Source organism: Pinus tabuliformis, chromosome 8 (assembly GCF_031772625.1).
Source record: "Pinus tabuliformis cultivar Carrire ecotype Pingquan chromosome 8, CPIR1, whole genome shotgun sequence".
Classification (NCBI taxonomy): domain Eukaryota; kingdom Viridiplantae; phylum Streptophyta; class Pinopsida; order Pinales; family Pinaceae; genus Pinus; species Pinus tabuliformis.
In genome coordinates this window covers 760,880,573-761,457,288 of record NC_142294.1, presented here as the reverse complement: position 1 = coordinate 761,457,288, position 576,716 = coordinate 760,880,573, and the positions used below count along the sequence as shown (strand labels likewise).

General features: G+C 37.9%; 2 protein-coding genes across 8 annotated transcripts; one reads left to right on the top strand and one right to left on the bottom strand.

Moving 5' to 3' along the window:
* Positions 1 to 94,456: 94,456 nt before the first annotated feature.
* Positions 94,457 to 574,227, bottom strand: LOC149237824 (uncharacterized). 7 transcript variants are annotated; one of them, XM_089372810.1, is made up of 21 exons: positions 446,078 to 447,172; positions 401,983 to 402,093; positions 369,692 to 369,832; positions 338,414 to 338,488; positions 338,154 to 338,262; positions 337,958 to 338,028; positions 337,658 to 337,747; positions 259,282 to 259,347; positions 258,308 to 258,372; positions 258,076 to 258,163; positions 257,879 to 257,968; positions 257,677 to 257,761; positions 254,395 to 254,527; positions 254,195 to 254,267; positions 254,005 to 254,082; positions 253,638 to 253,771; positions 183,541 to 183,646; positions 173,284 to 173,342; positions 173,020 to 173,110; positions 95,232 to 95,340; positions 94,457 to 95,004 (listed from the first exon to the last, which is right to left on the bottom strand). In XM_089372810.1, the coding sequence occupies exons 1-21, from the start codon at positions 446,168 to 446,170 to the stop codon at positions 94,769 to 94,771; spliced, it is 2,103 nt and encodes a 700-aa protein (XP_089228936.1). In that variant the 5' UTR covers positions 446,171 to 447,172; the 3' UTR covers positions 94,457 to 94,768. The 7 variants fall into 7 exon arrangements, with proteins under 7 accessions (XP_089228936.1, XP_089228939.1, XP_089228938.1 ...); XM_089372813.1 differs by lacking the exons at positions 401,983 to 402,093; positions 446,078 to 447,172 and adding an exon at positions 573,260 to 574,227; XM_089372812.1 differs by lacking the exons at positions 401,983 to 402,093; positions 446,078 to 447,172 and adding an exon at positions 467,374 to 468,326.
* LOC149237825 (uncharacterized) lies at positions 248,520 to 249,091 on the top strand. The gene is made up of 2 exons (XM_089461002.1): positions 248,520 to 248,793; positions 248,901 to 249,091. The coding sequence occupies exons 1-2, from the start codon at positions 248,520 to 248,522 to the stop codon at positions 249,089 to 249,091; spliced, it is 465 nt and encodes a 154-aa protein (XP_089317128.1).
* Positions 574,228 to 576,716: the final 2,489 nt, after the last annotated feature.

Sequence of the window (576,716 nt, the reverse complement as noted above, 5' to 3'; positions counted from 1 at the left end):
TTCATTCATCACCTTTAATCTAGCCAATGCTTTGGAAAATTCCTTCTGTTTCTACACTGCACTCGAATCTATCCTCTGTTTTTCTTTGAGTAGTTGCTCATTTAATTGCTTCATTGTCTGCCGCTGTGTTGATAGTTGTTGTTCCAATTGTTCTATTTTCCGCTGTGCTTCAGACACCTGCGACTGCAATGAATCAATCATTTGATCTTTTTCCTTAAGGAGACTGCTTACTTCTGAGGCTTTATCCATGGTGGCTGTTGAATATGCTCCGGCATACTGGGAGAGTTTCATAAGGTCATCAGAAGGGTTCAATTCCTCCTTCCACACCACATTAGCCATCTCTGTTTGATCTGGCAAAAGGGAAGATTGATCAAGTCTCCTCCTTTTCCTCTGTCTTTTCACCACAGCCCTGTGTTTAGGACTGTAAAAGACATCTAATGGTGGTATGTCTTCTATCTGTAAAACAATTTAATCGGATGGATCTTTGGGAATTATTTCCGCATCTCTGCTGCTGGGTAGGCCGCTGGTCCCTTCACTTGGAACTGTAGTTGTGGTTGTTTCTTGACTGACTGTCACTTGGGGTGTGCCGAATCCTTGTGAAATCTCGGGATTGTTTATAATAGAGTCAAATTGTTGCCACTCTTGGAGGAGTTTGGGATCAATTTGAGTCTCTAAATCGATAACTTCATTGTCCTGCTTCTTTTCTTTCTCCCACTCTGTTTCCTTCTCTTTTCCTTTTTCTGACTCTTTTCCCTTTTCGGGAATTTTCTCTGTAGCAGGTGGCTCGTCAATACTCTTATGCCCAGGCTTGCTTGACTTAGTTGTTGATGTAGTAGCCAAAAAGTCCAGAGGCAGAGTTTGCAACCTCTGTTCTCTGAGCCTATAATTGAATTCTACCAGTCCTTCATCATTATATTTCATCTTGGCCAATGTTTTAACCTGAGACAATGATTCTGTTGAAGAAAATAAATCATCAAATTCATCTTTTTCATGGTCAAACTTAGTAAGTTTGGCCTGTTCAAGCACATTATAGGCAACCTTCCGAGGATCGAATTGCCTGTTAGGAATGGTCGCAAGATTGAGCATATTTATTTTTCCTATCTCCTTCTCAACATGTTTCCAACCAAGTATGGTATAAACACCGCATCTCAAAGGGAATATGGGCCATAGCTGCTTTTTAGAAGTCCTTAGAGTTTTGGATGTTCCAGCGGTTGTGATTTGGTAAGCTAATTCTCGTGCCAACAGTTTATCCGGTACATACAATGGGAGGACATGGGGTCTTGTGGCACTACCAAACACCCATATATATGTGAATTTATCTTCCCCGAACCAATTTCCCATAGCAGTCAAGTCAACTTCTGCCTCCTCGGAAATCCTTGGGGCAGGATTATCAAAAATGGCATAATAGATAGGAAACATAAAACCATTACAGATTTGATGCAAGTGGTATTTATAATGTGCCTTCCATAACATCTGATGGTAGATGTGGATTGGCTTAGGGTCCGGTGGCGTCCACCTCCACCCAAGTATCAGGTATTCGAAATTGAAGCAAAGCATATCCATAACATAAGCACTGTAATAGAAGGGGGAATAGTCCTGGTGGTTTTGCGTGAATTGAATCTAAAATCAAGAATTGCAAAGGCTAATTTATCAGACAATATATTCGCCCAATCCATGACATAACTACTAGTTGCCGCTTCCATTAAAGGAACCATTTCGATATCAAATTTTGTTGAATCATGCATTCCCCATATCCTACACATCATTGCCCCAGCGTAACAGTAAGGAGATGCTAAGGAATCCACGGAGTACTTACCCGATGATTCATGTTTGTGCTTTGCGGGATTCTATCTCCACTGTCTAATCGGGGTTGATTCCGTCTCATTCTCCTCTGCGAATTTCTTCAGAAAAGCTTTGTTGTATTTCTTTTCAGGTTCGGGCAAATGGTACATTTTCCTTAAGTCGTCAGGCTGAAATGAACCGAAAACTCTTCCATCAACTGTGCAAAAGGTCCTATTAGAAATAGGAATTTGTTTGACCACCCATCTGACCACATCAGTGTAAGGAAGAATTTTCTCCCGAGCTGCTATCCTGTGTAAAAATGAGTCAGCCAAATCTTTCAGCGAGGCTTCTGATTTGTTAGTTGAGCCTGCCGTAGCTTCTTCCAACACTTCCTCTGGTTCTTCTGCCTCAATCAAATTATAGATGCTTTTCCAGCTTGTATTTCCAAGGCCGAGACATGTAGTGTCCGAAATTAGGCCCTTTTTGCTTGGTCCTGGGTCACTGGTGGGCTGGACTGTTACTGCAGGGGCCGCTGCCACAGCGGATCTCTTAGATTTCTTTCCCATTTGCTTTAAACTTGATACTTCGATGGAATTTTGCACAAGGAAGGAAACCAGCGTGATACAGAGAAATAGATAACATGAGCCAATATGAAAGAGTTATATCTATTAGCGAGTAAACAAAGATCATGGTGAAATTTCCGCAGATAGACTCTAAGTAGAAAATCTCGGCATAACTGCTTCATTAATGGGCTGCTTCACCTGTCAATCATGATAAGGGAGCTTTTAAATATCCAGCATAATGTCTATGTGGTGAATAATTGATTCAAGCGTGGCTTAGATTTTTGGCGGCTAATCGCATGTGATGATTGGCGACGTGAAAGGGAGGGTTTTCATAATAGTCTGAAATATCATTCAATCACCAAAGGTGATATAATGTATGCCAATCTTTAATATGCTTAGAAACACGCGCCCTGATTTAATGCATTGCAATCGGGACAAGGCTCGAGTCACTTTATTTACGCTATTGCGAAATCGTCGATCGCCGATGGCGATACGCCTTATCGCATCGGGGGATTTGAAGGTGTCACAGTTAATGAATTTATTACCACAGCCGATTGCCGATAGTGATACCTTTTATCGCATCGGAGGAATGGGGGATACCTTATAAATGATGTGGTTTTCCTTCCCTCGATATCCGATAGCGATTTCCCTTTTCGGATCGGAGTAATTCAATGGGCCTTTAGTTATTTTCCTCTTATTATTGCGATATGCGATCTTGCGATCGCTTTATCGTAATAATAAAAAGCTTTATGATTTGTTTAAAAGACCTATTTTATCATTGTTTAAAAGGGATATTATATTTCAGTCGGACCTTTTGATGAGGGTTTTTCTAATAATAAGTTAATACCAATTTATTCACACATCTATGTTTAAAAGGGACTCATTTCATATTATGATTTTTAAAGAAAAATTTTATGAAATGGGGGGTTGTTGTATAGCACAACAGTACTTTATCTACTTTGTCAACCATTCAAAACATTGTGTACTTGCATATTTGAGTTTCAGCTTATTATCACATTTTTTTCTAGCCTCAGTGATACATGTTGATTTGAATTTAACATAGAAAAATAATTTTTAAGTGAATTTAAAAACATGTAGAAGCTAAAGGGGGACATTTTGTATTGTAATTGTCTACTATAAAAACTTATTTTTAAATCTATAATTTTCTTAGGAAGTGTTCCCAAAGGTATGAAATTTATCTGACATAGAAGTATACTCGATTAGTATTTATTTTCTTTGGATACCTTGAGTACTGGATTGGAGGAATTCAAGTATTTTTTGATGTAAATTAATATCTCAAATTCATCTATAATGATGAAATCACATAGGAAATAGATCTAGAAAACTTAAAAGTTAAGGTGAAAATTTTGAATTTGCAATAAAATACATTTTCTCAAATTTATACCCTTTAATGTTGTATAAGGGTCACATAAAACAAATTACATATTATCCACCCATCGCAAAATGTTGTAACTCCCACACTTGTATGATTCCAAACATTGGTAAACATAGTCTTGGTAAGGGTATAGAAATATTATTTACGTAGGATAGGATCTAGATAAGTCATTAATAAAGTGTTCACCATTAAAATTTATTTTCCCAATAACCATAGGGGTAACATCATAATGTGGAAGAGAAATATCCACTAAAACATGTTGGTTTACTAAAGGGCCAAAGATTGACATATGTTGTGCTCGAGAATGGATTTACCAAATGTAGTTCATCTTAAATGGACCAACATAACAAAGAGAAAGAACCACTAAAACTTGGTGAAAACCATCTAAAGGTGAATCATCTGTAAGTAATAGTGGAGAATATCTTAGCAAACTACAAATAGGAGTTGCATCCAAGATGACATCTTAACCATCAATCACATTGCGAGTAAGATCATTTAAACAATATGATAAAATATGGGTCCATATACTTGAGACCAAAATTCCAAAATGTGAACTTGATGGAGCCATATCTTGAATATCAAGTGGAAATAGTTTCTCTATGTGAATCTACAAACCCTTTCACTAATTAAATGGAATTATTTGAAATGATCATAATTAGATCCTTTTGATTTGGCAAACATGTGAGTCCATAAGGTCAAGAACAAAGAGAATCCTTTGTAAAGTTTCCAATATTAAGAATCCTTTGGAAAGTTTTATATATATATGCAAAAACACAGATTTGTACAAAAACATCTTGAATTTGGTAAAGCGGAATGAGGTAAGCAATATTATCACCCTAGGTTTTAAGTATTAATTTAGAATGAAAAAAGATCTCATGAAAATTATTGATTCAAGGAAATATATTTTAATTGTGGTTTGTTATTTTGAAATTTTGTACAAACAAAAAGAAATAAAAATAATAATGTTGCTTAATATAATAGAACATATAAGCAAATAAAATAATCATATTAAATTAAAGAAAATATCAATTAGAGAATAAATTAGAAACCAAATAAAATATTCAATGCATATTATTCATAACATAAAATGATTGAAATAAGAACTAAAATCAACATTAAAAATAAGACAATTTTTTTTATTGATAATAAGTTTTAAATCTTGAACCAACAACTTTTAGAAATCATTGTGAAAAATTGGATTGGGGAATTCTCAAACAACTTACATATTATAAATTCATACAAACATCATCAAATGCTATAAACAACAAATGGAAATTTCATAAGTTTACTTGTATCACTGCAAGGATAACACATTATAAAAAAGTAAGCAAATTAGTATTCAATACTTTATGAGCTTCTAATTAATGTAAGCAAAAATGAAAATAATAAACAACTTAAATAATAAACCAAAAAGCTAATCTCACTTTGTCTTTTATGTCTATTGTCCACAAAGTTATTAGTCCAAATAAATATAAAGTATGAACAAAGAAATCAATGATAACAATTTTCAAAGCTTACATACCTCTTGTGAAAAGATTTTTTTGTCTTTTCCAGAATGATTCTTCCTTCCTTTTATGTTGTTATCTTAATATTAATTATTTTTTAGTTATTAGTCTTTTCAACTGCTTAATGGGTATAGGGAATAGGTAAGTGGAAAACCATCATTACATTCTTCCTTCATTTTTTGTATTGTTCTCCTAACTTAGTTATTGTTTAGTTATCAGTTTTTTCAACCACTTAATAGGTATGCAGAATATGTAAGAGTAACAACATATTAGAGTAAAGGTTATATAAATAAAATGTAATAATATCTTTAATTAAAATAAGTAGGCGTACCATTAGTTTTAACCATAAAACTACCTATAACTCCAAGTAAGAAATGCATTTATTTTGTAACTCCCATTTTAATAATTAATTATTATAACGCAATATTATGAAACCATAAAGGTAATGTCAAAGAAACTCGTTTCCCCATATGACAAAAAAAAATCATATTTTTAGTGTTTCAAAACATGTCTAATGTTATAATAAAAATGCATCAACCCACAATAATATATATATATATATGAATGACATGTAAATATGTCCCTTCAAACATAACATATTAAAGACTAGTATTGTGATATCTTAGTTAACATGTCTAGATAAGAAACTTTTTATTTGTTTCTCCCTTCTTACCATATTATATTCACCTTCACCCTTACCTCCTTCATCTTGAGTTGAAAAAACTCATGTGTGCATGTAAACCAACTAGTCATTTCCATATCTCAACCATGAAACTTAAAAATTATCTTTACATGCAAAATAAAGAGAGGAAAAAATATTATTAAATGCACATTGTTATAATTTTCATATCTCAACAATGACGCTTAAAAATTACCTTTACATGCACAATAAAGGAATAAAAAATTATTATTAAATGCACATTGTTGTAATTTTCAGAGCTCTCAAGGAGACATCTATCTATATGAGTAACAAAACCATGTGAAGAACCATTCCATTTACAACCATAAACTCATTTTACAAATCAGGGTTATGCCATTTTTTTAGATCATTTACAACATATTTCCTTTTTATTTCTTTCACATGAAATGGTATTAATGTATGTAAAAACTTAAAAGCACCTACAACATTATATGATGATGGTTTTAATGGTTTTTTTTTAATGTTACAAGTGGGAAATTCAGAAAGGTAAAACTCAGTGCAATACAAATTACCCATTATTTTTAACCCAAGGAAATTTTGAGTTGTAATGGAACTCACATAAGTCATTTTTCAAAATTATTTTTTAATCCTTTGTGCTATGACATTGGGAATGCACCAAGGCATGGTTGCAAATAAGTTTTTATGTAGGTTAAACCCAATTCTTGAATTTGAATAATTTAGGTGCTAAACTAGATCATAATGACCTTGAAATTTATCTAGAGTAGAGATGGGAGGAATTTTTGAGTTTATAATGCACGCAAACAAAAAATGGATAGCAAGAACCCCATTTCCAGACCTGAGAAAAATAATTTCAATATTCAAACAACAACCAACAATGTTCTTCAAAATAATGTAGCAAAGAAAAATGACATACCTATTCACTACTATGACTTATCCTAAAGGATGAGCTACAACTTTTTAAGTTATTTAAAAACCACAAAAATGGTTACACCCAAGGATTTAGTGCCCACAAACCAAGTTTGGCTTTAAGAACCTCCACAATCTTGCAAAGAAATTCACCTCTGAACCCAAATTCGCCTAAGATTTTTTTCTTTTTTCTAGGAATTCTCTCTCTCAATCTTGTTATAATAAACGTTGGCTCGTGTTCCTTATTTCACCCCTTGTAGGATCCTCTTTTTCATATTTCATTTTTTTTCATTTTTATTAGTCATCTAATGTTATCCTATAAGTAATTCTTTTTACCAATGTTTATGAATTAAAATTAATCAAAGAAATAAATAAATAAGAGATGTGCCCTCAAGTTCATATTTTATTTTCACATTCATATAGTTATGCCCTCAGGTAATAATGCTTATTAAGATTTCACATATGTCATTGAAGTCAATAATATCAAAATTAATTTTCAATATCAACCAAATGATATAACTCAAAGTGCTTATAATACTCCTTAGTGGGACCCTTTATTTTTTTATTTTCATATTTACAGTATTGTAGGAAAAGGAAAGAAGATCATAGTTTATCCAAGGCATTTCAATTCTTTGTCGAATAAACAAGTCAGGCTAGATATGGGTCAAACAAGCCCAAGAGAAAGAGACTATTAGCTTCTTTTAAGAAAATATGTAGTGTTACCCTTTAAGAAGGGTTTATACCCTAGGAAAACATATAAGAAAAAGGAAGTGGATCATAAGACGCACTAACCTTGAAAGATGGGTTTAAACCCTAAAAAATTGCTAGAAAATTGATTCTAATCCCCCAGTTCCAAAGTCACACAAAAATCCCGAGTGATACACCTAGCCAAAAACCCTTCACTCAAGTATGAAATTGAGTAAAGGAAGTTCACACCCACTCTAAGACCATGTCAAGATTCAAAAGAGAAAGAGAGAGAATCAAATGTAACTAACAAAAAAAACCCTAATTGTATTATAATAAAAAAATTAACTAGTATTATAGAAAAAAAACTCTACAAAGAAAACAAACCAAAGCACCAATGTGTTAAATAGAGATAACATAAGAGATCACAACATAGATAACATAAGGTATCAAAACACTTTGATGTTTCCCTTAGGTATAATATTTTATGAAAGATGGAAAAGAATCCAATTGAATGAATATTACAAATAAGAATTGGTGTTATATGTACATAACTCAAGAAGTTAAGGTGATTTTCCCAAGAGCGGTTATTAATATTTTTCTTTTCATGTAACTAAGAACCTCACCCTCTAACTCATAGGAAAGTGTAAGATATTCTTCAGGGTTAAAGGCCATTCAAAAATAAGGCTAAAATCCAATACAACAATATGCTCAATATGGACTCAACATGTCACTTATGGGAATTGAACTTGGATGGAGAGGATAACAATCATTATTCCCAACCATTTGAGATAAACCCAATTGACGTGAGGGGTTATAAACTTATATTGGCTTGTTTGGCCTTAACCAAACCTAAATAGATATTTGTTTGAGTTGGAAGTGTAGATTACACCATTTTCAACATTGAACCTAGACTACTTTCTTGTCCTTAGTCTTGATAGCCTCCATTAAAAACCTAGTATCCTTCACCATTTTAATTGGATCTTGATATTCATATTACAAAATACAATATTCATTTTCCATCTTGGTTTCCTGTTTACAGTGTTGGAAATCTGTCAACCAATGGGGTCTCCCCATTGTGAAGTCCCAATTAGACCTCACACTATTTGGAGTAGGAGCTCCATCTAGAGTATCGGCTCGACCACCATAACTCTAAGATTTGCCTTGGTTGAAATGAATCACATAAGAGAGTATGCACATAACCTTTGAAATTGGCAAGTATGTTGACACTGTGAAACACCAATTGCAATGTGTAAATAGAGACTCTCATGAGAGGGCAATAAAAGTGAGTCTCTAGAAGGAAGTAATAGTACTATCCTAAGATAGAAACACGAGAGCAAGGAAATGTATGTTAGTTATCTAGAGAAACAATTCACACAGATACAATCAACATTAAAGAAAATACAACACACATTCAACAATATGAGCACCAATTCCACCGAAATAGTTTATTTTCATTAGTACATATGAGAAAAACATATATCACAAACATTCAAAGAATAGCCTTACAATATTTATGACATACAGATGAAAGTGTGTTGGCTCAATGACATTACGATTATTAGGTTAAATATCCAAGTACACATTTACAATGGCGAGCCACTAGCTCCAATAGTGGAACATTAAGTCACTTCTTTCTTCTCCAAAGAATGATCTTCTCTCCCATGCTAAGCTGGAGAAGCCAAGGCTAAGCCTCCAAAATCCATTTGCTTGAGTTATGAGGGTGTATTTATAACAAGAGGGATGACCTTTCATATCCCCATGATGCTTGAGCTTCCCTCATGACTCTTAGGCTTTTAATGTCACCTTTGGACTCTATATGAACTTTGGGTTTTCCTAAAGACTCTTCTATCCATATATGACTATGTGAATTTTCATATTCCACACATTACATTTTGTCATTTCCTTTTGATAATTACATATTTACATCCACAAATGATGTAGCAAAACACATGGACACACATGACATTGTGATGGATCTGGTACAAATCACAACTTGAAAATAATGGCATGGACTCCATGATGAAGTGGCAATGCTAGGATGTTCTCTTGTTGCTTTGTATTAAATCTTCATAAGAGGTATGTTCAATACTTCATCTTCATGAAAGACCTTCTTTGTTATTCATCTTCACCCTCCAAGGTGTTGAATGGTATGGATTCTTCATGTGATCTTGACCTTTGGTCTTCTGTCGTACACTGGTGTTCCTTCATCTTCTCGCTTGATGACCTCTTCATGGTTTCAAATTCATAAGTTTATTTTAGCATAGTCTTCTTTTCCTCCTCTCCGAGCATCATCTTGTCATGTCAAAGTATAGTACCTACAAGTGAAATCCATTCATGACAAGACAAAATTAGCCTAGAAATATCCTAGTCTAACTTGCTCCATGAAAAATCACTAGTTGACCTGGAATTGGGTTCTGAACCGGGAAAAAAGATCAAGGATTGCACAGTGTGTAGTTCCAAAGGGCAGGAATATGGGACTGAAGCTTAAGACAATGAAATGCATAGTTCTAGAGGCCTAGGCAAGATGACTACGCAATTGAGGATCTCAGTGAGGAAATTTTCAACCTTGAGACTGAGAAATGCACATTTCTGAATGGAGACCGGTCAGTGGGTTGCGCAGTTGCATAGTTCAAGGAATCAGGGAGGCAACTTGATGACTAAGACTATGCAATGCGCAACAAGATACTAGTAGGGAAAATTTTAGGGGCTAATATTCACAAATGTGCTAATTGTCCATGCTTTTTCCAAAAAAAAGATTCACCAATTCCCATCTTTTCGCAAAAATGATTTGCCTAAATTTTATAAGAAAAAATTATTTTACCTTAAAAATCGCTAAAATTTTATAGAGACTACATAAAATCATTAGAAGTTTGTATTATTTTAATAAAATATCACCAAACATTTTATAGTTTGCATATTATGGATTAGTAAGATTCGCCAAGGTTTATAATCTTCAACATAAATTACCGTCCTTAAAATTTTCCCTGGATACTAGTTGGGAGGTAGTATTACATAGTTTCTAAGGGAAGGGAGACAATCCTTGAGCACTGTGACTGCACAATGCACAATCCTTAGAGGAAAAAATTGTGCATTGTGCAGTTTCAGGAGGCAAGGGATCATCTTGAGGCTTGTTACTGCATAATGCGTAGTTCAAGGAGTCTAAATGAGGTCAGGTTGATCGAGTAGAGGATTCTTCCATAGTTTGACTAAGTGTGGGATCAGTGAAGTAGAAATGAAACCAAGGTAAGACTTGAACATGATGAAACACTCAAAAAAACTAACGAAACAATACAAAGCACTCAACCCTCAGAAACAACATGATCCCCTTAATGTGACGACAAAATAATACTCTCCTCCAAGTGCGACACTTAGGGTACACTTTGTGACAACAATGAAGACACTTATATGACAATGCTCAAGACTTGGGGAATAAGTCTAATGCATGTCTTTATGATGAATGAGACACATTAGTGCAAGAGAATCCATCATGACTACCCTTTAAGAATGTACAATTGACTCCCTTCGACTAGGTGCGGCACTACTTTGCGACAATAGTGACGACACTAGTACAGCAATGAATGAAACTTTGAGAATGTATCTAATACATGTCTATATGATAAATAGGACCCATTGACACCAAATTTTCCTCTTGAAATAGGCCAGAACACCGCTTTTAGAATGTGTGATACTTCCCATGCCAAAAGATGACACTTACAAAAGTAAGATAAAAGTGCAAACAACACTTGCAAAGACTCATAGAAAGTGGATGCGACACATGCTAGAGTTAAGATAACATGAAAACTAAACTTATCAAAGTGAATGCAATAAAAAATGATAGTTGCGAATGTGAAAGAAACACTTGAGAGAACAAAGGTACACCGGAGTTGAGAAAACTCACTGAAATGAAAGTGCAAATACAATCAAAGTGAGTGAAACTTTCAATGGAGAGTGCACAATAACTGTAGATATGTATTGCACATCACACTATGCTTATGTATTGTGCAGTCACTGTCACCAATGATTGCACAAGCCTTACCTTCAAGAGTTGTGCAATGCCTATCTAATCTTGGATCGAAATAAGTGTGTTTGTGAATTCATTGAAGACGGAACATGTGTGAGAAAGTGACTTTGACACTTAGAGGAAGAATCAATACTTTACAAATCATTAGATGACCACAATGTGACCATAGAATGACAGATCGTAACATCCTCAGCAAGCTCCAAAATTCAAGTGTAAGAAAAATTTTGGAGGATGTTTGTCGCAACGACAACATTTCCATCAAAAAAAAGTAACGTGGGTAAGCCATGATCTTTCAAGTAGGGAAATAAGCTTTGATGAGTATGCCTTTCTCTCAAGATGATAAATATGTTTACGATTAATGGAAAGGGAGAAGTGTACCTAAATATATTTAAAGGTAATTTTCCATCTTGAGTAAGTGGGCATTCAAGGAGTGTAAAGAATATCCCTCCTCTCTTTACATACGACATCTAGAAATACCATCAATTCCATGCTTGCGCAAAATAAGGTAAATTTTGCATCAAGATCACTTTCCTTCGATAGTACATCACAACCCCATATTTTATTCTATATTGTAGCAACTAAAGGAAATTCTATTTGAGTTAGACAGGCCTCATATCCTTTTGTAAATATGTATTCTCTTCCTTTATGTCTCCATGATTTTCCATCCCCTTGAACTTGCCTCATAGGTACCACCCCTTTGAGTAAATGCATAAGTGAGGCTTCTTCCTACAACATAAGAGAGGGATATTGCTTTCAAATTTTACTAATGTTGATATTTGTTGAAGCCCCGAAAATCAGGTCTACAACAAGGGGGATACCCACCTAGTCCAGACCTTGAAAGCAACTCCTTTTCTATTTGGGATGGCGGGTCCAACTGGGGATAATGGGACCAGTTTCCCAATTTGTGTGTGTGATGATAAGAATTGATATTTCCTTTTTCTAAAGATTTCTAAGTAAAATTCTTTTAATCTAAGTCTAATTTAAAACATGCAATTGAATCCTAATGAACAGAAATATCTAATTCTAAATCTAACCCAGGATTTAACTTTTTACTTATGTGATCTAAAATAGTTTCTAGCAGCAATTGGTAATAAAGATCATTCAATCACTGCAAGAAAAGAATTCGATAAAAATGAATTGTTTCGTATAAGAAATTAGTCGAAATAATTGTGAAAAGAATATCGCATAATAAGCCATTCATATATTGAACATAAACAGAATAGTCATCACTGTACAAAAGTGCCAAATGATAACTCAAACATTCAAGCCTTCATATATAAATAACTAAACATAAAATATTACTTCGATACATAAGAAGAAATCATTAAGAGATAAAAGTACCATTGATAACAATTTCTACTCATGAGCTTCAGTAACATAGATTTATCTCTTCTTAATTCAATATCTAATAAGAGTACAGAAATGCATTTCAGTAGCAGACATTAAACATAGATATCAATAAATCTCGTTCCATTGATTCATCAAAACCTCCTCTGAGGGTGTAGAAGTGCATGTTCTGAGGAAATGTTTTGGACAAATTTTAGGACCCCTCTCTAAATGCATGAGACGGGTTAAAATACTACTTCATAAATGCTAAAAATAGTTTATTACAAAAATATAGGAGGAGGTTTAAATGACTGTAGGCAAAAATAAATCAAAAATAAAACTAAAACTGTATCTGGAATTAACTATATATGTATTTTTTCTCTAAGATCGCAAGCATTCAAACATCGGCTTGAGGAGTGTCTGTTGGCCGACCTCCGACTTTAGTTGTCCTGTGAAAACAAAATCGGCAAGTGTTGGCGCTACTTTCTCGGCAAAGTTTGTAAGGCATTTGAGAGTCATGCATTGACTGTGTGATTTAACCAAGTACTGCCAGTAAGTGTCCTAATTCAACTTGTTTATGTTAGAAAATTATATATTACGAAGCTAAAAACAAATGTAAAATTGCCTTGTAAAAGTATAGTAATTTCTAGTCAATCTGGGCCGTTCATTAGGCAGATGATCTGACGGTAGAACTTCTGTTTAGTTTAGGGTTTTTGCCCTAGAAGGCAACCCCTCTCTTTATATGAGGGTATTGTATTTGGATGCTGAGATATAGATGTGTATTCTGTGAGCGAGAAACAGAGAGGTGAGACTGTGAGAGAAAACAGAGGATATTACAGCGGATTTGCTGTAGGTTGTGTCTCTTCATTTTGGCAGTTACGGCACTATCTTCTGCACATTCTCCTCGAGGTTCTTCTGTGTACGATTTTCCACCATTACTTTTCAGATCTGTACAAAAGGCTACATTGATCTCATCAGGCACTATAAACCCCTGGCATCAAAGAATCCCTTTGAAACCAATATCTCGCTCTGATACTAATTGTTAAGAAATTTACTCGAGAACACAAATAATTACCGAGAGGAATATATATAAGAAAATAACTAGCAACAACCATAAACACATAAACACAAATGTTTATCCGGGAAAACCCCAAATCTGGGGAAAAACCCAACCATAATGAAATTTTATTATCCTTGGCCAAAACCCTGGCCAATGTGACCAAGTGAGCCTTCACCGCTCACCTCCAGGTCTTACATTACAATGAAGTCCTTCCAGCCTTTTATAAGCTCCATTACATATAATACCACGAGCAGAATACTATGGGTGCACAATACCATGTGCCCCAAAACCATCGTTGTTTAACCTGGTCAACTTTGACTCTATCTTGAGTCAAGTTTACCTAACAGGTTAACTTCTTGATGGATTCTTCTCTCTCCTCAGTTTTCTGTCTCCAGCTTGTCTATAGTTGTTGTTACTTTGGGAAAAATCCTGGAGCAGTTTCTGATATGAGGTTTGCTCTGTGCAGGTTTTCATTAACACAGTCAATGATGTTGTTTGCCGCTGTCGCTACTTCTTCCACAACCTATTCTGCCTTTCTAATCGGTGTGTCCCACTTATGGAAAAGCATTTCTTTGTGTCCTTCATTGATTCTGAGCGCGCCTACATTCTTTCCTTCCTCTGATTCCTGCCATTTCAAATAATAAAAAATTCTTTTATCAATTAAATCATAGTCGAGTCACAAGTCCACGACTTGATTTGTAATTTTATCACTCATTTCACAATGGGAACTCCATTGCGATATTCTCTAGCATAATGCCTCTTGTTACTGCAAGAGTTGGTCATTTAAGACAAGGGCTTTTGAGACAAACTCTATGAGCTTGGGATCATCTTTATGCATTTCTATCATAACCTGTAACTGATTTTCTTTTTTGACCAAATTGTTCTGATATCCCAACTGCATCTGTTGAAATTCTTGTTGTAATTTTTCTAACTTTTCCTCTGCTTCGCGGTTGGCACTGGCCTGCTGTAGCTGTTGCTACAAAACTTGGATTCGTTCCTCTTTATCCTTAAGTAATTGTTGTACCTCAGACACTTTATCAATTGTAGCAAAAGCATAGGCTCCTACGATCTCAGATAACTTAGTTAGATTTTCAGTAGGGTTAGTGGTAGGGTCTCTCCATAGGACATCTAGCTTCTGTGCCTCAGGTGAGAGCACGCTATCCAATTTCCTTTGCTTTCTTTGCCTTCTCACCACTGCCTTATTTTGCAGACTATAAAATACATCTAGAGGAGGAATCTCCTCTATCTTGAGCATGATTTCAGATGATGGGGTAATGGGAATATGCTCCATTTCTGGAGCATTGCTGACTGTTCCAATGACCATGTCTGTCATTTTCTGTACTTTACTCTCAAGTGTCTTTCTGTTCTGCTCCTCAATATTAATCAATTCATTGAATGTCTCCCACTCTTTATCCAGCTCAGTTCTCACTGCCTTTGGTCGCTGGATGAGGGGAGGGGGAACCTTTACCTGTCGTGTAGTCAAGACCTGTTGCTCTGGGCACTCTTTTGACTGGGAAGTATCTCTAACTAACCCTTCACTTTTATTATGATCACTCTCGAACTGTTTAGAACGTTCTGGTGATTCCTTCCCAGACTTAGACCTCGACTTATCTGTACCCAAACTTCCACTTAAACTGATACTGGGAGTTGGCTCCCTTATTGGTTCCAAGCGTAACTTATCCAAGGGGATGTTTTCTAGTCTCCTTTCTTTGTACAGTTTGAATTCTTGGAATTCTTCTGGGGGAAATTGAATTTGAGCCATATAAAAAACTTCTTTCAGTGTGTTTTTTCTGTTGGAAGATATCATCAAAAAGATCATCTTCTTTAGAAAATACTTTTATCTTGACAACAGTAGTAAAATTCTTAATGACATCAAAAGGGTCAAATTGTCTTCCTGGAAACTTGAACAATCATAGACACAACATATTGTCTACTTATTTAAATGCATGACCTAAATCAAATAATGAAAAAGCCCCACAGGTCACAGGAAATTGCGACCAGATGGCTTTCTTCTTGTCTTTCAACTCTTTGCTCATTCCTCCTACCCCACAGGTCTGGTAGGAAATTTCTCGAGCCAATAACTTATTAGGAACATATAAGGGTAGGACATGAGGGGAAGCAATGCTTCTGAATACTCTGACATAGGTGAAAAATTCTTCCCCAAACCATCTTGCGACAGGGAGAATGTCAACTTCCGCTTCGGGGGAAAATCTTGGGGCGTCCTTTTCATACAACATTTTGTAAAGAGGTAACATAATCCCATGACAAATTCTGTAAAAATACATGATAAACTTGGAATCCCACAATTCCTTATGATAAATGTGAATGGGCAAGGGGTTCTGTATTGTCCACTTCCAACCCATTAAAGGAAATCTAGAAATGAAACAAATTGCATCCATAACATAAGCAGCTAGAAAGAAAGGAGGATAAATCCTCTGAGAGGGAGTTCTTTTAGACCAATAGTTCCAAATAGCCGAGGCTAAATTATCAGACAATATCTGAGCCCAATCCATAATAGTGGCATTAGTGGCTGCATCTAATAGGGGTAGCCACTTAGATGAAAACTTGTTGACATCAGGCCTTCCAAATAATCTACATTGCATAGCAGCAGCAAAGCAATATGGGGAGGAGAGGGAACCAGTACTGTACATACAGTGTTTTTCATTTTTTAATGTTTCTTCCCTTGCTGACCAGTTTTTGGTGCACTCTGCCAAATCTTCGTTTTCTTTGGTGAACTTCTCCATGAACTGCTTGTTGTAGCTTGTGTGCAGCTTTGGTAGATGATACATAAGCCTTAAATCTTGTGGAGTGAATGACCCAATGAGGTCTTTGCCTCAAGACTTGAGTTTTCTATCTGTTATATCAGCACTGTCCAATACCCACTTGACCATGTCTGTGTATGTAAGTATCTTAGGTCTTGCCACTATTCAGTGCAAGAATGAACAAGCAAGTTTAGTAATTGATGCCTCAGATGACCGGCATGAGTCTGATGTTTCTTTAACTTCCATAACTCTAGGATTTTCTTCTTTGAGTTAACTGTACATGCCTTCCCAAGTGGTTATGCCGGTGTTAGCACCTAAATCTGCCTTAGGCTGAAGGAAGGAAAAATTCAGGGTAACCACAAACCACGCTCAGTCTGGTAGCTAGCCCTACCAGAACAGGAGAGAGCTCTCTCCAAGTCACGCTCAGCGAATAAGTAAACGGAATGGTCTGAGATGACTAACAGTGGAATATTGATCTTAGGGTAGTAAGTAAATATGGATACAAGAAGCAATTTTTATGAATGACTGAGTTTATGGGATGGTATGGGACCAACGAACAACAATGAGCAAAGAATTTAATACAAAGGCACGGATTACTTCGTGAGGCAAGACAGGCAGAAAGTCTAGCAATTTAGTTTGAAAGAACGCGGAATGGAGGAATTTCTTAGGAGGGTGAAAAGGGCATAAGTACATGAATCCTTTTCAACAAAAGAAGAACACTGAACATGAAATTTTCCCACAGGCAGAGCAATAAAAATGAATTCTACCTTATCTAACTTAGAAAATTTCACTGGAAATGAATATGAAATGAACTGTGAAACATTACGAAATTCATATGAAACATAAGAGACACATTTGCTACACTCACAACCACATGAATCTCATGAAACAAAGCCGCTGCCTTTCATTAATCCTCTGTCAAAATATACAATGAAGAACTGAGTTTCTCTCCCATAGTCTCCCAGAAATTACAAGCCAACCAACCCTTTGCAAATAGTTTGCATACAATATATAGAATGTGCCATGAAGAGATAGAATTCCCAAGGGTTGGGGAGTTACTCGAATCATTACAAAATGGAGGTGGAAAGCCAGCCATTAGCTATAGGTGCAGCGTTACAAAAATGACAAATGGCTTGGGTGACTGCTCGCCTTCCTTTGCCACTTGGATAGGAGCCCACCTTTAGTGAAAATGCTTTTTAAACATTGCCTTAGTTGCCGAGAAAAATATAGTGTAAATGATCGGGCCCACTTGGAGAAAGTCGCAAATCAAATTTCGCGAAACAGGCGCGATTTTGGCCTTTTTCTCTATATGCGCCATGCCACTTCGGAGGCGATTTTGAGGTAACTACAGGAGTCCAAATTGTGCCCAAGTGTGCTTGTTGGAAATCATGGTTTGTCTACTTTCCAACCCAAGTGGAATTTCTGAATTTGGTGTGCATTTTCCCCTCCAAATCTTCATTCTCCCAAGACTTCTTCCTGTGTGTCAAAATAGGGCTAGAGAGGTCATTTTTTGAGTGTTTTTGACCTCCTGGAGACTCAAATCATGCCCAAATTTCTTGTCCAAGCACCTGTAGTCGTGATTTTGCATTCTGAATCCAAAAATGCAAACCATTTGTGATTTGGAACCCCCAATCCTAAGCGTTGCGCCACTAGAGAAAAAACCTCTATTGTGACCAAAAATTTTCCAGGTGACCAAAATTGCCCCAAATTTCTTGAAATTTGGGCTGGAGCTTCCTTATCAAGTGTTATGCTCAGCCAAAGAGGCTTCAGCTAATATCTGAAGTTTATCGAGCTCTCTTTGCCTCTTTTGATTCTTGATTGCCTTCCTCAATTTCGCCTTCAAATTCCTGATTCGGGCCTTGCATACTTTGTTTCGCACCATGTAGTGGAAAGCCATGTGTCTCAGCAGTGCATGGTCCTTGTCGGCCTTATCCAGTAGCTTATCCAAGTGCATGTTAACTCTCTCGAGGTTGGCCTCCTGATCCTCATTAATCTCTTGCTCCAATGACGTGAGCTCAACTCTTCTCCTTTGTGCAGCTTGGCGATGCTCACGAATGTTTTGTAGCTCCATGATCGCTTGCTGATCCTCAAGCTGTTTGTTCCTCTGCTCTAGATATTTCATGTTCCACTTGGCCCTCTCCAAGTCAAGGGATAAGGCTTCGATCTCTGATTGCTGCTCCTCGATGATCTCTCTAAGTTGTGCATTTGTCGGTTCTGTATCTGTCTCGTCATCATGAAGGAGAACAAATTCGGTCTCTTGTTCACCTGATGGCTCACCTGAAGGCCCCTCATCCTGCATTGGCTCCCTGCCTTTGTCCTATTCCTATGATGCAGATGGAGGAAGTGAGGCCCCTTCCACCCTGGGTGGAGATAACACTTGCTTTGCCGCTGCAAACAAACGTCTGGTGCCTTTCTGATATGTGATGAAAACCGACACACTAGCAGTCTCATGGCGCTCATACCGATGAGAAGGTTCACCCTCTTGCTTAACCTCTGATAATACCTGTGAAGTGTTGAAGAATTCACGGGAGATGAAATCATCCCAAGTAATGCCCTGCAATCCCAACTGATGATCCACCAAAATCTTAATAAGAGCAAAGTGATAAACACTGTTAAGTTGCTGCTGAGGGGTCTTGTGCTGCATGAAGGTGTTCATCCACTCTATGTTCCTGCAAATGAAAAATGGGATGTTCATCATCCGTCCCCTGGTAGAGTGCATGACCAACCTAATGTGATAAGCATATAAACGAGAGAACCTCCCCTCACAACTGAAGTACTTCATGATCAACTTCATGAGTGGAGCATATTCATCTTTAAAATATCTGAATGGTTAGATTCTTGTGAGCTGCCTCAAGAAACTGGCCTTAATGTAAGGCTCATAATGCTGCTGATCAACTTTCTGTTTCTTGTGCCATGGTTCTCCAACATTTGGTATGCCGGTTGCTAATGAGACAGTTTCAGGTGTCAGTGTGAAGGTGACGCCGACCAAGATAGAGTGATCTCCATGTAGGTGAAGCACAAAAAGACGGGCCAACTCATGATGAAGTCGAACATTAGCCACCCTTTGACAAAACTCAAAACATGATAGATGCTGGAAACATGACATAGCAAGAGGGCAGGCCTGCAATTCTGTGAGGGTGGTTGGCTCATCCCTAACATGTTTGCCACTCTTGTGATGTCTCCTAGGACCCTGTTCTTCCGAGGATGAATCACTTTGTGTCTCCATCTCATACTCTGATGAATGCGCAGATGCCATGACTGTTATGTGTATTGTACTTGGGCTGCCCTTTGATGATGGTGTGAAACTAGGTGTTGTTGTGATATTTGCCACCAAGGGGAACAATGAAAAAAAAGGGAGTATTAGGAGGGGAATAATATGATGGGAATAGGGGTTATGGGGAGAGGTTTTGTTTAGGGATATATAGGAGGGTTTGGGGGTTCGATAGGGCAGGGTTTTGGGGTTTATATTTGACCAAAGAGTGGAGGGATAAGAAATTGGGGTTTGGTAATATTTTAGGGTAGGGATAATAGGAAAAATGAGAAAGGGAGGGTATGAAAAAATGGTAGGTGAGGGAAAAATGGTGGGTGAAGATGGAACCTTGGCCTCAATACCACAATTATGCAACCCTAGCAACAATGGCCTTTGGTGTTTTCTTGTGGTTGATTTTATGAGTTTTGTTGCATTCAAAGATAGCCATAAACCACCATATCATTTATAAACTTTGATGAACAAGTCATGTCATAGAGCCTACCTGTCAATTTGAGGGGCTTCACAAGAAATTTGAGGAAATTTGGCATGGTTTTGGCCCTTTGTGGGTGTGTGCCGCGCGCAAAACCCAGTGCGCCGCGCCATGGGTGTGCGCTGCGCCCATTGAAAAAATACACTAAGGGATGGCTCTGTGTGCATCGCGCCCTCTGTGTGAGCTGCGCCCCTGTTTATATGCGCCGCACTCCTGGAAACTGCCTCCAACGCTCTCCAACATGCACTTTGCCTCTCAAACACTTTGCAAATATGTTCCTATGCACTTGATTTGCACAATGGCTTTGATTTTGGTGGAAACTTGTATATAAAGACTTGGAAGTCATGGGTTAAATTTTTGCTTCTTCAAAAACCCATTTTTCTAATGTTATGTTTTGACACTTTTTCACTGACTTAAAGCAACACTGATTTTCACTTTCCCTTTGAAATTTTAGCTCAAATGATGAAATTTTCGGCACTCTTTGCAGGGATTGCACGATAGGACATTTGGCCATGGAAACCATGCCTGCATCTGAAGAAATCAACTGACGACTTTTTTGAAAATTTTATCACCAATGACACTGTTTGACTTTTCTTCAAAACAGAGTTTTGAAGAACAGTCGAAGTTTATCAATATGACGATGAAACTCTCTGAATCATTACTTTGTAAGGGCCTCACTCTGGCCTGCATGGCTTTATTGGACATATTTAAAGACCAAATTGATTAATCCCTAGACCTAATGATCGAAAATGACTTTTGTCCATTAAAGGACCAGACCTTGATTGTCATGGACTTTGGTGATCATTGACAAAAGACCTAAGCCAGCAGGAGCTAGACATGGGGGGAAATGACTAGCAATGACCTTTTCCGCCAGATTATGGCATGCCCCTAGCGGAATGCAGCTAAGTGAATGGAGCGAGACTCCTAAAAATGAAATGCATAAAGAGTTTTGATCTCTAACAGAGGACTGACCAGACCGACTCTAACATTGGCTCCAATGGGGGATGGTAGCTCCTTGGAGGTGCCAAGAACAACAGATCTCTGGAAGAGCTAGACAATGCCTTCGTCCATTGGGCTATGGAGTCATTTTTTCGACAAACAACATAGGACTCTGACTCATTTATGAAACTAAAATGACCAAAAAATTAACTCAAACTTGACATTGAAATGACTTGAAGACTAACTTGACAAACTCAAACCAAACTGAAAAAATGCTATTTACAATGACAGTGGAAGCAACATTAATAACTCAGAAATGGTACCGCTTGAGCAGCCGACCATTGATCGGCCCTCCTGGACAATCTTCCCCATTCATTTCCTTCAGAAGAAAGGCATTCTGACCCTAATATACTGCAATATTGAAAGGACCTTTCCAAAGATTCTCGAACTTACCGTGCTTACCTTTTTCCTCATTCCTTGCATCCCACTTCAGCACCACATCACCCAACTGAAATTTATCCGCCTTTGATTTTCTGTCATAAATTTTCTTGATCTTCTCCTGCAATTTGGATGTGTTCTTGAAAACTTGCAGCAGACCATTTGACTCAACCTTCTCTGCATGGGATCTTCTTCACTGCCGGCCTCCTGAAGAAGTTTGACTACCGGGGCAGTGAGAGAGGTAGCAAATACTATATCAACTCCATAGGCAAGCTCAAATGGTGACGTACCAATGGATTTCTTCTAGCTAACCCAATCTGCCCAAAGTGCATTGACCAACCTCTTATGCCATCTCTTCTTATTTATTTCCAGCAGCTTCTTGATGATGTTGACCAATGATTTGTTCGAAGACTCCGCCAATCCATTACCTTGCGGATGATAGGCAGTTGAGTGACCCAAAATGATGTGATATTTATGACAAAACTCTACCATCCTTTTTGATTTGAAAGCTGCTGCGTTATCAGTGATTAACTTATTCGGGCAACCAAAGCGAGACAAGATGTTATTTTCAAGGAATGAAATGATTACCGCATCAGTAGCTTGTCTGGTGGGAATTTCCTTGATCCATTTCGTGAAATAATCTATCGCTGTGAGGATCCATCTATGCTGGCCGGAAGAAGCGGGATGAATTTCACCAATGAAATCCAATCCCCATTTCTGGAAAGGAGCACTCACCTCAATAGGCTTAAGTGGCAAAGGCTGTAACTTCTACTTTCCTTCGAAAATCTGACACTTATGACAGCGCTTGACCATCTTATATACATCAGCGAACAATGTCAGCCAATAGTACCCTGCTCTCAGAATTTTATTTGATGTTGACTTCCAAAAAAGGTGACCACCACAATCACCTTGGTGGCAGTCCTCCATGACCTTCTTTGCTTCCTCTTCCACCAAACAATTCAAAAGAACGCCACCGAGATCTTTCCAATAAAGTGTAGAATTTAGAATGCAAAACTTGGCAGCCTTTAATTTGAGTGTTCTCGCTTTGTTTCTAGTCATGCCGGGCAGTGGCGACAAATTTTTAAGCACATATATGATATCTGAATACCACGGAGAGAGAGCAAACATTTCAGATACCTAAATTGATGATGCTTCCTCATTCTCATCGGACATAGCAGCGATCAGATTTATGTCCAAGGCGTGCAAGTTTGATTCGGCCATTAACTTTGCCAATCCCTGTCCTTTAACCAGCTTTGTGGGCTTTATTTCCACATCATATTCCAGCAAGGCTGCAATCCATTTACCTCATCTTCGTTCCGGATTGGTCTGCACTAAAACATCTTTGACAGTAGCGTTAGGAACATAGGCCAAAATATGAGAATGTAGAATATATACCCGAAAATATTTCAATGTCTTCACAAGCGCAAGCGCTTGCTTCTCAATGATGTTGTATTTTAACGCTGCATCTCTTATGGATCTGCTGAAGAATGCAATGGGTCTTTCATGATCATCTCTTTTCTGCAATAACACAGCTGCCATAGTGTGTTCCGAAGCAAATGAAAACAATATGAAATCCTGAGTGTAGTCCAGGCTTACTAGAACGGGAGCTGAAGAAAGATCCAAATTGAATAAATTGAAAGATTTTATAGCCTCCTCCGTCCACTTCACTTGGATGTCCTTCTTAAGCATGTTTGTCATCTCTCTTAGGTGCTCAGAAAGATTAGGTACAAAGCGGCATAGAAAATTCATTTTACCATTGAAAGATTGTATCTCTTTCTTATTTCGGGGCAGATCGATTTGCTGAATTGCTTGCACACGTGCTGGGTCAATACGAATGCCATCTTTTGAGATAATGTGCCCGAGTAGTTTGCCTTCCTCCATGGCGAACAAGCTCTTTTTCAGATTCAGCGACAAGCCATATTTTCTGCACTTTTGAAAGATAGTTTTTAGATGGTACATGTGCTCTTCATCAGATTTGGAAAACACTGTCAAATCGTCCAGGTACACAACCAAAAAGACATCCTTGTCATTTGCAAAAGCCAAGTCCATTGCACACTGAAATGTGGCACCCGCATTCTTTAAACCAAAAGGCATTTTAAGGTAATAAAAGGTTCCCCATGGAGTGGTGAACGCTGTCTTGTCTCGATCATCTTCATGGATAGAAACTTGGTTATATCTGGAATAACCATCAAGTAGTGACATACGAGATGCTCCCACTACTCGCTGAAGTATATGGTCCATTTTGGGCAGTGGATAATTATCTTTCAACGAAACTTTATTGAGATTTCTAAAATCAATTCATAAGCGAATCTCACCTGTCTTTTTTCATACGGGCACCAAATTAGAGATCCAATCTGAAAATCTGATGGGAAAAATGATCCATGATTTGTACAACCTGTTTATCTCCTTTTCAATAGATGGCAACAACTTTGGATTTAGCCTTCTCAACTTCTATCTGAATGGTTTTTGATTGGGCTTGATGGGTATAGTGTGCTGAATTATATTGGTATCATATGTCTTTAAGTCAGAATAGTCCCAAGAAAACACATCTGCAAATGAAGACAACAAACTAATATATTTGTCCCTGATTTTTGGTGGCAATGCTTTAGACAGTTTTACCAATTTAGGATTAGCAGCTATTCCGACATTGACCTCTTCCACACCCTTCTCTATTGGCTGCAATGTTGGTTTGCAGGCTACATCATCTTGATCGAAGAGTTCTTCTAAAGGTATCAAGCTTTAGGAATAACGTTATTCTTTAGCTGCAACACGTCCATTTGATTGATCTGCACATCATCTGTACCATTACCTTTACCATCGTCATTTTCTACATCAATTGAGGTTTCTTTAAACTTACCTTTGTTTTGAAGAAAATTATCAATCTCCTTATCATCTTGGAACACTTGCCAATATCTCTGATTGTCTGGGACAATTAGACGATGCTTGACATGGATTTCGAATTTATTACTAGAGTTCATTGGGATCTTCAAACTACTTGCTACCTTAGCAAGAGCATCGGAAATACTATTTTGTATATGAGGCACACATGTCAAGGTGTATTCTGAAAATAATTTTAGAATGTCTAGGACTGCATTACAGTAAGCCCGCATCTGAGTATGCTTTGCTTGATACTCGCCTCTGACCTGCTTAATTACCAATTCAGAGTCGCCATATACTGAAATCCTCTTAGCATTTAGCTTTCTTAGAATCTTTAGGCCAGCAATCAGAGCTTCATACTCAGCTTCATTGTTTGAACAATCAAAAGCCAACTTGTAAGAACATACCCGCACGTTACTAGGCACTTTGTTCGGGTTGGAAAAAGGGTTGCGTACCCAAATTCCAATTCCAGCGCCATCATTTCCCACTACTCCATCGAAATCCATGGTCCACAAACCTTCTTCCTCCTCTTGCAAGTGCTGGAAATCTGTTTTTTGTGCCTTGTCTGCTTGTTGTCCATTACTTTCAGCTGATTGCCCAACAGTGTTCTGCTGTTCTTGTCCTTCTTTCTTTAAAATTTCTCTAAAATTTTCTGTTATTTCCAGAATGTCATCTGCTTCAACTAACTGACTATCTATATCATTGAAACTATCTGAATACAAAACAAAAGACTCTAAATCTATATGTACATAGTTAATTTGATGATTTATTGGTTTCTCCTTGCTTGTGATCATGTATTTCATTTTTTGTTCCCGATACAATTTCCTCATTTGTCCAAACACCGGAATCGTTGCATAGGAGAAATCTAGCTGTAGTTTCCCTTTCAATTTTGCTACCCAAGACCTGGAAAGAAGCATGCCAAACCTGGGAGGAATATCTGCTACAACAACATCCATCAAAACATTCTTCATTTGGAGATGATCCAGACTCACAACCAAGTGTTTGATGAGTCCTATACATCTTACTCTGCTGGAATCAAACAAATAGAGATCATGGTATTGTCGGGTGATGTCCAGACCAAGCTTATCCATGATAGCCTTGGGCATGAGATTGTGAGAAGCTCTAGAATCGAACATGACATTATGTAACACAAAATCATGCAACCTTAAACTGATATAAAAGGGTGGCACATCACTATCAGGAGACTCACCATTCGATGCTGGCCCAAAAATCACTTCAGGTTGATCGTCTTCGACATTCACCATGTCAGACATTGGGTCCAAATTCAACATTTTAGATACTTGCCCTCTATAACTATTGTTCCTCATTATTTCAGTCAAGGGGATGGATACCTTTAATTTAGAAATCTCATTCTCTAAATTAAAAGCGGGAATCTTTTCTACCTCTTTGACTAGGATTTCTTTCTTTTTCTTTTCTTTCGATGCAACTTGCTGATGTGATTGTTCTACTGATGGTGATTTGCTGCTCTCCGGACCAACCACCTCCTTTCCTTTCCTTTGTGTAACTGATGAATCATTCTTTGATGCCTCAACATCCTTCCTTTTTTGAATTGGTTTGACCGGCACATCTCTGTTTCTAAGTGAATATCGCTGCTGCTGGGCGGACAGAGCATTCATATAGCCTCTTTGGTACTCATATGATTCTTCCTCCAAGATGGTGTCGTTTGCTAGAATGAAATCTACATCTTTGTGTACAGCTAAACTTTCTGCATACTCCTCATCCTCAGTGAGATAAATAGGCAAATCATCAGGAGTGAAAAGGTGGTTTTCTTCACCTATTATATTCCCATCCTCATCTGACTCCAGTCCATGCACAAAATTTTGCTGCAAAGGTGTTTGTACTGGCTGTTGTGCTGTCTGCTCTTGGGCTCGCTGATCTCTCTGTCTTATTCTATATTGTGGTTGTTGCTGACCACGAAAGTTAGGATTTCTAACTTGTGGCTCCGGTTTGTCGAGTTTCACCCTTTCAAGCATCTGCTCTACCTTCTTTAGTAATTGATCCATCGAGGAAGACTCTTCCTTTACTATGACCTTCTTTTCTGCTTTTGCTCTAGCTCTTTTGGACAGCAAATTTGCTTCAATGCTGACCGCTATCTTCTACATGTCTTCCATTGTGGCCGGTTCTCTCTCTCTTAATTGATAAGCCATGTCAGCATCAAAACCATCCAGGAACTTCACGATGGCTAGTCCCACAGGTGGCCTTAGATGATTTGGAATTCTATTATAAACTGAATTGAATCTAACGCAATAGTCTTGGACCAACTCACCAGCGTTTCGTTTGATTTGCTCATATTCAGCCAGAATTTGAAGAGGATTCTTTTTCACTTCCCATCGGTTTAAAAATTGTCTTTGTAGGTTGGCCAAGGTAGCGATACGTGCCACCGGCAAACCTCTGAACCATTTCCTCACTTCACCTGCAAATGTCTGTACAAAGAGTCTCATTGCCACATTCTCCGCATTGATCTCATGAAGTTCATAGAAATCTGCCATTCTATCCACATGTTGCTAAGCAGTAATGCTGTTAGGAGTGCCATCAAAAAATGGGATTTTGCTTTGATAATCTGCGAGCATATCATCTAGAACTTGAGGCAGAACGAGGGGTGCAAAACGGGCAGCCATCACTCTTGGTGGATTTGGCCTTGGTGGTGTTGGAGGAGTGTGCACAATTTGTAAGGGGCTAGCAATTGGAGTTTGAAGCTGAGCTATAATGTGATTATCAATTGACCGGTTAGCCCTTTCCGTCTCCAAGTCTACAAGAAATTGTGGATTGGGGACAATATAGTCAACAGCCCTTTCGGATTTGGTCTTGAACAATGATATTTCAAACCGCTCATCAAACTCAAGCTCTTCAAGATACTCAAAAATGTCAGGACATGAATGGGATTTGAACACGGGAGTTATAGTGCTCTCTTGACGAAGGAGTCTTGGAATCAAGTTGGGGTTTTTGTAAATATGAGGAGGATTCGGATCTGGATTGGCTCTGGTATATCGTCTCGAAGCCAGTGTGCTATTTTCGAAAAAGTCAGAAGGACATGAACAACTTACTCAGCCTATCAAATCCTAAACTTATCATCCGGAAGCTTAGAATTATCAAGAAGTAAGGGGATTAATTTCATGTCCCCAATATGGTCGCCACTATGTTAGCACCTAAATCTACCTTAGGCTGAAGGAAGGAAAAATTCAGGGTAACCACAAACCACACTCAGTCTGGTAACTAGCCCTACCAGAACAAGAGAGGGCTCTCTCTGAGTCACACTCAGCGAATAAGTAAACGGAATGGTCTGAGATGACTAACAGTGGAATATTGATCTTAGGCTAGTAAGTAAATATGGATACAAGAAGCAATTTTTTATGAATGACTGAGTTTCTGGGATGGTATGGGACCAATGGACAACAATGAGTAGAGAATTTAATACAAAGGCACGGATTACTTTGTGAGGCAAGACAGGCGGAAAGTCTAGCAATTTAGTTTGAAAGAACACGGAATGGAGGAATTTCTTAGGAGGGTGAAAAGAGAATAAGTACATGAATCCTTTTCAACAGAAGAAGAACACTGAACATGAAATTTTCCCACAGGCAGAGCAATAAAAATGAATTCTACCTCATCTAACTTAGAAAATTTCACTGGAAATGAATATGAAATGAACTGTGAAACATTAAGAAATGCATATGAAACATAAGAGACACATTTTCTACACTCACAACCACATGAATCTCATGAAACAGAGCCGTTGCCTTTCATTAATCCTCTATCAAAATATACAATGAAGAACTGAGTTTCTCTCCCACAGTCTCCCAGAAATTACAAGCCAACCAACCCTTTGCAAATAGTTTGCATACAATATATAGAATGTGCCATGAAGAGATAGAACGCCCAAGGGTTGGGGAGTTACTCGAATCATTACAAAATGAAGGTGGAAAGCCAGCCATTAGCTACAGGTGCAGCGTTACAAAAATGACAAATGGCTTGGGTGACGGCTTGCTTCTTGATTGCCTTCCTCAATTTCGCCTTCAAATTCCTGATTCGAGCCTTGCATACTTTGTTTCGCACCATGTAGTGGAAAGCCATGTGTCTCAGTAGTGCATGGTCCTTGTCAGCCTTGTCCAGCAGCCTCTCCAAGTGCATGTTAACTCTCTCGAGGTTGGCCTCCCAATCCTCATTAATCTCTTGCTCCAATGATGTGAGCTCAACTCTTCTCCTTTGTGCAGCTTGGCGATGCTCACGAATGTTTTGTAGCTCCATGATCACTTGATCCTAAAGCTATTTGTTCCTCTGCTCCAGATATTTCATGTTCCACTTAGCCCTCTCCAAGTCAAGGGATAAGGCTTTGATCTCTGACTGCTGCTCCTGGATGATCTCTCTAAGCTGTGCATTTTTCGGTTCTGTATCTGTCTCATCATCATGAAGGAGAACAAATTTGGTCTCTCATTCACCTGATGGCTCACCTGAAGGCCCCTCATCCTACATTGGCTCCATGCCTTTGTCATGTTCCTGTGATGCGGATGGAGGAAGCGAGGCCCCTTCCACCCCGGGTGGAGATAACACTCGCTTTGCTGCTGCAAACAAACGTCTGGTGCCTTTCTGATATGTGATGAAAACTGGCACACTAGTAGTCTCATGGCGCTCATACCGATGAGAAGGTTCACCCTCTTGCTTAACCTCTGATAATACCTGTGAAGTGCTAAAGAAGTCATGGGAGATGAAATCATCCCAAGTAATGCCCTGCAATCCCAACTGATGATCCACCAAAATCTTATTAAGAGAAAAGTGATAAACACTGTTAAGTTGCTGCTGAGGGGTCTTGTGCTGCATGAAGGTGTTCATCCTCTCTATGTTCCTGCAAATGAAAAATGGGATGTTCATCATCCGTACCCTAGTAGAGTGCATGAGCAACTTGATGTGATAGGCATATAAATGAGAGAACCTCCCCTCACAGCTGAAGTACTTCATGATCAACTTCATGAGTGGAGCATATTCATCTTTCAAATATCTGAATGGAAAGACTCTTGTGAGCTGCCTCAAGCAACTAGCCTTAATGTAAGGCTCATAATGCTGCCAATCAACTTTTTGTTTCTTATGCCATGGTTCTCCAACATTTGGTATGCCGGTTGCAAATGAGACAGTTTCAGGTGTCAGTGTGAAGGTGACACCGGCCAAGATAGAGTGATCTCCATGTAGGTGAAGCACAAAAAGATGGGCCAACTCATGATGAACTCGAACATTAGCCACCCTTTGACAAAATTCAAAACATGATAGATGCTGGACACATGACATAGAAAGAGGGTAGGCCTGCAATTCTGTGAGGGTGGTTGGCTCATCCCTAACATGTTTTCCACTCTTGTGATGTCTCCTAGGAGCCTATTCCTCCGAGGATGAATCACTTTGTGTCTCCATCTCATACTCTGATGAATGCTCAGATGCCATGACTGTTGTGTGTACTGTACTTGGGCTACCCTTTGATGATGGTGTGAAACTAGGTGTTGTTGTGATATCTGCCACCAAGGGGAACAATGAAAAAAAATGGAGTATTAGGAGGGGAATAATATGATGGGAATAGGGGTTATGAGGAGAGGTTTTGTTTAGGGATATATAAGAGGGTTTGGGGGTTTGATAGGGTAGGGTTTTGGGGTTTATATTTGACCAAAGAGTGGAGGGATAAGGAATAGGGGTTTGGTAATATTTTAGGGTAGGGATAATAGGAAAAATGAGAAAGGGAGGGTATGAATAAATGGTAGGTGAGGGAAAAATGGTGGGTGAAGATGGAACCTTAGCCTCAATACCACAATTATGCAACCCTAGCAACAATGGCCTTTGGTGTTTTCTTGTGGTTGATTTTATGAGTTTTGTTGCATTCAAACATAGCCATAAACCACCATATCATTTATAAACATTGATGAACAAGTCATGTCATAGAGCCTACCTGTCAATTTGAGGGGCTTCACAAGAAATTTGAGGAAATTTGGCATGGTTTTGGCCCTTTGTGGGTGTGCGCTGCGCGCAAAACCCAGTGCGCCGCGCCATGGGTGTGCGCCACGCTCGTTGAAAAAATACACTGAGGGATGGCTCTGTGTGCATTGCACCCTCTGTGTGCGCTGCACCCCTGTGTATATGCATCACGCTCCTAGAAACTGCCTCCAATCCTCTCCAACATGCACTTTGCCTCTCAAACACTTTGCAACTATGTTCCTATGCACTTGATTTGCACAATGGCTTTGATTTTGGTGGAAACTTGTATATAAAGACTTGGAAGTCATGGGTTAAATTTTTGCTTCTTCAAAAACCCATTTTTCTAATGTTATGTTTTGACACTTTTTCACTGACTTAAAGCAACATTTATTTTCACTTTCCCTTTGAAATTTTAGCTCAAATGATGAAATTTTCAATCTGAAGAAATCAACTGATGACTTTTTTGAAAATTTTATCACCAATGACACTGTTTGACTTTTCTTCAAAACAGAGTTTTGAAGAAAAGTTGAAGTTTATCAATATGACAATGAAACTCTCTGAATCATTACTTTGTAAGGGCCTCACTCTGGCCTGCATGGCTTTACTGGACATATTTAAAGACCAAATTGATTAATCCCTAGACCTAATGATCGAAAATGACTTTTTTCCATTAAAGGACCAGACCTTGACTGTCATGGACTTTGGTGATCATTGACAAAAGACCTAAGCCAGCAGGAGCCAGACATGGGGGGAAATGACTAGCAATGACCTTTTCCATCAGATTATGGCATGCCCCTAGCGGAATGCAGCTGAGTGAATGGAGCGGGACTCCTAAAAATGAAATGCATAAAGAGTTTTGATCTCTGACGGAGGACTAACCAAACCGACTCTAACAGTCGGCATCCCTAGTACAGGTGGTGTCTGTGAATAAGGGCATCATCTCTTTGTCCTCAGCAACCAGAGCTTTTCCCTTCTTTCCCATTACGCTCTGAATACTGCTGTGTATATTATTCTGTTTGCCGCTCCTGCAAGTTTATAATTAAAGAAAGAATAATGGTAAGAGATAAGGTGATGGGAAAGCTCTTTAATTCTGAAATCATATCAAATACATCACCCTACGTGAAACAACCTTTTGATCAAATCTAAATATTATCTCATAAATGATCATCAACTAACCACTAAATTGACATTAATGCCCATAACTTGGTATCGGATTACGAGAAATACTTTATTGAACAATGAGCCCTGCAGATCTGCGATAAAGTGATTTTGCGATTTGCTTCGCAATATTGCTATTCCTTTTTATTATCGATCATTTATCACCTTATGCATCTGCGAGATGCGATTTGCAAGATGCCTTATTGCATATCGCCGGATCGAGATATTTCATCTTAGGTGATACATGCGGCATATGAAATCCGCGATGTGTGATGAGTCTTTAAGGCGCGCGATCTCGCATCGTGTTTTCACAATTTCGAAAGCTTGTTTATATGATGTCCTCCATTACCCTTTGCAATGAAATGTTTTATTGTTAAGAGAACGATTTTATTCGGAACTTATCATAAAACTTAGTTTTTTTGGGGTTTGCAGGTGTTTTCCTAAGCTTATGATAGTACGTTTTATTCAAAGGGAAATATAAGTGTTAGTTTTTATTTTATAGAAGGGTCCCCATTTATTTAGTTTTATTACTAATCTAAATAAAAAGGGGAGTTGTTGCTGGCCACAACAATTGGCGATTCACTAGGAAGAACCAGTTATCTCTGATTATCTTTTGAATTTTCTAAACTTCCAAAACAGAAAAGTTTTCTAGAAAATCAAACTTTATTATAGAAATATAAAGTGCATCATGCTTTTAGCCATTAATGGTAGTTTGTTTCTTTCGTGCTAACTCTGATTATTTACTTCCCAAATCTAGTAATTGTATTTACATCGGCCAGTACTTGGTTTATAAAGATAAAAACAAAGACTTCTCTGTAGATCAATTTTAAGTATGCTAATTTGTCGTAGGTAGAGCCTCTGTTGCCAGTAGGTGTTCATAGCCTCGACAGGGTTACCTGTTACCTAGCAATGATCCTATATCCTACTTGGAGAAATATACAATTTTCAAAGATAAATCCAGATCCACACTTTTTGCTTTTTGTTTTCTTTTAATTCTTAAAGAAGAATGCCTTGGTTTGGTAGCCAAACTATGACAATGCCATTCACTTGATTTATAAATTTGCTCAACAAGCTAACTCGTGATGAGACCCCTTGTCTTTTGAATGCAACAATCTTGAGTCATTGCCCTATTTTGGTGCAGTTTTGGCAATGTCAACAAGTTATAATATCTATTATCATGATAAGTTGGCTCGTGATGAGACCTCTTATTCTTTAAGTTTATAGTGTATCATTGGATTACTCCTTGAAACTCGTAATTCCCTAGGTGGGGAGGAAGTCATTGGTTCCTTAAGCATAGCTCTAGACGACAATTATAGAGTTTTTCGGAAACAGCTTTTCTACAGAGAACCTTTGTTTTGTTATTGATGCTTTTCATTGACTGATATAAAACAAATTCTTAATAAAGGTTGCTTTTCATCAAAATTTGTAAGGCTGAAACTAGTAACATTTTTAGCCTTATAACATTTGACTGTATCTTTCAATAATTATGATTGATTTTTCAAATCAGTTTTGTTTATACAAGTGAAAAAACAAAATCTAAAAGAAAAACTAGTCTTTTTTTGAATTCCAAACGTAACCATTTACAACCTATTTTATTATCAAAACAAAACTATAAACAATAATTTACAAAAATAGAAGAGGTCATCTTCTATGGAAAGTATTTTTTAAGGATCTACCCATTAACAGGTAAATAATCTCTTTTCCCTGCTAAATCTTGCAACATGAAAGTGGATGGACCTATAATTTCAACAATTTGGAATGGGCCAAGCCACATTAATTGGAATTTAGAATGTTTGCCTTTTTCTTCGTGAGCCTTATCCCATTTCAAAACTAAATCTACAATTTGAAAATATTTCTTAGATACCATGCTTGAATCAAAGGAAGCCTTTATCAATGCTTGATCATGAGTGTGTGTGATTTTAGCCTGTTCTCATTTCTCTTCTAGCTTAAGGATCTGCAGTTGTCTTAGTTGTAAAGATGAAGTTGGTGTTTCGTCAATGAATTGAACTAAGGCCAAAGAAGGAATTGCTAGATGAGTTGGGAGAACTACTTCTTTCCCATAAACTAAAAGGGAGAAGGGCCAATAAAAGCCTTTTGGGTTATTCGGTCTACCCATAGAACATACATCAAAGATTTGTGCTAATTTTTATGATTCTGATCAATGGTTCACTTAATGATTCTGACTAAGTTTTTATTCATTGATTTGGCCAACCCGTTCCCTTGTGGGTAATAATTGGCAGAATAGTTAAGCTTAAAACCTCTTTTAAGTGCAAATTTAGTCATAACATTGCCAGAAAAATACGATGCATTATCAAACATTAAATCAGAGGGTAAACCAAACCTTGTAATTATGAACTGATATATGAAATCAATTATGTGTTCAACATTAGCTATCTTGAGAGAAACTGCTTCTACCCATTTCGTAAAATAATATGTAGTTGTAAGGATATACCTATATTGTTTAGAAGAGTGAGGATCAATCTCACCTATTATATCCAATCCCCATTGATCAAAGGGTTGATCGATATTGACTGGTTGAAAAGGCAATGATGGTTTCTTTTGTCTCCCGATAGCAGTTTGACAAACTTGACATTTCCTTACATAGTTATGCGCATCTTTAAATAGTGTAGGCCAATAGTATCCTGCGTGCAAAATTTTATGTGCTGTAGCATCTCCCGCATAATGTCCACCTGCTGGTCCATCATGGAGTTCCTGCAACACCTTTTGAGCTTCATATTTCTCAAGACATTGAAGGAGAACATAATCATAATTCATCCTAAAAAGTACAATGTTTACGAGTTGATACTGTTTAGCCTTCAATCTTAGGGCTCTTTTATTAGTATAATTCAAATTTGAGGGAGCATATCTGTTCTTTAGATCAAATATGATATCAGCATATCTTGATTCAATATTGTTTAGGCTTACCTCATATATTTGTGCCTCTTGATTTGGAGATGGTATTTCGGAAATAAGCGATGCTCCAGCCAACATCTTGCAAAAGCCTTGACCTTTTACAATATTTGCTAGCCTGATCTTAGCGTCGTATTCTTGTAAGGCAGTGACCCGATTTTCTCTCTTTTCACCCACGTCTTTCTGTACTAAAAGATTTCTTACCGCTGGAAACGATACTATGATTTTTGTATGGGTTTTAAGAAGAAAGGGTCTAAAATATTTGATCGCTTTGAAAACAGCATAAGCTTGTTTCTCAACGTCAAAATAATTCAATTCAGCCCCTTGCAGATTTGAACTAAAGAAGGCAATTGGGACTCCCGCCTTGTCTTGATTGGGTTGAGTGAGTATTGCAGCATATGATTTATCAGAGGCAAAATTTGGAGTTGCTAGGGATGGGGCATTAAAAATCGCTTTCTTAATCAAATTAAACGCTTCATATTCTTCTTGGCCCCATTTGAAGAGTGAATTATTCTTGATCATTGCTTGTAATGGTGACACAATCCTTGATAAGTCTGGAACAAATCTTTTAACAAAATTAATCTGAACAAGGAAGGATTGCATGGCTTTCTTATTATATGGTAAGGATATTTCGAAAATTTCTTTAATTCTATTGGGATCAATATGGATTGCATATTTTGACACTATAAATCCAAGAAGTTTTCCTTCACTTAATGCAAAAAAGGACTTTTTTGGATTAAGTGAAATCCCATACCTTTGGCAACATTGGAAGATTTGCTTTAAGTCTCTGAGGTGATTACCACGTTTTTTAGAATTTACTGTTATGTCATCCAAATAAATCACCACTGATTTGTTTACTAATCCCTTAAATGCAATATCCATGGCCCTTTGAAATGTGATGCTGGCGTTGATTAGACCAAAAGGCATCTTTTGATATGCATAAGTACCCCATTTGGTTCTGAACGCGGTTTTTAGCTGATCGTCAGGATGGACCAGGACCTAGTTGTAGCCAGAGAAACCATCTAAAAAGGACATTAATTCTGACCCTGCAACCGCTTGCAATATTTGTTCCAAAGGAGGCAGGAGAAAATTATCCTTTTGGCAAGATTTGTTAAGATTTCGAAAGTCAATACAAATTCTAATATCTCTATTTTTCTTTCTGACGGGAACCAAGTTGGAAACCCATCTAGAATGTCGAACGGGAAAAATAATTTTGGCTTTCAATAATTTATTGAGCTCAGATTTAATCTGACTTTCGAGGTTAGGATGGATCTTTCTTAGCTTTTGCTGGATAGGTTTTTCATCAACTATCATTGGGATAGTATGCTGAATGATTGAAGTGTCGTAAATCTTAAGGTCATTGTAGTTACAGGCAAAAACACTTTTGTATTGTTTCAGGAGCCGAACATAGGTTAATTTTTCTTCTGGGGCTAAGCCAAGACCTAGGTTGATATTTTGTGGCTTGGTATCCGTTCCTAGATTTACTAATTCATAGTTTAGATTTGAACTCTGGAGTTTTGAATTGGTAGATCTTTTAAATCGGTCTTTCAAATCATATAGGTCTTCCAACTTGACTACAGATTTTGGTATAGCATTATTAGTGCTTTCTTGTTGTAACTGCTTGTCATGTTGGTCCTCATCAATTATCTGATTAGTGTAAGATCCTTCTGATGTCAGGAAACTTACAATATCAGGATCATCATTGAAAATTCTCCAATTTGTAACATTATCAGGGATGGAGGGCCTAAAGATCAATTCGATTGAGAATCTGTCTGGGCTATAGTCTTCTAAGGGAATGAGATTGGAAGCTACATTAGCCAGGAGGTCAACACTAGCATTTTGGAGTCTGAGAATAGGTGAAATATTAAATGCTATAAAATGTTCAGTCAAATCTTGCACTAAAGATTGATAATGCTTTAAAATACCTGATAGACAATGTATAGTATTTTGTACATGTATAATAACAATCTCAGAATCTTCGAATACTTGTAGATACTTGATATTTAATTTGATTGCCTTGTATAGTGCTTGGACTAAAGCTTCGTATTTTGCAGTGTTGTTTGTGCAATCGAACTCAAGTCTACATGTTAGCATAGTTTTGTTTCCCTCTAGACTAACTAATACACATCCTACTCCTGCTCCATCATTAGACTTAGAACCATCAAAAAATAATTCCAAAATAAAGAAGTATTTACAGGATTATCTACAAAATTAACGCATTTAGAACTATCTATTTGAGAAAAGTTTTCTACATGAGACACAACAGAATTTTCTAGGTACGCGAAGTATGAGCATTAAAATTTCCTAAGAAAGAGTCAACAGAATAGTTGCCAATTATATTGTTGTTGTATGCTACAAGTTCATTTTCTCCTTCCAATTCTGTCGCTATGTATTTTTGGTGTCTTTCTCATTCAACCTTTATCTAATTCGATTTACCATTGTAAGGGAGCCACATATGTGACTAGTCAGTCACAAAGTATCCATGAAACTTTTCGGACCAATCCCTACTAAGAATTAAGCCATAAAATTCAGGAATGTCTGCAACTAGAATATCAATGACTTGACATACCTTTGGATTAGATGACAGCCTTATGGTAACTTGATTTAGTTCACTGATTACTTCAACCTGTGATCGGTCCAACTAAACTATACATACTGTAGATTTTTGAGGTTGGACATTTAACTTTGCACATATTGTTTTAGGTAAGATGTTAGATGAAGCTCTTGAATCTACCAAACAATTATGCAAGTTTTTATTGAAAATTTCGTAAGTAAGAAGGAATGGAGGAGTATGGGATTTTGACCTACCTCCGATTAAAGCAATATCATTTGGATCAACTTTATTTGTCATATTAGTTGGAGGTCTTCCCGTCTCATGAGAAGCTTGAGAGATTACAACGATAGGAAGAGGTGCCACAGGTATTGCATGTAACTCTTTCAAAAGTAGCTTCTGTTGATGTTTCAATTTGCTCAATTCATGAAAAGTAATGTTAGCCCTAGTCTTCTTCATATCTTCAACGATATTATACTCCATCTCATCAGAAACAATCAGTGTTTTAGATGGAGTTGGTGAATCGGATTGGATTGGGCTTGTTTGAGTCACTTTTGGTGATGATTTCTTACCTACGACTTTATCTTTGGATGTCGAGCTTACACTCTTCTGTTTAGAACTAGGTTATGGAGGATCGAGTTGATTTCTACTTATGGTACTAACTGGTGATGCCTCTTGATCCTCTTCGTCTAGAAGAATGAAGTCCCACATTCCCTGTACTTCTACAATTTCATCTTCATCAGTAAGTTCTTCGTTAGAAACCTCCTCTTCTTCTCCTTCTGATTCTGCATTTGTTATAGCATTAGGAGGCTTTGAATTAGTTGAAGGATTTTTTCTATAAGGCTCGTAGGGCTTTTTAGAATAAGTCTCTGCTACTTGTCTCTTAATTTCAACCATTTCGTTAGACATGGTTTTTAAGACTTTCTGCAATCCTTCTAAATCAAATGGGTCTTTTGATTGCTTTTTCTTGGGATCATCTCTAAAAGTAACCTTCTTAGATTTTCTTTCATTGACAGCGTTTTTCTTTTCTAAAGCTAAGATACGTTTTTCTACCGCTATGGCTTCCTTCATGTTTTCAACCATTGTTGTCTTGGTAGCCCTATCAACAAAGATTGCGATGTTCGATGGTAAAGCAAATATGTACCATTCACTTTGAACTTCTTCGCTAGGCTTGGAAGCGATCAAAATTTTATTCAAAAGCTTGTTGAAACGCAAGTTAAAATCTTTGATAGGCTCTCTTGATTCAGTCTTTAGATTTGATAGATCATTGATCAGTGTTGTTGTAGATCTATCATCGCCAAACTTAGTCAAGAATTGCTCTTGGAAAATGTCCCAACTAGTGATGGATCCTGATGGTAACGAAAAATACCAGGATCCAGCTGCTCCTTGTAAAGTGTAAGGAAAGAGTCTAACAACAGCATCTTCATTAGTAACACCATTTAAATTTATTGATAACATAAAGTTGTTTATGTGTTCTTCTGCTAGCATGCCTGCTTCAGGATTAAACTTAGGCAACCATTTTTTAGGATGGGCCAGTAATTGACTCAAGGGCGCAGGCATTGAGACTGCCCCTGGATTATTCCATGGGTTTTGGGCCATCGTTGAACTACTAATAGAGGAAAGCGCAAATGAAGTTCCTTGTGGAAGGGATGAGGATGTTAAAGTTCCAATACTCTGATGGACAACAATTTGAAGTGGAGGGGTGGATGGTTGACTTTGCAATGGGGAAGTTGGAATGGATGTTGATGATGAAAGAGTCTCACTATCAGACCCTTGAGGTGACTTCCTTGCTCTTTTCCTTTTAGGTAGAGGTAATTCAGTTGGTTCAATACCAAACTTTTCACTCTGCAATATGGTAAGAGGATGAGAAGGATTGTATTGCGAAGTCACACTACCTTGAGATATTTCAGAATTTTGCGGTGATATGGAAAATCCTTGAAGTTTATGAATCAAAGACTCAACTTCAGGAGGTTCGATAGTAGATTTCTCTGAAATGTTTGGGTTGGTGGCAGTGGTTGTTGTTTTCTCAACTTCTTGCTTAGGATTTAAAGATTCAGAATGCGATGGAGAAGTCGGGGGAGATGTTGAGGGCGATTTACTCTTAGAATGGTATTTAGATTTGGATTTACTAGCCATTCACAGTTCAGGCCCTCCTTCTAGCGCCAAATATGTTGAAGCCCCGAAAATTGGGTCTACAACAAGGAGGATACCCACCTGGTCTAGACCTTGAAAGCAGCTCCTTTTCCGTTTGGGATGGTGGGTCCAACTAGGGATAATGGGACCAGTTTCCCAATTTGTGTGTGTGATGATAAGAATTGATATTTCCTTTTTCTAAAGATTTCTAAGTAAAATGATTTTAATATAAGTCTAATTTAAAACATGAAATTGTATCCTAATGAACAGAAATATCTAATTCTCAATCTAACCCAGGATTTAACTTTTTACTTATGCGATCTAAAATAGTTTCTAGCAGCAATTGGTAATAAAGATCATTCAATCGCTACAAGAAAAGAATTCAATAAAAATGAATTGTTTCGTATAAGAAATTAGCCGAAACAATTGTGAAAATCATATTGCATAATAAGCCATTCATATATTGAGCATAAACATAATATTCATCACGTACAAAAGTGCCAAATGATAACTCAAACATTCAAGCCTTCATATATAACTAACTGAACATAAAATATTACTTCGACACATAAGTAGAAAGCATTAAGAGATAAAAGAATCATTGATAACAAGTTCTACTCATGAGCTTTAGCAATATAGATTTATCTCTTCTTAATTCAATATCTACTAAGAGTACAGAAATGAATTTCAGTAGCAGACATTAAACACAGATATAAATAAATCTCATTCCATTCATTCATCAAAACCTCCTCTGAGGGTGCAGAAGTGCATGTTCTGAGGAAATGCTTTTGACAAATTTTAGGACCTCTCTCTAAATGCATGAGAGGGATTAAAATACTACTTCTTAAATGCTAAAATAGTTTATTACAAAAATATAGGAGGAGGTCTAAATGACCGTCCTCATCTAAAGCAAAAATAAATAAAAAATAAAACTAAACCTGTATCTGGAATTAACTATCTATGTATTTGTTCTCTAAGATCGCAAGCATTCAACATCGACTGGAGGAGTGTCGGTTGGCCGACCTCCGACTTTAGTTGTCTTACGAAAACAGAATCGGCAAGTGTTGGAGCTATTTTCTCGGCAGAGTTTGTAAGGCATTTGAGAGTCATGCATTGACTATGTGGTTTAACCAAGTACTACCAGTTAGTGTCACAATTCGACTTGGTTAACTTCTTGATGGATTCTGCTCTCTCCTCAGCTTTCTGTCTCCAGCTTGTCTATAGTTGTTATGCCTTTGGGAGAAATCCTGGAACGGTTTCTGATATGAGGTTTGCTCTATGCAGGTTTTCATTAACACATTCAATTGCATTGTTTGTCGTTGTCGCTGCTTCTTCCGCTGCTTGTTTTGCCTTTCTAATCTGTGCGCCCCACTTATGGAAAAGCATTTCTTTGTGGGCTTCATTGATTCTGACCATGCTTGCTTTCTTTCTTTCCTCCAATTCCTGCCATTTCAAATAATCAGAAATTATTTTATCAATTAAATCATAGTCGAGTCGTAAGTCCACGACTTGATTTGTAATTTTATCACTCATTTCGCAATGGGAACTCCATTGCGATATTCTCTGGCATAATGCCTCTTGTTGTTGCAAGAGTTGGTCATTTAAGGCAAGGGCTTCTGAGACAAACTCTGTGAGCTTGGGATCATCTTTATGTATATATATCATAACATGTAACTGATTTTCTTTTTCGGCCAAATTGTTCTGAAATCCCAACTGAATCTGTTGAAATTCTTGTTGCAATTTTTCTAACTTTTCCTCTTCTTCGTGCTTGGCACTGGCCTACTGTAGTTGTTGCTGAAAAACTTGAATTCGTTCCTCTTTATCCTTAAGTAATTTCTGTACCTCGGACACTTTATCAATTGTAGCAGAAGCATAGGCTCCTGCGATCTGGGATAACTTAGTCAGATTTTCAGTAGGGTCAGTGGTAGGGTCTCGCCATAGGACATTTAGCTGCTCTACCTCAGGTGAGAGCACGCTGTCCAAATTCCTTTTCTTTCTTTGCCTTCTCACCACTGCCTTACGCTGCGGACTATAAAATACATCTAGAGGAGGAATCTCCTCTATCTTGAGCATGATTTCAGATGATGGGGTAATGGGAATATGCTCCATTTCTGGAGCATTGCTGACTGTTCCAATGACCATGTCTGTCATTGTCTGTACTGTACTCTCAGGTGTCTTTCTGTTCTGCTCCTTAGTATTAATCAATTCATTGAATGTCTCCCACTCTTTATCCAGCTCAGTTCTCACTGCCTTTGGTGGCTGGATGAGGGGAGGGGGAACCTTTACCTGTGGTGTAGTCAAGACCTGTTGCTCTGGGCACTCTTTTGACTGGGCAGTATCTCTAACTGACCCTTCACTTTTATTATGGTCACTCTCGGACCGTTTAAAGTGTTCTAGTGATTCTTTCCTAGACTTAGACCTGGACTTATTTGTACCTGAACTTCCACTTAAACTGATACTGGGAGTTGGCTCCCTTATTAGTTCCAAGCATAACCTATCCAAGGGGATGTTTGCTAGTCTCCTTTCTCTGTAAAGTTTGAATTCTTAGAATTTTGATGGGCGAAATTGAATTTGACCCATACGAAAAACTTCTTTCAGTGTGTTTTTCTATTGGAAGATATCATCAAAAAGATCATCTTATTTAGAAAATGCCTTTAACTTGATAGCAGTAGTAAAATTCTTAATGACATCAAAAGGGTCAAATTGTCTTCCTGGAAACTTTAACAGTCATAGACACAGCATATTGTCTACTTCTTTAAATGCATGACCTAAATTAAATAATGAAAAAGCCCCACAGGTCACAGGAAATTGCGGCCAGATGGCTTTCTTCTTGTCTTTCAACTCTTTGCTCATTCCTCCTACCCCGCAGGTTTGGTAGGCAATTTCTCGAGCCAATAACTTATCAGGAACATATAAGGGTAGGACATGAGGGGAAGAAATGCTTCTGAATACTCTGACATAGGTGAAAAATTCTTCCCTAAACCATCTTGCGACAAGGAGAATGTCAACTTCCGCTTCGGGGGAAAATCTTGGGGCGTCCTTTTTATACAACATTCTGTAAAGAGGTAACATAATCCCATGACAAATTCTGTAAAAATACGGGATAAACTTGGAATCCCGCAATTCCTTATGATAAATGTGAATCGGCAAGGGGTTCTAAATTGTCCACTTCCAACCCAGAAATGAAACAGATTGCATCCATAACATAAGCAGCTAAAAAGAAAGGAGGATAAATCCTCTGAGAGGGAGTCCTTTCAGACTGGCAGTTCCAAATAGCTGAGGCTAAATTGTCAAACAATATCTGAGCCCAATCCATAATAGTGGCATTAGTGGCTGGATCTAATAGGGGTAGCCACTCAGATGAAAACTTGTTGACGTTGGGCCTTCCAAATAGTCTACATAGCATAGCAGCAGCAAAGCAATATGGGGAGGAGAGGGAACCAGTACTGTACATACTATGTTTGTCCTTTTTTAGTGGTTCTTCCCTTGTTGACCAGTTTTTGGTGCACTCTGCCAAATCTTCATTTTCTTTGGTGAACTTCTCCACGAATTGCTTGTTGTAGCTTGCCTGCGGCTCTGGTAGATGATACATAAGCCTTAAATCTTATGGAGTGAATGACCCAATGAGGTCTTGGCCTCGAGACTTGAATTGTCTGTCTGTTATATCAGCACTGTCCAGTACCCACTTGACCATGTCTGTGTATGGAAGTATCTTAGGTCTTGCCGCTATTCGATGCAAGAATGAACATGCAATTTCAGTAATTGATGCCTCAGATGACCCGCGTGAGTTTGTTGTTGCTTTAACTTCCATAACTCTAGGATTTTCTTCTTCGAGCAGACTGTACATGCCTTCCCAAGTGATTATGCCAACATCCTTGATACAGGTGGTGTCTGTGAATAAGGGCGTCATCTCTTTGTCCTCAGCAACCAGAGCTTTTCCCTTCTTTCCCATCACTCTCTGAATACTATTGCGTATATTATTCTGCTTGCCGCTCCTACAAGTTTATAATTAAGGAAATAATAACGGTAAGAGATAAGGTGACGGGAAAGCTCTTTAATTCTGAAATCATATCAAATACATCACCCTACATGAAACAACCTTTCGATCAGATCTAAATCTTATCTCATAAATGATCATCAACTAACCACTAAATTGACATTAATGCCTATAACTTGGTATTGGATTACGAGAAATACTTTATTGAACAATGAGCCCTGCAAATCTGTGATAAAGCAATTTTGCGATTTGCTTTGCAATATCGCAGATTGTAATATCGCTAGTCCTTTTTATTATCGATCATTTATCACCTTATGCATCCGCAAGATGCGATTTGCGAGATGCCTAATCGCATATCGCCGGATTGGGATATTTCATCTTAGGTGATACATGCGACATATGAAATCTGCGATCTGTGATGAGTCTTTAAGGCATGCGATCTTGCATCACGTTTTCGCAATTTTGAAAGCTTGTTTATATGATGTCCTCCATTACCCTTTGTGATGCAATGTTTTATTGTTAAGAGAACGATTTTATTCAGAACTTATCATAAAACTTAGTTTTTTTGGGGTTTGCGGGTGTTTTCCTAAGCTTATGATAGTATGTTTTATTCAAAGGGAAATATAAGTACTAGTTTTTATTTTTTAGAAGGGTCCCCATTTATTTAGTTTTATTACTAATACTAAATAAAAAGGGGGGTTGTTGCTGGCCACAACAATTGGTGATTCACTAGGAAGAACCAGTTATCTCTGATTATCTTTTGAATTTTCTAAATTTCCAAAACAGAAAAGTTTTCTGGAAAATCAAACTTTATTATAGAAATATAAAGTGCATCATGCTTTTAGCCATTAATGGTAGTTTGTTTCTTCCGTGCTAACTCTGATTATTTACTTCCCAAAGCTAGTCATTGTATTTACATCAGCCAGTACTTGGTTTATAAAGATAAAAACAAAGACTTCTCTGTAGATCAGTTTTAAGTATGTTCATTTGTCGTAGGTAGAGCCTCTGCTGCCAGCAAGTGTTCATAGCCTCGACATGGTTACCTGTTACCCAACAATGATCTTGTATCCTACTTGGAGAAATATACAATTTTCAAAGATAAATCCAGATCCACACTTTTTGCTTTTTGTTTTCTTTTAATTCTTAAAGAAGAATGTCTTGGTTTGGTAGCCAAATTATGACAGTGCCATTCACTTGATTTATAACCTTGCTCAACAAGTTGGCTCTTGATGAGACCCCTTGTCTTTTGATTGCAACAATCTTGAGTCATTGCCCTGTTTTGGTATGCAGTTTTGGCAATTTCAACAAGTTATAATATCTATGATCATGATAAGTCGGCTCGTGATGAGACCTCTTATTCTTTAAGTTTATAGTGTATCATTGGATTACTCCTTGAAACTCATAATTCCCTAGGTGGGGAGGAAGTCATTGGTTCCTTAAGAATAGCTCTAGATGACAATTATAGAGTTTTTTGGAAACAGCTTTTCTACAGAGAACCTTTGTTTTGTTATTGATGCTTTTCATTGACTAATATAAAACAAATTCTCACTAAAGGTTGCTTTTCATCAAAATTCATAAGGCTGAAACTAGTAACATTTTCAGGCTTATAACATTTGACTGTATCTTTCAATAATAATGATCGATTTTCCAAATCAGTTCTGTTTATACAAGCGAAAAAACAAAATCTAAAAGAAACACTAATATTTTTTGTGAATTCCAAACGTAACCATTTACAACCTGTTTTATTATCAAAATAAAACTATAAACAATAATTTACAAAAATAGAAGAGGTCATCTTCTATGGAAAGTATTTTTTAAGGATCTTCCCATTAACAGGTAAAGATTCTCTTTTCCCTGCTAAATATTGCAACATGAAAGTGGATGGACCTATAATTTCAACAATTTGGAATAGGCCAAGCCACATTCGTTGGAATTTTAGAATGTTTCAAAACTAAATCTCCAATTTGAAAATCTTTCTTAGATACCATGCTTGAATCAAAGGAAGCCTTTATCAATTCTTGATGATGAGCATGTGTGATTTTAGCCTGTTCTCGTTGCTCTTCTAGCTTAAGGATCTGCAGTTGTCTTAGTTGTAAAGATGAAGTTGGTGTTTCGTCAATAAATTGAACTAAGGCCAAAGAAGGAATTGCTAGATGAGTTGGGAGAACTACTTCTTTCCCATAAACTAAATTAAAGGGAGAAGTGCCAATAGAAGCCTTTTGGGTTATTCGGTCTGCCCACAGAGCATACATCAAAGATTTGTGCCAATTTTTATGATTCTGATCAATGGTTCGCTTAATGATTATGATTAAGTTTTTATTCGTTGATTCGGCCAACCCGTTCCCTTGTGGGTAATAATTGGCAGAATATTTAAGCTTAAAACCTCTTTTAAGTGAAAATTTAGTCATAACATTGCCAGAAAAATATGATGCATTATCAAACATTAAAGCAGAGGGTAAACCAAACCTAGTAATTATGAACTGATCTATGAAATCAATGATGTGTTCAGCATTAGCTGTCTTGAGAGGAACTGCTTCTACCCATTTAGTAAAATAATCTATAGCTGTAAGGATATACCTATGTTGTTTAGAAGAGTGAGGAACAATCTCACCTATTATACCCAATCTCCATTGATCAAAGGGTTGATCGATATTGACTGATTGCAAAGGCAATGATGGTTTATTTTGTCTCCCAGCAGCAGTTTGACAAACTTGACATTTCCTTACATAGTTATGCGCATCTTTAAATAGTGTAGGCCAATAGTATCCTGCGCGCAAAATTTTATGTGCTATAACATCTCCTGCATAATGTCCACCTTATGGTCCATCATGGAGTTCCTGCAACACCTTTTCAGCTTCAGATTTCTCAAGACATCGAAGGAGAACAGAATCATTATTCATCCTAAAAAGTACATTGTTTACGAGTTGATACTGCTTAGCCTTCAATCTTAGGGCTCTTTTCTTAGTATAATTCAGATTTGAAGGAGCATATCCATTCTTTAGATAAAATATGATATCAGCATATCTTGATTCAATATCGTTTAGGCTTACCTCATACATTTGCACCTCTTTTTTTGGAGATGGTATTTCGGAAATAAACGATGCTCCAGCCAACATCTTGCAAAAAGCCTTGACCTTTTACAATATTTGGTGGCTTGATCTCAGCGTCGTATTCTTGTAAGGAAGTGACCCAATTTGCTCTCTTTTCACCCACATCTTTCTGTACTAAGAGATTTCTTACCGCTGGAAACGGTACTATGATTTTTGTATGGGTTTTAAGAAGAAAGGGTCTAAAATATTTGATCGCTTTGAAAACAGCATAAGCTTGTTTCTCAACATCAAAATAATTCAATTTAGCCCCTTGGAGATTTGAACTAAAGAAGGCAATTGGGGCTTCTGCCTTGTCTTGATTGGCTTGAGTGAGTATCGCAGCATATGATTTATCAGAGGCAAATGTATACAAAATAAAAGGATCAGAAAAATTTGGAGTTGCTAGGGATGGGGCATTAACAATCACTTGCTTAATCAAATTAAATGATTCATATTCTTCTTGGCCCGATTTGAAGAGTGAATTCTTCTTGATCATTGCTTGTAATGGTGACACAATCCTTGAGAAGTCTAGAACAAATATTTTAACAAAATTAATCTGACCAAGGAAGGATTGCATGGCTTTCTTATTATGTGGTAAGGATATTTCGGAGATTTATTTAATTCTATCAGGATCAATATGGATTCCATATTTTGACACTATAAATCCAAGAAGTTTTCCTTCACTTAATGCAAAAAGGGACTTTTTTGGATTAAGTGAAATCCCATACCTTTGGCAACGTTGGAATATCTGCTTTAAGTCTCTGAGGTGATTAGAGCGTTTTTTAGAATATATTGTTATGTCATCCAAGTAAATCACGACCGATTTGTTTACTAATCCCTTAAATGCAATATCCATGGCCCTTTGAAATGTGATGTCAGCGTTGATCAAACCAAAAGGCATCTTCTGATATGCATAAGTATCCCATTTGGTTCTGAACGTCGTTTTTAGTTTATCGTCAGGATGGACCAGAACCTGGTTGTAGCCAGAGAAACCATCTAAAAAGGACATTAATTGACCCTGCAACCGCTTGCAATATTTTTTCCATAGGAAGCAGGGGAAAATTATCCTTTTGGCAGGCTTTGTTAAGATTTCGAAAGTCAATACAAATTCTAATATCTCTGTTTTTCTTTCTGATGGGAACCAAGTTGGAAACCCATCTAGAATGTCGAACGGAAAAAATAATTTTGGATTTCAATAATTTATTGAGCTCAGATTTAATCTAACTTTCTAGATTAGGATGGATATTTCTTAGCTTTTGTTGGACAGGTTTTTCATCAAGTATCATTGGGATAGTATGCTGAATGATTGAAGTGTCGTAAGCATTAAGGTCATCGTAGTTCCAGGAAAAACCACTTTTGTATTGTTTCAGGAGCCGAACATAGGTTAATTTTTCTTCTGGGGCTAGGCCAAGACCTAGGTTGATATTTTGTGGCTTGGTATCCGTTCCTAGATTTACTAATTCATAGTTTAGAGTTGAACTCTGGAGTTTTGAATTGGTAGATCTTTTAAATCGGTCTTTCAAATCATATAGGTCTTCCAACTTGACTACAGATTTTGGTATAGCATTATTAGTGCTTTCTTGTTGTAACTGCTTGTCATGTTGGTCCTCATCAATTATCTGATTAGTGTAAGATCCTTCTGATGTCAGGAAACTTACAATATCAGGATCATCATTGAAAATTCTCCAGTTTGTAACATTATCAGGGATGGAGGGCCTAAAGATAAATTCGATTGAGAATCTGTCTGGGCTATAGTCTTCTAGGGAATTAGCTTGGAAGCTACATTAGCCAGGAGGTTAGCACTAGCATTTTGGAGTCTGGGAATAGGTGAAATATTAAATGCTATAAAATGTTCAGTCAAATCTTGCATTAAAGATTGATAATGCTTTAAATGACCTGATAGACAATGTATAGTATTTCGTACCTGTTTAATAACAATCTCAGAATCTTCGAAGACTTGTAGATACTTGATATTTAATCCGATTTCCTTGTACAGTCCTTGGACTAAAGCTTCGTATTCTGTAGTGTTGTTTGTGCAATCGAACTCGAGTCTACATGTTAACATGGTTTTGTTTCCCTCTGGACTAACTAATACACACCCTGCTCCTGCTCCATCATTAGACTTAGAACCATCAAAAAATAATTTCCAAAATAAAGAAGTATTTACAGGATTATCTACAAAATTAGCGCATTTAGAACTATCTGTTTGAGAAAAGTTTTCTACTTGAGATAGAACATAATGTTCTAAGTACAACGAAGTATGAGCATTAAAATTTCCTAAGAGTCAACAGAATAGTTGCCAATTATGTTGTTGTTGTATGCTACAGGTTCATTTTCTCCTTCCAATCCCGTCACTATGTATTTTTGGTGTCTTTCTCGTTCAACCTTTATCTGATTCGGTTTACCATTGTATGGGAGCCACATATGTGACTAGTTGGTCACAAAGTATCCATGAAGCTTTTCGGACCAATCCCTACTAAGAATTAAGCCATAAAATTCGGGAATGTCTGCAACTAGAATATCAATGACTTGACATACCTTTGGATTAGATGACAGCCTTATGGTAACTTGATTTAGTTCACTGATTACTTCAACCTGCGATCGGTCCAACTGAACTATACGTACTACAGATTTTTGAGGTTGGATGTTTAACTTTTCACATATTGTTTTAGGTAAGATGTTAGATGAAGCTCCTGAATCTACCAAATAATAATGCAAGTTTTTATTGAAAATTTCGTAAGTAAGAAGGAATGGAGGAGTATGGGATTTTGACCTACCTCCAATTAAAGCAATATCATTTGAATCAACTTTATTTGCCATATTAGTTGGAGGTCTTCCCATCTCATGAGAAGCTTGCGAGATTACAGCGGCAGGAAGAGGTGCCACAGCTATTGCATGTAACTCTTTCAAAAGTAGCTTCTGTTGATGTTTCAATTTGCTCAATTCATGAAAAGTAATGTTATCCCTAGTCTTATTCATATCTTCAACGATATTATACTCCATTTAATCAAAAACAATCGGTGTTTTAGATGGAGTTGGTGAATCGGATTGGACTGGGCTTGTTTGAGTCGCTTTTGGTGATGATTTCTTACCTATGACTTTATCTGTTTAGAACTAGGTTGTGGAGGATCAAGTTGATTTCTGCTTCTAGTACTAGCTGGTGATGCCTCTTGATCCTCTTCGTCTGGAAGAATGAAGTCCCACATTCCCTGTACTTCTACAATTTCATCTTCATGAGTAAGTTCTTTGTTAGAAACCCCCTCTTCTTATCCTTCTGATTCTGCATTTGTTATAGCATTAGGAGTCTTTGAATCAGCTGAAGGATTTTTTCTATAAGGCTTGTAGGGATTTTTAGAAGAAGTCTCTACTACTTTTCTCTTAATGTCAACCATTTCGTTAGAAATGGTTTTTAGGACTTTCTGCAATCCTTCTAAATCAAATGGGTCTTTTGATTTCTTTTTCTTGGGATCATCTCTAAAAATAACCTTCTTAGATTTTCTTTTATCGACAACATTTTTCTTTTCTAAAGCTAAGATACGTTTTTCTACCGTTATGGCTTCCTTCATGTTTTCAGCCAATGTTGTCTTGGCAGCCCTATCAACAAAGATTGTGATGTTCGATGGTAAAGCATATATGTACCATTCACTTCGAACTTCAGGCTCAACCCTCAGAAACAATACAGAGAACTCAACCCTCAGAAACAACATGATCCCCTTAATGTGACAACAAAACAATACTCTCCTCCAAGTGCGACACTTAGGATACACTTTGTGACAACAATGACGACACTTATACGACAATGCTCAAGACTTGGGGAATAAGTATAATGCATGTCTTTATGATGAATAAGACACATTAGTGCATGAGAATGCTTCATGACTACCCTTTAAGAATGTACAATTGACTCCCTTCGACTAGGTGCGACACTACTTTGCGACGATAGTGACAACACTAGTACAATAATGCATGAAACTTTGAGAATGTATCTAATACATGTCTATATGATAAATATGACCCATTTACACCAAATTTTCCTCTTGAAATTGACCAGAACACCACTTTCAAAATGTGCGATACTTCCCATGCCAAAAGATGACACTTACAAAAGTAAGAGAAAAGTGCAAACAACACATGCAAAGACTCATAGAAAGTGGATGCGACACATGCTAGAGTGAAAATAACATGAAAACTACACTTATCAAAGTGAATGCAATAAAAAATGACAGTTGCGAATGTGAAAGAAACACTTGAGAGAACAAAGGTACACTGGAGTTGAGAAAACTCACCGAAATGAAAGTGCAAATATAATCAAAGTGAGGAAAACTTTCAATGGAGAGTGCGCACTAACTATAGATATGTATTGCACATCACACTATGCTTATGTATTGTACAGTCATTGTCAACAATGATTGCACAAGCCTTACCTTCAAGAGTTGTGCAATGCCTATCTAAGCTTGGATCGAAATAAGTGTGTTTGCGAATTCATCGAAGATAGAACATGTGTGAGAAAGTGACTTTGACACTTAGAGGAAGAATCAATACTTTACAAATCATTAGATGATCACAATGTGACCATAGAATGACAGATCGTAAGATCCTCAGCAGGCTCCAAAATTCAAGTGTAAGAAAAATTTTGGAGGATGTTTGTCGCAGTGACAACATTTCCATCAAAAAAAAGTAAGGGGGTAATCCATGATATTTCACGCAGGGAAATAAGCTTTGACGAGTATGCCTTTCTCTCGAGATGATAAATATGTTTATGATTATTGGAAAGGGAGAGGTGTACCTAAATATATTTAAAGGTAATTTTCCATCTTGATTAAGTGGGCATTCAAGGAGTGTAAAGAATATCCCTCCTCTCTTTACATACGACATCTAGAAATACCATCAATTCCATGCTTGCACAAAATAAGGTAAATTTTGCATCAAGATCACTTTCTTCAATAGTACATCACAACCCCATATTTTATTCTATATTGTAGCAACTAAAGTAAATTCTAGTTGAGTTAGACGGGCCTCATATCCTTTTGTAAATATGTATTCTCTTCCTTTATGTCTCCATGATTTTCCATCCCCTTGAACTTGCCTCATAAGTACCACCCCTTTGAGTAAATGCACAAGTGAGGCTTCTTCCTACAACATAAGAGAGGGATATCAACTTGCAAATTTTACTAATGTTGATATTCCCTCTATTCCCACCATGAAATCTCTACCATAGTGTTGATGGGTTGATCCTTTATATGGCCACAATTGAGAGTCTAATCAATTTTATGCAATGGGGGTCTTCTCATGATTGAATCATCCTAAATTGAGATATGTTTGATATGCTCTACATTCCTTGGTCTCTATTAGAGGGTGTGAAAATTCCTACTACTAAAGGAACCCCTACTGCAGCAAATTTGAATCTACTTCACCTACTTGATTTTTTAAATTACATTCATCATGTTATTCTTCTAAATACTAAAGCAAATTACTTCTGCAACTTACACTAATTAAATATTTTATCTCATGAAACAGAAAAATAGAAAAGAACAAGATACATAGGACACGCTTATTTTTTGACACAATAGTCCCCGGAAAAACCTAATGCTAGAAAATCGGTGCATCAATTCTAAGGGTTTATTATTATGCAGGAGAAATATCTGAATAAACATCTAGGATGCTCATCTAGAAATCCTTTATAGAGAGAAATAATGGCGGAAAATCTGAGTGAGTTTTACCTCACTTCACCCAGCAGAATTTCGGCTAATCTGGCACAAAACTGGCTAACCCCAACTATTTTTGCGATGGCCCTGCGTAGGCACTACGTTAGCCTTTCAGGCTCTGTGTCAACCCTGTATCACCTCTTCTTCCCTTTGCATCATCTCTCCCAGCTATTCCAGCACTTTTGTATGTTCCCGATAGTTCTAGATTCTACGTGACAAACAACTTTTCTACTTTGCACTGGCTCTGCACCAAGACTGTGTGGGCCCAAACTGGCCCAACGTCATCTCTCCCAGCTACTGCACTGCCTCTCTACAAGCTCTTTTCACTCTCTGCCAGTATTATTTGGGAAGTCATCCCAGATTCTCACTGCCCCTCTGCTGTTGAATGATCACTTAGTTTGAATTTCTCATCTTCCTAGCCCCAGAAATCAAACTCTGGATCATTTCTCTCTCGCTGTGTGTGCTTCCAAATGAACCCCAAGCCTCAGTTTTATAATTTTCCTGTTGAGTCTTCAACAACCGAGTTTAAGTCTCTAATCAATGACTAAGATTAAAACATGACTTTATCTGCCTTCTAGATCATTCTCACCCATATTTTGATTAATACCCATTAATATTTTAATTTCCCTAAGTTTAGACTTGGGAACACCATTAAAAATATTAATTATTTTAACAAAATACAATCCAGGTGGAATTTCACCAAATGGTTTCTGGGTTCTTTAGAACTCATGTGCCTTAGACTCTCCACCAATTTTCAAGGATAGAGCACTTCCGATGCTACCAAAAACTAACACTCCCTCTTAGTGAGGAAAGTTCTCTAGCAACAATGTCCACCTACATGTTGCTCTATTTCTGAAGCACCTCCTTTCTGCACTATTGTTGCCACCAAAACTGTGTGGTTTTTGTTACTGTATTTCTGCCCATGACACTACCACTGCCACTATTGCATCTGTACTACAACTCCCTCTCAAATACTGCATCTTCTATGTTGCTAGCAATGCCACTGTTAACATTGCATCCATACTGCAACTCAGTTGTTGAGAGAAGCAATTGAGAAACATCCAAAATTAGTTGAACTTAACCATGTTCAACATAATACAATGAATGTTGGAATCTGACTACTACTAGTTGTGACCCTCTGGATCTTCTGCACTCTTACTGACTCCTGCACTACTGCCAACTTTGGTTTGCACTAATCAGTATCTGGTCCCCAAATATTGCATCTGTACTCCAAAAACTCTACTACATCATCTAACACTAAGTCCATCTCGCTAGTGTTGAATATTGGGCTCCCGAAGAAAGGAATCGATCCAAGAGGTGGACTCCTCAAGGATCTTGCCCACATGTAGTCCTCCCGACTACAACTCAATATCGCCCCATCTCCCTCCTGGAGATGCGTGGGCACTCATGGCAAACTCATCCTCATTAATTTTTGTTGAAGCAACATTAGGATCATGTTTCTCATCCTTATCCTTTTTCTTCAAAGGACACTGGGATGCATAGTGGCCCAACTCGCCACAACTGAAATATTTCACCTTCGAAATGTCCTTCTTTCGCTTCAGCTTCTGTTGTCCCTTCGATACCAAATCTGCATTCTCCTCCTCCTGCTTCATCTTTGTGCCACTCCCACTGTTGTCACTAAGGTTGAACTTCACTAGGTCCCTCCTTAACTCCTCCTGTTGAAGAGTTGCCCACATCTCCTCCCATGAAGGTAATTTTTCTCTGCCTAATATGCTTTGGAAGAAAACTTGACATTCATCCAAGACTCCATTTAGGGTTATCCTCACCATCACGGTTGGCTGAGGAGTGGACCCCACTGCAACACACTGGTCTCTAGTGTCCTGAAGAAACTAAATATAGAGGTTCACTCCTCCTTTCTGCATCAAATTCCACTGCAACTTCTTCTCCAAATACATCTTCCAATGTTCAGAAGAGCCTTCATACAGAGAAGACAAGGCTTCCCACATCTCCCAGGTGGTATCCTTGCCCTGCAAGTGTGAGACCACATGATCTCGAACACCATCAAGAATGAGCCTCTTTTACTTCCCTTGCTCAGCTTTGTAACTATTCTTTCGATCATTGTCAGTAGGAACAACTACAACACTATCGATGTAGGTCTCGAGATCATGTTCCTCTAGAATAGCTATGATTTTGATCTTCCATATGACATAGTTGGAAGCTCCTTCCAACCTATTATGATCTATGAGCCCATGTGATTCCATCTCACCAACTGTCGAACTAAATCCTCTAGCCACTATTTGTCACTGCTCAGCTACTCAACAAGTGAGAAATTCAAACTTTCTGGCGAAAAGTTCTCTGAGGAGAAAATTCCCCTTCTACGTGTATTTGTTCTTTTCCAACGGATTTCTGCCCTGGCAGAAACTGCGCCCTTCAAGTACTACGTTGAGGCTCTGCGTCACTCCCTCTGCCTCTAAAACTCACAAACTAGATATCATACCTCTCTGTCATCTCACTTAGAGAGATATTTCCTCGTATCTGCTTCCAGAAATGACTGCGTAATCCCTTGAAGGGGATTCGAATTACTACCAAGTGCAGCTTTCAGCCTCACTACTCAACACTGGATCTGCTCTTCTTGTTTCAAAATCAATGCTCTCATACCATGTGAATCTACTTCACATACTTGATTTTTTAAATTACATTCATCAATTTATTCTTCTGAATACTGAAGAAAATTACATAAGCAACCTACACTAATTAAATATTTAATCTCACGAAACATAAAATAGAGCAAAGAACAAGATACATAGAACACCTATTTTTGGACACAATAGTCCCCGCAAAAAACCCAATGCGGGAAAACTGGTGCAACAGTTCTGAGGGTTTATTATTATGTAGGAGAAATATTTGAATACATATCTAGGATGCTCATCTAGCAATCCTTTACTGATAGAAATACTAGCGGAAAATCTAAGTGAATTTTACCTCACTTCACCCGACATAATTCTGGTTGATCTGACACATGACTGCTTAACCCCGACTATTTCTGTGTTGGCCCTGCATAGGCCCTGTGTCAGCCCTACGTCACATCTTCTTCCCTCGACATCATCTCTCCCGTCCGTTCCAGCAGTTCTCGACAGTTCTGGCTGTTTCTGGCAGTTATGTATTATGTGTGACAAGCAGCTTTTCTGCTCTGCGCTAGCCCTTCTGGTTCTAGGTCAGGACTGCGTGGGCCCATACTGGCTCAACATCAGCTCTCCTGGATATTGTGTTGCCTCTCTGCAAGCTCTTTCCACCTCTCTATCAGCATTCTCTGGGAATTCCTTCTCCCTAAATGATCTCTTAGTACAAATTTCTCAGCTTCCTAGCCCCAGAAATCGAATTCTAGATCAATTCTCTCTCACTGTGTGTGTTTCCAAATGAACCCCAAGCCTCCATTTTATATTTTTCCTGTTGAGTCTTCAACGACCAAAATTAAGTCTCTAATCAACGAATAAGATTAAAACATGACTTGATCTACCTTCTAGATCATTCTCACCCATATTTTGATTAATACCCATTAATATTTTAATTTCCCTAAGTTTAGACTTAGGAACTCCATTAAAAATATTAATTATTTTAATAAAATACAATTCGGGTGGAATTTCACCAAACGGTTTCTGGGTTCTTTAGAACCCATGTGCCTTAGCCTCTCCACCAATTTTCAAGGCTAGAGCACTTCCGATGCTACCAAAAACTAATAGAGGTAACATTGAATTAGGGAGCTTGTTGCTTTGATTAATCCTAGATTGAAGATCCTTTAGTGTTTCAAAGAATATGGTTACGACATAATTTCTTTGGAACCCTAGAAAAAAATTTTCATGGGGACCCTCCTTCCACCATTTTTCCTTACCCATTACTAATCACCAAACTCGCAAATCCCTTAAAACTAGTTTCTTTAAGGTAATATCAAAAATCACTAAACCTCGTTAATCAAAGGGAACATGGATTTTTGATCAATTCAAAAGATTGAATTTATCTTACCAGAGGATTTTGCTACTCTCCTGCCATGATAATTGAGCCATTACACTCCTCAATGTGTTATTTTATTTTAGATATTATGAATGATAAGGTTCAAATCAAAGGCCTTGTAAATGTGGAGCATTACAAGGATAAAAAGGTATTTGATCATTTTCCATTTTAGCTCCATAGTGAATTGAAGAGATTTGATCTTTTTTCTTGGCTCCGATTAGTTAAATTCCAACTATGAAGCTTACTTTTTGTGTGGTTAACCAAACCCCATGATGTGTCCAAGAAGGATTTCATTATTTCTTTGAATAACTTAGCTGATTGGGTATAACTGATTTTCTTGACCACATAGGTATGGCCACTCCATGAAGATCTTCCTTCCATGCTCTTTCACCAATGCTCTTCCAAGTGCTTCAACCATGAGAAAATAAAATCAAGGGGCGGGCGAGGGGGGCAGGGGGGAGAATCATTTTCTCAACTCTAATGTTTTTATAAAACTTCATGATACATCAATATGTAGAGGGGTAATGCATAACTTCCAACATACGACTTTATCCATTGAATAAATTCGAAGTGATTCCAAACTTGAACATTACCTCAAAAATGTATCTATGGTGGATCTAATCAATGGTGCCAATAATATCTAATTTTATGAGCATTCATCCCTCTCCCAAAGGATGATAAGAATGAATTGCTTCTTAAACCAAAAAATATTTTTGTGATCCAATTGCCTTTGACAAATCCTCTTGGTACAAATCACACAAGGGGGGAAAGGAAATGAAAACATGCCAAAAATAATCTTGGCAAGGATTTTGTAAGAGACGTTACATAATGATATGGGGTATAATCCATCAAAAGAGGTGGGGATTTTATCTTTCAAAATCAATGGGATGATGAGATCCAACATCCCAAATTCAATACTTTCCAAGGCCCTTCCAATATTATCATTATATATTCTTTAGGAATGTGCCAACATGCCCTACAAAAGTGTGATGAAAACCTATCATGGTTGGAGCTTTATCAAGATCCATCAAACACAACATAACGTACATTCCATATTCTAAAATTTCTTTTATTCAGAATTGTGTCTTCTATTGTAATGAAAGGAACGTTACTTCATGTTTTTATCCATTCTTGATGGGAGGAAGGTAAGGGATTTGTGGATTATAGGGAACCAAATGTGATCATGGTTACATCTAGTGTCCTTCAAGAGTTATAATGCACTTTCCATCTTCCACTGTGAATTCTACAATATTCTTTTGGATTCAACCAACATTGTTTTTCTTCTCAAAAACTTCACTATTATGTCCTCTGATTTATGCCAAAAAAAATGGATTTAACTATCCAAATTCCCTCTCCTTCTAGTTGGTTTTTAACTTCACAATCACTACTTCCTGCTTACCCCATACAATTTCTATTATTTAATTAGATTCCATTTCTATTTTTATCTTGATTAACTTCTCTAGGTAAAACCCCCTTTGGCCCAACATCTCAAATAGCATTGAAGTGCATTGATCTTTTTCTACCATATGAATGATGGAGATCTTATTATTGAGATATTCCATGTACCACCACTAATGTCACATACCTTAGTTTGTTGCAAACATAAAGTATTAAATACGAAATGAAAGACATTATAATCTTCTCCCTTCTTGAAAATTTTGGAGATTGACTTGTGGTCTAACTAAAAAAAATGAATAATTGTTGAGCGAATTTAATGAGCCTCCAAAAATAAGGAACTTTAAATCAAGAATAATTGATAATTGATCCTTTTCATTGTGTCCTAATTTGTTTGTTTATTTGTCCATGTGTATTTTTTTCTTTGGTGTGAGGGTCACTAAGGTCCAAATTTGTGATCAATTAACCATTGTCTCCCAAAAGAGGGTCTTTGAGATAAGAGCCTCCTCTCTTCTCATGTGGGACTAAATTGAATTCCTTTGATAAAGTTATTTTCCCAAATGGAAAAGTATATGTAAAGGTCCTTAATATGTGTTGAAAAAACATATTTTTCTAATAATGATTGTGCCAAAAGGTGCTCTACAATGTAGTATGTGAGAGATGGTGTCAAGTTAGGTCATATAATGTTACATTGAAAAATAATAAAATGAAAGTCAACTTAAATAAAATATGATAATGAATCCAATGATTGCCTTATCAAACTCAACATTTGGGAAGCATCACCCCTTCTAAAACAATCTTCATAGAATGAATTATCATCTCACTACTACTATATGAAGAAAATGAGAAATAAGATTATCAAAGAACTTATCTTTCAAGTCCCTTCTTTATGAGGATGAATATGAAAATAAGTATCCTCAGAGAAGGGAAATTTGAATTTGATTATGTGAAAGAGAATTTAGAAGACGAAGATGTTCCTTTACCACCAAGGCCCAATAAGCGAGTAATTTTAGTAACAATATTCTCTCTTGAAAGGTGAGGTGTTGTATCTTCAAGATGAGAGTGGCCTTATGAACAATGATCGCTTGCATTCCCCCATGCGCTAATAAGCACAACAAATTTGTACACATTCATTACCATAAGCGTTGAAAAATGTGCAACAAGAAATGTTAAATTTAGAATGTGCTAAAAATAGCATGTCTAAAAATAGCATTTCTGGGTCCCTTCCTATTTATAGCAGTCCCTAGTCTATCTATAGGAAGTAAAATAAATCTTGGTCTTACTAGCAGTTCGAAATATTAATTAATTAATTCAGTTGAGTTAATTAGTTAAGGAAATTCGTGTTTGAAGTCTTTGTGAGCATGCACATGAGTTGTCCCACTGATTGAGGAATTTATCCTTAATTTCCTCCACTAATTGAGGGAATAAATATGAGTTCTATAATGAGAGAATTAGTTGACTTAGTTCTAACTAGTCAAATCCAGTTAGATTATTTTAAAAAGTTGTTAAAATAATAAAATATAGTTTGTTAATGCTTGCATGCATGTGACAACTATTATTTTAGATAACTAAGGATTCACTCATGGATAACTGTTGCATGTCAGTTCTGTGAGAGACCCAGTTGAGATCAGATGTGGGACAGTGTACTATCAGATGCTTGACTATTTCTAGTAAGTAGTTTTTGCATGATTGAGGAACTAGTGTCCTCAAAGATTGCGTAGTTAGACCATAGGTTTACTTGGTATGTTTGGAATTAATTGCATATGCTTTTGCTATTATTTCCTAAGCAAAATGCACAAGGAAATAGGGATTGGACCATAGGTATATCCTTTATATACAGGGCTTGGTTGGTTCATGAGATATATCTTCATATCTTCATAGTTCATTGAGAACTGGATAGCTTGAGAGCTAATTCTTTTTGTATTGTGAAGAGGATTTCCACTTGATTGATAATACAGTGTTGGGATTTTATGCTAGTGCTTTCCCCAGTGATATGTTCTGTGTTATGTGTGATTGATTTCTCTTGATTAGTTATGCATGTTTCTACTTGATGTTGCTCATGAATTCGATTATGCTTCCGCTTAATGTTTTGTAGAAGTAGAACAAGTATTATGCTTTAGGACATTGCATATATTGGTTTGTTCTACAGGTGAAATTTCTACATGGTATCAGAGCACAGGTGATCAAGCAAGAACAATATACTAGCAGGAGAAATTCGAAGTTTATTATTCGGGATATAGATCTCAAGTTCTTATCACATCTATTTCATCGATGGCATTCTATGGTTTGAGGTTTGAGTATGCCCTTGATGGCAGCTCAAACTATATAGCTTGGAAGGATCGCATGGAGGCAGTTTTGGAAGATAATGGCCTTAAGGATTTCATTGATCAAGAAATTCCTAAGCCTACTGACAAGACTGAGCAAGTGGAATGGAGGAAGTGTGTGGCTAGAGCTAGGATAATTCTCTTGGAGGGAGTGCGAGATCACATTGTCTCAAGCCTCCATGGGAAGGAGACTCTGCATGCAATGTGGAAAACATTGAAAGATTTATATCAGAATAGCAGTGATCAGAGGAAGCTGGCACTGAAGGACAAACTTCAAAAGATCAAGTGTGAAAGGGATGAGACGATCTCTATCAAGCTCATCACATGTAGGGATGAGCTTCCAAGTGTAGGAGTTGTGACATCGGATGAGGATATGGTGAGTCTAGCACTCCTTGGCCTTCCTAAGAGCTGGCATAGCTACCAGGACTTGGTGAATGGAAGGGAGAAACTGCCAGATTGGGAACGACTATGGTCGGATTTGATGCAGGAGGAGATCAGATGGAGCACCAGAGATAGTTCTTCATCCATGCATGATGAGGAGAACTATACCTTAGCAAGTAAGGCGAAAAAGGGGAAGGAGAAGGTTTCTCTTTCCGAATCCAGCTCTTCCAATGATGGGAAGAAGGTTGAAAAATCAAAAGTGTGATGCTTTCGTTGTCATGAGGTGGGCCATTATGCTGCAAATTGTCCACGGAGGAAATCCAAGAAGGGATCCAGGGAAGGATCTGAAGGTGAGGCACTTGCTTCACAGTTTGAGTTGGATTTCACACTCTTCACATGCATGGTTTCATCCATGGTGGGAAGTGGTTGGTTTCTTAACAGTGGAGCTTCTTTCCACATGACCGGTGACAAGAGTTTGTTAAGTACTTTGGAGGAGAAAGATCTCCAGATACTCATAGCGATGGGTAATGATGAGAAGTATAGTGTCTCAGGTGTAGGCATGGTTATTTTTCAGAGGGAACATGGATCTCGCCTTACCTTGACCGATGTCAAGTATGTACCAAAACTGAAGAAAAACTTGGTGTCAATTGCGATGCTAGAAGACAGAGGCTATGATGTAGTCTTCAGTAAGGGAAAGGTTTTCCTTAGACACATCATCACTAGACAGGTGAAGCATATTGGTTCACGGGTCAAGAACCTGTATTCTCTTGAGGTTCAAGATGCATGCAAAGCCTTAAGCAACAAGGAAACTGATGGAGACTTGGTGGTTGAGAGGGAGGGTATATTACCTCTCAACATGCAAAGCCAGAAGAAGTCTCAAACGATTGTGGAGGAGCCACAATTGGTGCAGTAGCTTCAGGAGGTTGTGGAACAGCCACAACAGGGGAAGCTGAGTGGAGATTGAGTAGAGACATCTACTCATGCAGAGACCTCCAGTAGGGGGAAACTTCGAGCCAGGTGGGGTGAGGGATCACATGCATCCATACCTCCAGGTAGGAGGTCGGGCGATATAGAGTGATCGTCCCAAGGAGGAAGGGCAGGATCCTTGAGGTACCCAACCTCCTGGATGAGACCTTGATACAGGAGCCCCGATGTAGAGTAGCAGGAACTCACTGATTAGGTAGAGATAGATGCGGATGGAGCGGCAGAGAGAGCGACAGTGCAGGGAATCATAAGGCAGCACATAGCTAGCAAGCTGCAGCAATGTGAGAGGCACAAGTGTTTTACACAGTGCTAGGTGCCACAGAGAGGTGTGCAATGGTGCAAGATGCATGGAGATGTTGCAATAGCGCAGATGTCAGAGAGGGAGCACTTGTCAGCAGTAGGTAGAGCTTCAGCATCAAAGTATGTTCCTAGCCCAACAGAGTGGTCAGTTGGGAGTCGTTTTGTTCCAAGTGTTGTTGGAGCAAGTGGACCGGGTAGGTGTGTTACATGCAGAACATTCCAGAGTTATAGGATCAGGTTCAAGAGAAAGCCTTTCTTGTTGAGAGGGAGTGTTGAAAAATGTGCAACAAGAAATCTTAAATCTAGAATTTGCTAAAAATAGCATGTCTAAAAATAGCAGTTTGGCTAGTGAGGTCATTGGCCACATTGGGTGAGAGGTGAAACTACTAAAAATAGAAAGTTCTAAAAATAGAATTTCTGGGTCCCTTCCTATTTATAGCAGTCCCTAGTCTATCTATAGGAAGTAAAATTAATCTTGGTCTTTTTTCTTCTTTTTTTCTGCGTAAATACTAATTCTATTAAAAAAGAGAAAATTTATGTACAATGAGGTCGAGACCTCAGAGGGGGTAGATGCCAGCCCTCAGCCAGATATTCAGAGACATACATTTCATGCTTTCAGCTGTTTTCACATTACAGATTCCAAAAGATTTTGTGTTAGACCATGACCCCCTGAGATATTTCTATTCTGATTCTAACATGACATAGCTAACATCTTTAGAAATTTTACTAAGACGCATACTATCACACCCGCCATTAATCAAAAAGACAAAATGGTACCCATCAAACCCACAATTGTAACTGCAAACAGAGAGCAGGTTGGCTAGCGCCACGAGCTTAAACAAGAACATAAACCAGACATAGGACCAGAGACTTGGAAACGAAGACACATAGCCAAAACTACACAGAGCAAAGGCAAGAATGCCACCCGTCGGTGATGAACCGGCTTTAGTTTGCATGCTGCGGAGAATCAGGCATGTCCTTATCCACCTGGCTAGACGAAGCGACCCAGGTGACGAAGCCATTGTCGTCATTTCCTTCCATGTCGTCATCAGGAGTAGTCACCAGATTGAGAATGCAACCTGCACGTTGAGACAGCCTACAGGCCAGAATCTCGTTCTGAGTTGGGTCAACCGGATGCAGAGGCTCTTCAGAAACAGGGGTGTCATCCTGTATATTGTCCGCATTAGACACCACTCCAGCCCTTTCCCCTTGAAGAACGCTATCTTCCTGAGATTGAGAGGAAGTAGCGTGAGCCGAGCTGGTAGGATTACTCTCTTCCTCAGTGAGAATAACTGTGATGCTTGCCATCAATACAGGCTTGTTGAGCCTACTGTGGAAGGTGAACTTGGTAGTCTGAAATGAATTGTGCGGAAGAGACCCAGCTTGACCTGGGGGTGGAGAAGAAGGGGAGGCCGATGCAATGGGAATGACATTCTGCGGAGCAGGCCGAGAGGTTCTTCCTCTATTCCCAGTGTTGCTTCCTCTGCGTGGGACTCCTCGACGGCGAGGCATACTTTGGATGAAAAGCTGACTGAGAAAGGGAAGGAGGCAGAGCTGACGGGTGAGAATTTGAGCGCAGAGGAGCCCAATGACATCAATTAACCAGGCGAGCTTCCAAATAATTTGAGCCAGGCAAGGGTGCGGGAAGAACCCCGAGCGGAGGTGAAATGAACCAGTGACAATGGCATGAATTAGAAACGAAGCCATGCATAAAACCTTACACAAATGCTCTTGAACCAGGCACTCATAAATGTTGAACTGTGTGACCAACATACCGTTCTGTAGCGAATTCAATTCGCGTGCCTTTGAAGGTGTCTGCCAGCCCGAGGCACATGCGATGGGGGTCGTCCGCTAGCCAGGTGCAAGGCCAGCTGCCTGCTTTGTGCGGCCCCTCATAAATAACATTGATTGCCACCCGCATCCGGGTAAATTAATCTTAGTCTTAACAGCAGTTCGAAATATTAATTAATTAATTCACTTGAGTTAATTAGTTAAGGAAATTCGAATTTTAAGTCTTTGTGAGCATGCACATGAGTTGTCCCACTGATTGAGGAGTTTATCCTTAATTTCCTCCACTAATTGAGGGAATAAATATGAGTTCTATAATGAGAGAATTAGTTAACTTAGTTCTAACTAGTCAAGTCCAGTTAGATTATTTTAACAAGTTGTTAAAATAGTAAAATATAGTTTGTTAATGCTTGCATACATGTGACAACTATGCTTTTAGATAATTGAGGATTCATTCATGGATAACTGTTGCATGCCAGTTCTGTCAGAGACCCAGTTGAGATCAGATGTGGGACAGTGTACTATCAGATGCTTGACTATTTCTAGTAAGTAGCTTTGCATGATTGAGGAACTAGTGTCCTCAAAGATTGCGTAGTTGGACCATAGGTTGACTTGGTATGTTTGGAATTAATTGCATATGCTTTTGCTATTATTTCCTAAGCAAACTGCGCAAGGAAATATGGATTGGACCATAGGTAAAGCCTTTATATACAGGGCTTGGTTGGTTCATGAGATATATCTTCATAGTTCATTGAGAACTGGATAGCTTGAGAGCTAATTCTTTTTGTATTGTGAAGAGTATTTCCACTTGATTGATAATACAGTGTTGGGGTTTTATGCTGGTGCTTTCCCCAGTGATATATTCTGTGTTATGTGTGAATGATTTCTCTTGATCAGATATGCATGTTTCTACTTGATGTTGCTCATGAATTCAATTATGTTTCCGCTTAATGTTTTGTAGAAGTAGAACAAGTATTATGCTTTAGGACATTGCATATATCTGTTTGTTCTACAGGTGAAATTTCTACAATAAGAATACCCCTTCATCTTAGTTTTGTGAGTAAAGTTGGTTATATATTTCATGGGTAAGTGCCCAATTTGCCTCCCATCTCTGATACCCTACCATATACAAAGAAGAATACATTTATGGAATGTTTTCTCTTTTCCTTTTCTACATTCACAAGTGTTTAGTATTATGAATGGGGGAGAAGTATAAGGCTTCATTGTTAATTTTGTGGAGGGGTCTTTTACTATTATCAAAGAAGGCAAGACCCAAATTGGAGAGTTGTGCATCCAATTGATCTCTTCATATTGTCCTCATGTTTACATACTATTTATAATTGCTTCTCATTTTATTTTAAAATTAATTTTCAGAATTTAGTTAGTATCACAAGTATAATATATATTTATAATTAAAGAAATCAAATATTTTATGATTTTTATTTTTTTAAATAATACCTTTATATTTTCAAATGAATTGTATTTAATAAAAAAATATTTCATACTTTAAAATACCCAATTACAATTTAATAGAATAACATTAATAACCAACATAGATCCATCTTAACCCAAAATATATTCAGAGTCCAAAGGAATAAAATATCTCAAGGTGTAAACCTCTTATTTCAAACATTGAGAGGGATAAAATCTCTTGAGGTGCAAACCCTTCCTCAAGTTTTTCACTCTAAAATAAGTTTGCACCTCAATATACAACGCTTGATACATTCATGGTTAATGCATATCTAGGCCATTTGTGAGCATAAATGTTCATGACTTTCATAGTATGCCCCATTGTTTTTTCTTTTAGAGGCATAAACATAATGTTGAGTTTATTGCAACCAACTATACTATTAAATACCAAAGTGCATGCCCACCCGCACCCCCACCCCCCAACAAGGCTCCTCAAGCTTGGATGCAATCCTCTTGGTTTCACTTTCCATATATTATAAGAGAGTTGCTTAGATAAATTTTCTTCTAATTTGGTTTTCTACAAAAGAAACACATCTAGTTATTATATCCTAATAATATTTTTAATGTTTTTCTATTTCGTTTTCCTACCAACCCTCCTAAAATTCTAGTGGAGGAACTTCTTCTAATTCTTCATTGTCGTAGATGTGTTGGGTCTTATTCTAAATAAGGACTCCCGTTGGGAGTCACCACTTGAAGATTAAATATGTCTATTGCATGTGAAAAAAGGTTCTATTTGATTCAAATGAAATTTTATTTAGAATATAAGGGTCAAATTCAATATATGGTTAGCATATGGAACATTACCTTTTGTTTGGTTTTGCAATGGGAAGAGCTCACCTTCTTCTACTACTCTCTGATGCGGAACTAAGCTAGGTGGTTATGTTGAAGTTGTGATGGGGCTTGACATCCAAACTTGTGGTCTTTGTTGTTGATATTGTGGTGCATAATCCTCATGGCATTCTTCCTATGTTGTTATGCTTAATACCTATGAAATATTCATGGAGGATAGTGGCTAAGGACCTTTGGTTGGTTGAGCTTGCTTATTCCCAAGGTTTTCTTTTGGTTAGTGGTAGATGGTTAACCATAGGAGAATTCTCTCACTCCTTTGAATTTCAACCATTTTTTTGTAGTCCTATGCAAAGTTCCCATAATCATGATTGGTATTGCAATTGGAGGGAATTTGCTTATAATCTAGCTCCTAGGTATTAATTTGATCATCAAATGGAGCTAGATTACCTCAAGTAATCATTTACCTATGTTGACGTCCATGCATATTTTCGCACACACATAATAGCTTAAATTTGGTTCACCACTATCAACAAATCAAATCGATCAAATAAAGTTTCCAATTGAGGAAAGAGATTGGTTATCCCAAACGATCTATGTAAGATTTGACAATCAAAGTTAAACTAGGATGGCTAATCTCATAGTAAGACCTACACTAAGATGTTTTTTGAGAAATTTTCTTATAGACTCAAATATAATGACCATCTATTCACAAACATGCCTCTAGAACCCATAAAATATAATCCATTTCAAATATCAAATCTTGATCTTCCTTGAGCTTGAACAAAAAGGTGTAAAAATGTTATTTTCTTAGGGCTCTATTGTTCTTTGCTTTAGATAATTTCATTTTCAAACTTTTCAATATTTACATAATGCATCCACCCTATTATATCATAACACCGTCAACAATTATGTAGAAAGAACAATAACATTAGTAATGCAATGGAACAAAAAGGGACAACAAAAGAAAAGCATGCACAAATAGATACATCAAGATTTGGTTGGACACTAGGGCAAAAACCCACAAGGGGGAAAACCCAAAATTCAATTCTTCTTCTTCTATTAAATATTAATCAATTGTTCAGCTAAGATACAAAGTACATCCATATTCAGATATATCATCACATCAGGCCTCCTAGGGCCACGCCAAGTCAATTCACAAACTCATTTTTGAACTAACTTACGATAATCAAATGTGTCCAAGAAGACTTTTCCATATCACTATTGCATATGTTTTCATGTAACCATTGGGCCATGCGAACCAACCATCGAGCCATGCTAGCCAACCACCGGGCCATGTGAGCCAAATTAGTGAGCAGGTCTCCAAGCCACCTTGGGCCATGCTAACAGTTGTCACTGAGCCACCCTGGGCCATGCTAACGGCTACAACCGGGCCACCCTAGGTCATGCTAACCGCTGCTGCCAGGCCATATTGGTCCATGCTAACTACTATCATTGGGCCACCCTAGGCCATGCTAATTGTTGCCACCAGGCCACCCTGGACCATGCTAACTATTGTCACTGGGCCATGCTAACCGCTACAACCGGGCCACCTTAAGCCATGCTAACCGTTGCCATCGACTGGACCATGCTAACTGTTGTCACCAGGCCGCCCTAGGCCATGCTAATCGTTTCCATTGGGCCACCCTAGGCCATGCTAATTGTTGCCACTGAGCGACCCTCGACCATGCTAACCATTGTCACCAGGCCACCCTAGGCCAAGCTAACCAAGCCAAACCAAACGTAGAGAATAACATGACGACATATTGTCATATTGCAGAGGAACAATAACGATAGAATGCCATTACCGTTATACACCAATCATATGTTATTACAATCATAAGCCATGAACGAAAGTCCCATGCCATTACAGATATGCCAAGAGTGAAAGACCTGTAGCCAGAGAGCGAAAGTCCATAGTGAAATCATATCCATACAAGATCATGCCAATACCGAACCATATCCATGCAAGAGACTTGTAGCCATGGTGCGAGAGAATGGTCTTATGTATATGTGAAAGACAGTCAAGAGATAGTCCTATAGTCTCAAACCATTACCCTTTTCAAAAAATACAAAGAGGAGACCTACCTAAAAAATCTCAGAACCATACAAGTCAGACGAGGTGCTTCCTAATGTCAACTCAGTAGAGTATATATCTATATATATATATAGTTGTTTCTGTGAAGGGTCATGATCGTTGGAGGAAGTCGACATGAATCCCTTTTAAGCCGACTTTGAACTTTGGTAGGATATTTTAAATTTAAATTCAAATTTGAATATAATTGCAAGTAAAATTTGTGCCAATTAATAATAATTTCTTTATTAATTTTGAATTTCACCTTCGAGGTTTAATGCTTTCTCAAGGGAAATTATTTCTGATGCTGTCCCATATTTTAACACTCCCTCTCAGTTAGGGAGGAATTTCCATCAGCATCATTAAGCTTCATCTAGAATATATCATCATATCTATATCTCAACCATAATAAAGGCAAACAATTGTATCATTGATAAGACTCATGTCATATCATCTCATAAAAGAAGAGGAATCTATAATAAATGGTAAGGGAGATCATCCCTCCAAACCCTATATGAATTTACATCAAGTCCTGTGAAGTTTATCTCTACTATATTTTATCACATAGAAGAAGAATAATGCACAATCAAGGGTAGGGGAGATTAATCCTCAAACCCTACAATTCTCAAAGACATATGCCCCAACTATAGCAATAAGACATCCATCTCATCATATCTCGACTCAACTTGATTTCTTTGATTGTCAGCTGAACAATCTTGATCCAATAGAAGAAGAATAAGAGTCATCATAGGGGAGCTCCGACTACCACCTTGTCAACTTTATCATAGGGGAGCATCTGACTTATACCCTATATCCAATAATCAGCTTGGTCATTCGAAGAAGAATCATCATATTGATCAAGTCATATCTCGTCTTGGTATATTTCTTCCCATCTCTAGTTGTTAACCAATCTTGAATCTAAAGAGGAATAATTTGATATCATAAGGGAGCTCAAGCTACCACCCTTTACCCAATGACAATAGGCGAGATCCATCTACCAAGAAATGATTGCATCCATCCTATTGTTAGATCAACAAGCGAGACCAAGCCTGCCATAGAAGGTAATGATCACATCCATCTTATCATCCAATGAAAATGGGCAAGATCCATCTACTAACAAGGATCACATCCATCCTAACGGCCAATGAAAATGGGAAAGATCCATCTACTAACAAGGATCGCATCCATCTAGTTGTCTAGTCAACAGGCGAGACCAAACTTGCCATAGAAGGTAGTGATCACATCCATCCTAATGTCTGCCAATCTTCCCACGTTGACCCTCAAGCGTCGAGTGGTAGAACGCCTGCATCCTCTATACTTGATCGAGATGCCACTTGCTATGAAAGGAACACACTATCTCAAGTCATCTCAACCCATTGGCTGGATGGGGAGGTAATCCCAACAAGCACCACTTGTGGGTAGGATGCATATTGGGGTATACTTTGTTAATCATGATAGGGGGAGATACCCAACTTGTCATAAATAATAAGGATCACACACACCCTATGGTGACAATAGGTAAGATACTACTTATCTTAGAGGGTAAGGATCACAACCACCCTATTGTCCAGAGATACCTCAACCCCAGAAGCTCTCAGGCTCAATTCCTCTCCCCGTGAGCTAAAACAGGGGGGAAGAGCAGAGCTTTATGTTATCAATCAGTCGAGACCCTTACCCAAGAGGGTCAGATCCATCAGTCCAAAATACTCTCTGAAGATTAGAAAATATGATGTAGCATCATTGCTTCTCTTTGCAACATGTCAAAGTGTTCATATCTAGTACCGACTCAAACAACATACTGAAGAGTTCAATTACAATGCTTTATAAAGTAGTTTTGAGAAACGATCCTCTATTTTCCTATTCATACATGTTAATGTGGTAGCTCAGTGACAAATTCCAATCATGGGACTTTCTTCACAGTTTGAGTTGGATTTCACACTCTTCGCATGCATGGTTTCATCCATGGTGGGAAGTGGTTGGTTTCTTGACAGTGGAGCTTCTTTCCACATGACCGGTGACAAGAGTTTGTTAAGTACTTTGGAGGAGAAAGATCTCCATATACTCATAGCGATGGGTAACGACGAGAAGTATAGTTTCTTGGGTGTAGGCACGGTTATTTTTAAGAGGGAGCATGGATCTCGCCTTACCTTGACCGATGTCAAGTATGTACCAGGACTGAAGAGAAACTTGGTGTCGATCGCGATGCTAGAAGATAGAGGCTATGATGTAGTCTTTAGTAAGGGGAAGGTTTTCCTTAGACACATCATCACTAGACAAGTGAAACATATTGGTTCATGGGTCAAGAACCTGTATTCTCTTGAGGTTCAAGATGCATGCAAAGCCTTAGGCAACAAGGCAACTGATGGAGACTTGGTGGTTGAGAGGGAGGGTATATTACCTCTCAACATGCAGAGCCAGAAGAAATCTCAAACGATTGTGGAGAAGCCACAATTGTTGCAGCAGCTTCAGGAGGTTGTGGAGCAGCCACAACAGGGGAAGTTGAGTGGAGATCGAGTAGAGACATCTACTCATGCAGAGACCTCCAGTGGGGGCAAACTTTGAGCCAGGTGGGCTGAGGGATCACATGTAGCCATACCTCCAAGTAGGAGGTTGGGTGATATAGAGTGATCGTCCCAAGGAGGAGGGGTAGGATCCTTGAGGTACCCAACCTCTTGGATGAGACCTTGCTATAGGAGCCTTGATGTGGAGTAGCAGGAACTGATTGATTAGGTAGAGACAGATGCGGATGGAGCGGAAGAGAGAGCGATAGTGCAGGGAATCCCAGGACAGCGCATAGCTAGCAGGCTGCAGCAATGTGAGAGGCACAAGTGTTTTGCACAGCTAGGTGGAACAGAGAGGTGTGCAATGGTGCAAGATGCATGGAGATGTTGCAGTAGTGCATATGTCAGAGAGGGAGCACTTATCAGCAGCAGGTAGAGCTTCAGCATCAGAGTATGTTCCTAGCCCAATAGAGTGGTCAGTTGGGAGTCTTTTTGTTCCAAGTGTCGTTGGAGCAAGTGGACCGGGTAGATGTGTTGCATGCAGAACATTCCAGAGTTACAGGATTAGGTTCGAGAGAAAGCCTTTCTTGTTGAGAGAGAGTGTTGAAAAATGTGCAAAAAGAAATGTTAAATTTAGAATGTGCTAAAAATAGCATGGCTAAAAATAGTAGTTTGGCTAGTGAGGTCATTGGCCACATTGGGTAAGAGGTGAAAGTTCTAAAAATAGCATTTATGTGTACCTTCCTATTTATAGCAGTCCCTAGTCTATCTATAAAAAGTAAAATTAATCTTGTTCTTAACAGCAGTTCGAAATATTAATTAATTAATTCAGTTGAGTTAATTAGTTAAGGAAATTCAAATTTTAAGTCTTTGTGAGCATGCACATGAGTTGTCCCACTGATTGAGGAATTTATCCTTAATTTCCTCCACTAATTGAGGGAATAAATATGAGTTCTATAATGAGAGAATCAGATGACTTATTTCTAACTAGTCAAGTCCGGTTAGATTATTTTAACAAGTTGTTAAAGTAATAAAATATAGTTTGTTAATGCTTGCATGCATGTGACAACTATTATTTTAGATAACTGAGGATTCATTCATGGATAACTATTGCGTGTCAGTTCTGTCAGAGACCCAATTGAGATCAGATGTGGGACAATGCACTATCAGATGCTTGACTATTTCTAGTAAGTAGTGTTTGCATGATTGAGGAACTAGTGTCCTCAAAGATTGCGTAGTCGGACCATAGGTTGACTTGGTATGTTTGGAATTAATTGCATATGCTTTTGCTATTATTTCCTAAGCAAATTGTGCAAGGAAATATGGATTGGACCATAGGTAAAGCCTTTATATACAAGGCTTGGTTGGTTCATGAGATATATCTTCATATCTTCATAGTTCATTGAGAACTGGATAGCTTGAGAGCTAATTCTTTTTGTATTGTGAAGAGGATTTCCACTTGATTTATAATACAGTGTTGGGGTTTTATGCTGGTGCTTCCCCCAGTGATATATTCTGTGTCATGTGTGATTGATTTCTCTTGATCAGTTTTGCATGTTTTTACTTGATGTCACTCATGAATTTGATTATGCTTCCACTTAATGTTTTGTAGAAGTAGAACAAGTATTATGCTTTAGGACATTGCATATATCGGTTTGTTCTACAGGTGAAATTTCTACAATAAGAATACCCCTTCATCTTAGTTTTGTGAGTAAAGTTGGTTATATATTTCATGGGTAAGTGCCCAATTTGCCTCCCATCTCTGATACCCTACCATATACAAAGAAGAATACATTTATGGAATGTTTTCTCTTTTCCTTTTCTACATTCACAAGTGTTTAGTATTATGAATGGGGGAGAAGTATAAGGCTTCATTGTTAATTTTGTGGAGGGGCCTTTTACTATTATCAAAGAAGGCAAGACCCAAATTGGAGAGTTGTGCATCCAATTGATCTCTTCATATTGTCCTCGTGTTTACATACTATTTATAGTTTCTTCTCATTTTATTTTAAAATTAATTTTCAAAATTTAGTTAGTATCACAAGTATAATATATATTTATAATTAAAGAAATCAAATATTTTATGATTTTTATTTTTTAAAATTATACCTTTATATTTTCAAATGAATTGTATTTAATAAAAAATTATTTAGCACTTTAAAATACCCAATTACAATTTAATAGAATAACATTAATAACCAACATGGATCCATCTTAACCCAAAATCTATTCAGAGTCCAAAGGAATAAAATATCTCAAGGTGTAAACCTCTTATATCAAGCATTGAGAGGGATCAAATCTCTTGAGGTGCAAACCCTTCCCCAAGTTTTCCACTCTAAAATAAGTTTGCACCTCAAGATACAACGCTTGATACATTCACGGTTAATGCATATCTAGGCCATTTGGGAGCATAAATGTTGATGACTTTCATAGTATGCCCCATTGTTTTTTCTTTTAGAGGCATAAACATAATGTTGAGTTTATTGCAACCAACTCTACTATTAAATGCCAAAGTGCATGCCCATCCGCACCCCCACCCCCCCACAAGGCTCCTCAATCTTGGATGCAATCCTCTTGGTTTCAGTTTCCATATATTATAAGAGATTTGTTTAGATAAATTTTCTTCTAATTTGGTTTCCTACAAAAGAAACACATCTAGTTATTATATCCTAATAATATTTTTAATGTTGTTCTATTTCGTTTTCCTACCAACCCTCCTAAAATTCTAGTGGAGGAACTTCTTCTAATTCTTCATTGTCGTAGATGTGTTGGGTCTTATTCTAAATAAGGACTCCCGTTGGGAGTCACCACTTGAAGATTAAATATGTCTATTGCATGTGAAAAATGTTTCTATTTGATTCAAATGAAATTTTATTTAGAGTATAAGGGTCAAATTAAATAGAGGTTTAGCATATGGAACATTACCTTTTGTTTGGTTTTGCAATGGGAAGAGCTCATCTTCTTCTACTACTCTCTGATGGGGAACTAAGCTAGGTGGTTATGTTGAAGTTGTGGTGGGGCTTGACATCCAAACTTGTGGTCTTTGTTGTTGATATTGTGGTGCATAATCCTCATGGCATTCTTCGTATGTTGTTATGCTTAATACCTATGAAATATTCATGGAGGATAGTGGCTAAGGACCTTTGCTTGCTTATTCCCAAGGTTTTCTTTTGGCTAGTGGTAGATGGTTAACCATAGGATAATTCTCTCACTCCTTTGAATTTCAAACTTTTTTTGTAGTCCTATGCAAAGTTCCCATAATCATGATTGGTATTGCAATTGGAGGGAATTTGCTTATAATCTAGCTCCTAGGTATGAATTTGATCATCAAATGGAGCCAGATTACCTCAGGTAATCATTTACCTATGTCGACATCCATGCATATTTTCGCACACACATAATAGATCAAATTTGGTTCATCACTATCAACAAATCAAATCGATCAAATAAAGTTTCCAATTGAGGAAAGAGATTGGTTATCCCAAACGATCTATGTAAGATTTGACAATCAAAGTTAAACTAGGATGGCTAATCTCATAGTAAGACCTACACTAAGATGTTTGTTGAGACATTTTCTTATAGATTCAAATATAATGACCATCTATTCACAAACATGCCTCTAGAACCCATAAAATATAATCCATTTCAAATATCAAATCTTGATCTTCCTTGAGCTTGAACAAAAAGTTGTAAAAATGTTATTTTCTTAGGGCTCTATTGTTCTTTGCTTTAGATAATTTCATTTTCAAACTTTTCAATATTTACATAATGCATCTACCCTATTATATCATAACACTGTCAACAATTATGTAGAAAGAACAATAACATTAGTAATGCAATGGAACAAAAAGAGACAACAAAAGAAAAGCATGCACAAATAGATACATCAGGATTTGGTCGGAGACTAGGGCAAAAACCCACAAGGGGGAAAACCCAAAATTCAATTCATCTTCTTCTATTAAATATTAATCAATTGTTCAGCTGAGATACAAAGTACATCCATAGTAAGATATATCATCACATCAGGCCTCCTAGGCCACGCCAATTCAATTCACAAACTCATTTTTGAACTAACTTTCGATAATCAAATGTGTCCAAGAAGACTTTTCCATATCACTATTGCATATGTTTTCATGTAACCATTGGGCCATGCGAACCAACCACCAAGCCATGCTAGCCAACCACCGGGCCATGTAAGCCACATTAGTGAGCAGGTCACCCTGGTCCATGCTAATCGTTGTCACCAAGCCACCTTGGGCCATGCTAACAGTTGTCACTGAGCCACCCTAGGCCATGCTAACGGTTACAACCAGGCCACCCTGGGTCATGCTAACTGTTGCCACCAGGCCATATTGGTCCATGCTAACTACTATCATTGGGCCACCCTAGGCCATGCTAATTGTTGCCACCAGGCCACCCTGGACCATGCTAACTGTTGTCACTGGGCCACCTTGGGCCATGCAAACCGCTACGACCGGGCCACCTTAGGCCATGCTAACCGTTGCCATCGACCGGACCATGCTAACTGTTGTCACCAGGCCGCCCTTGTTAAGATTAGGTATGTTCTATGCAGAGCAATTTATTTAAATTTTCACAGTTAGCAATCACTTCAGTATTACAATAAACTGCAGATAGAACATAAATATAAAACGCAGAAGACAAGCCAAGACAAGAGGACACAAGATATGGCATGAGCCAGGGACAAACCCCACAGTGTGTGGGGAAACCCTTTGATCAAATCTTCTTTTATCTTCAAAGTTCAGCAGAGAGAGAGAGAGAGATTACATTTACAACAGAAGTCAACACTTTGACTTATCTGGATCTAGCATAGATCATTTCGTATAATGATGAGATCAGTTGAAGACATTATGCTTCAACTGATTCTCCAAGGTGACTCCTTCACCTATCATCGAGCTGCATCTCGTCCATTTGCTACACCTTACCATGTAGTTCCATCATGCGCATCATGCATCATCATGCTGCTCATGATCACTGTGCTGCCCATACATCAAGTTGTCCATGACTTCATACTCCATGCTGCTCATGCATCATCATGCTTCATGCTGCCCATGCTGCCCATGATCTCATCATGCTTCATGCTGCCCATCCTAATATGAATCATCGTCATCACGCTGCTTATGATCACTATGCTACCCATACATCATGTTGTTCTCCAAGTCACTGCTGCATGTCACAGAGATCCATATATCAGATCTCTAATCCTCTTTTCCATCACTGCTGAGATCCTCCTCATTTCAGCACCATTGAAGCCATCATTATGGAGATCTTTACTGTTGCTTCATATCAACATGATCCACTCACTATGATCTCTATACTTTCATGGATGCACTAAGACAGTCATTACATTATGTCAATGAGCTCTTCATTGAAGTCATCATTATGTGGACTGTTGCAATATACCTTGTCATCACTGTATATTTGTTGAGACAGTGATTCTCATTACTTCTTTATTATGTAACCTTTATGTTGCTGAGACTACATCATTCCTTTATCATTTGTACCAAACAATATGATAAATCTTGTAGAGCGGATCTGCTCCAATGCTGAGACTCTTCTTCGCTACGATGACGTTATTGCTTCTGGCATCAAGGTTGTGACTGCACCAAAACCCTAGGTGCAGTCAGACCCTACTGCGGCTCCTCTATATGAGACTGCGGCTAACAACATTTCATAACTACAAGTGTCGTATATGACCTACGTTCCATAAATAACAGTGTTGCAATACTGCGGGTGCGTTCCAACTGCGGGTTCCATATATGACCTGTGTTTCATAAATAACTGCGTATATATATATATATATATATATATATATATATATATATATATATATATATATATATATATTGCCGCGTTGAGTCATTGCCCTTGAATCTTGCTGCGTTGTATTGCGTATATATATCCAATGCATAGATTTGCTGCGTCCGTATTTCTGGACAACGGTGCTCCCTTGACTGCGTTCATTACTGCGAGTAAGGGTTTCTGGATAGCGGTGCTGCATTCATTAATTGACTGTGAGCTTCTGGACAGCATATGTATATAACTGCGTTCCATCCATGCTGTATTCCTTATCTTACTGCAGCTGACGGCGTATATATATATATATATATATATATATATATATATATATATCATATGAACAGCGTGTAAGGGTAACTTCATAACTGCATATTAATAACTTTATGTCCTGCGTTCAGCATAACTGTGTGTAAGGGTTTCCATGACAGCGTATTGACTGCGTCTACTTCTATCCCTGCGCCTTAAGTCGTAGATTACTCATGACTGCGTTCTCCATTAGGGCATCGTAGATATTAGGGCACTCCTTTTAGATCTCTTCTCCATCAAACCCAAAACAGGATGAAGAGAGATCATGAGAGAGTGAGTGTGTCGAATGACTTAAAGTCTTCTTCTATTTATACTAAAACAAGGATGATGAATAGACACGTCGGTTGGGCTTCTAGAGGCTACATAAGAGCTGGTCGGCTTGATAATAATTACATAAACAAAATAAATTCATATCTCCATAAATACTTATCGGAATCGGATGATCTTTGGATCAATCCTACACCTCTCGACGAGAGGGATCCAATAAAAATATCAGCTGCCATAAATAAGCCAACCCACATGGAGTTTGGCCCTAGTTGCCAATTTAATAGCCCTAGGCCATGCTAATCGTTTCCACTGGGCCACCCTAGGCCATGCTAATTTTTGCCACCGGGCGACCCTCGACCATGCTAACCGTTGTCACCAGGCCACCCTAGGCCATGCTAACCAAGCCAAAACAAACGTAGAGAATAACATGACGACATATTGTCATATTGCAGAGGAACAATAATGATAGAATGCCATTACAATTATACACCAATCATATGTTATTACAATCATAAGCCATGAACGAGAGTCCCATGCCATTACAAATATGCCAAGAGTGAAAGACCTGTAGCCAGAGAGCGAAATTCCATAGTGAAATCATAGCCATACAAGATCATGCCAATACCGAACCATATGCATGCAAGAGACTTGTAGCCATGGTGCGAGAGAATGGTCTTATGTATATGTGAAGTTAGTCGAGAGATAGTCTTGTAGTCTCAAACCATTACCCTTGTCTAAAAATACAAAGAGGAGACCTACCTGAAAAATCTCAAAACCATACAAGTCAGACGAGGAACTTCCTAATGTCAACTCAATAGAGTATATATATATATATATATATATATAGTTGTTTCTGTGAAGGGTCATGACCCTTGGAGGAAGTTGACATGAATCCCTTTTAAGCCAACCTTGAACTTTGGCAGGATACTTAAAATTTAAATTCAAATTTGAATATAATTGCAAGTAAAATTTGTGCCAATTAATAATATTTTCTTTATTAATTTTGAATTTCACCTTCAAGGTTTAATTTGTTTCGCAAGGGAAATTATTTCTGACATTGCCCCATATTTTAACACTCCCTCTCAGTTAGGGAGGAATTTCCGTCAGCATCATTAAGCCTCATCTAGAATATCTCATCATATCTATATCTCAATCATAATAAAGGCAAACAATTGTATCATTGATAAGGCTCATGTCATATCATCTCATAAAAGAAGAGGAATCTATAATAAATGGTAAGGAAGATCATCCCTCCAAACCCTATATGACTTTACATCAAGTCCCATGAATTTTATCTCAACTATATTTTATCACATAGAAGAAGAATAATGCACAATCAAGGGTAGGGGAGATTAATCCTCAAACCCTACAATTCTCAAAGACATATGCCCCAACTATATCAATAAGACATCCATCTCATCATATCTCGACTCAACTTGATTTCTTTGATTGTCAGCTGAACAATCTCGATCCAATAGAAGAAGAATAAGAATCATCATAGGGGAGCTCCGACTACCACCTTGTCAACTTTATCATAGGGGAGCATCTGACTTCTACCCTATATCCAATAATCAGTTTGGTCATTCGAAAAAGAATCATCATATTGATCAAGTCATATCTCGTCTTGGTATACTTCTTCCAATCTCCAGTTGTTAACCATTCTTGAATCTAAAGAGGTATAATTTGATATCATAGGGAAGCTCAAGCTACCACCCTTTACCCAATGACAATAGGCGAGATCCATCTACCAAGAAATGATTGCATCCATCCTGTTGTTAGATCAACAAGCGAGACCAAGCCTACCATAGAAGGTAATGATCACATCCATCCTATCATCCAATGAAAATGGGCGAGATCCATCTACTAACAAGGATCACATCCATCCTATCGTCCAATGAAAACGGGCAAGGTCCATCTACTAACAAGGATCACATCCATCTAGTTGTCTAGTCAACAGGCGAGACCAAACTTGCCATAGAAGGTAGTGATCACATCCATCCTAATGTCTGCCAATCTTCCCACGTTGACCCTCAAGCGTCAAGTGGTAGAACGCCTACATCCTCTATACTTGAGCGAGATGCCACTTGCTATGAAAGGAACACACTATCTCAAGTCATCTCAACCCATTGGCCAGATGGGGAGGTAATCCCAACAAGCCCCACTTTTGGGTAAGATGCATATTAGGGTATACTTTGTTAATCATGATAGGGGGAGATACCCAACTTGTCATAAATAATAAGGATAACACACACCCTATGGTGACAATAGGTAAGACACTACTTATCTTAGAGGGTAAGGATCACAACCATCCTATTGTCTAGAGATCCCTCAACCCCAAAAGCTCTCAGGCTCAATTCCTCTCCCTGTGAGCTCAAACAGGGGGGAAGAGCAGAGCTTTATGTTCTCAATCACTCGAGACCCTTACCCAAGAGGGTCAGATCCATCAATCCAAAATACTCTCTAAAGATCAAAAAATATGATGTAGCATCATTTCTTCTCTTTGAAACATGTTAAAGTGTTCATATCTGGTACCGACTCAAACAACTTACTGAAGAGTTCAATTACAATGCTTTATGCAATAGTTTTGAGCAACAATCCTCTGTTTTCCTATTCATACATGTTAATGTGGCAGCTCAGTGACAAATTCCAATCATGGGACTAGATTCCTCTTTTCTATAGGACTAATTTTTAATTTTGAAGCACTTGATTTGGACAAGGGAAAATGTATTTTTGAATTGAAGCCCACATGTGGAGAAAATGACAAGTCAAAGTAAAAGAGAAATTGGACACCCTTGGATCGCTATAAATACAAGTCAATTGTAAGGTCCCACCTTATCAACCATTAATAGTATAGAGAAGTAAAGGTCACATTGAATACTATTATTCAATTTTTATTTCTATTTTTGTTTTACTCATAATATGACTAACTTAGCTATCATGTAATCATGTTCCTTCAACTATTTCAATGTAAGAATATAACATAAGAAGTCGGAGAAAACTTTCTCTTAATATCACAAAATATATTGACCCGACAAAATTTCCATATTCATCAATTAAAATTCTCAATCCCAATTATTAAGCTAATGCTTCAATCGTGACAATTATATAATGAATGTTGCAGCAAGAGAAACTAATGTTACCAATTCAGAAGCAAATTATTCTTCAAAATGTGTCAGGTAAAAGAATGGACCTACATAAATTGGGTACAAGTAGTTGTTTTCTACGGTCATTGAAGCAAAAGAATGCACCCATGAATACATGGAACTCATATGGAATTTATTATGCTCATTTGCACAAATTCCTATAAAATTAGTCATTGTAAAATTGTTTCCAACAACAACCATTTTTAAAAATGAAAGCATTAGATAATAAAAGTAACAATTGTCTTATTCTATATTCACACTTCAACAACTTATTAAATTCATTTTCACATTCATACAAAAACTTGCAGAGATAGGAAGCTACATCAATTAAATAATATATTCAGAAATTTTCTAGTACATAAAAGCTACAATAAGTAGGACATTTACTCTAACAATTTGTATGCACAAAAACTACATCCATTTAAGTTTTGACAAACACTTTGCAAGCATGCAATCTACAACCATTGAAGCCTTTTAACAAACACTTTGCAAACATGCAATCTACAACCATTAAGGCATTCTGTCAAACACTTTAAAGCCACAAACTCTTAAGGAAATTTGACATGAATATAAGATTCTCCCTCAACCTATTTAGATCATAAAATTTATATATTAATTCTTCAAATGACAACATATTAAAACAGTGACTAAATCATCTTATTCTTTCACCAAAAACTTGACAACAAACACACATAGTGGGCAGCAGCAATATGCAAAATCGCCTAGATTCATGATCTGGGTTCTGAAAAGTGTTGTTTTGGAATCAAATTGGGGGTTACAGGTCCATATGGCACGAATACCCCCTGATGTTGTCCTGAATCAGTACAAAACCATACATAGATTCATTTTTAAAAACTAGCAAATATGTTGACCTCTGGAATTTCATTTACATTTTTTGTCAAACAAATGGCATGCAAGATTGAATCTACAACTATGAAAAACAAATAACAACCTATAATTAAATTATAATTACTTATGTATTTTCTAAATGCCTTTCAAAATCATTTCATCCATTGTAAGTGAATTGAAAGGCTTTGAGATTCATCAAACATTATTTTCATTCAATCATTCCTACAAACCCATGGCAAGCATCTTGAACTATTGCAATACATAATGATTGAAAATTACCTCAATGATTCTCTTTAAAACTCTTGTCTTCCATCTTGTTTTTTTTTTAACATTTTTATTTCAACGACTGATCTAGTGAATCCTCCTAGTATATTTTAGATATGCATCCATTTCCTGCTCTGGTAGGCTGCAAGTTAACACTTATTCATGCATAATGATAAAAATAACAATAACATTTCTCATTCACGGATTTTAACAAACACTATGCAAAATATCCTGAAACCCTTTCTAAAACATGTCTCTAATTATATGAAATAGAACCATAACTCATGAACTCTTACCCAAGTCCTTTGGAATTTCTTTATTTCCATTACCTTCAACGATATTTATCTTTCCTTTCTCAAATGCTACAATACCAATGTTAGTACAATAGAATACACCAATAATAATTCCATAACATTTTGAGATATAAACATCCATTCATATAGACCACTCTTAGTCTTCATTTTTAAGTATCCAATAAGATTCCAAATAACATAAGATTAAACCAAAATTAGATTCTTACAACAATTTAAATTTCTACATTTTATTTTATGCTAAAGCTATACTATAATTTTAGGACAATAAAAATTATACCTGAAGAGATATTCAACTCCAATCACTGAGAATATGATCCATCTTTGATCCCTTAACCAACTCATTTGAACCATCCGGTTTTCCACCCAACCATATCCAGGGAAAACTTCTCCCCCTGGAACCCCCGAGTTGTAAGAGCTCACAAACAACACCAAAATATAGAAGTAGAGAGATATCCAAGGCAAGTTGAGGAAGATAAGTTTCACTTCCTCCCAACACCACTCATGGTCAGTGCCAGCAGGTAGAGCTACTTAGTAATTCAGTTTAGGAATTTCAAAATTATTTCGGAAGCAATTAGCTACTCTCCAAGTCTCTCACTCACAATATTTTTCAAATCTCTCCAACTCTTGGTATCACAATGCACCTCCCTCCCCCTTAAAGTGAGAATACATGAGACACATATATATGAGGAGCAACAAATTCTTGTCAAAAAGGAGGAGTAATATGCATGCCTTATATTCCATTTAGAGAAGTGTAACTCATGCCATTAAGGAGAGGTGTGCATGCCTTAGTTAAGGAGAGTGTAACTTATGCATTAAAAAGAGCATAAGAGGAATCTTTTATGACTTGTCTTTAGTGAGGGTAAGAGGAATATGCCATTATTTGATGAGTGCATAAAACAGAGTGTAATGTATTACTAAAAGAGAGAGATTTACATAGAGCCATGAGAGTCATCAAGGAGAGAGGTGTGAGGTGATTGAGGAGATGAAGGTGACTTGTAATTCCCTTTTAATAATAATATCATAGTCTCATAAAAGATAATAATAATATTAATAATATTGAGGATTAAGTTGAGATTGAACTATTATGATTGATTAATGATAAGTTAAGTGATTTTCCTTCAACTATACTTGATTTCCAATTTATGCAAGGTGATTTACTATTTTTGGAAAGTCATGCTTGAGATGCTAGACATGACTTTCTATTTTTAGAAAGTCACTCTAGGATTGTTAGAAAAGAGGTTTTATTAAGGAAATTCATCCCTGAGCTGCCCATGAGTGGTATTTTTCTTCAGAAGAATAGGGATTCCGCACCCCTATTGCATGCATCTCCGTGCCTTAGTAGATTGAGGACTTCGCGCCCTGATCTACTCTAAAGATCCAAGATTCCACACCTTGATCTTTTTAAATATTCAAGACTCCACACCTTAAACATTTTATTATAGATACAAGACTCCATGTCTTTATCTTTCATGGATTTAGGACTCCGCGCCCTAATTTCCATGGCTTCTCATCTACTCTACTTTGAAACTCCACGCTTCACCTTAAGATACTGATTGTGAGCTCATACTCATCTGATGGTTTGTTGGTAAGGCCTTCTTCCAATAACTGCACATATCAAAATCTCATAGATCAAAGGAATCAATGAATTTCATAATTAACTTATTCACATTTTACCAAAGATTGTGCATGACTTCCACAACCATTTTGGTTCTAGAGAAATGACTTCCGCAATCATTTAAAATTTGAGCATCCTTGTTTGAAAATAACGACGTTCCATATCACATCTTTCTCAATACAAGATTAAGCATATAAAATCATAAAAATCATGTATCATGACTTCCACAGTCATTTATAATTTGAGCCTCCTTGTTTGCAAATAACGAGGTCCCCTGTCACATCCAGCTTAATACAAGATTAAGCATATATAATCATAAAAATCATGTATCATGACTTCCACAGTCATTATAATTTGAGCATCCTCGTTTGCAAATAACCAAGTCCCTTGTCACATCTTGCTTAATACAAGATTAAGCATATATAATCATAAAAATCATGTATCATCCATAAATCATAATTAACCATATGTTCCACATAACCATGATCATCCATGGATCTATGTGTCTCAATCCTGAATCACCATCAATGTCATACAACCATGCCCAAGCTGGGATATGAAAAGAGAAAACAACGATAATATATTATTAACCAAAATCAATTCTTATACACACAACCATAGATATTATCCTAAGCACACAACAACTAGGTGACCCAAACCAGGTCTATAGTATATAAGTGTGTACATAAGTCTTTCATGCATACTATTATATCATTATATCAAAATCACCCTCTTTAAGTGTCATCAAAGCTATCTCACCATGAAGGGACACTACATCAAGTGACCCTCATTTGATCATCATCATGATCATTCTTCTTTATTTGATTTGGCTCACATCGGTCTGAGGTGGTTCATGGATATTGGTTCGTACAGATATGAAATTATAGGGTCCAAAGCTCACACATGAGATCTAGGGTTTTGGTTTCCAGCCACAGGAATAACATAGGAATTTTTCAGATGCAACTGCAGGCACATAGGTTCATGAGTGAAGTTGGAGGGTTTCAACTGCACACTCTATGTGCAGTTAGAAACGATGGTTTGATTCTTTAGTTGATTGTAGTTAACCACATAATTCCGTAGTTGACTGCAGGTAGTGGAAATTGATCGCAAACTTCTAAATCAAGGTTTTTATTATTAGCATTGTTGGGTTCATCTCATGGACGTTGTTTAGTTGATTTTAGTGGATAAGTTTGTGGTTGAAGATATGCATCATTGTACTCTCTCTTTGTTGAAACATTCAATGGCAATCTAATAACAAGAATAATCTAAAAGAGCTTTCCCCCATGGTTTTGCTCTGGTCTCCGACCAATCTCGGTGTCTCTATGTGTGAATGTTTTTCTTCTATTGTTCCTTTATGTTCCGATGTATTGATTATAATATTGTTATTTCTATATAATTGCATATGTTGTTGAACAATGTTGTAAAAATGAATAATGTTATGATGTTGTGGGGTGAATTCAATGTGCAAATGATGAAATGCAATTATCTAAATCAAAGAACAATATAGCCCTAAGAAACATTAACATGGTATCATAGTTTGGATGAACAAAACCACTGAGATCACCCCCATAAAGACTCCATTGATGGAAGCAAGGGAAGATGGAGGAGACCTAAAAGAATAATAGGGTTTGAAGGAAACCCTAGGAAGTCTAGTTATTACAGTTTGATGGATATTATGAGGTTAGGGTTTGAAAGAAACCCTAGATTATGAAAAAGATTCAAGTTACGCAATCTAAAAACTGTAGCATGATCAGTGTGAACGTGTTCTAGAACTTGTGACAAGTTTGATGTAGCACTAAATGGGATAGTCTCAATTAGGCCACCGATGAAGTTAGTTAAAATATAATGAAGGCAACAATGCTATATGGACAATGGATAGTCATGGCTCTTGAAGGTTGGTTCAAGAGGGAGATGATCACCTCTCATTGAAGATGAGTACTTTTTCGATTTATGTTATTTCTTTTTGTCTTTACTTTTATTTAGATTTATGGTTTTGATTATTGCTTATACTTCCTGCATATCTGAGTATTTGAATACTTCTAACCTCTAGATGAGATGTGATAAGAAAATTCTTTCAAGGATCGTCTAAGGTGCAGGAAATGAAGCTAGTGCGGGTAGAAAAGCACTGGTGGTACCTGATTTCAAAGTAAACACCTGAAAATTACAATATGCAAGTGCTACAACGTATCTGAATACTACAAGGTATGTATGGTGTATTGTTTTAGTGTTATGATTTAGCTACAAGATTGGAAGGCAAGTTGAGCCCTTAGGTATGATGGGAATACTACCTTCATAAATGACTCATGAATATGAAAACAATTCTGATCTCTAGTACATGTTATATATTGGTACACTTGATATTTGGAAAGGATCTTACATTCTAGATATGATGAATTTCCTAGATGCATTGATTTTAATATATGATAACTTGATACTATAGTTAAATGCTTGTAATAAGCATGGTAACTTTGATGATGAAAGTGTAACAATAAGATGGATACTCAAGATCTTCTTGTTGACCTTGTTTAGTTTTCGATAAGCTTAGAAAATATGAATGGATGCCCTGACTTGAAATGATAAAGAATTGATGTAGTGATTATGATCCTTGAAGTATGATGATACACTTGTCAGTTGCCCTAATTATATGACAGTAACCCTTGATGAAATTTTGAGGTCATGTTCATATGTGATGATAAAGTAGTTGATGCTAACATATTATGACCATTATGAATATATGTTTTAGAACCTGATATAGTTTGATTTCATGATCTAACAATTTTGTTGATGCATGACAGTATTATGATACATAGGATGTTTTGAATGATGATGACTGAAGTGGCTTCCCATTCAGAGGGATAAACTCTCCATGAGATCTCAACACCTTTTATTATTTGAAAAAAAGACGCTTGACTATCAAAGGAAGAATTCTAGTCATGATAACCATTTGATGTTGTTAAAGAAGTTTTCGCAGGTTCTGATATGAGTAGAGAAGGTTTCTCCTAGTCCAAGCCCCAACCGCTGGGAGAAAGGATTAAAGGTGTGGTTATAAGCCTCCCAACTGCACAAAAGGAGGCCTATGGGTGCAATTGAGCCTGTAGGATTCACAAACTAAAACTTATGCACAAGAACAAGAGTGCACTAGGAATATGACAAACCTACAGACATGGAGCAGATGATGGAGAGTTCTATGAGCAAGGAAGATTTTAAGAGTTAGATAATGTTTGACTCATTATAAAGAATGTGAATGTATTAGGTAATATTTTGTTTGCAGGGGACTGAAATATGCATATTAGTATGTTGTTTTCCTTGACCTAGTCATTTGAGCTAGTATATGACAATATTTGATAACAGTTGCAAGGGTTTGAAAAGATTTGGCTTATTGGCTTGACTCAAAATAGATGATGAGAAATATTGGCTTAGATAATTGATGATGCCTTAGAATTTTGACATAATGCTTCATAGTTTATAAATATGTTTTGACTTATGGAATGCTTGAATCCATAGTGATAACAAATTAGGGTTTTGATTAGATTTTCTACTTGACAGTGGAGATTTTCCTTGATATGATAGTGACTCGCTTGACTTGGTGAGCATAGTGACTCTCAATGTTCAGTATTGATTCAATATTGGCATCATTGGCATTTGGCACCTTGATTGAAGAATGAATAGGTGCGATTCAAGATGCAGTGATTTTATGGATGGCAGAAACTTATATGACATATCCTTGGTGTATGCATAATTAGTGATAGAAATCATTCATATTATGATCATGTGGATGGCTTGATTAAGTTTGCCTTGATATTGTTTGGTAAATAACAATTGTTGACAATAGATAAGGTTGTAACTTGGTATTTGAGTGTGAGCTCTACCTAACACTTGATCCAAAAAGTTTAATAGTGATATTGGTAGGAACTCTCATAGCTTTGATATTTGTTCTGGTTTGAAAAGTAGACTTGGTTGATTTGATGCACAATATTGATTTGTTTGAGGTTGGGCATATTAGTTTGATCAAGTATTATGTTTCCAGAAAGAATTGTATGAAGCAAGCTCCCCGGGCTTGGTATGTCCGCATTGACAATTACCTAGTAAAGCTTGAAAGGTGTGCTGATCTAAAACTATACTTCAAAGTGGTCCAAGGTATGCCTTTGTTTTTGGTTTTATATGTTGAAAATATATTCTTGACAGGTAACAAGCCTTTGATGATCAAAGGAAGAGGGAGTTTGCCTCTGAAGTTTGATGAAGTCTGGAAAAGGGAAATATATCGTGAAGCTATTAAAGAAAGTTTGAAAAGTGGGAATACAAATCCTTGGACACCCCGATAGAATTAAGTTATGCATAGTTATTGTTGTATTTGACTTGACAACCAAAAATTGATTAGAGCATTGATGTTTTTTCTAGATATGTGTTTTGCAAAGAACAACTTAAGTCAATTCATGATTGAGCCGCTTCATGCACATTAGGTTGCTGCCAAGCACCCTTTGAGATATTTGCATGGGGCAATCAATTTTTGGTCTGAGATATTCTTCCTATGATATATGATTGCGTCGATGTACTAATGTTGTTTGGGATCATTATTAATGAGATGAACACATCTGGGTGTTGCTTTAGTATGAAATCTACCATGATATTTTGGATGAGAAGTTTGTAGCTTTATGCACGACCTAAGTTGAGTATGATATTGCTAGCATGGCTAGTTGCGAGACAGGTTGAAGAAACTCTTTGGATAGTTATTTTGAATAAGTTCTGGATGTGACTGTGATACATTGCGATAATAAAGAGTGAGATTTGATTGGAAGAGAATCTCATATATAGTTGGGACTGAGATATCTTCATATGTTGAGACAAAATTGTTGTACGAGACAAGCTTAGCCTTGTGGTCGCTGTCTCCGTGAGAGGGAGGATGAATAAGGTATCCTTTTGTGACATGTATTTTCCTCTAACATAATATTTTATTTTGATGACCCGCATGAACAGGAAAACAGACAATTGATGCTCTTGGTGATGCTTGAGGCAACTCTCCACTGAGTTGGTGTTGGGCGTGGAATCCCTCCCAAGGCCTGTTTTGGGGCTTAAAGCCCATGTTTTGACCAAGTCCATTGTAAAGACTCCGTGATTTGTGAGCATGGAGCGTGAAGTCATAATAGCGTCACAAGGTTGTCCACCCTTGTTTTTGTAATGTAATGTGGGCTTGAAAGATTTATCCATGGTCCGCGGACCATGGGATTATATAAATAGAGTGAGGCTCTAAGTGTAGAAAACATCAGTTAATAGAATGGAAGCATGATAAGTCTAAGGAAGTGATTGAGTCGAAGTGTAAAGTGTCTTTGGGTCATAGCGTAGGAGAAAGCTCTGCAGCTGAGTGCGCAGAGGCCTAGTAGTCCACAGCCGAGTGTGCGGACCCCTACAGCTAAGTGCACAGGGCAGGTCGAGTCTGTAACCATGGGAAGCATTAATAAAGAGAAGTTATATCATATTTCTGTGTATCTGTACTTGTTTTATGTATTATTGGGTATGAATTGCAAGTTCACTGTTTATTTGTTGCACGGACTCATATGAATGTGGTATATAAATAAATATAACATAAGGCATCCATTTATGCGAAGATAGTTAACCAAAATAAATAAGATCTCGGGTGTGACTTAGGGAAATAATGCAGAACACTGCTCCAGCAGTGCGGAAGCCCCACAACCCCCGGTTAGGGTTGCGCGAAGGCAAGTATATCAGGGCGCAAGGGACAGGGAAGTGCGTGAACTAATCTGCACGAAGGAAGTAATAGTTGGACCCAATCAAACCCATCAGACATCTCAAGGGTGCGAAAACCTAGTTCCAGCACCCCCCCATACTACTTCAGGTGAGACCTCAATCCGCGCTCCGCAAACTGTTGCTGAAATGGCCAATAGTATAGGGATTTGTTTGTCTAATTAACTCCGAGCCTGGGTCAGGCCTCAACAAGCCAACATTTGGTTAAGTTGGTATCGGATGTGAGCACGTTGATATGTTTCTAATCTACAAAGAACATGACTAATCAAGGACACTAAGCCAACTCTTCCCCCCTGTCTAAGCTCCCAAGGTGAGGAATTGTGATGTAGGCCTCTTGGGTTGAGGGATATCTGTACAATAGGGTATCACCCCTATTTGTTACCCATAAGGTGGGAGATGTTGCTCCCCTATCTTGGTCTATGTAGAGTATACCCCAGTTGGCATTATACCCATAAGCTAGGCTTGTTGGGATTATCACTCCTCATCTGGCCAACAGGTTGAGAGAGCTTGGAGGTGTGTGACCCAAGCTGATTATGATGTACATGTTCTACCACATGACTCTTGTCAATGGGAAATAGGATGGATGAGATATTGTTGATCAACACAGGGTGGAAGATGTTTTATCCCCTATATGATAACTCTTATTGCTTAACATAGGGTGGAAGATGTTTGCTCCCCTATGAGATGACATGAGGTGAGAGTGTCCCATAGAACCTTACTCATTGTCATTGGATTCCAGGTTGAGGTTGAGCTCCTAGATGTGGTTTCAACTTGAGATGTGCTCCTTGATGTTTCTCGGGTTGTAGCATTGCACTCCCTGCTGGAAAATGATTTTGGGTGGTAGCAGTCACTCCCTAATGAATAGAGGATGGTATATTGGACTCCCCCGTGATGTCAAATTCTTCTTCTTCTAGATTCGAGAATGTTCAACATATGAGCAGAGACAAAAAAGAGATAAGCATGGATAAGCAGAGAAGAGTTGAGATGAGTAGTGACAACATTTGATCATGAGTTACTTGACCTACGATATGACTTGATGAAAAGTTACTTGCGATGATTACATGATGCAGTTGGAATTTCTCCCTAACAAAGAGGGAGTGTTAATTTGGTAGCTCAGTGAAAAATTCCAATCATGGGGCTAGGTTTCGCTTTTCGAGAGGACCAATTTTGATTTTTGAAGCACTTGATTTGGACAAGGGAAAGTGTATTTTTGAATTGAAGCCCACATGCGCACAAAAGGACAAGTCGGACCAAAAGATAAATTTGACACCATCAGATGGTTATAAATACAAGTCAAGTGAGTCTCACTTGATCATCATCATAATCATTCTTTTGTCTTTGGTTTGGATCACACAGGTCTGAGGTGGTTCGCGAAGATTGGTTCGTACAGGTCTGAAATTGTCGGGTCTAAATCTTGCACATGAGATCTAGGGTTTTGGTTTCCAACAGTAGGGATGACACATACATTTTTCGGATGCAACCGAAGGCACACAAGCTTGTGAGTGCAGTTGGAGGGTTTCATACGCACGCATGTACACTCTCTATGTGTGGTTAGAAACTAGGGTTTGATTTTTCAGTTGACTGCAGAATTTGGCAGTTGACTACAAACAGTGACAGTTGACTGTAGACTTTCGAATCAGGGTTTTGATTATTAACATTTTTGGGTTCATCTCATGGATGTTGTTTAGTTGATTTTGCTGGATAGGTTTGTGATTGATGATATGGATCAATGTGCTCTCTCTTTGCTGAAACATTTAATGACAATCTAATAAGAAGAAGAATTTGAAAGGGTTTTCCCCCTTATGGGGTTTTTCCCTGGTTTCCGAATAATCTTGGTGTCTCTAAGTGTGAATTTTTTTTCTCTATTGTTCTTTTATGTTCCATTGCATTGATGATGATATTGTTCTTTCTATATAACTGCATATGTTGCTAAATAATGTTATGCTTTTGTCGGGTGGATTGTATGTGTAAATGATGAAATGCAATTATCTAAAGCAAAGAACAATGCATCCCTAAGAAAAATTAACGATACAAGACATCAAATTAAATATTATGTTAAACTGACATAAAGAAACGAATACCATATTCATCTTTTCTCCCTTTCACACAAGGAAGAAGCAACCACACGCCTAAGCTTGTCTTATACAACAACATTATCTTAATCCATGAAGATGTCTATGTCCCAACTATATATGTCTAGACTCTATTTAGCTTGCGTTTCATGATTGCAACACTAGGATCCATCAAATCTAGCAACAATAATCCATCAATGCAATCCAACATGCCATAATTCTGACAACACTTGTATATGAGAAGTGGATCCTGAAACTGCTTGGGGTAAACAAATCTTGTCAATAATGAACAGTTAGCTCATAAAATTAATTGATAAAGACATACCTTTAACAACATCAGATGCTCATCAATCCAAGTCCAGAAGACTTGTTTTCAATTTGCAATCATGGTTCTTCTATTCATCCATCTCAAAACTTCTAAGGTAGCCCCAAGTTTACAATCATTACACAAATAATAATAGGTGTTGGGATCTCATCAAGTGTCTCTCCCTCTAAATGGGAAGCTTCTTCAATCATCATTAATGCATCAAGATCATTGTTTCTTTAAGGCATCACCAAATTACTTCATGCAAAATTGTCATGTATCAGATCAGGTTCTCATATATATATATATATATATATATATATATATATATATATATATATATATATATATATATATATATTCGTTGTTTCTTTAAGACATCGCCAAATTACTTCATGCAAAATTGTCATGTATCATATCAGGTTCTCATATATATATATGACGAGTTTCCATTTGGCTTCACTGTCATACATGTATATGTCATCAATCATTCATCAAAGGTTAATGTCATACAATTAGGGTAGTTGAAAAATGTACCTCCATTCAATATCACATCTCTATCATGTTATACAATCACTAACATTATCAAATCAGGGCATCCATTTTTGTCACATTGTCAAATTTACCATGTTGTTAAGTCATCATAGCAGTTACAACTTATCAATGCCTTATCAAGATCAACAAGAAGATAGTTAGTAAATCCTGAGTATCAATCTTACAACCACACTATTGCCATCAGGGTTACCATACTCATTACAAGTGTCGACAACAATATTAAGTTACCATATATCAAAGTCAATGTTTCTGGCTATGCTTTATCTTTAGACAACATTAGGATATCCAAATATATATGAGATTTAAACTTATAGAGTGTATCAGTATATTACATATACTAGGAATCAAACTTAATCACATATGCATTACTCAAGAGTACTATATGAATCAAGACTTTTCTGAAGGTAATATTCTTGTCATACCTCAGGGCTTAACTTGCCATCAAAACATAACATTGTAACAATTATGTTATACTATACATACCTTGTAGTATTCAGATACCTTAGCAACTTGTAGCATATAGACTTTGTCATCTCGCATATGTCCATAATGCTTTTCACTAGGTCCCAGAATAAATTTGCATCAAGTTCCTTTTCCTATTCTAGTTTCTTGTTCCAAATCCAACTTTTCTCTTCCTGCACTAACTCTCTTTTTCTGCACTTTTCAGCATCTAGGTGATCCTCAAGGATGATCTTCTTATCATATTTTCATTAGGAAGTTAGAAGTATTCAAATATTCATGTAGAAAGGATAAGCAATAGTAATGTCATAAGGAAATAGCATAAGTTTAGAAGGTACCTATCTTTAACGACAGGCGATCAACTCATTCTTGAACTAGCTTTCAAGAGTCATTATTGTTCATCATCCATAAGTCAATGTTGCCTTAAATATCTTCAATTGTTTTCATCAGCAGTGAGTTTCAACTGAGACTAGCCCATCTAGGGTTACACTAAATCTGTCGCGGGTGCTAAAATAACTTCTTACTAATCATGCTAGGATTTCACGATATGTAGAACTCAAGCCTTTATCATATTCAGGGTCTTCTTCCAAGCACATTTCATGGGTTTCTTCCAAACCCTAACCTCATGTTATGCATCAAGGGTTTCTCCCAAACCTTAATCTCATGTTATCCACCAAACTCTAATTTCTTTTGTGGGAACAAGGTTGCCTAGGTTTTCCTTCAAACCCTAACATTCTTTTAGGCCTCCACCATCTTCACTTGCTTCCATCAACAATGTCTTCAAAGGGGTGATCTCAATGACTTTTCTTCAACCCAACTCTGATACCATGTTAACTTTATTAGGACTATATTGTTCTTTGCTTTAGATAATTGCATTTCAAACTTTTCAATATTTACATAATGCACCCACCCTATTATATCACAACATCATCAACAATTATGTAGAAAGAACAATAACATCAGTAATGCAGTGGAACAAAAAGGAACAACAAGAGAAAAACATGCACAAATAAAGACACCAGGATTTGGTCATAGACCAGGGCAAAACCCCACAAGGGAGAAAACCCAAAACTAATATCTTCTTCTTCTATTATATATTCATCAATTGTTTAGCTGAGATACAAAGTACATCCACATTAAGATATATCATCACATCAGGCTTCCTAGGGCCACCCCAAGTCAGTTCACAACTTTGATTATGAACTAACTTTTGATAATCAAATAAGTCCAAGAAAGCTTCTGCCATATTACTGTTGCATACGTTGTCATTTAACCACCGAGCCATGTAAGCCAGATAACTGAGCAAGACACAGTGGGCCATACGAACCGCTGTCACTGGGCCACCCTAGGCCATGCTAACCGCTGTCACTAGGCCACCCTGGGCCATGCTAACAGCTTCCACTAGGCCATGCTAACCACTGTCACTGGGCCACCCTAGCCCATGCTAACCACTGCCATTAGGCCACACTGGGCCATGTTAATCGTTGTCACTGGGCCACCCTAGGCCATGCTAATTGCTGTCACCAAGCCACCTTGGGCCATATTAATTGTTGTCGCTGGGCCATGCTAACCACTTTCATTGGGCCACCCTAGGCCATGCTGACCGTTGTCACTAGGCCACCCTGGGACATGCTAAAAGAGCCAAACCAAACACAGAGAATAACGTGACATGTCATATTGTAGAGGAACAATAATGAGAGAATGCCATTACAATTATATGCCAATCATATGTTGTTACAGGGATACACCATTACAGTCATACACCATGAGCGAGTCTCGTGCCATTATAGATATGCCAAGAGTGAAAGACGTGTAGCCAGAGAGCAAAAGTCCATCGTGAAATCATAGCCATACGAGGTCATGCCAATACATAACCATATCCATGCGAGAGACTTGTAGCCATGGTGCGAGAGAACTGTCGTATGTCTATGCAAAAGATAGTCGAGAGATAGTCCTGTAGTCTTAGACCATTACCCTTGCCGGAAAATACACAGAGGAGACATACCTCAAAAATCTCAGAACCATACGAGCCCGACGAGGTGCTTCCTTTTGTCAACTCAGTAGGGTATATATATATATATATATATATATATATATATATATAGTTGTTTCTATGAGGGTCACGACCCTTGGAGGAAGCCAACATGAATCCCTTTTAAGCCGATCTTGAACTTTGGCAGTAAACTTAAAATTTAAACCTTTAACTCTATTCGAAGTAGACACTACAATAACTCTCAAGGCCACTACTTATTCAATGAATGCATTGGAGGGAGAGTCAGAGCTACTCGCCCCTCCAATTTCCACCAAGGGAACATATATAGATACATATTTAGAAAACAATAGCTCACGCATGCAGTGCAAAAATGTAAATCAAAATATTGAAAGACTTACCCAACGAAGTATTTCCTAAAATTGATAACATCTCAACAATTCAATTTTTAACTTGTTTAATAATGTTTGCTTTTAAAAAGGATTCTGAATAGATTGACCCAGGAACTAGAGCTTACACACTTGATCTACTTGTAGGGTTATTTTAGTAACCTCGCATGTAGTTAACCACATGCCAATTGTACTTAGATTATTCCACAAATATATATATATAATGGAAATAGACAATTATTGTCGTCATCCTATTTAGTTTTTTGAAACAAATAACCCAAACAAGGGTTCTCGAGCTTCAAGAATCCTATATTCAAAATTTGACTGAAATTAAAAATCCTTGCACAAGCAGCATTATAAACAGTTAGCTTTAACTTGACATGAGGCGAGTATTGGCATTTAAGTCATATAAATTCGGGAGGTTCAATCCAACATACCCTAGTACACTATTAAATTGCCAAGATGAATATGGTGATTCTCACAAAGGCACTCCAATGGAGATAATAAATAAATTTTATTTTATTTGGATACAGTTCTTCTTAAGCTGTCGCGTAAGCTTAAGGTTCTAGCTATAAGTTCTCTAGCAATTCTGGATCTCCTTTTAATCACATTTCTTTCCCAGGTCAGCTTCATCCCACCCTCCAGGGTTCCTGCTGGCAAACCGTGGTGTAGTAGCTCCACTCTGAAGGTGGCAGTCTCTAGAGGGCCCTTGTTAAATGCAATGACTGCTGATGCCAAGGGAATGGCTGTGTACCCTGCAGTATGAAAAGCGTTGAATAAGATGAAAGATGAATGACTGCCCAAGATACCTGGCAGTTTGATCATGTGAAAAGAAATTGCAGTTTTTTGTTGTTACACGAGGCCCAATATATGCAAATAATTAAATGTGCTCAAGCAGCTTAAGTATGTTTTGAGTATTCCTCCTCCCATATATAATGGGGAATGGGGAGTCTAAAAGTATGGAATCTTCAACAACACATACCAAGAGTGTAATCTGCTGACCGTGAATCGTGATCACGCACTTGAACCATCAGATATTCCTTCTCCAGCCTCTTTAAAGGGAATATATTGAGTACAAGTGTTGGTAGTTCCTGGTGATGATATGCGATTTAGGACATAATGTTAATGAGCATTAACTTAGAATGCATAAAAGAACAATTGGAAGCTTCCAAATTATTTATATAGGCTGAAAAAGCAAAACCAATTGTGATATACAGAAATCCTGAAAATTAGTTTGAGCTCTCCATACAAAACTTTTCTCTTAATGCATGTAAAATAACTTTGTGCAAGACACCTACTTACCAAGCAAACAACATCTAACCTGTCAGGATAAAATACATCATATTTTGATAAGACACCTATGGAGCTTGTGATTTGTAACGAGTTTGCCAAAATTACATTTCCCATCTTTAAAAAAAGGTTTTGCAAACTATGCAGCTGTGTCAGAATCCTCTTTAAAATGATCCTCTCTGAAGCATGTGTCAGTAGTTTGGTGATATACGGGGCATGCCAACTAGTTCAAACTAAAGTTATTACAAAGGAAAAGAACTTTAAATGGAACAGGAAGTTCAAAGAAATGTTTCGACAGACACAGGCATTGTTTACTTCTAATCTCACTTTTTGCCTATCTAACTCTAATCACAACTATGTGACATGCATTAAGTCTAGTCTCGCCTTTCTCCTATCTAATTGTAATCACAACTCTGTGACATGCAATAATTCTAATCTCACATTTTTCCTATCTAACTGTAATCATAACTATGTGACATGCATTAAGTCTAGTCTCGCCTTTTTCCTATCTAACTGTAATCACAACTCTGTGACATGCAATAATTCTAATCTCACCTTTTTCCTATCTAACTGTAATCACAACTATGTGACATGCATTAATTCTAATCTCACCTTTTTCCTGTAATCACTATGTGACATGCATTACTGATTAAACATATTCATTCATTCATTCATTGAAATTGGAAATTTCGGCTAACAATTAGAAATGAATACTATCAAAGGCAACATCTCATGCACTAAATCAAGAAATACATATTTTAAACAGTGTTTCAAATACAAAGCACCAACAAAGAATGAGCTATTCCCAATATTCGACAAATAAAATAATATTATAATAGGAAAGATGAGGACCTCCACATATATAGAAGGGAAAGTTTGTCCTCATCCTTGGAGTTGAGAATATCTGTCAGTAGATCACCCATGATGTAACATATATAGGAAAGCAAGGGTACTTAAAGACAAATTTGTGCAATCATTTTTCCAATGCCAGAAAAGAGGAAGTAAAGAATCAATATCCAATTAATCTACAACTATTTGAAATGTGAGAATGGAAATGGAAGACAATTTCCTAGTGTTTATCAGTTAACAAAGATAACAAAGAAGCACGATACCATTGGCTGTTATAAATAAAATAATATAAATATAAATCATAATGACAATTATAATAATGATTAATTAATTAGTGATTAGTATAGAAGAAGCATGTCTCCAAGGACATGACCGTTCATGAAAGGGCACCTGCTTACGTATATAAGTTGGCCTTCATATGTAACAATATCATCATATTTTCTGTACATTTCTATATTAATATAATTTTCCTGTCATGGATATTTATATATTTCAGATCTTTTAAGTATTCTACTGCATTTATGAACTTTGTTCATAACATTTGGTATCAGAGTTGTTCGATCCTCTGGTCGTTCAACCGTTGAACAAAACTAGTCTAATCCAGCCTTTGGCCATCACCTATTCATCAAGTTCATTGTCGAGCGATTGAGGTTTTTAGTCAAAAGAAGCTTTTGGAATTTCTCCATTATGCCCTCAGACCTTTGGCCATTAATTAAAAAAATGATAAATATAAATAAAAAACAAAAAAATAAAAAAAGAAAGAAAAGAGAAAATCCTCTGGCCATTAATTAAAAAAGGAAGAATATATATATATAGAAAGAATTACAAAAAAATAAAAAATAAATAAATAAAAATTATATACAAAGGAAATTTAAAAAAAAAGGAGGAGAAAAGATTTTAAAAAAATAAAGAAAGGGAAAGAAAAATGTACTTAAAAGAAAGAGAGTAAAAAAAAAGAATAAAAACCAAGTTAAAAGAAATAATAACCTATTAAAAAAAAAAAAAAAAAAGTCAAAATATTAATTATATATATTTATATAAGTCACTTGACATGGGGACACGCAGGGAACAAAAATTCGAGTGTCTGATAGGGGCACGTTAACCCCCCGGAACAAGACACGTTAGGACACGTTATATATTATTTTATTATAATATATATATATATATATATATATATATATATATATTTCTTACACAAATTCTCATTCATGATACAAATTCAAACATAGATCTAGATTCTACTTTGTAAATTTAAAATTTGTAAGTTTTACAAATTAAAATTATGCATACAAATACAATTTTGACAAATTCATCAATGACCCAATAGGAGAAAGACAAGAAACTGCAGTTTTCTCATTAAGTCGTCAAAATCAAAATGCCTATATGTGCTCCAATTCCTCTCGCAATAAGAGGATGAAGTCACCTAATAAAGTAGCCTCATGGCTAACTGCTGTAGAGGAGTGCTTGTTGCCCCATGAGTTGCCCACCAAGATTAGGGCTTCTTAGCCCCCTGTCTCTAATCACATCATAGCCCAGTGCTAGTGGAAAACTCTGCAAAGCTATCCGCCACTTCATCAAGGGATTCTCTATCCTAAAAAATATGCCTCAATGGATCCTTCCTCCCCTATGAAATTTCACCATCCATGTGAGGAGGGAATCTACGGGAAGGTCCACCATTCAACCACTCATGGTTGTAGTGTTTCGCGTTCAATGAGTGAGCCAAACAATGCAAAGGTGTGCAATTCTTGTCCCATTCGCTGACAATAATATCCTTATGGTGGTGAAGAAGGCCTTTGATGATGTCTCATACACTGGGTACCCTAGATATAATCATCAAAATTCTAATATTAGATATACAACAACCAAGATAGGGTTTCAATCATAGCGAAGGCATATACACCTAGGGTTTCATTCCTAGGATCTCATATTTACTATTACAAGGGTTTTGTCATAAACCCTAAATAGCTAGGGCTTCTTCATTTGTTCTAGATATCATCAACAAATCCTAAAAGGCTATGGTTTCATCATTAACATCAACATACCCTAAGCATCAAAAGACTAGGGTTTTTATAGTGAACCCTAAAGATTAGGGTTTTATCAAAGTGAGCAAAAGATAAAGATTACGACAAGGGTTGATTTAATCTAGATCACCCTAACAAATAAGAATCTTTATGATTCAAAACCCTAGACATGAGAGAGTTAGTAATATATGTGATGTTAAACATACCCTAGGTTGCTTCTTTTACAAACCTTATAGGGTTTCCTTATTGAAGGGCTTCTTTTGAATCACAATCCTTTCCTTTTAGAATGTACCTGCAAGCTTTCCTTCAAAGGAAAATACAAGAGAAAGGATAATATTCGAGCAACAATAATAAAGCTAAAGAAATCAAATAATGAAGGATATACTTCTCATTTTGAGAGAAGGTTGAAGCTTCCTCTTGAGGGGCTTTTATAAGATCAGTATTTCTTTTATGTACCTGCAACATTTTATTGACAAATACCATCAAAAGTATACAAGTACAAGACTATGATCTAGGGTTTTTGTGTACAAAACCTAGACATTATTAAATTCCAAAGGTTTTCCATATACCTTACAAACCCTAGAGATTATGGGATAGGGTTTCTAGGAGGGAACAAGCGAATGAGGTTTTCATATGTACTATCTAGGATTTACAATCCCAATCTTCATCACAATGAAAACATGCCAACTCTAGAATCATATAAGTAACTAAACCCTAAAACATTTCATTTAAGATTCTTAACAAACGAACATTCTATACATACCTCAAGATTACATACCATTGTCTTTCATGATTGAAAGATTGGTGTTCCATTGAGCCTTTTGCTTTTTCTTGCAAACTGAATAGATATTGTTAGATGACTAAAACATAAAGAGTATTATCAATACTTACTTGAGTTAGATGAGGACTTCAAGTTGGTCCCAAAAATGCTAGATGCTTTCTCTTGACTATAGTAAAGGCTTTTAAGAATGAGTTGCTACAGGTCTTCAAACAGACTTCTCCTTACACTGATATAGACTGCTTCCTTTTGAGACAGAGATAATATGCTTGCTCAATGGTAGAATATGTACAAATGTCCTCTTTCACTTTCTTCAATAGGGATATATACCTATTCCAGAGGGAATGTAGACCTTGAATCTTGATCCTTTTCAACATTCCATAAATAGCAAGATTGATGGACTTCAAAAGACTAATATTATGTCCCACTGAATTAGACTTCTCAAAATAGGTCTTATTATGCCAAGCATTGTGATCCTTCTAGGTCAGTTTTATGTCACCATTAAGGCTCGAACCTTATATATATGCACAATTTTTCACAAATATGACGACTTCTTTAGCTAGCATACAAGGCTTGAATATAAGCTTCTGAGATTTGGTCTTGGTCCCTTCTCTATAAATGTGCATAGGTCTCTTTAGATTGTAGTGATGACTGAGGTCCTTATGTTGACTGTAACTTCTAATAAGGTCTTCTAATGAGAATAAGAATGTCTCTATGTTTCTCGGTCTTGGTTTCTCCTCCAAGTAGACTCTTCGTTGGCTACAAGGACTATCTCTAGTCCTCCTTGGCTATCTCTTTACTGGCTACAAGACTATAAACTTTGGATTTCTAAGATGACACAAATCCTTTAAAAAATTCGGAAGGTGATTTCAAACCTTTTATGTCCATAACTTTGCTTTATCTTCACAAGGAATTCGGCCTTGAAGGAGCTTATAATCTAGACCTTTGGACTCCAAAAATGTGTTTCTCGAGTGCTCTGATTGTTTCGTCTACAAGTCCAGGTTTGTGGTCTAATATGCTCTGAAATGTGTTCTTTTCTAGTTTGGTTTCTTCTCTAGGTAGCTTGGACTTTAAGATCAAACTTGAAACTCTCTTTCCATCACACAATAGTGACTTCTTGCTGCCTTATACAATTGACCATAGCTCTGAAACCATGTTGAGAAATCCTTAGGGCAACATAGATAGGCCTTTACTAAATTGATTTCTCTTTCTTTGACACTTTCTTGTGATGTTTCTTATTAATGCTTCTTTACATTTATTGTTTCTTATCATCAAGACAAATGTCAAACAATTAAGATCACAAACACAACAAAGAACACGAGGTAGGCACTTAGCTAGGGAAAAACGGTAAACCCCTCTTCTAGGGGAAATCCCAGAAATTCTTCTTCTCTTCTTTAGAATCAAATCAAATGAGACAACTTAGACCTTTTGACCAAGACATAGACTTCCTCTAATCCACCAAGTCAGCCTCCCATGTAAACAAGTCAAACTTTTAGTCAAATTCTCACATGTCAACATCATCCTTCCAAAATCCGAGTAAAACAAAATCTCGGCCTTCTCTACAACATCTGAAATTTTGTCTTGCAATAAATTGAATCTGCAGTAACCCTAGCTCACATGTGTGGCAGAAAAATAGAGAAATTTGTCTTCCATTTCCTTGACAAGTGCCTTTTATTCCTTCACTTTAGCTCTTCCTTCTTTTCAAAGATCTTCGCATACCCTTTTAGCTCTTATAACTTTAGATAGAATCTCTTGAATGAATCCTCTCCCAATAGGTCGAATGCATGATTATTTATAGTGGTTCAAAGCTCCTTTATGAGGCCAACATGAAGTGTGGGCAGGCCGACTTGGTGGAGGAGGATAGTCTTACAATTTTGACTTATTTACAAAATTATTTCTTGATATACAAATCCCAAGAAAGGTCTATTACATAAAGACAAAGACTATGACTCATGACACAAACCCTAAGAGCACTCAATGGGTGCTATGACCTAGAAACAAAATAAACAAAGCATGAAACCTATGCTTATAAATAATCTTTCTTTTATAGTAAATTTTCTTTTTCTTTCTCTTGACAAATACATTACATTATGACTCAAATACAATTATGAAGACCAATATTGGTTACATTTCTCAATAGTTCAAACGACAAATATTTCAAGTGAAAATCCAACAATTAACCATGCAACTTCCATAGCTAAAGGAAATAAGATATTTCAAGTAAATCAAGAAAACGACACAAACAAGTTAAGGGGAAATCAGATCACAAGAACTCCTTATCGACATCCCAATCACAAGAGCAGACAACTCAATCAGTCTGCATATTTGTATCACTCAAAATAGAAACAACGAACTTATGGTTTAAAGATTACTAATGTCAGTGCAATTCAGTCTTATGATAAAAATTCACACGAAGTATCTAGTAACCACAAGATTCCGTAAAATATTAATTTAGGATGGTCTGATAATCTTATTTATCACTCAGAGGATCCCATCATCGGTATCAATGAAGATGACTACTCAAAGAATTCGTAAAAAGATGCAAACAAATTATAAAGACAAGAAACAAATGTTAATCTAGGTTGTCATTGATGTCAATATGGTACTATTGGGATGGAAAATATTCTTGTGATATCATAACCTCATGCATATTATGATGATGTCCTTGCTCATGATGACAAGTCCTTGTTTGATAAGGATGCCATTAATGAAGATGTCAAGATATTAATGATGCCATTATGATGTGAAGAAGTCTTGTCCTAGATGCCTGTTGTTCATAATGTCCTAGATGTCCTTGAACTAACCATGAAGACACTATAACCTCTTGTATCCTTACTCTTGATGAAGAAGTCCTTCTTATTGATGCTCATAGTGACTCTTGATGAAGAAGCTCTCCTTGTGATGATCTAGTGCTTGCTCTAACAAATTGATGAATGCTGCATATGGTTAATGACATTAACTTATCACTGCACAAGTATATGATGACATTGCTGGATAGTTGGATACAGGATGATACACTCATGATATCACTCATAATAATATTGTTGAGCCAAACAATGATGAAGCCATGCTATCCCAAACAATAGAAAAGCCTTGCTGTCCTAATCACCTTCTGCACATAAAAAATTCAACGGAAGTGACAAAGAAAAATAATTGTTGCTACCTTAGAGGCAAAATTCCTTAATGACACCTACACCATATTGAAGAGCATAATTTTGCCTTTCCAACGAGCTATTACTCAGCCCGAAACTCCAAGCGGTTTGAAAGTTATTGATTTTACAAGTTAATGATGTAATTATGGTCAGTAAGCCGACTTGAGCTTCTCTCCCATGTTGGCCTGCCCTTAAGAGACATGTCTATTTGGTTTGTGAGCGAATTGGTGTATAAATATGACGTTAAACACTTCATTCTTATCAATTTTTTGGTGATCATTTCAGAGAAAAGATACAGAACAGCAAGGAGGCTGAGAGGACTTAGTAGTCTACTGTTTGGGCAAATTTAAGGAGGCTGAGGAGGAATATTGCTGTGATAAGCTAGCTGTGTAAAGGAACAGTGGACAGAAAATTACTTCGAACCTGTTCTCATTTACCTTACAGCTCGGATTTGTTGTTTAGGACTGTGGACAGCTTGGATCATGGTCTCCAGACTCCTGTAGAAGCTCGGAAGGCTGAACAGTGTCCTATTGCAGCTCTTACACCACAGAATTTCAGTCTTTTGGAGCTCAGATTTTTGGCACCAAGTTACAGACTTGTCATCCGTATAGCAGACTTGGAGAGGATCTTGAAGGGCCTTGAAGTAAAGTTCTGGAGCAGCATAAAAGGCATTCAGAAGCATTTTGCAACAAACTTTGGAGAGCAGTTGGTGGACAGTCACATTGCTTTGAACAGTCATCACTCACCTTGAATTTGTTGATTCAGATTTGTTGGATTGGTAAGCTTATAACACATTATTTGGACCTGGTTGGAGGATAGAGGCATAGAAGCTAATGGACATCACTTATAGACCTCTGAAGTAAAGACCTCAGTCTATAAAACACTATTGGAGTCAATCCTGGAAAACATCTTGAAGTACTATTGAAGCGTGTCTTGTGAAGACATCTTTGGAGCCTATCTCTTGGCTCCTCTTGAGCAGCATTCTTGAAGTCTCCTTGTAGCACCATTAAATACATTTTGGAGCAATATTGTAGACACCTTTGAGCAGCTTGAAGATCCTTGAAGCAGAAGTAACTTGAAGAAAGTTGTTAAAGTTATCTTGGAGCTGTTTGGAAGACCTGGTGCAGAACTTGAGCAATTTATTGAAGACACCTTTGAGGCATTATTGAAGACATCTGAAGACACTTGTAGAAGCTGATCTTGAGACACCCTTGGAGACCATGATGCATTGAATCCATCATGAGGTGACTTTGGAGATCTTTGCTTGGGTAATATGAAGAACAGTGGTGACACCTTCTGAGAAGACAAGGTTGTTATTAATGAAGTGATTTGGGGGAAGCATTGTTGAAGATAGACAGGGCTTGTTGAAGAAGACTTGGGGAGCCATGAAGTACAACCAAACATACCTTGACAAAGTGAAGCTATAGGGTTGGAGCCAGTGTTGCGGGGGAGCGCCCCCCCCCCCCCGCTCCCGCTCCCGATCCGCGCTCCGGGCGGGAGCGACTCGGGAGCGGGTCGGGAGCGCGCTCCCTAAAAAAAATTTCGCTCCCTGCCTTTTCGGGAGCGTTTTCGGGAGTGTTTTGCCTTTTTTACATTTTTTTTTTGTAGTAATGTTCGAAATGCAATTTTTTTTGAAAGAAACAAATAGTTTTTGAGTGGGGCAACTTAATGATCAAGTCTAGGCCCTAGTATTGATATGCTATTCATGGTAATGTTAAATTCTTAAAGTAAAAGTGACATTTTCTTTAATTTTCATTTTCATCCTTTTACTTAAATTTTTAACATTACCATGAAATGACTCAGGATGTTTGAGAGTGGTTTCGTCCTCATTGGATTTCATATGGAGAAAGTAGAATTTTAGATTTCATTCAAAATCCAGCAGACTTATCAGTTTTTCAGGATTTCAGGATTGGGGGATTGCAATGTTTCCATTGAATTTTGTCATGTATTAGGGTATGGAACTCATATTTAATCAAGAGTACCAATCCCTCTATGTACCTTGATGTTAGTGACATTGGTTGTCGAACTCCTCTATCATGACCCTTCTAAAAATGTACGCATCACTCAAACAAAATCTTGACTTGACATGCTATGCTTTTTCTATCTTATGTTAATGCTTAGAGGGTGATGTTAATGACAAAGATCCCTATACAGATACAAAGGTAATGACAAAGATACCTCTGGATATTAATGCTTGGAGGGTGATATTAATGACAAAGATCCTGATTTTGCAACAAGACTAAAAAATTAGACATTTCTTGTGGTGGCAAGAGGCCCAAGCATAAGAAATAGATAATAGATTTACTTCTCTTTTCTAGTTTCTAGTAGCTTTTATAACTATTGACTCTTTCATATTTATTATGATATTTTTTTAAACAATATATGACAATTTAAGTTTGAAGTTGGCAATTATAACTCATTAGTAATGAATTATGAATATGATGCTTCATGAAAGTTGAAAGTTAATTCATTTCATTTCATTTTATAACATTTCATTTCATGTTAGATATTATTTGTTGTAATGGTTACACTTAGCTTACAAGTACAACTTTGGTGATCAATGATGATAAATGTTATATATTGAATTTTGAAAGCTTGAAACTTTAAGATTGATGAATCATGAGACTCAATATGTTGTATGTTACTATGTTACTAACTTGCGGACGTGGTTGATGAAGATTATAACTTCTAGATGATTGTTGTTATATGGTTCAATCTATGCTTTTTTATGTTTTTTATATCTAATTCATCATTCTACATGTTTTTGTTGACATATATGTATCAAAAATTAAAAAATATAAAAAATATATATATTTTTAAAAAATCGCTCTGGGATTCGCTCCCAAACCGGGAGCTTCTGAAAATGGTCGCTCCCACTCCCGCTTCCGCTCCCGCTCCCCGCTTCCGCTCCCGCTCCCAAGTAACATTGGTTGAAGCCCTTGGGGTTGGTACCTCAAAATTGACAAGGTTGGTGCCTTGGAAAGTCCAAGTTGGTGCTTGGCAAATATAAGATTGGTGTCCTTGGAGTTGGTGCTCCTAAACTCAAGGTTGGTGCCTTGGAAAGTCCAAGTTGGTGCTTGGCAAATAGATAGGGTTGGAGCCCTAGAGGATCAAAGTCCTCAAGAAACCAGGTCGGAGCCTATACGCGATATAGGTTTGGAGCCCTTGAGGTTGGTGCCTCAGAATTGACAAGGTTGGAGCATTGGAAGTCCAAGTTGGTGCTTGGCAATAGGTTGGAGATTGGAAGATTGAAGATCGGTGTCTTCATCTAGGGTTGGAGCCCTATATAAATTGTACTTGATTCATTATAAAGATTATATTAATAAAAGCATTTATTCTTATTTTTCATTTTGTGTTCTAAATATAAGTGATCTAACTGGTAAAAATAACAATTGAAAAGAAATATTGATTCACCCCCCCTCTCAGTATTTCCAACAACAAATGTCACACCTTGTCAACAATAAGCTTTGAGAACAAAGCTTTTTGAAGAAGGCAATGTTATGAATAAAATATATATAAATAATAATGATAATTATAATAATGATTAATTAACTAGTGATTAGTATAAAAGAGGCATGTCTCCAAGGACATGACTATTCATGAAAAGGCACCTACCGAGGTATATAAGTTGACCCTTATTTGTAACAATTTGAAATACATAAATATCCATGATAGGACAAATATATTTATATAGAAATTCACAGAAGATGTGATGATATTGTTACAAATGAGGGCCAATTTATATACCTAGACAGGTACCCTTTCATGAATGGTCATGTCCTTGGAGATATGCCTCTTCTATACTAATCACTAATTAATTAATCATTATTATCATTATCATTATTATTTATATTTATATTATTGTATATATACTTTATTCATAACATTAGCATAGTTATCAAAACCAACGGAGTTGGACCATTTTGACTGAAAATTGGCCTTGACTGGCTCTCTGAATTAGTCACTTTGGAGTCAAACTAGTCCAACTAGCGGGATGAAACCCCTAAAAACACACACAAAAGGGAAAAAGTATCTAGACCCTTCCTAAACCCAAACTCTTTTTCAATACTGTTGAAGCAGGAAAAAGGATCTAGACCCTTCCTAAACCCAAACTCTTTTTCAATATTGTTGAAGCCATTCACAAAGAGAAAGTGAACATGGGATTCCTAGACTTGGGAAATTTATTCTAATGAACAAGATTTTAGATGGGCTATACACTCATTTGATAACAATTTTCTTTTGCAATCCCACTATGTCCAGGCACTAGTTGTACTTCTAAGTCCCGTTGATCTACTATTTGGTCATTCGTTGGACATAGAAAATTTATCTTCTCTCGTCTTCCATGTAATATAGATGAGAAAACTTTTCATATTTGGTGTCTAATGGTTTTGAAAATGTAATGAATATATAATTTGAAGATCTTATTAATTTTTTAGTCAACCAGTGTCTATGCTAGCTTTTCCATATTTTTGGGGCAAACCAAATCCATCCCACCTCTTATTTTAATAACTTTGGCCATTATAGTAGTTTTAGATAAACTAACCAAAGAATTCCATTTCATACAAAGTACCATACTTATTGGAATGTCCACAAAGAAATTATGAGATTACATGGACTCCCCAAGAGAAAGTTTAAATACAAAGGTAGAGAACAATTGTAGAGTTCAGTTTTCAATTTTGGTAAAATTTGTTCTAAGAAATGCCCATTAAGTTGAATTATAGAGCGTAAGGTAACTTCTACAATCTTACAAGAAAATTAGGAGATAAAATAGGTTACTTGAATATATGTAGAATAAAAGTTGTCAATATGGATTATTAACAAACGTTCCAAATGAGAAAGTTATCTTTGCATGTTGGAGTTTGTGTTCAATAATGGCTTCCATACATCAATGGTCATTGGTTTATATGATTTTTTGTGTGGAAAGAGATGCAACAATTCATTAATTTTGAATAACTTTGAAATATGGAATTAACTTTGGACCTCGAATATTATAAAAGATGGAAAAGTGCCCATGATAAACAAAAATTGAAAGAAGCCAAAGGCCACCAAAAAAGTATGTAGACACCAAGAGAGTAGAGAAAGCTTCTTGAGTTGAGCTTCATGTGTTCTTTGGGGTAACATCAAATAAAAGCTTACTAAATAGGGATCTCAATAAAGTTAGCGATAAAACCATTGTGGCTTGTACAACTAGCTTAGCATTATAGTATGTTGTGTTTCTCATATATCTTTGATTGATTTATAATTGTAAATAAAGTATCAAATTGATCCATTAGTATATTGGACAATGGAATTGGGTAATCATAGAATCAAAGTCTATATAAGGAGTTGGGAGGATGGTTAACAGTGTAAGATCAAATATTTAGAAAGGCCACAATTGTTTATAATCAATTCTCTATAGAACAATGCAACGACATTCCAAATTCCTATCTATCTAAGATGGATATGAATGTCCAAGGACCTATTCAGAAGGATCAAAAGTGGTCTTCAAACCAAAATATTTTGGCCTACATGAAAAATTCCATAGAAAGCTCCATGTTAACCCCTCATGTGGCCTAAGGTATTTGACCTAGTTGAAGGCCCTAACTAGGCAAATTGCGCAGTTGATTTTTCAAGCATCCTCTAAACTGATAATTACTTCATATGACTTCTCTTAGGTTAATCCTTTTCTTGCATTCATATTCATCATAAAGCAATTACACAAAGGATCTCAACAATAACACAAAATGCTAGTAGGATCATAAAGAGACAGTCAAACAAGAACACAAAACAATTCCCCTGGGAAAGCACAACAACCTATAGAGAAATTCTTCAGTCCAACAAAAGAGACCTAGATCTTCTAGTCATTCACAAGGCCAAATTGACCAGCAAAGAGACTTGGTCAAACCTAGTCCTACTCCTTCCTAGTCAAGTCAAACATCTGCCCAAGAGACTTGGTTTGGTCGCTCTGCTAGGGTCGAATTTTGGCCTTCTTCTGCATCCAAGAAACTCGGACTCGCTGCTTTGACATACCTCAGAAATTTGGTCCTGCACTTTCCTCAAAGATTTAGTCTTGTTCTTTCCTTAGAGATTTGTTCATGTGCTTTGCTCAGAGATTCAATCCTATGCTTTCCTCAGAGATTTGGTCCCACACCATGCCATAAATTCGTCCTCAAATTCATCCTTGTATAAGCCTCAGATTCCATCCTCTTCTTGTCTCAAGATTCAACCTCAGACTCGTCCTAGAGATGATCCAAACTTTGCCTCAGAAGTGATCCAAATTGTGTGTCAAAAAGATGGAGGACGAGTGTCTTTATATAGTCTTCTAGCTGGCCAAATGGGTGCCTCTTTGACTTGGTGGACTTGGCTTGCTTGGAGCCAAAAATTAATTTTTCAAAATTTAAATTTTCTCTTTTCAATGGAAATGAAGAACATGTCTTAAAGTTTCTCTTTAGACATTAGCACAAAGAACATGCTTTATATTTATTATTATAAATACATCAAGTACTAAAATAATAATTATGAAGACCGATCATAGCTACAAAAATTCAACAACACATGGAGCATTATGGATCCGATCCATATATTGTTATCATATGCATTGATATTAGTGATCATCAGTTGCCATTTTTCTTTACAAGGGGCATTTGGATGAAATATTATTGATGGGGTTTAATGAGGTATTGAGGGGTGATTTAGCGTGTGCTCACTCTTTCCTCAACACTTCCCTTGTGAATCTATCAACCACTTTCCTTGTCACGCTAGAAATAAATCATCTACATATAGCAACAAAATCAAGGGCTCACCTTCAACAACTTTGAAGTTCAAATTCGAATCAACATCGCTCTTTTTTAGACCAAGGCTCAACAAATAGCTATCAATGTGAGAGTACCATGCACAAGGAGCCAACTTAAGCTCATACAAGTCTTTATTCAATTTGCAAACATGTGTATCTCTATCATGAATCTCAAAGCCTTGAGGCCACTCAATATAAAATTCTTCTTCAATGACTCCATTAAGAAAGGCAGTCTTGACATCCATTTGATGCAATTTCCAACCTGCAATAGAAGCGAGAGAAATAATGGATCTAATAGAAGAGTACCTGGCAACCAAAGAAAAAGTGTCTTTATAATCTTCTCCCTATTTCTGGGAGAATCCACGAGCCACAAATCTTGTCGTGTACTTCGCAATGCTTCCATCAGCTGCATGCTTGATTTTGTAGATTCATTTGGCATTTTTCCCAAGAGCACATCTTTTGCAAACTCCATAATGTTCAATCTTGATTGCAGGGACACCTTTAACAAAATGCTTCATTCTATACAAAGCTTTATGATGCACATGAGCGTACCTTCAATGCCATAGTTCACAATGATCAAATGTGTTGTGTATCAAGGATTGAATTGAGTGACCAAGGAGACAATATAGGCCTCCTATTTGTACACCAATGACCTTGGAAGATTCAAAGGAGGAGTCTTTCTTCCATACTAGAACTTGTCCATCAATGAATGCAATTCTATACCCTTTGTCTTCAAGAGATGAAATAGACAACAAATTCTTCTTCAAACTAGGAACATATAAAATATTGTTAATAGAGACATTACCTCCTGATTCCAATTGGAAGGATGAAGAACCAATGCCTTTGACTTCGTACTTTCCATTGTCTCCAAGCTCAACCCTTTGAGCTATCTTCTTTTCAACCAATTCAGAGAGATTCTCACAACTTCTAGTCATGTGCCTAGAGGCACCACTGTCCACCAACCAAATTTCATCATGACCTGCAATGGAACCTATAAAAGAAAAATAAAATGAATATTCATCATCAAAATCTTTCTTCCTAGGCCTCCTCTTATGAGATGGTTCATTAAGGTCAGTTACAAAAGCATGGTGCTTCCCTTTCCTTTTTTGATCATCATTCCTTTGAGGACACCTATTTTGATAGTGACCATATGCTTGGCAACGATAGCACTGAACATTTGTCATGTCTCTTCTATCTTGAGAGGGAGGAGGAGGTATTCGTTGTTGGGCAGGTCCTCTTCTTGGAGCAGATCTTAGAGAAGATGTTGAATTAGGTCTTCTACCTGTACTTCTTTGAAATCTTCCAAAATTTCTTCTTCCCTTGCTATTCTTTGAGTGAGTTGCAAAAGCTTGAGAATCTTCATTTGGATTTGGAACCTTGCCTTTGGACATGAGCTTATATTCTTCTTGATTGCAAGCAACCCATAGCTTATCAAAGATAGGTGCATTTTCTCTGCCACTAATGCTTGGTGCAAAAGTATCCCAAGAGTCAAGCAGACCCACCCATTGCCACAAGTACCAATTCTTTGTCGAATACTTATTCATCAATAGCTTTGAGTTGATACCTTATTTGAGATATTCTTACAAAATATGATTCCATAACATCATTCCTTGTCATCTTGACTGCACGAAACCAACTCCTTAGAGTTATAGATTGATTGATGTTGTTGATGGTATATAATCCAATAAGGGCAGCATACATCTCCTTGGAAGATTTGAGATCAACAATATAAGGAATAAAGTGATCTCTAGCAAATTTCACAATGATGCTCATGGCAAAGATATCATCCTCATGAAACTTGACCTTCCCCGCTTGTTCCGTTGGTTCAATAAATTTTCCCAAAACAATACCCAAGACCTTATGCCTTACAGGCACTAGGTCAATTCTAATCTTCCATGCCTTGTAATTTGTAGCTCCTTCAAGCTTGTTTTCTATCTTCATGAAGGAATTCATGATGAAGATGACCAATCAAAAACAAAGATATAGAATCCCAATGCTGTTCAAAGTGATCTCAATGCTCTTTCCCTTCACCAAAGCTTTGATCCCAAGTTGATTTTCTAGTGCAATCAACACTAGTACAAATTTTCAAACTGATAACTACTTCCTATGATACAATTATACTTGTTTAGTGCATTCCAATCATTAAGTAGTTATACATGAAAAATTTCAACCATTAACTTTTTCAATAGAGCAATAGAGATCACAGTAAACAATCAGATAAGAGACACCAAATTCTTGGTCAACGACCAGGGAAAAACCCACAAAGGGAAAACCCAAAAATCTTTCCTTATGAGAGAGAGTTCAATTCATCAAAATGTTCATCATAATGTTCCAATCAAAATTCCAATTTTTGACCTCAATAAATGCCAAGTCAAACTAGTCAAAGGAGAGAGAAATAGTCAACGTTGGTCCAATTCAAACTTCAAAGTCTAGAACAAAGGGGCTGAATTCCATCCTGTGATCCGGATTGGATCATTATATTGTTTGTCATCCATCTCGATGCATTCGGAGTGGAAAAAGTGGAGGAATCAGCTCACGGGACCTTTTTTACTAGCAAGACCGAGTTTGGCAAAACAGGGTCTAAATGTGAAAATTTCTGAATAGAAATCGAACTACAGTGACTAATATTATTTCTTCTACTTATTAATTCAGAAATAAGTTAATCATAGTGTTTCTACAACAAATATCGAAATAAATTCTACCGCAACCTTCACAATTAAAAAATTGCACAAAGTAAATGCAAAGAAAAATACTAGCACAGTATAATCACAATGACAATTATTTTTGGACAATTATCCCCAAAAAAACCCAATGCGGGAAAATAGTTGAAGCAGATGAGGGTTTCTTTATTGATCTTCAACAAAAATCTCATGTACAAGATACAACCAGTAGAATAAAAGAGGAATTTCTATGAGAAATTTTACAGACAATATTCTCACGCTTCTTAACGAGATTCTGACTCTGGAGAGGACCTATTGCCCTCTCTGCGTCTCACTGCATCAGCTTCTGCGTAGGGACTGTGCAGTCCCACCGTCACTGCCTATGCGCTGTCCCTCCTCTGCTCTGTCTCTTCTTTCTGCTCCTACACTCCCAACTGATGTTGATGCCCTCTCTCCTTCTCACCTACAACTCTCCCTCTAATTCAATTTCCTCTTGTCGAACTTCAACCAATGAGAAAATCGATCTTACCTGGAAAATTGAGTATCTGCTTGGTGTATCTTCCAAATGCCTGCCCATTGAAGTCCTTATAATCCTCCAGTTGAGTAATCAATGACCCAGATTAGATTCTAATCAATGGCTCAGATTATATTGACTTGATCTTCGTCTTCTAGAAGTTTCACCCTCAGTTTGATTAATACCCTTTAATTATTTTAATTTCCTAAGTTTAGACTTAGGCACTCATTAAAAATAATTAATTATTTTAATAAAATTGTCTCTAGGTAGAATTTCCCAAAACTATTTATGGTATTGTGGATACATGTGTCCTAGCCTCCCTGCAAATTTTAAGGCTAAGAGCACATTCGATGCTACCAGAAATCAACACTGAAACCTTTTGGGAGCATTTTGAGGCATCAAATGACGTTTTTTGGGGGTAAAACTTTAACGCTTTAGCACGCACCATTTCATTCTATTCTACCCACAGAGATCTTTCCAATAGCACAAGAAGAGCGTCAATCAAATTCTGTATGAAAAATTTATGCCACTCAGAAGTTGACCTTCTCACACCTATAGTTCGAGAGGATGTTGCGTCAACTCCCATTATTCATGGAAAAGGGGCTAGCCACATGATTATGATGTAAAAGACTCTAGAAGAGTCTATATTATAACTCTAGTTAAGAGTTGATGTAGTCAAAATTAACCACTAGTAGGCTATCAGGCTATGTTATAACCGAGCCATTAGGAGGAAGAGACATTCCATTCTTTCGAAAGCATTTTCTCCCATAGCTGAGCAAAGATAGCCAGGAGAGATAGGAGGTAGAGAATACAGAGAGGATCTATGTACTGTAGCAGTCCACAGGCCACAGTGTTGATTTGTGGTAGCATCGGATGTGCTCTAGCCATGAAAATTGGTGGAGAGGCTAAGGCACATGAGATCTCCAAGACCCAAAAATGGTTTGGGAAAATTCCACCCGGTTAGAGAAATATTAAAAATATTAATTAATATTTTTAATGGAGTTCCTAAGTCTAAACTTAGGAAAATTAAAATATTAATGGGTATTAATATAAAACTAGGTGAGAAGGTTTTAAATGACATGGATCAAGCTAAATCTAATCTTAGTTGTTGATTAGAGACTTAATCTCGGCCATTGAAGACTCAAAAGGAAGAGTATAAGAGGGGGCTTGAGGGTCTATTGGAGATACACCAGAGTGATCAGTCATTCGATTTACTAGAGCGGGGTTTGCTAAGTAAAGTCAAACCAGTGATCAACAACGAGGGGCAGTGAGTATTGCACAGAGAGGTAGAGATAGTGCCGAGAGACTAGTGCAGAAGCAAAGAGGCAGACGCTGAAGCCAGATCAGGCCACACAAAGCCCAGCAGAGACAACACAGAGGCCAGAGAGCTTGCATCATCCACGCAAAGGGCAACAGGAGTGACGCAAAGGGTCCCAAAGGCTGCGCAGTGCCTCAGAGGGCTAACACAGGGGGTGCTGAGGCTGACGCAAAGGCCAGAAGGGCCATCACAGTGCTTCAGAGTTGCTGGAGAGGGTTTCATGGGACAGATTTTCTGAATACCTGTTTCTGAATAGAGAGGCATTACTGCCGCTTGTTTTTCTCTGTCGAGCGAGCCAGTTTGGCACCCAATTGTACTCCAGGATATACTGCATAATAATAAACCCTCAGAATTGTTGCACCTGTTTTCCCGCAATGGGTTTTCCGGGGATGAGTTGTCCAAAAATAACGGTGTCACTTGCGTGTTTGTTTTCTTTCAGTTGTTGATCTGTAGATGTTGAGACTGTGTTGTGTTTATTTCGTTATTTATATGTTTTAAATAACTTGTTCGAATTTAAACAAGTAGAAGAAATAAACCAGAAGAATACAAATTAAATTCCTAACGGATAGACTTAGAAATTTTTTGGGAGCATTTCGAGGCATCAAACGACGTTTTTTGGGGGTAAAACTTTAACACATAAGTGCACCATGTCATTCTATTCTACACACAAAGATCTTTCCAACAGCGCAAGAAGAGCGTCAATTAGAATCCGTATGCAAAAGTTATGCCACTCAGAAATTGACCTTCTCACACCTATAGTTCGAGAGGATGTCGCATCAACCCCCATTATTCATGGAAAAGGGGCTAGCCACGTGATTATGATGTAAAAGACTGTAGAAGAGTCTATATTATAACTCTAGCTAAGATTTTATATAGTCAAAAAAATTTATTTGGGGTAGCATCGAATGTGCTCTAGCCACAAAAATTGGTGGAGAGGTTGGGGCACATGAGATCTCCAATACCCAAAAAGGGTTTGGGCAAATTCTAAACAGATCAAGAGATATTAAAAATTAAAATAATCAATATTTTTAATGGAGTCCCTAAGTTTAAACTTAGGGAAAATAAAATATTAATGAGTATTAATATGAATTTGTGTTAGAGTGGTCCAAAAAGACATGAATCAAGCCAGATCTAATCTTAGCCATTGATTAGGGATTTAATCTCGGCCATTGAATCGTCAACAGGAAAAGTATAAGAGGAGGCTTGAGGGTCACTTGGAGATCACACCAGATGATCAGTCATTCTATTCTCTAGTGCGGGGTTTGCTAAGAGGGATAGAATCAGTGATCAGGAGAGCAGCTGAGGGGCATTGAGTACCGAGAAACAGAGAAGGCAGAGATTGCGCTGGGAGAGCAACGCAGCAACCAAGGAGAGTGACGCAGAGACAGCAAGGGCTCATGCAGGGCCATGCAGAGGCAGCCAAGTGCTGCACAAAGCACCAGAGAGGCCAGCGTGTCTGGCACAGAGGCCCAAAATGCTGACGCAGGGCCTCCTGGGGCTGACGTAGGGCCAGCATGAGACAGAGAGGGGCTGACGCAATCCAGATTGGGCAGACGCTGGGATTGCAGAGCAGTTTTGTGCTGAAGAGTTGCCGGAAGGATTTTCCAGGGTTTCGGCCAGGAGATTTCTCTCAAACTGTGAGGTATAGCTGCTAAGGAAATTCTTTGTTGGGTAAGCCAGTTTCGGCACCCAGATTGTACTCTGATATTGCGTAATAAGAAAACCCTCAGATAGCTACACCGGTTTTCCTGCATTAGGTTTTTCCGGGGACATTGGTCCAAAAAATATGGTGACATGTGGTTTGTTTGCTCTTGTTTCTTTTAGTTGTTGATTTGTAATATGTTGAGCATGCACTAGCATTTATTTTCAGTATTTACTTTGTAAATAACTTGTTAAAGGAAAAAATAACAAGTAGGTAGGAATAAATCAGAAAAAGTGCATGAAGGGTTTCTAACTAAGTAAACTTAGAAACTTCAACATGGTATCAGAGCGTGATTGCAGACCACAGGAGGACTAAAAGACATCAGCCGAGCAGAGCAATAGCAGTGGAAAACCACTGTCCCGAGGTGACAGAAGTTGTTTCTAGTAGCGCAGAAGCCAAGGAAGTGTGACGCAGAGCCAGCCAGAGCCACGCAGAAGAAGCCGGGAACTACGCAGAGCCTCAAAGAGGCCAGCGTTGCTGACACAAAGGGCCAGAGGGCTAACGCAGACCCATCCGAGGTGATGCAAAGCTAGCGTGAGCCAGAGAGGGGCTAACGCAGTTCACAGAGAGGCAGTGGCTGGGCTCTAGAAGGCTGTAGGAATATTGCAAAGTGGAGCTAGTGAGGTACTGTAGTCAAAACAATACCTGATAGAGCAGGGCCAGAGGAGTTGTTACCGAGGGTTTCTAGCCAAGGAACTCGGATCAACAGTGCAGTTGCACAAGACGATTAGAGTAGGGGGCATCTCGACAAGCGGCAGAAGGATTTCCAGGAGGGAAATCAGGACTCAGAGGGAGTCCAAAAGAGAACTTCCAGACGGGTAGTAGAGACTCAGAGGAGTCGAACAGAGAGCTTCCAGGAGGGAAGTAGAGGAGCATCATGGCACTACACGGGGTAAGAGACCAGGATAGACTTGATGGAGCATCAAACTTCGCAGTCTGGAAGGCCAAAATCTTATCAGTACTTTACAGGAATCATGTCAAGAACTTCGCCTTGAAGGTTATAGCTATCCCAATCAACCCCAATGATAATGACAGGTACGAAAAGGCGATTGCGAGGGCTAAGTGCATTATCCTTGACGGGGTCAAGGATCATGTAGTACCACATATAGCCGAGAAGGAAATGGAAGTTGAGATGTGGGAGGCTCTCAAGAACCTATACCAGCATACTTCTGTGCAAAGAAGAATGCTGCTCGAGAACCAGATGAGGTCGTATCAGATGAAGAAGGGTCAATCGATTGACACCTTCCTCAGAGGACTGAATGAGATCCGAGACTAGTTGACTGCTATAGAGCGACACCAGATCAGGAGCTTATGGTGAGGACAACCCTGAATGCTGCCTCAGAAGATTGGGAAGTGTTTGTCTAGAGTATCCTGGGTAGAGGGGCTCTCCCACCTTGGGACGAGATGTGGGCAGATCTTCACCAGGAAAAGATCAGACGGCAGTCGAAGACAAGTAGCAGCAGCAAGGGGATCAAACTCAAGCAGGAGGAGGAAGATGTGGCCCTAGCATCTGAGGGAAAGCAGGAGAAGTGGAAAAAGAAAGATCTCTCCAAGATCAAGTGCTTCCACTGTGGGGAGATGGGTCATTATGTGACCCAGTGCCCATGGAAGAAGAGTAAGGGAGAGTCTTCCGAGACTAAGGCAGCGCCAACAAGGGCAACGAAGGAAGTTTTGACAAATGATGACTGTTGCATGAGTGCACACACACCACTTGAGCGGAAGTGGGGAGACATCGAGCTATAGTCAGGTGGACTATAGGCGATGAGAGGCGGGATCCTTGAGGTACCTAGCCTCTTGGATTAGACTTTACTACGGGAGCACCGACGAGAAGTAGCAAGACTGGCTGGGTGGGTAGAGACGGATGCGGATGGAGCGGCAGAGAGAGCTACAGTGCAGGAGTCTCGAGACAGCGCAGAGCTAGCAGGCTGCAGTAGTGCGAGAGGCAGAGGAGTGTTGCACCAGTGCAGGAAGGCACAGAGAGGTGTGCAATGGTGCGAGATGCAGGGAGTTGTTGCAGCAACGCGGAGGTCAAAGAGAGGGAGCACTTGTCAGCGATAGAGGGAGCTTCAGCATCAGTGGGTGTTTCTAGCCTAACAGGGAGGTCAGTTGGGAGATCAATTACTTACTTCTCAATAATTGAGTTGCAGTGCAGAAGTGGGCAGCACGATGCAGCATGATGAGAGGAGGTGCAGTGTGGATGCAGTGCTGGAAGAAAGGACCAGCAGTAGCACGAATGTAGAGGGAGTTGTTGTACAGATGCAGCAGTGGCAGTGGCAGAACCATGGGCAGTAGTACAGGAGGCAGTAGTGCAGAGGATGTTGGGCAGGAAGGCCTAGCATCAGTACAGGTACTGATGCTGGATGATCAGAGTAATACTTAGTGAGGAGTATTGCTAGAGCACAGTCCTCACTAAGAGGGAGTGTTGATTTGGGGTAGCATCAGATGTGCTCTAGCCACGAAAATTGGTGGAGAGGTTGGGGTACATGAGACATCCAATACCCATAAAGGGTTTGGGCACATTCTAAACAGATAAGGAGATATTAAAATAATTAATATTTTTAATGGAGTCCCTAAGTTTAAACTTAGGGAAAATAAAATATTAATGAGTATCAATATGAATGTGTTAAAGTGGTCCAAAAAGACATGGATCAAGCCAGATCTAATCTTAGTTGTTGATTAGGGACTTAACCTCGACCGTTGAATCGTCAACAGGAAAAGTATAAGAGGAGGCTTGAGGGTCACTTGGAGATCACACCAGATGATCAGTCATTCTATTCTCTAGAGTGGGGTTTGCTAAGAGAGATAAAATCAGTGATCAGGAGAGCAGCTGAGAGGCATTGAGTACCGAGAAACAGAGAAGGCAGAGATTGTGCCAGGAGAGTAACGCAGCAGCCAAGGAGAGTGACACAGGGCCATGCAGAGGTAGCCAAGTGTTGCGCAGAGCACCAGAGAGGCCAACGTGTCTGGCACAGAGGCCCAAAAAGCTAACATAGGGCCTCCTGGGGCTTATGCAGGCCAAGAAAGGCTGACGCAGGGCTAGCGTCAGAAAGAGAGGGGCTGACGCAGTCCAGATTGTGCAAGCATTGGGGTTGCAGAGCAGTTTTGTGCTGAGAGCTGCCGGAAGGATTCTCTGGGGTTTCAGCCAAGAGATTTGTCTTAAACTATGAGGTATAGCTGCTAAGGAAATTCTCTGTTGGGTAGGCCAGTTTCGGCACCCAGATTGTACTCTGATAATGCTTAATAAGAAAACCCTCAGATAACTGCATCGGTTTTCCCGCATTGGGTTTTTCCGGGGACATTGGTCCAAAAAATATGGTGTCATGTGCTATGATTGTTCTTGTTTCCTTTAGTTGCTGATCTGTAATATGTTGAGCATGCATTGGTGTTTATTTTCAGTATTTACTTTGTAAATAACTTGTTAAAGGAAAAAATAACAAGTAGATAGGAATAAACCAGAAAAAGTGCATGAAGGGTTTGTAATTAAGTAAACTTAGAAACTTCAACAAAAATTAACCACTAGTAGGGCTATCAGGCTATGTTATAACTAGGCCATTAGGAGGAAGAGGCATTCCATTCTTTTGGGAGCATTTTCTTCCATAGCTGAACAAAGATAGCCAGGAGAGATAGGAGGTAGAGAACATAGAGAGGACCTGTGTACTATAGCAGTCCATGGGCCACAGGCATTACTTCTTTGTACCTGCAGCCATATTTCCAGACAAAGAAAGAGAGCGAAGTGGCCTCACCTTCCAACTGGGTTTTCTCCTGAAAGGGTTTCCCATAGAGCATATCTTGTGTCTTATGTGTGTGTGAGCTTATTTTGTCATTCTCTACTTTTCTGCATAATTTCCATTCGCATGCATGCACTAATTACAATTAAATCTACAGATCTTAAAGTTTAATAAAACTTTAATAGTGTAGAATCTCAAATTTTTAATATAATATTATCAGATCTGTTGTGACGAACTGTCTAGTGGAATATCCAAGACATTTTACAGATCAGTCTAAGGCAGTTGGTCAAAGGGCTGAAATTCGGCTTGCAATACCACAGTCAAAGCTCGGTCAAATCATAGAAGTTGACCTACAGTCAACTCTCGATGAATGAGCCAAAACAAGAGCCGAACTTCAGTCAAACAGATTCAACGAACCACTAAAACTTTCAGCCTCCAAAATCAATCAAAAGTTCAGACAAACATCAACATATAATCCAAGTCAAAGATGGTCAAACAAAAGTCAAATAGTTGGTCAATGCAGAACAAATCTTCTTCTTTTTCTTCTTCTCCTCGAACGTGTGAACAAAACTCCTTGTGTTTGTTGGTGATGAAGTCAATCGAATACCAATTTATATGTGTGCTAGGAGGAGGGTTTTGACCTTAGGTTCAAACCCATTCAAGGAGTGGGGCTGACTTGGTCAACAAGATAATTCATAATTTCTTCTTTACTTTTGCCAATGAAAACACTGACTGAATCTACCATGTTCAACAGTTCTATCTCTAGGTCATGTCCTTAAAGTTGGGGTTCTCTATAGTCTTTCCCAAAACTCATCACCCATAAGAGTAAAGTTGGGGTCTATAATGGGCCTTCTATGAAAAATATTAAAATAGTAAAAGCATATGCCATGTCACATTAAGTTAGAGGTGTTAATAACTGAAGTTAAATTTACATTTCTCATTAATAATAATTACTAAGTTGGGTTAGTATAGAATTACAGCTACGAGATGAGGTTTAAAAATAATAATAAAATGTTCATATCCTCATGCACATAATATATATATCACTACTACAAGTCCTAAAATAAATAAATTTCATATCAACTAAAGGCATAATAAAGTCACCTTGAATTATCACACCTTGAAGATGTCACTACTACAAGTCCTAAAGCAATTTTGATCAGATCAGACGCTCAGTAGTGAGAAGGAGAAATTGTGCAAGTTAATGGGGGGTTTTGAGTACGAATTTCTCAGATCTGCATAGGCCACCAGGAAGTGCAAATTTGCAAAGGCAAAGGGTTTGATTTCCAGATCCGAGTTGGAGGAAAATTCAATCAACCTTAGAAGCAGATTTTTGCAGGTTGTGGATTTCCTAGATAGAGGGTTTTGGTGAGCTACTTAGTGATTTTGTTGAGAAAATCTGGGTGCATTTTGTTTGCAAGAGGTTTTCAGCATCATATCAGCGCTGGGTGGAAGAGAAAAACACTCAGAAAAGGAGGAATTTCCATAATTTTTCAAAGGGTTTCCAGATCTAGTTTTCAGGAGGAGATTCGATGTGAAAAATTCTGAATCGAACAAGTCAAAAATCCTACTGCAGTAAACTGATTTGCATTACCTACTTGTGTTCTTCAATTTAACAACTTATTTTCAGAATGCTTCAGAAAATATTAATGTAAATACACTGCAGCCTACACCACTATACATATCAAGTACTGAAAAATAAATGAGACAACCTTACAAAGGACACACCTATTTTTGGACTAAACATCCCCAGAAAAACACAATGCTGGAAAACCGGTGCAACAGATATGAGGGTTTTATTATTGAGCATATTTTTAATACAACTAGAGTGCCAAATTCGGCTTACCCAATAGAGAATAAACCCGGAAAAAGTACCTCCATTTGGAGAAAGATATTTTGGCGAATCCAGCAACTGGATGAACAAACCCCATAGGTGACTGCGCTGTCCCCAGTGCTGGGCAGCGATGGCTGCTCCAAGCTCTACGCTGGAACTACGTCACTTCCTCTAGGAGCTACGTCACCCTCCCAATGAGCCTTCCCAACTCTGAAATCAATTTGCTGAACTGTTGATTTCTCTGCATCATAGAAACCCCAGCGCTACCTCTAAGTGATTGCATCAACTCCTCTAGCCTCTGCGTCACCCTTTCTGGAGCTGTGTTGTCTCTCCTGGTGCTACTCTACCTCTCTGCTATGTATTCTCGGCCTTGGACTAAAGTCCCTCTGCCAAACTGCCCCTCTGCTAGAGATCTCCTCAATTGATTTCCCTCCTGAGAACTTCTCACCTCAAAAAATCGATTTCCTCAATCTCTCTGTGTGTCTTCTCCAACTGACCCCAAGCCTCCATTTATACTTTTCCTGTTGAGAAATCAATGACCGAGATTAAATCTCTAATCAACGACTAAGATTAAATTAGACTTGATCCTTGTCTATTAAAAGCTTCTTACCCATATTTTCATTAATACCCATTAATATTTTAATTTTCCTAAGTTTAGACTTAGGAACCCCATTAAAAATAGTAATTATTTTAATAAAACACAAATCCGAGTGGAATTTCACCAAATGATTTCTAGGTCTTGGAGATCTCATATGTTCTAGCCCCTCCACAAAATTTCAGAACTAGAGCACATCCAATACTACCCAAAAATCAACATTCAAGACTTTCAAAAGTAGTAAGCCATTGCAATTTATCCATTCAGCCAAAGAGCACATCCGATGCTAACCAAAAATGAACATTCGAGACTTTCAAAAGTAGTAAGCCATAGCAGTTTATCCAGTCAGCTAATGCAATCTTCAAGAGCAATAGAACGTGTGCCAGATTGCAGAGGACTTCCGGAAGTTGAGCGAGTTGCCTAGTTGAGGTAGCAAGTAGTGCGAGTACCGGAGAAGGATTTCCGGAGGCAATAGGAGCAAATTTGCACATTCCATAAGGGAGTGCGAGTAATAGAAGCTAGGTCGAGTAGGAAGGACAAGGAGATTTCCACGTTGTTTGAGTTTCATAGGAATGACCACAACAGTTCTTAGAGATCGGGATAGACTTGACAAGCCTTCAAATTTTGGCATATGGAAGGACAAAATGCAATTTCTTTTAGATGAGCATGGTTTGAAGGAGTTCATGACGAATGTCATGGTAGAGCCAATAGATGCACAATAGTTGGCAAACTGCAAGAAAGAAATGGCTAAGACGAAGAGGATGGTCTTGGATGGAGTCTAAGATCATATTGTTCCACATATTGCAAGAGAAGTTGAGGACCACAAAGATGATGAAGGGTGAAGGCATGACTTCTTATTTCACCAGAATTTGGGACATTCATGATGAACTAGCAATAGTTGGTGAGAAACCAAAGGACAGTGAACTTGTGCGAATAACACTAAATGGATTTGTTACCGCTCAAACTAGCAGGGATCCTAGGAGGGGATCCTATGGAGAAACTACTAGGTCAAGGAGCAATAATGGAGCGATAGCCCACTGTCACCTTAGCTAAGGCTCCCTACTCTTTTCAGAATTTCACCGATGGGAGAAGACCCAGTAAAAGGGGGAATCACTAGATGAATGGATTAATAAGAGGATAAGGAGTGATTCTTAAGGCCCATTCAAAGAGAGACTCAATTATCTAGCTTTCTTGCTCGGGAAGCAAGGTGATATGCTCTCTAGAAGGGCTAAGAGAATTCTCGAGCCTAGGGTTTGGGAATAATATATCTTGTAAACATGATTCTTAGGCCAGAAAATCCTTATGGAGAATTGGTATTTATATGATCTTTGTGAAATCAGAGTTATAAAATTGCGAGACCACAAAGGACCAAGTGGACCCAGATTTAGGTCAACGATATGGTGTTGATCAACCAAGGAGGGGCTTGACCTGATTAGGGAAGAGAAGAGGATCAAAGAACAAATTTTCTTTTGAGGATTAAATGCAATGATCCAAATGAGGACACTAGCCAAGGGAAATCAAGGGCAAGAGATGGTCTTCGAGCTAGGGCTTTCTATATCTCAGGATCCCATCGTCGAAATTGCTTCAAATTAGGAAACTCTTGCGCAATTATGGACCAAAAATTGAGGTGCTTTGATGGCTATAATGAGATTTATTCGATTCCCTAGGTGACCTATGCTGGTTAGGCCTAGAAAGAGAGAGAAGAGGCAAGGAAAAATAAATGTTTAGGTGACCACTAGTGGATGGATTAGTGTATTTCCTTTGGGAGAGATGGAGTCAAGATGAACTTGAGTTGTAGAAACTATACCTAATCAAGGAAACCTCTAGACAACTTCACATGGCAATTAGGGCATGAGAGCAACTGCCAGAAGATTTTATACTTCAATATGCAATAATTGATGACTTATGAAGGTATTTTCAACAAAGATAACCTCTAGGAACATTCACCCATTCGTACATTACACATGCAGTGATGCAACGCTTCAAAAGACCAAAATTTCTACAATTTCGCATAAAATAGCAGTAAATTTCAAACATATAGCGAAAATCCCAACAACATTCATGTGACAAAGTAAATGACAAGAATAAACATCAAAAATATTACTTACATGTACAAATGAGTATATCCAATCATCAAATTATGCCAATAATGAAGCTCCAAGACTAAGAAGATAGAATTCAAACATCAAAATTCATTCCATGAAACCAAACTCATCCTCCAAAAGGGAATGCAAAATTCTCACAAGAGCTAATAATCCAATCCAACTGATGATGAGAGAAATGAATCACCTCTCATCTATTTATACCATCTCTAATGAGTTTGATTTTCCCAATTGACCTAATTAAGCCCCAAATAATAAAATAATGTGCAATAATAACATCCCTTGGTGACAATCCCACCAAGATAGCTCAATAACATAAAAATAAGCTTTTCAAGAGGGCAAAATGATTAATAAAATGAATCGTTGGGCCTTTGAGGAGGCCTAGCGAAGTTCAAAATGTGCCATGGTGAGAAAATGGGCTCCAAACATAGTGGACAATGGATTGGCCCTTGTTTTCCAAACAAGTCTCTGTGGTGTTCCCAGGTGGGTGTGGGGGCACAAGGACATCCTCATGGGTCTCCATGTGGATCGAAAATGCATGTAAACCATCTGTAAGGGATAGGATGATGAAATAAGCTCTCCCTTTGTCTCTTGCAACAAGACACATCCTCATTCGAACCCTAAAACATCTATCAAGTGTATGGTGCAAAAGTGGAGCCGACTGGGCATGGTGAACCTGGTGCATCATTCTCATCCAAAAGGTGGAACATGAGCAATCAATGAGTGGTGTTAGGGATCCATGAAATACTCTCTGCTATGGTGGAGGCCCATGGCTCTCAGCACTCACCCTACAAGTTCCAATGTGGCCCTCTGGAGGGCTAGGACCCTGTATAGGGAGACTAAGCCCCAACTGGAGGTCGTCCTACAATCCTGCATAAGATCCAATGCGTCCCCTTGCCCTCCAATAAAACAAATCATTAGAATAATCGAGTAAAAGAGCTTACAAGTCAGGGAACCAATGGGGCACTTCATAATGGCATGCCCTTCCATAGTGGGTTTTGGCATGTACAAGTGTCTCCAAGCTCAATAAGGGGGTTAATCAAGGACCCTATTAGGTGGGTGGTTTCAACCTTTAAAGGGGGTAACATGTCCATGGTACATCCATCAGGTGGTAGGTGGCCAATGACATAGTAATGGAATAGAGTGGGAATCAAGAGAATGCTCCAAGCCACATGCCATGGTACAAGGGTAGCTATAATAAGGGAATCCTACTCCTGGGTATATGACTGTAGAAGGGAGAAAATCGTGGTACATGAGTTACCCCGGCCTTTGCTTTTCCATCCTTCTTCATATGCCTTTTGCCTTTGTGTTGACTTATATGGGCCTGACCCAGGTTCAAAGGTGATTTAGCCAAGCAAATCCCGGTACTATTGGCCCTTTCGGCAACAGTCCACGGAGCGCGGACTGAGGTCTCACCCAAAGTAGTATGGGAGGGTGCTAGAACTAGGTTTCTACACCCTTGGGATGTCTGATGGGATTCTGGAGGTCTACAGTGTGACCTGTCGCTACGTGCACTTGCGATCTCCTCGCAACCTGCGGTGTGACTTCCGCGCAGCCCTACTCGGGGCGTGACCCGTATAATACCCAAGTCTCTTGCTACTTAACCAATTACTTAACTTGTGTGTGTAAGAGTTATGGTTATTACAGCATATTCAACAATCATATCAGTGCGCACGATACATAACCCAATACAAACATAAAGAAGATAATGCATAGCAAATACACAGAAATAGGAATCAACTTCTCTTTTATTAATCTTCAATCTTGCTTACAAACTCGACACTGCCCTGTGCACTCAGCTGCAGGGGTCCGCGCACTCAGCTGCGGACTCTACTAGGCCTCTGCGCACTCAACTGCAGAGCCTCTTCCTACTACTATGACCCAATACACTTAGAATCCTACTCTAAGCTTGAACCATTCCTTCGCTACTTACTCTATCATCAACTATCTTTACAACTTAGAGCCTCGCTCTATTTATACAATCCCATGGTCCGCAGACCATGGGTAGGCTGACATGACGTTACATTACATTACATTACTTTAGGGTGGACAGTCCTATGACTTAACCTCTACTGCGCGCTCCGCGCCCACAATTCGTGGAGTCTTACAAAACCTTTGACCAAAACTTGGGCTTTGAGCCCCAAAACCAGTTGTGGAGGGATTCCATGCCCAACAGGCCCCCAACATAATCATCGTGACTTGTCCCGAGTCACTCTGCTGGTGCGGCAATCTTGGTACGAAGCCCCTCCAACTGTTCCCGTACTACCCGGAGGTCCGCGGCGCACTGTTCTGCTATTTGCTGGACCTATTGCATTCTTGCTTCTAAATCATCCACGTCTGACTCGTGTCCTTTCTTTGGTACCAGCTTCTGGTGCTTGTGTTTATAGTCCCGCGCCCTTGTCCGGCTCCTTGGGCCGCGAAGACTGTGCTTCGGCCAATTAGTCAGATAGCCGGCCCACCCGTGTAGGGCTTCAGGCGACTGCCGTTTACTTTTCCTGGGAAGGATTCTCCATTAAGTTTGACTAGCTAGACCGCTCCTCCGTCTGTGACCTCCTTTACCACGTATGGTCCCAGCCAGTGCATTCTGAATTTTCCTGGAAGTTTTTCAAACTTACTGTCATACAGTAGCACTAAGTCGTTTACCTTGAAGGTGCGCAACTTGATATGGTGGTTGTGCCAGGCCTTTTCACGCTGCTTTTGTACTTTTTGATGAAATCCAGCCTGTTAGCGCTTGAATTTGCCCTCAGGCTGAAAAAGACAAAATCCAAGGCAACATCAAACCACTTAGCCTCGTAGCTAGCCCTACGGGGACAAGAGAGGGCTCTCTCCGGGTCTATCTCGGCAAAAGGTTTTCAAAGGGCTGAGATGACCAATAAAGAACACTGATTTTAGGCTAGTAAACTGATAGGGAAAATTTGATTTTAAATTTTTAGAGTTTTGTTGGAAAACTGAGCACAGCAATTTTGGGTGTGGGGATGAGACACAGTTTTTGCAGAGGTCTTTTTGGGGCAAGGTAGGAGATTGTCTTGATGCCTTTGAAATAAGTGAATGGATAGATATGACCGGTGAGGAGTTAAGGAGAGCAAGAAACCATCGAGAGTTCTCCTTAAACAGATGAAAACATAGATATTAAGCAAACTTAAAGGCAGAGCATAGAAACCATGAATTCTACCTTAACACTTCATTTACTTAATTTGCAGAAAAGAAGAGTGGGAAAATGATACACATAACAAACTTACAAGTACATGAGAGAAACACACCATCAACACAAATCACCATAGGAATCCCAAATAGTGCTGCAAAACCCTGGTCTTTCCTTTGCCAAAATTGTAGAGATACAAAGTGTAAAACAGTCTAAGCTTATCCCTCAAGAGTCCAACCATGAAAATGACTAAGAAAATACAAAATATAGGCAAGCTAACACATTCCCTTGCCTCTAGGGGTCGAGCTCATCATCCTAGGAGCTGTTTCAACCAATTCTAAACTGAGCACTACAATCTAGGCAATCAAAACAACTTGCCTCTATAAGCTATGAAACCAATTCATTCATTAATTTTTTGCCATTTTATGAATGAATCTTCTAGAATAGGTAAAAGAGTGTCATGTCAACATGAAATTACATTAATTACATCAAAGAGGATGAAAAACCCCACCAAAAAGTCAAAACTAGTCAATGTTGCGTTTTCCTGAGCTGAAAGTGCAAAACTGGCAAATTTTCCCAACGCGTAGCGCGCCTTTCAGGCCACTTTTGAGGCACTTCCCGACATCCAAATGAGGCACAAGTGGGCTTGTTGGAAAGGTCTGGATGTCTACTCTCCAGCCCAAGTGGAATTTCTCAATTTGGTGGCCATTTGCCCCTCCAAAATTGCAATCTCCCAAGACTACTTCCTGTGTGTCCAAAAAGTGGCAGAAAGTCATTTTTTGCTTGTTTTTTGACCTTTTGGGGGCTCAAATCTCCATGAAACTTCTTGGCAGTGGCTGAGCAAGTGTATTTTGTCATGACAAATCCAAAAATGCTGAGTTTTCGTGAAATGGACCTCCCCAACTTAAGGGTAGCGCGCGGCGCGCTACGCGTTGAGGGCAAAAACCTGTTTTTGGCACAAAAAATTCAAAATTGACCAAAATTGCTCCAAATTTCCTGAATTTTGAGCTGGAGGTATATCATTGAGCACCATGCTCCCTCAAGGTGGCTTCAGCCAAAATCTGAAGCGGATCGGGCCTTTTCCTCCATTTTAGTGCCTTGGCCAAGCGTGCTTTGAGTACCTTCATTTTTGCTTTGCACACATGCATGCGGGCCCAATAATGATTCTTCATGTGGCGGAGCATGTCTTTGTCCCTGTTTGCCTTGGCTATCAACCTCTCTAAATGAGTGTTCACCCGAATGAGCATAGACCCTTGCTCAATAGGTGTCAAATCACCGGGTCTCTTGCGAGCCAAGTTCCGGTCTTCTCGGATCCTCCGCAACTCATCAAGAGTGTGTTCATCCTCTAATTGCTTGTTGCGCTGCTCTAAGTATGTGATTGTTCAATTTGCCATTTCCAACTTTTGCTGCAACAAGTCATTTTCAGCCCTTAGTTGCTGAATGATCTCCTTTGGCTCTAAGCTAGGAGAACTGATATCAAGGTCAACAATATCTATGTCTGGATCACCTGATGGCCCCTCATCAATCTTGGGCTGCTTGCCTCTCTCTTGTACCTGTGCTGCTGTCGAAAGCGAGGCCCCTTCCACCTAATGTGGAGATAACACTCGCTGTGCTGATGAAGAAGGCAAGACCCCTTCCACCTGATGTGGAGATAATACTCGCCGTGCTGATGCAAATAAGGCCCTGAGGCCTCTCTGATATGTAACACATGCTGGAGGAGCGCTGACATGCTCTGGCTCAGGAATGTCAAACTGCTGTGAAGGACCTCCCTCATCATGGACAATCTCAGGAGGTGGCGGTGGCACCATGAAGAAGTCGCGAGAAATGAAATCCTCCCAAGCAATACCCTGCTGTGCCAACTGATGCATCACTACGATCTCGATCAATGCATAATGATATATACTTTTGAGTTGCTGTGCGGGGTTCTTCCTTTGTACTATGGGCACCATCTTCTCTATATTTCGGCACATGAAAAATGGAATGTTCATCATTCGTACCCGGGTGAAATGCATCAACAAACGGATATGGTACGAATATAAATGTGAAAATCTGCCCTCACAAGTGAAATAGCGCATAATGAGCCTCATCAAGGGTGCATACTCATCCCTTAGGAATCTGAAAAGAAAAACAGCAGTAAGGTGCCTCATGCATCCGGGTTTGATGTATGGTTGATAATGAAATTTGTCTAGCAGCTTGCGCTTGGTCCACTCTTCCCCAATATTTGGTATCCCGGTGGCTTGAGCAACCATTTCAGGTGATAAGGTGAAATCCACTCCTGCAAGGTTCACATGGCCATTGTGCAAATGTAGGACAAACAAGCGAACCAGCTCTCTATGGTGTTGAATTTGTGAGATCCTCTCACAATATCCAAAGCATGATTGATACTGAAAACATGACATTGCAAGTGGACAAGCTTGCAAATGAGCCAAAGAAGTGGGCTCTTCCCTGACATGCCGACCACCCTTACCACCCTTGTGATGCCTCCTTGGCACTTCTACCTCTGGTGTTGAATCACTGTCATAACTCTGCTCATAATCTGATTCAGTTTCTGACATGGTTTTGAAGGCAAGATGGCTGAAATGTATTGCTAACTTTGCACCCAATTAACTGCTGTTTGACTTTTTCAAATGCTGTCACCAAGGGGACATAAATACAAGGGAATTGTTAGGGATAGGGGAACATGAGGGAATTAGGGATAATAAACAAAAAGAAGGAATTTAGGGAAGGCAAGCATGGGAAATCACAAAATTATGGGATTTTAAAATGAAGTAGGGTTTGGGAATTTGAGAATGTTTTAGGAATTTTAGAGAGGAGAATTATGAAAATTTCATGGGGAAATCTGAGGGAGAAAGGTGATGAAAATGAGGGAAAAAAGGATTACAAATGGGCAACCTTGGACAGCAAGAGAAATTTGAAACCCTAGCACCATTGAGACTTTAAATTTTCCACAAGAATGTAGGGTTTTGATTTATCATTTTCATAGCATTTGAACATATTAAATTTCTCTTTCATCTTGCAAAACCAAATCTAGCCATGGAGGAGAGGCCTACCTGCAATTTGCCTGAGAGAAAAATCGATTTGATGGCTTGCTGGCAATTTGTTGAGCTGAAACCCCAACGCGTAGCGCGCCTTGCCCAACGCGTAGCGCCCCTCTGACGCGTAGCGCACGTGCAGAATAACACTGAGAAAGGCTCCCTGACGCGTAGCGCGCCCCTGACGCGTAGCGCGCCCTTCCTGACGCGTAGCGCGCCCTTCCTGACGCGTAGCGCGCCCCTGACGCGTAGCGCGCCCTTCCTGACGCGTAGCGCGCCTCTGAAACTGCTCAACTTGCTCAAGAACTCCTAAAATCGCCTTTGCAAGGATTCACTTAGCTTGTGAGAGGCAAATGAGTTGCTAATGAAGAGTGATGTGCTTTTATAGGCTTCCTTTTGATTTTTACTTGCCCAAAACCCACTTTGTAATGTTTTGAGTGTTGACACTTTTTTGAATTAATTGGCTCTGACTTTTGGTTTCTTTTCTTTGAAAAATTGGTTGAAATGATGATTTCTTCTGAAAATTTTTGCAAGGATAGCTTCTAGGATGCTTTGGCAAAGGAGACCAAGGCTGCACTTCGACATTTGAAGAATTTGAAATTTTGAGAATTTTTACAAAAATGAGATAATGACCTTTGTTTTCAAAAACAGAGTTTTTGAGAACAAGGTGAAAATTTAGCTGTACAATGATGAGAATTTTTGAAATAATGTTTAATGAAGGACATCCCTCTGGCTTGCTGGTCCTTTATGACCTCTCAAGATAAAAATGGACTCAACCCTAGACCTAAGACCTCAAAACTTAAAGCAAGATGAATGACCCTTTGAAGATTTTATTTACTTAAACAAATCTGAACCAGCAGTGCCAAACAAGAGGGGAATAAAAGACACAAACTCCCTCCACCAGGATTATGGCATGCCTAACGGAATGCAACATGATCACACTGATGGGACACCTAATCATGAAAAGAAAAGAGTTTTGATCTCTGGTGAAGGGCTACTAGACCGACTCTAACACAGCCAAAAACCATTCTTCCTCGAGTTCTTCTAATTGCGCGAGCCTTTCTTCCAGAGCTTTGCGGTCAGTCATGCCTGTGAGCATTGCTATTTGCAGACTAGGGATGATGTATTCCATCGGCATGACTGCTTCCGTACCATAGACCAACTGAAATGGTGTCTGTCCCGTCAATTTCTTACACGTTGTCCTGTACGCCCTTAACACAGCGGGTACACACAAGTCCCAGTTGTTCGCTGCGTGTTACATAATTTGGTTAGCGCAGTCTCCAGTATTTTATTGAATGCCTCTACTATTCCATTGGCCTGTGGGTGGTACGGTGTACTTTTCTGATGATACACCTGGAACTCTTTTGTGAGTGCATTAATGGTTTCATTCAAGAAATGTGTTCCGCAATCGCTCATTAAGATTTTCGGACAGCCAAATCGTGTCAACATGTTTTTGAACAAAAACTTTACAGCTGTAGCGGTCGTGCAGTCCTTGACCGGCTGTGCTTCCGCCCATCGTGTCAGGTATTTCGTCGCGGTGATGATGTAGCGTGCACCCGTCTTTCCCTGAGGTTTGATCGGGCCCACGAAGTCGATCGCCCATTTCTCAAACGGCTACAGTGTCATTTGGGGATTTAGTGGCATCTCGTCCCTTCGTGACGGTTTTCCCGTCCTTTGACATATATCGCAGGCCTTACAATGCGCTTTCGAATCCTGGTGCAGGGTCGGCCACCATAATCTTGCGCAAAGAATCTTTTGTGCGGTCGCGCATCCTGCATAGTGTCCTCCTGCAGCACCCCCATGTGCTTCCGCGAGGATCTGACCGCATTCAAATTCAAGTACGTATCTTCGCAATATCTCATCGTTGCCCATTTTGTAGAGGTGCCCCGCGATGACAGAAAAAGTCCGCCGCGCGCACCACCAGTTCATTCTTTTGTTGGATTGAGTACTCCTTTTGGCGCAGTTCCTGTTGTTAGAAAATGGATTATATCTTCAAAGTGTCCGTCTATGACGCGCACTACAAAGAGCTGTGCATCAGATAACCCTTCCTCCAAATTTGTTGGTTCCTCGCCCGTCTCAATTCGTGACAAGTGGTCTGGTCTGGCGTTTAAGCGTCCCGGCTTGACTATGACCTCAAAATCATATTCTTGAAATAGTAAAATCCATTTTCATATGCACCCCCCAACACAGGCTTGTTCACCAGGTATTTCAATGCGAAATGGTCGGTATACATCTTGAAATGTCCTCCCAATAAATAGTGTCGGTATTTTTGGAGTGCGTACACCATTGGCAACCCCTCCCACTCGGTGGTAGAGTAGTTCTTTTCGGCATTGGACAATCTTCGACTTGCAAATGCAATCAAGTGAACTACACCCTCTATGCCTGCCTGTGTGAGTATAGCTCTGTTGTTGCATGGATTGTCATGACAACGCTCAGACCGGGGGTTGTCACCCTGATCCCCGAACTCTCCGTTTAAGCCTGTCTCCCGCAGCTAAGGGGGGTAGACCCTATTGGATAATGGATGACCAACTGTGGACCAGTTGGGTTAGGAGACACGAGGGGAACAAGCACTTAATTGATTTTATAAATTAATAGACCAGTGCCATATGGAGTTAATGATTAAATGATTATTTGTCAAAAGCTACAGAAATATGAACTTTATAATTCCGTGATTAACAATCATTTATAAGCAAAATGCAAGATATTCGTCAAACGCACAACGCCTTAACAATAATCCAGCAATTAAATTTGTAAAGATCGAATACATTAAACCACGAAATTTAAATGCTAACCAAGCTCACGAAAAGATTCACCCCTTTTCAATAGCTAATCTTTAAATAAACATTTAAGTGCTTTTAGCTATAGAAAAATGGGACATAAATACCACAAGGGACACCAAAAAATGTATTTTCAAATTTTTCAGTTAATTTTTTTTTTTTTTTTTTTAAGAATAAAACAAAACTAAACTAAACTAAATCTTAAAAGAACCTTTTTATTTTTTTTCTAACCATTTATGAGTTTTTTATATTTTTTTAAATTTTTATGATTTTAATTTTTTTTTTAATTTAAAATGAAACTAAACTTAAAATCTTAAATAAAATCTAATCTAAACTGAAGGTTTTTTTTTTTTTTTACTAAAAACCTAAGAATTAAACATTCTATGCTTTTGTTATTTTTTTTTATTTTTTATGATTTTTTAATTTTTTAATTTTTTATGATTTTAAAACTATAGATTTAAAATAAAAAATAGAACAAAGCTAAAATCTAAAGTATATAAAATTAAAGAAATTGATCTAAACTAAAAACTTAAATTAACTTTTTTATTTTTATGAAATTTTTTATTTTTCATGAAATAAAAAATAAAACAAAACTATTCTAAGCTAAGATTCTAAAAGTAATAAAAAAAAAGGAACTTTTTTTATTTTTTTTTTTTTTTTTTTAATGATTTAATGATTTTATTTTTAAAGTCAAAAATAAAACAAAAATTTAAATCTAAGCTAAATGAAATTGAAATTTAAAAAGACAAGTGTTAAATGTATACAAATTAACTGAAATAATTATTTTTTGTTTTATATATATATTTTATATTTTTTTTTTATTAAATCAAATCGGAGTATTAACAAAAATAATTAAATTCTAAACTAAAAATGAAATCTAATTAAAATTGAAATCCAAAACTAAAAATCTAAACTAAAAGAAACCCTTTGTTGCTTTTTATGATTTTTTTTAATTTTATTTTTGATATAAAATCCTAAGTTAAATATACACATAATCTAAATTAACAAAAGGAAAATTAATATCTAAACCCTAATTATACAAAACGTAAATAAAATCTAACCTATATCTGATCTAAAATTAACCCTTTTACTGAAATGAAATTGAAAGGAGAAGAAATACGCTAACCGAAACAAAATCGAATGAAATCTAACCTTACAGCTAAACTAGATGAAATTTGACGCATATATACAAATAAATAAAGGGAGGTCGAATGTTTTGTCGCAGGTTCTGATGGCGAGAGGAGAACGATAGTGTAGGGAGATACACAGCTGTGTATCTGAAGTTCTATGGCATGGAGGGGAATCGAATACGCAGGTGGACGTTGGAAGGAAGACGCAAGTCTGGCAGATGGAAGAATAGCAACATAGATCTGGAGATGGAAGCGTGAATGGACGCAGTTGCAGCAGAAAGGAAGAACGCAAGTTTGGGCAGCGGATGCACACTCAGGGGAATAGGAAGAGCGTGGGAGGATGGCTGAGGGTTTGATTGTAGATTGAAAGATAGCTGCATGTTACGTAGAAGGAGAATGCGTGGTGGAGGAGAGGACGTTGGAAGGGATGGCTGGGTGGAAATGTTGGGCAGCAAAAGGCGTTTTCCTTTTGCAGGTTTGGAGAATGGGCAGCGTAACTAAAGTTTTTTGGAGTGGCAGCAGAAGGGAAAATCGAGCGAAGGCAGAGGGAAAAAAATGCGATGAGGGTTTAGACAGTGATTTTGCAGGTTTGCTGAAGCCGCAGAGGATATAGCTGTATAATCTTGAATTTTTCTTTTGATTTTCTAAGCCTGAGACCAGCGTATGCCCAAAAAAGATTTTAATTTTTTCCTGCGAAATGAAACCCCACGAATAGCAGACAGATAGATCAGAAAACCCTCCAAATTCTCCAGTAAATTTCAAATTGCCCTGCATTCATATTTGTGTAATGAAAACCCTGAAAAATTTTCAAGATCTGTACCTGCAACCTGCAATGTCAAAAACAGAAAACCCAGAGGTAAAATGTGCCAAAAACAAAACTGAAAACCCTAAATCAGCTAAATAATTATAGTATTTACAGATTAATGACTCTAAGCAACCAGATTTGTCAATAATTCACAGTAATATTTTCAAAATTTTAAACTTAATGTGAGATACTAAAGAAAACCCTGCATGCATTCATAAAAAATTTCAGATGATAAGCCCGGGATTAAAACTCGCTGGGCTCTTTCAGAAAACGCAATCCGGGAGTTGGCTGGTTCAGCCGAGAACTTCCCCTAACGCCCGATAAACTCAAAACTAAGATTTCCTGCACAACTTAAAATCAACCATTAACATAGAGGGAAAAAATGATAGTGAAATCCAGATCAAATGGAGATACCTGCCATTATTTTTCAGAATCTAAACTATCATTCAAACCCAAAGATCAGACAAGATACCTGTGCCTGAATCAATCTTCATCAAGCTATTATCGATGATTGAAAATAAAATTATGTAGAAAAATAAATCATCTTACAGCATTTTCAGAAGAGTAACACCAGCAAGATTTTTAACGCCAAAGTCTTTCTTTATTGCACAAAAAATGACTACAAGAGAGCTTTCTTTAGCACCAGACTCTAAGATCGAATCTGATCTCAAATGACCCCTAGCACCCTATTTAAAGGAAAAATTCCCAACGGCTAATTCGAGTGATCCATGTCAAAATGCATTTAAAAATTCGACGGATGAGATTAAAAGATATCTTGATCCTCATCGACGGTTACTCAAAAAATTTGACTTATTATTATTTTATTATTTTTTAAAAATTTTATTTTATTTTTTTTTTTTTATTTTTTAATTATTTTTATTATTTTTTAGTATTTATTTTTATTTATTTTTAATTTTATATATTTTTTAATTTTTTAATTTTATTTTTAATTATTTATATCTTTTTCTCTCTTTTTCTCCCTTTTTTTTTCCAATTTTTTTATTTTTTTTTTTAAATGGATCCTCGAACTTAGCCTTTGGGAAAATCACCTAGGACCTAGGACTTAGGACTTAGGACCTATGAGGGGAGTAAAACATTTCCTAACCCTCAAGACACTTTACATCATGACTTTTACAATTTTACATCCGAATGGGGAAAACCCATTTGACATAGACCCTCATAGACCACCCAATTCTGCGACCAAATATAATCTAGCAGATCAACGCACTAGGATTCCCCTAATATTCTAATAACAAAATTCATTCCGGCTTTGGGGTTAGGTTGAAAGAAAACTCTGTTGATCATGGATCGGTGAGACAAAAAACCTTCCAGAACGTAGATTATCACTGGAAAATTAGGTCCACTTAGGCAATTTACATACATGATTCAACTCTGCTAAGATTATTTACAATTCACACATGTAGACTGGGTTTACAACATAAATTGATCAAGTCGACGATGACTGTCGAATGGCACGGACATGTCAATCAAGCGCTATCCCTTTTGCGAAGAAAAAGGGGTGTACTGCTATGGGAAGTTGACACGTAGTGGTCAACATCTGGCTCCACTTGGGGACACGTTGCTGCACTGCAGGAATGTGAGAATCCAGAATCTGCATCCACGCAATACACAATAAAACATAAGTAGCGTCCATCCAAAAATCATCACATAACATTAAGCACATGAAAGATATAAGCTCTTCATTTATTAACTATCTGGAAAAGTAAATCTAATCCTAAAATAGAAATGAAATGCTGAAATGACAAGGAGTAGGGTTAGAAATACAATACGAAGGATGCCCCATGGCATCAAATGTGTTCAATATAGTGTATACTGAGCATTTGCCTGCTTTCAGGCAAATCTGCCGGCTGCTTGTCGGATGTGCCATGTCCAATTCTACATATGGTAGGACTTTTTCCTATCCGAAAATCAAGCTGCTCGCGGCCGTCTGATGCATCAAATCTTCTTCTCGTTCTCTTTCTTTTGCGTTTTTTCTTCTTGGCAGGCTGTATCACTGATGACGTGGAAATTTCTGCTTCAAATCTCTCAGATGAAGTATGTAAGATATGTGTGACATGTCTTTCTTCGTTCTGCATCTGATTATTAATTTCCCTCTTATCTAGGTCATCTTCAATTATCCACTTTTCAATGGAACAAAGGACCTCATAATATGATGGAGCTCGCTGTAACAGATAAGGCGGTTCCTGAACTATTGACATTCCCTGGTTTCTCTCATCCTCTGACCATTGTTGAAACTCTTGAACTTGTATTTTAATGGCATCTATCTGACTAGAGTGTTCAACCTTCATAGCATTGATTTCCCTGGCATGGTCTTCTTCCATATCTTTTATTACTTTATCGTTCTTTTCCTTTATGGTCATCAAGCAATGCTGCATAGAGTTTATCTCTTCCTTATGATTTGTTTGCATGGTAGCCAACTGATTATTATGATCGAACGTCATGATACTCATTTCTTCATCCATAGTTAATAACTTGTTTTGCATAGAATTAATTTCCCTATCATGATTAGCTTTCATGGTCGTCATATTTTCCTCTAAGCTTGACAACTTGCTTTGCATAAAACTAATTTCTGTGTCACGATTAATCTTCATGGCCTCAATTTCCTTAGTATGCTGATTTTGCATGATCTCCATCTCCCTATTACATTTTTCCAGGTGGGTGCATAAAGTTCTCACATCATTGGAATAATTAGTTTGATTGATCTCCATACTTTTTACCAGCAACATTAGTTCTTGTATAATTTTCTTTTGATCTTCCTTTTCATTGCCATTTGTCCCTGCTTTTCTACTATCATGTATTTGATCTGCAATGGTACAGGTGGATGGCACATTCTGATATGAAGAATTGTCTTGAAATCTTTCGTCGACAGCTAGACCTTTTATAAGATTACTTTCATTCTTTTGCACAATTTTAGAGGCACAAGGCGAGCTATCTAGATAACCATATCTATCTTTAAAAGCATTGACAATGTCTTGTAAAGAAGTGAAAGAATCTTCAGGACAATTATTAAAACAATTCAAAGCATCACCCTCTAAAGAAAAGACAAAAAGACGCATTTTGACATCTTTATGATTATACTGAGGGGGTCTACAATATATGATCATTATACGAGTAAACAAGCCTAGATGTCTTTTAACAGCGACTGAATCACCACTTGAGAACAAAGGTAATTTAGAAATGGCCACTTCCGGAACATCATGGAGATCATCAGTAAAATGACATGGTTTAAATGAATAATCCATGATGAATAACGAGGGACCAAATGGATGATAGAAAGAGATATTTGCTCAAGAAAATCAAGAGATGAAATAAGTGGAGTCACCACTTGAACAATGAATCTAATTCTAGGATCCAAAAAACACAAACAAGCTGATATGAGAGAGGCTTCTTGTCTGGGAAAAATAAAAGAAATGGAGTCACCACCCAAACAAGAAACAAACCAAAGAGTAGGTGCTGATATGACGAAAGATAAGGTGAAAAGATCCAAATGATGCCAAAAATGTTGAATCTACCAGCTCAAATGAGAGATGAGAAAAATGAAAGAATGATGAGAAATGAGAAGATGAATGTCGTTGAAATGCCAGGGATAGAAAAACTCTATCCCCGGCAATGGCGCCAAAAAATGTTGGCGTTGCCGGCTAAAACGAATAATAGAAAGATGAACGATGAATGATGAAAAGTCGTTGAAACACCGAAAATAAAGTATCCCCAGCAACGGCGCCAAAAAATGTTGTCGCATGGATTGTCACAACAACACTCAGACCAGGGGCTGTTACCCTGATCCCCGATCTTTCCATTTAAGCTTGTCTCCCGCGGCTAAGGGGGGTAGACCCTATGGGATAATGGATGACCAACTGTAGACCAATTGGGTTGGGAGACACGAGGGGAAACAAGCACTTAATTGATTTTATAAGTTAATAGACCAGTGCCGTATGGAGTTAATGATTAAATGATTATTTGTCAAAAGCTGCAGAAATATGAACTTTATAATTCCGTGATTAACAATCATTTATAAGCAAAATGCAAGATATTCATCAAACGCACAACGCCTTAACAATAATCCAACAATTAAATTTGTAAAGATCGAATACATTAAACCACGAAATTTAAATGCTAACCAAGCTCACGAAAAGATTCACCCCTTTTCAATAGATAATCTTTAAATAAACATTTAAGTGCTTTTAGCTATAGAAAAATGGGACATAAATACCACAAGGGACACCAAAAAATGTATTTTCAATTTTTTCAGTTAATTTTTTTTTTTTTTTTTTAAACAAAACAAAACTAAACTAAATGAAGCTTAAAACTAAATCTTAAAAGAACGTTTTTATTTTTTTCTAACCATTTATGAGTTTTTTATATTTTTTTAAATTTTATGATTTAAAAAAAAATTTAATTTAAAATGAAACTAAACTTAAAATCTTAAATAAAATCTAATCTAAACTGAAGGTTTTTTTTTTTTTAAATATAAACTAAATTCTAAAACAAGACTAACTAAAAACCTAAGAATTAAACATTCTATGCTTTTGGTATTTTTTTATTTTTTATGATTTTTATTTTTTTTTATTTTTTATGATTTTAAAACTTTAGATTTAAAATAAAAAATAGAACAAAGCTAAAATCTAAAGTATATAAAATTAAAGAAACTAATATAAACTAAGAACAAAAATTAACTTTTTTATTTTTATGAAATTTTTTATTTTTCATGAAATAAAAAATAAAACAAAACTATTCTAAGCTAAGATTCTAAAAGTAATAAAAAAAAGGAACTTTTTTATGTTTTTTTTTTTTTTTTTTATGATTTTATGATTTTATTTTTAAAGTCAAAAATACAACAAAAATTTGAATCTAAGCTAAATGAAATTGAAATTTAAAAAGACAAGTGTTAAATGTATACAAATGAACTGAAATAATTATTTTTTGTTATATATATATATATTGATTAAATGAAATCAGAGTATTAACAAAAATAATTAAATTCTAAACTAAAAATGAAATCTAATTAAAATTGAAATCCAAAACTAAAAATCTAAACTAAAAGAAACCCTTTGTTGCTTTTTATGATTTTATTTTATTTTATTTTTGATATAAAATCCTAAGTTAAATATACACATAATCTAAATGAACAAAAGGAAAATTAATCGAATTGGTCTGTAGCCGTTGGTCGAATTAGCCGTTGGAGACTCTGCTCAGACTATTTAACATGCTAAGCTGGATCTGTTTCGTCAACTTGTCCTGATGATGAACCACACTAGTTGGTTCGAAACGCGTCGACAAATGATATTCTATGTGATTTACGCTGAAGAATCTCTCATAAATTGATATGGATCACAGAAGCCTCAATTCGACAATCGAATCCCTGCACGGAAAAGCCATCGCAACCAAGGTTCATCAATTTGAACGGGCACGCTTGCAGGTTTCAAAGTTGAAGACAGATCTAGCATTTCTTAAAAGATGTAGGGACTCCTCGGTCATCCCTGTTTTCGCTCATATTAATCATCGCCTTCACACTCCTCAGAACCATCAGGTTTTCCTGAGGGCTAGTCTGTAGCCGTTGGTCGAATTAGCCGTTGGAGACTCTGCTTAGACTATTTAACATGCTAAGCTGGATCTGTTTCGTCAACTTGTCCTGACGATGAACCACACTAGTTGGTTCGAAACGCGTCGACAAATGATATTCTATGTGATTTATGCTGAAGAATCTCTCATAAATTGATATGGATCACAGAAGCCTCAATTCGACAATCGAATCCCTGCACGGAAAAGCCATCGCAACCAAGGTTCATCAATTTGAACGGGCACGCTTGCAGGTTTCAAAGTTGAAGATAGATCTAGCATTTCTTAAAAGATGTAGGGACTCCTCGGTCATCCTTGTTTTCGCTCATATTAATCATCGCCTTCACACTCCTCAAAACCATCAAGTTTTCCTGAGGGCTAGTCTGTAGCCGTGGTCGAATTAGCCTTGGAGACTCTGCTTAGACTATTTAACATGCTAAGCTGGATCTGTTTCGTCAACTTGTCCTGACGATGAACCACACTAGTTGGTTCGAAACGCGTCGACAAATGATATTCTATGTGATTTACGCTAAAGAATCTCTCATAAAAAGGAAAATTAATATCTAAACCCTAATTATACAAAACGTAAATAAAATCTAACCTATATCTGATCTAAAATTAACCTTTTTACTGAAATGAAATTGAGAGGAGAAGAAATACGCTAACCAAAACAAAATCGAATGAAATCTAACCTTACAGCTAAACTAGATGAAATTTGACGCATATATACAAATAAATAAAGGGAGGTCGAATGTTTTGTTGCAGGTTCTGACGGCGAGAGGAGAACGATAGTGTAGGGAGTTACACAGCTGCGTATCTGAAGTTCTATGGCATGGAGGGGAATCAAATACGCAGGTGGACGTTGGAAGGAAGACGCAAGTCTGGCAGATGGAAGAATAGCAGCGTAGATCTGGAGATGGCAGCGTGAATGGACGCAGTTGCAGCAGAAAGGAAGAACGCAGGTTTGGGCAGCGGACGCACACTCAGGTGAATAAGAAGAGCGTGGGAGGATGGCTGAGGGTTTAATTGCAGATTGAAAGATCGTTGCATGTTACGTAGAAAGAGAATGCGTGGTGGAGGAGAGGACGTTGGAAGGGATGGTTGGGTGGAAATGTTGGGCAAAAAAAGGCGTTTTCCTTTTGCACGTTTGGAGAATGGGCAGCGTAACTAAAGTTTTTTGGAGTGGCAGCAGAAGGGAAAATCGAGCGAAGGCAGAGGGAAAAGATACGATGAGGGTTTAGACAGTGATTTTGCAGGTTTGCTGAAGCCGCAGAGGATATAGCTGTATAATCTCGAATTTTTCTTTTGATTTTCTAAGCCTGAGACCAGCATATGCCCAAAAAAGATTTTAATTTTTTTCTGCGAAATGAAACCCCATGAATAGTAGACAGATAGATCAGAAAACCCTCCAAATTCTCCAGTAAATCTCAAATTGCCCTGTATTCAGATTTGTGTAATGAAAACCCCGAAAAATTTTCAAGATCTATACCTGCAACCTGCAATGTCAAAAATAGAAAACCCAGAGGTAAAATGTGCCAAAAACAAAACTGAAAACCCTAAATCAGCTAAATAATTACAGTATTTACAGATTAATGACTCTAAGCAGCCAAATTTGTCAATAATCCACAGTAATATTTTCAAAATTTTAAACTTAATGTGAGATACTAAAGAAAACCTTGCATGCATTCATAAAAAAATTCAGATGATAAGCCCGGGATTAAAACTAGCTGGGCTCTTTCACAAAACGCAATCCGGGAGTTGGCTGGTTCAGCCGAGAACTTCCCCTAACGCCCGATAAACTCAAAACTAAGATTCCCTGCACAACTTAAAATCAACCATTAACATAGAGGGAAAAAACTATCATTCAAAATCCAAAGACCAGACAAGATACTTGTGCCTGAATCAATCTTCATCAAGCTATTATCAATGATTGAAAATAAAATTATGCAGAAAAATAAATCATCTTACAGCATTTTCAGAAGAGTGACACCAGCAAGATTTTTAACCCCAAAGTCTTTCTTTATTGCACAAAAAATGACTACAAGAGAGCTTTCTTTAGCACCAGACTCTAAGATCCAATCTGATCTCAAATGACCCCTAGCACCCTATTTAAAGGAAAAATTCCCAACGGCTAATTCGAGTGATCCATGTCAAAATGATCTCGACCGTCGATGAGGATCAAGATATCTTTTAATCTCATCCGTCGAATTTTTAAATGCATTTTAATATATTAAAAATTGAAATTCTGCATTTATTTACTCAAAAAATTTGACTTATTATTATTTTATTATTTTTTTAAAATTTTTATTTTATTTTTTATTTTATTTTTTTATTATTTTTAAATTTTATTATTATTTTTATTTATTTATTTTTAATTTTATATATTTTTGTAATTATTTATATCTTTTTTTTTTCCAACTTTTTTATTTTTATTTTTAAATGGATCCTCGAACTTAGCCTTTGGGAAAATCACCTAGGACCTAGGACTTAGGACTTAGGACCTATGAGGGGAGTAAAACATTTCCTAACCCTCAAGACACTTCACATCATGACTTTTACAATTTTACATCCGAAGGGGGAAAACCCATTTGACATAGACCCTCATAGACCACCCAGTTCTGCGACCAAATATAATCTAGCAGATCAACGCACTAGGATTCTTCTAAGATTCTAATAACAAAATTCATTCCGGCTTTGGGGTTAGGTTGAAGGAAAACTCTGCTGATCATGGATCGGTGAGACAAAAAACCTTTCGGAACATAGATTATCACTAGAAAATTAGGTCCACCTAGGCAATTTACATACATGATTCAACTCTACTAAGATTATTTACAATTCACACATGCAGACTGGGTTTACAACATAAATTGATCAAGTCGACGATGACTGTCGAATGGCACGAACACGTCAATCAAGCGCTATCCCTTTTGCAAAGAAAAGGGGGTGTACTGCTATGGGAAGTTGACACATAGTGGTCAACAGGCTCCTAATGCAATACACGACGCATCAACATGTACATGAAATTCCACGTCCCATTTCGGGAAGACCAAGATTGGCGTGGAGGCCAGTTTCCCCTTCAGGACATCCAAACTCTTCATGCAATCATCATTCCAACAATATGTAACATCTTTTTTCAATAGCTTTTCCATCGGCGCGGTTATCTGGGCATAACTTTTGATGAACTTCCTATAGTATCCAGTGTGTCCCAAGGTAGCGCGCAGTTGTTTAACACTTCGTGGTGCTTCCAAATTGAGGATAACGACAATATTTGTAGGGTCCACCATCAATCCTTGTTTGCAGACCACATGTCCCAGCAGGTTTCCAAAGGGAACGAGGAATGTGCACTTCTTCAAGTTCAACACAATCTAGTGTCAGCGGCAAGTATCCAGCATCAAACGTAAGCTCACTACATGGTGCTTAACTAATCCAAAAATAGTCCAATCATCCAGATAGACCTCCAAAAATTTGTGGATGTATTCTTTGAACGCAGCTACCACGATGTGCAAAAATATAGTTGGCGCATTCTTCAGTCCAAACAGCATCACGGTGTATTGAAAGCATCCCCATTCTGTTGTGAAGGTTGTCTTGCTCCTATCTTCTGGCGCGATCTTGATCTGATGGTACCCTGAGAACCCATCCGTGAACGAGTATGCTTCCTAACCGCCAACACTCTCTAGTACTTCATCTGTCAATGGTGTTGGGAATGGATCATGTACATAGGCATCGTTTAGCTTCCTAAGGTCTACGCATATTCTTATTTCACCCTTCTGTTTTTTCTCCTGTACCACCATAGGACTCACCTAGTCGGATTCTTCCACTAGTTCAATAATTCTGGCTGCGAGCATTTTGTCTAATTCATCGTAGACCTTTTCTTTATACTTTGGATTCAAGCGGTAAGGCCGCTGCTTAACTAGCTTCGCGTCGGGTTTCAGGGTGATCTTCATCGTCCCTAAATCACCCACGATCCCTTTTAAGTCTATAATTTTGGTTGGGAACAAGTTTTGGTATTCGCAGAATAACTCAGTGACCTTATCGACAATGGCATCGTCCCAATAGCCCCAGTGTTGCATATTTTGGTACTACCTCCGTTCCAATGTTGACCTGCTTTGTCTTTAGCGACGCGGTGATGTCGGGGTCTTCAAGTGATGGTCCGCGAATCTCACGAGAGCCTTCTGTTTCTGAAATGTTAATGTTCCATGGGTCCTCATCATCCTCCTCAACATTCACGTTATAACACTCCAATGCGCTGCTTAACTGTATCGCCCATTCTGGCTTAAGTACTCCCATTGGCTCCTATGGTATTTTAAAGATAGCGGCTTTCACTGCTTGTAGCGCATCGTCAACAGTATCTGACCAACGATCTTCAAATGTGAATGTTAACAAGAATCCCTCGCGCAAGACATCCCATTCGCCCGTACCATGGCGTAGCTCCGTCTCCGTATACCAATTCATGGGTATGACGTCCAGGGTATGGTAGAATAAGTGCACCCATTCAGGCTGTGGCTCTTCCCCGTAGACCTTGGTCCATTTCGCGAGGTGCATGCGTGGATCATCTCGTCCGTCATATTTGTCTACTAGTCGTACTTGGGGTTTTCCAAACCGCAGGCGCATCATCCTTCTGCATCCATGCCAGTCTTCAAAAGTTCCTTGATGCATACCCCACCATCATGCGGGTGTTGCGTGCAATGCCCACTTCAGCGCATCGAACTACTGCTGTTCTGGTACTACACTTTCGAATTTTCTCAGAAATTCATCCACCGCTGACAATCCATCATATGTCAGCAACTCCCTTGCCTCTATTGTTACGCAACGCAATGACCTGATCATCATGTTGCAGTTCAATGTTGTTACTTCGTGCAGCCAATTCTGCCATCGCTCTATCTCTTCATCTGAATCTGAAGTGCAGGAGCTTTCGCGCTCCCATGAAATCCTTCCATCTGTAGTTGGATTCACCCAATCCTCTCCTTGTGCAGTTATCTTGTAGATACAGTCGAGATCGTCATCGCTATCATCGTTACGCACCGGTTCGGTGTATCACGCTCTTTCAGCTAGATCTAGCGGTACTACTACGTGTAATGACTTTCTCTCAAAGATCATTTTGCACTTCTTCAGATTTATGACCCCATTCATATCGACAGCCCAGTCTATTCCTAGTAGAGCGGGATAGGGATTGCTATCATCGACAATCTCTATCACTTCAAAATCCGCCTACGCGCTTGCACCTTCAATATCGACTGTCACCCCTTGCAATCTTCCCATGGGCAAAATCTTCTATTGGTTCGCCATTCGTAACTTAATAGGGGACCATTGTAACGCGAGCTGCCCATGCGTTCCCATGTTTGCTTTGGTAGTACATTCACATCTGAACCTAGATCAAGGATTACTTGATCCATTTCGTACTCGCTTATTTGCGCAGTCAACCTCATCTTCCTTCCTGTGCGCAATGCATGCTTTCCAAGTTTTCAGACCACACGCGGTTCTCCTAACCCCGCGCACCTAGTGATAAGTTTTTGTAGCCCTTTGACTGCCAGTTTCATGCATGTCTCTAGAAAGGTAGTGAGCATTGAAGGATCCATCCCTAGTTCTAGTTGATCCTTATTACCTGAAGTGGAGGCCTTCGTGAAGCTCTTCTTAGCTTCCATGAATGTCTCCTTCGCGCGTTCTAAGTCAAACTCAGGTTCCTTTGCAGAAGCCTTGCGAACCCACGCGTTGTCTTCTGGCTGATTCCCTTTATCATCTCCCGAGGCCATACCACTCTAGAGCATCATGTTTACATTTGGGTCTTCTTCGCGCGGTTCAGACCTCATCATTTGTAAATTCTGGGTCGAGGGGGTTGGAGTACCCCCTTTTCACGCATCTTCGCTATCAGCGAAGGGCAATCTTTTGCCTCATGATCAAACTAATTACAGTACCAACATGATATCCTAGTCGGGTTCGTACAATTGCGGGCATAATGCCTTGGCCCTTCGCAATTGTAACAAATTATCTGTCCACGACCCCTTCCTGGTCCCATTCCACCTCGACCCCGACCACGCCCCTGAAGCCCAGCGTGCGCCATCCTGCATCTGGGTCGAGGGCTCGCGTTTCGGTCTACACCCTATAGGCAGGAGTCCAATCCATAATTAGTTCATAGCTTCGGCAGGTGCATTTGTCATGGCCTACTGACCTGTAGAAATTACAAAACAATTGCCGGGAAGTCTACATATACTTCTACAACAGATGACAATTATCCGTGATATGTTTTCCTCCTATCTGATAGATCACGCACCATAATGCAGATGCCGCGCTCGGCCCCACCTGTGCCTCCGGTCTTAATGGCATTGGCCATCCCCCTGCCAAGTAGTTCACGAACACTGGACAGTGGTTCTTGTCGTGCCCTTGGCCTTTGGATTTTATGCATCATACTTCCTCGCGCACCTTCGGCCAAGTTGCCCTATCCTGTTTCAAACTTTGCATCTCCAGACACAGATTCTGCAGTTGTGCGTGGATTTGTTGGACTCCCAACCTAGGGTCTTGTATAGGGGTCTCATGCAATCTTATTGCCATCTCCAACGCTTCGGCCTGGGTGGAAAGTTTTTGCTGTGACAGCGCCGTCCTTAAGTGTGGCGTAAGTGAGGCCACAAACCATGCGCGATGCTATGCATCTGTTAACATCATATTGGCTTCATGGATCTTTTCTGCCTTTGGTCCAGATCCCAGGGGGTCTCCCCCGGGAGCATGGCGATCTCCTTAAACCCGATGATTGATTGTGTCTCTGATTTTGGCCTGCTAAATTCCCTGTTCAACGCGGTCTGGATCTCTGCAATTCCTGCGTTCGGGTGGTCATTAGAATGCTTGATATACCACGTTAATGCATGATCCTGCAGCGCGCTCACCAGCGTAGCCTTTTTAATATTATCATCCACGACGCCCTATGCTTCCCATACTGCTCTTACCACAAACCAGAATTGGTCCAGATCTTCATTCCCAACTCCTCTGAACACTGGTAGTTTGATCGCACTTGCCATACTAAGCTGCGATGGTGGCGGAGGTGAAGTGGGTGGAGATGGAGGTGAGGAGGGTGAAACGAGTGGCGGTGTGGGTGGGGGTGGTAAATGTGGAATTCGTTATCTTATCAAACTGAGCACGCTTCTCGTAGAGACTTTCGCAAGCTCCTCCTCCCTTTCCCGCGAAGGTGAAATTACAGGACTGTTTTCGAACTCCTCACTACTTCCGCTTCTGTAGATCTTTCCGCTTCGCATAGTCCCAAACATTAATTTATTCGCACAACCCGCTTTTCACACAATAGCATCTTAATCCAAGTGTTCAAAGATTTAATATATTTACCTCGCGGTCCCTTGAGAAAACGTCACTCTGCCTTACTGTAGCTGACGATCGTGTCTACCGCGAACTCAGTGATAAATCCTCCTATTATTCGGTCGAGCCAGTGGTCCACAGCTCACGCTATCTTATCTTCTGAGGCTTCTAGTCTGCGCACTAGTTCTGGAGTCCACACTATTAGTTTGTCGAGCCTACACCTTCCCTAGCTGTCTACTAACTTCGCGATCCATTCATACAGCTCAGACGAAAAAGATGCAAAGAAAATTTTGTGGATTTCAGTGTACAAGTAGCGATCCAACCACTGTTCCTTAGATACTCGCGGATTTCTATTTTCCTACGTTGCGAACTTGTGAATCTTCTTGTCCAACCACTCTTCAATTTCTTTCTTTGTAGGATTCCATTGGCACGACACCAGACATCCTTTATGCAGATCCTGGTCCCGGCAACAGAACCATTTGTTGGCTTATATGGGCCTAACCTAGGTTCAGAAGTGATTTAGCCAAGCAAATCCTGATACTTCTGGCCCTTTCGGCAACAGTCCGCAGAGCGCAAACTAAGGTCTCACTCGAAGTAGTATGGGCGGGTGCTAGAACCAAGTTTCCGCACCCTTGGGATGTCTGATGGGATTCTGGAGGTCCACGGTCTGACCTGTCGCTATGCGCACTTGCGATCCCTTCGCAACCTGCGGTGTGGCTTCCGCGCAACCCTACTCGGGGCGCGACCCGTATAATACCCAAGTCTCTTGCTACTTAACCGATTACTTAACTTGTGTGTGTAAGAGTTATGGTTATTACAGCATATTCAGCAATCATATCAGTGCGCGCGATACATAACCCAATACAAACATAAAGAAGATAATGCATAGCAAATACACAGAAATAGGAATCAACTTCTCTTTTATTAATCTTCAATCTTGCTTACAAACTTGACACCACCCTGCGCACTCAGCTGCAGAGGTCCGCACACTCAGCTGCGGACTCTACTAAGCTTCTACGCACTCAGCTGCAAGCCTCTTCTTACTACTACGACCCAATACACTTAGAATCCTACTCTAAGCTCGAACCATTCCTTTGCTACTTGCTCTATCATCAACTATCTTTACGACTTAGAGCCTCACTCTATTTATACAGTCCCATGGTCTGTGGACCATGGGTAGGCTAACATGACTTTACATTACATTACATTACTTAAGGGCGGACATCCCTATGACTTAACCTCTACTTCACGCTCCACACCCGCAATTCGTAGAGTCTTACAAAACCTTTGACCAAAACTTGGGCTTTGAGCCCCAAAACCTATTATGGGGGATTCCATGCCCAACACTTTGATTGATTTTTCTTCATAATTGCTTGGGGCTCTGGGGGATGAGAGCATGATGTGTAGTATATAGCAATGGACACCCCCTTAAGGTGGGGCAGTTCATCGCCCACAAGGGGTTGGGACAATCATGGGTTCCTTAATGATGGAGGGGGCTCATCTAGGGCCCACAGGAACTAGGGTGATGGCCATGGATAAGGGGTAGATCTCATGTTTAGCTTTTTCCCACATGCTAAATTTGTATGTCTCGGCCATCTTTTGAATTTTGTGGTACATTTTCTATTGAAAGTGGCCAAATTATGATTTTTCTTTTCTTTTCAACTGCATCAACCTCTGGGGCATCGTTCCAAGGCCGACCCAAGGTGTGGACAAGGGGAGGGGAGGTTAACCCTATGTGGACCTAGTGGACACATGTGGACCCGGACATGCAAAGAGATGAATGGGGCTAAAATGGGTGGAAGGGAGTAATGTATGTGGTGTCAGGAAGCAAGACCACACAAACAAAATCAGGATTTCCTGTGTAGTCCCAACCCTAAAGCTAATGGCCAGTAAAGAAGATCCCATGGGACTAGGGTACAAATCTAACCACGAAATCGGGCAGTGGAGACAAGAATACAGACCTAGCCCACTCTTTTCGTCGAATCTCGCCACCAATCCATGTCCAAAAGTGCCCATGACAAGTAAGGAAACTTACTCAACTATACCAATGAAAAGTCATACCTTCGGGATCAGGAGGCCCACCTTCAAACATACAATCATAACAAGTGGGTGAGGAACCACATGGCTACCTCAGGTGGTGGAGATAATGGCACATCGAGCTATCTGGTGGATGCAAGGGGTTGTTGGCTTCCGACTGAGGACCATCTAGGAGAAAAAAAATTCTCCTATATATATTACCCACAAGTGGTGGGTAACAGGGTTTACCAGAGAGTGGGCAGCATTTATTTAGGGAATCGCTAGATTGTTGAAAAATCTAGGGAAGCATGTAGATTAAGTTTCTTAACTTAATTTCTCTTATATTTGACAAGTTCTTGTGATCATTATATTATTTCTTCATTATTATTATTGTATTTTGTTCATCATAAAGACAAATGTCAAACAAGAAGATCACAGAGACACCAAAGATAGGCTCCAAGCCATGGAAAACCCCCTATGAAGGGGAAAACCCAATCAAACTCTTCCATTAGTAGAATCAAATCAAGTGAGACAAACAAGACCCTTTTACCCGACCAAGACTTTCCCCCATCCATCAAGTCAACTTCCCACATTGACCAGTTGAATACTAGTCCATTCCTTAATACATTTGCTCCTCAAAAAACAAGTCAACAAGGTCTCTATTTTGTCATTCTAAAGTTCCTTCTATACTTTCAGCCCCACAACATCAAGCCTACAACCTTTTCGTTCATACTGTTCCTTTGGCCCTGCAACAGTAAGTTTGCAATCATCTTATCCCTGTAATATATCATAATCATTCTCTTTTACATGTGTGAACTGGGATATTTCCTCCTATTTCGTTGTAGTTTTCCATTCATTTTGGGAACTTCGCACACCTTTTCTTCCATCTACAACTTTAGGTCGAAACTTCCTTTTTTTGTGTTCATACTAGGTTGAATGCTAGGGAATATATAGTGGTTTGAATTTGCTTTTTGGGGCCGACATGAACATCTATTTGAGGTTGACTTCAAGAATGTGGAAGCTGACTTGATGGAGGAGTATAAGACACATAACAAATAATTTTATTTTCCCAAGAAGGGTTTAATACACTTTGACCAAGAAGCCTACAATGGAGGCTTGACCTAGAAGCATGAAACCTATGCTAATAAAACAAATTTCATTTATAATAATTTTTCTTTTTCTTGACAAATATATTACAGCATGACTCAAATACAATTATGAAGACCGACACTAGTTACATTCTTCAACACTCCCTCTTAACTAGGGAGGATTCATAATTACATATATACATAGGTACAAGGAAGATCTCAAAATGATATGTTCTATGAAGAATCACAGCACATGCAGTGCTATAGATTAGATACTTGGCCAAGATATCTACTTGAGTGGGACTAAGGTGTTTCCCAAGCTTCTACCTCAATAGGTACCATCAGGCTTCAGAGCTAACACCAACCCAAGGATCTAGGTGTCGTATCAAGGTCGAAGCTCCACAAGACCAATGATAACCTCCCTACTTCGAGATCTAGACATCATCACAGACTGGCCATATGTCCTCCCAAACATTTTGTTGCCCCAAGATGCTTCATCTCTCCTTATCAACTAAATCAGATATATCCACTAGTCTAAGCATGCTTCAAAACATTCAACCTTTTTATGGAGAGATCATGCACAATCACAAACCCAATTAGTAATATATATATATATATATATATATATATATAGTCGTTTCAAATAAGTGGGGTTCCCATGCAAAACACTAGGCATTTGTTTTAAGGCAAGGAACAAAGCAAGGCATATATATATATATATATATATATATATATATATATAAGTTAACTCAAACTTTTGGGGTTCTCAAATATACTGATGTTGCTTAGGTCATCATCATATTATCCAAACACATCTTCGTTGAAAGCTTTCTTCTTTAACTTCTATAGCAACACCAAACTCAGCCTTAGCACTTCTTCCAAAACATCCAAGTCTTGTTTACAACTTTTCCACTCACAAATATATATTTGTAATGCTTCAGCCATGATCTTTATTCTTTCTTCAAGGTCTTAGTTGTCACATTATGTTGTCCCTCTCAACTAGATAGACATACACTTTCTTTCATCCAAGCTCCCTCTCAACTTAGGGAGATCAACATCTTCATATCATCGGAGAAACTTCAACTTTTCAAAACTCCAGGAACATCATTCTTTCTCATGGCAACAAGGTCATCTATTCATTTTTTATGTCATCATCATTCCCTTTATTCATCATGCTTATAATCAAGTCGTCTTCAATTATGAACATCTTCAACATCTTGAAGATTATGTACTTGCAAATATTCAACAAGTACAACCAAGTACAAATATACAGAAGCATTAAGTGAACTATATCAAAATCATGTCATTACAATGGAAAATAATCAAGCTTTAGACATCAAATACCTAAACCTAGTTAGGTTCATAGTCAACAAGGGTTACATTCTTTATATTTTGGATTTCAACAGCTTTCTAGGGTTTTTGTCATAAACCCTAGATTCCATCATCAAGACTTAAAGCCTTAGATATTAGCAACTAAATCAAGTTAGCAATCCAATCATAGCACTTTACATCTTCAATATTATGCCCTAGAATTTTATGTCAAATTCTACTCGGGTTTTGTCACAAACTCTAGACTAAATCATGAATATCAACAATCAAGATAACATACTAGCATTTCATATCTAGGGTTTCATTAATATTACCTTATATTAATCTCTTACTAGGGTTTTTATCATAATCCCTAGATACACACATCAAACTTCAAAATTAGGTATACAATTTTGACCAGGCTAATGCTTCAATTATGTGGAAGCTCATACACTTAGGATTTCATTCCTAGGATTGACTATCACAAGGGTTTTGTCATAAACCATAATTCACCAAACCCTGAAATCTAGATTTTTATCATATAACCAAAATATCATTAACAAACCCTAAAAGTTTAGAGTTTCATAACATCAGCAAACCATAAACATCCACAGAGTAGAATTTCATTATAGGTTCTAGACTTTATCAACAAACCCCAAGTAGACTAGGATTTCATTATTAACGTCAACATACCCCAAGCATCAAAAGGCTAGGTTTTACAGTGAACCCTAAAGATTAGGGTTTTACCAAAGTGAACAAAAGAAATGAAAAGGGTTGATTTAATCTAAAGGTTAATCATCTTAAACAAGAATCTTAATGATTTAAAACCCTAGACATGAGAGAGTTAGTAATATACAACAAATTTCAAAATAATTGTACCTTTTATGTGAAGAAGACTAGTTATGAAACATGTGATCTTTAAACATACCTAGAGTTGCTCCTTTTACAAACCTTGTGGGGTATCTTTAACAAGGCTTCTTTTATAATACATGTCTTTCCTTTGAAGTCTTTCTCTGAATCTAGCTGTAATCTTCATACCTCAAAACTTAGTCCTTCCAAGGAGAATACAAGAGCAGGGACAATAAAACTAACCATATCAACATAATACTTATCTTTTGTAAGAATGCGAAAGCTTCTTCTTGAAAAGTTCCCTCTTATGGTGAAGCATGGCATAAGATCAAAACATTTACTTGACAAGTACTACAAAAACAAAAGTAAACTAGAGTTTCCAATTTTCTCCCTAGACTACCTATAAACGCTAAAGACCAAAAACTAGGATTTTTATGGAACAAGATAGAATAGAGTTAGGGCTTCTCAACTAGGGTTTTACAAGAACTTTGGATTGCAATAATCTTTTAATGTTATAAACTCTAGACCAAAAGAGGCTTCAAAAATTCTAATGTCATAAGGATTAGATAAAACAATTATACTTACCTCAAGGATTGCTTACCTTAGTTCTTCATGATCTGCTGCCACAGGTTAGTGCAAGACAATTTGAACAAGTTATTCTTACTGCTGTAAACTGCTTCCTTCCTTGAGATGCTAAGCTTGCTTCAAGGGTTCTTCCTTTTTGATGAGAGGCTGTGTATCAAATTCTTTCTTCCCAGACTTATTCAAAGATGCTTTTTCCAAATTCCACTGCTCCTTTTAACTACTACAAAATACTATTTTCTATATCTTCAACAAAGAACTTTCTGTTCTTTAAGGATACTTAACACATGAGATAGAAAGGCTGCTACAATCCTTGTCAAAGACTGATGTATATTTCTGATTACAGCCTCTTTGATTAGGGCTTCATCAACCACTGTTGTAAACCCAAAACGTAGACTTTATAAAAGACTCTTTGTTGCAGGAATATAGTCAGCTCCTTTGCTACTGTTAGGGCTCGAATTTAGTATATATAGATACCCAGATTCACAAAAATGACGACTTCCTTTCTTGAAACAATACTTCTGGAATTCAGTTTTGGAGCCTTCTTCAATTAAATTCTTTGCTAATAAATAGGATTTCCTCTTCAAGAGACATCTTCAGAAAATGTAATTGGACTTCTGTGGAAATTTCAGATCTTAGAAACTTATAAACTCAGAATTTGGTGATGATTTCAGAACCTTCAAAGACTGTTCAGATCTTCACTCTTTATCAAAAGGAACTCAGTTTTGTTTGGGCTAGTTGCCTAGCCTCTCGGACCCTTGTGATGATGTTTTTCTGCATCTTAAAATTTTAATCCTTTAGCCACGACTGTGACTTACAAAATTATTCATTTCTAGTATGAATTTTCCTTCAGGAAACACAGCCTTCAAGGCCAGACTTGAAGCCCTTCTTTATCACATAAAATTGATCTTCTAGCTGCCTCATTTTATGAACCTATGCTCTGATTCCATGTTGAGAAATCTAGGGAAACATGTAGATTAAGTTTCTTAACTTGATTTCTCTTATCTTTGAGAAGTTCTTGTGATCATTATATTATTTCTTCATTATTATTATTGTATTCTGTTCATCATCAAGACAAATGCCAAACAAGATCACAGAGACACCAGAGCTAGGCTCCAAAGGGGAAAACCCAGTCAAATTCTTCCTTTACTAGAATCAAATAAAGTCAGACAAACAAGACCCTTTGACCAAGACCAATACTTTCCCTCATCTATCAAGTCGGCTTCCCACATTGATCAGTTGAATACTAGTCCATTCCTTAATACATCTGCTCCTCAAAAATCACGTCAATAAGGTCTCTGTTCTGTCATTCTAGAGCTCCTTCTGTACTTTCGGCCCTGCAACATCAAGCCTGCAACCTTTTCGTTCATACTGTTCCTTCGGCCCTGCAACAGTAAGTCTGCAATCATCTCGTCCCTGTAATAGATCAAAATCTTTGTCTGTTTTACACGTGTGAGCTGGGATATTGCCTCCTATTTTGTTGTAGTTTTCCATTCATTTTGGGAACTTTGCACACCTTTTCTTCCATTTTCAACTTCAGGTTGAAACTTCCTTTTTCTGTGTTCATACTAGGTCGAATGCTAGGGTATATATAGCGGTTTGAATCTGCTTTTTGGGGCTGACATGAACATCTGTTTGAGGCCGACTTGAAGAATGTGGAAGCCGACTTGATGGACGAGTATAAGACACATTAAAAATAATTTTCTTTTCCTAAGGAGGGTTTAACACACTTTGACCTAGAAGCCTACAATGGAGGCTTGACCTAGAAGCATGAAACCCATGCTCATACAACAAATTTCTTTTATAATAATTTTTCTTTTTGTTGAAATATATATTACATCATGACTCAAATACAATTATGAAGACCGAGACTAGTTACATTCTTCATCATGGATGAGACAAATTGCCTAATTGGGAATGTCTATGGAGTGATTTCACACAAGAGGAGCTAAGGCTTTGTCTTGTGTAGGGTACCACCAATAACAATAGCCAAGGGGTGAAGGTTGAGAAAGATGAGGAGAATGTAGCTCTTGCGTCTTAAAGAGAAGGCAAAGAAAGGTCCCAATCACGGACAAGGCTCAAAGGGAGGTGAGAAGAAAAAGAAGTATTTTTCGAATATCAAATGCTTCAGGTGTGGTGAATTTGGTCACTATAGTATCCAATGTCCCAAGAAGAAAAAGGACATGAAGGGGGAGGAGTAAACCATGGCTTCGACAGAGATAGATGAGTTAAGCTCCAAATTGGAGGAGTTTACATTGATAGCAGCTATACCTCTACATGGAGGAGGAGCATAATGCTTCAGAGTTGTAGGATTAGGTAGGGTCCAAGGAGGACAACATCAGAAAGGTGTTTCCTCTTGGATCATTACCTTTGCTATGAGGGGCCCACAGTTTTCAGTAGCAGGAGGATTGGTACCTGTAGGCGTAGTTAGATCTTGAAGAATAGTGGAGAGACTAGTTGCAGTCAATCGCTATAGGGGCACAAAGATAGTTGGGCACAGACAGTTATTGAATAGATAGTGCAGATACTAGTTGCAGTCAGAGACTCAAGAGACAATTGCATAGCCAATACAAGGACACAGAGGATCCATAGATCAGTTCTCAATTGCAGTAGTTGTAGCAGCAACAACAACATGAGATCATATGCAATGTAGGCAGTGTTGGTAGTTGCGCTAGGAGGCACTGTGCAGTATCAGCAACAACGCAGATGTAAGGAAGTTTAGCTACAGGGTTAGCAGATGAATGAGAGCATGCACAGTGTTGATGGACAATGAGTGTTAGTTTTTGTAGCATTGGACAGGTGTTCTGGTCTCAACTCATTTCGAAGAGGCTAAAGAACACAAGATCTCCAAAACCCAGAAAAGGCTTCAGGAACAAAACACCTAGAGATAGCTTAATTAAGTTAATTGATCAATAATTAAAAAATGCATAAGTATAACTTACGAAAATTGATTAATTAACAACAATTAATTGAGAACGATCGAGAAAGCTCTAGAGACTCACAATGATCAAGTCTAAGATGATATTAACCATTGATAACAATTTAATCATGGTCGTTGGTGATCCAACGAGAGATTATAAGAGCAGATTGATGGGATAGAGATAGACACATGATCCGGATTTAAACAGGAATGTAACGAATTATAGAGATAACCATAAACATAGAGATGCAACATAAATAATACTTCATTTCATTAATGTAAAATATTGAAATATGCTTACAAACAGGAATGGAAATAAACTAGCTAGGGCAATGGTAGCTTATCTCTAAGAAGAGATGTGGAAGCTACATGCCTCTGAACTGCCTTACAATGAGGCTCAAGGGCCTTTTTATTGTTGAACAATAAGAGAAACCCCTAACCCGAAGAGATGTAACACCAAGAGTTTATGGGCCCCTTGGGGTGAGTTGGACAGCCAACTTCCCAGGGTCGCAACTTGGTCATATTATCTCCTTTTGACACACATAATAGCCTGCTGGAAAGATCTCCCCGAGGACTACGACGAAAAAGACAATTTTAGAGATAAAATTGCTGGCGGTAGATTTCCAAAAAAACGTCATTTAGGGCCTCAAAACGGATCCGGAAGTTTAGGACCCAAAAAATTGCTAAAAATAGTAAACTGTGCTACAATTAAGGAAACTGAAAAACTGAAAGAAGCAATGGTGGGGGTCCAAGTGGAATTGGCGGGTGGCCACCAATATCCACCTAGATCAACACACCTGAGATAGATACATCGAGCAAGAGGGAGAGCAAGTTACCTTGGTAAATCGAGCTATCCAATGCACTGATTTAGCAAGGAAGTGAGCTCGAGCCAGAGCAACAGTGATTGAGGGAGCAACAAAAGAGTTTTCCAATAGAGATTCCCAATAGCAAATCAGCAGTGCAGGGAGGCCAAAATATTCTACAAAGAAGTCGTCCAGGTGGTGCAAGTTAGCCAAATTAGCAGAGCGAGTAGCCAGGAAGAGGTTGGATCAGATGTCAAAGGTCGAAAAGTCATTTTGGAAGGCAGTTTGAATTGTTCTAGTAGCAGGAGAAGGCTAGACTGCCAGTTTTGGAGACTTTCCAAGAGGTCATACGAACTACGCAGGCTAGGATTGTGAGTAGCCAAGAGGCAGTGAAAGCAAGCCAGAGGGAGGCTTGGTAATTTTGCAGAAGGGAAAAATTTTCTCCAAATTATTTTGGCGATATTTTTGTTGGAGGATTGCCAGTAAGGCATCCAAATTATTGTACTTAGATTTTACTGCTACATAATAATTAAAATCAACCCTCATCTGCAACACCAATTTTCACTTTGAGGTTATATCGGGGACTATTATCCAAAAATATTTGTGTCATTTTCATTGTATGCGCATCTATTTTCTTAGTTCCAACATTTTATTTAGCTTTTGCAGAATTTATTTGTGAAGAATTGCAGTGTGATTTATTCGATATTAATCAAAAAATTAATAAACTGCTAACCAGTTAAAAGAGTAAATTCCAGTTACTGCATATCAAGGAAACTTCACAAGTAGCCTTCATCACGCCATTCCGTTTGATAGTTGGTATACCACGTGATTCCTCACAATTGAGGAGATATCCTCTTTCAAAGTTGGAGCCCCAAAGTTGTGGTCAATAAATCAAACAAAAAGTGTATTGGAGTTTGATGGAAATATATGGGTCATGGTTGTGCAAATCATTGACCCAGTCAGCTTCAAAAAGGGATGCTTAAGTCCACTTCATAACAAATTGAATTTATTCATTTAAAATTCGAATTTATGATCAAGTCAACCCCAGGTTTAATGGGCAGGTTGACTACCATCTAGCCCTCCTCATTCAGGTATAAAAAGGGCACTTGTTAGCCTTATCAATTTCCATTCCACACATTACCATTTGAACAATTATCTTTGAGATTGTCTGGCTGGGCTTCAGCTGAGAGAGTCCAGATTCTTCTTCTCCACCGCTTCATTAGGTGCAAACTGATAGTGTCGTAGCACATCATCCTGGCAGAGTTTGGAGCTCAGCCCTTTCGGCTTGAGACAGTCTTCAAATTGGTTTCATTCTTACATCGTGTCCAAGGCTTGGCAAACTCGATAAATAGTAGGGACTGTTACCCTTACTTGGCATATTGCTCTTCTGAGACTATTGCCCATTCTACCCCCTCAAGCCAAGCCAGATGTTGGTTTATAGGAGTTTCAAACCTCTTAGAGGCAGTGGGAATTCAATTGGATCGTCTCCCTCCTTTCCGATATTCCTTAGATGCTCTCGGTCACCTTTTACCTACTAAACAGGAGCTAAACAAGATCATCAGGGAGGACATCTACAGGCAGTTCGTCCAGGTCACCTAGGTCAATCCTCCAGGAGGGTTGCGCCCAAAGATGGCCTTCTATGCTGAGCACTTCTTGGAGTTGAGAGATGAGCTCATTGTTTGACCCCAGTATACATTTCACCACTGGATGCATGCTCTTCGCATTCCTCTAGGCCAATTCAAAGTAGGTTCTCATAGACTTCGAGTAGAGACAGACCACCAGGTGGATAGATTAGACAGACTCTGCCAGGTATGTCATTTACAGGAAGTGGAGACCAAGGTGCACTTCATCCTTGGATGCCCTGTCTACTACGAGATCAGAGGAAGGTTTCATTGCTTGTTCAGAGATTCTCGGACCCTCGCCAACTTTTTCAGGTACCCCGATCAGAGATGTTTGGCCCTATATATGCAGGATGCTCTTAGGTTCTAAGCACATATTCTTCAGCCTCCCATCAGACCAGACCCCACACAAGGATCACGACACTTTTCAGGGTACTACCTTCAGACAAGGGCACCAAGAGATCGATTGATACCAGTATGTATCCAGACTCCAAATTAGTGAGGATCTGTGGGACCTCACCTTGCTACACGAGATCTCATCAGCAGTTTTGTCTCAGATCCGTTCCTGGGAGACAAACTAGGTCCTCTAGCCTTCAGCAGCGTGTGAACCTCCCCAAGACACGATTTAGTGGACAATCTACACTTGCCATCGGATCTTCATCGGGCCAACAGACATTATTGAGTTTCTTCAGCATTATTCATTCAACCTCAGATGTTAGGAGAGATGGGTCTGATCCTCAGACCTATTAGGTCCTGGATCTTCTCCGCTAGAGCCAAATGTTGATTTACTTCATGCATTGTATCTTTTATAGGAGACCATTTGGTTCTCCCGCTTTGTATATACATCAGTGTACTCAACAGCCCCTTTGACCTACTTTATGGTCATTAGTTGGACATAAATATAATTATCTTATCTTATCTGAGGCCATGGGCAACATAGATTAATTGAAGTGTTAATTTTTAGGGCTAGATTGTTTTTTTTTTTTTTTGCTTGTTAAGACTAACCTGATTTGAACCAGTGACCTATCGCAAAGTGCCTTAACAGCGATTTCAATCCAAAGCCCCGTGGGCTATTTTTAGGGCTAGATTGTTCTTTGATATAGATAATTGGATTTTCAAACTTTTTCATCATTTACATATTACATTCATCCCATAACTTCATATCATCATTGGAAATTATGTAGAGAGAACAATAAACATCAACAATGCAGCGGACCAGTAAAGAATAGTAGAAGAAAAGCATGCACAACAGAGACACCATGATTTAGATCAGAGACCAGGGAAAAATCCCAGAAGGGGGAAAACCCAACCAAAGTCTTCTTCTATTAGATACTCATCAATTGTGCAGCTGAGATACAAAGTACAATGAGAATGAGATACAACAATCACAGTAGACCTCATCACAACTTCGTTTGTGAACTAAACGAAACAAGTTCAAGAGAGCTACTATCATATCACTGTCTCAGGTAGCATCATCCATGTCACAACAATAAGTGTCATCAATTTCAGGAGTCTTCACTATCAAAGTTGTGATATAGTCAAGCCACATAACAATGTGATCCATCACAGAGTGAAGTGAATCCATTATAGTGAAATCCATCGCAAAGAATATGTGAAACTGCCACAGATGTGAGTCTTATGAGAAACCGAGCCACAAAAAGATACATTGCATGTGATCAGGTGCTCATGTCCTAAGTGTCGTAAAATGCTCAAAATTTAAAGTGCTCAGAACTGGTTCAAAGTTGAACGACTGGAAAGTGCTCGTCTTCCCGATTTCGGCGCCGCAAACGGTTCGAAAAACGGTCGCCGTATGAGGAAGTTATGGCAAAAAGAAGAATTTGCCCATAACATTAGAAATTTTAATTTTTCAAAAAAAAATTAAAAAAGGAATATTCCGCAGAATATTCCTTGGAATATTCTAGGGAATATTCCCTTTACACAGCCAATCAGAAGCTGCCACGTGGCAGGCTCGGAGGCCGCCACGTGGCCCCCAGATGACGTCAGCAAGATGGTTGGGCGGATGTATTAAAATTTTTGGTCGAATGGGGGATTGAACCCCCGACCTATGGTCTATGAGCCAAGCGCTTTACCGCTGGACCACGTGGTCACATGTTGACTAAAGTGCAGAATAAACAGAATTTGAATGTTACAGTTGCATGGGGCGGAAACCAAAGGGGGCCAGCCCCCCTCTCATATGACCATGACCAAGAACCGTGGGCCCAACCCAACCACCAGCGAATTTGGCGGAAATTTTGGCGGGCATGGCGAATTTGGCGGACCCGCCATAATTGGCAGAGTTATCTGGAGTTAACTAAAGTTAGCTGGAGTTTTTGTAGGGGCAGCTGGCAGTTGGGAGTAAATGGCCATAACTTTGGCTAGGAAAGTCCGTTTTGGACGAATTTTTTTTGATTTTGGGTATTTTCGACCTTCTGAAGCCATTGGTGCAGGTCTTACAGCCATCTGAGGTCATTTGCAGAGGTTTTGGAGCCGTGAAAGTTCTAAGAGCCACCAGGGCCCAGTTTTGTGAAGACTGTATAGGGTTGCAGGTATCCATTGGAGGTGATCCAATAGTCAATCCTGAAGGATTCAAGTGTTCTGAATCCATTTTTATCATCTATTTCTCCTGTAGATGCTTCTATTCAGCTGTATTTTTAATTTGAGCATTTAATAAAAACAAGGACAAGCCCGGTTGGGAGCTTTGGACCCAGCAGACGTAGCCCTGGAGGGGGTGAACTGCTTTATCAACTTCTTTTGCATTTGTGGTTGATTTATTTTGCAGAACAAATTCGTTTTAATGTGTTAAACAGTAAAAGGAAATAACTCTGCTATGCTTAAATGGGTCATGAACAGCTGAAAATTTCATGTGTTTTCCTTCTGCAAGACATGGGAATCTTTTAAACATGTTTAATTCTGAATTGAATACCTTGCAAACAAATTTCAAGTAGTTTCAAATTCAGATCAAGTTGGTATCAGAGCTCAGGGTTTTTGTGCAAAGATCTTCTAACTGTCTTGCAAAGTATTGATGCTTACCAGGTTGAAACTTAAAAGAGGGGAAGGACAGTTGACTAGAGAACGAGAGAATCCTCAGTTAAGGAAGGCCAGAGAGCCATCACCTCCACCTTCAATTTCACCCTCAAGAGTCTCAGCAGAAGCTTCAAGGATGTCTGAACATGAAGGAGAAATTCCTATAGAGACAGATCCAAGAGAAGAAGAAAGAGTCTTCAGAAAGGCTTTCTTGGACCTCACTGAAATGGTGAGGATATTGTACCAAGAAAGAAATGAGAAATTGGCTGGAGAAGGGTCCAAACATCCACATGAAGGAGAGGGCTCTTCAGGAGGTAAGAAGGATGATGATCATTCCAAGAAAGGACATGGAGGAAATGGTGATCCACCACCCCCATCTTCACCTTCTTCCTCTTCATCCTCGTCTTCTTCTGTTCATAAGCATAGATCATCTGGAAAAAGTCCTTTTTTGAAGCTTGATGTAAAATTCGAATTACCTATGTTTAATGGTGAAGTGAATGCAGAAAAGCTTGACAACTGGATTAGGCAGTTGGAAGTTTACTTGAGGATCCAAAATATGCATGATGATGCCACAAAGATTCAGTTGGCTTCTTTGAGAATGGATGGAGCAGCATTGGTCTGGTGGGAGGCCAAGACTAAAGAGGAGATCAAGAAATTTGGTAAGGTTACCTTAACATGGCCTGAATTTCTGTTAGCCATTAAAAAACAGTTTTATCCTCTTGCTCACATGCAGAAGGCCATTATGAATTGGCAAAATTTCCGACAACTTAAGGGTCAGTGTCCAAGACTACACCCAAGAATTCAGGAGAAGAGCTCTCTTGTTAGGGGTAGATTTACAGACCCAAGAAACCTTGCTGAAATACATCGGTGGCTTGCATAGCTACCTCAGACACACCATCTTGATGTTTAACCCTACTAGCCTGGACGAGGTTTGTGTCCAAGCTACCCATTTAGAGGCAAGGGGAAAAAACACATTTGAAGAGGGTAGAAACAAGCCCCCCAAGGGGAAAAACAAAGAGAAAACCTCCAAGGGAAAGAGCAAAAAGAATGCATCTGTCAAACAGGAGAGTGAGAAAGTGTTCTGTAAACACTGTTCTAAACCAGGCCATGAGGAGAAAAACTGTTGGAAATTATATCCTGAAAAAAGACCTCAATTTAACAAATCCAAAGGGAAACAGAAAATTGCTGCTACTACATCTACACCACAAGATTTAGGGGAAGATTCAGGTGATGAAACCAAAATTACAGCCATGGGTTTGAAAAACTTGAAGGGAAAAGAATTTGAAACTCAAGCCAGCACTAGTACCTCAAACTGCCATGTACAAGCTCCTAATGAGGAAGAAAGAATTGAACTGTTTCATGTGAGGGTGATTTCAAAACATACTAAAATTGACACACTTTTTGATAGTGGGTCACAAGCAAACCTGATATCAGAGGACTTGGTCAAGCAGCTTAAACTTGAGACCGTTCCACATCCGAAGCCATATCCACTTGGATGGATTTGCAAGGATGCAAATTTACAAGTTTCAAGAAAGTGCACATTGCGCTTTGCAATTACTGCACATTTTATAGACACAGTTGAACTTGATGTGGTACCTTTTGATATAGCAGGAATTGTTTTGGGAAGTCCTTACTTGTTTGACAGGAAAGCTATCTTTCATCGCCATGAAAACAAATATCATATGTTCAAAGATGGCAAGGAGTTCATTGGTAGAGCTCATCGCAAGAAGACAAATATAGCGATGGTGAATGCAGGACAGGTAAAAAGGCTGGTCAATTCAAGTAAGAATTTTGTTCTTCTTATGATTAAGCCCAAGGTTGATGTGAATCATGAGTCATTTGACAATTGTGATCCAAAACTTAAATCAGATCTGTATGATGTAGTTGATGCATATCATGAGATGTTTCAGGAGCCAACAGGTTTGCCTCCTAAGAGGGAGATTCAACATGAAATCCATTTGCATCCAGATTGTCCTCTTCCAAACATAGGCATGTACCGCATGTATATTATGGAGAATGCTGAAATAAAGAAGCAAATCAAGGACTTGTTGGACAAGGGTTTCATAAGGCCAAGTACTTCGCCATGTGGGTCACCGATTGTATTGATTCCAAAGAAAGATGGCACTTGGCGTATGTGTGTTGATTTCAGGGCCTTGAACAAGATAACGGTAAAGAATCGTTACCCACTCCCAAGGATAGATGATTTGCTAGACCAGCTGAAAGATGCTCGATATTTCACTAAGCTAGACTTGCGCAGTGGATATCATCAAGTAAGAATTGAAGAAAGTGACATTTGGAAGACAGCCTTTAAAACCAAACAAGGACTCTTTGAGTGGCTTGTGATGCCGTTTGGTTTGTGCAATGCACCTGCAACTTTCATGCGGGTAATGGATGATGTCTTGCGTCCTTTTCTTGATGATTTCGTTATTGTCTACTTAGATGACATCTTAATTTTCAGCAAGTCTAGAGAAGATCATGTCATGCATGTTAGAAAAGTACTTGATGTTTTGAAGAAGAATCAGTTATTTCTTAAAATGTCAAAGTGTGAATTTGGAAAGACTTCTTTGGTTTATTTGGGACACATAGTAGGAGGAGGTGCTTTGAGAATTGATCCTGCTAAGATTGAGGCTATTGTGAAGTGGCCTACTCCCAAATCCATAACAGAGGTAAGAAGTTTTTTGGGTGCAGCTCAATATTGGAGGAAGTTTATCTCTAACTTCTCTTCTATAGCAGCTCCTATGCATGCAGTGACAAGTGTGAAGCATGCTTTCCAATGGGAAGGCAAGCAGCAAAAAGCTTTCGAATCTTTGAAAGAGAAGATTAGTTCAGCTCCAGTCCTTGCATTACCGGATTTGAGACAGCCATTTGAGATACAAACTGATGCTAGTGATTATGCTATGGGTGCAGTTCTTCTACAGCATGGTAAGCCTATTGCTTTTCATTCTGAAACTTTTAATGGTGCTGTTGTAAATTATCCTACATATGATAAGGAGTTGTATGCGTTGGTACAAAGCGTCAAAAAGTGGAAACACTACTTGATGGGCAAAGAAACTGTTATACATACCGACCATCAGCCCTTACAGTACTTGCAATCACAAAGCAAGTTACAACAGTCACGACACTTCAGATGGATGGGCTTCTTGCAACAGTTCCATTTGGTAATAAGGTATAAGAAAGGTACTTTGAATAAGGTTGTTGATATGCTTTCAAGGCCTATTATTGGTGTTGTTACTTTACTTAAGAATGCTTCCATTGTACATGATAGTTACATAGAACAATATGCATCTGATGATGACTTTAAAGATGTGTATGCTAACTTGAGTAAAGGGAATCATGTAGAGGAAAATGACTATCACATGCATAACAATTTGTTGTTTCATTTGGGCAAGTTGTGTATACCACAGGGGGAGAGGATAAATGTCATAAGAGAAGCTCATTCTTCTCTTATTGCTGGCCATTTTGGTGTGAGCAAAACAGTTGCACATCTACAGAGGTATTGCTATTGGCCTCGCATGGTAGATTTTGTTTCAAGGTTCATAAGAGGTTGTTCATTATGTGCTACAAGCAAGCCTAGCAATAGGAAGCTTGGTTTGTATACTCCTTTGCCGGTACCTTCTAGACCATGGGAGAGCATCTCTATGGATTTTGTAGGAGGTTTGCCAAAATCTCGAAAGCAGCAGGATTATTTATATGTAGTAGTTGATCGTTTCAGCAAAATGTGTATACTTATGCCTTGTAAGAAAACTATAACTGCTGAACAAACTGCTGAAGTATTTTTTCATCATGTATGGATTCACTTTGGTTTGCCTACTTCCATTATTAGTGACAGGGATTCCAGATTTGTGGGGAATTTTTGGTCCAACCTATGGGAGATGATGGACACAAAGTTGAAGAAAAGTACTACTTTCCATCCACAAACAGATGGACAAACCGAAGTTGTGAACAGAACCATTGTGCACCTCTTGAGAGGTTATTGCAGCAAGCATCCCAAGCTTTGGGATGAACATTTGCACTACATACAGCATGCTTACAATCGTGCCAAGCACTCTTCCACAAACACCTCACCGTTTGAAGCTTGTTTTGGTTACTTGCCAAAATCACCTCTTGATTTCATTCTTGAGAAAGATGCTGCCATTGAGGGACATAGTGACATTGACAAAGCTCGTTCATTCATTGAAAGAATTCAGCAAATACATCAGCAAATTCAAGAACAGCTTGAGAAGAGTCAAGGCAAGTACAAGGAAAGACACGACAAGCATAGGGTCGATCACAAGTTTCAAGAAGGGGATGAGGTATGGCTGTACATTAGTAAGGAAAGGATGCAAGGAGAAGGTAAAAAGCTGAAGCCTATTCGTTATGGTCCATTCAAAATCCTCAAGAAGGTTGGAAATAATGCTTTTCAATTAGATTTGCCTTCCTACATGCAAATGTATTCTGTTGTCAATGTGGAGAACTTACGTTTGTATGAACGTCCTTTGATTGTTGATCATGAAAATGCTGTTCAGCTGCCATCTATAGAAGATTTCTCGCCAGAATTCTTAGATGAGCTGAAAGAAGATACAATCCTTGACAGAAGGACACGCACTTCAAGAAGGGGCAGTGTAGATTATGTTCGGGTTGGTTTCAAAGGCAGCAAACCGAACAAGGCAAAGTGGATGGAGGTGGACAGAGTGAGGGAGCTGTACCCTCACCTCTTTAACAGGTAGTCGAAGGCTTTTGGGGTCCAAAAGCTTCCCAATGGGGAGGCGTGATCAGGTGCTCATGTCCTAAGTGTCGTAAAATGCTCAAAATTTAAAGTGCTCAGAACTGGTTCAAAGTTGAACGACTGGAAAGTGCTTGTCTTCCCGATTCCGGCGCCACAAACGGTTTGAAAAACGGTCGCCGTATGAGGAAGTTATGGCAAAAAGAAGAATTTGCCCATAACATTAGAAATTTTAATTTTTCAAAAAAAAATTAAAAAAGGAATATTCCGCAGAATATTCCTTGGAATATTCCCTTTACACAACCAATCAGAAGCCGCCACGTGGCAGGCTCGGAGGCTGCCACGTGGCAGGCTCGGAGGCCACCACGTGGCCCCCAAATGACGTCAGCAAGATGGTTGGGCGGATGTATTAAAATTTTTGGTCGGATGGGGGATTGAACCCCCGACCTATGGTCTATGAGCCAAGCGCTTTACCGCTGGACCACATGGTCACATGTTGACTAAAGTGCGGAATAAATAGAATTTTAATGTTACAGTTGCATGGGGCGGAAACCAAAGCGGGCCAGCCCCCCTCTCATATGACCGTGACCAAGAACCGTGGGCCCAACCCAACCACCAGCGAATTTGGCAGAAATTTTGGCGGGCATGGCGAATTTGGCGGACCCGCCATAATTGGCGGAGCTATCTGGAGTTAACTAAAGTTAGCTGGAGTTTTTGTAGGGGCAACTGGCAGTTGGGAGTAAATGGCCATAACTTTGGCTAGGAAAGTCTGTTTTGGACGAATTTTTTTTTTGATGTTGGGTATTTTCGACCTTCTGAAGCCATTGGTGCAGGTCTTACAGCCATCTGAGGTCATTTGCAGAGGTTTTGGAGCCGTGAAAGTTCTAGGAGCCACCAGGGCCCAGTTTTGTGAAGACTGTATAGGGTTGCAAGTATCCATTGGAGGTGATCCAATAGTCAATCCTGAAGGATTCAAGTGTTTTGAATCCATTTTTACCATCTATTTCTCTTGTAGATGCTTCTATTCAGCTGTATTTTTAATTTGAGCATTTAATAAAAACAAGGACAAGCCCGGTTGGGAGCTTTGGACCCAGCAGACGTAGCCCTGGAGGGGGTGAACTGCTTTATCAACTTCTTTTGCATTTGTGGTTGATTTATTTTGCAGAACGAATTCGTTTTAATGTGTTAAACAGTAAAAGGAAAGAACTCTGCTATGCTTAAATGGGTCATGAACAGCTGAAAATTTCATGTGTTTTCCTTCTGCAAGACATGGGAATCTTTTAAACATGTTTAATTCTGAATTGAATACCTTGCAAACAAATTTCAAGTAGTTTCAAATTCAGATCAGCATGTGAGCCTCAGAAATTGAGTGCGAGCCATAGAGCGTAGCGAGTTACTTGCTATACAAAATGAGCCACAACACAATGAGTATTTATAGTTGATTTGGGATGTGGCCTTTCATATGGGAGCCGACATGCAATATGAGGCCGACCTTGAAATCTTGGAGGGAAACACTTAAATTTAAATTTTTCCATGTGCTTTAATGAAAGCTTACCTAAATTGATTTGTCACATTAATTTAATAATAAGCCCAATTTCGAATTTTCTCTTTCTTACAGTTAAATTCTCTTTGGGTCAGTTGGGCTTCGATTGGGGCAGTAGGGTTTCTCATGGGAAATTCATCCCATAGTTGCCCAAATTTCAACATGAAGAAGAGGCCAAGTCTGATCAAGGGTTTTGGTATTATTGTTGTCCATGTTTTGTGGTTATTCATGGGAAAATTTAGTCTTTTCTGTGGCACAATATTGGCCTAGTTTGAGGCCTATCTAAAGGATGAATTTGAATCTCTGTTAGGGCCGCAGCAGCCCTGTGGAGGCCACACCACTGAGGCAACGAGTTCGATCTGCTTGAGACAAATACTCGGTGAGATTTGAGGCAAGAGTTAGGCCTGTTCTGTGGCCTTTCCTAAGCAATATTCGGTTGAATCTGGGGCATGTATTCTCTGGTTTAAAAGGCTGATCTGTGGTCAAACTAACAGCAGGTCCAAAGCCACCTTCTGAGGCTCTCCTAAGGCAGACCTGAACCTGAGGCAATCCAAACTTGAGGTAGTCTAAGACAGATCCGAAACAGAGGTATATCTGAGGCACACATTCGTTGGACAGGCCGAGTCTTAAGGCAGAATCTAGAGGCAAACTTTGACCCCCCTTCTGAGGCACATTGTGGGCAACTTGTTCAGTTTAGTTGAGGAGCTGTGTTGAGGTATCTTTGAGGCCCAAGTTAGAGCTTTCCTAATTGGAATGAGTTAAAACCCCTTTTGTTGTTAGATTGTATATTTTTAAGAATCATTTCATATTACAAGATAGTTTCAGTGGCATACTTATTGGGCATATCAAAATTCAAGGAGCAGACCTGGAGTTGAATGTGATTAGACAGAGATAACAGTGATTGTATATGTTGTAATTGGGTCAATATCCTTGGTATGGGAGCCCAAATTTCTTGTTCTATCTTTTATTGTGAAGGGTGGTAGGGTGGTGCTAGGCAAGGAAGTTGTAGCTTCTTTCAAGAGGTTGTCACCTCCTTCCAGTGGGAGCTAGTAAACCTAGGGTTGTAGCCCTTCCAATTGTAGCTGCTAAAACCAGAAGTTGTAGCTTCCATCATGATATAATTAAATATATATATATATATATATATATATATATATAGATATAGATATAGATATATATATCAGTGAAACACGACCCTTTTGAAACCCACAGGTAAGAATGGGTCACATGCCAGGACGGGTCAACCGCATAGAACCTGTGGTCTAGACCCTTACCCTATGGGTTTTGTACAAGACCCGGCTACCTGCATCAAACCTGCAGGTAGCCCATTAAACTCTCATCGGACCCCTATAAGACCCTCCGAGCATCAAAACCCACAATCTGTCCAAAAATTCAAATTTTTTTTTATTTTTTTGATTTTTGGAAATGAGGTGGAGGAAGAGGGAAATTGGAGGGAAAAAAAAAACTTTATAAGCACCTCTCTCCCCTCCACTTCTCATTCACTTGTCATTTAAGTGTTTGGCTAATTTGTGTGAGTGTTGAAACTTGAGAGTGAAGCTAAAGGAGCATGAAGGAGTTGTTGGAGGAGGCTTAAGGAGGCTTCATCGGATCAGACTAAGCTTCAGATAGGATTCATGAACCTAGTTAGAATGTTTTCCATGTATTTATTTTTGTTTTTTTTGTTTGCATTTTTTTTTTATGTTTGCAATTTTTTTTTGTTTGGGAATGCATGTCACTGAGTTTCTCAGCCACACAGCAGCCACACACAACCAAAAAAAATTGCAAATTATAAAAAAAATTCAAAACCAAAAAAAAATTTAAATTTAATTTTTTTCTTCTAGATTTTGTCACCATGCCACCAAAGGGTTTCATGATCCGGCATGGGCACATGGTCAACGAATCATTCCCGGTAATGAGCACAATATCAAGTGCAATTATTGCAATGCCACAATGAATGCAGGCATAAACAGGCTGAAACACCACCTAGCCAAAATTCCTAGGCATAGTGTGGGATGTTGTCAAAGTTGCCCTGATGAAGTCACTACTGAAATGGTAGCTACTTTGGAATCCATTAAAGAAGCAAGTTCTAAGAGGGCAATAAGGAAGGATGGGATTGTTGGGATAGGTAGATCTTCATCTCAAAGTGAAACACAGTTTCAAAGTCCAGGTATTGGTAACTCCTCTTCAACTGCTATGGCAAACAGGAGTATAACCTCTTCTTTCTTCAGTCCTCGTACAACTCGAGGATCTCAACCAACCTTGGACAGTTTCAATGATAAGAAGAGGAAGGAGGAAAATATGGCAGTGAGGAGGTTTTGGTACCATAACAGTCTTTCATTCAACTATGCAAAGTCTTCTTTTTATCAGTCCATGGTGGATGCCATTGGATGTGCTAGCCCTGGATACAAAGCCCCATCTTATAATGCACTTAGGGGGAAAGAGCTAGATGAGGAGCTTGAGTGTCTCAAGGAACAATTGGAGAGCATTAAAAGCTCATGGAAATTTACAAGTTGTACACTTATGTCTGATGGGTGGACAGATCAGAGGGGTAGAACAATAATAAATTTTGTTGTAGCTTGCCCTAAAGGAACCATGTTCCTAAAATCCATTGATGCATCTGCAAATGTAAAAGATGCACCTTTGATTTTTTCATTTTTGGCTGATGTGGTGGAGGAAGTTGGGGTTGCAAATGTTGTCCATGTAATCACGGACAATGCAACAAATTATGTGGCAGCTGGAAGGTTGCTTTGTGCCAAATATCCCACCATTTTTTGGACTCCATGCGCTGCGCATTGCGTAGACTTGATGCTATAGGACATTGGGAAGTTGGAGTGGGTGCAAGACGTTGTGCAAGAATGCAAGCATATTACCAAGTATATTTATAATCATGCTTGGGTGTTGAACCTTATGAGGGAATTCACACAGGGTGAGCTTAGTCACCCAACTGTCACATGGTTTGCTACAAACTTTCTTTCCCTCCAAAGCCTTTTGTATGAGTACCAAGCCTTGAGAAGAATATTTTGTAGCCAGCAATGGGTATTCTAGAAAGACAACACAAAACCGAAAGCAATGTCTGTGAAAACATCTGTCATGTTGATAGTTTGCGGGACAAAGTGAATGAGATTGTTAGCTTCACTAAGCCCCTCGTGAAAGTCTTGAGATTGATGGATGGAGAGAAACCTGCAATGGGATATATTTATGAGGGCATGGATAGGGCCAAAGAGGCCATCAAGACTTTCTATAACGGAAATGAATCTAAATATCTCCCTATATGGTAAATTATTGATTCCAGGTGGGATAGGAAACTACATTCACCATTGCATGCAACAGGAGCATATCTCAATCCGAGCTTATTTATAATGAGGGATCTAGCATTCAAAGAGATCCCGAGGCGATGAAAGGTGTCATGATATGCATTGAGAAGATGTTCCTGGATCTAGATATTTAGGACAAAATCAAATTACAACAAGATATGTACAAGGAAGCATCTGGCATGTTTGGATTCAACTCAAGCCAACATCTCAAGGAAAATAAAATGCCTTGTAAGTGCAAATTGTTAGAACTTAGCTTGTAATTTTGCTAGTTCTCTTTTGTATGTTTGGCATTGCAAACTAATAATCTTTGTTGTTATTTGTTTACAGCTCATTGGTGGATAGATTGTGGCACTAAGGCACCACTATTACAAGAATTCGCCATCAGAGTTCTGAGTCAACCCTACAGTGCTTCTTCTTGTGAGCGTAATGGGTCATTGTTTGAGCACATCCACAACGAAAGGAGAAACAGGTTGAAGCATGAGAGGTTGGAGAAGTTAGTTTTCATCTACTACAACCTTCGAATACTCACAAAACAAGTGCAACCAAAGGATACAAATCCAATTTTATTGGATACTATTGATTTAGAGTCTAATTGGGTTGTGGAGGAGGAGGCCCCTAATTTGAGTTGGCTTGATGAAGAGGCTGAGGATCTCTTTAGTTTGCCATCTCAAATGGAGATTCCAAATACACCTTCCTCACAGTTGCTTCAATCTTCCGATGTTACCACTAGCTCCACAAGGGCTTATTTTAGGCGTGGCCGTCCATGAGTGATGAGACTCAAGATTGTTATGAGACAATCATTTATCATTTATGACATATGTATTTGAATTTTGAACTTGCTGACATTTTTTATTTTAATTATAGAATCATGAGTCCTTTTCTTATTTAGTATCTAAATGTTTTGCTTACAAAAATTGAATATGTTATGTTGCACTTTTATAGATATGAGATGATGTTATGAATTATTGCATATATTGTGGTTTTTATAACTTATAATGATTGGAATTGTCATTAATTTCTTTTTTGTGCTTAAAATTTACTACATTTTAAGTTTTTTTTTGTATTTTGACGAGTCTTATACGGGTCTTATAAGAGTCGTTCCCAAGTCTTATATGAATCGACAAGTCAATGCCGTGACGAGTCTTATATGAGTACGAGTCGTGTAACATTGATATATATATATATATATATATAGTGCTCCTTTGATGTGATTGGTTAAGGCTTTATGGTACTAAATTGTAAGAAAATGTGAAATACTAATTCACCCTCCCTCTCAGTATTTCCAACAGATGAGATTTATATGTACAGTTAAATATGCCAAATAAAAATATGACATGACTGCCTAAATACAACCCAATAATTATCACTGATCCAATTTCTTGAAACTCTATTATTTTTTGAATTCCAAATCATTAACATGGCTTTGACCTAATTTCTTGAAACTATTTTTTTTGAATTCCAACTCATTAACACAGATATTTCTTATGAGCCCATTTTAGAGCCCAAATTGATTTTAATGCTTCCCCAAAACTTAGAAAACATAGGATATTTAAAACTCCGCACTGGACATATGAATGTTTGTAAAAAAAAAAAAAGAATTATGGGGCCAGTAGTGGGCAAAGCTTCATTTGGTCCCTATTATGCTAAAGCCTAATGCCTGGATTTCTTTCAACTTCAACATAATCAGCAAAACATCTTGAAAAACTGAGGACATCTAGTTACAAAGTGAATCGACAATATGACAAGTTATCTTATCTGTTGAGAGTATCTTCAGGTAATGTCACAGGCAATAATCTGAAAAGGAAGATCTGCCATTTTACTCATTAAACTTTGAAACCATACAGTAGGCATAATCAAAAGAAAGACAAAACTATTATGATAATATTTGTATGGTGAAGTATATAAATTATAGAGAAGTTGATAACTACCTTAAGAGGATTCCAAACAGGATTAAGCGTTTGGTACTTTACTTTAGAATGAAAACGTTGAACTAAGTTTGGTCCAATGAAGGATAAATACCTGCATAAAACAACAGAGAATGATAAGTGTTGCTAGGTGTCCAACTAATATATTCCAGTAATATCAAAATAAAGTAGAGAAATAAGCCAACGTAATGGCCAATCCCATATCCTCGACAGTTCACAATACATATTTCACAGGATGACTGTATAAAACAGGCAACTGAATCTTACGGATCAGAAAATCCATTGATGTCAGATGCGCGTAAATTCTTTGCTCTCAATGATGTGAACTGCAAAAGGACATGGATATTAGGTGCAGAACTAGACACGTCTAGACTCCAGAGTCCATACCATACAGTTATATACATTTATTCAACCACCGTAATTCTTCACAACATGATTTTAGCAGTTTCCTATGGCTTGGCCTCTGTATCATATGTCTAAAGTCCATATCACATAGTTATGTACATTTATTCAACTACCTTTATTCTTTACACATGATTTTAACAGTTTCCTCTTTGCCTAGCCTTTGTAATATTGTCACCTTTTTGCATAAAATGGTACTTCTGGTCAGGCATAATGAATATTTTTTACTGGGAAACTCAGCAATAGCCTTATGTCTCTTCCACGTCCTTACAGGAAGAACATTATAATTGACTTTTCATAAAACACAAGCTCTATAATATTTTCTCGAAGTGGAAGAAAACTGGAGAATGCAATGTAAATGCTAATGTTTATTCAATCAAAAATATATTACACTAGTGTTACAATCAAATTTGACAATTTGATGGCCATCTTGATTCTTGGGGTTATTTTAACCTTTGCTTTTTAAATAAAATTTATACCTATGTTTCTAATTTTCTTCAAATAGATCAATTTTGCACTTGACATTTTGCAGAAAGTATATATCTATAAACACATATGAATACTCGCAGTCATTGATTAAATGAGAAACATATTGGTCAAATCTAGATCATGAGATTTGGCTGCCCAGAATAGAGCACAATTGTAATCCTGATTCTTGTTCACAGGTGTGTATATATATATATATATATATATATATATTGAAGTAGTTTCAAATCAGACCAGTAATCTTGCATTTTATTTCATCACAAGATCCATAGCTAAGGTCATCGTTGTTTTACAATGGTAATTAGACTAAGACTAAGAACTTTAATTTACAGAATCATTATAACCTAACATTTGTATTGACAATCATCTGTGAAATTTACAAGAGGTACCAGAAGCTATGGTAAATTCTACAGCCACAACCTTGAACCATCACTGCATCTTTAATCACAGTGATTTCAACAGCCTTGGCTGCAGACCTTGCAGATCTTGTTAGTAAACAAAATACAATGATGGTCAACCTTGGTGTTTACAGAAAAAATCATGGTTGCTACTTTCAATGATGATGGTGGATGGTGTAATTCTCCACTGCCCATGTGACCCGAATATTGTTTGTAGCAGGCCCAAGATGGGTCTTGTACTCGAAACCATTGCCAACTTGGACTTTTGCTAAGACATTTGACTCTGAAATTAAGTGGTTTCCTTCTGCCATGGAGATTGCCAAAAGACATTGAGAAAAGTTTGTCCTAAAACTACTGCTTTTTACACAGTTTTACTAGTTTTCGTACAAAGCAAATTTAGACTAACTCTGGAGAGAGGAGGCCCTCTGTTGACCATTGGAGGCCCATGGAGATGACATAGTGACACCCCAGCTGGATTTGGGACTCCTGAGGATGATTTGAGGGACACTCCTCAAATGATTGATGATTTGGCACACAAACACATTTTCAGCCTCCATCTCATCATGACATGACGTTCGGAGCCCAAAAATGGCATGACAACAACATTTTTTAGGCTTGTGGCTCACATGTGTGTGCATTTATGGCATGTTTTATCATTGAGCTAGTGGGTTGGCTTATAACCCAAGGTTTACTCATTTTCAAACTTGTTTTAGGGGCTTCTTAGACTAATATTAGTTGAGGTAGACCTCATATAAATAGAGGTGACCTCACATTTGATTCTCATCATCACTTGTGGAGTATTTCAACCTCCTTATAGGGTTTCGGCCTAGCTGTTGTAGTTTGTATTCTTGTGGAAATTGTTGAAATTTCTAAGTTTACTTAGTTTAGAAACCCTTCATGCACTTTTTTTGATTTATTCCTACCTACTTGTTATTTTTCTTTAACAAGTTATTTACAAAGTCTTCTCTTATACTTTTCCTGTTGATGAATCAACGGCCGAGATTAAATCCCTAATCAACGACTAAGATTAAAACAGACTTGATACTCGTCTCTTAGAAGCTTCTCATCCTTATCTTTATTGATACCAATTAATATTTTTATTTTCCTAAGTTTAGACTTAGGAACCCATTAAAAATATTAATTATTTTCATAACTCCTCATCCGAATGGAATTTCTCAAAACGATTTCTGGGTCTTGGAGATCCCATGTGCCTTAGCCTCTTCTCCAAATTTCAAAGCTAGAGCACATCCGATGCTACCACAAATCAACACTCCCTCCTAGCAAGGAATGCGCTTTAGTAATGCTCCATCACTGAAACATCACATTGATCCTCCGCACCGGTACCTGTGTTGATGCTTGGCCTGCTGCCTTCCATCATCTGCACTGCTGCTTCCTTTACTGTTGCCCATGACACTATCACTGCCACTGCTACATCTATACTGCAACTCCATCTCAATCTACTTCCCATGTTGCCCCTAGCACTGCCACTGCTCACTATTGCACTACCACTGCTACATCTATACTGCAACTCCCTCTCAATCTACTGCCCATGCTACCCCTAGCATTGCCACTGCTCACTGCTGCACTGCAACTTCTAATACTTATCCATTATTGAAATGGATTCTTTACCATCCCTATCTTCTCCTTGAAATGAACAAACTTTGTTCTTCCTAGAGCCTTGGTGAGGATGTCTGCCACCTGTTCTCCTGTAGGAGCGTACCTCAACTGCATTGCCCCTCGTTGGACACAGTCTCTGACAAAGTGACACTTGATATCAATGTGCCTCGATTGATCATGAAATACTGGATTCTCAGAGAGCTCGATGCAACTCTGATTATCACACATGATCCTAGTCGCTTCCATACTTCTCCTGAATAGATTCACAAGCAATTTCCTAAGCCATATGGCTTCACACGAAGTTGTGCTAGCTGCCATATATTCTGCTTCAGCTGAGCTCAGAGCCACGAATTTCTGCTTCCTACTGCACTAGGTCATTCCTAATCCAATGTTGAAACAATACCCAATTGTACTTTTCCGATCTACTGAACTTCCAACCCAATCTGCATAAGTGAACCCACTTAGCCTAATATCATTGCCTCTGGTGTACAATAGTCCATGCTCGACGTCTCCTTGTATATACCTAAGAACATGTTTGGCTGCTACCCAGTGCGTCCTTTTAGGTTCTACCATGAACTAGCTGAGGGTGTTGACAATGTAACAAATGTCTGGCCTAGTATTGACCAGATACATCAAGGACCCTGAGTTGCCTGTACAAGGTGGGATCAACATTTTTATCTTTTGATGCATCAATCTTCTTCCAATTGGTGATCATTGGAGTAGCCATAGGTCTACAGTCCTACATCCTGAATCTCTTCAGGATTTCTATAGCATATCTCCCTTGTCCTAGGAAGATTTCACCCTTCTGTTGCCAAATTTCCAACCCCAGAAAATAATGCATCTGCCCGAAATCCTTCATGTCGAATTCTGTGGCTAGGTTCTTCTTGCAGTCTATGATGAGCCTAGATGATCCTGTCAGGAAGAGATCATCCACATATAACACAAGGATTAGAGGCTCATTCTCTACAACTAGATGGTAGAGATTAGGGTCTGTGTCACTCTTGACGAATTCCATCTTCTGCAAGTAGCCATCAATTCGACCGTACCATGTCCTAGGTGCCTATTTCAGCCCATACAAGATTTCTTTAATCTGCATACATAATATTTCTTCTCATGTGCCTCAAAACCTTCTGGTTGTTCAATGTATACTTCCTCTTCTATTACCCCGTTCAAGAATTTCATCTTGACATTCGTTTGATGGATCCCCCACCCCATCTGCGCTGCAAGAGATATCACGGTCCTAATAGAAGTATCCCTGGCTACTGTGGTGAAGGTTTCTTCATAGTCTATCCCTTCCTTCTGAGCATACCCTTTGCCACAAACCTGGCTTTGTATTTCTCCACACTGTCATCTGCAGCATATTTGACCTTGTAGATCCATCTCGAACCTACCACTAATATGTCCTGAGGCCTAGGCACCACTTCCCAGACATCATTGACCATTATAGAGTTGTATTCTTCCACCATAGCATCTATCCATACTTGATGTTGAACGGCCTCCTAAAAACTAGAAGGTTCCCCAACCTGAGCTACTAAGGCCTGCTATCTGTTTGGCTGTCTTCACTCCCTTTTACTATTCCTGGGTGCACCAATGAAGTCTTCTGCATCCCATAGAATCTGTTGGAGTTCCTGACTCGTTCTTCCACTAGTAGTAGTTACATCTATCAACTCCTCTTCTTCCTGAGATTCCTCTTTTTCTGAAGCGTTGTCTTTAGGAAGATTTATGGTACCAGTTTCTGCTGATTTAAGTGGTCTGACCAATGGCTCGTCTTCCGAATGCTCCTTGTAAGGCATTTCTCGGGATTTTCTGATATCTCTATCCTCCTGAACTTTACATCCCACCAAACTACTACCTTCCTACTCCCTAAAAGATACACTATGTATTCCTTAGCATTCTCGCTATATCCCACAAGATATCCTTTCTCAGCAGTTTGATCTAATTTCTTTCTCTTCTTTTCAGGTATACGGCAATATGCTAAAGTCCCAAATATCCTGAAATGACTGACTTCAGGTGTCTTCCCAGTGAAGACCTTCTCCGAAGTGATTTTTCCCAATGCCCTATGAGGAGTCCTATTTTGGACATAAACTTTCGTGCTGCATGCTTCTGCCCACAGGAATTTAGGAATATCCTGATCATACAACATTGCCCTAGATGCTTCCACAATAGTCCTGTTTTTCCTGTCTGCTACTCCATTCTGCTCCGGATTGTAGCGGGTTGTCCACTCTCTTCTGATACCTTCCTTAGCGCAAAAATCGGTGAAGTCCTTGTCAACATACTCTCCACCATTGTCCAAGCGCAACAATTTTATCTTCTTTCCTGTCAGATTCTCCACTAGAGCCTTGAACTCTTTGAATCAACCGAAAACCTTATCCTTGGTTTTCAGAAAGTATATCCAAGTCTTCCTGGAATGGTCATCGATGAAGGTGACGAAGTACTCGGCACCACTAAGAGCTTTTGTGAACATCGGTCCGCAGATGTCTAAGTGTACCAGTCCTAGCACACTCTTCGCCCTATTGTTACTTCTATAAAACGCAGCTTTGGCATACTTGCCTAGAGCGCACCCTCTGCATACATCATCCCGTTCAGTACTGAGTTCTGGAACTCCTGATACTGTTTTCCTAAGAATTCTCAGAGCCCCATGGTGCAAGTGTCCCATCCTCCTATGCCATAGCTCATTCAAGTCTTTGTCTCCATTACTGCCTATTAGTGCCATTGGTGATTCTAGTTGTAGCCTGTACAACCTATTACTTCTGATTCCAATCTGAGCCTTCTTTCTCCAACTTAGGTGTTTAACATACACTTTCTCCTTAATGAAGAAAACATCATAGCCCTTGTTTTGAAGTTGAGATACGGAAAGTAAGTTCATCCCCAATCCCAGCACATGCAGCACATTGGTTGCCTGAAGTCGCTCTCCTACTTCGGTTTGAAAAACTATGGTACCTCTTCCTACTCGAGTACACTTCGCCTTATTCCCCATGGTGATCAGAAAATCCATTCTTTCTTCCTGATAATTTGAAAAACATTCTCGGACTCCTGTCATATGCAAGGAAGCTCCACTATCTATGTACCAAACCTCCGAGGAGGCAGACCTTGCAAGGCAAGCGACTTCTTCTTCCAATCTAGAAGCTAACATCGAAAATGCGTCCCTTGTACATCATTCTGAAAATCTGTGCGAGTCTCTTTGAGTGGATGCCTTTGCATCATGCTCTTGACCCATAATCGATTTTCCTTCCCTATTGTCAGATCTCTGCTCTGATACCATGTGAAAAGTTCTAAACTGAAATTCTATCACTGCAGCAACTGATTTATTTCACCTACTTATTATTCCTAATAAGTTATTTACGTAATTCCTTCAGCAAATATTAAAATAAATTCTACTGCAGTTATCACGCAATTACCTAGAGAAAAAAATATATGCATACGAATCAATCACATCAACACAATTATTTTTGGACAAAATTCCCCGAAAAAACCCAATGCGGGAAAACCAGTGCAGCAGATGAGGTCATTATTAATCTTCAGTAGTAATTGCTTTTACAAGGAATGATTTTTATAGAGAACTAAAGAAAACACCTGAGACTTTCCCTCTGAGACTATCTGACACTTTGGAGACCCTGCTCCCACTTCTACGTCATCCCTGCGTCACTCTAATTGACCTAGCGTGGTTGTGAGTGGCTTTGCATCCCTCTGCATCAGCCTGCGTAGGCCCTGTGTCTCTCTTTCTGCATTGTCTTCCACTGCCCCTGCGTCACCTCCTCCTCGATCTTTGCTTACCGCTGAAGCCCTCCTCTTCCTCCACCCTGCAACTTCCTCTGAAATCGATCTCCTCTTCCTTGAGAATTGAATTTCCTTGAGATATTGAGTATCTACATGTGTATCTCCAAATGACCCTCAAGTCTTCTCTTCTACTTTTCCTGTTGATGAATCAACGGCCAAGATTAAATCCCTAATCAACGGCTAAGATTAAAACAAACTTGATCCTCGTCTCTTAGAAGCTTCTCATCCTTATCTTTATTAATACCCATTAATATTTTTATTTTCCTAAGTTTAGACTTAGGAAGCCATTAAAAATACTAATTATTTTAATAACTCCTCATCTAGATGGAATTTCTCAAAACGATTTCTAGGTCTTGGAGATCTCATGTGCCTTAGCCTCTCCTCCAAATTTCAAGGCTAGAGCACATCCGATGCTACCATAAATCAACACTTCGGTAGACCTTGATCATGGAGCATGGCACAAGTGGCTTCCATAATTGTTCAATTTTTCCTTTCAGCAACTCCATTTTGCTCAGGAGTGTATGGAACAGTTGTCTCCCTCTTAATTCCAGCCTCTCTGCAAAAGTCATTGAATTCATTTGATTCATATTTTGTTCCATTATCAGTCATCAATATTTTGATCTTCTTCCCTGTTTGATTCTTTACCAAGGCTTTGAAAGAATGGAACCATTTGAACACTTCATCCTTCTTCTTCAAGAAATATATCCATGTTTTGCGAGAAAAGTCATCCACAAAAATTGCATAGTATAAGTATCCTCCCAATGATGTTACGAGCAACACACCAAATAGGTCATAATGGACCGATTGAAGAATATCGGTAGCTTGGCTTTTACCTGAAGGGAATGGTCCCCTTGTAAGTTTCTCAGCTACACAACCCTAGCAAACTCCTTCATGATTCATGTTGAACTCGGGCATACCTATTACCATCTTCCTTACCCCAGGTAAGACTTTGTAATGAAGGTGGGAAAATCTTTGGTGCCATAATTCAGATTGAAGAGAAGTATCGCAAGTCAAGGCTCTCAAAGGACTTCCTCCAACTTGATAGAGACCAACCACCCTAAATCCAAGTGTGAATGCATCATTAGGGTTTCTTTACTAAATAAGTATTTTTCCATCAATGAATGCTACCTTGAAGACTTTATCTTCCATCGCAAAAATAGATACTAGTTTCTTCTTCAAATCAGGCACATACAATACTTCTTGTAGATGAATGATTTGACCTTGATTTAAGTGAAGGGTGATGGTATCTATCCCTTTTACGAGGTAGGTAGCAGTATCTCCAAGTATGATCTCCAAATTAGTCTTCTTTTCAATCAAATTTGAGAGGGCCTCTTTGTACCCAGTGAAATGCCTTGAGGCTCCACTATCACAACCAATGATCCAAAGTATCCAAAGGAGAGGCAGTAGATAGAGCGGAAATAAGATAAAACTCCTTTTGTTTTTCTACAACAATACTTTCCTCATACCTAGAATTTCTCAATCTTTGGGGAGGTCGACCATTTCCATATCGACTAGTGGGAGCATTCCTCTTTCCTTTATTGTTGAACCTGTTGTTTCTTTGATTGTCATTGCCTTTGAAATTGTTGTTGTTGTCGTCATCCCTTGGAGAATTCTTCTTGTGAGGACACCCTATATATATGTAACATTTCATATAAAACATATGTATATATATAGATGTAATCTATATATATATATATACACATCTATATATTGAAATCCATTAGAGATGAATATCGAGTTTTTTTCAAAAAGCAGAAGGGAAAAAAACAGGTCAAAATCTTTGTCTTTTTCCTTGAGAAAAAGTGCAGGATTGGATGGACCAGATGAATTTGGAGATAATCAAAGGCTCGCCTATCATTCCTTTTGCGCCGCATAAAAGCTAAGCACATTTGTTCTGTCTGTTTTTGTTTTTAGTTGCAGGATAAAAAGTCCACATTCTTAACAGACAGTTCGCATGTAGTCGTTGAGTGAAAGTTGGCATCACCATCCGCTCTCCACTCTGTCGTCTATTTAAAGCACAACTTCGTTAGATTAAACCTTATGTATATATGTATAGATATGTATATGCGTATATACATATGTATACATATATACATAAATACATACCCTTTTAGTCAATATATTTACAAAATAGAACATAATTATGCTAAAGCATATTCACATTAGTAAGAACCATGTACTGAGCGAGACTCTCCTTGTTGGGTTTACCCACCCTAGAGATAGGACATGTGGGTCTTTCCTGTTAATTTTCTAGTGCAATCAAAACTAGTACAATTTTTTCAAGCTGATAACTACTTCCAATGATACAGTTAGACTTCTTATTAGTGGAGCACTTATTCCCTTCTATTAGTGGAGCGCTTAGCGGCCTTTGTGTTAGCTTCCCGCTTGCCTGAAATAACTGCCTACTTGTTTGAATGAAGTTACCTGCCCAGAATTTTCAAGTTTTTGGGGACTCTCAAATGGTTATAAAATGGATGGCAGATAAGATTAGAAAGTCAAAGTTGTTTTTAAATCCTATCTTCAAGGAAGTGAAGAATTCTCCTCGCATTTACGGTATAATCACAGCTCATTTATGCATGTTTCAGACAGCTTAATTTGGAAGTGGACAATCTCAAAGGAAGGCCTCCTACTAATTGATGGTTTATGTTCATGGAAATAGTATAAGGATGGCACTATATTGCAGGAAATATCAACTCCTATCCTTGATTCAGAGGTAATTCTCACAGTTTCTGACGATGACCTTCAGCTGTTTTCTGTTTTTCTTATTCACTCTTGAAGTCGAGAGAACTGAATTGGGCTGGGCATTAAAAGGATATTCATTTAGGATGTATAATGTGAACCAGTGGGGACAAATACCTGAAAGGGTATGCACAGTTTAGATGCTTTTCTGATCAGATAAGTACTCAGACCTTCTAGAAGATATTTTTGACAATTAGGGATATTCATTTTTGTAGCAGAATATATAGGCACGGTATGTGCTCAATGAGATACCTACAGGATCCTTTTGGATACTTTTGCAATGCTATCAGCATCTATAGAATGCAATTCCTTTTCTTAATGAATAGAATTACGATCCTTTTTCCTTGGGAGAAGAAGAGACATTCCAATTGTTACTTAACACGTAGCTAACTTCTAATACTAGAAACATACAATTTTGATTAATGGATTAGGCCCCAAGCTTATTTGCCAAGGAAAGAAACGGATAGTGCTTATAAATTTTATTGTAAGATATAACTAGATAATTCCATTATATTATATGTCAAAACCTACTTTGTTAGTACTTTCACACAATCCAATCATCAGATGCTTGATGAGCCTATTAAGAGCGAGGGAAAGAACTTCAATAACATTTGTGCATAGGATAAACCCATTAAATAATATGACAAGAAATTTTAGGTGCATAACTCTAGATGTCCTCTTGAGAAACTTTGTTTCAAGCCAATCTTACAGCTTACAAATCCTAGTGATTAGGCATTGTGACGTGGCTCTATATTTACAAAGATGTTAGGTCCATTTTTATCCAACAACGATTGTATATGTACAATATGTAAAATGATGAATCTAGTTGCCTATTGTATTTCTTAGCGGTTTCACTTCTGTTGAACTAGTTGCTTAACAAAAGAAAAAAAAGAAGTACAACATTTGTAAAGGGTTTAAAAAGAATATTTTTTTACTTGTCAAAAAACTCAATTTTTGAAAAAATCTATTGCATATCAGCTAGCACAAAAGGCCACGTACAATTGCTTAAATAATATATTAGTTTTGTAATCTAGCCCATTCTCAAACTAAAATTTTTTCTATAGAATCATCATATTAAAAAGAGGCATTAGAAGAATTGACGTACTCGAACATGCCATCTCTTGTCATCAGAATCATTCGAGACACCCGAGTTTGAAGAAGGAAGAGCATAAGCAGTCAATCCAAATGTTGCACTTACAGGTTTGTGATCACTGTACAAAATAAGATAGTCGATAGAAAGCAAAGGAATCGCTTCAATGCATTTTACATTTATGACTTTGTGTTACACACTGAATCGTCATCTACTTCTAAACGAAAGAAAATAAATACTAACTCTATATCTTCCATAGAGCATAAACAGTGTATGATCAAACTATGTTGTGATTAGACACATATTATGAGGTCGGCATTTCTCCAATAAACTAGAAACATTGCCCTATATTCAATATTGTCTAATATGTACCCAATGCAAGCTATGATTTACTTTTATATAATATTATTACACGATAAAATCAATTAAGGAAAATGACCCTTTGTTAGCAATGACATCATATTGCCTAGCACTCATCTTTGAGACAGATAGATAAGCTAAAAACAATACATGGAAATATATTATAATGGTAGAAATCTATTACCTTGAGGCTTGAACAGCACAAAGTGAATAATATGGCATTTCTAATCTAACAAGGATGGTAACATTATACAACACAATTCTACTTACTTTGTTTTACCATAAGAAAACAAGAGACAATCAACAACAATATGTCACGCCATTGCCCATTATCACATTCCCAAGATAAATAGGAAGGAGAAAGAAAAATTTATGAATACAAATCACTGTGGATCAATACTCAAAATAAGGTCTGTTGTGGCTGAAGAAGGGAGTGGGTTTATAAATACCCAACACTATAATTTCAAATGTGCCCATAAATATCCAGATCACTAGAATGTCAGTTCTGGCTGAAAATGAGAGTGGGTGTATAAATACCAAATTTAATATAAGGTGTTATTGACCAATCTAACAATCTCATCAAGGTCCTTCGAGATGCTAAAGCGGCACTAGACAAGACAATTACCCACTATCACATTTGCAAACATCCCCACTCTTTAAGCTCAACCTCTTTGAAAAGATATGGGAGACTTCTACTGTAAGCAAATGACCTTGTCCAGCAGATCAGCGGACTAGACCAATGCCTGATTTGTGCAACTAGGGTAAACAAAAAGCTAAATTATGAGTGATTGTATTGATCTATAAATCTAATATAACAAATAAATTAACACAAATCAGCAAATTAAGGTTCACTCTAGCTTGAAGAGAATTTATTTAAATAATAATAATGGAAAGTAAATATTGCCTTTACCAAATAGATATTGTAAATTGTGAAAGTACTTCAAGTAGAGGACTGAAATTTGTTTAAGTTCTTGGTACGTTCCGAAAGTCTTCTGCACGAAGTTGGTGTCTTAGCATGAAGGAGATGGTTGATTGCCTCTTTAGGTGCTCACTTGCTGGAGTAAGTGATTTATGACTTCTTTCCTAAGTCTAACTTAGGATGAGTACAATATTTAAAGTCAATTAATTATTGTGGACTATTAATCCAAAGTACTAAGGATAAGTATCAAAATTATTTAGGTGACTTAATATAATCTCAACCATTGATCTCAAGTGAAGCAAGATCTAATCTTGACCATCAATCACTCACGATATTAGGGTTAGGGATTTGGCACAATGCAGTATTAAAATAAGCCTAAGGGGGTGAAGACGCACAAGTGAAAGAAACAATTTTCTCTAGAGCAACGGGCTCAACTAGACTAAAAAGAGGGGAGGAAGAGTGCAGGGAAATTTTGGGAGTATTTCCAAGAGGCTAAGTTTAGAAAATCAAGAGGCCAAGTAGCTAAAGCATAGAGGCCAACTTGTGGAGAGGTTGATTTATCCAATGGGTCATTTTTTCCTTGAGTGTGCACAAGTCGTACAAGGAGGAAAGGAGAGGGCCAATTTGGTGGTGCAAGGGGCCCAATTTCTCCATGGCCAAATTCTTCAGAACATTCATTTTATGGTAGGTCGAATTCCTTGGGAAGAGGTTTCTAGTAGGGGCCGAGTTACAAGTCTTGTTGCTGCTCAAACTAGCAGGGGTTGTACGAGGCGTTCCTATAGATAAACTAGTAGGTCAAGAGGCAACAATGGAGCAATAGCCCACTGTCACCTCAGTTAAAGCTCCCTGCTATTTATGGACTTTCACCGATGGGAGGAGTCCTAGTACTAAGGAAATCACTAGAAGAAATGTATCAATAGGGTAAGGGTAGTGATTTCAAATCCTATTCAAAGGAGGGTCTCTAATGATAGGGATTTTTTGCTTTGGAAGCAAGATGGATGGCTCTCCAAGAAGAGCTAGAAGGAAACTTGGACCTAGCTTTGAGGAATATGTCATGATATGTAGTGCCCTAAGCCAAAGAATCCTAGAAGAATAGGGTCTTAAAGCAATCCTTGTGAAATTGCAGTGACGAGGTTGCAAGACCACAAAAAAGCCCTAGTGGACCCACACAAGGTCAAGGGTTTGGGGTAAGACTTCAAAGTTCAAATAGATAGACTTGACCAAGTGAGGGAGGAGAAAAGGATCAAAGAGGTAATATTTCACTTGAAATCTGGATGCAATGATCCTTAATGAAACCACTAATGAAAGGAAACATAGGGAAGAAATGTTCTTCGAGCTAGGGCTTGAGATAACTTGAAATTCCACTGTCGAAATAGCTTCAAAATTGGAAGACTACTCAAGGGCACATCAGCGCAATTGTTGACCAAGTTTCATGAATTTTGGATGGATTTAATTAATTTCGTGTTATGCCCTAGGAGACCTACTAAGTTAGGGTTTAGAAAAGGAGGAGATGAGGTGAAAGATATCTTCATTTTGAAGATCACCTAGGACTAGACCAGTGCCTAGCCTATTGGGAGAATGGATTCAATGCAATCCAATGTTTAGAGATGTCTTATACCCAATCAAGGAGTCTCCTAGCAACTTCACATGGCCCTAGAGGCAACAACTAGGTCACTAGGAAAGTTTATACTCCTTTGATGTTGCAATTGATGACTTATCAAGGTAACAATGAACAATCATATACCCCTAGGACATTTATTCACCATACTTTTGCATGAAACATATGTAAAACCCTCACAAAGACAAGTTCAACAAATTCACATTTCATTAAGGCAGCTACACCAACTTCATGAGTGAAAATATTCATACATTGCACAAGTGACAAGACATGAGAAATAAACCATGAAAATGACACTTACAAGTATAGCAAAAATCCTCCAATCATCAATAGACAAGAAAATCGAAGCTCTAAGATAAAAGATAAGCTCTTCCAAACATCGAAATGCATCAATAATCCAATTCGTCCATCAATATGGCTAGCAAAATTCTCAAGAAGATATAAAAGTCCAAATCCAAGTGGTGATCAAATGAAATGATCATCACATCAACCAGGTCAATTCCGAGTCAAACTAGCCTAGTTTTAAAACTATGGCTGGGAGTCATGGAAGGACCCTCCCATGAGGATCATGCTTGAGTTGGACATTGAGCTCAGGGAGCTTCCGGGGGGCTTCGGGTACTTCTTGGAGATATGAGCGACCATAGAGTGAGTGGTTCACCTTCCCCTATAGGTGCGTTATGTACAGAGTGAGTGGTTCACCTTCCCCTGTGATACCCCATGATGGTTGACATGTGTCTAGGGTGAGTGGTTCACCTTCCCCTACGATTAATGAGACATGTGAGTAGGGTGAGTGGTTCACCTTCCCCTACAATTCATGATATATGCATAGGATGAGTGGTTCACCTTCTCCTATGGCATATGAGCAGGATGAGTGGTTCACCTTCTCCTGCGGATACCCCAGTGAGAGATGCATATAGGCATCTGTTGTTTGTCACATGTGGACATGTCGGTGGGACGTGGTTCATCCTTTCCCCACATGTAGGATGCTCATTCCCTACGATCAATGGTTGACATGTCGGTGGGACGTGGTTCATCCTTTCCCCACATGTAGGATCCTTCCTACAATTGTTGGTTGGCATGCATGTAGGACGTGGTTCATCCTTTCCCTACTATCGGTGGTTTGCATGCGCGTAGGATGTGGTTTATCCTTTCCCTACGATGGTTGTGACATGTGACTGTAGGATGTGGTTTCTCCTTTCCCTACATGTGGTTGTGAGTAGGATGTGATTTATTCCTTCCCTGTTGTTGCCCCAGCATCATCCTACCCATGCAGTTTAGGACACATGGGAAGTACCTCTCATCTGGCCAATGAATTCGGAAAAGTGGTTTGGGACCATAGCACTACTGATGGATGCATCGTGTACTATCGTACTCCCTATGTATAGGATGCATGATGTTCAACAACTTGATCTGGGATCATGTCTGATTGGGGTTCTACCCCTGGAATCACTTTTCTTAGTGGAGAGTGGCAAGGTCTTGTGACTCACTCTCGATCAATTCTTCTTCATTATTACATTGGTGTTCAGCAAAGTAGAGATGAGATGCGGAGATGATATATGATGACAAGATGGAATGATGATGGATGGATTGGCAAGTGGAATTCTCCCTAGTTGAGAGGGAGTGTTAAAATTGACAACTAGGGCCAAATTCCACTTTGGGCAACTTATTAGATAAATATAATTATTTCATTAAATTCCTCTTTTCAAGAGGACCAAAATCGACCTAAACATCACTAAATTTGGAAAAGGAGAAATATGTTTTTGAAATGAAGCCCACATATGTGCAAATTATCAAGGTCGGCTTGGGGTTATTCAGACATGTGACTCCCCTCTCCATCTTATATAAATAAAGGTGTCCTCCATCCTCCAAAGACACGTTCAAGTACTCGTTGCATAGAAAGTTTTATGTCTGAGGCAGCCGACTTATTGCAGGAGGTCAAAGGGGAGTTTGTTTTGGGTTTTTCTTCTCCAACAGGGCCAAGATACTTTAGATCAACAACCGTAGGCTTTGACGAAATTTTGTGAAGTTTGTGTGGGTAATTTTGTCCTTATAGGCTCGATTTCAAGAACAAAATGTCAAGTTGGTGGACGATTTGAGGAAGATATTCTCCCCTTGGTTGACCGCACTTCAGCTCTATAGCTCCAGGAAGGGCCGCAGGTCTTCCCTATCATAGTCAAGGGAGCCGAGAGGCTTAACATGAGTTCAGTCCAGCCCTAAGGGCCAGCGGAGGCCTGCGTCTAACATGCCAGAGAAAGGCGCAACTAAAAGGAGGGTTTTTGGATCAATTGAATGCAACAACAATGGATTGTAAGCAGCCCTGACCAAACCTTAATTGACTAATGTTGACAGAATGTTGGTATTGCAGTTCTGGGTCATCCACTTGTTCAAGGGCAGTGATATGATCTCCAAATTGGCAAGCTATATTATTGTACTCCCCCTCTCTCTCTGTTCAACATTCAATATTAATAATAAGATGAATTGATGAATGGTTTTTCCATGGCTTGTGCCATATCCTTGTGTTTTCTTGTCTTTTGCATCTATCATTTATGTTCTTTCTTCAGTTACTGTCAATGTGATAATGTTTTGTGTGATTGCTAATGGAAATGGAATGAATTGAAAATCGAGATAATATGGATCTCTGAAGTAACTATCCTAAGCAAAGAACATGTTAGCCTAAAATTAGCACCATTCCACTGAATAATTGCCTTGCATGACATTGTTGAGTATGCCCCAGCACCCCACCTTAAAAATGTTGCCTGCAAACCATCAATGTCTTAAGCCTTACCACTTGCTAAATTTTTTATACCTCGCTTGACCTCCTCCACTGAGAATAACTCGGTTGTAGTGTTGATTATGGGGGGGTTACTTTTCTCCTGATCTTTCTCATAGAGAAGCTTCACATAATCTAACCACTGTGCAACTAATATATTATTATCTGTTTTCTTTGTCTTTTGATGTAGCTCCTACCAAAAACTTATGGAGTTGTACTTTCCCAAAGCAATTAATGCATTCCTTCTAGCAGCCATGTAATTTTCTTTTTCAATTTTAATCAAATTTTTATACTTCTTCAGCGTTTCACTATTTGTCTCCTTAAGTGACCTTTTGGCATCCTTGCACTCTTCATCATACCAAGGATTAGTTGGAAAAGTGTTTGAGACCTTCTTCTTAGGTCGAGATCTTTTGCACACCTCTAAGGCTTTGTGGATTAGAGGGATCAACATACTACTACAAAAGCACTCTGTTCCTGCACTATCTTCTTTGACATCTGTGTTGTTTTTTGTCACTTGAAAGTGTTGTTCCAAAGCAACAACAAAGAGCTCTTGATTTTCTTGGTTCATGAGGATTCTTCCACTTGCATGCGCTTTCTTTTGAAACTGTTGGATTTGCACTTCCTGTAGCCCACTTGTGTGCATGCCCAACTTAATAGAGAGAGGAAAATGGTTTGAATTCATCTCAATAGAACAAACCCCAATCCTAAAATCCGACAAATTACAGATAAAGCTGTGGGAGAATATCACATAGTCCACCACACTTTGACCATTGTAAGTTTTACACGTGATGCCCCCAGAACTTGGCCAAGCTTTCATTCCATTGCTATGTTGCGGGGGAGCGCCCCCCCCCCCCTCGATCCCGCTCCCAATCCGCGCTCCGCGCGGGTGCGACTCGGGAGCGGGTTAGGAGCGCGCTCCCGAAAAGGGAGCGATTTCGGGAGCGCGCTCCCTAAAAAAATTTTCGCTCCCTGCCTTTTCGGGAGCGTTTTGCCTTTTTTGCAATTTTTTTTTTGGTAGTGACATTCGAAATGCATTTTTTTTTTTAAAGAAACAAATAATTTTTGAGTGGGCATCAAGTCTAGGCCCTAGTATTGACATTTTCCTTAATCTTTATTTTCATCCTTTTACTTAAATTTTTAACATTACCATGACATGACTCAAGATGTTTGAGAGTGGTTTCGGCCTCATTGGATTTCATATGGAGAAAGTAGAATTTTAGATTTCATTCAAAATCCAGCAGACTTATTAGTTTTTCAGGATTTCAGGATTGGGGCATTACAATGTTTCCATTGAATTTTGTCATGTATTAGGGTATGGAACTCGTATTTAATCAAGAGCACCAATCCCTCTATGTACCTTGATGTTAGTGACATTGGTTGTCGAACTCCTCTATCATGACCCTCCTAAAAATGTACGCATCACTCAAACAAAATCTTGACTTGACATGCTATGCTTTTTCTATCTTATGTTAATGCTTAGAGGGTGATATTAATGGCAAAGATCCCAATACAGATACAGAGGTAATGACAAAGATACCTCTGGTTATTAATGCTTAGAGGGTGATATTAATGACAAAGATCCCGATTTTCCAACAAGACTAAAAAATTAGACATTTCTCGTGGTGGCAAGAGGCCCAAGCATAAGAAATAGATAATAGATTTACTTCTCTTTTCTAGTTTCTAGTAGATTTTATAACTATTGACTCTTTCATATTTATTATGATATTTTTTTAAACAATATATGACAATTTAAGTTTGAAGTTGGCAATTATAACTCATTAGTAATGAATTATGAATATAATGCTTCATGAAAGTTGAAAGTTGTTTCATTTCATTTCATTTTATAACATTTCATTTCATGTTACATATTATTTGTTGTAATGGTTACACTTAGCTTACAAGTACAACTTTGGTGATCAATGATGATAAATGTTATATATTGAATTTTGAAAGCTTGAAACTTTAAGATTGATGAATCATGAGACTCAATATGTTGTATGTTACTATGTTACTAACTTGTGGACGTGATTGATGAAGATTATAACTTCTAGATGATTGTTGTTATATGGTTCAATCTATGTTTTTTTTGTTTTTTATATCTAATTCATTATTCTACATGTTTTTGTTGACAAATATGTATCAAAATATAAAAAATATATATATTATATAAAAAGCGCTCGAGATTCGCTCCCAAACCGGGAGCTTCTGAAAATGTCGCTCCCGCTCCCGTTTTCGCTCCCGCTCCCTGCTTTCGCTCCCGCTCCCAAGTAACATTGTTCCATTGCAAATGACCATGTCATATAGGCTACATAAGCCTAACAACTCAATGCCAAAGTGGGACACACTCCCATTCCCATCTTGAGAGGTCCTTTTCCACGCGTGACCCTCATTCTCCTCTAACCAAAGAGAGTTGTTGTCCATATTCTCATCACTTCCCAATTGAATAGTCTAGTTGTTTGTTGTCCTAGCATTAAAGTCACCAATTAACACTATATCTCCTAACACCCTGAAGGCAACAATATCTCTTTTTAAAGCAGCAAAAGGGTCTTCGTTATCTAAATTTGTTTTCTTGTAAAACTTCAATTTTTTGGGGCAAAGTAACATGCATCCAGCTTGAATGTTACTTTGTTGTTAGTTATACTCAACCATATAAATTGCTTATTTGTATCTTATTTTTCCACTTTTACTATTTTGCTCCATGATTCTCTTATTAGAACTATGATCCCTCCATGTCCTTTACCTGTTCTTGTTTCTTCATTCCACATTGAAACTTTATTGAATCCTTCATATTGTGGAACCCTGCAGCCTTCATGCTCATGAGTTTCTAAAGGATAATGATGTATTTCCCTTCTGCTACGGTCCCGAATCTCGGTCCTCTCCTCCACGGAAAACCTCTACAATTCCAACTTACCATGCTTAGATACTCCTGGGAGGCCCCAAATCCTTACTTGTGACTTGCTAAACACTCGCTGAATTGGGCTTTCCCATTTTTCAAACACGCCCACTTTCCTGCTTCTCTTGCTAGTCTCACCTTCTCCCATTCCTTCCTTCATTCTTCCTGTTGGTCCAGTGTCAAGTCATCACCTAGATAAATGTGAGTGCCTCTAATTAGCCCCCTATTTTTTAGGATAGCTATTTTGTCTTTTGTACTTCTTAAAGTAACTCCCACATGTCTATTCCTTATGCTTTTTGATTTCTTACCTATCATATTTTCTTGCTGAATATAACCTATGCATTTCAATTCGTCCTTGAAAAAATCCCTTGTTAAAATATATTTTCTCTCTTTCTCTCCATAGTCCTTCAATCCTTTGATGATGAAATTTGTGGCCTTGTCTTGTCTATCTTTTTATTCTCTTATCTGCCTCTTGATTTGTCTCTCCATGGTTTCATTTTGCTCAACCAACAGTTCCTTTACTATTTGAGCCCAGGATTTAGCCTCTTCTATTTGTTGTCTTAGTTTTTTTTGTTGAGAAATCTAGGGGCAATTAGAGTAGATGATTTCTCTTACTTTGATAACTGCCTATGATGTATTTTTACTTTTCTTGATTTACTTCTACTTTCCTTTATTATAATTAGTGTTCTCTATCATCAAACAACTACCAAAACATAATGAACAATGAGACAATAGGAGACAACATGTAGGTGATCATCCAGGGCCAAAACCTCTCCAACTTGAGAGGAAAACCCACAAGAATTCTTCTTCTTATAGAATCTTCAATTGACGACTTCCAAGACCTAGACCCTTGACCAAAAACTCATCCAAGGCCAAGTCAATCCTTGCCTCAAGTCAAAGTCAACCTCTTCTTGATGTTGTTGGAATCTCTCGTTCGTCCTTAACCCTCAGCCCTACAACCCTAGTCTGAAATTTTCGGCCTTCCTTCCTACAATTCTTGGCCTCCTACATGTGTCAAGATTAGGGCACATTTAGCCCTTCTTTTCCTTCGCTAGACTTGAGTTAGTCTCTTTGTGATTTCGGCTTGCAAGATAGAACTTTTCTTTGCCTTAATTCAGTCTTCTTGAATTCACTGTATTTTTGATTTGTTGCAGTAGAATGTGACCTAGTTTCCTCACACGTGTGGAGAGAAACAACCCAAAAACCAATTCAGAAATTTTGTCCTTGTTCTTCTTCCTTCATCCTTCTTTTCTTCACTTTTTTCTCTTCCTTGTGATCGAACTTCAAGTGTGAGAAGTGTGTGCTTGAATGAGGCCAAGTCCTTCCTTATATAGGCTTCTTGTCCATGATTGTAGGCCGAATTGCAACTGTCTCTAGGCTGACTTGTTCATTGCAATTTGACAAGGTCTTTGAGGGTCCTTTGACTTGACTTTGACTCACATAAATTCTTTTTGCAATATGTAACATGCCCAAATGGGTCTTTGACTTCAATACATAATGACAATGACTCTAATGACTCGTTGACTCAATGACAAACCCTAAGAGCTCACAATGGGAGCTTGACCTAAGAATAAATTTCCTTGAGCATGAAACCCATGCCTCAAGATCAACAATAATAAATTTATTTTTCTCATTACATCAAATATATAAAATCATGATTACGTGTGTCATCATGAAGACCAAACCTAGTTACATATTTCAACACTCCCTCTTAACTAAGGAGGTATTCATAATCCATAAAGGTACTTGGACATTCTCAATCTGGAGAATTCTCAGAAGAAGACTCAGATTGGTAACCCATATGTTTATCATCATATCAACCTGCATTGTCACATAGCAAGGCCTTGACTAACAGATCTGTCTCTCCACAATATCAGAGCACAATGCTGGCGAGACCAATGATTTATAGACACCATCATCATTGTCTCTCAAGGCACATACCCCACCCAGGTGTTCACAAGGTATGTCCTTCTAGGACTATTCGTATCTTGGATTCCTAGTCCTTAAAGAATATCGGTCCTCTTCAACTGCTCTTGTCTTGGGCACCCTACCACATCTCAAAGAGTATTGGATGTCAGATGCTTACCCAATCCTCCATTCTTTCTTCCAAAGTGAGGATAAGAATGATGTGTCTATATCTCCCTCTTAACTAGGGAAGATATACTCATTCATATGAAGGAATGTACCCATTCCTATGAAGGAATGTATCCAAGCTCCCTCTTAACCAAGGACCTGCTTCCAACAGTTTTCTGCTCTAGGTTGACATCATGGTACTGTTTGTTGCTTGTAGATCTCCTCCATTCAATGCCATGAATTTCATCTTTAATATTATGGAGCTTTCATCTTTTGGGACTTCTTTGTAGGGCATCGACCATCCATCACTTTCATTCATGAACCATGTTAGTCATGCCATCCTTCCTTTCATCAGAAAGTGATCTACTAGTCCATATCTGGCCTTTCCTCATACAACTACCTTTTCCACATCATGCTTCTTTTGAGATCTTGCATCTGACACATGAGTACTATTTGTAGGTGACATCCACAACTCTCTTTTGATAGCCCTATATTAGCCCCCATCCAGACGTTCAAAATCCAAAAATGATCATCAAATCAAAATTACCTTTTGTGATGGTCCTTCATCATGACATCTGCTTGTTGTAGCATTAACATCCTGCATACATATTGACACATCTCCAAGATATTCAATTGTCAAGGGTCTTCTTTCTTTCCAGACTTTCCCAAGGTCTTCATATCTTTCCCATGGATATATCATAAGCTAATTCCTTGAATGTTGATTTCCTCTTCTATGTGACCATAGTTAAACCTTTCATGATCTCTTCTTCTAAACATATTGCTCCTAGGAACTTCCATCCATAGTTCCTTCATCTTTATCAACCACCTCATATTCCATATGAGGACATATTATGTTGATTTCATCTAGTGAATATGTGAATCAGCCTCCATGTATCCTTTGAAAGAGATCCCTTATCCTTTGATTATACTCATGAGGTAGAGTATCTTCCCATGGTATCTACAACTATATGATGACATGACTTAATCTATCAATCGTATGCATACATACCTCTTTTCTTCTTTTGGTCATTTAGGCTTCCTTTAGCATCTTCCTTTTCCTTGATCAAGAGTACCTCAACCATCTCGACATGCTGCATTCCTTTGTCATCATACCATCATTCTTTCAAACAGTGAATCCCATCCAAAGTGGAATTCTTAGCGAGACATTTGCTTCTTCCAAGAGATGAATCTTCTAATGAAGATTCTAGTAGAGAACCTTGATTATCCTCATCCTGCAAATGCTTCTTTCTAATGATGTATGATGAGCTCTACGCTAGATGACTCTCTTCCACCCATAAATACTACTTATGATTCAAAGGAGTTTACCAAGAGTTACTTCCTTCTAATGATGACTGCCATAAACTTCTACTTCAGCTATGATGCCATGAGCTCTTGCTTCAATTGTATGTTCTTTGATGCCATCTCCTAAAATGATGCATCCTATCATGTTCCTACCATGATAACTATACTTTACAAGGACTGAAAAGAAATCAATGGAGAATATTATCTCAATCATAGTAGAGATCTTTTACTTCCTCCTCCTTTGATTTCTTCTTTTCAGCTTCTTCCATTTCTTCAGTGATATGGGCTTCTTCCCTTCCTCTTTTGTTGTTGTCCTTCTTGAGTTTGGGACAATCTCTCTTGTAGTGCCCATATTCTTGACAGCCATAGCATTGGACCTTGGCCATATTATTCTTCTTTTTCTAAGGACCAAACTTCCCAAACTTCCCTTTTCCCTTAGCCATGGAAGCAAATGCTTGTGTTTGCTCGTTTGATCCTACATCACTTTTTGCCTTCAGCCTTGTTTCTTCTATTTTGCATGGTGACCAAAGTTCATTGAATCGGGTTGCTTTCTTTTTTCCATAGATGCTTGACGTAAAGTTGCCCCATTCCTCCAATAGTGCATTGAGCACTATGGTGGTCATTTCCTTATCAGACATTATTTCTCCCAATTCTTGTAGTTAATCTCTAATTTCTGACACCCTCATACAGTATGAGGCTTTCCTTCTTCTTTTGATATCTTCATCTTGTAGAATCTTGTCTTAATGAGATCACTTCTCATGCAATGCTTATGGAGAACAATTCTAAAAGTTTGTCATATATTTATTTTGATGTTTCCAACTTTGATACATAGGGAATGAGGGGATCTTTGATGGATTCTATGAGAATCCTTTGAGCCCTTACTTCCCCTCTCATATATTTTGCAAAAGATTGAGCTTCTTCTTTTGAAGGTTTAGTGATTGAGCCCTTAACATGTTCCACAACTTCATTTTCTATGAGGATCAAATATGTCCTCTTCTTCCATGCAAGAAAGTTTGATGCCCCAACCAACTTGTTGCTTTCCTTGCAAAAATACATTTTGATAGATTCAGATGTGGACATAAAGATACTTACTTGTGAAGATACTCCTTGATGACAATATCTTCAACCTATTGCCTTCTTGATTTTGATGATGATATTTGGTAATAGAAGAAATATATGAACATTATTCAGAAAATAAGCTTAATTTCGTTAGGAGCAACTTTATAAGCAAGGGCAGCAATGTTATCTCGGACATTGTCGATAGGAATTCCTATAGAATTAGGAACGGAGGCTCCAGCATATCATCAAACGTTAAGCCTAGAAGGAAGATAGTGAATTTGTCATCTCAAGAATTAAGTTCAGAATTTATTAATGTTCTCAATAAGGGCTTAGGGTTTTCGGTTGCACCTAAGAACATTCCAGTAGAGAGTATCATTTGTAACATTGAGGACAAGATAATGGCCTTTCTTTCAAAGACAAGGAGGCATTAAGGCGGGAATGTGCCCTCATAATGAGAAAGGCTAAACCTCCTAAGAGTAATTTAAGCGAGGAACAAATTGCTCTTAAATCCCTTCATAATAATTATAAAATTGTGGTTCTTAAGGCAGATAAGGGAGGGGCAGTGATTGTTCTGGACAAGGAGGATTATATTCGTAAAATGAATGAACATCTTAATTGTCACAGTTATAAGAAGCTTAACGCTAATCACATTCCCAAGGTCATAAAAGAGGTCAAGAAGGAAATTTTAGAGTCCAACCTTGATGAGAAATTAAAGAAAAGATTAACTCCTTGAGAAATTATCCCAAGAATTTATGGGTTGCCAAAGATCCACAAGGAAGGGTTTCCTCTTAGACCAATAGTCAATACCATTGGATCCCCAACCTATGAATTAGCAAAGAATCTTGCCAAGATCTTAAAACCTCTTGTTGGAAACACTGATTCTTTTATTAAGGACTCCAATGATTTTGTAAATCTTATCAAAAATGAAAGGGTGGATCAAGATGACATCCTAGTGAGTTTTGACGTAGTGTCCTTATTTACTAAGATTCCCTTGGATGAGGTTATTCAAGTTATTAAGAAGGTTACCGATCCAGAAACTGCAAAGCTTGCTGAGATTTGTTTGCGTTCCAATTTTTCCAGTTTTCAGGGAAGTTATTATGAGAAGATATCTGAAATGGCAATGGGATCACCTCTCTCTCCAATTGTGGCTACCTTATACATGGAGTACTTTGAGAGGAAATCTCTTGAATCATATCCTTTAAAGCCGTCTTGGTGGAAGAGATTTGTTGATAATACCAACATAAAATGGACTCATGGTAAGACAGAGCTTGATAAGTTTTTTAGACACCTTAATTCTATCTGTCTTGAAATAAAGTTTACAATGGAGCTTGAAGAGAACAAGAGCATTCCATTTTTAGACATCCTTATTATCAGAAAGGAGGATGGTTCTTTGGGTCATAAAGTATTTAGGAAGACAACTCACACAGAAATCTACCTCCACGTTGAATCTTATCATCATCCTTCTCAAAAGTTTGGTGTCCTTAACACTCTTGCTATTAGAGCCCTTAGAATATCTGACTCTAAGCATCTTGACGAAGAGAAGAAGCATTTAACCTCAATATTTAGAAGTATAGGCTATAAGGAGAATGAAATTAAAAAAGATATAAAAAGAGCTGAAAGGAGGGTTTTATCCCAAGAACCTCAAGCTCATTCTCAATGTGGTAGAGTATTCCTACCATACATTTCGGGGGTAACAGATAAGATTGCAAAGATCTTGGGGAAGAAGACATATTCACCCAAATCACAGCACCAAGAACAATAAAACAAGGTATGAGGTCTATTAAAGATAATATTGATCAACATCAACTCAAGGGAGTGTATAAAATTGATTGTTCTTGTGGAAAGAGTTATATTGAGGAGACGGGGCACTCACTACAAAGAAGACTGAAGGAACATGGAGTTGATATTAAGAATGGAAGATCGCGCACTTCGGCCCTTGCAGAACATTCCTCAAAAGCTAAGCACCATGTTTGTTTGGAGAATGCCACGATTATCGCAAGAGAAGAGCAGTATCAAAAAAGGAAAATTAGAGAGGCTCTTGAGATTATGAAGCATCCCCATAATCTCAACAGGGACAATGGGATCGAGATCAGTGGAAGTTGGCTTCCTTTAATCAAACAGATTAGGTCCTCCAGTTCTTCTTAGGTATAGCATCACAAGTATAGTTTTCTTTTCCTATCTTATTTAATAAAATAAATTAAATACTAAATATTTTTATTATAAATAAATAATTATTATTAATAATTATTATAGATAAATTGATAATTTATAATAATTATTAATTATTCATTTATTTATAATATTAATTATTTCATTTCTAATATTATTATAAATAAGCAATTATTATTAATAATTATTTATTTATTTATTTATAATAATAATTAAATTATTATAAATAAATAATTACTATTAATAATTATTATATATAAATAATGATTATTATTATTAATTATTTATTTATTAATCATTTGTTTATAAGAATAATTAATTAATTATTTAGAACCATTTCTTCATTTTTTAGGTTTTATTATTATTATTTATTTATAATAATAATTAATTAGTCAATTATTTGTTTATAATAATAATTAAATTATTGTAAATAAATAATTGTTATTATTAATTATTAAATATAATATAAAAATAATTATTATTATTATTATTAAATATTTATTTGTTTGTAATAATAATGATTAATTAATTAATTATTTAGAACTTTTTCTTCATAGTTTTTATTAATTATTTTAATATCATTAATTTAGGTTTAGTTTAGACTTTATTAAGTGTATGAATTTAGGTTTTATTGTTAGGTTTAGCCGACCTTTTAATTTGTCTATTTATTATTTAATTTGTTCATATATCTATTTATTCATCATCTGCTTTGGCTCTTCTATCATTCATTCATAGTCCTGATGATGGATCCCCTTTGGGATTCGAAATGTCGACAAATTATGATTACTGCTGTGGATATTCTGAAAATTAATTCAAAAGACCAAACCATTAACATCCATGAACAACTTTCCATCAAAGGAGAAAGCTAGGTCACATGCCATATCTTTGAGTTATTTTGGCTACTAACCTCTGTTGTTAGAAATTTGCACTGGTTTTAGCATTGTTTTATGTAGGTCAGCAAATTAAAAACACCTCCCCCCGATTGACTCCAGATAAGTTACTAGACACAAACTGAAGTTGTCAGGGGGTATTATTTTGGGACTCTTCCCTTGGTTGTTTAGGGGTTTTTGGGCCTAAATAGTGGGGGCTTAGGCAAAGGTTGTTAATTTCTCTTTAGGGCTAATTGTTCTTTGCTTTGATAATTGGATTTCAACATTTGCATATTAAATTCACCCCATAACAACTTAACATTATTCAGATTTATAACATTATTCAGTAACATATGCAATTATATAGAAAGAACAACATCATCATCTATGCAGCAGAACATAAAGGAACAATAGAAGAAAATCATTTGCACATCGAGACACCAGGATTGGTTGAAGACCAGGGCAAAACCCACTATGGGGAAAACCCTTTCAAATTCTTCTTCTTATTAGATTGTCATAGAATGATTCAACAAATGAGAGTACAATCCATACAACTATCCAACAACATCAACTAAACAATATTCATGAAATCAGCCTAGCAATGCTAATACTCAAAACCCTGATTTAGTAGCCTATAATCCACTGTCACTGTCTATGGTCAACTACTGAACCCTGCAATCAATGAGCAAAACCTACAGTCAACTAAAAAATCAAAGTTTAGGTTCCAGTCGAAGGGAATATGTGCCATGCATGTGACTAAAAGGCTTCGATCGAAATTTCTCCATGACATGTCTGTGACTATAGTCGAAATTTCTCCATGACATGCTTGCGCCTAAGACCAAAACCATAAAATAAAGATGCGAGCTTCGAACCCTGCAATTTTGGACCTGTGCCAAGTTCCAACTAATCTCCGCGAACTTGCCTCAAACCTGTTCGAGTCAAACCAAAGAAGAGAATAGAACAATGTCTCATGATCATATCCAAGTAAAGTTGAGGTCACTTGTATTTAGAGCCTTCCAAGGGTGTTCAATATGTTTTAGGGCCGACCTGATCAAATATGCACAAGTGGGCTTTTAATTCGAAAATATCCTTTCCCTTGTAAAAATTGAGTGCTTCAATAGTCAAAATTGGTCCTCTCAAAAAGAGGAATCTCGTTCCATGGTTGGAATTTGTCACTAAGTTGTCAAATTAACAAAGGTGACACTGAATCCCTGCCTTGTGTGTGCCCATATATCAAGGATGTCAAGACCTTCACAACCATGCTAAAAATACTGGTAACAGACTCCATAAGCCTAATTGTACTATACGAACTAATCTTGTTCTCAACTAACCCCACAACTCTAAAATGTTTGACTTTCCTTTTTCTCTCCACAAATCCAGATATCACATAAACAAAAAATTAGGATTCAGATTTTGTCATATCCCTGTTTTTATTTTCCTCCATAATACAACCAAGGTGGATTTCTAGGGCATGGGATGGCCAGATCATGGGAGCAGGTTTATGTCATTAGGGGTTCTGAGGGAGTTTTGAGTAGTTTTTAGTGGATCCAATGGAATTCGCTTCACATATTCCATCACCCGCAGTTTTCCTTTTGTTTTGTTGCATTCCAACAACTTTCAAAAAAATGCATTTTTATGGGGCCTAACTTAATTAATTATGCTCAAGGTAGCATTTCGGGAGGATTAATTGTTGAAACACTTTAGTGTAATAGCTCGTTGGAACTGGAACGAGAGGATCTACAAGATGGGATGCTAAGAAGTGGCTTTTAGTGGTCGGAGAGAGTATGGTGGCCAATTTATTATTTTCCCACATTAAAAAGAATATTTTAATCGAAATAAAAGAGGTAAAAGTGCTCCATGATTAAAATAATAATAAAATAGGAGACTCTAGGGAGATCTATCAGATTTATAAAAAGCAGAGGAGGAGGCCATTAGGTGTAATGTTCCAAAATAGGAAAAATAGTGATATCCAAGCAAACCATAGAAATTTCAAAACAATTAGAACACACCCAAAACAATCAGAGATATGGAAGTAGCTGAGCCATTTTATTATATATTGGTGTAAGAGTACAAAATATGGAAGGCATGCACATAGGCTTGCCTCAAAGGCAAGCGGAGCAAAGCCCAGGTGAAGCAATGACAATTCAGAGCTACAATCAACTGACCAACCGCTGCACTGCACAATCCCCAACAATTATGCACTGTCTATTGCAAAGATATGGCTAAAAACCCCACCTCCAATGGTCAGAAAATTCTGCAAAATTATTTCTAGACTCCTTGGGAAAAACCCACAAAAACCCAAAATTTGTTTGGCTTGGTTTTGACCTTCCAAAATCGACCCCCAAAAACTCGACGCCCTCTAAAACTATTGAAGCACACTGCCTCTCAATACACCACCAAAATCCTCCTCAAACACTCCATAAAGGTAGCAATCGCTTCCACTAACACTTCCCTTATTTCTCCTGGCAAGGAATAGCACCAATGGCCAAGTCTCCACTACCCACGTGTGCTCAATCTCTTCCTTTTGCGTTGGCCCCAGGAAGTGTGAAATCCACACTAGAGAAAGTTCTTAACTCCAGCCCAACAACTCACCCAAATGGTAGAAAATCACCAGGGCTTCCTTTTCGAAATTTCTCCCAACAATAGCTCCCCTGAAGAATGCACAAGATCTCAACTCGGCTTCTCCCACTACATCCTCCAAAAGTATGCACCACTTGAAAACACTGAATAAAAATGTTGGAAACCACATTGAAAATCACCTCCGGAAGATTATGGATGGACCTCTCTAGGGTGGCACTCGAAGTCCCCCAAAGAAAGGGTGATTTCTCCGCTTGGAAAACTCATGCTAAACAGCAAGTGACCTGGCTAAGCAGCTCGAGCAACTAAGAAGAAATTTGATATGCCAAAGATGATCAAATGAAGAGTGTTGCCTTCCTTTTATAGATTTTGTGGAGCCTTTTTCCTTCCTTTTTCTACACTTCGTGGGTCCCTCGCTAAGCCTTGGATTTTCCCTCTCATGCATTTTGAACTATTGGCTTAGGGAGTGTGTATTCCCTTGTGTGGGTGGCCCCACATGCTGCTAACAAAACCAAAATAACTTACTTCTAACTCCTAAGTCTTCTAATAAAAATTGAATGGGCCCCATCTCCTCCAAAATTGGCCTCAAAATGTAGAAATTAATCTTGTTCCAAATAATTTAGGAAGGAACATTATATTAGGGGACACTTTGGATTTGATATTTCTTCTAGTATGAGAGGTTGAGAATTCAGTTCTCTACTTCATTGGTAGCCCCGGGATGGAAACCCTCGTGTATGTTGTTGAGTGTCGGACGAAAACCCAACTCTCTTTGAGGAGACTTCATCCAAGAGTTTCATAGAGCTTTAGGGATATTGGAGTGAGGATCATTTAGGTCCCAATTGGTGCTTTATCGCCTTTCAGTTGATTCAGTGGCAGCCGTTGTGGAGTTTTGAGTGGAGTTTTGAGTGATGAGGATCAACATATCAACAAAATATTTGGAGGTCCACTCAACTATCATCTTCCTATTTGTCTCAAATATTTCCAGTTGTACTACGCATGCTATATTATAATAAATAAAGGTGGGTCATTTCCTATGCTGCATTTTATGATGTTATTTGAGTTTTCAGGTTTACTTCTGCAAATTGTCAATGTATTTGTCGTGCTTGTATAATTCCTAGGTTGCTATTTACTAGTGCATTTTGGTGCAATTTTGTTGGTTTTTGGTGAAAATGTCGGCATGAAATTTTATAAAGAAAATTCTCAAAAAATACCACAAAATTCCTAAAAGGGATATTAAAGTTGTATCATAGTTGTGCATCCTGCCAGCCTGAGGGTTTGTTATAGATCAACTTTGAAGGAAATTCGAGGGGTTGCTTGCCAAAATTGTTGGACCAGATTTATTTTAGCACAAATTTTGTCTCTAAATATTAAATGCTCAACAAATTTCTAATCAAATTGTCTGGCCGTCGAGTATTTAAAAGGGGTCGATTATTTTAAAAGGGAATTAATATCTCAGGCCCAAATATTTCATAAAGGCCAAAGATCAAATATGTATTAAGTGGGGCCGTAAAAAAATATATGTGGAGGGGCAATGGGGAATTTTATCGAAGTCCAATGCCAAATATTGTTGCATTGTTTTCAAGACGACGGATTATTTTAATATTGTGAAGACGTGGAACATTATTTTCTTAAGGGATCCGTATGTCTTTTTATTTTTATGGAGGAGGGACGCCAAAGGTAATTCATGGTGTCGTCGAGATAATTAAGGGACGCGTGGAGGCCGAATATCACTGATTTGAATACCAAATTTAAAATTTTGAAGTTACGGGACCGAATAACCTGTGGGAGCCGCTAAATTTGCATCGTGCATTTGAGCGGGATTACATTGCGAGGGTCACAATTTCTCAGGGGCTGTGTTAATTTCTCAGGGACTTAATTGGTGTGACTAAGCGCATGTATGGGAACTGTCAACTTGTTATTAAAAGGCCGAATATTTTTTGGAGGTTGAAGTATTATTAAAGGGTCAGTTGCCCCTTTTATTCTTTATAAAACCAAATGTTTCTTTTTTTTTTTTTTTTTTTTTTTAACCACATGGTGAATCGGTAACTATCAAGTTTAATCCACGGGAGACCCAGGATCAAACCTCATTGCTGCCACTATAACACCAAGAGCATAACCAACCACCTGCAAGTCGGGTATACTAAGATCCTATGGTTTTAGCAAGAGCACACCCACGGTAGGGGGGTCCGCCCCTCTAGCCGCCACCACAGCAGGTCACTGTACTCAATGAGATTTGAACTTCAGACCTCCCGGGCTTCGCCCATGTGTCTTACCATTAAACCACACATCACTGTACAAAACCAAATGTTTATTTTGTAAGTGGCTGAGCCCCTAGTCATAGGGACGTGAGCCCCTAGTCATAGGGACGTCGTGTAAACAAGATCGTGTAAGAGCCGCTAAGGTGAGATTGGTGTGGCCGCTGAGTACAAGGGAAGACCGACGCCGCATTCGTTGAGTTTTGTTTGTGATTCAAAGCTGTGATTGATTACAGTGATCAATTGTAGAGGTATTGGTACAGAGAATTGTAGTGTGTGACCACATTCTGCCTGGAGCGAGCAGTCAACGTGAAAGACTTTTGTTCTGCCATATTTCCGCTCAATCAGCTCGATACCGGTGTGGAGTTGTTATGATTGGCAGCTCAATCAACCCATGAATCGATAGAGCTTGTGGAAAGCTGCGGAATGGCATGTTGTGGCAGCTTTTAGTTGTAGTGTGTTCTAGCACTGAGAAGGTATTACTAGGGCATGTTCATTAATCAAGCGGGGTCGAATCTCCTTTCTTGCAGGCTATATCAACCATCTAGTCAACACTCAGTAAAGAAACTACTGCATAATGAATATATTAGTCACCAGGAATATGCATTTGGCATTTTTGAGCTATCTCTTGCTGGAAATACGTGATGAGTTCATGTATTATCTGTTTGGTGCAACCTGGGCATTTAAAGGCGAAATACCAAAAACCAAACAAACAAACACCACAGAGCCAATGCTCTGTTTCCTTCTGCCACAGGATCTTTTTGCACAGGGAAGCCTTTAAAAAAAAAATTCTCAGAACAGAGTATTACACAGCCATAAAACATTTCTATTGATTAAAATATAAAGCCTGATACAAACTTCATCCTCTTTGCTGAGAGGGATTCACCAAAAGAAATTCATTTAAAACTCTGTCTCCACCTAAGATTTTACTGTGCTGGGTTTACTGCTGTAAAACCCCTTTTTACATTACTGCTGTAAAACTATTTTACATATGCAGTAAAATTTCATTACATTCCTATTAAAAAAAACTTGTGCGCTCTCTTCTTTTTTTTTCTTTTTGCATTTCAATGCAAATCCAATACATAAAAAAAAACTGATCTATGCACTGGTGTGCAATATCTTCCCCTGCTTCACGTGCGCTCCCTTTTTCATTTAATGGTATAATAAAATTTTACACATTCTTCTGTAAAAATAATTTTACACCTCTCTGGTTTTTTTTGTTGCACTGTGCGTTATATAAAATACACTAGTCAACACACATAAAAAAAACTTACTTCAAACATATGCACTCCTCCCTGTTTTTTGTTCCTCTGGTTGTTTTTCGCTGCAGCGAACCAGATTCTTTTTTCCTCCCGCGTGCCAAATATTACCACACACCTTTTTTTTCTTGGCACGTAATGTTAAAAACTTAATACGATACATTCAACTACTGTGGGTTTTTTTTTTTTGTAATGCATATGGTCAACACTCCTTTTTTTTAAAAAAAACATATAATATATGCCCATACCTCCGTGTGGTTGAAATTCAATGTTTTACCAACCATTTACGAACCGGGTTTAAATTCCAATTAATTCCCTTTGCAGACAGGACAGCAGTCAAACTCAATTCGCTTGATTCACTCCACACAATGCATTAAATTCTGGCTCATATGCAGGTTTGAATAGATCAACGGACGAGAACGCTGGAGCAGATCGAACGGCGGAGAAAGATATCGGGAGCCAGTTTGCTGCAGAACTTTAGCGTCCGATAAATTACGTTGGCTGATGTCAGGCGAGTGACACGTGGCACCACCACATCGTATCGGAGTCGATTGCCGGATTATTCCCTCGCCGGAAGGCTGGTGCGAAATATTTCAGGCGGGTATGCTGACCGGTTTCAGGCGCTGTGGTTTGGGCGTTGCATTCCTGATGTCGTCGTTGTCCCTGCTGCGTCCACGAACTCGGCTGCAGTTGGAATTAACATTCCAACACTCCCCTTTAATTTCAACTGCTGGGCATTCAATCTTACCCAAACACTTCCTCACATCGAGGGATTCACCAACTGCTGTTACAATGACATCTTCCTCACATAGAGGGATTCACCAACTGCTTCTGATGTAGTTCCACAAACAATCAAATTTGTCTTCCTCTTAATAGAGGGATTAACCTGAAACTGTGCTTAAGAGCACCTTCCTCATGACAGAGGGATTCACCTGTGACTATGCTGAAAAGCATCATCCTCTTGATAGAGGGATTTACCATGTGTATGCTAAAAAACATCTTCCTCTTGATAGAGGGATTTACCATGTGTATGCTAAAAAGCATCTTCCTCTTGACAGAGGGATTTACCATGTGTATGCTAAAAAGCATCTTCCTCTTGACAGAGGGATTTACCATGACACTGTGCTGAAAAGCACCTTCCTCTTTAACAGAGGGATTCACTAAGAACTTCACTTCCTCTCACGGAGGGATTACTGCCAAACACTGCTTTAGATGCAGTTTCAAAACAAAACATTCATTGCACTGTTGTGCATACTCATTACATTGTTCTTTTATGCTGCTGCATATTCTCTGCTGCACTGTTGTGCCATCTTCTTTGCTGCGTCTACCCCACACTGCTGTGTCTACTCCACGCTACTGCGTCTACACCTGCACTGCTCTTACATTTCTTTACAAACTCTGCATTGCTGTGCGTTAATAAAAAAATTCTTACATGTGCGTTGCTGTGCCTTTCCTTTCTCACATTCACACTGTTGTGTGAGAATTCTTTACTTGTGCACTAATGCGTGCTTCCCTTCTTCACAATGGGAAAACTTTTCTTCATGCTGCTACGTGCTCCCCTTCATTAATTACAATCGTACTTCTGTTGTGTCTTACTTGCATTTCAGATGCAAACAACACACTCACTGCGCTTACATTTACTGCTGTAAAAAAAATTTCTTTTACATGTGCTGCTGCCCATTACATTTCGTTTTTTTTAGCAAAAAAAATTTACATGCTGCTGCATTTTCTTATGCACTGCTGTCCATACCCATAACCATAGACTGTCATCCCTGGGTTTTTATTTGCTGCTGCGTTGCCTCTGCAATTTGCACTGTGGCTGCCTTTTGTTTCATCATACTGCTGTGTGCCCATACACTAACTCTTTACTCTCCATTACTTGCACATAGCGAGAAATCTTCCTCACGCTGTTTTGCGCTGCATTCTCAACAAAAAAAATTAACACGGGCTGCTGCCTTTTCTTTTTACACCCTTGCTTCACACAATCTTAGTCTTCATTCATTTTTTTTATTTACACAATGCACTGTTGTGCAGTTCCTTTCATTTTTCTGCTGCCACACATTATCATTCACCCATGTGCATTAAAAATCTGCTGTCCCTGTTTTTCTTTATGCATTTCTTTGCATGTTGCATTGCATATGAAGAAAAACATTACATTTTTTTACTGCTGTGTATTGTACTCACTCTGCTGTGAGTATGTTCTCTCACATTACATAGAAGGAAACTACCTTCCATTGCTATGCATTTCAATGCATGTGCTCCATAACAAAAAAAATTCAAAACTGCTGTTTTATGTTCTATCTTCCCACTGCTGTGAGGGTCTCCATGCTTTGCACACTTCTTATTGCGCTGCTGCACTTTACATTTGAGCGCTGTCCCATTTTCTTCTCTGCTCTTATGGCAGATTTGATTTCATGTCTTTCCTTTATAAAAATAAGTCTTCATTAAAGAATGACTGTTAAGACAGTTCAGCAAAAAAAAATTACAAGCTCCCCTTTAATGTATGCTATATCTTCTTTCAGCAAGGTTTTCTCAAAAGAGACTTAGATCAGCGGGAGAGCTCAAGGGACTTTCAGGCTGTATTTCCTTCTTTCTCCATACTTGTGTAACTTTCTTCTTTTGCATGGGTCTAGCTTGCATAGGAGCCCATGTTAAGTTACAATCACGTGCCATATGCCCAATGTTATGACACTTGAAGCATTCAACACTATTCATGAATAACATTTCATGACTTCTTCTAAAATTGTTTCTTGGAGATTTTCGGAGACCACAACATTTATCTTTATGAAATGCTCTACAGTCTTTTGCCATATGACCAAAGTTTGAACAAGCATAACAATAACCAAAAAATTAACTTTGGTACCTGGGAGATGGAGGTTTCCTTGATGTACTTCTGAATCCTTGCTGCCTTGAGATCCTTTGTTGATGACCATTGCATCTTGCCTCTTTGCCATCAGCTACATTTCTTCTTGGAGCTGGTTTTCTTCTATTGCAGCCTTCATTTTTCTCCTTGCCTTTGCTGGAACTAGGAGCATCACCATCTCTATCTAGCTTCTTCACATCTCCTTTGCTTAGAGCATCTTCATCCTTGTTTGAGGGTTCACCTACATACCCAAGTCCTGATTTATCAGATGGAGATCTGTGATAGCTGAGCATGTCATCCAAGGCTTGAGAGCTCTTCATGATTTTGTTCATCCCTTCAACCTTCTTCCTGAGGAGGACAATCTCTTCTTCCAACTTTTCACATACATTATTTTTCTTTGCTAGTTGTCCCTCAGTTTCTTCCTTGCTACGAGTAGCTTCAGCTGCTACTATTTTGAAGGAGATAATATCTGACTTCATTTTGGAGATTTCTGCTTGACTGCTCTCCATTTTCTTTTCAGCTTCTTGTGCCTGCTTCCTAGCTTCTTGTAGTTCAGACTTAAGGGAGGAGACCTCTACCTTGTACTATCCAATCTCTTCTACAAGCTTGTTCACTCTCTTGTGCCTTTGTTCAAGTTGACTTGACAAGGCGTCTTCCTGCTTCTTTGCTTCATTCAACTGATTTGCCATGGACATGACTTCTTCATGATGTTTCCTCTTGCATTGATCAAGCTCCTTCTTGAGCTTGACGAGTTCTTCATCCCTTTCTTTTACTTGAACCTTGATGAGGTCAACCTTCTCATTTTCAGCTTCTATGATGGGTTCAGAATTTCCTTCTTCACTGATGGTCATGGTCAGTGCTCCCTTTGCATGAAGGTCATGCAGTCTGTCCCAAATATCCTTTGCTGATGAATATTTTCCTAGATTCTTTTTTATAGAATCAGGTAGTCCATCCAAGATTGTTTTTGCTGCTTGTGCATTACACTCCTTGGATTCTGTATCCTTCTTGCTATCATCAATCACTGATTCCCAGATTTCAATCCCTTGAGACTGTAAGACAGCCCTCATTTTTATTTCCCACATATCAAAATTTCCATTAAACTTTGAAGCCTCAACTAGAATTCTTTCAAATAGATTGTCTTCTATTTTAATAGAAGAGGGAGACACAACCTTAGGGGATTTGGACACTTTCTTCTTTGACCTTGCCATTCTTAACTATTTTTAAAATCCCTGACTGTGTTTTTAAAATGACTCACTGTTTCTTCAACAGCAACTCAAAAACTTGAGAAATACCTGAATCCCTTTGGCTGAAACTTCACACTGCTGGAGAAGCTTTACTGCTGCTGCAACAAGAGTCTTTCCTTCAGCTTCCTTGACACTTTTAAAGAGCCTGAACCAGCTCTATCACCATCAAAGAGCCTGGACTAGCTCTGATACCACTGTTGGGTATTTTTCATGGGAAAATACCAAAAACCAAACAAACAAACACCACAGAGGCAATGCTCTGTTTCTACCTTTCCAGGATCTTGATTCTTTTTGCACAGGGAAGCCTTTAAAAAAAAAATTCTCAGAACAGAGTATTACACAGCCATAAAACATTTCTATTGATTAAAATATAAAGCCTGATACAAACTTCATCTTCTTTGCTGAGAGGGATTCACCAAAAGAAATTCATTTAAAACTCTGTCTCCACCTGAGATTTTACTGTGTTGGGTTTACTGCTGTAAAACCCCTTTTTTACATTACTGCTGTAAAACTATTTTACATATGCAGTAAAATTTCATTACATTCCTATTAAAAAAAACTTGTGCGCTCTCTTCTTTTTTTTTCTTTTTGCATTTCAATGCAAATCCAATACATAAAAAAAAACTGATCTATGCACTGGTGTGCAATATCTTCCCCTGCTTCACGTGCGCTCCCTTTTTCATTTAATGGTGTAATAAAATTTTACACATCCTTCTGTAAAAATAATTTTACACCTCTCTGGTTTTTTTTGTTGCACTATGCGTTATATAAAATACACTAGTCAACACACATAAAAAAAACTTACTTCAAACATATGCACTCCTCCCTGTTTTTTGTTCCTCTGGTTGTTTTTCGCTGCACCGAACCAGATTCTTTTTCCTCCCGCGTGCCAAATATTACCACACACCTTTTTTTTCTTGGCACGTAATGTTAAAAACTTAATACGATACATTCAACTACCGTGGGTTTTTTTTTTTTGTAATGCATATGGTCAACACTCCTTTTTTTTTAAAAAAACATATAATATATGCCCATACCTCCGTGTGGTTGAAATTCAATGTTTTACCAACCATTTACGAACCGGGTTTAAATTCCAATTAATTCCCTTTGCAGACAGGACGGCAGTCAAACTCAATTCGCTTGATTCACTCCATGCAATGCATTAAATTCTGGCTCGTATGCAGGTTTGAATAGATCAACGGACGAGAACGCTGGAGCAGATCAGACGGCAGAGAAAGATATCGGGAGCCAGTTTGCTGCAGAACTTTAGCGTCCGATAAATTACGTTGGCTGATGTCAAGCGAGTGACACGTGGCGCCACCACATCGTATCGGAGTCGATTGCCGGATTATTCCCTCGCCGGAAGGCTGGTGCGAAATATTTCAGGCGGGTATGCTGACCGGTTTCAGGCGCTGTGGTTTGGGCGTTGTATTCCTGATGTCGTCGTTGTCCCTGCTGCGTCCACGAACTCGGCTGCAGTTGGAATTAACATTCCAACAATATATATATGACCATCTCTGCCACGAATTCCTCACTCTCATTGGACGTGTTATCTAGTGGCATTCTCTGTTTAAAACCATGTTCGGGAGTTGAATGCATATTTGGGGGCCGTTCACAGAAGCATGGGGTTTATCATTTAGGATAGATAGTTGCTTATTTCCAGGCTCATAATTATATATACATTAGACGTAAAAGTTTCCAATCTACTGGAGAAAGCATGTCCAAACTGATTAGAACTCACACCAGATTCAGCTACTGTTCTATAAGGTTCTCTAAATCTCTTGCTCACTGTGTAATATTATGCCCAGTACATTCATGCATTATTGTTTTTCTGAGTTTATAATTAGTCCTGAACATTACAGAGTACTGTGATGGTCATTGAAAATTTTATCGCGAATATGTTGGACTACATGATTGTTAGGATATTCCGACACATATGAAATAGTTAAGTATAACTTGGTCTAGTGAAGAGTTAGTAAAGTGTGTTTCTTTACTATGTACTTTTGTAGCTTACAATCTGACGGTCACAATATGTAGTGATCCGACGGTTCATTCTCTCTTTGGTATTACCAACACTTGATCCGTGGATTAACACCTGATTGGTCCATGATCTCTATTTAAAGAGCATGGAAGGTCATTTGTAGGGTAACCATTCATGAGAGAAGCTTATGTAAATTTTCATTATTTTATTAATAAATTGCCTGAAGTGGCCGCGTTGGCTCAAGCCGTGGACTGTTTCCCTCTTTGAGGGTTTTAACCACATCAAAAATACTGGTGTATTGATCTGTGATCTATTTGTGAGCGGTGTCCTTTGGTGCGCTGTCTGAGGAACTTACCTTGTAAATTCCTTGACCCCATCAAAGATGATGCACTTTGTCCCATTGCCTCCTCGTACCTATCATTAGCTACCGGGTCAACTCGGATAGCCCTTACTCTCAAAGCAAAACCCTTGATACGATATCTGTCTAGAATGAACAAGATCCTGGCCTTCCAGACCACAAAGTTGGATGCTTCGTCCAGCCTGTCCTGATCTTTCAGCCCATCCACGGGCATCTCGCTGCTCTTCAGTCGACTCCTCCAAGTTTCTCTATTTCCCGCCTAGAAGTTCTCAGTTTGACTCCTGTTGAGTCTCTCTACTTCCCACCTGGAAGTTCTCGGTTCGACTCTTGCTGAATCTCTCTACTTCCCGTCTGGAAGTTCTCTTCTGGACTCCCTCTAAGTCCCGCTTTCCCTCCTAGAAATCCTTCCGCCAACCATCAACTTACTCCTCTTCGATCGTCTGTGCAACTGCAACACTGATCCGAATTCCTTGGCTAGAAATCCACCTCGGCAACAACACTCCGCAAACTACCCACAACCTCCTATGCCCCAGCAACTAAAGTATTGAGCCTCTTGGCTCTGTGCAATCCCGACACTGGCAAAATAGCTCCCTTAGCCAACTACGTCAGCCCACCTAGCCTCAGCATGACCCTGTTTCTGCCCTCCTCAACCTCTCTCTGGCCCAGACTGATGACGCAGTCCCTCTGCGTCACTCCTTCCTCTATTGCTTTCTGCAAGGATCAGCTTTGTCACTCGGGACAGCTGAATCTGCTGCAAATGCTCTGCTAAGCTGATGCCTTCAGTTTTCCTGTGATCTGCAACCACGCTCTGATACCATGTTGAATTTTCTAAGTCTATCCGTTAGAAAATTAATCTGTATTCTGCTGGTTTATTTCTTCTACTTGTTTAAATTCGAACAAGTTATTTAATACATTTAAATACCGAAATAAACACAATACAGTCACAACATCTACAGATCATCAACTGAAAGAAAACAAGCACACAAGTGACACCGTTATTTTTGGACAAATGTCCCCGGAAAAACCCAATGAGGGAAAACATGTGCATCTATTCAAAGGGTTAATTTATTATGCAGTCTATCTGAGTACAACTGGGTGCCTAACCGGCTCACTTGATAGAGAAAAATCTATGTTGCAGGAAACGTGGCATAGAGGTCCGTTTCCATACGGAAACGGGTACGAAACGTGGAAACGTGTTTGGTATGGCCCTGAAACGCGTTTCCGGCCGTACTGGCCACGTTTCCCGAAACGGAAACGTGGCCAGTACGGCCGGAAACGCGTTTCAGGGCCATACCAAACACGTTTCCACGTTTCGTACCCGTTTCCGTACGGAAACGGAAACGTGGCCAGTACGGCCGGAAACGCGTTTCAGGGCCGTACGACCCACATTTCCTCATTAACTTGTGTTTTTTTAATTTATTTTTTTTAATTTACTTTTAGCGTATGTTAGTGATTTCTAGATGTGTGTCTAAAGTTTTAAAAGTGAATTGCAGTTCATCAGAAAGTTTGAGGCATATGCAGTTCATGGTAATGTTAAATTCTTAAAGTAAAAGTGATATTCTCTTTTATTTTCCATTTTCATCCTTTTACTTAAATTTTTAACATTACCATGAAATGACTCAGGATGTTTGAGAGTGGTTTCGCCCTCATTAGATTTCATATGGAGAAAGTAAAATTTTAGATCTCACTCAAAATCCAGCAGACTTATTTGTTTTTCAGGATTTCAGGATTGGGGGGATTGCAATGTTTCCATTGGATTTTATCATGTACTAAGGTATGGAACTTGTATTTAATCAAGAGAATCAAGCCCTCTATGCAGGGGAAACTCCCAATAATAACCATCATGTAGGGTACTAGGGTATGAAACGTGTATTTAATCAAGAACATTAAGGTCGTTCGACTATGTAGGAGGAGACTCCCAATACAACAGTGGTCCTTCTAAAGAATGGGATGTGGATGCAGAAAATCCTTATTTGGATCTCTCTCTTGCAGCCTTATAGTCTTTATTGTACTTGCAGCCTCATATATTAATATAAATAAAGGCTGATTTAAAGATTTGGATATATAATAAACGTTGCTTTTCGATATTCCGATATTTTTATTTTCATTATGTGATCATTCATGAATAAATGTGATGTAAATTAAATCTTAATGTTTAAGTGTAATAAATTATAATGTATCATTTATGCTTTATGATTGCACATATATATATATTTAAATATTTTCAATATCAATATATATATATATATATATATATATTTGCGTTTCCCCGTTTCCAAAATTTGGGGAGGTCGTGTTTCGTATTGCTTCCCGTTTCGGAAACTCGTACCCGTTTCCCCGTTTCGTGCAACTTAGAGAAAAATACACTGCAGCAATACCTCTATATTCGGAAATAGGTATTCAGAAAACCTGTCCCACAAAGCCCTCTCCGGCACAACTGAAGCTTAGCGCTGGCCCTTCTGGCCTCTACATCAGCCTCCTGCTGACCTGCATCAGCCCCAGGACCCTCTGCGCCAGCCCTCTGAGGCACTGCGCAGCCTCTGGGACCCTTTGTGTCACTCCCTCTGCCCTCTGCGTGGATGACACAGTCCCTCTGGGCCCTGCATTGCCTTTGTTGGGCTCTGCGTAGCTTGGAATGGTTGTTTCTCTCGCTCTCTTTGCTTCTACGCTGGTCTCCCAGTGTTGTCTCTGCCTCTCTGCCTTGTACTCACTGCCCCTCGCTATTGATCATTGATCCAACTTTGCTTAGCAACCCCGCTCTAGCGAAATGAATGACTAATCACTCTAGTTTGTTCTCCCACTGACCCTGCAGCCTCCTCTTATACTTTTCCTGTTGGTCCTTCAACGGCCGAGATTACATCTCTAATCAACAGCTAAGATTAGATTTGGCTTGATCCATGACTTTTGGAACCTTCTAACCCAGTTTTATATTAATACCCATTAATATTTTATTTTTCCTAAGTTTAGACTTAGGAACTCCATTAAAAAATTAATTATTTTAATATCTCCCAAACTGAGTACAATCTGTCCAAACCATTTCTGAGTCCTAAATATCTCATGTGCTTTAGCCTCTCCACCAATTTTCATGAATAGAGCACATCCAATGCTACCCCAAATCAACAATATATTGTTATTGAGTCAAGGCCTATGTTAGATTTGTTAAAGTTATGAGACTCAGGGTGTCAATGTATGCATAAGAAAATTGTCATAGTACCATGTAAACAAATCTAAGGAGTCAAGTGTGGGACAGTTTTGTATTCTTCCATGTAAAGATGAGTAGAGGTTGGTCAGTCAGAGTGTGAAAGCAGAATTGTATTGGATCGTTGCTATCTGGACTTGAGTAGCAAAGTAACATGTTGTGAGTTGGTTGTATTGTGTCAAAACTTGATATACTAAAACATGGACAAGACCTTCAAAATTGCCCTTAATAAATTTGCAGTAGGATTTAACAGATCCCTTTCCAAGGGGATACTTTACTATAACAAGGCCAGCCACAAAAGGAACATGAGTTGGGGCACAAGATCTTTAAACTTGGGACAGATTTGAAACACATGAGGATTGTGGTGGAAGCTTTTCTCAAACTAGAAGAACTTGCTTCACTCCTCTCCAAGGTGCATCGGTGAGATGGGAAGAGCTTGATTTGGGCTCCCAAACCAGCTATGCTTGCACTAATACAAAGCAAGCTCTTGGAGTAAACTTGTGAAGGGGTCACGCTTCTAGTTGCCTCCTGTCTCAGCGGTATCATAATGTTGACTGCACCCATACCTCCTTACAGTGATGACATAATGAAGAGAGTCTTCAAATTGATAGTAGAGACTTTTCAGGATTTGGATAACAGTGAGGGTCCTACTTTTGGGAAGAAGTTTCAGATTCTAGAAGCCATGGCCCTAGTTAGATCTTATGACATCATGCTTGATTTGGAGTGTGATGACTCAATCCTGCAAATGTTCCAATGCTTCTTCAGCATTAGGAAACATTATCCTTAAACAGTCATAACACACATGCAATCCATTTTGTCCTCATGTATGGGAAGCCATGAAGCCATTTGCAGCAGACTGTGGACTAGATTGTTGGCCATTTGGAGGAGAGAACAATTGGTCTCACCTACTGCTTATGAACTAGCCAAAAGGTTCACTGAGAAGAACAGTGGGTTGTTCAGAAGACAGTTGACCAAGGAGGAGTTGCTCAGGTTTGGTGGATCATGCAGCAAGAATGAGCTGAGGAGGAAGGGTCTTTGCCTCATCTGCAAGGGACCTTGGGGATCTGACCACTCATGCTTGAGAAGATGACAAATGTAGAGCAGGAGGAGATTCCTTCTGACTTTCAGGGTGAGGATTCTTCTTTAGACGAGTCCATGGGTTCATACAAGGATGCCACTAAGGAGCATGAGTCATGTGGGGTCGTTGACAGGCCCGATTTATATTCCGATGTGTATGATGAGCAGTTAGTGGACCCTCTGGGAGACATTCAGGATGATGAGTCACCAGTGATGATTCAGTATGACCAGCATATAGTGGAGCATGAGGCAGCTAAGGAGGATGATATGCCTAGTATGCATGATGAGCCTTTTGGGAGAGCTAGTTGGAGGTTCATATTGAGCCCATGATGGAGGAGGATGAGCAACCACCCTTGGGGTCATCCATTGATGAGGAGCAAACAGATGTACAGATAGCTAGCAGGGTGGAAGTATTTGCAGACATTTGTCCTCAGGAGGTGTTGGAGGTTGACAGGGTAGTTTTGCAGGAGGCTAGTAGACGGCAGGAGCATGGAGTTTCCGATCAGAGGGAGGAGTTGTTGGAGATGGTGGTGCATCCATCTTTGGGCCGACCACTGATGAGTTGCAGTACTTTCAGGGAGCAGCCCTCTCCAGGAGTACATAGATAGGGCTTGCAGCACAATTTGGCCACTTGTACCCATTACAGGGAGAGAGGCAAGGTTTTCTCGATGGATATTGTTGACTGACCAGGCAGGGTTGCATGAGTGGGGCACGGTGCAACATAGGGGACTTATCACATATACAGGTGCCTATGCATTTGATCCTTCCCACAGGATGGATTGGCGAGAGATCATGAGTTGGTATCCTTTTGATGGAGTATCAACCTTAGTCTGGGGCACAATACAACAGGAGCCCTTAAAAGAGAGGGTTACTACATGTTTTAGTGGGCAATGGGCTATGAACAGAGAATTTATCAGTATTTCAGTAGCACCAACCCATCATTAGCAGGTTGACCTCGGCCTATGCCAGAGGTTGGATTGAAGAGAGGTGATGAGTTAGTATTCGCTTGATGGAGCAATAACTATAGTCGGAGATAAAGCACAGTCTGAGCCATGGAAGTTGGGCGTGCTAAAATTTTCTTAACTCAAGATGACTGTTGTCTTATGTTTCTTTATCAAATAACCCAAATCTTGAAGTACTTCAATAACAGAATTAAAATTCTGAACTTGTAGCAATCACATATATAGTTGAAAATATAAACAACAGAAACTAACTTTTCAAGTACATATGTGATTCGTAAATTGTCATGGATATTCCATTGGACAGTTCTTCACAAAAGATCTGATAATAATATATTAAAAATATGAGATTCTACACTTATAATTGTATTTAATTTCTAGATCTGTAAAATTAACTATAATTAGTGCATGCATGTAAAAGTAAATCAAGCAGAAAAGCAGAGAACGACAAAATAAGCTCACAAACACATAATATACAAGATATATGCTCTCTGGGAAACCCTTTCGGGAGAAAAACCAGCTGGAAGGTGAGGCCGCTTCGCTCTCTTTCTCTGTCTGGAAATATGGCTGCAGATATAAAGAAGTAATGCTTGTGGCCCGTCGGCTACTACAGTGCACAGATCCTCTGTGTGTGCTCTACCTCCTATCTCTCCTGGCTATCTTTTGCTCAACTATGGAACAAAATGCTCTCGAACGAATGGAAATGCCTCTTCCTCCCAGTGGCCCGATTATAACACAACCCGCTAGCCTGCAAATGGTTAAGTTTGACTACATCAACTCTTAACTAGAGTTACAAAATAGACTATTCTAGAGTCTTTTACATCACAAACACATGGCTAGCCCCTTTTCCATGAATAATGGGGGCTGACGCGGCATCCTCCCGAACTATAGGTGTGAAAATAGGAAGGTCAACTTCTGAGTGGCATAACTTTTGCATACGGACTCTGATTGACGTGATTCTTACGCAGTTGGAAAGCTCTCTATGTGATTCTCGCATCGTTTTACCCCCAAAAAACATCATTTGATATCTTAAAACACTCCCGAAAGGTTTCGAACCTCGTTTCGCTAAACTGGGTCCCGCTAGTAAAAACGGTCCCGTGAGTTGATTCCTCCACTTTTTCCACTTCAAATGCATCGAGATGGATGAAAAACAATATAATGATCCAATTCGAATCAACATGAAATTTTGTTCTTCAAATCAGCTTATTGTAAATGATCAAAAACTTATAAGGACACCTCAAAACTCAGGTTTTCAGCCTTCTAGACACTCAGATTTGCTAGATCTGCTTGTTGTTCACTTAGATTTGCACTCAGATTTGCACTCGGATTTGCAAAATTTGCTTGTTGTTCACTTAGATCTGCACTCAGATTTCTTAGATCTGTTTGTTGTTCACTTAGATCTGCTAGATCTAACTACTGGATATGAATGTGAGTACTTTAAATTATTTAGATCTGAATATCAACATGCATAAGTAATTGAAATAAACTGTTAAAATACTCAAACACATCAATACACAAGATTTACCCCAGGGAAACCCAATAAGGGAGAAATCCCCATCAAAGACCTTCTTACTTTATTGCTCTTGAACAAATTTGTAGGTACAAAACCCTTCTTGAGGGCACTGCAATACAATTCGCTGGGGGAGAGGAAGACTGGAGACAAATGAAGCCTTAACTAGCTTGAACCTTCTTGCATGCAGGTGCAAATGACTTAGATCAACTTGCCCTGAGCCAAAGATGTCAAATCTAAAGCAACTCGGACTAGATTTGAGCTTGTATAAGTAGATTTGAAGATTACTTGGGCGCACTGCAGAAAAATAGACCAAATTTGGGCGAAATGACTGTTGAACTTTGAATGCTTATATCTAACAACTGAGAACTTGAAACCTTGGGCGCTTTAGATGGATAGGTGTGCCTTGGAGAGTAGATGAAAAACCACAAAAAAGAACTTGTGTAGTGAATTTCTTTCTCTTGGTCCTTTTATCATTTCTCTTGGCTAGAATGGAGTGCCCAGATTTACTCTTGGATTGACATGGGATAAGCTTCATGATCCTTCTAGAATACTCCATGGAAGAGGGGTTAACAACTTAAGTTATTCTCTTTGGACACAAGTGCATGCCCCCTCCCCCTCTTCTACTTTTACATTGACATATTTAATATAATAATGCCTTTATAAACTTAGGCAAACTTAGGCTTTTAGCCTTTACATCATAACATTACATTATAACATCTCAACTAGTCACTAGGACTAGGAGTTTACATGACAAACACTTTTACATGACTCAAGGCTTTTACATAGACATTTTATCACTCTCTCAACCAACATGGTCCATTCACCTGCAATTACATTTAAGTACTTATGTTCAAGATAACAATAAGAAGGTGGTCTTTTCCATGTGATCATTTAGTACAACAACTTGCACACTTGTTTGAGTAAGCCTAGAAGGGGCCAAGTTCTAGGTAGTCACATCACAACAAGCCAAGGAGTCCATCACACATGCTAGTACTAGCTCACAGGACTTCTTCATTCGTCCTGACTCTTGCTAGACTTAGTCTTGACTGTTGCTCAAAGAGCTCACAAGACATTGCCTTGGATTTTGGACATGGCTCACTAGGCATCCACTAGCAACTCCTCCATCCTGGCTCTTGTCAAAGCTCACAAGGCTTCTAGTTTCACCTTGACTTTTGCAGTGACTCACAGAATTTATTGATTCTCCAAATCTTCTTTGGCTAGCCTCAGGGTGGCCATTTAAGGCCTCTCATTGGAGAATGACTTTCGATGTTACTATTTTCAAAACTCCCTCTCAGCAAGGGAGGAATTCTCCGCAACTCCAAGCTTTCCTCTTAGGTGCGCAACCTATTTTATTGGCAAGGACTTGGTCAGGATATCTACAACCTACTCTTGTGTTGCTATGCACTGTAGCTTGACTGTTTTCCTTTGGACCATGTCTCTTACATAATGATACTTCAAGTCTATGTGCTTCGTTCTTTCATGGAACACTGGATTCTCAGCCAGTTTTATGCAGCTTTGATTGTCACAAAAGAGGATTGTAGTCTCCAGCCGAGTTTTGTACAACCCAGAAATCAACTTCTTGAGCCACATTGCTTCCCTGCATGCATCACTTGCTGCAATATATTCAGCCTCTGTTGTACTATGGGCAATGGACCCCTGTTTTCTACTGGACCAGGAAATCATGGTTGATCCAAGACTGAAACAGTAACCTGTTGTGCTCTTCCTGTCTACTGGACTTCCAACCCAGTCTGAGTCTGCATAACCATGCAAAGAAATACCACCGTTGGAAGAGTAACTTAGACCATAGGTAATGGTCCCTTTCAGATACCTCAAAATATGCTTCGCAGCAACCCAATGTCTCTATCTAGGCTCAACTATAAAATGACTTAGCACACTCACTGAATAACATATATCAAGCCGAGTATGAGCTAGATACAACAAGGAGCCGATTAGCTTCCTGTACATAGTGGGGTCCACTAAATCTAATCCTGTGTTTGAGTCATGTAGTTTCTTGAGGTTGGTGATCATCGGTGTGGCCATTGACTTACATTCAAGCATTCCAAACTTCTTTAGGATATCCACAGTATATTTTCCCTGAGCCAAAAAGATAACATTTTTGTTCTGCTAGACTTCCAACCCAAGGAAGTAATGGATAAGGCCAAGATCTTTCATTTCAAATCTTTCTGTGAGTTCCTTTTACACCACTCAATTAAGTGGTCTTCTCCTATCAGAAAGAGATCATCAACCTATAGCACTACAAATAGGGGTTGATTCTTGATCATCCTAAGATACAAGTTAGAATCAGCATCACTGCTTTGAAAGCCCAAACCTTTAAGAAAATTTCCCACGGTTTCATTCCATACCCAAGGAGACTGTTTAAGGTCGTACAAAGCCTTCCTTAGCCTATATACATGTGAGTCTTTGCTATGCAAAATAAAGCCTTCTAGTTGTTCAACATAAACTTCTTGCTCTACATTTCCATTTAGAAAATTAGTTTTGACATCCATTTGATGTAACTTCCAACCAAATATAGAGGCTAAAGAAATCACTGTATGAATAGAGGTATACCTTGCCACTGGCGCAAATGTTTCGTCATAATCAATGCCTTCCTTTTGTGTGAAACCACAAGTAACAAACCTTGCCTTAAACTTTTCAATGCTACCATCTGCAGCATGTTTAATCTTATATATCCACTTAGATGAAAGAACTGATTTATCAATAGGTATTGGAACAATATCCCATGCATTATTTTTCATTGTAGATTTATATTCTTCGAGTATTGCATCTTTCCAAACTTGTAATTTATTTGCTTCATCAAAAGTAGAAGGATCAGATTCACGTCGCTGACAAGTGCTACATAACCACCATCCCTGTGAGGTCTTGTATGTTCCCTGAATATGCCTCTGGGAGCAGCTACCTTTTCTGCTTCTTGTAGAATTTCCCTAGCCCAAGATGGTTTTCTTTTAACTGGATCTTCTTCAAGTGATTTTTCTAGGACTTCAGCAGGCTCAAGAGACAAGTCATGATCCATGGGATCATCTTGGTTTCTCTCCATCTGACTCCCTGAACCTGAACTTTCAACAGAAGGAGAGGTGGGCTCATTTTCGGTTTCAAGCTGAAGTTCTTTTGACTTTCTAAAGGTTGCTTCTTCATGGAAGGTGACATCCCGACTCACCGCAATTTTTCTTTGACCAGGTATATAAATTTTGTAGGATTTGGATGACTCACTATATCCCACAAATATGCCTTTTATCCCGAAGGGTTCTAGTTTGGACCTCTTGTCCTTGGTGTGGAAGAAAGTGTAACTAGGTTCAGTCTTCATAAATGTACTTTTGATATTTGTATTTATTCAAGAAAAGAAATATTATTTTTGTTATATTTATCAATGAGTTTCTTGCTCATTGAAATAGGTCTAACACATGTTAAAGTGCTATAGGTAAGTCAAAGATTCAAAAGAAAGTTTGAAGACCCTTAAGGGCATGTTACACCATGTACATATTTGTATAAGAGTCAAAGAATATCCCTCCAAGCAAAGACAAGTCCTCTCCATGCAACAACATCATCAAAGGAGAAAAAATGATGAAGGAAACTCAAGTCGGCCTAAAGGAGGGACAGTCCTCTATATATAGAGGTTGTCCACTCCCTCAAATGAAAAACAATCCACCTCTGAAATCAGCAAGCAAGGAAGACCGAGAAAAGGGTGAAAAAGGACGAGTATAAGGAGCCTCTAGTGCAGCGAAGAAGGAGAAGTCATCACCGAAGGTTGGAGCACTGTTTCTAGGGTAAAACACAGTCACACGTGCAGAAAAAGGAGGCATCTCTGTGGTCATAACAGCAGCAACATAACAGTGTCATACTTTTCATTGTTTGGGCTTGAAACTTAGACCTATAAGGCCTCCCACTACAGTGAAGAAGAGACTCTCAATCAAAGAAGAAAGGAACCAAATACTCAAGGAAACCTCCCACACGTGCGAGAATTTAGTGTTGCAGGACAGTGATATCAAGTCTGCAACTACACCTTGAAGAAGGAGCTCGATTCGTCAAGAGGAAGGAAGGGATCATCACAAGTAAAGGGTCTCACTAATGATCAAGGATAAGTGTCTCTTCTAGAGCAAGTGCAACAAGGACTATCAACAATTGTAAGAAGAAGGAAAAGTCGAAAGAAGGAGGACGAAATGCCGGGGAACGAAGTGCAGGAAGGAGGAAGGACTTGACTTGTGCTTGGAGGATATTCTTGTCAAGGGTCTAGGGTTTGGCATTGATCAATAAGAAGCTTCAATAAGAGAAATTTACGAAAGGCTTTTCTCTCTCACAGAGAGAGATTTTTCCCTAGCAGAGAGCCAACATCTTGTGTTCTTGTTCTTATGTTTTTGGTAGTAGTTTGATGAAGTAAACACACATGCATTAATAAGAAGAGAAGAAGATTAAGAAGATAAACTATAAAAGTGTTTCACAAATTGTTATCAAAATCTAGAAGAATCCTACTATACATAATTGCCCTTGATTCTTCAAGACTTGGGAACATGAATGAAAATTGGGAAACCAAAGACTCTAAAGTGGCTTACATCAGGCTTGATTCCAGTGAAGGCTTCTTCAGGTGTTTTATCCTTGAGAATGGAATGAGGGCTATGATTTTGAATGTAAACAACTGTCCTGGTAGCTTTAGCCCAAAGAGAGATAGGAAGGTCTTGGTCAAACATCATTGCTTTGGAGGCTTCAACAAGGGTTCTATTTTTCCTCTCAGCTACTCCATTTTGCTGAGGATTATAAGGGGCAGTCAATTGTTTTCTTATGCCATGTTCTTTACAGAAATCCACAAAAGGATGGTATTCATACTCCCCCCCATTATCAAACCTAAGAGTTTTAATCTTCTTATCAATTTGATTTTCCACTAGGGCTTTAAATTCTTTGAATTTCTCAAAGGTCTCATTCTTGTTTTCCATGAAATACACCCAACATTTTCTAGGGAAGTCATCAATGAAAGATACATAGTACAAATAGCCACTCAAAGAAGGGCAAGTCATAGGACCACATATATCTGAATGAATTAGCTCTAGGATATCTTTAGATCTACTATCACTGCTATTAAATGATTTCTTTGTATTTTTCCCAAGCAAACACCCTTTGCAAACTTCATTTTCTAAAAGTGAAATATGGGGCAAGCCTCTTACCATGTGATGCAGATCTGGAAGTGCCTTGCGAAAGAGATGGTCAAACCTCCTATGCCAAAGCTTGTTGTTTCTGACAATATTTTGAACAAGAGCTTGAATGGGATAGCCAGTGAGTTTGTAAAGTCCACCTTCGCAAATTCCAATTACTTCAGCTTCCTAGATGCCTTTTTCTTTCGGCCATAGATATGCTTGCTCATCTGTAAAGGCAATTATGAAGCCTTTCTTTTCCATGGTAGATATTGAAATAAGGTTCTTCTTCATGTCTAATACATGTAAAACATCATTAAGATGCAAGATAGATCTTGAATCTAGCTGTAAAGATGTGGTCCCAACTCCAATAATCTCATGATTAGAGTCATCTCCTAATTCCATCTGAACGCCAAATGATTTCTTCTTGTAGTTTGTAAGGATCTCTTTGTAACCTGTCGTGGATGGAAGCACCACTATCAATCAGCGATGTGTCTCACTTGGAAGACACCGAACCAAAGAGAGCTGAAATTCCCAAGTATTCCTTCATGCCTTCACTTTCTTGTTCATGGAAAGAACTCCTAGTTCTTCTTCTTGGATTTTCTTCTTCAGCAGTAGAAGCATATTGTTTGTCTTTCTTATAATTACCTCTCTTCCTGAACCTGCAGTGTTTAGCCATGTGTCCCAATTTGTCGCAATTATAACATTTACTCTTTGAAATATCAAAGTGTTTACCTTTATAGTGTGCTTTACCTTTCTCCTTTTGATAATCCTTGAGAGTGAAAGTCCTTTGGAAGGATGGACTCCTTCCTCTTTTCCTTGTTTTGGTGGTAAGTGCATGAATCTCATCCTTGGAGGTTCCTTCTCTGATCATTACTTTGCTTTCTTCTTTGACGCAATCATGCCAAAGTCTCTCAAAAGTAGGTTGTTCAACTCTTCCACTTACGCTTGAAAGGAAAGTTCCCCAAGAAGAAGGAAGGCCATCATAAATGGCCTGCACCAAATCATCATCTTCCACTTTGACTCCAGCTACTATAAGTTGATCTCGTATCTGCTTAATCTTTGAGCAAAAATCTGCAACAGTCTCTCCCTTTTCTAGCTTTAGGAACTTTAGTTTATGTTTCAAGTATCTCTTCTGACTTGTTGCAGACTTCTCATACAGACTGGAAAGTGAATCCATACATTGTTTTGGAGTCATTGCAACTGTCATTACCCCCAGGACATTATCCTTCACAGAATCAAATATAATTCTCCTTGCTTTTGCCTGGTTTCTATCAAAAGCAACACCCCCAGCAATGGAGGTAGGGCGCTCTGGTTCAAAATTGATAAAGTGGAGCAATTCTTGCTCTTGAAGGATGTTAGTGATCCTCATCTTCCAAACATGAAAGTTGGAGGACCCTTCCAATCGATCTTCCTTCTGAACAACAGTGGAGGAGGAAGCCATAACTCAGCCTGCAAATAAACCTTGTGTAGATCTAGAAAAATAAGCCTCTGATCTATGTGGAGTCTGAATGCTGCAAGTCAGAGCTCTACACACCCTGCTCTGATACCATGTTAAAATTTTCTTAACTCAAGATGACTGTTGTCCTATGTTTCTTTATCAAATAACCCAGATCTTGAATTATTTCAATAACATAATTAAAATTTTGAACTTGTAGTAGTCACATATATAGCCGAAAATCTAAATAGCAGAAACTAACTTTCCAAGTACACATGAAATTTTGATCTTCAAATCAACTTATTGTAAATGATCAAAAACTTGTAAGGACACCTTAAAACTGAGGTTTTCAGCATTCTAGACACTCATATTTGCTAGATTTTATTGTTGTTCACTTAGATCTGAACTCAAATTTGCAAGATCTTCTTGTTGTTCACTGATATTTGCACTCAAATTTGTTAGATCTACTTCTTGTTCACTTAGATCTGCTTGTTGTTCACTTAGATCTGCTAGATCTAACTGCTGGATATGAATGTGAGTACTTTAAATTCTTTAGATCTGAATATCAACATGCATAAGTAATTGAAATAAACTGTTAAAATACTCAAACACATCAATACACAAGATTTACCCTGGGGAAACCCAATAAGGGAGAAAACCCCAGCAAAGACCTTCTTACTTTATTGCTCTTGAACAAATTTGCAGGTACAAAACCCTTCTTGAGGGCGCTACAATACAGTTTGTTGGGAGAGAGGACAGCTGGAGACAAATGAAGCCTTAACTAACTTGAAACTTCTTGCATGTAGGTGCAAATGACTTAGATCAACTTGCCTTGAGCCAAAGATGTCAAATCTGAAGCAACCCGGACTAGATCTGAGCTTGTATGAAGTAGATTTGAAGATTACTTGGGCGCACTGCAAAAAAATAGACTAGCTTTGAGTGAAATGACTGTTGAACTTTGAATGCTTATATCTAATAGCTGAAAACTTGAAACCTCGAGTGCTCAAGAGGGATAGGTGCGCCTTGGAGAGTAGATGAAAAACTGCAGAAAAAGAACTTGTGTAGCGAATTGCTTTCTCTTGGTCCTTTTATCATTTCTCTTGGCTAGAATGGAGCGCCCAAATTTAATCTTGGATTGACATTGGATAAGCTTCATGATCCTTCTAGAAGACTCCATGGAAGAGGGGTTAACAACTTAAGTTGTTCTCTTTAGACACAATTGCGTCCCTGCCCCTCCGTTCCCCTGCCCTTCTAGTTTTACATTGACATCTTTAATATAATAATGCCTTTATAAACTTAGGAAAACTTAGGATTTTAGCCTTTACATCATCACATTACATTATAACATCTCAACTAGTCACTAGGACTAGGAGTTTACATGAAAAACACTTTTACATAGACATTTTATATAGACAATCTATCACTCTCTCAACTGTTGAATTTCCATGATCTTGGGTCTAGGATAGAATCGTAAAATCTCTGACGCTACCAAACCAAGAATCTCAACGATATTGCTTTGCACAACGGATTATAAACAACAGAAAATTACACATGCATAATGTTGACCACTCTGTGTCAATGACCCCATGGCAATACACCCTTCTTTTCGCAAAAGGGATCTATCATGTTCAAGTGCACATCATTCAGATTTTCATCATCAGTCGACAATTTGTTAAAGATGTAAACCCATTTCTGCATGGTTATAATGTAAATGATCTTAGTAATACCATCATGTATGTAACAACCTAGGTAAGCATAGTATTTTGGTAACGATTTCTATCTTAGGAGGTTTCTTGTCTCATTGATTCATCTGTGTCTCCAGACACAAATGATCAGCAAAGTTTTTCCCTCCAACCTCACCCCAAAGCTAGGGTGAATTTTCTCGTCAAGATATTAAGTGAGTCCTAGTGTCTTTTATCAAATCTTTATAAAAGTAATTTGGGAATAATTCTAGCTAATTGGCTAGATTATTTTATTACAAATTACTTGGTTTACTAAATCGTATTTTGAGTCACAGAATTGGGTAGATATTTGAGGGTCTAGGATGAACGGGTTTCCCCCTTCATGTATTTAAATGTAAAATCTTGATGTAAAAAATATTTAGTGCATGGTCCCTCATAATTAGACATTATTAGAGGGTTGGAAAAATAATCAATCCCCTCATCAGTCAATTAATTAATTTTTCTGGCCAAATTAAATTAAAAATCCTAAGCCAGAAATTTAATTAATTTTGTGTCCTAGTTAAAATTAAATTCTCCAAAGGTGAAATTCGTGGGTTTTAAAGAAGTTAATTTTTGGAGGTCCCCAACCAAGGGAAGGTTGAAGAAATCAAGAAATTTTGGACCCTTGAACCTTGGTGGTTGAGTCAAAGTCAAATTTTTAAAGAAATTAGCTCAAAATAATTAATTTTGAGTTAATTAAAAATCAATTAAATGAAAAAATCGATTTTCCCTCAAATTAAATAATTTCAACAGTGATGATTAAAGATTAATTAATCTTTATGAACGGTCAATATTAATTTGATAGAGATCAAGCGAACTAGCCGTTGGAAATTTTAACTATAAATTAGAGGTCGGTGTCAGTCTATCTTTTCATCCGATCTTTGAATCGTGTACTAAGCTCTCATGCTCTCTTGTATACTTTTTTGGAATTAATGCAAAAGTCTTTGGGGTTTCAAGGTGCGGTGGTGTTCCTCTTCATGAATCTATGGTAACATTGTTTTAATCCTTGCTTAATATTATGTGAAAACTATCAATCAATAGCTCTCTTAAAATAATCTAAATACAAGTATCTTATTCAGTTTGTTGGATATAGGGTAACATTTTGAATTTTGATTGAAGTAGCAAGTATCTCTATTTCTTCAAAGTTTTCTTGTTATTTTATTTCTCCACATGGTTTGATGGTTAATCTCGTGTCTGCAGTGTGAAAATTCTTACACTCAAAGGAACCCCTACTGCAACAAATCTGAATCTACTTCACCTACTTGATTTTTAAATTAATTCTTCTCAATACTAAAGCAAATTACTTCTACATCCTACATTAATTAAATATTTGATCTCATGAAATGGAAAACAGAGCAAAGAACAAGATACATAGGACACACTTATTTTTGGACACAATAGTCCCTGGAAAATCCCAATGCGGGAAAACCGGTGCAGCAGCTCTGAGGGTTTATTACTATGCAGGAGAAATATCTAAATACAAATCTAGGATGCTCATCTAGCAATCCTTTACAAAGAAAACACTGGTGGAAAATCTGAGTGAGTTTTACCTCACTTCACCCAACCGAATTTTGGCTGATCCAGCACAAGACTGGCTAACCCCGGCTATTTCTGCGTTGGCTCTGTGTCACCTTCTATGCCCTCTGCATCAGCTCACCCAGGTGTTTCGGCGGTTTTTGTTGTTTTCCGGCAGTTCTGGTTTCTGCGTTAGCTCTCCCGGCTACTGTGTTGCCTCTGTGTCAGCTCTCACGATTGTTCCGGCAGCGACAGTTACTGGCAATTTCGGTTGTTCCGGCAGTTTTGGATTCTGTGTGACAGGTAGCTTTTCTGCGTCAACTCTCCCGGCTACTGCACTGCCTCTCTACAAGCTCTCTCTGCCTCTCTGTCAGTATTCTCTAGAGAGTCCTCCCAGATTTTCACTGCCCCTCTACTACAAGATCTCCCCAATCAATTTTTCTCCTGAGAACTTCTCACCTCAGAAAATCGATTTCCTCAATCTCTCTATGTGTGTTTCCAAATAAACCCCAAGCCTCCATTTTATACTTTTCTTGTTGAGTCTTCAATGGTCGAGATTAAGTATTTAATCAACGGCTAAGATCAAAACATGACTTGATCCGCCTTCTAGATCATTCTCATCCATACTATGATTAAAATTTAATACCCATTAATATTTTAATTTCCCTAAGTTTAGACTTAGGAACTCCATTAAAAATATTAATTATTTTAATAAAATATAATCCAGGTGGAATTTCACCAAACGGTTTCTAGGTTCTTAGGAACTCATTTGCCTTAGCCTCTCCGTCAATTTTCAAGGCTAGAGCAATGCTACCAAAAACTAACACTCCCTCATAGCGAGGAAAGCGCTCTAGCAACAATGTCCACCTGCATGCTGCTATATTTTTGAAGCACCTCCTTTCTGCACTGTTGTTGCCACCAACACTGTGTTATTGCTGCTACTGTACTGCTACCCATGACACTACCACTGCAACTGCTACATCTGTACTACAGATCCCTCTCAAATGTTGCATCTGTTATGCTGCTAAAACTGCTACTGCTAACACTTCATCCGTACTGTAACTCAAGTGTTGAGAGAAGCAACTGAAAAACATCCAAAATTAACTAAACTTAACTATGTTCAGCATAATACAATGAATGTTGGAATCTGACTACTACTAGTCTCTGACCCTCTAAATCTTCTGCACTGCCACTGACTCATGCACTGTGCCAACTGCACTCCTGCCAACCTTGCTCTGCGCTGATCAGTCTCTGGTCCCCAACTACTGTATTTGTCCTCCAAACACTCCACTGCATCATCTGACATTAAGTCAATCTCACTACTGCTGAATCTTAGGCTCCCATAGCAAGGAATTGATCCAAGAGGTGGAATCCTCAAGGATCATGCCCACATGACTACAGCTCAATATCGCCCCATCTCCCTCCTGGAGATGTGTGGGCACTCATCGCAAACTCATCCTCGACAATCTTTGTTGAAGCAACCTTAGGATCATGTTTCTCATATCCTTTTTCTTCAAAGGACACTGGGATGTGTAGTAGCCCATCTCACCACAACTGAAACATTTCACTTTCGAAATGTCCTTTTTTCGCTTCGGCTTTTGTTGTGCCTTCGATGCTAGAGTTGCATTCTCCTCCTCCTCCTTCGTCTTTGTGCCACTCCCACAACTGCCACTGAGGTTGACCTTCACTAGGTCCCTCCTTAATTCCTCCTGTTGAAGAGTCGCCCACATCTCCTCCCATGAAGGTAGTTTTCCTCTGCCCAATATGCTTTGGACGAAAACTTGCCATTCATCCGAGACTCCATTCAGGGCTATCCTCACCATCGCGGTTGGCTGAAGAGTGGACCCCACTCCACCAAGTTGGTCTCTATTGTCCTAAATATGTTGAAGATAAAGGTTCACCCCTTCAACTTTCTGCATCAAAGTCCGCTGCAACTTCTGCTCTAAATACATCTTCCATCATTCAAAAGAGCCTTCATACAGAGAAGACAAGGCTTTCCACATCTCTTAGGTTGTATCCTTGCCCTACAAGTGTGAGACCACATGATCTCGAACACCATCAAGAATGAGCCTCTTTGCCTTCCCCTGCTCGGATTTGTACTTCTTCTTTTGATCGTTGTCAGCAAGAACAACTACAACACTATTGATGTAGGTCTCGAGATCATGTTCCTCGAGAATAGCTAAGATTCTGGTCATCCATATGACATAGTTGGAAGCTCCTTCCAACCTGTCCTGATCTCTGAGCCCATGCGATGCCATCTCATCCAACTGTCCAACTGACTCCTCTAGTCACTGCTTAGCACTACTCAGCTGCTCAGCGAGTGAGAAATTCGAACTTTCTGGTGGAAAGTTCTCTGAGGAGGAAGTTCCCCTTCTACGTGTCTTCCTTCTTCTCCAGCAGATTTCTGCCCCGGTAGAAACTGTGCCCTTCAAGCACTGCGCTGAGACTTTGCGTCACTCCCTCTGCCTCTGCGAACTCATGAACTGGAAATCGTACCTCTCTGTCATCTCACTCAGATAGAGATTTCCTCAAATCTGCTTCCTGGCAAGGACTGCGCAATCCCTTCAAGGGGATTTGAATTGTTGCCAAGTGCAGCGTTCGCCCTTACTGCTCAGCACTGGACTTTCTCTTCCTGTTTCAAAATCAATCCTTTGATACCATGTGAAAATTCCTACACTCGAAGGAACCCCTACTGTAGCAAATCTAAATCTACTTCACCTACTTGATTTTTAAATTACATTCATCAAGTTATTCTTCTCAATACTGAAGCAAATTACTTCTGCAGCCTACATTAGTTAAATATTTGATCTCATGAAACAGAAAACAGAACAAAGAACAAGATACATAGGACACACTTATTTTTGGACAAAATAGTCCCCGGAAAAACCCAATGCTGGAAAACCGGTGCAGCAACTCTGAGGGTTTATTATTATGCAGGAGAAATATCTGAATATAAATCTAGGATGCTCATCTAGAAATCCTTTACAGAGAAAACACTGGCAGAAAATTTGAGTGAGTTTTGCCTCGCTTCATCCGACAGAATTCTGGCTAATCTGGCACAAGACTGGCTAACCCTGGCTATTTTTGCGTTGGCTCTGCGTCACCTTCTCTGCCCTCTGCATCAGCTCTCCCGGCTGTTTCGGCAGTTCCCGACAGTTCTGGCAGTTTTGGTTGTTCCAATAGTTCTGGTTTCTGTGTTAGCTCTCCCTGCTACTGCGTTGCCTCTATGTCAGCTTTCTCGCTGTTCCAGCAGTCCCCAACAGTTCTGCCAGTTCCCAGCAATTTCAGTTGTTTCGACAGTTTTGGATTTTGCGTGACAGGCAACCTTTCTGCATCAACTCTCCTGGCTACTGCATTGCCTCTCTACAAGCTCTCTCCGCCTCTCTGTTAGTAGTCTCCGGAAAGTCCTCCCGGATTCTCACTGCCCCTCTGCTGCAAGATCTCCCCAATCGATTTTCCTCCTGAGAACTTCTCACCTCAAAAAATTGATTTCCTTAATCTCTCTGTGTGTGTTTTCAAATGAACCCCAAGCCTCTATTTTATACTTTTTCTATTAAGTCTTCAACGGCCGAGATTAAGTCTCTAATCAATGACTAAGATTAAAACATGACTTGATCCGCCTTCTAGATCATTCTCACCATATTTTGATTAATACCCATTAATATTTCAATTTCCCTAAGTTTAGACTTAGGAACCATTAAAAATATTAATTATTTGAATAAAATACAATCCAGGTGGAATTTCACCAAATGGTTTCTGGGTTCTTTAGAACTCATGTGCCTTAGCCTCTCCACCAATTTGTAAGGCTAGAGCACTTCCTATGCTACCAAAAACTAACAAGCAAAAGATCTCTCAGGTTTTCATTGAGCATTTGGGGATAGTCCTTGGTTGGACCAGCCAACTCTCAACGCATATTTTTTGAAGAGCCTATCTCATATAAGCTTCAGGATTTATCTAACGATAATTTTTTCTTTTTTCTTTTTTTTGCAGGGTGTTTTTGGGCTAGTACCTCTTTAAAAAAAAAATTAATCTTTTAAATATTTTGTGGAAAAAATGATAGGTTTGGCTAGTAAGAGCCTTAGATTATCAGATCTGGGAGCGGAGTTGGACTCATACTCCTCAGATCTAATAGATCTGCAACTCTTGTGCATAGATTTGTAATTTTTTTGTATAGATCTGAAAATTTTCTAACTTCGGTTTTGGGGTTTTTATTCATTTTTATATATCTGAGATCTGGGTATTTTTTGTTTCAATTTTGTAGGTGCGGATCTGAACGAAAAATTTAATTTGGAGCCAGATCTAGAACCAAAGGGCAAGATCTGGCCTCAATCCCAGTTTGCAGGGACAATTTTTTCAAAATTATTTTCAGGCGGAGGCTTTCAAATTTAGATATGAGGATTTCATGAGTTTTCTGAGAGGAAATTTGAAGCAAGAATATATCATTTTAAAATATAAATTTCTGGGAATTTTTTTAAGGTTCTTGGGCTATCGTTTGCTGGCCTGAAGCCCTTTAAATTTTTTCTACTTTCTCTGTCTGCGTTTTCCTTTCTTTTCTTCTCGAAATTGCTCCTCTTTTTCTGCTGCCAAATAGCAACCCACTCCAACTGCATTTTTCTTCTTCCTCCTCTACTTTTTCTTCTGCTGTGTTTTTCCTATATCCTTCCTTGCTTCCTCTCCTCTATGTTTCTTCTCCTTCACTCCTCGTTTTGTTGCGTTCTCTCTCTTTCCCACTACATCTTCCTTTCGTGTTCCTTGCTTCTCCCTCCTCGCAGCTCTACCCATCTCCTCGTCCCTCTGCGCCGTCATAATTTTGCCTCCCTTCCTCGCATTCTTTCAATTCCCTGCTAACCAAACTTTCGAGTGGCTCTTTTCCTTATGATTTTCCTTCTTCCTCTACGTCCCATCTCTTCCCTCATTCGCTTCCCTCCATTCCTTTGCTCCCTGCATTCCCATTCCTCCCTGCCAGCTTCCTGAGCTCCTTCGCTCCCTCCTCCTTGGCTTCTCTCTTCCACTTTTCCTTTCTTGACCTGCACCAAAAAACCTTCACAATTTTTGTTCATTTACGCTTTACCTTAACCTAATTCCCAGAGCAAAAAAAAAAAAAAAATCGATTTTTTTTAATGTACTTGTTTTTCATTTTTTATTTTATTTTTGTTTTTTTTTTAACAAAGAAAAATCTTAAAAATTTCGATTTTAAATTTTTAGGCGTGGCTTTATTTTTTGAAATTTGACTTTTTATTTTTTATTTTTTTATTTTTGACCTTTGATTTTTTAGGTATGGCTTTGATTTAGTGTGGCTTTAATTTTTATTTAAATTTCGAATTAAAATTTTTATGTGGCCTTTGGCCCATTAAAAATTAAATTAAACCTTTTGCCACATTAAAATTTTTATTCATAAAACTTAGCACATTAAATTTGCCGAAGGAACCAAATTTTTAATCTAAAGTTCCTTTTTGGGGTTTTGTGTTAAGGGTTTAGGATTTTTTAAATCTTAAAAGCGAAATCTTTTGGGGGGTAAAATTTTTTAAATTTCTCTATAGTCAAAACACATTTAAATATTTTTTAAACCATCTCTAAAGTTTGACTATAAGAAAACAAGAAATCTTTTTTGGATTGGGGTCATTTAATAAAATTACTTTAAATTTGGAATTTCTTAATGGTAATTAATTTTCAAAATTTAATTGCTCAAGTCTTTTGCATGCTAAGAGTTTTGAACATTTCTATGCTTGACATCTATTTGAGATTGCTCGTCATCTAGTTAATGACTTGAATTATTGGATATTGCATATTAAATTTTTGCAAATTACTCAAGTGATTATTAAGTACTCTTTCATGGAATTGCGGTAAATTGCGTATCTTCCTTTTCCTAAATTGAACATTTTGAGCATTTATATAATTGGCATTGATATTAAAGAATTGTGAAGAGGTTTTTGTTCTCTTTGAGCTATAATTGCATTTAAAAGATTGGAAGTGATAAGCTTGTGGTTTAATTGGACATTAATTTGTCATATTTTAAGCATATTGTTGAGAAGTTCATCTTTCAGTCTAGTAAAGTGAACATTCATTTTGGCAATTACGGGCTTTGATACATAACTTAGAGATAAATCATGACATAAGCGCTTTCAATCCTTGATCTAGCTTCATCTCGCTCCATCTTCTATTCGTCTCGTGCATTTTCATATTAGGTTAGCCTTGCATAATTAAAATTACTTTGAAGCATATGCTTGGTCGATAGAAAGATAGGTACCCATCCATCTTTGGTTGAGAAGTTTGCTTTTAATAGTACTTAAAACGGTGACCTTGCAGTCATCAGAGCCACAACTCTCTGCAGCGCCAGAGGTACCAGGTATGTTAAATATTCAAGAGAGGTATCGTTAATCACACCTTAGTGTGCTTCACCTTATCTTCTCTTTTCCATTTACTACGAAATCAGACTTGATATAGAAAGGATCGAAGGGTTAAAACTTAAATAGGCATTTTAACTAAAATTAACCAAGATTTATGCATCCCACATTAGCTTTAGGATCTGCATTTTGTATGATATAGTTATTCATCCAAGCAACGTTCATCAATTACTTTGTCCTAAATTTCCTAGCAAGATTGTTGACTCCATAAGGCATTGGTATCAATCATTTAAATCTAATCGAATCCTATAAGTCTTGCTAAATCTAAAACAAGTACTTGGTTGGTTGATTGTGTCTCCCGAACTGGTTAGCTCCCAACTAGTTCTCCTCCATTCCATTTTCGTAGGGTCTACCCCCCTTAGCATGTTGTTGGTAGACAACTTAAACGCAGAGATTGGGGATCAAGGTGACAACCCCCGATCTGAGTCGTTGTTGCGGTGCCTAGACATTCTGTGCGACAACATTTTTTGGCATTGTTGTCAGGGACCAACTTATTGGACCATGGCTTTACGACATTCATCTCATTCATTTTTCAGTGTTTTATCATTTCTTATCCCATCAACGCCACATTTTCTAGTGCCATTATATTTCTTCATCTTTTCATCACCTTATCTTTTGTCATCTCACTAATCCTTTCATCTTATGCACCTTTAGCACCTAGACATTTCGGTTGGTTCCCGTTTAGATGGAGACTTCGCTTATTCATCCATTTACTCCTAGACAAGAAACCCTTCGTGATAGCCATCTGCTTCTCTCGACTGACTTTTCGGTTTTTTCTTTTTGGATCTTGGAGATATATTCATGTTCAAGTGGCGACTCCACCTCTTTCATTTCTTACAAGAATTTCTGCTAAAAGTTTGCTTCTGGTGGATCTCTTGTTATTCTTGAACAAGGATCTCTATCTCTAGCATCCATTTGTCCCCTCCATTTCCCTTTGAGCAACTCATCATGGTCGTGTTCGCCCCTTGGAACTTTGCTAATATTCAAGGTTATCCTAATGATTTTCCAGAGAATGGGATTGATAAATTGCTTTCTTTTCAGGGCAATAAGGCAATTAGTGTTGTTGCTCATCTGAAAGCTTTTGGTTCTTGGGTAGGAAAGTATGCAAGGGTTGCTGATTATAGTCATGAAGATGTAAAAATAAGTCTCTTTGTTCTTACCTTGGAGAAAGATGCTTTGGATTGGTTTAGGGAAAAGCTTGGTAATTCATTTGATTCTTTGCAATCAATTATTAATTCCTTGAAGGAAAAGTAAGGAGATAAGAGAGAAGAGATACATCTCGTAAAAGCTATCAATGTCATAAAAAAGAGAGAAAACGAGACGGTTGAAGAGTTCAACAAGAGATTTAATGGTATTATTAAAGAAATATCTACAGATTATAAGCCTCTTGATAAATCTCTTCTAGATTTTTATATCGATGCTTTTAATCCTGATACATCTTATGAATTGAGACAAACTAAGAATCGTGATTTTAAAGTTGCTCATACTTTAGCTATAGAGCTTGAAAAGATAAGAAGCCATCTAGGAAATCTGAAATCCCAGGTTTTGATAGGGCTTCGGCCAAATTGAAAGAACCTAAAGAAAAAGAGGTTAAAGAATCTAATGACGACCCTATGTAAAAATTACTGCAAAAACTTGAAAGCATGGAGCTTAACCAAGAGAAATTAATCTCTAACCATGCTAAGGAAATAAGTACTTTGCAGTCTAGGTTGATCCAAATGGAAAGAGCTCAAGCACAAAATTTTCAACCTAGGATTAACAATAATAATCAAAGCAATAATACTTGGCAGAGAAAAGGCCAATCTAGTGAGAAGAGACCTCCCAATCCACTTGAATCTGCAAATCAAGTGAATGAGGCTCCGCCTTATTGCAGGGCATGTGATGCTTTTCATGAAGAGGCTACTTGCCATGTTGTCAAAAGAATCATAGATAGTAGAATGGCAGGGACAAGTAATCAAGTCAATGTTGTTGGTAAAGAATATCATTTGTCTCAAGAAAATTGGGCAGAAATTAAAGAGCATAGTCAAGAAGTTAGACCTTTTACATCTTCCTATAGTATCAATAACTTTGGCCATGAGAAGGATATGCAACTAAATCAAGCACAGGTAATCAAGAATATGGAAGACAACCAGGCTCAACTCATTAAGAACATGGAACTTAACCAAGCTAGATTAACAGAAGATCACGCTAGGGAAATGAGTTCTATGCAAAATAAGTTGTTGGCTATAGAAGAAAAACACATTAAGGAAATGAAGATCATGGAAATTAATCAGTCCAATCACATAGCCACTGTAGTATAAAAGTGTGTTTAGATTCTAGAAGATGAAGGCTATGAGGACCGACATGCAAAATCATCATGAGAAAGAGATAAGCTATATGCAAAATTGCTTCATGGGCATGAAAGCGAAGAATGATAAAATTATAAAGGGCATGGAAATTGGTCAAATATCTCTTCATAATAGATTATTGACCATAGAGAAAAAACAAACACCATGTGTTCTAAATATGAAAGAAGTGGACACAATTGAAAAGAGATTAAAGATAATGGAAGTTAATCATTCTAATCAGATGCCCATGATTCAAAATCATATGATTGCAATGGAAGCAAAGGGAAATGAAAACTATGAAGGCCAATTATATCACTCTGCAAGACAAATTCGTGAAAACTGAGCTCAATCAAGCGAAAGTAATAGTAAGGCAGGCCAGAGAAATGACTTCCATACATAAGAGGTTGGAAGAAAGGAAATCACAGGTACAAAAGTTTCAATCTAATCCAGATGATATATGGTAGAAAATCAACGAGCTTTCAACAGAGCATGACTCTCCCAATCCATTAAAGAAAGTCCCGCCTTGTTGTGAATATCCTGAGAAAGTGGTTCGCCCCATTAACAAAGATTTAGCTAAGGATGACATGATCAGAGAAGAAATTGAAAAGGGTTAAGTTATAACTCATAACACTTGTGAAACTGATCTATCATTTATCACAGAACAGATGCAGAATGAAGAGAGGTATGTCACAAATATCTTCAATACTTCGTCCGAAAATTCTAAAGTAGAATGTTCCACATCATCAGTGATACAGCCTGCCATGAAGAAAAGCCTGAAGTGAAAAAGAAAAAGAATAAGGACGCAATTTGATGCATCAGATGGACGCAAGAAGCTCACTTTTTCGATAAGTGAAAGTCCCACCGTACGCAGGATTGGACATGGCGCATCTGAAAAACAGCCCACAGATTTTCCTGAAAGTAGGCAAATGCTCAGTATGCACTATATTGAACACATATGATGCCACAAGGCATCCTTTGTATTGTATCTCTAACCTTACACCCTGTTATTTCAGCATTTTCACTTTGTAGTTTGATGAAATTTATGTTTTCATGTTAGTAGTATAGTTAATAAATGAAGAGCTTCTATTTTCATGTGCTTAATGTTATATGATGAATTTTGGATGGACACTACTTATATAATCTTGTGTGTTGCTTGGATGCAAATTTTGGATTCTCACATTCCTCTGATGAAGAAACATGTCCCCAAGTAGAGCTAGATGTTAACCACTCTGTGTCAACAACCCCATAAGTAGTACGCCCCTTTTTTCGCAAAAGGGATCTATCATGTTCAAGTGTTCGCATCATTCATATTTTCATCATCAATCGACAGTTTGTTAAAGATGTAAACACATTTCTGCATGGTTACTATGTAAATGATCTTAGTAAGACCATCATGTATGTATTAACCTAGGTAAACATAGTATTTTGATGATGATTTTTATCCTAGGAGGTTTTTTGTCTCATTGATTCATCTGTGTCTCTAGACACAAATGATCGGTAGAGTTTTTCCCCCCAACCTCACCTCAAAGCTAGGGTGGATTTTGTCATCAAGATATTAAGTGAGTCCTAGTGTTTTTTTCGAGTCTTTGTAAAAATAATTTGGGAATAATCCTAACTAATTGGCTAGATTATTTTATTACAAATTACTTGGTCTACTAAATCATTTTTTGAGTCGCAGAATTGGGTAGATATTTGAGGGTCTATGATGTACGGGTTTTCCCCTTCATGTATTTAAATGTAAAATCTTGATGTAAAAAATATTTAGTGCATGGTCCCTCATAATTAGACACCATGGTTATGAATTAAGGGGTTGGAAAAATAATTATCCCTCATCAGTCAATTAATTAAATTTTTTGGCCAAATTAAATTAAAAATCCTAAGCCAGAAATTTAATTAATTTTGTGTCCTAGGTAAAATTAAATTCTCCAAAGGTGAAATTCGTAGGTTTTAAAGAAGCTAATTTTTGGAGGTCCCCGACCAAGGAAATATTGAAGAAATAAAAAAAAATTGGACCCTCGGGCCTTGATGGTTAAGTCAAAGTAAATTTTTTTAGAAAATTAACTCGAAATAATTAATTTTGGGTTAATTAAAAATAAATTAAATGAAAAATTCGATTCTTCCTCAAATTAAATAATTTCGACGGTGATGACTAAAGATTAATTAAATATTTATGAATGGTCGAGATTAATTTGACAGGGATCAAGCCAACTAACCATTGGAGATTTCACCTATAAATTAGAGGTCGGTGTCAGTCTCTCTTTTCATACGATCTTTGAATCATGTACTAAGCTCTCAAGCTCTCTTGTGTACTTTTTTGGAATTAATGCCAAAGTCTTTGGGGATTCAATGTGCAGTGGTGTTCCTCTTCATGAATTTATGGTAACATCGTTTTAATTTCTGCTTAATATTATGTGAAAACTATCATTCAATAGCTCTCTTAGAATAATCTAAATACAGGTATCTTATTGAGTTTGTTGGATCCAGGGTAACATTTTTAATTTTGATTGAAGTAGCAGGTATCTCTATTTCTTCAGAGTCTTGTTGTTATTCTATTTCTCTACTTGGTTTGATGGTTGATCTAGTGTTTGCAAAATATCTCTCAGGTTTTCATTAAGCGTTTGGGGATAGTCCTCGGTTGGACCAATCAACTCTCAACACATATTCTTTGAAGACCCTATCTCATATAAGCTCCATGATTTATCTAACAATAAAAAAAAAATTATGCACAATGTTTTTTGGGCTAGTACCTCTCCAAAAAACCAAAATTAATCTTTTAAATATTTAGTGGAAAAATTGATAGATCTGGCTAGTAAGAGCCTTAGATTATCAAATCTGGGAGCGGAGTTGGACTCATACTCCTCAGATCTGATAGATCTACAATTCTTGTGCATAGATCTATAAATTTTTTGTATAGATCTGAAAATTTTCTAACTTGGGTTTTGGGATTTTTATTCATTTTTGTATATCTGGGATCTGGGTATTTTTTGTTTACAATTTTGCAGGTGCAGATCTAGAGGAAAAAAATTAATTTGGAGCCAAATCTAGACCCTAGAGGGCAAGATTTGGCCTCAATACCGGTTTGCAGGGACAAATTTTTCAAAATTATTTTCAGGCGGAGGGTTTCAAATTTAAATCTAATGATTTCATGAGTTTTTCTAAGAGGAAATTTGAAACAGGAATATATCATTTTAAAATATAAATTTCTGGGAAATTTTTTACGGTTCTTGGTCTACCGTTTGCTTCCCTGAAGCCCTTTAAAATTTCGCTGCCCCCTCTGTGTGCATTTTCCTTTCTTTGCTTCTCGAAATTGCTCCTCTTTTTTTGCTGCCAAATAGCAACCCACTCCAGCTGCATTTTTCTTCTTCCTCCTCTGCTTTTTCTTTTGTTGTATTTTTCCTATATTCTTCATCGCTCCCTCTCCTTTGTGTTTCTTCTCCTTCGCTCCTCGTTTTGCTGCGTTCCCTCTCTTTCCTGCTGCATCTTCCCTCCGCACCCCTTGCTTCTCCCTCTTCGCAGCTCTGCCCATCTCCTTGTCCCTTTGCGTTGTCATAATCCTGCTTCCCTTCCTTGCATTCTTTCATTTCCCTGCTAACCAAACTTCCGGGTGGCTCTTTTCCTCGTGATTTTCTTTCTTCCTCCGCATCCTACCTCTTCCCTCATAGGTTGCCCTCCATTCCTTCGCTATCTGCATTCCCATTCCTCCCTGTCGGCTGCCCGAGCTCCTTCGCTCCCTCGTCCTCGCCTTCTCTCTTCCGCTTTTCCTTTCTCGACCTGCACCAAAAAAACTTCACTCCTTTTGTTCATTTACGCTTTACCTTAACCTAATTCCCAAAGCAAAAATAAAAATAAAAATCGATTTTTTTTTAATGTGCTTGCTTTTCATTTTTTATTTTCTTTTTGTTTGGTTTTTTTTAACAAAGCAAAATCTTAAAAAATTCGATTTTAAATTTTTAGGTGTGACTTTATTTTTTGAAAGTCTGATTTTTTTAATTTTTTTTAGGTATGGCTTTGATTTAGTGTGGCCTTAATTTTTATTTAAATTTCGAATTAAAATTTTTATGTGGCCCATTAAAACTTAAATTAGACCTTTTGCCACATTAAAAATTTTATTCATAAAACTTAGCACATTAAATTTGCCAAAGGAATAATCAATTTTTTAATCTAAAGTTCCTTTTTGAGGTTTTGTGTTAAGGGTTTTGGGATTTTTTAAATCTTAAAAGCGAAACCTTTTGAGGGGTAAAAAATTTTAAATTTCTCTATAGTCAAAACATATTTAAATATGTTTTAAATCATCTCTAAAGTTTCACTATAGGAAAACAAGAAATCTTTCTGGATTGGGGTCACTTAAGAAAATTATTTTAAATCCGGAATTGTTTAAAGTATTTAGCATTTGAATTTCATGGTTCTTCATGGTAATTAATTTTCAAAATTTAATTGCTTAAGTCTTTTGCATGCTAAGGGTTTTGAACATTTGTATGCTTGACATCTATTTGAGATTGCTGACGATTTAATTAACTCTAAGTGTGGTGTTAATTACTTGAATTATTGGATATTGCATATTAAATTTTTGCGAATTTTTCAAGTAATTATTAAGTACTCTTTCATGGAATTGTGGTAAATTGCGTATCTTTCGTTTCCCAAATTGAGCATTTTGAGCATCTATATAATTGGCATTGATATTAAAGAATTGTGAAGAGGTTTTTGTTCTCTTTGATATTAGGTTATCCATGCATAATTAAAATTTACTTCCAAGCATAAGCTTGGTCGATAGAAAGATAGGTACCCATCCATCGTTGCTTGAGAAGCTTCTTTTTAATAGTACTTAAAACGGTGACCTTGCAGTCGTTAGAGCCACAGCTCTCTGTAGCGTCGGAGGCACCGGGTATGTTAGATTTTCAGGAGAGGTATCATTAATTGCACCTTAGTGTGCTTCACCTTATCTTCTCTCTGCCACTTACTACGAAATCAGGCTCGATATAGAAAGGATCAAAGGGTTAAAACTTAAATAGGCATTTTAACTAAAATTAACCAAGATTTTTGCATCCCACATTAGCTTTAGGATCTACATTTCATATAAGATGGTTATTCATCCAAGCAACATTCATCAATTACTTGGTCCTAAATTTCCTAGAAAGATTGTTGACTCCATAAGGCACTGGTATCAATCATCTAAATCTAATTGAATCCTATAAGTCTTGCTAAATCTAAAACAAGTACTTGGTCGCTTGACTATGTCTTCCGAACTGGTTGGTTCCCAACTAGTTCTCCTCCACTCCCTTTTTGTATGGTCTATCCCCCTTAGCCTATTGTAGGGAGACAATGTAAACGAAGAGATTGGGGATCAGGGTGACAGCCCCCGATCTGAGCCGTTCTCACGGTGCCTAAACATTCTATGTGACAACACACAGAATATAGACAACTTTTTACAATTTTCAACCCAACTTCGTTATATTAAACAACATATAATACAACAGTTTAGGGCTCCCGTACCAAGGATAATGGCCCTCATACATCCACTAGTTCAAGATACAAACTGGGACTTGGTGTCATTCCATCGACAACCAATTTGTCCTCAACAAGATACTCTAATCGTCTAGCTGATGTAGAGCTCCTCACAACATCCTTGGTCATACACTGTACCTGGCCGGTCCTTCGACTCCCGATATGCAGCTCCTGCCTCTATCAATGCTCCAACTCCATCTGGCCACTGAATCTCAGCTATCCAATCTACTCTCTAGTTGATCATTTGTCCATCAACGCAACAACACATCGAGACTCTTGTCGAGTTGTTCATAGCTCCACTTGTGAACAACTCTCAACTGTCCACTGCTGCTCCTCAGCTACTCACGGACTTCATCCCACTATGGTCTTCCTGAATTGCATCGATAAAGACCAACATAGTGCATGGAGCGCTACCACCTATCGCTGCAAGATGTCCATCTCCCACAATGAACACAAGCTAGGAGGACTGCCCATCTTATGTTGTAGAAGTCCTTCTCTACACACAAGTCTCGAGCTCCACAAACTGCTCCTAGTTGATTAGACCCTTGAGCTCAACAACTGCCTCTCTCGCAACTACCTTTGTCCATCAAGGTGTTGGACACTATCACGTTGTCCTCTAGCAGGCCATAAGTGCCCAATCACTTCCGCACTTGATCCACTCTCACACTGCCCTCCAACAATCCACGAGTGACCAAGTCCACGCCATGACATCTACAACTAGTTAGGGCATCCTCATGCCTAGGAGACCCTTACACACGGTTGTCAGCAGACTTCTCCACATCTGCCCTTTGTTCTGCAATAGAGGAGCTATTACACAAATCTAGGCTCCAAACTTCACTTGTGAAACTGCCCATTGGTTAGGGCTTCTAACATGTCGTGCCAACACTACCTCCTTGGCTTCCACAGGCTGCAATAACCCTGTCCACACTAGGACACCTACATCACTCCATATCGGGATCTGCTCCTAGTTGTAGTTCCTTCATGCCCAAGGAAACTCCGACAAATGGCTCCCAACAATCTGCAATGTAGACTGATCTAAACACTGGTCAAACCTTTGACCCAACGTACCTTAAAACGATGTTGTTCTGACTTGTTGCAATGTTGCAACTCTGGGACTGGTTAAGGCACTAACAACCAGTGTTGATAATATCGCCGATATCTCGGCGATATTCGTAAATATCGCGCTATTTTCTGCGAAACGAGATATCGGCACCCAAATATCGCGATATTTTCCCACTTTTAAAATCTCGCGAGAAATCCGATATTTCGGCGATATATTCCAAAATATCGCGCGACGACTATAAATATCGCGGCTGACTGTTAAAACAATACGCGCGGGCTGTATAAAGCGATTTTTGGTCTTTGTGTTAAGTCATTTTGGTTTTTTCTGAGCGCTGGAAGGTTGCTGCGAAGGAGGCCCGAGGGTTTGAGGGGTGCCTTCCATTCGTTCAAACTGTCGTTTTCCATTCGTTCAAACTGTTGTCGTTTTCCATTCGTTTTCCAAGTGGAAGAAGAAGACCGAAACTCTGCCTTCATTACAGACCTTGACCGAGCTGCTCAAAGAGGATTTTGTGGACAAGTGAAGGAGGGTGGACTTGTCATACAGGTACCTTAAACGTAACAGAGTTTTCAGGGCTTTACTTTAAGTTTATAGTTTATACACGTTACGTTTATTATCAACACTGCTGAAACGACATGTCTTAAGAATCAAGATATTGACCCCATTCAGGGCTTTACTATATCCGTCAAGTGACATTTCCCAAGAAATCCCACTGAATAGATACAGGTATCGGGAGCAGTGTTGATAATATGAAATATCGGTATCGGCCCTCGGGTAACAGTGGGACACCTTAAAAGTTAAATTAATGCTGCTCTAATGATGGTTCCAAACCGCATATAAAATTAAATATCAGTCCATATAAAATTAACAACACAGGGAAGCATATAAAATTAAATATCAGTCCATATATTTGAGTTTGTAAGGTTTAGTTCACTGAGGAGTTTTCATAAACAGTTTGCAGGCAATGTACTGTAGGTGTCTCTTTCACAACTTAGAATAAGAATGACATGAACAGTAATAAACATACAAGAGAGGAATGTTTGAGAAAGACTGATAACCACTTGATGTTAAGTTTAAATGCACACCCATCTCTGGTGCATACACTTTGACTTCAGCCATAAAAACAAGTACTGAGATTTGAAATACAAGTGAATAGTAAAAGATGTGACAGCTGTAGAATCTAGATCAATGTACATGGCTAGAAGCCTAGAACACCACCAACAAGACAATATAAGCTTCAGCAGGGGTTATAATATGTATTTTTCCCTCAAAGTACCAAATTACCAGCAATGGAAGTCCGATACAATAATCATTTGTAAATTGTGATGACAGTGAGACGTGACCTGGTTGGAAATGTTCTTGTCATACTAGTAACTACAGTGATCAACAAGAATGTTCTTGTCATACTACAGTCACTGTTTGACACTGTTAAATTCAAAATTCTGTATACATGTAGTACAGTGATCAACAAGAAAGCAAGAAAGCAATCTATGTCACTGTCATCATGAGTCATAACAGTTATATATTTTTAATTTTTTACACTACACTTCAACAGTCAACTTGTATTACACTTCTATTCAACAGTCAAGTTAAAACTGTTTTGTAATGATGTGGTTATTTGAATTTTGTAATTTGAAAAATTTCGTATTACTTATTAAGTTACTAATTCCAATTTTTTTTTGGTGCTGTAGGTTTCCTTTTGAGTTAGCCCACTACAAAATACAAATATGCCAAAAGCCTTGGACCCATTTTGGGAGTATGGGACCCCTGATGGTGGGACAAATCGTGCATATCTTTCATGCAAATTGTGTGGGACCCAGATGACAGGTGGGGTTACACGACTGAAATACCATCTTGCTAGACTCACTGGACATGATGTTGGCATTTGTACAGTTTCTAGTCCGGAGCTTATACAAAAAGCTCTTGAGGCAATTGAAGAAAAGGACAGAAAGAAGGAAGAGGCGGAAAGAAACAAAGCTGAACGTGCAGGTAGATCTTTCGGGATATCTTCTCCTGATTTTGGTGTTGAGGGTAGTGGCCCTACTGGCCCTAGTGGGAGGGGCTCCACAACTGGCACACCATCACATGCTAGTGCTACTGCTAGTGTGAATGCGAGGTCATCATTTTTTGTTCCACGAACAGGAGCTGGAGCACAACCTGGCATAAAATCGCTTGTTAAAAAAAAGGAGAAGCAAGAAGCAGATAGAGTCATGGGGAGGTGTATTTTTTGGAGCGACTTACCTCTCAGCATCACAAAAACCAATCCATTTTGGCGGCCAATGTGTGATGCTATTGCTGTTGTGGCCCCAGGGTACAAAAGTGCCACATATGAGGAGTTGCGGGGGCCAATTCTTCAAGCAGAAAAACAGGACATCAACTCTATATTGGCGGAGTTGAAAAAGACATGGGAAGTCACTGGATGCACAGTGATGTCTGATGGTTGGACAGATAGGAAGGGTAGGACCATTCTAAATTTTTTGGTACATTGTCCTAAAGGTACCATGTTTATTAAATCGTTGGATGCATCAGAACATATCAAAGATGCAGCAACGATATGTGAGTTGTTAGATGGGTTCATTCGGGAGATTGGTGTGCAGAATGTGGTGCAAGTCATAACAGACAATGCAGCTAATTATGTGTCTGCCGGCAGAATGCTTATGGAGAGGCATCCCACATTGTTCTGGACTCCATGTGCAGCGCATTGTCTTGATTTGTTGCTTGAGGATATGGGGAAACTCTCCTTCATCAAGGAGGCAGTTGATATGGCTAGGAGCATCCCCAAGTTTATTTATAACCATGCTTTTGTTCTTAGCGTTATGAGGAGGTTCACTAGAAACAAGGAGTTGCGGCGTCCTGCCATCACACGTTTTGCCACAACCTTTATTACTCTTCAGTCTTTGCTTCGATGTCAGTTCGAGTTGAAGCAAATGTTTGTGTCTGATGATTGGCGTAATTGTAGATACAGCAGGCTATGTCACACTGTTCGAGTTCGAATTCGAGTTCGACAACGATTAGGTTCGATTCAGGTTCGAATTTTCCGATCAGGTTCGAATGAGGTTCGGCATTAGGTTCGACTATACATATTTTTCAATATATATATGACAAAATAATAGAAAATTCAAAATCGATCCATAAACAATATTTGTCAGGATTTTGGGAAGTTATTCTTGAGTATCTGCCAACAATCTATTCTGTTTGCAATAACTTAATGGAGCTGAACTTCAACGATGCTGTTATAACTTATGGTCGGAAGGTGAAACTGAAATTGAAATTGAAATTGAAATTACATTAAATAACAGCAGTAACGTCATCCAAGTACACCACCGCCATCTTATATTATTCATGCCTTCCATCTATCTTCCCAATAAATATCTCTAGTGAGTAGCAGAGATTAGAGACAGCGGCACTAAATGGTATATAACCAGAGAAGACGGAATGAAACATTATCTCATATATAATTATTTTATATATATATATATATATATATATATATATATAATTATTTACTTATATTTTTATGGCAATATTTTCTCAACACTATATATATATATATATATATATATATATTTATTTATAACAATATTTTTTCAACACTAAACTCTAAAGCTGTAAACCATTCTTTCATCTTGTCATCGTCATCGTATAATAAAATTAGCAATATTTTGTATTTGAAAATTTAAATCAAAATTTAAGATATATATGTATAAATTATTTTTTATATAATAATTAACGTTATTTTCTAACATCACCGAGGCTCTAAAACACAACACGCTTAATTAAACTATAAAACTTTAACCAGAGTAAAGTCAGCATAGTAGATTCAGTGGGTCATAGCTTCACCATTACAAACAGTAGCATGACGTACGTAATTCCATTGCTCGCTTCCCACGGAACATAGTTTATTGAATCTTTCGTCTCCCATGGAATCCCTTCGGGTTCGAGTTGGTTGTGCATCGAAAACTTAATTATAGGATCCAAAATAGTTACACCAGCACAGTTAAACAGCTAGGCAGCCGCAGCAATGAAATTATTAACACATAATTGGAAACGGAATGAGAAACAGGCTGGGAAGCGATGAAGAAAACCGGTGTGCGACCCAAAACTGCCAAAAGAAAACCATCGAACCTCAAAAAAACAGCTGAAATTCGCCTTAAAGTACGTTCAGGTTCGATCTTCAAATTCGATTTTTCAGGTTCGATTTTCAGGTTCGATCAGGTTCGATTAGGTTCGAATTCGTTCAGGTTCGCTGATTAGGTTCGGCGAACCTGAACGAATTTCAAAATTTTTTTCAGGTTCGGCGAATTTCGAACCTGAACCTTCAGGTTCGCTGAACCCTGTGACATAGACAGCAGGAGACCTGATGGGAGAGCCATTGCAAAAATGGTGTACTCTGAGACATTTTGGCGTGGAGTACAAGAAGCATGTGCAGTTAGCGAACCTATAGTAAAGGTTCTTAGATTGGTGGATGGAGAGAAGCCTGCAATGCCTTATTTGTATGAGGGCATGGATAGGGCCAAGGAGGCCATTCGTTCCTATTATGCAGACAAGGGTTCTGCTGGCCTTGATAGGCAGATGATGTTATGTGATGTGATCAATAGTCGGTGGACAGGGATGCTTCATCGACCCATTCATGCAGCAGCACTCTTCCTCAACCCTGCATTTTCATACAAATGCAACTTTGATTTTGATGGCGAGGTGATGGAAGGGCTCCATTCCTGTATTCAGAGGATGGTACCTGATTCTGAGCTTCGTAGCAAAATCAAGCGCGAGGTACAGTGTTATCAGGATTGTGTTGGCCTATTTGGCTTTGATGATGCCATTAGGGAAAGGGCCCTCTTCATGCCACGTAAGTGACAAGTCATCACTCATTAGAAATTAGAAATTTGAATTTAATTATGTTTTAACTTTTAACTTTTAAGTTTTTGAATTTTTTATTTCATTACTTTGTTGTAGATATTTGGTGGCGAAGCTATGGTGCAAGGGCACCAAATTTGCAAAAATTGGCTATACGAATCTTGAGTCAAACATGTAGCTCTTCAGGGTGTGAGCGCAATTGGAGTGTATTTGAGAAAATACACGCCAAAAAGCACAACAGGTATAACTTTGAACTCAAGCCTTCAGTTGAGCAATTACACTTATTGTAATTTTTAATTTTTAATTTATGACCTTCAAGTGTCAAGAGTCAAGAGTCAAGACTCATTACTTTGTTTGACACTCTTACAGGTTGGAGTTCGCACGCCTCAACGATTTGGTGTATGTGCATTACAACATCCGACTTCGAGTGAGGCAAATAGAATCACCAGTGGATCCAGATGCCATTTCCTTAGACAATATTGATGTATTGTCTCCGTGGAGGGTGGAGTCTCAGGAGCCCATATTGGAGGAGTCACCTTCATGGTTAGAGCCAGTGGCAGATGATCCATTAGAGCAGGGGCAGCAAGAGGAGGACTCGGAGTCAGAGGAGCAGCAGCACTTAGAGGAGGAGCAGGAGGAGCAGGAGGAGGACACTGCGGGAGCATCAGCATCAACACCATCTGCTATATATATAGGAGAGCATAGCTCCATGCCTAGCACTCATTATTTGACATTAGGTGCAGAGGCAGTGTCAGGGCCTTCTACTACTAGGGGCAGGCCTGGCAAACAGCCCATCATGTTTTCCCGTAAAAGGGGGAGAGGGCAGTAGATAGATAGCTGCTAGTTTTATTTGTTATGCTACATGTAACTCATGATGATGAGATACTTTTATTATTATATGTGATGTTATTTTGTATTGGTTCTCCACATTTGAGTCCTTGAATGGACAATTATCAGGGATTAGCACGATTTGGTATCGCCTTTGATATATCATTTCTATTTGACATCATATATATCAGTGTTTTCTTCATATTTATGTGCCAATGTGTTTATTTCATGTTGTTATTGCTTTATATGTTTAAAAATCTGAAAAAAATGAATATATTATGCATTTTTTATGCTTGCTGATATTTGCCGATATTGCCGATAAGATATTTTCTGGACCCTCGCCGATATTTTCCCGATACCGATATTATCAACACTGCTAACAACAGTCCCCAACCACCCTTCAAACTGCGCCAGAATTACTCCTTATTGTTGTGGTTGTCCTCCAAGTATTTGCTGCCCTTTATGCTGCTCTCCTAGGGTAGTTTTCAGCCCAAAACACAGGATTGTCTCCCTAAGAGTACTGCAGCACCCTTCAGCACCCAAACTAGGGTTGCGGAAGTCTCTTGGGAGGACTATCCACCCTTCAAATCAACCCACAACCTCCTCGCTGCTCCTTATAGAACTACGACCTTCAAGAACAGGGATGCGGCCCACTCAACAACAGCTCAGATGCCCTAAATACTCCTTATTGTTGTGGTTGTCCTCCAAGTATTCACTGCCCTTTATGCTGCTCTCCTAGGGTACTTTTCAGCCCAAAACACGGGACTATCCCTAATTACTCCTTATTGTTGTGGTTGTCCTCCAAGTATTTGCTGCCCTTTATGCTGCTCTCCTAGGGTAGTTTTCAACCCAAAACACAGGACTATCTCCCTAAGAGTACTGCGGCCCTTCAGCACCCAAACTAGGGTTGTGGAAGTCTCTTGGGAGGACTATCCACCCTTCAAATAAACCCATAACCTCCTCGCTACTCCTTCTAGGGCTACAACCTTCAAGAACAAGGATGCGACCCACTCAACAACAGCTTGGATGCCCTAACCTGCCAACGTTCAACCCTTTCAAGTCTCGGCCTAGTACAGCAAGGGTCACGACCTTCAAACAACAAACTCGGACCCTAAAAGAGACCTCCTTGCTCGTTGTTCTACCCTCTCCAACTGCTGCCTTCTCCTCCTTAATTGAGTTGCTCTTTATAGAATGTGTTGCACTTCTTGGATGATCAAATGCCTCAACAACACCTTGTATTTATACACATACAAGGGCTCCTCCAAAACGTCACAATGGGGCTTGAACAATTGTCGCTTGGCTTATTAACACCAAGCCAACCTAGACACGCATGTGCAAAACCCAATCATAACTTAAAAAATTCATAACCTCATTTCTAGAGCTCCGATTTGAGTGATCTTCGAAGCATTGGAATCAACATGCCAAGCTCTATCACCTCAAATTTTCTCATGCTCAAATTCTTCATGGTTATGGCCCAAATCCCGATGGGTGCAAAACCCCATGCTTGGGTTTCAAGCCCACAAGCCTACTTGTGGCGCTTTGTCCTCCAATCCCTAAACCCTAGGGCTTGGAGTACCTCCCAAGCTACAAATATCAACATCAACCAGCATGGTCCATTCACCTGCAATTACATTTAAGTACTTATGTTCAAGATAACAATAAGAAGAAGGTCTTTTCCATGTGATCATTTAGTACTACAACTTGGACACTTGTTGGAGTTTTAAGCCTAGTAGGGGCCAAGTTCTAGGTGGTCACATCACAACAAGCCAAGGAGTCCATCACATATGCCAGTCCTAGATCACAAAACTTCTTAATTCATCCCTACTCTTGCTAGACTTAGTCTTGACTATTGCTCAAAGAGCTCACAAGACATTGCCTTGGATTTTGCACATGGATCACTAGGCATCCACTAGTAGCTCCTTCATCCTGGCTCTTATCAGAGCTCACAAGGCTTCTACTTTCGCCTTGACAAAACAGTGACTCACAGGATTTATTGATTCTCCAAATCTTCCTTGGCTAGCCTCAAGGTGGCCATTTAAGGCCTCTCATTGGAGAATGACTTTCGATGTTGCTATTTTCAATAGGGCGATGATTGGCCATGGTGGCATTGGGATCCAAGTGGGTCTAATAGTAGTAGGTTAAGGCAGAGATGGGCATGGGATCCAGGTATTGAGGAATCTAGTCATGTTTGGATTGCTTGGAGGCATGACGTGGACCAGTGGTTCATATGGAATCCTGGTATCAGTTTGCAAATGCCTTTATAATGGACAAGTGTGATTGCTTGAAGGCAAGAAATCTTGGGGTGGGAGGATTTTTCATATCCCCGCTTTTATTTTCCTCCATAGTACAGCTAGGGTGGACTTCTAGGGCACAGGATGGCCAGATCATGGGAGTAGGTTTATGTCATCAGGGATTCCGAGGGAGTTTTGAGGAGTTTTTATGGGATCCGATGGCATTCGCTTGGCATATTCCATCGCCCACACAGTTTGCCTTTCATTCAGTTGCATTCCGACAACTTTCAAAAAATTGCATTATTATGGGTTCTAACTTAATTAATTATGCTCGAAGTGGCATTCTGGGGGGATTAATTGATGGAACAAATCAGTGTAATAGCTCATTGGAACTAGAACGAGAAGATCTACAAGATGGGATGCTGAGAAGTGGCTCTCAATGGTCGAAGAGAATATGGTGGCCAATTTGCTATTTTCCCACATTAAAAAGAATATTTTAATTGAAATAAAAGAGGGAAAAGTGCTCCATTATTAAAATAATAATAAAATAGGAGGTTCTAGAGGGGTCTATCAGATTTATAAAAAGAGGAGGAGGTCATTAAGGAACATCTTGGATTTGATATTTCTTCCAGTATAAGAGGTTGAGAACCCGGTTCTCTACTTCATTGGTAGCCCCAGGACGGAAACCCTCAGGTATGTTGATGAGTGTTGGACGAAAACCCAACTCTCTTTGAGGAGACTTCATCCAGGAGTTTCGTAGAGCTTATGGAATATTGGAGTGAGGATCATTCAGGTCCTCAATTCGTGATTCATCGTCTTTTAGTTGATTCAGTGGCAGCCGTTTTGGAGTTTGAGAGATCAGGATCAGCATATCAGCAGAATATTTGGAGGTTCACTCAGCTATCATCTTTCTCTTTTGTCTCAAATATTTCCAGTTGTACTCTGCATGCTATAATATAATAAATAAAGTTGGGTCATTTCTTGTGCTGCATTTTCTGATGTTATTTGAGTTTTTGGGTTTACTTCTGCAAATTGTCAATGTATTTGCCATGCTTTTATAATTTCTGGGTTGCTATTTACTAGTGCATTTTGGTGCAATTTTGTGGGTTTTTGGTGAAAATGCTGGCATAAAATTTTATAAAGAAAATTCTCAGAAAAATACCACAAAATTCCCAAAAGGGATATTACAGATTTGTCTTACTAAGCCCTCTCTTTACTCCCTGTGTTTATCATATAGTTGCCTTAGTGTTTTCTTCACAATTACCCCTTTGTATGAAAGAAGAGCTAGCCTAAAGACTGGGAAGGTATTGTTGTTGTGACATTGGATATACATCTCCAAGTTCCCCCAGTGTTTTACTTGCACTATATGACTTTCATCTCAAGATGTAAGGGTTTGGGTGTTGACACCAAAGAATAAGCAGAAATCATATATCATTGAGAATTTTGTTCCATTTACTCATGAATATTTGTTTATCACAAGGAATGTGATTCGGATATATATCACAGCACATCAATTAGAAATAATGGGGAATAGGGAGAATTTCAGCTGGGGGCCTACATATTGATAGAATCATTGTCTACGAGTTACATTTCTGAAATACAATCATATATTACAATTCCGACTTCAATAGTCATTGATTCTTAACTCATAATCTTTCATAACAAACCATTAACATCCATGAACAGCTTTGCATCAAAGGAGAAAACCAGGTTATCTCTGTCACAAATCATAGGCCAGAAGTTATATGCACATACTAAGGAACAGCATCCAGTGTACCTTGTTAAAATTTGTTTACAATATGTGTAAGATAGAAGCTTCACATGGCATCCTTGAAGTGTCCGCCAAAGTACACGATCACACCATGCTGGCATTCGCTTTTGGTCATACATGTTTGTAGACTCTCTTTGCATCTTTCACCAATGAAGGAATAAAAATTAAGGCAGCAGATATTCCATTAATATATTTAATCCATAGTTAGATAGCATATGTGAAAACTTATATATATAACAAGCAATTGTGTTTAGCATATCAAAGCATCGTTTTCCATTTCTTCAGCCAACTTATTGGAATATATAAATCACATAGCAATAGGAAAAACATAATATGGAGAGTAGCAGACACAGAAATGATGCACCATACATACCTTAAAAGTTGGGGGGAACTGGATCTCCCCCTCCTTGAACCCATGGAGCACTCGTGATGCTGCTTTCTCCTTCCGCAGCTTATGATATGCCAACATTTGTAATATATCAATACTGCATTCTCTCTCTCTCTCTAAATCTGTGTGTGTGTGTGTGTGCCAAATGCCTCCAGATATGATGCATTTATACTACCTCATCATACTGAAGCAATTCTTTATATTCTCCATCCAAAATCTGTTTCACCATTTTGTCCCAAATACTTCTCCTGTAAAGAGACACATCAGGTTATATGTATTCCAATCATTTGCATAAAAAAAACATCAATCTGTACAAATTATAATAACTAAATTTTGTTAAACCAAAACTCACAACACTAGTTATCTGTAACATACTGTGGTGTCAGTGGTCTTTCATCTTCACTCCCAAAGTCAAGTCTATAGTTCAAATCTCCAATCCAGAACACATGATGAAACTGATTCAAAATATCCATGCTGTGAGGTCCTACTCGTAGTTGCCCTGCTATCTCTGTCAACCAGAATATACAAATTTCCATTCAGGTTAGGTGGTCGTGAAGAGAAAGGAACTAAAAGAACAACGCACTTAATTTATATGGTAGACAAGTTTGCAGGAATTACCCACTCACAACAGTATTGGCAGAAGATCATGAAACTGAAATAAAGGAGAAGATAGTTTAAAAAAGGGACTGAAAAGCATGTCTAATTATCATAGAATCATTTTCATATTTAAAACCACCTGAGAAGAAATGTTGTCCATTGCTTACTTCCATTTGAACCAGTCAAAGAAGGATCATATAGGTTCAATCTCCCTATTTGGCATTTTTCTGTCCAAACCTGATTCTAACACCTCTTATTAACTTCCATTTCCTGCAAAAAGGCTCAATCTCTTGCACTTCCTCTTGTAGAATGACATTACGGCTAAGATGCAGGAAACATTGCCCAGGGGCCCGTTTCTGGCCAGAAACGAGGAAACTCGTACCATACAGCCTGGAAACTCGTTTCTGGCCATACTGGCCCATTTCACGCTGAGGAAACGTGGCCAGTATGGCCTGAAACGAGTTTCCAGGCTGTACGACAGAGTTTCCAGTTAACACTTGAAATTTTCTTTTTTATTGGGCGACTAAAATATCTTCTAGATGCTTCTAAATGCCTCTCTCAAGTTATAGAAAATATTATTTTTTTAAGTGGGGCAGCCTAATGTTCAAGCCTATGGCCCTAGTGTTGATATGCAATTCATGGTAATGTTAAATTCTTAAAGTAAAGGAGAATGTCACGTTTACCTAAATTTTTAACATTACCATGAAATGACTCAAGATGTTTGAAAGTGGTTTCGCCCTCATTGGATTTCATATGGAGAAAGTAGAATTTTAGATCTCACTCAAAATCCAGCAGACTTGTCTGTTTTTCAGGATTTCAAGATTGGGAGGATTGCAATGTTTCCATTGGAGTTTGTCATGTACTAGGGTATGGAACTTATATTTAATCAAAAGAACCAAGCCCTCTATGCAGGGGAGACTCCCAATAATCGGTATGGAACTTGTATTTAATCAAGAGCACTAAGGTCATTTGACTATGTTGGAGGAGACTCTCAATCAAGCACAAGACAAGAAATTAAAAATTTCTCATGGCTGATTTTGGATATTGCTATTTTCATTATGTGATCATTCATGTGTAAATGTGATGTAAATTTAGAGACTTATGGTTTATGCATTGACAATTGACAATTTAATCATAACGTAATAAATTAGAATGTATCATGTATGCTTTATGATTGCACATATTTCTTAAATGCCCTAATATATATATATATATATATATATATATATATATATATATTGCATTTCCCCGTTTCCAAAATTTGGGGGGGCCATGTTTCGTACCCGTTCCCGTTTCGGAAACTCGTACTCATTTCCCCGTATCGTGCAAGTTAGCCTTACGGGCTTGGCATATAGAAGTTTTCTTTTGATACATAATTTTAGTCTACAGCCCTGCTCCTTTGCCCTCTGTCTGACTATCAAATTTATCCCAACCTCTCAAAAAGTAATTTGTCCTTCAAATGTAAAACTAGATGCTGATCAGTAAGAATAAGGATGAGAAAAGCCTTGGCTTTGTTGCTGAAACATATTGGAAAAAGGAACTGCCTTTTTGGCAAGATAACAGCACCGAAAGCCCTATTCTTCTCTTTAACGCTGGAATGTCTCTTCATGCTGAAAATGAAAATGTGACAAAGCATTGCTTTAGGCTTTCTGAGTTCACAAGAAAGCATAGCGTTTAACGGTCTAGTGTTTTTCTCCTTTTGGGTCCCAGCATTTCAGTTTCTGTAGCTTTATTCATATTCAATATATTTTCCTTGTTTGACTGATTGATTCCTAAGTCTCCTATGTTGACAGACTTGCATAAGCCTGGTGGCCCTCATCCTCTTCACACTCTGCATATTGTTGGCTTCCGTTCTCTTTGTTGTTCCTAACCGTTTGAAGGGTTTCCATTTGGTTGGAAATTGGATACCTTTGGTTGTTCCTGGGCTCCTGGTTTTACAGTTTTCTTGGTGATTATTCCATTCCCTTGGACTTGAGTAAAACCATCTTTGTCCTTCCTTGCCTGTTATGAACTCTTAGTCAGCTGTTTATTCAGGGGCAGTCTCTATAGATGTCCATGCTAATGACACTTCCAACGCTGAAAGATAAATATTCCTAATCTGGGGTTTGTTCCCATATTTCATCCCTATGTGCTATCATAGTGGATTTTGGAAGGGCTTTAAATACATTTATGCAAACCCACACAAAAGAATAAGCAATATATTTATCATTCGTCGTAACTTCTGAGATTTTGACGTAACTCCGAAAGGCATTACCAACTCCAGATAGAGTTTCCACTTTCCAAAATTGCTGCAGTAGAGGATACATTTGAATCCAGACTAGGACATGGGGAAAATCTTCTTGTTCTGATGAAAATCGCTCCATCCAATATCACATATGAAGACCTGGTGAGCTGAAGTATGGCCCATTTTCAAAAATTGTCTGTCTTTTGTGTTTGTAAAGATCCTTGTTTAGAAACCCTTCAGTCTGAGCTTCAGGTCGATGGCCCCCTTAACCTTAGAGCATGATAAGATAAACTATTTGAGTGTTTCCTCAGATTCCCAAAGTCCAACAAAGTTGTAGATGATGGCATTGTCTTAGATACATGGGATATAGGTCCCTATTTTTTGAGAGGTTACCTCGTAAATGGGATTCTCTGTACAATTCGCTATAGATTAGATAATTCTTGGTTACTGGTGTTTCCAGAGCTCTCTCTTGCGTCCACCAGGTTTAGGTTGGGTGAATGTTGGAAGGCTGGTAATTCTTCCGTTCTTGGGCAACTATGGCTACATGGGCAGCCCAAACTTCAGAAACCTAACACAGAACACTAAAACCTCAACCAGACTTCCATGATTGCTGGAGCAAGCATTTGTGATATAGATGGACAAAATCCAACCATATCATCTTGATAGATGGACATAAAAGAAAACCTTGAAAGGGTAACAGATATTTAATAAAGAAAATTCTGAAGCAATATTAAACATGGAAAGCATCAACTTTGTAATTGAGCAAACTGCAAGAAGCTCTACAAATTTCATAGTTATTCATATTGTGGATGCTGAGTCTTCATGATCACCCATACCTCTATAGTTACTATTTCGAGTTTCACAATGCCCCACATGAGCAGCAAAATGGCAGTTCACAAAGCACAGCCCTGTGTCCCAGAACTGTCGATTTTGAAAACAACTTGCATTAACTATTTATCCACATATAATTCATTCTTCAAGATATGCTGAGCTATTTCAACTTTCACTGAATAAAATGACATGTTGATTTGTGCATACCTTGAAAGCAATGCAAACACCTCCCTTATTAGCCATCACATGCCCAACACCAGTGGCTTGACTTCCACTATCTACGTCAGATATTGCTTTCTGTCAACCGACTAAATTAATTAGATTAGATTATTCAGTCATGCGATATAGATATATATATATATATAACAGGAAGCATGTTTGTTTCATAAATGATCCAACTGTACCTCTGCATCATCTCGCACAAAAACAACCAGCCGCATCTGACCCCTTGAAGTATAATGAATTACCCTATAGCGCCTGCCAACATGTTGTCTGCAGGGAATGAAATTTTATATTTTAACACAGTTTACAACATACATATTTCCATCTGAAACAAAACTTCATTCATACTAGTACAATGAAAGAGCTGCTTAAACACAAAGAAACTGTCTTTCTTGCGGCTAGTAGGCTACATACCTAAGAGTCTCCAGCCAATCCTTTCCGCATTCTGTAAATGGCAACCTTGGTGCATAATCACACTCCTATTGTTTCTAGCAACACAGATAAAGTTACAAAGCTGCCCCCACTAAGAATTACAAGAATTGTCAAAAGTCCATGTTAATTCACAAATAATTATTACAGATATTCATCTTCCACCTGCATAGCATAACTCAAAAGAAAGTATTTTCTATAACAGATTTGGCATCGTATACAAATGTGAACGAAACACCAATTCAGTCAATTGGTAGCAGGAGATTCCCATTACCCATGAGTTGCACAATCAATTAGACCATTAAGACTATTATTTAGAATAATATAATAAGACAGATCCTTTGATTATAGAACAAACAATACTAAGACAGATCCTTCACATAAGAAAGTAATTTTTATAGCAGATTTGACATTGTAGACAAATGCGAACGAAACGCCCATTAAGTCAATTCGTAGTAGGATATTCTCATTACCCATGAGTTGCACAATCAACTAGACCATTAAGATTATTATCTTGGAATAATATACTAAGATGGATCCTTCATATATAGAACAAAGTTACAAACTATACCACGGTTGTTGAACTGGTGCAAAGCATTGACAATTGTAGTGAATCTTTTAACCATTTTACAATAACCATGGTTTAGTAAGCCATGTTGTCTGAGTCATAGCAACTTGTACGATGTAAAGGCATATAACTCCTTACAGCATCAACCAAAGGTACTATACTTTGAAGTTGAATTGATCCCATCTTTTTAATATCAACCTATCAGATATCTTGGGGAGAATGACAATCTGTGACATAATTCTAAAAATAAACCTCTAAGGATAAATACTTCAGATACATTCCATTGTAGCCCATATAATCCCAAGTAGTAAGCCTATAAGAAAAAGTAAGTCATCATGAATCCCAAGTCTATAGAAAATGGCTGATTCATTCTAGAGGTTTGAAAACTTGCCTGGGTGCCAACAGCTACTATTTCATAAGCAGTAGTCATCGGGATCCATGCAGATAGGTCCAGTGGCTGCAAAGAAGTAAGTCGAGACATTTCATACAATTAGCTATGTCTGTTTCAAATTTCATTAAGAGTTCAGATGTGACATACTTCATAATAAAAGCTTCTAGGTGAAATTTATTATAGGCTATAAAAATTGGAATATTTTTCAAGAAATTTAAACTCTTTAAAGTTTATCATCCAAAAAACAAGTATCTTATTTCCCATTCATTTACTCAACTTATATATGTTTAGAATTAATAGGCAAGCATGGTTTGAAAATGATAATAAACATACTTTTCAAACAATCTAAGACACTATGATAGTACTTGTCTGTTTCTATTGTACAATAGGTCCCTTCCTGTAGCTTTAGATAACAATAACAAATATGTCATTATAAGATATTCAGTTCAACTGTCTCCATAACTATCTCCAATAATCTCTCCCTAAATTGCTCAAACGATTCACTGATATCCTCATTCCAAACTTCTCTCTTTTGTACTCATCATTGATTCATAGCTGGACTTTTACGCATAGTCTACCTCATTAACATATTACAGTGTATTCATTAAATATCACAAGTAGGAGTTAATCCTTAATGGATACTTGCGATTTCAATATATTCTCTCTTTACCAGTCCTTTTGACTGGTCCAAACTTCATCTTCTTCTTCTATGCTCTTCATCTTCAATGTCCAAGCTTCATCTTCTGTCATTTGCAACCTTCATCTTTGGTCTTCTCCATTCTACACCTTCTTTTAACTAGATCTTGTACCTACAAAATATAAAGATTATGTTTGTTGAAGTCCATATGAAAAGGTTTCTGTCCACTAGGATACAGGGGTCACCAATCATTGTATCCACCGTTCATTAGGAAACTGTACATGGCTCTTCAAAAGTTCTCAGATCACAAACCTTTTCCTATCCCCCTTCATCATCATCAATCACCATCCTAGGTTGTCTTTAGTTTATCCATAACCACATCTTAGATATTTGTGGGTTACCCTAACCATTACTCTCAAGATGTTTTACCCTACAATAATCCATTCATTACACCAAGTGCTCTGGTTGACAACAAACCTTTATTTACCATAATAGGTAGTTTTTGGTTTACAACGAACCATCAAGATTCAACAATCTGATATGGGGGTATGCTTCCCATAGCATCACTTATGACCATTACATCATCATTTCAACCAGGTACATACAATTTCAAATACATTTTCATTTGAGGGTAATATAACCCTCTTAAACATAAGACCATGACCATCTTCTTTTCCATCATCAAAACCAACATTATCAAGGAGGATAATCAAATTTCTTTATGATTTCATTTTCTATGGATTCCCTTCAATTGATTTTGCATCTCAAATTTTTTGGGACACATGGTATTATTTTCACCACTTATTCTTGCCTTACCTACAGTTGAAATGTGTAACTAGGTTTGGTCTTCATAATGTCTAATGTAATCATGATTTTATGTATTTGATGAAAAGAGAAAAGAAAATTATTGTTGTTATTTTGAAGCATGGGTTTCATGCTCAAGGTCATTTTATTTGTAGGTCAAGCACCCATTGAGTGATTCTAGGTTTTGTCATTGAGTCAAAGAAGTCTATTGAGTCATTGTTATATATGTAAGACCCCATTGGGCATCTTGTATTATGTCAAGAGAAATTATTTGAGTCATAAATTGTGTCAAAGTCACCCTCCAAGACAAGTCGGCCTGCATAAGAGAAGTCAGCCTACAAGCAGTGATAAGTCGGCCACATGAACAGCTATTTGACCACTATGAAGAAGCCTTTTTTAAAGAGCTCGACCTCATTTGTAGAGATCGTCCATTCAAGTTCATTGAAGCAGAAAACAAGTTTGATCAAGGGAAAAGGAAGCTTTCTAGCCAAAGAAAAGGAAGATAACATAAAAGAAGAAAAATCGAAATTTTTGGGACTGTTTTTAGGGCTACATCCTCCACATGTGTGAAAAGTTAGGGCATCATTGCAGTCATCTTTGGAAGACGAAATCTGGTATCAACATAATCAAGTTTGCGGGCCTAAACCTTAAGGAAGAGAAAGTACATCAAGAGGAGAGAGAAGGTCTTCTAAACCATCAATCTACCCACACATACAAAATTGCAGAAGGTTCAGGCAGGCCGAGAATTGCAGTCCTGTAGCAGCAAGATGAAATTCTGAGGAAGATGCCGAAATCTGAAGTTTGGAGCAGGTTGACTTGGGTTGACTTTGTGAGAAGCAAGTTCATCAAAGAAGAGGTTTGACTTGGTCTTGGAGGGGTCTTTGTCAAAAGTCATAGGTTTTGGAATTCGTCATTTGAGAAGAATTTTTGTGGGTTTTTCTCTCAAGGGGAGAGGTTTTGGCCCTGGCTAGCAGCCTACATTTTGTGTTCTCTTGTCTCATTGATCTTCATAGTTTGGTAGTTGTTTGATGATAAGAACACAATAATAATCAAGTCAAGGAAGAAGCTAATAACAAAAATATCAAGATAAGTAAAAGAACATCACAAGCAATTACCAAAAAAAGAAAAATTCACCTAATCTAGCTGCCCCTAGATTTCTCAACATGGTATCAGAGCTAACATGACTACAACAAGGAAAGGCAGCTTGAAGAAGATCATCCAATTGAAGAAGGATACACAAGGGTCAAGCACAAGGAGATCATAAAGGAGAACTAAGAAGCATCATGGACATCAAATCATCGAGAGTATCAAGGAGGAGTACTCATCACATCACAAGGACACATCATCACAACTTGTGGTAGAAGAAGAAGACCTCAAAGACCCTACCTCCATTCAAAGAAGGACTTAACATCTTGAAGTCTCCATATTCTACATTTCCACATCCAAAGGAAGCAAGAAGAAGCATTGCCATCATCATCAAAGAAATCAAGGTAATCCCCCTCCCATTGAAGAAAGGATCTCATCTCAAGCATACTTGAAGAAAGACATCTCTTATCATCTAGAAAAAGAAGTATTGTCATCTTTGAAGAAGGAAGACATCATCAAGGAAGCAATCATCTTCAAGAAGACATCTTCAATTGTCAACATCATCAAGAAGGCATCAAGTTGAAGGCATCCTCAAAGGAACATCTTCACTTGACAAGTAATCTACATATTTTTATGTCTCAATCTACAAACCAAATGACTTCATTTTGCAAGGAGAACAATAAATTGGTTGGGACCTCGAACTACCTTGCATGGAAGAAGAGAATTGATTTAATTCTCATGGAGAATGAAGTTATTGAATATGTAAAGGGCTCCATCACCAAACCATCTCAAGAGCAATCTCAAGCACTATCAAAGTACATGAAAGGAGAAATAAGGGCACAAAGGATCCTCATAGAGTCAATCAAGGATTCTCTCATCCCTTATGTTGCAAAGTTGAAGACAGCAAAAGAGATCTATGACAAATTGGTGGAGTTGTTTTCTGTAAGCACTGCAGGTGAAATCATATCTTTAAGAACCGAACTATACAAAATGAAAATCTCAAGGGAAGAAGGGATAGCTTTGTATTTCATGAAGGTATCTGAAATTAGAGACCAACTACAAGAACTTGGAGAAGTAATGTTTGATCAAGAGATGACCACCATTGTGTTCAAAACTTCAATGCACTACCTTATGAATCGGGAATTTTGTATCTAGCATCTATGGGAAGATGGAAACCACTCCATTCAGCAATCTGTGGTCATTATGCAAAATTGAAGAATCTAGATTAAAAGCGAAGACAATGTTGGGTCAAATGAACAAAATCAAGCATATGCAACATCAACAAGGAAGAAAGGGAAATTTGGGAAGTTTCAGCCTTGAAAGAAGTTCAAAGAAAATTGATATGTCCAAGATCCAATGCTATGAGTGTAATGAACATGGGCATTTCAAAAAGAACTGTCTTAAACTTGAGAAGGACAACAAGAAGAGAAAGGAGAGAAATGAAGCTCATATCACCGAAGAAGAAGAGAACCCAAAAATAAGAAGTCAAAGAAGGAAGAAGTGATAGACCTTCACTACTAGAAGGTCTCTCACACATTTTCATGTACATAGAAATTAGCAAGTAAAAAGGGAAAGCCTCTCAAGTATGATAGGATGCATTGTAAGCATAAATGGAAATGACATCATCATAGAATCATAGAATAATAGCTGAAGTAGAGGTCTACATGGTCGAAGCAGTCATCATGAGAGAAAGGAAGTATCTCATGGCATCTTCAATTAAAGCATATTAGGGTAACCAAAGTAACAGTCTATATGATTGGAGAAAGTCATCTAGCAAGATAAAAGATAAATAGACCATCATACATCATCATCATTACGAAGAAGCATTTGTAGAATGAGGATCATCAAGATCCTCCATTGGAATCTTCATTGGAAAGTTCATCTCTACTTAGAATAAGCAAGTGTCTCGCAAAAAGTCTACTAAATTCCACCATGTGTGGGATCCACTGGTTAGAAGGATGAAGGTATGGTGACAAAGAAGTGCAACATGGAAAGTTGAAGTACTTTCATCTTCAAGCAAGGAAAGGAAGTTGCTAGAATGAAGCCTAGATGACCACATGAAGGAAGGGTATGTTTGTATTTATTAAATAAATTCATGTCATCATATGGTGATACATAGTATGGGTTAAAATGCTCATCTCATGAGCATGATTGAAGAAGAAGAAACTTGTCCATTAGAATAATGCATGAAGGTATGTAGTCAATGTGCCTAGAATGCTTCTACATATTGACAAGATGAAATCAACATAATATGACGAATATGAGGTGGTTGGCAACTATGGTTCCCATAATGAAGGAACTGTGTATAAACGTCCTGAGGAAGCAATATGCGAAGAAAGAAGAGTTCGTGCGAGGTCCATCTACTGTCAAGAAAGATAAGATAAGTGATCAACATCTGATAACTAGAAAGGATTAGCTATGACATCTCCATGGAGAAAGATATGAAGACCCTGATATGTTGGAAAAAGAAAAACCTTGGTAACATATGCCTTGGAGATGGATTCATACCATATGCAAAAGGATGTTGATGCAAGAATCGGATGTCATGATGAAAGTGTTAGTTTTTGTAGCATCGGATGTGTTATAGCCACAAAATTTGGTGAAGAGGCTAGAATGCATGAGATCTCCAAAACCCATAAATTGTTTCTAGAAATTCCACCTATAGATGACTTAATTAGATTATTAACCTATTTTTTAATGTTAGGAAAGTCTAAACTTAGGAAAACTGGTTAATTAATCAGAATTAATTAAGTCAAGGTGAGAATAGTCTAGAAACTCACACGAATCAACTTCAAGCTGATCCTAGCCCTTGATTAAGTTTTAATATTGGTCGCTGGTGCTCCAATAGAGGATTATACGAAGAAGTCGATGGGCACTTGGAGAAAACACTTCAACAGTTTGATTTCCTTGGCAGATTGATTTCCAGAGAGCAGCAGCAATTGTCGAAGAGCTAGAGATCGAAGCAGAGACAATGAGGGGCAGAGACAGTGAGGCTAGAGGAATTTTTTTAGATCCAGCGAGTGCATTTGCATAGAGGCCGAGATTTCTCCAGGAGGTAGCACAAAGCCTCAAGAAAGCAGTTATGTTTGCTAGGAAGGAAGACGTTTTCAGTTCTAGAGGTCAGGGCGAGGTTCCAGAGTGTCAGAGAGATGTTTTGCCAGCTAGCAGCAGGCATGATGGCTTGATTAGCAATGATTTCGATCAGCATGCAAAGTAGGAAGCTCCAACTTGACGTAAAGCCTGCGCAGGCCCAGTTGGACGGCTTTCTTTTTGGTAGCAATCAAGAGACGGAATTGCCGAGAGTGAGGGTAATTTCCCTCTGGATATTTTTGCCAATATTTTCTCTGCAAGATAGCCAAATTTCGACATCCACACTATTGTAGTCAGAATTTCTCACTGTTGCATAGTAATAAAACCCTCAGTTGCTGCACCAGTTTTCCCAAGTTGGGTTTTTCTAGGGACATTTGTCCAAAAATAATTGTGTACATTTTATGTGTGTGTGCTATATTTTCTCAGATTTCGACACTATTTTTCTTCCGCAGTATTTGTTTGTGAAAATCAGAGTGAATTATTTGGTATTTGCCTTAGCAAACAACGAATGAATTGTTAAATAAATTAACAACTAGGAAAATAATTTCCAATTGTTGTGATAGATGAAATTTTCACATGGTATCAAAGCGGAGTGATCAGTCGGGAAGCTCAGAAGAGAAGAAGGGAATTTCACTGTTCAGTGGGAACAGCAGGCTAAAATTCCTAGAGGCTGCGCAATTCATTGACAGGCAAACCGAATTGTTGGGGTAGAAATTTGATTTTCAGTTGCACATTGGAAGAAAAGTCGAGTTGTTGAGGATAGTGATTTCAGCAGTCAAAGGGAGCAGCAGCAGCTCATTTTTTCACTGAGCAGATTCCTGGTTGGACGCAGAGGGTTTTGCAGCAGCAAAATCAACGTCGGGTGGACTCATATTCTTTTCCCACGACATCTCTCCAAACCTATTTCTTTATTATTTTTTCAAAGCAGCAAGGTTCAAATTGTATGATGTTGCTCATCAATGCAACATATCCCTGATACTTCCTCTCTCTAAACGGGCCTCTCGAGCCAGAATGTATCTCTGCATCCTGTAATGTATCACGAAGCCAAAAGGGTCTCTTCCTCATGGGAGGATCACAAGGAGGAGGATCCAAAGGATCCATAGGTTCCATAGGCTCATCTGCAAGGTCAGGCTCTAGCATGGATGGCTCTGCATCTACATCCATATAATCATCTCTTCTCTTAGTGTTGGAAGGGACAAGAGAGTCCCTTGCTTTTCCAAGGGCAACATCTTCATCAAAAGTCACATCCCGACTGAACTTAATGTTCCTCTGACCTAGCACATATATCCTATAAGCTTTAGAATTTTCACAATAGCCAAGCGTACCTTTCTTTCCTGAAGCCTCTAGCTTGGATCTCTTCTCCTTTGGTACATGAAAGTAGACAGGGTAGCCAAATATTCTCAAGTGTCCAACTTTCGGTTTCACACTTGTAAAGACTTCTTCAGGAGTCTTGTCTCCCAAGGCTTGATGAGGACTCCTATTTTGGACATACATTGTAGTATTTGTAGCTTCTCCCCACAAAAACATAGGAACATGGCTTTGGCTACTTCCAATATGGACTTGCTATTTCACTCAGTGACTCCATTTTGTTGAGGGTTGTATGGAACAATCACCTCCCTCTTAATCTCGACATCTCTGCAAAAATACTTGAAGTCAATTGAAGTGTATTCACCTCCATTATCAGTCCTCAAGATCTTGATCTTCTTTCCTGTTTGATTTTCCACAAGAGCCTTGAAGTCCCTGAACATGTTGAAAGCTTGATCCTTGGTCTTCAAGTAGAAGATCCAAGTCTTACGGGAGAAGTCATCAACAAAGATAATATAATATAAATATCCCAGAAGAGATGTCATCAGCATGGGCCCACAAAGATCAAAATGAATAAGTTGAAGGATCTCCTTAGATCCGTTGCTGCTAGAAGGGAATGGTCCCTTGATATTCTTTCCACTAGCACATCCTTGACATACACCTTCATGATCAACCTGAATCCTAGGAATCCCTGTAACCATCCTGCTCAAGTCAAGAAAAGCCTTGTAATGAAGGTGTGCAAATCTCTGGTGCCAAAGCTCACACTGATTAGTGGTGTCATGGACCAATGCTTGAATTGGTCATCCACAAACTCTATATAAGCCTTCATTTCGGACAACAAGTGTGAAGGATACTCTCAAGTTAGATCTCCTTGGCCAAGCAAGGACCTTTCCATTAATCAATGAAACTCTAAACCCCTTATCTTCAGAAGCAAAGATGGAGACAAGATTCTTCTTCAAGCTTGGCCCATACAACACATCTTGTAGATGAATGGTTTGACCAGTCTCCAAATTTAAGGAAACAAAACTAGACCCTTTGACAGGATGAGAAGAATTATCCCCAAGTAGAATTTTCAAATTAGTCTCCCTCTCAACCAAATTTGAGAGGACTTCACGATACCCAATAAAGTGTCTAGATGCCCCACTATCCACCAACCAGTTATCAGTGCTATTGGAAGACGAGCTAGAAAGAGCAGCAACAAGATAATATTCAAATTGAGTAATAGCAACATTATCAGCATACCTTGTGTTCTTGGACCTCTTTTGAGGGCGTTAATTATCTTCAACACTTGCATGGGTAGTAAGACCTCTTCCTCTCCTTCTATTGTTGAAGTTGTTGTTGTTGCCATTGTTGTTGTAGTTGCTATGCCTTTGAGCATTTCTTCTATCAGGCAATCTTGGGCAATGTGGCCAAATTTTTCACAGTTGTAGCATTGGACTTTGGAAAAGTCGCTTTTGTTATTGTTGAATGCTGGAGTTGGATTCTTTAACTTCCATTTGGAAGGTCTTTCTTTCCCTTTTCCTTTCTTGATATTGGCTACAAAAGTTGTACGTTCTCCCTCTTCTTGTCTCTGGATTCTTCCTCTAGAAATGAGCTTGGATTCCTCTTGAGTACAATTCCCCAAAAGTTCATCAAATGTAGGGAGCTCTTTTCTGCAAGTAATGTTGGTAACGAATGTCTCCAAAGACATGGGGAGTCCTCTAATAGTCATTTGCACAAGCACTCTATCAGATATGACTTCTCCAATAGAAAGAAGCTAATCTCTTATTTGAGATGTCTTCATGAAGTAGGTTGTTATAGATTCAGTTTATGTCACAAAGTTGACTCTTCAAAGAACTGACTTGGCTGAGAGTGTTGACTTCATACATCCCAATAAATTTGTCATACATCTCCTTCGACTTCTTCATCTTGGATGCATAGGTGATGAGATGATCTTGTAGAGAATCAATGATGATCTTCTTGGCCTTGATTTCACCCTTCTTATGCTAGAAAATCAGAAAGGCGGAAAGATTTTCTTATATAGATAATTACTTGTGATTCTTTTATCTTTATGTTCTTCTTTATCTCTTAGTTCATCAAGCAATTACCAAAACAATAACACAAGGACAACAAATGTAGGCGGACAGCCAAGGTAAAAGCCCTATCTAGGGGAAAACCCAGTCAACAATTCTTACTTTAATAATTTCTCGAGATAATCCAAGACTCTAGACCCAGACAGAGATTCCCTCCACACCAAGTCAGCCCTCAATCTTCTTGCAGATGAACCCTTCACAAGCAAATTCAACCTGGCAGCATCAACAGCGGCGTCGACCTAGTAGCAGCTTCGACTTAGCAGTAGTAGCTGTTGATTTGGGGTAGCATCGGATGTGCTCTAGCCACGAAATTTGGTGGAGAGGCTAAGGCACATGAGATATCCAATACTCATAAAGGGTTTGGGCAGATTTTAAACAGTTTGGGAGATATTAAAATAATTAATATTTTTAATGGAGTCCCTAAGTCTAAACTTAGGGAAAATAAAATATTAATGTGAATTAATATAAAATTGTGTTAGAATGGTCCAAAAGTCATCAATCAAGCCAGATCTAATCTTAGCCATTGATTAGGGACTTAATCTCAGTCGTTGATTTGTCAACGAGAAAAGTATAAGAGGAGGCTTGAGGGTCACTTGGAGAACACACTGAGTTGATCAAGATTTCGACTTTCTGGGGCAGGGTTTGCTAAGGAAGTCGAGAGAGTGATCAGAGTTGCAGCTACGGGACAGTGAATACAGAAGCAGAGAGGCAGAGATAATGCCAGGAGGATCAGCGCAATAGCCAAGAAAGATGACGCAAAGGGCAGAAGCCAGAACTGCCGAGAACAGCCGGAACTGTCGGGAACTGTCGGAACTGCCAAGAAAGCTGACGCAATCCCTAGAGGCTGGCGTTGGGGTTTTTCGTGGGGCAGATTGGAGTTGAGGAGCTGCCAGAGTGTTTATCCGGGGTTTCAGTGGGAGCATTTGTCTCCGAAGGAAAGGTACTACTGCCGAGATTATTCTCTGTTGGGTGAGCTGGTTTTGACACCCAGATTGTATTCAGAAACTGCATAATAATAAAACCCTCAGATAGTTGCACCGGTTTTCCCATATTGGGATTTTCCGGGGACATTGGTCCAAAAATAACAGTGTCACTTGTGTGCTTGTTTTGTTTCCTTCAATTGATGATCTGTAATGTGTTGAGCATGTACTTGTATTTATTTCCAGTGTTTACATGGTAAATAACTTGTTAATTAACAAAACAAGTAGGTAGGAATAAATCAAAAAGTACATGAAGGGTTTCTAACGGGTTAGACTTAGAAATTCCAACATGGTATTAGAGCGTGGTTGCAGATCACAGGAGAACTGAGGACATCAGCCGAGCAGAGCAGCAGCAACAAAAATCAGTTGTCCCGAGTGACAGAGTTGATCCTTGCAGAAGGTGACAGAGGAAGGAGTGACGCAGAGGGACTGTGTCATCATTCTGGGCCAGAGAAACACAGCGCAGAGGCTAAGGGAGGCAGAATCATGCTCACGTAGAGGCCAGAAGGGTTGACGCAGTTGGTTGGGGGAGCTGATTTGCCGGTTCTGGGATTGCCCAAAGCCAAGGGTTCAATCCTTCAGTTGCTGGGGTATGGGAAGTTGTGAGTAAGTTGCAGAGTGAAGTTGGTGGGGTATTGTAGTCAGAACAGTACTTAACAGGGCAAGACCAAGGGGAGGGAGTTGTTGTCAAGGCGGATTTCTAGCCAAGGAATCCATATCAATGGTGCAATTGCACAGACGATTGGAGAGAGGCAACTTGACGGTTGGCAGAAGGATTTCCAGGAGGGAAATCAGGACTCAGAGGGAGTCCAGAAGAGAACTTCCAAACGGGAAGTAGAGAGACTCGAAGGAGTCGAACAGAGAACTTCCAGATGGGAAGTAGAGAGACTCAGCAGGAGTCGAACCAAGAACTTCCAGGCGGGAAGTAGAGAAACTCAGAGGAGTCGACAGAGAAGAGTAGAGAGATGGCCATGAATGGGATGAGGGATCAGGATAGGCTATACAGAGCGTCCAACTTTGTGGTCTGGAAGGCTAGGATCCTGTCCATTCTAGATAAACATCGTATCAAGGCCTTTGCCTTGAGGGATGACGATTGTGCCATGAGTACTCATGTGCCACTTGAGAAGAAGTGGGGAGACATCGAGCTATAGTCAGACAAACTACAGGCGATGAGGGGCAGGATCCTCGAGGTACCCAACCTCTTGGATTATACCTTGCTATGGGAGCCCCGATGAGGAGTAGCAGTATTAGCAGATGTCTGTAGAGACAAATGAGGATGGAGCAGCAGAGGGAGCGACAGTGCAGGATTCCCAAGACAACGCAAGGCTAGCAAGCTGCAACAATGCGAGAGGAACGGAAGTGTTGCACCAGTGCAGGATGGCACAAAGAGGTGTGCAACAGTGCGAGATGCAAGGAGTTGTTGTAGCAACACAGAGGTCAGAGAGGGAGGACTTGTCAGTAACAGAGGGAGCTTCAGCATCGAGAGTGTCTCTAGCCTGACAGAGATGTCAGAATTCAGAGATCAGTTACTTACTTCTCAGTAACTGAGTTGCAGTGCAGCAGTTAGCAGTGGCGGTGCTATGGGCAGCACGATGTAGCATGATGAGAGGGAAGGCAGTGCAGACGCAGCAGTGGCAGTGGTAGGGCCATGGGCAGCAGCACGGATGCAGAGGGAGTTGTCGTACAGATGTAGCAGTGGCGGTGGCAGAGCCATGGGCGGCAGTACGAGATATAGCAGTGCAGATGATGGGCAGCAGGCCGAGCATCAGGGACTGATGCCAGATGATCAAAGTAATACTCAGTGAGGAGTATTGCTAGAGCACAGTCCTTGCTAAGAGGGAGTGTTGATTTGGGGTAGCACCGGATGTGCTCTAGCCACGAAATTTGGTTGAGAGGCTAAGGCACATGAGATCTCCAATACCTAGAAAGGGTTTGGGTAGATTCTAAACATTTGGGAGATAGTAAAATAATTAATATTTTTAATGGAGTCCCTAAGTCTAAACTTAGGGAAAATAAAATATTAATGTGAATTAATATAAAATTGTGTTAGAATGGTCCAAAAGTCATGGATCAAGCCAGATCTAATCTTAGCTATTTATTAGGGACTTAATCTAGGTTGTTGATTTTTGAACGAGAAAAGTATAAGAGGAGGCTTAAGGGTCACTTGGAGAACACACCGAGTTGATCATGATTTCAACTTTCTGCAGCAGGGTTTGCTAAGGAAGTCGAGAGAGTGATCAGAGTTGCAGCTGAGGGGCAGTGAATACAGAAGCAGAGAGGCAGAGATAGTGTTGGGAGGATCAGCGCAACAACCGAGAAAGTTAACGCAGAGGGAAGATGCCAGAACTGCCGGGAACAACCGAAACTGTCGGAACAGCTGGGAAAGTTGACACAAAGGGCAGAAGCTGGAACTACCGGGAACAGCCAGAACTGTCGGGAACTGCCGGAACAGCCGAAACAGCCGGGAAAGCTGACGCAGAGGATAGAAGCCGGAACTACCAGGAACAGCGGAACTGCCAGAACAGCCGGGAAAGCTGACACAAAGGGCAAAAGCTGGAATTGTCGAGAACAACCAGAACTGCCTGTAAAGCTGATGCAGAGGGCATAAGAGGATGACACGGTCCCTAAAGGTTGACGCTAGGGTTTTTCGTGGGGCAGAATGGAGCTGAGGAGTGTTTATCTGAGATTTCAACCGGAGCATCTGTCTCTGAAGGAGAGGTACTACTGCCGAGATTATTCTCTGTTGGGTGAGCCGGTTTTGGCACCCAGATTGTATTCAGAAACTGCATAATAATAAAACCCTCAGATAGTTGCACCGGTTTTGTCGCATTCGGTTTTTCCGGGGACATTGGTCCAAAAACAACAGTGTCACTTGTGTGCCTGTTTTGTTTCCTTCAGTTGATGATCTGTAATGTGTTGAGCATGTCTTTGTATTTATTTCCAGTATTTACATGGTAAATAACTTGTTAATTAACAGATTAAGTAGGTAGGAATAAATCAGAAAGTACATGAAGGGTTTCTAATGGGTTAGACTTAGAAATTCCAACAGTAGCAGCAGCAGCAGCTTCAACCAAACTTGGAGAACTTCAATCTCCCTTGATACACCTCGGAATGGAGTGAGATTTGTCCCAATATTTTGATTTTGAGACCTTCTATCTTCCTCTAGAAACTCGCACTTCTTTCCAACTTCTTTTCCAACCCTTAAACAATTTCGCACTTCTCCAGCTTCCAGCTTCAAAGATCGAACTATGTGTGAGAGAATGAGATACTCCAAATGAAATCGAACTCCTTGTATTTATATCCCTTATGTGAGGTAAAATTACTTGTCTTGAGGCCGACTTGGTGTGGAGGAGACTAAATCCATTTTTTACTCAAAGATAATTCCTTTTACATGATCCAAAAGCCCAAGAAGGGTCTCTTTAAATGTACAATGACTCTAATGACTTAGAATAAATCCTAGACATCCTCAATGGGGACTTTGACCTAAAACATGATGACCCAAGCATGAAACCAGTGCTTTAATAAGTCATAATAATAATAATAATAATAATTTCTTCATTCTTTTGATAAGTACATCTCAAATACATTAATGAAGACCGAACCTAGTTACAAATTTCAACAATCCCTCTTAACTAGGGAGGTATTCATCAGTACAAGTACAAGGAAGATCTCAGAACACATGAACCATGAAGAATTTTTAGGCACCGGAATGCCATGGACTAGATTCCTGACCAGGGCAATCTATCCAATGTCTCTCAATAGTTTAGGCACCCCAATGCCATGGACTAGATTTATAACTAGGGCAATCTATCCCAGTGGGACTACGATGGACTAAAGCTTTTAGCCTCTCTAGGTACCATCAGGCTTACTTACTAACCATCAACCTAGGGGTCTAGGTGCGTATCCGAGGTCAGAGCTCCATGACCAACACCACCCTCCCTACTTCGAGAACTAGACATCAACACAAAGTGTTGGCCAGATGTCTTCCCAGGAAATATCTTACTCACAAAGCCTCAACTTCCTGGTTATTTCAATTGGTAACAAATCCTAGGCAACAAATCTCTCCAATCAAATTGATCAATAACACTTAAGCATGTGAAAACATGCTATCAAACTTCCGAGAGATTTACCTGTACAAACACAAACCCCAATCAGTAACAAACTTTCAAATGTACATAAATAGATACAAACCTCCGGTGTCTTCCAAACAACTTGATGTTGCTTCTCAATTTTTCATAGTCAGACTTAAAACTTTTCCAATGAATCTTGACAAAAGATTCGTAACCAGGCAACTTCCTTTCCTACTTCTCATGCAACTGTGAAAATTCCTAGTCCAAGGAACCCCTACTACAGCAAATCTGAATCTACTTCACCTACTTAATTTCTTTTAAATTACATTCATCAAGTTGTTCTTCTGCATATTGAAGCAAATTACTTCTGCAGCCTACACTAATTAAATATTTGATCTCATGAAACGGAAAACAGAGCAAAGAACAAGATACATAGGACACACTTATTTTTAGACACAATAGTCCCCAGAAAAACCCAATGCAGGAAAACTGGTGCAACAGCTCTGAGGGTTTTATTATTATGCAGGAGAAATATCTGAATACAAATCTAGGATGCTCATCTAGCAATCCTTTACAAAAAAAATACTAGCAGAAAATCTGAGTGAGTTTTACCTCACTTCACCCGGCAGAATTCTGGTTGATCCGACACAAGACTGGCTAACCCCGTCTATTTCTACGTCACCTCTTCTGCCCTCTGCGTTAACTTTCCCGGCTGTTCTGGCAATTCTGGTTGTTCCGATAGTTCCAGCCTCTGCCCTTTGCGTCAGCTTTCCTGACTATTCTGACAGTTCCGGCGTCTGCCCTCTGTGTCAGTTTTCCCAGCTGTTCTGGCAGTTCCAGCATAACCGACAGTTTCAACTTCTGCTCTCTGCGTCAACTTTCCCAGTTGTTCCGGTTGTTCCCGGCAATTCCAGCTTCTGCCCTCTGAGTCAGCGTTCCAACTGTTTTGGCAGTTCCGACTATTCCTAGCAGTGCCAGCTTCTGCCCTCTACGTCAACTTTCTCGGCTATTCTGGAAGTTCCAGTTGTTCCCAACAGTGCCGGCTTCTCCCCTCTACGTCAACTTTCCTGGTTGTTCCTGCAGTTCTATCTGTTCTTGGCAGTTTCAGCTTCTACGAGACAGGCAACTTTTTTGCTCTGCTAGCTCTCTCCGCCTCGCTGTTTGTATTCTCTGAAAAGTCCTTCTCCTGAATTCTCACTGCCCCTCTACTACAAAATGATCACTTAATTCGAAATCCTTAGCAAAACCTGCCCTAGGTATCAAATTCTTGATCAATTCGTTCGCTCCTTGTGTCTTTCCAAATGAACCCCAAGCCTCCATTTTATCATTTTCCTATTGAGTATTCAACGACCGAGATTAAGTCTCTAATCAACGCCGAACGGCTAAGATTAAAACACGACTTGATCCGCCTTCTAGAACATTCTCCCCCATATTTTGATTAATACCCATTAATATTTTAATTTTCCTAAGTTTAGACTTAGGAACCCCATTAAAAATATTAATTATTTGAATAATTTACAATTCGGGTGGAATTTCGCCAAACGGTTTGTGGGTTCTTTAGAACACATGTGCCTTAACCCCTCCACCAATTTTCAAGGCTAGATCACTTACGATGCTACCAAAAAATAACAGCAGCAACATATTCCATAAATCGATCCGGCTTTTCTTATCCCAGCAACCCTTCAAAATACACTCTCCAATTTCTTCTATCAAGGTGTCCATTATGACTATGATATGACCTCCCTCTCAACTAGGGAGATTTCTTTCATTCAAACTCCCTCTTAACCTAGGGAGATCTCATCCAGACTCCCTCTTAATTTAGGGAGTTCTATTTCTTTTCTACGACATAAGAGAATCTTTCATGGCTTCCATCCTTCTCATTAGAGTTATCATGATCATCACCATTCACATAATGCTTATCACATCAACTTGTTTTACGAACATCTTCACCATCTTTGAAGATTATGTACCTACACAACTTAGATAGCAAGTACAACCAAATCTATAGAAGCATAAAGTTAACCATATCAAAATCACATAATGGAAGCATTCATCTTTATACATTAGATACCCAAACTTAATTACAAACAAGAGACATATACTCTTCAACTTCTTGCTAGGATTTTTGTCATAAACCCTAGACTATATCATCAAGACTTTGAGCATTTCAAAACAACCTTCATTACATCTAGGGTTTCAATGATTCTTTCAGAGGTATGACATACCTTACTCCAACATATAGAAATCCCTAGAAAAAAATCAAACAAATATAGATCTACAAAGTATCTAACTTCATAATTCACATGTTAGACTTCTCACTAGGGTTTAATACAAACCCTAGATTTCATACATGAGATTTAACAATCAAAACTAATCACAACTCAATCAATAACATGACTAGCTTCCACTAGAGTTTGTTGCAAACCCTAGATTTTATCAATCAATTGGACATCAATCATAACTAAGAATCAAATTTCAACTATACACAAATTTAAAATTATCACACATGTTGATTTGTGGTAGCATCGGATGTGCTCTAGCCATGAAAATTGGTGGAGAGGCTAAGACACATAACATCTCCAAGACCCAGAAATGGTTTGGGGAAATTCCACCCAGTTGGAGAGATATTAAAATAATTAATATTTTTAATGGGGTTCTTAAGTCTAAACTTAGGAAAATTAGAATATTAATGGGTATTAATATAAAATTAGGTGAGAATGTTCTAAATGACATGGATTGAGCCAAATCTAATCTTAGACATTTATTAGAGGCTTAATCTCAACCATTGAAAAACTCAACAGGAAAAGTATAAGAAGAGGCTTAAGGGTCAGTTGGAGATACACCAAATTGATCAGTTAGTTCGATTTTCTGGAGCGGGGTTTTGCTGAGAAAATCGAGCCAGTGATATGTTGCAGCGAGGGGCAGTTCGGCACGAGGCCGAGAATACATAGCAAAGAGGCAAAGATAGTGCCAGAGAGACAGCGCAGAGCCTGGAGAGGCTGACACAGAGGCAGTTGGGAGCTACATATGTTGATTGGGGGTAGCATCGGATGTGCTCTAGCCACAAAAATTGGTGGAGAAGCTAAAGCACATGAGATCAATGTGGAAAAATTCGAAGTCGGGATTACATCGACAAGGATCCAAAAGTTGAAAAAATCGTTAAAGTTGGGAGTTTTTTGAAAAAGTCGGCAAAAAGTCCACAAAATTAAAAAAACACAAAAATATTCATTTACTTTTATTTTTTTTAACATCTAGAGTATCCACAGTCCATTAGGGCTTGTATTCTGCAACATCGGATTTGCAATCTAACCAATGAGAAATAGACAAGAACAAACATATAGCTTACTTTTTGAAGTAGCCCATCTAGATCAACCCTTTCTGCATTTTTTGTCCTTGACACCTAGCAGGTCCTTTGCCTCATTTGCCATCAACTGCTCACTAAGTATTCACTGCTCCAAAATACACAATATACTCAGCCCTAACCAGATCTACTTCTCAAGTGGATTTGACCACCAAATCATTGTACAATCAGCATCAAAGTATATCATCAACTCACAATGGTTTGGCCCTTCCAAGACACTGAATACTAGTTGTCCAAAACCCTTATTGTTCAGCCTCCTCATAGCAAATTTGCCTCGTCAAATTCATTGTATAACAACTCTAACAGTAGTGGCAACTCATAGTAATTTTGCTTATCAAATCACTATATGATAGCCCTTAAACACCACTGTCATATCCCACATTCAGCAGAGATGGCCGACTTTTTTGGTCGACTCCCGATAAAATTGGGCATATACAAATAATCGTGATTTTTTCGTTTCTGAAAAATTCTGCAAAAAATCAGAGGATTAAATCGTTTTGTTGAAAATATCACAATTTTAGGATTTAATCTTGATTTTTTGCAAACTTTTTCCACACTAGTGAGATCTCCAACACCCAGAAATGGTTTGGGCAAATTCTAAACAATTTGGGAGATATTAAAATAATTAATATTTTTAAAGGAGTCCCTAAGTCTAAACTTAGGAAAAATAAAATATTAACGTGAATTAATATAAAACTGTGTTAGAATGGTCCAAAAGTCATGGATCAAGCCAGAGTTAATCTTAGTCGTTGATTAGGAATTTAATCTCGGTCGTTGATTTGTCAACGAGAAAAGTATAAGAGGAGGCTTGAGGGTCACTTGGAGAAAACACTGAGGGAGACTAGTCAGTTCAATTTCTGGAGCAGGGTTAGCTGAGAAATTTGAACTAGTGGTCTGGTGAGCATTCAGGAGGCAGCAAGTACAAAACAGAGAGAAGGCATCAGCCACTAGAGACTAGCATTGAGGCAGGAGAGGCAGACAAAGGGCATTTCAGGCAAACGCAGAGGAAGTAGGAGACTACACAGTCACTAGAGGGCCTGCGTGGGTGACGCAGACAGACCTAGGGCTGACGCAAAGTGTCTAGGAGCCACCCAGAGGTCAACCAAGCTGACGCTGGGACTAGGAGAAGTGCTGGAGAATTTTTCTCTCTGTGGGTAAGCCAGTTTGGCACCCTATTGTACTGAAGAATTGCTGCATAATAAAATCCTCCCTTGTTGCACCAGTTTTCCCACATTGGGTTTTTCTTGGGACTATTGTCTAAAACATCTGTGTGAATGTGTTGATTCTCGTACATGTATTTGTTTCTGTATTACGGTGTGATATCTGCAGCAGAATTTATTTTAATGTTTATTGAAGGAATTTCATAAATAACTTATTGAAGAATACATAGGAAAAGTAAATCAGATGCTACAGTGATAGAATTTTCCCATGGTATCAGAGGGAGTAATCAGAGATAGAAAGGGAAAAACAGTTTTGGGTCGAAACCACGATGCAAAGGCATCCAAGTCAAGGGACTCGCACAGATTTTCGGAAGATTACACGAGAAAGAGACTTCGATTTCTCTATGTTGGCTTCCAAGCTAGAAGAAGAAGTGGCTTGTATGACTAGTTCTACATCATTAGAAGTGTGGTATATAGACAGTGTAGCCTCGTGGCATATGACGGGAATTAGGAAATGTTTCTCAGAATATCGAGAAGAGAAGATGAACTTTCAAATCACTATGGGGAACAAGGCAAAGTGTACTCCAGTAGGGAAGGGAACCATAGTTTTTCAAACAGAATCAGGAGAACGGTTCTGTGCTACAAATGTGTTACATGTACCAGGATTGGGGATGAACTTACTTTCCGTGTCGCAACTTCAAGGCAAGGGCCATGACATCTACTTCATCAAGGAGAAGGTATACGTCAAACACCTGAGCTGGAAAAAAAAGTGCAGATTGGGATCAAAAGTAACAAGTTATATAGATTACAACTAAAATCACCAATGGCACTAATAGGCAGTCATGGAGACAAGGACTTGAATGAACTATAGCACAGAAGAATAGGTCATTTTCACCATGGAGCTCTGAGAATTCTCAGGAACACTATAACAGGAGTATCGTATTTGAGTACAGAATGAGATGATGTATGCAGAGGATGCACTCTAGGAAAGTATGCCAAGGCAGCATTTCCTAGGAGCAAACACAGGGCCAAGAGTGTACTAAGATTGATACACTCGAATATCTGCGGACCTATGTCCGTCAAAGCTCTCAATGGTGCCGAGTATTTCCTTACCTTCATTGATGACCACTCAAGGAAAACTTGGATTTATTTTCTGAAAATCAAGGACGAGGGTTTCTATCGATTCAAAGAGTTCAAGGCTATGGTGGAGAATCTGACTAGGAAGAAAATAAAAGTTTTGCACTCAAATAATGGTGGAGAGTATGTCAATAAGGACTTCACTGATTTTTGTGTGAAGGAGGGCATCAGAAGAGAGTGGACAGCTCCCTACAATTCGGAGCAGACCAGAGTAGCAGAAAGAAAGAATAGGACTATTATAGAAGCAGCTAGGGCCATGATGTATGATCAGGATATGCTGAAAATCCTGTGGACGGAAGCATGCAACACAGCAGTCTATGTTTAGAACAGGACTCCTCATCGGGCGTTGGGCAAGATTACTCCAGAGAAAGTTTTCACAGGGAAGACACCTAAAGTCAATCATTTCAGGATATTTGGAAGTTTAACATATTGCCGCATACCAAAGGAAAAGAGGAAGAAGCTGGATCAAACTGCAGAAAAGGGATATCTGGTGGGATATAGCGAGAACGCTAAGGCATATAGAATCTGCCTTCCAGGGAGCAGGAAGGTAGTAGTTCGACAAGATTTAAAGTTCATGGAGGACAAGGCTTTCAGAAAATCTCGTGAGATGCCTTCCGAGGAGCAGTCAAAAGATGAGCCGCTGGTTAAGTCTCTTCAACCAACGGAAGTAAAAAATTCTTCCTCGGGTCAGGAAGATTCTCAGGACGAGGAAGAGGAGCTAACAGAAGCACCTGCTAGTAGAGGAAGAACTAGCAGGGAACTTTGTCAGATTCTGCAAGATGTGGAGGACTTCATCAGTGCATCAAGAAACAATAAGAGGGAGCGAAAATAGCCAGATAGATATCAGGCATTAGTAGCTCAAGATGGGGAGCCTGCCAGTTTCAAGGAGGCAGCTCAACATCAGGGTTGGCTAGACGCGATGGTAGAGGAGTACAACTCCATAATGGTGAACGATGTCTAGGAGGTAGTGCCAAGACAGATCAGTGGTAGGTTCGAGATGGATCTACAAAATCAAATACGCTATAGACGGTAGTGTTGAGAAATAGAAGGCCAAGTTTGTGGCTAAGGGGTATGCTCAAAAGGAAGGAATTGACTACGAGGAGACCTTCGCCCCGGTACCCAGGTATATGTCTATTAGGACCATGATATCTCTTGTAGCTCAGATGGGATGAGAGATTCATCAGATGGATGTCAAAACGGCTTTTCTGAACGGGGTAATAGAAGAAGAGGTATACATTGAACAACCAGAGGGCTTTGAGACACATGAGAAAAAGTCTCATGTATGCAGGTTGAAGAATGTTGAAGTTTCTAAGTCTAACAGTCAGAAACCCTCCATGTACTTACTAGTTTATTTCTTCCTACTTGTTTTGATTAATTAACAAGTTATTTACCATGTATATACTGAAAATAAACACAAGTACATGCTCAACATATTATAGACCATCAACTGAAGGAAACAAAAAAAAGCACACAAGTGACACTGTTGTTTTTGGACTAATGTCTCCAGAAAAACCCAATGCGGGAAAACCAGTGCAGCTATCTGAGAGTTTGATTTATTAAGTAGTTTCAGAATACAATCTGGGTGCCAAATCCGACTCACCCAACAGAGTAAAATCTCGGCAATAATACCTCTCTACTCGGAAGCAGATATTCCAGCTGAAACCCGGGATAAACACTCTGGCAGCTCCACAGCTCCAATCTGCCCCACGAAACCCCAACGTCAGCCTCTTCTACCCTTTGCATCAACTTTCCCGTCAGTTCCAGCAATTCCGGCTTCTGCCCTCTACGTCAGCTTTCCCGTCAATTCCGGCAGTTCCAGCTATTCCCGACAGTTCCAGCTTTTGCCCTCTACGTCATCTTTCCTGACTATTCCGACAGTTCCGACTTCTGCCCTCTGCGCCAGCTTTCCCGGTTGTTCCGCATTTCCGGCTTCTGCCCTCTGCGTCAACGTTCTCGGCTATTCTGGTTGTTCCCGACAGTTCCGGCTTCTGCTCTCTGCATCAACTTTCCCGACTATTCCAGCAGTTCCGGCTGCTGCGCTAATCCCCCGGTGCTATCTTTGCCTCTCTGCTTCTATATTCACTGCCCCTCAGTTGCAACTCTGATCACTCTCTCAACTTTCTCACCAAACCCAGTCCCAGAAAGTTGAAATTTTGATCTCTTGGTGTGTTCTCCAAGTGACCCTCAAGCCTCCTCTTATACTTTTCTCGTTGACAGATCAACGACCGAGATTAAGTCCCTAATCAAAGGCTAAAATTAGATCTAGCTTGATCCATGACTTTTGGACCATTCTAACACAGTTTTATATTAATTCACATTAATATTTTAATTTCCCTAAGTTTAGACTTAGAGACTCCATTAAAAATATTAATTATTTTAATATCTCTCAAATTGTTTAGAATCTGCCTAAATCCTTTCGGGGTATTGGATATCTCATGTGCCTTAGCCTCTCCACCAAATTTCGTGGCTATAGCACATCCGATGCTATCCCAAATCAACAAAGAAATCTTTGTATGGGTTGAAACAGGCACCTAGAGCATGGTATGGTCGAATCGACAACTACTTGCAGAAGATGGGATTTGTCAAGAGTGACGCAGATCCAAATCTCTACTATCTAGTTGTAGAGAATAAGCCGCTAATCTTAGTATTGTATGTGGATGATCTCTTTTTGATAGGATCATCCAAGCTCATTGGCGACTGCAAGAAGAATCTAGCCACAAAATTCGATATGAAGGATTTGGGACGAATGCATTATTTCCTAGGGTTGGAAGTTTGGCAACAAAAGGGAGAGATCTTCCTTGGGCAAGGGAGATATGCAACAGAAATCCTAAAGAGATTCAGGATGGAGGACCATAAACCCATGGCTACTCCAATGATCACCAACTGGAAAAAGATTGATGCATCAGAAGACAAGGATGTTGATCCCACCTTATACAGGCAACTCATAGGGTCCCTAATGTATCTGGTCAATACCAGGCCAGACATTTGCTACACTGTCAACGCCCTCAGTCAATTCATGGCGGAACTGAAAAGGGTGCACTGGGCAGCAGCCAAACATGTTCTCGGGTATTTACAAGGAACAGTCGATTATGGACTCTTGTACACCAAGAGTAAGGATATCAAATTGAGTAGATTTACTGAGGTAGATTGGGCAAGAAGTTCAGTGGATCGGAAAAGTTCCTCTGGATACTGTTTCAACATTGGATCAGGAATGACCTCCTGGTGCAGTAGGAGACAGAAGTCCGTGGCTCTAAGCTCATCTGAGGCAGAATATATGGTGGCAAGCACAGCTTACAGTGAGGCCATATGACTTAGAAAACTGCTTGTGAACCTATTCAGAAGGAATATGGAGGCGACCAGGATCATGTGCGATAATCAGAGTTGCATCAAGCTCTCTGAGAATCCAGTGTTTCATGATAGGTCGAAGCATATTGATATCCAGTGTCACTTTGTCAGGGGTTGTGTCCAACGAGGAGCTGTACAGTTGAGCTACACTCCTACAAGAGAACAGGTGGCAGAAATCCTCACCGAGGCCCTTCGAAAGACAAAGTTTGACTACTTCAGGGAAAACATGGGGATGGGAAAGAACCCGTTTCAGTAGCAGAAATGGGAGTGATGACAACATGGATGCAGAGGGAGTTGCAGTGCGGATGCAATGTTGGGAGAAAGGACCAGCAACAACACAAATGCAGAGGAAGTTGTCGTACAGATGCAGCAGTGGCAGTAGCAGAGCAATGGGCAGCAGTGTAGAGAATGTTGGCCAGGGAGGCTTAGCATTAGCACAGGGACCGATACCGGATGATCGGGGTGATACTCAGTGACGAGTATTACTAGAGCACAATCCTTGCTAAGAGGGAGTGTTGATTTGGGGTAACATCGGATGTGCTCTAGCCACGAAAATTGGTAGAGAAGCTAAATCACATGAGATCTCCAATACCCAGAAATGGTTTGGGCAGATTCTAAACAGTTTGGGAGATATTAAATAAATTAATATTTTTAAAGGAGTCCCTAAGTCTAAACTTAAGGAAAATAAAACATTAATGTGAATTAATATAAAACTGTGTTAGAAGGGTCCAAAAGTCATGGATCCAGCCAGAGTTAATCTTAGCCGTTGATTAGGGACTTAATCTTGGCCATTGATTTGTAAACGAGAAAAGTATAAGAGGAGGCTTGAGGGTCACTTGGAGAAAACACTGAGGAAGACCAGTGAGTTCAATTTCTGGAGCGGGGTTAGCTAAGAAATTCGAACTAGTGGTCTGGTGAGTAGTTAAGAGGCAGCAAGTACGGAACAGAGAGAAGGGATCAGCCACTGGAGACTAGCGCTGAGGCAGGAGAGGCAGATGCAGGGCATTTTAGGTAGACGCAGAGGCAGCAAGAGACTGCACAGTCACTAGAGGGCCTGCGTGGGTGACGCAGAGAGGCCCAGGGCTGATGCAATCAAGCAGGGGCTAAGAGAGTCTCTGGGAGCCACACAGAGGTCAGCCAAGCTGACGCTGGGACTAGGAGAAGTGCTGGAGAATTTTTCTCTCTATGGGTAAGCCAGTTTGGCACCCTGTTGTACTAAAGAATTGCTGAATAATAAAATCCTCCCTTGCTGCACCGGTTTTCCCACATTGGTTTTTTCCGAGGACTATTGTCCAAAACATCGGGGTCAATGTGTTGATTCTTGTACATGTGTTTGTTTCTGTATTATGGTGTGATATCTACAGCAAAATTTATTTTAATGTTTATTGAAGGAATTTCATAAATAATTTATTGAAGAATAAGTAGGAAAAGTAAATCAGATGTTGCAGTGATAGAATTTTCACAACGCAGAGGCCAGCGTGGGTGACGCAGAGGGTCTAAGAGCTGACGCAAAGGCTTCAGTAGCTGCGCAAAGGCTAGCAGAGCTGACGCGAAGCCAAGAGGCAGTGCCAGAAGAATTTTCGCGAGGCAGACTAAGTGTTGGTGAGCCGGGAAGGGTGACGCAGTCCCTGCAGAGTGACACAGAACAGCAGAGAAGCTTGGAGTAGCTTTCATTGTCTAGCTAAGGAGCTGCCATTGTTGTTGTGGGATCGTTCATCTGGTGTTTGATAAGCCGGAATATCTCCCTCCGAGGAGAGGTACTACTACCGAGGACATTTTCTGTTGGGTGAGCCATTTCTGGCACCCTAGATGTATTCAGAAACTGCATAATAATAAAACCCTCATATTTGTTGCACCAGTTTTCCCACATTGGGTTTTTCCGAGGACGAATGTCCAAAAATAACGATGTCGCTTGTGTGGTTGTCTCACTTATTTCAGTTGCTGAGCTGTATATGAGTTAAGGATGCATTTGTGTTTATTTAAGTATTTATATTTATAAATAACTTGTTAATGGAATAAACAAGTAGGAGAAACTAAACCAGACAACGCAGTAGGGATTTCTAACGTGTCAAACTTAGAAATTTCAACAACACTGTCATCATACACCAAAGATTTGAACTTCTACTAAGGTTTAGCTCCAAAACCCTAGAATTCACAAATACTATCATCCTAGAGAAACAAACTTCGACTAGGGCTTAGTTCCAAACCCCAGGACTCTAGACCATCAACAATTAGGTCAACTCATACACCTAGGATTCCATCATCATGCACAAGCATATCACAACATGTGTTACTCAAACCCGAGCTACACAAATATCAATAAAAGCTAGACATATGACAGACTAATCAAACTAGAGTTTGATCAAACAAACACACTCATCCCAAGGAAATCATTTTAAGACATTATAAGGGTCTTGCTCATACATTCTACCAACCCCTAATGTTCTAGGGTTTCAACACAAAATATAGCAAACCCTAAACTATCAATACTTTGAAGGTTCAACATTTCAGACATTACCATTCAACCCTAACAAGTTAAGGTTTCCATAACCATACCAAAACCCCAAACAAGACATCATCAAAGCATCAGTTGATTACTTTAGACTTCATCAAATCATCAAACATTTTCTTTCAACAATAACCCTAAGCAGATTAGGGTTTCACACATAATCATCAACATACCCTTAAGTTAGGGTTTTTCACAATGAACCTTTCTAGGATTCCACAAGAATAATTAGAGATATAAAGAGGGTAGATTTATCTAATGATGAATCACCCAATCAAGAATCTTTGAGATTAAGGAAAGCTAGACATACAGATGTTAGTAATAGCTTATCAAGAATGGATATGGAAAGAGCGAAACTTGTAATTCAAAACATACCTCTTGTTTCTTAACAAGCCTTGTAATTCCAATGCTTAGTTTTTGTGAGGCCTTCTTCCTTGAGTCTTCAACAAGTTTTCCTAAACAAGGAAAATAAGAGGAGAATGGTAAGGAAAACTCAAAATGATAATGGTAATAGGATACTTATCTTTGGAGATTGATGATGTTAGCTTTTGGTAGCATCGGAAGTGCTCAAGGCTTGAAAATTTGTGGAAAGGCTAAGGCACATGAGTTCTAAAGAACCCAAAAACCATTGGGTGAAATTCCATCCGGATTGTATTTTATTAAAATAATTAATATTTTTAATTGGGTTCCTAAGTCTAAACTTAGGAAAATTAAAATATTAATGGGTATTAATGAAATATGGGTGAGAAGCTTCTAAGAGACGAGAATCAAATCTAATTTAACATTAGCAGTTGATTAGAGACATAATCTCGTTCATTGATTTATCAACAGGAAAAGTATAAATGGAAGCTTGGGGTCAGTTGGAGAAGACACACAGAGAGATTGAGGAAATCAATTTTCTAAGGTGAGAATTTCTCAGGAGCGTAAGATCTGAAGAGCTCGCTTGATTAGAACCCCGGGATTTATCTAACGAAGCTTCTCTTGCAGGGTTTCCTAGGCTAGTACCTCTTTTAAAATTATTTATCTCTTAACAAACTGTGTTAAATAGCTAGATCTAGCTAGAAAGAGCCTTAGATCTACAGATTTTGGAGCGGAGTTAGACTCATACTCCTCAGATCTGATAGATCTGTAAAATTATTTGTATAGATTTGTAAATTATTTGTATAAATCTGCTATTTACTTGTGTGGATCTGAAATTTTGTAACATAATTTTGAATTTTAACCCTTGGGTTTTTGGAATTTTCTCTATTTTTGTACATACTAGGTATTAGGTTTTTCTCTTTTCACTTGTACAGGAATAGATCTGAGAAATCAGCCAAGGATATCTTCAGATCTGAGCTAGATATAAACCATGGAGGGCAAGATCTAGCCTTAAAATTTTGTTTGCAGGGAAGAAATGATAAGATCTTTCATTAAAGGCTTCAAATCTGAGATTATTTGAGGAAAGTTTTGGCTTTTAAGATAAATCTAGGCCTTGGAGGGAAAGATCTAGTCTCATTTTTGTTTGCAGGGCCAAATAATTCAAGGATCATTCAGTGAAATTTCAGATCTGGGTTTCATGAATTTCTAAGATACAAAATTGCAAAATTTCAAAATATTTTCTGAGTTTGGATAAGGCTTTTTGCCATTCAAATCTGAACTGAAGGGAGAAGTTAAAATTTTGAATTGACACTGTTGTCGCACAGATTGTCACGACAACGCTCAGACCTGGGGCTGTCACTCTGATCCCCGATCCCTCCGTTTAAGCCTGTCTCCCGTGGCTAAGGGGGGTAGTCCCTGTGAGATGATGAGACCAACTGTCGATTAGTTGGTTGGGAGACACGAGACCCGATCAAGATAAGCACTAAAATGATTTGATCAATTGAGCAGACCAGTGCCTTAAAAGATTGTTATTAAAATGATTACTTGTTAAATGATATAAAAACATAAACCGTGAACAGCAATCATTTGTCATCAGCTAAATCACATGACCAAAACGATATCCGGCAACTGAAAGCTTGAAGAGATAAATGCCTTAAGCCACCACGAGAATAATGAATTATTAACCAGATATCATATTTCGTATCTCGACTTGAAAATTTTAGATCTCAGCATGAAAGATATAACATGAAAACCACTGAATCTGGCAAAAATAATTTTCCACAAAAAATTTTATTTTTCAAATTTTTTTATTTTTTTTTTAAAAAGAAAATCTAAAAATGAAAATTAGAAATTAGTCTAAAAACTAAACTATATTAAAAATAAAACTAAACGTAAATAAATCCTTTTTTTTTTTTTTTTAATAAAAATCTAAAAAAAAAATAAAAATCTAAAACTAAAATCTAACATAACCTAAATCTAAACTCTAGATATTAAAATTAAAAAAAAATAAAATTTAACTAATATCTAAATGTAACTTAACAAAAATTCATTCCTAAATTAAACTATGCAAAAAGTTATAAATGGAATTATTTTTAAACAAAGATTCAAAATAACAAAAACGTGACTACCCTAGCCTAAATCGTAACTGCAAACGATTATCGGAACATAAAAAGAATGAGCCGACAGCAATACGCTTTACCCTACGCCATACACATTTCCATCGAAGTTGAATGCAGAACCTAAGCCTGGAAAAAACGACTAGCTAAAAAAAATCTTCACGAAAATGGCAGGGTGACAAGAGCGTAATGAAAATCGAATTACCTGCTGCCGATATATGTCGATAACGCTGCGTGAATGAAGATTTTGATACAATGCATGAATCAATAGCTTACCCAAGGAAACTGATATGCAGGTGATGATGCGCTGAACTGAGCGTGATTGTGGTTTCCAGCTCTCGACGGCAGACAGAATGACAGTCATCCACAGGCGTTTGAACGTTTCACGCAGCAAACATTACCAGATATGCAGTGATCGATGGCGGCCTTGAATCGATAACCTGGAGCAAATCGATGTTTGAAACGCACAGTTTTTAAATGCTTTGCAGGTCAATGTGAATATACACAATATGATGGAGTCAACTGAAACCAGATCGCAGGCTTTGCAAGACTCCACGTGAAAATTGCTTGGCGGCTGCGTTATGACACTGAATCGTTTGACCCGTCCTCATATTTTCTTTACCCACGCTGTCAGCAACCCTACTCTCTACCAACATCCTGAAAACTTCTAAGGATTTCACCGCAAGGAAGTGTGAGTTATGAACTGTTACTCCCACGTGAACTGAGTAACTGGAACGGTGTTAATTGAAATCGAATCTAAGCCAGTTCTGGGCACGGCAGCATCGATAGAGTGGTAGCTACTGACAGGGCATGGGAGCCACGGGTGAAATCTGATTTACCTGCCAAAAATGATTTCGAAATTTTTCATGTGATAAAATGAAACCTAAAAACCCTAAACCCTAATAAAAACTGCATAAAGCAAAAATCGAAACCCTAGAACAGCTAATTGATTAATGTACAGATTTGGCCCCTTAACAGCCAGATTCAGCAATGAGCACAGGAATATTTTAAAGAAATAAAGATTTAAGGTCTTCACTGTGAAGAACTTCAGAAAATCTCTCATGTAAATTAGAAAAATAAACCGAATGATAGACCCAGGATCAAATCCGACTGGGCTCAGCAAAAAATGCTTGCGGGAGTTGGCTGGTTCAGCCGAGAACTTCCCCGAATGCCCACAAATTTCCTTCAGAAAATGTTTTCTGCACAGCTCAAAACAACCATCAGTAAAGAGGGCAAAAATGCTGCTAGATCTCAGGAAGTAATGGAGATACCTGCCATTACTTCAGAAACCCTAACAGCACCCAAACCCTAGCAAGTGAACAAGATACATGTGCTCACAATACTCTACAAAAAGCTATTATCAACGGCTGAAAATAACATATGCAGAAAATTAAACAATCTCACAACATTTCAAGAGAGTAACACCAGCAAGATATGGACCCCAAAGTCTTCTTTTATTAACCAGAAACAGATTTACAAGAGAGCTTCTTCAGTCTTAGACTCACAGATCCCATTATCTGAAAATGACCCCTAGCACCCTACTTAAAGGAAATGCCTCCAACGGCTAGTTCGAGTGATCCATGCTGAAATGATCTCGACCGTTGATGAGGATCAAGACATCTCTTGATCTCATCCGTCGATTTATTAAAAAATAATATTTTGCATGCATTCACTTAAAATATTATTATTTTATTAGTTAGGGTTTTTGCTTTATTTTTTTAATTTTATTTTATTATTATTTGTTTTATTTATTATATTTTTTTATTTTTTTAATTTTTTAATTATTTTATTAATTTTTATTGATTTTATTATTTTATTATTTTTATTTATTTTTTAATTTCTTAATTCATTTTAAAATGGATCCTCGAACTAAGCCTTTGGAAAAATCTCCTAGGACCTAGGACTTAGGACTCATGAGGGGATTTAAAACATTTTTCAACCCTCAAGACACATTTCATGATGACTTTTACAATTTACATCTTAAGGGGGAAAAACCCCTTTAACATAGACCCTCACAAATCACCCAGTTTCTGCGACACAACTATAATCTAGCAGATTAACACACTAGGATTCTCCTAAAGTTCTAATGACAAAATCCATCCCGGCTTTGGGGTCAGGTTTGAAGGAAAACTCTGCCGATCCATGGATCGGTGAGACGAAAAACCTTCCGTGACGTAGATTACCACTAGAAAGTTAGGTCCACCTAGGCAATTTTACATACATGACTCATATCTGCTAAGATTATTTACAATTCATACATGCAGACTGGGTTTACAATCAAAATGATTAAGCTGCTGATGACTGCAGGATGGCACGGACACGCTGATCAGGTGCTGCCCCTTTTTGCAAAGAAAAGGGGAGGGTACTGCATGGGTAGTTGACCAATAGAGGTCAACAGACACATTTTTAAAGAGAAGATTGGTTGAAGATTTGTGTTTTTCAGATTTGCTCATCATTGAAGATTTTGACAAGTAACTTCAAGGCCTAGGGCTTAGGTTTCATTCTAAACCCTTTTTCTTTCACTGTCTAAATAATTAAAACATTAATTCCTAAACAGTGACATTAACTGAACACATTGGCATAGATCTAAAATTCATTGGTAGCTTACTGCTGTCCTGAATGCATTTCTGAAGTTTAAAGCGCTGAAAATAAATTTGATCTAATGCTGTTCCATTCATTTTAATCATTTTTTCGTCACTAGTAAGGCTGAAGCAAATTCTAGGGACTGATATTTTAATGTTTTCTGTTCTATAATTTTCATAACAGAAATTTGCATCTTTCTAAGAGATAGTTAACTGGGAATTGTTTGACATATTTGTTCTTTGGTTTGGCATTAAATTGGCATCTTAATTTCACTGTTGTTATAAAACAATTTACTGTTGTCCTGAAATTGTCTTTGAAATTCAAAAGAAGGTGACTGTTTACTTCAGCAATTTTGGTGCTTACAATTTTCTGAATTCATAATTCAAATCACACACAAGCTTTTTGCCTAAAGAACACAAAATAATCATAAAAAATCAGTAAGTATCTCTCTCTGTTGCATAACTTTGAGTTCCTTTGATTGTGATTGATATTTCTTAATAATAGACTGATATATAGTGACTGTAAGGTCTGATATTTTTATTTCTGAAGTTCAAATTAGATTTCAGATCTTGGTCTCATTACATTTCTTCTCAAATCACTCAGTCAATGTGCTTACAATAGTTGAAGGTTTCACTTTCTCTCATCTGTTATATATAGGCACTCATAAATCCAAGAGAAAAATGGTAATTGGTTGATAACTCCTACAATTATTATGCTTATCCTGGTCATTTGGCTTTATCTTTATCATCACTGTAATCTTTTAAGTGGCAATACTTTTCCATTATCCCTGTTGCAGATCATCATCTTTACTGCTCATACTAACATCTCTTTGTAGCACTGTTATTTTGTAGCCTGATATCATTTCTTAGCAAGTACTTTGATTTACCATTGAGCATTATTGTATAAAGGCACTGGTCTATGTTGTGGTTTGCCTAATCAAGCTTAACTGAATCAATCTTAATATTTGCTCATATCATTAACACTTGCCTTAATTAATAACAAAGTTACATTAATAACAAGTTGCCTTGCTCTAGATCTCCTAGACCCTATTATTCCAACAGGTCTCCCATTGTCCATCCACCTGCAAGGACTACCCTCCTTGACTTAGCTAGGAGAGAATCTAAACGAAGTGAGTAGGGATCAGAGTGACAGCCTGTACTCTAAGCGTTGCGCCTTAGGTGTACACTTTGGGCGACAACAGGTAGCATTCTATCTTGGACATATCAACCTTCTTCCTTGGCCCTCTTGACTTCTTGGATTGTCCTTTCTTGTGAGAGGCAGAGTAAGCATCATTTGATACCTTTTCTTTTTCATTGTTGGACACTAAAGAAATCATCATTTCTTCTTGGGTGCAGGCATTCCACAGTTGTGCAAAGGTGGGAGCTTCTTTCCAACTATTGAGACCTGAAGGCAAAAAGCTCCAAATAGGTGGTAATCCCAACAGTGTGTGATTACTAGCTCCTTCTCAGGCACTATTTCATTTATGGCTTGAAGTTCATCTTTGATCCTTGATATCCTTACAAAGAAGGAAGCCACAATGCGACACAACTATAATCTAGCAGATTAACACACTAGGATTCTCCTAAAGTTCTAATGACAAAATCCATACCGGCTTTGGGGTCAGGTTTGAAGGAAAACTCTGCCGATCCATGGATCGGTGAGATGAAAAACCTTCCGTGACGTAGATTACCACTAGAAAGTTAGGTCCACCTAGGCAATTTTACATACATGACTCATATCTGCTAAGATTATTTACAATTCATACATGCAGACTGGGTTTACAATCAAAATGATTAAGCTGCTGATCACTGCAGGATGGCACGGACACGCTGATCAGGTGCTGCCCCTTTTTGCAAAGAAAAGGGGAGGGTACTGCATGGGTAGTTGACCAATAGAGGTCAACAGACACATTTTTAAAGAGAAGATTGGTTGAAGATTTGTGTTTTTCAGATTTGCTCATCATTGAAGATTTTGACAAGTAACTTCAAGGCCTAGGGCTTAGGTTTCATTCTAAACCCTTTTTCTTTCACTGTCTAAATAATTAAAACATTAATTCCTAAACAGTGACATTAACTGAACACATTGGCATAGATCTAAAATTCATTGCTAGCTTACTGCTGTCCTGAATGCATTTCTGAAGTTTAAAGCACTGAAAATAAATTTGATCTAATGTCGTTCCAGTGATTTTAATCATTTTTTCATCACTAGTAAGGCTGAAGCATATTCTAGGGACTCATATTTTAATATTTGTTGTCCTATAATTTTCATAACAGAAATTTGCATATTTCTAAGAAATAGTTAACTGGGAATTGTTTGACATATTTGTTCGTTGGTTTGGCATTAAATTGGCATCTTAATTTCACTGTTGTTATAAAACAATTTACTGTTGTCCTGAAATTGTCTTTGAAATTCAAAAGAAGGTGATTGTTTACTTCAGCAATTTTGCTGCTTACAATTTTCTGAATTCATAATTCAAATCACACACAAGATTTTTGCCTAAAGAACACAAAATAATCATAAAATATCAATAAGTATCTCTCTTTGTTGCATAACTTTGAGTTCCTTTTATTGTGAATGATATTTCTTAATAATAGACTGATATATAAGGTTTGATAATTTCATTTCTGAAGTTCAAATTAGATTTCAGATCTTGGTCTTATTACATTTCTTCTCAAATCACTCAGTTAATGTGCTTACAATAGTTGAAGGTTTCTTTTTCTCTAATCTGTTATATATAGACACCCATAAAACCAAGAGAAAAATGGTAATTGGTTGATAAGTCCTACAATTATTATGCTTATCCTGGTCATTTGGCTTTATCTTTATCATCACTGTAATCTTTTAAGTGGCAGTACTTTTCCATTATCCATGTTACAGATCATCATCTTTACTGCTCATACTAACATCTCTTTGTAGCCCTGCTATTTTGTAGCCTGATATCATTTCTTAGCATGTACTTTCATTTACCATTGAGCATCATTGTATAAAGGCACTGGTCTATGTTGTGGTTTGCCTAATCAAGCTTAACTGAATCACTCATATCATTAACACTTGCCTTAATTAATAACAAAGTTACATTAATAACAAGTTGCCTTGCTCTAGATCTCCTAGACCCTATTATTCCAACAGGTCTCCCATTGTCCATCCACCTGCAAGGACTACCCTCCTTGACTTAGCTAGGAGAGAATCTAAACGAAGTGAGTAGGGATCAGAGTGACAGCCTGTACTCTAAGCGTTGCGCCTTAGGTGTACACTTTGGGCGACAACAGGTAGCATTCTATCTTGGACATATCAACCTTCTTCCTTGGCCCTCTTGACTTCTTGGATTGTCCTTTCTTGTGAGAGGCAGAGTAAGCATCATTTGATACCTTTTCTTTTTCATTGTTGGACACTAAAGAAATCATCATTTCTTCTTGGGTGCAGGCATTCCACAGTTGTGCAAAGGTGGGAGCTTCTTTCCAACTATTGAGACCTGAAGGCAAAAAGCTCCAAATAGGTGGTAATCCCAACAGTGTGTGATTACTAGCTCCTTCTCAGGCACTATTTCATTTATGGCTTGAAGTTCATCTTTGATCCTTGATATCCTTACAAAGAAGGAAGCCACAATATCATCCTTAGTCATCTTTGCAGTCCTCAACCCATTCTGCAAGCTTGCTACTTGACCTACGTTATTGATAGTGAATAATTTTGTCAATGCTTCATACATTTCTTGAGCATGGCCTATATTGAAAATGTACGGGACAAGATTGTCCTTAATGCTTTCTACCATCAGAGTCATAGCCAGTATTTCCAATTCCCTATACTTCACCTTGTCTGCATCACTGGATTCTACGGTAGGTTTCTTTACCTTCCCTCTAACCACATCCAAGATCTTGTTCTTTTTAAGAATGAGATCAATCCTCTTCTTCCAAAATCTGTAGTTTGATGCTCCTTCCAACTTGTTCTCACTCTTTAATGTGTTAGACATTGTCCTTGAAGATAGTAAGCTTCTTCTTTTATAAGAGCTCCTTATATGATCCCGAGATAAATCCTTTAGATTCCTTCTAGTAGATACTCAAGACTTCCTTTTTACTCCACCTTAGCTCTGATCCCACGTTAGAAAATCAGAAAGGCAGAAAGATTTTCTTATATAGATAATTACTTGTGATTCTTTTATCTTTATGTTCTTCATCTTTTAGTTCACCAAGCAATTACCAAAACAATAACACAAGGACAACAAATGTAGGCAGACAACCAGGGAAAAACCCCTATAGGGGAAAACCCAGTCAACAACTCTTCCTTCAATACTTTCTCGAGATAATCCAAGACTCTAGACCCAGACAGAGATTCCCTCCACACCAAGTCAGCGCTCAATCGTTCTTGCAAATGACAACCCTTCATAAGCAACTTCGACCTGGCAGCATCAACAGAAGCTTCGACCCAGCAGTAGTAGCAGTAGCAACTTCAACCAAACTTGGAGAACTTTGATCTCCCTTGATACACCTCAGAATGGAGTGAGATTTGTCCCGAAATTTCGATTTTGAGCCCTTTTATCTTCCTCCAAAAACTCGCACTTCTTTTCCAGCCCTTAAACAATTTTGCACTTCTCCAGCTTCCAGCTTCAAAGATCGAACTATGTGAGAGAGAATGAGATACTCCAAATGAATTCGAACTCCTTGTATTTATAGCGCTTCTATGAGGTCAAATTACTTGTCTTGAGGCCGACTTGGTGTGGAGCAGACTAAATCCATTTCTGACTCAAAGATAATTCTTTTTACATGATCTGAAAGCCCAAGAAGGGTCTCTTTAAATGTATAATGACTCTAATGACTCAGAATAAATCCTAGAAATCCTCAATGGGGACTTTGACCTAAAACATGATGACACAAGCATGAAACCCATGCTTTAATAAGTCATAATAATAATAATAATAATATTTTCTTCATTCTTTTGATAAGTGCATCTCAAATACATTAATGAAGACTGAACCTAGCTACAAATTTCAACATCTTGTACTTGGACTTGACACTAGCATTGGCATTCTCAGAAGGTTCAACTACTTGGCCTTGCACATATTCCATCACGTCATTCTCTTCAAGAGTAAGATCCAATCTAGCCATCCACGCTAAAAAGTTGGAGGCACCATTCAACTTCTCTTCAATCTTTAAGTAGAAGTTAGTCATCTTGTCCAAGAGAGAGTTGATCACCAATTAGCAAAAAAAGTGTCTCAAAGGGGTGCTTTTTAGTCTCCTTAGGCTAACCTTCACCTCAACTGTAATACCATGTTAATTTTCATAGAGTTCTATGATGTTATAATCACTTAACAATTTCTTCCAATTTCAATCACCCCAATAACAGTTAAGCAATTATAGATAGAAAAGTAAACAATGAATGCATAATAGAAGACAACCAAGCACAATGAGATACAGAGATTTTGCTCAAAGACCAAGGAAAAACCCCACAAGGGAGAAAACCTAGAATCAATTCTTCTTCTTCTATTAGTCAATCAATGTTCAGCATGAGATACACCAGTCCAATAGTACATCCATAAACCAGTCAAAGTCAATACTTTGACTCTCCAAGTCGACCAATCCAAAATCAGTCAATAATGAGAGAAAGTCAAATCTGGTCGAATATATCAGTCTGCAACAAAGGGCCAAAATTCAGTCTATGGAGGTTTGGCCAAATGCCTCAATCAACCTACAGTTGAAGCCCAATCAACCCTACGGTCAACTCCTAGAAGAATAGCCCATAAATTTGGTCAACGCAGTCAATGATTCAGCCTCCAAGTATAGTCAAAGATTCAGTGAAAATAGAGTCAAAATCTCTTGCAATTTTCGGTCAAATTCCACAATCAAACCTGCACTCAAACCCTAGTCCAGTCTATGGTCAACCTCAAACAAAGTTCCCATAAAAGCTTGGCCAAAGTCTCCTACAATTCAACCTTCCAAGATAGTCAAGAAATTTAGTCAAAGTAGCAGAGAATAGCCTCAGTCAACAAAAGTCAATGCTGGTCAAAATAGACCAAAAACATAAAGTCAACGCAAAATAGAAAAATGTCTTCTAGCTCCTTCGCACGTGTGAACTTGCCTCTGCCATTTCAGATCAGATCGAACTTGTTTGGTGAAGATGTGATGTGTCAAATGAGCTCCAATAATAGGTCTATTTATATGTGGACTTGGAGGGTCAATTTCCTCTTGTGGGGCCAACTTGTCTTTCTCTAGGCCGACTTGGTCAAAGTGAAAATATGAATTGCCCGCAACATTTTGATAATGAAATTTCCGACCATAGCTACCAATTTCCAACACCCATTTGACCAAATGTAGGAGTATGGTGAACCATGTGAAGGTGATAATAGAACAAAGTTGAGTTGCAAGCTATGTGGAATGGAAATGTTTGGCGGAATCCACCACTTGAAATACCACCTTGCCAAAATCCTAGGGCATGAAGTTAATATTTTCCCTATATCTAACCTAGACATTGTCCTTATTGTAAAAAATTAAATTCTTAATACTGCTAAAAAGAGAGAGTAGAGGGAGGAACTAAGGAATTGCATGGGAACCACAAGCTTCTCAAGGGTGAGGGAATCCTAATTCCTGGCCACACCACCTTAGTACATTATGATTATTGGATTATCGTTATAGCATCTAGATGCTTCATGACAACCATGTGATTGTGTCTGCATTCGCTTTGGGATTTCCTACATAAGTAATCATATAGACAGGCATATTTATGTTGATATGCTAATATGTTGGCTACCCTAGCTCTATGATTACACTTAGTATTAACTTTATATCATATTCATGTTAGGGTAGGATGCATTACGTATTGACTTCTTCATTAGAACTAACATCATATGATACTTTCATGGTAGACTCATTGCATTTAGAGTAAATTTTACTTTCTTGTTGATTTTATGGCCTAATCAATGTTGCACGAAGCGCCCCCCCCCCCCCCACCCCAGGTTCCAAGCCCCGAAGTGCGTCCCATAAGGAAGCACCTAGGAAGCTTGGCCGGAAGCGCGCTTCCAAATTTTTCCAAATTTTTTGCCGCTTCCTGGAAATTCGGAAGCGTGGTACGAAAGCGCCGAAGCGCGCTTCGTATGGCGCTTCGGGCGTCGGAAGCGTAGCGCTTCAAAGGAGGAAGTGTACGCTTCCGAAAAAGCTTCCGGAAAAGCGTTTAGAAAATCGTTTTTTTTTTCAATTTTTTTTTTTTTTTAATTTTAGGTGAGTTTGCTTGTTGGGGGTGGGTCCACCTTGGGTTAGGGTGACGAATGAAGCCAAAAAAAATATAAATATAGCAGATGCTCCCTCATGGTAATGTTAAATTCTTAAAGTAAAAGTGACATTCTCCTTTATTTTTCATTTTCATCCTTTTACTTAAATTTTTAACATTACCATGAAATGACTCAGGATGTTTGAGAGTGGTTCCAGCCTCATTGGACTTCATATGGAGAAAATAGAATTTCATATCCTATTCAAAATTCAGCAGACTTAACAGTTTTCAGGAATTCAGGATCAATGGGATTGTGGCATTTCATTAGATTATATCAAGTATGAAGGTATGCGATTAGCATTTAATCAAGAGCACCAAGCCCTATATGTACCCTAGTGTTGGTCGTGTTAATTGTTGAACTCCTTTGTCACGCGGCACACCCTTAGCAAAAAATTACCTTTCAATCAAGTCAAAATCATCGATCAAGCATGTCAAGCTTTTTCTACCATATTTTAAGTCTTGAATTAGGTAGTTTGCTCAAAATTGGGCAATGTTCACTGATATCCCTAGACAATCGAGGTAGAGGCAAAGGCTAGACAAGAGGAGAAGAATCTAGATTCTAGATGGTTGATGCTCGAATAATTAATCATTAATGTACAATGGATGTTATATCTATCTTGATTCCAAAAATATGCATGTTTTCATGTCTTCTACAATTAATTTGGTATTTGGGATGTTTGTTTTGAGTATAAATGCAAAAAAATATAAAAATATATATATATATATAGCAGACGCTTCCGTGGACGCTTCGCTTCCTAGATTTTTGGAAAATGACGCTTCCGCATCCCTGCTTCCAAAAACGCTTCCACTTCGCCCCCGCTTCATGCAACATTGGGCCTAATACTAAGCATGGGTGATCATAAGACACCACAAAAGCATGATGCCCCGTGTGCTTGGTCTTTGATATGTGCAGGTAGCAGGTTTGTGGTACCAAGAGATTGTTAGCATTCTCATGACCTCACGTTCGAGTAACTTTGCGCACCTTCCTGAGAGCTCATGTCCCAGTTCAAGCCAGATGTTACCCACTGTTTGTGGCTAGTATACATAGGAGAAAAAATTTATCCTAGATGGTCCTTGGCCGACAGCCAGCAACCCCTTGCAGCGACCATTTAGCTCGATGTGTCGTTTTCTCCATCACTTGAGTCAGCCATGTGGTCCCTCGCCCATCTGTTATGAATGTATGTTTGAGGGTGGGCCTCCTGACCCCAAAGGTATGACTTCTCATTGGTTTAGTTGAGTAATTTTGTTTACTTTTCATTGACGCTTTTGGGCTTGGATTGGTGGGGGGATTTGGCGGAAAGAGTGGGCTAGGTCTGTGCTCTTGCCTCCTCTACCCGATTTCGTGTTTAGCCTTGTATCCTAGTCCCATGGGATCTCCTTTATTGGCCACTAGCTTTAGGGTTGGCACTACATGAGAAATCCCAATGTTGGTTGCATGGTCCCGCTTCCCGACACCATATACATCGCTCTTTTCTGCTCATTTTGACCCCATTCATCATTTTTCCCGTCTGGGTCCACATAGGGTTAGCCTCCCCCTCCCCTTGCCCACACCTTGGGTCAGGCCTGGAACGAGGCCCCGGAGGTTGATGCAGCTCAAAAGAAAAGAAAAAAGCATAATTTGGCCACTCTCAATAGGAAATGTACCACCAAATGCAAAAGATGGTTGGGACATACAAATTTAGCACATAGGCAAAAGCCAACCATAAGCTCTACCCCTTATATATGACTATCACCCTGGTTCCTATGGGCACTAGATGAGCCCCCTCCACATTAAGAAACCCTGATTGTCCCAAACCCTGGTAGGCAATGAAATGTCCCACCTTAAAAGGGGGTACCTACTGCTATATACCACACATCATGCTCTCACCCCTTGGAGCCTCGAACAGTTATGAAGAAAATCAATAAAAGGCAAAAGGAATATGAAGAAGGGTGGAAAAACAAAGGTCGGGGTAACTTATGTACCATGATTTCTCCCTCCTACAATCATATACCCAAGTGTGGGCTCCCCTCATTATAGTTACTCTTTTGTCCCATGACATGTGGCCCAGATCCTTCCCTTGCCTCCCACACCGTTCCATTATTATATCACTTTCCACCTTCCACTTGATGGATGTACCATGGACATGTCACCCCTTTTAAAGGCTGAAACCACCTAATAGGGTCCTTGGATAACCCCCTTATTGAGCTTGGAGACACTTGTACATGCCAAAGCCCACCATGGAAGGGCATGCCACCATCAAGTTCCTCATTGATTCCATGATTTGTAAGCTCTTTTACTTGATTATTCTAATGATTTGTTGTACTGGAGGGAAAGGGGGCGCATTGGATCTTATGCAGGATTGCAGGTGGGTTTCCATTCGGAGATTGGTCTCCCTATACGGGGTCCTAACCATCCAAAGGGCCACATGAGCACTTGTAGGGTGAGCATTGAGAGCCATGGGCCTCCACCACAGTAGAGATACTTCATGGATCCCCAATATTGATCATTTATTGCTTGAGTTCCACCTTTTGGATGAGGATGATGCACTTAGTTCACTATGCTCGACCGGCTCCACACTTGCACCATACACTTGGCAGATGTTCCAGGGTCTAGAGGATGTCTCCCGCTGTAGAGGGAGGGCTTATGTCATTTTCAATCCACTTGGATACCCATGGGGATGTCCTTTTTCCCTCACACCCACTTGGGAGCATCACAGGTTCTTACTTGGAAAACAAAGGGCCAACCCCTTGTCCACTGTGTTTGGAGTCCATTTTCACATCATGGCACCCCTTGGACCTCATTAGGCCTCCTCAAAGCCCCAAAAACTCACTATATTGATCATTTTGCCCTCTTGAGAGGCTTATTCGTATGTTATTGAGCTATCTTGGTGGGCTTGTCACCGAGGAATGTTATTGTAGCACATTATTTTATTATTTGGGGCTTAATTAAGCCAAATTAGATAAATTGAACTCATTAGAAATTGTTTAAATAAATGAGAGTTGATTCATCCTCTCATCATCACTTGGATTGGGTTATGAGCTCTTGTGTGAATTTCGCATTCCCTTTTGGAGTACGAGTTTGGATTGCATGGATGAATTTTGATGTTTGGATCTATTTCTCTTGTTTTGGAGCTTCATTATTGGCATAATTTGATAATTGGATATACTCATTTGTACATGTAAGTAATATTTTTCATGCTTCTTCTTGTTATTTACTTTGTCACATGAATGTTGCTGGGATTTTACTATATAAGTCTGAAATTTACTGCTTTTCTATGCGAAATTGTGGAAAGTTTCATCTTTTGTAGCATAATTGCATGGGCCATGTATGAATGGGTGAATGTTCCTAGAGATTATTTTTGCTAAATATATCTTGATAAGTCATCGATTATTGCATATCGAAGTATAAAGACCTTAAGTAGTTGCTCTCATGCCCTAATGCCATGTGAAGTTGCTTGAAGGCCTCCTTGATTGGGTAAATCCTTTCCAAACAATAAATTCTCCTTGACACCATCTCTTCCAAAGGCAAGGCACTAATCCATCCACTGGTGGTCACCTAAACGCTTATCTTTCTTGCCTCCTATCTCTCTTTCTAGGCCTAGCCACCATAGGGCATCACATTTCCCCCATTGTAGCCATCAAAAAAACTTCAATCTCTTGTCCATAACCACACTAGGGTTTTCTTTATAGGTCCTCCAAATTTCAAGAAATTTTGTCGATGGGATCTTGAGATATAGCAAGCCCTAGCTCGAGGACCATTTCTTTCCTTAGGTTTTTCTTGGCTAGTGTCCTCATTAGGATCATTGCATTCAATCCTAAAAAGAAAATTTGTCCCTTCATCCTCTTCTCTTCCATAATTAGGTCAAGCCCCTCCTTGGTTGATCAACTTCATATCCTTGACCTAATTCTAGGTCCACTTGGTCTTTTGTGGTCTCGCAACCTTACAACTCTAATTGCACAAAGATAACATAAAGACCAATTCTCCATAAGGATTTCTAGGCCTAGAAATCACCTTTACAAGATATACTCCCAAACCCTAGCCTTGAGAATCCTCCTAGCCCTTTCTAGAGAGAATATCACCTTGCTTCCGGGCAAGAGATCCATGTAATTGAGTCTCTCTTGTGAATAGGCCTTAGGAATCACTCTTCATCCTCTTATTGATCTATTCATCCAGTGATTTCCCTTATACCGGGTCTCCTTCCATCGGTGAAAGTCTATAAAGAGCGGGGAGCCTTAGCTAAGGTGACAGTAGGCTATCGCTCCATTGTTTCCCTTGACCTAGTAGTTGCTCTATAGCACCCCCTCCTAGGACCCCTGCTAGTTTGAGCGATAACAAGGATCATTACAATATAGACACGCATTTGTCTATGGCTCGTTTGGCTATATTCTGAGGTTCACATTCGTTGAGTGTGGTTCGTCTATGGCAGCCACAAGATCACTGTGGCTTGCATTTCCTGTATATGGCATGCACAGGTTCACTGAGGCTCGCATTGTCCTCCCTATGGCATCACTACATTTTGTGGCTCGTATTTAGTATAAGTATGGTTCAGTGATTCATTCTATGTTTCGCAAATCTTCCCTACAGATCACACAATGAAAATTCACTCATGATTTGTGTCTTGTTGATTTGGGGTAGCATCGGATGTGCTCTAGCCACGAAATTTGGAGATATTGGGGCACATGGGATCTCCAATACCCAGAAAGGGTTTGGGCAGATTCAAAACAGATCAGGTGATATTAAAATAATTAATATTTTTAATGGAGTAATAAAATATTAATGTGTATTAATATGAATTTGTGTTAGAGTGGTCCAAAAGACATGGATCAAGCCAGATCTAATCTTAGCCGTTTATTAGGGACTTCATCTTGGCCGTTGATATGTCAACAGGAAAAGTCTAAGAGGAGACTTGAGCGTCACTTGGAGAATACACCAAAGTGATTAGTGATTATGTTCTCTAGAGCGGGGTTTGCTAAGAGAGATAGAATTAGTGATTGGGAAAGCAGCTGAGGGGCACTGAGTACAGAAAAACAGAGAAGGCAGAGATTGTGCCGGGAGAGCAGCGCAGCAGCCAAGGAGAGTGACGCAGAGCCAGCAAGGGCTCACGCAGGGCCACACTTAGGTAGCCAAGTGCTGCGCAGAGCACCAAAGAGGCCAGCGCAAACCAAGAAAGGCTGACACAGGGCCAACGTGAGACAGAGAGGGCCTGACGCAGTCCAGATTGGGCGGACGCTAGGGTTGCAGAGCAATTTTGTGCTGAGGAGCTACTGGAAGGATTTTCAGGGTTTCAGCCAGGAGATTTCTCTCAAACTGTGAGGTATAGTTGCTAAGGAAATTCTCTGTTGGGTAGGCCAGTTTCGACATCCAGATTGTACTCTGATATTTCTTAATAAGAAAACCCTCAGATAGTTGCACTGGTTTTCCCACATTGGGTTTTTCCGGGGACATTGGTCCAAAAATAATGGTTTCATGTGGTGTGTTTGTTCTTGTTTCTTTTAGTTGCTGATCTGTAATATGTTGAGCATGCACTGGTGTTTATTCTCAATATTTACTTTGTAAATAACTTGTTAAAGAAAAAATAACAAGTAGGTAGGAATAAATCAGAAAAAGTGCATGAAGGGTTTCTAAACTAAGTAAACTTAGAAACTTCAACATGGTATCAAAGCGTGATTGCAGATCACAGGAGGACTAAAGGACATCAGCTGAGCGGAGCAATAGCAGCAGAAAACAGCTATCCCGAGGTGACAGAAGTTGTTTCTAGCAGCAAAGAAGCCAAGAAGTGTGACGCAGAGCCAGCCAGAGCCACGCAAAAGAAGGTGGGAGCTGTGCAGAGCCTCAGAGAGGCTAGCGTTGGTGACGCAGAGAGCCAGAGGGCTGAGGCAGAGAGGGGCTGACACAGTTCACAACGAGGCAGTTGCTGGAGTCTAGAAGGCTGCAGAAATATTGCAGAGTGGAGCTGGTGAGGTACTGTAGTCAAAACAATACCTGACAGAGCAGGGCCAAAGGAGTTGTTACCGAGGGTTTCTAGCCGAGGAACCTTGATCAGCAGTGCAGTTGCACAAGACGATCAGAGTAGGGGGCATCTCGACAAGCAACAGAAGAATTTCCAGGAGGGAAATCAAGACTCAGAGGAAGTCCAGAAGAGAACTTCCAGACGAGAAGTAGAGACTCAGAGGAGTCGAACAGAGAACTTCCAGGAGGGAAGTAGAGGAGCGTCATGGCACTACACAGGGTAAGAGACCAAGATAGACTAGACAAAGCATCGAACTTCGTAGTCTGGAAGACCAGAATCTTATCAGTGCTTGACAGGAATCGTGTCAAGAACTTTGCCTTGAAGGTTATAGCTATCCCAGTCGACCCCAATGATAACGAAAAGTATGAAGAGACGATGGCGAGGGCCAAGTGCATTATCCTTGACGGGGTCAAGGATCATGTGGTATCACATATAGCCGAGAAGGAAATGGCAGTTGAGATGTGAGAGGCTCTCAAGAACTTGTACCAGCATACTTTTGTGCAAAGAAGAATGTTGCTCGAGAACCAGATGAGGTTGTATCAGATGAAGAAGGCTCAATTGATTGACACCTTCCTGAGATCTGAGACCAGTTGACTGCTATAGGAGCGACACCGGATCAGGAGCTTATGGTGAGGACAACCCTGAATGTTGTCTTAGAAGATTGGAAGTGTTTGTCCAGAGTATCATGGGCAGAGGGACTCTCCCACCTTGGGACGAGATGTGGGCAGCTCTTTGCCAAGAAGAGATCAGACGGCAGGCGAAGACAGGTAGCAGCATCAAAGGGATCAAGGTCAAGCAGGAGGAGGAGGATGTGGCTCTAGCATCTAAGGGAAAGCAGGAGAAGCGAAAGAAGAAAGATCTCTCCAAGATCAAGTGCTTCCATTGTGGGGAGATGGGTCATTATGCGACCCAGTGCCCAAGGAAGAAGAGTAAGGGGAGTCTTCCAAGACTAAGGCAGCGCCAGCACGGGCAGAGAAGGAAGTTTTGACAGACGATGCCTGTGCCATGAGTGCACACGTGCCACTTGAGCGGAAGTGGGGAGACATCGAGCTGTACTCGGGCGGACTACAGACGATGAGGGGCAAGATCCTTAAGGTACCTGGCCTCTTGGAGTTGGATTAGACCTTGCTACGGGAGCCCCGACGAGGAGTAGCAGGACTAGCTGAGTGCGTAGAGACGGATGCGAATGGAGCGACAGAGAGAACTACAGTGCAGGAGTCCCGAGACAACGCAGAGCTAGCAGGTTACAGTATTGCGAGAGGCACAGGAGTGTTGCACCAGTGCAGGACGACACAGAGAGGTGTGCAACAGTGCGAGATGCAGGGAGTTGTTGCAACAGTGTAGAGGTCAGAGAGGGAGCACTAGTCAGCAGCAGAGGGAGCTTCAGCATCAGTGGATGTCTCTAGCCCAACAGGGAGGTCAGTTGGGAGATCAGTTACTTACTTCTCAGTAACTGAGTTGTAGTGCAGCAGTCGGCAGCACGATGCAGCATGATGAGAAGAGGTGCAGTGCGGATGCAGTACTGGGAGAAAGGACTAGCAACAACACGGATACAGAGGGAGTTGTCGTACAGATGCAATAGTGGTAGTGGTAGAACCATGGGCAGCAGTATAGGAGGCAGCAGTGCAGAGGATGTTGGGCAGGAAGGCTTAGCATCAGCACAAGTACCGATGCCGGATGATCAGAGTAATACTCAGTGAGGAGTATTGCTAGAGCACAGTCCTCGCTAAGAGGGAGTGTTGATTTGGGGTAGCATCAGATGTGCTCTATCCACGAAATTTGGTGGAGAGGTTGGGTCGCATGAGATCTCCAATACCTAGAAAGGGTTTGCGCAGATTCTAAACAGATCAGGAGATGTTAAAATAATTAATATTTTTAATGGAGTCCCTAAGTCTAAACTTAGGGAAAATAAAATATTAATGTGTATTAATATGAATCTGTGTTAGAGTGGTCCAAAAGACATGGATCAAGCCAGATCTAATCTTAGCCATTGATTAGGGACTTAATCTAGGCCGTTCATATGTCAACAGAAAAAGTATAAGAGGAGGCTTGAGGGTCACTTGGAGAATACACCAGAGTGATCAATCATTCTATTCTTTAGAGCGGAGTTTGCTAAGAGAGATAGAATCAATGATCGAGAGAGCAGCTGAGGGGCATTGAGTACAGAAAAACAGAGAAAGCAGAGATTGTGCCAGGAGAGTAGCGCAGCAGCCAAAAAGAGTGATGCAGAGCCAACAACGGCTCACGCAGGGCCGCGCTGAGGCAGCCAAGTGCTACGCAGAGCACCAAAGAGGCTAGTGTGTCTGACGCAGAGGCAAAGCTGACGCTGGGCCTCCTGGGGCTAACGCAGGCCAAGAAAGGCTGATGCAAGGCCAGCGTGAGACAGAGAGGGGCTGACGCAGTCCAGATTGGGCAAACGCTGGGGTTGCAGAGCTGTTTTGTGCTGAGGAGCTGTCGGAAGGATTTTTCGGAGTTTCAACCAAGATATTTCTCTCAAACTGTGAGGTATAGCTGCTAAGGAAATTCTCTGTTGGGCAGGCCAGTGTCGACACCCAGCTTGTACTCTGATATTGCTTAATAAGAAAACCCTCAGATAGCTGCACCGGTTTTCCCACATTGGGTTTTTTCGGGGACATTGGTCCAAAAAGAATGGTGTCATGTGGTGTGTTTATTCTTTTTCTTTTAGTTGCTACTCTGTAATATGTTGAACATGCATTGGTGTTTATTTTCAGTATTTACTTTGTAAATAACTTGTTAAAGAAAAAATAACAAAGTAGGAATAAATCAAAAAAAGTACATAAAGGGTTTCTAAACTAAGTAAACTTAGAAACTTCAACATGTTTATTGTAATGACTTTGTCTCACATATTAGTGACTCTGTCTCATATATTAATGACTCTATCTCATATATTAATGACTATGCCTCGCTTTATAGTGGTGTCACTACATACAATGGCTCGCATGACAAAGTGTGATAATATCACCGAAATATCGGCGATATTTGGAAATATCGCGATATTTTTGGCAAGCCGAAATATTGCTGAGAAAAAATCACGATATTTCCTTGCCTGAAAATATCGCGATATTTCGGCAAATTATCGCGCGAAGACCCAAAAAATCACCGAGCAAGCTAGGCCACAGCTAGAAAAAGCAATTTTGGTCATTTCATTTGCTCATTTTGGTTTTTGAGACTTAGAGAAGGAACGGGAAGAGCTTTGTGGTGGTTGTCAAGGAGGGATTGAGGATCAATCAGCCATTATTACCACCAAATAAGAATTTTTTGGTGGATCAAAGATTGAATAACAGTGAGTCAAACTTCATTTCTTCCATTAACAAGTATGTTCTTAAAAACCCCTATGTTAATGCAAGGGTTTTCTCCATATTTGGACAGCAAGTTTCATTTTTTTAACTTTCTTATCCACCCTCTTATTGCCATTTTTAATTCACATTGCAAATAATGTAGTAAAATATATATTTTTTTAAATGAGGTGGTTATTACTTGTTATTTTTTGTGTATGGGTGTTTAATGCCAATTTTTTGTTTTTTTGGTGCCCTTGGTTTCAATTAGTTCACTACAAATATGCCAAAAAACTTGGACCCATTTTGGGAGTATGGGGAGCTTGATGGTGGGACAAATCTGACATATCTATCATGCAAATTGTGTGGGACCAAGATGACAGGAGGGGTTACGCGATTGAAATACCATCTGGCTAGACTCTCTGGACATGATGTTGGGCTTTGTATGGTTTCTAATGCGGATCTTATACAAAAATCTCTTGAAGTAATTGATGAAAAAGACAGAAAGAAGGAAGAGGCAAAAAGAAACAAGGTTGAAAGTGCAGGTAGATCTTTTGAGATATCTTCCTCTGATTTTGAGGCTGAGGGTAGTGGGAAGGGCTCCATAGCGTCACCTGCTAGTGCTAATGTTACTAGGAGTGGGGGGTCATCATTTTTTGTTCCACGAACAGGACATGGAGCACAACCTTCCACAAAATCAATTGTTAAAATAGGGGGAAGCAAAAAGCAGATAAAGTTATGGGGAGGTGTCTTTTCTGGAGCAACTTACCTCTCAGCATCACCAAAACCAGTCCATTTTGGCAGCCAATGTATGATGTTATTGTTGTTGTGGGCCCAAGGTACTAAAGTGCTACATATGAGGAGTCACAGAGGCCAATCCTTCAAGCAGAAAAGCAAGACATCAACTCTAGATTGGCGGAATTGAATCAGACATGGGAAGTGTCTGAATGCATAGTGATCTCTGATGGTTGGACAGATAGGAAGGGTAGGACCCATCTAAATTTCTTGGTACATTGTCCTAAAGGTACGATGTTTATTAAATTAGTGGATGCATTGGCACATATAAAAGATGCAGCAATGATATGTGAGTTGTTAGATGGGTTGATCCGAGAGATTGGTGTGTGGAATGTGGTGCAAGTCATAACAAATAATGCAACTAATTATGTGTCTGCAGGCAGGATGCTTATGGAGAGGCACCACACATTGTTCTGGACTCCATGTGCAGCACATTGTATCGATTTGCCGCTTGAGGATATGGGGAAACTCTCCTTCATTAAGGAAGTGATTGATATGGCTAGGAGCGCCCCCAAGTTTATATATAACCATGCTTTTGTTCTTAGCCTCATGAGGAGATACACTAGAAACAAGGAGTTGCAGCGTCCTGCAATCATGCATTTTGCCACCAACCTTATTACTCTTCAATCTTTGCTTCGATACCAGTTTGAGTTGAAGCAAATGTTTGTTTCTGATGAGTGGCATGATTGTAGATACAGTGGGAGACAGGGCAAGAGATCCATTGCAAAAATGGTGTACACTGACACAGTTTGGCAGGGAGTAGAAGAAGTGTGCTCAGTTAGTGAACCTATAGTAAAGGTTTTAACTTTTGAGATTGGTAGATGGGGACAAGCCTACAATGGCTCATTTGTATGAGGCCATGGATAGGGCCAAGGAGGCCATTCGTTCTTATTATGCAAACAAGGGTTTTGTTGAGCTTGATAGACATATGATGTTATGGGATGTGATTGATAGTCCATGGACAAGGATGCTTCATCGACCCATTCATGCATTGGCACTCTTCCTCAACCCTACATTTTCATACAAATGCGCCTTTGATTTTGATGGTGAAGTGATTGAAGGGTTCCATTCCTATATTCAGAGGATGGTACCTGATCCTGAGCTTCGTAGCAAAATTAATCACGAGATACAGTTTTATCGGGATTGTGTTGGCCTATTTGGCTTTGATGATGGTATTAAGGAAAGGACCTCTTCATGCCACATAAGTGACAAGTCATCACTCATTAGAATTTTCAATTTAGAATTTCAATTTACTTATTTATAATTCTAGATTTTAAAATTCAATTATGTAACTTTTATTTGAAAGTTTAATTATGTTTTAAGTTTTTGACTTTTTTATTCTTTATTTTGTTGTAGATATTTGGTGGCGAAACTATGGTGCAAGGGCACCAAATTTGCAGAAATTAGCCATAAGAATCTTGAGTCAAACATGTAGCTTTTCAAGGTGTGAGTGCAATTGGAGTGTATTTGAGAAAATACACTCAAAAAAGTGCAACAAGTATAAGTTTGAGTTTCAACCTTCAATTGAGCAATTACGTTTATTGTAATTTTAATTTATGACCCTCAAGTGTCAAGACTCAAGACTCGTTACTTTTTTTGACACTCTTACAGGTTGGAGTTCTCACGCCTCAATGATTTAGTGTATGTGCATTATAATATCTGACTTCGAGTGAAGCAAATAGAAACACCAATGGATCCAGATGCCATTTCCTTAGAAAATATTGATGTATTGTCTCATTGGAGGGTGGAGTCTGAGGTGCCCATCTTGGAGGAGTCACCTGCATGGTTAGAGCCAAGGGAACCATTAAAACAGGGGCAGCAAGAGGAGAACTCGGGGGAGGAGCAACACGAGGAGGAGGAGCAAGAGGAAGAGGAGAAAGAGGAGGAGGAGACTGTGGGAGCATCAGCGTCAGCACCATCTTCTATAGATATAGGAGAGCACAACTCCATACCCAGCAGTCATTATTTGACATTAGGTGTAGGGGCAAGGCCTTCTACTGCTAGGGGCAAGCCTGGCAAACAACCCATCATGTTTTCCCATAAAAGGGAGAGAGGGCATTGATTTCAGATAGATAGATGCTAGTTTTATTTGTTTTGCTACATATAACTCATGATGATGAGATACTTTTACATATGTGATGTTAATTTGTATCGGTTTTCCACATTTGAGTTCTTGATTGGACAATTATCAGAGATCAACGAGATTTGGTATTGCCTTTGATATATCATTTTTATTTGACATCCACTATATCATATATATCAGTGCTTTCTTCATATTTATGTGCCAATGTGTTTATTTCATGTTGTTATTGCTTTATATGTTTAAAAATATGAAAAAAATGACTATATTTTGCATTTTTTATGTTTGCCAATATTTTCGTCGATATTGCCGATAAGATGTTTTCCGGACCTTCGCAAATATTTTTCCGATACCGATATTTTCAACACTGTCAGACAAACATATAATGGCTTGCATAGCAAGCTTACAATGGCTCATCATAATATGTTGAATTAATTACAATGGCACGTTATATTACTCTGAGGCATGTAATTGATATTTGAGGCTTGCATTTAAATTTTAAAGTACAGTAGCACTTTATCGATACTTGAGGCACGTTATCGATCTCTGAGGCACAAGGCACGCATTTGAATCACAGTGGCATTGCATTGCTCGTATTCTCAATGGCATCACATCACTACACAGTGTCTCTTATGTTGAAGAATGTAACTAGTGTCAGTCTCCATAATTGAATTCGAGTCATATATTTATCAAAAGAAAGAAAAGAAAAAATATTTATAAAAGGAAAATTGTATTGACTTATTAAAGTATGGGTTTCATGCTTGGGTCAATGGTCAATAGGTCAAAGCACCCATTGAGTGCTCTAGGATTCTTTTATTGAGTCAAAGTCAAAGTTTTATGTAAGAGACCCTTTTTAGGCCTCATTATGTCAAAGAAAGAAATTTATTTTATCATGTCAAACCCTCCATCCATCAAGTCAGCCTCAAATTGGTTCCAACATAAGTCGACCTCTACTATTATTCATGTCAGCTCAATATACAGGAAGAAACAACTATAAATACCGTGTGAACTCGACCCAATTGCAAAGCCGTCAAGGAAGTTCAGATGGATTACAGGACAACAAAGTTAAGGATTACAAGACAACGAAATATTACAAGACAACAAAGTATTGGGTGTCATATAATTGCAGGACAGCGAAGTATTGGGTGCCATGTTATTGCAGGACAACGAAGTATTAGGTGTCATGTTATTACAGGACAGCGAAGTATTGGATGTCTATAGGCATCATGTCATTGCAGGATCAATGTATTGGGTGACTTCAGGACTGAGGCAATATGTTATTGCAGAACCAAAGTATTAGGAAACTACAGGACCAAAGCTCTCAATAATCACAGGACCGAAATTCTATATGAATGCAAGAAGCCAAGGTTACATGAAGAAGGACAAGCATCTTGATGAACTACTTGTTGTTGACTTATGAAGAAATGGACTAGCAGATGTGTTGTCTCTGCACAAGGCTAACTTGATGGATGGAAGGTGTTCTTGGTAAATTAGGGTCTTGGTCATCTCAACTTGATTTGAATCTATTGGAAGATTTTGACTGGGTTTTCCCCTTCCTAGGGGTTTTTCCCTGGCTAAGTGCCTACATCTGGTGTTCCTCTTTTTGTGTTCGTGATCTTCATTTGTTTTTGGCATTTGTCTTGATGATGGAAAGAACACTAATAAAATAATATCACAAGAATTTGTCAATCTAAGAGAAACCATTTAATAAACCCTAACCTAATCTCTGCCCTAGATTTCTCAACATGGTATCAGAGCTTGGTTCGTGTAAGGGCAGGAAGAAGATCACCAAAAATCTTCTAGGTGTCAAAAGGAACCTAATTACCTAGGACCGGGCTCCTAGAGGCAACAAATCAAAATTTTGGGCACATCTAGAACCCCTTGTCACTAGGTTTAAGTTGCAGGACTGAGGAGAAAATAGCAAAATTTTAAAGAGGCTCCAAATCCATGTCCTGAAACTTCGAAAGGCTAATCTAATAGCCTATAGAAGCCTAAGCACCTTGAAGAAGAGAACGCAGTTCTGGACACAATATAAAAGGCCTGAGATCATCATTTTCTAAAATCTAAACTTCAGTAACACTATGTGGTTGATCAAATTGTTTGAAGTTTCTCTTGAAAGGTTAGGAGCAGTCTTTATCATAAGCAAATAAAACAAGCAATCCGCCTTATTAAAGACCCTATGAACCTAGTTAAAGGACTTGAAGAGAAGCTACAGTTGTCCTAAAGAGGAGTCGAGTCTCCTATACTGAAGTTTTGTGCATAATATATTTTGAAAGACTGCAATCCATGGAAAAAGGGAGCCAAGAATTCCTCTAGTTCTGAATCTAAGTATACTCAGAAGCAACCATCACATCAAAGAACCTGTGCATGTAAATTTACTCTAAGCCAAATTTTTCACCTTGTAGACAATTGTTCTACCTGTAGTATAAAAGATGAACTTGAAAGATCTATAGTCCAAGCCTAGATGACAGAAAAATGAGCCGACCTGTGGAACCTCTTCATCTGACATAAAAAGCATTCAGCATGTCTTCGATCTGCAAGAAAAAAGGTAACAATCTCTATGGTATGTAAGTGTTGAGGTACATATAACTTGCTTCTTTTCAAAAAATTGGTTTCTAGAGCCTAGCGTGACAAATCCTGATAATTTCTAGGAATAATACATATGACAGTCCCCTCACATATACTTGTTCCCTCTTTAAAGAAATCCTATCTCACAATTGTCTAGGGTTTACAATCAGTCTATGAGATATGACGATTCTTGGTTAGAAACTCTCTCTAGATTCTAGATAACCGTCACAATATTGTACTTGCATATTTTTGGTGTACTTGTCAAGAAATGTTGCAGGGACATATTAAGATTGGTGACTTGGTAAAATCCTTAAAAGCACAAATTGACAATTAAGGATATGATCTATGAAAATGTTATCACATTTAAGGAGGAGCCCTTTCATTAAGGAAAAACTACCGAGTTTGTAAAAGGAGTAACTCAAGGGATATAATTTATAATAATTCTTATTCATATTACAACGTACGGTCAATTTAAAAGTTTATTCTACAGTACTAACTCTTTCTGTAATATCCCTAACCAGGAATATCCCTCAAACCCCAGCGAAACTCCGACCAAATACGTGCAAATAAAATAATAACCCAAAGATGACAAAATAACAGTGGTACAGCATATAATAATGTAGACAAGAAATATAACCAGATACTCAAAAATACAGCGCGAAATGCTAAGCCATTTTATTATACTGAGCAATAAAATGAGTACAGGAGGTGATCAGAAAGATGGCACCTCGACTTGCACAAGGCAAGTGAAGAAATACTCTTAGAATAACAAAGAATGGCCTCTCTGCGTGGATGCTGCTGGAAACTACCATGTTGCTGCTGCTGCTAGGAAACAAATGATGATTTGGGGCTGCTCCCCTCCTTGTAAAATGATAAAACTCTGGAATCAGGCTCTACTCAAGAAACCCAGAAAAACCCAGAAAGCTTTCCTGGAATAGCCGACCCCCGAAAATCACCCCCTTGGGGATCTGCACAATTCCTCAATGCTCTGCGCTGCCACTGAAGAAACCCCTCCAGAACTCTGCTTGAAACTCTACCAAAAATCCTCCAATAGGCAAGGGCGGGTCCCCTACTCAATCACCCAGCATCAATCCTCCTGCAAAAACCCCAATCCAACACTACTACCAGAAAGAACTGCGTCCCTCTCTCAGTGCTGCGCAGTCCTCCAGGAAATTGATGAAACTGCTACTGAAATGCTGATAAACTACTGCTGAAATCCCAATGGAAATACCTTGCCCGAGTAAGCACTCGAAGTCCCCCGGGGCTAAGGGTGAGATCTCCGAACAGAAACACTCAATGCACTAAACAGTGCTGCAAACCAGCTAAACAGCCAGCGTGCTTAGAAATCGAAACGACTAGTTCAAAATGCACATAACTGAATGATCCAAATGAGGGGGCTCCTCTCTCTTTTATAGCCTTCGCCTCTCTCAATCCCAAGGCTCACCTCTTCCTGCGTGGTTCTCCTCTTGCCACGTGTTCCTTCCCTCCTGCGCAGTCTCTCCATGTGTTTGCGTGGGCTCCATTTCTGTGTCCCCCCTTGGCCCCCTTGGCTCCCCTCTAAGTCACAACGTTGTGGTACTAGGAAGTGACTTTTTATTCTAAAAGTGAGTTATGTCCCCCGTCCTCACTTTTTTTATTTACAACTATCTATAAAAGGCAAAAATTGAACAAAATTGAATATTCCAATCAGCCATGGCTAATTAGGAATATTACAGTCTCCCCTGGCAAAATTTTGCTTGTCCTCAAGCAACTGAAGTGATGGATGCTACAAGATCTTCTAATTCTCCCAAGTGGCATCCTCATCCGGCAAATTCTTCCACCTCACCAAGAATTCCCGGACCATCCTGCTCCGCAGCTGCCTCTCCCTGGTATCAATGATAGCCTTCGATTGCAATACCAAATGCCCCTCGTCATCCATGGGTGGTAGCTCATCTATCACTGTCACCTGCTGCCCCAATGCCTTTTTCAGACATGATACATAAAAAACGTTATGAATCTTGCTGCCTTGGGGCAGCTCCAACTCATATGCAACATGTCCAACCCTATGTATCACCCTGCACAGCCCATAAAAGCAAGGCTTGAGCTTCTCAGCCCCCTTCTGCTTTAGCGACGACTGTTGGTATGGCTGTAATCGTAGGTAAACCATGTCCCCCACCTCGAACTATCTCTCCACCCGACCCCTGTCGGCATACAGCTTCTGCTGGTTCTATGTTGTAGCCATGTTATCCTTGAGAGCTCGGAGAATATCCTGACTCTTTTGGATCCAAATCTTGGCTCTAGGAGCCTTGCTATCACCAAACATCACGTCAGCAAAAGATAAGGGATGATACCCATATAAGGCATAGAATGGTGACATACCGATGGACATGTGATGTGAAGTATTGTAGCAGTACTCCCCTAGGTGCAGCCACCTCAACCATGCTCGCTGCTGCCCACTGACATAGTTACACATGTAGCCCTCTAGCCACTTGTTAACTATCTTTGTCTGTCCATCCGTCTGTGGGTGATAACTGGTACTCGGTGTCAACTCTATCCCCACCAGCCGGAAAAGCTCCTGCCAAAACCCGCCCATGAAACGGTTGTCCCTATCACTGACGATGGTCTTAGGAAGACCATGTAGCCTGAAGATCTCTCTTAAGAACAGCTCGGCCACCTGTGCTGCTGTATAGTGTGCGGATATGGAAAAAAAGTGTGTGTACTTCGTCAGTCGATCAACGACGACAAAGATACAATCCTTGCCCTGTACCATGGGCAACCCTGTGATGAATTCCATCGAAATACTCTCCCATTTCCCCTCCGGAATGGGAAGAGGCTGCAATAATCCCGCGGGATGGCTCATCTCTCCCTTGTTCCTCTGGCAAATATCGCACTCTTGGATGTGCTGGAGTACGTCCTCCTTGAGGCCCTTCCATGAGAACCTCTCCCTAATGGCCCTGTAGGTTTTGGTAAATCCCTGATGTCTTGCCAATGGTGAATCATGTGATGCCTGGAGTATCTTCTTCTTGAGCTGAGACCCCTCAGTCAAGAGGATCCAGTCCTTGTAATAGATGATCTCATCGACCACCCTGTACCTGTCATCTGCCACCTGCCCATCCAGAACCTCACATGCAAACCTGTCCTTGGAGTACTCTACTAAGAGTCGAGCCCTCCAGTCTATATCCAAGCTCACAAGAAACAACGTGGCTGGTCTACGTGAAAGGGCATCTGCTACCATGTTGTTCTTACCCTTGACATACTCAATGTCAAAGTCATATGCTTGGATCTTGCTGATCCACTTCTGCTACCTCTCCTGTAGCTACTTCTGCTCCAAAAAGAACTTGAGGCTGTTGTGATCAGTCCTCACCCTGAACCTGTTACCCACCAGATACTGCCGATACTTAGCCAATGCATGCATGATGGCCAGCATCTCCTTGTCATATATAGAATACAACCTCTCGTACGGAAGGAGCTTCCGGCTCTCAAAGGCTATAAGGTGACCTCTCTACATCAATATTGCGTCGATCCCCTCTCCCAACACATCACACTCCAAAACAAAAGGCTGCGTAAAATCTGGCAACGCAAGCACTGGGCAGCTGCTCATAACCTCCTTAAGCCTGTCAAAGGCTCACTGTGCTGTATCTGACTAACTGAATGCCCCCTTCCTCGTCAAATCTATCAGGGGTGCAACAAGCTGCGAGAAACCTTTGACGAACTTTCGGTAGTAAGTACAAATGCCAATGAATCCTCGAAGTTCCGTCACATTTCTCGGCTCCGACCATTCTCTGATGGCCCCGATCTTCTCCTCGTGGACTCTCACTCCGTCCACTCCTATGATGTGTCACAGATACAACATCTCCGTCAACCCAAACTCACACTTGGAGAGTTTGGCATAGAACTGCTGCTCTTGTAAGATACGCAATACCGTCTCAATGTGTTGGAGATGCTCCTCCCAAGTCCTATTGTAAATGAGAATGTCATCAAAGAATACCAACACAAACTTCCTCAAGTGACTACAGAAGATGTGATTCATGCAGGACTGAAATGTAGCGGGGGCATTGGTTAGCCCAAAAGGCATCACCAAGAACTCAAAGTGCCCATAGTGACACTTGAAGGCGGTCTTGGGAATGTCTTGCTCCCTCACTCGAATCTGATGGTACCCAGATCTCAAATCAATCTTTGAGAAGAATCGTACTCCCCTCAACTCGTCCATCAACTCATCGATCCTGGGTATGGGGTACCTGTTCTTCAGGGTCTTCTTGTTCAGGGCCCTGTAGTCAATGCACATCCTCAATGTACCGTCCTTCTTCTTCACCAACACTACAGAAGAAGCAAAAGGACTCGTGCTCGGTCGAATGTGCCCAAGTACCAGCAACTCCTGGATAGCCCGCTCAATCTCATCCCGATAGGCCTTGGGATGCCTATAGGGGGTGGTGATCACTGCCTGTATGCCCTGCTCAAGCTCGATGGTGTGCTCAAACCCCTGATCCGGTGGTTGTCCTAGTGGAAGCTCCCCAAACACTATGGCATACCAATCAAGGATGGACTATATCTCTGGATGTACCGTCTGCCCTGTAGTCCCTGCCTCTGATGCACGCAGTTCCACTGCCCACTCTATGTCTCCCTTCCAGAAGACTGCCTCCATCCGATGAGCCGACATGGTCTGAGGCGGATATGTGTGATGTCCCCGTATCTTCTCATGCCTCCCTGTCTTCTCATCATCCCACTCCATCTCTAGGGTCTTCCAATCTGTCGTGACCTTCCCTAGAGTGATAAGCCACAGAACAGCCAGTATCATGTTGGTGTCCAGGATATCGACCACGAAAAAATGGTTAGTCAATGTGTAAGTGCCCATCTTCATTGAAAGCTCTGGAACATAACGAGCACACGTCATGGTCTGATCTCCTGGGACCAAGACTGAAAACCCATCGAAGCTCTTTCTCTGAATACCTCTCCGCTCAACCATCTGTGCATCGATGAAGTTGTGGGTCGCCCCTCTGTCAACCAAAACTAATACCCGCTGGCCACGTACTATCCCTCGTATGCGTAGTGTCAGATATTTGGTTACTCGCAATGCTGCAAGGGCCCCTCCGGTAGGTGCAAAAGATGCACCACCTACTGCTGGCGGTGGAGGTGGCAAAGGTCCCTGTATGGCATGGCTATCTCCTGCCTCCACATCATCCTCGTCATCCTCTTCTCCACTGCTCTCGGAGATGACCTCAATAAAATGTGCTTTGCCAGCAGCACATCTATGTCCCAGTGCCCACGGCTCCTGACATGTGAAACACAACCGCTTCTTCTTCAGCTCCCTCCTGACATCGTCCTCAATCTGTACTCGTCCTGGATTCCCCTTTGGAGGTGGAATCCTCACATCCTTCCCTTTACACTAAAAGGGTTGTCTTTGGGGGTAAGGTGTCCGGGTCCTGGGTAAGACATCCTATAAGTCCCGGGTCCTACTGATAGAATCTTGGAGTGTGGTTGGTCTAGTGGATCGGACTAGACCCCGAAGTGGCTCTGCTAACCCCTCAATATACATATAGACCCTCCGTGCCGTGGATAGGTCTGGCACCATCACGGAGACCCTCAAGAAATCTGCAATGTAGGTCTATGGACTCCCTGTCTGTTTGAGCCTTGTCAGCGCAACAAAATGCTGCTCTGGATCCCTCAGATCAAATCGCTCCATCAATCTCCTGGTAAACTCCGCATATGTCATCACTGTAGAGTGCCCGAGAGTAACCATCCCGTGAAACCACCAATCCTGGGCCTCACCTTCCAAATGCAACGTTGCCACCTTGATGGCCTTTGCCTCCGACATCTAGTTAAGCTGGAAATAAATGTCCAGCTTCTCCACCCAAGACTTTGCCGAATTGTTTGATGAACGTCAAAAGTAGGCAAGTGGAATCTACTACCTGCACAATGGGTGTCACCATCATGGTAATGCCGATACCATCTGTGATGGTCGCGGGGTCTACTATCCCGCTGGAGCTAAACAAAGTCTCTGAATGGGAGGGCTTCCCTGAACTCCTGCCCATAGGCCTGGTACTCTGCAAAATAATCGCCCATTTGTCCCGGCTCTGCCTCCTGCTGGCCTACGGCCCCCATGTTTGCTCCTAAGAAAGTGGGTATGGTAGAGCGTGTAGGGGCATGTGAGGCCACCTGCTGCGCAGTATCACGCTGCTCCGGCAAATGGTGGGATGCGCCTAATCCCTCACCAACCTGAAAAACCAGTGGGCTCGCACGTTATCTAGCCTCTACTGCCGTGAATCTCTACCCCATCACCTCAATCTGCCTCGACAGATCCTGTACTGATTTGAAGAGCATATCCGCAAATCTCTTCCCATCCTCGTCTGCCATCAGATCCCTCTGTCCTGCGTCCACCACAGGCTCCTCCTGTTCTGCGTCCACCACCGGAACACAGTCTCCCTCTCCGTAGGTATTCTCCAACCTACGCTCTGTGTCTCTGTACCTCCTACCTCTGTAACAAATGTAGGGTTTTTCCCCCGATGTCATAGATTGCTAGCTCCACAGGCTGAGCCAGATCTATGCTCTGATACCACTGTATTATCCATAACCCGGAATATCCCTCAAACCCCAGCAAAACTCCGACCAAATACGTGCAAATAAAATAATAACCCAAAGATGACAAAATAACAGTGGTACAGCATATAATAATGTAGACAAGAAATATAAGCAGATACTCAAAAATGCAGCGTGAAATGCTAAGCCATTTTATTATACTGAGCAATAAAATGAGTACAGGAGGTGATCAGAAAGATGGCACCTCGACTTGCACAAGGCAAGTGAAGAAATACTCTCAGAATAACAAAGAATGGCCTCTCTGCGTGGATGCTGCTGGAGAACTGTCGTGCTACTGCTGCTGCTAGGAAACAAATGATGATTTGGGGCTGCTCCCCTCCTCGGAAAATGTTGAAACTCTGGAATCGGGCTCTACTCAAGAAACCCAGAAAAACCCAGAAAGCTTTCCTGGAATAGCCGACCCCCGAAAATCACCCCCTTGGGGATCTGTGCAGTTCCTCAATGCTCTGCGCTACCACTGAAGAAACCCCTCCAGAACTCTGCTTGAAACTCTACCAAAAATCCTCCAATAAGCGAGGGCAGGTCCCCTGCTCAATCACCCAACATCAACCCTCCTGCAGAAACCCCAATCCAACACTACTGCCAGAAAGAACTACGTCCCTCTCTCAGTGCTGCGCAATCCTCTAGGAAACTGATGAAATTGTCGCTGAAATGCTGATAAACTACTGTTGAAATGCCAATGGAAATACCTTGCCCGAGCAAACACTCGAAGTCCCCCGGGGCTAAGGGTGAGATCTCTGAACGGAGACACTCAATGCACTAAACAGTGTTGCAGACCAGCTAAACAGCCGGCGTGCTTAGAAGTTGAAACAATAGCTCAAAATTCACATAACTGAACGATCCAAATGAGGGGGCTCCTCTCTCTTTTATAGCCTTCGCCTCTCTCAATCCCAAGGCTCACCTCTTCCTGCGTGGTTCTCCTCTTGCCACGTGTTCCTTCCCTCTTGCGCAGTCTCTCCATGTGTCTGCGTGGGCTCCATTTCTGCGTCCCCCCTTGACCCCCTTGGCTCCCCTCTAAGTCACAACGTTGTGGTACAAGGAAGTGACTTTTTATTCTAAAAGTGAGTTATGTCCCCCGTCCTCACTTTTTTTTATTTACAACTAACTATAGAAGGCAAATATTGAACAAAATCGAATATTCCAATTAGCCATGGCTAATTAGGAATATTACACTTTCATGTCTAGGTTTTTGAATCATGATGATTCTTGTTTGAGTGATTAATCTTTAGATTGAATCTACCCTTTTATCTCTTGTTGTTTTGCTCACTTTGGTGAAACCCTAACCTTTAGGGTTCACTGTGAAACCCTAGTCTTTCAATGCTAAGGGTATGTTGATATTCACAGCAAAACCCTAGTCTACTTAAGGGTTATTGATGAAGTCTAGAACATCTGATGGAATCCTATTATTTTGAAGTTTGGGGTTTGGATAATGTCTTGGTAAAAACCCTAGTCTTTTAGGGTTTGTTGTTAAAGTCTAAATTATGAAACCTTAGATTTTTAGGGTTTGGTAAATTAGGGTTTATGAATAAAACCCTTGCAATAACCTTAGTAAGTTCCTAGGAATTAATCCCTAGGTGTACATTTCACTGTATGATCAACCCTAACCGCGTCAAAACTGTCTTGATTTAGGGTTTATCTAGCAAAGATTGATATTCTAGGATATGATATTATTTTCAATATGATTTAGCTTTGATGATAAAATCTAGGGTTTGAAAAAAACCTTAGTAGAAGTTTGACATGTAAAAACATATTATTGAAACCTTAGGATTGTTATTTGATTGAATTGTTGATATCTAAGGTTTTGTGTGTCGAAGATGGAATCTAGGGTTTATGACGAAACCTTAGCAAGAAGTTGAAGTCTAGTATATAAAATGATGTAACCTTTGTTGATTATAAACCTAACTACATTTAGGTATTTTATGTCTAAAGTTTGAACGCTTTAATGCTTCCATTGTAATGGTATAATTTTGATTAACTACATACTTCGTATATTTGTATTTGGTTGTACTTGTTGTTAAGGTTGCAGGTACATGATCTTCAATTGAAGATGTTCATGATGAAGGAAGTTATAAGAATGATGATGATCAAGATGACCTTGATGCCATAAAAAATAATGAAGCACTGAAAGGTTGAAGTTTCTCCGATATTATAAAACAAGGAAGTTGTTGATCTCCCTAAGTTGAGAGGGAGCTTGGATAGAAGAAAAGGTATATCTCCCCAGTTGAGAACGAGGGCATATTATGACAGTCATAATGAATACCTCGAAGAAAGAATGAATAAAAGAACTGCAGATGGATGTTCGTGAAAAAGACTTGAGAAATATTGAAATTGTATTTGGTGTTGCTGAAGAAGTGAAAGAAGAAAGCTTCCGACAAGATGTATTTGGATAACTTGATGATGATATAAGCAACATCTGAATGATTAAGGACCTCAAAGATTTGTGTTTGCTTGAATATGTCTTTAAAGGTTTATTACTGATTGGAGTTGTCATTGTGCAGGATCTCTCCATAAAAAGGTTGAACATTTGAAGCATGCTTGGAGTGGCAGATATATATATATATATATATATATATGATTTAGTTTATAAGGAGAGATGAAGTATCTATGGAAAGATGCTTGGAAAGACATCTAGCCACCCTATGTGTTGATGTCTAGATCTTGAAGTAGGGTGGGTTGTGTTGGTCATGGAGCTTCGACCTTGGATATGCACTTAGATCCCTTGGTTGGTGGTAGAGCTTAAAATCCTGATGGTACCTAGAGTGGCTAAAGCTTGAGTCCACTTTAGTCCCACCCTATTAAAGTACCCTGGTTAGGTATCTAATCTGTAGCACTATGTGTGCTATAACTCTTCGTAGTTCATATCATTTTGAGATCTTCCATGTACCTCTATGTGTATGTAATTATGAAGACCTCGCTAGTTAAGAGGGAGTGTTGAGGAATGTAATTTGTGCCAGTCTTCATAACTGAATTCGAGTCATATATCTATCAAAAGAAGAAAAGAAAAATTATTTATAAAAGGAAAATTTTATTGACTTATTAAAGCATGCATTTCATGCTTGGCTCAATGGTTAATTCGTCAAAGCACCCATTGAGTGCTCTAGGATTCTTTTATTGAGTCAAAGTCAAAGTTTTATGTAAAAGACCCTTTTTAGGCCTCATTATGTCAAAGAAAGAAATTTATTTTATGTCAAACCCTCCATCCATCAAGTCAGCCTCAAATTGGTTCCAACATATGTTGACCTCTACTATTATTCATGTCGGGTCAATATATAGGCAGAAACAACTATAAATACCAATGTGAACTCAACCCAATTGCAGAGAAATCAAGGAAGTTCGGATGGATTACAGGACAACGAAGTAAAGTATTACAAGACAATGAAGTATTGGGTGTCATATCATTGCAGAACAATTAAGTATCGGGTGTCATGTTATTGCAGGATAGTGAAGTATTGGGTGTCATGTTATTACAAGACATCGAAGTATAGGATGTCTATAGGCATCACGTCATCGCAAGATCAATGTCTTGGGTGACTTCAGGGCTGAGGCAATATGTTATTGCGGAACCAAAGTATTAGGAAACTATAGGACCGAAGCTCTCTATAATCACAGGACCGAAATTATATATGAATGTAAGAAGCCAAGGTTACATGAAGAAGGATAGGCATCTTGATGAACTACTTGTCGTTGACTTATGAAGAAATGGACTAGCAGATGTGTTGTCTCTGGACAAAGCTGACTTGATGGATGGAAGGTGTTCTTGGTAAATTAGGGTCTTGGTCATCTCAACTTGATTTGAATCTATTGGAAGAGTTTGGCTGGTTTTCCCCTTCCTAGGGGGTTTTCTTTAGTTGTGTGCCCACATCTGGTGTTCCTCTTTTTGTGTCTGTGATCTTCATTTGTTTTTGGCATTTGTCTTGATGATGGAAAGAACACTAATAAAATAATATCACAAGAATTTGTCAATCTAAGAGAAATCATTTAATAAACACTAAACTAATCTTTGCGCTAGATTTCTCAACATCTTACTCACAGTGGTGGCTCGTTGATGGCTCGTTTACATGCCTCTGTGGATTGATCTATGGCCAGTCCTATAGCTCGCATATACTCACAGTGGTAACTCGTTGATGGATCGTTTACATAACTTTGTGGCTCACTTCGTGGCCAGTCCTGTAGATTGCATATAATCACTATGGTGAAATGTATACATTCTCCATGATACTTGTGATGCTAATGTGACAGTGACCTTGCTCGTATGATAGTGTTGATTATGATGATATGTGATGAAAGTCACCTTGTTATCTTGATGACAGTAAACATTATGATGACACGGTATGGCAGTAACCTATGATATGGTAATGATCTTATATGGAAGTCTATGGCAGTGACCTAGTATGTATAGTTGTAACCTAATGTGGTCTTGAAGATAATGACTATGCTCTTATGATGACAGTGCCCTTGCTCTTATGATACATAATAAAAAGTATGACACTTGACAGTGATGATGTTCCTTGATAGACTCCTGGTATTGATGACACTTATTGCAGTGACATGAATGTGCTACTTGAGACGGTGATATGATAACAACTCTCTTGGACTTGGTTGATTATCGGAGATCAGATTGATTAGTTCACAAACGAAGTTGTGAACTAACTTGGGTTAGCTCTAGCAGGCTTGCTGTGATTTTTGTATCTCATTGTACTTTGTATCTCAGCTGAACAATTGATGAATATCTAATAGAAGAAGAATCTGGTTGGGTTTTCCCCCTTATGGGGTTTTTCCCTGGTCTCTGACCTAAATCCTAGTGTCTCTATTGTGTATGCTTTTCTTCTATTGTTCCTTTCTGTTCCACTGCATTGTTGATGTTTATTGTTCTCTCTACATAATTGCTAATGATGATATGATGTTATGGGGTGAATGTAATGTTTAAATGATAAAAAAGTTTGAAAATGAAATTATCTACAATATAAAGCAATTAAACCCTAAAATTAATGGAATGACAGAGAGAATTGTCTTAGGAGAGATATCTCTACATGGAGAGACTATATTTGGATTGATGAAGTGATTCTTGATTGAATGGTGTAAGTTTACTGCCATTTTTCTTCCATTTTGCATGTTATTTCTAAAATTGGGCTTTCTATTGTGTGTTGAGCCCTAAACTTGCATCTTTCCTATACACCTTTCTGGACTTTTTCCATTTACCTAGACTTCCTAAGTTGTCAACATCATTGCATATTGAGTTTAAAAGAGCACATAAAGTGGTTTCCTAACTATGTTTTGTGTCTGCTGTTTGAATCAGATTTTTGCTCATTGAGCTGCGGAATCTTGTCACTTTTCGTAGCCAGTTCAACTTTTCGCAGCCTTTTTGTTAAAGTCTATATTGCAGGTGTCTTCAAGCAAATCGAGCCACATGGGCAAGTTGGAAATGACGTGGACATGGACCGAGTCCTATTGGCTCAGTCGAATTCATCAAAGAAGGCCGTGGTCAAAGGTGGTCAAGTGGTGGTCAAATATAAGAGTCCTACAGCAACAGGACTCCGTTTTTCAACACGTGAAGACTTGCGTGGTCCTTCCTAGATCTCAGGGACATATCAACACCTGTGGACTGCTCCATAAGGCGAATCCAACAGCCACCCTCAATAGATTTAATCATCACGGCAGCCATGATGCTAGATCCCTGGACGTTGTTGTTCACGTGTCCTCTATCAACGCAGTCTTTAGGAAATTAGTTATGTAGTCTTTTGCTATAAATAATGCGTTTCCATACGCATAATAGTTAGTCTTGGTAATGTAATTTTGTTGTTAAGAAAGCCCACTGTGCTGTGACATTATTTCTTTGTTATGACTGCGTTTTGAATACATGAGAAGACTCTGTTTATAAGCATAATTCGTGGTTGATAGCTGTTGCCCGAGGTTGTGCAAAGGGCCCCTATACACACCAAGGTTTTGTTTCATACTGCTGTACATTTTCACGCTGTGTTTCTTTACATTCATTATGCCATAATTATTCACTTGTATATATTGCATTTCTTATGGTATTAACGTGTTATTTCTGTCCATAATTTTACATGCTTTATATTGTTGTTAATTGATCAGTGTGTTTGTTCCAGATTACAGTAGGCAACCCGGGCATTTGCACATAGTTTCACAATGACTAATGACATGGAATCAGTCTTATCTTTCTGCTGATTTATTTTTCTTAGTTTTTCTTTTTTTTATTCCAGCACTGTTTTGTTTATTTCAGTTCTGTTCATTGGCTTTATTAGTTAGATTAGATATTAAATTGCTCATGTCATTATCAGTTACCTCCGAAAGCCATAGCGAGACTAATGGTGAGGGATTGAAATATGAGTGTGTAATTTGATATTAGTTTATGTTTCTGCAAGTTAGATATTAAATTGCTCATGTCATTATCAGTTACCTCCGAAAGCCATAGCGAGACTAATGGTGAGGGATTGAAGTATGAGTGTGTAATTTGATATTAGTTTATGTTTCTGCAAGTTAGATATTAAATTGTTCATGTCATTATCAGTTACCTCCGAAATCCATAGCAAGACTAATGGTGAGGGATTGAAGTATGAGTGTGTAATTTGATATTAATTTATTTTTCTGCAAATTAGATATCAAATTGCTCAAGTTGTTTATGGTTACCTCTGAAAGCCATAGCGAGACTAATGGTGAGGGGTCAGAATATGAGTTGATGTAATTTGATTTTAGCTTTACTTTGCTTGCAATTTTTGGATTTCTTTGAGTACAGTTTCTTTTGTATTTAGACAGCAGCAAGGATAATGGTTTCATGATCAATAGTTCACTGTTTGTTTAATTAGAATAGTGGCACATTTTCATTCTCTTTTAGGAATTAATTTTATCATTGGATGTTTTAAAACCTTTTTGAAAAGTTTGAAGTTTTGGAAATCATTTTAAAGGACATCAATGCCTTGAACATTTAAATCCATACTTGTTTTTTAGAATTTCCATCTCACATTAGGAAATCAACGAAGATAAACCCAAAAACAAAATAAAAACCAAAAACGACAAAAAGTAAGAAATAGGTTATCTTACACATATAGTGCGCCACACTTCAACAGTTTACGACTCTCGGATTGACAATTAATATAGCAATTTAGGACACTCTAAATTGACCAAACATTTTGGCGTCGTTGCCGGGGAAGTGTAACTAGGTATCCAATTTCTTAAAAAAAAAGAGAAAATTTCAAGGAAGGTAAAAATTGATAACTTCTCAAAGTATGCTCTCCTCTTGCACCTAGTGTGATCTGGAGGATTAGAAAAGAGAGTTATTGGTTTAATAATTTCTTGAGTATGCTCTCTTCTTGCACCTAGAGTGATCTGGAAGATCAAAAAGAGAATTATTAGCCCGACTTGAAGATAAAAAATAAAAAATGACATGCATAGAGCAAGAGATTCTAGGGGAAGGTTTATAGCTAGGGCCAAGAGTTCGATTTTTACAACTCCATCTACTTCAAGGCATAAACAAGATACACCTCCATTATCTCCAACTCACACTCCCAGCCTTAGGATTCCTGGAATTCAAGGGGCAGCAGCTGAATTAGGAGACTCTCCCACACTATCCACCAATTCTGACTTAGGAAAAGAACCTTTCTTCACTTTTACAGGGGAACATATTGTAATCAAAGAAGTAGAATCACCTGAAGAAGAAGAGGGAGAAATTCCTCCTCGTTCGCCATTAATAGAAGAACCAGAGGACTCTGAAATATCTGAGGAAACTATCATGACAGAGGAAGTAGTAAACGGATTAGGAGGAGGAGGTAGAGGTAGAGGAGGAGGAAACAATGGAGGAGGTAGAGGTAACAATGGGGGAAATAGGGATGGAGATAACTCGTTTGGATTTCCTATAGTTGATGAGGAATCTCGTACAACAATGAAAAACATCTCACCATCTGTCCTCCCAAACTTTTATGGGTTGCGAAGTGAGGATCCTGAAACATTTCTATTTGAGTTTGAAGTCGTGTGCCGAACTTATGACTATATGGAAGACTCTCAAAAACTCAAATTGTTTCCTTCAACATTGAAGGGAGCTGCTTTGAAATGGTTCATGGGATTAGTCACTCAATCTATTAAGACTTGGAATGATATGAAACAAACATTTTTGGATAGATACCTGTACTATTGCATGCCCACCAACCATAAGGATGAGGTATTCAAAATGGTGCAAAAAGAAGATGAAAACTTGAAAGATTTCAATACAACCTGAAAAGAGCAAAAATGAGTAACTTAGATGAGGAGACCTTGAAAGCCCTTCTATTAAAATCCATTAGAGATGAATGGATAGATATTTTAAACATGATGGGAAAGGGAGATATTTCTCAACTTCCACTTCATGACATAGCAGAACTATGTGTCCATCTCTCAAGGGGAAAATCTAAAACTAGAAAAGGGCCTAGAGATCCTTCTCTCATTAGATCAAACAAATCTGAAACTGGATCAGTAAGTAGGGCAGAGATTGGCAATATGCTTGATGAGTTCAAAACCGATATTTTAGGGACCCTTAGTGAACAACTAGACACCCTTAAAATACAAAACAAGCAGAAAGCAGAAGATGAAGCTTTGGCCATCTTTTGTCCAAAATGTAGGAAGAAACATGCTCTAAGGGAATGCCCCTTGGATGCAAAAGTTGTAGAAACATGTATGATTTGCTCAGAAAGCCATGAGGCCAAGGATTGTCCTTCAATTCCTGGGCTCAAAGCTGTCTTTCAAGAAGACCCAAATTCAATAGAGTCTCTCTGTTTTGTTTTAAAGAGACCTTGGCAGGGGCAACAAAATCAAGGGTTTAATAATCCTATGAACTTTCAACCCCCACCAAATTGGAATCCTTGGCAACAACCTTGTTCCCAACCTCAAAATCCATATCAATCATGGATACAAGGTATGCAAAATCCTTATGGGAGATTTGCTCAATTTTATCAATATCCTCCATCCTTTCAAAATCAACAAGCTCCACAACTTCCAAACCAAAATCCACAACTTTCATTGCCATTTCCACAACAACAACCTTCTCAACAAAATCCAAATTCTCAACTCTTGCTTCCATTCCAACAAAAGACAACTCAACTACCATCCCAGCCATTGCCAAATCCCAATAATAAAAATCCTCAGAATGCTTACATGGTAGAAGGACAACAATTTCCTACCTATATGATTGTTCCTCTCAATGATGTACAACTTAGGTCTGGTAGAGTTTTAGAAAAACCTTCTATAGATGCTCAAAAGCAAAGTACTTCTGAGGAAGATTCTCTTAAAGTCAATAAAGGTTCTGAAGCATCTCTTCAAGACCCAAATACTCAAAAAGAAAAAGGAAAAGAGTCAACCCCCACAACTCCTATAGTTGAGCAACCTGCATCTTCATCCACACCTCCTTTCCTTGAAAGATTACAAATTGACAAAGGGGTGGAAAAACAAATCTTGTTGCCTGACTATGATTTCCTAGATGAATTAAAGAATGACTGTATCAAGATTCCCTTGCTACAAGCCATTAAAGAGATTCCTATTCTAGCAAAAACAATAAAGGAGTTGAGTCTCAAAAGACCAGGAAGGAAACCAAGAGATACACGAAGAATCCACCTGGTAGGAAAAATTGCAGATATCATGATGGGAAAAGTTACCATGCAGAAGTATGTAGATCCCGGTAGTCCAATTGTCAAGACATATATAAATGGGGTAGAAATTCCAAATACCTTGATTGACTTAGGGGCTGCTATCAACATTATGAGTAGACAGACTATGGAACAGCTAAAACTTCCTAATCTTGTTTTTACACCTACCCTACTGCAACTTGCAGATAGATCAATAATCAAATCAGATGGTGTATTAGAAGATATCTAAGTCTCCTTAGATTCTTGGGAATATCCAGTAGATTTCATGATTTTGACTCCCAAAAGTAATTTAGGAGGGCACCCACTCATCTTAGGAAGACCTTGGCTAGCCACAACTGATGCTTTCATTAGTTGTAGATCTGGAGATATGTACATTTCTGATGGTAATTCGACAAAGAAATTCAATTTGTATCCTCCAGCAAAAGCAATTACAGAAGTAGGAGATAATGAATGGTCGATGATGAGGACACTATACAACCTGTCTTTACCATTTTGAAATCAGTGAAGATAGTCAAATTCTGAACACATTAGAAAATTTTAAAACATCTTCAGAATATGACCACACACAATTTCAGTTAGATTCTGACATTGAATATCTATCATCTAGACAAATGTCTCTTTACTCTATGGAAGAGTTCAGTAGCTCCGCCATTGAGATTTTCCAGGTAAAACATTAAATATCAATAAAAATTTCGAAAAGTCACAATAGGAAGAGCTAACCAAAATCTTGCAAAAACATTCTACTGCGTTTGCATGGGAGTGTACTGATATGAAAGGTATTGACCCTAAGACTTGCATTCATCACATCTACATCGAGGAAAACAGTAAACCAATTAGACAACCTCAGAGAAAGATGAATCCAAACCCTAGGGAGATAGTGAAAGAAGAGCTCCAAAAACAACTCAATGTAAACTTCATTTATCCAATTTCAGATAGCCGATGGGTTTCTCCTTTGGTTATAGTACCTAAAAAGAATGGTAAATGGAGGGTATGCATTGATTACAGGGAATTGAATAAAGCAACTTTGAAGGATCACTTTCCTTTGCCCTTTATCGATCAAGTATTAGATACATTAGCAGGCAAAAAGTACTTTTCATTTCTGGATGGTTTTAGTGGCTATAATCAAATTCAGGTAGCACCTGAAGATCAAGATAAGACCACATTTACCTGTCCATGGGGAACTTTTGCTTATCGAGTGCTTCCTTTTGGATTATGTAATGCACCTGCAACATTCCAAAGAGCAGTACTAGGAATCTTTTCTGATCTAATCCATGATTGTGTAGAGGTTTATATGGATGATTTTACAGTTTATGGTAATTCATTTGAAAAGGCATTAGAGAATTTGGAAAAAGTCCTTATAAGATGTAAAGAAACAAACATTCATTAAGTCATGAAAAATGCTTTATGATGTTTACTGAAGGTATTGTTTTGGGACATCACATTTCAGGGAATGGGATTAAAGTTGATAAATCAAAAGTTGAAGTCATCTCCAAGTTACCTATTCCAAATTGTCAAAAAGATGTTAGAAGTTTTATGGGATTTACTGGGTATTATAGAAGATTTATAGAGAACTTCACTAAAATAGCATCTCCTCTCTTCAAATTGCTCACAAAAGACTGTGAATTCAAATGGGATCCTGATTGTCAATCAGCATTTGAAACTTTGAAAACAAGAATATCTGAAGCACCCATCTTGAGAGGGCCAAATTGGAAACTTTCTTTCCATATTTCTACAGATGCTTCAGATACAGCTCTAGGAGCTGTGTTGGGGTCAAAAGGATTTAGTTCCTTATGCCATTTACTATACCAGTAAAAAATTGACTCCCACTGAGTTGAACTATACTGTAACTGAAAAAGAGTTCTTAGCTGTTGTTCATGCAATCAATAAGTTTAGACATTATATAACAGGCTATGAAACTTTTATCCATACTGATCATTCTGCGATTAGATATCTAATGAACAAACTTGTTACTAATGGCAGAGTTACAAGGTGGCTCTTACTTTTACAAGAATTCAATATTACTGTGTTGGATAGACCAAGGAAACAAAATACAGTAGCTGATTTCTTGTCTAGGATCCAGAATACTAAAAAAGATCCTCCTGTAGAGGACAAGTTTCCTGATGAATATTTATTTGCAGTAACTACTAAGACCCCTTGGTATGCAGATATTGCTAACTATTTGGTTACAGGGAAACTACCTCCACATCTATTTCCTAGTGAAAGAAGAAAGATTTTTCAGGAAAGTTTAAAATATTCATGGATTTCTAACAAATTGTTTAAAACAGGGCCAGATCTTGTGATCAGAAGATGTATTAGAGAAGATGAAATGCCTGACATCCTCAAGGCATGTCATGATGAACCATGCGGCGGACACTTTGCTAACAAAAGGACAGGCTATAAAATCCTCTCTTTATGATATCATTGGCCTTCCCTCTTCAAAGATGCAAAAGAATATGTCAAAAGGTGTGACAGCTGCCAAAGAGTAGGGAAACTGACTCTTTCAAATGAAATGCCATTACAACCACAGGTACTCATCAAACCCTTTGAAAAATGGGCTTTAAATTTCATTGGACCTATTAATCCACCATCTAAACAAAATAAGTATATATTGGTATGTACTGATTATGTCACTAAATGGGTAGAAGCCAAAGCATTACTTTCTACTACTGAAAATTTAGTTGTTAGTTTTCTTTATGAGGATATTTTTACTCGCTTTGGTGTTCCAAGAGAAATTGTGACAGATCAAGGAAGTCAATTCACATCCAACATGGTGGAGAAGTTGATGGAAGAATACAAAATCAAGCATAGAAAATCTACTCCTTACCATCCGCAAGCAAATGGTCAAGTGGAGTCTACAAACAAAGTTATTGAAGGCATCATCACCAAAACTATTCATCTACACAGAAGAGATTGGCAGAAAGGCTTCCTGAAGCCTTATGGGCTTACAGAACTACATGGAGGAATACAACAGGACATTCTCCCTATGAACTTGTTTATGGGAAAGAAGTCCTGCTTCCCATTGAGTTCCAAGTCAAAACTTTCAAGATGGCAGTTCAGTTGGGGATGGATCTATCAGAAGCCCAAAAGCACAGAATGGAGCAGTTGAATGAGCTAGATGAGATCAGACAAGAAGCAATCCTAAGAACTGATCTAGTTCAATATCAAAGAGCTAAGTGGCATGACAAATACATCAAAGAGAAAAAGTTTCAAGAGGGAGATTGGGCATTACTATTTGATTCCAAGTTTAAAGATTTTAAAGGAAAATTTCAGACTCATTGGCTTGGGCCATATGAGATTGACAAAATCTTTAGCAATGGAGCGGTAAGAATCAAGACCATTGATGAATTTCGAACTCCTCACTCTCAAAAGAGGAATTTGTCAATGTTTCAAGATAATTCTGCAATAAGGCTGGTGAAGAAGAATCCTTCTTCTCCACCAGCCTAGCTTTTATTCCTTTCTGTTAAAAATAATAATAATAAAATAAAATAAAATTGTATAAGCCTAAAAACCAATCACTGATTGATAGTCTTATACAGAAAATATAGAGCGAAAAACAGGAACCCCTGACAACCTATATTTTCCAAAAAAAAATCTCTCTTTCTTTCCCATTTTCATTTCACTTCACCTCATTTTCATTCCACTCCATTTCATATTCATTCCACTCCATTTCATCCATTTCATTTCATTTCACCAATAAAAATTTCTTTCATGACCATTTTCATTCAGTCAGTTATCATCTATCCATCTTCATTCAGTCAAATGGTTGCTGTGTCAATTTCCGCAGCTGAAACTAGTTTCCGTAGCCAGAAGCAGTTTCCGCAGCCACCACTCTGTTTTTCAAATTGACAGTCAAGATGTTAGTTCAATAATCATGAAAGAAAATGCAGGTATGACCGAGGACATATTATGAAGACATGGAGCACCTAAAGGTATCAATAAGGAGCAGTTGATCAAGGGTTAATGGACAAACAAATGGCAAAAATTCCAAGGTATGAGTAGAATTTTATTTCAAATAGCAATCAAAACACATTTTTGCATAGTTATTAAACCATGAGCTCCACTATATGCAATGATTGACGTGATAGCCTCCATAACCATTTCACGACATTCCTCCACGAACCATGCATTTATTTTCCAAACGGTCTTATAATTAGGCTTCGGATTTAATTTGTGTTGGCTGCATTTTAACACTCCACCTGTAATCATAAGGACGTGGTCGATTTGACTACGGCTCTTCTCAGCCACATAAAATCCGCAACCGGTTCATAAACGTGTTTGCGTCTACTCTGCAGCCACCCAATTTAAAATTCCGCCGGATGCACTGTACTCTTCCTACTGTTCTATTGACATCACGGCTGCATTTCCACTTTGCTCACATAAGCCTTTGCCCATTTCACGAATTCACTTCCGCTGCCTGTCCTCTGTTTTCCACTCACAGTCACTGGTTTTCTCCATAAACTCTGTTCACTCCCATAACGTAGCCCTCTCACTTCCGCTAAACCCTCCTCACGCAAACGAGTTTTAAGAACAGAAGGAAGGATGGGTCTGTTGTTGAAGGTAGAACCAGAAGGGCCCAAATTTTTGGAAGGATACCCGCAAGTGAAAGACATACTGAAGAAGGCAAGATGGCTACGGTTTATACAAAAATTCAAAGGCCACAATAAGGAGATTACAAAGGCTTTTGCGAGGTCTTTTAACAGCCAGGAGGTGGAGATTGGGGACCTCAAGTTTACAATCACCGAGGCATCCATAGCAGCTGCTACAAAACTTCCCCAGGAAGGTGAACATTGGTTCAAGAACAAGAGCTTTGACGAGCAAGCTTGGAGAGTCATACTACGCAATCTAGATATGGATGTAACTGTATTCAAACGAGGAATTCCTGTCCATGCTTTAAAAGAGGAGTGGGCCAACTTATTATTAATTATTCAAAAGTTCATTACTTGTGAAGGCCGTTTTGGGGCAATGTATATGTATCATACCCGGTTGTTGATGAACTTTTTAGAAAACCAAACCCTCAATCTACCCTACTTTTTATTGCTGAGCTTGAAAAAGATGTGCACAACAGTGCAAAAGAATATAGAAGACATAGAGTCACATTTGTATCATCATGGGCTCGTGACAATTCTAATTGAAGACCAATTGAAGAAAAATAGGGACACCTGGGAACAGTTTTTGGTAAGAAACTAATTTCAAGAGCCACCCGAGGTACCTGAGAGCAGTAAAGCAAGAAGGAGTAGGAAGAAGGAAACAAGTGCAAGAATTCAAGACCCTCCTATTAGCAAAACCAAAGAAGTTAATCAAGAAAAGGGGCTGGAAAGAACCAAGGGTAGAAACCAAAGAAAATCAAAGGGAAATGAAACATAGAAGTTGTATATCAAACTTCAGAGCCTTCTCAAAAAGAAGACCACCAAACACTGTCCGAAAGATTAGCTTATCTTAGAGAATAAGCGGTTGCAGCTAAGAAGAAACGAAAAGGAAAACAGATTATGGGTATGGGGGAAGATACTAGTCCACAGCATGTAAGAAGAAGCTCTAGGGAAATTAAAGACAGTAAAAACCAAAGGGCCTCACTTTATTGATTTGGGGGAGGAAACCCCAGAAAAGCCTCCAGCAACCTCTCCTGACCATAGCCCACACCATACTTCCATTTCACAGCCAGATGTTGACATGAGTCCTTCTCGGCCAAAGTTTGAAATCAGTCCCTCTCAACAGGATTTTGGGGTCAGCCAAGGAAGGATACACCCGAGGTGGACCCAAATCAACAGGAAATGTATGATTATATAGAATCCTTAGAGAAGACAGTTGCAGGTCCAAGCACATCATCCACTCAGCCTCACACAGCACAAGAAACTCTAGTCCAATCGTTGAAACAAGAAGTCTTTGAATTGGAGGTTTTAAATAGACATATTAAAAATGAAAATGAAGCATTAAAGGAGCAAAGCAGATTGGACAAGATCATTCATGACAACACTATGTTACATCTGGGACTGTGGCAGAAAAAGAACAGGAAATTGAAGAAGAAATGCAAGAGGTTGAATACAGCACTTGTCAACCTCAAATTCAGATGCTTGATGAGGAAGCCCAGGATGGTAGTAGTACCAAGGAAGAGGAGAAGAGGGCTGGATGTACTGGCAGAAGCTTCAGAGCACATGGACTAAAGGGAGGATGATCAAAATTTTGGTTGCATGGGGACATGCAACACTTTCACAGTGGGGTATGTTGAGCCCCAAACTTGCATTTTTCCTATACACCTTTCTAGACTTTTTCCATTTACCTGGACCTCCTAAGTTGTCAACATCATTGCATATTGAGTTTAAAAGAGCACATAAAGTGGTTTCCTAACTATGTTTTGTGTTTGCTGTTTGAATTAGATTTTTGCTCATTGAGCTGCGGAATCTTGTCACTTTCCGCAGCCGGTTCAACTTTCCGCAAGCTTTTTGTTAAAGTCTATATTGCAGGTGTCTTCAGCAAATCGAGCCACATGGGCAAGTTGGAAATGACGTGTACATGGACCGAGTCCTATTGGCTTAGTCGAATTCATCAAAGAAGGCCGTGGTCAAAGGTGGTCAAGCGGTGGTCAAATATAAGAGTCCTACAGTAACAGGACTCCGTTTTTCAACACGTGAAGACTTGCGTGGTTGTTCCTAGATCTCAGGGGACATATCAACCCCTGTGGACTGCTCCATAAGGCGAATCCAACAGCCACCCTCAATAGATTTAATCATCATGGCAGCCATGATGCTAGATCCCTGGACGTTGTTGTTCACGTGTCCTCTATCAGCGCAGTCTTTAGGAAATTAGTTATGTAGTCTTTTGCTATAAATAATGCATTTCCATACACATAATAGTTAGTTTTGGTAATGTAATTTTGCTGTTAAGAAAGCCCACTGTGCCATGACATTATTTCTTTGCTATGACTGCATTTTGAATACATGAGAAGACTCTGTTTATAAGCATAATTCGTGGTTGATAGCTGTTGCCCGAGGTTGTGCAGAGGGCCCCTGTACATATCAAGGTTTTGTTTCATATTGCTGTACATTTTTACGCTGTGTTTCTTTACGTTCATTATGCCATAATTATTCACTTGTATATATTTCATTTCTTATGGTATTAACGTGTTATTTTTGTCCATAATTTTATATGCTTTATATTGTTGTTAACTGATCAGTGTGTTTGTTCCAGATTACAGTAGGCAGCCCGGGCATTTGCACATAGTTTCACAATGACTAATGACATGGGATCAGTCTTATCTTTCTGCTGATTTTTTTTCTTAGTTTTTTTTTTTTTTTTTAATTCCAGCACTGTTTTGTTTATTTCAGTTTTGTTCATTGGCTTTATTAGTTAGATTAGATATTAAATTGTTCATGTCATTATCAGTTACCTCCGAAAGCCATAGCGAGACTATTGGTGAGGGATTGAAGTATGAGTGTGTAATTTGATATTAGTTTATGTTTCTGCAAGTTAGATATTAAATTGCTCATGTCATTATCAGTTACCTCCGAAAGCCATAGCGAGACTAATGGTGAGGGATTGAAGTATGAGTGTGTAATTTGATATTAGTTTATTTTTCTGCAAATTAGATATCAGATTGCTCAAGTTGTTTATGATTACCTCCGAAAGCCATAGCGAGACTAATGGTGAGGGGTCAGAATATGAGTTGATGTAATTTGATTTTAGCTTTACTTTGCTTGCAATTTTTGGATTTCTTTGAGTACAGTTTCTTTTGTATTTAGACAGCAGCAAGGATAATGGTTTCATGATCAATAGTTCACTGTTTGTTTAATTAGAATAGTGGCACATTTTCATTCTCTTTTAGGAATTAATTTTATCATTGCATATTTTAAAACCTTTTTGAAAAGTTTGAAGTTTTGAAAATCATTTTAAAAGACATCATTGCCTTGAACATTTAGATCCATACTTGTCTTTTAGAATTTCTATCTCACATTAAGAAATCAACGAAAATAAACCCAAAAACAAAATAAAAACCAAAAACGACAAAAAGTAAGAAATAGGTTATCTTGCACATATAGTGCGCCACACTTCAATAGTTTACGACTCCCGGATTAACAATTAATATAGCAATTTAGGACACTCTAAATTGACCAAACATTGTGCCATATTAATAAATGCAAAATCATTCATAAAATCTTGTTTTTACATGTTATGAAAAAATTGTTATTCAAGATTCCATCAAAGGAACTCGATGCATGCATCCTTTGACCTTAAATCTCCTACTACAAGTTACTAGGGTTTCTAAGAGAAGATATTTAGTCTTCCACTCTCTTCATACAAATAATTCCATCATTGACCTCGCCCTCTTTGACTCCATAGCCCAATTGAATAGAGGCACTAATCTAGTTGTTGGACCACTTTGCAAAGTTCCTTTCATTTATTTCTTGGTAACTAGGGTTAGGGTTTGGCCTCAATCTGCATTTTATAGCAATTTTACATCTATATGTTATTGTTCTATTGGTAGGAATTGCATTTAATAAATTTAAAAAGGAAAAATCTGGCATTAATTGCTACTTTTACCCCTAAAAGTAGGGTTGACATCTGGATATTTATTGTTGTTATATGCATTTTCAGCTATTAGAAACTTAAATTAGACCCATCCCTTTCTTACCTCTCTAATACTCTTTAGTCCATTGCTGATTTTATCATTTGGATGCTATTTCTTAGCTGTTATATGCTATTGCATACTATGTATTTGCATACCAATAAAACCCTAGTTTACAGCCTTCTTCTAGTCTATTGGGGATGGAGCTGGTTGATAGTGTACTTGAACATTTGCAATCCTTATCTTGGCCTCCAAGGGTTTGCTTGTACCTCTCCCATAACCATGAGACCCCAATCAACCTTAAGCCCTCTTTCATTGAAGACTTTTCTAGGTGATTTATTTGCAAGATTCTTAGAGAGCCATTTATCTTGGAACCCTAATCATCTAACCTCTATGTCTTGCCAAAGAAGCCTTCCTTGTGGTGATAACATCCAATGACTGAGTAACAAGAGAGAGGCCCTTGAGGTGACAGTGGTGGCTAATCTCTTTCTTTCCATAAGACCTAAATTTCCCAATAAGGCTTTGCACTAGGCCTGCTAGATTTTGCGGTAATAGTCCAAAAATCCTACAAGTTTTGGAATTTACCCTACACCCACGCTTCTATTAAATTTCATATGTAATTAAACTCTTCCTCCATTAGTCATATCCACACATTTTTTTTATTCATGCCTCCCAATCTCTGCACTTTTCATTAGCTCATGCTTTCATTGACCATCACTTCAATTTTCATGAATAGTAATAAGTTGCATGCTTACTTAAATAGCACTTAACTAAATTTGGTAAGGACCACTAGGAATGAAAACATACAAGAAAATATCTATTCTGTCCTTCAGAAGCAAGTGTTGATTTGAGGAAATATGTTACAATTGCAGATTAAATTTACAAAATGCAACTATGATTTTCAATTTTCAAATTGCATAACTTTCAAAGTGCATAAATATTATATGATCATGGTACTACTTGCAATCAGAGTGGACAATTTCCAAAGTCAAAAAAGGAGAGACTCCTGTCTAAACCTTACCGGCCTGGAATTTCCAACATTCCAGGTTCCCACAAAGAGACGTATCTTTTGTTCAGGTTCAGCTATGCCTGCCACAATGTTCATCAAAATCTGGCATCAAAGGAGGCTAATCAGTCAAGAAACAAAAGACAACACTTGTATATGAGGATTCCAATTACAATTAATGCAAAATGGTAATTTGTGCAATTGCCAATTGCCAAACAGAAGAAACATATAATGACAACATCAGTACATAGTACAAATAAATTGATAAAATGGCTGATCATTAATAAATAGATATGAAGACCAAAAGGATCACACCTTCCCTGGAACCTTTTTTTTTCCATCTTTTGTGTAAAGATCATACCACTTGCCTTCTGCTTCACTAAAGCCTGAATAAAAAAATGTTTCATTTTTCAAATAAAAATTCCAAAGATTATGTCCGCCAATCAAAAATCACCGTAAGATATAATGAATGTTGTGAATTCGGTGTCGGGAGAGAAAGGAAGTTCTTTACCATCATTTTCCTCTAGAAACAGTTTTACAGGCATGTGTTGGCATGTTCCAATATGCTTGTCATATCCAAGCAAGCCCTTGCCATAAACTTGTACTATTAACTGGGCACTCTGAGATACAAAATAGAGATATGGATGCTTAAGGAAGTTCTTATAGCATCATATTTTTGAATAATCATCTGTGAACAGTTTGGAGTCTGGACTGAAAAGACATTGAGATAGTTCTGCCTTCCCAATCAATTACAAAACACCATGGTCATACCTCTGGTTCTTTGACATCAAAAGTGAAAGTCTGGACCACTCTTAATGCTCCATCCTCATCAACTGAATCCTTAATCTGCAATGTTTTGACGGTATGAGAAATGAACTGCTTTCACATATAGGATGAATATGCATTACATTTCATTAATAACAGCTCAATTTAGAATCATCGAACATTTAGTTGTCAAGGGAAACCATATAAAGAACATGTTATTTTAATTCATTCAAGAACCAATACAAACTTTACAAGGTTTCTATTCAAGTTTGAGGGAAAAAATTTTGACAATAATCCAAACGCTTAAAAAATAAAATAGGGTGATGGTTAGAAGATCTACTCAGAAATATAAACATATAAAACAACTAGTCGAGGAAGGCCTTATTTGCAGATCTCTTTGAATTAGCATGCACTAAGATCTTCATGGACCACCCATCAGTGCTTTCTGATACCAAGCATGAGTTTCATGGAATATATCAATATTCACTTCTAGAATGTTTCTAACAACTTTTGTCCATTTTACACCCATTACCAGAGTTCTTTGCACAATGTAATTTGACAAAGAATGAAAGGAAACCACCATGGCTTGAAATAGAGAAATTACAGGTAGCCTTTGTGAATCCACCCATGATTTTAAAGCTTATATCGTATACAAGTGTGTTCTGACTCTAATAACTCTTCATGACCACCTGTTGGAAAATCTACTTTCAAGTGACCCCATCTAATCCACGTGTATTGAAAACCTGTGGGATTTACATCCTCTATTTATAATGATCTTTAAAATTCAATTACAATGAATTTGACAAGAGCGATCAAGAACGATGTTGCACAAAGCAGGGGCAAAGCAGGTGCATTTTTTGGAAGTGAAGCGTCGGAAGTGTCATTTTCCAAAAATCCTCAAAAGCGAAGCATTGTGGAAGCATATATATATATATATAGATAAGCTACACGAAATGCCGAAAAGTTTCATGGTTTCCGAAACGGGTACGCTTAGAAATGTCACCTCCCAAAAATGGGAACGTCAGCCAAAACATTATATATGTATATACAGAATCATCTACATGAATAAAGTAAAAGTTATAAATATATTAGGTTTGTTTAACCGTAACCAATTGTGAATGAAGTTTGCCAGCGAAGTCACAACAAAACGAGGGCGGAAATGTAGCTTTAGATGCGACTCATGGTTGTTTGTTCTGTACTTAACTAAGTATGCCATAAAATGTTGATTAGAATCTGCGTCTTACAAAGAACTTAGGATGTACTTCAGCTCTAGACTCGATGTTAGTTAAATTTCTGTGATGACGAATATTATAGCGCCTGGGAGCTCTAGTTATCATAAAAGCAGTAATTACATGGATCTCTTATGTTCAATATCGGAGTTGTCTTTAGTCAGATTTTTTAGTGTGATTTTTTTGGAAGCTTTTGAGATGGATTTTTCCGATCTAATTTCTCTAAATTTGACAGGAATTTATTGAAATCCCAAGTTTGATGGATAAGCCTACACAATCAAAGTGACCTAGAGGTTTTTCAGAATGCTGAATCCGTATTTACAGTAAAAAAACCAGTTTAAATAACCCAAATCAAAATTTAACCTCAATTTTTTCCCAAAAAACAAAAAATCACACTAAAAACCACTCTTCAGTACCTTCGCATAGCATACTTACCGAACGTTTATTTTTTTGAAGAGTTTATGCTGGGCCGTGCAGGTTTTATCTTCCGCAAATTGACCTTGTCGCGCTTTTGTAACATTACAACTTTGGTTCCATGGTATGGGTAATTTACAACCCGAAAGTATATAAAATATATATATAAATAAATAAGTGAATAACACATTATCTTGCAAGAAAAAAGAGAATAAGACCCATAGATGACAATTTAGAAAGTAAAACAAGTCTATATTAACTCTAATAGATGATTACATGATGGTCAAGTTTCAGTCAAGTTTCGAAGTTTTGGGTACAAGTACGGCCCGAAACGACGAGTTCCTTGAAGTTTCGTGCAACATATATATATATATATATCATTGCATTTATATTAAAAAAAAACCTCTATATGTATAATTGCATTTATATTCAAAAAAACATCTACAATGCCAAATTAGTTGCAGAATATATCAAAGTATGCATATTGTACACAAATCAAGCTAGAAATGGAAACCATAGTACATTAATGATTAATTATTCAACCATCAACCATCTACAATCTAGATTCTTCTCCCTTTGTCTAGCCTTTGCCTCTACCTCAATTCTCGAGGGGTATTCACTATGTTACCAGGAAACGTGGGTTCGGGGACAAGGATGGGGACAACATTTTTTGAAACAGGGTGCGTGGGTTTGTTGGGTAATATAATAATATTAAATTTTAATAATTATATTTTATAAATTATAATTAATAATATATACGAAATTTGAATTTGTATATTTTTCAACTTTAAACAAGAAAACTTTAATCATTTAAACATGCACATCATTGAACATTGAACATTCACATTGAAATTTCAAAATTTATCACCAAAAAACTGTTCAGTGTTTACATAGTAATAAGAATCATGAATCATGATATATGTCCATTGTCATACTACATCCAAAATTTGCCTTAAGGCATCTCCAAACATGAACTAGGAAATTTTAGAATACTAAAATAAAAATAGCTAAAGCCTAATGAACAATGGCTTACTCAAGCCATGTCATCAACATCCATGTCACCAACATCACTTAGATCTTCAGCTAGCATGCTCTCCAGGTAGGAATCACTCTCATCTTGAGGCTCTTGCTCATCCATAGCAATTGGAGGTAGCTCAATAAGGCCGTCTAGTTGTATCTCCTCGTCCACACACATAGCATCATCTGTGTGTTGGTCCCATCTCTTGAAAGGACCCTCCTTGTCCCCAGGGTCTTTTCGAGATATGATACGAAGTGTGCTATGAATGTACACTAAGTTCTTTGCCTTCTTTGAGCCCAACCTATTTCTCTTTACTGAATGAATAAAGGGATAAGTACTCCAATTCCTCTCACAAGATGAAGAAATAGCTACCTGAAATATAAAAAACTAAAACTAAAATTAAAATTTATTTCCTATGTTTAATTGAGAATTTTTCAAATTTTGAATAAGATGAGGAACTCCAAACTAGCTACTTGTCCAAGTAACTGTGTGGCAAATTGTTGCAACTAAGGATCATCAACACCATGAAGCCACCATTCGATGGTTGTGGGTTAGTTAAAAGTTTAGGTTTTAACTTTTAAGTTTTTGACATTTGTTAATAATAAATATCATATTATTAATTTTTAAATTTTCTTTTTTAAATTTCAATAAAAAGAAATTATTTGAAAATTAAATTTTTAATATAATTTTTTTCTGAAGAACCCAAAGAACCCCGTTAAAGGAAAAAAACCCAATTTTTTTTTGGAGAACCCGGTTCTTCATAGAAGAACCCGGTTCTTATGGGTTCTTCTGAGAAGAACTCGTACCCGAATCCAGTACTTAGGGACCGGTTCGAGAACCCCACCCCCAAGTCGGGAACCCGTGCAGCATAGGATATTCATCAACATTGCCCAATTTTGATCAAATTGCCTAATCCAAGCCTTAAAATATGGTAGAAAAAGCTTAACATGCCTGATCAATGATATTGACTTGAGTGAAGGGTACATTTTTGCTAAAGGCCATGACAAAGGGGTTCAACAATCAACACCATCAACAATAGGGTATGTATCGAGCTTGGTGTTTTTGATTAAATGCCAATCACATACCCTCATATATGATATAATCTAATGAAATGCCACAATCCCATTGATCCTGAAATGCTGAAAACTATTAAGTTTGTTGAATTTTGAATGGAATATGAAATTCTATTTTCTCCATATGAAGTCCAATGAGGCTGGAACCACTCTCAAACACCCTGTATCATTTCATGGTAATGTTAAAAATTTAAGGATAACATTACCATTAGGGAGCATCTAAGGAGCATTAAGGGAGCACCTTGGGGGTGTTCGAGAAGCATGATTCCTCTCTCTCACACACACACACACATATATATATATATATCGTTGCATTTATATTAAAAAGAACATCTAGAATGCCAAATTAGTTGCAGAATATATCAAAGTATGCATATTGTACACAAATCAAGATCGAAATGGCATCCATAGTACATTAATGATTAATTATTCAAGCATCAACCATCTACAATCTAGATTCTTCTCCCCTTGTATAGCCTTTGCCTCTACCTCAATTCTCAAGGTGTATTTTGTTGATTAGTGGTTGTCATTGATGTCAACCCAAGTAGCACCATGGGCTACCACGATCTTGCATGGGAATTTTGACTTGACAACTCATATTATTTTGTGTCAAAGATCTTGTCGATGGATTCTACTCGTCAAGATGTTTATGTTGATATATGGTACGTCTCCCAGTTCTTCACAGTTTGAGAGTTATTTGCGTTTGAAGTCGAAAACCCCCATTAGTGGGCTAAAACCCCATGGGTTGAGACATCACCTTATTCACCAATGGTTGCCAATATATGACAGGGATGCTCACTGTAATCTCACCTCGTATAAGTTGAATAACTTGAAAATCCAAAGATAGTGAACCAATCATTGACTTAATACACTCATATGTCACCTACAACAACACGAAAAAGTGTTACTGTACCAATTCCTTAGAGCTTAAACAAACAATTTATCAAAAACTATTAAATTAAATTAATTTTATTACAAAAATAAAAACAAATAGAAAATTAAAATGAAGCCCTATCCAATAATTATGGAGCCCATATTTGCTCTCCAACGTTCACCTCACAGCCCCTCCTAAACATTCAAGTGATAAATGACATCTCTCTAAAAGAGACCATGAAATCCTCCTAAGGTAAATAAAAAATATTTAACGAAGATTTGGTGAATATACAACTCAAAATTTTCGTTAACCCTGGAGCATCAACGTTGCATTCTTCGTGAGGGTTAGGGTTTTCTGTCATCTTGTCTTGGGTGATTTGTTGGCATTTTTGGTGCAATCTGGCCACAGTTCTGAGCCAACCTTTGAAGTCTGTACATCAGATTTAATACTGTGGAAAGGTCGTTTGATTTGCAGAGAAAAAAATTTTAGTATCATTACCCTTCTACGCTATCAAACAAATAAAATTAGATACCATTACATATCTCGGATCTATGTCTCGGGTCTGCTATCCTTTTGCCTTCAATGATATAAAATTGCTGTGAACTCTAACGTTGCATCTCAGATCTGCAATTCTTCAGTACCACAAATTGTTGTCTCCATGCCACAGTGACATTTCACATAACAATGATATGTCACAGTCAGTCTTTTTATGCCACAGTGAGATGGTGATGTTCCACAATCCATCCTTGATGCCACGGTAATGTCTTTCAAACAAGTTCTTGATGCCACAGTGATATGATATATCACAGTCAGTATCTTGGATGCCACAGTGTATTTTTACGTGACAAAAGGGTTCCACAGTCAGTCTCGGATGCTACATGATAGGTACGTTTTTGATGCTATGTTGTGTGGACAGTTGTAGGATTGTTCTATTGTGTTATAATATTAGAACCTCATCAATGTCTAAATCTGTCACTAGTTTAGGGTCTGTGTAGTTTTCCTTGTTTTGTTGTCTCTAAGTCTGTGAGTCTAGTCTTAGGTTGATTATAAGTAGAAGTCAAGAACTATCATAAGGGTTGGTTGAGGATATCTCTAGTGCATGTAGTCAACTTTGTATATAGTCTTGCATAGAGTCTAGGTCTATATCAAGAGTGGGGAGTCTAGGTCTCTGTTGCTGCAACAAGTCAACTACAATCACAAACAACAAGCACATTTCAGGTACGCATTGTATTCATTTGATTTTTATTTATTTATTATTATGTGCTTACATGTGTGTTTGCACACAGAGGTAAGTTAAAGGGTATTTTGTTTTTCCTTTTGGGATTGGGTTTTGTTGGGCAAATTTGCATGCAGGTAGAAGAAGATTCAAGGACAACATCAAGCGAGCATTCAAGAGCTGAAGTATCAAATCAAAGGAAGCATTGCAGCGAGACATCCTTTGAAGACATGACAGCCATCCGTATATTGTGAAGAAGTGTCAAGGCCAAGAGTCATCATTGTAAAGTTGTAAAAGAATCATTTGTAAAAATGTCATCATTGGAAGAGTCGTTATTGTAAAAGGGTCAATCTGCCTAGAGTCGAAAAGGCATTGTTGGGAGGTATAGGAGTCTCTGTTGGGATGATGTCATGGTTGAGTTGCAGGTCATAGTGTGATTGGGTGTTCGGTCAAAATGATTGTAAATTATATTGTATTGTGGATCGTTGTCCCTAGTATGGGAATCCACACTCTTGTCTCATTTCAGTCATTATAGGGTAGCAGGGAGGTGCTAGGCAGGTGCATGAAGCTGCCTACAACTTGGAGCCTGTGAACATTTCAGGGTGGTAGGTTGGTCTAGGATGTTGGGGCATCCATTCAATTGACTACTGAAGAAATTAGGGCGTTGGGGCGTCCTTCCAGTGGGAGCTGGAGAAGAATGCCTTTCTAGAATTCTAGGAAGTTGTAACTTTCATTTCAGTTGGGGCTAGAGATTAAAGAATTTATTAGAAAAGTGGTCGGTGGTTTTTGAACCGGAAGGGGTTTTCCACCTAAAATTCTTGTGCCTACTGTGTTCTATTGTTTACTGTTTTTACTGCATAAACATTAATAATAATTGAAGATTAACTAATGCTTTGAAAGATTTAAAAAGTGCTAATTGCTAAGGAATATTGATCCACCCCCCCAGTGTTTCCAACAATTGGTATCTGAGGGAGGTTCCTTCAATAACAGTTTAACAACTAGAAGGAGATCATGGAGTATACTAAGAATAGAGTTCCTTTGTTCAATGGAAATAACTATGCGCTTTGGAGTGGAAGAATGCAGGTTCATTTGCTGGCGCAAGGATGCGAAGAATGGGAAATCGTTGACAAAGGCTTCACACCAACCCAGGATGAACAAGGTAAGAAAAATATGGTATATGATGCAAAGGCTAAAGATCTTATTATCAGTGGGCTTATCGAATCTGTTTATCTTAATGTATTGAGTTGCAAAACTGCCAAAGAGGTATGGGGCAAGCTTGAAATTACATATGAAGGTGACTCAAAGGTGAAAGGAGCAAAGCTTCAAATTTTCAGGGCAAAATTTGAGCTACTCAAAATGAGGGAAGATGAAGATATTGCTGCATACTTCCAACGTGTTGATGAAACAACAAATACATTAGAAGGTTTGGGAGAACCTGTTGAAACGAAAATTGTTGTCTGAAAGATCCTCAAAACCTTGCCAGCAAGATTTAACCCTAAGGTATCTGTCTTGAAAGATTGATCGAATCTGACCAATCTCAGGATAGATGAATTGCATGGAATTCTTACAGCATATGAAATGAGGATTGAAGAAGAGGATGGCACATCTCACTTAGAAACATCATTTGCCGTATCCAAGAAGAATAGTAAGGACAGGCAAACTCTGAAAGCAAAAATTTGCAATTAAGGATGAGGACAAGGAAGAAGATGAAGAAGAATTCTCAGATAAAGAGTTTGCCTACTTCACGCGAAAATGAGAATAGGTACGGGAAAATTCAAAGGTAAACTTCCATTAACATGTTTTGATTATGGTGAGGTTGGGCATTTTGCTGCCAAATGTCCTCACAAATATGAGGTTGTTACGAAAGGAAAGAAGAAATGGTTTAATAAAAAGTTTCTTCTCCAAGAAGATAGCTCCTGATCTAAAGAAGACAGTGATAACGAAGAAGAATTCAACGGAAGAGTATTGTTTATGGCCAAGAACAATAAGCGAGAGGCACCTGATGAAGAAGGAGACGAAGAAGAAGAAATGACTGAGGAATTTCAAAATGAAGTGATCAGGGTTATCAAAGAGCTCAAGGTCAAGAAGAAGCACATCAACACTCTTGAAGAAAAATTAAAGACAGAAAGGGAACAGGTCCTAAATCTTAAAATCAAGGTTGAAGAATACAAACGAATTGAAGAATCGCTCAGGAAAGAATTCAAGGAAATAAACAAGGAAAAAGAAGCATTGGAAGCTGAAATCGTTTCTTTACGAAAGGAAGTAAAAAATGGAAAAACTCTTCAAAACTACGCCAACAGCTCAAAGACTTTGGATGAACTCATCTGCAACCAGCGATCATGTAGTGACAAGACTGGTCTTGTTTACAAAGAAAAATTCGAAAAGGAGTCAAGTCCTTCTATGACAACTAAAGAAGATGGATATGCAAAATCTACCAAGCAAGTAGATCTCCCAGCTAGATCAAGAGATCAAGACTCGTAGGAAGAACCTTGGAAGACAATTCCTCGAAGAAGATTTCCCCCCAGGTATCAACCTACTTTTTATGGTCATTGTTATTCATGTGGAAGGTTTGGACATAGAGTTGCAGAATGTCGCATGTATGTTTGGAATGAATATAATTCCAGGAGATCTCTCAGAAATGGATATTCCAAAACTCAGCAGAATATCAACAGATTTGATCATTTGAGAGATGATGTCGAATGTTACAAATGTAACAATTTTGGACACTTGGCCAAAGATTGTAGACTTGGAAGTTCTTCAAAGGAATTCTCGCAAAATCAGAATGAACAAGTATGGAAAAGGAAAACTGAAAAGTGTGCTCTCGCTCTCAAGGCTCAAAGCAACATAAACGTATGGTATGTTGACAGTGGTCTCTCAAGGCATATGACTGGAGATTGAAATAAGTTCATATCCTTGAAAGAAAAGAAGGATGGAACAATGTCTTTTGGAAATTTGGGTCTTCAAACGTCATAGGAGCAGGTACGGTCACTCTTGGAAGCAAGGATGCATTAGCAAAGGATGTGTTGCTGGTTGAAAATATGAATCACAATTTGCTCAGTGTTGGACAGATGTGTGATCAAGGACACATAATGTTATTCAACTCGAAGAAATGTGAAATCAGGAAAGGCAAGTTTGGTAAAATTGTGGCTACAGCAAGCAAAGCTCCAAACAACATACATATTTTGGATGAGACACCTAAAGGGTGTTTCTTGGCAAAAGAAGACGAGAGCTGGTTATGGCACAAACGAATGGGACATATAAATTTCGAGAATTTGGTCAAGATCAACAAAAAGGAAGCAACAAGAGAAATGTCAAAAATCTCAAAACCTACCAATACGATATGTGAATCTTGTCGGCACAAGACAAAGGAACATCTTACATCACTTCCATTTAATACACACTGATCTATGCGGTCCTATGAGAACAAAAGGTTTAGACGGTGAATTATACTTTATGTTAATGATATATGATTACACCAGAATGACAGCCGTCAGTTTCCTGAAGAAAAAGTTTAAGGCATTCGAATATTTCAAAATCTACAAGGAATTGGTCGAAAATGAAACTGATTTGAAGATCAAATGTCTAAGATCAGATAATGGCAGAGAATTCACGTCCAAAGCATTTCAGCAATACTGTGACAAACATGGAATAAAAGGAAATTCTCAACAGCCATAACACCACAGCAAAATGGAGTAGCTAAAAGAAAAAACAGAACCATACAGGAAATGGCTAGAACCATGTTAAAAGACTCAAACTTAGACGATAAATTTTGGGTTCAAGCAATTGATACTGTTGTATTCATTATAAACAGAGGCCTGCTCAAGAACAATTGTAACATGACTCCGTACGAACTATGGAAAGGAAGACCAGCTAACGCCAAATACTTCAAAATATTTGGAAGCAAATGCTACATCAAAAGAGAAAACCAAAAATTGGGCAAGTTCGATTCCCATGTTGACGAAGGTATTTTCGTTGGTAATTCACGCAAAAGAAAGGCTTATAGATGCTACAATATGAGGCAAAAACAAATAGTTGAAAGTATAAATGTTTCTTTTGACAAAGACTATGTTCTAAAGGATAACAATGAGATCATCTCTTTAAGAAAATCTGAGGGGCTTGAGGTAGAATCTGTGAAGGATGAAGATGAAGCTCCAGAACAAGACCAATCAAATAAGGAAACACCAGTCAACCAAGAAGAAATAAGAAATGATCAACAGGATGTACAAGAAGTTTCTCCAAAAGGTTCAAAAGAATGGTATCAAAAGAATCACCCATCAAATCAAATCATCGACAACATAAATGAAGGAATTGGAACCAGAAGAAGTCGACAGCTTCATTCATCACAGCAAGCCTGTCTTGCCCTTTTAGCGACTTTTGAGCCTAACAATTTTGAGGAAGCTAGTCAAAATGAACACTGGGTAGCAACTATGAATGAAGAACTGGATCAAATTGAGAAGAACGACACTTGGGAATTGGTTCCATGACCAAAGGATAAAAATGTTATTGGAACTAAATGGGTCTTCAAAAACAATTTGAATGAGGACGAACAGGTTACCAGGAATAAAGCAAGATTAGTCTGCAAAGGATATGCACAAGTTGAAGGAATCGATTTTGAAGAAACATTTGCTCCCGTTTCCAGAATGGAAGCTATCAGGATGTTTCTCACTTATGCATGTTCGAGAAAAATCAAGGTCTACCAAATGGATGTTAAGTCAACCTTTCTAAATGATGAATTGGAAGAAGTTTACATCGAACAACTCGAAGGTTTTCTGCTCACTGACAAAGAAAACTACGTTTGCAAATTAAAGAAGGCACTATATGGTCTCAAGCAAGCTCCTAGGGCTTGGAATGCTCGTTTTGATAGGTATCTACATCAACAATCATTCAAGAAAGGAAGCACTGATAGTAATATCTATGTGAAAGTGCATCAAGATAACCTAACGATTATCGAGGTATATGTGGATGATATCATCTTTGCAAGCAATGATGACAGATTAAGTAAAGTGAGTTTGAAATGTCTATGCTTGGCGAGCTGACATATTTTTGGGGCTTCAGATTTCTCAGCAGGATAAAGGAATATTCATATATCAAACCAAGTACATCAAGGAAATGCTCAAAAAATTCCAAATGGAAGATTGCAAGCCAGTCCTTACCCCCATGATAACAAGTTGCAAGTTAAGCTTAGAAGATTTGTCAAAGGATGTGGACCAAAGGTTGTATAGATCATGATTGGTAGTCTCCTATATGCGACAGCCTCCTGGCCTTATGTGATGCAGGCAGTTGGACAAGTAAGAGTACCAGTGGAGCAACATTCTATCTAGGTGGTTTTCTTGTTTCATGGTTAAGTAAAAAGCAGTCTTCAATCTCGTTATCCACAACAGACGCAGAATATGTCGCAGTAGCAACTTGTTGTACTCAAGTTCTCTGGATGAAGCAAACTTTGCAAGATCTTCAAGTCAAGTTTGATGAGCCTATTCCCATCTCTTGCGATAACACCAGCGCCATCAGTATCTCCAAGAATCATGTGATGCATTCCAAAACAAAGCATATTCCGATTAAATATCATTTCGTTAGAGAGAAAGTCGCCGAAAAGAATATCAAACTTGAATATGTTGGCACAAAGGAACAAATTGCTAACATCTTTACCAAACCATTACCTCATGAAGCATTTGAGTATCTTTGCCAAAAGCTTGAGATTCTCCCAAGTTTTCATTAGACTCTTTCTCTTATTTACTCGAGTAGAAAGGGGGAGTGGAGGTGTGTACAGGTCCGCAGGATGGTTGCTTGTCAGTGGGAGTTACCCTTTGCCATTAATGACAAGGGGGAGAGAAGGCAGTAGGAAGAGGTGTCATGATTGCAGAGGGAGTACCTGTGTTGCCATCAATGCCAAAGGGGGATATTGCTGATCAGTGGTTGTCATTGATGTCAACCCAAGCAGCACCATGGGCTACCCCGATCTTGCATGGGCATTCTGACTAGACAACTCATATTATTTTGCGTCAAAGATCTTCTCGATGGATTTACTCGTCGAGATGTTTCTTTTGATATATGGTACGCCTTCTAGTTCTTCATGGTTTGAGAGTTATTTGTGTTTGAAGTCGGAAACCCCCAATAGTGGGCTAAAACCCCAGGGGTTGATACATCACCTTATTCACCAACGGTTGTCAATATATGACAGGGATTCTCACCATAATCTCACCTCATAGAAGTTGAATAACTTGAAAATCCAAAGATAGTGAACTAATCATTGACTTAATACACTCATCTGTCACCTACAACCACACCAAAAAGGGTTAGTGTACCAATTCCTTAGAGCTTAAACAAACAATTTATCAAAACTATTAAATTAAATTAATTTTATTATATAAAAAAAAAAACAAATAGAAAATTAAAATGAAGCCCTATCCAATAATTATGGAGCCCATATTTGTTCTCCAACGTTCACCTCACAGCCCCTCCTAAACGTTCAAGTGATAAATCACATCTCTATAAAAGAGACCATGAAATCCTCCTAAGGTAAATAAAAAATATTTAACGAAGATTTGGTGAATATACAGCTCAGAATTTTCGTCAACCCTGGATCATCAAAGCTGCATTCTTCGTGAGGGTTAGGGTTTTCTGTCATCTTGTCTTGGGTGATTCGTTGGAATTTTCAGTGCAATCTGGCCACAATTCTGAGCCATCCTTTGAAGTTTGCACATTGGAATTATTATTGTGGAAAATATGTAGTAGTATTACAGTGGAAAGGTCGTTTGATTTGCAGAGAATTTTTTTTTCTTGGTATCATTACCCTTCTACGCTATCAAACAAATAAAATTAGATACCATTACATATCTTGGATCTGTGTCTCAGGTCTGCTATCCTTTTGCCTTCGGTGATATAAAATTGCAGTGAACTCTAACATTGCATCTCGGATCTACAATTCTTCAATACCACAAATTGTTGTCTCCATGCCACAGTGACATTTCACATAACAATGATATGTCACAGTGAATCTTTTTATGCCACAGTGACATGGTGATGTTCCACAATCCGTCCTTGATGCCATGGTAATGTCTTTCAAACAAGTTCTTGATGCCACAGTGATATGCTATATCACAATCAGTATCTTGGATGCCACAATGTATTTTTACGTGACAAAAGGGTTCCACAGTCAGTCTCGGATGCTACATGATAGGTACGTTTTTATGCTATGTTGTGTGGACGGTTGTAGGATTGCTCTGTTGTGTTATAATATTAAAACCTCAATAATGTCTAAATTTGTCACTATTTTAGGATCTGTGTAGTTTTCCTTGTTTTGTTGTCTCTAAGTTTGTGAGTATAGTCTTAGGTTGATTATAAGTAGAAGTCAAGAACTATCATAAGGGCTGGTTGAGGATATCTCTAATGCATGTAGTCAACTTTGTATATAGTATTGCATAGAGTCTAGGTCTATATCAAGAGTGGGGAGTCTTGGTCTCTGCAGCTGCAACAAGCCAACTACAATCACAAACAACAAGCACATTTCAAGTACGCATTGTATTCATTTGATTTTTATTGATTTATTATTATGTGCTTACATGTGTGTTTGCAGGCAGAGGTAAGTTAAAGGGTATTTTGTTTTTCCTTTTGGGATTGGGTTTTGCTGGGCAAATTTGAATGTAGGTAGAAGAAGATTCAAGGACAGCATCAAGCGAGTATTCAAGAGTTGAAGTATCAAATCAAAGGAAGCATTGCAGCGGGACATCCTTTGAAGACATGACAGCGATTCGTATACTGTGAAGAAGTGTCAAGGCCAAGAGTCATCATTGTAAAGTTGTAAAAGTGTCATCATTGTTAGAGTCATTATTGTAAAAGAGTCAATCTGCCTAGACTCGAAAGGGCATTGTTGGGAGGCATAGGAGTCTCTGTTGAATTGATGTCATGGTTGGGTTGCAGGTCATAGTGTGATTGGGTGTTCGGTCAAAATCATTGTAAATCATATTGTATCATGGATCGTTGTCCCTGGTACGGGAATCCACACTCTTGTCTCATTTCAGTCATTATAGGGTGGCAGGAGGTGCTAGGCAGGTGCATGAAGTCACCTACAGGTTGGAGCCTGTGAACCCTTTATGGTGGTAGGTCGGTCTAAGATGTTGGGGCATCCATTCAATTGACTACTGAAGAAATCAGGGCATTAGGGCGTCCTTCCAGTGGAAGCTGGAGAAGAATGCTTTTCTAGAATTCTAGGAAGTTGTAACTTTCATTTCAGTTGGGGCTGGAGATTAAAGAATTTATTAGATAAGCGTTCAGTGGTTTTTGACTCGGAGGGGGTTTTCCACCTAAAATTCTTGTGCCTATTGTGTTCTATTGTTTACTGTTTTTACTGCATAAACATTAATAATAATTGAAGATTAACTAATGCTCTGAAAGATTTAAAAGGTGCTAATTGATAAGGAATACCGATTCATGCCCCCTCCCAGTATTTCCAACATATTCATCAACATTGCCCAATCTTGATCAAACTACCTAATCCAAGCCTACTTAAAATATGGTAGAAAAAGATTAACATGTCTAATCAATGAGTTTTACTTGAGCGAAGGGTACATTTTTGCTAAGGCAATCACAAAGGAGTTCAACAATCAACACCACTAACAATGGGGTGCTTTTGGTTAAATGTCAATCATATACCCTCATATATGATATAATCTAATGAAATGTCACAATCCCATTGATACCTCTAACACTAGAATTTTTTCTTTAAAAAGGGTTTCACTCTCATTTTGCACCAACATGTTGTTAATTAATGGTAATGTTAAATTCTTAAAATAAAAGAAATATCACTTTTACTTAAATTTGTAACATTACCATTAATTGTTTCAAGATGTTTGAGAGTGTCTCCAACCTCATCAGATTTCATATGGAGAAAGTAGAATTTCATCCTATTCAAATTTCCGTAAACTTAAAAATCTGTAGAATTTCATAATTATTTTCATCAAATTATATCATGTAGAGGGTATGCAATTGGTAGTTAATCAAGAGCACCAAGCCCTTTAAGTACCTCAATGTTAATGATATTGCTTGTTGGACTCCTCTATAGTGGCCTTAGCAAAAATGTACCCTTCACTCAAATCAAAATCATTGATCAGGCATGTTAGGCATTTCGTAGCATATTTTAAAGCTTGGATTAGGTAGTTTCATCAAAATTGGGTGTTGTTGATCAATGTCCCTAGAGAATTGAGGTAGAGGCAAAGGGTAATACTAAATCCCAATATAAGTGATGGTGGAACATTGTTTGTGATTTATGTTTGCCATTTAAATGTTCTTGCTCATTTATTCATAATGATTTCTTTCCAACTTTCCAACTCTCCCCGTTTCCAAATTTTGGGTGGGTCATATTTCCAGTGCATTTCTATTTTAGACATGTGTACCCATTTCCTTGTATCATGCAACTTAGATTGACTTGCATAGAGACCATGGATAGATTGACATATTGGAAGAAACAAGAGCCAACATTTTGTGGAATTCTCTTGGTGACAAATGCTTTCCAAACACACAAAGCCTAAAAATTTTAGAAGTGCAACCATAATTTTGAAAGCATTGTTGAGATCTTAACAAAAAAGTTAAAAGGAATATATATTATTGACAAAGAGACGTGGACTAGCTGTCACTGTCTAGAAGGAATTCAAATGTGGAATCTCGAGAGAAAAGTATACTAGGAATTTAAAAGTGTGATTTTAATCTAGGTAGTAACTTATGGATGGTTTGTTAGAAAACATATTACAGTCATTTGGAAACACTTGTAGAAAAGAATTTTAGTTGAGCATATGCATGAAAAGAAATGCATTGGAGATCCTAATGGTAGTAGAAATGGATTGGAGATCCTAAGAGTGTTTGACAAGACAAGAGGTTACAATGCAACCTCATAGCTTGAAACAATAAAATAATGCCATAAATGCCCAAGCATGATGTCATCTCCTTTTTGAGCAATAAATTCCACAACAAGGTGTGGAATGGGCTAAGGAGATACTCCCCCATAATAATCAGCTCCAAATCCTAAGGGAAACCCTCACAAAGTGCCTCTATGTCCAAAAACCATCCTTTGGGTTCCCTACGCCACCCTCTCAATGTTGAAAAATCAATGCTAGTAGTAATAAGGGTTTGATTCCTCTTCTTTGATAATTATTTGTGAATTATGTTGGCTTCTTTTACTTCTTTATTATAAGGGAAAGCCTCACAAAGTGCCTCCATGTCCAAAAACCATCCTTTGGGTTCCCTATGCCACGCTCTCAATGTTGAGAAATAAATGCTAGTAGTAATAAGGGTTTGATTCCTCTTCTCTAATAATTACTTCTGAATTATGATGGCTTCTTTTACTTCTTTATTATATTATGTTTCATCAAGAAATTACCAATTTATGTGTCTATGAAGATCACAAAAACAAGAGACACAAGATGTAGGCGGACAACCAAGGCAAAACCCCTATAAATGGGAAAACCCAGTCAAAACTCTTCCTTCAGTAGATTCAAAGACAAAATGAGATAGACCAAGACTTCTTTGACCTAGACACAAACTTCCTCCAATCACCAAGTCAGCCCTTCCTTCTTCTCCAAATGATAGCTTCCCAGCAACAACTTCAACCTTGCAGCAGCAGAATTTCAGCCTCCCCAGCAGCAGAACTTCGACCTCCCCAGCAGCAAAACTTCAACCTATAGTAGAGTTCAGAATTTCAGCCCCAGTAAATGCCCAGTAACTTCGCACGTGTGAGGAATTGATAGCCCAAAACATCAAATATGTTCCTTCCAGCAAACTTCTTCCTTCCTTAGGAATTTCACATTTTTTCTACCTCTCTTTCTTGACTATCGAACTTGTTGAGTTGGTGTAGCAAATGAATCGAATTGCCTCTTATATATAGCCTTCTTGTGGGTCGAATTGCCCTAATGTAGGCTGACTTCATCAGGATAGGGCCGACTTGGTGTGGAGGTGTCAAATGACTTATTTGACTCAAAAATAATTATTTTTACATGATACAAAAGCCCAAGAAGGGTCTAATAAAATTGACAATGATTCTATTGACTCAATATAAAACCTAGAAGCCTACAATGGAGGCTTTGACCTATAAACATGAAGACCCAAGCATGAAACCCATGCTTTAGTAAGTCATTACTTAAATTCTTTTGACAAATAAATTACATTATACGATTATGAAGACCGAACCTAATTACATTCTTCAATACTCAAGAGCAAGGTGGGTGACGTGGCACTAACTCTCTCCAACATTGGGGCTCCAAGAATGAGTAGAAATAATCCCTTATCATCCTAGGGGTGACCATCATGATCTGGACTTCGAACAAGAAACACCCGTCAAACAGTGTCAAGTCTAGCCTAGGGATGTCCTGGGTCCATTGGGGACAATATCAAGTAAATCCAACACCAAGCAAGAGGAGCTCCATGTTTCAGCATCTAGGGGTATTGCAGGGTGTCAAGCATCATATGGAACCATCAAAGTGCCCAATGCTCTACTCTAAAGCGGCAATGTTGCATCTTCAAGGTCATCACTACTCTCTGGAAGATGCAAAATGACACTAGGCATGTTGTGCAATGGAGTGATGTAGGGTGCCCTCAAAGGCCTCTGTCGCTATGTGAAGGGCCCCTTAACAAAACTATCTCAAGATCAAGTGAAAGTCACCAATCATTAGGGACAATGACCATAATTGCATCATAGTGGGCCATATTTGATTGTTAAGGGCATAATAACACTTCAAATTGAGATCACCTTCAAATATCTAACTAGACCAAGTCCTGTAAAAGTGTTCCCTACTTTTGTTAGGGATGGCTAGATGGTCAACCCTATTAGGTATTTCCAACCCCTAAGGGGAGGTGACAAATCCTAGTTCAACCCTTCAATCCATAGGTGCTTGTAATAATATTGACAATGGAGGGGAAGGACTTCGGGGCAAGGTGCCAGGCCATGGGATGAGTTGATGGATGTCCATAATCTTGAATGTATAGATGTAAGGAGGGAGAAATCATGGAGGCATGAGTCACGCCTTTCCTCAGCCTACCTTTTCCACCCCTTGGGTGTGTCTTTACTTCTTTTTGTTAATGCTTTGAATGGGAGCATAGCTTAGGAGCCCAAGCTTACTTTTAATGATTTAGCATTTATTTATCCTTTAATGATGATTCAGTTTCTCATTCGTTAGGGTTGGGACGTGCAAGAGTTCCTTTATTACATGACGGGGCATAATTACTCAAGGAACTGGGTGATGGCTAATGAGGGGGGTAGAGTTCATGATAGGATTTTGCCCATGCACTAATTATTGTATTGGCCATATTTTGCATTTTAACTTTCTTTTTCTTCCATTATGGCCATTTTATGCTTTTAATGTTCTTTTAGCTACATCAACCTCCAAGGAAAAGTTTATGGCCCGAACTCAAGGTTGAGGATAAGATGGTGCCAATCCCAAATAAACCAATGACTATAAGCCAAAAGACTGGAGATAAAATATGGGGATGATGGAAAGTGGTAAGTATGGAATACCATGGACATGCTACTTTAATCCAAGTCTCTGAAGTAGTGTCCATTCTATAACCCTAAGGCATCAGGGGAGGTACCACTGGACTAGGGTAAAAAACTAACCTCCCTGGTAAAGTGGGAGAACAGGTATACAATCAAGATCAGTCAATCATCCAGCTCACCCATTAATCCATGTTAGAATGCTCAAACCAGTAAGTAAAAGCACATGATTGCAAGATGGTCATGGTATGTTAAAATTGGCAACTAGGGCCAACTTCCACCTTAGGACCGCTCATATGATGGAGATGATTATTGCATTGGATTCCTCTTTTCGAGAGGTACAATTTTGATATAAAGATCATCTTATTCTGACAAGCAAAAATAGAATTTTGAATTTATTCTTTCTTATGGACAAATTGTCAAGGTCGGCCTCAGTGAAATGTAGGCTCATGAAGCCCAATCAATGTGTCTCCTCACCTTCAACGAAGTGTATAAATAGATGTGACCCTTCTCTCATTTGGACATCATCTCAACTCATCACATCATCTTCTCTCTCCTCTCTTGATTGGTTCGTACACCTTGGAGGCTTCTCTACTTTGCACATATGGAAGAGGATGAATTTCTGGACTGGTCTTGGAGGCCAAAAATTTCAGACATTAGGGCAGCGTTGATTTAGGTTGTTTGGCCATCCTTTGACTTCGATTTGGAGGGAAGAATTCTGATTTCTGCAGGCCGCATTCATTGGCACGAGTTTCGAGGTGTTTGGGGACAGTTTGACCGAGTTGACTGTTGTGTTGACTTTCTGGTTTGACCACAGAAATAACAGCAGACTTTGACTAGGTTGAACGAGCTGATTTTGGGTTGACTTTGACTCCCCTTGCAAGCCACATTCTCTACTGTTGACCAAGCTGCTTGGAGGACCTTTTGGGGCAGCTTTGACCACCGTTGACTTTCTAGTTAGGGCTGCATTGACTACTGATTTGGCAGGACTGTTTTGGGCATGTAATTCTGATATTTGTACTCTCACTCTCTCTACTGAACTATTGAAGAATAATAAGAAGATTTGATCAAAGAGTTTCCCCACATTCGTGTGTCCCTAGCATCCGCCACATCTTGTGCCCTCTTATCTTGGCTTGTCTTCTGCACATGTATTTATGTTCTATTTGCATTTACTGTCAATGTGTTAAATTTAACGTGATCGCTACTAGATATAATTGGAAATTGTCATTGGGCTGTTAAAGGAACATTGAAGTAAATTGTGCTAAAGCATAGAACATACCATTGTTATCTAAAATTAACATGGTACCTACCAATTGATACCCCACCTTCCTTCAAGAGGAATATCGGACGCTGAGAGGTGTCTAACCGTTGCAAATGGTGGAGGTTCCTAGCATAATGTCATGTATTGAGCAATATAGGGTTGTTGGCTGGTTGGTTGTCCAAAGAAGGAAAAAAAAATTCTCCTATGAGGTTACCCACATTTTGGTGGATAACAAGCACTTGCTTAGGTTGAGCAAGTGACTTTTATGATTTCACTCCTAAGTTTAACTTAAGAAAAGCATATTTAATTAATGTTGGATATTAAGCTAAAGTTTCTAATGAAAAATAAATTTAATTCATTTTAGTGAATTATATCTAATCTGTATCGTTGATCTCAGGTGAGGCTTAGGATCTAATCCTAGCCACTCATCACTTAGGAGATTAGGGTTAAGAATTTGGCTTGATGAAAATTATAAAAGAAGCTTAAGGGAAAGGAGGAACACATCCATTTTTTGGGACAGTGAATTCCACAGGCCAGTGATAGACTCAAGACTGAAGGGAAGTAAAAAGTGTGCAGCTACAGTGTTCAAGTGGCACAAGTTTTGCAGGTTGAGCACGCAAGAGAAGGGCTGAGAGTTCTCTGTGGTTAGGCCAATGGTGTGCCACCTGGAGGAGGAAGTATAAACTATTGAGGTCGAGTTCCAGCAGGAAGGCTGAGAGTTTGGGGAGCCTGAGATGGTTGATGCCAAACTTGTGGGGGGGCCAAGTTGTTATAGGGGTGCCGAAACTGTGGAGAACAGCCAGCACAGGTGCAAGCTGAATTTCTAAGGGGCCAAGTTGCCGAGTTCAATTGCTGTATTTTTTGTGTATTATCTGAGGATTATTTTCTTTATTAAGGAGCCTTAATTTTCCCGAGTAATAAATAAGTGAAGAAGAATTTGTTGGGCAAATTTCTGTTGTGTCTTGTGACTGAATTTCCGTTGCAAATTATTTAAGTTAAATGCCAGTGTATTTTTTATTTAGCAGTTTTCAAAACAAAACAAAAAACGCTGCCTTGAATTTAATTTCTAGGTATAAAGATAAATAGTTGAGAATAATAAATCAGATCTAGTATTGGAAAATTAACAAGTCATTTCCTAGATGACATTGGTAATACTTCCATGTTCCACTAGTCTAAGCACCTTGTGGGAGGCTTTGCACTAAGGTGCTAGATTTTGTAATAACAAGCCCTCCAATGGAAGTTGATGAGAAACTTCTTTTCTCTCATTCCCCACTTGCTAGAGACAAAAATAAACCAAAAAAGTAGGATTTACCCTTTTAATGTTTTTTTAATGCCTTGCCAATTTTTTGGGTATCGTAGCATGATATTTTAAGAAAGAAACGTAATTTTTTGAATATACTAAGATATGGTGATCTTTTGAATAAGTTCACTTTTTTTGCAATGAAAAAACTAGGAGGAACAAACATCACAAAAGAATCCCCACATCAACGATGTTTGCAACACTAAGGGGAGATAAGATAAGTTTATTGATGTCCCAAAAAAGACGAAAAGTAGGTCAGTGGGATTGCTCAATACAAAAGTGGATGTTCAAAGTGGGACTACATGTTGAGAAATCTAGGGCATTCAATGTTAACAATTTCTCTGCTTGATAATTGCTTGTGATATGTTTTTACTTCTTAACTTATGATCTTTCTTTGTTATCTTCTTAGTGTGTTCTTTTCATCAAGACAATTATCAATAAATAAAGACAAGTGACACAGTATATAGGCTTCTCCAACCAGGGCCAAAACCTCTCACCTCTTGAGAGGAAAACCCGATAAAATTCTTCTTCTAGATCTTCAATTGATAAGTACCAAGACCATGACTCGGACCCTTGACTATAGTATCCTTCCAAGAACCTTGTCACCCACCTTGATGTTCTGCCTCTTCCTTCTTTTGCCTTTCCTCCTAGAGAAACTTGGTCTCTATCTCTTATACTACACCTTCACAACTTCCCTAGAGAATCTCGGTCTCTAGGTCTTCTAGAGAGAACCTCGGTCTCTACTTTGATCACTTAGTAGAGTCTCTCTCTTACTGCCCCAGAAGAATTTCACTGCCTTAACTTCGCACTGCCTAGAAGAATCTACTACCCAGACTTTGCACTTCCCAGAAGAATCTTCGCTATACCTAAAAGATGATGTCCAGAAGAATCTTCGCACTTCTCTTTTGCTGCTTCTTCACTCTCCTTTTAGCCCTCTTCTTGGTGACTTTATTTTGCTTCCTTTTCGCACTTATCCAGTGAATGCTTGTTCAAATTGTGTGTCTCCAAATGAGGCCAAGTAGGGCTATATATACCCTTCTTCGCTGCCCTTTAGGCTGACTTGACAGCTGGAGTTTAGGCCAACTTCATCTTGCAGTTTCTTCATAGTTTGTAGGTCGACTTGAAGGGATTTGGTGACAAGTTCTTGGAGGATACTTTACATAGACAATATTGACCTACTACAAAGTGTAACATGACTTCATTTACATGACAATGACTCTTTTATGTCTAGATGAATAAACCCTAAAGACTCTCAATGGGAGCCTTGACACAAAAACAAAAGCCCTTGCTCATGAAACCCATGACGCAAGTCAACATAATAATTACATTTTTCTTATTTACATCTCTTTACGTAAAATCATAATTATGTGTCATTATGAAGACCGAACCTAGTTACACTTCTCAACACTCCCTCTTAACTAGGAAGGTATTCATAATGGCACCTTGGACTTTCTCAATCTGAAGAATCTCTCATAGGAGGAATTCGGATTTGTAACTCATTTGTATAGCATCATACTAACCAACATTTATATAGCAAGGCCTTGACTACCAACTCTATCTCTCCACAAGATCAAAGCAAAATGCTAGCGAGACTAATGATTTATAAACATACTCGTCATTGTCTCTCTCAGAACATGCCCCACCCGAGTTCTCTCAGGATATGCTCTATAAGGACTATTCTTTTCTTGGACTCCACAGTCCCAAAAGAATATCGGTCCTCCACAACTACTCTTTCATGGGGTTCCTTATCTCATCCCACAAGAGCATCGGATGCCAAATGATTACACAATCCTTCATTTTGTCTTTTCAGGTGAAGCACAGAACAACATGTCTATTGCTCCTTCTTATACCAGGAGGTTTTATTCCATTAAAGGAATGTACTCATTCCTATCACAAAGGAATGAACCTAAGCTTCTGGTTTAGGAATTTCCGAGTTTCTTCCAAGTAAGAAAGGTCTTCTCAAGCTCCCTCTTAACCAGGGACCTATAGCAGCTCTTCATGTGGAGATCCTAAAACAATTCGCTGCATGAAGAGCTCCTTTCTTCAATGTCATTAATTTCTTTAAGGAGTCTTCAACTTTTGGGAACTTCTATATATAGGGCACAAATCATCCATCACTTTTATCCATGAGTTAGTCATGTCCTTAACTCATCAGAAAGTGATCCATCAGATTTTCCATCTACCTTTTGCTTCATGTCATTCTTATTTCCTGCCATATTTTTCAGAAGGACATTACATCCTTCTATATGGTCTTCTTGGAAGTCATACACGGATCTTCCCTTTGATAGTTCTACATAAGCCCAACCAGATATTAGTTCAAAAATAATCAATGAACACTTCAAATTAGAATTACCTTTGTGATGATCTTTCACCATGACATATTCCTGTAAGTACTATCAACATCTTGGATGCAGATTGACACATTTTTTATAAAACCTCAACTGGAATCCCTATTGCAGCAAATTGATGTTACCTTCTTGATTCAATCATGCAAGTTATTTACTGTGTTCTATTGTAAACATCGAAGCAAATACATCTGTAGCCTTCACTTAATTTACCTATATGCGAAAACAAAATATTGAGCAAGAAAGAAAAATACAACACATAGGACACAGTTATTTTTGGACAAATAGACCTCGGAAAAACCCAATGTGGGAAAACGGTGCAGCATCTCTGAGGGTTTATTATTATTAAGCAGTAGTTCTGAATACAATCTTTGGATGCCCTTCTGGCAATCACTGGAAGAAAACTTAGTGGGATTACCTCACTCCACACGGAAAATTCCTCTAATCCAACAACTGAACTGACTATCCCTCACTACAACTGCATTGCCCCTTCGTAGTAATTGCGTGGGCCTGTGTGGAGCTCTATGAGGCTCTGCATCAGCTCTACGCTGGGTCTCACTGCCTTCTAGAGCTCTTACGTCAACCTTCCCAGCTAATCCAGCTGCTCCCTAGCTAGTTTCGGATTTCTGCAGGAGGACAGCTCTTACACTGCGCTACTGAGTATTCGGGATCCCCCAACCCAACTATCCCTGCCCCTCTGCTGCTAGAGATCTCCACAATCGATTTTCCTCCTGAGAGCTTCTCAATTCAGAAAATCGATTTTCTCTATCTCACTGTGTGTTTTCCAAATGACCCTCAAGCCCCTTCTTATATCTTCCTATTGGACAACCAACAACCTAGATTAACTCATAAGCAAAGGCTCAGATCGTTTTGGCTTGATTCGTGGATTTTTCTAGAAGTTTATTAGATTAATGCCCACTAATATTTTAATTTTCCTAAGTTTAGACTTAGAAGTTAGGAACCCCATTAGAAATATTAATTATTTTAATAAAATCACATCTGGGTGGAATTTCCAAAATCGCTTTCTGGGTTCTTTGGAATACATGTGCCCAAGGCTCCTTGCTAAATTTGAGGCTTAGAGCACATCCAATGCTACCCCAAATCAACACTCCCTATTAGCGAGGAATGTGCTCTAGCAATATACTACTGCTGCATACTGCTCTGACTCTAAAGCATCATCCTCTGCGTTGTTGATGTCTGACATGTTGTCCACCAACTATTGCGCTGCTGCTGCTGTTACTGTATTGCTACCTTTGACACTGTCATTGCCAATGCTACATTTGTACTGCAGCTCCCTCTCAAATGTTGTATATGTTATGCTGCTAGCACTGCCACTGCTAATATTGCATCTGTACTGCAACTCAGATGTTGAGAGAAGCAACTGAAAACACCCAAAACTGGATAAGTATCCAGTGGATACTCCTCGGTGCTGAAATCCTGACTGCTGCTAGTACCACGCTTCCTTTTGAATCCATTACGCTGCTAAGGCTCTGCACTGTGCCTCCTCGCACTGCTACCTCTCTGCTTTGCGTTGCTCACATTATTGCTCTACTAACCACTGCATTTGTCGAATCAACACTCCATGGCACCAATTGAAAACTCCACCATCCTGCTACTACTAATCATGGGCTCCTGTAGTAAGGTGACGAACCAAGAGGTGGGCTCCTCAAGGATCCTTCCCATCTGTAGTTCTATTGAACTACAGTCCTATATCAGCCCACCTCCCTCCTAGAGGTATCTTGGCTGTCATAGCGAACTCCTCCTCTTGTTCAATCTTTGTAGCTGCATCCTTGGGATCATGCTTCTCATCCTAGTCCTTTTCCTTCAAAGGACACTGGTATGCATAGTGGCCCATCTCGCCACATCTGAAGCACCTTCTTACGTCTTTGTTGCCCCTGTTGTCCCTTCGATGAAAGGGATGCATTACCCTCCTCCTCTACTTTGGGCTTCGACCCACTATTGTTGTTGCTCCTGTTAAGTTTCACCTTGAGCAAGTCTCTCCTCAACTTCTCTTGTTTCAGAGCTTCCCACATCTCGTCCCAATTTGGCAATGCTGCTCTACCCAGGATACTCTGACAATGATTTGCCAATCATCCGAGACAGAATTTAGAGCCAGTCTCACTAACTCCGAGTCCTGAGGTGTATGTCCCACAGCTGACAGCTCATCACGGGTCTCCTTTAGTTTCGTGAGGAATGGATCCACTCGCTCCCCTTTCTGCATCTGAGCAGACCTCAACTTTTGCTCTAAGTACATCTTCTGCTACTCGGAAAATCCTTGATACAATGTGGCCAAGGCATCCCACATCTCCTTAGAGGTCCCTTTGCTAGCAACGTGGCACACCATGTGATCCTTGACTCCATCCAGGATCATCCTCTTCGCCTTATCTATCACAGCCTTGTACTTTTTCAGCGGATCTGCATCCGCAGTTCAACCACCACATTATCAACATACATCTTGATGGCATGCTCATCTAGCAAGAAGGTCATCCTAGCCTTCCAGATAACATATTTGGAAGCCTGTCCAACCTGTCCTGATCCCTCAAGCCATTGGTTTCCATCTCCTCCGAAAAATATCGAACTGCTCCCTCTTTCTCCCTACTGCGTAGCTCCTGGGCTGACTTACGCACTCCCTGATGGAGCTGGTAAGTTGTTGCTCCTATGCTGCCCAGCAATTAAGAAATGTTGATTTCCTCAACAAGATATCACTGAGGAAGTATTCACTCACTATGCTCTGCTACTTCTTCCTTCTGACGACTTTTTAGCCCGGCAAATTTGCCTACTGAAAAATCTGTAGCCACCAACTGCTCCTCATGCTGAGGCTCAGCGTTGCTCCCCCTGCCACGGAAAAATTTGAATTGGAAGCTCTCTCTCCGTCAACTCACTTGGAGAGAGAGAGACTAACTCGAATTTTCAATCCTCCAGCTAGAACTACGCAAACCCTCTGGGATTTCGACTTGCTGCCTCCTGCAGCTTTTCGATTTCCCCTTCTACTCAGCGCTAGGGTTTCTGGTTCTACTCTTCTTGTCTCACCTACACTAGCTCTGATACCATGTGAAAATTCCTCAACCCGAATCCCTACTGCAGCAAACTGATGTTACTTCTCCTACTTGATTCAATCATGCAAGTTATTTATTGCGTTCTACGGTAAACATCGAAGCAAATACACTTGCAAACTTCACTTAATTTACATATATGCAGAAACAAAATACTGAGCAAGAAAGAAAAATACAACACATAGGACACATTTATTTTTGGACAAATAGTCCCCGGAAAAACCCAATGCTAGAAAACCGATGCAGTAGCTCTGAGGGCTTATTATTATTAAGCAGTAGTTCTGAATACAATCTTTGGATACCCTTCCGGCAATCCAGTTATAGAGAAAAAAACACTGGCAGAAAACTTAGTGGGATTACCTCACTCCACCCGGCAAATTCCTCTGATCCGGCAACTAAACTGACTATCCTCGACTACAACTGCGTTGCCCCTTCGCAAGAACTGCGTGGAGCTCTCTGAGGCTCTGTGTCAGCTCTGCGCTGGGTCTCACTGCCTTCTGGAGCTCTGACGTCAACCTTCCCAGTTGATCCGGCTTCTTCCTGGCTACTTTCGGAATTTTGCAGGAGGACAACTCTTCCTCTGCATTGGCCCTTCTGGCACTGCGTCAAGCACTGCATGGGCCCTCCTGGCCCAGCGTCAGTCCTCCCTGGGTCTGAGCTACCTCCACTGACGTATCTCTGCCTCTCTGCTGAGTATTCGAGGTTTCAGAGAAGATCCTCCAAATCAACTATCCCTGCCCCTCTGCTGCTAGAGATCTCCTCAATCGATTTTCCTGTTGAGAACTTCTCACTTCAAAAAATCGATTTTCTCTATCTCACTGTGTGTTTTCCAAATGACCCTTAAGCCCCTTCTTATATCTTCATGTTGGACAACCAACGGCCTAGATTAACTCATAATCAAAGGCTCAAATCGTTTTGGCTTGATCCGTGGCTTTTTCTAGAAGTTTCACCCCCCCATTAGATTAATACCCATTAATATTTTAATTTTCCTAAGTTTAAACTTAGGAACCCCATTAAAAATATTAATTATTTTAATAAAATCACATCAAGGTGGAATTTCCCAAAACGCTTTATGGGTTCTTTGGAATTGGAATACATGTGCCCAAGCGTCCCTGCAAAATTTGAGGCTTAGAGCACATCCGATGCTACCCCAAATCAACAACATCTCCCACAAATGTTTAGTGTCAAGGGTCTCTATCCTTTTTGACTTCCATCAAAGCCTTCACATTCTTCTGAGAGATTTTCTAGTCAAATCTTCTTGGATTTCGGATTTTGAATGCCTTCTTTCTTTGTTGCATATTATCACAATCTCTTCCTAAATTTTTTTCACACACTTCATTCCCAGGGGCTTCTAATCAGAGTTCTCCAATCGTAGTCAACCACCTCATACTTCATATGAAGACATATTATGTTGATTTCATCTAGTGTGACTCATGTCTTCCAACATTCTTTCATAGGAGGAGATTCCTTTCTTTTGATCATGCTTCTCAAAATAGAAGTAGTGACCCTTGTTACTTGCAACCATACGACATGACTTTATAATATTAAATACAAGCATACATACTTTATTTACTTTTAGGTCATCTAGGCTTCTTTCAGTAATTTCCTTGAAAGAAAAGATCTTCAACTCCTTGATCTGCTTTATTTCTCATGTCATCATACCATCATCTCATGAACTCCACAAGTTGGAGTTCCTGATGAAACACTTGCTTCCTTTCTAGATCGGTGAATCCTCCAATGAGGATTCCATCTCGCATATCCTTATTCAACAAATGTTTCCCTTTTAAACTGATGTATGATGAGACTTGTCCTAGATGACTTCTTCCTTTGATCTTCCAATGAGGTCACCAAGAGCTATATCCTTCAAAGTTGACTACCATAGATTTTGTTCCTGTGGCCCTTCATGTTTCCCTATGGTGAGCTCTTGCTTCTAATGCTTCTCTTCCTTGGACTTTCTTCTTTCAGCCTCCTCCACTTCTTCAGTGAAATGGACTTCTTCTCTATCCTTCTTGTTATTGTCCTTCTTAAGCTAAGGACAATCTTTCCTGTAATGTTCATAGTCTTTGCATCCATAGCATTGAATCTCAGCTATGCTCTTCTTTTCTTTTTGAGAACCAGAATTTTCCAAACTTCCTTTCCTTCCAGCAAATGTTTGAGTCCTTAACCTTCAACACTTTTTCCCTCAACTTGTCTTCTTTTAACTTGCATAGAAATCACAAGTTGTAGAATGAGGCAACTTTATTATGCCATGGATATATGTTACCTTGATTGTCAGTTAATGCATTTAGAATAGAGGAGAGTATTTCATTATTCGATACTCTGTCTCCCAGATCCTTCAGTTGTTCTTTTATTTGAGATGCCTTAGAGAGGCATGATGATATCCCTTCATCCTTTGATACTTTCAACTTATGAAGTTTAGATCTAAGTGTTAAGATCTTCTCTATCGTGCTTCTAGAGAAAAGTTTTTCCAGCTTATCATATATTTCTTTAGATGTTTCTATCTTTGCTACATGGGAATTAAGTGAATCTTTGACGGACTCCTTGAGTATCTTTTGAGCCTTGAGATCCTTTTCCATGTATTCAGATAGTGCTAGTTCTTCGGATGGCTTGGAGACCTTCCCATGAACATGATCAATGACTTCATTTACTTCGAGGACAATGTTTGTCCTTCTTTTTTTCAAACAAGGAAATTTCATACCCCAACCAGCTTTTTATCTTCTTTAAAACATGAAGTCATTTTACTAGATTGTATTATAATAAGAGGTACTTGTGAAGATTAAATCTACAACTTTGATGATGAACTTGTTGCTTCTTGCTTCAAATCTTTTGGTGAGGGAGGACTCCCTTCTATGAGATCTTTGCTTCAAGAGAGAGGATTCACTTTTAATTCAATCTTCCTTAGATTTAAAGAGCTTCCACTTCCTTAGATGATGTGATGATATCTAAAATGCTTCTAGGGTTTATGCTTCCTTCTTGAAGATGATTTCAAGATTCTTGCTTTTGATCTAGGTTTTTGGTTTAATGAGGATCTAGATCTCCTTCTTGTTAACCTTCAACTTTCTTTGATTCCTCGTTTGAAGATTGATTCTTGTGTGTCAGCGTTCTTTATCCACCCTTTCTTGTCTTCAGTACCTAAGCTCTAATACCATGTTCAGAAATTTAGGGCATTCAATGTTAACAATTTCTCTGCTTAATAATTGCTTGTGATATGTTTTTACTTCATAGCTTATGATCTTTCTTTGTTATCTTATTAGTTTGTTCTTTTTATCAAGACAATTATCAATAAATAAAGACAAGTGACACAGTATATAGGCTTCTCTAACCAAGGCCAAAACCTCTCACCTCTTGAGAGGAAAACCCAATAAAATTCTTCTTCTAGATCTTCAATTGACAAGTACCAAGACCATGACTCAGACCCTTGACTATAGTATCCTTCCAAGAACCTTGTCACCCACCTTGATGTTCTGCCTCTTCCTTCTTTTGCCTTTCCTCCTAGAGAAACTCAAACTCTATCTCTTACACTGCACCTTCACAACTTCCCTAGAGAATCTCATTCTCTAGGTCTTCTAGAGAGAACCTCAGTATCTACTTTGATCACTTAGTAGAGTCTCTCTCTTACTGCCCCAGAATAATTTCACTGCCTTAACTTCGCACTGCGCAGACCTCGCACTTTGCAAAAGAATCTTCGCTATACCTAGAAGATGATGTCCAGAAGAATCTTCACACTTCTCTTTTGCTGCTCCTTCTTCACTCTCCTTTTAGCCCTCTTCTTGGTGACTTTCTTCTGCTTCCTTTTCGCACTTATCCAGTGAATGCTTGTCTGAATTGTGTGTCTCCAAATGAGGCCGAGTAGGGCTATATATACCCTTCTTTGCTGCCCTTTAGGCCAACTTGACAGCTAGAGTTTAGGCCGACTTCATCTTGCAGTTTCTTCATAGTTTGTAGGCCAACTTGAAGGGGTTTGGTGACAAGTTCTTGGAGGATACTTTACATAGACAATATTGACCTATTATAAAGTGTAACATGACTTCATTTACATGACAATGACTCTTTTATGTCTAGATGAATAAACCCTAAAGACTCTCAATGGAAGTCTTGACTCTAAAACAAAATCCCTTGCTCATGAAACCCATGAAGCAAATCAACATAGTAATTATATTTTTCATATTTACATCTTTTTACATAAAATCATAATTACATGTCATTATGAAGACCGAACCTTGTTACACTTTTCAACAGTGCAAAGGCCAATCCTATAAAAGCAAGAATCAATGCTCCCCGTAGATCTAAGCACAACAATCACAATTCTAAGAAGAAGAAATACAATGCTCTCGAGCTGAGTATAAGGGAAAGAGCCTCAACACTCCAAATGCCTGCCAACTGATGGAGGAGAGAGGGTGTCCTCCTCTAAATTCCAAAGCAAAGCTCTCCTGCCATCCAAGGCCAAATGAAAGAAACTTTGTATAGAAAGTTGGCCCAAGGAGATGGATCTAGTATGGGGGATGTTTCTTTCTCCAAACAAGGTGGCCCTTTGACAAAGTCTAAGAGCTCTGGAAGCTGTAATGGCATTGTACTCCTTTTGCTTCTTGGTGTCCCTATCAAGGAGCACTGAGAAGAAACCTGTGATCTTCTGAGTAATGTCCAAAGGAGGGGCAGGGCAAAGAATGTAAACTCTAAGCCTAAGGGCCTCTCCAAAGTATAAGGCCAAGGTTTGCTGGTATAGGTACCAAAAGAAGGTGGAGAGGGAGTTATAGAACTCAATGAACATGCAGACTATCTTGTACCAAAATACCATACGGCTAATTTAAAATCAAAATATGCCCTATTTCTTAATTTAAGTAACGACATGTGACTTAAATAATTTATGTCACTTTATTACAACAAGACTTTATTAAACTCCTACTACTAAGTATATGACCATTATAATAACTTGTAATAAAGTAATCCCACAACTTCAATACAAGTTGTGTCCTCTCCATGTAGAAAATAAATAAATTGCAAAAGAAATCATTAAATAATTAAGTACCTCTCTTGATTTGTGCGTAGTATCTTCCACTCTCACTGTAAATGATGGACCAATTGCATCTTGTGCCAGCGGCTGTTTCTTCAGATCTGTTGCTTGAATTATTTTGACAGTAACACGACATGCCCTATTTGCACTGGTCACCTGCATTCAAATATTTAATAATCAGGTAGCCTATTATAGAACCAGTGAGCATTTAAATTCCAAATAAACTAAGGATAGATTCCCACAGCTCTTTTTGTTCTACATAATCCCATTAAAAAATGAACCAACACCATGTAGCATACTATTACCCAGATTATGTGCACTTATAACTTTAGTTGTACAAACTGAACTTTAGCTTTCTATGCACTTATAACTTTTGCCTTTTTTGCTTGGATCGGGAAAAAATTAGCACTGTCTCTTCATCATTCCATTTGGCAAGGGTTACCTTTGGCCTCTTATCTATATGTTTTGACTATTGAAGGTTTGGGTTATTAGTTGGAGGTAGCTCATATTGCAAGTCAGGTTAGAGGTATTATGCTCCCAGATGGCTCAGAGATGGTTAATAACCATTTTGCAGATGAGTCTCTCCTCTCTGTCAATGTTGATCAAGGGTCTGTTAAAGAGCTCTTTCTTGTTTGGATACCTTTTTGTGCTGCTGCAAGGGCCATGGTCAATGTTCATAAAACTGACTACCATATTCTTGGTCTGGATTCCTGTCCTGAGTGGATTTTCACTGTCTGGTCCCATATTTGTCGAAGCGTTATAGTCGATATCTAGATATCCCTTTCGGGGTTGCATTGTCACTGATTGCTCTGTGGGATTTGTGTCTTCCAGAAATTGTAGAGTGAGTTACATATTTGGCATCATAAGGACCTCCCCTTTTCAGGGAAGTTGACTGTAATTGGATGCATTCTTCAAACCTCACATGTCTATTATGCTTCTACTTGGTAGTAGGTACCCCAACAAGACTTAATTTCGATAACTTGAGCAAGTATTGACAGCATACTTGTGGTCAAAGTATGGTGATGACCGAGGCCTGCCTCTAGTTCCTTGGGATGTCTATACTATGCCCAAGAACAAAAAGGGCCTTTACTTGATTGATGTCACTTCTCAGGGATCTATTTTGGGGGCGAAGTGGGTGGTGCAGTGATTGGAGGGTTCAGCACCTTGGCAAGTTCTTTTTCAGCACCAGGTTAGGTTAGGCTAGCATTGGCAGAGTTCAAAGCACTTTTGATCTATGCAAAATTATTTTTCACTCCACACCTCTTTTAAGTTTCAAGCTTGCTCATTTTCAAGAGCATACAGGTCACTTGGAGAGCTATAGAGGGTTTGGTTTGAAAGTATTGGGAGAGCAACCAGGCTGATTGGAATTTAGCTTGATGGTCGATTTGGAATTAGAGGGAGCAAGGGACCAAGAAGCATTTCAAGTGTCCCAAGCTGGACCTATATGGAACTATAATGGAAGAACCATCCTTTCCAATTATGAGAAAATGATCAATTTGCTCAATTCTCAAGGAAGACATACTGAGGCTGTAATCAATTTGATACATGGTAAATTCTAGTCATACAAATTTCAAAGTAAAAAATGGGATTTTAGTGTGCTTGAGAGTAATCTCAACTTAAGCCAATTTTGTTTGAATTGCAAATGTTCGAGTTGCGGATTCTAAAACATGTCAATAATGTTGATTTCTGGTAGCATCAGATGTGCTCTTAGTCTCAAAATTTCCAAGGAGGCTTAGACACATGCATTCTCCAATACCCAGAAATCGTTTTGAGAAATTTCACCCAAAGAGTTTTATTAAAATAATTAATTATTTTTAATGGGACCCTAAGTCTAAACTTAGGAAATAAAATAATTAATGGGTATTAATCTAAACTGTGAGTGTAACTTCTAGAAGAAACTAGAGATCAAGTCAATATGATCCTAGCCATTGATTAGAATCTATGAAGAAATTTCAACCCCCACTTTGGTTATCAGTTTTCCTTATCACTCCATGCATTTAGTTTTAAATCCAAACATGTTAAAAATTCTAAAATCTGGAAATGACAACATTTTTCTGAAAACACAAATTTAGAGATTCCACAATTGTTGAAATTGCATAAATAAAACATAGCAAAATTATGACAGCCACACATAAAAAATAACACAGTGATTTTTTATCAATGTGACCCTGGAAAAACCCCCTACAACTCTTGGGGAAAACCAGTTTGAGAGCTCTTCTTTATTTCTGAAAATGCTTTTACAAAAAAACTGAAATACACAGTAAAAATTCCAGCAACCACAAATTACAACTTATCTCGATTTCCATGCTTGAACTCCACCTCAAAAATCGTGCCAATCAGCAAACAGCCAAAACAGAAATTTTTCCAGCAATAAAACAACATTAAATGTTGTACAACCTGCCTCAAAAAAAATGCCCAAAACTTGTATAGATTGTACGGACCATACGGATTTCAGCAGTACGCTACCTCAAAATTTGTGCCAAATCTGCCTCGAAATTTGTGCCCTTGTTGCTGTCCCTCTTCCTCGATGTCCCTCTTCCTCGATATCTGTCTTTTTTCCTATTGTACAATTTTGTCTTGGGATGCATCCCAATAAATGTTTCTGCTCAAATTTGCTTAAATGTCTTCTTGTTGCTCTCTTTCACTTGCTCACTGCTCATAAATTTTCTCCTCTCTTCTCTTTCTCACAAATGCTCATGAAAGAATGAACTGATCTTTTCCTCTTCTCTTCTCCTTTTATTCTCTAAATGACCTTTTGGATTACCCTAACATCTAAAGGCTGAGACTCATTTAGATCTAGGGATGATAATAAATGTGCATTTAATTCTCACTTTCTATTTTTTAACTCACCCACTTTAAATAAAGACCCATTTCGCCTTTTTTTCCATAGTCACTTTTTCACTTTCTAATTCTTCATTGACTTTAATAAAGTCACCTTTAAATTAGAATGTAACTTTACCACTTATAAAGTCACTTTTAAATTAGAGTGTAAATTTACCACTTATAAAGTCACTTTTAAATTAAATTGACTTTACCACTTGTAAAGTCACTTTAGGAGAAAAGTAAAAAAATAAATTTGGACACTTTTTCCTAGGTCAAAGATCAAAGCCTCAGGGAACCACTTGTCCTCTGGTACCATAATTTTAACACTCCCTCTTACTGAAGAAAGCGTTCCTCACCACTCCCATCTTGTCTCTGAAGTAGACATGCTTGTCCCGTAGTAAGGCTTTGGTGAAAATGTTCGCTACCTGCTCATTTGTGGAAATGTATTCAACCTTGACAACTCCCTTTTGGACATAGTCTCTAATGAAATGATACTTTATCTCAATATGCTTTGACCTGTCATGAAAAATTGGATTCTTCGTGAGTTTTATGCAATTCTGATTATCACAGCAAATTACTGAAGGTCTCAATGCTTGACCAAATACACCAAACAACATCTTGCGAAGCCATATGGCCTCACAACTAGCCAAACTAGCAGCGATATACTCTGCCTCAGCTAAGCTCAATGCAACTAACTATTGTTTCTGGCTGATCCACAACACAACTGCCGAACCCAACCCAAAACAGCACCCGGAAGTACTCTTCCTATCTAAAGCACATCTTGCCCAATCTGAATCTGTGTACCCTGCCAGTCTCACTCCATCGGCCTCTCTATAATCCAAACCAAAATCCATAGTCCCCTGCAAGTAACGAAGAATGTGTTTTGCAGCCACCCAGTGCACTCTCCTGGGCTCACACATGCACTGACTCATAGTGTTAACTGCAAAACATATATCTGGTTGAGTGTTGACCAAATACATCAAACAACCAGTCAGCTGTCTGTATAGAGTAGGATCCACCAACTCAAAATCAGAAGCGTGAATCTTCTTCCAATTAGTGATCATAGATGTAGACCTGGGTTTGCAGTCCTCCATGTGAAATCTGCTAAGAATGTCCACAATGTACTTCCTTTGTCCCAAGAAGAAATGCCCCTCTTGCCACACCTCCAATCCCAAAAAATAATGCATCAAGCCGATATCCTTCATCTCAAACTCTGAAGCAAGATCTCTCTTGCAACCCTCAGTGAGTCTCTCTACACCAGTGATGATCAAGTCACCAACATACAACACCAGAATGAGAGGCTCCTCACCCACCACAATGAAGTATAGGTTCAGATCAGCGTCACTCTTTGTGAAACCCAACTGCTGCAAGTATGTATCAATCCTTGAGTACCAAGCTCTGGGAGCTTGCTTCAGGCCATAGAGTGCCTTTTTCAATCTGCATATATGGGACTAGTTCCCATCCACCTCAAAGCCCTGCGCCTGCTCAATATAAAACTCCTCCTGAATGAAGCCATTAAGAAATGCGGTCTTCCCATCCATCTGGTGGATCTTCCAACCCATCTCTGCTACAATTGATATAATGGAGCGAATAGATGTATACCGAGCTACGGGAGCGAAGGTCTCCTCATAGTCAACTCCCTCTACCTGTGAGAACCCTCTCGCCACAAATCAAGCTTTGAACTTCTCGATGTTGTTGTCTGCAACATGCTTTATCTTGTAGAGCCATCTGGAAGTAACAATTGATTTACCTTCAGGCCTCGGCACTGCCTCCCAAACATCGTTCTTCAAATAGAAGAATAGTCCTCCATCATGGCCTCTCTCCAGACCTGCTGGCAGGCTACCTCCTCATAACTAAAAGGCTCGAGCCTCGGAGTCAACAATGCTTGTTGCCAATGCCATGTAACTACAAAACCGCTCAGCTGGTTTACTCTCTCTAACTTGTCTCTTTGGCCCAGCAACTGATGTGGCCTCGCTCAAGGTATCTTGAATCCACTTGGGCTTCCTCTTCCCTGAGCATACTTCTCCCACTAGAGTGAGAATCCTCATCATCATCAGAAACCTGAACTCCTGAAGGCTTGCCAACTGACCTCATGCCTAAATCTATGCCTGTAGATGATGAAGTACTGTGCGAACTGTCCATTAGTGGACTACCTTGTGAACTGCTCTGCGGAGTGCCCTGCATGCTGCCCAAAGAACCACCCACTTGACTCTGAGAACCACTGCTCACTGATGGAGCTGACACTGTAATCAATGTACCTCCTGATCCCTGACCATCGGATCCATGTGACTAACTCAACTGCTCTTGAGGGTCTGGTGACTCTGGATACTCTAACTCCTGTGACCTCCTGAAAGCTCTCTCCTCCTCGAACTTCACATCCCACCTGACAACCACTTTCCTCTGCACAGGAATATAAATCCGATAAGCTTTCAAGGTCTCGCTATAACCCATAAAGATGCCCTTGTCTGCAGTGGGCTCTAGCTTGGTCCTGTCTCCTTAGGGACATAGGAATATGTAAGGCACCCAAAGATATGAAAGTGCCCAACGTTAGCCTTCTTCCAAGAAAAAGCCTCCTCCGGAGTCACATTCCCCGAGGCACGATGTGGACTCCTGTTCTGCAAGTACACAGCAGTGTTGCAAGCCTCTAACAACAAAATTAAAGGTAACCCCTGATCATGAAGCATGGCTTTGGCAGCCCCTGCAATGGATCTGTTCTTCCTCTCTGCAACCCCATTCTGCTGGGGGTTGTAAGGAACTGTGAACTCCCTCCTAATGCCTGCCTCAGCACAAAAATCAACAAACTCACCAAGGGTATACTCCCCTCCATTGTCCGACTTGAGGACCTTGATCTTCCTACCTGTTTGGGTCTCCACAAGAGCTTTGAACTCTTGAAACTACTTGAAGACCTCACTCTTGGTCTTCAAGAAATAAATCCAGGTCTTCCTGGAGTGGTCATCAATGAATAAAACATAGTACTCATAGCCACTCAAGGATACATGAGACATCCGACCACTCACATCGGTATGAATCAAGTCAAGGATCCCGGTCGCTCTGTTGTCACTGCTGGGAAAAGGGGATCTGGCAAACTTCCCCATAGCACATCCTCTGCATACATCAAGGTGATCAGAACTGAAATCTGGCACACCAGTGGTGATCTCCCACAATGTACTCAAAGCCCCATGATACATGTGCCCCATCTTGCGGTGCAAAATCTCACACAACTTTGACTATCAGTCCTGTCTCGGGTGCTGCTACTCAATGCTATCAGGGGCTGGAATGAGAACTTGTACACCTTGGCATGGAACACACCAATCTCTCTAGCTGAAGAAGCTAGAGTTCCCCTAGGATATATAAGCACCTACCCTCTCCTGAACAACACATTATACCCTCTATCCTCAAGTGTTGAGACGGATATCAGGTTCTTCTTCATTCCAGGCACATATAGAACATCTAAAACTTTCAAGGGAGGTTTGGGTCCCCTATCAAATGCCAATGTCCCCACACCGACTGCTCTAACAATGTTGTCATCACCAAGTACTACCTCCATATCAGTACCACCCTCTGAAAGCTCTGAGAAGTACTCTCTGACTCCTGTCATGTGGTGGGAAGCGCCACTATCAACATACCAAATGCTAGAAGATGCTCTACTAGTAGCGGGGAATGCACACTCCCTTTGAACCTGTATGGCAAGTGATCTTGCACTAGTGGCCTCACAAGCTATGAACCCAAACTCCTGATCAAAGCTCTCTGAGAAGCTCTCTATCTCTACAAAAGATGCCATGGGTTTGTCTTTCCCTTTCTTGTTCTTCTTCTCCAGACACACAATAGCATAGTGCCCAACTTTTGACAATTCCAACATTTGACTTTGGAATAGTCCTTCTCCTTGTTCTGCTGCTTGCCTTTACCTTTGCCTTTGCCTCCACTATTGAAAGCTTACTTCTTTGCTCTGCCCTTTTTGCCTCTTGCTAACAATGCCACATTGTCATCCTCCTCCACCTGTTTGGCTGCCCCAAGATGGTTCTTTCTAATCTCATTCTGAATGCAATCATCCCACAACCTCTCCCAATCGGGAAGGTTTTCCCATGCAACAATGCCATCCACAAAATTCTCCCAAGTCTTGAGAAGACATTCAAAGCAATCCTCACCAACTCAGAGGGTGCAATGATCTCACCTACGGCTGCCAACTCATCTCTCACTGAAGTGATCTTTGTGAGGTATGTAATAGCACTGTCAGCCTTAGCCATTTTAATGGCCTTCAGTTTCTCCTTTAGGACCATTTTTCTGTTTTCATTTGAGCTCTGGTAAAGACTGGTCAATGTTGTCCACATCTCATGTGCATAAGTCTTTCCTCTCGCATGAGGAATGACATGGTCTTTGATTCCTTGCAGAATCAATCTTTTTGCCTTGGAATTCTTTTTGTTAAACTCTGCCAACTGTACAGGGTCAGCAAGTACTACTATTGGGTTCTGTGTGGTATTTACCATAATTCCCCAGACTTCTGCTTCCTCAAAGATGCTCTGGATTCTCTCCTTCCAGGCACTGTAGTTGTTCTACCCATCCAACCTGTCTTCAACTCTCAAACCCAAAGACATGTTTCACTGTCCTACCAAACTAAAATTTTCAAATCTGTGGTAACGGTCAATGTTGCACGAAGCGCCCCCCCCCCCCCCCCAATGGTTCCAAGCCCCTAAGCGCGTCCCCTACGGAAGCACCTAGGAAGCTTGGCCGGAAGCGCGCTTCGTACGGCGCTTCGGGCATCGGAAGCGTGGCACTTCAGAGGAGGAAGCGTACGCTTCCGAAAAAGCTTCTGGAAAAGCGTATAGAAAATCGTTTTTTTTTCTTTTTCTTTTTTTAATTTTAGGTGAGTTTGCTTGTTGGGGGTGGGTCCACCTTGGGTTAGGGTGACGAATGAAGCCAAAAAAAATATAAATATAGCAGATGCTCCCTCATGGTAATGTTAAATTCTTAAAGTAAAAGTGACATTCTCCTTTATTTTTCATTTTCATCCTTTTACTTAAATTTTTAACATTACCATGAAATGACTCAGGATGTTTGAGAGTGGTTCCAGCCTCATTGGACTTCATATGGAGAAAATAGAATTTCATATCCTATTCAAAATTCAGCAGACTTAACAGTTTTCAGGAATTCAGGATCAATGGGATTGTGGCATTTCATTAGATTATATCAAGTATGAAGGTATGCGATTAGCATTTAATCAAGAGCACCAAGCCCTATATGTACCCTAGTGTTGGTGGTGTTAATTGTTGAACTCCTTTGTCACGCGGTACGCCCCTAGCAGAAAATTACCTTTCAATCAAGTCAAAATCATCGATCAAGCATGTCAAGCTTTTTCTACCATATTTTAAGTCTTGAATTAGGTAGTTTGATCAAAATTGGGCAATGTTGACTGATATCCCTAGACAATCGAAGTAGAGGCAAAGGCTATACAAGAGGAGAAGAATCTAGATTCTAGATGGTTGATGATCGAATAATTAATCATTAATGTACAATGGATGTTATATCTATCTTGATTTCAAAAATATGCATGTTTTCATGTCTTCTACAATTAATTTGGTATTTGGGATGTTTGTTTTGAGTATAAATGCAAAAAATATAAAATATATATATAGCAGACGCTTCCGCGGACGCTTCGCTTCCTAGATTTTTGCAAAATGACGCTTCCGCGTCCCCGCTTCCAAAAAACGCTTCCGCTTCGCCCCCGCTTCGTGCAACATTAGTAATGGTTTCTGTTTTCTGTGTAAAAATTAGCTTGTTGTAATTTTCACTTTGTTGTCCCAAACTGCACTTTTCAGCCAACCAAGCTCTGATACCATGAAGAAATTTCAACCCCCACTCCAGTTATCAGTTTTCCTTATCACTCCAAGCATTTAGTTTTAAATCCAAGCATGATAAAAATTCTAAAATCTGGAAATGACAATATTTTTCTGAAAACACAAATTTAGAGATTTTACAACTGCTGAAATTGCAGAAATAAAACACAGCAAAATTATGACAGCCACACACAGAAAATAACATAGTGATTTTTTGTCAATGTGACCCTAGAAAAACCCCCTATAACTCATGGGGAAAACCAGTTTGAGAGCTTTTCTTTATTTCTGAAAATGCTTTTACAGAGAAACTGAAATACACAATAAAAATTCCAACAACCACAAATTACAACTTATCTCGATTTCTGTGCTTGAAATCCACCTCGAAAATCGTGCCAATTAGCAAACAGCCAAAACAGAAATTTTTCCAGCAATAAAACAACATTAAATGTTGTATGGCCAGCCTCAAAAAAAAGTGCCCAAAACTTGTTGTACGGACCGTGCGAATTTCAGCAGTACGGTTGTCTTGAAATTTGTGCCCTTATTGTTGTCCCTCTTCCTCAATTTCTATGTTGGCCATCTTCCTCGATATCTGTGCCTTTCTTATGCTGTACAATTTTGCCTTGGGATGCATGCCAATAAATGCTACTGCCCAGATTTGTTGAAACGTCTTCTTGCTGCTCTCCTTCACTTCCTCACTACTCAGAAATTTTCTCCTTGCTCTCTCTTCTCTTTCTCTCAAATGCTCATGAAAGAATGAATTGATATTTTCCTCTTCTCTTCTCCTTTTATTCTCTAAATGACCTTTTGGGTTACCCTAAGATCTAATGGTTGAGATTCATTTAGATCTAGGGATGATAATAAATGTGCATTTAATTCTCACTTTCTATTTTTAACTCATCCACTTTAAATAAAGACCCACTTAGCCTTTTATTTCCATAGTCACTTTTTCACTTTCTAATTCTTCATTGACTTTAATAAAGTCGCCTTCAAATTAGAATGTAACTTTACCACTTATAAAGTCACTTTTAAATTAGAATGTAACTTTACCACCTATAAAGTCATTTTTAAATTAAATTGATTTTACCACTTATAAAGTCATTTTTAAATTAAATTGATTTTACCACTTATAAAGTCACTTTAGGAGAAAAGTAAAAAATAAATTTGGACACTTTTCCCTATGCCAAAGATCAAAGCCTTAGAAACCACTTGTCCTCTTGTACCCAAATTTTAACAATATGGGCCGTTGATTGATCAACAAGAGGATTATAGGAGAATGTTTGATGGGCATTTGGAGAACACACTGAGAAATCAAGAGATCGAATTTATGAAGTGAGAAGTTCTCAGGAGGAAATTCTGATTGAGTAGATTTCTTACAGTTGAGGGGCAGAGATAGCATCCAAAGAGAAAGAGATTTCCTCAGCGAGAGAATCATTAGCGAAGAGAGGCAGAGAGTGATCCAATAGCTCTCACGCAGAGGCTGATGTAGGGCCACGCAGAGGCAGCGCAGAGGGTGAGAGAGAGTTTGAAATTTTGCAGCAGAGTCAATTTCAGAAGCCGGGAGCCAGGGTGAGACCGGGAGGCTGAGAGCAGTGACTTTGGGCATAAAATCGATCAGCTGGCTAGGTGACGCAGTGTCTAGAGGGGCTGACGCAGGGACTGCGTGAGGATTGCGCAGAGGCAGCGCAGGGCCTGCCAAAGGCACCTCATCTAGTGACCGGATCAGCCGGGATTTTTCTCAGTGATTGTGTGAGGTAATCTCACAAATCTTTCTGCCAGTGTTTCTCTCTCTGTAACTGAATAACCCTTGAGGTATTCAGAGATGTATTCAGAATTTGCTACTGCTTAATAATAATAAACCCTCAAATCTGTTGCACCGATTTTCCCGCATTGGGTTTTTTTAGGGACATTTGTCCAAAAATAATGGTGTTATTGTGTTGTCTTTTCTTTCTTGTTCAGTCCCTTGTTTCGCATATAAATTAATTGAGTGAAAGTTGCAGTGTATGTATTTCAATATTTGTCGTAGGAAACTGCAAATAACTTGTTCATGTAAATCTAACAAGTAGGAGAAATATCATCAATTGCTGCAGTAGGGATTCTGGTTTAAGAATTTTCACATGGTATCAAAGCTACAAGTGGAACAAGAAGAGCAGTGCCAAAGAACCCATCACTGAGCAGAAGAGGGAAATCAAAAAGCCACAGGAGGCAACAGTTTGAAACCCCAAAGGGTTTGCGCAGTTCTTAGCCGGAGGGCTGAAATTTCGAGGCAGTCTCTCTCCGAGTGAGTCGACCGAGAGAAGAGCATCCAAATCGAGTTTTGTCGAGGCAAAGGGAGCAGTGCAAAAGCCTCAGCGTGAGGAGAGCCAGTGGGTCGCAGATTCTTCTGCAGGCAGTTTGCTAGGCAGAAAATCGTCAGAAGAGAGGAGAAGCACGATTGAAAGAAATTCTTCCTCAAAGAATTCCTAGCCAAGGAATTTCAATTCTCATGAGTTGAGCAGTAGCAAGGGGCAGCAAATCTACTGACTTCGAAAGGGAGTGCATAGGCTAGCCCAGCAGCAACGCAAAGGAGAGAGGAGGCAATTCGACATTGTTGCAAAGATGGGCAAAATGCATGGAAGAGTAGCCAATTAGATATAGTTGCTGCAAATTTCTCACATGGATCAGTATCCTTGCTATAGGAGCCCAACAGAATCAGTAGCAGGAGGATCACAATGTCAACAGATGTAGCTAGTCATTCAAATGACAATTGCATAGTTAGTTGCAGTCAGTTTCTAGAAGACAGTTGCAGATCTAGTTGTAGTGACACAGGCAGTGTGAATTGCCCAGTTGCAATATGCAGGTGCAGTTCCAGCCAGAAGATTCCTAGCACAAAGCTTCACAGTCTAGTTTCCAGTACAGGAAGATTGTGTGAGTTACCAAGAGGGAGTAGAGATATTTCCCATAAGGAGATCGAGACTCAAAGGGAGTCTAGTTTCAAAGGGAGCAACCCTATGGAGGCTAGTACTTTTGGATCTGGGGAGATTAGACTCATTATTGAAGTAGTTGAAGCAGCAGTGCAGAAGCATTAGCAGAGCAGTAGCAGTTGCAGTATGAGTATATCATATTTTGCCATGACAACCAAGATACCTCCAGGAGGGAGGTGGGTTGATTTGGAGTTATAGTTCGAAAAAGCTATAGATGGGCAGGATCCTTGATGAGCCCACCTCTTGGATCAATTCCTTGCTACGGGAGCCCAGATCAGAGGTCGCAGGATGGACTAGTGTTAGATGATGCCGAGGAGTGTCGGAGAGACAGTTGCAGTGGCTAGGAGCGCTAGAGTCTAAGCATCACAAAGCAGAGTTGGCAGCAATGCAGATGGCATAGGGCAGAGGTCAGCAGCAACACAGTAGATTCAAAGGGTCAACACAAAGACTAGTAGCAATCAGACTTCAATATTCACATGGTATCATATTGAACACAATTAGTTCAGTAATTTGGGATGTTTTTCCATTGTTGATGGAGTAGCAGCAATAGTTTGCAGTGTAGGGGCAGTGCCAACAACGGCATGGATGTAGAATTTCTGAGGGAGTTGCAGTACGGATGAAGTGTTGACAATGGCAATGTCAGCAGCAGCGCAATGGTTGGTGAACAACATGTCAGACATTAACAGCGCAGAGGACAATGTTATGAAATCAATGTGATGCTTCAAATTGAGGGAGTGTTGATTTTTGGTAGCATCGAATGTTCTCTAAGTCTCAAAATTTGCAGGGAGGCTTAGACACATGCATTCTCCAATACCCAGAAATCGTTTTGGGAAATTACACCCGGAGACAGTTTTATTAAAATAATTAATTATTTTTAATGGGACCCTAAGTCTAAACTTAGGAAATTAAAATAATTATAGGTATTAATCTAAATTGTGGGTGTTACTTCTAGAAGAAGGCGGAGATCAAGTCAATATGATCCTAGCCATTGATTAGAATCTAATATGGGTCGTTGATTGATCAACGAGAGGATTATAAGAGAAGCTTGATGGGCACTTGGAGAACACACCAGGAGATCAAGAGATCGAATTTCTGAAGTGAGAAGTTCTCAGGAGGAAATTTTGATCGAGTAGATTTCTTGTAGTTGAGGAGCAGAGATAGCATCTAGAGAGAAAGAGATTCTCTAAGTCGAAGAATCATCAGCAGAGAGAGGCAGAGAGTGATCCAGCAGCTCTCATGCAAAGGCTGAAGCAGGGCCACGCAGAGGCAACACAGAGGGTGAGAGAGAGTCCAAAATTTTGCAGTGACGTTAGTTTCAGAAGTCAAGAGCCAGGGTGTGAAACCGAGAGGCTGCGAGCAGTGACTCCGAGCAGCAAATCGATCAACTGGCTGGGTGACACAGTGTCTAGAGAGGCTAACACAGGGACAGCGTGAGAACTGCGCAGAGGCAGCACAGGGCCTGCCAGAGGCACCTCATCCAATGACCGAATCAACCGAGATTTTTTTCAGTGATTGTGTGAAGTAATCTCACAAATCTTTCTGCCAGTATTTCTCTCTCTGAAATAATAATAAAACCTCAGATCTGCTACACCGGTTTCCCCGCATTGGGTTTTTCCGGGGACATTTGTCCAAAAATAACGATGTTATTGTGTTGTATTTTCTTTCTTGCTCAATCTTTTGTTTCTGCATATAAATTAATTAAGTGAAGGTTGCAGTGTATGTATTTCAATATTTGCCGTAGGAAACTGCTAATAACTTGTTCATGTAAATCTAACAAGTAAGAGAAATATCATCAGTTGTTGCAGTAGGGATTCCAGTTTAGGAATTTTCACAAATAATGCCATTGCTTATAAGGCATTTCAAGTTGGCATAGAACAGCCCCTTCAGTAGCGTATGGGCTTTTGTACTATGAGAATGTCCAATCTATAAAAATGTTTGTGTTTGTTTAAAGGGATAGAACAAAAGCCTTTTCTTAATAGATGCATGATTGAATAAATTGTAAGCTTTAAACCTAAAACTTTGTGTGAAGGAAGTACACTTGAAAAATTCGTTCAATTAAAACTTGAAAAAATAGAATATCTATCTTTACTTAAGCATAACAGTTAGTCACTAGTGAATAAGTTTCAGGCTTTCTCATTTTCAAGACCATTTGGGCCACTTGGAGAGTTATAGAGGGTTTCGTTCGGTGGTATTGGGAGGGAAATCGAGCTGATTGCAATTTAGCTTGTTAGTCAATTTGAAATTGGAGGGAGCAAGGGACCAAGATGTATTTCAAGTGTCCCAAGCTAGACCTATATGGAGAAGAAACATCCTTTCCATTTTATTAGAAAATGCTCAATTTTCTCAACTCTCTGTGATAATTTCATCTATCACAGCAACTGGAAATTATTTTTCTAATTGTTAATTTATTTAATAATTTATCTGTTGTCTGCTACGACAAATATCAAATAATTCACACTATGATTTTCACAAATAAACTGTACAAGAAAATAGCGCTGGAAACTAAAAAAATCTAGCACACACATAAAAATATAACACAATTATTTTTGGACAATTGTCCTTGAACAAAACCAACTTGGGAAAACCGGTGTAGCAACTGAGAGTTTTATTATTATGCAGCGGTGAATTATGAGTACAATCTATGGATGTCCAACTGGCAATCCAAACATCAAGAAAATATAGCCAGAATTATCAAAGGGAATTACCCTTCTTCCACAAGAAACCTCGGCACAACTTTCCTTCAGAAGCTCGTCCTCCTGGAACCCTTACGCTGACCTTTGCGCAGTGCTTGCGCGGGCCCTATGACATCTACACTGGAACTACCTCTGATGAAGTCGTTCTACTTGTCTATGCTGAGGAAATCGCTTCTCCAACACTCTTGAACCTCTTCCCGACCTATAGAACTGAAAACGATTTTTCCTCCAGCTAAATCGAGTTGCTCTTCTAAAGCAACTGCGCAGTCCTCTACACTGCCCCACTGGGAATAACTCGACCTCTTGCTACAGCCTCTCCAGATCTGGAAAACTTCCTCCGAATCACTGTCTCTACTCCTCACTCTCTGCTTCAATCTTTGGCTCTCTAGCAACTACTGTTGCTCTCTGGAAATCGATCTACCAAGTAAATTGAACTGTTGAAGTGTGTTCTCCAAGTGCCCATCGACTTCTTCTTATAATCCTTTGTTGGAGCACCAACGGCCAATATTGCAACTTAATCAACGGCTAGGATCATCTTGAAGTCAACCAGTGTGAGTTTCTAGACTATTCTCACCTTGACTTAATTATTTCTGATTAATTAAGCCATCTCTAGGTGGAATTTCCATAAACGATTTCTAGGTTATGGAGATCTCATGTATTCTAGCCTCTCCACCAAGTTTTATGACTAGAACACATTTGATGCTAAAAAACTAACACTCTCAAGGAAGATGTATTGAGGCTGTAATCAATTTGATACATGGTAAATTCTAATCATACAAAGTTCAAAGTAAAAAGTGGGATTTCAGTGTGTCTGAGAGTGACCTCAATTTAAGCCAATTTTGTTCGAATTGCACATGTTCAATAATGTCATTGTTTATGAGGCATTTCAAGTTAGCATCGAACAGCCCCTTAAGTAGAGTCTGGGCTTTTGTACCCTTTGAGAATGTCCAATCTAGAAAAATGCATGTCTTTGTTTGAAGGGCTAGAACAAAATCCTTTTCTTAAGGGATGCATGTTTGAATAAATTGTAATCTTTAAACCTAAAACTATGTGTAAAAGTAGTACTTGAAAAATTCATTATATCAAAACTTGAAAAAATAGAATATCTATCTTTACTTAAGCATAACATTCAGTGCAGAATGGCACTTCGTTTAACATTAAAAGAAACCAGAAGTCTTCTTCAACCAAATTTATCAATATTTGGTTCAAAACAAATCACTGTAAAAATAATAACTGTTACTGAGATACAGCTTAATGTAAATATGAAGGAATCCAAAATCATCATCATCAACCAATTGTGCCATTATAAGAGCCAGATGGCAGATTGCTGGATCCACTTATTCAAAATAACTCCTTTTCTTGTGAATGCAGTTATCCGCATTTCTTAAAGCATCTTGATAGGTCTTTGAAAAGTATTCTAATAACACAGAACTTGGAAATTCTAATTTGCTCAATATTTAATGGATTTCTGTCCAAAGACAAGATAAACTATAAAATTTAAATTGACTAATGTTAATTAACAGAGTGCAAACTGGACTTGATTAACATGATACTTTTCACGAAAAAAAATATTATTATTAAAGATTTAATATCCAACAAAGAGATGAAGGACAACACCCTAGGAAGCTTTAACTAAAAGCATTGATCTTGTAGTTGAGAGTCAAAATTTAGTTCAGAGTAAAATTCAAGGGAAAAAGGTAAAATTGATGATTAGTATTAAGCAACCGATGATTAGTATAAACTAACCAAATGTGGTAATCCACTGTAAGCCAGTTAAGATTCATGTGCTGTTTTTATGACGAGCAAATTTCATTTTAGATTGTAAAAGATTGATAGATGATACCAAATGTGGTAATCCACTGTAAGCCAGTTAAAATTCATGTGCTGTTTTTATGACGAGCAAATTTCATTTTAGATTGTAAAAGATTGATAGATGATTTAGTTTAATTACCACATCTTGGAATCCACCCATGGCAAGTCCCAAGCAGAGCCTCAAATATGTAGTGACATGTTAAATTCATGTAATAGAAGACCTCAACTAAGAGTTACGTCCCGTCTACTGCAAAAAGTGAGTAAATTAGAACATGGGAATGAACTGATTTGACACTGTGGAAGATATATTGAGGCATGTTTAATTACTTCTAAGTTCTAAATGATTTGTTTCCAGCTTCAGCCAACTTGCTTGTGGTTAATTTTGAATAAATTGGACAACCTTCTCAAAACTCTCCTCTGTTTTAAATTAATGCATCAATTACTTCAGGACACCTGCAACAATTGAAGTTGTTCTGATCTAAATTGGCAAACTAAATTCATCTTAACAATCCGATACAACTCAGTCACAAGTAATCCTGAGCTAACAATAGGAGTTTTTATATGTATTTATGATATGAAAGAAAGTAGTGTGCAAACAATGCCAAACTATTCAAACAATGCGACCCTCAGAATGACAGAGCCAAAATGCCTTACTACATCCTTAAATTCTAGCAATCAGATCATCGAATTGGTAGAGACAAACCATCAACCTGTCAAAGAACTTCCTAGATCCTATAAAGGAACGCAAAATGGCACAGCCTAATGATTGTAATTTCAAAGTGAAAAAGGAAGCAATCTAAACAGTTTCAGTGAACTAACCAGTTCCCCATTTGAACCTTCTGCAATTGCCCTGAGATCAAAAGTCCGGCCCGGACTTCCACAAAATGAATCTAGCATATTTCTCGTGTACATTTTATTTCCTCTGCTTTCCTATTTTACGGAGAGCCATAAAAGGACCAAACTACTCTATTTTGGCTTTCGTGTTTGGATCTTCACCGCGTTCTTTTCATTAAAAATATAAGCTCAACTTCGACTTTCTCACTGTACCAGCTCAGCTGCTGCTTTGCTTATGTAAATTCAACGAGATAACACCCGGGAATGTCCATTGGTCTTTGCTTTAACAAACTAATCTGGCAATTGAATGCCTAACCGTTTCTTCTACGCGTAAGTCTAAACACGCAACGATTTCGACTTTTTACAGTCATCTTTCGTGACCGTTTTTGCCCAGAATCTGGCTATGAAATCCTAGAATCGCAGATTTTCAATTGATTAGATAATATAGCCTTCAAGACTTGCACCTACAAGTTTGACCGAAATGTTACAAACTCTTTAATTATTGCAAAGCAGCAGTCCTTTTATGCACAGATTTTCTCTACATGCAGCATTAACATCGAACTTTTGATCGAATTTTGCGTTTGGTTCTATTTCTTATGTGAAAAAAAAAATCTCCGAAGACTAGTTTCTCAGCCATAAACCCTGATTCCAACTGTTGAGACCGTAATTGTCAGTGTTGGAGAGAAGAAACCGTGGTGGACTCGACACAGGCACAGTTCATTCTTTAAAGCGTGCAAAATATAGTGGTCTTAGGATACAAACTCAGCGTACAGTGACAATTTTGATATCGTCTTCATGGGCTCAGCTGAAAGCAAGGGTTAGTAAATGGGATTTACTCAACAGCGAAAGATGCAGAGATTTTAATTTTCTTGGAAATGAGAGTAGGAAGGAATTTGGCCTTTAAAAGTCATTTAGCGCAGCAATGACGGCGCCGATCCATTAGGGAGCGATGGAAGCAGACTCGCACAGGTCTGGTTATTAACATGATTGGCCGAAGAGCGTACTAGCAGACAGACAATTTTATCATTTTAGCGGGACTCGTTAAAGCTGATTCTATTTGACCGACGTATTTAAAGAAATATCTATTAACCAGCACTTGTTATATTTCTTGGCCCCACTACCACCCAACTTACACGGCCGAAATGTCACACAGCGTTTCTAGTAGGGCAACATTGCTTCAGTTTCAAAATGCATTATTGTGGCTGATATCCATAAATTAATAATACATCATAAATCAGGAAAGAATTAAGTAAATAAATTATTTTAACATCCACAAGACTAAAGATAGCTTATGGCATAGATTGTTTCTTCATGTATTCGGCTCTTTTTATGTGAAGCTTCAAAATAAATGCTCCCAACTTCTCGACAAATCCCTCGCTAAATAGATTATCCCAAGAGCTAGCGGCCAACCTATCTGCGTAACTTTCCGTGTTGTTTTTAAGGCCTCACATTCTAAAATGAAAAATGAAACGTTTTTCTGTTTCCACTTTTCCGAAAGAACAAAAAATGCATACTCTTTCCCCCCACACTTCCTTTGGCATTTTCTAGCGCCCAATATATTATCCCAAGAGCTAGGGGCCAGCGTATCTGCATAACTTTTCCTGTTGTCTTTGAAGGCCTCACATTCTAAAATGAAATGTTTTTCTGTTTCCACTTTTCTGGAAGAACAAAAAATGCATACTCTTTCCTCCCACGCTTCCTTTGGCATTTTCCAGCATCCTGTTTCACAACAGAGTTGATCATAATTAGTCCTTAACTGAGTAATAAGAATTTTGGCTCTCAAGAGATATTGGCCTCTATGTATGTTTTTGGTTGATGACTATGAGTGGGATTAAACACTTCAATATAGTAATTTTTCTTTCCTCCTAGCTCCTTATCCCAAGTACGCTTGTGGAACTTTTCCATAACAAAAGCTTTTATCTCTTTATTGTTTATGGGATGCTCATTCAAGCAAATACCTCATTTACTAAACTATTTGTTATTTTGTTGCATCCAAGTTTTTTTGCTCTTGCACAATCTATCATTAAAGACAACCTTAGGCCATCTACCCTCTTCAATTTGCTCAATTTTTTTTAAATACCTTATGACTCCCACCATAGCAATTGCTTCAATAGAAGCAGTCTCTGTTTCACTTAACAAAATATCATAAGGAACTGCGCTTTTAATCTTAAATTTGTTTGTAATCAAACGCTTCTGAATTTTCTCAATTTGTCTCCACTACATGTCCGATGCACTGTTGGCCCATAGTTTACAACCACAGAGAATCACCAAAATCACTAGAAGCCCAAAAAGAGTTTGAGCGGTTTTCCAGTCCCATTACTCTGCCTCTCTACACCTATTTTGAAAAGCATAAAATGTTTTCCAACCCCCCAAGGTTCTTTTCCTTCTACAACCATTCCAGCTTAGATTTTTGTTGAAGTCAATATCGAGGTATTTGTAATCCGCAACTTCTTCCAGAATGTTGCCTTCAAAGTAGAACTTATGTGGGTTATCTTTTCTTTTCTTAGAGAAGACCACTACTTTTGTTTTGCTGATATTGACTTGCATCCCCACACTTCTACAAAAATGCTCAAGGGATAGTAAGTGTTCTTGCGAACGAAGAGCCGATTTAGCAATCAGAATAAGGTCATCTGCATACAAAAGAAACCTTATAACAAACTTGCCCAAATAGATACCATCACCCCCTTGCGAATTTAACTACTCCTCAAGCTTGTCGATATATAAACCAAAAAGGGTAGGAGACATTGGGCAACCTTGCTTGACCCTGATATTGCTTCTAAAACTTTCATAAATGTCTACTAAAGTTCTAATTTTGACTTTCACCTCTTCATACAACCTATGCATAGCTACTCTCAAATGTTTAGGAACCCCAAGTTCCTCCATTCTATGCCAAAGCTTATCCCTAAGAACCGAGTCAAATGCTTTTCTGAAATCAACAAAGAAACAAGAGACTTCTTCCTTTTTCTCCCAAACTTTTTCAATGATGTGCCTTAAAGTTATACAATGATCAACTATGGAATGTTTAGGTCTAAAACCTGCGTGCCCTTTAGCACGCTTATCTCTTTCTCTTGCCCACTTGCTAATTTTGTTTTCTAGCATGCTTCCAAATAGCTTTGCAAACAAATGGTTTATCACGATGATCCTATAATTGGAGGGATTATTGATGTCACCACTCTTGAAAAGAGATATTGCCAGACTAGTTGTCTAATCTGTGGGGATTCCTTGTTGTATGATGTTGTTGAAGATTTTTGTAATGTGAGGTGCAATAATTTTTTAGCCCCACTTTAGATATTTTTCTTGGAGTTCAGCTAAGTCTTTTGTTTTTCCAACACCCAACTTCTTGATACCCATCTCTACCTCTTGTACCGTGAAGAGTTCAGTATCAGTGTTGACCAAGGAGGGAGGGTCAACCTTAGGAACCTGTTCATAGAGTTGTTTTGTATAGTCAAGCCATTTAGAAGTTGTAATATTATTTCCAATTTATATCTTTTTCGGTTGGAGCTCCTTCGAAAATAATTTGGGATTATTTTTCCCAAGGAAGATTAGTTCTTCCCTCCTTGAAACCATGAAATCAACATTTTTCTTGCTTAATAACTGCTTGTAAGCTTTGAGCTTTGTGTTATCCTTATTTGACTCTTTCCACATTCTCCTTTCCTTTTTGCATTCCTCGTCAAACCAAGCATTAACCGGAAAGCAATTTGTTTCAGACTTCTTAATTTTTTCTCTTTTGCACTTTGCAAGTGCGCATTGAATTAAATGCGTTAATTCATGACTATGAATGCTATGAATTGTAATTTTCTCCTTCTCGAAGAGCCTCTCTAGCATCATTTTGAAAGTATTACTATTTTATGGGGTCAAAAGAGATCTGCCCCGTGGGAGATTTGTTGGACATGCTGAGTTTTTGGCTCTAATTGTTTCTTTCCAATCCAAGAGAAACATAAATAAATTGGCTTGTGATCTGATTTCAAGTCCCACAACTGATCTCCAATCAAAATTTCCTCCATTTTCTCACACAAACCATGCGAGCAAATTACATAATCTACCACACTTGCTCCATTGTAAGTGTTGCAAGTGAAATTACCGAACTTTGCCCATCTAGTCAAGCCATTACAAATGACTAAATCAAAGACCCCACATAGAGTAAGCAATTGTTCACCAAAGAGATTGCAGTCCTTGTCCTCTGAAATTCTTTCCCACTGATGATTACTTTCTTTTGTAAGCTCATCTTTACAACAAAGAACGCTAGCTCGCTCACTTGCAGTCCTAGCATTGAAATCACCCACTATAAGGACTCCACCTAGCTACGAATATGTTGCAATATCCGCTTTTAAGGCTGCAAATGGATCTTTGTGGTCAAGCCCTCTACCTTTGTAGATTTTTCAAACCTGTGGCAGAAAATAGCAAGCTGAAATTCTGATGTGGTTTCCATTTTCTGATATTTTAAACCAAATGAATTGCTTATTTGAGTCTTCTTTTTCTAACTGAATGAAACGACCTTCTTTCTCCCTTACTAAAACCATGATACCCCCATGCCCTTTGCCATTCCCTACTGCCTTGTTCCACACTGCCATCTTCTAGTATCCTTCAAACAGAGGTGTCTTGCACCCTTCATGCTCATGTGTTTCTATGAGGCAAATTATGCCTCTATCTTCTTTAATAGGCCCTAACCCAAGTCCTCATCTCCATGGGTAATCTCTACAGTTCCAACAAACTAATTTTAAGGAAACCTGGGTATGACTTGATTGTTATTTATTTTGACATGCAAGACTCACATTTGAGTCTTTGTCCCTGTTTTCCCATACTGACCTTGCTTTCTGATTTCCCATTGAAGAGTTTGTTGCCTCTTCTTTATTAGCATCTTGATGCTCTGTTTTGGAAGGAGGTAGTCACTTATTAAGGAGGTTTGGGTTGAGACTATCTCTATAACCCCGCAGGTTAAATAAGTTACGAGTTTTGAACCTAAATGGACTTCAATATTGCGTACAAGTTTTCCAATGAAAAATGTTCAATTCAGTGTAATCTGATGGGTTATTAATAATGCAAAATGTTCAATTCAGTGTAATCTGATGGGTTATTAATGCACACATTTACCTGATTAACCATGTATAAAAAGGTTATGGATCAACTTTAACTTAAGAAAAAAAAGAATTATAAATGAATGTTATAAATAATAATGATGAACTTATCATGGAGGAACTTATTAGAATTGGAATAATATCAAATCTCTAGGAAATTGATTGGTGGGGAGCCACATGGCACGAATCTAATTTTTTAAATTTACTAAAAGTAATGGAACATTTTGCTAAATAAAATTGGTTATATATAAATGAATGTTATAAATAATAATGAGGAACTTATTGGAATTGGAATAATCTCAAATACCTGAGAAATTGATGGGCGGGGAGCCACGTGGCACAAATCTAATTTTTTAAATTATTAAAAGTCAATGCAACTTAACAAATTCTTTAATACATTAGTTGTTGATAAATATTAAGACTAAGCATATGTTGACATATTCTCTTGAGAATCATTGTGTTTAATCCTCATCGAAACCTAACTAGATGCTTATTAACCATCCGCTATTTTGGCTAACCTCAACAATTTTTTTCCGAGTCATTAGAATCACCCTCATAAGGAATGGATGGTCATGGACCCCAAGAAGATTTTTTGCCCTTTTTTATCTCGTTGTAAGCCTTTAAACTGGCCCACTCCCACTCGAAGGGCCTCATGTCCAGCCAACCCAATTGTCGGGTGATTATGTAAAAAGACTCATGAGAATGGAACAACAATTTGGAAGGGCTTTGACCAACTACGCCACCGGATTGTGCTAAAAAACGCATCTATGAATATTTTTTATATTTAGTGGGTCTCTAAATTGAATACCAACAATGACAAGACCTTTGGCATTTTTAGGTTGCAATAGGATTGGGCAAGTTCACTTTGTGATGTCATTGATGTCATTATCAAATGCGTAAATCATTGTCGGAGACAATTTCACCTCTAAACGTTAATAGAATCTAAATGTTCTCAGTTTTTCATAGATACGTGAAATTTAGTAAAAACATTGTGTGAATTGAAGATTTCAAGTTTACATAAATGGAATGTCGAAGCGTTATTCAAGATGTTATAGAATGTATTGATGCATTCAAAAATAAATCTTAAATAACAAAAATATTACAATGTCATAAAAAATTATAACTTTAGATTCTAGTGTAAGAGGGTAAAAAAGTAGATCATTAAATTCCATTCGATTGCAAAGCCTCGTTCCTATAGGTATAGGTATATGTCTCCTGAATACAAAAAAGGGTTGAATAAAAAATCTATAAATCTTTGGTGATTCCACTTGCACTTCAAAAGGATTTAGAGTTTAGATTCTAATAAATTCCCATGTGGTGTAGAGAGTTAGTGTTTAGAGCTCGAACAAATGACCCCACCCTACTCACAAAGTTGAGAGTCAAACCTCCACTCCCTATGAGAGTTAGTGTTTAGAGCTCGAACAAAAGACCCCACCCTACTCACAAAGTTGAGAGTCAAACTTTCACTCCCTAAGAGTCATCTAGGGATCGATAAGTAAAAAGTAATTAATCCATTAAAATGAAATAAATGATCACACATGATTATGAACCCTAAATCTAGGATTTGAATATGAAAACTTATTCATGTTTAAATTACTTAAGATACACTCACACACACATAAAGGCAATCCTCACCTTAGTTGCCAAACACCCTACTCCACTATTTTCTAATTTGAATAGTTGTACACAAAAACAATCATAAGATCATAATGTTACTACATCTTCATTTAGCAAAACTTTTGAGAAATGAATACATATCACATTTTCAAACGCGATACCTTATAATTAAGGAAACCAACCCCCAATATCAAGTTAGTTTAAGATTTAAAAAGTTATAAGTTTATCATGCAAGAATTTTCTAAAAAACATCATGTATCCATACACCTCTTAACTTGCCTCCCTCATTTGTTAGTGCTTTTGTTTAAGATGATAATTTTAAGATTGTTTCTACACAAGTATGATGCATTTGTTAGGTTAACAGTAACTCTTGAATGAGTCAAAGAGTTTTAAGTTTACAATCATGGTTTTGGTGACCTATGGTATATTTCCCATAACATTGCATGTAACACAGGATATAAATAGGGTTGAGATCCTCCATTGTAAGGTGCCATAAGTGAGTGGGTATTGAGCTCACTCAACCTTTAACTTGGCTAGATTTAGCCAAAGGGTAATTAAAAATCTTTATGGTTGATTTATCTCGAAGGGTTTTCGAGGATAAAATCTCATTGTTGTTATGGATGCGTTTGCTTGTATTTTATTTTTCTTTTCTCATATTCCTCACAGCAAGGATTAGAGCTAGGTTATTCGTTGCATGAGACTAACAAGAAGAATCGTGTGGTTGGGCATATCAATGTTATTGAATAAACTACCCATTGCTATGATAGTTTTATTGAATAGTAACATTAGTAGCCTTACTATTAATGGCTAGGGTTTTGAAATTAAGATCGAAAGTTTTGGGAAATGCACATGACTTGGATCACCTCAAGCTCTACAAGGTTGAACATCCTAGTGTTTGACAAGGTAGAAAAGAAGCTAGAAAAGAGCCCTCTTGGAGATACTAGAAGATGATTGGATGAATTAGGTGCTTCAGATGGAGTTTAAGGTTGTCGATTTAAATGAGCATAAACAATGGGAGAAGTTTCCCTGCTAATGCTAAAGAGAGTGGCCCCAAAAGCTTTTGACTTTAGCACTCCCTTAAGTGGACTCTCAATGATCTTGATGCAATGTTGGGGAAAACACGACAAATAGTGTGTTGTATGGTTAAAGATGGAGTGTGTAACTAACATAATGAATGCCCCTACCATGTAGAAAACCACACTGGGGATACAAATCTTGAGATTAAGGTCGTGGATATCGTGATAACGCAAGATCAAAGCACTGAAACTACTCATAGTTTCGACTTTGTGGTATTTGCGGACCCCAACATCATCCTTGGATCTTGTTGGAGAAACATACCATCACAAGGCTTATTAAGTGCAGACAAGGAAAGCAAAAGGGGACTATATATGAGGTCATGCAGTTGCATGAACATGCCTCGTGGAAAGAGGAGTTGTGAGCCTGGCATGAGTGATTGCATGCAAGAATAAGTAGTGGAAATTAGATGAGTCAGAAGGAGGTAGCTTGGCGTTTCAAGGATTTACAAGTGAAAGATGCAACATGAGGTTGTGCAACACATGGTTGAAGAGGAGCATGGCAAGGCAAGAGACTGGTGGGATTTGTAAGTGTCAGTCAATGATGCAATGGTTATTCCTAGAATTTTGGAGCTAATAGAAATAATAATTGTGGATATGAAAATTTTTAAACTACATGTAAATGGGCATATGGTTATAAGACCTGGTTAGGCATCACTACCCTTGGTAAAGTCTAGAGTGATTAGGGGCATACTAAATTTTTGGATACCCTAGTTATAAGCCTTCAAGGAGGGTTGAATTAAGAGAATTTATCCTAGTCAAGTTTAAAGGGGGGATTGTTAGATTAACCTTAACTCGTGACTTAGGAATAAGTCAACAAGTTTTAAGTCTAAAGTCACAATTTTTGGATTCATGGTATGTTGCACATAGTAATACATGTAATGAAGCCTATAGATAGGCATGGGATCTTCCATTGTAAGGTGTCAAAAGTGAATAGGTGTCAGACTCGCTTAGCTTTTAGCTTGGCAAGATTTGACCAAAAGGTAATCAAAGATCCTTATGGATGGTTTTTCCTACAAGGATTTTCTAGAATAAAATCTTCTTGATGTCATGGAAGTATTTTTTTTGCCTTTTATTTATCTCTCCTTCCTCATATTCTTAACAATGTTATCTAAAAAATTGTTGTAAATGACTCTTACTCTAACTTCCATATGCCCTCAGAGACTATTGTAAATAACTCTCACTCCAACTTTCCCTATACCACATTCATGATATAGATAATTAATTGATTTTTAATCAATTTCTCAACTCACAATAAAAACATTTCCATTCCCAATTCAATGGACCATATTAAAAACTTTATCAGTTTAAAAGACCACATAAACTTTATTAATTTAAAAAGGATTTCTTTTCTCATCAATATCTTTGTCATAAAATTATAACTATAAATTAAACATTTTCACTCAGACAGGAAAGAGTATACTTAATGTTAGTATTAAAGATTTATTTTTTTTTATCATCCAAAATTTTTATATTCCAATATTTTCCAAAAATTTTATATTCCAATATTTTTCATGATATTTTTTATGTGTATATTTTCTTTTATGTTTCAACATCTAGATAAATGTATATTTATTTATATGTTATAAAAGTATATATAGATATTTGAAATTTGGATTTTTAATTCTTATGTGATGTTACTTGAAATTATACAACTAATTTAACGAACTTTAATATGAAACAAGTATTATCCCGGTAAAACAACTACTATGTCCTTTATTTCCATAAAAAAGTTTCAAGTAATTTTTTTTTCAAATTCAAAATAAAATATAATATAATATGTGTCAACTATAATATTTTCAAAATATAAGATAAAATAAAGTCTAGTAATGTATAACTGAACAAACAATTATGATTAGACTAAAACAACTATGATATCGTTTACTTTAATATAAAATTCTTGTAATTTTATAATTTGGTTAACAAGGGTACGAAGCCCTTTCAAACATAGCTTTATATATATACAAGAGCTAATTATAATATCCTAACATAAAGGACACAAAGGTAAAGTTTAACTAACTTTAATATAAAGCAAATGTGATTTTCAAATATAGCTTTCTATACATACAAGAGCTAATTATAATATCCTAACATATAGGACAAAAGGTGAAGTCTAAACAACTTTAATATAAAGCGAATATGATTGGCTTGAAACAAACCTGATGTCTTTTCCTTCGAGGTTTATAAGGACTGATAAGTCTCTACAAATATTTTTAATTTTTAATTTTTTTATAATCACTATTAAATATAAAACCTTAAATATTATTTTTTTCAAACTCCATGAGGAACATTTTTGGCCCGTTATAATAAAGTTTAAGAACTAGGCTCCCGACCTTTATACTCTTATAAATTTTGGGCTCTTGTTAAGTCATAAATTTATGGTATATCTAATTTACAAACTATTGGATATATTCCGAGTGTTATATATTTTGAGCATTAAAGTGGTAGCCACTAAATTTAATCTTAAACCTAGCCATATCAATTTCCTTACAAATATAATTCATATATAATTTGCCACATATAATTCATATATAATTGGTCTATTCGATGGGGCAAGCCAACGAAGGAGTTGTGGCTGTGGAGTAGTCATCATTCTGGAACCTGGGAGACTATATCACTTCTGGTGGAAGGGAGGACAAGGCACTAACAACAGAGCCGAGATCATAGCACTATGGGGCGCTCTTCAGTTTGCAAAATGGTTAAGACAGGAACAAATTTACATTCATGGAGATGCCAAAAGCATCATAGACTAGGTCAGGGATCACTCCTCTTTCAACCCTCCTATCCTCTCCAATTGGATGGGGCGTATTAGGAGACTGGCTAACAACTTTCAGAACATAACATACACCCACATCTACAGAGAGCAGAATCAAGTGGCAAACCTCCTCTCAAAGAGGGGTATTCACTCTGATCCAAGTAAGTTTCTTTTTGCAGCTTATGCACATGGCGAGCTCTTGAACTCTGGGTCCTTCTCCTCTTTATAGTGCACATGCTCTATGGACACAACATTCTGGGAATATTTCAACTGTGTTACTCCTCATAGAAATCATTTATTTGCTTGTAGATAATATGCTCATAAGCTACAATTTTTTGTAATTTTTAACTGTGCACTACTGTTACAAAACTACTATTAGGGGACTTTTTTGTAATGAATGATAAAACAAAAGAACAAAGACGGGAAGACAAGGAAAAAAATGAAAGACTGTAGAATGTAAAAAACTCTAAGAATGTACTCTCTTTTTTATAATACGAAAAGAAAACGTTTGTTTCTTTATATATATATATATATAATTTGTCATATCAATTTACTTACAAATATAATTCATATATAATTCGCCATATCAGTTTACTTACAAAAGCCCCAATGGATAGAGGAATGGCAGAACTTCATTAGAGAACTTCAAAGAACTAATGTCTGACTAAGGGACCGCCCAGACGTGTTGACATGGGTTCATGCCCCGACCGAAAATACTCCCCAAAGTTTGGCTACAGTCACCTAATGACAAGAAGGGAGTGGAGTGCACCAGAGTGGTGGTTCAAACCCCTCTGGAAATTAAAAAGACCTTCAAAAGCAAGACTATTTTTCTGGTGTATCTTAAGGAATAAAGTCCCAACATGGGATAATCTCCAGAAAAGAAATAAGATGGGTCCACGTTGGTGCACCCTTTGCAAAAGGAAGGAGGAATCAATACAACACCTATTCTTAAAGTGTTCGTTCAGTGAAAGTACATGGGAAGAAAAATTGAGGTTATTAGGAAAGAATCAGGTCTGGGATGGAGAAAACATTGGTGAAGCCTGGCAAAGATGGTGGGATGAGACCCAGGAGGAAAATATGAAAAATATTCCTTTAATAATCTCTTGGGGTATCTGGTTGGCTCGGAATAGGAGTATTTTCAAAGATTTGGTTCCCGCTCATATACCTATTGTTGTTGTTGGAAATAATACTGAGAGGGGGCTTGAATCAGTATTATCAGATCAAGAATTTTTCTTTTTCATAATCAGATTTATATACGCTACTTCAGAGAGGGGAACTAGCGTGTACACACAACTGTGTTTAAGGCAACCAGCATTTATGCAGTAAACTTATGATTCAGTTAATTCATCATATGTTGATCTTTAATCAATGCATCAGTACTTCATCAATCATTAAACAGTAACCATGTGTAGTATAAACATAATAAACCATTACACATAAGCAACACACAAGAACACCAAGATTTAAAGTGGAAACCCAATGTGGGTGAAAACCACCAGTTGTTGTCATCTCTGTCTTCTTTTAATAATAAGAAAATATGTTTACAATCATGTATTGGTGCAGACTCATACCAGTATGCAGGGTTCTACCTGCAGAAGGTTACAACCTTCTCTCGTTCTCCAGCTTCCACTGAAAGGTAGCTACAACCCCTAGCTCTTGTACTAGCCAATATGTTTACTAGTACGTAGGTGCCAGCATACAGAAAACTCCACTCTTCCACCAGGGACCATGTTTCATGAATTTTCAGACTGGATTCTCCTGGCACATATCAAGATATATGAAGACCTTGACTCATCAATAACCCATCAGAAATTTAGAAACTCAAACTTCATCAACCAACATGCAGTTAATCTGAAATAATCAGATCACTGTCATCAAAACATTGTGCTGAACCCAAAAACCTGTATCAACATGCAGAACCAACTAAAACCTCAAAAATTCATGTGTCAGACTGTATATGCTACTTCAATGAAGAAAACCTGCGTGTATACACTACTTCCTTCAGCCCAACCTGCATATACCTCTAAAGATTCTGAATCATAAAATCTCTGAATCGCAAACTGTACCAACCAACAGTGTACTAAACATCTACTATCAACTTACAGAACTTTACACATGCAGGCAACAGAAAACACTTCTTCTCTCTTATACAATCAATCAAATATCAACCTCCTTAAGCATTCAGATTTACATTTAGATCTAAGAAGACTTCATTGATAGAAAACAGTTAAATAGCAGCAACAAAAAATCAGCAATACTGATCTGATAGATTAGTCATCTTTGAACATCAAGCCTTTCTTTTGTATACGCTACTTGAAAGAACAGACTCTGTGTGTATACGCTCTTTTGCTGAGACGAACCCGCGTACAGATCTGCAAACATTGACTCAGAACTTTGCTGCAATTCCATACTTCAAACAAACCCAGATCATGATAGATAACAAATAAAACAGACGCAAAACATCAGATCTAGCCTCAACCAATATTAGATCATTCAAGAATAAGTCATTTCAGGTCTCATGATCCTGATCCAATATTGAACTCAAGGTGCACATAAATATTTCAGATATAGTCCCAAACATAACCCTACAACATAAAATATACTTCAGATAGAAGTATTCCTTAGAATCTTATTCACTTGCCCCTCTGGCCTTATGATCCTCTCTTCTTTATATATTTTTTGGCCTTTCTCAATACCATGGATCGAATCCACTTAGGACCAATACCTTGGATCAAATACCATGGACTGAATACCTCAGACTAAATACCTAGGGTCAATATCATGGTCCAAAGATACCTTGGACCAAAACCATGGTTTTCAACATATATGCGCTTTGCCTTCTGTGGGAGTGCGTGTGTACGTTATACGCTATTTATGTTCTGAGTACCTACGTGTATACGCTGCTTGGACTAAGTGAACCTACGTGTATCTCTTAAATTGCTCTTACATCATCTTCTTCCTTCAACTTCTTTATTCTGGTCAATAGACCTTAGTTCCATCTTCCTAATTCTTTGTACCACTGCCCTATTGCCTCTGAATATCACTGTTAGCCTCTTATCAAAACTAAGTTGACCTGTAGAGTTGCCATCAAGAACATGCCAACAGTTGTAGAATGTGCCTCAATTTATGGCCTTATCTCCTTACCAAATATTGTTAAGAGTATTAGGAAGGTGAGAGAATAACATATCAGGGGAGACATACCATGCGCTTATTTTGACAATGCGTTTGATCCATAGAACATCTGTGGGGCAGGTTTTGTTATTCACATTAACAATAAAAAAGCTTAAAAGCATCGGTGGGCCTTGGCTCAGTCGATTCCCATGATCATCTATTTATCGCAAGCACTAGTGAATATTTATAAACATGGTGTTTAATCTGATATTGGCAGATTCAGAAAGGGCTCGTACCAACAAAACCAGCACTGATTAATTTTTATACATATGTTTGCGTCCAGGGGGAGGGGAAGTGTTTGGGCTGACTTTAATATTGCAGCTACAATAAGTGTAAAGAAACCAAAACTATGAATATTTGATTCAAAACAAACTCAGGTAAAAATAACAGTGGTAAGGTTTAGGTTAACATAGATATGTAAAAATCCGAATTCATGAGCATTAACCAATTGTATCATCTTCAGAGCCACTTAGCGGATTATCGTATGCACTTAATTCAAAATAAATTGTTGTCTTGCAATTTTAGAAATTTATAAAAGCATCTCGACAAATACTTCTAAAATTATTCTGATAACATAGAGCTTAGAAGTTCTGGTCTGGGTTGTACCTTAATGGGTTTCCCTCTAAAGATAACTTTAACTTTATTTTAATCAGCCGAGCGAAAAGTGGGCCTGGACATGGGGCTGATTTACAGAGTATTTCATCAAAAACTATTGAGATTTTACATCCATAGGAACCTTCAACTGCCTGTATTGATCTTTTAGTGGAGAACCAAATTTACAATCCTGTAGATAATCGTGAATTCGAGATTGAAAAAAAACGTCTCTTGATGGTTAATATAAAGTAACCTAAGGTGGCATTAGTTAACCAGTTAAAATTCATGTGTTGATTTTATGATAGGATCAGCAAAATTCATCTTATAAATTAAAAAGATTGAAAGATGATTTAATTTATTAACCATATCTACAGTAACTCCCAACTAGAGCCTTGATTGTGGAGCTAAAATGCAAAATTCTCAAAACAGAAGACTTTCTCTAAATGTTGTGTCCTCTCTGTTGCAAACAGTGAGTAGTTTAGAGCATGGGAATGAACTGAGTTAATCAAGTGACAGATAAATTGAGGGAATTTCGATTACTTCTAGATTATTTGTTTCCAGTTTCAGCCAATTTGGTTGTGGATAATTTTTAGCCACTTGGACAATGATCGGATGTTACTCTGTTTTAAATCCGTTTTAAATTAAATCATGAATTACTCAACACACCTGCAAGAAGTTCAAGTTGCTCCGACCTAAATTGTCAAAATTACATTTAACTTAACAATCTAACATGTTACTCAGAAATAATCATAAGCTAACTTTAAGAAGTTTATAACATCACATATCGTTTGAGAGAGAAAGTAATATGCAAATAAGGCGGCCAGACTACACCTAGTAAGGCTAGTAATAATGCAATTCGATCCTTAAAATGACAGAATCAAATAATGGAGCTCGAAGATGCCTTGCTACGTCTTAAATTCAAGGAATCAGATCCAATGAAACAACAGAGACAAATTGTTACCCTGTCCAATAACTTGCTACATTCCTAAAGTAATACAATTGATAGAAAAATAAGTGTGATTTCAAACTTAAAAAAGGCAGCAATTTCAATAAGTTTAGTGTACTCACCAGTCGTCCATTTGAACCTTCAGCAATTGCCCTGAGATCGAAAGTCCGGCCAGCACTTTGACGGGATGAATCTAGCTTGTTTCTCGTGTACATTTTATATTCTCTGGACTGCTGTTTTTCAGACAGTCGTAAAAGATCAGATTTACCCCCTCTGGCTTTCACTTTCGGATCCTCTCCGAATTCTCTTTGCTTGAAGTCTACTTCTTTGGATCCGAAAATGAAATAAACTAAACGTCTATTTTTTCACCGCACCAATTCAGTTGCCCCTTTATTCACTTAAATTTAACGAGATAACACCGTTATTTTACACAGGAATGTCCATACGGCTTCGCTTTAACAAACTTGACTGAGGCAATTGAATACCTGAGTGTTTCTTCGAGACAGAATGTTCCTCCGGAAATGCACTTACAAATTTGGCCGGAAAGTCCCGAGACTTAAGTTTTGCTAAAAACGTTAATTTATGTGCACAGTTTTTCTCTAATTCAGGCTTTAACTTCCGATAAAACATTCCGTTTAGTTATTTTGTATCTGAATATTTCCTCCACTTACCTCATTTTTCACCTATAAATCCTACCACATCCCTACGAGCCAAAGCATCGTCCCAATTTCAAGAGCCGAGACCGTAGTTCTCAGAATTGGAGGCAAAAAACTTCTCAAAGCCAAGCCTCTGTGGACTGAATCACATAAATTCATTCTTTAAATCGCGTTAAACATATTTGTATGACAAATTTAATCATCCTCATTGCGCCTGCTGAAACTTGTCCTCTAGCGAATAGCATTTTTTCAACGCCGAAAGATGCTAAAAAGAAACTTTAATTTTCTTGGAAATGAGCGTAGAAGAGACTGCATTTGGCCGTATAGAAGTGGATGATCAAAACAATCACATGAACGGCAATTCCTATTTCCAACCCCATTGAAACATAGATGCATCCTGACATGCAAGGGATATAGCAGTTCTCTTGTATTTATGTTTCAATGGGGTTGACTTTGGCATTTTAGCAACAAAGCAACTGCTATATCCCTTGCATGTCAGGCTGCATTTATGTTTCAATGGGGTTGGAAATAAGAATTGCCTGACATGAACTATTGCCGCGTTCTACACCAATGAGGGAGCCGGTTCGATCCGAGATCAATGGAAGCGGGACATTTCCCCACCATCTGCTTGCTTGCATACAATTTTATCATTCTAGCTGGGCCCCAAAAAAGCCGACTTTTATTTAACGCGGTATTTAATTGAAGCTCTACCTAATAGTCACCTGTTACCTGTCGTGGGGTCACGACAGGCCAGCTGATCTATGGCAGACAGGACACGTTGCATTTATAGCAATCAGAATTGCTGCGGGTCCAAAATGCATTGTCGAATCTCTATCCATGAATAAAGTATCACTATCTTCAATTCTTTATCATGTCTCTTGGGATTGAAATTGAAATGGACTTTAGAGACTTGACCAGATTGGCCCCATAAAAAACAAATTAAAATTAGCAAACCAGCCGAAGAGAGAGGTTGTTATATTATTTTTTATTATATTATTAAAAAAATTAAATTGAAAATAATAATAAAATTTTAAGCACGTTCTCAAGGTTGACTCTTCCCCTTGGTCAACACTAACACTAAACTCTTCACGGTATAAGAGGTAGAGATTGGTATCAAAAAGTTGGGTGTTGAAAAAGCAAAAGACTTAGCTGAACTCCAAGTAGAATATCTAAAGTGAGGCTCAAAGATTCTTGCACCTCACAGTACAAAAATCTTCTACAACATCATACAACAAGGGCTCCCCACAGATTGGACAACCAGTTTGGCAATACCTCTTTTCAAGAGCGATGACGTAGGACCATCAGGATAAACCCTTTGTTTGCAAAGCTATTTGGAAGCATGCTAGAAAACAAAATTAGCAAGTGGATAAAAGAAAAAGATAAGTGTGCTAAAGGGCAAGCAGGTTTTAGACCTAAACATTCCACAGTTGATCATTGTATAACTTTAACGCACATCATTGAAAAAGTTTGGGAGAAAAAGGAAGAAGTCTTTTGTTGCTTTGTTGATTTCATAAAAGCGTTTGACTCAGTCCCTAGGGATAAACTTTGGCACAGAATGGAGGAACTTGAGGTTCCTAAACATTTGAAAGCCGTTGTGCATAGGCTGTATGAAGAGGTGAAAGTCAAAATTAGAACTTCAGCAGACATTTCTGAAAGTTTAGAAGCGATATCGAGGTCAAGCAAGGTTGCCTACTGTCTCCTACCCTTTTTGGTTTATATATCAACAAGCTTGAGGAGTGAATAAAACTCGCAAGGGGGTGATGGTATCTATTTGGGCAAGTTTGTTATAAGGCTTTTTTTGTATGCAAATGACCTTATTCTGATTGCTAAATCGGCTCTTGGATTGCAAGAGCACTTACTATCCGTTGAGCGTTTTTGTGGAAGTGTGGGGATGCAAGTCAATATTAGCAAAACAAAAGTAGTGATTTTCTCTAAGAAAATAAAACATAACCAGCATAAATTCTACTTTGAAGGCAACATTCTGGAAGAAGTTGCGGATTACAAATAGCTTGGAATTGACTTCAACAAAAATCTAAGCTGGAATGGTTGTAGAAAGAAAAGAACTTTGGCGGATTAGAAAGCATTTTATGCTTTTCAAAACAGGTGTAGAGAGGCAGAGTTATGGGACTAGAAAACCACTCAAACTCTTTTTGGGCTTCTAGTGACTGGTGATTCTCTATGGTTGTGAACTATGGGCCAGCAGTACATCTGACATGCAGTGAAGACAAATTGAGAAAATTTAGAAGCATTTGATTACAAACAAATTTAAGATTAAAAGTGCAGTTCCTTATGCTATCTTGTTAAGTGAAACAGGGACTACTCCTATTGAAGCAATTGCTATGGTGCAAGTCATAAGGTATTTAAAAAAAATTGAGCAAATGGAAGAGGGTAGGCGACCCAAGGTTGTCTTTAATGATAGATTGTGCAAGAGAAAAAAAAACTTGGATGCAGCGAAATAACAAATGGTTTAGTAAATAGGGTATTTGTTTGAATGCGTGTCCCATACACAACAAAGAGATAAAAGCTTTTGTTATAGAAAAGTTCCACAAGCATACTTGGGATAAGAAGCTAGGAAGAAAGAAAAAATACTATATTGAAGTGTTTAATCCCACTCATAGTCATCAACCAAAAGCATATATAGAGATCAATATCTCTTGGAGAGCCAAAATTCTTATTGCTCAGTTAAGGACTAATTCTCATCAACTCCATTATGAAACAGGGTGCTAGAAAAGGCCAAAGGAAGTGTGGGAGGAAAGAGTATGCATTTTTTGTTCTTCCGGAAAAGTGGAAACAGAAAAACATTTCAATTCAGAATGTGAGGCCTACAAAGACAATATGGAAAGTTATGCAGGTATGCTGGCAGCTAGCTCTTGAGATAATCTATTTAGCGAGGGGTTTGTCGAGAAGCTAGGAGCATTTATTTTGAAGCTTCACAGAAAAAGGGCCGAATAAATCAAGCAGATGAAGAAGCAATCTTTCTCGTAGGCGATCTTTAGCCTCGTGGACATTAAAATAATTTCTTCTTTCTTCTTCTTCTTCATGTCCAATTTCTCACCCCAATTATAGGGATAGCACAAGATTTGAACCCAAGACTTCCAGTTCGGTGAAACTTCATTTCCACAACCATTGCCAATTAAGCTACCCCAAGCAAACTATCTTTATTTTTTTATTAAAAACAAATAATAATTATTAAATTAATGATAAAATTGAGTCAAGTAAAAATTGATTTCTCAAAATAATATATATATGTGTGTGTGTGGGTGGGGGAGAGAACACTTTATATATATGTGTGTGTGTGTGTGTTTAATCTCTTATTCTAAGTTTTCCTAAAAACATATGGAGAACACTTTATGTGTACTAATCAAATGTAAAGTTTTATCTACCAACAAACAAAATCTCTTTTAGTTGAATCTCGGAGTACCCACAATAATAATCATACTTGTCAACGTTTTAAATCCCAGCAAGGATCCATCATCATGACAATTACTAAATGATGATAGAAGAAGAGCTTTGTGAGAGTATAAATAGTCTTAAGTTGTCTCGGCAACTTTTAAGAAACTGGAGATCTGCAGCTCTTCTTGCTATCTTTATTTTGAAATTTTCGAGTAAAATGGTCTCATTCCATGTATCCCCTCCGTACAGAGATATCATTTTGGATTTCAGGCATCTGTGGTTCATTTTATTTTAGTTGAATCTCGGAGTACCCACAGTAATAATCATACTTGTCAATGTTTCAAATCCCAACAGGTATCCATCATCAGGACAATTACTGAATGATGATAGAAGAAGAGCTTAGTGAGAGTATAAATAGTCTTAAGTTGTCTCGGCGACTTTTAAGAAATTGAAGATCTGCAGCGCTTCTTGCTATCTTTATTCTGAAATTTTCAAGTAAAATGGTCTCATTCCATGTATCCCCTGCGTACAGGGATATAATTTTGGATTTCTGGCATCTGTGGTTCATTTTCTTTTAGTTTAATCTCGGAGTACCCACAGTTATAATCATACTTGTCAACATTTCAAATCCCAACAGGGATCTATCATGAGGACAATTACTGAATGATGATAGAAGAAGAGCTTCGTGAGAGTATAAATAGTCTTAAGTTGTCTCGGAAACTTTTAAGAAATTGAAGATCTGCAACACTTCTTGCTATCTTGATTCTGAAGTTTTCGAGTAAAATGGTCTCATTCCATGTATCCCCTCTGTACATGGATATAATTTTGGATTTCAGGCATCTGTGGTTCATTTTCTTTTAGTTGAATCGCAGAATACCCACAGTAATAATCATACTTATCAACGTTTCAAATCCCAACAGGAATCCATCATTAGGATAATTATTGAATGATGACAGAAGAAGAGCTTAGTGAGAGTATAAATAGTTTTAAGTTGTCTCGGAAACTTTTAAGAAATTGAAGATCTGCATCTCTTCTTGCTATCTTTATTCTGAAATTTTCGAGTAAAATGGTCTCATTCCATGTATCCCTGCGTACAGGGATATAATTTTGGATTTCAGGCATCTGTGGTTCATTTTCGTTTAGTTGAATCTCGGAGTACCCACAATAATAATCATACTTGTCAACATTTCAAATCCCAACAGGGATCCATCATGAAGACAATTACTGAATGATGATAGAAGAGGAGCTTAGTGAGAATATAAATAGTCTTAAGTTGTCTCGGAAACTTTTAAGAAATTGAAGATCTGCAGCACTTCTTACTATCTTGATTCTGAAATTTTCGAGTAAAATGGTCTCATTCCATGTATCCCCTCCGTACATGGATATAATTTTGGATTTCAGGCATCTATGGTTCATTTTCTTTTAGTTGAATCTCATAGTACCCACAGTAATAATCATACTTATCAACGTTTCAAATCCCAATAGGGATCCATCATTAGGACAATTACTGAATGATGATAGAAGAAGAGCTTAGTGAGAGTATAAATAGTCTTAAGTTGTCTCGGTAACTTTTAAGAAATTGAAGATCTGCAACTCTTCTTGCTATCTTTATTCTGAAATTTTCGAGTAAAATGGTCTCATTCCTTGTATCCCCTCTGTACAGGGATATAATTTTGGATTTCAGGCATCTGTGGTTCATTTTCTTTTAGTTGAATCTCAGAGTACCCACAGTAATAATCATACTTGTCAATGTTTCAAATCCCAACAGGGATCCATCATCAGGACAATTATTGAATGATGATAGAAGAAGAGCTTAGTGAGAGCATAAATAGTCTTAAGTTGTCTCGGAAACTTTTAAGAAATTGAAGATCGGCAGCACTTCTTGCTATCTTTATTCTGAAATTTTCGAGTAAAATGGTCTCATTCCATGTATCCCCTCCATACAGGGATATAATTTTGGATTTCAAGCATCTGTGGTTCATTTCTTTTAAGTTGAATCTCGGAGTACCCATAGTAATAATCATACTTGTCAATGTTTCAAATCCCAACAGGGATCCATCATCAGGACAATTACTGAATGATGATAGAAGAAGAGCTTAGTGAGAGGCAGCTCTTTTTGCTATCTTTATTCTGAAATTTTCGAGTAAAATGGTCTCATTCCATGTATCCCCTCCGTACAGGGATATAATTTTGGATTTCAGGCATCTATGGTTCATTTTCTTTTAGTTGAATCTCGGAGTACCCACAATAATAATCATTCTTGTCAACATTTGAAATCCCAACAGGGATCCATCATCATGACAATTACTGAATGATGATAGAAGAAGAGCTTAGTGAGAGTATAAATAGTCTTAAGTTGTCTCAGAAACTTTTAAGAAATTGAAAATCTGCAGCGCTTTTTGCTATCTTTACTCTAAAATTTTCGAGTAAAATGGTCTCATTCCATGTATCACCTCCATACATGGATATAATTTTGGATTTTAGGCATCTGTGGTTCATTTTCTTTTAGCTGAATTTCGGAGTACCCACAGTAATAATCATACTTGTCAATGTTTCAAATCCCAACAGGGATCCATCATCAGGACAATTATTGAATGATGATAGAAGAAGAGTTTAGTGAGAGTATAAATAGTCTTAAGTTATCTCGGAAACTTTTAAGAAATTGAAGATCTGCAGCTCTTCTTGCTATCTTTATTCTGAAATTTTATAGTAAAAGGGTCTCATTCCATGTATCCCCTTCGTACAGGGATATAATTTTGGATTTCAGGCATCTGTGGTTCATTTTCTTTTATTTGAATCTCGGAGTACCCACAGTAATAATCATACTTGTCAATGTTTCAAATCCCAACAGGGATCCATCATTAGTACAATTACTGAATGATGATAGAAGAAGAGCTTAGTGAGAGTATAAATAGTCTTAAGTTGTCTCAGCAACTTTTAAGGAATTGAAGATCTGCAGCGCTTCTTGCTATCTTTATTCTGAAATTTTCGAGTAAAATGGTCTCATTCCATGTATCCCCTCCATACAGGGATATAATTTTGGATTTCAGGCATTTGTGGTTCATTTTCTTTTCGTTGAATCTCGGAGTACCCACAGTAGTAATCATACTTGTCAATGTTTCAAATCCCAAGATGGATCCATCATCAGGACAATTATTGAATGATGATAGAAGAAGAGCTTAATGAGAGTATAAATAGTCTTAAGTTGTCTCGACAACTTTCAAGAAATTGAAGATCTGCAACTCTTCTTGCTATCTTTATTCTGAAATTTTAGAGTAAAAAATGGTCTCATTCCATGTATCCCCTCTGTACAGGGATATATTTTTGGATTTCAGGTATCTGTGGTTCATTTTCTTTTAGTTGAATCTTGGAGTACCCACAGTAATAACCATAGTTGTCCTGATGATGGTTCCCTGTTGGGATTTGAAACGTTGACAAGTATGATTATTACTGTGGGTACTCTGAGATTCAACTAAAAGAAAATGAATCACAGATGCTTGAAATCCAAAACAAAATCTCTCTTATTTGGGTACATTTTGAGGTGATATTATTTTCAATGAGGTTGATTTGCATAAGTTCTAAGTCTTTTGTATTGCATTGCTACAGACATTTCTCTGGTGGATTAACGCTATGAGTGTCCTAACATTAGTTTGTGATTACATATGTTTGTATGTTTGTACTCCCTCAATTACTAAATTTTGGATGAATTGTTTTCATCATGTCGATGTCATTTGCATTCGTTGCACCATCACCACCTATCTCCTCGGCCACTTTCTATGTTTTTCACACTCTTCGTTGGAGTATACTCAAGTGTGATCATGAGTCATTCCCCTATAAGTAGTGTAATGTAAATTATTTGTGTTGTTTTTGTTTTTATGCTTTAAGTTCACATTAGGAATTCTCATTCATGGAGACAACTAGTCTTGGGTTAACTCTACCCATTAGATGTCTTTATTACCACATACATAAAAACATGGACCCTGCCAAATCAAGCACACTAATGTTATTGGAATTTTCTTTTTTTGTGGTCCTTTTTTAGGGGGGTGTATAACCAATAACCAATGCTTCCTAATTTACCAAAATTATCTCTTTAAAATTTGCAATGCTTTGCAAATGAATCACTGGTCCCGAATTATTAACCAATGAATTTGAACTACTAACTATTGAATCCAGATACCTATTCTTTTTAATCTTAGTAAATCATTGTCATGCAAATCCTCTTACTATCCCAATGAATCATTTTATCCAAGTAAATAACAATGTTGTTATTGTTCATGAGGAAGAAAGACCACATTGAAGTGGAGCAAATGAGTAGAGAAGAGACCAGGACACCTACCTCTTCTCTCTCCTAGGATTAGCGTATCTGGAGGAGACCAAGGATTGATTAGGTCGCTCCACTCCTCATGTTTTTTACTATTTTTTCTTCACTTCTTTTTGTTTGATGGTGGCCTTATATAGATAGGTCAAGCAACTGTTGCTCCTTTATTGTGACCCATTTTATAATCCATTTCGCACCCTAGAAAAGAATTGAGTGTATTGTAGTTTCTTATGCCCACAATTTATCTATAATATATTTTGAAATTGATAGTGAGGCCGAGGCAAGGCCAGGCCCACTACTATGGCATTAAAATCAATCTATCCTCTCTGATAGAGAGTTTCTCCCACACTTCCAATCAATGAACAAGTGGGATACACCTACAGGAAATATCATGCTATTACATCCCAAAATGATTATCTATAATTAAGGTTCTAGACCTATCTTCTCAAGGATTTGCGTTTGTGTAAAGTTTATAATGATTCACTCGGGTTTCTATATACCATCATTCCATTTGAAGTGTTAGTTGTGTGTTGATTTTTGATATCTGTTATGCACACAAACCCATCTATAAATCTCTATGTTTACTTTGTAAGGAAGAAAAATGACATGGGGAAAAAATCTCAAACAATGTAAGTCTTCCAACACGTAAAGCATTCAGAGCAACTAAGCCTCTAAAATTACTAGACTAGACTTTCTCTAGCGAAACATAGAGTAGTATGGATTTGCATTGTGTTACTTTATGGCATTAAGGTGCATACAAATGGATTTGTGTTAATTCTATATCTTTTTAAGGACTACCCACTATATAGATACCTAATGTCTACACATTTCATATGATTAGTTTGTTATATTCCAAATGAAGCTCTTTGTATCTTAAGGCCATAAATAGGGCTAGCTTGAGAGAGCTAATTGTGTTCTAAAGAATCTACAACTAGTTGATGTATGGATGTCATGGCCTTATAGATTGATCATGGATGATTTCCAAGGGTATCAAGCTTAGGCAGCCATATATTGAAAATAAATTACTTGAATAAGAGATATACTATAACATAAGTTATCCTAAATATACTATAACACCACATCACCAAAGAATTAACAAAAAAGTGTGAGAAGACATAACACAAAGGTACTAGATTCTTTCTCACACCTTTCCAAGTTCCTTAACTGCTTATAACTTATAATATTTCTTGTCTTCAAGAGCTTACACTTCCCTAAGCTTATCTTGATTATGGGTTGCTTAACTTTGCATCGTTGAAAGCAAGTTGTAACATATGTTTTAGCAAAGATGAGATCCAATGGGCTCAGAATAACACATGGTATTGATTCATATTGAGGAGGAAAAATTGCTTAGTTTAGTTGACACACGACTAGAAGCCTCTCACCTCATGTTCTTCTTAAATATGGAGAGTTGCTTAGTTTAGTTGACATGCAACTAGAAGCTTATTTCCTCGTGCTCCTCCTAAATATGGACATGTTCCTCTTAAATATGATTTGATACCACATGTCATTGTGAGACCATATGTTACAACTTGCTTTAGCTTGTCTTAGTCCTAGGTTGCTTCCCTTTGCATCATTGAAAGAAAGTTGTAGCAAATGTTTTAACAAAGACAAGAGCCAATGGGCTCACATCAACACACTATGTCGGTTCATATGGAAATAGGCTTCTAGTTGTGTGTCAATTAAGTAGATGTTTACATGTTACACATGTCATCCATTATGGTTATTCCTACTTCTTTGTCTTCACTAATCAAGGTCCAATGGTATATGGAAAATATTTCTTTATCTACTTATTCTAAACCTTTTGGGAATTGCTTCTAAGTATGAAATGTCTTTTATTGGAAATAAAACATTTCCCTCTCTAGCTTGGCATTGCAACTTTAACTCTAGTACCCCACACATTTATGTTTTTAATTTTTTTTTCTTTTGTAGTTGTGGTATATATATATATATATATTGCAGGAGCATTTCACATGTTCTTTTGGATGTGAGGACTCTACTTGCACAATGTCTAAAAGTTGCACGGGATACCTCTCCCAATAGAGTTTTTGACTGTCATATTCAATATGTTGTTGAACATCTTGTGCAATTATTTATTGCAATGTAGTACACATGTTAATTATATGAGAACTTTTTTCATGTTCTTATTAAAGTCAACTCACTTTGTTACTTATATAATTAGAGAGACTTCAGTTTTTTGTTTTTATTTTCAAGAACTTTTATTTAACAAGACAAATTGTAGAGCAAAAAGTCCCCCAAAACTTTGGGGACGATTTCCCATTCTTAATTGTTCGAGTGAATGCCAAGAGAGGAAATTGCGGTATTCATCAAATTGATATATGTTTCATGCTAGTAAGCATATGATAAAGAACTAAAAAAAAATGTGTGATTCAAATCGAATTTTGATTGCATGCCATGTTTTGATGCCAAGAGAGATATTGGTTCAACTAGTTATTATTCAACTTAAATTGCTTATGGGTAAACCACGGGGTTAGACGTCATAACCTCTATTCTATTTTCTATCTATCCTCCCTTAACTCACGAAGCAACATGAATTACAATCAACTGGGATGCTAGAGGTGTTACTTAATTTATGGTCATAGCCTTTGTGTCATCTACCCTACTAATGGGTAAAACATCAAGATCAATCGGAATTGATTTTGTATCTACAAATAGAATTTGGCTAGACCTAGTTCAATCATAATTTTGAGGCAAATGCCTTCATGTCAAGGGTTGGTTAGCGAGGTTACCATATATTGAGAAAAGCAATGTTAGAAAAGGAGTGGGCAGAAGGGGTGGTTATAAATTGATTTTAAATCTCAAATATCATTTCTTGATCTGTAGCAGTTAACATAAGCCCTCGTGAGCTTTATATTTCTTCATATGCCAAAAGAAAATTAGTTAAATGAGAAACCATTTCCAGAAGTCATACCCATCATCTTAGGATTCCACCAATAAACAGAGGAAGGATGATGGCATGTCACCCACTCCTATGTGTTGGTTCTACAAAATGTGTCTCTCCCTACCCAAATGATTGTATGTGCTAGCCAATCTATTTGGTAAGAAATACTTGCCCCTAATAATAATTGTTCATAGTTACTAAAAAAATGACTTTCCATGCACTCCATGCAAAGACTCCACATGTGTGAAACCACTTTCCACACATTCCATAATTAACATCTCTACACAATGAGCATCTCACATCCAGAGCATCTTAGAGTGGGATAAGAAAGGCTAAAGAAAGCCTTTCAAATCATTTCCACTCCTATTGGTGATGGGTGGATGAGTCAGCAAAGAAGCAAAGTAGTTAAGACTATTTGCAAGCATCCAACAAAAAATCCAATTTATGTTCCTCCTCAAATTGTAGGTTGATCCTTGTGACATAATTTTGGTTTGTGTGCAATGACGTCAAAGTTTTGATCATGACATTACACACATGATCCTTATTTTCTTGATTATAAGAAGTTTTGTTCAATGCCTAAAGGCATTATTCTCCTCCCATAAAATTGTTTGAACCATAAGAACCATTCCTAGTGCTTAAGACATAGATTCCTTACTCCTATATTCCTCTCATAAGTTAAAGGTAGCCTATAGGGGTCCTTTGCGGTGGTTCAAGGAGACATTCATGCTACTTGAGGAAAAACAATATGTTTAGGGCCTAAGGTTGTTGTTACCTCCTTTAACCATGGTAAAGAGAACGGGGCTATTATTTACCAACCATAACCATTTTTAAGGCCTTGAGACCCATCTATAATGCATAAAACATCTCAATGTCACCCATCTCCAACTCTTATGCCAAAGAGCCACTAGTGAGGGCTCATGTCATTATTTCTAGGTGTTCATAACACTTGAGCCCAATAAGGTTCAGTTAGGGCTAAAGGCCATCGTTCCCCCCTTTGACCATGTTAAGTTCTTAAGACCCATTTTCAATGCACAAAACCTACTCATGGTGTCCATATCCCACTTAGAGGCTTAAAAAGAACCCCTAAAAAGATCTTAATTGTTGGTTCAAGTATATTGAGCCTAAGAAGATTCAACAATATCTTGAGGAACCTACTTTCCTTCCTTAACAATAATCAAGCCCCCACAACCCATTCTTGATGTGCAAAACCTCTTAATGGCATTCATTCCAATTGTAATGCTAAAGACTCCTTGGAGAATGCAAGTCTTATGGTTTGTAGGTGTTGTTCATGGTTATCAAGCTCGAGAATAAACATTTAGGGCATGAGACCAAAGTGTTTTTCATCTCCCAACTATGGAAATTGAGATCAAGAAGGTTCATTTAGGGCTTAATACCATTGTTTACCCCCTTGATCATGTTTAGGCCTTAAGTACCATTTCCACTACACAAAGGCTGCTCATGGCACATATATCCTATTTGGATAGAAAAGAACCCCAACCATGGCCTTAAGAACCATTATTGGTTTGGGCACAAGACACATTCTTATTTAAGGTGTATGTTGTGGTTTAATCATAACACTTATACCCCCCTAGTAGGCTAGAGATACCTTCCAGGGGTCTTATGTGTTGGTTCAGGGATGCATCCATCACATCATACCTTTAGAAGCGTCATGGGTTATAAGTGTTGTTCATGTTACTTGAGCTCAAGAAGCTTCATTTAAGGAAGAATGCTCTTATTATCATCTCTCGACCTTGGTTAGACCTTAAGACCCATTATTAATTCACAATTAACCTAAACATGGAGCCCAAATTCCACTTGGAGGTGAATAACACCGTATAAAGGTAATATGTGGTTGTTGAAGAATTCTTGCATGGTGCTTGAGCCTAAGAAGTAATTTTTAGGGTTGGAGTTTCTTATTTCCAACCTTCGACTCTAATCAAGGACTCGAGACCCATTAATGATGCTCAAGACCTCATAATGGCACCGATATTCAATTCAAATGACAATGAATCATTAGAGAGGACTCATGTCATGATTTATAAGTATTTTTCATGGTGATTGAGTTTGAGAAGGTTCAATTAGGGCTTAAGGTGCTCATCCCCCCCAACAATGTTTGGCCTTGAAACCTATTTCCAATGCTTAAAACCTAATCATGGTGCATGTATCCCACTTGGATCCCTGTAAAGCTCTACTACAAAGGATTGATGTGTTGGTTTGAGAACTCTTTCAAATATCATAAGCTTGATTGAGGCCTCACAACCCATCCTTAAAACACAAAACTCTTAATAGATCTATATCCAACTTTGAAGCCAAATACCCCCCTAAATAGTGCATGTGTTGTGGTTTTCAAGTGTTATTCATGGCGATCGAGCCTAATAGGATACATTTACAACCTCTAGCTAAAGTGTTTTCCTCCCCTAACCATCATGCTTGAGCTTAAGAAAATCCATTTTAAACCTTTTTGTTCACCCTTGACATTGTTTAGCCCTTGAGACCCATTTCCACTACATAAAACCTACTCATGATACCCATATCTCACTCAAATTCTAATGAATCCTAACCATGGTTGTAATGTCCCAAACATAAATTTATAGCAAATAACAGAAACATGTACAAAGAACAACAACCACAAACAAATACTACACATACATATCAAAACACTAGGAAAATAAAGCAGAACCACTGAGCCATTTTATTAATCTCCAACGTTGAGACTAAGTACAAATAGAGTGGAATGAGTGCACCTGGACTTGTTATAGAAAGCATGCAAAACTTAGGTGGAAAGATATGAAACTCCAAGCTGAAAATGGCCCAAAATGGCAACTCACACTACCCATAAAATTAGTTGTTGTTATTCTAGGTGAACTGAGATATTGGCCCTCGAATCTACTCCAAAATTCTACAAAATTAAGTGTAGGCTCTACATACCAACTCCAACAAAACCCCTAAATATCGCACGTGTCCTAGTGGTGGAAATGGCCCCAGAGTGAACTACGCCCTTTTTCAATCATTTTCTACTGTTAGTTGTTGGATGGAACTAGGAATTTTTCCTGCATAAGTGCTCTATTTTTTTTTCCAAATTATTTGGATCCTCCTCTCAATAAACCCACAAAACCCAGAAAGGGTTTGGGTTGAATCCAAAATGCACTAGTGATCCCAAGTAGTGTGTTTGGCTCTAACTGATTGGTTGAAGAATGTTGTATGAAGGATTGATGAAATATGCCCTCAAAATACTCCTAAAAATTCACCCTTCAAATATGCTACGGAAATGCTCCAATTCCCTTTATTTTATCCTTATCCCACTCCTAAAAGTCGTTGATCAAAGACTATGCAAAAGATAGACAGAAACCCCTATGCAGACCCTAGTAAGAACAAATTCGGCCTCCTGATTAATAATACTTCTAGCCCTGCAAACCTCCATTGAAATTCTCGTCCTCCTTGAGGGAAAATCTCTGCAATTTATCCTGCAATAATTATGTCGTTCATCGGTCTTCTTCAACACCACAAGTATCCTCATGCATCCTTAAGGGATCTCGCACTAGTTGGATATTTATTGCAAATGACTCGCCAAATCACCTGGAATTTTCTCCCAATTTCTCTCCTAAGGTGATAATCGAAGTTCACCGAAGGTAGAGGTGGAATTTTTGCTCGGAAATCCCTTATGCTAAGAAACACTGGTTGTCTTGGTTGAAAAACTCAAGAGAACTCAAGTTCAAATGTCAAATCCTTAAAAAGATCCCAAAAATGAGGCTCTTCTATTCCCTTTATACTTTCTACCCCCTTCTCTCCTTGTGGGCACCACCAATTCGACCTCTCTTCTCACTCTCTCTCTCCCTAGCTCGACTTTTTTCTAAGGGGTTTGATTTCCTCCTTTTTGTTGGCTCCCACATCTCACTACCAAATTAATTTATCTTTTCTCCTATGTCTACAGACTCCTTTTTCTCCAAAAATTAAGTGGGGCCTCCATAACCCACTTGTCCTAAATTTATATGCCAAGAATATTTCTCAATGCCAAAATTGTAATAATGATAATTTTACTTAGGAAATTATTTATTGGGGACATGATAGTCCTCCCCACCAAAAATTGCTTGTCCTCAAGCAATGCCTGAAGAAGTTCCCTCCCTATCAGTTAATCCAAATGGATAATGTAAATGATATCGAGGTCCCAAATATGCCATTGAGTCATCCCTATCCCCAACAACATCCTGTCATGAAGGAGTCCCTTGATATCAGGGTCCCAAGACATCCTAACCAACATTAAGAACCTGTTGCTCTTCTCACTATCCAACCAAGTATAGGAACTAGAAACCCTATGCATACTATCCATAAGTAGAGCATCATGACAATGTGGGACTATATCCAAATCTCCATTAAGCTGCCCCACTGAGTAGTCCACCTCATGCACTCCAAGAGTAAACTCTTGAAGATACACCCCAATGTATGTGAGGATGAAATATCTCTCGCATGTGCTTCCCCTGATATCCTCCTGTTGACCTACCTGCCATGCTGATGAAGTCCCCCATGCCATCAACGAGTCACAAAATCCTAATGGAAGATCCAAATGATCTCCCCCTATAGTAGCTAGCTCATCCCTACAAGTCGCTGAGTTGTCCAGTACGACGATGCCCGGGTCCCATGCTAGTCTCATAAGGGTGCCACCATGTTGTCGCTATGCCACTCTGACTCTAACAGGATTCCCATTGTACCAAGGTGGCTCAACAATGCTCGTGCCTATCACTCCATGGTTGGCCCCAATCCTGAGCAACCACCTGCCTCACCATATGATGAAGACCTCGATGATCCCCCGTGTATCAACTTGATAATGAACCAGATAACTTGCTATCATGACCGTACTGACTAAGTAATGCATTGTCCCACCAATCAACTAGATCCCTGGATCCGTAACCATACGGGAGGTCCACATCTCCCAATCCTCACTACCTATTGTTGTGACATGCTGCTAGTTGTTGGGACCCCTTTATGACTCGTCTTCGACCATTGTATGTATCCAATGGATGGGAACCCAACATCAATAATATGTCCCATGTATGACAAACTACTCTGCGCTCACTAGACCACACAACCAAATCTGTTATCCCAACTCCTGATGATGTACCCAGATACTACTTAGAGCCTAGGCATCCTCCTTCTAACGATGATCATCATCCCTTGTACCTCATGCTTACATAACACCTTGGGTTGTCCTACCGAAGGTGCACCCTGCAGCTCGATCATGGTCACCTCCATAAATGTGAACTCAGGGGTGGAGCATACACTACCACTCCAGAAAACCATGCACTCCCAAAACTTGTACATGTCAGCTCATTCCGTGACCAAATGCCACCGCTAAGAAGTCTCTCTCTGGACACTTTGTGCCCAAATTAACTATCTCGAGTGAACCCCCTGCATCCTGTTTCACACGATGGTATCAAGGGATAATATCTAACTCCGTTGCGCCCAAAAATAATTTGGAAGTGATATTGGCATGTAAGTCCCGATGGATATCATCAAATGATGCTTATCTGCATCCTCATCTATATGGGGTGAGTTACACCCATCGTCATGTTAAACGCCTCTATTAGGCGATCTCCTTGGAGGTAACACTCCAAAATCCCAATAGGTAGTGTCACACGTCACTACACGTGGCCAAACATCCATGTGCTTTCCTGCATACAAACATGTATCTTTGTGCTCCTTGGCACACGACTACACCTAATTTCACGCCTCTGTGCACTTATGGACATCGCTACCAGCTGCCATATCATCCTAAATCAGTCGGTATCCCTCCTATGACGAAGTAGTTGTCACTCCATGTGGGACCTCGAGGTGGTGTGAATCGGTCCTCCTACTCCATAGTGCAAGCTTGCACAACCCAACACTCCACCATACACCTTTGTGCTCCTTTGCAGAACACTGAACTCTGTGGTACAACTATGTGCATCACTGAACACCTACGCCAACTGCCACACCACCCTGCATCATTGGTCATCCCACATGCGTTAATGCGTCCACTACTCCACTAGTGAACCCACCATGATGTGGGCTACCCCTCCTCATCTGTATCCTGGTAGACATGAGTGTTCTATCTCCTCGCATGCTAACGAAAATGACAGTACTGTCCCTAGCCTCTGTGACTCATGTGTCCAATGGGCCCATGATAGAGCATTGTCTCCATACAATGCCATGTCTGGTGGCCTGCTGATGCCACCTCCTATGGAAAACCCTTGCCAAAGTATGATACTCTCCCTATGACTCCATGTGAATCCAACATACCCAAGAAACTCACAGAGTCTGCTTTCTCCCCCGTTAATCCAACTCATCACTAGTGATGATGGAGATCTGAAAGTGTGTGGTCGCTCAGTCGCCTAGTCCATCTTACTACTAATTGTTGATCTGGGGTAGCATTGGATGTGCTCTAAGCCTCAAATTTTGTAGGGAGGCTTGGGCACATGCATTCCAAAGAACCCATAAGCCATTTTGGGAAATTCCACCCAGAGACGATTATATTAAAATAATTAATATTTTTAATAGGGTTCCTAACTCTAAACTTAAGAAAATTAAAATATTAATGGGTATTAATCTAATTGTAGGCAAATCTTCTAGATAAAGACGAAGATCAAGTCAAAATGATCTGAGCCTTTGATTAGGAGTTAATCTAGGTCATTGGTTATCCAACATGAAGATATAAGGAGGGGCTTGAGGGTCATTTGGAAAACACACTAGGCAGATACTCAGTTACCCAAGTAAAATCGTTTTTCTCACTAGGCAAAGTTCGACAAGAGAAAATCGATTCAGAGGGAGAGTTGCAGGTGGAGGAGAGACAAAGAGGGTTCAACATTAGTGAGGGAGACAGGGACAAATACGCAGAGCAGTAGAAGGGATAACGCTGGGCAGATTGACATTGGAAGAGGAAGCGTTGACTTGAGTAACGCAGGCATTATGCAGGCCAGAGAAAGTGATGCTGGGAAAGCCAGAGAGACACAGAGGGTGGAGGAAGTTCTCTCTCGGATCAAATACTTGTTCCGGAACGTCTATAAATTTTTCTTAGAAAGCCTTTTTCTATACTGCTGGGTGTAATTTGTACATGAAGATGTTTGCTAAAGATTAATAAAACCCTCATCTGCTACACCAGTTTTCCCTCATTGGGTTTTTCTAGGGACAATTGTCAAAAAATAATTGTGTCATTGTGATTGTATTTGTGCCAGCATTTTAATTACATTTACTTTCTGCAATGTTTTAATTGTGAAGGTTGCAGTAGAATATGTTTCAATATTTGCCGTAAGAATACAATAGATAACTTATCTTTGAGGTAATAAGTAGAAGAAATACTATTAATCACTGTAGTAGAATTTATATTTAGAAATTTTCACATGGTATCAGAGCTAGAAGGAAGCAAAAGAGAGAAGTCGGAGGATCCAGCGTTGAGAAGAGAAGGGAATTCGAAATTCCTAAAGGGGCAGAAATTCGAATATCCCAGAGGATTGCACAGTTCAAACCAAGGAGATTGGATTTCGTGGGAAAAATCTCTCTGAGTGAGCCGATGGAGAGGTAAGTCTTTTTCAATTGAAATTTATCAGTGGTAGAAGGGATGTCGCAATAGAATATTCCGCAAGGAGGATTATCTCAGGGGGGACACAAATTTTCCTATAACAGTCGTTGGGATAGGTTAGTGTTAGAAATTGGCATAATATGGATACTCAAAGTGTCTTAGATTTATCTACCAGATTAGATGAAGAATTTGCATGCCTAGCTAATTCAGCATTAGTAGATGTTTGGTACATTGATAGTGGGGCTTTAGCTCATATGGCTGGAGTACGAGAACATTGCTTGAGCTATTAAGAAGAACAAATGGACTTCCAAATAACTATGGGAAACAGAATGAAATGTACTCCAGTAGGGAGAGGCACCATAGCTTTTCAGACGGAAGCAGGGACCAACATTCGAGCCACCAATGTTCTACATGTGCTAGGATTAGGAATGAATTTAATTTAAGAATCTCATTTACAGGAAAAGGGATATGATGTATACTTCATCGGGAAGAAAGTCTACGTTAAGCATCCAAGCTGAAAGAAGAAAAAGCAAATCGGGGTTAGAAGCAACAAGTTGTATAGGTTGTAACTCGAATCACCAATGACACTGATAGGCAGCAACTATAATGGTGAGAAGGAGCGAAATGAATTATGGCACATGCGAATGGGACACTTACACCATGGAGCACTGAGGATGCTCAGAGAGACGTTACAGGGGCACCAATCCTAAGTAGTGAATATGATGACTTGTGCAGAGGATGTGTGCTAGGAAAGTACGCTAAAGCAGTTTTTTCCAGAAGTAACAATAGAGCAGAGGGTGTATTAGGATTAATACACTCAGATGTTTGCGGTCCTATGTCCACAAGGGCTATTAGTGGTGGCGAATACTTCGTCACTTTTATCGATGATCACTCTAGAAAAACTTGGATCTAAAGACTAAGGATGAGGTCTTTGATTATTTCCGAGAGTTTAAGGCTCTTGTTGACAATATGACAGGGAAAAAGATAAAGGTATTGCGTTCAGATAATGGTGGAGAATATACAGACAAATATTTCACATATTTCTGTGCAAAGGAGGGCATCAAAAGGGAGTGGACAACTCCATATAATCCGAAGAAAAATGGAGTGGCAGAACGGAATAATTGAACTATTGTTGGGGCAGCCAAAGACATGTTGTATGATCAAGATCTACCTAAGTATATATGGGCAGAAGCTTGCAACACGACAATATATATCCAAAATAAAACACCTCATAGAGCATTAGGGAAGAGAACGCCCGAAGGAGTGTTCACAAGGAAGAAGCTGGAAGTAAACCATCTCAGGTTATTCAAAAGCATGGCTTATTGCCACATTCCAGACGAGAAGCACAACGAACTGGATCAGAATTTAGAGAAGGGGTATCTTGTAGGATACAACGAGACCTCAAAGGCATATAGAATCTACATTTCTAGCAGCAGGAAGATTGTAGTAAGACGAGGTGCACAGTTCATGGAAGATAGAGCTTTCAGGAAATCTTGTGAAATGCCTGCAGAAGATCAGTTAGGAGATGTCCCGTTAGTCCAAGAGCAGCAGGGGCAGCAAGAAGGACATGCAGGAGAGCATACACCTGGGTCGAGTACAGTGACCAACACCAGTATCTCCTTAAAGGGAGGAAATGTAGATGCTTCTCAACAAACAGAACGACATGATCAAGAGGAAGAGTTGGTTGAGCCTCCCACCACTAGTGGTAGAACGAGCAGAGAAGTGTGGTAGACATTGAGGGACACAGAGGAGTTTGTTGGAGCTCCTAGAGCCGAGAAGAGGCGGGGTAGACAACCAGATAGATACCAAGCATTGGTAGTTTAGGTTGAAGAACCCTCTAGCTTTCAGGAAGTTGTTCAACACCAAGTATGGGTGGATGCCATGATGGAAGAGTACAATTCAATCATGATGAATGATGTCTGGGAAGTAGTACCTAGACCAGAAAATAGATCAGTTGTAGGATCAAGATGGATCTACAAGATTAAGTATGTTGCAGACGATGGCATAGAGAAGTACAAGGAAAGGTTCGTAGAAAGTGGGTATGCTCAAAAAGAAGGAATAGACTATGAAGAGACCTTCGCCCCAGTTGCTCAATACACCTCTATCAGATTTTTTATATCCCTAACACCTCAAATGGGATGGGAGATTCACCAAATAGATGTTAAGACAACATTCTTGAACGGAGTGATAGAAGAGGAGGTGTATATAGAACAACACAAAGGCTTCAAAACTCATGAGAATAAATCTCATGTTTTCAGGTTAAAGAAAGCCCTGTACAGGCTCAAGCAGGCACCCAGAGCATGGTATAGTCAGATTGATAGTTACTTGTAACAGTTGGGATTTGTCAAGAGTGATGTTGATCCCAATCTCTACTATTCACTGGTAGAGAATGAGGCACTTATTCTGGTACTATATGTAGATGACCAATTATTAACTGGGTCATTTAGGCTCATCTAGGACTGCAAGAAGAATCTTGAAGTCGAATCCGACATGAAGGACTTGGGATTGATGCATTATTTTATGGGGTTGGAAGTTTGGTAGAAGAATGGGGAGAGCTTCCTTGGACAAGGAAGGTATGCTACAGAAATTCTAAAGAGATTTAGAATGCGGGATTTCCGACCCATGGCTACTCCCATGATCACCAATTGGAAGAAAATAGATGCATCATAGGACAAAGAAGTAGATCCCACCTTGTACAGACAAATCATTGGATCACTTATGTATTTGGTCAACACTAGGCCAGAGATTTGTTTCGCTGTGAACACTCTTAGTCAATTCATGGTGGAACCAAAAAGGGTGCATTAGACAGCAACAAGACGAATTTATGTACGTGGAACAATCGGATATGGGTTGAAGTAGTCTAGAGGGGAGGACATCAGTTTGAATGGGTTCACCGATGCAAATTGGGCAGGTAATTCAATAGACCGAAAAAGTACCTCAGGGTATTTCTTTAGTGTTGGATCAGGGATGACATCTTGGTGCAGTAGGAAGTAGAAATTGGTAGCATTGAGTTCCGTAGAAGCAGAATATATGGCAGCCAACATAGCTACGTGCGAATCCATATGGCTCAGAAAATTGCTTGTGAGCCTATTCAGAAAAATGATGGAAGCGACCAAGGTTTAGTGCGATAATCAGAGTTCCATCAAACTCTCTGAGAATCTAGTATTTCATGATCAGTCGAAACATATAGATATATGTTATCACTTTATCAAAGACTGCATTCAACATGGGGCAGTACAACTACAGTATGTTCCCACAGGAGAGCAAGTGGTTGATATACTCACAAAGGCTCTCGAAAGAGATAAGTTTACTTAGTTCAGAGAGAAGTTGGGTATGGTTGAAAATTCGTTTCAGTAGCACCAACAATTTGTAGTGCAGGGACAGTTGGCAGTGGCAGTGCCAACAACAACAAAGATGTAGAAATTCAGAGGGAGTTGTAGTACAAATGTAGCATTGGTAGTGGAAGTGTCAAAGGCAGCAGTACAATTGCAGCAACAATGCAGTAGGTGGTGGACAACACGTCAGACATCAACAACGTAGAGGACGATGCTTGAGAGTTAGAGTAGTATGCAACAGTAGTATATTGCTAGAGCACATTTCTCGCTAAGAGGGAGTGTTGATTTGGGGTAGCATCGAATGTGATCTAAGTCTCAAATTTTGCAGGGAGGCTTGGGCACATGCATTTGAAAGAACCCATACACCATTTTGGTAAATTTCACCTAGAGACGATTATATTAAAATAATTATTATTTTTAATAGGGTTCCTAAGTCTAAACTTACGAAAATTAAAATATTAATGGGTATTAATCTAATTGTGGGTGAATCTTCTAGATAAAGATGGAGATCAGGTCAAAACCATCTAAGCCTTTGATTAGGAGTTAATATAGGTCGTTGGTTATCCAACAAGAAGATATAAGAAAGGGCTTGAGGTTCATTTGGAAAAGACACCAGGCAGATACCTAGTTAACCAAGTAAAATCGATTTTCTCACTAGTAGAAGTTCGGCAAGAGAGAATCGATTCAGAGGGAGAGTTGCAGGTGGAGGAGAGACATAGAGGGTTAAACATCAGTTATGGAGACATGGACAAAGACGTAGAGCAGTAGAAGGGGCAGTGATGGGTAGATTGATGTTGGAAGAGGCAACACTCGATTGAGTGACACATGCATTGCGCAGGTCAGTCCAGAGGCCAAAGAAAGTGACGTTGGGAAAGCTAGAGAGCACAAAGGAAGGAGGAACTTCTCTCTCGGGTCAAATACTTGTTCAATAATGTCTATAAATTTTTCTCAGAAAGCCTTGTTCTATACTGTTGGGTGTAATTTGTACATGAAATTTTTTGCTGAAGAATAATAAAACCCTCATCTGTTGCATTGGTTTTCCCACATTGGGTTTTTTTGGGGAAAATTGTCCAAAAATAACTGTCATTGTGATTATATTTGTGCCAGCATTTTACTTACATTTACTTTCTGCAATGTTTTAATTGTGAAGGCGCAGTAGAATATGTTTTGATATTTTTCATAAGAATACAATAGATAACTTATTTATGAGGTAATAGGTAGAAGAAATAATATTAATCACTACAGTAGGATTTCTATTTAGAAATTTTCACACTAATACCACCTCTAACTAAGCCCATGTTGTGATGAGGAATCCCACCTAGATCCTAATGAGAGTCTGGCCCTCAGGATCCTCTTGTAACCCACGTTCCTCATTGGACTATGCTCCTGGTTGTAGATAGATCCAGACACCTAATTGGCTCCACCAAATCCCAACTCAATATCTCCCGCCATCCAACCCCAATAGAGGGATCAAATGCACGAACACCCACACATGGGACAAGCCCTCCATCCTGTGAATGCTACACCCTACGCGACTCATGATGCCCTGTCTCTCTAGTATTATCAACCCATATAATCTGCCTAGGTAACACAATCTCTCTCTCACCAACGTGCAGAGGAAACCTGACAATTCTACAAACCCCATCGATGTATGCCTGAAGAGGGATGTCGTCTAAGAGCACGACATTTCAACTGGTTGTTGATGCACTTGGTTGTTCCTCATCGATGGCTGACTCTGAGGATGATTGCTCATCATCCTCCACCACGGGATCAACATGAGCCATAAACTGCTCCCCCATTGACAACCCATCATGAAAAACATCCTCATTGGCCAGTTGTAGGTGGTTGTCATTTGATAACTTTGTCATAGATATAGATGTTGCTATAGCTATCGATACCTCATCAATTGATGACACCTCATCAACGGTGGATAACCCTATGTCTCCTGGCACCTCATCGATCTGTTGTGGCCAACTATCATCTGAAAACTCGGACGTGGCCCTAGCTACCTCATCAACTAACGACACCTCATCCATAGGTGGCACCTCATCAATAGATGGCCCTCAGAGTGTATGATCTAGCAAATGGATCTCCCACAAGGGTATATATATTTTCATCACAAGCCTATGTGCCCTCAGTCTCTGATACAACCTCCTCCTCAGTCTCTAAAGTAAGATCTCCTCACGATCCCATCATCTAATTGCTCTCGTCCTATCCACTCCTCTTGAGGAGGTATGGTACCCTGATTTTGCTAAGTTTTCCCACATGGTGTAAGTCGCTTCATTCTCGTGAAATTCACACCTCTATTGCCTCTGTTATAATGATGAGGATAACTTGGTTTTATTCCCTTACTGAGACACAATTGGCTAACATCTCTATCATCTCCTCATTGTTTATGGATCTCCTCCATGATTCCCTGTGAACTCCTCCCTTTATGTGTCATTGGAATGTCCATAGTTTCACCCATCATTGTGCATGCATGCCTACACCTCCATGATCTTGCTAGGTTCCCCATGACTGGCTAAGATAATGCTCTGATATAACTATAATTTTCTAGCAGAGAAAATACAGTACATATCAAAAGCATGAACTAAGCTACATTAATGAAATATAACATGAACTGAAAATTTCACACATGCAAGAACATTTATAACATTGTTGAGCAAAATCACAAATCTGAGCCATATTATTGTGTGTCCAATGATAATCTAGCACAATGCTCTTCTCTAACCTACTCTACAATTTCTCCTAGAATTGGCCCTATGTAGGCCCTAGAAGAGACAAACTTGATCCTCCAAGAATCAATTATCTCTAGCTCTCGAAATGGCCAAGGTAACTCTTCCTTCCTCAAGGAGATTTTTTGCAATTTTTCCAGGTGTTGTTCCCCCGAGAACTCTCAACTTAGTTGTATGAATTTATGGCCCTGCGTCCTCATAAAAGCTCAAATTGGCTAAAACAATGGTTGAATAAGCTCACAAAACCCAGCAATCGACTCTCCAGTTATCTCAAAAATCTCTCTTAGGGTGACACTCTAAGTTCACCGAAAGAGAGTTGGGGTTTTCCTATTGCAAATCCATGTGCTAAACAACACTAGTTAACATGGCTAAACAACTCAAGCAAACTCTAAAATGTAAAATACACAATTTTTGGAGTAGTTTTGAGGCCCCAAATCACAGTTTGATTCAAGCAACAACAATAGAAAAATTCTTGAGCATAAAGTACAGCCAGTGAGCCCATTTCAGCATGGAGATTTCTTCACACCCACTTGGGTTTTGTGTGCTTGCTATAGCAAGCCCAAGTGCGTTCATTCCACTATATTTTATACCCATATTATCATTGGACACATAATAAAATGGCTCATCTTTGCGATTTCTGCTCAATAGTGTTCTAAATGTTCTTGCATATTTGAAATTTACAACAATACCACTTGCTTTGATACAAATGTTATGCCCCAAACAAAAATTTACAACAAATAACAAAAACATGTACAAGTGACAACAACCACATACAAATACGACACATGCATATCAGAACACTAGGAAAATAAAGCAGAAAAATCGAGCCATTTTATTAATCTCCAATGTTGAGATTGAGTACAAATAGAGTGGAATGAGTGCACCTGGGCTTGCTATAACAAGCATGCAAAACCCAGGTGGAAATATATGAAACTCTAAGCTGAAAATGGCCCAAACTGGCAACTCGCACTGCCCCAAAAATTAGTTGTTGTTGTAGGTGAACTAAGATTTCAGCCATCGAATCTACTCCAAAATTTTTGCAAAATTAAATGTAGGCTCTACACACCAACTCCAACAAAACCCAAAATTATCTCACAAACCTAAGTGGTAGAAATGGCCCCGGAGTGAACTGCGCCCTTTTCCATTAATTTTCTACTACTGGATGTTGGATGGAACTAGGAATTCTTCCCTCAAAAGTGCTCAATTTTTTTTACCAAATTAACTAGAGCCCACTCTCAATAAACACACAAAAACCCATAAAGGGTTTGGGTTGGATCAATAGTGCACTTGTGACCCCAAGTAGTGTGTTTGCCTCTAACTTACTAGCTAAAGAATGTTGGACAAAGCACTGATGAAATATGCCCTCAAAATACTCCTGGAAATTCACCCTTCAATATGTTATGAAAATGTTGCTCCAATTACCCTTATTTTCTCCTTATCCCACTCTCGGAAGCTACCGCTCAAAGGCTGCACAAAATATGGACAAAAAACCTTTCTCAAACCCAAGTAAGAACAAATTTGATCTCCTAATTAGCAATGCTTCCAACCCTACAAATCTCCACTTAAATGCTCGCTCTCCTTGAGGGAAATCTCTGCAATTTCTCCTGCAATAATTTCATCATTTTCCTGTCTTGCTCAACACCACAAATATCCTCCCGCGTCCTTGAGGGAGATCGCACTAGTTTCATATTTACTGGAAATGATTCTCCAAATCACTTGGGATTTTCTCCCAATTTCTCTCCTTGGGTAACACTTGAAATTCACCGAAGTTATAGATGGAATTTCCACCCAAAAATCCCTTGTGCTAAGCAGCATTGGTTGTCTTGGCTGAACAACTCAAGAGAACCCAAGTTCAAATGACAAATTATCAAAAAAATCCCAAATATGAGGCCCTTCTCTTCGCTTTATACTTTCTACCCCCTTCTCTCCTTGTGGGATCCACCAATTCGACCTCTCTTCTCACTCTATTTCTCCCTAGCTCGAATTTTTCCTAAGGGGTTCGATTTCCCCCTTTTGGTGGCCCCCACATCCCACTTCCAAATTAATTTATCTTTTCTCCTATGTTTGCAGCCTCCTTTTTCTCCAAAAATTAAGTGGAGCCTCCATAACCCACTTGTCCTAAATTTTATATGCCAAGAATATTTCTCAATGCCAAAATTGCAATAATGACAATTTTACATAGGAAATTATTTATTGGGGACATGACAATGTCCCTGAGAACCATTCTTCATGTGGGCCCAACACACATTCTTGCTTAGGTCCTATGTTCCGGTTTAATCATGACGTTGATATCCCCTTAGTAAGCTAAAGATACCTTACAAGGCTCTCATGTGGTGGTTCACAGAACCATGCATAGAATTATATAACTTAAAAAGTTTCATGGGTTGTAGATGTTGTTCATTGCACTTAACCTTAAGAGGTTTGATTTAGGCCATAAGGCTCTTATTGTACTTCTTGGACGTTAGTTAAACCTTGATACATATTCACGGTGGCCATATCCTATTTGGACGCGAATTATGCACTACCATGCGCTACATAATTCATATTTGTTGTTTTGAGGATGCATCCATGGTGATTGAGCCCAAGAAGCAGGTGTTAACACTAGAGGCTCTTACTTCCCTCCCTTGACGATGGTCAAGGACCCAAGACCCATCCATGATACCCAAAGACCTTGTAATGGCATCCATGTTGAACTCAAATGCTAAATGATCCCTATAGAGGGTTCATTTCATGATTTTTAGGTGTTGTTAATGCTACTTAAGCTTAAGGAAGCTCAATTAGGGCTCAAGGTCATTGTCCCCCCTGACCACGTTTATGCCTCAATGCTTATTTCAAGTGCATAAAACCTAGTCTTGGGCTTGTATCCTGCTAGGAGGCATACACAGAACCCCTATCGAGGACTCATGTGGTGGTTCAAGGACTTATTCAAGGTTCTTGAGGTAAAGAACGCACTTGTTTTCCTTCCTTCACCATGGTTAGAGCCCCATTACCCATCCTTGGTGTAGAAAGCCTCATAATGACATCCATATCCATATCCCTTATAGAGGATATATGATTTGGTTTGTAAGTGTTATTTAGTGAAATGACAAGGTTGATTTCCTCACCCACCCATTAGAGCTAACAGGGAAATTCCTTGAATATAAGTTGTGTAATCAATAATCTCCCAACTACCCCAATTGGTTCACAACTATCTATAGTTCACCTACTTTGTTCATAAACATGACGATCAAGCCCAAGAAGCTATGTTTAAGGCCCAAGGCTCAAGTGTTTTCACCTAATCATGACACTTGACCTCAAAAGAGTTCATTTACGTCTTGAGCACCTTTATTTCCCCTAATCTTATTTAGAGCTCAAAACCCATTTTGGTTTTACATAAAGGAATGTACATGTGTGTTTTTAAATGTCTACATGCTTTCAAAAACATGTACATGCTTTAACACACATGCTTTTATGACACAATATGAGGAAGAGTGCAAGAAGCATACATGGAGGTTGACAAGAAACAAAACATTTCAAATAAGAATGTGCGTGTAATTTCAATAGCATTTATATGCTTTTATAGCATAGTACATAGAAATATGCATAAAGCATACTTAGAAATTTACAAAGCACTAAAACAATTCAATTAGAAATGCAAATTCATTTTTCAAAGGTGGGGGCCTGCAAAAGAAGCTTTATATATTACATATTGTACAGATAATTTTTACAATCGTTGCGTCATGCTGACCGCAACCCACAATAATCAATATACGATGTGAGCAACATCTGGCACGTAATACCGATACAAGCATAATCGATCACGAGCGGGGTGCGTGAAACCGACTTCCCCAACTGCGTGAACTGTGCACTTGTGTGCCAAAAATGCAAATTCATATTTAGAATAGTACACATTCATAACATTTTCAACAAACACATGTTCCCATTACACAATCTAAAAAAAACATCTACCATTAAACTATTTTAATTATTTATAAACTATACAATTTTAATTATTGATAAATTGTAAAATTAAAATACATATAATTTAGAACCAAAACTTTATTTAACCTTAAATTTATTATATTCTAAAAAAAATTTATTACAATTATTTAAAATACAAAATTTTAAAATTATTCAATAATAAATATTAAAAACATATCCAAAATTAATAAAAATAAATACATTTAATTTACTTAAAAAACATATCCAAAATTAATAAAAATAGATGAATTTAATTTACTTTTAAAATTAACTTTAAATAAAATTACATTAGATTACACACATTTTTCTCAGCGAATAACATGTTTTCATTTATATAAAATGCGTCTTTTATTATCGTCTTTTAAGACAAAATGTTACAACACATTGTCATCTTAAAAGTGTCTCTAAAAAATATTTTATATGGAGTTGTCTATAATGCGACTTTTTGGAGACTCTGGTGACAGAATCTGGCAGAATAAATTCAGGTTAAATCTTGATTTGTTGCAGTTAAAATCGTTTTTTAACTGCATATTTGGATTCAGCACCCTGAAAAACCCCTGTGATGCTTTGATTGTGCAGAAACTAGCTATCAAACTTGCGATTCCAATAAATTGCTGCCGGATTTTGACCGGAAAACCCATCGGAAAGGCTTCCAAAAAATCGCATTATAAACAAATGCATTTTATATTATACTACTTTCATTTGCTTTTATATTATCCTACATTCTAAACCAGCGTTTACTTTACTTCCCATGGTCTATTTTTCTATCTTTCCATATTATATAATTAAAAATTTCATTTATACTTGATATCATTACCTAATATAAAATGTCTTTTATTAGGTGTATTTGAGACTAAATGTTAAACACACCGACATCTTTTTAAAGTGCACCTATAACAGCATTTTATATTACCCTACTTCCATTTGCTTTTATATTACCGTAACTCCATTCTAAATGGGAGTTAACTTTACTTCCCACGGCACAATATCACCCACTTTGTTTTTCTATCTTACCATATGATATAATTAATAATTTTATTTATAGTTAATTTCATTACCGTATTATAATAATTTGATCGTTAAAAAGCATACATAATTCATCCCACGATTACGATTCGTGTATAATGATAGACCAAAGAACTTCTTCAGGAGTGCTATGCTATGTGGATAAAGAATTTAATGATAGACCAAAGAACTTCTTCAGGGGTGCTATGCTATGTTTGAAAGGAAAAAAATATATATATAAAGAATTTAATTTTTCAGAGAAGTATGATGATAAAGAGTATTTGAGTTTCACAATTAAAGGAAAAAATAACATATTAATTGTGCATTTGAAGACTAATTCTCATCATTTAAGATGTGAAACCGAGAAATGGGTGACCCCTAAAAAAGAGTGAGAAGAAAAAACTTACATTTTTTGCAACACAGGGGAGGGGCGGTAGAAACAAAGTGGCATTATATCAAAGAATGTGGAGCATATGAATGTATTCGTCTTCGGTTTGATAACAGTCTAAAGGTGAACAATCTCAGTGAGCTTTTTGAAGAGAAAAAACCTCACAAAATAGCGAATTTCTTACTCAAAATTCACAACAATAAAATTGACATAAAAAAGAATATGAATATAAATATGGTTTAAGTTGTTTTGTAATCCTTTAGACCATGAAATCTCATAAACGTCATTAAAAACATCCATCCTTCCTTCCTAATTGTTTTGTAATCCTTTAAACCATAAAATCTCATAAACATCATTAAAAACCCTGCTTCCCTCCTAAAGTCTCATAAACATCATTAAAAACCCTTCCTCCCTCCTATTTTGTAGTCCTTTAAACCATAAGGTCTCATAAACGTCATTAAAAACCCACCCTCCCTCCTTCCTTTCCTTTTCTTTTCATTTCATTTCATATTGCTCAATCTTATTAGGATGCCACTTCCTTCTCTAACATAAAACTAACTCACATCTTTGTCATGTATGATTTTTCAATGGTCCAAAGGACTAAAGAGTAAATTTTTTTAAACTATTGCGTTTTATATTTGCTTTTTTTAATTTTTCTACTCGACAACACTAAGGGGTATTTATATTTCAAGTGTTTATACATTGTTTTATATATGTATTTTTACGGGTATAACAAAATTATAATATTTTTTATATTAAACAAAGTCTTTCGATAAAAATTATATGAGAAAATTTTTTGACCAATACATTTTGTACCAATAAATGTGAAAATAATTTATTAATAATTTATAAAAAATATATATCTTTATTTTTATTAAATATTTATAAATTTTTTAATGTTTATTAAACTATATTATAAAACAAAATTTTAATTAAAAATATTTTTAAATTTTATTTCAAAATCTAAAAACAATTTTAAATCTTATTTCAAAACCTAAATAAACTCAACATAATAATATTTACACTAAATTCGTTCTTGTAATCACCATTAAAACTGCATGTAACTTTGATATTATATATAAAAGATATAACTTCTTATCACAAGTTAAAAATTATAATTTTTATATTAATTTTTTAAATATTATTTTTGTAAATCTATAATTTCATAATACAATAAAAACTAAGAAATCGGATGCAACCAAAAAGCCAAAAGTGTTTATGACGTATAGGCTTTTTATATATTTTCTTAATCGAGTATAAATTATTATTATGTTTTGAAACTTTATTTATATTAAGTAGTTTTTAGGTATAATTTTTTTGGAGTTTTATGTTGGATTTATGATTGAAATTGGTGAAAAATTTTGTCAGCAAATCTTGATTTGTGTTGTTTAAATTGGTTTTTTGAGTGTATATAGATTCAAACCCCTGGAACATTTCAATTATGAAAAATTCAACTTTCAAACTTGTGATTTCAATGAATCCCTACTTAATTCTATACAAATTAGATCGAAAAATAATCAGAAAACTTTCCAAAAAAATAAGACTTAAAAACTAATCGTATTTTTATAATTATAATTTTGATTAAAAAATTCAAAAAAAATCCCTCTCCCACGAAATAAAGAAAATATTTTACGTGGTTAAGGATAGCTTATGGGACAGATTGTTTCTTTATCTACTTGATGCATTCGACATCGCTAAATAAATTATCCTAAGAACTAGCTCCCAACATATCTGCATAACTTTCTATGTTATCTTTGAAAATCTCACATTCTAACATAAAATTTTAATTTTAATTTTAATTAAAAAATTCAAAATCAAGTCCGCTCCCACGAAGCCAAAAGTGTCGCTAACGTATGGTCTTTCATGTTCCTTTAAAAACGCATTACATCATTCAAGGTGCGCCCCCCGAAAATCTGATAGAATTTATAAGAACTAAAAATAGTTTGAGCCATTTAAAAAAAAGAAAAAACGCACCACTTTTCTTGTCGAATTCCTCTTTGCTGGTTATGAAACAATACGTGGACAATTCATGGAAATGATATTTAGGATAGCCATTAATATATTGTCTTTACCCCTCATTATTTTATATCTATTTTTTCATTTCATCCCGAGCTAATTTCGCAATCGAATATTTCTTTCTTAGGCTATAGAAATATTCTAATACGTAAGCATTTAAAATTGCACGCACCATTTAGAAATTAGGTTTTTTAATAAGTTAAAATTATTATTTTAAAAATCATTTAAAATTGTAAGTAGATAAAGCAACAAAGTTTGGATGGTGCAAAAAAACAAAAAACTGATAGCATTGACAAAAACGTCTCCATGTTTAAAAATGATGGAGTTTAAATGTTATACGTATTGATATTTAATTTTTAGTATTATATATATAGAGAGTATCTTTTAGATTTAGTTTAGTTTTATTTAGCTTAAGAGAATTGAATTTATGATTTCTCGATCACTTCATGATTTTTTAATCACAAAGGTGTTTTAATGATAAAAATTTGATCAACTAAACTAATCCTCAAAATAGGAGAACATTTTGTTATAAACTTTTGACATTATTATTATTATATATATAGTTATAAATTTGTGACATTTCCACATCATTTTTATTTTAAAGAATAAAATCATATTATTTTTCAAAATATATTAGTTAACAATTATAAATATTGTTCTTACTCTTGAAACCATCTCGAGGGCCTTGATAACCACCCTTAATGCACAAAACCTTGAAATAATGTACACATGACATTCATTCGATAAACATTCTTTTTGGACTTCACAGTCATCCCTAGTCTAACAAATATTATAATAATGCTTATATGAGATCTATGTGCTAAAGATTTTCTTTGTAAAACCTCTATGCGTGCTATGAGCCCTAAAAGTATATTTTAGACCATAGGACATTGGGATTTTTGTCCTTCGATCATGGTTAGAGCCTTGACACCAATACTTAGTGTACCGAGCCTTATAATGACATCTATATTATACTAAGGGAATAAATATTCCTTTATAGGGCTTGTGTGGTGGTTTTAGACCCATGCATAATCCATGAACCATAAAAGCGTATTTTATTCTACTTCCCAACATCTTGTCAATGGCTCGGCCAATAAAAATACTTCTGCAACACTGTGACTATTTTCTCTACTCTGAAATTCCCAATGACCTAATTGTAGTGCGCCTCCCAAATCATCTTGGCACGCTCGCTTAAAGGAACACAAAGGTTTCCCAGGTCACATAACAATGCACCCTAGAGGTGAAAATTAGGAACTTGCTTGCTTTCTAGGAGCATCTGGTATGTGTCGCTGAATTATGGATCGCTCTTATAAAGATGTGGCCACCCTGAAGTATCGTCTACATAAGAGTCAAGCACAGTGGTTAACGCCATGACCGGTGGTCGGTTGAGGTGGTCTGCAACATTATTGGTGTTTCCCTTCTTGTACTTGATGTTCAAATGGAATTGTTGCAGATGTGTGGACCATTCTTGATGGCGATTGTTTATCAAATTTCCTTGTGTCTGTATGAACTATAGGGGTCGATGGTCAGTGTGGATGAACGTTTCCTTCCCTATAATGTAATGCTTCCATTGCGGGCAGGGTTGCATAATGGAATACATATTTGCCATAGGTGGGATACTTTTAGACTGTGTCTGAAAGTGTCTTACTGTGATATGCCACCAGCTGTCCTTACTGAGTAAGAACTGCCCCAATAGCATAGTCGAAGACATCTATCTCAATCTCAAATGGTTGTTGCAGGTCTGGTAATGTGAGTGCTGGTGCAAAGCAGAGACTATGCTTCAACTCAAAAAATGCCTTATGTTGGGATTCAAACCAGAAGAAATTTGTTTTTTCTCTGCCCTTGGTGACTTGACTCAAAGGCCAAGTGATATGAGAGAAACCCAAAACGAACCTGCAGTAGAAATTGGCAAGACCCAGAAAGCTGCTAGCTCTATTAGATTGGTTAGAGATGGCCAATCTTGAATAACTTGTATCTTGGCTAGGTCCACATGCACAACCCGCTCATCAATGATGTACCCCAAATATTGAACCTAGGTCATACCAAAAGTGCATTTCTCCAAATTGGCACACAATTTGTGTTGTCACAGGGTTTGGAGGACCTGTCAAATATGGTGTAGGTGCTCTTCCCAACTCTAGATGAAGATCAGGATGTCGTCCAAATACACTACCACAAACGAGTTAGTGAAGGGCCACAAGATGTTGTCCATCAGACTCATGAAGGTTGCGGAGGAATTTGTCAACCCAAAAGGTATGACCATCCATTCTAAAAGGTGATCCTTGGATTTGAAGGCAATCTTCCACACATCGGAGGGTTTGATTAGCACCTGGTGATAACCAAACTTCAAATCAATCTTGCTGAAATATTTGGCCCCCTTGAGCTAGTCCAGAAGATCATCAATCTGTAGTCAATCACAGGGGCTTCACTGGGAAAGCAATACCATACCACATGGGTTCATATTGGGGGATATATATTGAGGGAAAAAATACATAATATACTAGGGGATATATAGGGGGTAAAGGGTTTTTATATTGGCAGGCATAAAATATAGAACTCAAAGTTAATGAAAAAATATAAAGGGGTGCAAAAAATGTTAACGAAAAAATGGACACCTACAATTGTTAGTGAAAGTAGAGGTTTTCTAAATTGGGAAGGTGTATTGGGCTCATATTGGTAGGGTGTTAAATAATGTGATTTTTAGAGGTATTTTCCAATATGTAGCCAAATTGAGGGTATTGTTTAATATGCCACGAATGCACATGATATGTTAGACATTCATTGAGTGAAGCCCCCGTGTAGTCAATACAGAGTCTCTAAGTGCCGTCTTTTTTCTGTACCAACACGATCAAGCTCCCCCATGGTGATGAACTTGGCATGATGTGCCATTTCTGCAACAACTCCTGAATCTGCCTCTTAATTTCATCGTTCTCCATAACAGAGCGTTGGTAGATCAGGCTGTTGGGTGGTGGTGCGCTTGGGGTCATATTGATGGAGTGCTTGACCTAACAGTGCAGGGAGACCCATGGGTGAGGTGAAGATGTCCCTGTACTCCTCCCTGACCTTGTCCATCTGTTGTTGTCGTGCGGAGGATCCATGTATGGGGGCTATGGATGTGGCCACAGTCTTATTCTTGCCATGAGGGTGAATCATAAGGAAGAAAAATTCCCCGGTCTGGGAAATGATCTTATTGCATTGATTTGCAGAGATCAAAGAGATGGCAGTAGGCGGTGATGCCTCTGGTATCTTGTATAACTTATTTTCCCAAAGAAATAATAACAATGTGAGGCATAGACTCATACACAACATGACGCTTACACAAGTATGGTTAACCTAATAATACATCACAAACTTCAAGAGGAGCAACATCACATAGTACCTCATATGTGAAGGGCTTGATGTTATAGGGAAGGTGACACTGTTGGCTGACACGGAGATGTCGTCCTTGCTAAAGCCACCTGATGGTGTACGACTGCAAGTGTGGTGTGGTCGGGAGGCCCAACCGCTTCACAACCTCTGCTTAAATGAGGTTCTTTTGGCTTTTGTTGTTCACAATGAATTGCAGCGGAGAACCCTTCACCCACATCTATGAGTGGAAGAGCCGCTCCCCCTCCTCTGGATTTACGAGCTCAATCTTTTGGATCTTGGTGGTGGAAACGGTGGCACTAGGCTCCACATCAATAATCTGATTCTCTTTGTGATTCCCCTTGTCCAGTTCTGACTTAGATTCAAAAGCCTTAAGCTCGGCCACCAATGACTACATGGCTCGACACTCACTTGTGTTGTGAGTGGGGCTCTTATGGAACTCACACCATTTCCCTTTATCTTCATAGTGTTGTTATTTGCTTGTGGCTTCGAAGGGTTGTCCTAGGTTGCCCCGCTTTGACTTTGCCTTTTGTTGTGCAGTCTGGGGGCGCATTTCCCTTGCTTCGGATTCGTAGATCCAAAGTCTCACTTATTTTGTTTAAATTTTTGCTCGATCTTGATAGCATATCGATAGGCAACACCAAGCGAGGAGATGTCCAGGAAGTCCATCTTGTCTTGGATGTACTTGTGTAGACAGTCGCAGTACTTGAGTACCAAATTGCACTCAGAATCCTTGATAGTTAACTTTGTGCGAACGGTATGAAAAATATTTGTGAACTCCGGCACGTCTTGGTCCCTTCCCTACCACAGTGTGGTCCACTTTATGTCTTTATCTTCATAGCTTATGACATGGTAATATTGTTCCTTGATGGCATTTTGGAAAGACTTCCAAGTGGGTCCGACTAAAAACAATGAGGATTCCCTCTCGTCCTTATGTTCACAGTAAGTTTCCCATCAGTCCTTGACATTGGGTGCGACTTTGAGGAGTGCAAAAGTAATATTTTCCTGATTGGAAAAGTCACAAACTAAAAAATATCCTTTCAACAGATTTAACCATCTATCTACGACATCTGCATCTATATGGTCTTCAAATATGGGAATGTCAAAGTTGACTTGTACCTTAAAGGGAGTGGCACCTTTAGATTGGTTGCTGGATGAAGATGTGTGGCCTGTGGGTAGCCACCATCTGGGCAAAGTTATCCATCATCATGTTCCTCCATCGCTCAAGGGCTTCCTCGAGCAATATTTTGAAAGGATCTCCTACTCCCTCGTCTTTCTTTTCTTCTACCATGGGAGGCCGTTGGTGTTTGCGCATTTGGTTTCATAAAGGTTCAACCAGTTCGAACCCTAACTACTTATACCCTGACCTCGTCAAGGACATGCAAAGAAAAACAAAGAAAGAGCAGAAAACTCTGATACGACTGATCTAGACTTATGTAGGAATGCAACATAATACATATATAAACATAAACACAGAGATGAAACAAAAATAAACCTTCATTTCATTAATATCAAAGAACTGAAAGATGCTTACAAGTAGGATGGAAATAAACTACCTCGGGCAATGGTAACTTATCTCTGAGAAGAGATGTGGTGGATAAATGCCTCTGAACTATGTTACAATGAGGCTCAAGAGTCTTTTTATTATTTAACAACAAGGGAAAACCCTAAACAACCAAAAACCTAACCCCAGGAGATGGAACACCAAGTTTGTGGGCCCTATTGGGGTTAATTGGGCAGCCAACTTCCCGAGGCCATAACTTGGTCATATGATCTTCGTTTGGCGTGTACGATACCTCGTTGGAAAGATCGCTCTAAGTACTACAGGATTTGCCACTGGCCTCTTCCTATGGCTATGGGTCTGTAATGGACCTCAGAAAAGCATCGTTTAGGAGGTCAAAACAACTCCAGAAGTCCAAGACTTGAAAAACTGCTAAAAATAGTAAATGTTGTTATAATCAAGGAAACATATGAAACTGACTAGAGGTCTAGGTGGAATAGGCAGGTGGCCACAAATATTGACCTGGATCAGGAAGAGGCACTCCCCCTCCTTAGGCTCCTTTGAATCTTCTGGTTGGATCTTTATAGTCATGGTTGTAGCACTTAATTATATACTAATTATATCCACTTTCTTTTTCTTGTTATGAATCAAAACCCAAGTTAGAATCTGCTTATTTTTCTTTAAACTCAATGAATGATGATTGTTTTAGTGATATTCATCAATGTTGTGTTATGGGATTTTATGGAAATCACACCACTTTTTAGTGTCCTTCTTCGACAAGCTTCTATTGCATTAGATTTCTAGGCTCTCTACTTCAATTTTTGCTCAATTTTTATAGCATAGCGACAAGAAACTCCTAGCAAGGAGAAGCCCAAGAAATCCATATTTGTTTGGATGTACCTGTGTAGGCCACTACAATACTTCAGAATCAAGTGATGCTCATAATCTCTAATATTGGACTTTGAGTGCAAGGTATCGAAAATATTGGTGTACTTTGGCATTGTCTAGTCTCTCGCCTATCACAGGGTTGTCCATTTCATGTATTCGTCATCATAGTTAACTACGAGGTATAATTCCTCCTTGAGGGAATCAACAAAAGCGGCCTAAGTGGGTCCTACCTTGATTATCGCATACTCATTTTCGCCGTGTCTATCCTAGTAAGCTTCCCACCAATCTTTGACATAGTGAAGGGATTTTAAGAGTGGAAAGGTGATATTTTCATTGTTGAAATTTTTTGAGACAAATTAATAGCCCTTTAACATATTTAACTATTTCCCCAAAGCATATGAATTTATTTGGCCTTCAAATAATGGGATATCAAAGTTAACTTGTACATTGAAGTGTGTCACACCTTTGAAATCGTTGCTTGTTGAAGGTGCCTCAACTGTTGTTGGCAGTGGTCGCAAGATCTGGACAAAGTTTACCATCATCTCATTCCTCTGTCGTGTGAGTACTTCCTTGAGCAACAACTTGGTAAGATCTCATGCTTTGTGGTCTCTAATTTCTTTTTCCATGGGAGGCCTCTTGGGCTAGCGAGAGAAATTGTTCCTAAGTGAAATTAACTCGAAACCTAATTCTATATACCTTAACTTTGTTGAGGACATGCACCTAGAGACAACAAGGAGCAAATTGCTCTAATACCACTGATTTCGGTTGTCCAAGGAACAAAATGAAAGGTAAGAAAGGAAATGAAACACACACTCAATGAAATATAGCAAATAATAGTAATATAGTGAAAACCCAACTTTCATTAATAAATAAAATGATAGAATACCATAGAACACAAATTTGCTAGAATGGTTTTAGTTGTCTTTGAAGAGAGAGATATGGCATCTACACACATTTGCAAAAAACTATTAAAAGAGGTTGAAATAATGACCTTTTAACATGGAAAATGAACCCTAGTGGCCCAAAACCCCTAACCTTAGAAGATGAAGCACCAAAAGGTTTGCGGGCTTGGAGGTGGTTAGTTGGTACATCAAATTTATGAGGACACAACTTTTGCATACAAACTTTGTTTTGGGCACACAATGATTCATTGGAAAGATCTATCTAAAGATCACACCCTTGGCTCCTCAAATGGCCAAAAACATTGTTTAAGACCTCAAAACAACCCTATAATTTTTAGATTCGAAAAACTATAAAAGAAATAGTAAAGAAGAGAGAGAGAGAGAGAATCACTGAGTCAGTGGAAGAGGTGGGCAACCACCAATATCCATCTAGAGCAAGGGTAAACTCTAGATTCTTCAAGGCACAAGACCAAGTCAACAACTCATCAATAGACCATATATAGCTCATCAACAATATGATCAGTAAGGGCAACATGTCAAAAAGTATGATTTCAACCTGATTGGGGAGGACAATAATTTTTCTGACAACCTCTCAAGCAACACCAAATTAACTCATACGGGATGGAAAGCACATGCATTATTAGAGAGTGTGTAATTCTAAAGCACATGTCCATTGTTAACACATGCATAATTCTATACTGCATGTGGAATCATTTGAATGCTTATTTGATAAGCTTTGGGACATGTGTGGTAATTTGGAAGATAATGAGGTTGGAGGCCCATATATTGATCTAAACAATTTCAGATAATTTAATTTGCAAAGATGAAAAGGGAGCTTTTAAAAAAAAAAACATTGAATACAATTTGGAATGGAAATGTAGATAGGATGAAAATGTAAGCAATCACACTTTATATGTTATTAAATTGATAGATTCAAAATTGCAATATTGTAAAAGACTAGATATTTTATAAGCCTAAAAAATTCAAAATCTACCATTAATCAATTTATTATTATGTTATTAAAAAAAAATCCAATTCACATAACACATTCCAAAAAAAACCTATATTATCTCTCATAAAATACTCATAATCAATTAAAAAAATCAATATAAATAATTTAAATTTTTTTATAACTATAGTATATCTTATGAGAGTGTCCATAACTAATCTAACATTATTTAAATTTACAGTACATCTCATAAAAGTGATCATAATCAATATAAAATAATATAAAAAACTTATAGTATATATCATAAGAACGCTGATAGCCAATATAAAAATAATAAGGAAAATAATTCTATATAGTTATAGAAGCAAATACAAAATGTCAAAGTATGTTTCTCCGACAGTAATTTCACAAGCCGACGCATGAGGCCCGTAAGATACTCCAAAAGTGTTCATTAAAAGTAAAGTAATCACGAGGAGACACGCGCGTGTGAGAGATTCACGGATGATTAGCTATTTAGATTACAGTTGTCAAATTTTTGTTTAGAATTTTAAGTGCTCTAATTAAGGACGATGAATTTATTTCCACTATTAAAAAACTAATTTAAAATATTATTAATTTTATTTTATTTTAATATCAAATTGTAATCAATTTCATTTTATTTTTTTAAATACCCAATTCTAATCAGAAAATAAAAAAAAATCACCACTTAAAAAACAAATTTGGAAAGCCCCCTGCCCACTCAAATCTATCCTTTTCACCTGGCTCCTCTTCTACAACAGGAACCTTTCCTGGGAAGTTCTCCAGAACAAAGGGTGGCACGGGCCTGGTAGATGCCAACTCTGCCTTGCTGAAGTGGAAACGAACATCCATATGTTCTTTCAATGTGCTGCCTCCGCGGCGATCTGGTCCGAGCTTTCCTCAATTTATGGTTTTCCTCTTCGCATGTTTTCCTCTGTTACGGATGCTTTCTTCTGGTGGTCCACACAACGCCCCACCTGGCTCGGCTCTTTTACCCTTTCTTGTTGGCACATCTGGAAGTGGAGATGCCGCAGCATCTTTCAGGACTGCAACCTGCCGTTGGACTCCATCATCACCCTGATCGTCGGCTCTCTGCCTCCTGACTAACGCTTCTGTTCTTTGCCCCTATCACGGCGGCACATTTTTGTTATATGTACAGGAGTTATTTGTTATATGCTCTTTTCTTTTGTCTTTATGCCCTGCATCCAGTATTCTTGCAGGATGTTTTTTTCGGCACCTTACATGCTTTGGCTGGCACATCTGCTTATCGCCATCCTATGATGCTTTCATGGATCACCATCCTCGCATCCTGCAGACATTCAGATCTTCATTCTTCGGGGATCTCTCCCCCCATGCACGACCATGCACGTCTATTTTGATCTTTTTCAAAAGTTTTTCTTCTCATATGTATTTCAGACAATTATATGATCTCAATATAATCTATTCAGCTTTTTTCTCTGAAAAAAAAAGAGTATTATCAAAGGTTTGACCACCGTGATTTCTGAAAAGAAATATATTTGCAATAATTTATGAAGCATAATTAATTAAGCGCAGAACCAATACCCCTGGAAGGGATTTAATGTGGTTTATGGTGGGTTATTATCAAACAAATTTGATATATCTGTGAATAATTGATTTCGGTCTATTTCCATCATCATTGTAACCACTGGTTTTATATATATATATATATATATATATATATATATATATATACTCATCTAATTTAGAAAAGAAATAACTTTTTTCCCATTTGTAACTATTGGTTATATATTTTTACTAAAAAAACTATTGGTATTATATATATCCATGTTTTATTTTAATTTAATTTATAAAAGAAATAAATTTTACAATTTTAATAAAAAAATAAGAAAGAAATTTTAAATTAAAATTTGAATTTTTGTTATTTAAAATAAAAATACATAAATATATACCACAACTTAAACTTAAATTTATCCTCTTCGTATATATATAATAACAAATACAGATTTCCACCTTTTGAAAAAAAAAAATAATAACAAATACAAAAAGTATTCGGGCAAACAATCAAACGCTCAATTTTCTATAAATTAATACATGTAAATAAAATAATGGCAAATACAGAAAGTATTTGGCCAAACAATCAAGCTCTCAATTTTCTATATAATATAGTAGTCACTTAGTTCGATATGGGAGGGAGGATGCGGAAGACCTCTATTAACGAAGTCTTTAAGTATACGTCTAACGAGGGGAGGAGGTGTTTAGAAAGTTGTTTTATTTAAAAAAAATTGGCAAAGATTTTTGTAAATTTAAGTTATAGTTTTTAAACTTTAAAATTTGAAGTGTTTTAGACGTTTTTAATGGTGCTGAATCCATTTTCACCATCAAAAACACGATTAAAAAACTGTCTCTACAAGATTTTTTGAATATTTTTACCCCAATTCCGACCACTTTTAACCATTTTAGCAATTCCTTCACCTCAACCTCTTCAAATATACGGCAATTAACCAAATCTATAAATATTTCGTTCAAACTAAAAGTTCGCCTTAAAACAAAAGAGATTAAGGTTTAGGCTAACATAGATATGTAGGAATCCAAAATCATGAGCATTAACCAATTGCATCATTCTAAGAGCCTCTTCGTGAATAGTCGCATCCACTTAAATTCAAAATAAATTGTTTTCTCGTAATTTTGGGAATTTTAAAGTATTTTGACAGCACACGGTGTTTATAAATAAATTACGAATTTGAAAGTATTTTGACAGCTTATAACAGCTTATAAATTTTTATCTGATTTGATTTTTGAGTTATTTTTAGTGTGATTGTTTTGGAGATGTTTTTTTTTTACTATATAAATTTAACACTTTTAAAAACTCTTTAAAAGCTTTAACTGTGAACCAAAAAAAAAACCGAAAAAAACCGAAAAACTTCATCTCAGCCTCACATCCGTTAAATCTGTTATGGATTTCTGTCCAAAATCCTAAAATTTATTTATTTTAATCGACTGAGCGGAAAATGGGTCTGATTAACATAATACGTCATCTAACCAAAAAGACCCCTGAATCCTGCCAATATGCTAAGTTGTAAACGATTTGTGTCTCAACAGAACTCGCCAACGGAGAATACCCCTCCAGACAACGAACCACCCACTTGGTGGCAAGAATGCCTACAACAATATAGCCCCAGCCTTCCGGGAGAGGCATTGATCGAGTGAACTGATTCGATTGGATTTCTAAACTGATGAAGTCTTACGATAAGAGCGTTCCCACCAACAACTGCCCCATCTTATCTATAGTCGTTCTCACCGGCGGAAACTGGCATCGAATTATTGATTTAATATCCCATTAAAAGATGCGGGACTAGTGCACAGTAGGAACCTTATTTACAATTCTGTAGTTGACAGTGAAGTCGGGATTTAGAAAAGTTTTATTGATGATTATTATAAAGTAATCTATGTGACCTTCCTAAACCAGTTAAAATTCATGTGTTGATTGATATGGTAGGATCAGCAAAAAGGTAAAAGGATTGAAAAATGATTTACTTCAATAGCCATAGCTACGGAAACTCCCAACCAGAGCCTCTACCGTCTTGCTAAAATGCAAAATTCTAGAAAGAGAAGACCTCCACTAAAAGTTCTGTGACCCTATCTGCTGCAAACAGTAATTTAGAGCATGAAAATGAACTGAGTTAACTCTGACAGATAACCTCTACCGTGTTGCTAAAACGCAAAATTCTAGAAAGAGAAGACCTCCACTAAAAAGTTCTGTGACCCTATCTTCTGCAAACAGTAATTTAGAGCGTGAAAATGAACTGAGTTAACTCTGTGACAGATAAAACGAGGGAAGTTTGACTACATATAGATGATTTGCTTCCTCAGTTTCATCCATTTTGCTGTGGTTAAATTTTAGTAACTCGGACAATCATCTGACATTACTCCTCTGTTTTAGATTAACTCATTAATTACTTCAACACACCTACAATAAGTCGAGTTGCTCTGACCTAAATTGGCAAAATTGCATTTACCTTAACAATCTGGCATATTACTCAGACGTAACTGTAAGCTGATATAAGGAGTTATTGCACATCGGATTTGAGAGAAAATGAAAGTAGTATGCAAACAAGGCGGTCAGACTATAGCAAGAAATAGAGCAATTTAAGCAATTCGGCCCCTAAAATTGACAAAACCAAAAATTGGAGCTCTAAAATGCCTTGCAATGTTCTTAATTCAAGCAATCGGAACAATAAATCAACAGAGGCAAATCGTCACCCTGTCAAATAACTTGCTAAATCCTACAAAGTAATCACAAATGACAGAAAAAATTGTGATTTCAAGCAATCTTAATTCTTAACAGGTTTAGTGTACTAACCAGTTGTCCATTTGAACCTTCAGCAATTGCCCTGAGATCGAAAGTCCGGCCAGCGCTTCCACCGGATAAATCTAGCTTGTTTCTCGTGTACATTTTATATGCTCTGCACTGCTCTTTTCAGACAGCCGAAAAATGATCAGATTTACCCCCTCTGGCTTTTCACATTTGGATCTTCCCGAATTTTGATCAGATTTACCCTCTCTGGATTTCACATTTGGATCTTCTCCAATTTCTCTTTGCTTCAAGTCTATTTCCTTGGATCCGACAATTAAATAAACTCAATTTCTGCAATTCACTTAAATTTAATGAAATAACACCGTTGAAGTTTATCATATACACGAAAGAATGTCTATACGGCTTGCTTTTAACAAACTTGTCTGAGGCAATTGAATGCCCGAGCGTTTCTTCCGGACCAGATGATCTTTCCGACATGCACTTACAAGTTTGACCGCAAAGTAACGAATTCTTTAATTTTGCTGAAAAACACTCATTTATGTGCACAGATTTTCTTAATTCCGGCATCAATATCAAACTTCTGATCGAATTTTCTGTTTATTTATCTAGTATCTGAAAAAATTCTGCAAAGACCTCATTATTCTGTCATAACCCTACTGCATCCCTAAATACTAAAGCTTCGCCTAATTTCAAGTGCTGAGACCGTAGTTCTCCAACGGGAGGCAAGGAACTCCTTAAGACCAGGCCTCGATGGACTCCACGCAGGCACAGGAAATCATTCTTTAAAGCGTGCTAAATATATGTCTTAGTGTAGAAACTCAGCGTATACTGACAATTTTGATAATCTTCGTGGCTTCCGCTGAATCCTGTCCCCTAGCAAATACGATTTGCTCAACGGCGAAAGATGCAAAGACTTTAATTTTCTTAGGAAATAAGCGTAGAAGAGTGCATTTAGCCATATCGAAGTCGTTGATCAATCAATCACATAAAATATTGGCACATTTTATGCCGATCACAGGGCCGGTTCAATTGGAGAGCGATGGAAGCGGAGTTGCAGAGCGTTTGTTGTCCCCGATATCTTATTTATCGGCTTGCTTGGTTGCAAGACAGTTTTATCAGTGTCGCTGATTCGCTGGACCAGAAAAAGCCGATTTTTACTCAACAACGTATTACCTACTGGTCACCTGTTACCTGACCTGGGCCCACGATAGGCAGCTGATCTATGGCAAACACGACACCTTGCATTTTCGGCAATCACTATTGTTGCCGCTGGAAAATGCTCTGTCGAATCTCAATCCATTAATAAATGATCACTATTTTGAATCCCTTATCCTATAAAGTCTAAGGGGCCATCTGTCTACGAGGGTTGAAAAGGAAGTGGATGCTTATTTACCGTCCGCTCTCATGCGGACAGTAACATTACGGTATAAAGAATTGACGAGGATTAGCGTCATGAAGATTTTTAAATTTAGCGATTCCGCTTTGATTTAGCAGTCGCCGAGATTTTTAATTTTCGTTGTCTTCTCCTGCGAATGTTATTATAATAATAAATCATTAAAGCTTTATGTAAATAAGCAAGAAAATAGTTTATGGGATCACTCGCCTTTTTGTATTTTGTAATTTAAACTTTTTATTATTCAAATTAATGATGAGTTGATCCAATCTTTTAACAATCACTTTACTAAAAAGGCAATGCATAGAACCGATGTTAACATACCGCTGTAACTGTCTGTGATTTCTCGAATGTTTCTTTTTAGTGTTTGGAATAAGTAGAGTATATATATTTATTGAATATTGCGTTATTATTAGTATTGGTGAATCATTTTTATTTTCACGCGTATATATTTTTGAATATTGCTTGATTAATAACATTTTCAATTTTTTTATTTCATCATTCAAGTTATTAATAGACTTTATCATCTTAACAAACTGAGGTAACTAATTTTATGGATATAGGCTGGGTTTGATCAGAAGTTAGAATTTGGATTTGCCTAACTATTACTAATGGATCTAGGGTGGATTTGATCCAGAAGTTAGAATTTGGATTTGCCTAACTATTACTAATGGATCCAGGGTGGATTTGATCCAGAGTTAGATGGATCAAATTGTCCATGGGGAATTAGATGGATCTAACTCCAGATCTATCATGTGTAGAGGGATCAAATCCCTCGAGGTGCAAACCTTCTTTTTGGAGTGTAGAATTTGAGGAAATGTTTGCACCTTGAGGGATTTGATCCCTCTTGGCGCATGATAGATCCAAAGTTAGATGGATCTAGGCTGGTTCGAGTTGAGGGCAACAACGAAACATTTTTAAATTATCATTATTATGTATATGTTTGAGATAAACTTCATACTTTGAAATTTACATTATGTTTTCTTTGTTTGACATGACTATATCATTCTCCTCTTTAATTTTGTTTTTTTTGCTTGACTATCTACATTTAGATTTGATCCCTATGAAACCAGTCTAGATCTATTTAACACCAGATCCCTTGAGGTGCAAACCTTTCCTCAAGCTTTGCACTAAAAAAATATGTTTACACCTCGAGGGATTTGATCCCTCTCGGCACATGATAGATATGGTGTTAGATGGATCTAGGCTCATTATTTTAAATGATTTTAATATTTTAGATGGTTGGAATGAATAAGTGTTATATTTTCATTCAAATTTAATTTTTATAAATATCATGTTTAACACATAACGACTATTTTTTTATAATTAGTTTAGAGTTTTCTCAAATATATACATCATAATTTTATTTTAATTTTTAACAGAGATATTATATTAATTTTTAATCAAAATATACAAAAATCTTTTTGTTAGTGGGTAAACCATACTAATAGCATAGTAGTATAGCTCTAGTCAATATAAAGTGCTTAATCATGATAATAAAACCAAAAAAATATGAATAAGTCTAGAAATCTATGTAGAAATCGATGGTCTACATCTCCAATGAATGCAACCTTCTCCAATGATTACAACCTTGTTACTACTAATATGTAGAGCAAATTTTTTTAGAGAGAGCATTTATTTGTATGGTAAGTCAACCTAAATGGTGTATGGAATTTCAATGTCCTATTCAAAAATAGAGAACTCTAGGTTTGCTATCTTCCCAACCTACCTTTTCATTTAGCTTCCTCATCTACACATACACTTTGTCAATGCAAAGAAAAGTCTTCTATTGAGTTTCTAAGCATTCAATTAGCACTTTTCCCATTATTGTTTTGAGTTTCCAGTATAAATCGATGGCTTGAATGTACGTAGTCAGTCCATATTTGGTATTTCCATTATCTGTAACCCAACTGCCCACTTCTCTTTCTACTTCAACAACGAATATGAATCTTCTTTCTATCCTTTCTTCTCTTTCTACATTTTGAATTTCTCTTCTAATTTCCGAAGTACTATGCACATAGTTAGTTGTTGAGCTTTCTTCCATGTATTGAGCTCTTGAACTTGAAGGGTGATGAGTTCCCCTTTGCCCCCATTGACCCATTGACCTAGTAATTCTCGACATCACAACATAGAGAGTGGAAGAACTAGAGGAACCAAAGCCAAATGAGACTGACACTGAGGCGTATAGATAGAGGGTTGCAGAAGTAGAGGAACAAAGTGTGGAAGAACTAGAGGAACATAGGGTGGCAACGCTAGGGTAACTCAAGCCCAATGAGACCAAAGAGGAACCCGAGCTAGAAGAGATTTGGGAAAGTAATGAGACCCACAAACTTTCTAGTGTGCCAAACCAAAGGAAAATGGTAGAGAGAGATTTTCCTTGAAACTAGAGAAAAACCTACACCTTCCTACTTAAAATCAAAATGCTCTAAGCATCTGCAAAATGTATTTTATTTTGACTATAAATGAAATATAAAGGTTTTTTTCTATGGAATATACATACATACATACATACATATTATGAATATGTGAATGATGGGAAAAATAAGAAAAGGGCATAATGATGCCACTTCATTCGAAAGGTCATTTGTTGAGAACCATCATAGTAAGAAGATAAGTGATTTAATTTTTAAAATATTATTACTATATAAATGATATACTACTTGCTATGTTTTGAGTAACATAGCGAAGTTATTTAATGGATTCTATGTCACGTGGAATATCCATTGGGCGAAGTATGCAAGAATGATATCTTGTTGTTAACTACCACTGGTAGTATGTATATGATATGCTTGAGTTTATGAGCCTAGTCATGTAAATGAATATTTGAAAATAATAGAGGTTGAAAGTTGACTCTAAAAATAATAGCATATGAATAGCATGGAACATGTGCATGTATGACACATGCTTTTCAAATGAATATGCATAGGTTTGGGAGCATGGATGAAGACATACTTGAATTGGATACATAATAAAAATGCCTTTATGAAATATTTGAACTAATAAAGTTGCGATTAATATGTGAGGATTAGATCATTTCAAGAATTGCCAAATATTACAACAACAAATATGCTACAAGCCAACTAGACTCCTTCAAAAGGCTTCAACTGGAATTGTTGGTAATGGTAATCAAGTAAGTGAAGCAAGCAGTAAGGCAAGGTAAAAATGTAAAGGAATGGAATTGGGTAAGAATTCCTTTCAACTGAATTTGATATCTGTTGTTTTAAAATTAATGCATGTATTGTATGGATGCCCAAGAAGAGGTATGGTTGAGGTAGGTAGCCTTTTGTACAAAAGATGGCAATGACTTAGTAATGCGTGCAAAACAAAAATAGAGAGATAAATCACTCATGAATTCAAGATATTCATTTCTATTTCAGATTCGTTGCATTGTTGAAATAAAAGTTAATTGTATTATGAATTGCTTAGAATGAATTTGATGCACACATATGATGCTACAATAGTTTCATTTCAATCTAATTGAAATCATATGCATTGATGGAATTGTTATACGTGAAATAATTCTGAGATAAATTCAGGATGTTATGAATCTTTTAAATGAAAAGAATGTATGTATGAGTATAAATAGTTGTTTGGCTGATTGAAAAATCAGATTGCAAGTAGAGTGCTGGAATGGGGGTTTCCTGGGCCTGGAAGGGTGAGTAGCTGATGGGGGGCCATCCAGGGAAACCTTTGGATAGGTAGATTTCTTAGAATTTGGGTTGCTTGGGCCTGTAAAGGTGAGTTGAGTAGCTAATGGGAAAAGAAATGTGCCCCATGCTCATTGGGATGTGAACATAAGGGAGCTTATTCAGTAAAGACGAAGCTTGTTCGGTAAAGACACTCACTGGGATGTGAGCATGAGGAATCTTGTTTGGTAAAGACACTCACCAGGATGTGAGCATGAGGAAGGATTGATCAGTAAAGAAAACGAGCTAGACTTATTACTTATGGAGCCAAAGGAAGAAAAGAGTAACCATAGAGATGAGTATCAACTTCAGGAATTTTATATTGAAATTGTGGTTTAATTTGATTTAAAACTTTTATGATTAAGCTCATAAGAATCATATGCTTATCATATAAGTGAGTTGTTGAACTACCCAACATAGATATATGGTATTGATCACCAACAATATTATAGCAATTTCATCATGGTAATATCAGAGTGGTGCAATAGAAGTGTAGTGGAGTTTAAGACCTCAGGGAATAGACCAATGTGGTGATAGTGGAACCCTAGGATATGCATTGATCACCATGATATATGTAGTGACAAATGTGTTATGTATTAGAGCGAGCTAGAGGGATGCCTTTGTTGTGAAACTCCATCAAGACCTTCTTGTGTGAGGAAGCCTTGCCAATGAATGGATCACCCGAGGGACTGGGGAGGCAGAGACAGGGATGCCTAAACTTGGGAGGTGTGTGATTGCAAGGAAGAGGAAACTTGAGTAAATTGGTTTTCAAGGAGTCATATGCATACTCATTGGGATCACAAATGCATTGGGTGTGCCCCAAGAAGCAATGTGTTGATTTTGTTCCCTGTGGAAGCCTTGATGAATAACAAACAAGCAAGAAGAAATGACAGGTGGTCTATAGGTAATTAGATCGTGAGATATGAATGAGATTGCTCGAAGTCGCAAGTCAGAACATGGAAGATATCACAAATGTAATAGCTATAACGCCCATATTTTATCCCTATTCTTTTTATAAAACATCGAAGATAGTGTTCCTTTAAGGGGATGGGGTTTGTAACACCCATCACATTACCCCTATTGTTGTAATGTTAAAATTGTGATTATGTAACACCAATATGGAGGAATGACTGACACATTATGTGTAAACATCAAATAAATTAAATGTGAATTTTAATTAGTCAACCTGATTGGAGGGACATACAAAACCAAATCTTTAAGGGGAGGATTGTTGAGTACTTGTGTCCCTGGAGGGTTATTGTGTGCTTATTGCACACAGGTTGGTTTTCCTATGGTGTGCTAAGAGTAAGACATACTAACCACCCATAATTTTCATAATTGACTACTTGACCACGGATTGGCTTGCACTGATGAACATTGAATTGGTGGAGTCGGCAACCTGAGTGGAGGGTGATGCCATACCATCACACCTCCTTGTAAATCATGGAGAGAGAGAAATAGGTTGCAAACCAAAAGGCCATGGCAGGGAGTATCAAACTTCATTCTTCACTGTTTTGGAAATTGTGGAGAAAGAAAAGCGATTGGCACAAAAGTTGTTGCGCAAAGAGCATGAAGAGCACCAAAATCTAAGGAACAAGGGAGTTACGGGTGAATACAATGGAGAGGAAGCTACTAGAGTGGATACCATAAGGAGAAAATATGGGCACAAATTGAACCTGTGCTCTCTGGATTAGGGAAGTGTTCCTTGTGATTGTGTTAAGGCCACTGGATGATGTGTTTAAGACTTATTGATCAACCAGGATTTTAGTGGAGAGATAGGTCATTGTGGTGCCTTCCTTAGGGTTGTGAAACCAACTGGTGCTTGTTTCTTCACTGATAAACCATTGGAATATGGAAATCTAGGTCATTTTGGTGCTTTCCTTGGGGTTGTGAAACCACTTAGACGATTGGTTGTGGATCCCTACAATGCTTGCCATGAGTGGCAACTATTAAACCACCAAAAGAATTCCATCTCCTATAACTGGGAGAGAACTAATTTGATCTTGGGTGAAGCCTTGTGTTCTAATTAGAGAGCAAGTGAGTCAATGTGGTGCTTTCCATGGGGTTGTGAAACCACCTGGATAGTGGAATCCTTCTCCTGGTTACGTGATTAATCCTTGGGTGTGAATGTCCCATATGCATCCTCTCAGACTTAGGATCTAGCTTAGGGGCGGTTAGATACAATAACGATTACAATGTAGTTAGCTTATGGTTAGGTGGAGAGTGGAAGTCCCTCCTTCAGCTGCTAGTTGTCCTTAAACACACATATAAGTGTACATTTCTCATGAATATTGACTTATGGATTGTGATAAATTTTTTTAAGTAAGAATGATGAAATATCTCATGTCTTATGGATATGAATGAATGTCTAAGCTGTGAAGATCGTTGATACGTCCATGAATAGAATGTGGCTTGATGCTTGCTTGTGATGTGCTATTTATCACAACGTTCATGAATAATGTATAGATCTATGTTAGTGGTTGCGTTAATGAACCCTGGAAGTACGTAAATGAATACTTAGTTCCAGATACTCCCGTTTTGGTTACCCTCTTTAAATTTAGGGTTCAAACCTCATGCCTTGGACCATGACTCCTAGAGGCAGACTTGCATTAAGACTATGAGTAGTTGGGCATGGGTGAGGTAGTCGTCCTCCCCTTTCTCATACATTACTCCAAAATCACTAGTTTTTGTAGTGTATGGTATGCTATTAGCATTGATGGGCGATCGATTTTAGGGTCAAATGAATGATGGCGGGACAAAACCAAGCACGTGCTACTGGAATTGTGCCTTAGTGGAACCATCCATCGACCATAAGTGGTAGTGGTTAATTCTAAGGATTGGAAGGGCCAATACACTCAGCCAAATGTTGTTGAATGGGTGAGAGGCGTACGAGTGGGACCAGGCATAACATTTAGGGCAGATCCTGCTTTACCGCCCACCACTCACCCCTTGCCGTCAAAGTCATTACCAGATACAACGGGTGTGAGCATGTTGACCAAGGCTCATGATCGACATGGAAAAAGTTCCCTCCTGGAACCATGATGCCACATTACTGCTCACTGTGCACTGCTACCAATCCTTATTTAATACTAAACACTGTGTGTGGTGATGGCCATAGTGATATGACCTAGGCCTGACAGCAGGACCCACCAAGTTGACCGGTTAGGACTGTGTAGAGGCCACATGGGCACCACGTGGTCAACATGTTGACATGGCCTATTTTGATAGGTCGAACTCTAAATGAGTGTAACTTTTGATCTGGAGCTCTAATTGTGCCAATCTTTATGCCACCAAAGCTCTCGATGAGCTAAATGTGACGGTGAATTTTTTTTTGAGTTTTGAAGAAGTTGAAATTAAGAGTTCTAACCCCATCTTCATAATAGACCTTGGAGGTCACATTAATTAAATAAGTAACACCTCCTACAATCCGAGACAAAACAAGGGGGTGGGAGGGAGTGATACAACCATCACTAATTGATGGTTGGATGATTTTCCTCAATTATTCATGGTGAGAAGATTGGTTGATCCATGAGAAAAAATAGGTTGAGTTGGGTTGGGTTGAGTGACCTCTAAGTTTGTAGTTTAGCTCTTTCACCCTAGTAGTCTCATAGTTCGGTATAGAATGACATCTGCAATAGATGCCTATGTTCAAGTGTAGATTTGTCAATACATCCAATTGTCTTAGACTATCTTCCATGGAAAGATAAATGTTATCTACTTTTATATATTTAAGCATGAATTCTATTCTCAATGATGGAAATATGTACATGTTGTGCGTGTTGCTTGTGAATGTGCTTAATTACGAACATGAGTGATTTGTCCATGAATTATGTTATCCCATGTTTGATTATCCCACCACATTTAATTGTATACACCCATGCATTAGAACTATTTTGTACATTTATGAAAATCCATCATGTTAACCTATAGTAAGTGTTAGCATATGAATCCCAAGAAAATCATTGTCCTAGATCTCCTTTTTATGCATTTTCATCTTTATCCTTGATAAAGTCATTTTTATTTATTGATGACTTATCATTATGGAAACATATCTAATTCAAGAAGTGGTTACATCCATGTATTATATAGATACCAATGGTTGAATATATTTTTGAGATAGTTAAATCCTTTTCTACTAATCTTCTTATGTATTAATGTGAGATGAGCGTGAAATAAAAGAATACCAATTAGAAGGCAATCATGGTAGTTGAAGTCACTTTAGGTGGAATGAAAATGCATAATGACACTAATTCCTCCAATTAAGATAAGGAATTGGTTCCTTTTAGGAATTGTGATCTCTCACCTTTTGATTCATGGTTATTTATTGTTACTCCTACAGTTGGGTGGCAAGAAGTTAAAAAAAAGAAAATGAGAAAAAGGAAATTCTTGAATGGAAATAAATGACATGTACATTGATTAAGTGATTTTAATCTTGTTCGTGTAGTTCGCACTTATACTCTTGTCAATGTAATACATTTGTACTATTTTGTATTGTGCTTTGAGCATGTGAAGAATGTGATTTTCAATCTACACTGGAAAAAAACTGTGATTTTTTTTCTTGGAAAAAAATTAAAATATATAGAAATTAAAAATTGCCCTCGACATTTAAAATTACATATAATTTAGGTTTTAATAAGATTTGATTATTATTTTAAAAAATATTTGATGTTGCAAGCAAATAGAGTATTAAGTTGTCACTTGGGTATAACTTGGTGGCGGACAAAAATAATTTGTATCCACCCCATTTGAGTTCATATATTGCCCATGACATATATTTATATTTTAAAATTAAGATACATAAATAACTGAAATTAGAAAATAAATTATATATATATATATATATATATATATATATATTCATTAGCAATAGATGTGTAATCTATTTCAAAATTACATAAAAAATGAGATAATGAAAGGGATGTGGAAAAATAAATGTTTTTCTTTTTTCTTTTTGTTATATATATATAATTTTTTATATGGTTGTAACTAAAACCACTAAGGTCATAATGTCAAAGCTAAATTTGAAACAATCAAGTTAGCAAACAAGTTGGTGAGTAGAAAACATCTTCCGGAAAAAAGAATAAATGTTCATATAACTTGCACATGTTACAAAATATATAAGTACATTAGAAACATAAGCGCCCACCCCAATAATGTAGATGTGTTTTTTAACGTGCACAAGTTATTTAAAAATATCAATTAATACATCCCCTTTACAAATTCAACTTTTAGGGATGATAATTGTTTCATAACCTTTTGCCCCCACCATTGTTTTTCATGATCTTTGACTATTAAAAATATCTTAGTGATCTAAATATTTCTTGTTATAAAATTTAGATGTTTCTACAATTTAAATAATAACAAATCGTTGTTTCACTCTCAACATGATTGCGGGGGCCATGATAGCCATTCTTAGTATGTAAAACCATGAAATGATGCACATATGACATTTGTAGGATGACCATTCATTTTTTATGGACCTAAGACCCATTCCTAGTCCATCAATCGTGACCATATTAGGCTCATGTGTTAAAGTTTTCTTTTACAAGAGCTCTAAACATTTTCCATGAGCACTAAAAGTATGTTTTAGGTCCTAAGACACTAGTGTTTGTCTTTGGACCATGGTCAAGGCCCTAATACCGGTCCCTAGATTCCATCCTTATAATGGAATCCATATTGTACATATCGGCTAAATATTCTATTTATAGGGCGTGCATTGTGGTTTTGGACCCTATTCATAGTCCATGAACCATGAAAGAGACTTTTATTGAGTAAGGCATTGGTTTTTATGCTTGGATCATGGGAAATGTTTTAAGAACCATCTAGTGTGGAAATCCTTGTAATGGTTACCAATGGCCATGGTCAAGGTCACGAGACCTATCCTTAGTGAGCAAAATCTCCTAATGGTGCTTGTATCCCTCTTGGAGGCTAAAGATCCCCTCTAAAGGGTATATGTCATGGTTGAAGACCTCTTTTTGCTCCATGAGCCTTAGAAGCATTGTTTAGGTCATATGGCCTTTTTTACCCTCACTTGACCAACATCAAGATCCTAAAATATCGATTGCTAGTATAAAAGAAAATTATTATTCTCACCCATATCCCACTCAGAGCTTAAGGATCCCTTTTAGAAGGAATGTGTTGTGATTTGAGGCAATCTTCACAATCCAAATCAAAATGTTTATATAGGACTCAAGATCCTTTATTTACTACCCTTACCATGTTCAAGACCCCAAGGCCCATCCTTGTTACATGAAACCTTCTAATTGCACCATATCACAATGGGAAGCCAAATATCCCTTCTAAGGGGCATGCATAGTGATTTAAGGATTGATTCATGTCTCACAAGCCTTAAAATCTTCCTTTACAACCTGTGAATTTTTATTTTCTCCCATGACTATGGTCAAGACTCAAGACCCATCCCTCATGTTAAAATATTTCTAATGAAACCCATATGCCATTTGGACACCAAAGGTTCCATTTAGAGGGGTTGTGTGGCGTTTCAAGGTGTCGATGGATTATGAGCCATAAAAGATTAATTTAGATTCCACAACATTTGTTTTCCTTTGTTGACAATGTCCAAGGCCCCAAGACCCATGCTTAGTACAAAAATCTCTTAATAGTGTCCATATCCCAAAAAAAGGTCAAAGATCTAGGTCTATGTGGTTATCTTAGGCATAATTTTAAGGATTGGGGTCCTAAAAGCTTCACTTTGGGCCCAAAGTCTTTGCTTTTCTCACTTGACCATGGTTAATGCCTTAAAGCCATCCCTTATGCGGGAAACCTCGTAATGGTACCCATATCCCACTCAATGACAAAGGTCCTCTCTAAAGGAGTTTTGTGGTGGGTTGAGGACGTCTTCATGTTCCTTAAGAATTTGGAGATTTATTTAGGGGTTAAGAACCTTATTTTCCTCCCTTAGTTGATTTGAATTTAAGAAGGGAATGAAGTGAAATACATATTTAAATCAAACATAAAGATACAATGAAATTTAGCTTCATTTAATAAATAAAAATGCTAAAACCATTTAGATGTAAAATGAAAGAAAACTAGCTTGAATGGTGATAAATTATCTTTGAGAAGTGATGTGAAGGCTATGTGCCCTCCTGAACTGTATTACAATGAGGCTGAAAGGCCTTTTTATCATGAAGAAAAAATGAAAAACCCTAAACATCCAAAACCCTAACCCTAGGTGATGAAGTGCTAAAGGCTTATGGACCCTCATGGGGTAAGTTAGAATGTCAACTTCATGGGGTTGTAATTTTGGCATACGATCATTGTTTGGCACAGATGATAACATGCTAGAAAGGTCTATCCAAGGAGAATGAATTTCGATTGCAAAAATAGTCAATGTCTTACGTTTTCCCGTTTCCCCAAAAAATGTCATTTAGGGCCTCAAACCGGCTCTCAAAGTTCGGGACCTAAAAATGCCAAAATAGGAAAATTATGTTGTGAGTGAGTGGAATAGGTGGGTGGTCACCAATATCTACCTAGATCATTAATCATGGTCAAGAACCTGAGACCCATTGTTACTATGCAAAAACTCATAATGGCACCCTTGTCTCACTCATATGCAAACATCTCCTTTATAAGTGTTGTCATGTAGTTCAAGGTCTTAATCTTGGTCCTTTATCCCAAGAATATTCATTTAGGGTCAAATCCCCTAGATTTTTTCTTAAATCATGGTTAAGATCTCAAGACACATCCCTAAGGCATAGAACATTGTAATGATATGTGTTTCTCACTTGATGGATAATGATCCCTTACATAGGACATGTTATATGGTTTAGGACATTATTTTTATCCTTTGAACCCTAAAGCTTTCATGGCCCACGTGCTTTATTTTCCTCCCATGACCATGGCTAATGCCTTAAAACCCATCCATGGCATCCACAACCTCATAATAGTGCTTATACTTCAATTGGAGGCTAAAGATCACCTTATAAATGATTTTTTTTTGTGGTTTGAGGTTATGCTCATGGCCAATGAGTCCTAGAGACTTATTTATGGTGAAAGACCTTTATTTTTCTATCTGGACTATGGTCAAGGCCCTACTGTACAAAAACTACTAATCATACCTATATCCCACTTGTGTTAGTGAGTTCCATTTTAAGGGTCCACGTTGTGGTTTGAGGCCTTAACCATGGTCCATTAGCTCATGGATTTTAATTTAGGGCCTAATTCCTTGGATTTCTTCCCCAACCGTGGTTAAGGCCACAAAGCCCATACTTATTGTACAAAACCTTCGAATGGTGGCAATATCTCACTCTAAACTTGATGATCTCTTATGCTGGATATTTTTTGTTGTTTTCAACCTTGTTCATGGGCTTTGGTCCCTTAAAGCTTCAACTAGGGCCTTGAGACCCATCCCTACCATCCAACACATTGTAGTAGCAACCATATTCTACTCGGAAGTTGAATATTCCCTTTAAACTATCTACATGCTAGTTCGAAACCTTTTTGATGGCCCATGAGCCATTGAAGCTTAATTTTGAGTACAATTCCCTTGTTTGCATTCCCATTTAATAGTGAAGTCCTCATCATTGTTCATGTGAAAATCCTCTTAAGGGTATCCATATTATCATTGGAGACCAAATATAACCTTTAAATTTTTTATATAATGATTTGAGTCATTCCCCAAAGCCCATAAATTCTCTTTACATTTTTTTTGAAAAAAATCCACAAATAAATAGACAAAACCATAACATAAATATTATAAAATTACACCAGATCTTTTAAAATCAAAATAAAATTTAATTTATAAAAACCATCTTATAAAATTATAAGGTAAAAATTTCCAAAATATTTTTTATTAAAAATAAACATAAAAATATAAAAACACGGGCTCACATAACACATCCCCAAAAAAACATATCTATATCCACACACACATACACACACTTTTTTCATTTATAATTTAAAATCTTAATAATTAACTAATTATTAAATTAAACTATACCATTTCACATAACATATGTATCTCAATTAAAACGTATATCCTCTTTTATAATAATATTTATAATTAATTTCACATAACATATGTATCTAGATTAAAACCTATATCATCTTTTATAATAATATTTATAATTAATATACTTTAAACATAATAGCCATTCCTCAAAGCCAAAGAATTCCCTTTATATATTTTTGAAAATGGAAATAATATCTACAAATAAATACACAAAATTATAATATAAACATTATAAGGTTGTATAAAATTTCTTAAATAAAATTAAAAACACTAAAAATAAATATCAAAATAAAATTTAATTTTTAAACTATCCATCTCATTAAATTCAAAATAGTAATTTGTAAAAGTTTCCAAACTGTTTTTTATTAAAAATGAAAGAGATAAAGAAAATTGTTCTAATAACACATTCCAAAGAAAACTCATATAGTATCTAATAACAAAACTTATGATTGAGAACCATCCTATCAAGTCTTACTATTTCTACTGCTTAATATCACAAGAAAAATACAATATTGGGGGAGAGCGGAGCGATGGCGAGTGCAAGGGTTAGCTATTGCAGAGAGCTGATGGTGGTCGCAGCCGGGATTGCTGCAAAGGTTGAAGGTGACTCAGGGTCTGGAGTTTCGGTGATTATTCACGCTGTCCTCTCCGTGGAATGGCGCAGTCAAGGGCCCCAAACCCGTCCAGATCACTACGGCAACGCATCTGTGGAGTTCTCTGCCTCAAGGGTTTATGATTTTTTGATTTGGAAACGGCAGGGAATGCCCAGGACCTACGAAATTAGAGATCTGCTCAAAAAAGCCGGTCAGATCTATGATTTAGGTTTTTCCTCTTATATTCCGATCAAATTGTTAGCTGAAGATGCCGAGGGTTTTGATCTGTGCGAACGCTCCTTCCGGCAAGAATTACAACGGGATCAAGCAGTGAGGCGCTCCGTGGTAGTCCACCTCCGTGCATGGTTAAACAAGGAGGTTTTCGGGGTGATGAGAAGCGTGGTGCTCAACCACGACTTTGAACAAAGGCGCCATCAAGCCGTATTGAACCTAGAGACCAGGACGTGTCGATCCCAGAATGCACAGAGCAATGGCAGGGGGGGTCTGCATGCTGCAGATCTGCTCCCTCTTACAATGAAATGGCCAAAACTTTGCAGATCCGGCCCAGATCTACCGGATCCAGCCAACATTCGAGACCCCAGGCAGCAGATCGGTAGCTCCAAGCAAAGATCGAGCAGAGGGTTTGTAGATCTAGACATGCACAAAGAAAGAAGACCCAAAACGAGGCCAGATCTGGAAGATTCAGAGCAGGTAAGACCAACTCGTTTTCAGATATTTATTAAATCCCCTGAGGGGAAAACCCGATTAGTGTGGGTTCATGCAGGAGGCACCATCTTGCAGCTGAAACAGCAGATATGGACAGAGATGGGATACCCAGTTCAGATTCAACATTTGGTCAGTGGCAGGTGGTCTCTCCAGGACTGTAGAACAATGAAAAGCTATGAGATCAGCCCAGGAACAATCATTGTTTTAAACCTGAGGCTGAGAGGAGGGGCTCTGCCTCAGGGACAGCCAAGCTCTTCAGGGGGAGGCAAGGGGAAAACAGCGCCCCAGCACCAACCCAAGGGAGGCTTATCCTATAAAAACATTCTACAAGGCAACAGAGACTCAGGGCCCTCGCCAGACCACGGCGGAAATAAACCCAAGCCATACATTGTAGATCAATTGGGGCAAACCCCAGCTCTGAACTTTGACTCTACAGGGCTGGATGACTTCGTAAAGTCCTATGAAACGCAGGCCCTAATATGTCGTTTTAACAGTTTTTGGCCTAAACCAATGGATCTATTCCATTGGATCTTCACCAATTGGACCATGGAATGTGACATACATCTATGCTCCAAGGGGTTTTTTATAGTAAGATTCACATCCAAGGAAGCCAGAGATACAGTCATCAGCGCTGGGCCGTGGTTCTGGGGAACAGCAGGGCTGTTTATGACCCCATGGTTTCCAGATTTCAACCCTAACAAAATGACTGTATCCATAGTACCGGTTTGGGTACGCCTATACAACCTTCCCCTTCACTTCTGGAGCGAACAAGTCCTGGAAGGTATTGGGAACAGCATAGGGAAATATATTAAAACAGATCTGGAAAGGATTGATGAAAGGATCTACACCTTCGCACGCATTTGTGTGGAAGTGGATCTAAGCAAAGGGCTGCCGGACAACATAAGGCTGATCTACAAACAGCAAAATTGGTTACAGGCATTAGACTATGAAAACACAGCTTTCAGATGTAGGCTCTGTAGGCAGACAGGACACCTGCAAAGCTCATGTCCAGAAGCCAAGAAAGTAAACAGTAAAAAGAAGCAGAAAGGGAAGCAGAGGAAAGGATGGCAATTCTCCACCCCAGACTCAGAGGACGAAGAATCAGAAGCAGAGGAGGAAGAACCCACTGCAGAGAATGCCGAGGTTACTCAAGAAACAGAGACTCAGAAGGGTACCACTTCAGTCACAAAGGACTCACAATATCACTCAAATCAGGCAGAGAAGAATCAGGTAGAGATGACAAGTGCGGACCAAAGCATGGGCGGCATCAAACGGCATCACCAATCAGATACTTCAGACTCAGACAAAGAACCAGGCCCACAGAATACAGAAACACAGCTAGTCATTGCTTCGATCGAGCCCACTCAAGGAGAATGGCGCAAGGTCGAAAAGAAAAAGGGGAGAAAAACTTGAAGCGTGAGTTTTACTCACTGCCGGAATTCAGTTTTTCTTTCTTTCTCTCTTCTCTCTCTCTCTTTTCTATTTCTTTGTGCACGTTAGTCTTCTAACGTTGTGTGGGGTGCGTCAGCACTCGAGCCCATGTGGCTGCTTACGGAATGCTTAATTGCATCTGCTAGTGTAACTTTTCATTAATTCATTAATAAAAGGTTACCGTTTTTTCCTTTGGAAAAAAAAAACTTATGATCGATATAAAATAATATAATAAGATACAAGAAAATTAATTATATATAATTTTTCATTTATAATTTAAAAGTGGGTAATTAATTAAAATATACCATTTCCCATAACGTATTTATCTTGAATAAAATATTTTTCATGTTTTATAATTAAATTTGTAATTAATATCATTTAAATTTAATTAGATTTAATAATTAATAGCGTGTTTGCAAAATTATAAATATTTTATAATAAAATTTATAATTAATATTATTTAAATTTAATTAGATTTAATAATTAATAGCATGTGTTTATAAAATTATTAGAATATATATTAGTTGATTAATATTGATTCAATGTAATAAGGTTCGAACTTATAAATTGATATTAATTAAATTTAATTTTAAATTCAAAAAATAATATTTATAATCAATATAATGGTTTCAATTGGATCATTATATTATTTGGCATCTATTTTGATGTATTTAGAGTGGAAAAATGAAAAGAATCAATTTATTGGTGGGTCATAGTTTAGCAAAGTGGGGTTTTAAATTTTTTGGAGGTAGTTTGAGGCAAAGTTTTTTGGGTCCAAAAATTCTCCCTTTTGCAAGAAAGAGCTTTCCAAACATAAGAAAGACCTCAAAGGGAGCCCCTGTGCAAAGTTATGTCACTTGAAAGTTGACCTTCTTGTTTTGACCACTACCATTCGAAAGGATGCCATGTCAGCTCCATTCCTCCATTCCTCATGTAAAATGGGCTAGCCATGTGAACATGATAAAGACCACTTTGAAAGTGTCAATATTGTTAAAAATGAAAACTGTGGAATATTCGAATTCATTGTCTCAAAAACCACACCACACAAATCTGTAAACCATTATTGTAAATCTAGTTGAGAGTTGAATGAGTGAAACTTAACCACTACTAGGCTATCCATTTGCGTTATAACGGGGTCACTAGAAATAAAATGAGTTCCATTGTGCATTTTGTTCCATAGATGAACATATAAATAAAGTATAAAGAGAATATGAATAAAAAAAATTTATAGTTTATTGCAACCGAGAAGCAACAAGTCTCACAGATTTATAATTTATTACAACCCAAAAGCAACAAATCTCATGGATTTGTACTTACATCCATTTCCATTAATAAAGAGAAAAAATAAAGTATAGTCACCTTAAGATTTGAAAGTAAACTTTATCCCATATAAATATAAATTATGATAAAGATATTTTGTCTCCTCGTGAATTGTGAATATCTAATCCTCATAATATAGGTTTGATTTCCAATATATTTATTAGATTGGTTTCCAATAAAATATCCACATATTAAAAAAATTTATAAATATAAAAATATCCTAAAATTTCAACTTCCCATAATTTTATAAATACAAAAGGCTATTTCAAAATATGAACTTTTCAACGTAATTTTATAAATATAAAAGCAATCCAAAATACGGGGAAAAAGCAATATAAAATTCTCGCATCATAATTTTAACGGTCAATGATGCCCGACAACCCTACGCCCATGAGACAATTAGGTTTTAAAAAACCATTAAAAAAATTCGTTGAGTACATGGCCTGTTGTGTCTTGGCTAGAAGAGTAGGCGACCCCAGAGTGGACGTCTCGGCTCTTGTTGAGGCATAAGTTCTTGCTATGTGTGGCTTGCAGGTTGCTGCACCTAGCCTAGGTTTATAGTGGCAGCCAGTTGGATTTGATCCTGGGCCTGCCCAGGATAACTCTCACCAGTTACCGATTATCCTAGTGTTAAAAAAAAAAAAAAAAAAAAACCATTAAAAAAAACTTGGATAAGGAGCACTAATATCGCTTTCATCTTAACAAAGCGATACACCCGGTCTAAGGGATTCATGTTATAAATTTATAATCCGCATAATAGATTCATGTGATTTCGGCCTGGCTTGATTAGCAACTTCAATCCTCACCTTATTGAATTTTGACCGCCTTGACCTCAAAGAGGAAATATATTTGTAAACCGAAGAACCAACGCCTGTGAGTTGGATTTAATGCTGCATTTCAGCATTACAGCCTTCGTACTTCCGTATCTTTTCGTTTACGATGGGTTAACTTTAAGACAAATTTAATATATTTGTGAACTGCACTTTATTTAGCACCATCAATGAAAATGATTTCTATCCATTTCCATCATCATCCCAAGCACTCATTAATTAAATATAAATATATATTTAGCACTTCATTTAATAATGGCAGATATAAAAAGTATTCATAAACAATCAAGCACTAAATTCTCTCCATATATATGGCACTTTGTTTAATATTCAAAGTTTCCACTATATGCCAAAAGTTTCCACTAACAAAGATTTGTTGTAATCCAAAAACATCAGCATCAACATTAACCACTGGTTAATGAGATATAGGTTGACATGGATTTGTAGAAATCGAGAATCAAGAGCAGTCATCAACTTTATCATATTCTAAGAGCCTCTTGGCAGATTGCAGGACCTGTTTAATAAATATTAAATGTTTTCTTTTGCAAATAAAGTTATATGCAACGAGATTTATTAAAGCCTCTTGACAGAGACTTTTAATACTGATCTGCTTTATCTGTCATGGATTTCTGAGGACCACGTAAACTCTAAATTGATTTATTATAATTAATCGAGTGCAAACTGGGCTGATTAAGAAAATACTTCATGCCAAACAATCATAATTGATATTCACATCTTATTAAGATTTGTGGGACTTCACCTTGGGAATCCTCAACTCTATGTATTGGTCTTTCGGTTAAGACTCAGTTTGCAATCGTCTAGTTAACAATGAAATTCAGGATTAAAAATGCCATACTGATGCCTGAATGTGGCAATCATATGACTGAAATCCTCAACTCTATGTATTGGTCTTTGGGTTAAGACTCAGTTTGCAATCGTCTACTTAACAATGAAATTCAGGATTAAAAATGCCATATTGATGCCCGAATGTGGCAATCATATGACTGAAAGATCGTGTTTTGATTTTATGGTAAGGGAACTATACAATTCAACAGGTAAAACGATAAAAAAAAAAGATGATTTAGTACAGCAACCATATCTTGGACTCCACACACAGTAACTGCCAACGAGATATGAGGGTAGCCACTTCTTTTGTGATTTTTGTGCAGTAGGGGCTCGGGCCTGTATTGCTTTATTTGGTCAATAGTCTTTTTTTTGTATTGGGGATTTGGTTTTTGGATGTGTCATGATCGGGTTCGAGATAGGGCAGCAGTGTTTTTTGAAAGTCCATAGATGGAGGATTCAGATATTTAACAGTTTTCCCCCTTTTTTTTTTTTGTATTTGGGATTTGGTTTTTGGATCTGTCATGATCGGGTACGAGATAGCCCAGAAGTGTTTTTTGAAAGTCCATAGATGGAGGATTAAGATATTTAACAGTTTTCCCTTTTTTTAAGGGAAGGATATAACTGAATAAATCTTAGGTAGCTGTAAACTTTTCCTTTTTATGGTTTTTTCTTCTGAAAAAAAAACTGCCAACCAGAGCTTCAATTGTGTAATTAAATGCAAAATTTCTGAAGGGAAAACATGAAATAAAGGGCTGTGTCCTGTTTGATGCAAACCGTGAGTAATTTGGAGCATGAGAATGAACTTCGAAATGAGTGGGTTCGAGAATGAACTCCACCCACGGTAACTCCCAACCAGAGCCTTGTTTAATTAAATGCAAAATTCCTATCAGACAAGAACTAAACTAAAGAGTTGAGGCTTGTCTGTCCCCAAAAAAAATCATTTAATTCACCAGAATAAATTAAGTTTGACATTGTTGAAGACAAATAGAGGTGAGCTTGACTACTGAATAATGATTTGTTTCTAACTTCCGCGAATTTGATTTAATTCACCAGAATAAATTAAGTTTGACATTGTCGCAGAGAAATAGAGGTGGGTTTGAGTACTTAAAGAATGATTTGTTTCTAACTTCCGCGAATTTGATTTTAATTACTTGGAATCTTAGGACAGTTTTACTATTTAAGTTAAATTTAAAAAGAAAATAGGACACACTACGATAATCTTCTGACATTTTTACTCTTAATTCATCCATTAATTCAAGAACAAAAGGTTTAAGTGGTTCGGACCTTAACTGACCAATTAAATTAACCAAGGTAACATATGCACATAATACCAGTCATAAACCAGGGTAACAAAAGGAGGCTTCATATGAGAAACTAGGCCAAACTGGTGAAAGAAATTGGGCAATTCAAACTATCAGAACCAACTCAACGCTAAAATGCCAAGGTACGCCCATAAATTCAATAAGATCTTTGAAACGACAAAACAGCGAAATAATTGTGATTTCAAACTAGAAAGGACAGCAATCTAAACAGTGATAGTGTACTAACCAGTGCTCCATTTGGACCCTCTGCGATTGCCCTGAGGTCGAAAGTCCGGCCCGCACTTCCACCAGATGAATTTAACTTGTTTCTCGTGTACATTTTACAACCTCCGCAATGCTCTTTTTGAGACAGCCGTAAAATTATCAAATTTATTCTCCTTTAGCTTTCACGCCTTGATCTGTTCCAGACTCTCTTTCGTTTGAAGGTTCTTTCCTTTGTTCCGAGGATAAAATAAACTCGGCTTCAACATTTTTACCCGGACGGTGCACCAGATCAGTTGACCCTTTAATGACGAAAATTTAACGAGATAACACCAGTTAAAGTTAATTATATACCCACAGAAAGTCCGTTTGTCTTGATTTAACAAAGTTGGATGAGGCAATTGAATCCCTGACCGTTTCCTGAGGAGAAGATGATCTTCGAAACATAAACTTACTAAATTCACCGGAAATGTACAAATTCTTTAAATTTTCAATAAAAACACTCATTCAGGTGCACAGATTTAATATCAAATTTCCGATGAATTTTCCGTCTGGTTCTATTTAGAATCTATAGATTTTCTCCAAAGACCTAATTTTCCAGCCATAAACCTTACTGCAATGTTAAGAACCAAATCTTCGCCATATTTTCAAGCGCGGAATTCATAGTTCTCAGTGTCAGAAGGCAAGCAATTATGTAAAGATCTTCTGTGGACTGGACGAAGGCACCGAAACTCATTCTTAAACGCGTGTCCTAAAGCGTCCTAGCAAATTTAGCAAATAATGACTATTTTGATCATCTTCACTGGGCTAGCTGAAACCAGGGGACTTGTCCTCTCCCGAAGAGTATTTATTCAAAGGCGAAGGATACAAATACTTCAATTTTCTTAGAAATAAGCGTAGGTGAGTACATTTGGCTGTATAGAAGTCATGGAGCACAGCAATCACACGAAACGTGCAGATGAGGAGACCCGTTCGATCAAAGAGCGCTCGAACCGGAATGGCAGAGATCTGGTTATCACCGTCATTTGACTTCATCAGTTTGATCATTTAACGGGTAACGGCGATTTTATTTGCACACCATATTTAATTCATGCTCTGGCCATGAGCCACCTGTTGTCTCTCTTGGCCCCATGACCGTCCAATTGATTTATGACTGACGCAACCTTTCACATGTATTGCACATCACCATTGTCATAGCTCGATCCAACAAATTATTATTATATTCAGTAAGGCCATAGTTCATCGGTTAAATGTTTTATGCTTTTATATTTATTTTTTGGATTAATTGGTAGTCCATCGGTAAATGTTTTATGTTTTTATATTTGTTTTTTGGTTTAGAATTAGGTAAGCGTTTATTGAAATCACAAGTTTGAATTATGAATTTTTCACAATCTAATATATAGTCAAAATCCTAGTTTAAATAACATAAATCAATATTTGTTCAAAAACATATAAAAATTATATAATGCGAAGACACGTAGTTATGTAGGTGGGGAGGTTATCATTAAACCCTCCCAACCACCTATAATACACTCAATTGACTTGTATGAATAATGTTAAAATATGTGTGTTTTTTATTTCAAATTATGAGTTTTTTTTTTTTTTTTTCAAATTACAAGTTTAATTCAGAAATGTTCTTTAGAGTTCTTTAGAGTAAAGTCGTATATCAATTTAACTTCAATTATAATTTTTTTTTTTTTTTTTTTCAATGAAGAAAAAACTATAATTTTATTAAGAGAAATAAAAATTACATTTTGTATGTGCATGATGCACTCAGGGCAAGCAAAGTTTTGCTAATGTCCAAATATACATAATTGTCTGGTTGTTCAAAAATAGGCCAAAAACTAAGAGCATCTAAGACAATACATGTTGTGATCATAATAAATACATAACAACACTATAGCCTTATTGGCTTCATAAAACCAACATAGGAACAAAGTGTGATGAACCTCTCATAAGACAAAAAGAGCTCCAAAAAACATTAGTAAAAAATAAGGTACGAGGAATGTCCACCTGCAACCCTTTAATGAAGGGTCTATGGAAGTATTATGTAGAAACCCCATTCAACTACTCGATAACTTTCCATACCCCTAGAGCTTGTGTAGAACTCGCCTTAGAGAGTGCATTTGTGGTGTGATTCCACTCCTTGTAAATATGGCGACAAGAAACATGATCAAAAGATTGTTTAAGCTGTAAAACATCCTCAAGAATGAGACTTACTGTGTGAATGTGACAACGCTAAATCTCATTAAACCAATTAATTATGATCATTGAATCACCAAATATTTGCAAAGGGTGACAATTTTTTTCAACTGCAAAGAGGAGTTTTAGGATGAGAAGTTTCGCGTAGTTGTTTGTTCCCCTCTCAAGACCTCTTTGTAGCTTATAAAAATGATTTGCATTGATATATAACACTACCCCCCCTGCATTCACCATTTTCTGAAGATGCAAAATCAAAATATGCCCAAGGTTGACACCTGTCAACCTCCTCCACAACCATATTCCATGGAGTATGTGAAACGTCTTCAACGGGTATCAGTTCATAGTCAACAACTACCTTAGCTACCACTTGATCTGGAATAGAGGATTTGTCTTTGAATATGGTTCTTTTCCTCGCATTCCATATGTTGGCATTATGATGCATGTGTTGTACTTGATGGCAACCCTCTCATAGAAGAACATCTCACTTATGTATAACTGGATGAATCTTCAGAAGAGATATCAGATGTGACTGATGGAGGACAGCTCAAAGGAATCAGATGATAGTTCTAAGTGTAACAAGTTAGCTTTGCCATCAAGTCCAAAGGGGGAGATTGTTGGCATTATGAGATAAGTGTTGTCCTTGATGGCAAACCACACTGATGACAAATCATAGTGCAGAAGGTCAGCAACAAGGAATTGATGATCAGACTATAAGAAGAAGAGAAAATTCATATACGCAGGTTCATTAAGCCCAAGTCGCGTATCCACGCTGGTTCGCTATATACCAAGTCGCGTATACGCAGGTTCGATATATACCAAGTAGGGTATACACGCAGGTTAATGAACGGAAAAGAGCATATGTGTCGGAAAGCTTACTTTTGGTCCGTGGTAGTTAGTCCTCGGTACTTGAGCCTATGTTTTTGGACCAAAGTATCTCGACAAACGTGTTGATCCCTAGTATTGAGTTGATGGTATTGTTTTACTATGGTTTGGATCGTGGTATTATGAAAGGCCTAAACCTATTTAAGGAGAAGATCATTAGGCCAAAGGGTGTGAGTGAGTAATGAATATCTGATGAAGTGTGAGATCCAAATGCTGGTTATGGGTTGGTGATCTGAACCATGGTTTCACTCATGTGGAGGATGATGAACTATAGAATGGGATCTCAAGGCTTGGAACGATTATCTTCATATGGTTTGACTGTGGATAGACTAGATCTATTGACGCATGTTTATTATTATGATCTGGGTATGTTTTGATGTCTGATATAGCTGCGGAATTATAAGTTAGGATTTGCAGATCTGTACGCAGGTTGTCTTTGGCAAAAGAGCGTATACACGCAGGTTGGGTTTGTCCAAGTAGCGTATACAATGTGAAGTATGATATTTGAAGATGAAGTTGGATCTGGTTATTGTTATGTTGTCTATGTTGTTGACAGGGTTTCAGTGATTCAGTATTGGGTGATTCAGAGATTGATGATGCAGGTTGTTTTATGGATCCAGTATGAAAATGTATGAAACGTGGTCCCGGGAAGATCGTAGAGTTCAGTAGGCTGGCGCCTACGTACTGGTAAACATATCAGCCAGTACAAGAGCCAGGGGGTTGTAGCTCCCTTCCAGGAGTAGCTGGAGAACGAGTAAAGGTTGGAGCATTCTGTAGGCAGGCACCTACGTACTAGTAAATGGATCGGCTAGTACAAGAGCTAAGAGGGTTGTAGCCTGCGTGATGGTAAAGGACTGCACCAGTACATTGTAAAAGAAGTTTCTTATTAAAGGAAGATAGAAACAAATTGCAGCAGGTGGTTTTCACCCACATTGGGTTTCCACCTTATATCATGGTGTTCATGTGTGTGGCTTTTGTGTGATGATCTGTTCTGTTATACTGCACCTGTTTACTGTTAATATGGTTAATAATGTTCTGATGCATTTACTGAAGATAAGCTAACTGAATCATAAGATTTCTGGATATACGCTAGTTGCTTTAGACACAGTAGCGTATACACGCGGGTTCACTTAACTGAAGTAGCGTATATGTTTCTGATTATGGAAATGAAAAAGTTTGATTGATCTGATAATACTGATTCACCCCCCCCCCCCCCCGCTCTCAGTATTATTTCCAACAATTGGTATCAGAGCAGGTCCTTTGATAGAAGCTTGATTGCTTGAAGGAGATCCGTGGAACAATGGGAAAGAAGCTTAAGAAGAAAGCTCATAAGAAGAAGAAGACATCTCAGAAGGACTATGACAGTGGGAGAATCGATTGGGGATTAGGTATAAGAAGCTCTTCAGATTCAGAATCAGACTCAGAATCATTATCAGGTATGAATGTGTTATCCTCTGATGTTCCAACTATATTTCCTTGTGAAAGAGATGGAAGTGATAGTGAAACTACTGAACTTGCTTTTATGGGTGAGCAAGAAAAGTATCAAATAGAGGCAGTATTTAGAAGGCTTACAAACAAAATTAAAGATCAACAAGATCTATTGAACAAAAGGGAATGTGCTTTCAAAGAAGAAGTTACCAAACTAAAAGCTCAATCAGAGGAAGGAAACAAGGTAAGAAAGTTACTCAAGGACAGGGAAAATCAATGTCAAAAGTTGCAGGGTGAAGTGACATCATTAAGAGATGAAGTCAATGAAAGAAGCACAACCATCAAGAAACTCAGAGATAGATCCAGTTAATATGAAAGTCTTGAAGCCACGATCCGCTCGCTAAAGGAAGATCTTGAAGAATCAAAGAAGCAGAATAAAGATCTACTCCAAGCTATTGAAAAACAGGTAAAAGAAGATATCAACTTAAAATCTGAACTGGAACGTGCCTTCAGAATTCGTCAAATGTAGCAGGATCTGAATGAAGAGCAAGAAAAGGAGATTCTCAAACTAAGGCATCAGTTGGAAGAAGGAAGGAAAGCTGAAGAAGACATGAAGAAGCAATGTCTAGAAAAGGAGGAACAACTTCAAGTTGAGGTAAATATCTTGAAAGGTAAATTAGAAGAAAAGGATAAACTGTTGAGATTTCAAGATAGTACTAAAGCCTTGGATGATCTTCTTAGTAGTCAAAGGTCTCCTATTATCAAGACTGGTCTTGGTTTTCATGAATCTGTTGAAGGTGAATCTAGTCCACAAGGTGAGGCAAGGGACTATAAGGAGAAATCCAAAATGATCAACAAGGAGATGAAAGGTCAATCTCATCATCAACCAAGGAAAGAAATTCTTCAAAGAAAATCTTTTACTCCTCCTATGAATAATGTTGAATGTTATGTATGTCATAATCTTGGACATGTTGCAGCCAGATGTGGAAGAAGAAGAGTTCAAGACCATCATGCAGAAAGATCTCCACATTCAAGGCACTTTAATGGATATTGCTTTGCTTGCAATATGTTTGGTCACAAAGCTGCTGATTGCTACAGGAGGAATATGAAACATGTAAGATGTTATGCATGTAACAAGCTTGGACATATAGCAAAGGAATGCAGGAACAAAGGACGAACATCTCACCAAAAAGAGAAAACAACATCACACATGAAGATATGGAAGAAGAAGGAAGTTCAGCCAGAAAGATGTGGCACAACACAAAATACTCAGGTTCAGCACAACACAGACATAATAAACTCAGAGGGAGCTGAAGGTGTAAAACTTCAGTGTCCTGAAACTCATACGCAAGTTTCATAAATTGAAGTCGCGTATATACGCGAGTTATACACTGCAAAGTCGCGTATATGTCAGTCTGTGGAAAAGCAGTGGGGACAAGCTCAGAAAAGGGGTCTGATATGATTCAATCCAGTATCTGCTCTATTGGTTAACAGTTACAGTCTGCTGAGAATGTCTTGAAATGTCTTGATACTTGTAAGATGCTAGAAGTGTTTTAATCCTATCTTGATGATGATGATGTCTTGATACTTACTACTGATCTAACAGCAAGCAGATGGCACAGGTAGAGGGGGAGAATATGCCTTTAATATTGCATTGTTGGCATTATGGTTGATAGTCCTTGGTGATGATGCTTATGATATGGTTATGAGTTGTCCATGATATGATTCTTGTGGTTACATAGTTGATGTTCAGGTTAGATTTATGGTTGATTCTTTGATAATGCATATATGGTGCTTACATAGTGATCTTCATAAGGATAAGGAGAAGTACAAAGCTTGAATACACATCTTCCTCACTTGATGATGAGTCACTCTTATGCTATTGTCATCATATGCATAAAGATCATACAGTTATGATGCAGGCACTCATGTGGATAAGGATTGTTGCTGTTGATGATATCAAGAAGTTTTGTCAAAAGAGCTTGAGCTCAAGATACATAGTGCTGATACATGGATGACTACTCAAAAGTTGCCTTGTTGGAGACATGATGATGAGTTCTTATCTATATGATGATAGGTTGATACTTACATATGATGATTGATGCAGATGTTCCCAAGTAATGATACTTGGAGCATGTAGATCTTGACGTTGATGTAATGACTATAGTGGTGTCACATATAATGTGAATGATTTCATGATGATGTTTAAAAGGAGGAGTTGACTTCTATGTTCAGACATACATTGTTGCAGGACATTTACAGGTTGCTGATATGGAAATAGTTGTACGCGAGTTTCATAAGGCCTATCCGCGTATATACGCTTGTTTATGTGGATGCAGACGCGTATATGAAGTTTTGAAGGAAATCAACAGGGACAGATGTTGGTTGCAGAGAGTCTGATATGGGTCTGACAGAGACCATCTGGCACAGGTTCAGGGGGAGCTGATAATCTTCCAATGATGCATTGTTGGCATTATCTTAGAAGCTTTTGGTTCTAGTTCACATTTGTTGTTGGTTTCAGGTGGAACAAAGGCGAAAGGAGAACAGAAGGATCTCTTGGTTGCTGCTCTGAATGGTGATTGACAGATGCTGCCAATATCAGTTATTGGTGACATTCATAAGTCTTGCTCTAGATATTTCGTCTCTATGACATATATCTCTTTTGTGGTATCTCTTTCATGGTGTCAAGGTCATGTAACGGCCTATTTTGGTTTCCCCACTATGCCTGGGATGATTGATGCAATGTGATTGGTTGTCATATGTAAACTTTTGATGTATCCCCACTTGGTTGGGTGGATGAGTCAATTTTTTTTGTATATCCTCACTTAGTTGAGAGATGGATGTATGTATGAGTCTTTGGTGATAGGAAGGTCTTTTATGATGTATAGAGTTATGTTCTTCTTGAAGAACATCTTTTGCAGATCTTGCCTACAGTCAGGAAGAGCATGAACAGCACACTTCAGCAGTACAGAGACTCGACATGTACTCAGGGGGAGCATGGACAGATTGGTACACTTTGGCATATACAAAGGGGGAGATCATTCAGAGATTTTAACAGATACTCAGGGGGAGTATGGACAACGAAATGTTCAGCAAAGGAAGAGAACATCTTGGTCCACCCTTTGCCCTTGATGTCAAAGGGGGAGAGTGATTTGGTGTTGTTGCCATCAAGTCCAAAGGGGGAGATTGTTGGCATTATGATGCATGTGTTGTACTTGATGGCAACCCTCTCATAGAAGAACATCTCACTTATGTATAACTGGATGAATCTTCAAAAGAGATATCAGATGTGACTGATGGAGGACAACTCAAAGGAATCAGATGATAGTTCTAAGTGTAACAAGTTAGCTTTGCCATCAAGTCCAAAGGGGGAGATTGTTGGCATTATGAGATAAGTGTTGTCCTTGATGGCAAACCACACTGATGACAAATCATAGTGCAGAAGGTCAGCAGCAAGGAATTGATGATCAGACTATAAGAAGAAGAGAAAATTCATATACGCAGGTTCATTAAGCCCAAGTCGTGTATCCACGCTGGTTCGCTATATACCAAGTCGCGTATACGCAGGTTCGATATATACCAAGTAGGGTATACACGCAGGTTAATGAACGCAAAAAGAACGTACGTGTCGGAAAGCTTACTTTTGGTCCGTGGTAGTTAGTCCTCGGTACTTGAGCCTATGTTTTTGGACCAAAGTATCTCGACAGACGTGTTGATCCCTAGTATTGAGTTGATGGTATTGTTTTACTATGGTTTTGGACCGTGGTATTATGAAAGGCCTAAACCTATATAAGGAGAAGATCATTAGGCCAAAGGGTGTGAGTGAGTAATGAATATCTGATGAAGTGTGAGATCCAAATGCTGGTTATGGGTTGGTGATCTGAACCATGGTTTCACTCATGTGGAGGATGATGAACTATAGAACGGGATCTCAAGGCTTGGAATGATTATCTTCATATGGTTTGACTGTGGATAGACTAGATCTATTGACGCATGTTTATTATTATGATCTGGGTATGTTTTGATGTCTGATATAGCTGCAGAATTATAAGTTAGGATTTGCAGATCTGTACGCAGGTTGTCTTTGGCAAAAGAGCGTATACACGCAGGTTGGGTTTGTCCAAGTAGCATATACAATGTGAAGTATGATATTTGAAGATGAAGTTGGATCTGGTTATTGTTATGTTGTCTATGTTGTTGACAGGGTTTCAGTGATTCAGTATTGGGTGATTCAGAGATTGATGATGCAGGTTGTTTTATGGATCCAGTATGAAAATGTATGAAACGTGGTCCCGGGAAGATCGTAGAGTTCAGTAGGCTGGCGCCTACGTACTGGTAAACATATCAGCTAGTACAAGAGCCAGGGGGTTGTAGCTCCCTTCCAGGAGCAGCTGGAGAACGAGTAAAGGTTGGAGCATTCTGTAGGCAGGCACCTACGTACTAGTAAATGGATCGGCTAGTACAAGAGCTAAGAGGGTTGTAGCCCTCTGCAGGTTGTAGCCTGCATGCTGGTAAAGGACTGCACCGGTACATTGTAAAAGAAGTTTCTTATTAAAGGAAGATAGAAACAAATTGCAGCAGGTGGTTTTCACCCACATTGGGTTTCCACCTTATATCATGGTGTTCATGTGTGTGGCTTTTGTGTGATGATCTGTTCTGTTATACTGCACCTGTTTACGGTTAATATGGTTAATAATGTTATGATGCATTTACTGAAGATAAGCTAACTGAATCATAAGATTTCTGGATATACGCTAGTTGCTTTAGACACAGTAGCGTATACACACGGATTCACTTAACTGAAGTAGCGTATATGTTTCTGATTATGGAAATGAAAAAGTTTGATTGATCTGATAATAGTGATTCACACCCCCCCCCCCTCTCAGTATTATTTCCAACACCATATACCCCAACATACTAGAGGCAAAATGTTCCTGTACTGCTTGGGGGAGACCTAGTCCCACCATTCTTTCCATACATCTCGAAAGGATAATCCTTGCTAGTTCTGAACAACTTCAAGAGTATTCTTTATGGCATTCCAAACTACCTCCGAGAAACGACAGAAAATAAACAAGTGTTTAATAGATTCATCTATGCTTTTGCATAGAGCACACCACCTCGGACCCTTCATACACCTCCTTTGAAGGTTATCCTAGGTCGGTGCTTTATTTTCTAGCAAGAACCATTGAAGGAAAAGATAAGTTTTTTGGGGGCTCTTTAATTTCCAGAGCTTCTTCCACCACCAAAAAACAACCTCTAGTTGTCTACCATTGCATATAAACATGTACCCATCCTTTCAAGAATATTCCCCCCACGGCGAGTGTACCCAATGAAGAGAATCAACTTCCTTTCTAATGCGCACATGTGCAATGCTTAAATCCATCATATAATTGTTCCAGAAAACATGAAATTCAAGAGATAAATCTAATTATTGAGCACTGACCCATCCATGCACTCACATTGTCATGCTAAGTGGGTCAACAACATGATTTTGGGTATGTCTACCTTGGTCATTTAGAAACTGGACCATTTCACGTAGTATTCGAAAACTGTCTCCACTTCTAACCCACATATGCAGGCCTATTTCAACTTTTCACCATTCCCAACTTTCCCCACTAGCTCGTCTTCCACAACATGTAGATAAGATAAATATGCTTTCTAAGATATAGAAATATTAGGCCTCTTCTTATCTGGGGACCAAAGCCAATATTCCATGGAGCTGGGGAAGATATACTTCTTGTGGGCAATTGTTGTACAAAGACTTTACGTAGAAGACAACCTCCATCCAACTTTGGTAGACAAAACCTTTGTGAAAGAGGGAAGGACTTTCCAACTCCAACCTCCCTAGCCTTTGGGAAGTGCAATTCTATACCATTTAACCCATGGGAAGACCTTTCCATTTTTTCTTCCCATCCACAGGAACCTGTTGCATAATTTCCAAATGGAATTCGAAACCTCAGATGGAATCCAAGACATAGACATCCACAATATCGATATTGCTTCCAATACAAATTTTATAAGCACTAATCTTCCTACTCTAGACAACCATACGAAACACCATGTTTGGATTCTTCTCTCTATCTTAGCAATAAGCCACAACCAATCATTTTTCCTGTAATCGTTCGGTTTCAGATGAAACCCCAAATACTTTATCCATCTTCAATATCCAAGGAATGGAAAGGGAATATATTTTGTGCATAAAGAGCTTCATCCCTTGATAAGCCATAAGGGGACATGGGGGATTTCTGAACATTTACCATTATTCTTGCAGGCTTTTCGAATAAACTCATCACTTCCTTGATGGTGGCCAAATCTCTTCTGGAGCCATCACAAAAAATGGGTAATGATCAGATCCTTAGCCACCCATACTCCATGGAGGTTGCCTCTTTTCTTCACCTCCATTAAACGCTTGCTTAGACCTTCGTCTACCAGTAAGAAAAGAATATGTGATAAATGGAAACCTTTCCCGAGACCTCATTATGCTTGAAAAAAATTGGAAACATAACCATTTATAAGAACCACAAAATAAACTGAAGAAAGACAACTCATCACCGAATTTATGAAAGGCACTTCAAATCAAATATGTGTGAGCAAAATCCTAACATAACACCAACTCACCCGATCATATTCTTTTGAAAAAATGATAACCATCCCCTTTCACTTCCATGTTTTCAGACTATGAATAACTTCTTGGGCAACACCAATTACTTCATGGATCTACCTATCCTCGAGAAAAGCACACTATTCTTTTCATATATTGATGGACAAAATTGGCTTCAGCCTGTTGGAAATAATCTTTGCAATGATCTTGTAGATGCAATTACATAGAGAGATAGGTTTACAAACATTAAAAGAAAGGGGGTCATCATATTTAGTGATTAAGGAAATGAATGTGGAATTGAGAGGGAGAAGGATTTTTCCAGATAGACGAGAATCTTCAATAACACACAAGAGGTCAACTCCAAAAAATATCAATAAAACCAAGGTAGAAATCCACTATCCAATCATATGGACCTGGATTTTATCCTTTTGGAAGTTGTGGAGCACCTTTTGTAGCTCATATTAAAAAAAGGGCTCCATTAAATGTATATTTTCCTCTTGATCAACAAAGCGAGGGAATACTTGAGTGATCTAAAGAATTTCTGTGATAGAAACTTCCTAAGGGGCTTTGAATAGGTTATTGAAATGATCCAACTCCCATATTGTGTTAAGAAATTTTCGCCCCTTTGCAAATTCTAATTTTTTTTTGTATTGTGGTCACCACTATTGAGCCAAATAGCATTACTCTTTTGTCTCCACATCTCTTCTCTTTCACCCAGGATTCTCCTTTCCTTTTCCAGGTAAAAGACCCTTTGCTTTGCTTCCTTAGATATGAAGTCCCTTCCTTCCGAGTCTTCAAACTATCCAACTCTGATTCTATAGCTTTGAGAATTTCTTCATCCCTTTGATTTTTTTGGGAGGCCCATTGGACAATGGCCCTTTTGACCTTTTTCAAGTTTGCTGCAAAATGATCCGCACTCGATCCTCCCTGATTTGGATTATAAGGAGTCCAATTATCAACCACCAATACATGAAAGGATTCATCTTTTAGCCATGAGGACTTAAATTTGAAAGGGATTCCTAGTTTATGTTGATACCCTATGAGTTCTAAAAAGATAGGGTGATGGTTATATTCACCTCTTGTAGGTTTTAAACCCGTACAGAAATTACCTGCACATGAATTCTAAAACACAGAAAAATAAACAATGCGAGAGCATGACACATAAAACACATATACACAGAGATTTTCCCACTGGATCCCAAAACCAGGACTACCAGCTTGATTTTTCATTATGTTCCTTTCAATGTTATAATACATATTTATACATGCCGAAGCATCCAATACCATGGACCGAAAACCATCACGTCCAAAAACATGTGCGAAAATCATGCACAGAACCATAGGTGGGTCCGCCCATCCTAACATAGGGTCCAAAACCAAAATTTTCCGGGGCACTGCCCCGAACCCCATAAAGTGGGGTTACGGGTTCCCTTCAAACCCCCTGTTAACTACATGGAAAGAATATAACACAACCCAACATTCTCCCACTTGTTGTTTTGTTTCCATAGGGGGCCACAAGAGAGCTTAGTTATTTTCCTAGCCTTGAAATGCCCATTGTCTCTCTACACCAAGAGAACTTCTCAGAGCTCACAGATTTTGTCAATGCATTTGCAGTATTCTTCAAAGTGTCCACCTTTACCAGCAACACCTTTTTGTCTTCTATCATATCCCTCACAAAGTGATACTGAACATCAATGTGCTTTGTCTTTGAATGATATGCAGGGTTCTTTGCCAAGAAAATTGCACTTTGGCTGTCACAATCTATCCTTATAGCTTCCTGTACTAACCTCATACTTGAACACAATCTCTACAACCAAACTGCTTCCTTGCTTGCATGAGTGGCTGCCATGTATTCTGCCTTTGTAGTTGATAGTGCCACTACAGATTGTTTCTTACTCATCCAACTGACTACACCTCCAAATAGGTTAAACACATACCCACTTGTAGATCTTCTCTGATCTAGATCTCCAGCCCAGTCTGCATCAACAAAGCCATGAATATCCAACACTTTGTCTAATCCTGGTCTTCCTTGGTAGCACAAACCATAATCACTAGTGCCACGCAAAAACCTAAAAATCTGCTTCACTGCTGTCTAATGCTCCTTTCCTGGTTTTGACATAAACCTGCTCAATACTCCCACTGCATGTGCAGTGTTTTGTCTAGTACAGACCATTACATACATCAAGCTATCAACTGCACTTGCATATGGAACACGGGACATGTCCTCTTCCTCTTCTTGTGTCATGGGATTGTTCAGCAGATAACCTCACACCTACAGGAATAGGAACCTTCACCGGTTTACTATCCTGCATATTAAGCCTCTGCAGTATTGTCTCGACATACTTCCTCTGGTTTAACCAGAGCTTCCTCTTTGCCCGATCTTTTTTAATTTCCATGCCCAAAAAATAGTTTGCAGCACCAAGATCTTTCATGTCGAATTTGGAGGACAATTGGGTCTTCAAATCCTGGATAATTTCTTTGTCATTTCCAACCAGCAACATATCATCCACATACAAGACCAGATACATAACACGGTCACCAATTAATTTAAAATACACACAGTGATCTGCTTTGCTTTTGGTGAAGCCAAGTCCCCGTATAAATGTATCAAATTTCTGATACCACATCCTTGGTGACTGTTTTAACCCATACAAAGACTTCTTTAACTTGAATACCAATTCTTTATTACCCTTCACCGCAAAGCCTTCAGGTTGCTTCATGTATATTTCCTCTTCCAGATCCCCGTGAAGAAATGCTGTCTTCACATCCATCTGTTCTACCTCAAAATCAAAAGCAACAACAACAGATAAAAGTAATCTAATAGAAGTTACCTTGACAACAAGAGAAAAAATATCACCAAAATCAATTCCCGGAACCTGGGAATAACCTTTTGCTACCAACTGAGCTTTGTATTTATCCACTTTTCCTTCTGCATTTGTCTTCTTTTTGAACACCCATTTGCTGCCAATGGGTTTCCTTCCAGCTGGCAAATCCACCAGATCCCAAGCCTCATTTTTGTGCAAAGATTCCATTTCATCAACCATGGCCTCTTTCCAGAGTTTTCCATCCTCTGAATCCACTGCTTCCTTCATAGTTCTGGGATCATCATCAGTAACAAACAAAGCAAAATTTGAACAAAAAGCAGATGGAATATACCTTTCTGGCTGCCTTCTTTCTTGAACTGATCTTCTCACAGCTGGAGTTTGTGGCTCTTCATCTTCTGATTCCTCCTCTGTTGTAGAGTCTGATTCTTCCTCCTTTAGCTCAAACTCTATCTTCTCAGGTTCCTTTGGTTGGACTTCATGTTTAATAATATCTTTTACCTCTCTGAACACCACATCTCAGTTGTACACAACCTTCTGTGTGACTGGGTTCCAAAGCTTATAACCCTTTAAACCATCCTTATACCCAATAAAGATGCACTTTTCAGATTTTCTATCCAACTTGGTTCGTTTCTCATTTGGAACATGTACATATGCATCACATTCAAATACCCTCAGATGTGAAAGAGAGGGTTTCTTACCAGTCCATACCTCTTGTGGAGTCTTATCCTCCAATGTTGATGAAGGTGACCTGTTGACCAAGTAACATGCAGTATCCACCGCCTCTACCCAGAATTCCTGTCCTAACCTGACACCACTGAGCATGCTTCTTGCCCTTTCCATCAACGTCTTATTCATTCTTTTTGCAACTCCATTTTGCTGAGGTATATATGGAGTAGTCTTCTGATGTGCTATACCACACTTCTTACAGAATTCTTCAAATTCCTTACTGCAAAACTCTCCACCGTTATCTGTCCTTAGCACCTTTATCTTCTTCTCTGTCTGGTTTTCCACCAGAGCCTTAAATTCTTTAAACCTATCAAAGACTTCAGCTTTCTTCTTAAGGAAATATATCCATGTATTCCTTGATAAGTCATCTATAAATGATACATAGTACACAGACTTACCCAGTTGTGGAACCTTCACAGGTCCAAACACATCACTGTGCACAAGTTCTAATATCTGTTTCACCCTCTTACTACCAGAGGGGAAACTCACTCGATTCTGCTTCCCATATACACAATTTTCACAGAAATCAAAATCCAGAGAGCTATTACTCATACCTTCTACCATACCTTTACCATGAAGTATCCGAAGGCCCTTTTCTCCAATATGTCCAAGCCTTTGATGCCACAGCATGGTCTTCTCTCCAGAGACCACTAGATTTTCTACTCCACTTTCAGGAACCACAGAACTATTGCACCCATCAATAACAATGCTACCTTGCAGCTTGTACAGAGTTCCAATCCGAACTCCTCGCATCAATACTAGTGCTCCCCGAATCATCTTGTAGGTATCCTTCTCGAACACTGTTTTTACACCTGCATCATCCAGCTTGCTAAAAGAAATCAGATTTCTGGCTAATGCAGGAATATGTAGAACACCTGGAAGCGTTCTAACCCTACCACCTTGCAACTTCAACTTTACTTTTCCACGACCAATGATTCTAGCCTTCCTGTCATCCCTGAAGAAGAAATCACCACCATCATATTTCTCATACTCACAGAACCACTCTCTATGGGAAGTGAAGTGAAAGGGTGCACCTGAGTCAATCAACCATGCCTCATGATATACATGTGTACTTGAAGAAGCCAAGTACACATCCCCACCTTCATTTGACGTGGTTTTCGCCTCTGTAGAAGGAGCCTCATTAGATCCCTTTCCTTTGTCAGGAGCTTTAGATTTACAGTCCCTTTTGAAGTGGCCTTCCTTTCCACATTTCCAACACACCACCTTTACAGGTTTTCCTGGAGATTTAGATCTCCCTCTAGATTTAGATCTCCCACTCGATGACTTATTTTTATTATGCTCTGGGACTGTCCTCATACAGACAAGGCATCACCATTCTGGCTCTCCATATTTTTCTGTCTCATCTCCTCCGTCAGCAAAGATGAGACTATTTCATCTAACTGCAAGGCAGTTGCATTGCTACTTATTGTAATAACCAGACTATCCCATGAATCTAGTAGAGAACACAACGAACTGATGCACTTCTCTTCATATGAAATTTTAATATCAACAGACGCTAACTGACTTACCACAGTATTAAATGCATTCAAATGATCTGTCACCGAGTCTCCATCTTTCATCCTCAGGTTATACAACTTTTTTTGCAGGAACAGTTTATTCACCTGAGACTTAGATTGGTACAAAGTTCCTAATTTGTCCCACAAAGCCTTCGTCATAGCTTCCCCTGATACATTCAACAATACTGAATCTGAGACACACAATCGTATTGTGCTCTTTGCATTCCGATCCAACTTCTTCCATTCTTCATCGGGCACTCCCGTTGGTTTAGTACCCGGATCTACCGCGATCCACTGGTCTTTATCCACCAACAGATCCTCCATCTTGAGTTTCCACAACTCAAAACTTTGACCATTAAATTTATTGATCTCTATCTTTCCACTGCTCGCTATCTTCTTTCACCACCAGAATCGATCTCGCAGATCTCCCATTGAACAGGGTCTACCATAGGCCTGAGCGAAACCCCTCAGCAACAAAGGCGTCCCCTTGAAGACAAAACTACTCTGATACCAAATGTATGTTTTAACCCCGTACAGAAATTACCTGCATACGAATTCTAAAACAAAGAAAAATAAACAATGCGAGAGCATAACACATAAAACACATATACACGGAGATTTTCCCATTGGATCCCAAAACCGGGACTACTAGCTTGATTTTTCATTATGTTCCTTTCAATGTTATAATACATATTTATACATGCCAAAGCATCCAATACCATGGACCGAAAACCATCGCGTCCAAAAACATGTGCGAAAATCATGCACAAAACCATAGGTGGGTCCGTCCATCCTAACATAGGGTCCAAAACCAAAATTTTCCGGGGCGCTGCCCCAGACCCCATAAAGTGGGGTTACGGGTGCCCTTCAAACCCCCTGTTAACTACATGGAAAGAATATAACACAACCCAACACCTCTGACTCCAATCCATTGGCAAAATAGGGGAGTCCTTTCCATGAGAGATTCAACAATGAGAAATCCATCAATCCTTCTTGCCACTCTTGCTTCTCTCGATCACAAATTACTCCATGTTGGTTGATTTTTTTATTAGGTCCACATCATAGAGCTTAAGTTCCTCCAGGATATTCCTGAAATACTCTACCTGAGAGTCCACATGCATATGAAGTCCTCAGACTTTTGAGGCTCCCAAGGAAAAATTCAAGTCACCCACCACTACGAGATTTTTTTCTCTAAAGAAAGATGTTTCATCAACCCATCCCAGAACAAAGATCTATCTAGGGAGGGGTCGTATATGTTTAGCACCTTCAATTCCTTTCCTCGATCAGTAAAGTATATGTTAACTCCCAGGATCAAGTCTGCTCCCAGGAGCCCCTTATTTTTATAGAATTTTGATTAATGTCAATGGCAAGGCCTCTGGATCTGCCTTTTGCATTTGAAGCAACAAACCACCAACCAAGGAAAAGGGATTCCAACACTCTCTTAACCATATCCCTCCCCCCCAATGTTTCTTGAAGAAACATGACATCCAATTTAGCAAAGTTCACCATTCTTTTCAAAGCCAACCTTTTTGTCGGGATGGCCAAGCCCTTGTAGTTAAAAGATAGAAAGATCATGTTGTAACTTGGATTGGCACTTGACATGCTCTAAGAGCTCAAATAATGGACTTTTTTTTCCTAGCCACCACATCTTGACAGGATTTATGTTTCACCCTTGTCATATATGATTTCCTACCCGTTGATCCTCCTCCAAACTTGACTAGTGAGAGTTTTCCCAAACCTTTAGCACAACCCAAAGTGTCTCCCTTTCCATTTCCGGGGAGAAAGTTATAAGGTAAAGAAGGAAATGATGGATCCAACTTTTCCCTCGAGGTGATAACTTTAAGGGAAGGGAAGCAGTCTGAGGATGGGGGGGAGCGAGCAAGAGACTATAGCAATAGAGGTATGGGAAGGAGAGCCCATGGGAACATTTTCATTTGTTGATTTGGGGTAGCATTGGATGTGCTCTAGCCATGAAAATTGGTGGAGAGGCTAAAGCGCATGACATCTCCAAGACCTAGAAATGGTTTGGGAAAATTCTAACCGATTTGGGAGATATTAAAATAATTAATATTTTAGGACTTTCTAAGTCTAAACTTAGGAAAAATAAAATATTAATGGGTATTAATATAAAACTGGGTTAGAAGGTTCAAAAAGTCATGGATCAAGCCAAATCTAATCTTCGCCGTTGATTAGAGATTTAATCTCGGCCATTGAAGGACCAACTAGAAAATTATAAGAAGAGGCTTGAGGGTCAGTTGAAAGACACACTGAGGGAGACCAGTCAGTTCGATTTTTGGAGTGGGGTTAGCTGAGAAATTCGAACTAGTGGTTTGGAGAGCAACAGGAGGCAGCGGGTACAAAACAGAGAGTCGGGAACAGCACCAGAAGAACAACACAGAGGTTGGAGAGGTAGATAAAGAGGCAGCAGACTGCGTAGTCACTAGAAGGCCTGTGTGGGTGACACAAAGAGGCCCAATGCTGGCGCAGAGAGGCAGCGGTTGACACAGAGGGACTGGGAGTTGCGTAGAGGCCAGTAAGCCTGATGCTAAGATCAGGAGAAGTGCTAGAGAATTTGTTCTCTGTTGGGTAAGCCAGTTTGGCACCCAGTTGTACTGAAGAATTACTGAATAATAAAATCCTCCTCTGCTGCATTGGTTTTCGCGCATTGGGTTTTTCTTGGGACATTTTTCCAAAATATTTGTGTTGATGTTTTGATTCTTGTGCATGTGTTTGTTTCTGTATTATGGTGTGATATCTGCAACATAATTTATTTTAATGTTTACTGAAGGGTTTTTCATAAATAACTTATTGGGAAATAAGTAGGAAAAATAAATAAGTTGTTGCAGAGATAGATTTTTCACAGCATTATGTGACATAAACCCAAAATCCATATCTAAAGAAGCTAATGAATGAATTAATTTTTTAAGCAAGTGTGAGGGAAAGCAGTTACCCAGGGGATTGGTTTAGGAAGAGGGCATAACTCCTTGATTCTTCTGAGGTTCCTCAAATTCCATATGTTCGAAGGACGCAACCCCAACCACTATCCTAGTGTCTTGCGCCTCTTGAATGATCAACCTCTAGTCAGAGAATATTCCCTTGCTTGACACCCCTTTTCATAACGAGAACATCTAGCATTTTCCCCTTTTCTCATCCCTTGACGCCCAAATTTGCCTATATAGGTAATCAAGTAATACCTTAAAATATGGCTTGTCTTATGAAAACGCTGAAAACGAAAGGGGAAACCCTCGTAGCCCAAAATTTGACAGTGAGCTATCCCTTGAAGCTAATGTTAAATTCTTCTAGAAAACCCTATCTCAGATTCTAATTTACCAGAATTTGGGCCATCGGCTTTCTTCCATTTTCCAAAAAGGAAATATCATCCTCAAGGGAGGTACCCAATTTGTTTCCAATTATTTTAAAAACATTCAATGTCCATAAATGAGGGAGGAGGCCCAACATACTCACCTAAAAAGGAACACAATTAATCTTTTCATAGTTGCATCCGACATAGGATGCCACCGCTTCAATACTACTAGAGTGGAGTCGATGATCTAGTTTTTAATGAGCACCCAACTCATTGCATCGGCCAACAAGAACTCTAACATGAACCAACCATGAGATAGTATGCTTACCTTTGGGATTTCATCCACACCTTGCCCCCATTCTTTTTCCACCCACTTTCTCAAGAAATCTTGGGAGAATTGTCTGCCTTTGGCCCTCCCTACAACAACCATTTTTGTCATAGCCATAAATTTTTCCAGTTGCATGTCCTCTCCTAGAATCATATTTTTATACCTTTTTTTTAGTTTGGAGGCCTTCCCATTTTTTCTTTTCTGCTCGAACTAGGAAACTCCTTTAAGGCGACCAACTCCCTTAGGTTTTTTGCCACACTGCCTTGAAGATTGGATTCAACTGCTCAATGCTTTGGTGGTCCTAGATGTCTAGGGTTTTCTCCCTCAAAACCCCTTCCAAAATTAAGTGAAGAAACGAGCCCTAGTTCATATGAAGACACTTTAACTTCAGTAAAAACACTAGAAACTTCTCTTATGCCATCTCTGACATTTAGCAACTACCATACAAAAAGGGAGGTGATTTTTACCTGTGCCTCCGATGCGCAAGAGAAAGGGTTCAGTAAAACGTGAGGTGGAAAATAAAAAAAGTAAGCGTCAGGGATAACTTCATAGTTTTGGAAGTCCTCATTTTCCAGACCACCACTTCCTTGCGTGTCCTAAAGGGTCACCACTTACTGAATTGTTTGGAACCCCTCTTGCTCAAACCCTAGGGGAGCCTCATTCATTACCTCCATTTGAACCACATTTCAAAGCTGCTCCACTACCGGGTCGCCTCCTTCCACCATGCCAATTGTATGCCATAATGCGACATCACTAGATTGAGGTGCCTAATTTGAGAAAATCGAACCCATGTCACGAGGGTCATTCGAATAATCCACTGCATCATCCATTTGGTCATGAACCTTTTCCAACTCATCTCCCACAGCCATTTGTCAAACTGAAAATTGTAGCCTTCGCTTAAGACTACAAACTGCAATATCATTGAAACGTGCCGAAAACTGTAATTCCTTTCGAAAAACTGCAGAGCCATATTTTTTTCATTAGACTTTTTAAATTATTAATTATATTTTGAAATGAAAAATTTAATTTTAAATAGTAATTTTTTTATTTTTTATTTATTTAAAATTGAAGTATATTTTATAAAGTATGAGTGGGCCTAATGGTTAAGAGCATGTGTTTCTTCATAAGAGGTCACAGGTTCAAAACCGAATGGGGGTAGAGTATGTATGCCTTCGTAGACTTAGCAGTCAAATCGCTGCGTGGAGGTGGGTCCCTTGTCCCACAAACAAGGGGGTCTCATACACCAATTTGATGCCTAGATTGACCATGACCTCAAAATTGGATAATAATAATAATAATAATAATAAAGTGTTTAATGCGTAATTTTTAGTATTATCTTTTTTTTTTTTTAAGAAATTTGATTATTTTTATTTAAATTGGTTTAATTTTCTAAAATATTCTCTCTCACATATATGTATTAATAAAGTTATTTTAAAATTTTAATATTTTTAATATAAGTTATATGACAACATCTACTTAGGTTGTAGAGCAACTCATTCTTTAATTTCTACTTATTTAGAAAATTATAAATTTTCATAAAATTTAAAGAAATTTGAAAAAATGTATAACTTATTAACTTACCCTCAAATTAGAGGAATTATCAAAACACAATTAAATTTCTTATAAATAAATTTTTTAAATGGGAAAAAACACCTTTTAATCCCTCTAAATAACTTATGAGCATCTACGTTTTTTTTGTAGAGTTACATTGGTAGTTCGAGTATACCAACATGGAATATTCCATGGTACACAGGTGTCAGACCTTGGAGTTGGGTGCACCATTAACCATGACACATGCCTTTAATTGAGGTGCGCACCATGGGTGACATTCCCATCACATGATTTGCGACAAAATTATAAAAATAAATGCAATGAAAGAGGATGTTTAACGAGAGTGCACCAACATGAGGTGTCAAAAAACCAACAATTAGGGTTTCCGTTGGGCATGTGTGGGTAACTTGGTGGTAGGATGAATGTGAGTGACCAAGAAATCGACTTGGCCTAATGATGGGTAAGGAGGCGCGTGAAAACATCATAAGGAGTAGCATGGATGCCCTAAGGCACAGACCAAAATGCCCCTAAACGAGTGACCAAGAACTGGATGGGGTCAACCCGAGTTGAGTTGGACCGAGGAGAGGGTGTCCTAGTGGAACAATGGTGGGGTGATTCCCTAAAAAGAGTGAGCTGAAAATTTTCTTAAGTCGGATGAAGCAAGTTAGGCAAGCCAAAATTTGGTGTTGGCTAACACGAGACGAACTGAAGGCGTCGACCGAGATGAAATTAGCCGAGACAAAATGAGTCAAGGGTGCAAGAGATGAAATGAGCCGAGGGCGTGGTGAGACGAGATAGGTGAGTCGAGGTTGTGAGACAAGTCAGATGGATCAAATTTTGGCACTAGGTCGAACAAATTTTGAGGGCGCTTGCGCGGAACGGGAGTCAGACCAACCCAAGTCACCCAACACCTGGTCGATTCAACCTACAAGGTGAGATGGAATGATTGAACATGAACCACATGAAGGTGTGATGAGTCGTATAAATACACGACTCACATCATGGAATGAGGGAGAAAATCGAACAACCAAAGTTACACACACAAGAGTTGTTTAGAGGAGAAAAGTGCAAGTTGAAGAGGGAGTCGAAGAGGATTGTTCAACCTTGTGGTCATGCAGGGCTTGAAGGCAAAGATGAGCCAGTAAAACCATCCTGGATGAGAAGGGGATACAACCTATCTTGAAGAAGGTATGATCCATGATTGTGTATTAGGGTAGCCTAATGGGGTCAGCAAGTTTGGTATTGGTTTTCCTTTTACATTTTGTGAATTTTGGCTTTGAGATTTGGATGGATTGAGAAAGTCTTTTCCATTGAAATTGTGTATGCTTATGACGATGATGATACCTTGCATATGATGTTCATGATTTATGTTAATGGAAGATGATGTGAAAATTTTATTACTGCTTTATGTTTGATGAATTCCACAGATTAATAATAATATAGAGAACAACACGGGTAATACATTGTGAGGTGTAGTTTGGGTGAAATAACATTGTACTACACTAGAAATTTGTGAAACATGTTAGTGTTGCACGCTCGAGGGATTGCAATGTGCTCAAGAGGCGCCTTGTGACTGTAGGAGGCCCTGGGGTCATGACAACATAGCTATTAAAGAATTTAAACTAGTGACATCACAAGGAGTGCCTCAACATTTCAATTTATAGCCAATTGATCTACATGTTAGATTATATGAACATCTATATCATAAAGTCTTAAGTATTTTATTTTTTTAATTTTCTTATGTGTCATTTATAAGTAAAATAAATGTAAAAGTTATTTCATGATTGATGTTATAATTACAAATATTTAATTTTCTCATTATTTAAGAGTCTCATCATTTCCCAGCTGAAAAGCTTGGTGTTCTCAACACCTTAGCTACTAGAGCTTTAAGAGTTTCTGATGACAACCATCTTAATGAGGAGAGAACACACCTTTTGAGTGTTTTCTTTAACAATGGGTATAGTAGAGACCAATGTACTAAGGATTTCCTCAAAGCTGAAAAAGATCCTAAGGCTAAGAAAGAACCCAGGGATCAATTTTCTGGTGTACATCTCCCTTTTATCCAAGGGACCATTGACAAGATTGCAAAGATCCTAAGGAAGAATAAGGTTCCTTCAACCTTTAGGCTTTTAAATACCATCCAGAGCTCCCTTAGATATGTAAAATACCCTATGGACCCCAAAAATATGAAGGGTGTTTATGTTATCCCGTGCTTGTGTGGGACTCCCTACATTGGTGAGATTGGTCACTTGATTAATCAAAGGGTTTGTGAGCATGCCGCTGACATCAAGAATGGCAGGACCTACTCCTATGCTTTGGTATAACATGCAGAAAAATCTAAGCATCGCATCTGCATTGAGGAGGCCCAAGTCATTGCCAGGGTTAGTCATTTCCATCATCATAAATTCAGGGAGGCCCTAGAAATCGAAAAAAGGCCTAATAATTTGAATAGAGATGATGGTTGGAATATTAGCAGAAGTTGGGTCCCTGTCCTGTCCTCCTAATTTTTTAAGTTTCTTTTTGAGAATTATTTTGCTAATTTATATATCTATGTAGGTATCTGTGTCCTATTTATATTGTTTGTTGTTCGTTTTTCATCATTAAAGTTTTTTCATCTTGATCTTTCTTGGCTATTTTAAGTATTTTATCATCTTGTTCATTCTTAGCTCCTTTAAGTATTTTAGGTTATACTTTGTTTATTTTATTGATTTTTCTTGGCTCCTTATATTGATTGGAGGGCCTCAGCCCCATATTTTATGGTTGACCCTGATTCATTTGTCCCTCTTATTTTGATTACTTTAGTTTGAATTTAGTTATTTTTGACATGTGAATATTTTTTATTTTATTTTCCATTAATTATTTTTATTTATTACAGGATCTTGACTCAATTATTTATTAATAGGGTCTTGACTCCTTTTTTATATATTTTTTGACTTCGCTCCTTGTTTGAAGTTTGACTTTGATTGTTTGATTCTTGTTATTATTTATATATTTCGATTATTACCTATTACTAGAATTTATTTAATATTATTTGATCTTAATAATTAATATTATAAATTAAATAATATTATTCATAAACTAGCCATTTATTATAATCGTTATATGAAATAATGATCTCTATATTGCTCTCTATTTAAGCCTGTGGCATGGTATGCCTCTTCATCTGGTCTTGATGATGAACCACACTGGATGGTTCGAAACGTGTCGGCAAAATTTCTCCTATGTGATTTCTACCGAAAGACTTTTCTTAATTCATTATGGATCACAGAAGCGAGAACTCATAAATGAAAAAAATTATATGCATAGTCTAATTAATAGACGAAATAACTTTATGGGCATTTTTTCTCGTTAATTTTTCCCAAAATCCAGTACATTTTTTTTTCTTTTTGTAAGCTTGGTAGGACCTTCTTCATCCATTCATCAAAAAGGGCAGATTACATCCATGATCAAGTGGTAAGGTGGCTTCAATCTGCCTAGTGGGAAACCATATCAGTTGGCCACCGTACCCCATTATAAGCCAACCGAAAGAAAAATAGTTTAAGACTATATTCTAAAGCTATGTATGTCTGAGTATCCCTATCTTGTCTAATATCTAAATATCTACTACATAATATCACTGTCTTCCTATCTTGCATTTGTACTTAACAAAAATGGAAGAACATACTGACTAAACATACTACTAATCATCAGAAGAGTCTATAGGAGATGGATCTTTCGCGCTCGAGCTAGGTAATTCCATTTGAGGGAGACACAAAATATGATTTTCAATATGGCTGAGGCAGACTTTATGTTGCTGAATCTGAAACTGGATAAGCTGAAATTCTTTATGAATTTTTGGAAGAACATGATCTGTCTTAGTTGGAGCATCTGCAAGAGTGGATAGGGCTCTTGGTACAATGTTTTTCATGAGCCAATACAGGTAGACAATCTATTTTTACTACGAAGATATACCTCTAGTATGACCAAGGTCATGAGCTAACTCCAACCATTCCTCAATATCCAAATTTTCTTGAGTTGCCTGTCGGTTTAGGTCCGCTTCCCACCTAGAGATTAGCTGTTGAATCTGAGGTTGAGTGTTTATCTGGTAGGCCTGGGCCACATCATGAATGAGTCCATAAGTCATTCTACAACCTTGGATGCGAGAAGGACATGGCTGGGGCTAACGACCACCATGCTAAAGCCTCACACAAAGACCCCGACCTCGACCCTCTCTCATCCTGATGCCTCTTTCGGAGGAAGGTCACACCATACTGTTGCTTTGGTTTCCACTATGATAAAACAATGAACCAAGATGGCAACCCTCGAACCTTAACACAGAATCAGTGCCAAGGTGACGAACCTGAAACATGTACCTAGAGATAACACCTAAAGGTATAACACAAAGGAAATCCATAGAACTATAAGCTTCAAACAAATAAATCAAACATTTTCCATTGTTTATTATATGGGTGAAGTGACAAGTGCAGACATCATCAAATCGTGGCTCCCCAAGCCTCCGAAGAACCAAACCCAGAATCCATTCAAACATATAATTGTTCAGAGATTCTCCTCTCATACAAACTAGCAGATGAGACAAGAAGCCATGCAATAAAACCCACACCCCCATGTATAGAATATAGCAAGGATGTCAGAGCACAAACCCCTAGTGAATACCCATCTGAGAGAGAAGGCTACCATAAATAACCGAGACAATTCGGCTGAGTTGAGGTTTCCAAACAGAAAAACCAACATAGTCCATCCACAAATTTCAGAATGCAAACATTCTACCCCGAAAGATAGGCTCAGAGACCGTTCCCCGCGAATTATCATACATAAATTAAGCAAATGAGTCGGAAGGGGAAGAAAAATCATAAAGACATACCTGCAAATGTTAACCTCAGTAGTATGGAGAGGGGCTGTTGTACCCAGTCAACCTGCGTCAAAAAAGACTTTCACAAGTGCACCAGAGACAACCTCTAGACTTGTAACCACAATACTAACAATGCCTCTGGCTTGAGACAAACAGGCAATAGAGAAATCCAGGCAGACGATACTATTTGGCCAATTTAGAGTGTCCTAAATTGCTATATTAATTGTCAATCCGGGAGTCGTAAACTGCTGAAGTGAGGCGCACTATATATGCAAGATAACCGATTTCTTATTTTTTGTCGTTTTTGATTTTTAATTTGTTTTTGGGTTTATCTTTTTTGATTCCCTAATGTGAGATGGCAATTCAAATGTTCAAGGCAATGATGTCCTTTAAAATGATCTCCAAATACTTCAAACTTGCAAAAAGGTTTAAAACTTGCAATGATGAAATTAATTCCTAAAAGAGAATGAAAATGTGCCACTATTCTAATTAAACAAACAGTGAACTATTGATCATGAAACCCAATATCCTTGCTGCTGTATAAAAAGAAACTGAACTCAAAGAAATCCAAAAATTGCAAGCAAAGTAAACTAAAATCAAATTACATCAACTCATATTCTGACCCCTCACCATTCGTCTAGCTCTAGCTTTCGGAGGTAATCATAAACAACTTGAGCAATCTGATATCTAATTTGTAGAAAATAAAACTAATATTAAACTACACACTCATACTTCAATCCCTCACCATTCATCTCGCTCTGGCTTTCGGAGGTAACTGAATATGACATGAGAAATTCAATAACTAACTTGCAGAAAAATAAACTAATATCAAACTACGCACTCATACTTCAATCCCTCACCATTCGTCTCGCTCTGACTTTCGGAGGTAACTGAAAATGACATGAGTAATTTAATATCTATCTTGCAGAAGTGTAAATGAGCAAAACTGAAATAAATAAAATAATGCTGGAACTAAGAACTAAGAAAAATAAATCAGCAGAAGGACAAGAATAATTCCATGTCATTAGTCATTATAAAACTATGTGCAAATGCCCGGGCTGCCTACTGTAACCTGAAATAAAGACACTGATCAGTTAACAACATTATAAAGTATACAAACTATGGACAAAAGTAAAACGTGAATACCATAAGCAATGCAATATATACACGTGAATGATTTATGGCATAAGGAACGTAAAGAAATAAAGCATGAAACTATACAGCAATAAACAAAACCTCGGTGTGTATAGGGGCCCTCTGCACAACCTCGGGCAGTCAGCAATCAACCACGAATTGAGCTTATAAACAGAGTCTTCTCATGTATTAAAATGCAGTCATAACACAGAAATAAAGTTACGGCACAGTGGGCTCGTTAACAGTCAAAATTACATTACCAAAGCTAGCTACTATGCGTATGAGAACGCATTATTTATAATAGAGGATGACATAACTACTTTCCTAAAATCTGCACTGATAAAAGATACGTGAACAACCAGGTCTAGGAATCTAGCATTATGGCAGTCGTGAAGATTAAATCTATGGAGGGTGGCTGTTGGATTCGATTCATGGAGCAGTCCACAGGTGTTGATATGTCCCCAGAAGTCTAGGAACAGTCACGCAAGTCTTCACGTGGTGAAAAACAGAGTTCTGTCATCGTAGGACTCTTACGTTGACCATCGCTTGACTACCTTTGACCATAGCCTTCTTTGGTGAATTCGACTGGGCCAATAGGACTCGGTCCATGTCCACATCATTTGCAACTTGCCCATGTGGCTGGATTTTCTTGAAGACACATGTAACATAGACTTTAACAAAAAGGCCGCGGAAAGTTGAAATGGCTGTGGAAAGTGACAAGATTCCGCAGCTGAATGAGCAAAAATCTAATTCAAACAGCAGACACAAAACATAGTTAGGAAACCACTTTAGATGCTCTTTTTAAACTAATATGCAATGATTTGGCAACTTAAGAGGTCCAAGTAAATGGAAAAAGGGCTAGATAGGTATATAGGGAAGATGCAAGTTTGGGGCTCAACATACCCCCACTGTGAAGGTGTTGCATGTCCTCATGCAACCAAAATTTTGATCATCCTCCCTTTAGTCCATGTGCTCTGAAGCTTCTGCCAGTACATCCAGTCCTCTTCTCCTCTTCCTTGGTACTACTACCATCTTGGGCTTCCTCATCAAACATCTGAATTTGAGACTGATCAATTCTCTACTCAACTTCCTGCACTTTTTCTTTAATTTCATGTTCTTTTTCTGCCACAGTCCCAGATGTAACATAGTGTTGTCATGAATGATCTTGTCCAATTTGCTTTGCTCCTTTAATGCTTCATTTTCTTGTTTAATGTGTCTGTTTAAGACCTCCAATTCAAACACTTCTTGTTTCAATGATTGGACTTGTGCTTCTTGTGCTGTGTGAGGCAGAGTGGATGACGTGCTCGGGCCTGCAACTGTCTTCTCTAAGGATTCTAGATAATCATACACCTCTTGTTTATTTGGGTCTATTTCAGGTGTTTTCCTTGGGCTGACCCCAAAGTCCTGTTGAGGAGGACTGATTTCTAACTCTGGCCGAGAATGACTCATGTCAACATCTGGAGGACTGGTTTCAATATTTGGCTGAAGATGAGGTGGGCTACGGTCAGTTGGAGGTGTCTCCGGTGTTTCCCCACCAAAGTCAATAAAGTGGGGTCCTTTTGTTTGTGCTTTCCTCCACTTTCCTCTAAGCCTGTTGCTTCTTCTTAAAGGCTGTGGACTAGTACTCTCTTCTTCCATACTCTGTTTTCCTTTTCCTTTCTTCTTGGCTGTAGTCACTTATTTTCGAAGATGCACTAGTCTTTCAGACAATACTTGATGGTCTTCTTCTAAAGAAGGTTCTGGTGATTGGTAGACATCCTCTATGTTTCTTTTCCCTTTCAATTTTCTCTGTTTTCTATCCTTGGTTCTTTCCTCCCTCTCTTTTTGATCAACTTCTTTGGTTTTGCTAATAGGAGGGTCTTGAATTATTGCACTTTTCTCCTTTCCCCTGCTCCTTCTTGGTGTACTGCTTTTTGGTGCCTCGGATGGCTCTTGAAAGTAGTTTCTCACCAAAAACCGTTCCCAGGTATCCTTATTTTTCTTCAATTTGTCAATTAGAATTCTCACAAGCCCATGATGATACAAATGAGGTTCTATGTCTTCTATGTTCTTTTGGACTGTTGTGCACGTCTTTTTCAAGCTCAGCAATAAAAAGTAGGGCAGATTGAGGGTTTGGTTCTCTAAAAATTTCATCAATAACCGAGTATGATACATGTACATTGCCCCAAAAAGGCCTTCACAAGTAATGAATTTTTGAATGATTAACAGTAAGCTGGCCCACTCCTCTTTTAAAGCATGAACAAGAATTCCTCTTGTGAATACAGTTACGTCCATACCTGAGTTACGTAGCATGACTCTCCAAGCTTGCTCGTCCAAGCTCTTGTTCTTGAACCAGCATTCACCTTCCTGGGGCAGGTCTGTAGCAGCTGCTATGGATGCCTCGGTGATTGTAAGCTTAAGGTCCCCAATTTCCACCACCTGGCCATTAAAAGACCTTGCAAAAGATTTTGTAATTTCCTTATTGTGGCCTTTAAATTTTTGAATGAAACGTAGCCATTTTGCCTTCTTCAGTAAGTCTTTCACTTGAGGGTATCCTTCTAAAAACTTGGGCCATTCTGGTTCTGCCCTCAATAACCGACCCATCCTTTCTTCTGCATGTGAGGGGTTTAGCAGAGGTAAGACGGCTAGGTTACCGGGTTTATAGAGAAGAAAACAGTGGTTGAAAATGGAAACTGGAGAACAGGTAGCGGGAGTGTTTAGGGACTGTAAGCGGAAAACAGAGGACAGGCAACCGAGGTGAGTTCACGAAATGGAGTGGAGACGTATGTGAACGAGGTGGTAATGTAGCTGTGGCTTCAATAAAATGGAAGGGGAGTGAAGTGAACCCGACAGAATTTTTAAACTAAACGGCTGCGGAAATTATGCAGTGGAGAGGAGCCGTAATTAAATCGGTCACGTCCCATGATTACAGGTGGAATGTGAAAGTGCAGTCAAATACGAGTTAAACCCGAGAATTAATCATGAGACCGTTTGGAAAATAAATGCATGGTTTGTGGAGGAATGTCGTGGAATGGTTATGGAGCTATCATGGAAATCATTGCATATAGTGGAGCTTATGGTTTAATAACTATGCAAAATTGTGCTCTTGATTGCTATTTGAAAGAAATTTTTACTCATACCTTGGAATCTTTGCCATTTGTTTGTCCATGATCAACTGCTCCTTATTGATGCCTTTAGGTGCTCCATGTCTTCATAATATGTCCTCCGTCATACCTGCATTTTGATTTTATGATTATTGAACTAACATATTGACTGTCAATTTGAAAAACATAGTGGTGGCTGCGGAACTGCTTCTGGCTGTGGAAACTGATTCCAGTTGCGGAAACTGACACAGCAACCACTTGGCTGAATGAAGATGGATAGATACTAACTAACTAAATGAAAATGGTCATGAAAGAGACTTTTATTGATGAAATGAAATGAAATGGATGAAATGGAGTAGGATGAAATGGAGTGGAGTGGAATGAAAATGAAATGGAGTGGAATGAAAATGAAGTGAAAGAGAGATTTTTTTTTTTTTTTGGAAAATATAGGGTGTCAGGTGTTCCTGATTTTCACTCTATATTTTCTGTATAAGATTGTCAATCAGTGATTGGTTTTCAGGCTTATAAAAATTATTATTATTAATTTTTTTTGATAGAAAGGAACAAAGGATAGGCTGGTGGAGAAGAAGGAGTCTTCTTCACCAGCCTTATTGCAGAATTCTCCTGAAACATTTTGACAAATTCCTCTTTTGAGAGTGGCTTATGATAGATCTTTAATCTGTGGCCATTCACAATAAGAGGAGTTTGGAATTCATCAATGGTCTTGATTCTTACCGCTCCATTGCTAAATATTTTGTCAATCTCATATGGCCCAAGCCAATAAGTCTGAAATTTACCTTTGAAGTCTTTAAACTTGGAATCAAATAGTAATGCCCAATCTCCCTCTTGAAACTTTTTCTCTTTGATGTATTTGTCATACCACTTAGCTCTTTGATACTGAACTAGATCAGTTCTTAGGATGGCTTCTTGTATAATCTCATCCAGCTCATTCAACTGCTCCATTTTGTGCTTTTGGGCTTCTGATAGATCCATCCCCAACTGAACTGCCATCTTGAAAGTTTTGACTTGAAACTCAATGGGGAGCAGGACTTCTTTCCCATAAACAAGTTCATAGGGAGAATGTCTTGTTGTATTCCTCCATGTAGTTCTGTAGGCCCATAAGGCTTTAGGAAGCCTTTCTGCTCAATCTCTTCTGTGTAGATGAACAGTTTTGGTGATGATGCCTTCAATAACTTTGTTTGTAGACTCCACTTGGCCATTTGCTTGCGGATGGTAAGGAGTAGATTTTCTGTGCTTGATTTTGTATTCTTCCATCAGCTTCTCCACCATGTTGGATGTGAATTGACTTCCTTGATCTGTCACAATTTCTCTTGGGACACCAAAGCGAGTAAAAATATCCTCATAAAGAAAACTAACAATTGAATTTTCAGTAGCAGAAAGTAATGCTTTGGTTTCTACCCATTTAGTGACATAATTAGTACATACCAATATATACTTCTTTTGTTTAGATGGTGGATTAATAGGTCCAATGAAATCTAAAGCCCATTTTTTAAAGGGTTCGATGAGTACCTGTGGTTGTAATGGCATTTCATTTGAAAGAGTCAGTTTCCCTACTCTTTGACAGCTGTCACACCTTTTGACATATTATTTTGTATCTTTGAAGAGGGAAGGCCAATGATATCCTAAAGAAAGGATTTTATAGGCCGTCCTTTTGTCAGCAAAGTGTCTGCTGCATGGTTCATCATGACATGCCTTGATGATGTCAGGCATTTCATCTTCCCTAACACATCTTCTGATCACAAAATCTGGCCCTGTTTTAAACAATTCGTTAGAAATCCATGAATATTTTGAGCTCTCCTGAATAATATTTCTTCTTTCACTAGGAAATAAATGTGGAGACAGTTTCCCTATAACCAAATAGTTAACAATATCTGCATACCAAGGAGTCTTAGTAGTTACCGCAAATAAATATTCATCTGCAAACTTATCCTCTACAGGAGAATCTTCTTTAGTATTTTGGATCCTAGACAAGAAATCAACTACTGTATTTTTTTTCCCTGGTCTATCTAGCACAGTAATATTGAATTCCTGTAAAAGTAAGAGCCATCTTGTAACTCTGCCATTAGTAACAGGTTTGTTCATTAGATATCTAATCGCAGAATGATCAATATGGACAAAAGTTTCATAGCCTATTATATAATGTCTAAACTTATTGATTGCATGAACAACATCTAAGAATTCTTTTTTAGTCACAATATAGTTCAACTCAGTGGGAGTCAAATTTTTACTGGTATAGTAAATGGCATAAGGAACTAAATCCTTTTGACCCAACACAACTCCTAGAGCTGTATCTGAAGCATTTGTAGAAATATGGAAAGGAAGTTTCCAATTTGGCCCTCTCAAAATGGGTGCTTCATATATTCTTGTTTTCAAAGTTTCAAACGCTGATTGACAATCAGGATCCCATTTGAATTCACAGTCTTTTGTAAGCAATTTGAAGAGTGGAGATGCTATTTTGGTGAAGTTATCTATAATCTTCTATAGTACCTAGTAAATCCCAAAAAACTTCTAACATCTTTTTGACAATTTGGAATAGGCAACTTGGAGATGACTTCAACTTTTGATCTATCAATTTTAATCCCATCCCCTGAAATGTGATGTCCCAAAACAATACCTTCAGTAAACATCATAAATCATTTTTCATGACTCAATGAAAGGTTTGTTTCTTTACATCTTATAAGGACTTTTTCCAAATTCTCTAATGCATCTTCAAATGAATTACCATAAACTGTAAAATCATCCATATAAACCTCTACACAATCATGGATTAGATCAGAAAAGATTCCTAGTACTACTCTTTGGAATGTTGTGGGTGCATTACATAATCCAAAAGGAAGCACTCGGTAAGAAAAATTTCCCCATGGACAGGTAAATGTGGTCTTATCTTGATCTTCAAGTGCTACCTGAATTTGATTATAGCCACTAAAACCATCCAAGAATGAGAAGTACTTTTTGCCTGCTAGAGTATCTAATACCTGATCGATAAAGGGCAAAGAAAAGTAATCCTTCAAAGTTGCTTTATTCAATTCCCTGTAATCAATGCATACTCTCCATTTACCATTCTTTTAGGTACTATAACCAAAGGAGAAACCCATCGGCTATTTGAAATTGGATAAATGAAGTTTACATTGAGTAGTTTTTGGAGCTCTTCTTTCACTATCTCCCTAAGGTTTGGATTCATTCTTCTCTGAGGTTGTCTGATTGGTTTACTGTTTTCCTCGATGTAGATGTGATGAATGCAAGTCTTAGGGTCAATACCTTTCATATCAGTATATTCCCATGCAAATGCAGTAGAATGTTTTTGCAAGATTTTGGTTAGCTCTCCCTGTTGTGATTTTTCCAAGTTTTTGTTGATATTCAATGTTTTACCTGGAAAAATCTCAATGGCGGAACTACCAAAATCTTCCATAGAGTAAAGAGACATTTGTCTAGATGATAGATACTCAATGTCAGAATCTAACTGAAATTGTGTGTGGTCATATTCTGAAGATGTTTCAAATTTTTCTAATGTGTTCAAAATTTGACTATCTTCACTGATTTTAGAAATGGTAAAGACAGGTTGTATAGTGTCCTCATCATCGACCCATTCATTATCTCCTAATTCTGTAATTACTTTTGCTGGAGGATAGAAATTGAATTTCTTTGTCGAATTACCATCAGAAATGTACATATCTCCAGATCTACAACTAATGAAAGCATCAGCTGTGGCTAGCCAAGGTCTTCCTAAGATGAGTGGGTGCCCTCCTAGATTACTCTTGGGAGTCAAAATCATGAAATCTACTGGATATTCCCAAGAATCTAAGGAGACTGAAATATCTTCTAATACACCATCTGGTTTGATAATTGATCGATCTGCAAGTTGCAGTAGAGTAGGTGTAAAAAGAAGATTAGGAAGTTTTAGCTGTTCCATAGTCTGTCTACTCATAATGTTGATAGCAGCCCCTAAGTCAATCAAAGTATTTGGAATTTCTACCCCATTGATATGTGTCTTGACAATTGGACTACTGGGATCTACATACTTCTGCATGGTAATTTTTCCCATCATGATATCTGCAATTTTTCCTACCAGGTGGATTCTTTTTGTATCTCTTGGTTTCCTTCCTGGTCTTTTGAGACTCAACTCCTTTATTGTTTTTACTAGAATAGGAATCTCTCTAATGGCTTGTAGCAAGGAAATATTGATACAAACATTATTTAATTCATCTAGGAAATCATAGTCAGGCAACAAGATTTGTTTTTCCACTCCTTTGTCAATTTGTAATCTTTCAAGAAAAGGAGGTGTGGATGAAGATGCAGGTTTCTCAACTATAGGATTGTGGGGGTTGACTCTTTTTATTTTTCTTTTTGAGTGTTTGGGTTTTGAAGAGATGCTTCAAAACCTTTATTGGCTTCAAGAGAATCTTCCTCAGAAATACTTTTCTTTTGAGCATCTATAGAAGGCTTTTCTAAAACTCTACCAGATCTGAGTTGTACATCATTGAGAGGAACAATCATATAGGTAGGAAATTGTTGTCCTTCTACCATGTAAGCATTCTGAGGATTTTTATTATTGGGATTTGGCAATGGCTGGGATGGTAGTTGATTTGTCTTCTGTTGGAATGGAAGCAAGAGTTGAGAATTTGGATTTTGTTGAGAAGGTTGTTGTTGTTGTCGAAATGGTAATGAAAGTTGTGGATTCTGATTTGGAAGTTGTGGAGCTTGTTGATTTTGAAAAGATGGAGGATATTGATAAAATTGAGCAAATCTCCCATAAGGATTTTGCATACCTTGTACCCATGATTGAAATGGATTTTAAGGTTGGGACCAAGGTTGTTGCCAAGGATTCCAATTTGGTGGGGCTTGAAAGTTCATGGGGTTGTTAAACCCTTGATTTTGTTGCCCCAGCCAAGGTCTCCTTGAAACAAAGCAGAGAGACTCAATTGAATTTGGATCTTTTTGAAAGACAACTTTGAGCCTAGGAATTGAAGGACAATCCTTGGTCTCATGGTTTTCTGAACAAATCATACATGTTTCTACAACTTTTGCATCCAAGGGGCATTCCCTTAGAGCATGTTTCTTCCTACATTTTGGACAAAAGATAGCCAAAGCTTCAGCTTCTGCTTTCTGCTTGTTTTGTATTTTAAGGGTGTCTAGTTGTTCACTAAGGCTCCCTAAAATATCAGTTTTGAACTCATCAAGCATGTTGCCAATCTCAGTCCTACTTACTGATCCAGTTGCAGATTTTTTTGCTCTAATGAGAGAAGGATCTCTAGGCCCTTTTCCAGTTTTAGATTTTCCCCTTGAGAGATGGACACATAGTTCTGCTATATCATGAAGTGGAAGTTGAGAAATATCTCCCTTTCCCACCATGTTTAAAATATCTATCCATTCATCTCTAATGGCTTTTAATAGAAGGGCTTTCAAGGTCTCCTCATCTAAGTTACTCATTTTTTCTCTTTTTAGGTTGTATTGAAATCTTTCAAGTAAATCCTCCAAGTTTTTATTTTCTTTTTGTCCTTATGATTGGTGGGCATGCAATAGTCCAAGTATCTATCCAAAAATGTTTGTTTCATATCATTCCAAGTCCTAATAGATTGAGTGACTAATCCCATGAACCATTTCAGAGCAGCTCCCTTCAATGTTGAAGGAAACAATTTGAGTTTTTGAGAGTCTTCCATATAATCATAAGTTCGGCACATGACTTCAAACTCAAATAGAAATGTTTCAGGATCCTCACTTCGCAACCCATAAAAGGTTGGGAGGACAAATGGTGAGATGTTTTTCATTGTTGTACGAGATTACTCATCAACTATAGGAAATCCAAATGAGTTATCTCCATCCCTATTTCCCCCATTGTTACCTCTACCTCCTCCATTGTTTCCTCCTCCTCTACCTCTACCTCTACCTCCTCCAAATCTATTGACTACTTTCTCTGTCATGATAGTTTCCTCAGAGATTTCAGAGTCCTCTGGTTCTTCTACTAATGGCGAACGAGGAGGAATTTCTCCCTCTCCTTCTTCAGGTGATTCTACTTCCTTGATTACAATTTGTTCTCCTGTAGAAGTAAAGAAAGGTTCTTTTCCTAAGTCAGATTCGATGGATAATGTGGGAGAGTCTCCTAATTCAACTGCTGCCCCTTGAATTGCAGGAATACTAAGGCTAAGAGTGTGAGTTGGAGATGATGGAGGTGTATCTTGTCTATGCCTGGAAGTAGATGGAGTTGTAAAAATCGAACTCTTGGCCCTAGCTATAAATCTTCCCCTAGAATCTCTTGCTCTATGCATGTCATTTTTTATTTTTCTTCAAGTCGGGTTAATAATTATCTTTCTGATCTTCCAGATCACTCTAGGTGAAAGAAGAGAGCATACTCAAGAAATTATTGAACCAATAACTCTATTTTCTGATCCTCTAGATCACACTAGGTGCAAGAGGAGAGCATACTTTGAGAAGTTATCAATTTTTACCTTCCTCTAAATTTTCCTGTTTTTTTAAGAAATTGGCTACCTAGTTTCACTTCCCCGGCGCCAAAATGTTTGGTCAATTTAGAGTGTCCTAAATTGCTATACTAATTGTCAATCCAGGAGTCGTAAACTGCTGAAGTGAGGCGCACTATATATGCAAGATAACCGATTTCTTATTTTTTGTCGTTTTTGATTTTTAATTTGTTTTTGGGTTTATCTTTGTTGATTCCCTAATGTGAGATGCAATTCAAATGTTCAAGGCAATGATGTCCTTTAAAATGATCTCCAAATACTTCAAACTTGCAAAAAGGTTTAAAACTTGCAATGATGAAATTAATTCCTAAAAGAGAATGAAAATGTGCCACTATTCTAATTAAACAAACAGTGAACTTTTGATTATGAAACCCAATATCCTTGCTGCTGTATAAAAAGAATCTGAACTCAAAGAAATCCAAAAATTGCAAGCAAAGTAAATTAAAATCAAATTACATCAACTCATATTTTGACCCCTCACCATTCGTCTCGCTCTGTCTTTCGGAGGTAATCATAAACAACTTGAGCAATCCGATATCTAATTTGCAGAAAATAAAACTAATATTAAACTACACACTCATACTTCAATCCCTCACCATTCGTCTCGCTCTGGCTTCCGGAGGTAACTGAAAATGACATGAAAAATTTAATAACTAACTTGCAGAAAAATAAACTAATATCAAACTACACACTCATACTTCAATCCCTCACCATTCGTCTCGCTCTGGCTTTCGAAGGTAACTGAAAATCATGAGTAATTTAATATCTATCTTGCAGAAGAGTAAATGAGCAAAAATGAAATAAATAAAATAGTGTTGGAACTAAGAACTAAAAAAAATAAATTAGTAGAAGGACAAGAATAATTCCATGTCATTAGTCATTATAAAACTATGTGCAAATGCCTGGGGCTGCCTACTGTAACCTGAAATAAAGACACTGATAAGTTAACAACATTATAAAGCATACAAACTATGGACAGAAGTAAAACGTGAATACCATAAGCAATGCAATATATACATGTGAATGATTTATGGCATAAGGAACATAAAGAAATAAAGCATGAAACTATACAGCAATAAACAAAACCTCGGTGTGTACAGGGGCCCTCTGCACAACCTCGGGTAGTCAGCAATCAACCACGAATTGAGCTTATAAACAGAGTCTTCTCATGTATTAAAATGCAGTCATAACATAGAAATAATGTTATGGCACAGTGGGCTCGTTAACCGTCAAAATTACATTACCAAAGCTAGCTACTATGCGTATGAGAACGCTTTATTTATAACAGAGGATGACATAACTACTTTCCTAAAATCTGCACTGATAAAAGACATGTGAACAACCAGGTCTAGGAATCTAACATTATGGCAGCCATGAAGATTAAATCTATGGAGGGTGGCTGTTGGATTCGGTTCATGGAGCAGTCCACAGGTGTTGATATGTCCCCAGAAGTCTAGGAACAGCCACGCAAGTCTTCATGTGGTAAAAAACTGAGTTCTGTCACCGTAGGACTCTTACATTGACCACCACTTGACTACCTTTGACCACGGCCTTCTTTGGTGAATTCGAATTAGCCAATAGGACTCGGTCCATGTCCACATCATTTGCAACTTGCCCATGTGGTTGGATTTGCCTGAAGACACCTGTAACATAGACTTTAACAAAAAGGTTGCAGAAAGTTGAACTGGCTGCGGAAAGTGACAAGATTCCGCAGCTGAATGAGCAAAAATCTAATTCAAATGGCAGACACAAAACATAGTTAGGAAACCACTTTATATGCTCTTTTTAAACTAATATGCAATGATTTGACATCTTAAGAGGTCCAGGTGAATGGAAAAAGGGCTAGAAAGGTATATAGGGAAGATGCAAGTTTGGGGCTCAACGGATACCATAACCATCACTCAAATCAACATAAATGTCTTGCATGTGTCTCGCCACCTTGCAACGGTTGGCAAGCATGTGAGTGTTAGAATTAATTCCCTCACCGTCCTTGTGCCTTGGCCTTCTAACCATAGCTTGGATCCCAATGAGTCCATTCCGTCGCCCTCACCCCGATTGGGGGCCGATACAAGTTTTTAAAAATCACAAGTTTAAGTTGTTTAAAAATCATAAGTTTAAGTTGTTTAATTGGCAAAGATAGAGTTCCTCAGGGGTTTTTCACGGTGTTGATTCCATTTGTGCATTCAAAAAAGATTTTTTTACAATAAGAAATCACAATCTAATTAGAAATTTTATTGCCACATTTTAACCCAAAAAAACCATTTAATCTATTAGTTAAAATCTACCAATTTTAAAAAAATATAAAAAATATTTCCAAATTCAAATAAAAAAATAAAATAAAATATTGGTTTCATAGTTTAAGAGGATGAAAATGTCATTAATTAAAATAAAATAAAATACATATAATAAAATAAGATAATTAAATATAAAATAAAACAAAAAAATTATATATTTTTATACTAATATAAAAATTATTATATAAAAAAATTATATTTAAACCAAAATAGAAATAGAATTATTTTTTACAAAATAAATATTATAATCCGTCTCTTCTTTTATAATTACATATATATTATGCTCTTGTATATATGTGAGAGATTCTCCCAGAATGCAAAAGACAAAATATAAACTTTCCTGAGTTTGGATAAATTTTATTTTGTAATTATTATTATTTTAATTTTTTTGTAAGCTTTGGTAGGACTCTCTCATTTTCATGTCCATTACATATCCCATTACAGGGGAATGGTAGCGCAAGATTTGAACCCAAGACTTCCGGTTCAGTGAGACTTCATTTCCACAGCCACTGTCGCTTGAGCTACCCCATGCAGAAATAATCATTATTATTTAACTTAAATGCTTTAAGAGATTTTTTTTAAAGATATTAGAAATGTTATTTAATTTTTATTTTAAAAAATATATATATTTATTTTTAAAAGTTTTTATAATACCCTAACCACATTAATATAATGAAATATTTTTGGAAAAAAATGACTCTCTATTATATATTGAAGACTCGGTTATGGATGTTTCAGTGGTTGTTTAGGCTTCTTTTCATATGTTATTATGGGCTTGAAATGCATATAAATGCGAATCAAAATAAGTTCAAGTTTGAGTTTTGGTTATGTGGACTATTAATTATGACATATCATGGGGATTTTCTAATGTGGCTAGTCAAGATTGTCTTCTTATATGTGGAGCTAGAGTTATTTTAGGTTTTAAGATTTTGTATTGCATTTATATTTATATTTGTTATGTTTTAGGTTTTAAGATTTTGTATTGCATTTATACTTATATTTGTTATGTTTTAGGTTCATGATAAGATACAAGTTTGAATTGACAACTTGTTTTGCTCGGCTCCACATCACTTTTTTCTGGGGCATTTGTACCCTACAAATATTTGGATACACAAAAGTTGTAATTTATTGGACAAAAGACCTAAACAATCATGAATTTGCATCACCTTTTAAATCAAATTCATTAATATATTCTCTCAATGGAAAAAGTCTCATTTTATCACATTATAAGAGAGCTCAATCAAACTATGGATAAAATGTCAAAGGAAGCCTTGGAATGTCAAGAGGGCTAGGTCTCAGTTGTTGAGTATAAGGACGACCAAGAGATCTAATATATGGCTTTCTTTTCTTGATGTCATTTTTTTTCCAGGATGTGATTTGCAAGACTATAATGATGGACTATAATGCTTATATCTTTGTTTTGTCGGATGGAAAATGCTTCAATTGTAGTGTTAGAATGTTTTGGTATAGGGCATTATATCTTTGTTTTGTCGGATGGAAAATGCTTCAATTGTAGTGTTAGAATGTTTTGGTATAGGGTAAAAATGAATAGATAAAGTTATCCATTAGTTTTTTCATTCTATATTTTAAATTTGTATATTATAGAACTAGTAATATTCCTTAAAAAATATTGCATATATATTTCTTTTAAAAAATATAAAAAATATTTATTTATTTAAAAATAACATTAATATCATACTATTTTTAAATTTTTTTTTTTCTATAATAAAAATATTTAGATGTTATCACATCAAACATAAAAAAAATTAATTTGATAAAATTTCATAATTGACTTGTGATGGCTCGTTACCACCTCTTTATTATGGTCCCCATTATCAAATTCACAATTTCATAATGTCCTTTGTGATGGTTTGCTACCACCTCTTTATTATGGTCTAGGTGTTCACCAAACTCTTAACAAATATTACATTTAATGTTTTTGTTTATAATGAATAAGACCAACCTACTAATATCAAATTAGTGTAAGGTTAAGATATATTGTAGTGACACATGTTCTAGAAAGTATCTCTTGTACCTACACACCTTTGGGCAAAATTGGTAGTCCCTTCGAATATTGCATCCAACTACTCCCTTTGTTTGGCTACCTTTTCACCATCTAGGTGTTCACCAAACTCTTAACGAATATCACATTTAATGTTTTTGTTTATAATGAATAAGATCAACCTACTAAAATCAAATGAGTGTAAGGTTAAGATATATTGTAGTCACACATGTTCTAGAAAGTTATCTTGTACCCACACACCTTTGGGCAAAATTGGTAGTCCCCTCGAATATTGCATCCAACTACTCCCTTTGTTTGGTTGCGTTTTCACCATATACTTGTTTGTAGTCCCATATCGTCTTGTTTAAACTTTTGACCTACTATGAGCCATTTCCTTGCAATAATTTTTTTTTCAATTTAGTATAATTTTATCTTCATCTTCTTTTGCTTTGATATCAACAACATGGTTACCAATAATTTGAACATCAAGTTGCACTAAATTTATTGGGAAAACTATTTTCCATGTGTACCTATCATCCACAACTGGGGTTACATGTTATGGAAATGTATGTTTATTGCATTGAACAAATATTTTACCTACCTATCATCCAAAATTGGGTTAACTAGTTATGGAAATGCTCATTTCATTGAACCGATCTAGCATCTTTGAAAGAACATTTTGAAATATTTATAATGTAGCTCAAACGCCCTTCTTTCTTCGATTTCTATATTGATCTTTTTTTTTAAAACATTAGTGGGTATAATGTAATAATAATATTGATTTTGAGATATAGAAGCTTAATAATAATATGGAATTTTGATTATTTTTAATAATATGTTTCTTGTTATATTTAATTATATTGGTTTTTAGTTTATTAGGCCAGGTCAAACGATGGATGTCCCATATTACAAAGTATTTGATGATTAATATTGGGGCCTCGTTGTGGTTTAAAACTCAATTTACTCGCTTTATGTGCTTGTGGGTAGTAGCACTAGGCTTAGGTTTATAGGGGTAGTCCCTCTAACTTGAACCCATGTCTCTTTAGTGTAAGATGACATGTTTACTAATTTTCTTAATATTAAAAAATATAATATGTGTGTTGGGGGAAATTTGATGGTAATATGAAATTTGACAAATTTCTTATAGAATACTGATATGACATGGTCAATACACTTTTGACTATCTTTTACCATATACCTCATGTGATTAATGCTTGTTGATTCATAATCCAATAAAAACCACCCAAAACCCCAAAATTTAAAAAGGAAAAGAAGAAGAAAAACACACAAAATTGCAAAATGTTTTAGAGAATGATATTTTCTTGAGTTTTTGCTTCCACTCATGGGAGTTAGAAACTACTTTATTATTTACCTCAACATAAAGTTGCACTTGTCTAGTATGTCTTCTTCAAACATACAAACTTTGTGCCTCTTTATTTATTGTGGATTCCTTACAATTAACTAGTGTCATCTACAATCATGCCCCTCAACAACTACTTATCACCCTTTGAATCCAATGAAACCCAAGCTACAAATAATCAATTGTGATGATCCCTTGTATTTCTTGATATCGCATATGATCTTTTTCAAAGTATTACATGCGAAAAGTTGTGGATTTAGCTTATTTTTCTCATATTTTATGATAAAGCTTAGACATTATCAATTTTTAGCCTCATATCTATTGCATTGACTAGTTTTGTAGCTGTCAAACAACTTGCTCATTAATTGCTTGCGATTGCTACTTCAACCATATTTTATAAGTTTTGTGTTGAAATGTTTGATTTTGCTTGTGTACTTACTAATGGTTATTAGTGATAGACCTATTAACGAATTGTGCATAATATTTTTTTAATAGCTATGAAGTGTTATTGCTATAGAATGATTACCTAATTATTTCATTAGCATTGGAATGCATTTTCACCAACAATTATCCACATTATAAAATGATGGTCCACAAGATACCTTCTATTCCATAGCCAATGTACACTCATTAAATCAAGAGAAAGACCTAGATTATAGGTGGTAGCTTTATCAAAAGGCTAGAGCACACAAGTTTGACCCCCTATTACAACCACCCAAGAAGAAGACAAGCCTATGAAGGTGCACTCTTAGTGGTTCTATAACTTCAATAAAAGGGAAGATGAACCCACGACTCACAATAGCTCATCAAGGTGATCAATCAAGGGAATATTTGTCTTTGCAGACCCTCTATATTAAGCCATCTATTTCACCAATGAAAAAGGATCATGTACCTGTAAATCCATAGTAGCCTGCCAAAATATCATATCCTCAGTGTAAGAAATTTGGCGATTATGAGGGTAAGAATTGCTTTGTTGAGCCTCAGAAATCCCTACTGCTTCAAAGGATCCAATGAATATCCACTATAATATAATTTTTTGAAGCTTAAGTTAGGGTAGATTTTAAGTTGCATATTGTTAGGGTTAATTATGTAACATATAGACTAGATATTGTTATGAACCTTATGCCTTAAAAATGATAAGAAACCAATAATTACAGTCCTCTTCGACGAGTAAACCTCCTTTTACAATGAATACAATGTACAAGGGAAGATTTGATGATCCTAAGACTAGGTTACCTTAGTGTATATATAGGATACAATGAGTTCAATTATAATAAAATGAGACCATGAAAGGTTCTAGCCTACATAACAATATAACAATAAAAATGTAATCACTCAATATCTAGGGCTTAATAATGGGTACTAGGCTAAACATGCCCCTCCACTTCAAACAGGTGTTGTCCTCAACACTTCACTAATTGCTAGTGATTTTGCATGAATAGACCACCCTCTCATGTCACTTCTTCCATTGGTGTATTTGATGAGGTACTCCACAACCTTTGGATTACTCAACTACTTATTCCTTATTTCAAGGATTCTTTGTATTTCTAGTATGATACTCCCTTCTTCATTTATCTCTAGTATACTTCCAGGATACAAATGAATAACATAGTCATGATCTTGAGCAAGTGGAAGACCCTTAGGAATTACTCCAAATACCTTGAAATGATTTTTGATAACTTTATGGAGATCCCTCGACATAGATGATAATGATGTTTAAACACAATTGTGCAATTACACCTTGGTGTCCTTTTTTGAGTAGTTTTTTCATTCCATTAGAGCTTATCACTTTAGAGGATTTCCCCTAGATACCTATAAGCTCATTTTCCTTTCCTTCTGAGGAAAATCTTATGAAGAGATCTTGAAAATTAAATGTCACTATTCCTAATGATTGCAACCATTGGACCCTTAATATAACATCAACACCACCAATTTATATTGCAATCATGGACTATCCAATAAATACTTCTCCATATTGTGTTTAATACTATGGCACTTCCCTGAACAATTTATGGTGCCTCTATTTGTAATCATTACTTGAAATTTTGGTCCTAGATGTACAAAACAATTGAGAAGTTTTGCTAATTTGTAATTGATGAAGTTATGGGTACTTCCAGAATCAATCAACATTGTTACCTTTTTCTTTTTGATATATCCTTCTATATTGAGGGTTTGTGGAGTAGTGATTCTAGCCAATGCATGACATGATATTGTAGAAATAATCTCTTCTAGCTCTAAATCTTGTGATAGTTCCAATTCTTTATCTTATTTCTCTTCAAATCCTATGTAGAATAATTTCTTCTCACCACATTTATGCCCTTTATTGTACTTGTTGTCACAATTGAAACATATCCCTTTTTCTTTTCTTTCATCCAGTCGTTTAAGTGTCAACCTTGGTCGGTAGAGTGAGGTTAGCACTACCGCATATAGGACTAAATTGTGACAACATAGTCCTACAATGTGGCCCATATTATCACAAACGTCAAGAAAAATGTCATTTTTTAGTTGTGGTGCCTGTGTTCGTTGCAATTACGACAGAATATTTATTGTGAGGCGTAAGTGCGACATATGATTTCTAATGTGTTGCAATTGAGATGAAAAAAGTGATTCATCACAAGTTAGACAAACTATGTTTTGGGTCGGAATTGCGACGAACCATATTTTGTTGTCTCAATTGCGACATTCAATGTTTTTTTACACTCCGAGGTTAATTTGACTATTTATTTGAATGGTCATATTTGACTTTGACTAGTCATCTAACATCATAATTGTGACTATAAATAAATATATAAATATCTCGCATGTAAGAGATGTTGCGACATCTTTGCTATAACTAGAATAATTCGAAGAGGTTATAATTAGGTTTATTTTGTGAGCGAAAAGCAAATTTTGTTATATATAATTATTTTTTCTGGTTGTGCGTGAGAAGAATGTCAAATAACATTAAATGGGGATCCACTAATTCAAAAGGGGTCAATGATAGGAACTGTTTTTTCCCTTGCAATTCTTGTAGGGGGAATGAATATTGTCCGGTGGTAAGCTCATGCTATTTATAAATCATTGTATATATTATCTTTATATTAATAATATTTGTAAATTTTTTTGTTGTTATAATATTTGTTCTGCAGACTAATTATTTCACATGATTTTTTGAAATTATTATAAAGTCAAGGTGGCCCCCTAGGTACTGTGATTTGAATATTACACCAAGTATTAGTGCTAGAAATGATGTTATACAAGTTGAGGAAGATGGAGCGAATATTGAAGCTCAAGATAATGATCCTATATAAGAAGATGACATGATAGTTCCAGATGATGGGAAAAATCAATTGATCCAAGACGTGCTTGGTGTCGATGAGAACGATGATGTACTTTTTTGTGATGATAAACTTGTGCTAAAGAAGGCAACAACATGATTTTACGAAGGCTCAAGAGAAAATATTCTCTCTGCTACATCACTGTTGGTGAACATAAAGGTTTTGAATGGTTTGTCAAAATCTTGTATGACATAGATCCTAAGGTATAATGTAACATGTTTCATCACATGTAAGGTTGATTTTTTTCCTTTTTTTAGTGTTAATTAATATGTAAATAAGAATGCAATATTTATGATTAATATTGTTTACACTAACTAGTGATTTTTTATGCTGTACTAGATTGTTAGTTGAATTTATGTTACCATTACCAAATGAGTTGCCTCACACATATGAAGATTTTTGTGCTATTATGAAAGAAATTGGTGTGGAGTATCAAGCTATCGATGCATGTCCTGATGATCATATTATATATTATGGACAACATGCATTGAAATCAAATTTCCTGAAATGTAAGAACAATAGATATCGAATTTATCAAATAATGAAAAAGGTGCCTTCAAAGGTTCTTGGTCATATTCCCATAATTCCATGTTTGCAGTGATTGTTTAGGTGTGAAAGCATAACACAGTTTATGGATTTTCATTCACGGAAACAAAGTGAAGATGGTTTTCTTCGAACACATGTAGATGGTTATGCATTTAGGTAAAATGAGGGAAAATGGCCACATTTTAAACATGAACCTCATCATGTTAGGATTTCACTGGAAGCTAACAGTATTAATCCATTTGTAGAGCTTAGGTCCATTTACTTAGTGTGGCCGATTTTTTTTATCAACAATAACCTTCCTCCTTGGATGTCAATAAAGAGGGAGCACATTATGTTGACAATGATTATTCCAAGTATTTGTTTACACTATTTTTTTTGAATATTGTAACATTTTCATTTGTCTTATTTGTTGCATTATAGTATGTTATATTTATTTATTTACTTATATGTATATGTCTTAGTAGTAATTATGTGTAGTTTCAAACAATTAGGTAAGTACCAAGTTAAAGATATAAATGTATATATCGAGCCTCTTATCGACGAGTTAGTGAAGTTATGGGCCAACATCACTATGTATGACATTTGTAAACCAATAAGGCAAAGGCAATTTCAATTCCATGGCATACTTGTATGGATAGTTGACACTGATTATTCCAAGTATTTGTTTACACTATTTTTTTTTAATATTGTAACATTTTCATTTGTCTTGTTTGTCGCATTATAATATGTTATATTTATTTATTTACTTATATGTATATGTCTTAGTAGTAATTATGTGTAGTTTCAAACAATTAGGTAAGTACCAAGTTAAAGATATAAATGTATATATCGAGCCTCTTATCGACGAGTTAGTGAAGTTATGGGCCAACATCACTATGTATGACATTTGTAAACCAATAAGGCAAAGGCAATTTCAATTCCATGTCATACTTGTATGGACAGTTGACAATGATTATTCCAAGTATTTGTTTACACTATTTTTTTTGAATATTGTAACATTTTCATTTGTCTTGTTTGTTGCATTATAATATGTTATATATATATATATATATATTTACTTATATGTATATGTCTTAGTAGTGATTATGTGTAGTTTCAAACAATTAGGTAAGTACCAAGTTAAATATATAAATGTATATATCGAGCCTCTTATCGACGAGTTAGTGAAGTTATGGGCCAACATCACTATGTATGACATTTGTAAACCAATAAGGCAAAGGCAATTTCAATTCCATGGCATACTTGTATGGAAAATTCATGATGCCCCAAGACTAACACATTTTTGTGGTATGTAACGTTCCATTGCACTTTAATAGTATATAATTATTTCATGAATGTATTTTAAATAATCCCTTCATTTATAACTGACATTAATCCATCTCTTGTAGGCCTTCAAACTAAGGGTAAACTTGCATGTTTAGTTTGTGGTCCTAAGATGAAATCTCAGTGTTCAACAAGTTTAGGAAAGGAGGTGTTTGATGAGTATAGGCACTTCCTCTCTAAGAACCATAGGTATCGTGCTACTAAAAAGCATATTTTCAATGGGAAAGAAGAGACTAGATTAAAACCACGAAGAATGACACCTCACCTATGGAAGTTGGAATATAACAAAAATCATCGACGTGAAGGACATGGGATTCCACGAGGAATGAAAATTTATCTTGCTCAATTCATGAGGTTGCCCTACTATGAACACCTAAGAATAACTCATTTGTTTGATACAATGCATATCAGGAAGAATGTGGCATAAAATTTATAGTGGATCATAGATGGTAGGAGGGATAAAGAAAAAATCCAGAAAATTTGTAATGACATTGTGGAAGCCAATCATGCAATGAAGAGTGGGATACAATCAAATAACGATGGAGATTGAAACAACCTTCCATGGTTATTAGAAAATAAGCAAAGTGATGATATAAAAAAGTTCATTCGAAGAATTAAATTTCTCACAAGTTTTCTTCAAACATAAATAGTATCTTAACAAAGAAAGGTGAATTAGGTGGGGTAAAACCACACGATTGGCATACCTTCATTAAGGTAATTATTTTTGTATATATATTTCTATATTGTTAAATATACATATTTATCGTTTATTTTGTCTACTTTGGATTAAACAAATAACAATTCATTTTTATTGTTATAGTATGTTCTACCTCTATCTCTCCTAAATGACTTTGACAAAAACGTCAAACAAGTTATATATGATCTTGGCAAATACATGAGTTAAGTAGATTTATATACAGAGTGTTTTTTCAGTTAATTGTTGATCAACTTAATAGCATTTGTTTTACTTATAATGTAATATATAATTTTTTGTTGAAACATGTACTTATTTGCTTGCATAATCTATAGATGGTCAATGTCATTGAAAGAAATACATAAAGACGATATAAAGCGAAGAGAGAAATTTATCGGCTAATGTGTGAAATGAAAAAGTATCTACCTCCGACATTTTTCAATCAACAAAAACACTACCTCATACACTAAGTTGAGGAGATTGAATTGTGTGGACCTATACACACAAGGTTAATGTGGATGGTGAAGAGGCAAGTGAAATCATTGAAGGTAGACAAAGAGCAAGTCTTGAGGGTTCTATGGTGGAGGGATATATGGAATATCAATCCATGGTGTATAGTACTTGGTATCTTCCTGTATTAGTATAAAATATTTGTGTGGATTGCATTTGGGATGTGAAATCCATCAAAAAATCTGAAGGGAAACACCTGTTGGGGAAAGGTAGAACGAAGAAAGTGAAAAATAATTAAATATTTAATGTGGAAATTTGTAAAACACACACACACATACATAAAAATTTTCATTTTTATGTATATCATACTTTTTTGCTTTTTATTCTTTCATCAATTATTAATATTGACCATTGTAACTAATATTTATTGGTGAATTATGATTTTCTAATACAGTTGGTCGAGAGTGGGATGCACTACATTTATACATTGCAAACAATCTTGATTGGATGAAGCCATGGATTGAAAGATGTGAAAAATCTCATGGTACATTATCATGGCAAGGGGTGTCTACATTGGTTAAAGAAGCTCATCATGCTCGAGATGTCAATCTTATGCAAAGAGAAATTGATTTAGCAAATGGTTTGAAAGATAAACAGGCAAGCATGCATTTTCACCAACTTGCAATATTTTATTAATTTATTTTATAAATGTTAAATTTAATGTGAATGTAGGTGTGTTTTTTAGATACTTTCCAAGCTATATATATGAATATGTTTATTAATTGACAATTCCTTTTTTATGTGTTTGGTATATTGCAGTTGAAACACCACAAGGTTATGTGGTACAAAGTTTGTAAGTTTCGCACCAAAAAGTTGGATGAAAAGAGGAATTTTTTTTATTGTGGGATAACTACAGTCTTACAGGTCACTAATGTTTCCTCTAGAAGTGAAACATGTCCACAAGTCTCTAAAAATCGATACTATGGGTATTTGGAGGACATACTTGACTGTGACTTTGATTCCTTCAAATTGGTTCTGCTTGACGTGAAATGATATAGGATATTAATGAATGAACATGATCATGATAGAACTATTATTCAACTTGCTAATGGATTTACCATGGTTAATACAAGGTCATTTGAGCCAAGATCGGATTCCTCTATTCTTCCAAGCCAATGCGAACATGGCTCTTACTCATAGGTTCTAGGTAGAGTGGGATGGTCATATGTTGTTAGATATGATTCAATAGGAAGAACGATAGAGTATAATGTAGAAACGAAATATGATAATATTGAAGAGGATGATGGTGTAGATGAGCAGTTAGTTGATGATCATGTTTCATATCACGAAGATGTCGAAGAAGTTCAAGGAGGTGTTCAAGACAATGTTCTTGATGAAGATGATATTGATGCTGTACTGTCAGATGATGAACTTGAAGAAATTGAACCAAATGTAGGAGATGATGTTTTTCATGATGATATGATTATTGGAAATGATGACATTTATGATGACGCTGAAATTGCTAATCATTTCAACACCATTTTTGAGCTGGATGACGTAAATGTTCATTTGATGGATGAATAAGAAGATTAATGATATCGAAATGTTGTAATGTATGAGGTATACATTTATATGTTTTTAGTTGTAGATTTGTTCTCTTTCGTTTCACTCAAATATATTGTTCTTAGTAATTTCTATATATGATTGATTCTTACTATGTTTCTTTCAAACAATTTATAGTAGATAAATTGGGTGTTGAGAATATTAAGAGTGATCCGGGGGGGATAGGGGCCATATGAGCTTCCACCTTCACATGGTTGGCCTTGTTTATTAGGGAATATTATATTATTCTTGAAAACAAGAGAAGCTTATTATTGAGGAAATTTATATGCTTTTATTAATTAACCCCGCACAAAGTGACCGGTGAATGGGGTTAGCATTGAAATTTTTGCAGTTTTTTCTCTTATGTATTGAAATTTAACATGAATATGGTAGATGCATGCATTGATGGTCTTAAGGTATTAGCCATGGTTCAAGAACTGAAACCATGGTCTTACTTATAAAGTGAAGCTTCTAGAGCTCATAGGTTAGGAGTGAGGCATTGATTCACCGCATAGGTGTTATGACATATAAATATATTTATTTCTATGAGTATAATATGTAAATAGTTGCAAGATCTTACACAACAAGGATGGGTCTCATGGCCTTGCCGATGACTTTGGAAACAAAGGAAATGTTCATGGCTGTAAATGATGCTTCTAGAATATATGGGTGATGGATAAGGCCTTAGACAACCAAATATATGACACAAAAATAATTATATATGCATCACCTTCTTAAGGACATATAGGGATTGATTATGCAAGATAATTTGTATTTGTATTTGTATATGAATTATTTATCGATCCTTCACATATGTGCTAATATTTTGGAAAGGACGAGGATATGATTATCATTGCATCATTTTGAAATATATCATGATGATTATTTATGTTTTTGTAGTTGTGTAGTGCATGGGTGTATTTCATAATCTGCATGCTCTTAAAAATTTACTATTTTCGAAAACAATACTATTACAAATGTACATGTTAACCAACACATCTACTTTAAATTTTGGTGTGGCTTGACATACTTGATGGTTCATAAAACATACACCAAATTAATTTTGGAATTTGCAAATTCATGTGAATCTCTATCATTTTGGTAATATTTTTTAAATGTGTATGCATAGTGTTCTCTAATGAAAATGAATGCATGTGTGTGGGGTTCACTCTAGATAAAATGAACCAAAGTCAACATTTTGAAATACCTATTAATATATATCATTTTGATAATAGTTTTTAAATATATATGCATATTTATCTTTGAAGAATATTTATCTTTAAATAATATTATGATTTTCTATTTTTAAAATATTTATCTTGTATTATATGTCATTATTGAAAAATAATTATGTCCATGATTTCCTTTATATCTTTAACTTTTTTAGAAATTGATATGTTACATTACAAAACGTGCTAATATATTTTAAAAGTTTATGATTCGAGCGGGAGTTGCAAATTGGGGATATCATTGTTCCCTTTCGTTTCCTTTTGCAAGTGAAGAGCTAGAATAAGGGCTTCCCATTCATCCCATTATGAGTTCCCTTTCCTTTGCTTCCCTTCCAATTCATTTGCAGGTGCGTGTAAGCAAAGAGCGAGAACAAGGGTTTCCCTTTCATCTCATTATGAGGTCCCGTGATGAGCTACCTTGGTACACACTAGATATTGATAAGAGGATTTTAGCAAGAAAAAGCAATAGCCAGAGACTGAAAAATGGTAATCCTTTCAACCTTTCTCAGTTGTTCATGAACCAAGGATCTAGTTTCTAGGGTTTCCTTCATTGGGTTTCTAGTCATATTTTTTCTATGGTTTACGTGGGTACCCGATGCAAGCTCATTGATACTTGTCACCAATTCCCCTTCAAACAATCAATGTATCCTTCATTGAATTTTATCAATAGACATAACATAAAATATCTAATGAATCAAATTGAGTGCACTGTACTTATCAATCCAGTACACATATCCAATAATTCATAAAAATTTCACAGAGCAGTATGATTGTCACTGAACATAACCAACTAATTATACAAAAAACCTTAACCAAAATTTACAATTGTAGTTAAACGATCCTCCTACTACAATGGAAGGCTATAGGATGGATAATTCAATTAACAAGCCTTAGATTCTTCCACAAGAAACCCATGTTGCCAGAGATCCTTGTTTCCTTTACTTCCTAAAATACTCACTGGTCTAAAAATAAAGCTTTGATTCTATAGGAAGGATGATTCGATCTGTCTTAAAGCCTCCAATCTTAGACTGTGCCAGAATTGCAATTTTCTATTCCTTCAACAGAACCCTCTATCTCCCAGAAAAATCTTTGCTTGGCTTCAATGTTGTGATGGAGATAAGACTTATGCACAATTGCTTGAAGAGTAAATAAATGATCTCGATGCCTCCTTAGTGATACTCTTGTGCCTAGAACAAGAGACCATGAGCTTTTTTTTCCTTCTACTATGCCCATAAAAAAGGATCGAAGTCAACAAAGACTGCGTTGTCCTTCTATCATGCCCATAACAAGATATTAATCTCAATAGAAAACTTCATTGCCCAAATATAAATTAATAATTGCAAAATTCATTTCCCAAACAATGATTGACCTTCACAAAATTCCTTGACTTGGATAGAAATCTTTTGTGAATACCAGAGAGAAAAATAGAAGGATTTCAACTAGGGTGGAATCTTTCACCACCGAAATTGATAAAAGGGAGAGAGGCTTAAAACATTGAGAGCTAATGTTAAAAAACAAATGAATCAATTCACACTTTATGATCCAAAATGAATTCATCCCTCTCATATTTATAGATTTCCTAGAGGGGTCTCTTCTTCCTTAATGATTCAGTAGACTTTACTTCAAACCCCAAATTTGGGTTTTGTTCACCCAATCGCCCCAAAACTTGCCCAACAGTGGGTAAAATTGGGGTTTTCCCCTTTATGGAGGACTATATCCTATGGGGATGGATAGGATATTATGTCCCATTCATCCTCAATTTGTAGAGGGTGTTACAACAAAGCATTCCAATTAATGGTTGAACACTAGTCATGAATTTAAAGGCCAATACACACAATTTTACAATTTCATTTAATTCATTATTCAAGCTAGGTTGGGCATACCTACGATAGATATTATTAGGTTTGTGTTTACCTATGATCTCATTGAGGTGATTTCCTTAATCTTTCATCAAATCAATACTATAATTAAGCACTAATTGATGTGAACATTTTACCCAAAACTAATGATTGCAACTCCATGCGCTTGACATTCTACTCAATAGCTGACACTTATAGCTATCGATCCAAGGGTTGTTTTTAAATGTTATCCTCAAGACTAGATGGTTCCTTCTATGGAGACTAGTTCTCTATGTATTTACCAACAATATTTCATATCCATGATATGGTAATACCTTTCTATGACTAATAGCTCCAAGGCTTAAACATATATCAATTTCAGGAACAAAGATTCATTTCCACGTTTTCTTAGGAATTGATTCCTCTATTTTAAATTCATATTCAGAAGAACATAAGAAACCCTTGCTAGCAAACCAGTAATTGTTCCTGAATCAATATTTACTTGGAAACCCTTTCAACGCGGATCTTTGGGTGAATTCTCCACACACTCCATTAATATTTTGATACCACAATTTTCAGTAGTTTAGAAAGCCCCTTTTCTAATGAATGACAATTATGAAGACTGATTGTAGCTATATTTTCTAATAGTATGAAAAAATCAAGAATGAGGTTTCTTTACACTAATCAAATGAGGGTTTACACAAATAAGTACATTTGAAAACAACATACAACCCCTAGGTACACCTCTCAGAGACTAGAAAAAACACCAGTCAAAACAAAGAGGTGTCCAACAATGACAAGTTTAAGCATCTATAATTAGTAGGAAGGTCTACTAATGTGGATTTACATGATAACAAATTGGTTCCATTTCCAAGGTCTTTGTTAATACTTGGATATCCATGATGACATGAGTGAGATTTTCTTGCTTAGTTTTCAAGATTCAAAGCTCTCTTCGAATCCAAGGACTAGTCACAAACTTTGTTTTGATATTATAACTTCTTCTAGCCCAGGCAATCTTCAGTATGTACTTGCAATCCTCTATGGGGAGATTATAAAAGAATAGTTACAATAAAGCAATGAAAATAAAGCAAGATACTAGATTTACTAAAGAAATCAATAATATTAAAAGAAGAGAGATATAACACTTATCTTATATGAACAACAACAACGCCCTCTTCATCTTGTACTCCTCAACATCATGGATCTAGACACGATTAGGGTTTTTATTTATTTCAACAATCAACCTAGGGTTTTGATCACAAACCCTAATGTCAAAAACTTAAATATATATTTTGCACCAAGATTAGATTACTCTAGGGTTTTGTCCAAAAACCCTAGAAATTAACCAAACCCTAACTCCTTGCAGGACATATTCCTGAACTTCACACAATCCCATGCTTTATCCAAGTGGTCTAAATCATGTATTACATCAAGTTCTTCTTGAACAAATTGATCATCAAAGAAGGTTTCTATTCCTCAAAAGGATTTCTAAACATAACACCATTATGCCATAGAGGGATCACATCAACGAGATAGCAGACATCATTTCATAATGGAATTCAATCTTGATGACATTCATTTTTCTTACAAGAAACTTGGATTAAGTAGCAAAATATTCTTGGATATGATCTTTATACACTATTCCTCAAGGATGTTGTACTAACTAATTCAGGGTTACATTAGACCATATCACAAAACTTCAGATTGCTTTTCACATTCTACTCACTTCATATTTTTCCACAAATTCTGCTTTATTCATCATGTTTGTATGCATTTATATGTCGCTGAATTAAATTTTATGTTGATACCTATAGTTTAACATTTTTAAAAAATATTTCACTACTCTAATTATATTATTATGTGGTAGGTTGATTCACATGGAAAAGTGTTTGCATAGTCAGAAGTAAACAAATAAAAAATTCACCTTATGTTTTAATGTGACATTTTGATTATTTGTTTATATAATCGAAATAATAACTTTTATTTTGCTGAAATATTTAGTCCGAGCACCATGAAGATGATGTTCTTGATGAGGAATAGTTGTGGTCATCCCCCAACCTTGAGGTGACAATAAGAAAGTATGTGAGAAAAATGAACAAAGAAATTATGGAGTTGATTCGCAATAGGATGACAATCCTATGGCTGAGGCTAGGATCAATAAATTGAGAGAAGATCTTCGGTCATACAAGGTAATAACCATATTTTAAAGTGATTTTTTTTTAATGCCATAAGTTTAATCCTGAAAGTGTTTTTTTTTAACTTTTACTTTATTTAATAGAAAAAGTATTTTCTTTCTTATCTAGAGTTATTTGGAGGGACTTTGTCCCCCGCAACAGTCAGTTGATCCTTAACTTGGTGTTGGTACTATTGGAATTGATGAGACATGATGAGTGTTTCTCAAACACTAGTACCCAACATATATTTGCGATGCAACTATTCACTACTCCACCTTCGAGTGGTCATGCTCCTAGTACTAACACTGGGTCCACACCATTAGTTGTGACCAATGAGCACATGACCCCCGAGCCAAACACGTAGCCAGGATTTGGATCAGGTGGTGATAGAGGTGACCCTAGTACTGATGACATTATGGGTTCATTTCTTGAAATATCACGTGTTAAGAGCACGAGGAAAATTGACTACACATTTTTGGTGAATGAGGAAGGAATTCCAATAAAAACACCAAAAATTTCTGGTATTTTTTATTTTTATTTATATTTATTTTATTTTTATTATTTTTTTAAAGTTATTATTATTATTATTATTATTTTGTTTTTTTTGTTTTGTTTTTTTGTTTTTGTTTTTTTTTTTAACTGTTTCATGTTTTCTATCTAAAACATAAGTCATCTATATTATTATTTTCAAACTAATGATCGTATATTTTTGCATGTAGGTAACAACTTGTTTTATACAAAAATGGACGACAAAGTGTTAGATATTTTTGGGCCCACCATATGCGGAAGGTGGAATTGCCAAAATTCCAACCTTAAAAAAGAGCTTATGGACTACCTTGAAGATCTATTTAGGATAGACACCTTAAATAAAACCAAGGTCACAACCGCAGTCGGAAGACAGTTAAAACAACTATAAGACCACTATAGGAGAAAATTGGTAGAAAACCTTAGGTATGAGCACCCTCCCATGATTCCTGATATGGAATGGAAGGGCCTAATCAATGGTGCAAATGAGAAAATAAGGGAATACACCACCTAGTTAAGCAAGGTACAAATCAAATCTTGAATGCAATATGTTTAATTTTCTTTAGTTTTGAATAAAATTGTAGTATATAACATACTTGAAACTTTTTATAGACTCCCTAAGACTTCGCAGGCAACCAATGTAAAGTTTGAGAAGCATGGGCAACACAAACTGGGCTAGGGTGGCTATTTGATGCTATAGGCACAAATTGTAAGTACCCAAAAATTCCTAACAATATTATTTGTTATATCGCCTTTCAACATTATGGTAATTACGCTAGAAAATAATAAAAATAAATACTCTTATGCAATGCAGGGTGATGTATTCATAACTTACGCCACAAAGGAATACTTCGATATTGGTTTCAAGTTTAGATTTAAAGGTGTATTCAAATGTCAAAAAAGTGTGGGGAAAACCCCAAGATCCAATTTGAAGGAGAAGGTAAATAAAAATCAATCCACATTAACATTTCATTAATTATAAAATATAATCATGTTTGATATAAATCTAATGTGTTGATTTGCTTTGATTAGCATGTGAGTAGTACAAATATAGATGATCCCATGACTATTGAGCATCAATTATTTGATATCAGCCAAAACATTTTGATGCTCCTGAGGAACCCCATGACAATTGGGTGCAGCCCCAAGATGAGGCCCACAACAGTAATAGGGTTGTATCTTAATCTTATAATTAATAATTTCGTACTTATAAAGTATGTACTTTTTATGTTTATTTATTCATTTATGATTGTCTACTTATAAATTTTCTGGTTTTGATGGCAGAGCATGTCGTACAGAAGCATCCTCAACTAGAAGAGGACCACAAGGAAATCATTGGAATGATGTTGACTAGTGCATAAGGTAAATAATTACATTTCAAATTTATTTTTTATTATTAAAAAACAAATTCAATGATATTCGATAACTAACCATATAAATTTAATATTTTTTTGTGGGCGATGCTCCGCTACAACATCCTCGACTCCGTGAGAATGTCATGACCAGGGGTGTAATGCATACGAGGAGAAAATTAAAATAATCATCAAAACAACCCTGGCTATAAGATGAAATTGCACAAATGAATGAAAAACTTTTGAATTATATGGGTTGTAATAATAAGAGGCAATTTTTTTTTTGATGATGTACAATATTATAATGTATAGTATAAGACATATTGTTGTAAAAGATGTAAAAAAAGACATATCGATGTATAATTATTTTTGAATGAGTTATTGCATACTTTTTTGTACTTATGTTATAAAAATATGAAATATTCTTGCTTAGAAGTTGTCAGTTATTTGTGACTCAATTATCATTTAGTTTGCAATTATTATAGTGCTTGGAGTCCTTAATTCATGGACTAAATGCATCCACTTTTCAGCTTCATCATGTAATCTTGTAATACAACCTCATTCACATCACCATGCATGGGTTAGGGTTTCAATTTCTTTATAACAGAAGCAATCAATTATATGTTACAAACGCTAGATCCTTCTAATTCAACCTCTTGCTAGAGTTCACATATCAACATTTTCAAATAATCAAGAACTTTTCTTTCAACTTCCTCTCAACTCACTAGGGTTCTAAATTAGCAGAAGCCTACATTACAAGACCCTAGATTCAATAATCAACCAATAGATGTACTTGACATCATCTTAAGCAATTAGGCTTATTATCAAGAGACTATCAATACCAATAGTAGTCAAAGATAGGAAATGAATATCCTTTCAAGAAAAGTCATCTCCCTCTTAGACATGAGCTACATGATCATTTTTCACCATCTACCATTCCCAAGAGCTAGGGCTTCTTTCAACAAAAATGAAGGTTTTCTTAATCATACTTTGCAGGGGTTTCACAATTTGCTAACATTTAAAAGAATGTTAATCACAAAAATATATTTTTAATATGAGATATAAATGCAATATTCATTATATATCTATATATATATATATATATATATATATATATATATATATATATATATATATATATATATATATATATATATATATATAAGGAAAACATGAAAATGAAAAATTATTGTAGCTAAAACAATTCAATTGTATGTTGTTTCATACGAGGGATTCTCTCTCTCTCTCTCTCTTCTCTCTCTTATACCTTGAAGATCCATCTTAACTTGAGACCTATCATATGTCAATAGGGATAAAGTTATATGTTGCTTTCCAAAAATATAAGTTTCACAAATACCCTTCCCTCCCTGAATTTGAGGCGAACAATGAATCATGGTAACTTTCTTCAAAAGTGCAAGACTTTGGTATCTCTGATGCCTCATTAGGTGTGATATTTCTAACATCCTTAGTGGATCGTCTGTTGAGTAGGTTCATATTATATCGCTTGCTTCACCTTAGGAATTATTTGAGGCATTTTGTCCCTAAGCATTCTCTCCTTCTCCAAGATGGTCCCACTTTTCCTCTCCACAAAACCATTTTGTTGTGGAAAAGGAAATAATATTCCTGCAATACCATAAGCTTTGGAATACTTATGTAAGTCATTGGATCTGTGTTCTTCCCCCACTATTTTTCTTGACAATTTTTACATTTTTTGTAAACACTCCCCACCTTAACCTTGGTGAAAAATGTTCATCTTCTAATCCAATCCCTCTTGTAAGGGTTAGAGAGATGGAACAACCCCCCCTTTTTTCTAGAACAAGAAATGGGTAACACCATTGTGTTCGTCTTGTCAAGATAAATTTGGTGATATAAAATTTTATCCTGATCCAAGCTCCAGATGGAAAGATATGACCCTTGAAAGAATAACTGAATTGGACATCGCCACATTATCATTTTTCCACGTGGTTATACCTATCATCTCCCCAATGCCATTTGGTACCTCCATCACTATGCCATATTGGAGGAAAAAGGTGTGGGTTGGTTGGACAGGAGTTATCCACAAGTCTCTTCCAAGATCCGAGAATCTGAGCTCTCTGAGAAACCTATCTCAGCGTCAACAGTTCTTCGTGGAGAAGTTTCTGCAATTTTCCTTCGAGATCTGAGAATTTGATATTCTGAGATCTCGGATAAAAACATCTTGACACTCCATGAGAGGGTTACTCCATGAGTTCCCTCTGAGATTTAGGAATCCAAGATTCCGAGATATAGGAGAGAACAAACTCGACATTAGTCCCATTGGAAAAAACCATTCTCTGTGGAACAAAGCCTCAGAGATGACTCAGACTTAAGGGACTCTCGAATTCTTAGTGATAAGCCCACTTCGAAGGGACTCTGAGAACTACCACACAAAACCTAGAGATCGTGGTGGCTGAAAAATAAGGCTTTTGTCAGGCTGTGCGAATAAGGTTTCTTGGCTTGAGGCTATATGGTTGAACCTACCCTTGAGATGTTGCAATGCCTCTTGTCTGAATTTGGTGATGGAGCCATTGGGCTGGGTCCTGTCATGAGAAACAAACTCACTCTTGCATCTAGTGGTTTTCATCAAGGATATTTATCTTCCTGCACCATGTGTCATTTCTGAATGCATTCTAACATGGCCCACCGCCTATGGTTCCACAACCATCTAGAAATTTTCCAACATTCCACCAAGACCTTTGGAGTCCGATAAAGCACCCAATGGTGTTATCTCTCCTGAACTTACTGCAAGTTACCCCTCCTCTAGTTCACAATGCCTGTAGCCATAGATACTAAACATGGACCTATCTAGCCAGGCACACGAATAGTCCACCCATCCTCTTGAGGGTCCAAAAATCTTAAGGTCTTAGAGCCACCATAAATCATATGGTGCATGTATGTAGGGAGATCAACACTCCTTAATGGAGTAGAGAATCCATCTCTTACATCTGTCAATAAGTTAGAGCCATGTGGCTTGGAGCATACTGATTAAGATCTCAGGCTTCCTTGCTCTCCCATATTTGGGTCAGGGAATTCCAGGCATGGTTGTGCAAACGACTATCAACAACCATCTGTCACAGAATTGGTGATTCCTGAAAGACCTCCAATGCTTACAATGCACCCATTGGTGCAACCAAGGGACTTTAGAAGTCATTCCAGTGTCAAAGTGTACCTACCTGGGCACTAACTGCATGGTGGGTCAAGAGGTAAGGCCTCTAAAGGGTTCTCAGGCGAATTGGCTATTGTCTTGGACACAAGGGTGATTACCCTAGACTAGCACCTTCCACATACAAAACCAGACTACAAACAACCTCAAGGAGTCATTCTCTACACAACAGAGTGTATATATAGGTTAGATTACTCCTACGCAGCATCAGGATGTGCATCTTTAAGGCCTCAACGAGGTTCTTGATGTAAGGTCATGAACATATGAGATAAGGAAGAAGGGAAAAACCTCAAAAGTATCACCTTGCAACGTCAGCAATGTCAAGGAAAATTGATATAGTGTAACCATGATGCTATACAAAGAAAAGTTATCTTCTATTATTATTGCAATTAAGACAATATCTTTTATGGAGGAGTATCAACTCCTTCATTTAAAAATAATAAAAAGCTAAATCTGAGGTTTAGATACAAATTTCTTGGAAATGCGTTGCATCTATAACTAATCTTCATGAATGCCTTTATATTTAACTCTTTTTTTCACAAAGAGTACCTAATAAAATCAATTTATCTGTTAGAAGTTAAGGGTGAACCAAACATATCTTACATTTGCTCGAGGTATTATTGAGATCCTCAGGCATATATTTGGAGGCATAGAGTATACCACAAAAATTAATATGTGGTCGATAAGTTTTGTCCTGGATGAGATTCTTCTGGGTCAGGTTAGGAACATGGATTTTGCTTCCTCATGAATGAAAAGATAACTTATCTGATCAAATGAAAATGTTTGTATTTTTTTTTGGATTTATTTTTATATTTCTTATTATATATTTTTAATCTTTTGTAGCCTTTGTTTCCTGGTGAGAGTGTAGTAGACCAACTTGTGGAGATCATTAAGGTGAAATTTATATCTTTATGGAATACATGTTCTGCCTTTTCCAATGTGTCGTATTAACCTTGACTCATTATAATGTGTGGACTTTCCAAGAATGTGGATAAATGGTCAATATTTTATTTACTGTTCATATCCTTGGGACCCTCTTCATGTCCATAAATTACCTTGTAAACATCAAAGTATACTACCTAGTTAGAGTCCCTAATTAGACTCTTTTCCGTCTATGATAGTGGTTTTGACTGGATTATGGAAAGGCCGAGTTACCTTTGTGAAATATGCTCCAACTAATGAAGAATTTGAATAATGAATGAATTGGACGCGTGTATATGTATAGTTGGAGGTCATAATTCAACATCATAAAAATAGAACTATAATCTAAATAAACTAATATCTAACTCGAGTATTTTATATTCTATGCAAAATTCGAATGAAAACTTAAAATAAAGAAATATATAGATCTTTCCTTATTTTAGTTTGATTATAATAATCTGTAAGATGATATCGTGTTTCAATTAAATAGTTAATTGAAATAAAAGAAACATGAACAACATTCACATAAATTGTATATTTTAGCTCTTAAAAGACAAACACAACAAAATAGTAGTGCTATGTTAAATCTATAAGATCTAAACATGTAAATATATGAATGATTCCCATAAATGATGAAAACAATATTTAAACAAATAAAAGTACTTGTTCAAATTTGTTTTGATGAGACATGGAATAAAAATAAAAGGTTGGTTCAATTAATATCGAAGAGAAGTCTGTACCAAAATGTAACAACCTTTTTTCTCAAAAAATTAGAACCCTTAAACTGGATTCTGAGAGTTGTTTTAACAGGACTTTAATATGTTAAGAGGAGAATGACTCATCCCCTTAAATGTCTAAACAAACTTGACAAAAATAGTAAATATTTAAATTTAACAAAACTTGAGAAAAAACTGATCTGGTTGGATTTGATGATGTGGTAGGCCGATGGGTAGAATCCCACTGATGATGGATCTCGTGGATCTTTACTAATTTTGGAGGTGGTTGCATTTATACATTGACTTGATAAGAGATAATTTAGGCTTCTAGAACTGACAACATTTGGTTAATGTGTTCACTAGCAACCTTAATAACCTCTATTTCACCAAAAGTTTTAACCATATATTTCCAAATTATATTGCCATTTACTGATGTCAGTTCTTCAATATTATTTTCATCTTCTGACCTATTGATCTGTGAATTTGATGTTATCAGTGTATCCTGTGGAAGTGAATCTTCAAAATAAAAATCAAGCAACTTAGTACCCTTGATGGTTTGAATAATAGACTTAATGATTGCAATGTTGAATCTTTCAACATCCTACACCTTAGGTTTAATAGAATGAAATGGTGTCTTCCACACATGCATAACAATAAATTTTTGAACTTTAGTGATCCTGGATAAATTCAAGGAGGGTTGCTTTATTTCTAACTGCCATTTCAAAAGTTGATTAAGCTTTTTCTTTGCATCCTTATACTATGTTTCAATATCATAAAAATCATTAATATAGTTATCTACTATCTTCTTCTGTGATTGTAGCTTTGAAAGAATTTCACAAGAATGTAACTGAATTTGCAGCAATCGTTGATTGAGGCATTTAGCACATGATTTGAATATGATTAGATCCAACATATCTGTCTCATAAAGTTTGATCTTTGTAGAAATATCATTAAGCAATAAATATTTTTGTTGTATCTTGTATTGAAACTTAATTTTTACTTGTGTGATTTCAAACTGAGAATTGGCTTTGAGTTGTTGATTTTTTGCTTCCAATTGCTTGATCTTTTCTTTCTTTTCTTTGATGAAATGTTTAACCTTGGAAAATTTATAAATGCTAGCATTACTAAAGGCTCCAACATATTGAACTAGCTCTTCATAGTCTTCATCAGTTTCTTTAGAAGAGATTTCCCATATTACTTCCAAATGTTGAATATTTGCAGCAATAACAATAGATAAATCTTGTGCTTCTGATGTTCTTTTCCTTTTTCTTCCTTTCTTAACAATAGGCTATTGCTTTGGATTGTAAAATACCTCAATGAGAGGCATTTCATGTATCTCAAACTCCGTAATAGTCTCTTGTTTTGATGGCTGGCCTATGGATGGGACTGAATTGATAGGACTTTGGTTTAGGACATTGGTGTTGGCCAAAACAATTTCTATATTTTCAAGGGTAGAAGATGATCCTTTTTATTTCACTGTATGCATATGGGTTTTCTCTGTATGAATAAGATATACTACAAGAATTTTGACAGGAGTAACAATAGTCTCTGGCTCATGAATTATTTTTTCAAACTTCAGATATTCTTCATCAAGATTTTTACCAACACTGTCTCTTTAGAAGTCACAATTGAAATATCTTTAGTCTTCTTAAGTAAAGACCTTTTCTAAGGATTTATAGATGTCTTAGCTATTTTTTGGGCTTCATTATCTTTGAAAGATTGTACTTTTGGATAATTTTCCTTCTGAGCAACTTTTTCTTTAGTGACCATAGTGCCATTAGTTCCATTAAGTGCCTTTGGTGAAATCTTCAGTGTTGATAAACTTGGTACTTTCATTATTTATTTGTTGCCCTAAAAGATTGGTGGGAGTGACATTCTCCTTCTATCTCTGAAAGTAATGAAACACTGGTATTCTTCAAGGGATAAATCCTGAGATTTATTCAAAATTTCCTGATATGATTTAGCTTTCTTAAAAATATCATCCAATCCAGACTCCTTATGAATGTACGTTTTAATACCAACTCCAACAGTGACCTTTCTAACAATCCCATGGGGGTCATGAAATTTTGATGGAATACATGCCAAATTCAGAGCATTGAAAGGAAATTTTTTTTTTTCTTCTATGAAAGGACAATTTTACGGGGAACAAATTCCAGTTTTAATTCAGGCCACAACTTCTTCTTTCCACTTTTTATCTTAGATGTTATCCCTCTTCTTGTAGTATAATAGGCTACTTCCCTGCGTATCACTCTTTCTGGAACATATAAAGGTAATACATGCGGAGGACCAAGACATCCATAAATTCCGACATAATTGAAACTTTCTTTAGTGTACCAATCTCCAATATTTTCTAAATCATATCTGGCAACTTTGGACATTCTTGGTGGGTTTTCATTAAACAGAATTTCATGAAACGAAATCACAACATCATGAATGATCTGGTAAAAATGTTAAGAGTAATTTTCTTATCATAACTTGTTGTGATAGACATGAATAAGGAGACTTTCAAAGGGTGTCCATTTCCAACCTATCGACAGAAAGTCAGTAGAAAAGCAGATAATGTCCATAAGATAGGATTACATGTAATATGGTAGATTATGGAGTAGGACTAGTCTTATCTTGTCAGAATTGTAGAATATTATTTGCAATGTTATCAGAGAGGAAATCATACCAATTAAAGATAAAAACTTATGAAGGTCTTTTAATAAGAGGAACCCATTGAAGCAGAAAATGGAATGCATTTTTAAGGCCAACTAACCTGCATAACATAGCACTATATAACAATATGGGGAAGCGAGGGAAATAATGGTATATTCACCGAAGGACTCTTCTTTGTGGTTATTTGGGTCTTTCCTCCAATTATTCGATAAGATAAGGGAGGGTTCTTTCCATATATTTACACTCATTTTTCACAAACTCATTAATGAAAGATTCATCATAGCTAATCTTGAAAATCATGCAACTTATAATACCCTTAATATCCATTGGCCTAAACAAGCCTACCACAGTTCCATAGGGACTAATGATTTTTTTTTTGACATCAACGAAGTTTATTTCCCATCATATAATGTCTGTATACAACATTAGCCTTGGTCTTGAACCAATTTTGTGTAGCATGGAAGTTGATGAATCACTCAATGGAGAGCTTTGACCAATATCTAGGTCTTCATCTGGTACCATAACAGTGGTTATTTTGTTTGCATATTCCAATTCTTCTTCCATTAGTTTATAAATTTCATCCCAGATTGACATGCCAACATCTTGCATGCAAATTACAGTGTCCGATAACATCCAAGCTTGCACTTTTTTATTATCCATTTATTCTAACAACAACCTAGTTCTAGTTGTTTGCTGAATGATTTGTTTCTTGTTAGCTCTTCCAATATTCAAAAATTCCCCTGATAATTCAAAAGGCAGAAGGCTTTGGAAGCTTGGAAAGACTTGAAAAATTCTTTAGCTATAAAGAATAGAGAATAGTAAATTACCAAGTAAAAACTCATATAAAGACAAAGGTAAATGAAATACATGGAAACTTAATGCATACATAATTGTGGCGTACGGAAATCTATTAATTTACTGCCAAATTGAATTAATACTTGGATTTCAATCATAATAATTAAGCATAAAATTTGAAATTCATTCGTGGAGATTTGGCCCACTTAATGAATACATAATTGTAGCATACAAAAATCTATCAATTTACAGTCAAATTGAAATAACACTTGGAAATCAATCATAATAATTAAGCGTAAAATTAAAAATGCATTGGTGGAGATGTGGCCACTTAATGAATAGATAATTGTGGTGTACATATATAAATTTACCATCAAATTGAAATTAAATTTGGCATTCAATCATAATAATTAAGTCTAAAATTCGAAAGTCATTCATGAAGATGTGGCCCACTTAATGAATACATAATCATGGCGTACATCTATCAATTTACCGTCAAATTGAAATAACACTTGGCATTCAATCATAATACTTAAGCATAAAATTCAAAATGAATTCATGGATATGTTGCCCATGTGAAGATCTACAAGTGTCATAGGAGAATTGGCTAGTTTATATGAGGAGTACTCCAAATAGGCTTGCATCATCATCTCGGGTCATTCATATATCAGAAAGAAATTTGGAATGGATAACTCAAGTTATATCTAAGATTAAATTTCCCGATATGATGTGGATTTAAAAGGAGAAATGAACCAATGAACAAGAACGAGAAGGAACCACCAACTTACATATATCGGGTTATATTTTCTCGATAGAAATTCACGAAAGAATTTTTGGGAATAAGCCTTTTTGTCCATCTTGAGAAATATAATCTCAGGTGCTTTGATAAAGGGTGGAAAAGGATTTTAATGAGAATAAATATTATGATATTTAAATTTCTTTTGATATGAGGCCTAAACTTATGGGATGTTCTTGGCTACAATGGTTCTCACCTTCGAGCTTGTCCAAGTTATGTAACGGTTGATCCTTGACCTAATTTTATGAATAAATTTTCTTAAATGTAGTTGGAAACTTTTGTGCATCCATTTTTTGATGAGCTCCATGATCCTAACACTTGACTGCCAAATGGCCATCCTTCACCCACTCTTTTTGAATTCAAGCTATAGGGTATTACCGACAACATACTTTTCCTACTCTTGTTTTCTAGTTTTCAACTATGTTGAACTGATGTACTCTATCAATGTGTTTTTCTTTTAGGTTTTATTTCATTATATTCATCGTGGAAATTTGTACATAAAAAAATACTATATATGTTTGTCTTATAGAATTAAAGGGGGCCACCCTTGAGCATCATGGGTCAATCATATATTGGAAATAATTTGTAATGGAGAACTCAAGTTATATCCGAGATCAAATTTCCTGAGACGATATGGAGTTAGAAGGAGAAATGAACTAATGAACAAGAAAGAGAAGGACACACTAGCTTACTTGTATCAGGTTTTATTTTCTCAGTAGAATTCATGAAAGAATTTTTTGGAATAAGACTTATTGTCCATCTCGATAAATATAATTTCAGGTGTTTTGATAAAGGGAAAACAAGGATTTTCACAAGAATAAAGGTTTTGATATTTAAATTTCTTTTGATACGAGGCCTAAACTTATGGGATCTTCTCAGCTATGATGTTTCTCACCTTTGGGCTTGTCCAAGTTATGTAATGGTTGAAACTTGACATACTTTTATGATGAAATTTGCTTAAATTCAGTTGGAAGCTTGTGTGCATCCATTTTTTGATGAATTTCGTGATCCTAACACTCGACCGCCAAATGGCCATCCTTTGCATGCTCTTTTTGACTTCAAGCCAAAGGGTATTACAAACAACATATTTTTCATACTCTTGTTTTCTAGTTTTTGAATATGTTGAACTGATGTACTCTATCAATGTTTTTTCTTTTAGGTTTTCTCTCTATATTCATCATGGCAATATGTACATCACAAATTATCATATATGTTTGTCTTGCAGAATTAAAGAGGGTCACCCTTGAGCATCTCAGGTTAATCATATATGAGAAATAATTTGGAATGGAGAAGTCATGGTATATTAGAGATTAAATTTCCCGAGATGATCTGGATTTAAAAGGATAAATGAACCAATGAAAAAGAATGAGAAGGACCCACTAGCTTACCTATATCGAGTTTTATTTTCTAGGAAGAAATTCACGAAATAATTTTTGGGAATAAGATTTGTTGTCTGTCTCGAGAAATATAATCTCAAGTGTTTTGATAAAGGGCGAACAAGGATTTTCACGAGAATAAAGATTCCAATATTTAAATTGCTTTTTATACGAGGCGCAAACTTATGGGATGTTCTAAGCTATGGTGGTTCTTGCCTTCAAGCTTGTCTAAGTTATGTAACCATTGATCCTTAACCTAATTTTATGATGAAATTTACTTAAATGCAGTTGGAATCTTGTGTGCATCCATTTTTTATGAAAACCGTGATCCTAACACTGGACTGCCAAATGGCCATCTTTTGCCTGCTTTTTTTGACTTCAAGGCAGAGGGTATTAACAATAACATATTTTTCCTACACTTGTTTTCTAGTTTTCGTATATGTTGAAATGTTGTACTCTGTCAATGTGTTTTTCTTTCCTTATATTCATCATGGATATTTGTACATCACAAATCATCATATATGTTTGTCTTGTAGAATTAAAGGGGGCCACCCTTGAGCTTCTTTGTAAGTTGATTCCAGAGCATGCAAGGACGGAATGTCCACATCTTTGCCTTTAGATATTGTTGCATATTGGTTATGAGTTGAATAACAATATATTGCATAAATACGTTAGCAGAGACTATACAATGGCTAGTACTAGGAGTTGTGATACTTGCAGTAGTGGTTGGAAGTAAAGTAATCATCACTGAGACATTTTCAATTATCAACCAGAGATTGGCACTAGATTTCTTTCCTAAGGTGAAAGTAGTGCACACATTTGATGAAATACATGGACGCATCTACATTCTAGAAATCAACTGGGTTTTGATGATCCTATGCCTAGCTATTACTATTAATGGTTTTCAAGATATGAAATGAATGGGAAATGCATCTGGTATGTGTTTATTTTGTTCTTTACACCTTATGTATGTATTTTGGATTTAATCATGGAACAATTTTTGTTAGTGAAAGAACATGTTATTGAGTATAGATTTCCATAGTCAGTCATATTGTTGATAGTTTTCTGGAGTGAACTGTGTGTATTATCTTGGACATTCCAAGCTAATACACACAGCTCACTCTAGAAAACTATCAACAAAAGTAATTTGTTTTCATTATCCAATGTAATGTATTTTGAAATGTTTGGTATTCCTGTGTCAGGCTTAGCTGTCATCACATTTATGTTGGTTACTACTTGTCTTACATCATTGGTAATAATTATATGCTGGCATAAGAGTATTCTATTAGCAATATGTTTTCTACTTTTCTTTGGTTCTATGGAAGCCCTCTACTTCTCAACTTCTCTCATAAGTTCCTAGAAGGGGCCTGGGTACCTATTCTTCTCTCTCTCATATTCATGACTATCATGTATATGTGGCATTATGGGACAATAAAAAGTATGACTTGACTTGCAAAAAAAGGTATCCATAAAATGGTTGCTTTAACTTGGTTCTAGTTTGGAGATTATTAGTTGCAAAAACCCTAGAAATACCATCTCTATTCCTGAAATTTTCAAATGCATGCAAGAGAATGTTAAGAATCTCTACATCACTTTTATCCATGATGCACTAAAAAAATAAAAGTATACGTATGTTACTTGAATTTTACCTTGTTTACTATAGTAGAGATCAAGTTCTTCAACTTGTCAAGTACCAAAGGTGCTTTAATTCCTCTTCCATAGAATACGAGGACTAGTAGGAAGCACTTTGTTGTTGAATTGCAGGTAGGCAAATGATGCACAAAATTTTGAAGTTCTTGGTGGTTCATTAGTTTTCTTCCGCATGCCCTGAAGAAAAGACCCTACCCACTAGACTAAACCAAAATCACCTAATTAAGAGCAAGACCCGCTCCAAAAGTTACAAAGAATGCCCTCACATTCGAATTTACAGATGATAGTACAGAACATAATCAAAGATCCAAACATTATGAGAGTGTTTTCAACCTGCGATTTTTTTTTTTTAAAATTTTTGATATCGTCATTATTGCAAAAATAGTATAAATGTTGCAGTGTATGGTGTCGTCGGTATTGAGACAAACTTACCCACGCATAAATGACGCAATTCCCATGCCTATACGTTGCAAATCATACTCCTAAATGACACAATTCCTACATTCTTGTGACGATATTCCACACCTAAATGTCTCATTTCCTATGCTAAAACGTTGTCATTCCCACCCCTAAACATCACAATTCCTACACAAATAACGTCTCAATTATCCCACATAAATGTCGCATGACCGTGCCAAACATTGCAATTGAGACACTAATTGTGACGACCTTAACACACTCCAATGTCGCAACTCCTACGCCTAGATGTCGCAATCCCCTCCCTTAAACGTCATAAATACCACACCTAAATGTTGCAGGGCCATCACAAACATATTTTCTAGATGCCAGAATTCAGACGCTCGTTGCGACATACTTTTCCATGCATAAATGTCACAACTATGTCAAGTATGTGCCGGTATTGCGACATCAGTTTCGATGGCACAAATAGGTTGTTTTCAAACGACTTGCAATGACGAAAACCGTCAAAATTTTGACTCCATGAATTGTGACAACTTATTTAATTTAAATTCCAATGAACACGAGGACATTCAAAATTCGACTGGAGAATAAACAAAGTTTTTGAAAAATCTCTTTTCCTCGTTATAAATACGAATGATCGTCACAATAGAGCCGCCAAAAATTGGCTCAATATTTAGTAATGTAGGAGAGGAAGTATGATGTTTTGTCTAACTATGGGTGACCAATTTTCTAGTAGTCATATTTTTGTTTTCAAATTTCCCCACTAGACTGAAAGCATGCTCTAGAGATTTAGGTTCAAAGAGATGCACTTCATGTTGGATGTTTTCCTTTAAAGTTCCCATAAATAGGTCTAACAATTATTCTCTGAAATATTCTTTAACCTGAGACTCAACTTTTGGAATTCTTGAATGTTCTTTGTAATTGGAACTTTTGTCAATTTTCCAATTTAATAAATAACATATTTCTCTTAATATCCCCATAATGTGCTATTAATTCCTCTATAAAAATGGACCAAGATATAACATAATCATTTTTCCTTTCACAAAGCCATTGATACCATACATGTTAGTCTTGTTCTGAAAACATGGATGCAATATTTACCTTTTGTAAGGATGCCACTTTGTGTGGATCGAAGTATTGGTTTATCCAGAATATCCATGTTATAGGATGATCACCATCAAACTTCTTCATATCGATCTTCAGAATGTAGAAGTTTCTCAATGCTGACTTGAAGCCCTAATGATGAAGATCTTGGACTGAAAATTCATGATTATGATTTCGTGATTTAATATTTGTTCTCTCCAATAGTGATAACATACTCCTTATATCTAATTGAGTCTCCACACCATGATTCTCCTTAAGTTCATGATTTCCTTGGACCTCCACATCCTTTTACGAAGGCCTTTTAATAGAATTATTTGTAATTGTTTTATTTACTCTGATGGATTTTTGTATATCTTCCTTGACATTTTGCATTTATTTTTTTATTTTTTCCATATTCTTTTCCATTTCATCCATCATTTCTCTTTTAAGGTTTTATTAAGAACATGATAGATCTACATTTTTCAACTTACAACCATTCATTTCATTAACTTTATTCTCTAATTTCAAGAACCTAAATTCTAAGTCTTTGTTTTCTTCATAAGTCCAGTTGAGCCTTCAGGAGCTTTAATTGGTGTAATAGCTTTTGGATCTTTCTTTGGAGCTAAAATAGTAATATTTCTCCTCTTTATCACAATTTCTAGCCACCCAAAAAACTGGATCTTATAATAAAAAATTATGTTACTTATCAGTTATGTAACTTTAAAACCTTATTTTAGAGAATAAATGAATGGTTGATATTTTCCTTAATATATATTTAAGATGTAAACCCTTTTGAGTTTGAAATTTTGGTCTATAATACTTTGATATTTATTCTCTGCAATTCCATGAGATTGACCATGATTTGATGTGCCAAGTGAAAATTATGGTAACTTTTCAAAAACTTGTTGATTTTTGGCTTCTTACCAAGAAGAAACTTATATAGTGTGCTACCTGCCCAATGATTAAATTTTTTACATGAGGTACTTTTATATGTCTCCTAATATCTGTGGAAATTTCATGAAAAGTTCCAGAAAAGAAGGTATAATAAAATTATCAAGATGACCTGTTTGAAATGATTTCAATACCATTCACAAATCCTCACTTCCATAAGGCAGATATATGAAATTACAGGGAACTAAAGACTAAAATTTTTACCATAGTTACCTAGATATATTTCATTCATCTTCTCAAAATTTAACTATATGAAACATTTCGGAAAATAAGTTATAGTGAAAATACGAAACTAGCCTATTTGAACTAATTCCAGGAGCATCCAAGAACCCTAACTTAGAGCATATCTTCAAAAGTATAGAGAACCAAATTATGATTTTTTTTTTTTTCATAGGTACCTAGAAAGCTCACTTCTATCCCCTCAAAATTTCACAATATGAAACATCCCCCCAAAAAAACTATAATGAAAATGCCAAACTAACTTGTTTAAAACTAATTTTAGGAGCATTTAGGAACCCTAACTTCCTCAAAGCATATCTCCAAAAGTATAATGAAATAAGATCTGAAATTTTAACTAGATATTCCTTGTAATTTCTCCTCAATATACACCAAATTTCACGATATGAAGCATCCCATAAGAAAATCATAATGAAAATTCCAAGATGGCTCGTTTGAAGCAACACAACCTTAGGATCATAGGTTTTGATACCAAATGTTATGTACCTTGTGCCTTAAAAATGACAAGAAACCATAATTACAATTCTCTTCAAGGGAGGAAACCTTGTTTTACAATGAATACACTGAACAAAACATAATTTTATGATCTTAAGACTAGGTGTCCTTAGTAAATATATAGTAACAACCTTGGTTGATTTTCCATGTAAATAAAATAAGACCACGGTCATGGGACACGTATTCCAAGTTTAATGGTGGGAAAAAATTATAGTGGGAATCACTTTTGGTTTATTAATAGCTATGGAAATTGGAAAAGGTATTGGAAAAGGAAAAAAGGCAATAATTGACATTTAATGAGAAATAAAGGAAAATAAGAGAAAAGGAAGGTGAAAAGACACAAATATGAATGCAAGGGAAATTAGAGAGAAAATGAAAGAAAAAGGAAAAAGGAAAGGAAGAGACTAATGATACAAATGCATCAAAGAAATAGTTCACAACTTTTGGTCATTACAACTTTTGGATCTCTTACACTCTTGCACATTTAGAGCATTCTTGGAGCATTCTAGCATTCACTTTGGTTTGGAGAAAGAAAGCAAGAAAGCAAAGGAATTGATGGGGAACAAAAAATAAGATTGGTATCAGAGTGAGGTTGCAACACTGGACCTCGAGGTAGATGCGATTTTTATGCATACAAGTAAGTTATCTATGTGTCTACTATGCATGTATTGTTGTGGTTATGGTTATCATATAGGAATTTAGTATTACAATTTTGTGTTAACATGCATGATGTTGATATGTTGATGTCATATATATATATATATATATATATATATATATAGTGCTAGTCTAAATTGATTTGTGCATATATGATAGCCTCCCCTGAGATACATTGAGGTATGATTTGATTATGTCTTCTATTGGTTTATCTAACATGGTATGCTTGTAGGAAATTGAAGATCAGAGATGAAGAGAAGAATGGTGGATTACAATTCACATGACTCCCCTTACAGGTTGATGTGAATTAAGTGGAATGGGAAAAGTCATTTGGGAAGCAAGGAGAAGAGTATTCTCCTGATCTAGAAAATGCATTAAGGAGTTCGAGGGAAAAGATTCAAAGTTGCAAGGTAGATAATAATAGGTTTATTGAGGCATAGGAAAGACTTGAAAGGGCTTAAGAAAAGCAAGTAGAGGTCAATGCAATGATTCTTCAAATCCTTTCAGATCTGCAAAACATGGTGATCTCTGTCATAACTGCATGCAGGAAGACTTATGGGTGTGGTTGTAGCCTTCCAACCACATGCATATTGTGTTATGGGTGTAGTTGAGGGTTTAATCTTGTGAAAATGAGTTCCACCTCAGTGATTGACAACTAGGGGTGGAGGTCAGGCTGTTGAGTGATCTAGTGTCCCCGAGTGGTGGTATTATGTGTTCCGGTTTGTAGGCTCCACTTCCATAACTAGAACTTGAAGTTCGAGTCATGTCATAACAGTACTCAACACAAGTTTACACTAGAGAGATTGTAAAAGTGGGTAAATGTGGGAGGAGGGTGTTACAGATTGGTATCAGAGCAGAAGAAAAGAAAGATTTGAAAGATAAGTATGAATATTTCATTGAAATTTTTAATTATGCACATGATCTAGGATTTTGATTTATGATGGTTGAGTTTTGAGCTAACCAAATGTGATATGTTATACATGATGATTTTATTAAGGAGATAATTTGACTTGTTGTGAAAGGAATTAAACAAAGTTATAGATGTCACCTTATTGATGAGCTACCAATGATGCATGATTTGAAATTATTACAATTCCTTTTGAGTCTAATGGAAATTTTGTTCTTGGTACAACAAAGCATGGAAATGCTCAGTTTGGGTAATTGGAATTGACAAAAATAATGATAGCAACAACAATAAAAGGAATTGGAACATGAAACATTATGCTGGTAAAGCATTCAGGAGTAGGGCCACTGTGGGACACTGGTACCTAATAATGTCCATGAATTTTCATAAGCATGCTATGACCAGTATGATGGTTTTGAGGCAGGGATATGCCTTAGTTTTTGGACCTTCTGATGCAAGGAAACCATGCTAAGGGATGGATTGCCCGAGGGAATGTGTAGCAGAGAAGGGGATGCTGGGGAACTTGGAAGGTGAGTGACTACATGGAAGGGAGTGACCATATTTCCCGAGGGAATGGGAAGCATAGAAGGGGAGGTCAGGGAATAATTTTTTTTTCTCATTAACATTGCTAGATGGAATCAAAAGAACATTGAGAGTGTGCCCTAGAACAATGAACCGATAACTATTCACTGAGAGAACAAGTAGTGCAATGATTGTAGCGCTAGACATTGCAGGCAAGTTTTATTTTGGCAGTGGATTTTGGATTTCCTAGGAAGGAGGTGAATCATAGTACTACTTTTGAGGGTGGAGTTGTGAGCCTCTAGATTCCCTTGTTGCGGGTGTGGCATTATATCCTTTTATTTTCTAGTAAGAGAAAATGTGCATATGTATATATGTGCATGCTACTGTAAATATTGTATCGAGATGTGTTTATAAATATTCGTAAACAATATGTTTATTTTCTCATTGAAGAAAATGTGTATAAGTATATATGTGTTGTCATTGTAAATACATCGAGTTGTGTTATAAAGCTCCAATAAACAGTATGCTTATCATTTTCAGTAGTTTGTTATTGTAAATACTACATCGAGTTGTGTTTATAAAGCTCCATAAGCAATATGTTTTGCTATTCATAAGTGTCATAGAACACCGAGGATGGTGTTCTCCCAAGGGGGAGGGGTTTGTAACAATCTCTGGTTTCTTTTCCATGTAAATAAAATAAGACCAAGGTCATGGGACACATATTCCAAGTTGAATGGTGGGAAAAAATTATAGTGGGCATCACTTGAGGTTTATTAATGGCTATGGAAATTGGAGAAGGCAAAGAGGTAATAATTGGCATTTAATTATGATAAATAAAGGAAAATAGAAGAAAAGGAAGGTGAAGAGACACAAATATGCATGCAAGGGAAATTAGAGAGAAAATGAAGGAAAAGGAAAGGAAAAGGAAAAAGGAAAGGAAGAGACTATACATCAATGATAGAAAGTCATCATAGAAACAATTCACATCTTTTGGTCATTACAACTTTGTCTCTCTTACACTCTTGCACACTTAGAGCATTCTTGGAGCATTCTAACATTCACTTGGGTTTGGAGAAAGCAAGTAAAGGAATTGGTGGGAAACATAAAATAAGATTGGTATTGTAGAGAGGTTGCAACATTGGACCTCATGGTAGATGTGATTGTTATGCACACATGTCATTTGTCTATGTGTCTATTATGCATGCGTTGTTGTGGTTATGGTTATAATGTCAGAAGTCAGTATTATAATTTTATGTTAACATGCATGATGTTGATATGTTGATGTCATTATATATATATAGATATCATGCTGATCTGAATTGATTTATGCAGATATGAGAGCCTCCCTTGAGATACACTGAGGTATGATTTGATTATGTGTTCAATTGGTTTATCTAACATGGTATGTTTGCAGGAAATAGAAGATCAAAGATGAAGAGAAAAATGGTGGATTACAGTTCACATGACTCCCCTTACAGGCCTGATGTGAATTCAGTGGAATGGAAAAAATTAGTTGGGCAGCAAGGAGAAGAGTATTCTCCCGATCTGGCAGATACATTGAGGAGTCTGAGGGTAGAGATTTGAAGTTGCAAGGAAGATACTAATGAGTTGATTGAGGCACAGGAAATACTTGGAAGGGCTCAGGAAAAGCAAGCAAAGGTCAATGCAATGATTCTTCAAAGCCTTTCATATCTGCAGAATAGGGAGATCTTAGTCATAATCGCATGCATGAAGGCTTATAGGTGTGGTTGTAACCTCCCAACTACATGCATAGTGTGTTATGGGTGCGGTTGGGGTGTCAAGTTTGTTAAAATGAGTTCCACCTCAGGGATTGATCACCAAGGGTGGTTGTTAGGCTATTGATTGATCTAGTGTCCCTGAGGGGTGGTAGTATGTGTTCTGGTTTGTAGGTCCCACTTCCATAACTAGAACTTGGAGGTCAGGTCATGTCATAGTAACATTCAACTCATGTTTACCTTAGAGAACTTGTAAAAGCAGGAAAATGTGGGAGGAGGGTGTTATATATATATATATATATAGGAGACAAATGCTAAAATTATAATAAAATGAGACCATAAAAGGTTCTATCCTACATAACTATATAACAATAAAAATGAAACCACTAAATATATTTCCAAAAAAAATATTTTGGAAATATATTTAGTGGCTACATTTCTATTGAATCAATCTTGAAAAGTAAGAGGGTTTTGGAGCTCATCCAAAAGAACCAAGGGCATTGAATCCCTAGAACACACTTTTTGTTGTGGAACATTTAATCTTTCTTGGATATCACTGTCTCATTTAATAGATGCTTAAAAGAACACATAGTTTCCATTAAGTAAAAGTAGAAATGAAAAGTCAACTCAGTAGCATTTAAAGTCTCTAGGCTTGTAGAAACCATGCAAAATACTTCACAAGCTTATGATCTCCTAATTGATAATTTAATATAGGTTTGGGAACTCAATGACCAACATATTGTTGTATTTCTTTGGCTCACTAAAATGCATCCAACAACTTGGGATTTTTGTGCAAAATACCCTATAAGAAATTTAGATGCCAAGAATCAACACATCTACCCTAGAATGCACATACATGCACACATCAAGAGCTTGCTTAAGCCGCTTTACATTCAAATTTTTGTATGAGCTTATTTTTAAATACAAACTTATGCAATTTAATCTATTTAATATCATTTTAGCAAAAGATAGCACATGCCTTGGATTACTAGAGCTGCATCATGTCTATATATGCTTTTATTTATTTGTAAACTTAAATCTTCTAAGTGTAGAAATTTCTCATTGTAGATTAAACTGATTATGCAATGTACTAAAGCAAAATACTTAATCTACTTCTACAATCAAACTTGCGGAAGCTTAATCGATTTTGAGCAAGATCAAACAGAACACATATAACAAAGAAGAAGATTCAATCACACATGAAACACAGATGAATACAATGGGGAAAGCCTCAGCTAAAAAACCATGCTATCTGTATTATCATACAAGTGGAAATATCTCAGGATTACACAAAGCTTTAGCTCTCAAGCTATCCAGCTCTCAGTACAATCCCTCACTGCTGCTCATAGATAGAATAGACAACAAATATGCCTTCTCCTCTGTCCTCCAAGCCTCCTATTTCATTGTGCAGTTTTCCCTGGGCCCTCCAACTGTAACTTGTGTGATTCTCACCTCACACACTGCTTTGACCTCTGTAGTAACTGCACAATCCTCAGGGAATGAATTCCTTCTACATGCAAGAGATATTCTCATAGGAATATTCTAGCAACTGATAGTACATTGTCTGTGCCTTTAATCTCAACTGGGTCTTTGTCTGAACTGACATGCATGACTTATTTATGAGAGAATATTAAGTTATCTGGGGAACACTAGTTGCATGCATGCATGCATAAACTGACTGAACTCACAATTAGCTCCACAAAATGTTTGGAACTAATCTAACTAGACTTAACTCAGTTAACTGAGCTAACTAATTACATCTCATCCTTATCTCTTTAATTAAGGGATAACTTCCTCAATCAAAGGGATAACTATTGCATGACTTCACAAAGACTTCTAACTTGAATTTCTCCAAATAATTAATCCAAAATGAATTAATTAATTATTTTTCAAACAATTGGTGAGACTAAATTTGAATTTTAATTCAAGGACAAATTAAAATTGGAATATATCCTGAAATGTTATCTATAACAATGCTATTTTTAGCATTTCTTGTTGTTATTTTCAACACTCCCTCTCAAAAAGAAAGGCATTCAACTCGAACCCGATCCTAAACCTTTGGAATGTTCTGCATGCAACACTTCTCTCAAGTGTTGTTTCGCCAACAACTTCAGAAACAAACAAAAAAATATCCAACCTGAATCATAACGATGCCTCTGTCATCAAAGTCTCTGACTGCTATTGCCTTTGTCGACTGAAAACTCTGCATCTCTATACTCTTCATTATCTGACTTCTCTAGCCTCTATCATGTTGATCTCTGACTGCATCAATCACAATGATTCCTCCTTCTGCATCCGTGCTGCTACTGGTCCTATCTCCCAACACTACATCCGCACTGCACCTCCTCTCATAATGTTGCATTGTGCTGCCCAATGCTGCACTGCAACTGAGTTTCTGAGAAGTAAGTAACTGATCTCCCAACTGACCTCCTTGTTGGGCTAGAAACACCCTATGATGCTGAAGCTCCCTCTGCCACTCCATCTGTGTCCATCTCTACCCACTCAGCCAGTCCTACTACTCCTCGTCGAATCTCCTGTAGCAAGGTCTAATAAAAGAGGTTAGGTACCTCAAGGATCCTGCTCCTATTTCAACCTTCTTAGGACTATCACTTCACATCGCCCCACCTCCCACCTGGAGGTATGGCTGCATGTGATCCCTCTACTGACTTCTCCAATTGTGGCTTCTCCAAAATTGTCTGAGACTTATTCTGGCACTGCATGTTGAGAGGTAATGTACTTTCCCTCTCAACCACCATGTCTCTAACATTTGCCTTGCTCCTCAAGGCTTTGCATGCATCTTGAACCTCAAGAGCATACAGGTTCTATACCCGTGAACTGATCTGTTTCACCTGACCCGTGGTGATGTGTCTAAGGAAAACATTTTCCTTACTGAAGACAACATCGTATCCTTTGTCCTCCAACATCGTGATCGATACCAAGTTCTTCTTTAGTCCAGGAACATACTTTACATCAGTCAGGGTGAGAGGAGCTCCATGCTCCCTCTGAAACACAACCGTACCTTCACCTGAAACACGGTACTTTCCATCATCGCCCATCTCGATGCGCATTTGGAGGTCTTTCTCCTCCAAGGTACTGAATAAATTCTTATCGCCTTTCATGTGGAATGAGGCTCCACTGTCTAGAAACCAACCACAACCCATCATCGATGAAACCATGCATGCGACGAGGGTAAAATCCAATTCGAACTGTGGGGCTAGTGCCTCACCATTTGATCCTTTCAAGGATCCCTTCTTGGATTTATTCAATGGACAATTAGTTTCATAATGGCCCACCTCATGACAATTAAAACATCTCACTTTATATTTGTCAATCTTCTTCCCACCATGAGAAGAGCTCGATTTGGGATGAGGATCCTTCTCCTTCCCTTTCCTTGCCTTACTTGATAAGGCCAGATTTTATTCATCCTCCTTGGATGAAGAACCATCTCTGGTGCTCCTCCTGATCTCCTCCTACATGAGATCCGACCACAGTCATTCCCAATCTGGCAGTTTCTCTCTTCCATTCACTGAGTCCTGGTAGCTATGCCAGCTCTTAGGAAGACCGAGGAGAGCAAGACTCACCATGTCATCATCGGCTGTCGTGATTCCTACACTTCCAAGCTCATCTCTACAGGTGGTGAGCTTGTTTAGATATGTAGAGATCATGTTGCCCTTTTCACACTTGATTTTACGAAGCTTGTCCTTCAGCGCCAGCTTCCTCTGGTCGTTGTTGTTCTAATATAGATCCTTCAATGTCTTCCACATTGAAAACAGAGTCTCCTTCCCGTGGAGATTCAAGACAATATGGTCTCGAACTCCCTCCAGAAGAATCCTCCTTGCTCTCGCTACACATTTCTTCCATTCCGCCAATTCTTGGGCATTAGTTGCTGCTGGCTTGGGGACTTCTTGATCAATGAAGTCCTTCAAACCATTGTCCTATAATACTGCTTCCATGCGATCTTTCCATGCTATGTAATTTGAGTTTCCATCCAGGGCATACTCGAGTCTTAAGCCATTGAATGCCATTGGTGAACTTTGAAATGTGATAAGAAATCGATTTTGTACCTACAATCAAGAACTTCAAACTTTGAACTTCTCTCTTCTTTGTATACTGTTCTCCACTTTGATCACTTTTGCTCTGATACCATGTAGAAATTCTCACTGTAGATTAAACTGATTATGCAATGTACTAAAGCAAAATACTTAATCTACTTCTACAATCAAAATTGCGGAAGCTTAATCGATTTTGAGCAAGATCAAACAGAACACATATAACAGAGAAGAAGATTCAATCACACATGAAACACAGAAGAATGCACTGGGGAAAGCCTCAGCTAAAAAACCCCGCTATCTGTATTATCATACAAGTGGAAATATCTCAGGATTACATAAATCTTTAGCTCTCAAGCTATCCATCTCTCAGTACAATCCCTCACTATTGCTCATAGACAGAATATACAACACATATGCCTTCTCCTCTATCCTCCAAGCCTACTATTTCCTTACGCAGTTTTCCTTGGGTCCTCCAGCTGTAACCTGTGTGATTATCACCTCACACACTGCTCTGACCTTTGTAGTAATTGTGCAATCCTCAAGGAATGAATTCCTTCTGCATGCAAGAGATATTCTCATAGGAATATTCTAGCAATTGATAGTAAACTGTCCCTACCTTTAATATCGACTGGGTCTTTATCTGCACTGACATGCATGACTTATTTACGAGAGAATATTAAGTTATTTGGAGAACACTAGTTGCATGCATGCATGCATTAACTGACTGAACTCACAATTAGTTCCACAAACTGTTTGGAACTAATCTAACTGGACTTAACTTAGTTAACTGAGCTAACTAATTACAACTCATCCTTATCTCTTTAATTAAGGGATAAATTCCTCAATTAAAGGGATAACTGTTGCATGACTTCACAAAGACTTCTAACTTGAATTTATCCAACTAATTAATCTAAAATGAATTAATTAACTATTTTTCAAACAACTGGTGAGACTAAATTCGAATTTTAATTCTCAATTTCAATTCAAGGACAAATTAAAATTGGAATATATCTTGAAATGCTATCTATATCAATGCTATTTTTAGCATTTCTATTTTTAGCATTTTTTGTTGCTATTTTCAACACTACGATCCCCCCTTTTCCTTAGAATATTTGGATAGAGTGAAAATCAATTGCTAACCATAATAATGTCTAGTAAACTTAAGGGATTTGATGATATTTGAACTTGTCATCTAAGATCTCTTTGTCAATGTCATGTTTTAGGTGGATGGTTCAGCCAATTGAGTTGACCTTTGGAGATAATTTTTTCTTTCTCTATATCAAGCTAAAATTTATTTAATCTTTGATCTTATGTTCTTTGAAATCACACAATGAAAAATAAAAAAGTGATGAGCACGATAGAAATACAAAAATTGTGGCCATTCAACATATGTAACCTACCATCCTTTATGTAATCTTCAAATGCGCGTGACTCCATATTATGATTAGTAATGGATAAATGTCTTATTTTCAAAAGCAACATGGATGCTAGAATAATCATTTGAAAAAATTAAAATAGATTTTTTTTGAATGAAATAACAAATCAATAAATGTGATTTCAAATGTTAGAGAGTTACTAGTGGTACCGAAACAAACCATTGTTTCAAAAGGACTTACAAAACATTGTTTCAGAAAGAGTTGCTAATTTGGGATGCAGAAATTTTTTTGGTCTCCCTCCTCATAATAAAAAAATCTATTAATGGTGAAGTTATATATGAAGTCTAGGGTTTTCTTCCGAGCTCGGGTTCAGTTACCATAAGTGATATGTTGGCCAATTGTTATAAGGATAAGGAGTAAATGCCCCCTAGGATAGAGGTCCATTGTGGTGTGCCTCATGATGCCTTGGCCCTTGCTAAGTCACAATTTATTCACATCTCTAACTTGTGGGTGTTGGATATACTCTTGGGTTTCAGTGGTAGCTTGTAGATTTGATCCTAGACCTAGCCTATATCACTCTAATAAATTACCGATTTCCATGAAAAAAAATAGAAAATAAAAGATATATGTGAAACTAGGAAGATCTCACATATCATAACAAAACCAAATCATGGAAGATGTTGTGATGAAGGACGTGTTAACATTTCACTAAAATCATTTACGTTGGGAAAATCCTATTAGTAGTAAAAAAATCATAATACTTTATATTGACTAATATTTATTTTCATGGTGTTTCCAATGAGATGGAACCACATAATGAATTCATTATCCATGCTGCTACCAATTTACATACCTTGTATCTCCTAGTCCCACACCAACCCCCAAGATGTTGGTCCTCAAATTTCCTTCACAAGTACACTAGATCAAATCTCCTCTTTGCTTTTTCAGATTATGAGTATGGATTTCCATCTATTAAGAATGCCATTTGATAAGGGGTACCCAAATTCTCCAATTCTTGGTGTGGGTGGGGTTTTGTGTGAGGAAAAATTCTTGATTAGGGTGGAAACTTGACTTTTGGAAAATTTCCTACCATATTTTAGGGTAAGTTCTAACATATAAGGAGGATTAAATGAGTTCCCCTTATCCCACACTGTCAATAATTACAATGATTGACATTGAAACTCAAGTGATCCCACTTTTGAAACTTATAAAAAAATGAAATTTTGTTTAGAGTAGAAAAATGTGGAAGGATGAGAAGAACCAAAGGTATTTGAGGATGGGTGAGCACATAGAAACCCTATAAAACTCCACAAATGAAAAAGGTTATGCATTTGTATATATTACTTGCATCCAACTTCAACCTTTCTTCTCAAGTACATTTTGGTAAAGAAATGTTCTGAAAACATGTAAGGATATCAAGTAAAATATATTTATATTATTATTGTTTTGTATATTATCGAAGTTCAACAAAATTTTAATTCTAAACATAAAAATATTTAACAAGATAGAATTGGATAAAAAATATTTTGTCCTTTATAAACGGAGTTCTTTATAAGCATAATTAATTAAATATAAACCCAACATATTTAGGTAGACAATGTAGTCTTGACTCTACAACACTCTGTAAGTGCTCATGAGTTATTTGGTGCCCTTGAATTATGACCATTTCCACAAGTATTACAATATCTAATGTAATTCTCCCTTCCACCACCTTAGCTTGAACCAACCTAGTGGAAGGTGTTACTTTGTCCTAACCCAACTTTCAAGGTCTCGTTATGGAAATGGGGTCACAAAATTTCTCAACTTCCAAGTTCCTTAAATCTAAAGCTAATATTACCATCGTGTCCAATTCAATGAGAGCTTTTTGACGATATAATTTTTATCCCGATCTAACCTACAGACCAAAAGTTATGTTTATTTAAGGCTTTGGCCAATAACCCTTGCCACATTTGTAGACTCTACCACATGGAACCCACATGGGCCCCCACATGGTGCCCACATGGCACTTCACATCACATGCCAAGTCACTCTCGGTTGGGGCCCGCAATCCAAGCTCTAGTTTGCATCGTGACCCTTTCCCGATATAACCACTATGTGTCTTGACCTTTCCCTTTTTCTCAAAAACATATCCTAACAATTTGCTTTAAGTCTAGGGCGAGATGAGAATATTTTACATTAGCTGTCGAGTTGAAGTTTTCCTGTATCTTGGCCCCGACAACCCTGCCTTCCATGAAATATGCCACACATGCAAGGGATCCTTCGAGGTTCAAGACCCTGAGGTCTTAATACATTAACAATCCTCGTCTCTTGCTGGGACTTTCTCCATTCCCTAGTCCCATCACTCTCGACCCTTCTCATGTGTGTGCACCACAAATTTCCCTGAATTATGAAGACCTAAGGCTTTGAGATGACATCATCTTAGCGTCACGCTGATGTCTTTTTCCCTGATGTCATGTTGATGTTTGTTGCCCCGCCAAGCTACCTTTCATTGACCTTGTTACAAATCAATGCCATCAAGGTGAGATAGGAATTCCATCCATCACATAACTGAAGTGACCCCTTTGATATACCTTTGGCACTTAGAAATATTTACAATTTGTCGACATACATACATATATGTGTACCAATGGGTAATGCCCATGATACATAACGAATCCATCCTATATATATATATATATATGTTAATAGGGACACCCTCAAATCTTAGTTGAATATGGGCTATTCTTCTAGAGCTTAACTAATTTCAAGTATTTGTGTTACTCAGTGATATATATAGGAGCAATTCCTCCACGTGACTTAACAACCCAGGCTTTTCAAACACAATCAGCGCAAGCAAACAACAGGAGAAGTTGTAGCAACATCCATGATTACACACACACACACACATAACTTAACTAATTTCAATTATTTGTGTTATTCAGTCATACATCTAAGAGAAATTCCTCCATGTGACTTAACAACCCAGGCTTTTCGAACACAATCACTAAAGAAAACAACAGGAGAAATTGTAGCGACATCCATGATTCCACACACACACACACACACACATTCCTTTTTAATTAATCGTAGTAGCATAGGCCATTCACATAACATAGTATTTATATACACAATATGTCCATCACAGGTCTAATAAGTGACAACAGAGAGTACAAACCTCACACACACACAAAGAACATAGTATTTATATACATAAGATGTCCATCACATGCCTAACAAGTGAAAATAGAGAGTACAAACTTCTCTCACCATAACCATGAACATACATGCATTCATCATAACAACAAATGCATTTTATTAAAAACAACAAGCATATACATTGCATTCATTCGCACCGAAACATGAATAGGCAACTTATCTTGTATTATAAATGAGTTTGGAAACTGAGATTGGACTCTAGCTCCCCACCCAACCTTAGATTATTTGCGTTGCAAATTTTCTTGCAGAAAATCACCGCGGAGTTAGCTGCAGAGCCTAAGGAGGTAATTTTCTCAGGACTTCTAAGCTAATCACTCACATACGATGAATAAAGCCCATTTCTCAGGTGTTCTCAACAGCTCCCCACTATTACACCACAAACACTTTTAATCTAACAACAAGACAAAGCAGGGGTTAATGCAGGGCACAAAGAGTCTCAACTTAGTCTTGGAGAGAGATATGTATAAATAAGAAGGAGGTTTGTCAGTTGCCTTACTTTTTTAGGAATAAGAGTGCACTTTCCAATGTAACAACCCTCGTGAAAAGTTCATGTAATAAAAGTTAATAAAGGAAAAATAAGATGATGGTTACAAGACACTTATTCCAAGTTGAATGTTGGGCAAAGATATCCTAGTGGGCATCATTGGATGTGTGTTTGGCTAAGGAAAATTTGAAAAGGCTACGACAAAGGCATTAAAAGGCAAAAAGACATTTTTGGCTCATTTATTTATGAAAATAAAGGAAATTAGGAGAAAATTAAGGTGAAAGGTCACATGTTTCATGTGAGGATGAAATTGAAGGAAAATAATGGAAAATGAAGAAAATAGAGGCCTCATTCATTAAAAGGCTTATGAGGATCAGTGGGCAAGATTTTTGCAAACCTTTTTCCAGTTCAAGTTTGGCTCTCTCTCATTATTCTCTCTCTCCCCCCCTCACTCTTGGTCACTTAGAGTTTTCTTAGAGCACTCTAGCTTTGGATCAAGGAAGGAAAACAAGCAAAGGGAAAGGAAGGAAAGCAAGGATCAAGGAAGAAGAACAGGATCGGGTAGCTTCAACAGGAATACTTGTAGGTAACCTTTTTCATGTGTGATTTCCTAGCTGGTTTGGACATGCATGGCTTTGCATGTTGATGCATGGTTCTCTTACTGTCGGTGGCATAATTTTTTCGGGTTATGACAATGGTTTTCAACCTAGCCTTGCCTTTTTCCGGATGTCGTGATGTTGGGATGTTTATTTCGGTTTTTGAGCTTTGGTTTGTTGGATGGATTTTAGAATCTGGGGCGAAGGTGGCCTCAAGTTTCAAACCCAAAGGCCTAGGAATCCCTTGACCGTTTTCACGGGATACATGGTAAAGCTTGAGGGAGAAGTCTCAGTTTATGCCCTAGTGATCCGGGTTTGGATTGTGGTAAAGCCTGAGAGACTAGTCTCGGTTTAGGCCCTAGTGATTAGCATTGGATTGCGGTAAAGCCTGAGAGGTAAGGAGACAGAAAATTCCTCAAGGATATTTATGGAATTTAGATGACATTCCAAGTTTGGTTTGGTTGTGATCATAGCACCAGTTTTGGCGTGATCATGGTTTGATGAGGGTGGAGGTGGTTTAACCTATGGATTCCCTTGGTTTTTATTGGATTGGTTTTTCTATGAGATCCCACATTCATGCTTGGATAATGGCACGTGGGTGATTGAATGAAAGAAAGATTTGGTTCAGCCATGTCTATGGTCGGGTGGTACATGGAAGGCCCGAACCTAGTCGGATTTGCCTATGATTAATAAAAGCGAAGTTCTCTTAATTTTTCACTTTTTTATATTTGGATTTAGTGGTTTTCCTATCTCTAATATTTATATGGTTTTATGTTGGTTATAAGCATGGTTATGTGATTGGTTCATGTCATGGTTATTTCATGTATTTACTTGTAATTGTTAAATGGATGGATGCAAGACCTAATTGATGTTATAACAGTTCAATGGAGAAGGTGGTGATCCTTCTGGTTATGTTTAATAAGTTCTTTCAGTCATTCATGCTCTGTCTTGTATCCTAGACCTGTAGGTTGCATTGATGCCAAGTGTTTGACAGAATGTCAGTCCCGGTTGGGGATGCTCAGGCCTAGTCCTGAGGTTGAATTTTGATTTGTTTATCTTGTCATCATGTCTTTGATGGATTTTGGAGGTTGTAACAATTTCTGGGCAGAGGTTGGGATTCTGGGCTAGAAAAGTGGCTCAAATCTTAGGGACGCTGGCACATTCATGTTGAAAAGAGTCTAGGGACGCTGGCACATAGGCCTGTGAGAGAGAATTTGGCTTCTGGACGCTATCATGCCTATAGCATGAGAGAGACCAGGGGTTAAAAGGTTTAAAACATCAGTGGGACTCAGGGAAAAGATGTCTAAGTGGCTAACATGTCTCTTGAGGGTGTTGTTGCTGATGTGGATGGGTTTGTTTAAGGTGTTCCTTTGATTCCATTTCCTTGAGGTCGCCAAGGAGGTCGAATCCCTTATAGTGGCCTCTCTCGTCGCATGTTTACCTTGGCTAGATGGTTAGTTGGGTAGAACTGGGAGGAGGGGGTGTTACAAATTTGTATCAAAGGGTGGTTGTGCTCTCCTTGGGTGAATTTGTTGGTCATGCATGAATGTCAGTTGCATGTATGTTTCTTACACTTGCACTCCATGTGCTTGTTGCATTGCATCATGTTGATCATGATTGTAGTAAGGTTTTCACGAGGAAATTGATGTTGATTTTGTAGGATGCATCGTCAGGAGGATATGCATGGTTACATGATTATATGCAGCATGATTACATCCTTGTATGTTAGGTTGCATTCTTGGTTGTTTGATTACATGTATTAGTCTTGTAGGTTGGTTACAAGAATTGATCACTTAGGCTCGACTACATGCATTCATACGTATGTGTAGTTGATTAGGCATAACTTTTTAATGTTGATAGTTGCATGTGGAAATGTATACAATGGAGTAATGGTTGTTGTCATGCATGAGGTCATATCATGCATTATTGATATGGTCGTGTATTGATGACCTGACCCAAACTAGAATGATGTTTATGCATTGATACACTTATTCGATATATGTCTATATGCTACTATGTTTATGTTGTACATGTATCACGTTGATTTGATGATCTTGCAGACAAGGTATCCTCCCTGAATTATGTTAAGGTACATTGGTTTATTGTGATTTGGTTTAGTTGACATAGTATTCCTTGCAGGAAAGAGATCAAATGACTAGCAAGGTGGTAGACTACATAGAACATCCCTATCAATCAGATGGGAAGCGTGGCGTGGGGAACTCTTCTGACTTGGAAGATACATTGAGAAGCCCAAAGGAATAAATAAGGAGTTACAAAGCAGACAATGACAAAATCATGCAAGCACAAGAGAAACAAGCAGAGGTGAATGCTATACTTCTTTAGAGTTTGTCAAAATTGCAGGGACAGGGGCCACTTTAGATCAGCCATGGATAGGAGGACGAAACTAATGGGGCATATGGTAGTAGATCTCCTAGTAGACACATTTTAGATATATTTGACACGATTAGATATGGCAGGTTGTTGGACACTCTGGATAGGAGAGGTGACCGACACAGGTACTATTCCAGTTCTGGTTCTACCATGCATCATGATCGTCATCATTATCATCCTTACAGGAGGAGTGATAGGGGATATTTACCAGATGATTTTAAGAAAGAAAAGACACCTACCTTTGATGGAGATATTAATAAATCACAAGATGTAGAGGTATGGTTTCTTGGTATGAAGAAATTCTTCCGATTATATGATTATTCAGAAAACATGAAAGCAAAGATAGCCACTTTCAGCCGCAAAGGTAAAACATATATTTGGTGGGAAGACGTGAAGAATGTCAAAGGTATACATGAGGAATATTTGACTTGGCATGTCTTTAAAAGGATATTTAAGAAGAAGTACTTGTCAGAGAGGTACTTTGATGACAGGGCTAATGAATTTTATGAGTTGCATATGAGTTCTATGACAAATGATGAGTATACTAGCATATTTTTGGATTTGTTGAGATATGTGCCTTACCTTAGGGAGGAGAAAGACAAGGTTCAAAGATTCATCAGTGGACTTCCAGTTGCATACAAAGACCAGATTGAGTTCGACAAGCCTAGATCGTTGGAGGAGGCCATTCGAAAGTTGAAACATTGTTGAGTAGTAAAAGCGCAAAGTTGAGCCTAAGTGTGACTTGGAAAGAAATGAGAAAGCTAATGAAAATTGGATACTAAAGCGAGGAAGACCTCAAGATGCAAGTGAGAAAGAAAATGTAGTTCCTTACAAGAGATTCAATACAACTGAAAAGGGACATGGAGAGCAGCATACTAGAGGTGGTGGTAGGGAACCATTGCAGTGTTGGATATGTGGTAAGGATCATTGTAAGAGGGACTGTCCACAGTATCAGAGTGGTGGTAGACCTCAAATCTACAATGATCAGAAGGCACATATGTTGGTAATGTTGGTTATAGCATTCCTCAGATCTATGTAGTTGTGGACAATAGGCAGGCGATCATTAGACATCGATCGTTGAGATGTATGTAAGCTTTGTGATCAAGTTGTTTCTATTTTGATTGATCTGAGATCTAACTTTAGTTATATTAATCTGATCTGGTGGATAAGTGTGGGTTGAGAAAAGAAATGCATGTAGAATGTTGGTTGATACAATTGGCTACAGGTACAGAGAAGCGAGTTCACCATTGGGTAAGAGCTTATGCATTTGAGTTAAATGGCATGCCTACAACAACACATTTGAATGTACTACCATTGGGTTCGTATAATATGATTCTGGGTATTGATTGGTTGTACCTTCATAGTACCAAAGTGGATTGCTTCGACAAGGCCATTGAGTTTGTGGATGCTAGTGGGGAAAAGATGACCTTGTAGGGAAAGAAGAAACCTACATTAATGAGGATGGTTACTGCTATGTAGGCTAAGCGTAGTTGTAGAAAAGGCTGTGTGACGTTTTAAGTTACATTTCCAATGACAAGGGTAAGGAGGTTGAGGATGCAGATGTGTTAAGCATGTACCTAGTTTTGTAGCAGTTTCAGGATGTATTCCCGGAGGAAATTACAATGTTGCGACCTCATAGGAAGGTAGACTTTTCTATTGAGTTAGTGTCAGGGGCAACTATAGCATCAAAATCACTTTATAGGATGAGCACACCTGAGTTGGTAGAGTTGACGTTGCAGTTGAAGGAGATGCTCGACAAGGAATACATTAGGCAAAATATGTTAGGTCCCTATAATACCAGTGTATTCCCTCATTGTTATTAGTGTAGCCCCCTTATTGTTATTGTTGTGCCCTTACATTATTATTGTTATGTCGACTCTGATTATATTGTGACCCCTTAGACTCCTATATATAGAAAGGCGGTTTTGTCATTTGAATCATCAAGAATTGTTCATTTGTGTAATTTAAAGGAGGTTTCCCCCTCAAAGAGGTTGATTTTGAAGTCATTGATCTATATTTTCTTCTATTTTGTGAGCTGGTTGCATAACATTTGGTATTAGAGCTTTGGATATAGGGTTTCACTGCTTCAAACGGGTCATTATGGAATATTCTCTATAACATTTTTTCTACGAAGCTTCAAAAGATGAAAAAAACCCATTTGAGAGGACATCATGAAGAACTTTGTGTCTGAATTTCAAACTGCTTCTCACAAAATTTTCGGAGATATGAACCGAGGAAGTTAGGGTTTTTGCAGGCTCTCGAATTCCATCCCAAATAGGTGACCTTGGGAAAATCGTCATAATGTTCTCTCTGAGCATCAAATTCAAATTTCGTAGAAAGATACAGAAATAGGACAGACTATAGTTTGTTGGGTATCATTTTTAGGGTTGAAGGTTGAAACCGTGACACGTGGAACTTCGTACAAGTTTTCTCTACTGAACTAGTGTATACTCAAGTCATTGTGGGAGATTAGGCATAACTCTTTCTTGGAAAATCCAATCTTGATCAGACTTGTGGGGTTGGAAAGAGGACTTAGAAGTCTACGATAGGATGAAATTTTAGACCTTAGAGATCCTAAATTTCAGAGATACATTAGATTCAAAATCGAGCTCCTACAAAGCAAAACAAAAAAGTAAAAGGTGTGTAGTCTTTTTAAAAATTTGCATAAGTTTTGTTTGAAAAATTAGTTTGAAGTGATTCAAAGGGAATAATGAAGCATAATTATCATTAATTATTGCCCTGAAGAAATAAAATAGAAACACCTAGTAAGAAACCCGAAATCTCTTCTATGACTGATGAAGAATAGGATGAAATGCAACATTATATATCAAAATTACGAGACCAAGTGCAACAAATTTCACACTCACAAAATGTAACAGAAGCTAAGATGGATGGTTTGAAGAATTGCATGGAAGATAAGATGGATGGTTTGAAGAATGACATGGAAGGTAAGATTGATGGTTTGAATAATGACATCAATGAATCAAAAGACAACATTGAAGATTTGAAGAAAGACATCGAAGGTTTGAAGGGAGGTTTGGAAAAGTTGCTACACGAAATGCTTCGTATTGGTGAAAAGGTAGTAGAGGAAACTCATGATGAGAAAAAAATAAATGTTAATCAAGACCCATCATATTCCAAAGATCGATATGAGGAAGTTTGATGGCAAGGATCCTGTAACATGGATACTACAGATGGAGCAATATTTTGATCTCCATATTGTGAAAAACACACAAAAGGTACACATTGCAACTTTATATTTAGAACCCAATCAGCTTATATGGTATCGATGGATTTTCTCTTGTAAAGAAATTGTCATTTGGTCAATTTTTATAGAGGAAATGATAGCACATTATGAGGATACAAAGAGAAACACCTTCTTTAACCAATTGATAAATCTCAAACAAAAGGGTTCAATGGTGGAGCACATTGAGGACTTCCAAAAGTTGAATATAAGGGTAAATGATATTCTAGAGGAGCATAAGATTGATGTATTCATAGGGAATCTAAAGGATAACATCCAACATGAGGTTTTCCTTTGGGAACATGATTCATTGGAGAAGGCCTTCAGGTTGGCAAGAAAAAATGAAAGCAAAATTATGGCAACAAGGAAGCCTACCATTCACAACTATAAATATGTAAGTGTGGTTTCTCCTAGCCTTCCACAACCTAAAAGGTTGACACCACAATAATTGCAAGGAAAAAGGGCAAAAGGAATTTGTTACAGCAAGTACACTAAAGGTCATAAGTTTGCTAAGAAGAAATTATTTTACATCGATTATGAAGAGGAGGAAGAAAAGGAATAAGAAACATCAAAAGAAGAAGATATACATGAGGAACCAACCCTAGAGAAAGAAGAAATGAATCTGATCATATCTTGTAATGCATTGGCAAGAATTACCACTCCTCAAACTCTCAAGATAGAAGGACATATCAAGAAGAAAAAGGTAATAATGTTGACTGATTCGGGTAGCATCCATAATTTTATTCATTATAAGATAGCCAAGGAATTAAATTGCTTCCTATATCCAACACCATAGTGTCAAGTGATGGTTGCAAATGGAGGAACCATAAATTGATCGGGAAAGTGCCATAATATGAAGCTATCCATGGGAGAATATGTATTGAATAGTCCAATGCTTTCCATTCCACTGGGTGGTGCTGATGTGATACTAGGAGTCCAATGGTTAAAATCTTTGTGTACGATAGCTTTTAATTTTCAAGAACTTTTCTTGAATTTTTTTTGGGAAGGAAAGGAATTTGAATTAAGGGGTATCACATGGAAACCAGGAAACATAATTAGCTCTAATAGCATGACAAAGCTTCTAAAGAAAGAACAACGTGGTGTAATTGCAAAATTATGTTCACTTGAGGCTTAAACATCAAAATCATCTATTTCTCTAGACCTCCAAAAAGTCTTGGAAAATCATTCCAAGGTATTTGAGACTCCCAAAGGCATCCCACCTATTCGTGATCATGATCATGCTATTCATTTGATTCCAGGAAGTATTTCTCCAAACATGAGGCCTTACAGATATCCCTATGTCCAAAAGAGTGAGATTGAACGTATGGTTGCATAAATGCTAGAGGCTGATATAATTCAACCTAGTCAAAGTTCTTTCTCTACTCTAGTGGTATTGGTGCACAAGAATGATGGATCATGGCACATGTGTCCAGATTATAGGGAGTTCAACAAGCTCACTATTGAAGACAAATTTCCCATTCCTATCATTGATGAATTATTGGATGAATTACATGGAGAAATTTACTTCACCAAGTCAGATCTTTGTTCAGGTTTTCATCAAATAAGAATGAAGAATGAAGATGTTCCGAAAACAACATTTAGAACTCATGAGGGCTATTTTGAATTTTTGGACATGCCTTTTGGCCTTACCATTGCACCTTCTACATTTCAAGGTTTGATGAATTCCATTTTTAAACCCTTCCTTAGAAAATTTGTGTTAGTATTTTTTTATGATATACTAATCTACATCAAGTCTTGGAAGGATCATGTTCAATAGTTGATAGGGTGTTCAAGCTATTGGAGGAGAAACAATTATAAGAAAAAACCTCCAAATGTTTCTTTGGAGTACAGGAGGTGGAATATTTGGGTCACATTGTATCTCATGAGGGTGTTAAGGTAGATCCTAACAAAATTAAAGCCATTAAGGAATGGAAAATACCCACATCCATAAAAGTATCTGCAAAGATTTCTCGGGTTGACAGGGTATTATCGTAAGTTTGTTAATAATTATGGAAGAATAACAACACCTATAACAACATTACTGAATAAAGATGCATTTTCTTGGACTCCAGAAGCAACCAAGGCCTTTGAGCATATTAAAGAGGCAACGTGCCAAGCACCAGTCTTAGCTATGCCAAACTTCAGAAAAACGTTTATTGTGAAATGTGATGCCTCAAGAAATAAAATTGGTGCTGTTTTAATGCAAGAAGGAAGACCCATTGCTTTTGAAAGTCGTCCAATCAAACGAAAGTATTTACACAAAGCTATTTATGAGAAGGAAAACTTGATAATACTACATGCACCTAAGAAATGGTGACCTTACCTAATGGGAAGGCACTTCAAGATAAAAATAGATCATGATAGACTTAAATACTTTTTAGAACAAAGATTATCTTCAAAAGAGAAAAAAAAATGGGTCACAAAGATGTTGGGTTGTGACTTTGAAATTATCTACAAAAAAGGGAAGAAAAATGTTGTTCCAGATGCACTCTCAAGAAAGGATGAGGATGTGGAAGCATTTATTTGTGCCATTCATATTATCCAACTAGATTGGATAACCAAAGCAAAGGATGAATGGAAGAATGACGAAGAAGTGTGGGCACTCATTCAAAAGTTGCAGCAAGATCCTAGTACATCTGAGACATTCAGTTGAAATAATGATTCATTATGGTACAAAGATCGCTTGTACCTTTGTAAGAATTCCCAGCTCAAACAAAATATTCTTTGGGAATTGCACACCTCTCCCTTAGGAGGGCAATCAAGATTTTAAGAAACTTACCACACGGTTAAGAAGGATTTTTTTGGGATGGCCTTAAATCTGATATTCAAAAGTTTGTGGCAGAATGTTTGGTTTTCCAACAAAATAAAGTTGAGACAATTAAGACCCCGAGTCTATTACAATCTTTATCCATTCCAAGTCAATGTTGGGAGGAGGTTTCAATGGATTTTATCACAGGTTTTCCCAAGTCCAAAGGAAAGAGTGTCACCATGGTGGTAGTTGATAGACTTACCAAGTATGCACATTTTTGTGCGTTATCTCATCCATTTAAGGCTAGTACAGTTTCTAATGCATTTATGGAAACAATTCAAAAGTTACATGGAAACCTAAAGATTATTATAAGTGACCAAGATCCTATTTTCACAGGAAATTTTTAGATGGAATTATTTTCTTGTCTGGATACTCAATTAGCTTATAGCTCATATTATCATCCTCAATCAAATGGGCAAACTAAGATAGTGAACAAATGTTTGGAAGGATATCTTCATAACCTTGTATATGATAAACATACACAATGGGTGAAGTGGTTACCTCTAGCTGAATGGTGGTATAACACTTCCTTCCATATTGTAGCAAAAATGACCCCATTTATGGCACTTTATGGATATAATCCACCTTTGATCACATCATCTTTACTAGAAAATTCTAAGGTTCAAGCAGTGGAAGATCACATTGAGCATCAACAAGTACTCCAATTCTTGAAGGATAACCTCACTTTGGTGCATAATAGAATAAAACAACAATCTTATCAACATCGCAGTGAAAGAAGTTTTGATGTAGGCGTCTGGGTATTTTTACGGCTACAACCATACAAACAAATGTCCCTCAAGCAAGCAAAGAAGGGTAATAAATTATCACCAAAGTATTATGGTCCTTACAAGGTGTTGCAAAATATTGGTACTATGGCATACAAATTAGAACTTCCTACATCTTCTCGAGTGCACCTAGTTTTCCATGTTTCATGCTTAAAGAAGGTTATAGGTGACAAGCTCCCAGTTCAAACAATATTACCAAAACTTAATGAGGAAGGAAAAGTCATATTGGAACATGAATAAGTCGTGGAAACAAGAATTTGACAGCTACGAAATTCGATCAATTTCAGAGTATCTGATCAAGTGGAAGAACTTACCTGCGAAAGATTCCACATGGGAGGATGAGAATTTTATACAGAAGCATCCAGAACAACTCAAGCGTTTAGGACAACATTTTTTTTTAATGAGAGGGGCATGTTAGGTCCCTATAATACTAGTGTATTCCCTCATTGTTATTAGAGTAGCCCCCTTATTGTTATTGTTGTGCCCCATAGAAGCCCACTAATGTTATTGTTGTGCCCTTAAATTATTATTGTTATATTGGATTTGATTATATTGTGACCCCTTAGACTCCTATATATATAAAGGAGGTTTTTCCATTTGAATCATCCAAGAATTGTTCATTTGTGTAATGTAAAGGAGGTTGCCCCCTCGAAGAGGCTGATTTTGAAGTTGTTGATATATCTTTTCTTCTATTTTGTGAGTTGGTTGCATAACAAAGTGTATTTCCTTAGGGTGCACCAGTGTTGTTCGTAAAGAAGAAAGATGGTACTCTTAGATTGTGCATTGATTACAAACATTTGAACAAGGTAACGATCAAGAACATGTACCCATTGTTGAGGATTTATGATTTGTTCGATCAGTTGAAGGGAGCAACAATGTTCTCTAAGATCGTCTTGAGATCGAGATACCATCAGGTACACAACAAGGAAGAGGATATCTTCAAGACTGCATTCAGGACTAGGTATGGGTATTATGAGTTTGTTGTTGTTCCATTCGGTTTGACTGATGCTCCAGCTACATTTATGTGTTTGATGAATAATGTATTGTGTCTTTATCTAGAAAGGCTTGTCATTGTATTCACTGATGACATATTGGTATATTCTAAAAATGAGGAAGAGCATGCCAAGAATTTAGCAGCAATGTTGAGATTGCTAAGAGAACACCAGTTGTATGCTAAACTTAGCAAGTGCAACTTCTTTCAGATTAAGTTACATTACTTGGTGCATGTTGTCTCCAAGGATGTCATAGTAATAGATCCAGAAAATATAAGGGTCATCATGGAGTGGGAAGCTCCTAAGAATGTGGATGAGGTGAGATCATTTATGGGATCGACAGGTTACTACAAGAGGTTCATCAGGAAATTCTCACACTTTGCATATCCTAGCACATCATTGTAGCGGAAAGGTAAGAAGTTCAAATGGAGAGAAGAATGCGAGGCTAGTTTTGAGCAACTTAAGAAATTGTTGAAACTTGCACCAGTGCTAAAGATTGAAGATCCGGACAAGGAGTTTGTAGTATGTATAGATGCTTGCAAGAGAGGACTCGGTGGGGTTCTCATGCAAGAAGGACAGGTAGTGTGCTATGAGTCATAGAAACTGAATGAGCATGAGTAGAACTATCCAACACCTGATCTTGAGCTAGCATTGATTATACATGCATTGAATATGTGGAGACATTATCTTTTGGGTAGAAGATTTACATTGATGAGCGATCATAGTGGGTTGAGATATTTGTTTGATCAGCTGAATCTGAATGCCAGACAAGCTAGATGGTTGGCTACCCTTAGTGAGTTCGACTTCGAGATTAGATACATCAAAGAAAAGGAGAACCGAGTTGCAGATTCTCTTAGCAGGAAGGTATAGTTAAATCACATAGTAGCTATGTGCTCTTATGGGATAGAGTTACATGATAAGATCTTGCAGGCAGGACAACAGAACACAGGTACATGTACAGGTGCAGGTAGTGGTGCATGTACATGTACAGGTGCAGGTACAGGTACATGTACAGGTACAGGTACAAGTGATCAGGATGCAGATTATCGTCTCACGATAGATGGTTTGATGAGATTTAGAGACAGGATCTATGTTCTGAATTGCAGTGAGCTCAAGAAGCTTATCTTGAGAGAGTTTCATGCCAAGCCATACTCGGGTCATCTAAGATATCAAAAGACATTGATGGTGGTGAAGAAGTTATACTATTGGCCATGTCTGAAGAAGGAAGTGGTAGAGTTTGTGGTAGATGTTTAGATTTTCAGCAGGTTAAGGTGGAATGTAAGCATCCGGGTGGTTTTCTACAACCAATAGTGATTCCGAAATGAAAATGGGAGGTCATTTCCATGTATTTTATCATAGGTATTCCAAGGACAGTGAGGCAACATGATTCTATATGGTCGTGGTTGACATGTTGAGAAAGGTAGCTCACTTCATTCCATTAAAGACTACATATTCAGTGAGTGAGGTAGCACAGGTGTTCATCAGAGAGATAGTGAGATTGCATGGTGTTTTGAAGAAGATTGTGTTAGACAAGGATGAAAAGTTCACTTCCAAGTTTTGGAAGGATCTATTTGCAAGTTTTGGTACAAAGTTGGCCTTCAGTACAACTTATCATTCGCAGACAAATGGATAGACAAAGAAGGTCAATAGGATCTTGGAGGATATGTTGGGGATGTATGTGATGCAACAACAGAGGAAATGGGAGTAGTATCTTCCATTGGTTGAGTTCACATACAACAATGGTTATCAGGAGTCATTTAGGATGAGTCCTTTCGAGGCATTGTATGGATGGAGTTGTAACACTCCCATCAGCTGGAGTGATCGAGTGAACTGGGTAATTATTGGACCGGATATGTTGGTGGACGTGGAGCAACAAATGCATGTTATAAAGAAGAATCTAAAGGCAGTATAGGATAGGCAGAAGAGTAATGCAGATCAACATAGGGTATTAAAGGAGTTTCAGGTTGGGGACCATGTGTATTTGTGCATCAAGCCTGAGAAAAGATCTTTGAGGATTGGATCATGTGCCAAGTTTGCATCATGATATTGTAGGACTTTCGAGATCCTTGAGAGGATTGGACCAATGGCATATCGACTTGCACTACCTCTAATAGTGAAAGTCCATGATGTTTTCCATATGTCATTGCTTAAGAAGTATATAGGATGTTGATCATGTTATTGATTGGTCTGTATTGCAGGTGGAGCAAGAAGGATAGTTCTAGTTGAAGCCTCAATGCATATTGCAGTGAAAGTATCTCATGCTCAGGAACAGAGGCATAGAGAAAGTTAAAGTGTAGTGGAATCACTTTGGGCCCGAAGAAGCTACATGGGAGATGGTGGATCAGATGTGGGCCCTGTATCCTTCATTGTTTGGTGGTTGAGGCAAAGCGGTTTTGGTTTGATGTTAGTTTATGTTTAGCATATGTTTTGCTGATATTTGGTATATGTATGTATATGTATTTGGATGTAAATACCACCATGAGCTAAGTTATAAAGCTCCAATAAGTGGCATGGTTGTTATATTGTCATGTTGTCATGATGTTTTTCTTTTGAGCAGGTCTTTCATTGTAAATACTGCAACAAGCTAAGTTGTAAAGCTCCATAGGATGTATGTTTGTTTTTCAGTGGTTTTGCTGAGGTCTTGGTTTGGTTTAATACTGAGGATGATGTTCCCTAAGGGGGATGGTTCTGTAACAACCTTGGTGAAAATTTCATGTAAAGGCAAAATAAGACCACGGTTAAGGGACACTTTGCTAAGATATCCTAATGGCAAAAGTTAATAAAGGCAAAATAAGACCACGGTTAAGGGACACTTTGGTAAGATATCCTAATGGGCATCACTGGATGTGTGTTTGGCTAAGGAAAATTGGCAAAGGCTATGACAAAGGAATTAAAAGGAAAAAAGGCATTTTTGGCACATTTATTTATGAAAATTAAATAAATTAGGAGAAAAGTAAGGTGAAAGGTCACAGGTTGCATGTGAGGAGGAAATTGAAGGAAAACAATGGAAAATGAAGAAAATAGAGACCTCATTCATAAAAAGGCTTATGAGGATCAATGGGCAAGATTTTTTCTAACCTTTGGTCAATTCAAGTTTGGAGCTCTCTCATTATTCTCTTTGTCTCTTTCTTACTCTTGGTCACTTAGAGTTTTCTTAGAGCACTCTAGATTTGGATCAAGGAAGGAAAAGCAAGCAAAGGGAAAGGAAGGAAAGCAAGGATCAAGGAAGAAGAGCAAGATCAGGCAGCTTCAACAGGAATACTTGCAAATAACTTTTTGCATGTGTGATTTCCTAGCTGGTTTGGATATGCATGACTTTGCATGTTGGTGTATGGTTCTCTTGTTGTCGGTGGCATGGTTTTGTCAGGTTGTGACAAGTGTTTTCAACCTAGCCTTGCCTTTTTCCAGATGCCATGATGTTGGGATGTTTATTTCGGTTTTTGGGCTTTGGTTTGTAGGATGGATTTCAAAATCTGGGGCGGAGGTGGTCTCAAGTTTCATTCCCAAGGGCCTAGGAATTCCTTAACCGGTATTGGCAGGATACATGGTAAATCCTGAGGGAGAAGTCTCAGTTTAGGGCCTAGTGATCAAGGTTTGGATTGAGGTAAAGCTTTAGAGACTAGTATCGATTTAGGGCCCAGTGATCTGTGATTGGATTACGGTAAAGCTTGAGGTACAAGGAGATGAAAAATTCCTCAAGGATAGTGATGGATTCTGGATGGCATTTCAAGTTCGTTCGGTTATGGTCGGAACACCAATTTTGGTGTGATCATGGTTTAATGAGGGTGGAGGTGGTTTAACCTCTGGATTCCCTTGGTTGTTCTTGGATTGCTTTTTCTATGAGATCCCACATTCATTCTTGAAATATGGCACATGGGTGTCTGTCTAAAAGAAAGATTTGTTTCAGCCATGTCTACAGTTAAGGGGTGCGTGGAAGTCCTGAACCTGGTCGGATTTGCCTATGATTAATAAAAGCTAAGTTCTCTTACTTTTTCACTTGTTTATATGTGGATTTAATGGTTGTCCTATCTCTGATATTTATATGGTTTTATGTTGGTTATACGCATGGTTATATCAATGGTTCATGTCATATTTATATCATGTATTTACTTGTAATTGTTAAATGGATGGATGAAAGACCTAATTGATGTTATAAAAGTTCAAAGGAGAAGGTAGTGATCCTTTTGGTCACGTTTAATAAGTTCTTTCAGTCATTCATGCTTTGTCTTGTATCCTAGACCTGTAGGTTGCATTGATGCCAAGTGTTTGACATAATTTTAGTCCCGGTTGGGGATGCTTAGGCCTAGTCCTAAGGTTGAATTTTGATTTTTTTATCTTGTCATCATGTCTTTGATGAATTCTAGAGGTTGTAACAAGTTATGGGCAGAGGCCGGGATTCTGGGCTAGAAAAGTGGCTCAAATCTCGGGGACGCTGGCACATGTCTGCTAAAAAGAGTCCAGGGACGTTGGCACATAGGCTTGTGAGAGTGACTTTGGCTTCTGGATGTTGTCATGCCTATAACATGAGAGTGACCAGTGGTTAAAAGGCTTAAAACATCATTGGGACTCAAGGACATGATGCCTAAGTGACTGAGATGTCTCCTGAGGGTGTTGTTGTTGATGTGGATGGTTTTGCTTAAGGTGTTATATTGATTCCAATTCCTTAAGGTCACCAAGGAAGTTGAATCCCTTATAGTGGCCTCTCTTGTCGCATGTTTACCCTGGCTAGCCGGTTGCTTGGGTAGACCTAGGAGGAGGGGGTGTTACAACCAACAACTTATTAGTGGTGCTCCCACCTATGTTCTCAACCCCCAAAGGAAACACAGGGTGTTATCGACCCACTAGATCTAGGGTGCCTCAACGTCTCAGTAGGTTCTCAACCAACTAGTCTCTAGTGGTTTTATCAGCCTTGGAAGCACAACCACGACCCAGGTGATTCTTAGTCAACAAGCCTTTGTGGGTTTCTTAACCTAACTATCACAAGAGCATCTCTACTCCACCAAACTCTCGTATGGCCTTAACGCAAAGGCTCAACATAGGCCTCACAAGCACACACGAAGCACAAGGAGTCCACACACACTATTACAAGCCCACATGCATCCAAGAATGTGAAAGCTAGGAAGACACGTCTCCTATATTTTCTCAGCGAGTTCTCTCCCCCTCGCCCTTGTCTTGCGCATCATAATTTCTGCTTCACCTTATTCTCCCCCTCTCTTCTTACATGTTGACACTAACAACCCAAACCCCAAGGTAGTTTGCAGATTCATCCTCTTGATCAAGATCCCATTTTCTCCATTAACTACCTATAGCGGTCCATCCCTCCCCATAAGAAGTTCGGTGATAACTTAAATGGAAATATGCCTTGCAAGTAACTCCTCCTAGATACCTCTAATCCATGTCACATCTCATCCAATCATCATTTATAAATAAAAATTATGTACATGAATTTTACAATTCATAATAACATTTAGAAAAGGGTTGACAAAAAGGGATGTCATATCTAAGAACTTGATTTAATCTTGTGTGTTGTTGATTATCCGATAAGTGACATGGAGTCATATACCTCCTTGGCATTTAAGACCTATTAATCAAACTTTTAATATCTAACCTTATTACAACATCAAATAACACTTATGAAACCACTATTATACCTCACATTGTAAGTTTCAACTCTTTTGCAAAATGACATAGATCTTAATTTACAATATGAAACTACAAATAACAACCATAATAATAAGCCATGTGATTGAAAATTAACATTATGAAAATATAATGACAATTCTTCTATTTTTATTAAAATCATAGAGGATTTAAAATACCTCTATGAATCTAAGGGATAAGCTCAATTGGTTTTTTTTAATCATGTTGAACATTTTACTAGTTTCGTGTTAGTATTTCTTTGGTTCAAATCACCATGAGTAATGGAAATTATGTTACACCTACATGTTCACTATGGTGTTCATCAATGAAGGTGGGGAAGCATCCACTCGATAGGGCCAAGCATGCACTTCTCCATTCACACACACTTCTTAGTTGACAAGATCCTATCTTTATTTAGCATGATACAACCTTCAGAACCAAAAATCCTAGTTACAAGAAACTCACAAATATTTAAAACATGATCTTAAAATAGTCATGGCTATCTGCTTCCAAGTTCTTTCATTTTTTGACATGATTAATTTCACTTCTACACAATTAAAAATCACCTCTTTGACTATTAGAAACAACCAAAAAACCCAATTCAAATGATTAACCACTTCCACTGAATAAAAAAATAATTAACAACTTTAACGGTGCATGCATATTAGGTATAATGAATGTATGTGAGCAAATGAGTTGAAAACATTTCCTAGTGGTACTAATAATTTCATCCCAGTTGTTAGCTTCCATTCCTTACCCCCTTTTTGCTTGTAAAAAACTAGGGGGGAAACCCTTGATCTTAACCTTCCTAAATGTGTTCGATCATGAGCAAGTAGAAAGATACCTCCTCTGCTTTAAAGAATCCAATCCAATTAAAAAATAAACACATGGAATGAAATATGAGATTTAATTCACGCTTAGTTTGAGGCTTTTGCACAATTCTTAAACTCAATATTTTCTTAGACAAAAATTTGTGTGAAGGTAGAAAAATTTGTCCTCTACAACATATTAAAATTTTAAATCCAAAATTTAACATTTGAGGTTGCATTTATGGTAAAATATAGATTCCTATCACTCCTAAAATGTTGTGCTTATTAAAATTTTAAATCCAAGATTTAACATTTGAGGTTTCATTTAGGGTAAAATCTAGACTCCTATCACTCCTAAAATGTTGTGATTTATTTGAACATGATAGAAACCCTTAAACTCAATATTTTGCAATATTTTTTTTTGAATAGGTAAAGGAATATTTCCTATGTTGCACGAGGAACTGCCCCCAAAAAAACTACCTACCGTGCATCCCTGTGCTTTGGGGAATTGTAGACCCTTAGGAACCATCCTCAAACGAATGGGGACTTCATTGAGGACTTAAGGACTTGCTCACCGTCCCCAATACATTTTGAGAAAATTTCAGGATGTTCCAGACATATTTTAGGGATGTCATGTGCATATTTCATTATGTTCTTTGGGAAAATTTCAAGGATAATCTGAGTATATATCTTCAATTTTGACAATCATAGACAATGCTGATTGGACAATATGACTATTTCTTTTATCCACTATATTTGGATTGCATTGATTCTAAATTTGTTATACAAGTTGCAGATCAAAACTTGGGATTTGTATGATGGGTTTCAATTTGGGTTTCTAGTGATTTAAATATTGTATTTTTGGCTTAAAAATTAAAAGAAGAAAAGCCTCCATGTCAAGAAAATATGAAATATAACATTTCAAAGGACCAACTGTTATGGTCATTGCTCTTTTTCTTCTCATTTTTTGAGTCAGCTTAACTTTTACATATTGTACATGGGTTTCCAAGAGTCATTCAATTCTAGTTCTTCCACCATCCCAACCACAGCCATTGTGAAAATAATCACATGGTAGTGACTTGGATATGGTGCTAAATGATTGAATAAATTCCTATTCAAACACATTTTTCATCTAAAATATGAATATAATCTCTTTACAAAACCAAAGTACTTAAATTCATTTTCAACACAATAGTAAAAGTTTTCAAAACCCATTGAAAAGGGAACACCTTTTACATTTTAACATAATCATCATTAACAAGAAATATGAGAATCAAAAGTTGCTATAGAGATTTTGGTCTATCTCATAGACCCTTTGTGGATCTTACTTGAAATTGAAAATAGTTTCACTTAAATTCTTGAAGCCAAATTGCATTTTTCTCATGTCTAGCAACTAATAATAGAGTTTCACTCAACCCTTTTTAAATTGCTCAAATTTTTTTAGAATTGACAAGTGTAGAGGTTGTATATAATACTATATGGTATAACTTGTTCTACTTATGTATAATTATAATTGACGTCCCCAACCTATTGTCCACGAAGAATTTTGGGGTGCCCTTAATAGTCTCGAGGGCATGTCCCTGCACTATAACTCCCCATCCCAAAAACCAATGCAACATAGAATCTTTCCTATACAACATTGTCAAATTTTAAAAGCTAATCTCAAACATTTGAGTTTGAAAAAAATCGGAACTTACGCTTTTATGTGTGGAAATCAAAACATGTGGAATTTCTACTATAATCACCTACTTTGGTAGTATCCCTTTGAAATAATATTTTTTGATGAAAAATACTGGGTAGGTACTAGAATGTTTCCTATACAACATTGTCAAATTTTAAAAGTAAACTCATTTGAGTTTGCAAAATGGTTAAAACTTAGAACTTTTATCCTTATCTTTGTTGAAATCAAAACATGTAAATTTTTTACTATACTTTTTGAAATTCACACTTTAATTCAATATTTTTTAATAAAAAGTTGTGGATATGTAAATAAATATATCTTACCTAAAATATTCAAATTTAAAAATTAAAAATAGTAATCCTACAAAATCTATGCAAGAGATCTTTGCCTGCTTGCCTGAAAACACTTCTCTGCACGTTAATCTTGCATGAGAACGCCCTATGGGGCTAAGGTTATAAATTTCTCAAAAATAACTCTATGAGGATGAGGATGCCTTGTAAGTGGATTGGTAAAATCATTTTGGAACTTATTAGGTTCCCACTCCAACGACCGGTGGACAAACATGTATGTTTCATATTCAATTCCAACAACAACATTTCTTTTGGTCTAAAATTATTCCAGGACAAGAAGTTGAAGCTGCTTTTGGAGGTAATTGCCAAAACAAATTTAAAAATGTTGGGCTAAAATTATTCCATGACAAGAAGTTGAAGTTGCTTTTGGTGGTAATTGCCAAAACAAATTTAAATGAAAATTCCGACTAGAGCATTCAAACGATACAAACAAGAGCAAGAAATAAAACAATTGGGCACACATAAGTTTCATATTCAAATCCAACAACATTTATTTCTGTGTCTAAAATTATTCCATAACAAGAAGTTAAAATTGCTTTGGTGGTAATTACGAAAACAAATTTAGCTGGACAATCTTACATAATAAGAAAACATGCAAACAAAACCAAACCAGAGCAAGACATAAAACAATCGGACACACACCAGCAATGAAGCTCTAATATGCGTTGTTACGTGCATAAATTCAAGCAATCAGAAAGTGACATATCGTCAACATAACGTGCAAAATCCTTCTCAAACTAAACAAAGCAGCACTTTATATATAATTTTAGTGTACTGACCAGTGCTCCATTTGAACCTGCTGCAATGGCCCTGAGATCGAAAGTGCGGCCCGAACTTCCACCGGATGAATCGAGCTTCTTTCTGGTGTACATTTTTGTAGCCCGTGCGTTGCTGATTTTCAGACGTCAAATTTCCCCTCCTTTGTCTTTCACGTTTGGATTTTCTCCAATTTCTCTTCGTTTGAAGGCTATTTCCTCGATTCCAAGGACGAAAAACTTCTAATATTTCACAGCACCAGCTCAGCTGCCCCTTTATTTATATAAATTTAAAAATATAACACCTGCTTAAGTAGATTGTATACACAGAGGAATGTCCATTTATTTTTGCTTTAACAAACTTGTTACTGATTGCCTGAGCGTTTCTTCGAGACAAGATGATCTTCTGGACATGCATTTACAAATTTGAAGGAGAAGTGACAAATGAGTTGCAGAGAAGCACTCAATTGAGTGCACAGATCTTCTTTAATTCCGGCATTATATCAAACTTTAAAGCAATTTCCTTTTTGTTTAACTCGAATCTGCGAAATTTCTCCCAAAACCTCAATTTTCGGCCAGAAACCCTACTGCAACCAAGAAACAAAGTTTCGCCCTAATTTCAACCGGCAATCCATAGCTGTCAGTGATGTATGCAAAAAATTCTTTAAAGCCGAGTCTGTGTGGACTGGACAGAGGCAAAATGATTTGCTAAGTGCGCTAAATATGAGTCTGTGTGGACTGGACAGAAGCAAAGAAGCAAAATAATTTACTCTTTAAAGTGCGCTAAATATGGTTGCCTTAGTCTCTACAAACTCCAACAGTGACAATTTTGATCATCTGCATGCCGCCAGCTGAAAGGAATTGTCCTTTAGCGAATATGATTTATTACAGGGTAAAAGACGGAGAGACTTCATTTTTCTTGGAAATAGGCGTAGGAGACTGCATTTGGCCTTATCGAAATTGTTGATAAAAGCAATCACATGAAATATTACTTCGTTATGTGCCGATCACGGGGCCGATTCGATCCGAGAGCGATGGAAGCGGACTTGCAGAGATCTGGTCTTCATCCTCATTTAATTCGATTGGCTGAAGTGCGTGCTGATCGTTTGTTTTAAGACGTATTTATTTGAAGGTCTGCCGGCCGGACACCTGTCTTCACCGCGGAAGACCGACCAACCGACCAATCGATCAACGGTCTACCTGACACTTCGCATTTAGGGCACACCGCCATGGCTGATATTCATGAATAAATTATCGATATCATTTTCTGGGTTATCATGGAAGTGTAAAAGGGCATTTTGTTTGATAAGCCTTTAACTGGTTGCATACTAACCACACATCAGCAACTCACGAAATTTGTGTGAGGGGATCTCATCTCCAAGCTTTTTATCTTTAGGCGATGAGCTTTTGTTCACTCATTTTAATTCCATTATCGCATTTGAACACACTAAAATGAAAAATCCGTTTAAATTATAAATAGATAAGGTGGTGTTTTTTTGCTAAGATATATTTGATTTGTTTTTGATCCACTGACACTTGAATCGGAAACTAGAGTTCTCACTAAGGTAATCTGCCTCAGGTGAACTACATAAAAAGCTTTTTCACTGTGACTAGTTTTTTTTGGTAAGTCAAAGTTTTTTCATTTTTCAGAAGAAAAATATAAAGACATCAAAATATATGTGCTCTTATCTCAATTAGGTTTGTTGATCAAAGTTATTATCATGTTACAAATAAAAAGCTAAATAATTTATATATTTAAAAAAAACAAAAAAAACTAAAAACATAATGGTTACTATAATCACTTATTAGAAGTGATGGAAGTAGGATTATCTAGCCTCGTTTTTGGACGGGAATGAGGATGGTAAAGACAGTGGACATGTTGCTCAAAATAGAAAGTGAGCAAGCTAAACTTTCAAATTTTTGATTTTCTTAGTCAATAAATTCTAACCACAATTCTTTCAAAAATATAACATTAAAATTAATAAATTAACTCTAACTCACCCTGATTTAATTTTTAACTCGTGTGAAAAACTTATACTCTACTATTTTTAGACAAACAAATAAAGATTCAATGTACAAGATGCCAAAACCAAAAATATCTCACAGTTACATCATGATAAAGAAAATACCTATTTTTCATAATGTTACTTTTATTATTTATTAAATTGTTCTTTCCACTGCTTTGATTTGACCATATCCCCTTTTACTTGCCAAAGGTTTGGAAATTAAAAACCAACCCTTAAGAGATTTGGGGGAGTTTAATATTTTTGGGGGTTTAATGTTTTTTTTGTTTTTTTCCTATATAATGCTGGCCGCCTCATTTACCTTTACCTTAATCCTATTGCCTCATTTACCTTTTGCCTACAAACAAGGACATGTGATGAGTTGTCCCTCGAATTTCTCATAGCATGTATTTGTTTTCCTAATAGAGGAACTAGACCAATGCATGGTAATGAATGACGTTGTCTTACGTATCATGTTATGTCCCTTAAATTTCTTAACATTGGGAGACTTTGATTTTGGTAGACCAATGCATGGTAATGAATGACGTTGTCTTACGTATCATGTTATGTCCCTTAAATTTCTCAACATTGGGAGACTTTGATTTTGGTATCCTAGTTTTCCTAATAAGTTTTCTAATCATTGAAGTCATACATGGTTTCACTGTTCTGGCTTTTATGGAATGACTTTTTGTTCATAAGTTTTGTGCTTAGAGATTATATTTAGTCTTGATCGTCATTCAAATTGTTCGAAGTTGTCCACCGGATGATATTTAGAATAGTAATGTTGTGTTTCTTGAATTTATTATAATATATTTGTTTTATAATGCGAAAATTTGGTTTTGTACGTGGAGAGTAGTTTTAGATTTGGTTTTTGTTTTTACCATTGAAGTTGTACATGAGTTTGTTTTTCTCATATATACATTTACTGTTCTATCTGTCACTCAATTTATTTTTGCAAATTTTGAATTTGTGTTCAGAGATTAAATTTGGTTTTGGATGTCGCTCATAAAAGATTTTCTTTGTTGATTATCTTATCATGTTTCTTCGTAAAGAGGTTTTCACAATTGTGGAAAATAGAGTGAATATATTTTAGGTGGTAGGGTTGGGTGCGGAAGAGGCAAAGGTAGGGTGGGAGGATGTGGTAAAGGAATGTATAATGTGGTTGCTTTATAGGTATTGGGTGAAATGAAAAGAGTTATTTGGTAAAACTAGGGGATATCTAGTAAACATATAATTTTATATTTTTATTACAAATTTTGTTGGAAATATGTATTGACCTCGGGTTATTTTGGGAGTTATTTATCAATAACTAGTGAAATTATCATATGCCATAAATATATGTGCTATGTCATATGTTTATTAAGTGAATACTTCATGATGTCACATTTCCCATCCTTGAATTTGTGCATGTTAACCAATGAAGTTGGTTTTTGTTAATAGATTGTGCATATGTTCACAACATTCATTTTTCTCATAGT

Coding starts and splice junctions, on each gene's coding strand:
- LOC149237825 (XM_089461002.1), top strand. CDS start 248,520: ATGATGTTATGTGATGTGATCAATAGTCGGTGGACAGGGATGCTTCAT. Junction 248,794..248,900: donor AAGGGCCCTCTTCATGCCAC/GTAAGTGACAAG, acceptor ACTTTGTTGTAG/ATATTTGGTGGCGAAGCTAT.
- LOC149237824 (XM_089372810.1), bottom strand. CDS start 446,170: ATGTACACGAGAAACAAGCTAGATTTATCCGGTGGAAGCGCTGGCCGG. Junction 338,029..338,153: donor GTTTCTAGAGGAAAATGATG/GTAAAGAACTTC, acceptor TTTTTTATTCAG/GCTTTAGTGAAGCAGAAGGC. Junction 95,341..173,019: donor CTGTTTGGAATCCTCTTAAG/GTAGTTATCAAC, acceptor TATCATCACCAG/GAACTACCAACACTTGTACT.